The sequence below is a fragment of the Xylocopa sonorina genome, chromosome 1, assembly GCF_050948175.1.
Source record: "Xylocopa sonorina isolate GNS202 chromosome 1, iyXylSono1_principal, whole genome shotgun sequence".
Classification (NCBI taxonomy): domain Eukaryota; kingdom Metazoa; phylum Arthropoda; class Insecta; order Hymenoptera; family Apidae; genus Xylocopa; species Xylocopa sonorina.
Window position 1 is genome coordinate 12,706,052 of NC_135193.1, and position 576,716 is coordinate 13,282,767.

Here is a 576,716-nt window from a genome sequence, read left to right on the forward strand (position 1 = left end):
ACGTGGATATCCACGGAAGACCGCTAACGAAGGAAAATTTCTACAATCCCAACCGTGGTGGACGGCAATGGCGGATGCAGGGGTGAGGTGGATACGCTGCGTGGTCCCTTTGAATGGTACAACGTCGACTGGAGCAGTCCCCCTGGGAGGATAGATGAGTAATGATCTGCCAGCGATACAAATCGTTGCGATTCACCTGCAGCCGATCGGCGATTCGGTTCTGGGCCCAATTAAAAGAACACAGCCATGGGTCAGCGGGTGACGCTCGAATGGCTCCCCATGGGAGTTCGACCGAGCGCATATTCCACGGTGCGCCGGATCGATACGATACGATTTTCGATCCCGGTATTATTAGTCACAGCGAGCACCTACGAAAGAAAGAGAGAGGGGGAGAGGGAGAAGGAACGGCGAAAAAAGAAGGATCGATCGAATCAGTCCGTGCCTGGCATAATTACCACGTACATCGTTACCGTACAACGTAATTAGCGGTAAACGTCCGTTCAAGTGGCAGAGATAGTTAATTTGTACCGGTCTCCTTTAAAGCGCCCAGCTTGATTTTCAGCTCCCTTTTATCTGGTTCGCGTTCTTTCCCTCGTAGCGGGGAACAGGAAGTTACGAGGCGAGCGCGTCGCGTCGCGCCACCGCCGCGGACACCCGCCGCGCTGCCTAGTTTAATTGAGACGTTAATTAGCAGCTTCGACGAAGATACGGTTTTTCGAAACGACAGCGCCGTTGAACGGCGATAGCGTTATCTGGCGAGATTCAATGGACGGTGTCGAGGCACGAGATGGTGGCCGCTGGTAACGGGCTCGATTTAAGGCGGCTGATAACGAGGACATTAAACTTTTGATACGGGAACAGATATTTCCAACTTCCATAACGAGCACCTACTTTGGAAAGTTTTCCAAGGGGAGATATACAATCCGATCCGGCTAGTAAACTCACCGCATAAATTCTTCCATTTCTCTTACAGGGAAACGGAATTACCAACCTCGCAAATTGCGTCCCAAACGCAGAATTCCAGACGATGTTCCGGCAATAATAAAATCGCGTCACCCGTTCGAGCACCTTTATCATCCCATCCAATTCCATTCCCCAGTCTCCGAGCCACCCTCGGGCACTCATCCCTACGCCGTGCCAGGTTTCGTGCACCAGTTCCACGTTTCCCCCCTTTCGAGACAAAAGCGGCCGCGGCGACGCGAGCCAATTAGTTCGACCCACGGGGCTGCCACTGTGTCAAAGTCACCGGTACCCGAAAGGCCACCAAACGAAACGAAACGAAACGAAACGGAACAGAAAAACGTAGGCGCTCGGGAGGCAGCCGCGGTGAAACCACGCGTGTACACACGTGGCCGCGGCGCGTATAGGGAGCCTCGGCGAGTGGGAGATTTACAAGCTAACGGGTCGTCGCGCCGTGCCCACGTCCAATTTCCGTGGCTATCCACGAAAAACAAACCCCGTTCTCGGCCATCCGTGATCCACGAAGAGGAACGCACCGCGTCTCGGGTTTCCAGCGGCGTGGCAACGGGCGTAGGCGTTCATAATAACTCCTCGGGTGGAAGTTGGGCGAGGCACGAGCGGAATCGGCCCGCGTTTATCGTACTCCCGGAGTGAGAGCCGACTTCGTATGGCCTTTTAACCTTATATGGCCGGTGCACCTGCCTGCGGACCGATAGGACATTTCCCATAACGCGTCCTCTCCTCCTCCGTTCTTCTTTTCCCTCTTTTCCCCACCCTCTGTGCACGTGTGCGCGCGTGTAACACCGACTTATAAAAACCACCGAACTGCCATCGAGGTTGGCGAGGATTTATGAGCCGACGCTATTACCGTCTATAGTTTCTGGCCCACCCTTGTCTCTCTTTCTCTCTATCTCTCTCCTGTGTACTTCTCCTCCATCCTCTGTCATTCGAACAAAACATTCTCGATACCATCTTAATACGACGAGCTATGATTTAATAGCGAGCACGTCGAAAGCGATACTCATTCGTCTATTATTCATCCTCGTTGTACGTCGCGGCGAGGATCTCGTCTAACAAGATGAACGCTTGTTAAACAATTCCCGTCTAATTAAATCCCAATTACATTCATCACAAAGGACCACCCCATCCGGGGCGCACAAAAGAAGAAAGGAATCTAATAACCGCTCCTTACTATCTCCGAATCTCCGAATTCTCATTAGCCGAGTCTTTCAGACAAGAAACTGTTATCGTTCCTGCTTATCTGCCTCCACGGCCACCAGAAACGCGGGGTGGGACCACGAGGGTGGGACTAGAGAGAACAGGAACGGGCCGTGTTAGCGGAGAGTAGAAGCAACGAACAAAAAAAAAAAGGGAGGCGAAGGGGGGTGGGGTAAGAAAAAAAGACGAAGAACGAGAAACGAAGAATAGAAAAAAAGGAGCTGGAATTAGGTTGGGTCGCACGCAGGTGCTGGGCATAGTACAGGTCACGGTCAGATTAACCCCGATCACGTTACCCTCGGCGTGGGAGTGCTGGCAGGTCCGCGTAATAATAGGATAGCTAGGACCGCGTACGGGAGAGCATTGCCACGCGGATAGATCCCGCTTCGTTATAAACGGTTTCATCGGAGCCTTGATTTATCTCACTGCTCCCAAAACTCCCCACCACGCTACTTGCCCGTTCGTTACGCGATAGAAACGTCGAAATTTACGGTTTTTTCCTCCGTCGACGCGAGATTGTGGGTTTTATGTGTCCGCCGTCTCGCTCCGATCCCGGAAGACCTGGTGATTCAACGGCGAAACATAAGATCGATGACAGTTCGGGGGTATAGATTTATGGCGCAAGCCTTTATCTACGGATTATGGGGTTGGAGGACCGAGGAGGACTCGGTGGAAATCCGTGGAGAGGTTTCGATCGTTACTTTTTCCACAACCGCGATTGGATTTCCGCTTGAGGGCAGCTCCTTTGACGGTGGACAGTGATTTTTAATCAAAGTTCCTGCCGAGCTTTGAGGAATGATCTTTGTAATCTTCTGTAATTAAGAAATCTTTCATCCTACACCTTGATTGAGAAACTTTCGATGTAAAAGTGTTTGGGATGAACTGTTGCCCGCTGTTTCGTTCCCGTTTGGTGCACCGTGATGTATCGATAATGGATTTGCTTTCAGAGCTCCCATTTAATCTCAATCTATTACCGAACTTGATTTATCGAGCTGGATAGATTCACCAAGGTACGCGGATGGCCACAAAAACTTCGCTTTCACGCTTATCTTTACGTAGTCCATTAACTCTCAAAAATTACCAACACGAGAGCACCTCACTCGACACCTAACACCGTTATCCATTGAATCAAGAAATCCTCTCTACAAAACTAGATTAACAGAAAACTGATATAATCTGGTAAACCTCAGACCCTTCGGCGATCCTCGAAATCGACCGTGAACGAATCCACAGCGGCCGAACACTCTCCCGTCTCCATTAATAATCCCTTTCAACACTTTCCATCGCAGCCACACGAGCCCAACGCCGCAAAGTTCAACCTCCATCAACCGCAATCAACGACCGCTATCGCTGGTACGTAACTCGCGTCGCGTCCTCGAGCGAAGCAGGTCGATAACGAAACGGCTACCCGTTATCTGGCGAGCGCCAGAAGCCGATCCTCCGCACCCTTAGCGTGGCGTCCCGCGGATTTCGCCATTAAATCCCACCGACCGACCAGTGGAATAAGAAAGCCCGCGTGCGACAGGGTGTGCATATCTGCGTTCACGTCGACCGCGTTGTGGCCCGCGGCTTAATTAAATTCGAAGGCGTGGCACGAGGTACCAGGGGGACTCTCTGCTCGATAATGAATCGGAACGCAGCGTGGCCAGCGCCGATATCACAAAAGGAGGATTCCCGTGTCCCCGGCCGTTAGAATAAGACCGAATTAATTGGGACACCGCAGGGGCCGGCCTGTTGGATTTATTTATTATGAACCTAGGACAGAGACGCCGCCTTGGCGACCCCCGCCAGGCTCCTCCGCAGATTAATTTCATTTTATTCGAAAGCAAGGCCGCGTGGCGCGCGGGACCGGTCGCCCCAAAGAGAAGGTCCACCGGCTCGGCTCGTTCAGTTGCCCGTGCACGTTTGACGGTCCTCCGTCCCGTTCCTCTTCTTGTTCCAGCCTCCGCCATCCCTCTGGCCTGTGGCTCTCTGTGAGAACGAGACACGGACCCGCGCCCGTGGGACCGGTGGACACGGATGAGGTCTTTATTCGGCGCGCGATGCGCTCGTTTCGAAAGCCGCTTCTGCGGTTGTCGCGATTCGTGTTTCAGGTGTGGTCGAGGCCTGCTCGAGACGAGTCTCTCGGGTCGAACGTCGTCGGCGTAGTTGTTGGTAACGACAGTTTTCGAGGATTCTAGTCTTCTGTGAGGGGGAGATCGAATAGGATCGAGTTGAAAGTTGAAAAGATCGTGAGCGCTGCACGGGAGTGCACGGCGTTGGGGCCCTCGTTGACTGGTCAGAGGAGAAGAAAAATATTCCAGTCGCGACCCACGCACAATGCGTAGAGAAACCTCCGCGTGGCGCGAGGTACAAGAAGAAAGGGAAGTCTTCGAAATAAATCACGGATCTAGGCAACAGGTGTACGTTTTGCCTCACGATTCAGGTTCTTGCTCCGCGAGACTTGGCGGGAGTTCCATCTGAACCCATCCACGTATCCTGTGCAGTATACTTTTCCTGAATCACCAAATATGCCTGGGCTTCGTACGAAGAAAAATATGTACACCGCGGCGCATCGATTTTTGTCCGTAGCCGTGGGACTGAATCGCAAGATCACAGATTGTATTGTCCGCGTTACCTTCTTCGAGACTTTCTCTCTTTCTCCAATTAATTCGTTTTATTTAAACACTCCGTTCCAATTATTTGTAAACACGAATACCTTGCGGCTGTATGTAACGAGATCGTTCTAAGTCCTCGACTGTCGCATCAATCGCGTGTTGTGATATGCTCGAACGGAGGTAGATTAAAAATTTTTACCAAACAGCCGTAAATTTCGTCGAATGCCGTAGGCACGAGTCGCAACGACAGCGTTCCTTCTTTTGTCGAGGCACGAAACGCGCGACGGTGATATATACTTGCAGAGGAAAATAATTCAATTCCAGGTCCCGGGATTTCATGGTATCCCCCAGGAGCAGGTACGCGGAGAGGAACGAAAACAGATAATATACGAAACGCGGATGGTCCTCAATCTTGCTTCTCTTCAATTCGATAGGATCGGAAACGTACGGACGTTCCCGGCGATGATATAATGGTGACGCTTAATGACAAACGACATCCCCGTTGGTCCATAATGCCTCGCGCGTTACTTGTTTCGTTTGCATTTTTTTCTAACGAAAAAAAGCGACAACACCCATTTAAAGTACGCAAGTCATCGGGCGCGATCTATCATGGTTTTATCAATTTTATTCTCCGTTCCCGACGTAAAACATACATTTTTCATCCTGAATGGACATTTGACTACGTGTTTGATAAATAAATTATAGAATATGCATGAACGCGCCTCCGACAAAAACCAGGCAGAATAAATATTCGATAAACGTGCATAAATGTTGATATTCCCGTTAAATATTCCGATGCGCAAAACGCGGACAGTCGTAGCCTCGTTTAACAGTATGAATTAATAAAACGGTATAAATTAACCGACAAAAGCTAATGTACTTGTCGCTTTCGTTATTACTTCCGAACGGATCTGATTCGCTTCTGCAACGACAGATTAGCGAGGAAGAAGGAACGTATGACAGGCTTGAAGCAAATTACACGGCGAACCTTGAAATAAAATGTACAAACCCTTCGAGAAGCAGATGCGTACGGATCGAGTAAAGTAAATCGTGCATGGAAATCGAATCGGAAAAGAAATTGCCAGTGGTACCGTCGAACGGTTCGAGGCGAGTAATTCACGGTTGCAACAGGAGGATGCGCAACACCGAGAACTATCCCCGGGTACCGTTCACGAGGTAAACGTGGCTCGGTTTCGCAACGAGGAAGGCTCTCGAGAGCGGGAGCAGATAATCAGCTTAAAACTCGAGCAAAATTCATGCGAAGGCGAGGCTGCACGGTCAATCTGCGGATCCGATCGGCTCGTACGCGCGGTCGAAGCCGCACCGCGCGCCCTCCGTGCTCTCTTAATCGACCGTAAATAATTGCATTTATCACACCTATCATTGCGCCTCAGTCGGGACCGCGCGCGGACCCTTCTCCGGAGAGGCTGCTTTCACTGGCCAACGAAAATTGGCACGTTGCCAATCTCGGCTATCGATCCGCGCGTGTGGACCACGAGCTTTGATTTATCGCGTTTGCATCGCGCTTTCTTCGAGGCACTCGCACGCCTCCACCTGTCCGATCGCGGGCACAGCAATAATTACCGCGGTCCCGATGGAAACGAGAGCGGCCGCGTGATCGCGAGGAGGAAACGCGAGAAAGCGCCGCTGGATCGCGATTCAACGAGCGTTACGTAATGGTTAGTCGACCTCCGTCGTATTGGAAAAATGTCGCCAACCGTTGTATTTATTTCGATCGCTTACGGTGCGATCGATGGAATTTGAACGGAGTAGGATCTAGTATGCAAATGATGATTTTCGTGCCTTGGACATAGAGATCAACAGGATGAAGATTTGCATAAAAACGCCGCTTGGGAATGTAGTCCCCGAATGTACTTTGGATCAGGGATATTAAAAATGATCGAGGATGCTTGAATATTTGACATCGTGTCGTTCTTACTAAATATTTACAAGGCATGGAGTGCGTACGTCAATCGAATGATTAATGATCACCCGACTGTTTCATGGTTATTCGATAACTACCGAGTGCATATTATACCGTGCAACAAATTCGATAAATTTTGATGACTTGTACTCGATCAGGAATTCACGTTTCTTTTATTACGGTGTAAGAACGTTCGACATGCGGGCGTATAAAGATCTCGAGAGTATATAAGACGATCGTGCGCAGACGTTTATGCTGAAAACAAACCAGCACGCCGCAAGAATCTGCCACGTCCGCGATATAAAAATATACCAGATGCGGAGAGTGCCTCAAGGATTATTCGAGTAGAAATTCGCTTAAGTAGAAAAAGACATCGCGCGCGGACATTTCGTCGCCCCTTGGAGCGGTCGAGCATCCTCGATACGACGCGGGCGTTCGAGTTTCCAGTCGGCAGCTCCAAATTTCCAAAACGCTCCGAAATAAAAGGTAAAAGCTCTCGAACGCACACAGGCGCGCGGCAATAACGCAATATCACGGAACATAACGAAATGGAAGGAGAATCGCGAGCGTGCGTCACGTTCACTCGTCGTTCGAAGTCGAACGCAGCCACGGACCCATCCGGAGTCCATCGTCCAGCGGCGTCCTAAAAAACCTCGCCTCGGGACCGCCTCGAGGATTCGCAGGAAAAAGACCGCGCGGACGAGACGTTCGTCGTAAATCAGGACGGCGGGGGCGCGCGGCGATATTTCTAATGCCACGACAAATCGGCAACACGCAACGGGGCAGGATTATTCGCCGTGGCGGCGGAGGCGTGCAGCAGCCGGTAGGGGATCCTCCTATATTTTGACGGGGTCGACGAGTTTTTGAGGTGTCCGTGGGCCCGTGTCGCGACGACACGCACACGCGCGGACCGCGTCGCGCACCGTAGGCAGCGGCGCCGTCTCGTCGTAAACAACGTGAAAAGGGAAGAGCCGGGTAGAAATAAGAGCCCGATTCGGCCGTGGTCCCGTGATTGTCCTGCGGAACGCATAAAGTATAAACCACCCACGACATAAGACCGAAAGAGTTATTGTAGAGCGTCACCTCCGCACCTGGATACCTCTCGCGCGTTGAGGAGCACCGGCCGCGACCCGTGAATTTGCCAGGATCTCCTTCCCCCTCTCCTCCGTCATCTTATCTTTCCTTTTCCTCCCGGTTCCATCGTGTTTTGCATACTCAGTTTCCTTCACAGCTGCTGCCAGTTGCTCGCGCGTCCTTGCGTTACGCCTCGTCACTGCGCTGGCCGTTGTCACGGTGCACGGGGAGCTCTTGTCCCGCCGAGATCTCTAATAGAGATCTCGCAGAGAAAGCGGCACGTTGAAAATTTTACCGTTTCGTATGATATACTAACTCGACGCACGCTACGATACGTCTAGATTCGATGCTCGCTGAAACACGCGAAGTGAAATCATCCCCCGTTAAATCAGCTCCTCTGTCACATGAAAATAGCTTTCGCCACCCTTTCGGTTCTTCTTCGTTCCATACCAGCTATCCTTTTCACTTTCCATCGATCTACCGTCCTTTCTCTTTCCAGCCGTCCCTCTTAGCATCTTCCCGCCATAATCCTCGTTCCACACCGGCAACAGTGTGCCGCGCGGTGCACGCGTCCTTTTTCTTCCTTCCAGCCCGCTCTCGACCACCATCCGTAGATTATGGGAAACACCACGGACCGGACGTTTATGGCCGTGGAACTCGCGATGCACGAGGCACTCAATCGCGGATTTGATACAACTTAATCGTGGCCCGGTGAACACCCTCGCATTCCACGATGGAGGAGGCCAGTTCCGCCGACGTATCATAAACAGAATCGTCGTCCTTTCTGCGTGTGGAATTTCGTGAGGACACCGGGCCAACTCGCAGCCCGTCTTCTCGTTCTCCTTTCCTCCTTTCGTCCGTCGTGCCCGTTCCATCGCGATCTCCCTCGTCCCATTCCGCTTATTCGATTCCAGTCGTGAGTATCGGTGTGCACGTGGCCGCGATTCGCATAAAGATCGAGTGCAATCACGCGCTCGAGGATTATTGCCGTTGCTCTCCAGGTGAGAGGCGTTCTCAGCCTGGCTGATGACGGGCGAACACGAAACGCGCCGCTTTTATACGATATTATGGAAATGATGGGATGTTAAGCGGCGAGTTATTGTTGCCACGCGGTGATGTGTCAATTAACCGTGATCCGTTGTTTATTCAGTGGGCGGGAATTGTCTTTCGGGTGGCTGATGGAAGATCATTGTGTGCAAATGAGGAAGATCGCCGAACGGGGATCGTTATTGCGCGATGGAACGTGGACGGCAATTAAAAGCTCGTTTGCGCTTAAAAATTTGTTCGATTTCAATTGGCGCGCGAGATGATTATTTTACGGCTATTTACGCGCTTAAAGGACGGTGCAATTAATGCGTTTTTCTTCTTTTCTCAAGTAATTATGTGCGAAACGAATCTACATGTAGGTCGACAAAACTCGTTCCAACGCCATGCCATTAAAGTAGCCGGTGCTTTTTTCCGCGGGTATTTATCATTTGCGATCATGGCAATATCTCATGTCCGATTAAGCTAAAGTGCATCTCCCGGAGCGTACGTAACGCGTCCAATAATCACGTACACTTCTATACGTGCACGAGTAAAGGTGGATTTCAACTTGTAGCCAAGCGATGCTCTCGTAAAAAACTTAATTCCATCATCACGTTTTCAGTTCCATTATTCAACAGTCGTTCTTCTCATCGGAGTCTTCCACACTCTCCTTTATAGTCCAATTAGCCTTGGCTCATTAAAAAGCTTGAAATTGCTTTCCTCTAGAAACACAAACACCTCTCTAGATCTTTGTCGCCCCTTCCTTCTCATCTTTAACACATCTTACCACCTCGCGCCCTTCTTTATCCGCATCATCCAGTCCTTCCTCCATTCCATTTACCATTCTCCCACCATCGTGCTTTCCATTTTTCATTAACCTTTTCATTCAACGTCTCCGTCATTCCTCTGACATCATCTCACCCTTATCGTTCCCTTGCTGCAGCTATTGCGCTTCGTTACCGTCATTGCTCCGTTCTACTTTTCCCTACCGATTGTCCCTTTCCGCGTCTCCTTTCCAACTTCTCGTCAAAGAGTTCCTCGTCCCAGCAATTACATTTTTCTCAACTACCTCCCCCTCTTCGTGCCGCCGCTTTCTTCGAACGCAGCCCACCAAGCCCATCTCTCCGTCCTTTCCTGTTTTCCATCGTCTACCTCGTCCGAGGATCTCCACGGGAGATAACCCTTATAAACTGGAGCATTAGTAAGGCGCGGAGCAGCTCCGTGAGAGAGTATCTCCGGATCTACACGCCGCTAGAGGGGCGCAAAGGCGCGCTCCACAATGAGCTCCGGTATATAAAGCATATCTGCATCGCCGGCATCCTCTTCGTGGCTCCTCTCGCCACGAACCGGGGACCACCGCAATGTTATATCGTTCCGCCATGTAGATGAGAGCGAACGCCGACCGCTCGAGTAACGTCCGCGGGTATCTGGCCGCGGTCATCTTGCTCTCGTTCTCGTGCGTCCGCTCTTGTACCCGAAATCTAAGTAATTATCAATCGACCGGTTACGTTCGTGGCAACCGGTAGATTTCTCTCACGGGTTCCCACGTCTCGCGATCCCAATTCGATTCGCATCGCGGATCCTGCCGCTCAATGGTTCACGTTTCACAGAAACGAAGATCACCTCTGACTCAGACAAAGTGAAAACACGGATGACTGTGAGCGTTACGTTACGCTAGCACGTCCATCAGCTTCCGAAACCTACTTCTGACCAGCGTCCATTCAACGTGTACTGTTCTTACTCACTACACTTCTTACTCACCTCGCTACGAGGTGTGGCCAGTCTAAGGCACTCTCATCCTTGACTCATTCATACATTTTCGCGTTTAATATTCCAAACGTCTCGCTCATCGGCGCATACCTATTATTCATCGAGGAATACATAAAACACAAGGATCAGACGGATCGAACACAATTTTAATTACTTCCTGATAATAATAAATTACGGAAGATCGTAACGGAAGGCGCACGCGTTTCATACGCCCGCCCATAACGAAACAGTAAATGATTGAAGATCGGCGACGACGATGGAGCGTTCGTGTAAAGCGAGACAGCCAGCGCGCAGCGAGGAAGTAAGGAGAAGTCGGAGTGAAAATAGAGAAGCGGAAGAGCCGTGAGAGTGGCAGGCGTGCTCTTAGAAATTTCATGATATTTGTTTTGCGGTCATGGCTCCGTAGCTTCTCGGTGGATAGCACAGGAAGCTGGTTTGCTTATATATATATACCTGACAGGTTGGAAAAAACTATTCCGAGGGAAGATGCGATCCCCCGTATGGGAAACTCCGTGGGACGCAAGATCGTAACTTCTTTCGCTGGCGAATTCCAGAGAAGCGGCCTAGACGAGTTAATTCACCGCGTTAAGGCTCGAGTTGACGCGAGAGATCATTGATCGTCCACTGGAGAACGTAATCTGCCTCGCGGATGCATTTTTGCTGAATCGCGATGCTCGTTCTCCGAGGCGATTCGAAATTATTACCGGATGCGTGACCGGTTTCTTGGGAACAAAATTCCTTCCAAGCATTTTTCGATTAATATTTTTTAATTGAGTTTAAATTACTTCCCGAGTGATAACTCGCGTCCCTTAATCAAAGCGCCTACCACGCGAAAGCCATAAATACAGTCGGCGAAACACCCACAAAGTTTAACAAACGCGATTTTACGCGGCGAAGGCGCATCCTCCATACGAAAACGCATCGCGTTCAATCATCGGCGTGCGATCGCGGCGTAGCCTACGTTTCACCGACGCATCGTGCCCGTCGTTCTCTGAAATTAAGGTTAAGACGCGGCCCGCGGTTCATCAATAAAACTTAATGCAAAACTTCACGCGGTGAATGTAACGGCTCGGTCGTTAGTAGTCCCGCGAAATTAATAACCGGCGAGCCGGAGCGTGCACACGACGAGGGTGGAGAACAGAAAGTCGCCTGGGTGAAAGTCGTCGCCGTAGCCGTCGCCTATCTCTCTTTCACGGGGTCACGAGGTGCTCCACGGAGAGCACGCGATGGCTGGTTTCGAGGTCCCCCTTTTTATCGAGGTTCACGGCGATAATTCAGCGGGCTCGTCGAGCGGCCGCGCGAGAGAGCAACGCGCAATTTCAATTTGCCGAACGAACAAATTAGTCGCGAAACGCGGCTCGTTACCGAAACGCGACCCCACGGAGCACACGGAATTACTCCTGGCACCATTTCTGGCGCCCGTCCAATCACCATCGCGACGTTCGAGAGAGTCCACCGCCCGTCGACTACTTCAACTTTTATCCACCGGCTGGGTGGACTCGTTTAAATCGATTTGCCGCCCACTTCCGGCGCTCGCACGTAAACTCCTGGCCTGGGGAGGATATATTGCGATTGCGGCTGGCGAATCGTTCCAATGTCTTGTTTGCAGTGGCACAGAGTTATAGACTCGGTTAATTATCGGGGAGTTTGCTCTTCTTGCCGGTGAGCGGTGCCGTTTTCGAAATTGCGCTCGCTGATTCCGAGAGAGAGAGAGAGTATAAAGCTTTCTAACTTTGGGAATTCTAAGAGCAGAAAACTTAAAGCCATCCAATCTTGAAGGAGGGTAATAAAAAATAAGGAGAATTACTTGTCCCACGGCGCGCCGTACGATCTCATTATCTGAGTGGAAACACACGAAAAGAACGCTTATTTCCCAATTTAACCACGGTTTCCAGCCAGAAAGCGAACACAGAGAGATCCAAACGGAGAAGACATTAGCCGCGCAATCTCGTCCACCGATCCACTACGGAGTCCCCTACGGTGGTTCATTTATTCCCGAAACGAAGGTCAGATCACGCGGTCTACGTGGCCTCATAAAGACGAGAAGAGGATCCCCGCGTTCGGTAGTGGGTACACGACGGTCACGAGGCGACCGTGCAACCGGTGCCCTTTTAATTACACCTCGGCCTAATTTATTGCGAAATCCGCACCGGTGGCAATGCGATCAGATAAAACCCACGGCCATAAACCACGGCGTCATATAAAACTCCTTTTATTCCTAACCGGCTAGGGATCGTACGCTCTCGAATCGTACCCTCTCCCTCACTCTCCTCCAGCTCTCTCGCTCTTCGCCACCGTCCCTGTTCCACGTTCAACGTTCCTCCTTTCTCTTCGTCACGTCCTTTCCCATACGCGGATATAGAGGAACAGACTCGTAGCCTTCCCTTTTTCCACCGTCTTCGCCCCTCTCTCTTCGCCGTTTATCTTACCTTTCTGTTCCTTTTCTTACTTCCTCCCAACCTCCACCTCTTTCTTCGTCCGCTTCTTCTTCTTCTTCCTCTTCTTCTTGTTCCTCGTCTTCCTCGTCTTCGTCTTCTACAAAGTCCCCCTTTTCTCGATCACTCTCCCTCGGCCTCGTGGCATACCATCGGCTCTTCCTTCTCTCTCTGCACGAGACGTGCGTCCTGCCTGCGGCCGCCCACGCGCCGACCCGACGCCCTCTCATACCATCTCACGTGCTTCTCCCACCGTCCGCCACCCTGGCTCCCACCCGACGCATGGGAGACGTGTATGCACGCGCACGTATACACAAGTCGTTCCTCAGGTATGTACGTTCAGGTTCTGGCCTCGCTCGGTGGTGAGATGGTCCACGAGACACCACTCCACTCTCTTTTTTCCGCCCGTTCGAGGGTGGAAACATCCTCTTGCCTGTTGGGGAAATATTGGTCGACGGATCGATCTTTGCTCTTCTTCTTTCCTTTTCTCTTCTTTTTTCTTTTCGTTTCCACGAGGCGACGTTGATCCGTTTTGTTTGCCTCTTTAACGAATCGCTCCCGCCGATGACTAGCCGATTATCTATGGAACTGGTTTTTGGGAGCTCTACTGGTTGACAAATTTCGAAGCTATTCTTGGTATCGCTTTCAACGTTGAATTCAACTTTTCAGAAGAAATAATACGCGCTTCGTTTGAAACTGGTTTCACCGTATCGTCGAGATTTTCTCTGAGCCAATTAATGCTCGATTTTAATTGGTTCCGTGCTAGTTCCAGTGGTTTTACTTCGCGCAATTTAATGAAAAATACTCGAGCAGCTGCGCGAATGCAACTATGTACGCATATTCTCGTCTATTGGTCGGATTTCTGTACTTAATTGAACAGCTGCTCCAACTCTAATTAGACGATCGTGATTACATTAATTCAGATGGGCAGTGACGTTTAATAGGCCTCGAACTAAGAGCGCAGCAAACCCTTCTCTGCAGCGCTTGGCGATACGAGGCTGAATTGAACGGATAGGTCTTTCTAAATTGCTCAAATTATTTCTGAACGGCAGGACATGATCGAAGAATTAAGATAGGCAGGAAGATCTGATTTTTTTGGAGTCCTTCGACTCCATCAATCTGCTCATCAGCCGCGAAATCAGCGAATTTTTCTAAAACCGACCAGTCAGCGCAGCGGTCGGCTAAACGCGAAACGTCAGATTAGCCTGAAGCTCTTTCTCGTGTTCAAGGACCAGGTCCACGGGCCGGTCCGCTTTGATTCGTCTCGTATTTTAGTTTTTCTTCGTCTCTTTTCCCTCTCCCCCTCACTCGGTCTTTCATTCGGCTGGTATCCTTAAGAGACGCCGAAGAGCTTAATCGTGTCGAGGATCATGCGAGCAACGCTTTTAAATATGGCGGTCCCGAGCAAAGGAGCATCCAGTCCAAGGATTGACCAGGTGCCCAAGTGGGAGGACTTGATTGGACCAGTAAGCGTGCTGGTATTAATAATTCAGATTTCACCATAGGCAGCTCGCCCTTCTATGAACTCCGGTGTACATGCACGGGCTCTTTCGTACGAGTGTCTTGATTTACAAGTGCGGTTATCGGGTAGGCGGCAGATGTACTTTTAGGAGAATCGCTCGCCTTCTCTTCGTCCTCCCACCCTTCTTTTACCTCTCGTTTCTTCGCCTCTCTTTCTCTTTGATGTTGCGCGTCGCGTCGTCCTTCTCATTCTGCCGACGTCCAACCATTTTCGACGCTCGTAATACTCGTACATCCCGTATTTTAAGGAAGCTTCGTTAGGCCATCCACCGTTTATGGAGATCCTAATGATTCGAAAGTCGTTCGTCCAGAGACGAACGATTTAAATTTAAATCCACTGGCTATACACGAGAGGGGCCAGGGAGAATCGTTGTGGACCGTTCGTGGTCCGTGCCCTATTCCGTCTCATGATTCGCACGCCTCGATGCTTTCAGAAACATTTCTATCTGGTCCTGTTTCTGTACAGTGATAATAATGAATGCAAAGTATATCCCCCTCTACGTTCAGTAATTCTCGTCCCCGTGAAAGATAATGCTACTCCCGCTGAAACGGGTGTTTCTTTCTTAAACAAAGATGTCTCCGAAACGACTCCTGGTACAATCACAAATTACGGCATGCAATTAAAGGGTTGTATACAAAGAGGACAAAATATTCGCTCGAAGGGTTCAACACAATACACCCACAGCCGGGAGGATAATCACTGTGAAAGCTCCGACGTTCCGAATCTTTCACAAAAGTCTTTCATCAACTGTGATTCATAAAGCAGAATCCGTATTCGAGGCCCCTTTTGTTTCGATCCAGTTCCCGTCTGCTCTAAAACGTCCGCGAGAATAATTGATGCGGCTCATCGAAGTAGGTCGTCGCGCGGGCCGAGACCGCGCGAAACTCGCCTGCCACGAGTCGCAACGAGTACACGACAAACGAGCGTACCGTATTTGTCAGAGTAAATTAGCCGCCGATATCGAGATAAGGGGGCTGGAATCATCGCCATGTATGGATGCCGCGAGGAGTGGACATGTCTCGCGTTTGGCAAGAAAACTTTGATTTATGTATATGAAATTTCCATGATTTTTCCATCGAAACGCTCGCACATCTTGGGAAAGCTGCTTCTGCTTCTTTTAACGGAGCACTTCCGTGGGAAATAATAAATTAGGAATTGAATTTCCTTCGTATCGTTCCTCGATCACGAGTTTCCTCTCGTCAGTCGTATCTCCCTTGTCTTCCAGTCCCACGGAACAATTCCTCCGTAACGGGAGACAACCTCTTACTCCCCGTCGTCGTGGAAAGCTATAACGCTCGCGAAATCCTAAAAGTATAAATGGCCAGCCGTGGAGCGTCCTTAAATCATCCGGTAATTAACACTGCGAGCATTTCATCAAGCAAGCACAGCGGTAGTCCCGGCAAGAACCAGGGGCGGCAATTAAATTCATTTGTCAATTATTTGACGAATGCTCGAGCCAGCTGCGCCTGGGCGGTCCTCGAGCTCCCCGACCAGGCCGCTTCAATTCACAATTAGCTCGCATACTTTCAGATCCGATCCCCTAATTGCCACTTCCAGAAGACCGCGGTGTCTACCCACCCCCTCGTGTGTGGCCGTCCGCGCAAAAAGCGCAAATATTTTATCGTACAATTATCCCGGAGCGTCGACACGCAGCTGGATTCGGTGACATTGTACACGGAGATACCATTTTTCTTCCTTCAACAACCACCGCGGTCCATCCGTCTCGTATTTTTTTCTTTTTCCCCGTTTGTTTTTCTTTTATTTTTTGTTCCCTCTTTCTCCCTCGTCCTCTTCTTCGTTCTTGCCCGTACGGCGCCGCCTTTTCTGCCTCATCAACGTGACGATACTTAATTAACGAAGTTTATGCCGCCGCTTTTCACCTCCCCCTACGCGAGCCAAGTGAAAGAGGCAGAAGTAACGAGAGGCGGGGCAAAAAACGCCGGAACGCGTGACAGTGATCGAGAATTAATTAAGGTAACGACTGTCACGGGTAAATGGACGTCGAATCGCTAGTCGAGGCGGACGCGAACGAGATACGCGTATCGCTTTTAGCAGAAATCGGGTGCCGAAAAATGGTAGTAGAGAGATTTGCATAAGATAACTTCGCGCGTCGTCGAGCCAATAGCGTTCCGACACTTCAGCGCGACAATCTGACAGCCAATTAGGTGGATAAAGCGAAGCAGAGATAACCTATCGCTATGCATTGATTCGTGAAGAAAGTCGATTAATCCCGTTATACGCGAGAAGTATACTATGTATATGATTTACAGAGAGTAGTGCCTTGGCGTCCATTCAGGTGGCGCCTGTAGTAAGTGCTCGAAAATGGCGGTCTTTCCAATGGAAACAGAACCGACATGTCCGTTGCCGAGTTCGCTCGAAGAGATCAGTGACCCTCTTTCGATTTCCTTCCCTCGTTCTTGCTACGTCGACGGACACACGACTGTACGTATCGACGGAATACGATACGAGCCATTTGAAAAGTATCCCTTCGTTCCGTACTGAGGAGAGTCGGCTTTCGTGCGCGTGGAAAAGATCGATCATGTTTCCCGCAGGAAGCTTCTATTTCTTAATCGTAAGCGTTCAACGCTTCGATGCATAGTGATAGCAGCTGCGCTCGCGGTTCAGCACCGATGCGTCAGCGGCCGTTAAACACGATTAACTGCAGTCTCGAGTCTTGAACTTGCCCGTCTCGATGGTACCTGTCCGGCCTCGAACTAGGTCTCGCCGAGATTCATGGCGTTTCTTGCCCCAGCTGGCTGCCGCCAGCGGGAACAGCTTTTATAGGGTTTTAAAATCAGCGAGCAGCGTGATTCAACGGGATGGGAGCGTGCCGGAGTTACGATCGAGACCGGATCGATCTCTGCCGAGCGGTTTTCAGGATGCTCGATCGTGTGAACTCGGCTGATTGATCGTAAAGCATGATTCAACGGCGAAGAATTTAAGACTGATCGTCTAACGATCAAGCGTTATCGAATTAACCCGTGGAACAGTGAAAGGGGAACAAATACCGTAGAAGGCTCGCGTCTGTTCGTTCCCTTCGCTTCCGTGCGCTTCGATTTCCCATGGTAAAAACCGATCCTTTCCAAATGACACAGTTATAGCTGCAAACTAGATCCATTAGCAACTCCCGTTTCCACGTAGACCACGGACCACCATATACGATCGGCGGATCTGCCGGTTTTTCAAGCCGCCCGGCAGATTCCAGGCTAAGATGGCCGGGGTAAAGCGTATGCGTGTGCGCGGATGCTTCTTCTTCAGCATCGTGACGCGCTATCACGTTCGTCGGTCTTACGGGGGTCGTGTGCAACCGGTCACTGCGCAACGCTGCGCATCGGTTGCAACGTGGAATGCTGTTCCAATGTTACACCGCGCCACCTGGTCTTACGAGCCGCTATATCGCCGGTACATACTACTGGCCGACGCTCCCTCTCCTTCCGCCACGGGCACACGGGAACGTAATAGCTCCGGGTAAAGCGATCCTGCGGAAACGAGGGTCACGCTCGCGGTTTCGACGTTATTGCTTTCTGAAGTGGCCCTCCCACCTGTACACCGAAGCGCGCCGCGGAGCCTCCGATTAATTCCTTAAAATTGCCACGGGAACATTGGCCATGGCAATTAACGGGGAACGTGGAATCCGTTCCCGCTCGATGAGCCCCTCCTCTGCTTTCGATGAAAATCCTTTCGCAACGTTTCAGCCGTGGAAATTTATCGTTCGATAGGGACTCGTGCGTCACGAGGCGAACTGCAGCCAGATGCTTGTATATCCGCTGAAAGAAGATCCTCCTACGTAAGCTTCGCTCCTCTGGCGGCGACAGCGGGAGCGTCGAAAAACATGCCGCGGAGCGGGTCTCGCCGAGTAAGATTGCCCGCCGCGAAAACCAATAATTGCACACGAGATTGCGGCCGCGAAGTGCCGGCACCGGTGGATACGCGGGGCGAAGCTTTTCGAGCCGGGCGCAGGGAGAAAAAAGGAAGCCAGAAAGGGGGGAAAGAAACGCGGAGGCGCGGCGGAAGGAACCGGGAGAGGATGAACGCCGGGCAGATATAAGTAGGCGGTCGAAAACATTTGCTTTCTTGCCGTGTGCCACGGCGAGGGGCAATTTGCGGTGCGCTGCGAATGTTTCATTACCGCGAGGCGCTCCGTCCGGAGCTACCGAATTTCGAATGAGCTACCGCCGCAACGGACCCTGCGCGCGTCTGTCAGCCCCGCTGAAGACTCGTAATTGAAATCCGCTGCCCTCCGGGATCCGGGCTCCCACCTACCAACCCCTTCCTCCACCCCTCTCTACGGTTCTTCTCTTAGACAGACCGCAAATCGCGCGAGCAAACACTTTTGTCCTGGGACCGGCCGCAATTTCCATCGTTACATTGTGCATGCACGGCCGCTCGCCTAGATTGCGCAGGGGGTGCGCAGGTGGGTGCCGAGTTCGAGGTCCGAGCGAAGGATTAGGGTCTCGCTGGGGGACCTTGGAGAAAGATAGCGTGGAGTGTTCTATGAGAGACTCTGAAAGGGCAGACGTTTGGGGTGTACTGTTTCTAGTAACAATTGACGCGAAGGCTTCGTTGGAAGCTACGTCGTCGTCCGTTTTTCAGATTTCATACGCGAGTACGAAAATGGCTACACGAATGGAAAATGAATGAAAACTATCTTATTATTATTTCCAATGGTTTATTTCGTAATACATAGGGAAGGGATAAATGATTTATCGTGTAAGACACATGTACGCTTTAACAAGAAGAGACGATTTTTTTGTGGTCATCGTGCCAATTTCTCCAGGGATCGAATCAATCGCTGTAGCGGCTCACGGATTCTCTTCATACCCGTTCGCACGCTCATTTGACGATCACGATAATTAATGATCGCTGGTACGTGGAATAGGTTTCCGTAACGGGCGCGCCGACGAAAGTGAACACGCGATATTGCGTTATTAATATCGACGTGACACACGTTTCTCTTCGACCCACGTCGCCGTGGCCGCAAAACCGGCCTTATATATTAACGACGCTGAGACGCAGAAAAATTTCCCATTAAGACAGCCGTAATAAACGTCCGGTCTGTTTGGAGGAGTAATTTAACACGGTCCGCGTCGAACGAGCTGCGTACAATCGCGGCGCGCGAGCTCGCAAAATACAGGTGCCAACGGTGGGACGAGTGACAGCCGTCGCCAGAAAACGACTCTGAGGATCGTCAGCTCGCGTTTAATGCCCTCCCGGGGCGGTTTGTCGCTCGAGACGAAACTTCTGCGGGGGCTGATTGGGATCATTCGTAAAAATCTATCCGCCGAGAGCGGACTGCGAGGCGAGACGGAGCGGACGCGGGATCGAGAGAAACAGATTCGCCTCCGCGAGGCGAAATTTAAGAGCCGCTCTCCTTAAACGCACGGCAACGACGATGATGAGCTTTTTCGGAACGACGCGACTCGTGTTTGGTGGCAAAATTTATTCATTAACCTGGTGCTCGGTGAAAAATTCGCCGTTTCTTTCATTTAAACGCTCTGACGTGACGCGTAATGTGGAACGCGGAGATGCACGCTACGCACCTTGAGTAATACCAGGTATACCAGACTCATTAACGAGTGATTTGAATAACCAGTAACGAACGATAGGTACTTGCACGTTGTAATCGCAAACGTCAGACGCGGATTCAAACACTCGCTTTGCATTTGTTCTTATTTTCACTCGTAATTGCACTTGCAAATCCGGTGAGAAATTTCTGTCCTGCATTCTCCCTTGCGACTACACCGGGAGACTGTCGTAAACTCATCCGTTATTGTTAGCATTAAATTCCTGCAAACCCGAGAGTAACGCGAGACGCAGTAATACCAAAATCTCCACGAAAATCCGGGAGAATCGCGAAAGCAACGCTGCTGGAATTATGATACACCGCGGTATTGAACATGATACACGTTTGCCCGGACAAAACAGCTCCAAACACTCGAATCCTCCAGTGGATAATGTTTGGTCACGGAATCCGTTTATCTAACCGCCACCCGGCGTCGCCAAAAGTTTCTCGTTCAGGATCGAGCATTCGAGAAACAGAGAGACTCTCACGGATCGGGTAGGCCGAATTTATGCGAGGGGCTCGGCGAAGGGAAGACGATTTCGTCGATTTCAACGGAATTCACTGGCTTAGCGGTCGCGACTCCGGGATTAACGACGTTCCACCAGCCTGTCGTTCGCCGTCTAATCTTCCTCTCGACGGCGAGTATCCCGTATCCGCGAAATGATAGATGATTCAGCGACGAAACCGTCCGGAAATTATCGGCGATCATGCTGGATTGCGTGGCTTTCGTTCGACGCTCCTGACGTTTTAATTTCGATCGGTTCGTGAAAGGATCTCCAATTCTGACCGCGACTCGATGACTCGCTTCGAACCGGGGTCACTAATTCGTGCCACGTCCAACAAACAGCTTCTCGAGTCTCATCGATTTCGTTCGAAGAAAAAATTAGCAAACGCGAAATTATTAATTCCAGAGAAATTCGTCGCGGCGAAGGACAGTAACTCAGAATTAAAAAGATTCCGGCTGGACTTCGTTGAGCGGTACGCGGCGTAATCCATGCCCGAGGCGGGTGTTAATCATCGAAATTGCCGCGGCAAGAGGAGAAAAAAAAGCGATAAGGGTGGGAAGGTGGGGGGGCCAGTTTCGTGGATCATTTTCGCCGGGGAGATCTCTGTGTTCAAGGGTTAATCCTCCGAGACATCGTCCCCGAGCGCCTCCCGGCCGCGAAACACGAGAAAGAGAAAGGGCGAGGGGGAGGGAGAACCGTAAGAATTAAAGTTGATGAAAGATCTTCCTGACGGCGATTTATCCCCGTGGGGTGATGCGATACCCCGTTGCCGACGTCCACCGGCACGTGAAATATCGTGGCTTATGGGAGAGTCGAGGCCTCGGGATGCGCGCGGCAACGCTTGAATTTGTAATTCGTAAGTTATTGCGGCGTCGCGTTCTTCTAAGGGGGCCATTACTTAGTGGCATCCCGTTAAATATCGCCGCGATTACCCGACTCCGCGGCGTATGAATAGCACCGGGTTTCCTTCTATTCTTGGAATTATTACGAACGGCGAATCGTTAGTTCGGAGCACCGTGTCCCCGTAATCCTCTTTTCATCTGTCTCTCCGATAGGAAGCGTTTGGTCCCCTCCGTGGCTTCCTGTGTTACAGCTCTTGGCGTCGCTCGTGCCTTCGCGGTCAAGGGTGTCTCGTCCCATCGGAACCGCGTCTTCGTCCACGCGAAAATACCCCTGTTAAGCATAGATTCCCGCGACGAGGCAAGAGAACGTCCGCTTATCGCGTGGAATTGCCGCGAACGGCCCTCACCTTGCTGATTGGCCACGGGTCTTCATTTGCATGCGCGCGGCTTTCGTTTATTGTACGAACTTACCGTGGAGCGGCCATATAAGGCACGCCGCGCCGGTTCGCCTTTCAGACTGTCAGCAAAAAGGCTATTGTCAACGACAGATGGACGTCCAATGGGCAACACGTGTTGCATACAACCGCGCGTAAGACGTATGCCTACGTGTCCGCCGCTCCGGAAAAGAAGACACCGCGGTGAGTCCCTTTTGTCTTAACGAGAGAGACCGCAACATCTGCATTTCTTTTCGCTGTCGCCAAAAGGGAAAATATACGCGGCGACCCGCTCCCCTGGCGACGGAAGAGTTACCGTGACCCCTTTTCCTTTTCCTCCCTCTTCCTGTGCTCCCATGATTTTCTCTCTCTCTCTCTCTCTCTCTCTCTTGGTTCGATCCGAACGCGAGCTTCGAAAGTGGACAAAGAACAATCGACGTATCGATGGAAGTATCGTATAGCGAGTAGTGTATTACAGAAAAATTCAGAAAGATATTCGAGGATAATTATAAGGATATAGAATTTCGCGACTCCTTCGGACGGCCTCGTAATTTATTCCGCCAGGACACGCGACAAATCAAGATACCTGCGGCCCAAAAACGACCACGAGTGCTCCAAAAATTTCGGCTCGAGTTGCCCGTGGCCGCATCGCGTTACCGCTTCCTAATTCTTCGGGAATTTCGCGGGAACCACGCGAACGACTGCCAGCGACGCCGTCCATCACCGCGAACCGCCCAATCATTCGAACCACGTCGGTCCAATTAAAACTAAAGATCTCTCTTAATCGGGCGGGCCGAAGCGTCCGTTCGCGTTCCGTTGTCTCGATCAATTTGTGAAACGCCGCGCGTGCTCGCGTGCTCGTGCGATCGGGTACAATTACGGTGCACGGGCGATAGGATTATCGGGCACACGGAGTGCAACACGCGGAGTGGAATCCAGTTGGAGTCGTTTTTTGGGTGGCGAAGCGTGCTCGAGCGCGGGGACCCACGTGGAAGCTGATATAACCCTGGCGAGGGAACGTGGAATAAAAGCGCGCGGTAATCATCGGGCACTTAGTACCATTTCGAGCGTACACGAGAGAATGGAGGCAGGTGGAGACGTTGTCACGGGTAGAATCCACGGACGAAATTCGAAAGGCACGAGGCGAAGAGAAGGCCTGGCCAGCGCGGCGACTCCGCCCGGGGAAAGATACACTTTATCGCTCGTCTTCTGGGCAAGCATTTGTCCCTGAGTGCCGTTTATCTCCCGTGGACCCCTTGGTAATGCCTGTAACCTAACACTGTCCTGGACGAGACAGATAATAGGACCGAGGCGTTGGCGACGGTTATACCACGAAAACAGGACGATACAACCGTGAGGATGGCTGAGGGTGGCGGCGGAGGAGGCGGAGGATCCTCTCGCGTATCCTTTACGCCCGGAGACGAATACCGAGCTCGTTCCGGGCTCGTGTAATGGATATCAGATGATGCGGACGATCGGCGGTGGTGCGGAGGTGTGTCAGAAATGTTACTCCGGGGAAAAACTGGTACCTGTAAATGGTGATCCTTGTTGCCGAGGAGTGCAGATAAAGCGCTGGAACGCCTGGGAGGTAAGGGAGTCCGCGCGGATTTCCGTTTTCGTTCTAATGAACGACGGTAAGCTGATTCGGTTGCGGATGGCGGGTCAACGATACCGGTCTCGTTATTATTTCGTATCGAAGATCGCCATCATCGACGAACCATACATTTCGAAATTTCAAAACATCCTCGAAATTTGTGCGAGGGCCAAAAAACGTCGCATACTTGCGCAGCGCAAAGGGTTTACGTTTGTCATTTTTTCCGCGAGGTTTCGAGAGAAGGGGATTGGATCACCGAGATTAACCACGGTGTAACAGATCCGAGAATGACGGCGGAGATGAACTTATGCGCCTCACGAACGCGAGGCGGTCAAATTTAAAATGCGCCGTGGCTGGTTCTGGTATCGGGGAGACTGGTCACGTCCGTCTCGAGAATCCTTTTTCGAGATTTCGTTCCGTCCTGGATTTAGAACGGGGTAGAGTGACAGTTTGTTGCCCGTGGCACGGGCGGCGGACGAACCAGAAAATATGTAGTAGCATTAATCACGGTTAAGGGGGACGGGTGTGGCGTGTCGCGGGGACCCCGCTGAAAGGGATGCGTTTTAAATGAAAATAGCGATCGACGAACAATGGACGTTTCTATTTAGTTCTGGAAATGGAAAACGAGCCGTTCGAGATACGTATCGTGGCTCTTTTCAAAGTCAAGCTACGCGTCGAGGAGCATATTGTTCTTCTCTCCGCCTCGCCGCCTCGAACGATCATTTCTTTCCAAACCGATGAATTAAACATTAAACGCGATGAGGTCAAGATTTGCCCATTGAATTTCGACGGTCAACGATTTGAACGTCCGCGTCGGTGTCTGACGTTCACCAATCGCGTTATCGATTACAAGTATACAGCGGAAGTACTGGTTTCGCGAGGAGTCGAGATTTTCGCTCGACGCGCGCCCTTCGTCGATGGAATTTTTCACGTCTACCGCTGTCGCGGGTAGAGTTACCCCTTTATCGGTGTCTCATTAAAGGCCAATGGACAACAACTCGGCATAACGAACCCGCGACAGGTGCTTGGCTTTCATGGCCGGCCAGATAAACTGAAACTCGAGATCCAACCCGTTACTATCGCGCAGGGATGAAGAAGAAGCGAGGGGGGGTGCCGGTTAATACTCGAATGACGTTGCATGAACCGCGGAATGCAGATACTCGGCATCGTCCTAATCTCTTCTTCCAGCTCGTACGCACGCTGGATTCCATCGAAGACACTTTACGATCGATTAAAGCGCGGCGCCGGTGATGGATCACGTGCACGGGGACAGGGAGCTTCATGATTCGAGAGTTATTTATCACGGATCGGCTCGCTCGGCTCGGTTTGTTCGAGCTCGCGGGTATGACTTGTGGAGATTTTAACGCGCGTGTTGTCGATATTCACGGAAGATTCTGTCTGGTATAAGGGAGTGATTGGATGATACGAAGTGTGCGCGCGTTAGAGTAATGCTTGATGACTCGAGGCTTCGACGTAGCCGACGATTTTTATCGAGTCGCGAGCGCTTTGTACGCGCGGATCAGACATTTTTTATATTATCAATAAATAAACTAACAAAGTCTAGAAAAAATTAGAAGATATAATCTGTTCAAATTGTACATCGACTTAATTAAAATTAAGAAACTTCTTTTAAATGCTTTTCCTGGAAACACTCGATCGCTTTCATTCGTCAAACCACTAAATAGCGAACTCTGCGGTTTCTTCGAGAAGCACGTGTCGGAAGTTCTAAAAGAATGCGGAAAAAACAAAATTTCCTTAATTTATACCTAGAATCCAACTAGCTACAGTTCGTGTACCAAGAAGTATTCCATTATTCAGTGCAGAACAGGGAAAAAATGCTAAGAGTAGACAGCGCGGGACGTCAATGACTGATGAAGCTCTCGATCGTTTCAACCTCGCTGCAATCACGCTGGCCAAGATTCTGATAAAGCATTCCCGAGCAAAACTACTGTTATTCTCGCGGATCGTGGCCATTTCGTTTTCTGGCGGGCCTTCTGATCTCGGCCGAAACAGCCTGCCAAACCATTCCGATATCAAATAATTGATCGAGAGGCCACGTTTAATTTATAGCCGTTCCATCGCGCCTTTTCCTCGCCTGGAAGATTGATCGCGGCCGTTCGATCGCGCAATAAGCGGAAAATCTCTTTCTCTCCACGTCTATCAGATATTACGATGCATGCGTAAATTGCATTCACCGCGAGCTGCAGAAAGATCCGTCTATGTAGATTGCTCGCAGAAGCGATCGTTCCAAATATATTATTTCGATACTCTACACAATATAATAATCGTTCATCGCTTGATGGCCTCCTTAAAGTTTCGTTAATCAGCTCATTATCTGGCGAGTGCGAGTCAGGTTCATCGAACAGCTAACTGTTCATCGATCGTTCTTATCGGATGCAAATGCATCTCGATATCGCAGCAACGATCAGCTGGACCTGGTTATTTTACGACTACGAACCAAGGGAGGGAAACAGTTGCGTCTTCCTAGTCAAAGAGGCTGCTGGGCTCGATTTTATGTCGTCGTACTGACTGGTCGTAAAATCATCGTACAACCTATCGGCGGCATTGCTATTGAGAAGCGGTAACAATAAAATATTGAAATGAGCCGCGTTCGATGCACTTGACGGCGGGTTAAGCTCGCGCGGACGATACATGTACACTGGACACAAAAAGTATCGTATCTACATAGACACTACTAGACTTGTTCTTACATGGATGGACCAAGTATTCACACCGAGATGTGTTAACCTGATGGGCGGTACAAGTTTTCTTTCGAACTTCGTGCTCTTGCCGACTTGATGGGAGCTTAATTAAAAATTTCTCGTGGAAGAGTATCAGTGGTTTGCAAATATTTTTTCTTCTCACTGTACATATATGTATTCGCGGCTAAGAAGCAACGAGTCCATTCACGTCAACGATGAATCTGCCCTTTAGATTGTCTTTAATCGATCGTAAACGGGTCTTGAAAGGGAATCCCGACGCGCGCTGCGGATCACGGTAAAAGGCTGATGCTAAAGGGCGGTATACAACCTGCGCCAGCTTGGGCATTAACGTGGTCGTTAATAATTAATACTTGCTCGGTTATGGGCGACGGTCTTTTTTCTCGGTCCAAGCAATTTATCGTTGGTTATAAATCGTTCGAAGATGATCATCTAACTACCCTTCCGCGGTATCGGTGAAATAAATTAGACACCGAGAACGATGCGAATTTTGTCCTCGTTTATGACTTATAATGCGAAGTAATCGAATAATTATAATATTTTGCTAATACGCTGGAAATTTCTTGCACGTATCTTGGGTATCGTACGCAGCCTCGCGATGCGAGTATGATACTACATACTGCGCTTTGTAATTTCTTCTTTAACCGTAGGCACCACGAGATTCTTCACCTGATAGCATTCGTAATGCATCGAGGAATATAGCAAGCGTGCTTGGTTTCAGGCTAAAATTCTTGCATTCCACGTTCATTCCGCGTTTAAACTTCACGTATTCGTGCGGATTTCAGTTCAATTCCACAGACGAACGGTACACGATCGCAACTTACGCGATCGTTAGTATACTTCGGTATGCGTGTAAAATTCCAGCGTTGACCTATTGGTCTTAAAATTTGGTTTGTAGCACTTAAAAAACGGGTCATTCCATTCTTCGTCGTAAAAGTCTCATTGTCCACGGCAACACCTTGTCTCAAAGTGAAACCGTCGAGAAAGGAAGTGGCTCTGTTAGCGATTTTCGACCAGACACTTGACACCCGTAGAAACCGTCTCACCAGGCGTGAGGGTGCATCCTGTCGAAGGTTTCGGAAGCGTAACCTCGCCACCCTGGTGACAGATCGGAAACGGGCCTCCGTGGAGAGTGCGTCAAAAGTCGATAATGGCGCTCCTCAAAGTGGCTGCCGGCATTCAAGTATCCGGAAATCTTTGATTGCCTGCCGGTAACGAAGCTGAAAGATGCTCTCCACACGTGACTCCACTTGAGATATTTCGCGAGCTGCTTCTGCCTATACCTAGACACCACCGCTTCCTTTTCTGTCGGCAGGGTGTCTGCAGATTGTCCACTTCTAGCACTTTATTGTTCCTGAGTAGCTCGGTATTTCCTTTAACACGTTTCGTTCGAGAGGTCGGCGGCACGTGTTTCCGTAAAAAGCGGTTATTAAGTGTTCGATCACTGCAGGAAGATGTTCTTCTAAGATGGAATTAGTAGCTTAAGTGATTTTTGAGTTTGGTTTGAAATTTAGGAATTATGTCTCTTGAAATGTGTTGGATTCAAGAAAGCTTCTAATAAAACTCAATTCATACGTTCATCCCGTGATCACGTATCAGTTCGTTCGATCCCAAATCAATCTTGAAAGTATAATGATAAAGACGAATGGGCAATTCCGATATATTGATTTTCCATCTTAAAATTAATCGTACCCAGAAACCACCCCCTTCGGAAGAGAAACCTCGTCCTCGTGCGAAATACGTAAACGATGGTCAACATATTGGCGCCGTGGAAACGAATGGGATTCCACCCACGTAGAGGTACTTCCTGTTTCCAGCGAGCAAAGGGATATTTATCTATTTCTCGAAAAACCCTTGCCTAAAGCAACACCTAACGTACGAAAAGGGGCGCCTACGGAGACAGTGTATCTTCCTGCACATCTACTTGTCTAAATTCAAAACATACTCTTCCCCGTCCCGTGGCTCCACGGACGGGACGCAGTTTACTACCTGCGCGTCCCGTTCGAAACCGGGACCCCGACACTCTTTCTCCAATTCTTATCTCGTAACATCCTCTTCCGAGGGCTCCTCCGTTACGACGGGATCGTCTTCACGCTCTCCAAGAGTTATCGACTCCGACCAGTCTTACCTGGCGCGCAGCTGGCGCGATCCAACGACCGATTGGTTAGGTGACGAATTGGCTTTTTTAATGCGTTTAACCACCCCGAGTGGAAACAAAATTCGTCACGCGTCTCGTTTACGTCCCTGTCTCCGTCGATCTCCGTTATCTCCGTTATCTGCCACGATTGTTTCGGATTTAGCTGCGCCACGAATTTATCGGAACCTTTAAATGAGAATTCCAATGTCTCACTGTTGCGGAATTTACATTTCTCTCCTCTCTTCATCGTCTACTATCTTCCACTTCATCTTCACGTCTGAATCTTCCTGGCACCTCTCGACGGTCCCGACGCGAGCCATCTTCTTACATCACTAAACGCACCCCCGCAAAAATCTTCCTCGCGCGAGATGAAATTCAACTACCAACGCGTAACCAAGAACAAGCCGCTCTTCGGTTAACCGCGAAATGATCCAGAAAACGGACGCGGACGCCTATTCCCATCGTGAATTATTGCCATTATTACTCCACGTCCGCCATCGCGCGAAGAGCACCCAGCGAAACGATCTTTCCCAGCTCGCGGGCTTTACTGCCACCCTCGTCCACCCACGTGGCCACCGTGCTCCGTTCCCTTTTTCTCACCTTCCGCGTGTTTTCACGCGAACCTTGCGAAACTGGATCGATCCGTCTGGCCGCCATTTATCTCGCCGACCAACCCGGACTCATTTTCTGCGGGACGACGACGCGGAAGAGAAACGATCCTTCTATTAATGCGAATCGCGTCTACCGTTCCACGATATCCCGGCGTCGTATAATGGAACGATCAGAGGAGAGAACGCCGGCGAGCCCAATCCTTTTCTACACCCGCGAACTTTACGAGCGGATTATTCAAACGCCCACGACGGAATGGTGGCATTCCCCACCGTTCGCCCTCCTATTTTCGTGCGTACGCAGATGTCAGGAGCCAATACAGGGCTCTCGAGGGTGCACTATCGTTCAACCGTCGACCTGGCGCGGCTATGAAACACCGAAACGCGTCCTGCATTAGAATTTCGGTTTAAACGAGGCTGGTTGCTGGCAACGTGGCGCCTTGACCCTCGACCCTCGACTGCTGAGCGCGATTTTAATTGAAAATTTTATTGATGGCGCGTATGTGCGCAGAATAAGCGAACAAGGGTAAAAATACGATCGCTCGAATTTCATAACCTAAGAGTGCTAATTAAAACCGCAAACCCTCTCATCAGCTGGAAGGACAGTGACTAGGTGTCTGTCGAGAAAATCATACCGCGCGATACAGCGCCGTTCCCAGCTTAAAACCTTGTTCACAAAGCACAGGTATACGTCAGAACCAGCCCCGTGGTCCGGTCGGTGGACCGTAGGAACACAGTCTGCGGAGGTCCCCTGTAATAGAAAGATCAAGGAGGTCGCGCGCGTGATCCTCGCAGCCGTATCTCTGGCCAGCCCACGCGCTCGTCCGGTCGCGCGCGCGACCGCTGCTCCCTTCTTCAGCTCCCCCCCGTCGCCCGTTTCACGCGCGTCTCTCCTATTTTCGCAGCAAGACGGATGTCAGGAGGCGAGAAGATCCCCGTGAGATCCATGCCCGTGTCAAGACACACTGGAACGACGCGGATAGGCTCTGGCACGGTGACACGGGACCAGGAGGGCGCAGGGGCGAGCGGAGGGCCACGAGAGGGACGGGGTTGGAACGCGCCGGTAGAAACGGGACGAGAGAGAGAGAACGAGCGACGCCCACGCAGGTGGGACCACACACGACGGTCCCGTCATTTGTTGGACACCGCATGGGCATGTCGTGTTCCACGGACACGGGGTACACAGCATTGTACACTTCTTGGCGCTGTCCCGCGGCGTGTCGTACCTCCGCGCCGGCCCCGTGCAACTTTATGGTTCGAAAGGATTGCGTGCGACTCGAATAGACATCGACACACCGCGCGGTGATACGTGAACCACCTAGCACCGCGTGGATCGGCTCCGTCGAGGCGATTCCGATTATTGGGTGCAACCGACGGGGGGGGTTCAGGACGCACCGTCTCGTTTGACGGATGGAAACGATGGATTCGCGTAATGGTCCCTTCTTTTCTCCTTTGAAGTCAGCTTAAGAGGACGTGTTCTTTGGTTCCTTGAGTAAAGGTCTGTTCACACGCCAACTTAGCTCCGTTAAATCGTGGAATTAAATAAAAATCAACGTTGAATCGAATGCCTGTTACTCTTTCGAAAAGGGGATGTAATTCAGTTGGAATTGAAAAAATTATCAGAAACAATTTTTTGGACTAGGGTTAACTACTTTGTCCGCGTGAGTACACGCGAATGTAGTCGAGGGACCCAGGAACACTCGAAGCAAGAAAAGACGGATGTACAAAGAGACAGGGGGAGCCACGAAAGAGGAACTGCGACGGGATGGATATGCACGCGAAGAGAGTCCCCATGCACAAGCTTGACCCCTGGGATACGTTATTGATGGTGCTGCACCGCGAATGGTGACTAGATGGTAATTTTCGTGGGGACAAAAACGTACGACGGTATTCCGTGCGCTTGGTTCCCGCAGGATTGACGTCCTGACGCGCCAGGAATGCTGGATCAGCTCTCGATCGTCCGTGACCGACCATTAGAGTTACGATCGACGTTATTCGATAACAAACGGACAAAGAAATATACACCATGTTTCTTCGTAAAAAGAGGGAAGAATGTATCGGAACGCCAGGATTCGCAAGTGATCCAGGATTTCGATATCGAGGGTGCTGCAAGAAGTCGTAGCAATCAGTCCGCTATCGTTATACCAGCCACGAATTCTTTTAGAATTTAAAGAAATATGCTACACGGCTTGATGGAATAACATTAAAATGCCAATATTCGCGAATGATCGAAGATTTCGATAAAAGGGTCCGAAGAAAACATGATCAAAGCTTGCTACCGTTACCGTTGGAATTAATATTTGCCTTTCACGGACCAGACGCGAATGCTTTGATAAAGAGCGCGATAAAAGTTCTGAAGAACGCAATTAGCTAAAATATCGGCTTTTTTTCCTCGCCGGTTTTTGCCTGCATTTTGGCCGGATTCCGCTATTTTAATGAGCCGATGCGCATGGAAACGGTAGCCCCGGCTGGATGGATGGAAGTCGGTGGAAGACCAGAAGCGATCTTTTGACGGCGGTAGCTGATAAAATCGAGAGTGATGCGGGTCTTTAGCGTCTAATGCGCACGAAATTGCACGGGCCCGGTATTAAATTAAATGCGCGCCGCGCTTGAAATATGGTGGCTTGATTAAAATTCTGCTCGCGGTCCAGAGAGCGAAAAAACTGTAATTAATGGGGAACGCGGGGTACCTGTTGAGGTTACGGGTACTCGCGAAATTTTATTTGATCCGGGATGATGCGCGAACTTTGAATAACTACTTCATCAGATTAAATCATTAATAATCCCTTGTGGCCCGATAGTCGAGGAAAAAATTTACTTTGTACCCACTCTTAGACGAGAAGCGAACATTTTCTAATTCTCATTGTTACTCAACGAGAAGCTCATCAATAAGGACGAACGATCGATAACCAAAATGAACGGAGGTTCACAGAAGTAGAATCAAACGTCAACTCTGTTCGAGCGTCGAGCACGCGGTACGGGACCACCTCAAGGCACCCTTTCACGAGCGTGACGCGCCTCGTTTTCCCAGCCCCCCAGAAGCTTTTGCCGCGCTCGAAACAGGAAGACATTCGATACCATCGCGGCCATTCTGGATATATTTAGTAAATTGGAACATAAATTCACCGCGGCGGGCCTTCAAAATCCGTGAGGAATTTCTGTCGAGGAATGCGGCGGAGGATTCCGTGCATAAAAACCGTTCCGCGTGAACGTAACCAGAAGCGTCCTCCACGGAGGGGTGGGACCCCTCTTCCTCGTCCTCGAGTAGCTCGATCAAAGTCGACGGAAGACCGGGAGCGATCGTTCGCCGATGCACGCTCGAGATATCCATCTACAATGATGTTAAGGACCGTAGGACCGGGGCATTTGTAATCCTTGCGAGCGGGTCCCCGCGACCCGTGGAAAAGAAGGGAGGACGCGGGCCAGCCCAATTTATATATCGCGTCCTCGAGACGGGGACGATTAATCCTGCGGGAGTCGCGGGACCACCCAGGTGAAACTAACACCGTTTCACCCTTCTGTCTGACGCCTCCGTGAACCTCTGGCCCGTGGTTCGAACGGGCCGACTTAACTAGACGCCAAGTCCCAGCTGCCATCGCGGCCAGCCGACTCTTTCGTCTTTTAGGAACGCGAGACAGATCGGCTTTGATCGGCCCACTTAGACGTCGCGTGCTGTGGACGTATGGAAACATTCGAGTTTTAAGCTGGATGGTTGGACCAACTTGGGAATGGCCGATTACGTGGGTGAGCTTCACGGGGACAGATTTAGAACTGCTTTCGCGCTGGGTAAAAAAGGTTCGAGATATTTTCTCGCGCCAGTGTACGTATCTTTGTTCGAGGATAGGTCCATCTGCTCGCGGTCGTTGCGTTGATAAAAGGGAGAAAATGCGGTGCAGCGGATTAAAAATCAGGGAACCAGGTGGAAATTGATACGTCTCCCTTTCGAATTTCACATGGAAGCGTCACATTTCTCCCTGGGACCCTTTCCACCTACGGTCGAGCGTCATTACGATAATATTTCGCGTAGCCCACCACTTTTTTCTCATTACGCGGCCAGGCGGTGGTGAGCGGAGGGGCGAGAGGCGAGGTCCCGTCCGCTAATTTGAATATTGAGTTGCGGGGGTGTCGGTAACGGGCAGCTGCACAACTCGCATAAAACATAAAACGTCTCTAGAAGCATTCGCATCTCCCTTGGACGGGGGAACGTGGGTGCGCGGGCACGAATAATGCCCGTCTGTGTACATGCGCGGCGGGCGTCGGCCAGCGAAAGATCCGAGGAGCGCGAACGACGCCCCGAAGACAAAACGCGTTCGCGTGTCCCGAACAAATTCCTCGAAGCGAGTCTAAACTCGTTTGCTGGTTTGATGGACGAGAAACAACGGCCAGATGCTCTTCAAGGGTCCACTCGGCCGCGAAGTGGAGGACCACTTGGTGTGAAAATTTGTGAGCCTTATTGCGGTTGGCGCGCAACCTTCGAGGAATTTCTTAATAACTTATTATATCGATGTCCACGCTTAAGTGGCGCGCACGCGATCCATAATATTGTTAGCATCGAGGGGATCAGACTGTATCAATCTTGTCTACTCGAATTACATTGCCTGAATAATATCGCGTAACGATATCAATAAGAAACGAACCAATCCGACAAGTTTCCGCCGGTTTGATTCTGGACCAACCGCGAGTTTAAATGCGCGGCCTTATCGAGGACACGATCGCCGCTCGTTTCGTCGAGGTTTAATCGAATCATCGATTAGCGAAATTGGCATTCATTTTTACGAGGTGTAGCTAATCGGCGCCTTCGAGCCTCTTACGCTTAATGGTTCCCATCTGTCGTGTTCGCGCTCCAACAAACACTCGCGTGTGTTTAATACTCAACAAGATTATGTATACGAATCACCAGGTTAGGGTTCAAGTACCAGCGCATTTTCTGTAACACCGAACCCACCCCTTGTACGAGATTCAAAATAGATTGAAAATAAAAAGAAGTTCCACGAAACGAAACGAGCGCTATTCTAACACCGGATGTCGCCTCGCGAAGCCTCTGTTCAGGTGAACGAGATCGCGGACCAACCGCCGGCCCATTCGTCGAATCGGGGACGATTCCGGTAAGGCCGCGCAAATATTATTCCGCGCCGGTTGTCCGCGGCCTACCTAAGCGATGATACGGCTTTTGTCGTGAAAGGATTCCCACAATGGGCCCAATCATTCAGCCGGGAACGTAATGAATGGCCAGCATTTACATACGAAGATGGCGAAGTATCTTATTACAAGGGGAACGAAAAAGGGGGTGGGTTGCCGCTCTCCGTTCGGTTTGAACCCGCACGAACAATGCACGACCAAGGTGGTCGCGAAGGTAATACCACGGACGACGCGTTGCTGAAGACATGATTAACATCCGTTAATAAGATGGATGCGCGTGACGGGCATTGTTGCGGCCGCTGACGTTGGGTGTGATTTAGGTGCCCCGTCCCACCCTCACCCACCTGGGGCCTTTAACGCGGCGTGTCTATGAATCTCTAGAAACAGTGGTCGTGCGCGCTTTTGTTTGCCCACAAAGATTCCTTCCGCGACGCCGTCTCGTTGACGCCGTTAGCGGGCCCCGAGGAACAGGTGGACGCCGCTATTGTTGCTTAGACCGAGATTGAAACGACTGGCTGCGGTGGTAGACCGGTCGTTCGCCAAAGGAGTAATGGCAGCCGATGAACGCTCGAGGTGTTGTTGGCTGTTCTTTATGGAAAAATTAATTGACGAGGTGGCTCGTTCGAGACCGTTGGCCCGGATAGCGTGCGGGATGCTCGATCGTTCCCTTTGCTGGAGTTCTGTAACAGATCAGCAGGTGTATTTGTGTGTAGAAATATTCGTTCCAGTCTTGTTTCGATTCTTCTTTACGGGGACTACCAGAGGATGGGGTGTTTTATATCCATGATACACGTTTCACGCTTCTCTCTCTATTCGCATTATTTCCTCGCGCTAACTGTGCTCGCGCGAAAAACAAGCTGGCGCCATTTTCTCCATCGTCTAACGCTCCGCTTCCGTAGTTCGTTGGCGAGACGGAGGTCTAGCGAGCGTCGAGGGAGAATTTCACGGCGGAGGCTCGCGCCAGGGTTACGGATCAACGAGATGCAATGATAGCAAGCTGCGCGTAGCAGCTGTTGCCGCGTGATAGCGCAAGCAAGGGTTTAATGTACCTCGAAGCCGGGAGACGAGCACGTACACCGCTCTATCCGCCTCGCAGTGTACCCTTCCACGGCACGGGCGGCATATGGCGCGCAATGGTTCTTCCGCCGAGTTAATTATGCGAACACTGGTTCGCGGCAGCGTCCGAAGGGACACTGCCAGCCTCTGAACGTCCTCCTCCGCTTTCGCCCGTCTATTTTCTCGTTCGCGCGCCACGCGGCGTCTGCCTGTGCCATTTTGTTTCACGCTTGGAATCCGATTGCATATCTGCCGGGAAAATTGCACGCCGCGCGGGACGCCTGACAAAGGCCGAAGCCGTCAGTGAAACGTCTTGGAAATTGCCCGTCTGCCGTTGGCAGGCCTGCGAAGGACGATGCAATTTTCGTGGATAATGCGGCCGTGGCGTTCTTTTGCTGCGGGAAATCGTATCATTTCGATGGGATCGATGGAGGCCCAGCCCCGAGGCGAACGATCCGGGCTCGCCGGCTCGGAGTTTGGCAATTTCACGGACCACGTCGGCGAGGAATCGTTAGAATCCGATGGCACGGTTTGCTTGGTCCACTGCGACCTTTCCGCAACTTTTAAATTGTTTCCTCGAACGTTTCTTCCCTTCGAGTTTCGCCTTAAATCAACCGGAATTTCAACGGTTCGAATCGCGAATACGAGAAATTCGTTTCCACGCGTTTCTCCTTCGAGAATAGAAAAAGTCTCACGACGACCGAAGAAGAAAATCAGTGTCACGCGGTGTAGCGCGGAATATTCATGACAAAAAAGCCACGAGAGGGACGGGAAAAGAAGGAACGAATCTTCTCGGCGTGGGCTTTGTGAAAATCGTCTCGAAGCAGCGCGATACGATCGGTCGATGATTCCAAAGGATTAGACTGGACGATGAAGAGATCAGAACGGCGGCATTTTCTAAATCTCGCATTAAAGCCCGGCCAGTAGGTCGTGTGTGCGCCGCGAGAGTTTATCAATTTGTATGAATTACTCGACGTGAATACGCCCGCATAAGAGGGGGCCATTACAAAAACTCGGTTGAATGTCCAACGCCCCCATAGTACCGGTGGATGGAACGCTGCACCTGGCACAGATCGAAGTTCACGCGTGAACCTCGTCCCATTCCCATCGTGCGTCTCGAGGACCTGCGTGTGTATTTATCGGATCGATAAACCACGCTTAAACCCCTTTATTTATTACGCGCCAAACGTGAAATATTCGATTCCCTCTGTTCTATTTTACCTCGAAACATCAATCGGCATTAGATTGAATTATTCCAGTCACGATCTCCGCTGTGGCCGTTCGGTTCTGGTAAAAGGAAAATGACGAAACAAGATTTAACTCGATACCGTCGCGAATGGACGCGAAATTTAGCTATGACATCGCCAGAGTACCGTTCCCGTTGAATCAAGGGGGCATTGTGATATTACCTTTCATATTTCAACCCTCGAACCAGAGATATCTCGCGACCGCGATGTCGTTAAAGCAATTTCACGGAAGTGGTACGGAGTCTCGAGGTACACTCAAAGTCCGCGTAACGTTCCCTTTTCTCTTTGAATCGCTGCGCAAGCAGCGCAGACGGTTAATGCAGACTGTAACGCAAGAGAAACTAACGAATTCCACCGCAGCAAAGAAATATCGGAATACACCCTCCTATACCAAGCGAAGTAAATCACTTAAAAACGTTCCGCAACCTAGAAACCGCCCTGGTGGTCGTTCCCTCTGATTTTCCCGATCCCGCCGGCTCGCCTCAATAATTTCATTTCCACCGGAGAGGCGGAAGACTCTCCGGCTCGATTTAACTCTCTGGCTCTCTCCCCGGGGCAAAAAAACCTCGCAGAAACTTCCGTGGAAACTCGAGGCGAGACGTCCCGCTCTGGAAACGTGGCGCGGCCCCGGCGTCGCAAGAAAGGAAGATGTACGAGGCAAACACGCGACCGGCAGTCTCCCCGGAGCGTCTGTTAACTCGAACGCGCGCGACCCGTTCCTAGGCCAGCGTTACCATCTACGGTGGCAGCGAAATAATTGCGACGTCGCCGCTGACAAAGAGGACGTAAGCGTGGGCTTCGCCCATGCGAGATCCTTCCTGCTTCGACGCGCGGCGAACGAAGCCGGACGGCCGTCGACAAAAAGGGACAACGTGACAGGATCGACTCGATACACCGTCCGGATGTATACGTGTATATATGTTTATCCGCGGGAGGGAAAATTGATTTGTTGCGCTGGAGGCTGCTCGCTTTAAATAGAGATAAAACCGACCCTGTGCTCCTCTCATGAATATGGATGGGGACGGGAACTTTGTTCGAGGAAACTCGAGAGATCGCATGACTTCGCACCCTTTGATTATTATCTGCAATCGGTTCGAGCGGTGGTAAGAACAATGAGGGGGCGAACAGATGGACGATCAGATGGGTGATTAGGTGACGGGGTGTCAGGGTTAGGTGCTGGAAAGTGTAAGGTTCTGAATTTACTGTTAGGCCACTGGTTGTGGTCGCTGTTTATGGCGACGAGGCAGATCCTGTTCGCGTCTGTCAGTTTGTAATAATTGATACCTTGTCTCTGACGCTGTAACGCTCGTAAGAGACGAAGAAGGATGATCGTGACGTACAGTAAGTACGAGTGACTTGGCGATTCTGCGCGGATGAAAATCACAGTGAACAAACTGCTGAAATGTCTCTCCTCCTTACCCAAGCCAATTAAAAAAAAAAAACCTCCACTCCATGACCAACTGCTCCTCGTCGACGCAAAAAACGTAGCACTTCGCGCAGGAGATTCGATCTCGCGATTCCCCGTGACACGTATCAATTAAGTCCCTCTAACACCGTGGACATTTTAATTCGCATTCGGTGATCGTTGGCCCATTAATTACGGTAACAATGTATAAAAGGCGCGTGATAAGTGAAACTGCGGCCCCTCGATCCACGGGTCTGTCAAGGCTCGTTAGGTGCGCGGCCTTGCTCTCGGTTCGCGCAACGATGGCAAGAAGCGAGAAGAAGAAGAAGAAGAAGAAGAGGTGGAAGAAGTCGGTGGAAAGCAAAAAAGAACGAGCCGCTTCGAGGGTGAAACCGTGGAGGGAAATGGCCCGGGCCCGCAGAAAGTTCCCCGTTACGCGGCTCTGGACGAGGTTCTTGCCCTTTTTGCGTTATTAAAAATAATGGTGACATATATTAGTTTTAACGAAGGAACCCCGTGCTTTTTGCCGCCGACTTTATTCGCCCGGTCATTTGTTTCCGGCGGGTGCAGCGAGCACACTCGCCTCCGAACAATGAACGCCCGCCTTTCGCTTCGACTAGTGAACACGATCAAAAATAAAAGAGAGGAGAAAGAGAGGTATTCCCCTGGAATCGGAGCAGGAAAGGAGAAAGAGATAGAGATAGAAATAGAGATAGAGAGACGAGAATGAACGTCCACTCGGTGAAACGTCGAACGCTGTTTAACAGAGACGAGGTATCAAAAACTGCTACCAACGCGCTCGCGAATCCCAGTGAGCTCCGACAGATAATTCTCTCTCACGTCGGTGCGTCTATATCCAAACATCCTGTGCGCTTAATCACGAGCCATTAAATTTTTAGATCATCCGGTTAAAATGGCTGCCACGCCCAACTCGATCGTTCCCGATCTTGGTCCGAGTTCTGCGATCGAGCGGCTGTGATACATTGTCCGATCGTGAATGGCGTTTCACGGCAAACCCGTTGGACTTTAAAACTGCGACGATGACCAGGCATGATAATTATATCGGTGTTTTTCGAGCGTTTCACCGCGACACTCGGAAGCGGCGCTATTACACGCGGCACAGCGGAATATGCGCGGCGTCATCGCGTATTAATCTGCGTACGGTGGCTCGGACCCGTCACGTGGATCATTCCGCGATCCTTTTTTCCCCTGCGTTTATTATAATCACCAGTTAATCCCCCGTGACCGGTTGCTGTTCGACGTCACGCATGATCATCGATGCTCGCGGATATGGGAAGTTAATTTATCGACGAGCTTCGACCAGCGAACGTGTTAAAGCGTGATCGGTTAGACCGCGCTCTGATCGCTTTGAAAATCGCTAAACGCGAACCGGTTTCAACACACCGAGAAAATGATTAATTAACACCGGAATGGAGTGGAAGATTGTTGGTCGAGTTTGATAACGGGATATCGACGGGAAATATTGGACGTTACGCTGAATCCAGGGTATTGATATCGAAGGAACATTCCACGTTACAATACGAATATAACAGTCGCCTCGATGCTTCGCCACCAATAGGGCTCGCCAATTGCTGTCGAACATCCATAAAAGGGCCCGGTACATTCAATTACTTCTCCCCAGGGGTCAATGCCCCGTAACCAAGCGAGACAAAGTGTCGCGCGTCTGGCAAACAATCGAGTTCTAACCAGTCCCTGGCTACCGTGAATCTAACCGTGGAAAGGGTTAAGGAATCGTCTTGCGCTCCTTTTAATCCTGCAATATTTACAATCGTCACTGTCCGACGAAAGGGAACTTTTAGTGGGCGGAACGAAAGAGTTGCCGGGGTGTCGGTGGCAAACGAAACGCTGCGATTTATAACGTCGGTCCAGCGGGAATAATGGGATCCTTAAGGGATTTAGTGACGTCGTCATTGTTCAAAGCGGCGTCCTGGCTACCCAGATTATAACGCCAGCCGTGGCTCGATCCCTACGGTAACACCACCGGTGGAAAGCCGTGGATTCGCGCGCGAACCAGATTTATTGCCGTCGATGGGCACGCGCTACGTCAACAGTACACGCGGGCTACGCTCGACTTTGATAGAAACGCGGCCACCCCTTGATTTATGGTGTTTGCGGTGAGGCTTCGCGGTCGACGGATTAACCCCGTGGGAGTGCCGGCTCGACGTACCGCTAACTTCTTGGTAAAACTTTTCACGTTCGACCGGTGTGACGTCTCTCTATTAGTGGGAAAGGGGTGAACGGTTAGATTTGCTGGTTGCTTCCTGCCGGGATGGAAGCTTTTCAGTGGAATCGTGAATAATGTGAGGTATTAGAAGGGTTGCTATTCGAACTTCTGATTGTCTTCTATTCGTCGCTTTATTCTGAATTTCCAAAGTCTTCGGGGTGCAATTATTGGTAAGGTGACCGATTTTTATTATAACTGTGCTAGCTGTTCTATAAGTGAACCTACGATTTGCTGACAAACTTTTCCTGGTCAATTATCCTGCAATAATCCTGGATCGTTTCAAAATATACTTGAATCGAATAGAGTACTTGCGGAAGGAAGGGGATTTTATCGAATCATCCATCCACGGGTTGCACGATCGATTTAATCCTGCGGTGAGATGTGAAACACGTCGATTCAAGCAAGCCCCCAGTATTGGCTGTTATGGTCACTCAATGATATTTGCGGTCTTCTGCATATAGAAGCATGCGGATACGTATAGGGTGTGTTGTGCGCCATGAATACTCTTCATTAGACCAATATTCGTGAAACACTTATCCATACAGGTTTTTACGAAGATTGATTTTTATTTTACAGCGTTATTTTAGACAGCGTTGCGTCCGTTTTCTATTCTGTTAACTATTCTCTTCATCGATACGGAATCAATCGGAATTGATTTCACTGTTCACCGAGAAACGTCGCGCTTGCCTTTTCGATTCACCCCGTATATGCGTTCAGTTGTAATAACTGCAACGTAAATCATATGGTAATTTATGCAGGCGCCACGAGGCAATTGCACTCTGGTCACTGAAGCCTACGGGATCCGCGGTTCTGCGGCCTGTTTTATTCCTCGACGAAACTATGGTCTCCAGACCGCTATTAACTATTATATCAGACCCGTGATTTATGTTGAATCCAGATGAAAATAAGGTAATCAGGCATTCTTAGGGTTTCTTATTTATCTCATTTGTGTCTGCACCGTGAATATTCTTAAAACGTGTCCATAGAGAAATCACTGTAATTTCACAGTCAATGCCTATAGATGGCCACGTTTATTTCCTTACTAAAAAATATTAATATCGCGTTCCGCCGAATAAAATAATATTGCCAGGTAGAATAACCGAGCTGCTCATCGTCAGCGTCAACAACGCAGCTCCCGAAAATCCATCTTCATTTTCACGGCAATTTCCCCACCAACGATAGTTGACATCGCTTCTTATCTCCGAGGGAAAATTTCAGAAGCGCATCCAAGGGGACATCGTTTTAAAACCAACCTTGGAAATCAGCGTGACGAAAGCTCGGGCTTCCGCAGAAGATGATTTTCCCAAGGACAACGATTTCCTCGGGTACACCTCGAGCAACCTCTATCTGTCCCAATGACGAGCCGAGAGAAGAGAAAGAACGGGGGGAGGGTATGTCTTGTCATATTTTGACCACGGTCTGGTGTATTTATGGCCAGAAATATGGCCAGAAACGTTAGGAGGTCCGCAAACAGACCATGGTCTCGCGTTTTCACCGCAACGAACATTTCCCGCCCTCCTGTCCCGCTACTTTCAGCCCCCTCGAAACTTCCGCTCGCTAACTGCTCTCTCTCTCTCTCTCTCTCTTTCTCTTTCTCGCTGTTCTCCAGTTTTCGTTCCAGTGATATACGACGAGGCCAGGTTGCGCGAAAATGTATGAAGGTCTTCAAACCCTCGTAAACACATTATTTTTTCCCTCCTTTTCCCGCCACCCCAGACCTTTTTTTCTTTCCATCCTCGCCACTCTCCGCCGCAGATTCATCTCAGAGCGAGGTGGCAGTAAAGTTGCATCAACCTTCGCGGCGCAAAATGCACGGTCGCAAGCACGGCCTCCCGATTGTCCCCAATGGCGACGGACAATTCGTAATAATGTGCTCGTAGCTGCTAAGGCGACCGACCGATTTCTTCCGGATTGCTTTACGATCGCTCACTGTAAAGTAATCTTTCGTGGCCGTAAACTGGTAAACTGTCCAGCCCTCGCTGTATTTACGGGAACGATCATTGCCCGGTAAAAGGAGGCTAGTTTTTAGTCAACGACGTTTCTTGGCCGAGAGATCGACCTTTTTTTCGAGGGCCTTCCAGCTTTCGAATAATTTTATTTCCGGTCCTAATCTGGCTACAAGGTCTGCCGGGGATTCTCTCCCAATCCTTTCAGTTTTCGTCGTATTACGTCGAGGGAAACTCGTCTGGGCGAAGTAGAATAAAGACGTTGACGATGGGCGGTTTTTTGCACGGCCAACTTTCACGGTAGCCTGTCCGAAACTTTAATTCAATAAAACAGAGTAAATATCGGTGCATGCGTCCAAGTATGGGTTCCGAGGACGTTTGAATAATTATTGTTGATCGTAAGTTTATATAAATAGTGAATCAGATAGAAATAAATTTGTATATTTTAAAAATTTCTGCGTTCTTCGGTCTTCCTGCCTACTGTCGTTGGTCAAACGTCGTTTATTCCGCCAGGTGAACGCTGCGACCTTTTTTCTGGACACCTTGCAGAGGCCACAATTTCGGGTACTTCTCGCGGACGCAGCGAGCACGTAATATATCTTCTCCGCCGTTGAAGAAACCGAAGCAGCATCAAAGATCGGCAGATGACGAGCGAGCTGATTAGATTCGGTCGTCCCTGAAAGGGATCCACGATGCCCGGGACCGTCACGGATTTCGAATCGGCATTCAACCGATTTCCGCGCACCTTGGAAACGGTGATTTCGCCGCAGCAAACACTGGCCAAGAGTTACAGAGATGCAGCGGGAGAGAGTGCCGGTTTTAAGCTCTTTCAGGACACAGAAGGCTGCTCGTGAATTCACCCTGGTCGTTACCAGATGCGATCCGCTCGTGATCCGGCCGGGTTTCCCGATTTTTCACGGTTCCCACTAGAAACTCCCCGTCTTTGTGTACACACACACGGGTCTCTGCGCCCAGCACATGTGATTGTGGCCTAAAGTATCGTCCAACCGAAGCGAACATTGGATTTTTGTCGAATCCGCGAGCTCGACCGAGTGTCGGTTGCTTTTCAGAATGGAAAATTCCGTGAAAATCCATCGTTCCACCCTCGTTCCACGCTACTGTTACGCGTTTCTAAAGTCAGTCTGTAGTTTATCATTGTCGATGGAAACAAGATCCTTCACAAACTTGACAGAAACCCAGAGAAAGTTGCTGGTGGAAGATTTCTTGTAATCGCAGATGACATAGCGTAAATGGAGATATTAATTCCTGTACGAATATTCTAATTCAGATTTCAGCGCACGGTTGAACCTCAAAGCTGTTCAGAAGCTCGTACTTTAGTATGTCATTAAGGAATAAAGCCACGTTAACTGCTTCCGACTCGGTTTAATACACGCGTACATCTCCGAAACCCTTCCGCCCGCGCATAATCCTAAGTAACTGAACTTAAGATCGCGACCAAAGCCAAGAATTCCCACAAATCCTCTCGTACATTCTGCTCGACAATACCCGTATTAGCAACCTACGTACCCTACATTAAGTAACCAATACAAATTGCTCAATTCCCCATTAGAACAGGCCTCGATCGGTGGCCTACATTCTCTAACCGTAACCGGCATTATACGCCGAAACCCTCGAATCATTTCCTAATACCCTTTCACTGACCACCGCCCAAAGTTGCTCTTAGTGCCGCCATAACCTCCCTCCTCCCCCCGTGGTCATGTGGAATCGTGCGGTATCTGGAAGAAATCGTCGCGTCCATGGACGTTGTTCGACGAAAATTTTAATGAAATCCAAGGCTGCGGCTATTTTTAAGACGCACAACGGTCGCAGCTGCCTCCTTCTTAACGAAGGGACATTGTAAAACGGCGGGCAGAGAGCGCGGTCGTGGGCGGAGAAGCCCGCAAAAGCCGCATCGGTCTCCGTGAAATCGACGATTCGACGCGGCGACGTATTTCTATGCGGCCGTCCGGTCGCGCGACTCTACGGCCACGGGGATATGCCTTAAGTAGCCAGGGAATAATTGACCCGGCGCACCAAAGCTTCCTCGGCTGTTGGCGTCGCCGGAAACGTCGACGAAACTTTCCCAGCCTAACGCGAGGAGATCGTCGCGCGTCGATGATTCGACTTGCCGGACCCGCGGCCATTTTCACCGCACCCAGAGCGCACCCCCTGACTCCGCGTGTTCGCGAGTGGCCACGTTTTCTGCATCCCGGTGTCGCGTGTTCGAGCAGCAGTTTCCATTGTAAATTTCGAAAATTTGATCTTCTCGATATCGTACTAATTTGCCAGAAAATTCGATGTGTCTGCGAGCCTTTTAGTTTACCAGCGACGGTAATAAAAGAAAAATGTTTAATTGAGTAAAAACCGATACGCTTCTACCGGAATGAAATTTTATCGGGAATCGAGTACAAATTTAACTAACGAGCTTCGACGTTAAATTTAATTTAAACGTAGGTTCGCTGAAATTTCATTCGATTCAATTCCGACCCGTGTTTATTGAATCACCGTTTTTCAGTTCTGTAAATAGAAAGCTCCCGTAAATAACAAAACGAACATCCCTGTTGGACGAGAAAAAATTAATTTTTTTTTTAAACCTTCGCTTTAACGCAACTAACTACACATTTAATCAACGCTTTCCTATATCAATTTAATACCTCCAATTCTATATCCACCTTTTCCTTTTGTCAAGAGTCGCTAACATATACGCATATGTCGAAAACAAATTAAAATCCTCACCACAAGAAAGAAAACGAAATCAGCGTGACGTCTAGCCGTCACGATGGAGGAAACGAGTCGCACTCCGGCATACTTATCGAGTCTTACCTTCGATCCCCGTAAAAGAAAGAAAGAAAAACGAATCCATGAAATCGACGCATCAAGCGACGAATTTAACAGCGTTTACGAAAGTTGTTCCACCGCGTAGCGGTTGAATTATTCGCAGCACGCCCACCGATTTCATGCCGCGGCCATGAATATTCCCGCAGCATTTCCTCACCCGCTCGAGGACTCGAGGACTGCCGCGCCTCGAACCCCGCGTCGCACAGCCCCCATAATAAAACACCCCTCACGAGCACGACAGGGCGCGGACAATGCCGCTCATTGTGCCCGGCTAGCCGTGGAAAAGCGGCGGCTTCAATTAACTTTTCGCACACTTCGCACAGCCGAGCCCTATCTGCGACCCGGACCGGCCGACCCCGCCCATCGAACTCTGCCGATTGTTGTTAAAACCTGCTCGAACTCGTGGGAGTGAACGCGCTGCATAATGCGCTGGCCGCGTTCCAGGTACCGGACGCTGGCTGCCAGAAATGTTTATTAACGTTCCTGGAGACGTTTGCGTGCTCGGAGACTCAAGTCGATCGAGGACGCACGCTCGCTCGCTCTCATCTCGTCCTGGGGTAATCCAAGGGATTAATGTTGCCACTAGAATTGATTTTCCGAGCGTACACGGTAAAATGAAATTGACGTTTGGAAATCTGATGGAGATGAGAAAGCGTTCGGGGGTGATTCATCCCAGAATTCATTCGACGCGATGGAATCACCCTGTTCGTAAATAATCGAATTGAATTTCACTAAGCCAAAGGCAGAACGTGACCGAGAAAATAATGGAATCGCCACGGAGCCGGTTGAGATATGACAGCGATATTTCATGATTATCGAATCGATTCAATTACAAGAGGGGCAGGAGTGGTGAAAAGGAGGGGGCTTGTGAAGTGCACGACGCCTACCGGAGGGCCCTAAGATCCGCCGACAAAGATTCGACAAAAGGTAGCTGCTCAGGACCACTCCTTTCACGGAAAACCTCTTTCAAGTTACCGCCTTTTACTGCCTGTCCGCAGTCAAACGCACGTTCCACCGTACACCACGGCCGGGGGAGCTTTTTGCGACTCTTAAAACCTCTTTCGCGGTGCCACGAGAACCGATCCACTCGAGCTATCGATGAGCAACGCCTCTAACTCGCCCCCGGAGCATCGATCTTGGGAAAAATCGATCGTTACTCGAAAGAAGAAGCAGAAGGCGGTGCTATCGCTGGAAAATTGATCGCCCCTACTCCGCTCCAAGTCCAGGATAATTAATCGCAAACGGCACCGAATTAATATCGAACAGTTTGCAAAGTGCGTTGAAGCGAATGACGGAAAAAAATGGAAAAATCGATAGAAATAGAGCCCTACGAAGTTAATTGGAAATCTTCTGGGAATCGTTCTATTTTCATTCAATCGGGACCATTAACCGTCTGAGGACGTCCGAGACCAGTTACTACCGGCAATTCTACCAGGAAAACTTCAGCGTTAATCGTTTTCATATTTTCTTAACCGACTCGTACCAGTTTCCTGTTACCATAATCTTTCGAACGAGGTGATTACAAGCTACCCGCACGTGTTTCATCTAAATTACACGGCTCTGGAAACGGGGAAAAAAGGCCAATTTGAGTGAACGGAAGCGGACGATGTGTCGCGGCCAGGCGTGAACATCGATGACGAAATAATAACGAGAAACACAGGCGCCCTTTAGGAGTAATTGGCGCTCTTCTGTTCCCAATAAATAAGCTACAGCCTCTATTAGATTTCAGTAGGAGAACGAAAGACCGGAGAAGTGGAAGGTATATATATACATACATACGTACGCTGTTGAAAAAGGCGTCTATCGACGTTAACACGCACCAGAACCGTTGCCGTAACGTCGGGCAGAGCTTTCGGTACATCTGTTTCACATAAAAGGAGCAAAGAACGGCAAGGTTTCCGTTTAGGAAGCCTTCTGTCATCGAAAGGGTGAATGCGCGTTAATGATATTTACGAAAACCAGCAGCGGCCCCTGTTTAGTCTACCTTTTTGTCGGCGATGTTTTCAGAGTCACGTTCGGATGCTTAAAAAGCGACACATTCGATGTTTCATTCGGAGACAAGTGTATACAGAATAAGTCGCTGAACGGAGCCACGTTAAATTATTCATAGACTGTTTGTTACGCGAAGAAATGTTTCAATCAACGGTTATATACGGCGTAACAATCGCTAATAATGAAACTGAATAGCTATCTAATTATTCTCCTACAAAGTAAAGAGACACACGGCCATTTAAAGTCGAAACGCGAGAAAACCACCCTTACCGTTCTCGTTTTATCAATCACACGTCTGCTCGTAAAGCAGAGGCAATTACCACGGTACAAGGGACACGCAACAGGCAATTACCAGCAATAAATATAATCGGTGATCAAAGAGACGAGCCGGTGGAACACTCGCGACCAAAAAACAGCTCGTACCGGTGGTCGTGTGCGTGTGTGAGGTTCGCGAGGGTATTTCGAGTTGGGAAACGGATTTACAAGGCGATCGTGTGTGCGTGCGGCACGAGAGCGTTTCGAGCCGAGAAACGGATTACAAGGCGATCGTGTGTGTGCCTCGCGAGAGTGTTTCGAGTCCAGGAACGGATTACGAGATCGACGAAGACGCGAGGACACGCGGGAGTCTTTCATGCTTCATCCCCTCGGGGCGAGAGTCTCATGATCGCGACGACGAGTCGATGATGATGGAACGAGGTTTAAAAAATCGTGGCGCGATTCATCGATTTCTTCTCGTTTCACGATCTTAGTTTCCATTCTTTGTTACTGAACTTTTTGAAAATTTCGTGGAACAAGTTGATCAAACTCGAATCAGACAGTGTCAGCAATTTACCAAAGCTACACTCCAAGGTTTCAACCGTGTTCCGTATTTTATTGGTTAAACTTGGAAGTTTTAATTGGCCCGGTCGATCGAACAACGGCAGCGATTCCGCTCCTCGTAATCCGTCACGGGGCTAATTGACGTAGTTAATGAGGGTGAAGGATACAACGTGGCTCGCGCGTACACTTGCCGCCGCGGATCCATAACATTAGCTTTTAATTAAATGTTTAATTAAGTTGGCCGAACGGACGCATTCCTTGCGCAATCAGTATAATAACCGGCCATTGTCAATGTAATAACGGGTTCGCGTCACCTGTCACGGCAAGAAATTACAGTCCGCCTCGACTAATTACAGTTCTTTCCCTCGGCACCGGTGAAATTCTCCACGAAAATGACGAACGTATTAAGAAACGAGATTGCACTAATTAATCGTCCAGGAGCCTTTATTGCGCCGACTTTCGTCCTGCCTTTCTTTCCCTCGGGAATGCCCTTCTAATCTTCGTAACTGCGCGCGTTCTCCTTAAAACAATGCAACCACTTTTAAAATTGCACCGACGAAAAGATTCTCACGATTTACCGGCATCGTCTTTAAAAATTTCTGCAAAAAATGATCGCCTTGTAAAATAGTCGAGAACGACTGGAATGTACGTAACGCGAAAGAATCACCAACACCCCTCACCGTCGATTTTACGAGTCTACGCGATAAATCCCCATCTTCACCCCCTCCGATAAATGAAATATTCGTTAGTTCAATCTATCGCGTGGAAAATTCGAGCGAGAACGGGCTACGATCCCTCGAGAGCGCGATATCCAATTTCGCGCGTTTCCATCAGCTCGGGGTAGAAACAGTATTCGAGTTTCGAACGAGTGCCAGAGAGTTCCGTGGAAGAGTTCACGGCGCAGTCTCATTATACGTGTCTCGAGCAGTGTCTCCTCTTCCGCGCTATAATTCCACGACTCCGTCGTGACTTTGCGTGGAGGAAAAAAAAAGGTAGGGAAAAAATGAAAGTAGAAAAAGAGAAGGAAGAAGGGGAGCGAGGGCTGAACAGAGCCCAGCGGTGGCGCAGCCCCAATAAATCGAGAAGGAGAGCACGAAGACGACGCGTGCCGTGCCACGCTTCGCTTAGTCTGTGGCAAAAGAGAAAAAAAATTGCTCTAATAATAGTAAAAACTGGAGTGTGCCGTGAAAGACTCGAGCATGTTTTTGGGTTCGCCGCGTTCTTCTGTATCCGGAACAGGAAGTTTACGACGGAGTCGGCGACACCCCCGTTGACCATCGCGAGCGTTGCACGAGCAACAATGAGCGAGGCATAAAAAGAAGTGCTGTCGAGTCCCAGGTGAATAATAGAATGGGATCGGTTCGTATATAATCCAGGTCCAGTGCTGGGGCCAATATAACGTCACGAGTTTGTTTCGCTTAAAAATGGCTCGGATGTATGAAATAGTGCCACGGCTCCACGAACGTTTGCGTTTTATTTGGGTGACCGTAATAACGCGGAAAACTGTACCGAAAAAGACAGTTTGGGCACTTAAAATAATCTGTCGAGGCGCTCTGAAAAGCGGTGACGGTTTAAGGTCGCTCTGGGCCCTGTTTTCGGGAAAAATTCGTCGACCTACAAAAACGTTATGGCTCTGGTTCCTCTCGTAAACTGTTCCGGACTGCAAAAATCGTAAAAATCTGTTCCAGAAACGGCGGCGTTTTTATCATAAAACCCAGTGTGCCCGGGACCCCTCTTGAAACAAGCAAGGACGACTCTCCACGGTCTGAATTACATTTGCCCGTATTTGTATCGAGGGCTCTGCGTCATTATTGGTTTAATGGGAGGCACCCTCGAGCAGGTCGGGCATGCGGGACCCTGTTGACCTCTCGGGATCCGGCCCCCGGGCTCGCAGGTTTCCCGTCGCTCGAACGGTCAGGTATGCACCGCGCAGAAAATCATCGCGTGGGATCGTTCGAATTTATATTGGCCGCGCCAGCGCGGGGCAATAAAGTTTTATACGTATGTAATTCGCGTGGGTTTATTGAACAGATGTAATGTGATTGGATACGGAGAGGGTGGAGGGAGGAATTGTAAAAGGTTCGCCCGGGGAAGATTTTTCCTGCGATGCGAGGGAGGTATTCCAGATCGTTTGCGAAGATTCACTGTAATTGGAACGGAATGGGATATTCGGGAATTCGTTTTAGTAAAAAAATTCCACATCGTAGACGGTTTATGTCGCGTCGTTTAAAATTGGAGTAATTTATAGTGTGCTTTTTACTAGAGTGGGAACGTATATTATTTTTAATAACAGAAATAGTAAAAAGAGGATTAATAAAAAAGGAACGATAAGGAAGAAAAAATATTAATTTAGATAAAGTTCGTTCCCCGTTTCAGGACTTGGAGAAACGTAAATTGTCCGAGAGCAATCAGCATTTCGAGGTGGCCCGGAGGTCTCGAAAATCCTGTTGACACGATCACATTTCCAGGACGACCCTGACGAGAATTGCCCCGGAAAGAGGTAAACCGTCGGACAATGCTCGATATTTACTGGCACTCGGACTGGGGTGGTTGGTTGGGCAACGTGCGGCGCAGCGCCAGTTCCAAGAATCCTACGAAAAATCAACCCTTATCCGGAAGCGTTATTTACAACTGGAGCAAAGCTCATCTGAGAACAATATTGGTCGCCCATAAACTCGTACCGTCTTCCATATTTCACGGAAAGGGTGAAGATTTTTAACCCTAACCTACAATTACGTCGTAAAGACGAATTTCCCTTGCACAATGCCGGAGCGTGCTCCAGTTGCATAAAATAATAAAGCCTCGCAACGGAACGGCCAAGGTTGAAATCCTTTTCCCCAAAGTAAGCCCCGTTTCAGCCTAGAGAACCCCCTTCCCTTCGACGAACCCTACGCTTCTATTCGAAAGTCTGGAACCGATTGAAACTTTTATTCTAGACGACGGCCAGGCAAATACCTGCTCTAGTTAAACGTCAGACCGAATTTCTCGGTTTAACAGGGAACGGGCTACCGTCGTTCCCCTTGAGATGAAGGGAATAGCTTTCAGTTGGCCCAAAGAGTTCTACTTTCTCGAAAACAAGCAACTGTTGGCTCGAAGAGGGTTAACCCAGGGCTCTTATACACCTTCGTACTTGTATCGTACTACAGATGAGAAGGGTTGGTTAAAAATAATAGCAGAAACCAACGTTCAGAGTTTCGTTATCTTGATCTATCAATATCTAATCTCAAAAAGTAAAGGGTTGTGATCACTCGAGATGCGATCGTTCGAGATGCGCAAAGAGAAGTAAGGAATAGAAATAAAAGGAAAGTAGAGTGGACGAAGCAGGAAGAAGGGAAGGCATAAAAATGGTCAAAAGTTGGGACCATTTTTAGCAGGCTTGCGCAAACGGCGCACCATTTTACCGGTGCTTCAGTTGTAAATTTCCTCGGAAATTGGTTTAGTGCCTTTTAACCCGTTTCTCGGTACAGTTACGGAAAACGGGCCTCAAATTTTACAGCGGCCTCTCTCTCTCCCCACTGCGTGCTCTGCGTCCCCTCGCGGCGACGAGGGGCGCGACGCTGGCTGGATGTTACGAGACGAAAAATAATTTATTACGACGAACCGTAACGCGGGCGTGGGATCTGTTTCTCCTTGCTGTTACAGTTTAAATCGGTGCTCTTTGTCGGACGGAGAATGGAGGCCGTATTCCCTAATTTACGATTCGACCGGCCACGGCCTGTTTTCTCTGTTCCGTGCCCGCGACGGTGTTACACTTTAGACGAGGTACTCGTTGTCCAACCGAATAGTCAGTCCATGGTATAATTATTCTTGGCCTGTCGTCGAACAGTTCCGAGAAAGCGTCATCGCCACCAGAAATGGCCCAATTGCGAGCAAGCAGACCGCTCTCGTTCTCTTTTTCGACGCTTAGAGCCTCCCTCGGCTTCGCTTGGACAATTCTCGATGACTGTGTCGACCATTTTGACCACCTTTACGGTTATGTCCCCTTTTTGTGAACGAAAAAACTTGTTGCCAACTAACGATTGGCAGAGAATAAAGCTCGGATGTGTGGCATATGATTCTTGAAGATGATAATGTCGTTCAACCCTTTAATAGTAAAATTGCATAGTTCCATCACTGAATCTTAACGCGTCGAGAAATGAACTTCCTTACTATTTCTCCGCCTTTGGACCACCTGACGTCCCGTTTTTTCGCCACTTTTCGCCCGTTTCGTTCTCCCAGTTACGTCGTCGCACAGTGAAACCTGCAGATGCCGGTGGTAGCGGTGTAATTTGCGCGATGGGCGTTTCCATCGTGTTCTGGCTGACGTATAAAACGCGTAAATAATACGGCGGCAATGGTGCACGGTGCACGCCGCGGTTTTCGTGTTCCCAACACCATTTACGAGCTATAAAGATCGGATGAATCGGCCAGCAAGTGGAAGTCCAAACCTCGTTTCTTTCACCGTGGACCCCGCGAGTTTTTTCCTTGCCATTGATCGATCCTTTGCTCGCTTGTTACCCTGGCGCCCGGGTCGAATTACGTAATTAAGGGAGCCACGGGTGAATCGCACGGTTCGTTAACAGGACAATGTTTCAATGCTTCTAAGGGATGCCTTGTTACAGTTTGAATCAATTTTTTCCCCCCTTCCTTTTCGATCTGTTGCAAATGCTTTTCGCGCGATTATAACGAGTACAGTGGACGATCAATTGCGATCGATTGTATCGATTATAAAATACAATTTACTTGTACACCCAGTTATTCGTCCTAAAGTATTCGAATCGAAACAAAAATTTTCGTCGGACGCGAATATTCCATCGAAGCCAAAAAATATCCTGCAGCAGGCTAGGAACGACCGAGTACCGTTTCCCGTAGCCGTGAACATCGAAAAAATGTGTCAACCGTGGAATCCAGTTAACTTTACGGTTAAAAGGTCAATTTTTTTTTGCGATTTTTTTTATCCTGTCAAAGTCAGAGAACCGTAAGCTCTAGCGGCGCACCCCAATTCCACTGTGAACGGTCGGTATTTCGTCCATGGCAAAAATAATAAAGCCAACGGTACATGGATTGTTAAAAAAAAAAAAAAAAAGGAAAAAGAGGGGGTAAAGAAAATATTCTCGGCAAGGTGAAAGCGGCTGATGAAATGTTTTACAACAGGCCTGCATCGAACTGCGATTTGAAACGACGGATTTCGGGAACCTAACTGTAACCCTTTCTAGCGTTTATGGAATTCCAGTAAAACACTAAAGTCAACTGCAAAACGTCCGAGTCAAGGCGAGCTTAGTCTTTCCACGGTGTTTCCTTTTTTCTTTTCCACGGCGTAGCTTCAACCCGTTCGCTCGGGGAACCCTTTACCGGGAATTAGGGGTAGCACCTCAATAAAGCAATATTTTGACTCGCGCAGGCATGCTGCATCCCGTGTAACCCTTCCGCCAGAAGGATTTTGTAAGGGTTAAAAATTCCTCCCGCCATAAAAGGCGGCTGACTTCACATTTTTACCGCGCTTTACCCCTTTTCCCGCGAGGCAGTGGAAGAGGGAAAAAAAACGCAAATACCGTATTTCCAGCTCGAGGAAACGAGTGTCCGCAGCCGGTAAACACATAAATCTTTATTTTCCGGCCCGGAGAACAGACAATAAGGCCTGCCGGCAGATGAAAAAACAACTACCGTATTTTAACCCAAAAGTCTAAATTTTGGAAACGGTTCCGGCTCCGTGACGAACTGCCCTTCCGTACACCGTGACACCTTTTCGATGGAAGAGAGGGATCTTTGAGTTACCGGAAACGGACGCAATAATCAATTAGCATGGACGAATAGCTTCTCGAATTCGGTATTGTAGGATACGAAGATTTAAGGCTGCCATGCTACAATGTCCGAAAACTCTGTTTGGCCCTTCACGAATTCGACAATATCGACGGTCAGACTGGCTACCATAAATTCCAGGAGCATCATGTTCAATTTCAAGATACCGTGCGTCCATTATTGTAACTCCTCGACACGTTCATTATAAGACGATGGTTATCGGACCTGCAACGTCCCCGTCGATATGAAATTAAATTAAATTAATTATGGTACAGTGAACGGAGCCAGTTCGCCAATAAACGTGACACACGTCGACACTGTAACCCAGCGGACCTCCGAAAATACAACTTTCTCTGGCCACGATCGATCTCGTGCAATCCCACGGAGCGAATTGCAGCGGGCAACCGATTCGGAGAGGGCCAGGAGGAAAATTGGCCAGTGAAACGCGCGGACCGTAAATCTGAAAGGGCCACACGTCTCTAACCACGGATTCTAAGTCGAGCGGATCTGATCCGCGTCGAAAGAGCCGATAATCATACGTTCATCCGGAAGTCGTAGTCGCCGAACGGTTAAAGGGTAACCTGGTCGAATGATTAAGTGGCTTACACAATCTCGCTAAACGGGGCCCCGCAGTCGACTCCCGTAAATCAACCGAACGCTGGAGAAAATATAAGGGAACCAGCGAAGTCTGATCGTATATACCAACACGTGGACGCGGATACGCTCGCGCGTGTCCGTGTACACAGGCCTTCTTCTTTGTGGAAACGTTTCGTAATGACAAATCGATCGCTTTGTAAGAGAAGGCCGGGTGCTTACCATCGGGGTTTACGACCCTGGCCACCGTGTCGTCGATTTTTAATCGTAAATTTCGGCTCGGGCCACACACGCTAGACCACACGCGTCGCCTCGTTGCCCCGCGTGCACTGGCGAGAAATTACATTTTTATACGCGTAATCATCGCTGGTTCCCGACCGCCCCGAACATCCGTACGAAAAAAAGGAGGGGGGGAGACTACGAGGAGGAACGTATTACCTGGACAGCTCCCGTTTATTGGACGTTGATAGCCGGTGCTACCGCGTCCGGACACGTTGTCCGAGCCAGCGTCAGCGACCGATACACCGAGTTTTTACGATAACGAACGAAATTGGCGCACGTGTGCGCTCGTTAGCGCGGATAACAAGCTACACCTTTGCAATCAACTGTTCCTTGGCGGCGGGAACCAAGCTGCCTCCGAAAGGACCGTGCCAAGAGTAATTATAAGCCGGTGAGAATATTCCCTGACGACGACAAGGCACGCCGAATCGAATGTCTAACGAGTGTGCTTGACCCTCGGTTGAACCGGCGGAATATTGCATCGCGAAGGTCGCTGGGACGAGGAGGGCTCCTCGATGGCCGCGTTTTATTGTGAACAAGCGTTTACGATTAATTCGAAACGATTTCGGTAGCCAGGAATTCGTGTGCGCGGTGTTCGCGTTCCTTTTGATCCTCGATGTTAATTGTTTTAGTGGTACGATAGGGAGGAGGAGCGAGAGGAATGCCACGTCAATGCGAGCTACCTGAGACGCTGCTGCGTACGATGATTTTTCCTGGTATTCGCGAGCGTTCGTTACCGCGGAGTTTTACTATTTTGGAGTTGAAAAGTTGGATAAAACAATTGAGAATAGTTTGAAACGCTCGAATAGAGGAGAGCGTAACTATTCGAAACACGACCTCGTAGTGCTCCGTCCTCGTAGTCACCTACAATAAAACGAAAGGGGGTCAAATAGTTAACGACGATGGTGGAGGAGCGACAAGAATTTCCCCAGTCGGAGCACGACGTTGGGACGAACTTTCCATCGATCCTCGGAACCGAATCGCGCCGCCCACGCACGTATCGCGCGCGAAATAATAGGCACCGACGCGACGGCTTCAATTCCCATTTCAATTTCTAACGAGCGGCAGGCGAGAGAGGATCGGAGTGATATCTCCCGAGAGAGGTGTGAACCCGCCGCTTTCACGGTGTGTCGGCACCCTGAAGGCCACGGAAATGAAGAATCCACCAAGATTCTCACGTCTGGTTGACCTTCGACCCGTCGAACCGTCGCGTGGGCCGTCACTCGTTAAAGTTAATACGGGCTCGCGACAGAGTACGTATAGAGGCGTTCGTGCGCCATCATCCCTCTTTCTCCTCGCGACGCTTCGTTCCTCGTCCATCTTCGTTTTCCATCCCAATGAAACGCTGATCCACCATCCTCGTTCCTTTATTCATCATTCCTTTTTCTACCTCGAGAACGACACTATCTTTCCTACCTTCCATCTCCCCTTTCTCCGTCTCGCCACCTCGATTCTTTTTGCTCCTACGCGTCAGCGACCAGAATTATTTCTCGTTCCTCGATTCCGTATGGATCGAACTCGCACGGCACGTTCGAGACCTCTCCCTCGAGCATCGAACGGTGGTCGCGCGAAATTATCGCGACCTCCTGACAAATGCACCTTCCACGGAGAACCACTCTTTCCGTGTACGCTCGTTTCCGAACCGCTGTTGGTTATCGATCACAGCGTCCACGCGATAGCATAGTAGAGATTCGTTAACGTTACTAGTACGAACGTTCGCGAAATCTGATTGCAAATTCAGATTACGCGTAACAGAATCAAAGCTCGTTTGACACGGATCGGAAATTAATAGGCGGAGGAGCAAGGCTGCGAGCATGTCGCGAAAGTGTCGGATATCGTGCCGCGTATCAGCCCGTCCTACACCGAGAGGATTGTTTCTGCGTCGTGACTCGACACGGAGCCCGTTGTCACGGCTGTCATTTTGAGGAAGGAGAATATTAAATTAGTGCCGGCTGCATCGGCGACGATGACTGCGTACATAAGCCTGTACGTCTGTTTTCTAAATAGTTGTGCAACCAGTGTGAACGGTCGTCTCGCGCGCGTTTTACATTCGGTGTCGTTGGCGTAGCTGGGATGGGTTACGTTCACGTCTGTCGTTTCGAACAGCCTCCGATGTCAATGTAATTTGTAACGTGTCGAAGAAACATTTCAGTACGGTTTCCAACGAAGCGTCGAGCATCGACGGCTGAGTTGATGGAAGTTCCGTTGATCATCGAATCGAGTAAATATAATACTCGATCGATCCGAAAAATATCGCAAATTATTTAAGTATCGAAAAAAAGGAAAAAGGAACTCTCGAGCTTTCAAAGCATCGACGAGATATAGAATACCCTGGACTAACTTTGAAACGAGATGCAATCGAGCGTGCTCCGAGTTGATCCAGGCTACCGAACCAAGCATTCCACCCGAGAAGACTTCGATATTCGGATTAAAATGAAACTGCAATCCCCAATAAACTCTTATTCTTTCTGACCCTGCTCAAATAAAACGGAATCGATTTCTCGCGAATATTCAGTCCACGAAACTTTCCTCCAACCCCCATGCTGTCCAAATCAATTTTCCGCCAAATTACACCGCGCTAATTATTCTTCAGTTCCCATAAAAATTAAATAAAACTGGCAAAATAAATATTTACGATCCACCACCGCCTTCGAATATCAGCAAGAGGGTAGGTCCGCTTGAAAAATCGATAGTCACCCAGAACTTGACCTACGCTACCGAACAAAACCTTGAATCTAAATCATCGTAACGAGGCTCGTCGATGTTTAGAGGATCGCGGTCGTGGATTCGAGTAATTACCAACGACACTGCACGACAACCCCCGAACGCGTAGTTAGTATTAATTAACAGGGTCATAAGATTAATACCCGTTCCCTTCGAACCGGCGGTTACACCGATAAATGGGAGTACGATCCAGCAGCTAAAGTGACGGAAAGGGAAAGATAATTAAACGCGGCAGTCGGTAGCTACGAAGCGGCCGCTGCGGCGGAGGAGCGGTGCGTCTAGCGTGGCAATTAAAAGCGAACGACTCGTGTTTATTTTCAGCTCGGTCTAATTAGAAGGGCGCCCGGGAATGAACGGAACGACTCATTGCCGTATACCGGAACAAGGCTGACTCACATGCCGCCGCGTCGCGTCGTTCCGATTTACGAGCGCCTTCGCGCGGTTTCTTTTCTCATCCCCGAGTAGCCTGGCGAACTGACGTCACGCGGTGGCGTCATCCTCGTCATCGCGCCGCCCGGTTCCCACACTCGATGACCTTACTAACCCTGCGCCGTCGAACGGGAAAGCCCTCTGGGTCCAGGATCGCGGCGACCAACGAAGTCGAGGGAGCTGGCTGGCGAGCGCAGCTTTTTATCGCCGCTTGCTCGTCCGATAAAAATGTTTCAACGAAACTGGCTACATTAGTTTCTTCTTTCCTCTCGAGGCGAACATTGTAGATTCGCCTCGAGATTATTAAATGCCGCTAGAATTTTCGAGTTCGATCAATCTGCTTCTCGAATAAATCCACGAGCGAGCCGAAAATTCCGCGGCTAATGCCGCAGCTGAAACGCGGTCGAAAGCCAGAGGACGACAGCCATAAAAATACCCAAGCCGCAACACCGTGTCGTTCCCAGGATTCCACGTTTATCGCTCACCCGTCCGTCATCCCGCGGTCCAGCTAAAAACGCCCAACGTCCGCTGGCATCCGCGCCGGTTCGCAACGGAGGCGCAGATAAACGCAATTAAAAACGAATACCATCGCGGCGCTGAGAGAGGTCCGGCAAAAATCGCTGCGGATCGTACGGTCTAATACGCTCGTACGTATAAAGCGAGGCGGACGGGGCGTTCGCGGCTGAAGAATTTCAGGCATCGCAATTACGGGAACACGCGAGAGCCACCCTTACGAAGACGGCTTTCTCCACCGGCGTTGGCAAGGGAACGCGTCGCGCGGGCAACGCGGCCCGCCGGTTATAAATATCAATTATACACTTGGTAATTCCCTGTATTAACATAATTCGCGGGCGGGAAAAGAGAATTTATGCCGACCACCCAGTAGCGAACGCCCTTCGCGGCCCATTCAGTCGCGCACGGAGGTGGACGTCGTCCACGGAGGCGTGCGATCGGCTATACACTGTGTCCTGCGGCCGTAGATGAACAAATTTTCGCCCGATTCCGCATGAGAGAGCCAAGTAACACGGAAGCCGAGTGTATTCAATTCGCGTTTCAGCGAAATTTTCGTTCTCCGGCGAAATTACTTGAATAATTCAGAAGCTTCCGCGGAATGAAACTCCATTATTGAAAATACGATTCAATATTTAAGGTGTTTCCTTACTAAGGACGTAATTTTAAAGCTATTTTCCTTAAAAACAACGCGTTGAATTATCCATAATTTTTTTGCTCTTCAGTTTCGCTTTATTTCGACGTGCAAAATCATTTTTTCAGTTTTTCAGCGTTAAAAAAAGGTCGAACACCCGGTACGGAAAGAAAATGTAAGGAGAGGAGAAGAACGGAGAGTAATAGAAGAGAAATAAAGTGGATAAATTGCGATCGTTAAAAATGCTTAAATAGGAAGATTACACGATTTAAAAGATGCAAATTGCGGTGTCACCGCGTGTGTACCGTCCGATGTATGACCCGTCACCGGGCACCGGCCGTAATCTGCATAATCGTTTCGTCAGGCCACAGTTGATTGTAGGTGGTGGATGCGCCGAAAGGAACAGGTGGCGAAAAGATCGATTTCTCGCAACGCTGGCTACTGGGCCGATCATTACGATCCTCAGATACCGTATCGTAAGAGGGTTCTGTTGCAAGCGTTGATGCAATCAACGCGCAATTTAATATATTCAAAATGAGAATGAACCTAATTTTCATATCATATTTCCACTTAATTATAGGCACATATATTTCAATCAGCGAAATTGTGGTAACTTATGGAGCAAATGCAGCGCACTGAGAATTGCGAGTGATAAATCGATCGTAATCTCCTCTTCGAGTAGAAATGAAAAAAAGTAAAAGGGTGAAAAGAGAAGAAGCGTGCACTGGTTCGTTCAGCCGGTGCAATTTTTCAGGTTTATATACCGCAGCCAGTGTTTTAATGCTATAGGTTTCCTCGACTTTATCACAGCTGTATCCGGGGCGATTGTACAGGATTAACCGCATTTTTTGTACGGTCGCACCGGTCGAAATCAATTTGCGATAATCATTTAATGACGCGCGCTGCCTCGTTCCGATTAATTTATGGCAATGCACGCGGTCAATCGATTTTCTTTCGCGGTTTTATGTTATTACCGCTCCATACGCTCTACTTGTGTTTATAAAAATGTAAATTCGATCGAATATGCAATCTGGGTTTATACCACAGTCGTTATACACGCGAGATCCGAATAATGCACTCAATGCATCGAACGTATTCAGTATCCTTCGTGTATTTTATATGTATAATTACAGAAGTCTTCAAATATTTAATGTATTGCGCATAATATTTCTAATATACTAATCACTTAACGCACTATAAATGCGTTGAAGTCGTCTAATTGAATCGAACCAGAAAATCGATTATACCATTTACGCCCTTTGCGACTAAACCATTCCATGAAAATCAACACCATTTGCATTTTCCGTAAGAAACGCAAGTGTCTCAGGTGTAAGACCTTGCGTCATTCATCATTCAAGACCCTTCGATCAATCATCCATCCTGGTTCCTCTTTTTTACGCCAAGAACCGACAAAAAAGTACCCGTTTTCCAACGACTTTCGCAACGTATCAACATTCCAGTTTCCTCTTCCAGGCAATTAGCATCTCGAGGGAGCAGTCTAGGCGGCCACTCCTTGCGCCAATATTTACACGGCAGAATAAACAACCCCCGGAAAAGGGGGAATCACTTCGATCGCTTTTTTTTTCTCGACACTGTGCCAGGCCGCGACCCTTACCCCCGAATTACCATATTATTCCTATTAGACAGCTCGCTACCCACAATTAACGCGGACGTATCACGAAATTAACGAACCGAAACCACAAAGGATACCATCATCGTCAAGACAGAGGAGGGTAGAGGGTGAGGAGTACCTCGAAAACCATCGAAAGTGTTTTCTCCCCAGCTCTCCCCTCTTTGTATCCCTCCCCGTTTCGAGATTCTTCTTCCCTCGAGCCTACGTTGGAAACCTGTTCCCCTCGAAACGGGGTGAGAATTAGGGGACGCGCGCTACACAAGAGCGGTACCAAAGAAGTGAAAAAAAAAAGAGGATAGATCGAGTAATCCCCGTGTGTCGTCCCGAGGGGCTCGACGAAACCTCCGTGGACTTCTTACGAAGAAGTTTTTTGCTCTGACCCAGTCGCGGAACGAGAAGGCTTCCGCTAATTAATGCGCCGCGGAGCACGGCGTTCGGTACCGGCGTAAATAATTGGAATTATGTGAAAAAGACTGTCGCAAGGCTGCACGGGGTGCAACGGAGACGCGGACGAAATATTACGCGGAGAAAGGGTCGAGATGGAAAAAGGAACACGCGATACCAGAGGGGAAATAAAAAGACGCGTTGTCGTCACGTGGCCGATGTAATTGACGATCGCGCGCGAAACTCGCCGGCGTAATTGAATTCACCGGCTTCGGGCCTTTTTTCTCGCCGCCCAACGTGATCAGTCTGGAGACCGTTGGATGAGGTTCGAAAGGAACACGGTTAATAAAACAGCTGTATACGTGACGCATACGCAAATAATGCTGCTGGTTGGCTGATTAATTAACGACTATGTAGATCGATGCGTCATTTGTTGAACCGCGTTTCAGTGGTAACCAACAGAAGAAATATATACTTAAAATCTACGTGTCACGAAAACAAATAATTTTTGTCGTAGTTAATACCATTACTGGTCTTAAATAAACCCTTCAACGTTACGAAATTACGCACAATTATACGCAATGCGAAGCTACGAATTAATTTGTTGAAGAATTTGCATGTCGATACGAATTTCTCGTCTTGCGTCATCATAAAATGACCGGAGAGAGTAAAAGGCAAGTGACTCACCGATAGATGCAGGGGATGAGTGGTCGGTTCAAGGAACGTTCTCAGGGATGTTGCTGATGCTGCGGGGGAGTCATCCAAGACGCCATCAAGCATTACGTGGAACCAGTGGAGTCGTGAAAAAAGTCTCACTTCTGATAGATCTGTGAAAGAAACGAAAGATATTCTTTGTCGTTACAATTATTAAGTAGTCAAAGAAATATTCAAAGATTAAATAATATTATTGCGATTGTATTTATCCACTACTATCCACGAGTAGAAAAATAAATGCCCAGAAAGTTACTACCTCGAGAGGACGCTGTATTTTCGCACTTTTCGATCGTTCGAACCACGCGAGCACAGTTTTCACACGCGAGGAGCGATGAAAGAAAAGACGCGTTTCAATTTTCAATCAGCGAAAGGTTTCGTTATCAGAACCGTTCCCCGCCAGTCCGTTCGCGCGGAACTCTTGCAACACGTTCTCTGAAAACTGTTTCCACCCACCCACGAGCAGCGTGGCGTGCATTCGCGGCGGTTCAATTTGGCTCGCCGATACGGTTTCACCGCGCCTCTAATCGCGCTACCACCAGAGTCCCCCTTTTATTTTCTCGCCGGTTGCGTCGACGCCGGCCGTTAGCATAATCGATCAATTTCCATTCGTGGCCCGGGCAACGGCAATCGGACACACCTGTAACGCGCCGTTCGAGCCACGGGTGTAACTCTCACGCGGGTCGCGCCGCGTGCGTTTCCACGCCGAGATAAATTCTCCGGTTCCGGCATACTGTAAAGCGGCGCAATAAAATTTACATAACCGCGCCGTCGATTAGATACGTCCACGACATATGCCGGCACCACCCCGCCTCCGCCGTGGACGCCACCTTCCGCGGGGTGAGACCACGCGTCAGCGTCTCCCAACCGTTCGCGTTCTCCTCTTCTTTCGAGAACTTTGCTCCCAATTTCTTAAAAGACATTTTCACATTCTTCTTGCACCTATTCTTTTTTAACTACGCAGATTTTTAGAGACGAAGGTGAGAGTAATACTAATGTTTCTTTTAGATCTACGACGAAGGCGATAGTGTTCCACGTGAGAGTCTTTCGCTCGTTGGCAATCTTTTATCGAAGCTAAAGAGACGCGAGAAAGTTGGGAGACACTGTATTAGAAGACGACGTGTCGTAGAAGGAGCCCAGCTCCGTTTTTGGTCGACGGTACGCGGACCTGGGCCGTGTGAAACGCGTGTAATATTCCCGGGTGTCCTGCGATATTGCTCTTTGACGACCGCCTCGTAGAACGCGAGGCTCGTGTACTTCGTATTTACGAGAAAGAATCGTTTCCGCGATACGCTCCCGGCAAATCGGTGGATCGTGGAAAGAATGCGCGAGCGGCGAAGTTGCCTTAGAATCGTGGTGGTTGCGGGCAGCGTCCGCGTTACGGGAACGATCACGTTCGAAACGTGTGCAACGCCGTTTCGCGGTTATTCGCATCGGCGTGGATATTACTTCATTGATATTTCATAGGGTACGCGGGTATCGCGATCGTATCGCGAATAAACTAGCGTTTCCAGCTGAAATTGGAAATAATTTCGGGATAATCGTTGCGTGCGGCGTAAAAGCAAGTGGTAACGTTAGTGAAAGCAACGCCGTTGCTGATTTTCTTCCTCTCGGTTCTTAATAGAGGATATGTGCAATAACACCGCGATTTAGGGGTCTCTGCGTACGTAACAGTACTATCGGATACGTATCGAACTCCTCTGGCTGCCTGCAATCCAATCTCGCGTTCGATTTCCTAAGGAATCGCTCCAGTTGGTACCGCAAAATGTCATACAAACATCCCAACCGCTTTCACATCAAACAGGGCCGCCATTCGACGGTTCAATTTACGGCTACGTTTGTTTCACCGATTATACGAGTCGGTACAATCCCGTGGTGCGTCGCTAGTCGTCGCGGTGGTGGTTTTCTGCGGGGTTCTCCCTTTCAGATAAATTTAAATCCCGCGTCGCTAGGTCTCTCCCACGAATTAAAAAGCAGCTTCCCCGGGGCTCGGCTGGAAATCCTCGTCGCGGCTAGACGGTCTTTCAGTCCTGACTGAATAAAATTATTATGATAAGACCTCGATTAATTTCAGCCGGTGGAACTCCGGTAGTCGCGGAGCGGTGCGTAAGCCAAGCCTTCCGTTGAATAGGCTTTCAGAGAGCCGAGGGACACTATAGACGTCCTCCCTTTCCGTCTTGCTCTCGCAACACCCCTAGCGAACCAACTCCACTCTCTCTCTCCCTCTTTCTCTTTCTCCTTCTCTTTCCCTCTGTCGAGTTTACTAAAAAGAAACGCGAGAGATCCTTGAATCGTGAGCCAGGGACTCACCGAGACGGAGGCGCAGAATCGACGGTCATTAATATTGTCGGATTAAACGGCCGCGCGCATTAATCCGGCAAACGAAGACGAAATCCTATTTCACGTCTGTGCGTCGCGCGACCCCGGTGGGGGCCCTTCTTGTTTCGGAATGTCAGTTTCATTAGAGCGGCTCGTGATCGAGAAAACGATCAAAACGAGAGACGCGGCAGCCGGTGAAGAGAGGAAGGGTCGCATGGCGGAGAGATAGAGGGAGGGTGGATGAATGCCAGCCAGGGTTCTATCAAAGGGTTTAATTATTTTTGAACAATCGTTAATCATTCGTTCCTTCTGCTCGGTTCGTTCACGTCGACGAGGACCCGTTCTATTGTTTGCACGGGAGGAAGACGCGAGTTTCGAACATCGTTCGTGTTCTCGTAAGGGATGCTTTGCGCGTAAACGTGACAACGATTTCGATGAGATGCGTTTTTGAAGTACGTAGAAAAGTCTCAGGTACCAATTTTATAAACGCGAGCCACTGGCGAATAATTAAACGCGTCCCAAGGTGGGTCAAGCGGTGCCTTTCGGCGAGGCACTTTCGTTTTTCTACCTGGGGTACCCCGCTGGCGACGACGCTCGTTGCCGCTCCTCATCCGAGTGGTAAAATTAATTCCGTAAACACTTTATTGTTCGCTGTCGTTTTATAGCAGGAGAACGTGCGAATTACTTTTACTGCTGGGTACCCATCGACCGTGTCGGCGAACAACGACGAACGGGGACCGCGTGTCGCGCGACCGACCGCGTTTCTTATTGCACGATCTTTCCACGACGCTCTCTCCCTTTGCGCGCCTCCCGTTACTTTGCTCCGCGATTTCTCGCTTTCATTTTCCCGTGCACGAGAGCATCGATCACTCCGGGTGTATACGTTTCGTTGAAGAGACACTGAAGTCTAGAATAAGCCATTTGCAACCCCTTTACCAAACGCGAACGTCGTTATTCAAAATATACCATACGAACGTCTCGACGTGTAGATAGTCGTAGTATAGTATGAAATTCGCGAAATTCGTTTCAGTTTCTACATTACGTGTTCACGTTCCTCCAATGATAGATTTCGAGGAACGAAGAGCCTGAGAGTCATGTACGGACACTTTTTCGAAATGTTTCTCAATTTTGCCAGTTCAGAGGAAGTCATCCAATTAATCATCGTGATATATTTTTACTAAGCTGCCCGTGGGAGTTCCTAATGACGATGTTGCGTAGCTCGGTTCGCGTTCCCATGAGGAGATCGGTGCGATCGTGATTACGTATGGAAATGTAAGCTAGGAGGTACACCGCGTACGTCATAGAAAGAAGCCCACACTTTCTACACACGCTTCTAAACGTGAACTCGTTCCACACACGACTAGTGTTAGTCTGCGAATACGTACGCAATATTTTTAGCTCATGAAAATGGCTGACGTAAGTCTATCAGTATTTACGAGCATGGTCTAACAAGATATGCTGCGAGATGAATATCGATGGGACAACTTGTACAGGAGAAGTGATATCGAAAAAAACAGTTCCGCTCCAATTGAGAATATCCAAGGATCCGCGTGGTCGACTTGAGAAAAAGTTCGTCCCTTACGGGAGAAGAAATTAGCGGTTCGTCAGGGACAAGGCTCGTACGAAACAACCATCTAGAATTTAATTCGCCGCGTTTCTTCGACTGCGAACTCGATAGCATCGCCGGTGCATGTTCGTCTGAAATGCACGAGCCGCGTCGATTACACCGCGTGGGCGCAAATTACAAGCGAAGATACACGCGCTATCCGCTGAAAGGACGTCGATTCCTGCCGACAGTGTTGCAATCCTCCCTCTCTCACGTTCACTCCTTCTGAAATGTATTTTTACCTCCACCGCGGATAGTTCCACGGACGCGCAGCTGGTCGCGATCGAAACGTTTCGAGCCGTGACATTTCGATTTCTATCCGATGGAAAAGGCTTTCTAACGGGAGGGAAAATAAATGTTCCTGCGAGGAGGCGATCTTTGTTAATTGAACGTCGCCTGGCCTGGCGTCGTTTGTCGAGGGAAGAAAAGGTGAGACGCGATCGAAATGCCATGGATCCGTTGTAGGTATAAGTAATATGCTGGAAATCACAATGGGCAGGGATTTTTGTCGGATCAACGCTGAAATATGATGTACCTGTTACTCGGAACACTTGAATACACTCCTCGTAATATTCCTCGCCGCTAGGTACGCGTTGGATCGTCTGATGCCTCTCCGTTCGCGACTTTTTACGATTAATCGTGGAACATGACGAAACTCGAGAAGAGCGTACAAATGAATCGAGCGAAAACAAAAATCGAGAGGTCTTCTGACGTCAATCGCTGAAAATAATTTTAACGGTGTTCAAATTCTGACGATGACAAGAATAAGCGGACTTTCGTGTTTCGGCGTATCCGCTTTCGCCGTAAAAGGAAGTCGTAAAAAAATGTTGTTAAAGAATTCTTAACGGAAAAATATTTCTGACACTTCTACCTGCAACGTTGAGAAAATCCGAAAAACGTCCAATAAGTATCTGATCCTCCCGTGTCATCGAAATTCCCACTGACGTTACAACCCTGTTCGATTAACATCATCGAGGAAAGAGCTGCGCGAGCTGCATCATTTCTCTTATTATCAGCGCCCGCCGCTCGAGTAATAACGTTGATCGCGCGGGACAGGCATCGCAAGCGGTTATCCGATTGCGAAGGAATCCAGCCGCGTTCCCGTGGGAGATCCATCGGCGTTGCATGTGTGCGCGTGCCAAAAAAAGGGGGCAACCCGATCTGAAGTGAATGAAGTGCAAATCGAGCAGACTCCACCGCGAGAGACGTGGAGAAATCCGCTCGAACGGCCAGAGCGCCATACGTGCAAACTCGCTCGGACGTGAGGGGCAACGTGATACTCCTGCGGCGTGGACCGTGTGGTACCGCGGTTCCTCTTCCACGACGACCAGCGACCATCGAAAATCGAACGTCACACGGCGGGATCCACGAACAATGTTGGAACCCCGCGAGGCGCGCAATTAAAAGGACGAAAGTGGAACAGGGTGTATCAGCGGTCCGTGTAAGTGCAAACGGCGGCAATCATTCTAACTCTACTGGCTGAATGGCTGGCGCGGACGTCTGATTGGAAGTGGCTTTATCTACTGCCGTCGATACTCGGTGTTCGCCAGTAGAGGCTACGATCCAGTGCTCGCATTTGTACGAATGCGAGGCGTTGAATCTATTGGCTTCGTTAAATACCAGGTATTCACTGGCGTCATTCCTCAGCGCCCATGCTCTGCGAACGATAAAAAATCTGTCGCTTTATCAGAAAATGTCGGCGATAACCGTAGATCAGAAGATCGCGATTGCAGGATCATTTTCTTAATCGATAGTTAATTGCCGTGCGATTTATTATTTCTCATATCGTGTAAGCATTGCGATCAAACGGAGAAATGTGTGGTGCATTAAGAGATCGAAGTAAGAAACGAATCGTACGCGAGCCATGCTCGAGGTATCGTTTAGATACGCAAACTGAGACCGTTTATCTTTATGCCTCGCCATAAGGACGCAATTCCATTGAAGTACCGCGATGAAATTTTTACAAAAATGAAGGAGAAAACGGTATCGCGTTCACGCGTTCGTTAAAAGATGCGATGAGCTTAAAGAACTCCTTGTCACCAGCGAGAATGATCGGAAACGAACGTGAAAGTGCGCAACCGAGCGCACACGCGCATGTTCAAATTTTCGAGAGCCCGTTTTTCGCCCGAATGCGACTGTAAAAAATGAAACGACTTTCACAGGATTCACAATCAATGCAGCGGAAGTAATATCTCGGTCGACGGGAGGCTGTTGCAGGTACGTTCCGTGTCACAATGTTGCATTTACACGAACCAAAAAAGGAAAGGGATAATAAAATTGGGATCGAGTGTGTCGGTTTAACTGGCGAGACACGGGCACCGATGGTTTTGCAACTTTCTGATCGATCGATATCGAAATCGGCCCCGAGAAAACGAAACCATTCTTCCTGTATCATTGTTCTGACCCGGTTTTTTCTTGTCCCTTTCTCGAACGCTTTCACGGATATGGAAATTGTACGTGGAAGATGCACGAAACGAGTGCGAACAAAAGAGGAAGAACAATTGCACTTGTAATGTAAGGATTCGAACCCTCGTCTTTTTTCTCGAGAATGAGATTCGGTTGAAAGTAATGCATATTATGAGAAGAAAAGAAATCGAAATTGATCTCGATCATGATATTTCCAACAATCATGTAATTTTACAAACTACAGGTCACACGAATACAATTAATTTTGTAAACGAAATTCATGAAATAAATTGTGTCCTTAATAATCGATTTAAAGGGTTCCTCGAAATACCCAAAAGTTCCTTTCCCATTGAGAAGTAAAACGTCCATGGTCACGCGTAGGCGCGTGGCAATGTCCCGTCGTTTTTAAAGGGTGGACAAGAGAGGGTAACCCCTTGAAAAATACAGCACGCCACAAAAAAAGGGTGTACACGAGCGGGTTAAGCAGAAAGGATCGCTGATCACCAATAAAAGGGTTTACGCTGACGGCAATTGCGCGCTGAACGATCCTTTTTAACCCTAGCCACCGCGGCTTAAACTGCGTCGATTGTCGATGAAAGGGTGAACAGATATCCGCAACCCTTTTACAACACCTTCGTCGCGCACACCAACGCGACGAGTCGTACGAAACGTTCTACAGCTTAAAGAAGTGAAAGTCGGAAAGAAAGAAACGAGGAAGATCAGAGGGGGTGTAAAAAAATAACCTTCGCGATGAGTTTTTAAGCCTGACGATCGTTTTACGATCGCGAGGATGGTAAAAAAAAGCATCACCCTTAAAGAAGTTTTCTCGGACCGTCGAAGAGTTTACAATGTCCCCGTCTTCGCGATTTTTAAGCCTTAGCTGGAGGATTTTCCCTTTGAACACTGTACTGCACCCCTTTTACAATCCTTACGAATCTTGACCCTTCCCAAAGGGCTTACACTTTTTTTTTATGAGTTTATTACCAACACCGTAGACCGTGACGTATCCTCCAACCCCTTGAACCGTGGCAGAGAAACAGGGAAGAACCGTGTCCAGCGAAAAAATATGGTAGTTGGCAGGAATCTTGCGGTTTTCGTAGTATATTGCTATATTGCCGCGTTTACCCCTACCCCGCGGCCATCTTTCGATTTTTTCGCCCACGAGCCAAACGAGTGGCTTTATGGTGGCCAAAGCCTTCCTCACGAAAGTGTTCAAAGTACCCTCGTGATGGCCGAACGTGTTGTGTCGTCGTAAGCCCGTTTACCTGCCCTTTTGATGTCGAGATGGTGTCCAAGCGGTTTTTTTACGACGAATTCACGAGCTCGTACTCAGGCTCCAAGGTTTAATTTTCAGTTTGGACATTAAGGAAATTGGCCACTTTTTACCTACCTGCTAATCTATTCATGAAAGAGTAAATAAGCTAGGAGCGAAATTTCTCTACGTGAACGCTAGCTGCTGCTCATACGAATGTCAGGGAGAAATCGAAGAAATTTGTTCTACGTGGATCGAGGAACCCTCGTTGTCTATCGTTGCTGAGTACTTTCCCCAGTTCCCATTCCTAGCGCAACTCTATACATCCAAATATATAACTCTAAACTCGAATGCATTGTGCAAGAGGGGATACAAAACCGTGCTGCGCAAAATCAACTCCAGATATTCAGCCATGGTCGAGAGACCGTAAAGGGTATGGACAGGCATACCTCCCCCTATCCATCAACTTTACGACCGCTATTTGCAAATTTTCCCCCCTTTTCAAAGGCTTGAGGATCTGCCAAGGCCGGCCGTCTGCGTTTTACGATTTAACCCTAATTAAAGAGGTAAGCGTTCGCTCCTCGACTGACCGTGGCCTCCGTCAGTTCCCCGTGAGCACAGTATTTGTCAAGCATCGACGCCCTATCGTAGACAATACGCCTACGAAGATTTCCGGTTCCGCTGATCTCCCGTTTCTAGAAAGTTGCACGACCAACCCATCCTGCGCTTTAATTTCACGTGTAATCGCACAATAAACGGCGGACCTAAATTTTGGTCGCAATAAAAGCGAAATTAGGAGCATTGAAAATTATATTATTTATTTTTACCACTTGCATTCTTGTGAAAAATTAATTGATTTCTACGTTAGTTGGTTGGCTACAATAAATTGACAATCATTTTTTCAATTAACCGGGAAAGTATATGCGCCACAAATGGAATAATTGCCTCCATTATTACAGCTAATAATTTCACCAAGGAAATGCCACAAGCCTCGTAACCCTTTCCTTTCAACCTGCTGACCGTTAACCGGAGTTGTAACCCTCTCGTAGATATCCGATTTTAAGCAATGATCACCCAGGTTTAGGATACACCTTTCCATTGTCAGGTTCAATGTTACATTCATATTGTCCAAGAAGTCTAATCGCAAGCTTCTATTCTTTCAAAAGTTCCTGCTACAAAGACTTTAATACGATGCGATTGAGGGGCAGCACCCTACTCGTGTTAACCCTTTGCGCTGGATGACTGTTTCGATCGGGCGTCGTCAATTACGTCATTACGTTACAATGTCACTTTCGAATGGAAGATATAAGCAGGACCTATTTCGGAACCAATACTTCGCTTCTATTAATTAGAGATAACGAAATTCAGCATAAATTCAGCCGCTCGAGTCGCCACGCGAAACATCGTAGTGAGTGAGAATCGGTGTTTCAGCGCAAAAGGTTAATGGATTGTATAATTCTACCGATCCATTGTAGCGACGATTTTAACAATTTATCTACCTTTGATGAAACTGAATTATTAATTCAACATCTCTCGTAACTTTGACGCAATAGGAAAATTCATGCGAAGTAATTACAATCTGGTCACCAAAAATTAAATTTCCAATGTTTCATAATTGCTTCGATTCATCGTGATCGAAGCAAGCTTTGTAATAATACTCGCTTTTGCGAAACTAATAAAAGTAACTCGTAACGATTTTCTGGTTCCAGCAGGTAATCCTAGGGGATTCCATAAAAGGGTCGCGCAAACCTTGTCTAAAAATCCTAAAATTCGTCCTGCGAACCAGTAACCCTTCCGTGCGGCCAATTACGGCCTCCTGCGCGGGTCGATTTTTTTCTCGCGCGTAGGACAAATTTTTTTCGATCGTCAGTTTCGTTTTGAAACGGGAGAAAACATTTTTCGAGGCGGACACGCATTTTTTTCACGGCACGCTGGATGCACGTTTATTGAGTCCTTCAATTTTTTATTTACCTTTTTCCCTTTTCGCTTTTTTTTTTGTACACAGCGAAGAGTCCGCGAAAAAAGGGAGCAGAAAAAATGGAGAGCGACTCGCTTTTTCAGCGCACGGCTGCGAAAGTAATTTTTCGAGATTTATTTGCGCCGACAACACAGAGAAATACGACCTCCCTCGTTACTTACCCACCGTAAACACGATCATACCGTGACTTCGCCCAGCCAAAACGTTTGTCCGCTACTGAAAAATGGTGTCCTGTAATTTTTCGTTTCACTTATTACCTCCTGCATTTTTTCCCTCTCTGTTTCCGTCTTTCGACCGCGACAGCGTGAAAAACGACGGTGGAAATGCTGATTGCAGTTCCTTCCTTGCATCACCGCCCTGCCTTTTTGCTCCTCCGGAGGCAACTTTTTCCTTTTCGTTAACAAAGCGCGCGTTACGTCACCAAGAAGATTACAAGTCGTGCTACTCGAAGGTTCATAGACTCAGATTTTGACACGTTGATCATAAAGTAGAACTCTATCATCCGAACGATTTTCTAGTTTCGTAAGATCTACAGGTGTCTACCGTCGATAAAACTTTCCAATCTGTACACTGTTGCTCAACTTTCAAACAAGATAAGACGGCAGGTACAAAGCTGAAGAATTTAGAAACGCCATGAATCGATTAGCAGGGCATTAACTCGGTTATAGATAAAAAAAACGAATAGTAATTCGTATGATAAACCACGAGAAGCCTACCAATAAAACGAGTAAAGTATTACCGTGCGATATAACTTGCGTACGGCATTGGTATCGTATCAAGAAACTCGGTATCGTTGACGACACGTACAACGATCAAAGAGAACGATATCAAAAATATTGTATCTATACACTGTGTAGAACTTCGAGCACGTGCGTGCTTGTTTAATCAGATCGACGCGCAACATTTAACCTAACATTTAAAATACGAGCGTAGAACTGGCTGCGCGATCGTTTGGCGCGACCGAGATCAATCTGATTAAGGTCTATCCAACCGAAAAAGGGGACCTCCGCGTAACGTGTACGTCGATCATCCCCAATTTCCGCCGTATCGACGACAGGCCTGTCCCCACGTCGGTGCACGCTATTCGGAGCGCGTTTCTCTGCACGAGACCACGTCGGTATCGATTGGCGGCACGCTCGTGGTCGCGTGTGGTGTGCGTGTGTAACGCGTACACGCGTCCATACAGACCGCGGCGGCCTGGTTTCGAAAAATCGAGCACCGAAAATTGCGCGTGCCATTCCGATCCTATCGTCGGCGCATTCGAACGCGTCCGATTGGCAGCCCGAGGCGAGTCATAAAACTGGCACGCAGCCGTGCACTTGGCTCGCCGTTGCGCCCCTGCACATGTGCGTGTTGCACTCTATCTGACTGACAGGCCAACAATTTGGCCCTATTATCGGTTAAGCAAATACAAGCCGGCCAGAACGACGAGGCGCGGCGAGGGGTTGCAGACGAGCGGCTAATCCCGTACGCTCTGCCGGTCGTAACTATTCGAGCCGCTTCGGATGTTGATGGACGTTGCATCGATAACTTGCGTTAGATTTAACCACATTTCGTGCCGAAATCGAACGGTCTCGCTTCTTACTGGAACTCCTCGAGTGACTGTTAATACGTCTAACACCGTTGCTACTCCTTAAAAACTTCTTTTCGCCACGTGTACGCATTTCTAGAGCAGGCGTAATTATCGTAAAAAATTCTGCATCAAGTCGAGTGGTTTCGAGTTACCGGAATCCAAATACGAACGGACGTAAAAATTCAAAGTGACGCTTACGAGTCAAGTGAAATGACAGGTTCTCAACGGCGAAGTGCTTTAGGGCTGTTGAAAATCAAATGGCCGATCCGTACGCGCCTTAAGCGGTCTAATTATAAGCGATCATGTACGCGCACGAATCCTGGGACAAATAAAACGGGGCCCAAACAATTTTGCATCCTCGCCGGCCAATTAGAACGGGCCAGGTGGCTTTAACAGTCGCGTTTCCGTAGCTGTTACATTCAATAAAAGGATAGCCGGCCGTGTTCCGATCGGTTGGTATAATGATCGGGCGCAAAACAGTCTGGGGAACCGCGCCCTGTTGCACGGAATTGCAAATCTCGTGCATTTCCGTAGAAACGCTTTCGTTCCTTCGTTTAGAGGTGCGATTAGGCGTCGTGTGCGGCAAAGTGCATCGAAAACTCGATAATGATCGAGGGAGGGTCATTCGACTTGGACGTAGACTGTCCTCGGGGGAGACGCAGCCAATTTGCTTAAAACTGGGCCCCCGTTTCGCGTCTCGCGTGTCTTCAAATTGATCGGTCGCGTTATTAACAGGTCTCGTTTGTCTCGTGTAAAAGGCGTGTAACAATTTGTTTGGGGGGGATGAAGAGGTAATGGGCGAAGAAAAGTGGAATTTCGTCTCGAAGCGTTTGGACATCTGAGTGTTTAAATATAATGTAACTGCGGCTAATGATAAGCGGCAACGACTAATGCGCAACGTTAAAACAGCAGTCGTTACGGATGCTTTTTGCGTTTGGTGTAATTTAAAAAGTTTTTCGTGTTCCGCTGGCGTTTATTTTTAGCTCGCGGCAGGAAAAAACGAAATAGAAAAAATAATTCATACCGCGGAATAACAATTCATAGCCACGCAATGGGGCAATGCAAATGAAAAAGCCACGTAACAACAAAGGGTACCGTTTTATCGGGACGAAGAAAGAAAAACTGCAACTGCTCGCCTATATCAACGTGTGCACTCCCGTTATTTCGAACGTCCGCTCTGTAACTACGATAAATTTCCATGAACCAGCGAACTATCCGGCGATGCACACGGAAACGTTTTATCGAAAACGGTGATCGGGGTCCGTCCGTTTTCGGTTTTTTGCACTCTCGTTCCCAACCGCGACACCAAAACGCGCAGAGTCGTCGTCGTTAATAGTTTCTTTCTATTTACTCTCGTCCCACAGAAACTAGACGCACGGAAAAGTGTGTCAAGAGTACGAGAGGGTAAAAAAATACAAGTAGCACTCTATTTGCCGAATGAATCAGATTAACACGCGACCCCAAAGATGTTGCGCGTCCGAGTACTTCTGCTCGTTTTACCCAGCGTTATTTTTCTTATAACAAGACACGGGAAAGCTGGTGCGGATGGCAGACACCCTAATCTGACATTTCGGCGCAAGGGTAGCGAATATTAAAATGTCGGTTCGCGGCAAAAGCAGATACCGCGGTGTGCACGCTTTTATCCGACCACCAGCCGAGACGTACATAATCCACTGGCGCTATGTAAGGCTAACGAGTCGACTAACGAGTTGGCTGCAAAATTGGCGTGTTTGAGTTGTTTCGAGTATGGTTTCTTGTGCAAGTACGACAAAGAAAGGGAATGAGAGAGGGAGAGAAAGAGGGGATGTTGGAAAACGAGGGAAATTACTTTCGTTCGAAGCCCTATTTCGAACGAAAGAGTTTCCTGGAAGGCGTATATCGATGAATTAAGCTGGCCTCAGTGCGTATCGCGATGCAAGCCGTCTTATCAAGCCACTTGACTGTATTAAATACGTGACGGGTTGGCCTGTGATCGATCCTCTTTCAGATAACCGGATACAAATGTTGGTCACGAGTTGAAACGTGGCTCTCGAATTGTGGCTCGAAGGTTAAAGTATAAGATAAAGATAATTGCCACGGCGAAAAAAAAGACTGTTGAATGATTTAATAATGAGCCGTGTTTGCATAAACGTGAATGCCTTGCAAAACGGTGGAAATAGGTATACTTCTTCGGGGCCACTTTGCTCTCGACCGATCTTCTGATACATTATTCATGCTCCGAAAGTCTATATCTAACCGTTGACTCATACGGATCGTACGATACAGGTTTCCAATTACTAGCAATTCGTCGTACGTTTTTGAGAAATGTACAATAAATACCCGGAATCGTCGGTCTTTGAAAGTCTTACTATTTCAACGAATAGTTAACGTTGTATCAAGCAGAAATGAGTACAGCCCCGACCATCGAGCGCGTTTTCAGCCACCATTACGCAGAAAGGAATTCGCATGGAACTTGATGTTTTAAATCTTCATGCAAATGCGAATGGGAGCGTTGAAAAGTAATAATGAAAACTGGTTGCGTATCGGTTAGAATAGAATTTCGACGTGGTGTATGCAACGTGGCAGAATTTATTGGGAGATTAACACCCACCATATGTAATATTAAAGTATTATGATCCTTATCTGTAGACTGTCTAGACGTTCCTGTGACTCATAGAGACTCGAGAGAATACTGAACGCGTTCATTTGAAGAACGACATGCGAGAAGCACAAAATATCTTGTTTCTATCAATTACACAACAGCTGGTTTTATAGAAAAGAAGTTGTCCGACTATCCCGTTCGCTGGAATACACGCGAGAGCAAAAGATCGATAGCGGTTGTTCATCTATTCTGCGAATATCGGAATATGTTTCATCGGAATTGTAAAAATGATGAAATTTTAAACCCCTCGACGAGAAGAAAAGTATTAGTTTGAATAAAATATTACGCGATCTATATTCCGACGATTCTGCAGAGATCGAGCGCGCCAAGGATTCAGAGAAAAAACCTGCTCTGATCTCCGACAGATGGAAGCACACTATCGGTGCATCTCCTCTCGTTCACCCTCCTTGCTCCACCTATGCACCATTCAATACAATACCCAACTTGTTACCCTTTCGCTCCGATAACAATATTGTATAAACTGCACGATCCACCGATGCGCAAAATTATTTTTTCCGCATAAAGTACAAACTTGATTATACAAGGAACCCGTAACAAAAGCATCGCAATGATCATCTGAATAACGCGTAAACGGAACAAACGCAAAGTTGCACGCAAAGTGGTTCTACTGCGTCAATAACTAATTGCAATGAGTAGCGCAAGTAGAATAGGACGTCATACCGCGGATACCATTTCCGCGAATCCTTATATTCCCACCTTATAAAAGGCAATGTTTCCTTCCCACCGCTTCTCTGCTGTCATCAAAGCGCTCACGCTATAACTACGCGACGATCTTACCATTACGATATTAGACAGAAATTTGTCTGATTTCATGGGAAACAATTAGAATACGTGACGCCTATTTACGTGCGAACACGTGTACTCGATGCATCAGCTGTTCATCCAATCCATCGATGCGTTGGAAGAAGTAAAAAAAAAAATGTGAGAAGTCCCGCTCCGAATGTGAACTATTCGAAAACTACCCCCTTCTACCGTGTACGTGCGAACACGTTTGGAAGGTAGTCACCCTATTCCGAGGTTCCATTATCGAACGCCCTCTGAACGCATTCCACAGACACCCATCGTACTCGAGACGCGATTCGACTACCGCCGCCCACCTAGCGTACTCCAATTACATCCTCGAGGCGCATCCAGGACGCGGTCGGTGGCCGTGGAGTGCGGTCTCTCAGCGGTCCCAATTTTCCGCGAGCACCCGATGCACTCCGCGGTGCATGCATGCGTGGAGATCGCGGGGGCCACAGGTATTCGGTCGGCTCGGTCAGGCCGCACACTTTTTCTCCCCCACGCATACCGCGGGATCGAGTGGCCCCGGAGGGCCGCGACCCACGCGCCGCGACGCCGCCGCCGCGCTCCGGCGCTCAAAGTCGAATGACGATCGCGCCCCCACCACCCACGCAATCGTCGCGCGCGGCACGCTCGTCCTCAGGCCGATCGCGTGGAGGGGTCCGCTCCCAGCCAATCGGAACGTGTTCGTCGTACGCCGCGTCGAATCTCGGTCACGTGATTGGCGGCCGCCGATTCTTCATCTCGCTTCCAGTCCCGGTCGAGCAGCGTCGTTCTCGCGGAGGACCGCTCGACTCTTTCCTCGCGACGTCTCGCCGTCCTCGTCCCACGTCCGCGAGGCTCCATCTCCTCGTCCTCTGCGAACCTTTCTACCCCACCCATCCTTTCCATTATTCGACCTCTCCGTCGCACACGACGGGACACCGGAACGATGCTCCGGGAGATCCTCGTCGCACCTAACGCGCTTCTACGAACTCCCGGGCTTGCTTCCCTCTCCCTGGCGCGCTTTACACGCTCGACGGTTTCCTACCCTTTTGCAGGGCGGCGAGGAATACTTGGCTGGCTTCGCTCGGCGCCGAAACCATCCGCGTGACGCCAGCTCCGCTGGTTATCTTCTTGCCGAGCCTTTTGACACGTCTGTGCTCTCAGCTAGAGATACTCGGCAGATAGCTAGGGGATCGGTGTACTGCCTGGTTACAGTGACGCTACGATCATTCGTTGGGAGAATCATTTTGTACGCAGAAATGGAATATGAATCTTTCTGCGGTAGTCTGAAGGAAGGTGGCAATTCTGGGAACGTGGGATTCTCGTTTTAATTAGGTTTCGACGCGTAATATATTCCATGGAACGCAATCGCGACTTGCCTCCACGCCTCTCGATCGAGCGGTTGCGCGCATTGCTGGGCCGAACGTAGACCGTTTGGCTATCGTAGGGTCGCCTGCGTCTACGATCGGAAAACGAGACAATGATTCGAATGTGTTACGTCACAGAGGTGGCAGTCTCGAATTAAACGCGAGGAATTCCGGATCGTGCCGGCGCGATACCGAAACCCGCAACCGCAATCCCATTCGCTCGGAATGGAGCTGGCGGTTACGATAAGCGGGCAGTTCCATTGGGTCGTGTATCAATTACTGGAGCGCGGTTGCGCGGTATCCGTAGAAATACGTATCCGCGCGTTTCGTGCCGGGCATACGTGCACGTATGCGCGAGATAAATGCCGCGGCGCGCGTTTAATCGGTCGCACAAGTAGAAAGAGTAATTTCGAAAGACTCCGGGGAGGGAGTAGGAGGCACGTGCCGGTGGTGCGCGCGTGCGTCCGTGTCCGCGCACTCGACGCGCGGTGGCACTCGGCTATTTTCGAAGAACGTGATATAAGCCCCGATGACGTTCGTGGCCGGCTCTCTGCCCGCGTGTACGTGTACGTGTACGTGAGCCCCTCGTCTAGAAATTACCATCACCGCGGCGCGATCGCGACGCACCGCCGGTCCGGCCAGCCGGTTCTAATGACCTTTCGACGCGCGATACGCGTCACGAGACTAATCGCCTCGTACCCGGGGAAAATACTGCACGGCATTGTCTCCTTATCCCGCGAACTTCGCTACGGTTTACCGGGCACATCCTTGATCCGGTTTTCACTTTTCTGCGTTCGCCACTTTTGCGCGACTCTTCTCTGTCTTCTCGCGCGAGCATTTTCGGATATCGCCTCGAGACGATTCGTTGGCGTCCTTTCCGTTTCCTTCGGTTCGAGAACCACCCGGCCCCCCTCCCGTCAAGCGTAGACCGACGGGTGGCGAAGCGCATTTTCCCAAAAAGACGAGGAGGAAGGAAAAAAACAGCCGTTGACAGTGCAGAAAAATCCGATCGATCGGAGTCCGGGAGTCGCCTGGTGGGGGTTCGCGCGAGGCAACCCGCCACGGTCGTCGGTTCAGAGGCGCCTAGGAGGGGGGTTCAAGCTCTGGGTGGGGGCCCTTAAAGGCAACCGGGTGCCGTCCGACCGTAGGAATTCGGCTGGTGGAAGGGAAGTCCAGGTTAAACCGTCACGCGCTATCCCCTCCGCCGTCGGCCGGTCGCCGTTTTACCCCCACCGTTAAGGTGGCAGCGCCTCCACCGGGCATTCCATCGAGTGGCACGCTTCGACGAGACGACAGAAGACGTTCGTCGTTCGTTCGGTCAGTCGTGCTCTGACGCCCGTTCCGACTGGTCGGAGTTTAATGAGAATTGTACACCGAGCTAGGGAACGCGAAGACGTGTTCCGTTTCCACTGCGTACTCTCGTCGCTGAGAGAAACCAACCCCCTCGCGAGCGAAAGACATTTTCCCTCGAGCTCGTCCGGCCAGACGCTTGGATTTAGCCGCTGGCCAGACGCGCGCAAGTGATACCACACGGTGGCTACATTGGATTACCAGTGCAGTGTGCCGGACACCGATCTGTGCGAACACGATTCGCCGGATTCTATTTGACTACGTTCTGTGATACGAGAAGACACTCGTACTCGATTACGATGGTGACCGGGGTGGGTGCCACGATGCCGACAGGCGGTGTCACCGTCGGTGCTACGCCGCCGGCGCAACACGTGCCCCAGGAGGCTGGGCAGCCCCCTGCGCAAACCACCACCACGACCACCACTACGAGAAGATCAGGAGAGAATCGACGGGTTAGTGTCCTCATCGAGATCTCGCGTTTTTCCGTTCATTTCGACAATCACTCAGCTTGTCGTGAAAATTCGAATCGTCGAAGTACTTCGAGCGAGGGGTTGTTTTTTTGGGGGGAGAACACCAACGAATGCGAAATTTAATTGGTCTTTGTTCGATGTTCGATGGTTGATCGATTCTTCGAATCGAGAACGACGGTAGAGCACTGTGCCAATATATGTAACACCGTTAGCCAGACCTCGCGATGATCCATAGAAAACGAACGACTAATTGGAATACCTCGACGTATGTGTCTGACCTGGCGATACCTTTTCTGTTACAGAGCAATAAACCGATTATGGAAAAACGGCGAAGAGCCCGCATTAACAACTGTCTAAACGACCTGAAAACCCTCATACTGGATGCCATGAAAAAAGACGTAAGTATCTCAACATCGAACTTTCCCACCCAGTTTCGTGCCTAATCCAACTGTTCGAATTTCGATTCTTCCAATCCGCGAACCGAATCCAGAAACTCTACCGCGGCAGATTTGTAGAGAATTTTAACGAGAAATATACGCGTAGCTACGTCAACTTGATTTCCCCTAAAAGAAAAGAAAAACTCCAACGCGAAACCCTCGCATAATCGCTCGTTCCCCTTTCTGATTACAGCCAGCGCGTCACTCGAAGCTGGAGAAGGCAGACATCCTGGAGATGACGGTGAAACATCTGGAAACCCTCCAGCGTCAACAGGTTGCCCTGGCCGCCGCGACCGATCCGAACGTGTTGAACAAATTCCGCGCTGGTTTCACGGAATGCGCCGGTGAGGTTGGCAGGTTTCCCGGGCTGGACGCCTCCGTGAAGAGACGTTTGATGGCCCACTTGGCCTCCTGCCTCGGACCGGTCGAGTCGAGCAACAACAACGCGCAGACGGCGAATCAACAGCCTGTCCAACCGGCGCCACCGACCACGCAGCTCCAAGTGCACATTCTGCCGCAAGTGGACGCGACCCCGAGGATCCAGGTCCAACAGTCGAACGGGATCTTCTTCACGAACGCGAACGGGACGGGCCTCCAATTGGTACCGACCAGGCTGCCGAACGGAGACATCGCTCTGGTGCTACCAGCTGGTGCGAAGGCGACACCAGTTACGTCCCCAGCGACGTCCCCAGCACCGACTTCGCCGCTGCCCACTCTGATCCCGATCCCACAGAGAACGGCCAGCACGGCGTCCGCCTCCTCGTCGTCCTCCTCCGCCAGCTCGACGTCCACGTCCGCGGCCAGTCCGGTCGCCTTCGAGGCACCCCCGGCGGCGTTCCGCGAACAGTCGTCCGGCTACACCACCGGCAACAGCCACAGGGACGTCGCGACGTCCCCAGCGAACGGTTACACGAGCGACCCGGAGTTCGATCCGCGCGTCTACAGCCCACCCCTTCAGAAACCCCTCGCTCTGGTGATGAGGAAGAGCGTCGTGCCGGAGGTCGAGGAGAAACCATGGAGGCCGTGGTAAATTTCGCTGGTTGTTGGTGTTGATCATTGACAGGACTTGACAAGAGGACAATCGCGGGTGAAAAAGACGGGCGAGTCTCGAGTGATAGTTACGCTTCGATGATTAGAGAAGAGACACGTGGATCGGTTCTGCCGGTCGATTAGAGACGGGATCGCCGCGGAACACGGATCATTGTTCCTTACGTATCGTACGTTTCAGAAGTCGTGGTTTGTTTTTTTTTTTCTCTTTTTTTTTTCGTTCGTTAGGGTGAAAGGTGTCCTGCGAGCTAGGAGATCTTGTCTCTCGAGAACCGTGAGAGAGTTCGATATTTACCCGAGTGCGTGCAGTCGGCCAGTAGCCTATGAGGCAGTGCCTTATACAGTGCCTTGTAAATATTATTCTATTTTAATTGTTGAACCGTATTCGCGCCGATGACCCGGACTAAAAAATTGTTCGTTTGCGTCGTGAACTCTCCTTTACTTTTCCGTTCGTCGCCGCGCGTTTTCGTCGGGGGGGGCAACTTTGTTCATCGACCCGATCCTCTTCACTTTCCTTCCATTTCGTTTCGTCGTTTCACGCGTTCCACTTCGATTCCCCTTTCTCTCCTTTGTACATATTGTTTAGACGGATATCGTATTTTAAGTGCCTTACGCAACAAGAATCACCGAGGTCTTCCATTCTGTTTCTTGTACGTAAAACGCCAAGCGAGTGTTTTGTCGGGTACCCGTGGTTGTAAGTACGAGGAGCGTTTGTAAAACTAACCGCGAAACGCCTAGTTTGTAGATTAAGTAGTTAAGCCTATGAGCGAGCGAGAGAGCGTGAGAGGCTGCGTATGTGCGTGTACGTGTACGATCGTCCTAATTTATATTTATATCGAGTGCAGAGAAATGAAATTTATAATTCCTCTCTACTATGAGAAATAGAAAAGATCAACGCTTATCACTACAAGAGCATCAAATAAATATTGATCTCTTTGTCAAAACTAAACTATGGTTTCATTCTTCACCCCCCTCGTCTCCATACCACGAACACGTTACCCTTAATCGATTCCTTGTCTCTCCTCATGCGCGTACCGCTCAAGTCGATTCATCGACAGATTTCAAAGTCTTTTTAAAACAGCGAGGATCAATTTTCTCGTGTTACTCCTTTATTGCTCCAAGATGACAGTCCATTCGTAGGTATACCAAGTATCACCCACGAGAAAATGAAGAATAGTCCTAGAAAAGCATTCGTGTCGCGCGAGAAGAGGCTCGCAGGTAGCCGAGACCCTTTCGAACCGCCTCGAAGGGGTCCCATGCACCATCTGCGCTGCTGCAGCTCCGAATGCACTCTGAGCGAAAGTGTTTCGGGGCCTCTGCCGAGGTGCTGCCCTCTGAAGGAGGAAGTCGTAGATTCTTCGGTGCTAAACCGGTCTTGAGATGCCCGTCCTGGTCCTGACGCTAGGACAAGCGGCCCAAAATCCATGTCCCCGCCAAGACGCGCCAAAAGTGTGGGCCGTCAAGACTCTGCTGCCTCCTGGTGATTGGTCCTCGAACACTCGAGGGCCCTGCAACCTTCCAAACCCGTGCCCTTTACCGCCTCCACGGATAACGGAGAGCGTCCGCGACCCGATCGTACGATTTTCGATGGGATTTCATCGTGAGTGTGAAAAATAAGAGAAGACAGAGAAGATAGGGATTAGCAGTTATCAGGCGGCGAGGAGAATCTAATCTCAAGTCTGGCTCTCCTGCCAGCGATACCGATTATCGCCTCCGACTTTCTCTCGCAATCAGCTATGAGTAATTTTCCAGCGAGTTGTTTGCGCTTCCGGATCGGAAAATTCTTCGGATCGGCGGGTGTTTACGGTGCCGCTAACAGTACGTGTCCGCGTCACTCAAAGCGTCGAGTTCCAAGAAGTTGTACTTATTATAGTCCGCTTGTCGTGCATTATTCTTATTACACGTCATCCGATTCCAGAGATTTTTCTCGCTGAATCGTGGAAGATCCGCTGCTCCACGATAATTCTAATAAATGCGGCAAGTAGCCGGGGAAAATATTTCCACGTGTTGGGAAAAATGTCTATGACAGTCTTGTGTCATCCCTTATCGTCGGAGTTTCTGATCTTGGTTTAGCGCGATCTATGTGTAGCCCCGCGATTACGTTCTTTATCCCCCTTGTTATCCATTTGGAACGTCGGATATTGGGGTCCAAGAACAATCCACGATCTTGGTGACGCAATTTCGGGAGCGCTAGGAAATCGGTGGAAATTTTGGACCGTCGCCTAGCCGTCTCGTTTTTACGAGAAACCACGGCGCCGGTGTATTACCATAATGCGACTCCGGTTGGCTGGTGGCGTCTCTGGCACCGCAATTTGCGGCGCAAAAGTGGCGGTGGTACACGCGATACACGCTCAACGACAAGTTGCACGGTAGCACCTTATCTTCTCTAATCGTGAACCCTAAGCTCAGGTCAAAGTAAATAACGCCTCGGAACGTACGTGTGCGCATTAGTGGAAACAGTACGCGCGTACACGCGAGAATCATCGGTGTACCTCGCGAATCTCATCGATAAAAACGCGCGATCGCTCGACGGCTCGTCTAGATTCGAACGATGTAATCTAGGTTTCAAGTACGTTGCTCCAGGCTGCGATGTACGATTTCCAGGTAGAAAAATGTCGATTTTACGTGGCCTAGCTCGTTGTATAAGTAGCAGACACGGGAGTTAGAATTCTTGGTTATCTGCGCGACGGCGAGTTGGTTATCTTTTGTTACGTAAAATCTCCGACAAACAGGTCTCACGAGATACCGTGGCCTGACCGGATTCTTCTCTCTAACCTCTCACGTACACGATTTCCACGGCGACAATTCCGCCACTGGGATCGTTCCCTCGGCTCGAAACGCGACCAGTAATTACCATGCGCCCCGAGCAGCCCCTCCGCCGTTCGGGGAAACGTTCTTTTATTTATCAGCCTCGACCCGAGCTGACTTTAATGGTCATTAGGATGATAATCGAGTCGCATAATTTCAACCGGGTAATTTAATTAAATCACGCGAGTTTTCGCGTCACCAGTCGGCCGTCTGACGTATCCCCGTATCGCACGCGAGAGAAAGACCGCCGCCCAGAGGGAAGAGGAATTTCCTTCGCTCCTTTGTCCGTTTCTACTTAGCCTCTTTTGTTCGCGGTGGCCTTCCACCGGGTTGCTGCTAAAATTGCGAACGATCCGTCCCGCTCTGACGAGAGAAAAAGGGAGAGAACGAAAAAAAAGAAAACGGAAAAACGTTCCAGCGGCACAAAAGAGGGAACGTAATCCGCGAATTACGCGCCACTGTGCCAGAACCGGCTGGCGATAATTATTCAAATGCAACGATTAGTACGCAAATTCTAGGATTCTGTTTAGTCTGCGCCGCGTTTTTGCGTCCCCGTGCCTCGGGGCTACGAGATTCGTTCCTCCGATCTGGACGTCCGAGAGTAGACAGTCGGCTACGTTATCGGATAGTATATTTTGCTTGGCGGCATTTCCGAAGACGAGGAACGACGTGGAACAAGGGTACGGCTATAAATGAAGAACGCAGGCACAGCCAGAGAACGATATTTCTTTTGACAACGATGCGCGCTAGCCGAAGACCGCTTCGAGGACCGTGACGCAATCCTGATTGCCTAAGCTCCAAGCCTCCAAGGAGACTTTCGAACCGAGACGCTCCAGATGAAGAGAAAAAACAGGGGGAAACGTTAATTGCCCCGTGTCCATGCGCGTACAGGGGTCGTGAAAATCCGATTGGAGCACGGCGATCTCTAGGAATTCCCGTTTTTGTCGGCCAATCAGCTGATTCGTAGAACCGTGCGAGTGTCTACCAGCGCTCCTAAGCGACTTGGCTCGTTGTACGGTCGCGGTCGCGTGGTTTCAAGGACAAGGCAAGGTTGACACGCGCCGCCACTCGCGGAACAGCAAGTGGGGGGTCTAGCTCGATCTCGTTCACTCCGTGTTTCCCTCGCTCTTTCTTGCTCGCTGCCGTTCAGCATCACTCCTCTATGCCTGGGTGACTCGCAATCCCCCACGCTTCCGCGCCGCGGTTGGTGACTACCGCCGCGCAGCGTTCTAACAGGCCTCGCTCGCCGTCAATCTCTTACTGATAAGTGCTATCCGGTGACACGGTGCCGGGGCAAACCGATGATTATCTGGCCTCGTGGAAAAACGCTGCGAAGGCCTGTGCTTCCTCTCCGATTCTTGCTCCGCTCGCTTCGAACACTGCGGCGATCCTGCGGTATAGGTGCGACAGTGGTTTGTACCGCTGCATTTATATCCGCGCTTGCATCGATCGATCGTTATCGATGTTTTAGTAAACCTTGTACTCTTCATTTGCATAATCCAATAAAAGTTAGTCGACGTACGGACAATATCTTGAGCTTCCGCTGCCACGATCTTGAAATTCTCACGTTAACTTTTTTTGAAAATTCTATGCTGATGCATGAACGATAGAGTATTGAACGAAAATGCACAAGTTCACGTTCGCGAATCCATCGAGAACAAGTGAAACGGAGGAGGAAGAAAAAAGCCGGCTCGCGCCAGCCGAGCGCGATGCGTCTGTCTAGCAGTCTGACCGGCAGCGTCCTATTCTACTTACTCCGGTACGAGGCACGCATGGCGAACGTGGAGAACGGCGGGAATAAATCAGAATCGGGTTCGAGCGCCATAAGCGCGATACCAAACGGCCACGAACCCGTCGAAAGGGACGAAGGGTGTATAGACCACGTCGAAGATTAGCCGTTTGTCTCGCGTCTCACGTACACGATCGTCTTCGAAGTTTTTTCCGAGGCGCCGTTTATCGTGCTGTCGTTCGCGAAACGCGGCCCCTTGGTCGCGGGGCAAAAGAAGCCGGGCATTTTCGTGCGTTCCACGTGCCAGAGGAATGGCCGTTCGGGTTTCTTTTGGCCCCTCGACTTTTGGCCAACGCGCTTACTGCTCGCTTACCCCGAAGATCAAGCCGGCCGACGCGGGCCTTCTGCACGAAAAGGACCGTCGGACGCGGATTTCGTCGGCAAGAAACGGGCGAATTTTATATTGTCGCTTGGCGTAGAAGCGAACGCATATTTTGGAGCGGTAGAATTTTCTAGAATCGTAATTTCGCTTTCGATTTGATTTTTTGTAGGAGAGCATCCGCATCTTGGAATTTAAAGGCTCTTCTCAGCGTTCTTGCATCGATCAATGTATTTTCTAGATTTTAAGGGCGAAATAGTTCTCGAAATTCGCCGATTAATTGCGCGATTGATCAAATAGCTGCCAATGCCTTTCGACACGCGCCGTTTCTACAGCGGGGATCTCTTCTGGCCACAGCTCCGATACTCGATGCATGCCCAATGCACGGGCAGGGCCGCGGCCTATCGATGTTTCCCTTCTCTGAACGGTGGTTTTGTATTTCGAGAATGTTAATATGACGAAGCGTCTGCTAACGGCTGCCAGACGCTGAATAATCAAACGGAATACCTAAACGACTCGAATTTCTTCGCTCTTTGGTAGTGAACGATGTTTATTTCGAGGAGCGATGAGGTTGGCAAATTTTCAATACGCGTCAGCAGTCCGCCGACCACGAATCGGCGAATTCGCGCATTTCACCGCGACTCTTTTCTAAAATCAATATTTCCGTCGACGGATCGATAGAAGCTAATCCAACCCCGGATTTCTTTGTCTCAGAGATGGTCGAGAGTGGTTGTTGAAAGTACCCTGCGGGAATACCTTTTGGTTCGCCAGGTTGCGAAAGATTTCTCGGATTCTAACTGGGAACACATTGTTCCGCTATTCTTAGAACGGATCAAGCTTACTTACAACGTTGTCTACATTTACATAGGTTGGCCCGTGGCACTCCGCGGGCATACATCAAATCGTATCGATCTACGCCAGTCACGATCGACCATTGTTCTGGTAAGCTCGCTCGCATCTGACACTTCGTTCGGGGACCTTGCTCGCCGCGTGTAATCCGGTATTTACATATTTCCATACGAGCCTGCACGAGTCACGGTTCGCGAACCGAACTTCGTCAAATGACGCTCGTCTCGTTTTCCTAGGCAACTTTAATTCCCGCGAAAATTGCTCTAACTCTATGGAATGAAAAAAAAATTCGTACCACTCTAAAACGCGCCTACTGTTGACGTCTGAAACGTCCACGCGGCCGCTAATTATTTACCTGCAAAATCTGCACGCGTATGCAAACGTTCTGAAACCGATACTGCGTCTCACGATTAGAGGAGTAATCTGAAGAATTCTAACGTGTAACCGAACACCGCTATTTGCTCAAGTAATACGCAACTGCATAATTAATTCGACTCCCAGTGACGATACGCTACAGTGTTTCAACGCGAATATCGAACTCGTTCGAAAAACTTCATCGATTACTACGAATTCCTGTTGGAAATTCACGGAGCGCTATCAAGATTTCGTAACGCGTCATGGATCTAATTCACTCTGAAACTATAGAACGCGACACAAAGGCCGAGCAAGGACTAACCTATTCACCTCGTATTTCCGTGCACTCCGATTCAACGTCACTTCCACTTCCTCGACAAAACGTGCGTCCACGGCTACACGTGACGCGTTGCAGCCCCCGGACGAGGGCGTTAATTCCCGCGGTGTCACGGAAGAGGCTCGCGTGGGACTTGATAAGGGCGTTGCTCGTGCCCTCGCGCAGCAATTTGGGTTAATCACGCTCTCTAACCGCGGACGATAGAGCTGGCCGTCGTGGTCGTCGCCGTCGGTCCACCTTGGAAACGGGAGGCAAAGCGGAAAGAGGCAGCGTGGTAACGTGGCTTGCGCGCGCGCGCGCGCGCGTGCACGCCGCGTGGACGTGTGTGGGTCGAGAAACCGGAGTTATTTATGAAGTGTACCACGAGGAGAGGCACGGTCGTGGGGGCCGCCTATCTGATGCTCTTATTTCGTTGTTTGCTCCCGAACGCGTAATACCGAGCTAGAAAACCGCGACACGTGCGACCGCCGCCCGTGCCCGCGCGCTTCTTCCGCTCCCGGCTCCGCGACAAGCCGCGCCACGTGGGTGAGACCGCGTGTGGAAACTGGCCGTGCCTGCGAGCACCCGTCACCGGCGGATCGCCGTTTCCTGGCGAACAATGCGAGAGCCTGTTCCACGTTCGCTCGTCTCCGTTTAAGCGACGCTGGATTCCTGCGTGACACTGACCAGCCTCGTGATGAATTTCGACCGCTGCCTCGAGGGACCGTTTCTCCTCGCACTAATGAGGCAGTTCGGCGCGGGGGTGCGCGCGTTTGCGGTTCCGTTTAGCGTTCGAACGTCAGACGGATTCGACGAGGGCGATTCGGATGGCGTTTCGAACGCCAGGCACCACGGTTTTCGATCATTCTTTTTTATCCCTCGACTTTCGAATCGTCTCGTTTCCAATATTTGTTAGCAATCTGCGTGTTCAGACGAGTGGACGAGCACTGGGTTATTTCGAGGATTGTTGTTGTATTTAGCCGGAAAATTGAACCAGAGTTCTCGGAGATTTGCTGTTTGAAATTTTTGGAGTTACGACTATTTTGAGGAGATTTTACGATTTTGGCACTATTTCAGTCCGCGCATTCGTGTACGACGCGGTGTTTGGATGAATGGATGAATAACGGAATAGTTTAAGGAATCGTACCCTGCCCGTTGCCTCTCAATGACAACCCATCTGAGCGTAACGTCTGCGTTAACGTACGCTCGTGTCGACGGCAATTAAAACCGTTTCGAGGCAAGGCTACCATCGAGGCGATTATTTATCGATCGGCCTTCGAAGACGATTATTCATCCGAAACAATTCACTGCGCACGCTCGACGGTAGCAAGAAATTCGAGAGCGGCGCGATCGATTCGGAAATCGACGGCGCGCCGTGGCCGCGGCAGAAGTCTAACGCGGCCGAATAAGCCGAAACACGCCATTAACGTATGTAAATATCTCGTTCGGACAGGAATCAATTACCCTGGTCGTCCTCTTTCGATCCCTGCGCCGTTTCATGCATAGCAATGAACCTTGGAGATGAGGAGGCAAGTGAAACCGGCGGCCAAACACCAAACGAGAAGGCCACTTAAGACGCGCAATTACGTGTAAAGTGTTCGGCGATTCCGCGGGCCACGGCAAAGGCGCGAACGCGAAACTCTTTACTCGCCACGATCCTTACCCACATTGCGCGTGAAACGTTACAGATGTACGTGCTGTCGTTAGCTTCGACGGAAATCCTAGTACGAACGCGGACGCTTTTAAATTAAGACGTCTCGATTCTACTTAACTCTTCTCGAAATTTGTCCAGAAACGATGCCCCAACTATAAAACGTGGTATTTCCCGTCTCGACCGATTTCCACGTTTCTAAATCAAACCGTGCGGGAATTTATGGCGCGAAATCGGTACACCTGCCTTTATTCAACAAAACGGCCGGAACTGCGAACTGACGTACGAGAGAGCGTGCTCTGCTAGCGTGGCGGCGATAAACGAAATCGCGGCGTAAAATTTATCGGCGCCCAGGAGTCAGTGTTTCAAGGCGGGCCATTTACGGCGCAGAAATGAAAGTTTTATCACTTTTCGTCAGAGCACACGGGCGAGATCTTGATTAACCGTCGAGGGGAGGATTTTACGATGCCGAGCAGGACGATCGAAGTTCAACTCGGTAGTCCGTGGATGATGCTTATTGGACCAGGTGCGAATTATGCTCGGAAATTGCCTTTGCCAGCGCGAGCCCTCGCTCTCTCTCTACCTCTCTCCCTCCCTCTGTTAGTTCCCCTGACCGCGAAATTTGCGACGCTTTTACGATCCATTAAGCAGCCACGGAGTTATTTATTCTTTGCTCTGACGAGCGCCGGCTAATCGCAAACTGGGGCAACGAAAATATGCCGAGAGCCGCGGGGGGAAAATCCAACCACCCTTCTCGACCTCGATCTTACGAGACAGCCTTTGAAATCGCGATGCGCGTCTTCTCTGCGCGACGCAGAGAAAAATGACGGGCGGAGGGTTGAATTATCGCTGGCGATATGGTGGATAATAAGTTCGTCAGGAAAATATTTGTCGTTTAAATATAATCGTTTTTGAAATAATGCCGAACAATTTTACAACCGAAACTAAAAGGATGATGGAGCGAAATTAATGACAATTAACGTTCGACATAAGCCAGAATGTTGATTCCAAAAAACCAGCTTAAACCTCGAGTACGACCCTGACATGTTATTTTTCGAGCGAGGAAAAACATGTTCTCGAGAACGTACCTCTTGAGAACAGTTCCCTTTCTCTTAGCCTTTATTCTTTTTTTTTCCCTCCTCTCATTCTTCCGCCGTGCACCGAAGGCTGCGAAGTGCTCCAGAAAATGCACTTGAACAGAAGCATAATCGCACCGATTGCCCTTGCGCGCAGCGAACGACTCGCGTTCCAACGGCCACAGATAATTTCGCTGCCTTCCATAATGATTCCTTTCGCGCAATAAGTCCACCGTCCGGCAGAAATCGACACCCCTGATTAAATATAGAATTAACATTCTCAGGAGTCGTGTTTCGATTAAGAATGCCGACCGGTGGAATATCCAGTCGAGGAAACAGGCGTTAATCGTTACTTCAGGCATTTCGAATCACTGGTAACACAGAATTCGGTTCCGGGTACCGTTCAGTAGTTTTCCAATGCCTACTTTCGATCGAAATCTTAGCGACTTTTTATTCGACTAGTCATAAATGACACTCCGAAGCGATTAAAATAAACATTCGAGGAATTCACAGCTCATTCATAATTCAAAAGGCTGCAGAAATGGTAACGCGTGTATTCTAGTTCGTTCTCTCCGTCGCTCGGTTACATATCTGTGATTGGACGCAAAACAACATGTATCGAATAAACGCGAGGCTCTCGAGCCGAATAAAAATCCTGTCAATTTCACGGTATCAACGTTGGACAGTTCCGCTAATTCGTTCGCTCCAATTTCGAAACCATCGAGCAACCGCATGTTCGAATTAACCCTCGTCAATATTCATTCCCCCGACTTAGAACGAAGAACAAAAAACTACCGGCACGGTTTCCTAGCCGTAGTTAGACCAGCCGTGGCCACTCTCTCAGCTTCGAAACCCTCAAAAGGATCAATCAAACCAACCGGCCGCCCTAATAAATATCGAACTCCCGGAGGATTCCTACGGAAACGTGGCGCAAAACCGTGAGAGGCGAACCTGGAACGGAACGCGTTCCACCGCGAAACCAAAAAGACGCGAGGCGACCGCTCGGTCGAGACATCAAAAGGAAGCGATACGATAGATGTAGCGCGCGGATCTTACATCCGATTCCGATCGTTGGACCTTCGATCTCGCCGCGTTTTAAGGCTACCACCCCGGCCAGCACGGACGTCAATCTCTCTCCACCGCGTCCGCTTCCCTATCTGCGGACGATCCAGAGGCGCTCGCCCTCCTTCCAAGGTACATTCACGAACGCTAATCCGCAGAGGGCCAAACCGACGATCCATCCTCCGACGTGGAGGACCGTGGCACGAAATACGATCGCGCTCGCTGTGGTTACTACCTCCGAGAACAACAGAAACGAGTTCGCAGCGGCGCAAGATAAACATCGGATCAGAAGATGTCACGGGACGAAGAGGCAGCCCTCGTCTCCTCGCTAACGTCCGTCAATCACGCGGCGGATTCGACGACAAACATGCAACGCAAGAAGCTGTCTCTCTTGCCCCGCGTACCCGGCCCCGTAACCACCCCGACCAGCCGTGGACCGTTCCACGGACGGGCAAACAGACGATTACGAGGGAAACATTCGGAATACATTCCCAACCAGCGGCGCGCCGCCTTGTTCCTCGAATCCCCACCAGCGAGACGCGCGCGTGGCCCGCTCCTCCACTGAGTCAGCTACGGATATTTTCACTCCGAACCCGAGGATGGGAGGACTCTCGACTCGAGAAGACACGACGCTTCGTTTCTGAGCTTCCAGACCTCGCCAGAGGACGTTCTCGAGCGACAAAATTCGTATCCGAGAGAGCCAGATATGGGGGTGAAAAAGGTTTAGAGTGTGTTCAATTTACTTAAGGCTTGAACGAGTCTCGATGCAAATTTTAGAAAAGTCGAATACTCGAATTTTGTGAAATTTTCATAAACGAATATGGAGGAAGACAGGAGGAACAACTTTCGAGGTTTTTCTCGAACCCCGTTTTTGGGGAATGATGCCCGTAGATGGGCCTTTAGATTTATCAACATCACGAAAATTAAAGTTACTTTCCCCGGGTAAATGGCATCGAGCACGATGTTCAACGCCATGTATATAAATACTTTAGCGTAAACATTAAATTAACATACAATTTCGGCAGAGCCTCCCGATATTGAAAAAATTCGGCGGGCCAGGAGCCGGCAAGCCGGGCTATTCCTCTGGGTCGCGAAACGTTTCACGTCCAGGCCGCCGCGATAATTCATTCGCCGGCAAAAAGCTGATGAAAACGTGGCTTCGGCAACGGACATATTTGGCTCGTTCCCCCGGCGGACCGCGGCGTCCCACGGTTTGCCAGAACATCAAAAAACCGAATCTAGATGCGATCCTGAACGGGTCCCCAGTGCCAGACGCGCAACGTCTTCCCCAAAGAAGGTTGTCCCCTTTCCAGCTTACAGAATCTCACCGGCAACCACCGCGAGTTCGACTGTTCAGAAAAAATCAGAACTTCATCGATTCTCGTCATAAACGTACCGTGCGTATGCATTCTCGCATGCACGCGTTCATTCTTCGAAAGGGGACGAGAAAGAAAAATTGAAAAAAAACCAAATGAAAGGCAAACGAAGCGAACGACTCCGTTACGTGACGAGGGTAGAAAAAGATAATTATCCTCCGTGTTGGAGGCGAACCGAGGCGAGCGATCGTTCCCAACGATCGGTGAACTCGAACCACCGCTCCCCGTCGACGTAACATCTGTCAATCGATCGAGCACTGGTACGAGTTCAAGCGAACAGTGTCATCTTATTAATATCTGCCCCCTTTTTTCGCCGCTGCCTCGAACCGACGAGAACCGTCGGGCAAGCGCCGGCAGATTCGACGTCCCGTGCCTTCTCAGCCGATATCCCGTATTGGAGTTTCGACGTTCCTTCGATATGCCAGCCGGTGACAAAAACCGGCAAGAATGCGCCGCGAGCAGCCAGATCGGATAAAGGGGTGGGACGTCACCCTTCCGAAACTGGTCACAGGACAACAGCGGGACCACTGTATTAAATATTGACTCGATCTCGGGGCGAGCAGCTGCCGCTTCTTCGCGATCGATCCGACGACGACCTGTCCGTGATCGCGTTACGCTTCTGTCGGCTCGTTTTCGGAATTGGCCGTTGCCTCCTTTTCGGGACGGTCACGCGCGCTTTTGCGAATCGAGCGGCTTTCGCTCGAGCATTTTGAGTCGCGCGACTTTTCGAGCACCTCGAGTCGATCGAAACGTCCAAGTCGATGTAACGTCCCATGGAATTTAGCATTTCAATTACTCGTGTCTGAAGTTACTTCTCTGGATAGTTTTTACGAGGCATTTTAATCGAGAAAAGACGCAGAATTAAACCAAAGACAGAAATTTGGTTATATGTGTACGTGTTTGTAGTAGGAGCAAAAAGGGAGACAATTTTTTATCTGCACGACACTCGAAAGTGTGGCATTGTGAAGAGGGCCAACGAAGGGGCGAATCTAACACCCTGAGTACCACGCGCCATCCGGCAGATGTACTTTGATTCGTACAAGGGTCGTCTTTGATACGTTTTTATCAAACACGATGAACTATACCAGATCGATTACACTTCTAACGTAGAATTTTCAAAAAATCGTAACAACTACAAAATTCATTTCCAGTATAACTATCAGTGTCATACGCTATCTCGTTTACTCAATTTTGTCCGTACAAAATATCACGGAAACGATCTCAGAGACTGTAAAAAGAAACCCGTACTGTGTACCAAACAACTTTCAAAGCCACCAATACAATTTCCATCCCACTATTTCAAGCCTCGTAAGACAGTCGACTCTACGCTCTATCTCGAAAGGCAGGTCCAGCCGACCCGCGTCTAACAAGTCCCTTGTTCCCGCGGCGATTAATATCCCGTAGCCCACGTGGCGCGACACGCAGATCATCCACGGGCCATATACCGTCGAGCGGCGACGCATAAGGAGCACGAGGAACGCGGTAACGCCTAATTAGACGGTCGTAGGCCGGTCATTCTCAGCGCCTACCCCTGTCCTTTCGATCATACGTCTCGCGGCTCACGCGTGTATCGAGCCTTCTCAAGTGGGCCGAGGAACCCGCGTAGGCTTCGAGGAAACTCCTCGTCCTTTCCTTCTTACGTCGCGCGCGCGCGTAACACACGTCCAGCTCCCGATGGATAACACGCCGTCTTTCTTAACGGGAGTGTGGGTGATGCGCGACGCTTTTCGATCCCGCGACCTCTGCCGTCCGTTCACCAGCCACCGCGTTTGAACAGGTGTCAACGTCAGGGCGGACGATGAGTTACGACATCCTCGCGGAGCGATCGCCAGCTTTTTCCACCGCGTGGTCCGTGTTTGCGCACGCTTCCGAGGCGACCAGCCGAGCCGGTGTTTGCGGAACAAACGCGATCTGAAAATCTGGCGCGCGTTATTCGCCGGTTTGTTTGACGATTGCGACGCTCTCCGCGCGAGCAGAGATGACGTTCAGCACTCTGGGGACAAAATGCTCCTGCTAACGTTCGATATTTCATGGAAATGGTAGCTGGGCGTCCACGTTAGTCGCAATTCTAAAAGCATCGATCGGAAGAATAACAGAAACGAAACCACGAATTACCATCGATTCCAGTGAAAAGTGCCGCAGTCGACTCTGACCCTGGACATTTCACGACTCCGTAGCACGCGACGATTTAACAGCGTCCGTGGATCAACCGCGAGAGGAGCACCATTACCCAGTCACCAAGCCCGATCACGTGCCGTTTCAATTGCCCCTGACGTCGAGCAAGAGGCCTGCGCGGGCTCGCGCGACAGCCTTCGAGATTAAAGAAGATAACTTTCCATTAACCTCTTCAGCGGCGCGGTGCACGTCGCCGTGGCTCGCGTGACGAGCGTCGTTCTCGACCTTGTCAAATTAAAACGATCTCGTTCCCCTACCCTCTGCCCGCATCCGCGATCGTTCCACGATCAAAAGAAACATCGAACGCTAAAAAGAGGAACGGAATAACCACCGAGTGGCTCGTACCAGCCCGGGAGTATTTCGCGACGGAACGCTCCGTCCGCCTTTATTGCCGTTGCATTAGCAATTTTATTGGCGAGCACCACCGTTCGCGGCAAGAAACTGGCCGCGCGATTAATTTCCGAGTATCGCTTTCGCCGGGCACCGATCTCTCGGGTAGGCCGTAGAGCCCACACGACCGTTTTCTGCCGTGTATCGCCAAATACGACCGCTTAAACGCGGCTGAACCCACACCTCAGTCGAGCCCACACGTCGCGTCGTCGTCGTCGTCTTCGTCGTCTTCGTCGTCGCGTTTCTGCGTCCTCGCCTAGCGGCGAGGGCCACCCAGCCGCACGATCTAGTAACCGATGCGCGAGGCGAAGCCCATCGCGACGAACGCTTTGAAAATTCCACGCGATCGGTAATCCGCCATTGCGGCTGAATGCGCAGCCGGTCCGGGAATTTAAATGGCCGCGCGACGCGCCGTGGGGCCGTGAGATCATTCGACGATCCTCCGGCTGAGAAATATCGAGGTCGGACAGATCTGGGTCGTTTATGATAAAGTTGTAGCCGATTCGTTGAGCTTTCGAAGGCTGATGTCGCGTATCCGCGGACGAAACTGTGGGGGCTTTGAGTTACGATTATATTCAAATCGTTCGGTTCCCGAGGTGGTACCCGAGGCGGACATAGCGCGAGGGTATTTTGGGATCGCTCGACGGTCTTGGATCTTCGCTCAACGGGGGAACGAGACACTCGCGGAGCCTTGAGACGGAATTTCAGATGGTTATCGATACGCGAGTGAAATCTTTGCAAATTTACGTTACGTAAAAGCATCGTTACACGGTAACGTACGCGTTAAGCTCGCAACGCCTCGATTCCCTGACTAAATATCGCTCGACAAGCAAAGTCGCGAACGTTTGCACGGAAAGATTCGTGAATTTCACCTCGTGCTCGAGCACCGTTTCGAGCGGGCACGACGCCGCTCGATCGAGCACTCGATTTCGCCCGTTTTCTCCGCGATATTTTCCAGCTACCATTTTTTGCGCGGCGTAAGAAACGATCGAGCCTCATGCAAATAGTGCCTGCTCGCTCGCTGGCACGGAGGTGTTAACGATCGACAATTCGTCCGGCGTGACCATTTTAGTCACGCGCCAGTCGTAATTTGTCCAGCCCGTTATAACTAAGGCTTCCCCGGGCCGGGACCGCGTCGTATTTCATCGCGGGAACCGTTGTAGGAGTTTAGCGAACGCGAGATCGAGATCTTGAGATACCGCGAGTGCACGCGGGCCCCGTGGACCACCGGTTTCTACGCCCAGAATGCAGGAAACAATGCCCAGACACGATACTTCGCTCGACGCTTTATCCACCGAGGAAGAAGTGTAACGCGTGCCGCGTACGAAGTTTAACGCGAATTAGTATCTCAATGAGAAATGTTTCGCGTGAGAAATGGCAAGCGTGAACAGTGGCGGTAACCAGCAAGCAATTTTCAGAACTGCATTTTCATAAATTCAACGAGTGATTGTTGAAAATTTGTAACCAAGAAGATTTGTGTCAACGCGTCGATCGCGTTAAAGGGTTAAGAGTCGCGAACACGGCGCTGATGGCTCGCGAACACCGGTGGCTGGATAAAAATCGCGTATCGTATACATCGTGCGTGATCGTCTGGAGGATGCTCGATTCGAGGGTTGGTCCGTTGATCACGAGTTAAATTTTCGATCATTAAGCTTCGTTCTGTCGAACGACGGTCCTGCTCGACATCGACCGGCTAAATTTATCGATGGCTGGGTGATGGCGCGTCGATGTCGACAAGAGCCGTGTTTCGTGTTCGCGTCGCGGCAAAAAGGAACGAGGCGAAGCGGGAAGGTGCAAAGCGGACGGGGGTCGAGCAAGAACACGAAAAAAATGAAATTATAAATGCAGAAGACGCGTGGAGGATGAAACGGCGCGCGAATAAATTAGAAAGTTTAAAAAGGGACGGGCAGGGAGGCCGAATTTTGCTGCCGCGCGCCAGTCTGACCAAACACGGTCTTCATCTACTTAAGGATAAAACAAATGAGAATACCTCGCATACTTATCGAGCTGCTGGTCTTCGAGATCGATGCTTTCATCCGTGGAAGCGATGAAATTTGTTTCGAGCTTACGACAAAGCGCGTTTAATAACTTCTAATCGAATCGCAATAGCGTGCTCGAAAGTGCACAGTAGAATCGCAGATTACTTAGACTACCTAAAATTCCCATGCAAATATTTCTCCGTACACAAATAATCGCAACGTTTCATTAACCAGATGTTAATAATCATCTATGAAGAAGGCGGTATTAAGAGTTTAAAGCCTTTTCAATTCTCGTCCCTCGAATTCTGACATCAGCCTTTATTCCCGGCCGTTTAATCCGTCCTTATATTAAATTTTCCGAGAACTACCACAGAGAGATATCGCTCGCACGTTTTACGCAAGAGGTACTAGGAGACAGCCGCGTGAAAATGGAATAACGAGAAATACGGAGCCGCGAGATAGAAGCCGTGGCAAGAGAGCCAGGGACTCCCACACGTCACGTCGTTACAGGACGCGTCACGACGTACGGCGTCGGTGGTGGTGGACGCACACGACGTCTTGGTATCTGGGTAACGACCTGGACTTGGCGATCCGGCACGCACACCACGACGATCCCACGCGGATGGCGCACCGACGCAGCGACGTCCCACGTCCGTCCCGGACGACCCACCCCCAACTTTTGATCTTGTTAGCTACGACTCGTCCACGTATATACCTTCCGCGCGAGACCACGATAAGGATTTCAATTTATCGACCCGTGGAACACCGCCTTCTGGGCCCTCGAACCAACAGGACGCGAAGGTTCTCGCCATTAGGCCGTCGGTTCAATGCGAAGGTTAATATAATAATTGGTGTACCGAGGAGGAGCATTTGCCAAGACGCTTCGCGAGCATCGTAGCTTATCGCGTCGAATCGACCCTTTATAAAGTGTTCGATTATTTATACATTCGATACGTTTCGCGAATATTCAATTCGGTACAGCTCGATGTCCGCGAGTCGCAACGATTCACCGCGCGGAGCCAACTTATCAACGTTCCTCCATCGGCGTTAATTCGATTACGCCCAGCACAGTTTCCCGTGTTCGTGGATAATTAACAACCGGGTGAACCGCATCTCGCGGCGACTAATAGAACATCGCGGGAACCGGACCGAATATGCCAGGCGCGTCGTAAATTCGCAAAAAAGCGAAGCGAGCCGGCGCAACTGCTAATTAAACAGTATATCTATATTAAACCGGTCCGCTTGTTCGCTCTGTACCTGTCTAGCTGTCCACGTTCAAAGCTAAATGTACGGTTGCGAAGGCAGAGTGTACGCGGAACGTGGCTCGTCTGAAATAACTCGACCCAGACTGGGCGTCGTCGGGCTGTCCAGCGCGAAATGAGCTACGGTTCTTTCATCCTTCTTCCTTTTCCCCTTTTTCTTCAGCTTTTTTCCCCGCCGCGCGATGTACTCGGTTTTTTCGTCCTGACCCACGGCCCAGCCGTTGCCTATCGTGTCCGACGCGAGACGATTTTTGTGGACAGAGGCTGCCGATCGCGCGGACGGTTCTTCATCTTCCTCTCACGCGTTCCAGCGAACGAAAAATATGAAGAATCGACGACGGACTGCGGTGCTAATAAAAATGATACACGCTTTGTCGCGACGACCTCGCGACGAGATCCCAGCTACCTGGCTCGGTATTTACCGAGAAATTTTGCGTGTTACGACGCGTCACGATAAACAGTGGAACTTTTTTGGCCGAGCAATCGATCGTACCGGTGACACTTGTGTCGTGTCGTCGCGGTACCAGTCGGAAACCAACGTCGACAACCAACAACCGTCTCCACTCGAAACACCGTCGGGCAACTGACGCTCGCAGGATGTCGTAATCGACCGCGATATCTCGTAACCACCGGGCAAATACGTCACTGATTAGAAGCTGACGCGAAGACAGCGTCCTTGGTCAGCTCGCGTACGCCTCCCTGTTCAAGGCGAGCTGGCTGTCCAATTAAGACATCAACCGGCTCGAATGAGACGAGGATCACCGCGAGAGACCGCACGCGAGTGTGTCGCGGCCGAGCGCGGGCCCTGGAGGCGCGTCCGAGGGCCCCGGGAGTGCCCGCGACGAGGGAAGAAAGGAACTCGAGGAGTGGAAAGAACGGGGCCGCGACGGTCAGCTCTAGACGGAAAGAGGAAGGGAGGCCAAACTTGGAGTACACAGCTGCCGCTCAGATTTGCCGGCGGATAATTGCGTGGCTTTTCCACAAATGGTATCCGTGGGGACGAGCGCCGCGCGGCCGCATTGTCAACCAGTCGAGGGGGGAAAAATGCGAGATGCATAATTTCATGCGACACGCGTGAGCGGAATCCCGCATAGACCGCCGCGCCGCGGCTCCGTGCGTCCGTCCGCTTGCGCAACCGCTCGAGCTGTGCGGGCCACGCACCACGATTCGCTTCTTCTTTCTTTTTTTTTTTGTCCATCGTGCACACACGACTGTCGATCGATACGACGCCGACGATAACGGTAAAATTGAGCGGTCGTGAAAGTCCGTTCGCTTTAGAAACGTTAGGCCATCCACCCCTGGGAGATCGTCGTCGAGGAGGACTGCTCGCTTCGTCGAAAGGTGTCCGCGGGAGAGTCATAACCCAATGATCGAAATTGTTTCCGGCGGAAATTTCCAACTACCATCGACGTCAGTTTCGCAGACAAGCGAAGTAACAATGGGATCAGGCCCCACTCGTCACGGGCCGCGTTAATTCGAGGCAATCGGTTCGAGGGCTCGGTTCATCCATCACTGACTAAGCGTGTCCATCAACCAGTGCAGCCTTTAACGAGCATTTTCATTCCCCGAGAGCAAGATGTACGGGAACCGGCGGACCTCTACGAGGAGGTCCCGTGGTTCCACGGGGACAAAGGGAACGATGGATTCGGTGCGCGCATCCCTCGCGCGTCGCGCCGCGTTACGAACTTTGCGCCAGTTTTAATCCCCGATTTGAATCCGATTTTGGCGGCGAACCGGTCGTCGAATGGGGGGACAAAAAGAGTTGTCGGGATGCGCGTGATTGAAAGCGAGTCGGTCTGCGAGCGTACACGGACGGAAGAAAGGATAGGGAGTAGCGGGAGAGAGAGAGAGAGAGAGCCAGGGGACGAACGGGTATGCGTGAACGAGACGCGTTCCTCTCTGGGAATGTTAAAAATATGACCAATTACGTGTTACATATATGGGGTACGGCGACGCCGAAAAATCGGGCGCCGTTTTTGTAGTACAGGTGTACGACGAAGGGGACGCCTTTACTGCCCCTTTTGAGATGGTAGTTCGAACGAAATAAAATGCTCGTCGACATCCCGTATTTCAGCTCTACCGCTGCGATTCCTGTTGGCGAACGTGATCTCGCTGAACCGCGGGGCTGCGGCGCTTTCTACTGTCGCACTGGAGTTCGTTTTTATTTTTTCCTTCGCGATTTCTATGCATCGCAGTGGGCGAAAATATACGTTCCGTGGATGATTTAGAAAATGCGGGAAGAGTAGTGGACGAACTTCTGGCGAGTCGAGCGAGCCACCCCCGAGTACCGACTGGCAGACCGCGCATGTACGACAGAGGCCAGAGGATCGATCGATCGGTCATAAATTTGGAAACGCGAGGGGCGTCGAGGGAACGGTTTTTATCGCGGCGTGGCAGGAAGCCGGGCAAATATTTTCGTTACGTCACACTGGGAACGTTCGGTCTCCGCGGCGGTCGCGAAAATATTGGCCGTAATCTCGCGAGCAGCCGCGCGGCAGACGGGGCCGCGGCTTGGCGAGAGGTTGGCAGCGCGCGAGGGCCAGGCCTCTCCGAGCTGCGAGCACAATGGCTAAACTAATATTGAAATATTGCCGGCCGATTGGGCCCGGCGTGCATTTTTCAACGTCGCTGCCGAAGCGCGGCCGCTAACAAATGCCTCTGATTTACGAGCGAGCCCGGCCCGTTCAATGCCGATTGTTAATACGAAATCATTTATTCTGCGGGAACGATCGTTACGTGTTCTCTTTACGCGAGCGGAGAGACTGCGTCTAGAAGGATAAGGGCTGCTTGCTGCGAGCGGAGCCGAGAGCGGAGCCTAGAACCGCTAGGTAGCGATGGGCGCGAGTAGTCGACGAGATGGCAAGATTTTGGAAATTCTCCTTGCCGAGGTGGAAGATATTTCACGTATCGATAAATTAGAATCTGACACGACGAAGTGTAAACGCGCTATAAGTTACGAACTCTACGTTAGACTTTGGATGTTAACTTTAAAATTCATTTCGAAACTGTCAGGATGCCTGCGAGTTGGCAGCCATGCGCGACAAGGTAAACTCGAAGCGAGTCGATCGATCTTGAGGCCATCGCTGCACGATGCTTGGCACGCTTCACCCTCACCCCCGAGGAAGAAGCTGGCGAGACGCTCGCGTCTCGCGAGGAGGGTACGACGCGTCCAGAGACGAGTTTATTTCCCCGTTGGAATCGTAATTTGACCTGGCCGGGGATAAATTAGAAATGGGTCTCGCTCGCGGCAGCCAGCCGTCCATTGATTGTGAAATATATGGGGGCATTTTTTAAACGGCGACGTGACGCGCCGCGGCAGATAACGAGAGGCGCTCTCTTGTTTTTGCGCCGTCACGTGCGCCACGGCCACGATAAAAGCCGCGACAGCAACCGGAGTTGCGAGTGTTTGTGCGATTCGTTGATAACGGTTATCGTGCGCCCGCGTCGCGGACGAGCCTTGGGTGTCGGTGATTGACTCGCGACCGATTTTCCTTCGATGCTTCGACAAGTTTTACGCCCTAACTTCCCCCCCCCCCCAAAAAAAAAGAGAACGAAGGAATGCAAAATATTCAATTTGGAGCATGCATATTTCATCGCGTTCGCAACATTTGATATCACGTATTGAGAGAAGAGAGACACGGTAAAATTCAATTTGGAGCGCGCGTACTTCGTTCGATTTACAATCTTACCCCGTCGCATATTAAAAGCAGAGAAAAACGTAAAAGATTCAATTTGGAACGGGCCAGCGTAGATTTAAAAAACGCGAATCGTAAAGCCTCGAGTTGGCCGGGGTATCTGTCTGGGAAATCGATGATAAATCACCGGGGCGTCTCGTTGTGTCACCGACCGCGTTCGTTTCATCGTTCAAGGCCTGGCTCGCGGCGCTATTTCCTGCGGAGATGCGCCCACGCGCGCGTGGCGCGAATCTGATTCAAAATTCCGCCGCGTGTATATTGATTCAGCTGAATTAACACTTAACACGTTGGCGCGGCGTGCCGGCGACGGCCACGCACGTCGCTTCGTGGAACGCCACGCGTTTGTGAACCGCGATCTCTCGAGGCCGTGCCTGTTTAGAAGTCGCTGACAGAGCCGTGAGGCAATGGGCGTTGCACGATTTGAAACGAAGGGAATCGAACGAACTCGAAATTCAATGGAACAGTTTTTGCCTGTACGCGTTTCAATATCGTTTAGCGTGATAGTAACGAACGTCCCGTGCGTGTTCCTTTTCATCGGTTCACCAAATGAATTTCTAGATGAACGAATTATGTATTCGATTCTGGGGGCCACCCTTGTCGCGACGCATTACGTTCTGTATTAGCTTAATTAAAATTTCAACGTCTCCATTCCGTGTTCTATCCTTCTTTTCTTTTTCTCAACTCGACGAGTAACTGAAAGAAAGGATAACTCGAGAAACACGTTGAATTGATCGTAATATACTCTTGGAGAACCAGTGAGATGCATCCTCTGTATCGGAGAAACCTGGTTAGATCGATCTAGGCGGACCAGGTGTTCCAATCGCGGAGACGATCGCTCGAGATCGTTTCTTCTCGCGAGGATTCGTTCGATCGCGTTTGATCGACAAGAGGCGATCCGGTCCGTTACCCGTGCCGAGCCGATCCATCGTCTGGTGATAGGCGGCTCCGGAGAAACGGATTCCAGCCAGTAGCCTTTGACCATGCCGACGCACGGACGCGACCTTAATTGGCGCGTTTACCTTAACTTTCCATTTAAACGCTTTACGAGGTTAAAAGGAGGCAACGCGTAAGCCACGCGAGAACCGGAGCTTCCCTCGCGGTGACCTCAAGGCAGTTTCCCACCGTGTGGCTCTTCCCTTTCTCCCGTGCGACGTCAATGAGAGCGACGCGACGCTCGTACGCCATGAGGAGCCCACTGACAGTCTTGCGGTATCGGCCTAATGAAGTGGAGCTCCTCCGCGGCCCTCTCCCACGAACCACTTGCATGAAAGTTCATGGTTCTCCCTTTCTTTTTTCTCCCTTTCCGGTCGGTTCGTATTTAACCACGGTTGCGCGGGCATGAAATGTCGCCACGCGAGTGGACGTCGTGGGCTTTTGGGGAACGTGGGCTAGTCTTCGGAGGATGCCATCGCGTTGCGAGACCGATGGAGGTTCCGTGAGAACTCTAGATAATGCCTGCGGTACTGAATTTCTAATGAGATTTCGGATGGAAGATTGCGGGTAAACGTCTTGTTGCGAGACGGATGTACCGTTGAGGAGACGCATTTTAAAAATAGTCACTCGAAGACTAGTCCGATGCCCACAGAAAACATTCACCCCGACCAGCGAACACAAAAACGAACAGCCTCCAGAGACAATAAAAACCCGTCCATCGTTTCCCAGAAATCTCTCCGACCATTTGAATCCACCGTCACACGAACCCCTTTCAATCCCACTAAAGAGCAACCATTTCCGAAACCCTATCTTCCCACGAGCTGAAAGAGCCTCCACCCACGTCGAACTACATTTCATTATCAGTACCGCTGGAGAAAAAAAATACCGAAAGAAAGAAACGAAATAAAATATTGGACTTGGGAATTCGAGAACTCGTCGTGCTCCACGCGCGCTATTAAGGGGTTGTCACCTTGAAGGCGTTGCTTCTAAATATTAACGAGGAGAATAAAAAAAATTCATTTCCCTCGGCTGAAAAATACACTTTTCTTGAAGAAAAGTGGTGACCCCACGCGTAACGAGCATAAGAGAAGAGAACCGCAGCGGCGTCTGATTTATCCTCGATTTTGCTATCAATCCCCGACAAAGGGCGACGCGACGACGCGACGCGCGTCGGCCACGAGGAGCCACGAGCCGTCGCGTGGGACTAAGCGGCTCAGCCACCTCCGTCTCTCTCGTGTTCTCAGATGGTGAGTGCCAGCCGAGCCCTCTCTCTCTCTCTCTCTCCCGTCCTCTCTCACTGCCTACTCCTCCACCTTCGTCCGGCGTGTCCCACGGCACTCCACGGCTCCCTCCGACCCGCCGCGGCGACGTCTGCACACGCACACGCGCCCATCGCCCACGTGCACGCACCGCGACGCTAATGATCGATGCATTTATTTGTTTAGCCGCTTTCAATTCCGAATTGCGAAAGTCGTCTGGCGTGGCTCTAGAGTGCGCAGTCTGAGAGGCTGTTGGGCGGGTCGGAGCGGGCTCTCGCGTGTTTGCTTCTCGTAGATAATATAAATTACTGCCTCTTATCATTGAATTGCATAGGTGTGATGGACGCGCGATACATCGGGAATTATCGATTTTATTAGCTGATCGAACGAGGTTATTAATGGACAAGTGCGCGTACGCGTTCCGCACGTTTCTCTCGCCCAGCCTGTCGAGATCTCTCAAATTCTCCTCGTTCCTTCTATTTTTCCCGTTCATTTATGCTCCACAAGAGTGACTAATGATGTAATTATAAATATTCCTCTACACTTTGTTATATATTTAGTCGTACAGTTAGGCATTGGAACAACAACTGCCCCGAACCTCGTCCATTTCATCATTAAAGTATACCGAAGCAATAAAGACGATTTATGATTATTGCCGCGATTTTCTCGGAGCGCCCTCGCTGGTCTCACTTTATGTCGCTTGGCCAACGCATTACTCAGTCTGCGTAGATTTTCCTAATTGTTCTGGATATTTCTGACAATGTTCTATATTTTCGATACGATCGAGCCTTCTTCCATCCTTCATCCCCGTATCCTGAGACCTCAGCCGCAAAAACAGCCCCAAGAAAAAGAGAGAGGAAGAGGATCGATCTACTGGAGTTAAAGCACGACGATAACCGCAAAGGCAGCTCGCAATACGTGTCCGCGAGTGTTTTTATCGCGTGGCCAAAGATCTCCACCACCACCGCCATCGTGGCCAGGGCCGACTTATCGCGCGTTAAGCGTCCGCGAGAATTTATAACGTTTCGCGCGTCAGACGTTAAGCTGTGCGTTCTCGTGCCAAGAGATCCGGCGCGGGAGCGCGCGCGGCCTCCGTTATAATTCATTCATTTGGGCTGCCGCCAAACTCGTACGTTTGCGGGCCACGGACCGCATATACGGAGAAAAACGAATTAGCCCCGCTCGCCGCGGTGCCAAACAGACATCGCGTGGCGCGGGCCGCGCTCGCTTACGCGGCTGCGTGGGCGCCCTTTGGCGCCAATAATAACCGGCGATCGTCACTCTGTTTCGGGGTGAAAGCCGCTTCTTGTGAGAGCCACCGGCTGATGCATCGCCCTCGCGAACCTTTTCCCATGACGAATTCGTATAAATAGTCCGCGGCACTGTCGGCTTCCTCGAATCGCGCACCGCTTCCTTTCGACGCCTGCCCTCTCTTCCTGTTCGCGCGATTATGGAAATCGCTGGACGACGTTGCGCTCGTTCCGCGGCGCAGACTCACGCTCACGGTCTAGATTATGCTTTCCAGAATCGGCCGTAACTACGTAGTTCTAAGTTTGGATCGGTTTTATGTAACTGCGAGCGGTCGGACGCGGAAAAATGACGGCCTGAGTAACGGCGCGGGAACGGTGAGCAATTTGAACGCCGGCTTCGATTAAATTAAATTCGGAGCGGCCGCCTGTTAAAATGATTAACCGGTCAATTTCCACTGGCAACGATGAGTACTCGACTGTTATCCATGGAAATAGATCATCCCTGCGCGGTCTTGCGGGTACACTCGAAAGGGGGCGTGTTTTAATCACGATCGACCATTCGAATCGCAAGTATTCAACCGAAAGAAATCGATCTAACAAAGCTTCCAGCGCGGGAATCACGTTCTCGAATTCCACGGGGTGCCATTAACGTTCTTTTAATCGACTCGTTCTATCATCCACCGTGGCCGATGCGAGCCGAGCTCTCCCTCGCTCGATCGCGGCCCCTAATATCGGGATCGCGCCGCGGCAATGTTCGCCCTCCCTCATATGCATTTTAATCGAATTATTTTTCGAAATTTTGCGAAACTGCACCAACGACCGAGTCCCTCCGTTCGGATCGAGACCGTATGCGGGCTAATAAAAATTCGACTCGCGCGCACCAGCCACGGAGACGTATAATCAGGCCTCCGCGCGAATAGAGGACAGGCTAGAGAACGTCTGAAAATTTAAATTGGCCTAGGCCGCTCGTAGCGTACGCTCTTGTGGCGCGAACGCGCGGATTAGCCTACTGTTCGTGTTCTGTCGCGAGCTAACCGGTGATTATCGTCCGAGGATACGAGCCACCGAAAAATTGCTAGACCCCGTTGGTACCGATTGCGTTGATTATGGCGCGGAATCGAAAGATCAGAGATAATGATGTTATTTACGATAGATCAGGGAATTTTTCTTGTCTTGGCACGATGCTCTTAAATATCGACGCGGAGTAGGGTCGAACCTTGCTCGAATTATCGCGAATGTCTTTTCTGCGAAATTCGTATAAGCGAGCAGATTATTTCAGGAGCAGCTTCAACACGGATGCAATGTTCTCTTCCTATTTAAAAAAAAAAAAGGAGAGAAAGCAATCGCAGAGTTAAGTACCGGGCGATTAAAAGCGAAACGCATAGGTACTGTTTATGAAGAACGAAAGGATCAACAGAGTCAGAGGAATTAACGAGATTTACTTTCACGTGCACGCCAGGCTGTGCAAACAACCGGGCCATTTGCACCATTGCTTTTAATTATCCATCAATTATGCCCGCGGTTGCTCGTCTGCGGCTGAGATACCGAAACCCGGTCGAGGGGACCCGAGCAGGCGGCGGCTGGCTAGGTGTTTCTTTTTTCACCGAGCGCAAGAGGCGACGGCAAAAAGTTAATTAAAAACGCGATTACACCCAGCGTCGTTTCATCTGTTTGCTCATTAACAGGCCCGGCGTGTCCAATCCGATGATTAGATAGCCTATGCCACCCGTGCCGCATTTTCGATCGGCGATCTGCCAGGCCAGCGGTCAACCGATTGCTTCGACGAGTAATTACGTTGCCGTTCCGTCGAGGGCGAGCGCGAAGAACGGAGAGAGGATATTACGCGTTCAAACTCCTGGCTCCGTCTTTCGACTAGGCGAGCCGAAAATTAGCGATCAACCAGAAATCCAGCGCGCCGCGGATCGGCGGACCGTTGATTTTTGCAGGGGGATGCGCCATGAATATTTATGTGTCCCACGACGCAGGGCGGCGGGTATTTTACGGCGCGAGAACTCGCGCCAACGATCGTCGACGCATACCACCGGGATCCGTGTCAAAATCGAGCCGATAAATTCGTCTGTCTGCCTGGTCAATTACGACCGGCAGCCGCCGCGATCATTTATCGGCGGCTTTTCGCCACCCCTCTCTGCTCGATCGTTTTTCGGATCGATAGGTTTCAAGGGAATTTTCGAGCGATCCTTTGACTCGTGATATGAAATGCGATGCGAAATAGTCCTGGCAACGGTGTGTGCGTGAAAAGAGCGCGCGAGACTTTAGAGGCTTTCACTGGCCATCGAAAGGGGTGAAAAACGTGTACTCGACATTTCCTTCTTTCAGCTACCGTTTTTCAATCGACGACAGCGTCGCTGCAAGAGTGGCTGATAATTACATGCTCGCGGTATGTTCTTGATGGCGAGTTTTATGACTTCGCGTACGGAGGTTGCGTATAATTACGCAGAAGGTCGATTCTTTGGACTTCGAACGGGAAAAATCCACCCCTCGCGGTCAATTTTCTTCTTCGTTGGAACAATGTTGCTCGGTAACGGAGTCCTGTACGCCATTAAGACGTAATAAGTACTATACAAGCATGAAATACCAAAGACATCTGACAGCTTTACCGAGACACCGAGATCCGCAATAAAGATAAGAGGTAAGACACGGCTCGGAATGGTGCATTGAAAGACAATATCATTCTGTACTCGTGCAATCTTTAGTATCGATCGAGTATCGAGAACGTGGTCGAAAGCCATGAAACAAAAAGAAATAATCGCAGGAGGAGTACCTTGAGCGGATACCAAGGTTTCGGTTTAAGAAACAGCGGAGCGAACGAACGCTTCTGGAAGATATGCAAGGCTCGGGCGAGGGAACCAGCGAGGAAGGAGCGCGCGAGGCGCAAGGGACAGATCGGCGACCGGGCTCCCGCAGCCAGGAACACGCGAACCGTAATCTCCGCGGCATTCGCGAGACCAAATTTGGCGACATTGTGAGGCGGCTCTCGGTTAGGCGGACAGCTGTTTCCCAGGGTCGCGGCAGACAGAAGCATCGAGGAACAACAAGACAATTCCGTATGATTTATACTTATGAGCGGTACTGCCATTTAATAGCTCCCGCGCGGCATCGCGGTCACTGAATCATCGAGAGGAGACCAGCAACAGCCGGCGAGTTCGCCTCTGAAAGCGGAGGTCTTTGAATCATTCGAGCGCACGTGAGCGCTCGTTACCAGGCGTTGGAATGTGCTCGATTAATTAATTAGAATTTGATGACGCTACCTTTAAGGTTTTTTTCACGGGTCTACAGAGATGATTGCTGGTTCGAGGAGTTCACCGTCGACGCGTTGACGTTACGTATACCGTTCCCTCGTGAAATTCTGCAAAAGAGTAAACGAGCAAATAGGACGATAAAAATGTCTCTATCCATCAACGAGAACCGGCGATCAATACTCGCCCCGTAGGAGAGGACACTCGGGGGCAGCAAAAAGGTCCACCCACGCGAAAAGTGTGCTCGCACGCGGCTCTCCCTAATGGCTCTCCCTCGGGAGGGAAGAAAACCAGGGCGCAGCATCCGTTCGATCGATCCTCATTATGCGCGTTGACCTCCGCCACGACCCCATTCCCCGTGGCGGAAATTGGTTTTATAATTTAAACCAGCCACGAAGGTAATCGAGCCCTCCTCTCCGGAATAACCCCGCAAGCGCCGTATTCGGTTTCCGTCGTTGGCATTCACGACACCATCGGCGCGTATATGCGCGGGGCCGCCTTTAGAAATCACTTTCTCTGATTGACAATGAATGCTGCCCCTCGAACTTGTCCCGCTCGATTCGATCGTACCTGTTCGTTTATTATATCGAACGTCTGCCCCTGGTCCCCCACCCTCTTTTACAGATGTCTATCTAATTCTCTCGTGCGTCTATCGAGGCCACTGATCGCGGTACCTCTAACTCCCCGCCTCTTTTTATCCGATCGTCTCTTTTTCATCGGCCAGATACAGATGACGGCCACAGAATGTACCAGTACTCACGTGGGAAGACGGCAGGTGTATCGAGGAGAGAATAACGCCGCGCGATGCACTCACTTCTTGCTCCACGTGCACCGGATAAGGTGGATCGCAGAAAGAGAGGAATCAATTATAAGGGAATCTGCATCGCAGATTACACCGGATGAGTGAGGATTCGGCTACTCGAGGAGGATCTGTCGTACCTAACGCGTCAGGTTGATCTTCCTTTCCGTTCCGTCTAATTTGTTGGATCCGGAAGTTTGCTCTTGCTAATGGAGACCTACCTACAGACATGATTCATGCGTCCCAGATTGACTCTCGAATAATTAAATTGTCTTTTATTACACCTTTGTTGGGAATAGCTAGGTTATTATATAACTGGTACGTCTGTTTTTTTTTTTTTTTTATTACAGTTTGTACTCATTTTCTATTCACACTAAGATGACTGATGGGAATTAGTAACCTCGTCATCTCATAAATCCGCGCATTTTCCGCCAGGTATATTCGTAGAAACAAGAACCGAATAAAAATCCAGCGTGGCGCGCAGTAAAAGTTTCTTGCCCAACGCTTCCAAGAACCAGTCGGAAAAAACTAGAGAACGGAATCCAGTTTTCCCCGTTACTATCACCGCCGGATTCAATGTACCAATGACTGAATGTAAAGTGTCGCGCCTAATTGCCGCGTAATTGCACCGCTGTCAATCCCCCCCGCGAAATTCCCCCCCGCGTTAATGGAGCCTCCCGCAGTTACGCGACTGCAATTACTGTCAATGCGCCGCGAAAGGCGGTCTACTTCAATCTCCGTGAATATCATCAGCCGGCTCCATCGGGTCTTAATAACATATTTTAGGCGATCATTAGCCTCGCGACCACACGCAACCGATGGTACCTGAACGGGTGCTCGACGGTAAGGGGGCACTTCCTGAGACAGATGTCCGATTGGGACGAAATTGATTGACGTCAGGCCTAATAACGTTCCACTTTTCGTGGACCGTCACGAGCCAGCCATAACGTTTTACGACAGTTTCAGCAAATTAGTACGTTCGACGATAGATTCGTATCTGCCTTTGACCAAGTCCGTCTCGTCCTTCGTCTAATAGCTACCTGACTTTCCTGTTCCCTTCGAGGAGAACCTGTCCCCCAGATTGATCGCGTTAGTCTTCGTTCCTTCGAGCACAGCTAATCGTATGTTTTCTGCGGTGACGTGAGAACATTTGCGTGGACATGATGGAAAGCGAGGGGATACGATGGTTGATTCGCGTTGAATTGCTCGCCAGTTGACTCGCTATTATACGCGGTGGGATTTTTTGTCGTTGCAAATCGAATGTTTACTTTCTTCTGTATGCAGTGGAATCGCAGATTACGGTTTTCGAGACACGATGGTAATGCTTTCCATACTTTTTCCCCGTCCAACGGCTCTTTATCCTCTCGTTGAGACGGAGAGGATCTCTTTCTTGATGATGTTCTCGAGTCAACGTCGTCCCGGAACGAGCAAACCATGTGGCCGAGTAAAATACGTCTATTTTCTTAGAGCTGCTGCTAACATGGGGCAAATGTTCCAACTCGACTACACGCTTTCAGCAACGTTTTATGATGGCTCGCATACGTGCAGATATTTTCACAGTTTGTTCAGTGGGACTATCTGGTTCTTTGAGGAATTCAATTAGGGTTATGTTATATACGTGCACGGAGAAAGGGTCGACGAGTAAAAAAATTGAATGCTTCGTTCGAATTTTTCTAACAATTTTTTCAAACGATAAATGAATCGTGTGCTCACGAGAGAGTATCCTTCAATGTTCTATATTTATCCTAAAACATTTGCACGTTCATCACCTGTTTCTTGTAACCCCAAAAAATATACCAGACTACAGGAAGAGTTGGAGAACGAATGGTTAAACCGAAACATTTCCAACAAATTTTCTAAAAAAAGAACGCGCTGTTTACCCATAAAAAAAGTCACCCCTAGGACCCTATAATTATCCTAAAACGTCTCACGTGCATCATACGTTTCTTGTAATCTCAAAGGATACACGAAACTGCAGGAAGAGTTAAAAAATAAATACCAAACGCAAACATGGGCAACAAATTTTCCAGAAAAAGAATGAGCCGTGTTTTCGTGAAAAAAAGTCACCCCCCGAAATCCTATATTTATCCGAAAAGCTTCGAGGCGCATCACAATGCAACCCCAAGCTTCATCCCCTCCTCCATCCGCCAACCATCTATCGACGCACATTTAGAAAGCAGTCAAAAGTGTCGGACAAATATACTCGACGAAACCATTAAAAGACCCCGAAGGACCTTGCGCGGCTCGCCGAGGAAAATCTGTTTCGACCTGGCTGCTCCCTTCTGCAGTGCACATGCTGGATCCGGAATCAGAGTGGTTCCGGTTTTTTCCATTCTTCCATGGGAAAGCGGAGCGGTTCGAGGCGAAACGACGTCGCCCTGAAAGGACGTCACCGCCCCTGTCTGCAACTCTTCCAAGCGACTGGAAAAGGAAGTCTTGCGACGGCTGGCTGGTGCTTCGGGGTAAAGAGGGTTGGAGAGAATCGTGGCAGTGTGGTCCTGTGTTCTGGGCGGACGTCCGCCCTGCACGATCCAGATATCGATCGCCCAGCATTGTTCCCCTCGAGCTTGTTATTAACTGTCATAGATCTCACGAAATACCGACCTGTCAGGCGCGTCTTCCGCTACGCCTGCTCTTACAAATTAATTTATCACGAGTCCCTTAAGTGTTTTCCTTTTTTTCGCGTGCTCTGCCTTCAGTGATCGTGCGATTGGAATTTCAATTTTTTCTTTTTTTTTTTTTAATATCAAATCTACGAATTGACTATCGTCGTTTCCAATGCTACGTAATAATTAATCGCGCAACGGAAGAATGAAACGAAGAGAACAAGGATTGCGTGGTTTAAACCAACAACGATGTTATATAGTGGAAAATCCAAGCGGAAATGGAAGCAGTTCAAAGAGGAGACCGCCCTCGTTGCGGCGACTCTCGCAGCCACCCCCAGGGGCCAGCAGGCCACGAAATGCAGTTTCTCGGATCCGAGAGCCCCGGGGGTAGGATGGTGAAGTGGTGTACGCGAGTGTGGTGGTCCGCCATTCCGGCAAATGTCCGCCCCACGCGACCTCAATTTATTCGACACCTCCCCTCGCCTTCAGCGGTTTGGAAACTGCTCCGAATATTTTGGCGCGAGGGAGCGACGCAGCATGCGCCTCGAATCTCGACTTGGCGTAACAGCAGGCTGGCAAAAGGGTGAGCAAACCCACGTCCAGCCATCGTAAAAGAGTTATTATGCTAATGAACACTGGGCGCCTAATTACTTACCCGGTAGGGGAGACCGCGTACACCTTTATCTGGTTATCTCTGCGCTCTCGAAAGGTGTATCGAACGCTCGTGGAACGATTGATAAGAAACAGTCATCCGGTGGTACGAGTATAATAAATTATTTACACGTCCGATCGCGATGCTCTCATTCGGCTATAATATCTTAATTCTAAACCGCTTGCAACGGTGTCTCGAAGGAGGCTGACTGCTTCCAGAACCTTTTACGATTCCTTTGTGCATACATCTACTTTAATTTTCGACTCTGACTAACCTGCGAGATTGTATATCCTGTCAAACGTTCCTCGTCTTTGTATCACTCATTTCTGAATCAGCTCGAGCTATTAAATCCATCGCATCGACGGAGAATTTCTTCCAAGAACCACGTAGACCAAATAAATCAGGCAGAGGTATACCGGATTTTCCGTGAACGAAGGAATCCATGGAATCCCGTCCAAGGGGCATAAAACTTTCCCTGCGGATGTGGCGCGGTTGGAAACGACGCGTCGCGGCGCGTCCCTGACAGTCGACCTCTATCCGCGCGTCGACGCGACGGCGGCGTCGCTGGCCTGGACGCGAGCCAGTCTTGCGAAAGTCCAGTAACACGTGTTTCAGGTCCGTTGGCACGTGTTGGTGGTCCGTCGAGGCCCGTAAACGCCGCTACTCCACGCTGGCGGACGCCGACAAAGGGCGCCTCCGGGTTCTCCTATTGTGGAGAATTTAAGTCCGTGGAAACTGGACGCATTGTCGTGCCTGGTTCTCGTCGGACACGCACGTCCACGGATTTATCCCCGAAAACGGAGGGTGGGAAAAAAAAGCGGGGGATACGACCGGCTGCGCTTGGATCCGCACCGCCACGGATTCCCAGCGTTTTCTGCTCCGCGATCTTTTTCCCTTTCGGGTCTAGATCGTTGTTCACGGCGAGATTCCTCGTTGTCACGAGCGGTGCCGCTATTTCGCCATCGCCTCCTTTGTTTTCACTGCCGTTTCTCTGCGGTTGCTCGCGGCCCGTGCAGTCTGCAACAGAAAAATTCATTAATGAATACAAAATTTAATAGCGGTGTTTCGCGATCGATTACAGAGATTGCGGCTAATCTCGGGACATATTTTACCTCGCAATAAGAACAAATTTCCAGAGGGTGAAAAAAAGAAATCGAGACACCCCGTCCATTTACGAACGAACAAAAACTCCAGCAAAGTGGATGATCCCATGAAATTCCTACTCACCGATAAAAGCGCCCCGTATATATCCATATCTCAAATACGAGGCACATTTTGGCCCATCTCCGCTCGCACCGTAAAAAATCTATAATAACCTTCCTACCGGCTTTCGAATGGCCGAAAACTAAACGCTAAACACGGTCATCCGTATCGACGCATAATTACCCTCGCTATACACGAAACTAGCTCGCCGCGCGGGGCAGAACCTTGGCGGAGGGCAGAGGGGTGCGGACACTACCAGCTGGCCTCTTTATCTATATACGCGGCACGTCGAAAAAACGGCGAACGGGTCTGGAAAGCGTGGGCCGTCTTGGGAGGTCGCGGACGCGCCACCGGGTGATCCTGGCGTGCCCTCTCCTAAATATGTTATTAGTTCGGTCGTATAACTGCTTCATTTCGTGCGTATGGCCCCGGGGGGATCGTCTCTCTGTTCGCGGGCTGCCAGGAGGCCTGGCGGAACGGCGAACGGGAAAGGGGGAAGCGTTTTCGCGGGATTAGACGGGAACGCGCACGACCGGAGGAGAGAATGGCCGCGCTACGCGAACTCGCCGCGCCCTCCCAGGAGTTCGACCAGGGAGGCCTAGATTGTTTAATCGTTACCCCCTCTAATCAATGCCACGGCACCCTGTAATTTCGCCAAATTGCGGTAGAAGACGTTTCTACGGGACATTCGGGTCGAAATAGGCAGCAGCGGCAGCAGCACGATGGTAGGTCTTAATTTCGATCGTTATAAGAGCCGCTAGATGGTCTAGCTGGCTGGCGTTTCACGGATGTTCGCATTATGTTCCGCGTTGGATACGTCGTCGCGTGGGAATTGAAATAAGGTGGTTGATAGGGCGAATGGAGAGGGTGAGTAGGAGAAATTCGACGGCCATGCGGGCTTATAGTAGGCCGATTAGGCGGCTACTCTCGCTCACAGTCTGGGAAGTAATGCACGGTATTAAATGTAGTGGTCTACGAGGGCTTCTGTGATGATTGCACGCCTACGCTGAACATTACCCGTGAGCAGAGCGGCTTAACGATCGCGTAGATTTGCAATATAAATCCGGCAGGAATTCCGGCGGTGTCCCTCGAGGGTTGAAAATCGTGGAAACGTTCACGGCCAACCTCGTCGGGTACCGTTATCGTTGGGCACGCTTTCCGTTAAGATTAAGGGAACGAGTTGATGCGTATAGCTACGATATCTTTGCAAAGAGCGTAACTAAAACGGTTTGCTCGAACAAATAATCTAAAGTTGATATAACGATATAACAGAGTATTGTGCATCGTTTTTTCTGCATTGCGCTCTGGAATTACCGTATCACGAAATTGTAGGTATACCTTTCGTAACGGAGTCAATGGAGACTAACATCATAATTACCTCGTTCACGATATAATTACTTTATTCCAGATACTACAAAAACAGCGGAGAGATCTTAATCGTCTAATTGTTTCGGACGAAACCTGGACCAGTTTACCCGCACCAAATTATTTTATAATTAAACCCCTCGAGGGTCATATTATCGCGATTACTTTCCTCGTGCAACAAATATCAATAAAACACTCGAAATTCTGCCGTATATTCCCAAACCGTTTAAACAGCTGTAATTTGTAAATCTAAATTTAATCGCTAACTCAAAACACGCTCAGATCGATTTCTTCATCATCGTCAATTAATCGTTTTCAGGGAGACGAGCGAGGTACAAGATGTAACTCGTAAGAATCACAGCGCATCGTGTGCAATTAAGTGAACTGTAATTAGCCATGTCGAACACTGGGCGTGTAACAAACCTGTACTTTGATTAAACGAGACCAGGTGACGCGGTGTACGAACGAACCGTCGAATTACAGCTATTATCGCCCCGGCAGCGTTTTGACTGTGCAAATCATCCGCGTTAACTTAGATCGCCATCTTCGATCGCGTCGAAACGTTTGTTATGATCGATAGAATCGCATGTTTGGTCGCTGTGACCATTTAATTTTCTGCCATTCGACTTCTGCCGATCGCAGATCAGGAACCAAAACAAGTTCAAAATTATAGTTCTGCAAGAATTAAAAACGGAATAAAAAGATAAACGTGCAACCTGTTGCAGAATGGAAGTTCTGGTTCAAACGAGATTTCTTTCAAACGATAATAATTCCGAAGAAATTTCGTCACAGTCCGTACGAGTGAATTCCTCGTCGATGAAGGCGTACGATTAATCGAAGTGATCTCCCTGGGTGGCGAAGCAATTAAAACTTGAATCGGTCTAATTCTCGTTTTATCGCCTAAGATCGAGCCTTAATATGCGCGAGCGGATCGTATGGCGTGCCGATTTCGACCATCGGAATTTCAAGAGGAATACCAGCGATGGAAGCAACGCGATACGAACGCACGACGGAAATTCCCTGACAAACGTACGTCTTGGTATTTCTTCTCAGAGAAAGGTTAAAAAATAATGAGCTCGTTACTTCTCGAGATTTTCAGAGACTGTTCGCGATTCAGAAATATACAAGAATTATGAAGGAAGTGAATAGCGTTTGCTCGAAACTATCAAACGACTGACATCGAAAGCCCATCGCTGTGTTCTTTCCGCGCAGCAGCTTTCAAACGGCGAAACTGCTGGCAGCCCATGCATGGTGGACCACACGCGCGTCGATAGACCTTTTAAGAGGCCGTTTTGCGAAACTGAATTCGAGAGCCGCCGTTTCGTACATAATTGCCCGTGTAGCCCGAGCATCGAGATCGAAACGCGGATCCAGCGTTTACAGCTTCGGAACAGAGGGGGCCGATCAGATCGTTTAACAAAAAGGAATCGTGTCACAGATCGAGATAAGCCGAAATAATCGCCCCTTAATCCGATGGATGGTAAACGCGATCGTTTAAAGGATTTCTCCCATGGACGGTGCCAGGATTTTCGGCACAATTCGCTTTCGTAATCGTCTGGGCCCGTATTATCCCGTTCACGTTACGTCATGCAATTTTATGTAATATCGAGCGCGATGTTCGCTTATCAATTATGCCCCACCGGTGGTCAATTCACCGTCGATTTTCATTTGCAAACGACCCCGTTTATACGGCTATTCAGACTTCAAGGGGACGAACGAGGCGGTATTATGTAAAAAAGGGAACGGATTGCGCGCAAGCGATCGTATTCCAACCTTATAAAGTTGCTTGCGTTTTCAAAATACCACTATTAACGTCTACGTTACGTAATATAATCATTTTTAAGTGCGACGTATTATCGAAATTAACATCGATACTAGTGAACTACCACTGTTATCAATATGTGATATTTTACAAAACACTTACCAAGGGATTCTGGATTGCTGGAGTCTTCTGAGTCATCGCTGCTACTTTCGGATTCACTGTCTATTACACTAATTTTTCTATTTCTCACAACCGATACGTCATCACTGTTTACACTTGCTCTACCATAATATATGTTTTATACCGTAATATATAACGAAATTCAGAATGAACAGATTGTTGTTTCTCGTTCTAAAACTTTTAACGCGAGTTTAATTTTAAATCGTATGTACGTGCGTATGATGTAGTATCCAGTACGAGAAACAGAAAAATTAGTGCAATAGACAGTAAATCCGGAAGTAGCAGAGATGATTTCACAATTCACACATGATTCCAGCAATTCAGATTCAATCAGCCCACAAGATTCCAGCAATTCAGATTCAATCAGCCCACAAGATTCCAGCAATTCAGATTCTACCAGCCCACAAGATTCTAGCAATTCAGAATGCCTTGGTAAGTGTTTTATAGCATATCACACCAACCGTGACTACAGAACTTGAACTCCAATAATTGTTTCTCAAAATGTAAAAATATTACACTTTCGTATGTTAATTTCTCTATAAATTCATTTACGCGCGCAATCGTCACGAGTTGCAGCGCAGTCCGACCGAAAAAGTCATCGAGCGCAAAGAGTTAATACAGGCGTTGAAATCACCAGTAGGCTATATTGTTACGGGGTACGCTCGCGAAAAGGGATTCCCCCTGCTGGCAAGCAGGTGCGCCCGTTGCGACGTATTTTACCGATTATAAGCTCGAGACCACCCCTTAGAGGCCAGAGACCAGGGGAACTGTTTTAATTGGAACCGAGAGAGAGTTTGTTTTTAATTAATGCCGGAGCAACGATGGCTCGACGATTGGTTTCGAGTTGTTGGCGATAATCGATAGGTTACGGGGAATTGGACGATGATTCTTTTTCAGGCTCTGTTTTCAAGGGTACGTGTAATTTCGATCCGCGGGCAATGGTGAATTTATAAGTGAAAAATATGCGGAAAATTATCTTTGTATAATATCTTAAGCAAAGGGGCGGTGGATATTTGAAAGCTTGAAATTTGTGATCCCTTGGAGCCTGTTCTGGTATTTTTTGAAAACAGAAAATTAAATTTGTTGAATCGTAATTTCAATAAATTTCGAATTGACCATTCTCATCCCCGTTGAGAGAACTCTTAACAAGGACTCGTGGAACGGTACCAAAGCGAAGCCAACTTGTCAGAACGTATTATAATTATAATAAACTCGCTTATCGATGATGGAGTGAATTATCAGGACCGCGTAAAACCGAGACGAGTCATCCTTAGGGCTGAAACGTGACAGGGGTGCGCGAACCGCCCAGGTAGACTCGGTTCGTGGCGCGGTGGAACCGTATTATGAACGTTTTATCGAGTCAGACTGCAAAGAGTGGCGAACCACAAGTACCGAAGCGCTAATTGCGAGCGGCTCTTTCCAAGGCATGGCACACGTGGCCACGATGTACGCCTCGTTAAGGCGGTCCTTAAGTCGATCCTGCCCGGGCTGGCATTCCACGTGCCCGCTTCTGGGAGGGTGGCGCGCTGAGATACGCCGCGTTTCGGACTCATGATCGCTGTAATTGGGGCCGAAGCTGGCTTCGAATCGAGCCGGTGGGACGTTCGCGGGGACCGTGCTCCCAGTGGCTGGCCGAATGTATTTCGATGGCTCATTGGACGGTGAAAGTGACAGATTTTCAAGGATTGCTTCGGTTCTGCTCGCGAATTATTCGAAGAACTGGCCTGTTTTATCAGCGAAGAGAAACGATCGCTCGTGGACGAAGGAAGATTTTAGTTTTGGTTACGAGTGTCATTTAAAAGAAGAAAAAGATTCAATCTATAAATAAATGTTTCAATTGTATCACTGTATACGATGACCCCTGTTGTTCGTCGAAAGAAGCAAAGGGGAAAAAGCCAGCCTTATCCCCAGTGGTGGAAGGTTAAAAACGAAGCGTCTAGTAATCCCAAAAGGCGCATTTCTCAGAGGAAACGGGAAAAAAGTGGCCGGAGTATCCAGCGGACGAGCCTCGTGCTTGTGCTCTCGAGTGCGGGTCCAGAAATGGGCAGACAGGAAAGCCGATGGAAAAAGTCGCGACGCGTGCTTGAATCAATAGAGTGCTCAACCGCGTCAGCGTTTATGGCACCGCGTCAGCGTGCGTTTTACGCGAGATTACCAATGGCCCCGGAGGGTTTTCCTCTCCGCCGGCCGGTCAACGGGCACCCACGAGTGTTTCCACTTATAATAACATTCCGAAACACGTAAATACACTCGAGTGGGCAAAGCCCCGCTGCTGTAGGTCCTTGTCGAGACGACGGTCAGTCGGTGGCCGTGTCTAAACCGACGTCTACCAAAGGACGACGGGATGTAGTCACTCTCCGGTGGCTACTTGAATGTCGTCGTCGGCTTCAAGGATCGTCTGAACGGTGGACTTTTTTCTCTTGCCAGCCGGTAGCAGCCTCCCTCCTTGTGGGGGACGCCTTAATAATGTTCGAGATGAACGTCCGCTTCGTGATCTTGTCGCCTTTTTGTCGAATGTTTGGATAGAACTCGATATCGACCGTGGAAAGGGGTTCAGGAGAAAGTTTTGTTTGGTTTTACGAAAGGGATGGAGATTTTGGGGGTGGTAATGGGTAGACGCGCAAATGCCAATTTGTAATAAAGTTATGTTACACAGGTATCTGTTTCTATATTCTTCAGTGGCCAATTTCAAAGTGGGCGAAGTGGGAAAAAGGGGGAACAAAAATTGAATGAACTTTACGTTATTTCGATGCACTTAATTTTCTGGACATCAGAGAATTCACCAGGACCAGAAATTCTTAACGAACTAAATATTTTATGCACTCCAGCATTTTATATCCAGTATAAATATTCCGTAACATGCCCACTTTATTACCCACCACGGGCAATTCCCATTTTATCACCCTTCCACTTGACCGGGTGAAAAAAGAGAAACCCGCGAGCAGTCGTACCACCCCGAACAGCCGTCGACGAGCCGAGGACGTTCTCTCAAAATCTATCCCATTCGAGCCGTCGACGAGCTAGGCGTCGAAATACGATCCACGAAAGCTGGCCAGCGGATTCCAGTTACCGATCGATAAATCAGACGAAGTGTCTCGGTTAGTTATGGGTGATTTACGAGAGAGTTAGTATCGCAAAGGAACGCGAAACACCTAGGCTGACGTCGTACGGTAGTGGGATCGTAAAGAGGGGCCTTTAATATCGGACATCTCAGACGAATGCTAATTAAACGGAAGGGCAATTTTATGGATCTCCATTGCCTCTCGAATTGCTTGCCTTCGGACATAGAAATAAAGTCCCGAAAACCGTTCTAATTGCACGTAACAACCGACCCATCGAAGCCAGCCAGAATTTCTCTCGTCCTCGTAAGCAAATAAACTCGCGACTCTAGAGGGTTGAACAACAGTTCGACCGACATTAGAAATTCTTTCCAGAAGCACGCAAAAAGAGGCTAACAGCCCCGGTCCCCCTCTGCATAATCACGGCAAACCGCTCGAAATTTTTATACCCCTGCTACAAGATACCATCCTCGAGGATAATCACGTGGAGTCAGTTTCTTCGCCGTGGCATTAGAGCGTTATTCAGATGCGCGGCGAGGGAGCGACGAATTTTTACGTGACACCGGGACCCGCCGAAAAAGGAGCACGACCGCGAGCTCTCGCAAACGAGTCACGTCGCCGACGGATGCCACGGCGACTACCGGATCGTTAGTCGCTTCTTTGGCTCGCTGGCGGATCGAACGCCGGGGTCTTAGATCTTACCGCTAGCGGGTGGCGGCGTAACGAGGCATCGCCACGAGCGTTTCCTCGTCCCGGTAATTGCAAAAATGGACGCCCACTACAGACCGTGGATTACGCGAACGAGTGGTCCACACGCGATACGCGAATCTTCCGCCGGGTGCTTTCGAGCAGGCCTCGCGTTTCCACGCGGCCAGACTTCGCCTCTCTTCTCTTCGCGTCGCCGCCACCACCTCGAGCGAGGAAGGGTTTCTGGGATTGTTACTGGTTATTCCATGTCAATTCCGAGGAGGCGATTGGCGTCTGTTATGCGTTATGGGTTCTTGGAAGCTTGTCGTTATTGTGATTTAAACGCGGGAAATTGTAGGTGTTCGCCAGTTATTCCGCAGGGGTTGCGAAACGGATCTGTCCCAGTGGAAAGGGGATTTTTGTCGTCTGAGGGAACATTCTTTTTTTCAGATTTAAAGGCAATTTTTGATTCAGATTTATCAATGTTTTGCGAAGTTATACACGTGGGTGTCTTTTTCTAAGCAAAACACGTTCCACGTAATGTTACCCTCGAGAGGGTGAGTTTCGTTTGGAACGCTGGGTGGACGGGCCGCAAAGAAGTGACCTGAATCGAACCGAATCCCAATTGCCGCCAGCTAACTGTACGTTTCGCCGACCGGAAGGAAGTTGCACGGAGGATCGCGAACAAAGGGCCACCCAAACGCTGACGCGTAACGAACCACCGATTCTTTCTTCTGTATCTTTTTCAACCGTTCCGTAAAGCGAATTCCGTAGAAATCGCAACAGACTCTAGGGCCACGGCTGGCAAATTCGTTCACCAGCCATGCCATCCTCCCATTATTTTCTAATTATCCCGTGTACGACGGAACACGCTTGATCATCGCTCGACCACCGCTGTGTTCGAATAGAAATCGAAAACAATGAACTCTGCACAAGTACGAAACTCGTCAAGGATTTTAGAAGATTCTTGATTGAAGCGTTCCTCATCCGACGCTTCAGAAATTTTTCTAAGTTAAATTAAGTTTGTAAAAACTTTTTTAATATATAGTAATTTAATCATATTCAAATATTTACATTGGAAACTTTCCTGAAAATCTGGTCTGACGTAAACGAATTTTCCAAAGCGTCCTCGAGCTTTTATCTTTCGTTCCATCGAGGATTTTCGTGCCTCCCGAAAGAGAAGCAAAGATGGACCACCAAGATCTGCCTAAAACAAAGCGATTACCCGCCACTGATTTACCAGACCAGACAAATCCGAGTAGACAAGCCGAACGTAAACTTCCGCTCGAGATCACGGAGGAACCAGGCCCAGCTACGTTCACGAATAATTTCCTAATAAGGGCGTAATTACTTAATATCTGTTTTGGGTCGTCAACCAGGACAGAGTGGCATGTCTCAAGGAAACTGCTCGTTAGAGACTTGAAACGTCGTTTTGTCTAGACTTAATTAACCAGTAGAACCTTTCAAAATGTCGAACCTCGTTGTTTGCCGGATTATGTATAATTTGAGAAGACCTTGCTGGTCAAGTTTCAGGAAACAAGTCTGAAGTTATGCGAAAAAAACTGATCAGCTTCAAAATCAAGAGAAGCATAATTAAAGCAGCCAACAGGAAGCGGATCCAACGAAAATGTATTCGAATAAAGTAACCCGACTCATGACAATCCTGACCCAAATCTCACACCCGTGTAAACTTTCGCAAACCATTTTGTCCACGGTCGATCGTGCGCTTCCGCTTGACCAAACGGTTCTTGCGTCTCCACCTGGTGCTCCGCGTCCTCCACGATTAAGGAACCCCTGGTAACTCGTGTAAATCCCTTCGAGGAGGGCTGTGTCCGGTCGTGGCAGCGCAGAGGGCTCGAGATTTCACTCGGACCACGCGAGAGCGTAACGAGGATAAATATTTACCCCCAGAAAGAGAGCAAGGGGGGCTGGGTAAATCCTGAATGGGAAGGGATGAAAACGGCGCGAGATACGGATCTCACTTTACGGGCGAAACTACCTGTCTTCGGTCGCCGATACGCGGGAATCCTTCAGAAAAAGCCGGACGGGTTTCACCTAATACCGTGGATTAGGGTTTAAACGACCGGCCAGGGGCATTCATCCGATGGCACAATAAAACGCGCCAGCTATTCAAGGGATATCCCCCGACGACATCGGCTGCTATAATAATCTGTCGTAATGGGGAACGGAAGTGACGTGGGCGCGGGGTCGCGCGCCAGGAGAAAGGTGGACGAGATCTACGCCGGTGAAAGGGTTGCTTTGTCGATGGTTTGAATGAATTTTCAGTGACGAATTGTCTTGCGCGCGCCTCGTGTCGACGAGGAATTTTGTTCCAGGTGCGGAACTTTGGGGGGTGCTTTCCAAGCTTGGATGATGGAACGCTCGTGCAAACGCGCGTCTAATATATTTAAATAATTTCTCTTCTTACTTTTTCCGCGAACGCCATATCTAAAGAAACAACTCAGCCGTTACGAGGAACCGGCAGTCAGCTCGCAACGGTAACAGCCGTCACTTCACCGCGTCGATTAACATATCTCCGACTGCATAACTTCTGCAGCGGCCAATCTCGAGCTTTCAATCTGTCCGGTTAAGAGCAAGGGAATGGACGAATCCTTTCCACCAAATATTTACTGAATTACGCCAGGTGCAATTGCATTAAAAGCTACAACGTACATTTCGTTTCCTCGGGCAGAGATCGGAGTCGCGAAAGCCAAGGCATTCGATTATCGGACGGTCGATTTTAAATGGCCCGGCAATTTCCATACATTGTGGCGAGCCGCGGTTCTCTTGCTCTCTCTCTCTCTCTCTCTCCCGCCAGATTCTGCGGAACGAATCGAACATCCTGGACACGCGAACCGGTGGGAAGAAAAGTCGGTCAGTTACGAATCAGCCTGCGCAGCTTGCGTCCCCAGGGAACAAGACATTCGAGAATTCGTGGCAGCCCTTTTAAAAATTCCACGAATCCCTGTGTGGCGATTCGTCTAATCACCAAGAGGCGTGGTCAAAAAACGTTTAACTCATTTTTAAGAAACCCCTCGAAGCGTTTCGATATTTAAACAAACTGTACAGTGTACTTTATTATTTCGGTGCAGCCAGTCGTAAAGCAGATCGAATCTAACCAACCTGGCTGAAGATAATGGCGACGAGACATTTCAAATGAAATCCACCCTACATTTCACGGGATTCAACGCGATTCCAGACCGTCGCCAGAGTTCCGTACACGTCCTCTCTCCCCTTCGCGTGGTAGCTATTCAAGACGAGCGCGCGCGTACCTTCTCGGTGCGAAGTCGCTCATTGTTCGCAGGCACGCGAGACCGCGTCTCGCCCGTTCCTCCCCTGCCCTGCCTTTACAACGCAATCCTACTTGTAACCTCAGACACGGCCAGGGGCAATTGTTACGCGTTATGGGTGGCGAGTCCCTGAAATAATACCCGGAGCCTAACAAAACACCTCCGGTTAGACCGCGTCGGAGTCGAGAGACTCGCTGGCAAGACCTACCCCAACGGGCGCCTCGCCCCGCTGGCTCATTCCACCGCGGTGCGTGCGGCTTCGAGTTCAGAGGACAAGAACGATGGAACGACTGAAGGGTGGCGTTTCGGTCTCTAACCTTGCAACCCGACCAGCAAACTGGGAAACTATTTTTTGTACGGTGGAAGGGTTCGCTTTCTTGCGCAGTTGGAAATATTTGTCAACTGGCGAAGTCTGCGCGGATTCGAGAGTACATTATAGTGCGTTTCTTCTGTGTCCATTGCATATTTTGTTCATCGTTTGTCTTTAGAATAACATCTCAGTTGCGAAGAACTACCTATCGATTTCTGAATATCTTGTAATTGTTTCTAATTAATGAATATCCTATGTAATTGTATGCAGTTAACAAGTGTACGTGACAAGGTGAAAGTATAATAAAGTTGAGTGTATTTTTGAGGTTTACTAGAGTATTACAAAGCACACCATGGTAGTGATACCATGGTAGACAGACTTCGTTATTCAAATCGATACTACTTGAGAAGCATCAGGCCTATCGGCAGCGTCCGCCCACGCGCGATCTAGGCCGTAGAGAGGAAGAAAGCTCGATGGGAACCCTTTCACCGGTTCATTAATGCCCGGGGTTATTAATAGAGGACGCGGTCTGAAATAAAAGGATCGTAAATACGGGGTTACGTGGGTGTCCGGTGGCCGCCCATGTCGATTGGCGTGCGGTCCGCCCGAAGTAACAATTTAATTACAGCCACGGCCTTCGATATGTATAGCAGCCACCCAGGCTAAATTGATTTTGCCACGGTATTAAAGCCACGGACGCGGCCCGCGATTTATTGGAGCCCGGCAGCGGCGAACGGTAGTCGAGGAATAGAGCACGCTGGACACGCTTTGTAATTAAGAAGTTTCCGAGGGTGGACCCGCGTTTCGATCTCACCCCGCGGTAGACGGTGTCCTTTGTCCGGCCCCGTCCAGAAGTGGTTTCAGCTGCGGAAGTATTAAATGTACTCGGACACCGTCGCAAAGAGGAACGTTGGAAATTAAACAGATACAGGACGCTTCTCTTAGCAGAATGCGAAATTGGCAGCGGGGTCGTTCTAGGAAAAATGTCGAGCCTCGCGAATAAACGAGGAGCATCGGGAATTCCTGTCGCGGGATGAACTTTTTTCTAACTCGAAACGCGACACCTTCGCGATGCAAAATTTCGCTACCCACTCGGAGAACCCACGTCGCCTACCTTCCAGGAACGAATTCGTCCCACTAAAAATACCAATCGGGCAGCCACTCGTCAAGCCTCGAGCTGAACTCGACTCGAATCCTAATAGATTCAAGCGACCTCAGCCTCCGCCCGATCGAACATGTCCCACCGGAAGCCTCCTCCGCCTCTCCCTGTCGAGATCTCGATCGACGCGTGACAGGGCGCGTCGCGCGGTCGTGGGGCACGTTTCGAAACTCCATTAGCATCGTTGAAACCGCTCGCGCGTTTCGCGCGAATGAAATCGCACGTGTCATAAATATACATGCGAGAATCAGAGTGGAAGGATCCGTGAGATGGCTTGTCGGCGTGTATACCACCGCGTCCCCTCCTCTATCTCGCTTTCTCGCTGCTTTTAGCTTATCTGCCGGGCACGGCCACCCCGGACGGGTAGCTGGTAAGAGGGTTTCGAGTGTCTCGGGCGGCTCTGATAATTGGAAAGGGTGCGTGAGTCCGTCTGACATTTGTTTGGACGGCCATTATGTAAATAGAGCCCTGCCGTGCCTCGAGAGAGGCGCCATAAAGTTTCATGGAACGTGCCCTCCCTCCTTTACCTGCTCGCCAAACTCGCGGCTGCGGCAACGTTTTAGAATGCAATTTCGGAACTAATGTGACGGAAAACCGTGTTAAAAGCGCGTTTTTCTCATGGTTTCCGTGCGATATCTATTTATCGCTTGGTTACGGGGTAGTTTTGGATTCGACAAGGGTGGTTACTCGTTTTGTTGTTGGAAGAAAAATACTAGGACTTGTTATGCAGCATCGATTGTAGTAGATTTGAGAGCAAATGTTCGAAAATTGTTTGGCAAATGGTTCGATACAAAATTTAATTAGCGAAAGCCACTTTGAACAAAGGGGTGAAACTCCTTTCTATCACGAGATACAATAACCGTCGAAACGATACCAGCGAGCAATCCCTGTATATCGGGAAGTCAGGAATTTCGAACGAATTAAAAACTTTCTACGAAGCCCTACATTTTTCCTCCGTAGGAAAGTCTACAACCTTTGCGTTTAACCCGATTTATCGAGCGGAAGTCCAGTCGTGCCCGCAGGGAAATATCTCGAGTTTCGAACCATCGCCAACACGAACCACGACGGACGAGTTTAACATTTCAGAATGAAATTTTATCTTAATTAATCCGCTATTACAGTTTCATCGGTCCAATTTACCACTTTACAGTTATAATTAAAAACTTCTTTCGACTCGAACGACGTTTAACTCGCGTTTGTACCACAGAATAACGTATTTCATCGTGCAAAGTTCCTGAAAAGTTTGTACAAATCGAAAACCCCGCCCCGCGCAATTTGTACGCCGTAAACGCGACGTGCGCGCATCGTACCGAGCCCTGTACATTCTCACGCAACGTTCGAACCAATTAAGCCGAAGGCTGAACGCGAGTCCTACCGCGCGATGCCAGAATAACGACGACAGATGCCTCCGTATTAACGACGATCATCGGTGGGACGATAAAACGTTAGTATCTGGTGTCTGCTTTAACTACTGGTTAATTGCATGCGGGCTTCCCCCAGTCTTCTCCCCAGAAGTTCAGGAATCTCGATTCTCAGTTCTCCGTTCGACCCGTCCATACACTCAGACCGATAAAATCGCCAAGTTATACTAATCGCAGAAATATATTTTAGAAACGCGCGTTCGATTCTGTTCGTGCGCAATGTACACGACGTTACGAATCCTTTCGTGCAACACTCGATCGTACACACTACTGCAAACGAACCGCAACAATTCTTTGGCGAGTCGCCGTTACGGAAGAGGCATCTGCAACAAATTCCTCAGGCGTTCATTTTTCAACTTAATTCCCGTCATACCTCTCCAGCCGGGGGAGAAAGAATTCACCCCCACTTGATAGCCGAACGGGACGCCGCGTGGTGTGTAATTTCCACCGGTGATGTGCGCACAATGTACCGTAAAAGGTTTCCTAAAAAACGTCCGGAGGTGCTTGAAAGGCAACCCCCTTCAATTTATCTGTCGTAAAGCAAGATCGCGGTCGCGCTGGACACGTGCAACGGAGCTCTCCGTACGCCACGCACTCTCCCGTGTGTGTAACGGTTAAAGGCAATTAAGCTTCCTTTCATCTCCCGGATGGCCGCGGCGCGGCTCGCGAGCCGCAATTTCGCCCCGGTTGGACAAATAATTGACGGTGAACAACGACCGGGGCAAAACGACAGATGACTCCCAGGAAACGGTCCAGGACAAATTGGTCGCGGCTCACCCCTGACAGATAGAGCGGAACGAGCGTGAGCGACCGCGCGGCACGCGCTCGTATTAATCGCCGTGTCCCTCGTCGAGCGAATTCTTTCTATAGAAAATAAGGGTGGCTTCGAAGGTGGCGTTGTTTCATCCGAGCCAGTGTCACATTTTGAAAATCGTTTCTCCTCGAACATTTCCCCCTCAGCAATCGGAACCTCGAGCTTCGTACTTAATGAATCGAGTCCCAAGATCTCGCGCGAGGAAACGGCAACTAATCACCCAAGCCTCCCAGCCACGTCGACATCGCTCGAACCGCGCAGAGGAGCGAACGCTTTCTTCTCGAGCCGCGGACTTTCACGCGCGATATCTCAATCGAGCTGGCGTCCCACGACTCGAAGGCGGCGCGAGGTTACACTTCCGGCATCGCTCGGCCGCCGGGCTGCGCGCGCCGGCGCGTATCCGCCGATTTGGCATAGTTTCGCGGCGCGAAGACGAGTTTAAAAAGGACACCGCCGCGTGAATTACGCTTGGCCGCGGGCGCTTATCCGCCGCGCAGCTGGCACAATAAAATTGAAATCGCATTGTGTGCCGCGTTCCTCCGGAGGCGCAGGCAATCAACGGTGCCCGCTCTTTTATCGTCGCGAAGAAACGGTCAGCGAGCTGCGCGCGGGCGCAGGGCCACCGCTACCAATGCCGATTCGTGTCGGCTTTATCTCCCCGGGCTCGCCTTTTAAATTGCGCAACCTCGTTCCATCGTTGTCCGGATAATTAACGACAAGCGGAGGGGTGGGCCGCGCGGTGCCGCGTTCGAGATGAAGTCGTAGAAAGCCTGGCTGTCCTCGAGTCGGCCGCGTGAAAAACGGGGGCTTGATTACGATTATCGACTCGCGACTTTAATTGAGAGTCGCTGATAATGCTCGTTTCAACTCCCCCCAACCCCCCCCCCCCCCTTGTGTCTCGCTCCCACGAAATTCAACGCGGACTTCGCAGTCTCCGTTCGACCTCGAATTTCGATAAAGCCACGCAGAGACAGGGATAGATGAAGTTGCACTCATCGCAAGGTAAATAGTAGACAGTTTTCACTAGAAACAATTCAAGCGTTCTATGCCAACGTTCGTCGATTGGCGTGATAATTTAATAATGGAACCTGTACGCGAGGAGCAATAATATTTTGATGCCGTTACGGTGAACGGTGCGACGAGGATAAAGCGATCCGTTTTCACGCCTCGCAAACGGACCGCCGTCGTACTTTTAATTTATGCGACCACTTGGCGGAACACGTACCGCGGAAAAACGGGACAATCTTGAGCGACATCGCGCTGATAACACCGTGACGACAATAAACTTCGTACCAGCATCTGGATGGATAATTTGCGGGAGACGGGAGTGCGGCGTTATATTTCTCTTTCAGCCACGGTTTCGAAACTCTGCCCTGGTAAAACGAGAACCGCGAAAAACGGGGCGCACTTTATCACCAGCTTTCCATCCTGGTGCCTTGCCGTGAGATAAATACCGATCGCCAACTTAGTAACGCGATCATAATTTATTGCCCTTCTAATTGATTAATTGTGGGTACTTATGGATGATTATCGGTGTCTCTCGCGATACCAGTTATTACTCTGCGTGTACAACGTGCACCATCGATCGTGACACGTGAAACGGAATCGTTCGCGAAAAAATTAATTGAAATTTAGTATCTTCGTACCAATTAATTTAATTCAATCTGGGCGACGCGACTGGCATTGCGTTATTTTCGATTTCGTACCATAATTATAGATTGGCGAAGCGTTAAATGCAATGTCAATGGTACCTCACCATCGCGCGACTCCACCCCCTTGAATATGTAAGCAGATACGTTCAGAATTGTGGTTACCGTGTTTCGATCCAGCTGGATCGGAGCTCGAGGTTCGATATTCCATCGGAGGGCATTCCGGTTTCTTGCTGGCCACCGATCATCGTTCCTTCGGATCGCTGGCCACATTTTAGTTCGTGCGCGAGCGATTATCGATCGTGCACCCTCGCCCGGGCAAAAACTGGTCCCCTCGATTCTGTTATACTGTCAGGATCACCAGTGGCCGAGCTAAATACGACACGTGAGCTATTACTGGTCCTGTTTTTCAGCGATCCCGCGAGAGAACCGATTTCCAGGACGTTCGTTACCCGTTCGACGCTACTGGAGTTTTGCTGGTAGTTGTTCGCGGGTTTATGGATGGAACGATGGTTTGATATTCATTGACCAATCGTGTTCCAGTGGAATAAAAATCCAGGATGGTTCATTAGCCTTCGGGAATGTTTCTACGAATCCTTTCACATTCGAAAGACATCCAATGCGACGCGACTAGAACGAAAGTTCCATAAAATTGTCTAACGCCTTACAAAATAAAAATTTGTTCGGTAGTTATTCCCTGTTACTCCGTTCCGCTGTGTGTATCCAGGAACGATGGAAAGGAATGATTGCTCGTAGATAAAAGCTCCAGTCAAGCCAGTTCAAACAGAGAACCCTTCCGCGGTAAATCAGCTAAAACACAATCCAACTATGACGAACCACTCGGTAAACACGTTCTCCATTAGCACCCCGCGTTCCCAGATAAAGCTCAGCGTCCATTAGCGGCGGCGGATCGGAACTTCCGACAGTTTATCGAGTACTAATTAAATCGTACGAGCGCGCGCAATGCTCGCCCTCTCAACGGTCGCATCTTCGAGCGCGTAAAACTGCCCGGGAGAGGATCGAACGGAGCCCGGCGTTTAGGACAGTGTGAATTTCTCAAAGGATTGTCCGGCCCCCGGCGGTGGCCCTCGGATCCTGCAGGATCCTGGATAACGCCCGGCAAAAGGAATTAAGAACCCGTGAAATGGTGCAACGGGCAATAAATGCCTTTTCGCCAGCTGCCCGGCTCGCCTTTATCCAGGGGCCCTCTCTGCCTCCTCCGCCTCCGCCCGCCCTGTACCTTTCTTATCCGGGATTGCGAGGAACCCGGCGTTTACCTGGGACGTTACATCACCCCGTAACTTTCATCATTTTCGACGCGCGCACGCGAGGAATAAAGCAAACAGGAACCGTAAGCCACGTACGCCCCTGGATAATTGAAGATCGTTATCTCCTTGGTTGCGGCAAGAATCCGCACGAAATTCCACCGTGAGATTTCTGCCCGGCCGAAATTTCGTGCCGCCGCGGCTCTCGACGAGGGTGATGGCAGGGGGGGAATCGTTCGTCGGGGGAAGAACGTGTTTCAGCCACCAAACGTTTTTTGCGGGGAGGGCGAGATTTAATATTTATCGCCGACCGGTGGCTATTTTTTGATCGGTTTTTCGGTAGCGAGAGCGTTGCCTCGCGTTTCTTGCAGCGGTGCCCGATGACAGGATAATGGCGTTACTATTTACAACCCCCGTAGGTAACGGTGCGCGACGGCAAGATCGTAGTAAGACTGAATTTTAACTCGCTGCTCTTGATACAGGGCACACGGTTCATAAATATTCAAGCATTATGCGAGCACCCAACGAAAGTTTAAATATCGCACGAAAGTCGAACGTCAGATTTATCCAATTTTCTCTTTCAGCCTCGACAACTTAAGTGCGCTTGAATTGGCCGTAAAAACCACGTTGCGCAACGCACGATATCATTAAATACCAGGGAGACCCTCCCAATCTCGCGATCGAGCCTTTTGTTCTCTCGAATTCACGTTACAGGTGCTCTCGTACCGCGGCAAAAAGAGCGGACGGTTCTCCAGAGACGCGTAATCGCGCGCGTACACCAGCGTTAACCAGCTTTCGCCGTCGTATAAGCTCGTCAAGTGACGAAATAAAGGTGTGCGCGTGTTGCGAGCGGCGTGGTAATTTCGGGGCGAAAGTTAGCAACAAAAAACTGGCATGAATTAGTTAGCACGGGAGCGCCGTTGAATGGGACACGAGGAGGAGAGGCCGGATCGACTCGCCGTCGCGTTGAGCAGTCTCGCGCGGATCAACTGCGGCTCATCAAAAACGGGCCCGCGATTCGAGCGCAAAAACAAATTTAATTTAATGCGTAATGACACTCAGCCGCCTGCGGTGCCTTCCTTTTTCCCCTTCTTTCTTCCTTTTTTTTTCACACGCGCGCGATTAAACCTGTCCCGGTAAAAAATTATTCCGAACGAGGTGACCGTCCGCGAGAAACGTTGAGACGCTTCCACACTTTTTTCGCGCGATCCCGTCAAATTGGTTAATTTCGTGCGTCGCTGCCCCGCTTTCGCGTTTCTCCCTTTAATTGAATGATCAAGGGGGAAGAAGTAGCCGCCGCGAGCCATTATCGAATTATATCACGCTGCTAATGACAGATTCGGGTACGACCAACGGCGTTCGATTAATAAACCGATACGAGGAACACGCGGTTTTGAAAATACCCCAAATACGTGCAGCCATCGGTTTCAGAAGAACATCACGAGAACGTTTCTACGAACGATTGCAAGATCTCAAGTTGAAGTTGCAACCGAGCAAGTAGCGAATTCAAGAGTTAAATTGCGCGTCCGAGTCGAGAAGCGAGCACGTCGTACCGCAGAACCCGGAGTACTGGGTCCGCGACTTAATAAAGCTGGAACCGCAGCTACCCGAAACCGCAATTTCCTCCGAAATTACGAGTCCACGGGCAACGGTCACGGTACGTTCGCCAAAACAAAATTACATCTCTCCCACGGAAGCGTTTGCGTCCCGTTTGCGTGCGAACCCAACACCCTCCCCCTCGCCGCCCTGGACCCGCAGCCACCCTGATACCGGCTAGATTAAATTACACGGAGCTGCGGGGCGAAAGAATCATCCGCGTCGCCGGTGGATGGCGGCGGACGTAACGGGGGTAAAGCCGTCGGCTAATTAATTGCACGGAGGACGGAGAACGGGATGACATGCGGGAGCCGGTGGAAGCGCGCTGTCTCGGTGGCTCGTTAAATTTTAGGGGCGTTGTAGATCGGAAACCACCCCTCCCGTCCCACGCTTCGTGGTACGCTTACGCTTAAACGAGCACAGCTTGCTGCCGGTAGGTACGAGAGTGCCTGATTGAAATCTATCAGCGAGCGCCTAATTTAATTAGGTACGTTGCCTCGTGGCAGAGGAAGCCGGCTGCGGAGGCCAAGTGCTTCCGTATCGTCGGATGATTGCTCTTTAATGGCCGTTGCGCCGATATTCCCCAGAAATTCGGGAATAATACCATGCGTTTCGACTGGATTTTTCGTCCGCTTTGATCCATGCCCCGACTCCATTTGCGAGCGTTAAATATAATAGGTGTCAGGTGTTCCGAAACGGTTAACTCCTTCCTTGGAATTCGTTAATGGAGGTGTCCCTTAAAATAAATCCGATTTCCCCCGAAACAATAATCGACGCTCGCCTTTTCTTCGTCCAGCTGGTGCAATCGTTCTGTTCCCAGAGAGTAATCGATTAATCCCACCTGCAAATTGCGGCACCTTGTATGGAATTCCCGCGAAAGTCGTTTTCATTCATCAAGCAAATCGAATTCGAGTCCCGTGGAATCTTTCGACCAGTGGACGAACGAACCATTCCGCTCGCGAGACGCGAGAGGCTCTTCGAAGAGATTTCGATTTTCCATGGTCGCTCAGGGTGACGAGGCTCGCGTCAAACTTTACGCGATCGCGTAATTTCGCGTGTATTAATTTAAAAAATTTGCTTTAGAACAAATTAAGCAGCCTTCCGAAGAAAAAAAAAACAAAGGAAGCAACGAGAATTAACTTTCCTTACTCCGCGGGTGGTGGGAATCGGTTACAAACGAACTTTTAATGTCTCCCATTAATTCCGCTCTCTAGAATACCCTACAATTAACCAAACCACCTTCTAATTACGCCAAGCACTCGGGCAAGGATGAAGCTCCAGCCACTTTTCAGAAGGAAATTGGTATATACGTCACGCTTGAAATTGCGTTCGTTTACCATCGTGCCCCTTCGAGTCGATGGTGGAAATACCTGCCCGAGATATTCTCCACCTACAATTGTACGTCGCTGTCGGAAAAGAGAGAAGCGAAAAGACGTTCCCAATCGAACGTTCCAGCCTCACAGGGTCCTCCTCGTAAAGCGCAGCAAACGCGAGCAAAGACTTTGTGCAGCGGGCGAGCGTAATCGCGCGAATTTCGAACCCTTTGTTTCGCCGTTCATCCAGTTCGTTATCTCGATGCACGCGGTCATCCGGCTCGTTTATCCCGCGCTCGTAAAAGGATAGCCAGGGAGAGAGATCGTGGTTCCGGTTGCGCTCGTTCCTTCCATCGCGTGGCCGTGCAACGAGCGAGAAAAAGCCAACGCGCGAGAGAAACGCGGCGCAGAACGAGCTGAGGAGGGGCGACGTGCGGCGGGCGAGCGTGCAGCCGGTACCGTGTCACACCGAAATCCTTTTCCTCGAGATATGATTCATTGTTATATGCCCTCGATGGACCACCCAGTGTATCATGCTCTGAAATGCACGTCGAAGAATCTGAGATCGATACAACGAGCTGCGCCCACGCTCTTTTGCCTTCGCGCGGCGCTGATGCACTGTCAGGGGCGGACTGACCCACTGCGACCGACAGCTAATATTTCTCGACATCGGTTCGCCGCGATCGATCGAGTCCCGGGGACGTGTACCGGCTTCGTGCTTTTAACTGACGTGCTCTATCTTGCCTTTTTACCTTCTCCTTCTTCTTACTCCCTTCCCTTCGTAACCGACGTTCGCACGATGGAGACATTGAACTTAAACCAGGCTTGATCCTCGAAATTCTAACGTTTCAGCAATTTGGTTCAGATATCGTTCGTTTAAAATTACATTTCGATCGTTACGAGTCACTTAGAATTCTTTAGCTCGCGTGTATCTCTTAAGAGACACGTACGCAGGCTTGCAACGAGGGCGCGTTCAAACGATCGTATCGATTCTCCCGTGAAACTTTTTTGGTACTCGTTATTGCATACCTGCACGTTATCGGATACCTTCTTCCATCTAGATGTCGAAGACCGTTGGCTACACTGTATAAGACGGTAACGAAAATCGCAGTAATCATCGATCATCCATTTCCATCACGAGGCACCAGCTACTTAAAATCGGCATCGTTTTTAATCAGTCCGACTCAACTGCAATTACATCGTATGGTAATGAGCGGGTAATTCGAATACGCGGGAAGGGAGCATCGTCCCTATCGATCCGACCCTGTGCACGCCGCGTTGTAGGAGCAGCAGGCCCACCTGGGAGCAATCGATACGAAAGATATCGGGATAATCTCACGGCGCCGGCCGAATTAGAGGTCTAGCGAGTCTTTAATTGAACCCCTGAATAATGATCGTCGATCCCGTGATAGGACAATCCCGTCACGGGGGCGGCCGTCCTTCGTTTCTAGCTCGACTTTTCAGATCGCTATCCGGCCGTCTGCCTACATGAACCGCTCGTAGACAGAAATCGATCTGATAGCCGGTCTAGAAACGGCACCAATGGCATTTATCGCGATGGAACTCCGCGCGCGCGCTGTTTGAATTATTAATTACTGGGGGGCCTCGCGTGGGTCAAGCCACGCTTCCTCCTCCGTGCAAGCGCAGCTTAATCTCCAGGAAAGATACGCGCATTATCGAGTTTCCCAAGCGACCGTGGGATGTGGCGAATAATTCAGTCGATCGTGGCGCACGCGTGTCGACGCGATGGAAACGATTTCGCGGATTTCGAGTACCCCTCGATCGAACGATTAACTCTGTTTCGAAGCAAACGAACACCAGGATCGTTCCACGGCTCGTGGACCACGCGTTCCGACGAGCAATCGCGATCGAGCATTGGAATAATTAACCCAACCCCTTCCTTTTCCGCGACTGACGACGACCTCTCTGCACAGGAACCGCAGAGTTATCTACGCGCGGCAGGGGGACTTCCTGTCGAATCGTAGGAAGGGAGCCGGTCGCTATTCGGCGGATTTTATCGAGGGACAAGCCACCGGCTCGACGCGTAATTAACGAAAGAACGAGAGGGTTGCTGCTCGGCCCTCCCAGGAGGGATCGCGGGCAGGAGCCTTCTGCCGGACGGAATCTCTGCTCGGATCTCTGGGCCACTATCAAATTAGCGCCGCCGTGTCGAGATAAAAACGTGTTGGCAATTATTCGAGATACGGCGCAACGAGAGCAGCTGGGTTATGCTTGTCTTGTCGTTGATTGGACGGGAGGAAGATGTTGGCCGTGATCGGGGGACCCACCTCATTTTGGGCACGGGTTCCTTACAAATTTATAATATGTTACGCTCGACCGTATCATCGTCTCGCGTAGGGTCTGATAAAGCGAGTATCGCGAACGGATCGAACGCGGAGGCGAGTAGAATTCTAAATTTGGTATCCATCGCGAAATCTATGCGACGTCTAATGTAAAATGTGTAGGATGGAAAAACTCGAGATACGGCGTTAACGAATCGATAAGATTCGAAGATCGCTTGGTAGGCAGGTGCTCGAAAGCTGAACTGTGTCGTCACTGAGAAAGAACGCGATGATAATGCCGTATTCGCAAGTCGATCTGCGAAAAAATCGTCCTATCGATTCGTCACGAGTGCAACTTGGACGAGAGAAGGTGGGTACAGACAAAAGCGCAGACGTTCGCCAGAAGAGTAGATAAAATACTCGGATAGACAAACAACGTGATATTGCGAACAGTTCGTAGTTATCTCCTCGGTCTTACCGTATCTCGAGTGGTTTCGCTGTACAAAGAGTAGAAATGTCGCGTGATGCAACATCAAGATGGGAAACTACGCGTTTAGCCGGCTCGATGTTGATAAATGATCGGTTGGGGAGCTGGTAATGCGGTTGTAACGCTTCGGCTAGGCCACCTAAATCATTTATCGGGCAGGACGACGATGATGACCCGCCGTTCCGTATCTCTGGTCCAGCATGCTGGAATTACACGGCCAGATAAATGCCTCCGCGTAAATTCATCATCGTTCTATAACGTAATTGATAGCACCGTGGCTGCACGCTCCGCGTTGATAGCATTAAGATCCCAATTGCGAGATATCGACAGCCTTCCTGCCATTTTATCTGCCGTCGCGATGGCCGCTAGTTGGTTGGATCGCGACGGAACGCGCACGTGTGGAACGAAACCTTCGGATATCGTTCCTACCTTCTTGTTTTCACGACCGTTTATCGTTTTTCTAAATCTCGATACTTGGAGGTTACGTCGATCGTTCCATTCTTGTCGAGTAAAATTCGGCATTTTTTTCAATTTCACCGATCATCGCTATTAACTCTCGAATTCTGTACGATGGACGTATTTTGTGCAAGAAATTTTCATTCCTTTCGTCGAATACCGGACCGTAATTACATGTTTCTTAAACATTTCATAAAATTAGCTTTCAACAGCATTCCCATGAAGCAAAATAATTCGACGTAATCCCACGTTCCATATCCACCTGCAGGCACATAACGAAACCGGCTCGTAGTTTTTTGTCGGCAATAATTTTCGCAAAGGGAACGCGCCTAATTGCCGGTCAACGGTTAGCCCGCGACTTTTCTTCGGCTTATGTGTGTCGTTCGAGGATCGACGTCGCGTGTCTAACAGGATCTCCTCGGAGCTGTCGAAGAATTCCGCGAGATTGGACCGGTCGTACGTTGGCTGGTTGAAAAACGACGATTTTCACGGTGATCGGACGCGAGAGATTCGCAAAAACCGGAAGCTCCGCTAACCTTGATTCTTCTAGAAGGAATTAACCAGCCGTTTAACCTGGACTCGATGACCGTTAAGTCGGATCGAGTCGATCAAAGGTAATCGGGCGTAATTATCGCAATTAACTTCTGGATAGGCCTTTCAACGCGGTCCTGTAAAATGCGATCGCAATTAGGTGCATAGAAAGGCTTTATACGAATATTCGAGGCGAGAACAAACAATATCGCGTTTCTATTAATTTTAAATGTCAAGCAATTTCTTCTGACGATGAGACTCCTTCGATCGCTCACGATAAACCCAAAACTGAGGAGGGCCATCGAAGAAAGCTTGATTCCAACGAATACCTCGAGAGTTCCCGAAAAATCCAGACATCACGCGCGAAAAGAAGTATCATACATTACAGCGGACACTCGAAATTACAGCTATTAAAGTCGATTCCCGCGAGAAATGAAGACACATTGTTGCAAAAACACCACGAAACCGACTTCCAAATCTGGCCGTGTAATTTTTGAAACCGTAGTGAGGTTCGGTCCTTGTAATTTATAAATTTCGCGTTGGCCACCGGATGAAATATGATTTTCCACCGACTGACTCGCCGCCGATTGACGAACAGAAGGCGAAACTTCGCGACCGCGTCTCCGCTACGCGGCCATTACCATCTGGCGCAATTTCGGGGATAATTTATATCCCCGGCCCGTGGCGCGCGCCCCGCTGCGCCCTTAATTCCAGGATTAATCCCTGACCGTGTGCGACCGATTAATCTGCGATCGAATGCGTGCTACCGATGGGAACGATTACGCAAGCCGGAGACGACAAACAGAAACGAAATTACCGAAGATAATGAGACACTTTGTTGCAGCACGCCGCTACATTCGCTGCAAATAAGGGCCACCGAATTACTTTCGTATCAATCGTACAGCGTTCCGATCTTTTTGCAAGAATAAACGTTCAATTTCTTTCTCGTCGAGACTAACGAAACACAATCACTATCGCTCAGGTGAAACAGGATCGACGCTTAAATATAATCGTAACACCCACGCGTCAACACCTGAACACCTGCTAGACAGAACAAAAAAAGGGGTTAACCTACTCGCGCCTCGATCGTTGAGTACCGAAAATCTCTGACGCCAGAGAGAGCGATCCATCACGCGACGGCGTAGAGTCCTCTCGAAATACGTCGGTGAAAATTGAACCGCGCGCGCTGCTCCCTCTTTTGATTCCCCCACGGAGACGAGATTCGGAGAGGGAGAGAGAAAGAGAGGGAAAAAAGAGGAATCTAGTAGGTGGCAGGCATGAAACGCGCCGCGGCGAACAAATCCGCCGGGCGAGTATCGCGGGTACCATTTATCACCGGTGGCATCATCCATCTCTCGCAGCTGGAAATCTCTATTTGCATCCGTGGCTTATCTGGCGTCAGGCGGTGCCAGCGTCACCGTCCTGGTCGTCGACGACGATCACGACGATTGCCGGGTGCCTAGGCGGTGTCGCGGATCTCCGGACGGTCGCATAACGAATCGCTCGGAAATTAACGGTGTCCCCAGCGCGCTGTTCGAGGTAATCCTCCGATACCGTCGGCTTCTCGTTTAAACTTTGATTCGGACGGTTCCCCCCGTGGCTGTTATAGATGACCGCGCATAAGTTTCGACGGAAGTCCGTCTTTTGATGTACAGAGGCCGTCGGGCCCGGTGGATTTCGCAATCCGTATCGGCTGGATGAAAGTACCATTTCACGGACGAAGCAGTCGGGACCTGGTTCACGCGTCCCCTTGCCCTCCCCAGGGGGATAAATTTTAATTGAGAAAAATTCTTCCTACGTACGCGTATTATAAATTGCGAACGTTAATTATTTCCTCTATATTGTAAATGCGCCGGTCCCGACAAAGTTCAGATTTGATTCCCCCTTTTCGGTGGGATACTCCGCGAATATAAAGATACGCGAATTTGTTTAATTTGCATCTCGGGTGTATCGAGAGAAAAGGTAATACTCCGATTTACGGTTCGGAGCACGTCTCAAAGGAGCAAATCCGATAAGCCGGTGATAATTTAAACTCGTTAACAGGATTGTAAGGAGCGTAAATGAAATATAAACGAATGCACGGAATACCGAGAATGTTTAAAGGAAATATCGTCGGCGCACCGACGCTGCGTCCGAGAACAAACGAAACCGAACGTGAAAGCGAAATTCCGGGGCGCCTGCGCATATCGTATATTAATTACCGTGGGGACGTATCAAATTAACACTCGCGCGTCCTCGATTCCCGTCGAAAGCAGCCAGGAATCTTCCAAATTCGGAGATGGTTTAAAAGGTACCTTCTCCGTCTGGGAACGAAATTAACGATCGACGCGGCTATCTCGGACGATTTCTCGGGTCTCGACCCTCGACAACGCTCTCGTAACTGTGAACGATCGAGACTTTCTGTCCGCGCGGTCGCCAAAGTCGGCACGGAGATTCGTGGATCCCCGACAGGGATTATTTTTCAGGAGCGATCGAGCGGACGAAAATCAAAAAGGAACCGGTCCGACACGAGCGAAAGTCGTCAGTTAATGCACGCGATCTCTTGATACCGAGCCAGCCAGATTAACTCGTAATTGCGCTCATTATCGTAGAATTTGATTCGAGCAACATGCCGCGCGATCATTTGGACACGTGTAAGTCAGCGCGGCGCGAGTGCGTCTGCCTTGATTTCGCGGGAACGCTCGAAAATAGAGATTAATCGATGGTACGTGACCAGGTGCGGCTCGATCGCGAGCTCGTAAAACGGGCGTAAAAATCCTCTTACGAGTAACCTCCGGTTGGAAATGAATTGCGTTTTACGGAGGGAAGATTGATGAGACCCGCGAGGACGAGTCATTTTTAAATTCTACCCTGTTTGCCCTGACGTCTTCGCGTGATCGCGAAATTTTCAAGGAGGTATTACGCGATTTTTACGTCCGAATTGCCCGGCTGAGTTATTACATGGTAATTTGCTGAGGAAAGGTGAGTCTGGATATTTGAATTTCACGAGGATTCGAAGCACTACCGCGGAGACTTATCGCTATATAATTTCATCTGTCCTGTCTTCTTTTACTAAACTCTGCACCTCTCTCCTTTTATTTTCCTGTCATTTACCGAAAAAAAGACGTTGCTTTCACGTTCCCCGAATCTCGCGATCGCACGATTAAACGTCGATCACCGAGTTCATCCAATTACCCAAATCTTAATTCACCCTTAATTCGTCCATTCGTTGTCGTTACCTACGAGGAGAACTGCCAACAGCGATATCTCATAAATCAAAAACGTGACCCAAAAGCGACACGGTCTCACGAAATCGGCTGGTATATCCAGTCCAGTCCGTCCGCTCTGTAACGTCGGTCGTGACAATAAAAGATAGCCAGCCGGAGTGACACGGGCCAAAAACGATAATTCACGGAGATACTCCGTGACCCCTTCTTAATATTAATGGCTACTCCTCGACCTGAACAAGATTAACAGTGGCTCACGGTGGAACGCGTACCCTGGCTACGTTCTAGGGCGTGCTAGCACGATGTACGGAATGCAAAGTATACAACGCGACTCGGACGACTGAACGTCCATCGTTGGTCATTTCGGAGCGATCACTGTGTACCAACCTCTCTTATGGCTTCATCGATTAGGCCCTCGCGTGGCCACGTATCCGGCATGTTAACGATCATCGTATTCTCTTTACATCTGCGTCTATGATCCCTCTCTTACTTATCATTTGTAAACGTCTCCCTTAGAGATGTTCGTAATTTGACTTGATCACGTTTAAAACGATGCCGTCTCACTCGAAGGCACTAATCAAGTAGATGTTTCGACGAATGCGAAATGGAAAATTCCGACGAAACGTTCGTCTTTCAATTTCGCTAAATCAACAGCGCTACCGTACAGAACGAAACGACGCGCTCTCTGCCTGCAGCCTCCTTCAACCCCAATCTTCGTCAATCTTCTCTGAGCCACTCCAGCCGGAATTCTCCGCAGTCCTCCTCCCTCTGGAAGAGTAGATCATTTTTCTTCGCAACTCGCGCGATTACCATCTCTAGGCTCACGAAGCTCCAGGCTCCGGCAGGACTCTTCTTGGCCAGAAAAGAGCAGCGCACGGACCGCGTGATGCCTGAAAACACCCGCTGCGCGAGTGCGACGAATCCTCGCCGAGTCGCCTCCCGCGGCGCGACGAGGCCCCAAGTCGAACGATTTCCTCGTCACGCGGAAATAGTCCGCCGCTCGCCAGGAGTTGTCGAAACCCGAGGCACGTGCCTCTATCCGGTTCCCACGTGCCGCCCTTCGTCGTCTCGTATTTTCGTGCCTCGCTCCGCTATGAATAGAGCCCCCGTAGCACTCCTCGCCGCGGCCTCGAGACGCTCCGTGACTTTTACGCAACCGGCTACGTGTGAGGGCACCCTGGTCATTGTCTTCACGCTAGTTTCTACCCCTGTTCCCGGGGCTGCCAGGAGTGACGGTCTTGCGACCATCTTTCGTCGAACGTGGCGAGAAACGGACAATCGTAAGAGGACACGAGGATATAAATTTGCAACTCGAGAAGGGGCGAACTCACGTGTCTCTTCGAGGGAAAGTCGCAGGCCATTTTGGACTTTTTTTTCTTTTCTTTTCCGCGTGAAAGTCCGAGCTCGTCGAATCCGTGAAATCATTGACACAGAGGCAGATGCGCGCGCGTGTACTCCTCGCGAGCGTTCCTCCATCGTTCGCCGCTTCTCGTTAAGGGAGTTTCACGATGGAAACCGGCGAGTAATACAGCCATTAAGCGGCACGTCTAAATCGACGACATCGGGAGGAGGTTTCACGAAACGATCGAGCGGGATCGCGATCAAACGAAACGTCAACCGGTGTCCGCGGCGCGAGGTAAAAGGAGGCACGAGAAAATGCGGTAGCGGAGAAAAAGTGGTAGTGGCCAAAGAGGCGCGGATCGTCACCGTGGCTCGATCGCTGGCCAGCTATGGAGCACAGCCGCCTTCGATGCCGGATGAGCTAACGAATCGCGCAACGAGTGACACTCGCGGTGCCTGCGAAACGAATTAGCGGTGGCCGCAAAAAGACCACGGCTATTCCTAGTCCTTGAGCCCCAGAAGACTCGTCGACCCGCCGGCAGGTGCGAGGCACCACGAAATATTCAAAAGAAATAAAACACCCCGCGTCTCTCTTTTTTTCATCCGTGCAAGTGGCCGTTTCATGGCTGCTCCGAGTGACTAGGATGAGCAACGGGACAGCCAACGAATGTCTTTCTCGCCGCTATCTGTAAACACGGCCGTGAACGAGCACGGAACGAGCCTTCAACTAGCCACGGAGATTGTTTAATGGTCCACCTGCCATCGGGGATAGGATTCGCGGCGTTTTCGATGAGCGAGGTCCCGCTCGGTTGGGAAAAATTTGCATTTGACAAGGATAAATTGCGGTTTTCGACCGCTTTCTTGTTCCGTTCGTGGACGGAGGGAAGGTAGATACGCAGGAGCTGAGAACCGATCGACTTCGCTTTTTGTTACGCTACTCGAATTTTCTACCCGGGCACGTGATTAATGCGCAGCTTTGTTGAAACTACACGAGCGGACCGCTTGATTAATACGCGATCGAGCGGCTCGCGCGATCGAGCTTCCACCGTATTGAACGTGAAAGAATTAAAAATAACGTTCCCAGAACGGAGCACGCTGCGCCCAAAGTGCACCCCTCTCCGCGAACCGACCCCGCCGCGTCCAACCCCAGAATTAACCACGAGCCATCACGAATTTCCTCCGCTGGTCGAATCCGTTGCGTGTCCATCGGACGGCAGACTACCAATAACAAAGACACCGATCCAACCCATCGATTTCGAGCCGTGATTCGCATCCTAGCCGCGCCACGTTCGTCCCGGTCGAGCGAACAACGGGCTGGAATCCTTTTTCTTCCGGCGGCCGTCTCTCGCGAGATACTCCGTTTCACCTGCCGCAAACGGCGGAGGTGGAAGGCGGGAGGAGGCGTCGGCCGACATCCGTGCTCTTCCTAGGTATCTACTAGGCCAAGCTTTTTGCCCGTCTCACGGGGCAGGCCAAAAGAAATCGGGATATCTGCTAATACGTTTCTCGGCCGAGGGATCACCTGCCGGCTCCTTTCGTCCTTGGATAATTGCGCCGGTCAGGATCACGAAGCCGCCTGGTTTCTAGCCTTCCAGGCACGCTCTGTTACGATTTCGAAAAACCCACGGAATCCCGCTGACCGATGCCTACGTACGAAATCTCCACCGATTAACTCGTAATTAGCCGGAGAAATCCGGGGAATGGAATTCTCCCGTCGAGAAATCGGGGATCCACGAATTCTTTCCGGGGGAATATCACGTGTGACGTGACGAGAGGGTTACGTAATTATTGCTGGGGAACGGGTTGACATATGCATCGACGAACTCGTATAACTTGCGTAAGAATGTCGCCATTCCACGTAATCGCGAGATCTTTGGAGCTTAGGAATTGTTTAGCGATCGAATTCGAGTCGATCGATAACTCGAGGAATTTTAAAAGATGTGCAAACCTGGGGAAAAAAATCATACATATGCGATAAAGGATTGGAGTAGCGAATTTTGAAGTTAGGGTGAATTTATGGCAAGAATCGGAATCTTAGTTAAATCTTTGTACGACATAATCAGAAGAAATGAATGTTGTTCATCAATCCAGTTTTTGCGGGCATAAAAAATTGACACAGAATTCGTGAATTAATTTTACGCTTAAGAGGACAATATTGATTTTACGATCGAAACAGGTATGCTAATAGAATTTCGGACTAGTGGACAAAACAGGTTTAGGCAGATGAATTGGAGAATACACCGAAACATACGAAATTTACGACGAATATCGTATGAATTCCGAGAACTTTAATCTGTTTAGCAGAAAGTTTCCTTACCAAATAGCTATGAAAGTTGAAAAAAACCACGCCAAGAAATGACGTCCAGTATATTTGTAAACTTTTTTACGAAATCCGCTCTAGTGGAAAGCCTTCGATGGGAACTCCATCGAAAAGACTCGAGCGATCTTATGAAATAGTTCGTCGCAATTAAATTGGCATCGTTTAAATCAACCGTGCGTAGCCTCCTGGCCGGTCATAATTCGGCGATCGTCTCGTTTAATTATGCGGAATGATACACGTTGATGGCCTTATGTAAAATAGCCAATTAAAATGAAAAGCTTCTTCTCGGTTTCCAGTAAAGTCCTTTATAAACGACGCAGAATTTAATGGCGCGCCATCACGCGCTTCCGCCATGTTCTGACGCGACGAATCCGAAATAAGGACCCTTTATGTACGAATGAAAATTAATGGGACGATAAAGTCTCCGTTAAGTTTGATTGGCCTCGTATCTGAGACGAACGATGAAGGTGCTTTATTGACGTAGAGTAAATTAAATGCTAGACCGCGGCTGCTTTTGTTTCCGGGATAATTAAATATGCAAAAAGTAGAGAGTGCAAAAATTTCAGCGAATCAATTCACAGGTGAAAATAAGCTGAAATATTGCGTTTGATCATCCTTGTTTCACAACCGAAATTTACGAATCTCTGTTTCGCGTACAATAATTAAAAGGTTAATCGCGAGTCGCGAAGAAGAATTTTACCTCGATACTCCGAATATCGGTGTACATTCCGATTTTTCGAACGTTCACGTTGCAATACGCCTTTATAACCATATGCCTTGTTCGTTTTCGGTTTTAATGACGTTACACAATCGGAAGATGCACGCGTAATCCGCTGAAAAGTACGTTGTTAATAAAACGTGTAATTGGTAACGATTACGTAAGTTGAACGATTCGGTCGATCCATTATTATTCATTTGCCTTTTTGTAAACGGCTCGCCTGATGCTCGGCCACCGATCGTAATTGCTTCGTCATAAATTTTTGTCGAACAAGGAACACGATTCGGTTACGCCAGGACCGCACAGAATATCGAGTCTGGGAGCTCGAGAAAAATATCGACCGTTCGTTGGAGAAGTAATCTGTATTATATTAATTAGTGTGATGGGTTCTCGGAGTACGTAAAGTAATTATATGCAATTAACCGAGTCGTGTTACAACCTCGGAGTGGTCCAGTTCGTTACCAAACATTTTTATTGCTTCAACAAGATCACTCTTATCTAAATCCTTGTGGGATTAAACGAGAGAAAGGAGGAACACAGAATTTCCCAGTAATTATTTTACCGAATAATTTCTGACTTAACAGCTATCCTTTTAATTTGACTTTAACAAGAACAGAGGTACGAACAACAACCCCTTAGCTAATATGGCTGGCCATTTTTTGCGCCGCGCCACACACGTACTCCACCCCATCCCCTAACGATTTAACATTTACACGCGTGCCCCAATTTACTGGATCCCATCCGAGATTACTTCAAGCTCATCGAGGACCTCGCCCCATCGTTTAAGCGACGCGCTCCTTTTTACTGTCTCCGAGGGAACACTCCCGTATCCACCTGCGGATGACAATCTATTACGAAGAGGCGTTCCCCGTGGATTCCTCTTCGACCACCGTATGTCGGGGGACTCTCATCGCGACAGCTTTGCCTCGAACGCGGTCCACTTCCCAAGTTTTCCTTCGATTTCCAACCCTCCATTCAAGATATCACGAAATTTCAAACATCCAGATTTGTAAATATCAAAATATTCGCATAAATCGCGAGAGCAAGCATATCGTGCCATAAACGTCAATGGTGTTTTTCGATGCACGACAATATATGGAAAATGATTGTACGACGAATGGTTTCCATTCGGCGAGGACTACAGTGAAATTTATCGCGACAATAAACGTCGCTTCATTTCTGCTTTTTCGATGCAATCTCGAGGAAAGTAGGTTGATTGAGAAATTGTGGCGATTTTAAGCCGAGATAACCGATCGTGGACACGCCGAGAAAGTCTGTTTGAGAATCACTTTCCTCGGTTAATATAATTTAATGATCCAACTGGAACAAATTCGATACCCGTTAAATTCGAGTAAAGATGCTGGGCGGAACACAAAGTAATAATAATAAAGGTGAGCGCACGGAGTTATGGTAAGGTACGCATAATTCAATCGACAAGTTTTACGCGCGAAATTATAGAAACTGTTTGACATAGTAATATCAATTACAATATTCGCTACTGTCACATATCTATGTTAACGACACTCCGATTCGTTCACCGTTCTCAATGGTCAGGCAACCTCGATTCGACGTAACTGGAAACGCTTCGCGTGAAAATACGAGTTTTACGAATTCCGCAGAAATTGGAAGAGCACGCGCGACACCTGCGCGGGCGTTACAAGCGGGCGGACTGAAAAAGTGGCGAGCTTTTCGGTCGCGGACGGCCGTTAGGTCCGGGTTAAAATCCTGGAACAAGAGCTGGTCCCGTTATTTCGCAGCGTGAGGCGCGTGCCCGGCGTCAGCGCGCCTCCAGCCGCGCCTCCTTCCCTCGGTGAAGCGCGTACGCGTAGATGACAATGGATAAAAATTTCACCGTCGCACCCCCGGCGTGTCTGGCCGCGATCGAACCGCAGAAGCGTTGCGGCTAACGCTCGACCACCTGTCGAGAGAAAGCCTGCGCTGCTCGTTTGCGTCTCCTGCCAACGGACGGGGATCGCAAACCGGAAGATTTACTGAAAACCGACCGACTAGTCGTTGAAAAAGGTTCGCTCCCAGGAGGTATCGTTCCCAGCCGAGAGAACGCCGGAGGATGCGCGTGGGGATGTTAACGAGAAGGGAAGACGATGTTTCTCAGCGTAATTGATTGATTGCGATCGTTATTCCGCGAGAAGGAAACTCGATGGGACTCTTCGGATTCTCGTTCTTAGCGTTCGTCGATTCGACGTTCTTTAATTTGCAACGCGAAAAATGTGCACGTTACTCGTATCAGGGTAACGCGATTTGACCGATACGAACGAGGCTGGAATTCGTAGGGAGAGAAAGAGAAAGAGGAGCGAGCCAAATTGAGAGTCGGCGGTTGACTTCCAACCGGTCGATCGCTCCGAGTGTTCCATCGGCAGGGTAATGGTCGGAGTAACAACTCGAGTAATCTGCCTACGCAATTTTACTGGATCAGCTCGAGGCGTCGGCCTCCGCTCGTTTCGCGCGCGAGCACGTTCCGTTTGCACGAGCACGCTCGTGGCCTCCGCCGCCGACGCCGCGGCTTTCTGCGTGCAAAAGTCACCGTGAAGTCGTAACGACCGGGTCGCGGCGGACACGCACGCTTTGGCCCCGGGTTCTCCCACACGTGTGCCAATAGCGGCGAAACGGTGCCGGCAATTTTCAGTGCAATTTGCCCGCGGACCGGAGAAAAATTCTGACAGATAGGTCGGCCGGAGAGGCTGACTCACTCGTGGGTTAAAACGAATCGGCTCTAAGCGTCTTTTGATGCGTTTATCTCGCGATTCATGCTGACGGAATATTTTTTATCGCGTTATCGCTTTATCAGCCACCGAGGTGCAGAGTTCCTTCGAAAAGTTATTCGAACATTCGTCGTATCCTTTATTCGAATCATCCCTTGGACGAAAATATCGTCAAATATTCTACGTCGTCGACTTGAAATTGATAAGGAAATTAGAGGAACGTTCGATTTGAGCAAAGTTTGAAGAGTGATCACAGACGTTTGAACGACGCACGTGCACTCCTTTCAGAAGGCACGCAGGTACCACGAGCCTGGGATTAAGCGTGAATTTCAATTTTTATATACGATCGACGAATACCCCGGGGATTCCGCGCGCACATTAAACCCGCCGTCAATTAAAACATGTCCAATTACTCGGCCAACTACCGACCGAATCCATTCACGTCCGCGCGAAGGTAACAAGCGTTCGCGGGGCGCAGATTGTTCTGTCGGCCATTTTTTTTTACGACCGAGACGATAATTCGCCCCGATGAGGCAGCGCTTGCACGACGTTGAATCTGTCGCTAACGAACCGGTAAGACAACGACGCGAACCGTAACGTCCCCGCGTAAAATCGAATGGAAACGAAGGACCGTAAAGTACCCGAGTGACAGCGGCACTAAAATCAAGGTACCGTGCATTAGCGCAAGGGTAATGGTCACCCCGAGGCTACGAGCGTCGTAGGACGGTAAGCCGTGCACCATCGAGAAGACAAAAGGTGGCGCGATTAAATTGCTACCATTACCCAGGGGGGACGCGCGCCCTTTTCGAGTCCTCCTGCGTATGCGGTCATTCGAACGAAATTTACTTTAATTTTGTATTTCGTGGAAATAACAAAAATAGATAATTGATACCCGTGAAGTTGTTGGCCCATCTTACGAATCGCATAAAGACTTTCTACCCTCGCTCGGTTCCAAGCATCGTTTTTTAATGAGAACAGCGGAGAACGTTATCATTCCTTGTCAGCAGGCTCAGTTGATCTCAAAGTTCATCGGAAAATATCCGTAAACGCAATGTTTCACGGTTCTCTACCCTCGAATCGCGTCGCCAGCTCACCGTTCCCCTTGTCGTCCCGTAAAAATTCGAAGGTGAATAGAATGCGCGCGATAAAAGGGAAAAAGTCGGGCGCGGAGCCGCTGGGCGTTCTTTCAACAATAAACCGCGGCAAATGATTAATCGGCTCATTGTACTCGAGCGAACAATCGGTAGCGATCAAGATCGTGGCGTGTAAACGCGCCTTTAAAGTGCGGGTGGGGATGTCGAAGCGTGGCGAAGCGTGCTGCTCGCTCGACGAGCGGACGGCCGTGCACGCCCGGAGCGAGGCGATTACCTTTCCCGGCGCATCAACCAGTTCGAGCCGCGCTCGCACGCCACGGACCGTGGAACGACCTGCCTTTTTTCTTTCATCTTTTCTTCTGGCCCCCTCCGCCCTCCGCCCTTTCCAGCATCGCTCGAGACCTAGATCCACCGTCATTAGCGTGCCTGGATCGATGATAGCCCTTACAGCGAATCAATCTCGTCTCTCATCTCCAACCGTGGCGCGCTATATCATTGCTGGTTGCGCGAAACTTGGAAACCCTTCGCGCTCCACGGTTTTCTGGGTAATTTCCATGCATCATTGGGAAAAAATTGTGCAAGATCGACGCGCGGACCGATAAAATCCCCGGCGAATTTCCTGCCTGCCAACCCGCGCGTCGAGCCTAAATACGTTTTCATCCCGTCGAAAAGCAATCTCTTTCCACCCATTCGACGATTACAGCGCGGAGGTCAAATGTGTAGCATCAATTTCGGTCGACGTGCATACATGTAGGAAGTCCCTTTTTAAGGGACTTATTAAAGGAAATAGGTTCTGATTATACTCGTACTTGGACGAGGGGTGCAGCTGCATCGATCACGAGGCACGGACGAGGGCCGGGGTTCCGAGGACACAATCCTATTTCGTCGATGCACTTACAAAGTATATAAAGAGCGCTCGTTATCCGGCCCAGGAATTCGTATTACGAGATACACAGCGCGTGAGAAAGATTGCTCTGTAATCTCGCGTCGATAAATTTAGGACATACCGTAATTGGCGTCTTCGACTGGCACATCTATAATATATACAAGCGTTCCAATTACGTTCAACAGAGATGTTGATCGAGTTATCCTGTTAATATATTTTTATGTAAGTCGAGCACGTTTCGTTACATTCATTCGTAGCATTACCGTGTTATTACCTGGCGCATATATTTAAAAAAGGGACTGGGGTAGACGATAATGCAGGAGAACGTAGATGCACGTAAACGCAATCGTTTCCTCGCGCTCGAGTCATCGTCTATCGAAGAACATTGTAGCCAAATTGATCGTATAGCCAGAGGCAGCTCGTGCGAGTAACTTATCGTTAGTTTTGCGCGTCAAGTATACGTAAGCGTGTTATTACCATCGATGAGCTTCCACGACACGGAGGATGTCTTGTTACGTTTAAAATATCCGTAGCGTCGATTTGCAATGCAAAATTATTGTGCGGTGAACCTGTGAGAAATTTTTTTTAAACGCGGTACACGACGTTATTGAAATTTTCAACGATGTCCTTCGGTCACCGGGCATAATTTGTAAAATATTGTCGATAATCGGTTGTCAGCGGGGCCAGTAAACATCCAGGTGGTTAGCAAGCTGACACTGAAATTGCCTCGCCGATTATGTGAAAAATAGCACGAATTACATACAATTTACTCGAGGTTTATCTAAGCGTTTCAGGTAAAGTTAAATAATTTCCACCGCTATCGAAATTAAGAACTGACGTTAAAGTGGTACCCAAGTTGAAGTACGATGTATGCGTGGGGTAAAAGTAATCGTTTTGTTTTGACTAGAAAATATTTGATAAGCGTAAGCATTGTAATTACCAGGAAGAACATCGTTGAATACGAATTCGTTTCTATTTCCACGTACAAAGTTGCACTCGGTCCTCGCCTCGTCGATGCTCTTCGTTGATGATGGTGGTGGTGCACGGTACTTTTGCGTGCCCGATGCGTTACGGTGCTGTATTATCTTCACGAAAAAATTAGTACCTCCGGCGAGGAACACCCTGGCCCGTTGCTTCGATCAATGGCAGTTTCGTACCCTCGTTTCATTGTGTGTTTCACGGAAGGACCATCGTCGAAAGGACGAACCGATACATACTACAAGGCGCAATAATCTTTAATATTTTATCCTCGATCGTTTTAAAGGCAACGCAACACATAATTCTGTACACGAAGGCTCTTTATATTATATAATTAATGAATATGTTTTAGCAGTTATATTTCGTTTTGACTTTTTAACGCTTCTATTGAAAAAAGATCTTTTGGATATTGTTACAGATTACGAGGAATGATCTTCGTCGCTTGAAGACTATAGCTCACGCTCCAGCGAAAAGGAAGGAAAGGAGAAGCTTGGCGCACCCTGCCGCCAGTAAAACCAAACGTATTTTAAATGCCCAATTTGGCAGCCGTAAAAACAACATTTATTTATGGTGGTTCGCCCGTCGTGGAAAAAACCGGTGCACCGGAGAATTATGCCGTCTGAAAAACGGCGTTACCAGTAGTAAGACTTAGTTATTTCCCTTTTCGTTCAACCGTGAATTATTTCGGAGTCGTCTGGGAACTTCGTGAACCTCGCTATTTCATTTGGCTAATTGCATACACGGGATAGAATCGCGAAATTAGATACCCTGCGTAATAATATATCAATTTTGCAATCCCACAAATGCTCCATCGATCCCTCCCCTCCTAAAAAAAATCTCTTACTACCAACGAATCACTGCTAACCAACAAATTTCCATGCATCCCCCAGCCATTAAATACACGTCTGCGCCGTATTTACACCGAGTTATCTCCACTTACGGATAACCCTTAAATATCCTCGACGGAAAGATTCTCCCACGACATCGCGATTAGCGTCTAATCCGCCGCGTGGTTACGTGGTCGTAATTATTAGCCGCAATTAGAGTGAGAAGGACAGAGAGGGGTAGGGCGGAGGGGAAGGCGACAATTAATCGGTCGCCAGCAGCGGTGAACACGCGAAATCCGCCACGAACAGGACGCTTCGTGGGAAAGGACGATCCGGTTGGCCGGATTCCGGGATAATGCGCCGCCATATAGGAACGAATGCTCCAGGACCCCGGGGAATATCGCGTGACCGCTCGTGGGATGTTTGGAATGTTACTCGAGCACTCGGATAACCAATGGTTATGCCCGGCGCAACCTTCGTTCCGTATCGTTAAAGGCTCGCGCGAATGGAAGCTGCCCGTAGCCCGCGAGCGTGCTTATCCGCGCCGCGTAATTTGCCGAATTAATTTTCTGCGGCGTCGGGACGCGGCCTCAAAGGGGCGCCGACACCCTCGCCGCGGATTCCACCGACTCAGCTGTGATTTTAGAGGACCCTTCCACCTTGTTCAGGTACCCCCGCCGGTACCACCGCGCCACCAGTTCCGGCAGACCGCGTGAGAAACTTCTCAAAGTGGATACGCGTGTAGCCAATTTTTACTGCGATCGGATCGATCGAAAGCTGAGTAAATTACCGTGGACATTAGCGACGGTGAACTTGAGAGAAAGAATTTTCACCAGCCGTAGGACTGTCGCTCGTCAACGACCATTCGAGTCGCTCCAACACACTCGCGCTATCCGCGATGGATGCTGCTGTGAGCGCGATGAAGTCGTTATCGCAAATCCGTGCGATCGATCGTTCGCGAGTCGAGCAGATTCTAACTGTGCGGTTAATCGAGCGAACGATCGAAGCACTAATGAATAATCGCGCGGACTCGTCTGAGACGCAACTTCGAGGCGAAATCTATCGAATCACCCGGTACAAAGTCTTGCTCCGATCCCACGAAAACTCATCAGCAGCGCGTAAAATCGAGGCCCTGGCAGGTACTTTACCCTCGAGCCGCGGGGCTACCTTCGAAATCAAGGTCGTCCGATACTTCGGTACCCATAAGCGTCGATGGACTTCCATTATGCGCGTAGACCTCCGTGGATTTAATTATAATCAATTAGCCTGGCACTCCCCTCAGTCAACGATCGCAAACCTTTCTCCCTTCGATCCGTATCTCCCCTCTTCCCTCCCGTTTACTTTGCATTTATCTCTTCTCCAATATCGTAAGATATTACGTCTTCTTCCTCTTGATCGTAGACATCGCGTGCCGCGTACCTGCTCTGTCACTCTCGTCTTTCTCCGATCGAGGCCTCGCCGCGTTCCGCTCGCGCTTTTCGTCTTCGTCTCGTCCGCCTTGGCGGGTTCCCAGTGGCGAAACAAAACGGTACGCCAGTTAAGTGAAGGCATAATACCCGCAGTGAAACGGCGTGACGCTCCGCAGCCCCGATGAGGGACCCTTTTAAGAGACGCGGTGTGTCGATTATATACGGCGGTATAAATTCCGTCGCGGTGTTTATGCGCGATATTAAAGGTAAAATTCTTAATGGCTCTTAGTCAGGGCCGGTCGGAGAGGTAAATCGTCAGATTAAACTTTTGGATCACGTCGCGGACCCGTGGGTATTTTTGTTTTTTATTTTTTTTTTTTGCCTCTGGTAGCGGCGAAGGTATAACAGTTTCGCCTGCGCTAACTTAAATTGGCCGACACCCCCTCCGCGGGCAGCGGCCTTTCGGGAAATCTGGATTACAGACGAGGGGAATTAAAGAACTGACCGAGTTGCACGGGGGAATTTTATTGTGCTGGCCGACGGTTCTTAATGAGGGAACGAACGTTTGGAACCGTTGCGGTGGAAAACGTTGACGGGAGTGTTGAACCGAGCTGTAAATTCTTCTCGGTTCGTTAATGGAAGGCGCGCGAAGTTTCGAAAGTTGTTTAACGCTAAATTGCACCGTTCGAAATGGATACGCGCGATTACTCGGTGCGCGGGATGGGGAACGGACGGAGTGTTCGAGTACGTCGAAATCGGGGGTAATTGAATGTATATTTTCGATTTGAAGTTTCAGCGCGCGAGCTCTTCGAGCGGTTTCACGTGGTAGAATTCTCGAGCTAACTTACGGTTTTAATAAGCCGATTTTTGGATTATCTCGATGTTTATTGCAGTTCTTCTAAATGGAGAGAGCCACTCGAAACGTTTCGCTGTACGAATTTCTTTAAACGCGTAGCGATTAATTCCTTAGAATTTATTTATCCTGCCTTTTTTCGGCTCGCAATATTCCCCACCGAATTACGTTATATCATTATGGCACCTATATCTGAAATGAAAAAGCTCGAGTTGCAGCTCCTCGAAGTCGCTCAGGATACATGAAACGGATCTCCGATACGCAACGTATCATCAAACCGGCATAAAGAACAATAATTCCCTCGAATATGGACGAGCAACGCGCAGGGGCAACAAAAAAAGGGGGCCGCCGGCTCGTAAATCAAAACCCGCTTCGATACTGAAGCCGAGCGCACAGGAATTAAAACAATGTACGATAATTAACATGCATTACCGATTACCAAACATGGGAGCAAGGAGTCTCCGGGCTTTGTAAGGTAATACACACGTTGCGGCGGCCGAGACGGCCAGGTTGTAAATCACGCTGTATTACTATCGGAGGGGGTTAACCGCGGGAAAGTCACGGCTACCATGTTCGTCGATGTATTATGCAAATTTTTGGGAAACTTTATTAGCGACATAAATCCCGGGGCTGGTACAAATCGCGATCGTTTGGATACCTTCGATGAGTCAACCCCTTCCTTTCCAGAAACCGAACTGCCAGTATACTTAACGATAAAGACGTTTCTATCGAATTTTAAGTTGAATTATCGGTATTGTTCGTTTCATCGAACACCGTTACCACGTCTTGCGTTTCGGACACGAAAGAGATTGATTACTCCTGCCGAGAATCGCGTTCCCGCGAAGCGCCATGGACGAGACAGCTAGAATGGAGTCTGCTATAGAAATTAGAGAAATCTCGTCAGCCTCGTCGCGGGGTAACGACGAATCGCAGCGGAACGCCTCGCCGGTCGGGGATCTACCGGATGACCGAGGCGGCATTTGAAAAATGTCGGGGCACAGCCGGGAGTTTTACGATCGCAGCTGCGAGCCCCCGTGTCGGGCGAGCGCGGAGGCATTTAACCAGAATGTTTGCAAAGTATCCAGCGAATCCATTAAATCTATAATTTAAGACCGACCGGGAGATATATTTCAGCCAGCGTCTCAACTCTACCGTAATCTGCCGAAATGTATTTTTACTATCTCGCCGTAAAATAAACGGTTACGCTCCCCTGACGGGAGCGTCGAATCGGCCCCGATACCGAGCCGTTCTGAGACGCGCGGGACCCGCGCTACGGCGTCCCGCGTCGGCCTCAAATTTTAATTAGGTCCCCGTTTAATTAGAATATTTAAGGGGACGATCGGAACGTTCCGGGGGTATCTCTGGGAATTATTGCCCGCGGTGGCGTCGTTTCTCGCATCTCCGCGCATTTTATCGCGGCCATAACGGCGGACGGCCGGGTGTCGTCCCACGAAAATAGAGAAACGAGGGTCAGCCTCTCTCGGTCCGGTGGTACAAGGTGCTTCGCAGTTACAGATATATCCGGTTGAGTGGCTGGTAGGAGCGATTAGAAATGTCTTAACAAGCTTGTGCTCGCAGGTTCACGGGCGGCGGTGGTTGTCGGTTTTATGGTTTCTGGATTTGTTCCGTTTTATCGGCTCGATCGGGGCCTGGTGGATCGAAGATTTCCAGCTTGGTAATGGGTGTTGGCCAAGATACGGGTTGTTACTTTGTTTCGGATGGCTAATTGGGTATAAATTATAACATTTTGTAGCTCCATTTGTAGTTTTAATGGGTATTTAACTATTTTGTACGCGCATTCGTGGTACCGTTCTGATGTTGCTTTAAACATTATCCTACGACGAATTTAACGTAACTTTTAATCAGCTTCGCGTCTGTATTTTCGAATTTCCCTTATCTTCGTTGAAATGAACGATAAGCCGAGCCATCGAAGAAATTAGATTTTCCCCAAGGAACTTCCCTCAAGGCTACCAGTAATATCCAACGGGTTTCAATGTCATTATTAACCGTTCGGTATCGGGAAAGATGCCTGTCATTGCTATTTTAAATCGACGTCTACCGCGCGATCGATCTACCGCGTGATCTATCGTACGCGTCAAGCAACGCTTCTTCGCAGAAAGTGATTCTTCATTGAGTCGAGGAAGACAACGCCGTATTCATTAGCATCGTTTTACGTCCCACTTTCGGTAATGGAAATGGTACGTCACCAGATGGTCCCACTCGTCACGGAACTACCGTGTTACGCGCACCTGCCGTCTTATCCTCATTCACGTGTAAAGGTCACCGCGCGTAAATCACCGTCGAAAGTCGGTTTCTTTTCCGACGAGTGTGGAAATTTCACCGCGGGGGAAATAATTCATTTCCTGCCGGACATCCGACAAGACGAGTCTACGCGCCGATCTCTGACGGATGAATTCGAAAGTTCGTGATCCGCGCGAGTGGCGGAAAATTCGAATTTGTCGCGGATTTAATTCCTTCTAGATTCCCTCGGACCGTTCATCGACCAGTCTCGTACGGCCATGACGGTGAAATTTAACTGCACTTGGTACACCGTACGAAGCGATAAAAAGGAGAAAATATCGTGCATAAAAGTGAAAAAACTCCTTGGTCCGTCACCGTAACAGACTCGCCCGTCAAATTCACCGGTTCGTTTCCGAACCTCTAATTTGCGCCGGTGCGGTATTTTTTTATCGGCGCGCGTATGCGCACACGCGCGCCGCGCGCTGGGCTTATTTGCATTTTTTTCAGCAAGTTTCATTAACCCTTGACCCTGGCCGCGGCGTACGAGCCGGGCATAAGGAAGCGGCGAGCACGTAAAATAAACCCGACTGAATATTCATACCGGCCGGCTGTAAATATTCCGACGACGATAAATTCGGGGCTTCCTCCGGGAATTTCTGGGTCCCCTCGTCCCCCTACCAGCGTGGTCATCGAGCTCGTTTCCCCCCTTTTTTCTTCCCTCCCTCTCGCGCTTAATTTTCGCTTCGCCGCTGAAATTGAAGGTCTCTACGCGCGATGATGGAGTTATGCAAACACGGATAATGAATTGAAGATTTGTTACGTAAGTTAAAGGTAATAGAGGCACGTGGCTCGTTGTTAGCATCACGTACGGTATAATTTACGCGTCTCTGATGATCAGTCGGTACGTCGAGATTCATCGGCTATTTTATAGCCACTGAATTCTTGTACCGATCGACTTCGCTCTCCATTCGCACCGATAAATATCATTTTCACGACGATTAAAGGTAGAGTAAATCTCGTCACTGATCCAAATCACGAAATAAAAGAGTATCCAGCATTCCTCCGGTCTATGTAACCACCACTGTCAAAATATTACCTGGAATCGTCTGAACGACAATCGGAGCCACGTACAAAAGGGCTTTCCCCGTCCTTTCATCGAGCAATTCGATAACCCTTCCGGTTTCTAATTTACCCCAATCATACTTGAAGCACTCTTCGCTTATTACCCGGCCGCAAAGCGAAGGGTAAGAGAAAAGAACGGTCACTCCCATTGAAAACCAACGAGAGGAACAAAACGACGAGGAGGTTGAGGAAAGGAAAAGAAGAAAAAAAAAAAAGAAAGAGAGAGAAAAAATAATATCTCGAGAGTTGACCCCGTCGACCTGAAACCCTAGAAAGCATCTCCCTTGACCGGAACACACGGTCTCTCTCTTTCTCTCGCTTTGCGTTCGGTGTGGAGGTGAAATTAGAGGGTCGACGCGCAACCCTTTCCGTAGCACACCCCCACACGTCGGCGACTGGCACGATACAGGTGCATCAGCCGCGGCTAATGGACGAAACGAGTTCCCGAGATACTGCCGCATCATTATAAAACGTTTATTTCGGCATAAAAGTCAAAGTGCAACGTGTTCCGAGCCGGATGACTCGCGAGTAAAATACTCGTTCTTTGTAGCTGGCCCTTATCTCGCCGTGATCGCCCCTCATTCGACCTATTCGAGGCTTCCCTCCTCTCTCGCTCGCCCTCGTTTCCTTCCACGTTCTCCATCTCGCGCGCGAGCGTACGCGAGAGTGTTCAGGCACGAACGAACGCTCGGACCGTGGGTATGCGAGCAAGTGAAACGAGACGCGAGCCGTTAAGAAGCGCGCTCCGAACCGGATGGATTTTCATCGTAATAAAACCGAGCGTATCTATTCGGGGTACTCTATCTCGAACGAGAGGGAGAGAGAGAGAGTCGGGGATAGCCGCCAGCGACTAATCTAAAAAGGGAAAGGTAATTATCTGAAGCTTAACGTCATCCGGATTACGCGCTGACTGTGTCCCTGGGGATCGTTTTCGTGACGCAGTTCGGGGGGTTGGTCGTTTTATGACACTGCTGCAGGGGGTGGATCGATGGCTGCGAACGGTGACGCGAATGGAATGACGTAGGATAGAGTGGTGGTTATCGATTCGATATTTCGGGCGATATTTTGTTCAAGAACTTTTTTTACGCAACTTTTATATGATTTCAGCTAATGTGTAAACAGTAAATAGAGTCTTCGTCACGTTCGCATAGAGGATCAAGTTTGCATCAACTTTTTCCTGTCTCTACGGTACGCGTCAGTATCTACGGTGATCCCCACATGTTAGGAACACACCCTGCACTTAATGTTTGCACGGTTAGTCGGGCGGGCTCGCTTTTATTACGGGCTGGGGGCAAAAAAATCGCGGAAGTTTCGGAGCGCATGCCACGGTAATCGATGCCACCTGTTCGTACGCTTGTTCGTTTTGAAGAAAACGCAACTGGCCGGCGTTAAAAAGAGCGAAGGGAAGAAGGGTGAGTGGGGGGAGGAAACGGGCAATTCCCGTCCGTTTCGTGCGAGCCCGTATTAAGAGCCGGATCGTAAAATCTTTCCCCGGTCCGGTAAACTGTTCGCCTCTTAATTGCGCGATCGAGTGAAATCGATTCAATGTAGTTCGAAGGGTAACCGCGCGGAAAGAGGAAGAGAACGTATTATTCAATCTAGGGGGTTGGTAAGAGTAATTTTTGGAGAGATATTGAAAGGATATACGAAATAACATACTCGAGGAGCTCGATACTCGACGGTGGCCAATTTTTATAGGCGCTGCTTGATTAATTATCGCGATTACTGTTGGTGGTTACACGTTGTACCGAGCACCATTTAGGGAACTTTTCGTGGAAAATAACGAAAAGCAATTTCGCATGTGATATAAGAATAATTCGATACTTTAAAATGCTTGGTTTCACATATTCTACCCCTAACATTTTTCGTGTGAGAATTTTTAAAAACCGAAAAAACCCTCGCAGTATAATTCAGTGCATCGTCTTATATTAAAAAAGAGGAGAAGAGGAAAGAAATGAAATGGACAAGCAGGTTACTCTATACAGGCGAAGCTCGAAGACGCTTTAATAACACTCGCGGAGGAAGCGAAGGGGGTTCCCAAGGAGGTAGAATAAAACAGAGGAACCCGTTCCGTGGATCTCGCTCCCGGTGGACCACCTGTAGACTCGACACCAGCGGGGCGAACCGCTAGCAAACCGCAAGACGCGATAATTACGCCGGGGGCCTAAAAGTACGGGCGCGTTTCAGCGGGGATGCCGCGAGCGGGCGAACGCGGGACGGCGAGATGAGAGATGGGTGGACGAAGAAGCGGGGTACCAACGTGGGAGAAGGAAAAAGATTGCACGACAAGGGGAGAGGCGAAGGAAAAAAGGGAGAAGTGAATCGAAACAAAACGGCCGGGTCGCATAAAAAGGCGCTTTAAGGCGGAGAAGTTGCGCAAGGACGAGACGTTGGCGCTGCTGGGAAGAGGAAGAGGAGAGCCGAAGAAGCGGCGAAAGAACGGATGGAGAGGAGACGAAGAAACGAGGCAGGAGTTGCGGCCACGGGTGCACCAAGCGTGACAGTGGGTGCACCAGGCACCTGCCCATTCTTGGAGAGCTCTGCCGCGCGGTGATTTATGGAAACAAAGGGCGGTTGGCGCGGGAAACACGGGCCAGCCAGCTTCTTTGCCGCTGAGTTTTCGATACTGGGAGGCAGAGGTGGTCGTGGAAGGGTTTCGAGGAACATTTCGAAGTCGAACGTCATTTTGAACGCTATCGTTATATCTCTAACACCCTTCTCTACTTTCGTACCGGAACACCGTCAGTGTGTTCTGCAATAGAACGATTACGAGAAACGTAAAACTGTGAAGAAATAGAAGGATGGGAATACGAGAAATGCTGAGCTATAAAACATCAACATAGTTACAGTCTCCGCTGAAGATTATAGCTGTACACGCAAAAATAATCCCGATGCACGAAAGAGGCGCGTAAAAATCGGCCGATAAACGGCGCCGCAACAACTGGCTTCGATAATTTATGTTCAATCCCCTGTATCTTCGCTTGAGGATATTAAAATATTAATACGGCCGTATTTATTGGCCTCCGCTACAGTCGAGGCGTATAAAATCGAGTACGTATTCAATGGAGGTCACGGGACCGGGGGCCGGGGTTCGAATTAGTTGAAATTTATCATCGAAGCCCCGAGTCGCGTGTACGCGTTCTTCGTGCTCTCGAAAAATCGATCGAGGAATCCTCTTCTGAAGAAGCGTTTCCGTTGATCGATTATCGGCTACGAGGATCAAACGCGCGCTTCCTCTTGCACTCACTCCACCCTCCCGCCTCGATTTCTAGATATGATTTACGGAGGAATAAATCTCGCCGAACGAGTGCGAGTTAATCCGCGTGGACGCGATCGACGATGCATTCGATCGCTGCCGATCCATCGCGAGAGCCCAGGCCCGACTTCTCTCTCTCTCTCTCTCTCTCTCCCTCTCCCTTCCCTTCTTTTTAATCGGGCAACATCCCCCTCGACCGTAATAACCGTTAATAAGCGCCTTTGCCGCCGTTAAGTATCGGCGCGTGGGCGATCAACGGGGAAACCTGGAACGGCCCACGGCAGGTTGATGCTGGTGTTGTTGCCGTTGCATCGGTTCGGCCGTTTTTCGGCCAGCTGGCAGAGGCCAGCGCGCAGATTTACGACTCCTCCGCGCGGGGAATCGAACAGGTAGACGCGGGAAGTGGCCGGGATTTTATGGGTTGTTTCGATAAATCGCGATCAGTTACGGCGGGGAATGCACAGGAATGAACACGGTGGCGGGAGAAAGTGTTCGCGCGCGCTGCTAAGAAATCCGCGGCTTTTTCGACTTCGATAAGGAAAGGTACGGCCGCGTAACTTTTCGCATCGCCAACATACTTTCGAGAACTCATTTAGACCGGATTTAATCGAAGAGCGAGGGGGAAGAATTAATCGAATCGTCGCGTCCACCCTTTTCAGGAGTGGCTCGCGTTTCCCCTCTCGAGAACCTCCCTCGACGTTCGACGCCGCGGTGGATCGACTGCTCGCGATCCCACGCGTCGCTCCAATTTCCTCTGGCGTTTGTCCCTCTACTTTCACGGCCGAGTGATTCATCCGCGACAAAGCCGGCTATCTATCGTCTCTCCCCCGTGGCAATCGTCGTAGGCCATGTGAAATAATGTCCGTGTCACAAGGCCCCTGAATCTGCGGGTGACGCCCACGCGGAAAGCTCGAAAACATTAGCGGTCGAACTGGACCGGCGTAGCCGTAAAACGACGTTACGCGGCGTTCGTTCGCTTCTCCTCGGTGATCCTCTTCCTCTTCATCCCCCAAGTGGTTCGCCGTGTAGCCTCTGCACGTGGACGACGTCGTGACGCTCCGGGGCTATCGTCACGGCTCCACTTCTCTCCTCTTGCCCGTTCCGCCGCCGATTTCTGGTTGGTCCACGCTCGTTCCTCTTCGAGAGCAGCACGGCCGCGTACTTCCTCGGTACTTACGACCGTCCACGAGTAGTTTTATTCTGTCTGGCTGCGTGGGCGGGAGCGGGACGATGCGGAGAACTTAGGGGCCATCTCCATTTGCCGATTACTCTGCCTCGTTCTCTCGTTCTCGCTCTTTCCCCTTCCATCTCCTCTCTCTCAGCCTTCCGTCTCTTCTTCCTCTTACCAAGATGTCCCTCTCGTTGTTCCTGCTCCTCCAATGCTCGTCCTCGTTTTTCGTTCTGCCGAGTATCTCTCTTTCTCCCTCTCTCTCTCTCTTTTTCTCGATACGGCGCTTTCCTCGTCCGATATTGGCGTCCCGTCCTCGTCGTCGATTCGATACCGCAAACTCTTGCCTCCGGTACGCGCTGTCGAGGGCTCTACGTCGAAACGGCGCTCGTGAAATTGAAGGTTTCGCTTCGTGGGGGCGACGACGAAAGTCGGCCGAGTAAATCCCGTCTTTACTGAAATTGCTCGACGAGAATTTATCCTGCTCGACGGTGGAGGAGAGATCGTGCACGCGCCCGTAACAGAAAAACAACCACCCCTTGGCTCGGCTTGATATCGAGGCTCGCGGCGTTTCGTACGACACGCTCCCGAGATGGATCGATTTTGATTGGCGGCTGTCTAGTCCAGACACGGTGATATCCAATTCTTTTTAGCGATTTTGAGAAATTTATACGCATCTTGAAGTAGAGGAATGAAATTCGTCAGGTAAGAGAACGCGTTACTTGCAAAGTGAATGCATGTAGCAAGCACGTTGTGAACGAAGTAGAACTGTAGCGCGCTACAAAGTTACATTCGATTTCCTCTCGAACACATTCTCATGGAAATTTTATAATCTTCCGTTCTATTTTTGTCGATATTCACTGGGGCGATTTTAAGATGATCGATGTAACTGTAGTTTCGCGATCGGTAAGAAACGCGCGAGAACAAGAGCACATAAATTCGTTTTCATTGCTAGTAAAATAATATAGCGAACGAGAAATAGGATCGCGTTGCCGTGTGAGCTCCGTGGAACGATATAGGAGTGTCGCGTTGGCAAATGTTAAATGAAAATGTCGGTGATACGAGCGCGTACCCCGCGACGCGATAAGAGTCGGAGCTCTACAAAAGATCGCTCGCCTCGGATTTTACGATCGATCGCGAGGAAAACGATGTTTAACGGAAAAGTCGACAACGCGCGTGGGATGACTGTTCTCATTTGCATGCTGGGACATTTTCTCTCCTATGACAGATATGAAATGCACAGCAGTGTAAAGAAACTCGAACGCAACGAAGACAATTTCTCTAACAGCCACTGTGTCAAATAGAGAATACAAAATATTCCGCTAATTAAATCGCGACAGATTCGAGCGACAGCTTAAAATTTCGAATTCGATCGGTCCCCGGACTTAGCAGCTGTGTGTCTCGAGACGAGAAAAGCGAAGTGGAAGTCATGCTAGCCACGCGCTGACGGTAATGTGGCATCATACGTTCTGACAAACGCTCTCGGGGCCGCCGTCAGTCGGCCAGATGAAACAGTGGTTTTATGGTTAATGCAGGCCACGCATGCCTTATATCATAATAATGCAACGCAACGAGTGAGTCTCCGAGGCGGTTGCCGCGGTTCCACCGGCTCTGTTATATCTTAACACAGACGGAGAGCCGGGGTCCCTCGTGGTCCGTGGCGAATTCTTAGATGAGATCATTTTCTTCGCGCGGTGCACGCACAGGACGCAATCAGACTTTCCTCTTTAATGTAGCACCGCCGCTTCTTACCCGAGTTTCACGCTTTTCTGATACCGATCAGCGCGCTCGTTTCGTGACAAGGGTGAAAGTTTATCGCGGCGAGCATTAAGAGCTCTCCCGTGGGAATGGACGGGTAATAGCCTCCCGTTGACCGCGATGGAACAAGTGCCGCGGATAGAATTATTTATCGGATAACGGTTGCTTTGAATTTCATGGAAAAAAACAAAGGACTCGAGAGATCTCGTTCTGTAGGAAAGAGATTCTAACCGATCCGTTCGCACACACGTTGCTACTATAGCGCAGCTACTTCCACGCCTAATGACGCAGACATAAATTACTGAAACTCATTCCTTCCTCTATCTCAATCTCGCCCCTTAATATCCTCTTAACACATTAATACCCTTTCGTTTTAATACCTTCTTAACGCATCGACGTTATTCTCCGAAATGAAATTTACGCAGATTCCCATTTCCACCCTCGAGGACAAAAAAAAAAAAGAAAAAAAGAGGGAACGAACTCGCTTTCCTTCTCGAATTATCTCCAAAGGACAAGAGAAAGAACTGGAAGGTTAAGAACCGTTTTAAGGGCTCGTTTAACGTCCCCACACGATCTTCTCCAGCACGGTCCTCTGGCCACGGCGCGTTATTTTTTTGTCGCTCGGTTCCGGGCAGACAAAGGTAACTCGACAGCCAGAGAGGAAAAGAGAGAGAGAGAGAGAGAGGGAGAGTGGAAAAGAGAGGAAGAAGAGTTTTACTCGCGTGGGCCCGGAGGCGAGGCAGCAGCTCGGTTTTTGGCCATGCAGAGGTAACCGGAGTGTGCCCCCATGGAGTGTTCAAGGGCCACCTGCCCTACCAGAGACCTTCCCCCTTACCTCCCTTTTACGTCCACTTTATTAGCTATTATTATACGCGTGCTTTGGCTCCGGTTCCTCTCGCTCGTTCTCTCGTCTCCTCTCTGTCCAGCTCGATCTGGTCCCGCCCCCGCGCTGTTTAGAAATATTTCACCGAACGTTCCTCGCCTTAGCCCAGCGAGCAACGAGTTCGTTAATCCTACCGACGTAGCCTAAACAACGTGGGCCCACGAAACTTATTCCACCGCCTCGTGATCGTGAAACTCTGTGTTTTGTCGGTAGGGCACGATTAATTTTCTGGCGTTTGTCGTATTTCGCTTCGACTGCGGGGATTTATTGTCAGCTTTCGAGTTAAGACGCGGAGTTATTGACCGGCGTCGCGGCTGATCTGGCCTGTATCGTAACGCAACGTGCACTGAAAATCCTTTGTAACGAATTAAAACGCAGCTGCGTGATTAACCACCGGCTATCTCCAACATTTTATTTACTCCTGGAAATGGAAGACGGAAATGTCAGCCGTGCAAGATTCCAACGCTCATTCCAGTTCCAATGTAGTTCAACAAGTTCAACCACCCAACGCCTCTAATCTTATCGACCAGACCAGTCCCGACAAATTAACAGTCGGTCTGAATTACATAATTAGCTTCGAATCGAGTCCCCCCCAGCGGAAAACTCAAAACCCTGCCCCGGCTGGAATTAATTTCGAGCCTCTGCGCGCGGTGAAAGTCGCGGTGAAAAGTATTTATCAAACAGCGATGCCAGCGAAACCTAAGTTACGATCGTTTATCTCTTCCTCGTTCCGGTAGCAGCGTTTGTAGACCGCGAACCGAATTAATCGATATTCGAGATTATCTTGTACAGAGTTCACCGAGTCATAGAACACGATGGAAGCTCCGACACGAAGCACGACGAGGCAAGCTCGAAGGATTCGACGATGCGGCCTCGTGATGCAATTATCTAGGACATGATTGCCCGTGATCCTCTTCAAATACGCTCCCAACGTTCACCTCGGTCGGACACGATCCGCTACAAGGCGACTTTTACCGTCTTACGAAATTAAACATCGCCCCGTGGAAGCAGGAAGCGGATCAGTTTTTCCATTGGTAAAACAGATCGATAGAAATCTTAATTAATAGGTGCCTCGAGATACGGAGGAAGAAACGATTCCCTTTGTTACAGTGGACTGGTTTCGAGTGAAATAGAGAGGTTAATTGATAGGTATAATAATTTATAGTGAAGGGGTTTTTATAGAAATGTGATCCGGGAACGATTCGAGGCCTGGAGATTTTTCTTACGTCCGAGTACTAATATCTATCTTTCAAGGAAATAGAAAGTCGATTTCTACGATTACACGTGGTTAATGATTGACAGTACGAAAGTGCAGGGAAAAATGTAGACGCTAACTAATGATCGCGTAGAACGGAGAGAATTCAATTTTATTTTAAATACGATTACGCGAAAGCCACAATCTCGCCAGTTCGAGACTACGTTTCGACTTTTCCGAGCATTCCAGCGTGGAAAAGAGACACGTGGAATGATGTCACCGGTGGCAGTGGCGCCAAATGGTAATAAACAGCGATCGACTATCGGCGTGCGCGAAGGCGTGCAATTTGTCGCGGCTATCTACGTCCTCGAGTACGGCCCCTGTACGCGGATAATCAATATTGGCAGCAACCAGTCTCTGATAAGGCTGCTGGTTCACCTACCCAGCGGCCCCGCTTCCTTCACCCGAAGAAAGTGTTACGGAATGGCTCGCGTCCGATAACGCGATGCCTTTTAAAAGAGTCCAAGGTTCCCCGTCGTGCCATAAGCGCAGCCTAAAAAGGTGATCTTCTTTTGATGGACGTAATCGATCAAAAGCCCCAAGGCGACAGAAGGCTGATTTCCTTTAACGTTTCGAAACCTGATTCTATATACACGATTTATGGGTGTACACGTGCGAACGACGTTCGATATTTGACTGGAACGACTCGTGCCGATCGCGCAATCGTACAAATTTCCATTGTTCCTTTCTTTCGACTCGACGTCCTCGATCGTGCTGATCGTCGATTCATTTCCAAATCGTACGGAATGACGAATAACGACGGGATTCAGGAAGCAACCGACGTCTCTGGATTTACGGAAAGAGCTTGACGCGAGGAGCTGGTGAAACGGTAGGAATCTGAAAATATCGAGGCTAGCTAGGCTCGCGTGCCGTTAACAATGCCGCGATAAATCCGGGAACGCTTTAAAAATACCCCCGATGCACCGAGAATATTTTCACGTAGCGCGGCTCCGATTTCGCGCGCCTAAAAACGGGCCCGCGTCCCCGTGAAAAAGGGGTGAAAAAAGAGCAGGGGGAACGAAAACGATTTATCGCGGAGGCGCCATATCGGCGCACACAAAGGAAGAAAGGGAATCGGCGAAATTTTTGCCCCGGGGTTCAACCGCGGTCCCGCGCATACTTTGCATATCCCACTTTTCAAAGCAAACGCGCCACGACCGACTTCTCTGACCGAGAGGCACGTGCGTGCCTCTCCGCCGCCGCGTCGTGCGCGCATACTCCCGGTGCCTCCGACAACTCGTTCAAACGAGAAAAAAAAGGGAACGAGGGGAGTTTAAGAGGAGATGGGGAAAGGAAGATTTGAAAAGAACCTGATAATCGCTAATTTATTGGTCGTTCTAGGTGTCGGCGAGGTTCTGACTGTATCGAGGGGTTGCTCGCCGAATATTGCGTTCCACGGAAGCGAGAGAAGCGATAGAAGTATTTTCATACTTTCAGATATATTTGAGAAAGTTTAAGCTGTCAATTTTTATTAAAAAGTGGCTCCAAATTCAGTCTTCGATAGGAACGATTGAAAGATCAGAACCGTAGGAAGCAAAATTTCTTTGAGCGCTTGAGGAGGTCTCGTATTGTTGAACGGACCATTATTCTATCGATAATTTTTCCCCCTAATACTCCGCTAGCCGTTCGATTTCATCGGAATAATAACAATAATCGAATTCGATCGCGCTGATCGTTGATTATCGGCGTTAAACGCGGCCGAGAACGACCGCAAATTCCACGTTCGATCGCCGCGGGAGAAGGAGGCGTCGATAAAACCGCGACGAAACGATCGCCTTCCCGTTCGACTCGTTGTGCCCTAGAAATTATACGCTGGGCGTGCTCGACGTCTCGCGCTTGACCATTTTAATCGAGAACGGTGTTTGCGCCGGCACGGGTTTCCTGAAAAGCGAAACGCGGCCCAGCATCCAGAGGCGTGGCGCCCCCGACTTGCCTGCGAGATATTTCATTTACGGTCACGCGGCTGTACGGGCCACGCGAAATCGCCTCCCCCGTCGATGTATCGCGGCTAGATCTCTCTCGCCTCTTACACCGCGGCTCGATACGCAACCGCGACTTTATATGGTCGCGAGCGAGCAAACGCGCGGATTCTTTCGTTCTTATGGTCGTCGTTTTCGTTCGAACGAGTACGGTCAAAGAGGGATACGCGAATCGATGATGTACGTAATAGGTATTCGGGGTATACAGGAGCTGGCGTTGTGTCAAATTTTACAATCGTGAGTCGTCGAGTGCAATTTAGAGACGATAAACGTTGCAACCTTAATTTTTGTAAATCGCAAGACCCAAAAATAGCGTTATCTTATGATAAACTAGTGTCTACGTCTTTCTAATATCTCAGTTTTTAATTTCTATATATACTCGATGAACGAGTAATAAAGCAGATCGCACCGCGGCACAGACCACGAAAGACGTTACAACTTGTGAATTGAAAGAAAGTATCACCGCAGCCTCGAACGGTATCAATGCCACAGAGCAATCTGAAATGGAATATCGGGGACCGCACTCGCATCATCCGCTCCAGATTTGGCTCGTGCTGCACATTGGGGCGTCGATGCAGATTGCGGGGCAACGGGAAGGCGAACCACTTAAGCTGGAGAATACCTAATGCGGCGCACCTTCAGTGGTACTGGGCTTAATCTTAACTGACGTTAAATCGACACGGTGTCTTCTTCGGCGGTGCGCCCGCGTCCATTCGGATGTGACTCGCGATACGCGGCCGGTGACGTGAAATCGCGCACCAGATCAGCCAGAGAGGCGCGAAAAATCGACGGGGAAGCGCAAATCGCGATGCGTAAAAGGAAATTCGAGGTAAGTGGAAAGAACACTCGCTCGCGAAAGAAAACAGAAATGGGTAGTCGCGAGAGCGATACGTACCATTCGTGGGACCAATATGGCGGCGGTAAGCGGGGCACGTCGCGAGAGATAGAGCATGGTGCGAGCTCTCTTGCTTGGGAGCTACCGCGCGATTGAAGGTTACGAAACGAAAATTTCGTTAGTCGTTGAATGTAAAACATGGAACTATACGTAAAACCTGAAAATGACTTCAATCGTCCCGTAGATCTTTTCCCACGAAGGTCGATTTTTTCAGGAACCAAGAATGAAAGAGTTATACACTGTGAACTGCGATTTACAGGCAGTTAATCGAACAGATGAGAGTATCTCGAAGAATGTCCATTTAAACAGCATTCGAACAGACGTGATTCTCCAACATCTGCACCTCGAAATCGCGTGTTAATTATCGATTAAACTGAGAGCGCTCCCCTGTTCCTCCGGGTCGGATGATTTAAATACGATGTTCGTTCGGTGAATTCACTAAAATTCAGTATAATTTTTGCAACCGCGGCTGTTATCGAGCGTGCACGCGTCACAATGCCCGGCACGCTCTCGTTTCTGTTCGGCCATTTTTAAAGGAAAGAGAAAACTGCAATCTTGGACCGCGACAGGGTGCCGAGATAGAGGCAATCTGCAAACACGAATTGGCCATTTGGCGGGCGTGGCGTTGCGCATGAGCGTCGCATAATTTGCTTTGGATTCGTGACTGCGCCTTTTTTTCCCTTTCTTTCCCGTCTTCCTCCGCGTCGTCGGCGCGGCTTCGAGCAACACGTGCTGTGGTCGTTTTCTCACGAACGCGACCATTACCTCTGATTGCGACTCGGAGACACATTTCTCTTTTTAAGGCTAGCGCTCGTTTTGCTTAGTTTCGTGAATATTCAAACAAAACTCTGAGTCACCCGAAAGATCTAAAATAAATTTTCACCGATCGGAGGGTTTTTTTTTAAAATAGCTGTAAGAAATCGACGAAACGTCACTTAATTACACCTTTAACAAGGACGTTCCAATTAAAAAAGTGTATAGAACGCTGTAACGTCACCGCGAAAGCATCTTGGGTAGAACAATATCAAAGGATCCCGACTGCGCCTCACGGTCTAAAATTCTAAGGCCGCACACGCGTCCGGGCTGCGGTTTGCATATAAGGGAACGCGAAAAGAGGGCCGAAGGGCCTCTTAAAACTGCCTTAACTTTTGAGACTGGCAATTATACTGGTATTTACTGCCGCGGCCTCTCCCGAAACGCCATTGTGCTCGCGCCAACATTTGCATCCCCTGTAAGCGCGACTGTCGATTGTTTTAATGGCCGCTCCCGCAGGCCTTAGCCTATAAACTTCATTGTTTAGGCACGCCTTTTTAGGCGCACAACCGAGACATTAGAATCGCATAACGAGGGAGGATGTATGCTGGAATGCAACAGCGTCCCGTTTCACGTGACACTGGAACTGTCCTTACAATTATTAATGGTACCATTGAACAACTCGGAAAGGATTTTTAAACAATGCGGATTCAAGTTCTCGGAGGATTGTTTATGCGAGACACGCAAATCCACCGTTAAAATTCCTCGATTCCACCTTCTACGTCTGCGTCAAAACATCGGCATCTTCAAAAATCCTACCATACGGGAAAAAAATTATCGATCACCCCGTCATTTGTCAGATGGAAGCTCCGAGCTGTACCCATAAATTCCATCGCCCGATTCACGGAATAAAATTCATAGCTCCCCCTTGCTCCTGGCCATTTTTCTCGAAAAATGAACGAACGACCCAGCGACGGAGTCCAGCAGCTTCGCATCCGCCCCAAGAATGGAAATTCGAGGGTGTGCCCTGGCCCCTCGAGATATACACCGACAGGCGGCGTCCTCCGTCCATAGGCGCGCGGAGGATGCTCTGACGACCACCCCGCTGCGAAAAGTCCCGGTGACTTCGCGTGACGAATTTCCATTCGTTACGTCGCGGCGATCATCGACGTCCCTCGCGACGTCGGCATTAATTTCCAGCTGCGGCGCGTATCTCATTAATCACCGCGCGCGGTCAAACATTATTACGAATCGCGTAGCGGATGGACAGGATCGGGAGCAGATCGAGGGCGCAATCGTCACGGGATCGCGCGAACGAAGATCGAGTTCCGTTCGATAATTACAGGCCGGGTGGGCCTCCTCCGGCCGGCAGGCCTCGTAAAATATCGTCCAGTTATAATATTCATTTGCATCCGGCCTTAATTAAATTACACCGGGGCCGTGGTTAGATTCATAGCGGGGTTACGTGCGTGCAGGTTCAGATAGAGGCGCCTATCGTTCGCCAGTGATCGGTGCTCGAATTAAATAGAGCAATTAAACGGCGACCACGCCAGCCGGGGCCTGCTAATTATTCGAGGCTCTCGAACCAGGGGCCCCGGAGTATAATCAAAGCGATTTAGGAAGGGAGCAACGCGACGGGACGCCGGACGCCCCCCGTTGCGACGGCCCTGAGTGCTCCCTGCAACCCGAAAATCCGTCCCGAGGTCCCTGTCCGGCGTTCGAGCCGATGAAGAACGCGTGCAACCACCACCCAGCTGCGATTCACCTGCCAGCTTCGAACCGAGAGGTGAACCCTCGATTATTCGTGAAACCGGCGAGAAAAGTGCCGCCGAAACTGACGAATCTAATGAGTACTGTGCCCGCGTCTCTGTCGATTTGATCGATCACCCTGCGCGCACGGGAACATCCTTATCTGCTCCTGGGGAGAGACCACGGAACCGTTTCTTTCGGACCGGTCGTTAAGCGACGCGGTGAACCGTAAAGGCTGATACGGAAGTAACAGACGATCGACGCCAACGCATTTTCGGTACAAGCGGTGCGAAATTAGATGGTACCTTGATTTTTGCAGTTACTTCATCGTGCTGTCTCGTATCCACGAAGATGCATTCTTCAAATCCAATCTCGCTCCATCCTGTAAGAAAAATATCTTATCAGAAACTCTTATCGAATCAATTAAAACCGCAGCCAACCACTCGAGGAAATAAAAATAGCAAAAAGAAATCCGTATCATTTCCCCAGCAAACCTTCCAACTTCTTTCGAGACAACAATAAGAAAACTTCGTTCTTCCACTCCTCGATAGATGAAGCTGAACTTCGAAATCCGTTCGCCGGGACTCGCGCGCGAGACGAAAAAAAAAAGGAAAAAATAAAAGCATATTTCTCCGCGTCGCTCATTAACGTGGAGCACTCTGACGAGGTGTTCTGTCCGAACGCGGTGATGCATTGTCTCGGGGAATTAGTCGGAGGCGCGCCACGCTCACGAAATCCAACGCTGGTCACCCCTGCGGATCATCTCTTTCTCTCCCTCCTTCATTTTCTATACAACGGAGAAACGGCCGGGGCAGTCGATCACTTTAATCGATTTCGCCCAGCGCAAGAACCGAACGGATCGTTAAATCGGGTTGATGAATGGCTAAATTATCGGCGCGGAACCGCCAATGAATATCGTTAATGAGGGTGGCAAGTCCCACGCCGGGGCGGAGGGGGAAGGTCGCATAAATTTATCCCCCACCCTCTCATCATCCCGGCGCGGCGGTTCCCCGACGAAATTTAATTATTCGCCTCCTCTTTCTAGGCCGTTTTTTCTTTCCCTCGATGAGGACGAATGATCGATGCGTCCGGCTTCGATTCGGGAGGGTCGGCCGCTCTTTATTCACGCTGCCGGCTCCTCTCCGCGTTTCGCTCTTCTTTTCGACGACTCTCGTTTTTGCCTGGTATGCCGTTTCATTTTGCCTCGATTAAATCGTCACGCGCGACACGAGCTTAATTGTCGTGGGTAGAGAAAAATTCGGTGAAATGATTAAGCTGGAAACGTACGTGGGGTGTCCGTGAATAAAAATCGGCGAACGTGCCAAAGGTACGTCTATGATCGCGATTCGAATCGCATATGAAACGTCTGCCATTCCGTATTATCCGCGATACAAATCGCGTAATCGAAATCCAGCGAAAATACGACCGTTCGAGAAACCTCGTTCCAATTAGCCGGCATCTCGCGCGCGTCCCCGGTGGTCGAGACGAGAGATCCGGCGCGCTTTCGTTCGAGGCGTTTCCTAATTAAACCTTATTGTTCCGCGATCCGCGCGAAACAAAAGGGCGTCCGTAACTGGAAGTGGGCCGCGTAATCGAGCGTGAAAGTAAGACAATAGGCAGAAAAACCGAGCGGTCCGCTTTCCGCGTCTACCGTAGGCCGGCTCGTTTCGGTTTTATTCCCTCAGCGCGCCGTCGATTCGTCGGGGTGGCGGAACAGAAGTTACAAGATTCGGTTAATCGGCGCTGAAATGCTATTTAACGAGGCCGATCTCTGGGGCTGGCTCGATCGTGCGTAACCTGGACGTGGAAACAATGGATGGTACGGGGGCAGACGGAGAAAGAGAGGGAGTCTAAGACAATGCAGGTGCCCGAAAACGGCCGGTCCATGATGAATGGATGTCCAGGCTGCCCGTTCCCAGGCAGGAACGCTATTGAAGAATCGTGTAAAGAGGGAGGCGTTGCCGCGCGATTAGAGGCGAAAATGATCCTCCATCATTGCACCTGCCCACGTGTGTAGGTCCCTCGCGTCCTGTCTAGGGGTCGATATTGTGTGTGGGATTCGTGAAGATCGTTTTCGAGCCAGTTAATAGCTGTTAAAGATGATAATTAACTCGACTGCGAGAAGAAGACCTTGGCTTCGGATGATTTTTAGAATAAAGGGTTGTAAAAAAGCAGAATGGTGGACGTGATGGATGGATACGAGAAAGTGGTAGTGGTACACGTAAGGGTGCAAACGTAGAGACGTTTCAATGAACATTGAACGAAGGAACTCTTGCAACTGTTCTTGCAAAAAATAATCTCCTCGCTGCGAAAAGATTACGCATCCCGATAAATCGTCAGCTTAAATCTGGCGCAAATCGTCGAATAAAATCGAACGCGCGAGTGAGAGGTATAAAGACACCCAAGAGGATTCCGCGGGAGTGGAACGAATTTACCATCGCCGGGGCCTGCGATCGGATTCGTAATGCTGAAATAGGGCGGCGATAAAATGTCGAAAAAATACGAGTCGATGACATAAAATCGCGGCGATGATCGTAGGACTCGCGTAAGGTGGAGCAGGCATCGGCAACTGAACAAATAATAATGCGTTATCTCGCGTTCGGATCACATCTTTTCTGTTTTTTCTCTTTAAAGGCACACGCGCACGTTTGCAGATATCGTATAACGCTTGCTCGATTCAATGGACGTTTATCGAGGCTTTGCAACCCCCGATGAGAACCGCTGGCGAGAACTGTCCACAGCGTTGCGCCTCTCGTTTTTAATGGAAGCAAGAAACAGTATCAGCGGACATAGCCTAAACAATGTCTGCGATTCTGCACACGCCCCGCAAAACAACCCCCAGGACTGTTTCAGACGGCGTTAAATATTAATGCCCGGTAAAACGTGCGAACCCCGCGCGTGCACGCGTGATTCGCGATACGATGTTGCATATGCTCGCATCAATTACACCGTTCGAGATTCGGCGGCGTGTCCCCCGATGGCGGAACAGTGATAAGAAAGCATCGTAAAGCCGAGAGCTGCCTCTAATGAGAATCGGTTCGAACCGCCGCGTCTCTGTTCGCCCGTTTCCACAAAAACCGGGTGCCCCCTTCCATTAAATGTTGCAAACGATCCCGGTCTAATGGGATACCGAGACGTTAACGGCCCCTTTAATTGGGTTGTTAATTTTCGGAGATGAATTCATAGGGGAAAAATGCAAAAGGCTAATAGCGCCGAGTGGGTGGACTCCTGTGGATTAAATGGGCTATTTTCAGACCCCATCTCTGCAACCTGAACAGAAAGAGAGAGAGAGAGAGAGAGGAGACCCAGGTTTTTACCCAGCCTCCGAACGATCGGATATCCCCGCTGCGTTCGAGCTATCTAGGAAACCCTCGTTCCCCGCTTCCTTCTTTTTCTTCGTTTCCGGCTATTCGACGTCTCGAGGCGGTCGATGATGTTCCTCGCGGTGCAAATGAACGATGTATTTGTTTAAAATTAGACTTGCAGATGGTTAAAATCATTCGCCACGGTCGATGGAAGACGATTATGGTTGTCTTGACGCGTTAAAACGCATTTGAAATGCACTCGACAGGATCGCTCGAAGCGACGTCGAAGCTCGCTTCGCGGTCGCCGAGGAGAAACTCGAACGAGGAAGAACGTCGAAGAATCGCGCCTAAGGCGACAGTTTTGCGGTTACCGATTTCACCCTGACATTCCTCCAGCCACGATGGGAGATCGAGAGTACAGACACCACGGCCGTTCCACAAAATTTAACGCTAAACATTTCGTAATTAATAAACGCGGCCGTTCTCCATCGGTGGGAACCGGAGGTTGCGGTTTCGTACTCTTGCTTGACCCGTCGTCCGCGAACAGTTCCATTAGGGATTCTCTGATGTCGGGCTCGTTCGATCGTAAAACCGCGAGAGTCCCCCCTCCCCATTTTTATCCCTCTTCCTCGTTGTCGACAACAGCCGAAGAAACTTCATGCTTCCTCGAATGTGAAATCGACGATTTCGAACGTTTACGAGTCGTTCGATCGTGAACGCGCGAACCAGTCGAACGCATCTTCGCGTTCGCCACGGATGCTACGTCTTTTCCTCGCAACTTATACAATGTTTCGCGACGCGCGAGCAAAAGTTTCTGAATCCGTTTAGTAGGTTACGTTAATGATATCGTACGCGATAAAAGATACGCGTACAATCGGAGATCTAGAAAGAAATCAGAAATCGCGATCGAGGAAAACCTTCGAAAATCCCAGATATCGTCGATAAACGATATCGCTCGACGAGCCCACAAGATCGATTGCGCAACGAGCGATGTGCAATCGCGACGCGCTCTTCGCTTTGAACCAGCGATAAATCAAGTCCGCGAACAATGTTGCGAATACCTGCGACGGATTCTCGTTAAGTGCCTGTTCATGAGCATCGCTGGTCGAACAATTAGCGGCGGCCATTAAAGAACCTCTTAACCGCAGAGATCGCGTTGTCAGCCTGTCGTCTTCTCTGGTATACGTGAAATGCGTGAAACGCACTGGTAATGACAGCCTGGAACGAATAATCAGTCATCCGGCCGATTCTGGTTCCGGTTCTCGCGTGAAACGGTCACCGCGATGGGCTGCCACGCGGAATCATTTTCACCGTCCGCTAATTATTGTTATTAAAACGAGCCGGACCGTTCGATGCAGCCGCACGCTTCCGAGTTTACCACGTGGCCAGGCATTAACCGGTGATTCTGGTTTCTATGTAGGTTTCTTCTCTTCGCCGTGCACGCGAAACACGACGGCCAATTACGAGCCGGGACCCCGCTGATTTCGGTCTAACTACCCAGCGTCGGAGGCGTTTGCTAGGAACAGGAACGCTTCACGGTAGCCTGATTTCGAGGAACCGCGCTACTTGTTACCGTCCTCCCTCTCGAAATGCAGCCTCTGGGCTTCCTCTGGTTACCCTTTTCCTACAACGATCGCTATCGATCGATCGTGCGAGTTCCGAGTGCTCGAGTCAGCTGCGAAATTATGGAAATGACGATTCGTCGCGACTATGATGCCTTCGAGACGGTTGGATGTGGTACGAGAATCGGTGATGGAATTCGCGATGCAATTTCGAGGATTGTTACGTTATTTTAAGCACAGCCACCATGATTTTACCATTCGCGAAACGGAATATGTTAAAAGCATCACGGACGAGCGAACCATTAAAATTCCAAAGTAAAAAAAGTGTAAGACGGACAGTTGAAAGTTGCAAAATGGGTAACAGGAAGGGAAGCTGCAGTCGAGTGGTGAAGTTCCCCCGATCCATCGTTCAGGGGGTTTAATTAATTTTTTCCCGTTCCACGTAACGGGACCGTAACCACGGCGATCCATCATATTTCAATTGACCCAGGAATTAACATGTCACTTAAGAGGCAGAAGGCGAAGCCGGGCCTCGGTTCTCGCTCGCCGTTAAGCCGTTAAGTCGTTAAATAATCAGTCGCGAACACGCGAGGAACCAGATTGCAGTGGACGTTACGCAAGTCAACGGGCGAGCTGTTAGTTGCATTCCCTCGCAGTTAATGCACCTGCACCAGACGCGATGCGCACTCTATTTACATCCCATTTACATTCGTTACGAACGGACGTTCCATCGTTCGACGGGGTTTTAGGCCACGCGACCGTCGCTCGAGCGCACGTGTTACGCAACATCGACGCTTTCTTATCCCGAATGTGCTTATCTACCGCCTGATAGCTTCTTCGCGACACACCCACGTCGATACGGCCGGCCGCTGATAATGGGGAAGGCCAAACACCGGATACCGCGTACCTCTCGTGATGGGAATGGAAATTCTCTGACGAGGAAACTCCCGTACGTTTACCGAGAAACCTTCCTTTTTGGAGAAACACGTGTTCCTTGAATTCTTCTAATTACTTTACAATTCACCGTTGCAGTTGTTGCTATTGTCAAACAATTCGAAAGAGAAAATACAACTTTACGAATCCACCCTGATGCATCGCTTCTAGCCATCAGTGAACGGTTGTAAAAAAAAAGAAAAATGATCAGAAGCCTTGAAAGAAAGAAGGCGAGCGCGTAATTTTTGGCAAGGAAGCGGATTTCGTAGCGGCAGAGGTGCGAGGCGACGCGCTCGACGCGGCTCGTTACCATTCGGGTTAATTGGCCGGCAATGGTTGGTCCCGAGTGGGTGCAGTCGTGGTTATGCCCATATAACCGCGCCGCTGACGCAGCGGCTTGTTCTGCCCCGGTGTTGTTGCACTCTCGCGACTGCAGTCTCGAACGTGCCGCAATTATTCGCCGCAGTTTCGCGTTCCGCTTAAGTGTCACGGTGACGCGCTCCGGCTATGCCCTCCAAACGCCCGACGCGTTCAGCTCGCTCGTTACCTACCCGTCCGTTTCCTTCCTCCACGTCGCTTCGCGTTCGTTTCTGTCCGACGTACGAACGCGTGGCCGCTTCGAAAATCGGCAGGGCATTACACCTCCTCGCCCTGCTCTCTCTCTCTCTCTCTTCCTCTCGTCCCGCCGCTCGTTTGCATAACCGCGCTGCGAACAAAGGAGTCACTCGAGCGGCCAGTTTCGCAGTCGAAAATTTTCGGAGCCGGGGATCCGCCGCACCGTGACGAGGCCTCAGGGTGGAAGAGGAAACGGACCCAGCGTCGGTTTTTCAGAAACCAACGAGGAACCTCGACGACGCGACGCGCGCTGATCGATGGGGTAGATACTTACTCGCGTACGAGTGCGTGCGTAGCGTCGCTACCGGATGAACTTGGGTGTTGGATCGTGAAATTCACCGGTTCTTACGCTGTTCGGGAATTCGGGCAAGTGTTTTTATTCGATCGCGAGTAACAACGCGATCGGGGAAGTGCGTCCGTCGACGCGGAACAGAAATTGCCTACGGAAATTTCACCTACCCCGTGCATGGAAGCTCGAGATGAACCGACGCGAGAAGAGTCACGCGGAGATCGATCACGGCGGAGTGCAGCACCAGCCACGCTCGCCACGATCGTCGAGTTTGAAGGATCGTGGGTGCGCCATCGGGATCCGTATCGACGAGCTGGCTTCGCCTTCCGGAACTCGACGATTCGCTCGGCTAGCTGCGCTGATCGAAGAGGAACGAAAAAAGAAAAAAACCGAGCGAGAGGCAAAAAGTGCGGGAGGCAATGGCGGAGACGAAGAAAATCGTTCGGAATCACGAAGTCGAGAGGTCGGAACCGGGTCGATTGCCACGTGCCCGATGCGATGTGGAACGAACCATCGCGGTCCGTTATTTTCTGACGGATTGATCTATGTCTTTTTTACTCCTCTTCCTTATCGAACGATTGCACGGAAATGGAGTTCTCATAGCCGAGCGTGGACACGATCGAACGATCGCGTATAAAACAATGCATCTTATTCATCCGCGAAACTAGTTAAGCCGAGCTAACTATAATATATCCGCTCGATCGAATCGTGGCTATTTATAGAGATTGTGCGAAGCTAATTGTTCCTTTGATACGAAACGTTCCTCGCCTGAATGTATACAATATAGTTACAATTCAGTTCCTTTAATTGATACCCGTAATTGGTATCGCAATGGAGAATGAATTCTCGACATAGATACGCGTCGAAATTGACGGGTATAATTCTACATCAGCATTTATATTATGCGTAATTATAGGCGCGCGGCTTCCTCCATATACATGACGAGATAAATACAAGTGGCAGACCTATATCCCATGGAAAAATGTGGAAATAGAATGGAAATGCGGACAAAAGCGGTCTTCACTTTCAGACGCCACTTTCGACGCGGCCGTTCCGACCGCTGCGCTCGCACGATGCGCCTAGGCTGTTTAAAATTCACGCCTCGAAGTTCATCCTACCGTGGTACTTTTCCCAGACCTAGGCTGCCGTGCCTATTTGCCTCTCTCGCCACGGAGCAGCTATACCTTTTGGCGCCTGACGAGGACGGATTGGAAAAGCACGTGATAGGATTCGCGTCGTGGCTCTACGTTCGCGCGATGGAAAACTCGACGATATTTATATAGGATATCTTGCCATTGGTAGAACCTACAATAAATTGAAACATGTCTTTATGCAACTGACACTGCCAATTAACCAGATTTTTGGTTTGCAAGCTGTTTAATCTCAAACATGCTTTAAAGAAGGGAAATGAAACGAAAGGAATTCGTCATCCAGTTGCGATAAAAGAAGAAAAGAGATCTCTATGAAACTTAATTAACCACCCCGTATTGCACCCCTACGAGTTTCAGAGAATAGAAATAAAAAACGAGACGTGAAATATTTCAGCATACATGTACGCATATGCACGCGTTAATGCGTACTATTCGTGTTCGTATGCTCGGTACGCGTCGAGCAGCTCGTATGCAAGATCCACGCTTCCTAGCCCTCTGACCGTGCAGAAGAGCGTGGCATGCCTTTGCGTACGTGCACGCGTGCAGCGCACAGACAACGTTCGGCTCGTCACTCACGTATGCAGATGCGATAGACACGAGAGATGGTCGCGATGACTGCGCCATGGACGGTTCCGGCTAGTGGTGCGCAGTTCCCTTTCGGTCCGTATTCTCTCCAAGCTCCCTCGCTCGCCCTCTTTCCCTCCCAACCCCCCGTTACCCTGATTTCCCTTTTCACTTGCTCCTCTGTGCGCTCACCCTGTCGCGTCACCGCTCGTGCACGGGTATATACAAGGTAGACCAACCAGCCAAGAGTCGATACCTGCTGACAATCAGGATACTGGCTATCTTGCGTGGTTCGCGTCAAAATCGAACAGATTTCCGAGTATCCAGATGGTTTGGAGTCCTCTCGACTCTAGAGAGGGTTGAGAAAAGTCGGAAGTGATCTTGTATCGCAATGGCTTGAGGATATTCCACGATTAAATGATCGTTGTCAAACGAGATTTAAATCCCATGTATTTCGACTGGATGAAATAGCTTAGAAGCGACTCTCCCCGATGGCAAACGTCGAGTTCGCATCGAAGAACACAACACTTTTGCTATCGCAGTGACGATCGCGAAAGGTCCGCGTCTAATCTGCTGTCCGAACCGAACGACGAACCTGTCCCAGCGCGAGCCACCCCAAAGGGAAAAATCGGCTGGACACGGTGTACCGTGTCAGAGATGAAAGGGCCACCCTGTAGATGATGCGGCCGCGTATATACTCGCGTGGAAGTGTCCGCGAGTATCCGTGGCTGCACGTGTGCCGGTATATACACGAGGCTACAAAGCGTGCCACGTTCCGGCGGGTGTGCTTCCTCCGGGTGTCCGCTCCAGTGGGCCAAACCAACCGGCCAGCCCCAACCAGCTCCGACGAGCAGCCGGTCCGACGACCATTGAGATTACGCTCTCTTTCCCCCCCGCCTACCCTTTCTCTCTTTATCCCTCTCGCGCGCGATGACTCTCGCTTTTCTTTTTCCCTTAAATGTCACGCGCTCGAGATGGGTCCGCACGATTGTCGGTCCTCGGCCGATTTATTAATTTTACCTGACCACCGGACAATCGGAGAACGGCCGATTCGATGATTACGCTGATTGCTCACGATGATGATCGATTTTTTATTCGCTCGTTTTATTCCTCTCTGCCTCTCTTTGCTTTGGGGGGGCTGTCTGTCGTGCGGTTGTTCCCTTCGAATTTCGTGTAACGGGTCGGACGAGCTTCGGTTGTTGGTGTCCCGTTGATTTTTTTTATTGACGAATGAGAAATTCTCTTTGAAACTACACGCGCCATGGGTGTATAGTTCGAGGGATTGGGGTGTACGATGTAAGGATACGCGTAGTGAGAAAATGTTTGTAAGTTTAGTGTTTAAGGATCGAGAATATGTTAATTATTAGGTTTTGTTCATTTTCGTCTGGGTTTTTCATTTTGATGCTTGCGAAAGGAAGGGAATAATGCGCGTACAAACGTTGTACAAAATGGAAATACACACGCGTATCTTTCTTATTCAAGGATGTCAGTGTCGATCTTCGATTCGATTTAAATACGTGTCTGATTCTCATTTATAATTTGTTAATCGCAATAAGAGTAAAACTCGATTCGTTTAATCGCAAGTTTCGCGAGGAATGTATCCCAATATCGCGAAAAAAGAGCAATTGATAATGGCATACAGTCGCCCTCCCCGTTCGCTCAATATGGAAACCCGTCAGGCCAATTACTCCAATAATTATCCATTAGTTCTGCTGTGGCTGAATTGATTTCATCTTTAAGGACCTACAGCGCTCGAAGAATATTTCATAACCCACATGAGAACTTTCCATACCAGACTGCTGCTCTTGTAAATTATACTCTGTGGTAAAAAATTTGTATGAATAATCAGCGTTCTCAGAAGTTTTCTTAAGTAATTACAGTGTCTTGAAAGTGGGCATGAATTGATTTGCATATAAATTTGTTGTAATAAGAGGCGCATGCTACTCGGCAAAAATTACTGTTCGTGTACATTATTGCGGACATCTTATTCACCGCGTAGCTTTGTTTCAAAATGGAAATCAGGTTTCGATACGTTGTTAATAAAGCAGTAACAGATAGCGATTAAAGGGAATATCTGCGAGTGCATTTGCAATTCCATTCTGCCCTCGATAACCCAAGCGTTACGAAACGCGTCTCGGGCAAATTTCGTTCGAAACGTAAATGCAACATCGCAACGTCCCAACGACTGTCATAGGATTTTTTAATCGTCGACAGTGACGCGACGAGGTGATCTAAAATTCCGAGAAACTTCGAGAAACTATGATCTCACGTACGATGACGGATGGATAAATAGATGACTCGAGCGATTCGCGTACGTCGAGAAAAATTCACGGCGGCCACGCGCGTCGATCGAACGATGTTGCATCAGCGGTCATCATTCTCCGTGGCGGACGTTCGTATCGTATCTGTCGATCGTTCGCTATCGAGCGATCGACGTGTCCGCTAATGATGGATGAATCTACTGGCGGGCCCGCGGGGTGACGTAAGCGGATTAGCCGAGTTCGATTAGCCTCTAATCAGCCTGGCTGCCAAAAACAGGCAAGACCGGTATTTACCTGCCGGCAGATCGATCACGAGACGATCGAGAGGGCCACGACGGTGACAGAGAACGGAGGCCGTGGACGTACGTGATCGCCGTGTGTACGTCGCTGTCACTGGGCCACGAGTAAACAGCTCCCGTGGTTTATCGTCGAGTGCCGCTCCTATTATCAGCAGGTTTTATCAGCAGGAGACACGAGGCTCTAGGTTATCGTCTAGCCTTCTTCCTCTCTTCGCGATGGAGTTTCCTCGCACGAAGACTCTCGCGTAACTGAGCCCTGATCCGAGAAACGTGAGTCACCACGGGCTACTTAGCTATCTAGCGTTACTTGGAACCATTGAACTTGCAACCTTGATGAGATTACGCGCAGATGCGATTAATTCGCGATGGTATATTTGCTGGGAGAATCGATCGGTGGGCGACGATCGAGATTTTCGGCCATGGAGATACGAAAACGATCGAGAAATCATCGGTTGACGAACAACAAGGTAGCCAGGCTCGAAACGGTGGCATGTAAATGTTGCGTTTCCACCATTCCGTTTAGAATTTCAGCTCCATTTATTTGCAAATCTCAGGTCACATTTGAAATCGATGACTTCTGTATAATCGAGTGGAAAAGGCCAATACAATTTTTGCTTTCATTGTTTTGCAGTCTGATATTCTACACTGATATACATACCTATCAATATGCATAGTTGCTAGTCATATAGTTAATAATTTCAAACAATCACGCGATTCAACGCAAAGTTAATGGAAGTTTCGATTAACGATCGATCGCGGTTCTGCTAGACCGGCGATACTAAGCGTAAATTCGCATCATTACCGTGACCAATTATCCATAAAAGAATACTCGGAGAAAAATCGAAATTGAACGATGTACCAGCGAACAAGTGAATTCTCGGAACACCCACACGTGTAAGGGTTGATCAGCCGCTCCCTTGAGAAAGAGAGAAAACGTCGAGGAGAGCGTTCCCGATAGGAGCTATCCCCGAGACGAGGTGGGTCTCGGATCTTCGCCGCCTCGTTCCCATCGCTATATAGGCGGCAGTCGCGGGTCTGGCCGGGTCACGAGGATGACCCACGGTTGTGACCCCGGCGGAAGGATAGCCGCGATGCCCCCTGCGCGCACGCGATAACACGCGCGCCCCGTAACGCCGTGTTTTTCGTGCCTCTCTCTCGCCTTCTGCCCGAAGAAAATAAGGAGCCGAGCGGTGGGGTCGTAGGTCGAAGATACCGGCGCACGCAAGCCGGCTTTTGTGCCGCTGCCGAACGGACGCGAGCTGGGGCCACGCCGTGGACAGAGAAAAATGGGCGAGCCACGCGAGGGAGAGACCAGAGAGGGCGGAGTGGTCCGCGGGGTGAACCGACGGGACCGGCGATTTACAGGGGGACCGAGAGGGTGGATTCCGGGAACTTTACGGACCGACGCGCTGCTGGCTGAACGGAGTATAACGAGACGTTGGATCGCTGGCGAACCCGGGCACGAGCGACGCTTTCGAGCTGAGAGACGGGGAGGAAACGCGACGGAGAGGCGCGATGCATCGATAACGGCAGAAGTTGGGCGAGACGCTCGAAAGTACGTCGGAGTATGCGAGAGCATGCGACGCGACTGATTGACACGCGCTGACACGGGTCGCGTACGCGACGGTAGGTTAAACTGTAATTCCGTCCAAAGTTTGGAAAAACTTGCACGCTCGACTGAAAACCGCGACGATAAGGAGAGCCGTGCCCGTTACAAAAGCGTCGGACGATAACGAAATTGCACAACGCGGTACATGCAACAACTGGGAGATTACGCTATTATACACAGTCTGGATCTAGGAAAGTTACCCAGCGGAGTACGATTTCCTCCGGTTCCTCGATGGCGAGGAACATACGGAAGAAAGCTCGCGGTGCGCGGCGAACTTTCGAACGAGTTTCACCGTTTGCTCGATTGAAAATTAAATTTAGAACGGGAGCGCGAACGTGTCGAAACTGTTTTTCGTAAAAAGAAGGAGGAAGAGCCGGGAGAAGTTCACGACGAAAATAAAAGGAAATGAGAGGAGGGAGAGGGATAGGGGGAAGGAGAGACGAACGAGGAGGATCGACTTTATCGGGGACGATTCTTACGAGCGACTCGCATGCGCTGATAACACCGCGCGGAGGTCGCGGGAAAGAATACCTTTTAGCCTCTTTTATCAGTCCTACTCGTGCGTCAATGGCGGCGGTGGCTTCTTCCACGGAGATAATGCCGCCGTCCTGCCGATTCGAGAACGCCGGAATAATCGGTTTTGTCAAACACGAGCGTGACCCTGCGGTGTGCTCCTCTACGTACGCGCGATTTCCTCCACGTGCTTCGTAGTCCGCGATACCGATGGACACTCTTCGTTATCCAGAAAAACCGCTGGACTCTTTTCATTTTTATTTCATCCTAATTAAGAACAGCACTCGATGAATACGCGAGATAGGCAATTTTAATTTTCCCGCAGCGGCAAAATTGCAATTTGAAAATGAAGGAGGAGACTAAGTCGAGATATCTTTATATTTTTTAAGTATAGCAATCTATGCATTTCGCATTGGATACTTTGCATATTTTTACATACCGTGCGCATCCTGTCCAATAAATACATAAACGTTCGTAATCTGTTTGTATGATTTTGGTATTTCAAGAACGATACGCTTACAGAGTCCCAGCGATGGAACGTGTTACGAAGAGATTAGTTACTTCAATGTCTCTAGGACAGTTTCACGAGCGCGCAGCATTTTTCAGATAATTTCTACAATTTTTATTTACAGTTAATGGGTTGTTGCGATTTAAATCACCCTATTCCTCATGTTCCGTGTAAAAATCAGGAGGCAATTTAATGGCATTCGAAGTGGCAGGCAAGATCGAGGGAAACGTTAAGGCGGCGCCTAACGTGATAATAAACGCGGGAAAAGTGCGTTCGCGTTTAAAATTAGTTGCAGAAATTTATCGCCGGTGGGCGTCGCGGGAAAAATAAATTAACGACGATAAACGCGCGCCGTGGCCTGAGGTATGCCGCATTAATAGTTCACGTGTAATATTAATATATACGCCGACTTTACGATTACTCGCATCTACGGTGAAGCGCGGACGAGGGTAATTAAGTATTCGTAAAATACGGCGTACTAACGAAGCGCTTTCCAGCTCCTTTCGTTGTCAGCGTTCGCCTCGGCTTGTTGAGCTCGTCGTCCATGAGGGAATACTTAAAATTGCACTGAAACGGTGAAACGAGTACCCTCGGCTTAATTCGAGACTCGATTCGACCGTGATCCTCGGTTTCGTTGAAAAATCGCCGGGGGAACGGTCGGAACGGAAGTCTACGACCCCTGTGGGTCGCGCAATCGATCACTGATTGCGAGCCGAACGGAAAAGAAAGGATGAAAAATAATCAGAGTTTGCTAGCCTGGCAGAAATTATCGAAATAGAGCGCTCTCGAAAGCTAATCTAATCTGAGGAAGGAAAACTCCGGAGCACTATCGGCCCGATAACCCCTAAGATCATGCATGCAATCTAAGCCTTTCGGGGGACTGGTCGGTTCACGATCTGGGATTTGTACCAGATGAAGAAAAAAAGAGCTCTCGTGATTGTGGTTATCGCGCAGTTTTGTAACCCTGGAGTTAATTGATCGTTCGTCATTTTTTGGGGAGGGAAAAAACCGAGGGACGGGTTTGAAAAGATCGTAGCCCGATCTACGACGACGGGAATGTTACTGCGACCGAGCGGCTAGTGTTACAAAATGCGTATAACGTTCGAATCCGCTTCCATCCGCTGATTTTTCCAGACGGCTGTTTTGCATAAACGATCCGTGTTTGTGGTAAACAAGTTGTTGAAGAAATGTGGGCAACGCGTGTCTAACGATTACGCAAAATGAGAGAAACTGCGAAGCTGTTTGAGAATTTTCCAGTGAAACTTGTTGGGACGCGCGAACCAGACCAATTAAACGATACACCTCGCCACTAAATTAGTCAAATTATTACAAGGAGAGCTTAGGTTCGATGGAAGCTAGAAAATTGATCGATTCGAACGGAAAGGCTTGAAAGCGAAATTTGTTCGCGAGACCGATAACAAGGAAAGGAAACGATACTCGTTAACCGACGAACCATAAAAAATCTCGAGGCGATAGCGAAAACCTGGAAATCAGTCGCGGGCGTAGGAAGAATAAACTGGACGACCTCGAGTTCACGAGGCTTTTATTGACGAGCGTGAGTCGATTGGCGCATTAAAGGGGAGCTATCGCGAGGCGCTGATAACGATAGAAGCCCGTGCGCTTCTGCACGCAGCCTGAACACCGTAGAAAGTTATCGCAGCCCCACACGAAGCAGGCGTTCGCGATTTATCTTTCGGCGACACGTAAACACTTATTAACAGCGCGCACTCATTAACCAGCTAGTCGCGTCTGAGCCGCGTGCAAAGGTTATCGCGTGTTTCCGCGGACAAAAGAGCCGCGTTACGCGTAGAACCGAGCGGAATTCCCCCTGCGTTCCCTTCCCGACGGAATTATTGCCATGATCCGGCGGGGTTGACGCTCTCGCGAGCTTCTCCGGATAGAAACAGGGAGGACGGTACGGCTGTCGCGTCTGGTAGATCCGTGAAATCGGTTTTCACCTCCTTCGATCGTCGATCATTCGCGCAGTTTCACTGAAACGATCATTTTTCTCGCCTTTCGCGGCAATTAAACGTTGATTTATTTCAGCGAGGTGTCGAAACTCGCGTGTCGAACATCGGCCGCTAACTATCCTCTCGACGACCGATTCGCAGCCCGAATCTGTTTCGCAACGCGCAGAAACGCGCAAACACAAACCCCCGACCCGTATAAATCATAATTAAATCCGAACGACCGACAATCATTTGTATCGGTTTTTGTCCCAAGAAGCGGGGACGGCAGCTGCTCGGGCATTACCGGCCACTCTCGATGCACTTTCAATCGCGATGCACCGGCGTTGAAACCAGTTTTCACGCGCGCGTCCGTCGATCACGCTCGCTGGTGAACCCGCGGCGATCCCATCGAGCACGGGCTGCGCCTCCTCCGTGGATTCTTACATAATTCATCATAATCTTTCCGCGCGGATCGATTTGCACGATCCATTATGTCATTTGTCAGCGTTCGAAGCCACCCGATCGCGGTGATCCTGCCTCCGTTCGATCGATTTATTTCCTCCCCGTCCATCGAACGTTTTTGCGCGGGCCGAGCCGCAGCCTGCAGCTGCCGGCAACGTAACGCACGGGTTATCCTTGACATTATGCGTGCCTTACCAGAACGAACGAGAGGCTCTCGCTTGCGAAATCACGACGCGTGCACCGTGCCTTTTTGCCTTTTTTCTTTTTCTTTTTCTTTTTTGCTTTTTTCTTCTTCTTTCTTCTGCCTCTTGGAAGCGATTTTAATCCGCCTCGCGGGTTCAACCGAGAGACGAGGAGAGAACGATCGAACGAACGGTAGAATCGGGCTCGAACGTTTCGTTCTGATCCCCTTATTACGCTTGCGTAATACGTTCGCGGGGCCTTTTTGCCAGTAGTCGTTCATTAACGAAACCTGTTGCTCGAGAAACGAAATCGGTGCACGTAAGTACTTTTACATACGTACGCGCCGGGGATTTAATTCGTGGCAGATGCAGCTGTGCGTAATAGCAGAACCTGTTTCCTGTCACGGAAGTGCGGCGAGGATTCCGTAACAGGAAGGGATGAACGCGAGGAAAGTTCGTTTTTTCCTCCTCTTCTCTTTCTTTTTCCCTTCTTTTTCTTTTTCTTCTCCTTTTTTACTCTCCTTTTTTCTTGTAATTGTCGTGGACGACGGTGAAACCCGCGCTAGCAGAGGTTTTTGCGGGTACCGTTGCTGCTTGGTCATCTGCGGTCGCGAATGGCAGATCTGTGTCACTGGGATGATTTGAAATGTACGAAATGTAGGTTGCAGCTGGTGGAACTTTTGTTGGGATGGGCGCGCAGTTCTGTCGTGCTCTTTATTTGGAGCTGTTTGCGACTTTATCGAGTTCACGTTTGCCGGGTGGAGTTTTGCGTGGCAAATCTCGTAGCGGTCTACCTCGAATAGCCAGATTTCTCTTTCATCGTCCAGGACGATCTATCTTCCGACAAGATTTTTGAACAAGGAACGGTTGGTACTTCCGCGCGCATAACGAGTCAGATTCCACCCTTTCCTGGACTAATTTAACAGGCGGCAGATGCACCTGTACGGACAACGTAACCTGACACGGAAGCGCAGCAAGCATTCCGTAACAGGAAGGGATGCTCCCCGTGTTTCTAACCCCTAAAACTTATCGAGCCGAGGTTTCCTGTCGCAGGAAACGTTCCGAAAAGGGGGGCGGCCCCGTCGAACCGTGACTGCCGCTCGGACAGGCTGCACACGGTCACGAACAGGTTAAGTCGTTGTTGGTTTTAACGACGTTCGAGCATTTTCGATGGTTTCGTCCATCTAAATTGCTCGAGGCTTTTTGCACCTCACGCTCGACTTCGCCCGATGTTTACTAGCAACCCCATCGGCTTGTAAACGGTCCGTCAACGGTTTGTGGAAATAATTTGTGCACGGCGTCGTGCGAAAAGCATTTACCGAGAAACGATGTTAGGGATTGTAGAAGAGTACCACGATGCATAGAGGTTACACCATTTCCTACCAACGATTCCCGCTAGTTATCGTCGTCAGCTATTTTCGCGTGCGTCGATAATTCGATTCGTTAATTATTTACCGATGAGATTCATATATCGGTCGCGTATCGTCGACGTTATTCAAAGCTTAACTCCTTGAACCGATGACCCGGCGGTTCGACTCGTTTAACGTCGTTTAACGGCGAAAAATCGTGCCCCTACGCGGTTAATTATCAAATATCCGGTCGAGTTGTGGCTTGCGCGCATCGAATGTAAATCTGAGGGGAAAGTTAAAAAGCGGAAATAGCCGGTGGCCGAGCGGGAGGCTCCTGCGGCCACCTGTCCTCCGATACAGAAATCAAAAGCGGAAGCCATCGCCACGGCACAGGAAGCATCGAACCGTGTCAGTAGCCTCTTGTCAGCCTCGTCGCTTCCTTCTTCGTGGAATCTGCTTCGCGATAGAGGAACCGGCTCGCGCGAGCTTTGGAAAGTGGAAACTGCGAGCGTGTACGAGCTAATCGCGGAAGTCGACGCATATGGCGTCCAAGGGACCGCCGGTTCCGTGGCGAGTAAAAGCCACGTACGTGGAACGGGGGCGTTTGACTCGTACCGGTGTTACCTTGTGATAAATTACACTTTTATTACCTGCCGCGTGACGCACGCCTCTATCCCCGCTAATTATTTTCCCAACCTTATAAATATTCTAACGCTCATTTCGCAAACAAACATAATAACACATTTTAATCTTATCAGGCGCGGGATCTTCGCCGAAACACGCGTGGGACACGATTTTTAAACCCGTGGGTCGACTCTGCGGCTCGATCGAGCGGTGCCGCCGGTTCCATCGCGAGAAAATTGCGCCCAGGGCGGCAATGGCGCGTCGCCCGGGCGAATATTAACGAGGCCATCAATGGAAACTAATTACCGGGCGTGCGCGCGGCCGCTAATGCGCAAATTAAAAGTCGGCGCGACGAGATAACACCGGCGTGACGGTTTTTTCGGGGATGAGCGACGATCCTGCTGAACTCGATCGCGGGACGGATTGATCAATCGGCTAACCGATTATTTCCCTCGCGCCAGGCGAATATAATTACCGCAACACTAAGCCCAAACCGTGCGCGTAAGACATCGATAACTCGTCCCAGGGGCCACGACCACTAAATCTAATGACCGATACAAAATTATCGACGGATCCTGCGAACGTATAAATCGAACGCGCCGACGCGGCTGATTAACCGTAATGATAATAATTGAACGGATTAAGGTGGCCGACGAGTTTCGTCTCGCCGGAGCTAACGAGCTAGTGTGAACAGCCTTTCGCGCGTGGCCCCGGTTCTCGTCCTATTTAATGGCCACGGTTTTCGTTACGAGTTCTCTGTGTATCATCCTGATAAATTGGGATCGAATGCTGGGATAGTCGCCGTTGAACGCCACTCGGTTGCACGATTTACGAGGCGAAGCTCTGATTTTCACCGCGCGATTGCGCTTTTCCACTATCCGCGCGGGTCTACGCCTCCAAGAGAGCTGCGATATTTTCGCTTTCAATTATCGCCAAATAATTTCACGAATACACGACGCAGAACCGTCTGTGCCTGAAGTTAATGCCTGGTTCGCCCGCCGCGGGAACGAGTTTCGCTGAACGCTTTGTCCGTTATTTATTATCGCTACCAAGGAATTACATTCTTTCGTCGGGTCTGAAACAAGCCCGGGTACGGGACGATAGTAGCACCTAACAACTTACGGCGAAAGACAGCGGATACCCGCGGCTGGTTCCCCGCGGTAGACGGGGCCGCTCGTTAATGCGTACTGTTAATGATAATTGTATGGAAGTATGAATTATAGCCGGCGTACGCGAGCCCGTTCGTTGCCGCTCATTTGTATTTCAATACCGGTTTCGATAATGCGTCAAGGATTATTGTCTCATCGGACGCGGCTACGATGGGAAATCCGACTGCATCGCGGTGCTCGTTTCGCATTCCTCGATGGAACGAGGGGGAACGCGGAGTTTTCGAGTATCGTCCGGCTGATTTGCAATTGACGTTGCGTTCGTTTCGTTCGATGAACCAGATACACGGTTATACGTAACCACGGCCGTAGACGGTTCGCTTCCGTTGCGTTTATATCGCGCTATAAAAACGCGCGACCCTTTCCTGTTAACGAGAAAAATAGGTGGGCCGCGGCTGTTTCCAGGGGAGCGGAGAAAAATTCGCGGCGGGAGCCAGACGCTTTAAACCACCCCACGAACGTGCATACGTCGATTCTAAGCGGGTGATTCATGGTGATTGCCCGTGGCGTAGAAAGGACGGGGGCGATGAGGGGCGAAAGGAGCTGGGAAAAAGAAGGAGCTCGAGTACCACGCGACCGTCTAACCCAGCCTGTGCCACCACGGGATCCCATATAAAATATCCCCTCTAACATTCCTCGGAACGGACAGCTTCGAGATATCCCCGAGCCGAGACGGGGGTTTTAATTACCACGAGGCGGTTATCGGCCGGAATCATACTTTCGGCCTTATTTATGAACACCCTAAACGACACGGCCGCGTTCGACAATTTATACGCGTCTAGGCGGCTAATTAATATTTGTCGCCATTCACGATCCGCTATGGTCCGCTGGAAGGTTTCCGATTCCGTTCCTTTCTTTACGAGGAACTGCAAGCGGGAACGGGGGAGTTTTTTATACGAGTTTTAATTCGATTGCGACGCGACGTGTTCGCGGCGACGTTCGCGTGGGTAATAATTAAGTCGTTAAAACGACCGCTGGATCGTCGACGCGGTACTTGCGCGTTGCGTGGCGTCCGCCTTTTATTGAGACGTATAAAGGTGGTCATTTTTTAGTTTCCGGTCCGTTCGCGGTTTAATGATGGAGCCGGTATTTTCAGACAGCGCGTGGAATTGGTTTCTTGTTTGTAAGCTGCAAGTAGGAAACGTTCGTGGTGGATTTTTGATCGTAACGAGGTTGTTCGCGTGAAACGAAAGGTCGATTAACCACTAATTGATTTAATCGAGAATCATAAAAACCGTCTCAAGTTCGATATTCCACGCAACATCAAACCTCTTATCGTATCGAAAATTGAATTACCATCGCAAGTAGAACGAGCGTTAAAATCGTCGTACGTTTCCCCCTTGGAAATCTTCCTGGCGGCAAGAAATACCGCAGGCGCCTCCCAAGTGGCTCTCTGAACATTAGGAATGGAATTTGCATTCGAAGTACCGTAAACAAGGCACGTAGGCACAAGTATCTTTTACGTCGGGGACAGAGAGGCGAAAAAATTCGCATACTCGGATCTAGTGTCGACTCTAATGCGGCCGATTGCCGCTACCGGCTGGATACTCAAGTTTCAACTCACGTTAGAAACGCGTAGGCTTCGACCCGCTGTTCCTACAGTGTTAACTTCCAATTTTATGGCTTTAATCCGTTGGAAAGATTTCATTTCAGCTGCGTTTTACATACCGCGCGAAAAATTGCCGACGTTCCCGTGTCTCGTGGCCGTGCCTCGCCACGATCCTCCGCGTCTGCAACCGCTTAAAATCAGTCGCGCGGGGTTAATTCTCCGAACGGCCGTCTCAGCTTCGCAACAAACTTGAAACATCGCAGAAGATCCATCAGAAATCCCGTGAGCAAGTCCCTCGAGCCCCCGCTCGTCTCGCAAACCAATCTCCCGGGCTCAATAAAAATCGCAAAACATTCAATTAATCATCCGAGGATCATCGTCTCTATTACACCCAGGGGATCCCAACGGGCAACGCGTTAGCCGGGCCCGAAAAACGACCAGCCGCGGCGAAACGGAAAAGGAGCGACGCGGAGGAGAAAAAAGGAGGGAAAATAGAAGAAAGAAAAGACGAGAGAGACAGGAAAGAAGAATTATCGCGTGACGTACGAAAATGATTAATTACAGAGGCGGCGGGGCCGGGAGACACGGAGAGGCGCGACCTTGCTTGCTCGACGCCGCGGCAGCACGCGGCAGCGTGATACTTATCGGCGTGATTTACATCGCAGTTAAAACCCCCGTTGACACGCCGTGCGACTTTCCCGTCCGCGTCCGCCGCGGGATTACCGCGGCCTGTCCCCGCGCAATTAGACGCTCCGTCTCCCGCGGATCACGGCTCAATCAAACGCCGCCCGGAATTTTTCACCGTCGTCGACGAAAATCCACCGCCGCGGAAACCACCAGGAGAGAGCCACCCCCTCCAAACCGTCAACCGAGACGGGGACGAGTTGTCACCTCGACGTAAATTGGACGTCCCGACCTGTCTCGAGCGAGCATTTTTCAGAACGAGACGAGAATGTTTGCGAGCCGGTGATTCTGGGAACGCTCGCGGATATTAGAAGGCTCGTAGGGACTGGCGAACGCGTGCTTCGAATGTGTTCGTGAATTAAGGGTGATTTCTCTAACGTTTAGATGGCAGGGGTGAAGCGTCGATTCTTAGCTTTTTCTTAATTCGAGATATGGAGAGTTGGTCTGAGTGTGGTAAAATCGCACAGTGGCGGGGATGAGTTGTATGAATGTAAATCCTGACTGTTCTGTTCGTCATAGCATTTTATAGCCGCATTGCGTAAATGGTCCGATAAAAACGAGACTAGTTTTTGTTTGTAATCGTTGGTCGTTACGTGCTAAATACTTAATAAAACGTGGCATAAACCTTGACTTCCTTTCAATGGAAACATCAGTTGCTTCATTTACGTTACACATTATTAACTATTTACTTATTCGTAGCTTCCATAGATTCCACGCGTTACATCGCTATTACAAAGTATTTATCTCAGCGTTCTACGTTGAACTGCTCGCAAATGTCGCATTAAAATTATGTGCCTGAAGTACAGACAAAATCCTACGAAGTCTCTCGAAATCAGAAACTGCTACTCGAAGTCACGAAGAGGAGCCAGAGCTCAGCTGGCCCGTCGTTCTATCCCGGATTGAAATTAACGCGCGGATCCCCGGAGCCATGCTTGATGGAGCCGCGATCCGAAAGTCGTTAACGTTTTCTTTGACCTAGCTCTACTAATTGCGCGGCAGGCAAAGAGACGCGGTGCCTCGAGATGGTCTCACGAAACCGTTGCCAACACCGTAAGAGATCCTGCCCGTAGGGTTGCAGCCGACGACGCCTCGGGGCGGGCAATTAAACGTGATTATCCTTCATTAAGGACGAATTCGAAGGACGGAGAGCAAGGAACGCGGTTGCGTAATTGTGGGAATGATTCGTCTCTGCCTTATCCCTTCGTCCCTTCCTCGTGTCCCTCGTCTCGTTCCGTGTTCACGTGATGGTAGCTCACGATCCTCGCGTGCACCCACGCTAAAAATCGACTCGGTAACCCCTCGAGCGACCGTGAACGCGGGAAGGGTGCTCGATGGAGGTCACTGGAAAAATGTGCGGCCCGGAGGGCGCACCTTACTACCTCGGTTCATCGAGATCCGCCTCGATGAAAAATGGAAATTTCAAACCGGCGTTGCCTGCGTACGTAACCGCCGGTAGTCATTGGAAGTGACGTGATCGATAAATGAGTAATAGGAAACGAATTAAAATTCCCTCCTTACGCGAACAAGAACTCGTCGATTCATTGCCGCTCTACGCTCTTGAGATAAATCAGTAGCTCGTAAGTGTAAATGACGTTTGTCTTTAAGGAACGTACTTTGAAAAAATTCATTATAATCAGATTTAATCTCCGATCGATCAAAGAACCGAACGTTAATCCTGCGACTTTCGAGCCAGCGATTCTAACGAAGCAATTTTTATCCTTCGACGAACCCGTCCGGGACGTCAGGTCCGCGCGCAAGGTCTTCATCCAATTTTTCAAACTCCATCCACCACCGGCGAACAAACGCTACCAATGCCCCGCGTCTCTCCCTACCTTTGGCCAGCGCCTTGCACTTTTATCTGCCGTTATCCGGTGTATCATTATCACGACAGGTTGTTTGTCTTGCGAGTCGTAGTGGGAGGGGGAGGGAGGAGGGGAGGGGTGAGGAAGGTGTTCCTACCAAATGTATGCCGCGAGTCAACACTTGGTGCGCGTGGTTGTTTGACTGTTTGACTTTCCCAAGAGCAGAGAGGAGCGGTTCTGGCCCGTATATATCTACCTGCGAGGCTCAGGTTCTAAGTTTCCTCAAATGTTGTCTCAGCCGGGTTAGATACCGCACGTCGCGCGGTTTCAACCCTAGATAACAGCGTTCTTCTTCGAGATTAAGTTTCTTGTCCATCAACGCGATGGAACACGGCTGATGGAGCCATTTAAAAAATTCCTCCGCGTCCCGGAGGACCATCGAGCGACTACCTTTTTCCTTTCCCTTTTTCTTTTTTCTCTCGTTTCCTTTTTATCTGTACGACGGCGTGCGGCTCGAGAGGTAGCTCTCTGCTTCCTATACTCTGTTCTTACGATGTTTCCTTCCAACGGCAATTTGTTGGACCCAGATCGGAGTCGACGATAGGTTTGACGAGGAATCGAATCGTCGCGCGTTAATAATAAATTATATTCACGATCGACGGAATCTCTTCGATCGCGATCGCGCGTTAGAGGCGTTAAAGCGTTCGAAGAATCGCCTACGCGACAGCGAGCGTTTCCAAGTTTCATCCGTGTGACGTATGACGAAATAAAAGAGTCGAGCGATCGCGGGCGAGACCGTAGGCACCGTGGGACACGGAAACTTTATCGACCGCGAGGAAGGTACGCGTTCCGACGCGCGTATCGCGGAACGATGCAGACGTATGGAACGAACGATGACGTCGCCGCCGTTTCACCTTCGTCCTAATCGCGCGATGGTGTTCGACGAGCACGTTCCTACGTTTATCAACGGGCTCGGGACGGGGCGGCTCGTAAAAAATCGCATAACGTTTACGTCCGCCTACCGTCTATCGGGCACGTGTTGGAAAAATGGAACGCGTCTCGGTGAAAAATATTTTACTTTTAAATGCGAGGGGGGCACCGCGACGCGATACCTTTGCACGCTCGTACCGGGAGGAATAAAAGTAAAACGATCGGAATTTTTCCGCTATCTTTTTATGTTCCCCGCCTCGTTCATTGACGTGTCCTGGCTACGAATTTCTCTTTAAACGAGATCACGATACCTTCCTTTTATACGGAAATTCAATTGCGTATATTTCGGGGAAATAAACTCGGCTCATAATTATAAAGGACCCTTCGAATTTAACAATTCCTACGGGAAAATCAAAAATATAGACAACCACCCCTACGCAACTATAAAACGAAACTTAAGTATTCGACGTAAAAAAAAGGAACAGTTCGCATTCCAAGTGTTGCGCGATAAAATTCCTCCAACGGAATGGGCTTCCATAAAGAAAGGAAAATAAACCGGCTCGTTGCCACATTTCCACCGTGTTCTCGAAATACCTGGCGAACAAGGTTGCATTTAATAAGGTGCAGCCGTCTGACCTTATTCTAACAGATACGCCGCTATTTGATCAGGTCCACCGCGTTGGCACTCGGCGTCTATTTGTTCTACGTGCCGTTCGTGTGCCTGTCGCGAGACGACTTAACGAATGGTGGAAAGACCTGACGCCGCCGCGTGTGCATTTAAACACGTTTTCCAGCGGAGGCACTCCGCGCCCGGGGACACGTTCCGTTTCTTTTCTCCCTTCGTTCTCCGCTCGGCTTCGCCACCTTTCCCTCCTCCATCCCTCTCCCCCCTGTTTCGCCACGCGTTTACTTAGGAAGCAGATGCATTAGAAAACTCGTATGACGAGCCACGACGCGGTGCGCCGCGACGAGAGAGGACGGACAATGCAGCCAAGCCGTCCGCTCTACCGGGAAACGGGAAAAATTCGAGGAACGCGAGGGTACTCGTGGTTTAATTGGCCCTCGTGTGGAAAAAGGGTGAAGTGTACTCGGTTTTTATGGGTTCCACAAATTTTCGAGTGCCCGAATGTACCCTCTCGAGCGTTTCGTGCCTTTCCTCTCTTTTTTTTTTTAAGCACGTGGAAGGTTTCGAGGAACGATGGAGCGAGGCGTTGGAAGTAGCGACAGAGAAATTTGTAACGTTACAATTCTGTTGAATATTTTGAAAAACTCCGGATAAAAATATGACGATCGATGCGAGAGAGCTTGGCGAATGGTAGAAGGCGTTGGTTTACGGAAAATCGACGAACTTCCTTTTCCTGAACTTCTAAAAACGGCGTTCAGTGCGTTATAAGCGCGATTCTGGGAAAGTATGCAACTTTCTTATTTGGCTATTCTAACGAGGAGTGTGCAATTACATTCGCGCCACCATTTGAGACGCCACGAACATGGTGTTCGCTCAACAGGTTTTAAAAAGAAAATTGCTACAATGCTAATGTCATTTCGAAAGTCGACTGAACCAACCAGACGGCAATACTTGGAAAAACTCCTCATTCTTTAACGTACGTACTCCCACAGTTTCTCTAGACTCGAGTCGAAACGAAATAACATTGCCTACCGCTTTCTTCTACTATCTCCGATTTTGCGGAATTCAGCAACGGTAATCGAAAATGCACGACTCAGAATTTCCCAATTTATTTTCGCCGTAACAAGGCGCCAGGTATCTAATCTTATCAGGCCAAATAAAGAACGAAGAAGTGGTTGTATCGATACGACGGCTTCTTATTCACGTGATAACCAAGTACGATCGGTATCGATAATTTCAATACCACGAGACGTACCGGTCACCATAAAGATACCCGATCGAAATCCTCGATCCCGTTTCATCGGTTCGCGAGATAAGGCGTAGCCGGGCCACCCGGTTTCCGATAAAAATTTCCACGATCGCGCCTCGATCGATGAAACGAGACTAAATCGTTACGAGACTAGGAATCTACCCGCTGGGGATCCACAGGTTGCGCTGAAATTCGGTTCGTTCGACCCAAAATGCGATCCCCAGCAAGCGCGTCGACCGATGAGCTTCCCTCCTCCCAAATTTAAACTCGGTTGCTTAAGTGCTTTAGTAATTATCGAGAGATATCCGCCGACAGACAGACACCTCCATAAACTGTGTTGCGTTTAATAAAATGTAAAGTCGAGTTAACGCGGCTAACAACCGGTGTAACGGTAGTTTAATTGGGCGCAGCGATCGGCGGGAAAAGACGAAACCGGCGAACGTATACATTGTTGGCGCTGATAAAGATTCGATTAAAGAAGTTGTAATAACTATAGAGTGGGTCGTTTGATCGGGCCATTTAGATCGAATTGGGTCGTTTTACGACGACCGGCGATTTTTGTTAACCACCGCTAGCGGCGGGACACGGTTCCACGAGGCCGACTGAACGCCAGATAAAAACCTCCCCCTGTGCCGTTCTCCTCGCTTATTTTTGCGCACGTCGCCAGACCGAGCGTTCCTCGCCATTACGCCGCCCGCAGATAAGCTAATCGAGGCTGTAAAAAGCGCAGTTCGCGGATGACACCGTCGTTACGTTGACGATACTCGCGCCACCGCGATAACGCGACACGGCCCGGAAACCTTCGATACACCTGTTTATAGGGCTGCGACGATTACGGGGGTCTTCGCGAGATACCAGAGCGAAGGGGTGAAACGGACGAAGGGGGACGGGCAGAGGTGTGCGATTGCGCGATTTCGGCGAGGTTGTCAAGTTTCTACTAGCGCTTGTCTTTTACAGGAAGAAAGGGTTGTTGTAACGTGGAACGTATTTTTTTTTTTTTTTTTTTTTCGACGAGTCGGTTCAGAATATGTCGCAACGTTCTATACGAGAATCTGTAACCCATATTCTATCCCATCTTGGAGAATGCCGCCATGCTTCCCATGCTCCGCGATACACCAAGGCCATTTCAGAAACCTGGTCGCAGACACGTTAATAGCACCGACTGTGCGCGTAATTTCGGTCAGTTCGCGGCAAAAGGGGGATTCGTTCACGCCGCGCGAAGAAGATCGCAGCGATCGTACGAACGGAGGAGATGGGACGCGTCCAGGGTGGGCCATTATACCCTCCTCAATGACAGCAGATTATCCCTGGTCCTCAGGGCGCGGCGATTTCCGTGCATCGGGCCGCTCCAGCCTAATTTCGTTTTAACCGACGGGGCACGTTATCAGGGTCCTCGCGGGCTCGGCTACCGCCACCATCATTTGTCCCGGTGGACAGGTGGCGAAATGAAGGACCACACCGCGCGTTCAATTCCCTCGATACGCATGCAATGGGATTTTCGTGCGTGTACACCCGGATGCACGGTCCAGAATCATCTGATCGCGCGCGGACCAACAGCCAGCTTCCGTGATTATCACGATTGAAGCGCGATTAAGTTTTTGTCGGGCGAACCTGATGGAGCGGTTGCCCCGGACAATTGCTTCGCGAGGCGATTCATCTCCTTCTCCCCCCCCCCCCCTGAAACTGTTCGAGAAACACCGCTGGGATTATTTGGATTTAATTCGGATACGAATTGGCGCAACTTGAACATAAAGGAGACAGTCTACGACGGTATCGCGTGATTTTATCTACCTTCTCTTTAATTCAGAAAAAAATTCCGCTTCAAACGATATTAAGACACTGGAAATTGAAGAGCACTTGAAGTCACTTAAAAATTTTATCAGCACATATAAACGAACCGACAAGTAGCTTGAAATTTTGTTTAATCGAGAGCGACGAACAACCAGTTTTTTTTTTCTTTTTGTACAAACAAGACCAGCTGTTGGAGGGAACAAACTTTGTCACACAGATTCTACGGCGTGTCTAGGGACCACCGAGGAAGTTTGGTTATTTCCTCGAAACGACAGTCGTTCAGGAGCTTTTTGGGGCGGAGGATGCGATCCACGATCGTTAGATGTCGCGCAAAGAAAAGGATGGGGAAGAGAAAAAAAATCAATATTCCGGAGCGTATGGCGAATTGAGATACAAGGCAGTTGACGGCGATTAGAGCCACCGGTGTGGCCCGATTCGTGCGGTGTGTCTAATCTGTAATTGCGCGGAATCGCGAATCACCGGTCAGCGAAACGTCTCGTGAGAGATCCTTGTCCTCGAAATACTAGCCGTATTACCTTCTCGCTGTCGATACGCTCGATTTTAACATACTATTCTCTCCGTGCAATAACGATTTCATGGAAATTTGTATACAGACGTAGAACCGCATCGAAAATGAAAATCTCGCCAACACTTTTACCATTCGCTTTCCTACGCCGACTGTCGATCTAACAAAAGCCGCTGTCCATAATCTTCTCGACATTCCCAGCCGTACGAAGTTCGATATTTCAAACTCAACGCCAGTCATCGGAAGATTAACGCAGCCTGGTAAATTTCTCGCGTACCGTCAAAAATCCTCGAGAGCGGATCGTTGAGTACGCGCGGGGTCGCCTTGGTAGACGCCAGGAAGGACCTTCATCCTGACAAATGATGCAAGCAGCCGCCGCCACGGAATAATTACGCGGCTCTGGAAACACGGGAAGCGGACGAGGGAAGAAAAACAGCGGCGATCATGGCGAGGCCAAAGCTTGAAAAATTAAACCCGAGTGCTCCCGTCTCCTCGTCGTCGCCGTCGTCCGAGCGGCGTCGAATCGTCGAGCTTAAGGGGATCCCTTGACAAATGTACCACGGGAATAATATTGCTCGGTGAAAACGGCGCCCGGCGACGAAACTAACGCCAGAGACACCCGACTCCATCGGGTCGACGGAGAAATTGCGTCCCGGCGAATATGCTAAATTATGCAACGGGCAATCATCGGCCGTCCCTGTGGACGCGGCTCCATTTTTGGGGCACGGGATACCTGGTGAAACGCGAATGAAAAATACCTGCAGCCAGACGGTCATCTATTTCGACTTCGTTCATCGACAGAGAGAATTATGGCCGTTTCGAAGAGAATCTGAATCGATGAGAATTGAAAATTGCCGTTGCTCGCCTGTAGGATCTTCGAAGCGAGCGGCTGGCTCGGAAATTATATTCAACGCGTTCAACCGATGCATTCCTTGACGTTATGAAAGTGCTGGTAAACGAGATGCAAAATTTATCGCGAATACTAGTAACATCAGTTGTGCAGCTATTTCCCAATTTTACATATCTAATCTCGAGCCTTTCCCATTTATGCAGGCATCACGTTGCTCGAGAATAAGCGCTCGTATAGCTTCGCACGCCATGGGCACACGAAAATATCCAGCAACCTCGAACACTTCAAATAAACGAATAACTAATGGAACAGCTATTCAGTTCGATCGTTTCAGACGCGAGACCATTAGCATTAACTGCAAGGTTAGCACGAGGCAGTGAATTCTCGAATGAAATTAGCCAGAAGGTAGACGCTGCGTTGAACGCGTCAAGAGACGTGGAAATTGCGTGTTTTTTAGCCTGACGACGACGAGACGAAAGAGTCGTTGCTGCGGGCATCGAGTGGAAACGAGGGTCTGCCGAGGTATTGTTAATGAGAGCGCGTGGCGTAACTCGAACCGGATGAAGCCACGAGGGGTGGCACCGGTAACTTCGATAATTAATACGATGCGGCAGACAGTAATCGATTCCTCTCTCCATATTCTTCGTTCTTCCTTTCTTCCCCCACCCCCCTACCTCCTTTCTTTCATTCTTTCCTTCTGTTCGCCTTCCTTTTTCTCCCCGAGAGAGCGCACGCATTCCCGTGTCCAGTAACGACGATTTCATAGCCAGGAATTACGAGCAATAAAACGCACCTGTTTATTCATGACAGCGCCGATTTATTTGCGATACGAGCCACGGCCCGTGATTATTGGGAACGGCCAAAAACTGGCCAAATTACCCAACCCGAACCAGTAGCCGAATTGTTCCGTGCGTATGCACACGCGTCGACGTACGCGTGTGTGCGTACAGCTCGAATCACAGCTACGATCGCGGACGCGTATCGATTCCTTCGATCTCCACGTCTGACTATTCCCTCCCGAGGAACCCGTAATAAAGTCTCTGAAATATGTACTTTTGCGTTTCGAAGGCTTGTCAGGGATCGAGTACATTCGTTTGCATCTTCGCGTTGGGAACGGTCGCATAAATTTAGTCCCAATTTAAAATGGAAATGATCAAGTGCCGGCGTTAATTTAATAGAGACGCGAGTTGGAATTAATAGTTTACGGTGATGACACAGGAACGAATCGAATGAGAAGTCGATGACGGTCGTTCGTTCGCAGCGAGTTCCAGGAGATGGTCGACGGCGTTGGAGATTCGGGAAACCTGTCTTCGAATCGTAACAGTATCAGCGGGGCGACGATGAAAAAGGAAAAAAGCGGCGTGAAGTATCCGCGGCACAATGCGTGTCACCTGCCTTTTCCACGTATCCACGGCGAAATAATAACAGCGTTTCGTAACTGATGCCAGGCACGTGAGACGTTTGCTCGTTTAGCAAAACAGAGATATTAGAGAGATGTTAGTTATTATGCCTCCGTTGCGTGACGTTCTGGTAACTTCATTATCACCGTCACGAACGCGCCCGCGATCACACGTGGTCTCGTGTACGCACGCAGCTCGTTACTATTCATACATCGCTCGGATAATTTAGACCCGAGCGATTTATAGGTCCGTTATTGTTACAGCGATCAAGCCGCACGTGCATCTTTCCGTCGAATGAAAAATAACGCGCGACACGGCGCTCGTTTCGAAACGGGTCGGTTAATTGCTCCCCATCCGGTGTACGTATTAACGCGACGCCCTTTTCTTCCTGTTGCCTTTGGGCGGGGCGCTAAATAAAGAGCCTCGAATTAGGGAAAATGACTAATCGCCGTTGGCTAACGCGCGGTCTGCCACTACGATTCGTTTGACTGATGATTCGGGAAAAACGTGACGGAAACTCGTGGCGCTAAGTGGCGGTAAACGCAGTCGTCGGTCAAGGAAATCGTCGTTCTTCACTGCCTCTATTAGAGAAACATCGTCAATTTCACTAACTGCTAATAGAGAGTAGCCAGGATTCAGACGAGCGTTCAGCGCGCACGGTACGTTCTACAGTGTTACTCTTCCCTTTTCAACGATCGTTCAACTCGATTTCCACGGGTGGAACACCTTCGATGTCTATCGCAAATCTCATCAAGCCCCTCGTCCCGATATCGAGCAGCCATCGTCCCAAAATTATCCGACGGAACGATCCCCGGTGTCACCGAAAATCAAACTGCCGCGATACATCGAAATCCACGGCGATACACGCGCAAGCGTCTGCATCCTTGCGCACCTATACGCGTCCGTTGACGGCGTCGCCGGCTGTTTCACGTGCTCGTACGCGGCCGGTGCACAGTGGATGTGTGCGAGTGCAGCATACTGTGACTTTTTCAATGTGTGAATCGGAGTGTGTCGCGGAGGATGCGCGCGAGGGGTCCGCCAAGCGAGGTAATGACTGGAGCTTCCTGCTGTTCAGAAACTGCACGCGGTAGGGGAGACGTCCCCCGTGCAGGATATCCGACATTTAATCTGATTTCTGGATTACGCCGCCGCGTCGTGCGGACAGGGCTGAAAGAAACGCTGCCCCTGTCGTCCCTGCCTCCCCGTGGTCCCTGTCTTCGCGCACCCGTCCCTTTCGACCGCTAAAAATAATGCACCGCCGCCGTTAACCCTTCACGAGAGGCGAGACGGCTTTAATGCGTCGTTTCGTGGGGTACCCAACGATACGTGGACGGAGGGGGATGTTTGTTTGATTGGTTATTGGGAGCTCGCGGTGGGTGTTGGTTTAGTGGCTTCGTTTGAGGTTAAACGGGAAGTGCGAGGGTCGTCGAGGAGCTTGAATTAAAGGAATTCGAGAAAGGGAAACTAAGTTCGAGTAAAAAATAGTTGGGCTTCGTTCAAATTTCGCTGCAAGCGATCTCACCGTTTCTGCGTACAAATTTTATGAAGAGGGAAAATATTTAAATCGATTCCTGTGTAAATCACTGACTCTTCGTGTTCACAGAAGAATACCTGGAATGCATGGTGTCTACTTAATACGATACGCATCTGCAATATTGTTGCATTTTTCAGAATAATAAATATTCATCACTGGGAAAGAGTAATTAATCCGTTGTACATTAGCACGTTATCGACCGCAGTAGGAAAGGGATCGTTCGCCCTTATTATAGATCGTACTACTTGCATGTCTGTTTTAATGTTACCGATTGTATCAATCGGGTACCGGATTGCTTTCGAAAATTGAGTTCACCGCGCAACCATCAGCATCGCGATGCGACAAACTGCACTATCCGGATAACGAAGAACCACAGCCAATCGACGAAAATTGATCAGAAGCTGCGGCGTTATCGGAGCTCGTATCAAGGTATCGAGCACCGTTTAAGCAAAACGGTGTAAGTTTATCGTCCGCGGCAGATTCCTCGATTATTCTGGCTCCCGAGAGAGTCTTCCGGTTTCACGACAAGGCTCGCCTCCTTGTTTCAACCGTGGGAGATCGTGCAATCTTCCCTGGCGCGTTTTCTTCGTGCACGGCCGCGTGGTATCCGTGGTTAATTGGTAGCCAGCAGAAGAAACGCGGAGGTAAACGCTTTTAATCGCCGTTATATCAGCGGAAAATAAGACTATCTTCGAGGCATGCAGAGGTGTACGGGTAGGGAAGGTGCATCGACTTCGGTATCGCGGCTAAGTAAGAGCAAGCAACGCGTCTAACGTTGCAGTAAAACGACACTGGCCGCGTTTAATTCACGCGACCGCCAGTCCACCGAGACTTTTGTTCCCGTCCCCTGAATCACGTTTCTGGCATACGGGAGTTGGGTCTCAGAATTGAAAACCAGCCACCATCAGCTGCTCCCGTTCTAGTTTCCGTGATTTTTTATTGAGAAATTAAGTATCTCTCGAGTCATTTCTAATAAACTGGGAAGAGACGAATCGAAGTGGGTCTCAAGGCTGGTTTGAAGCTAAAAATTTGTTAGAAATCCACCGAGTTACACGGTTATAAGTTCTGTTGGTAATCCTCTGCGCGAGACACGCAGCTGAGAGCAAACAAGCGACCACGGTAATTAAATAACCGTGATGATTTTGTAATCCGATAACAATGCTGAAAGTCCTGTCGAGAGACGTTGAAATTCATTGTGAACACCGCATAAACAGGCACGGGTCGTCGCGTACGTCCACGTGGCCGTTGGTGGGGACTGGCGTGCGTCGACTTCTCCCATGATGGAACGAGCCTCCTTATGCAGTCTCGCCGTTTGCGCGCTAGACGATGCGTATTCGTGGAACTTCGTTAACGGTCTTCTTAAATCAAAATAGAGGCTTCTAATTAACGTACACGGGCCTCGAACCTTTACAGAGTCGCTAAGGGGGGGTGAAATAAATTTATGAGCGGTTCTTTCGCCGTTAACAACGATGGCGTTCGGCTAGGCGCGCAACCCTTGTCGCTAATAGGCGGACAAGTGGAAAAAGATCTTACGACCCAGCCTCGTCGAATGCGCGACGCCGTTTCTATGGTACCAACACGTACCACGGTTCATTATCATGGAGGCTGCGTGGCAATTGATGCTCCTGGGCGAATTGTAAACCGAAGATCGTCGAGCAGAATGCATTTTCTCTTGAATAACAGGCATTGTCGGCTCGGCCGCGTACGCTGCTGTATAAATCGGCCGGTCCGCCTTGTTTTTCCTGTCGTTTCGAGGGTAAACGACGCCTTTCACGCCACTTTGTCCCTCGTTCCCGTCGGAATGCAGAATTTATTGCACTAACGAGCTGTGAAATACAGCCGACCGTTTCGGTGTTTCGCAGTGGGAGGACGAGGTGGTTCGTATTCTCGTTAGGTTGCTCGCTGTGCTCGTCGTATTGAAAGCGAAGTTTGTTACGAGCCCCTTTAAACTGCACGTTACGTGGAATAATTAAGAGCGCCGGGTACCAGAATTCCCTATATTTAAAATATCGTAAACTTCGACCGGAGGACAGTGCGCGTCGCGAGTTGAAGAAATGCCGGCCGACGATAATTCGAACAATGCGGAATACACGTGGAACAGCTCTTTGCTCTTAAGAGATCTTTCGCAACCGGAATGTCGACGATATCATTGGACTCGAACAATTACTATTTCATCAACGAATTCCTTCCATCGCGTCTAATATTCCAAATATCTTCCGGTTACGTTACAACAGCTACTGTTTCACTTCGCGCTCGTTTCGAAACGAGGAAATAGTAAATTTCCGTCGGTCTAATTTTAAAACACGCATCACTCAGCCATTCAACGCGGCGCGAGGACAATTAGCGATTTCAATTAGCGATCTGGTTGTCTGATGCCCTCCGCGAAGTGTCGAATTTGATTCGCGGGGCTCGGCTGATACGTTCGCCTCGGTCAACGTCCCACGTACTCGGATTCAGCGATGCAAATATACGCTCGGTGCCCGTGACACGTTCACATGACCCTTTTCCACGGCGTCACAGTTCTCATGAAACAATATACGAGTATGTGAATGGGAGATGTGTCGTTACGATACTTCCGGCGAACAGTCCGCCGTCGCGAGTTACGTTAAAGCACCTAAGTAATGCGAGCGGGAAGTACCGACCCGCTAAGAACGCATTTCAACAAAATTTTAAATTTACATTTTTACTACAAATTTCATTGTACGATTTGACGTAAAAATTTCCTGTCTCTTCTTGCCAAGGAAGCTCTGTCAGCTCCTTTAATTTCGGAACACTTTCATTGATCATTGGCAGGGTCTCAAAGAAATAGGTTTAACCCTGTAAGTGTTCAGATAAACATCGATTCTTTCAGAAGAATATCAAGGTAACAAATATTCCACGTTACCATTCATAGTACGACATCTATGCCTACACGCTTACTGCCCTTTACATAATACTGACAGCACTGAATAACTGGCCAGTTATCATAACGATAAAAAAAAAATAATTAAATATCTACGTCTCTTGTTTCACAACTATTCCTAGAAATGTTAATTATAATTTACTCCGTTGCTATGGAAACAACATTCACAACGGCAGTCCAAAGTGTACGGATACTTTTTCCGGTGACCGGAAAGTCTATCCATAGAACGGAAAAGAGGAAGGCGTACGTTCGATCTTTCCGTCGCTGGGAGTCCGCGCAGCTTCCGGGAGGCTCCTAAAATAATCGCGTCTAACGCGAAAACGAAACGAGATCAAGCGAAACGGAACGCGCGGCCAAGGATGATTAACGAACGGGAAAAACCAGGAGGCGGCCAGGAAACGCGAGTCGCGGAAGCGGTCGCGTGGGAGTAGTCGGTCCCGCGGATCGTACCGGATATTACGCAGTAATAAGAGCAAGAGTCACGCGAGCGCTCATGTGAAGGAAAATTTACGAGCGCGTTACGATGAAGAATCGCCGTCCGCGTTATCGTCCTGGCCGGTCTCACGCTGGCGTCACCGCGAAAACGGTGGTTCGTGTCGCGCGTCCCTGTAACGCGCTGAAATCGGCCGCGATCAGCGGATTCCGGAAGCTCTATTGGCGACGCGGCCAGGCGAAACAGGAAACCATAACCTAGCACACGAAACTACGGTACACGCCAGCAATACCCGCGCGTTAAACCTGCCTCGTGACTGACACGTCACGCTGACCGATCGGTCTCCGTAACCCAAGGACGCCTTTCAATTGCTACGTTTACGAAGCGGCCAAGAATGCCGACGATAACGAGGCGTTCCATTAGCTGGACGGGCGAAAAGGGGGTACAGAAGCCTGGCCGCGAGACTTCGCGGTGAACGGAAGGTGAATTAGAATACCACCGGATGCGGGTTACTCGAGAACGCGTCCGTTTCGTCGATGCGTAGGCGAAGATTCGTTCATCGATGCTCGATATAGAGTGTGATAATCGAATTGTTTTCATTTTTATAGTTGGAAGGTTGCCCTGTGACACGATTAAGTAGCCAGCGTGTGATGTAACAGTTTCAACATACTTTACACCCCAATTACTCCTATAATTATTTGTTGAATAAGTGAACAAGCGGCTCCTTGTATCATTCGAATTATGCGTTACGTATCGCTCGCAGAAATGCCCGCTCGAGTCTAAGTTTCAATGACTACCGCATTTTAATTGCGGGCAATTTTGTTGGAATTTCTTGACCAACCGATTAACATCGGAAATTTTCATTTAATCACGCTGTGCGCTATGTATCGAGTTACGGAATATTCAAAGCAGTTGATCCATTCTACTCTGTATCGTTCTTCTTTTTGAAGATCTTCCTACTTATGTGGTCTTGCGACACGATACAATTACAATTGATACATCGATTAATTCCGTTCAGACTCTACCTCGTGCAAGCAAACAGCGTAAATAATAACGTATCGGCCTTAATAGCGTAATTATAACCTTTCTCTGCTGTTTAATAATTAATGGAGGGAACGAACGGAAATTTCTGTGCGGCGCACTACTCGGTTTCTATTTTTCCGAGACAATTATACGCGCTCGCGGTTTTTGCGCGGACGTGCGTCTAGACGACGCTCGTCTATGTGCGTCCGTGGCGAAGAAACGAAACGGCAGGTAACGAGGCGCCTGACAACCGCCGAAGAACTGCCGCACGACGATAACGGTGCTCCAGAAACGATAACCAGTTCGAACTGTCTGGCTAGGCGACCAATCGGGATCAATGACTCTCTGTTATCGGTGACTAGCCACCAGATGTCTACTTTGCCTCGCGATTTTCGCAAATATTTTGCCTGGACACCGTTTCCACCGATGCGAACGATTTCACGTCGCCCTTTCACGATCGATACACGCCGGCGTTTCCCCCTGTCGAAACGCGGAACGAATCGCGTAAAAATTCCACGGTTTCTCGGATGCTTTCTGGTTAAACAATATGAAAAGTGTCGATGGTTTTTTTTTTTACGATAGTCCGGAATAATTGCGTATTGCAGCCTTGACGATTTTACTGTTAAATGAGACGGCACGTTTTGCGTAATTTCTTTCTTGACGTTGGTATTTACGTTAAGTGACGACCTATGAGTCTTACGTGACTAACGTGATTCAAGTGGTGGACTGACTTTGAAAGAGCTGCTTTCTATTCAGAACGATATCTGCGTAGTAAATGAATGTTTCATGGGAAAAAACCTCGCATCGATCTCGCGATACTTAAAAGCATAGCACCGAGATCGTGCATTAATAATAAACAAAAAAGATCATTAATACCTTAAAAATCTTCCTCCTGATAAGACCTCGATCAATCAAGAGCAATTAATTCGCTAGGTAGACTTGAACGACGAAAAAACTCCTAACCGTCCTTAATCGTTTACCTATATCACTTAAACGATGATCTAACTAGAGTATTATAGTACAAATGAACCATTCGAACGAACGCATAATTATTGGCCGAACCGTCCGAAGACTCGCAAACGATGCTCGAATCGATTACTTCCTACAGCATAAATGGCTGTTCTAGACGATAGTTTCATAATTCATAGCGAGCATATCGAACGATGCGTCTCGACGGTCAGCAGACGAGCTCTTCTCGCGAGCCAGGCAACAATTATTATCAAGACTGGCGACGTTCCCGGTAGCGTGTGGCAATAAATCAAACAGACGCGCAGCATCCGTGTAAAAGCCGCGGAACCGAGCTGACTTAACTAGAAGATTCCCCGCAAAACAATCTTGACGAGGCGTTCAAAGTCCGTGGAGGGTGTCACGTGCCTCGCGTCGATAACGCCGAAGCGCGGACGGAGCCGCCGCGGCCGCGGTTAATAGTTATCGATTTAATTGCCTCGATCTCCCCTGTGAAGCCTGTCGCAAGAGGTCGTCCCAGGCCGTGGAACTTGAACACGGATCACGAGACGCTGTTACGCCGGTTTCCATCGCGCGCAGAAGATTCCCTTTCGCGGCCGCTGCTGCTTTATCGAGGCTGAACGAGCTGCTGCTGGGTGAAATAGGGAGAGGGTGAGACGCGGAGGTGCGCGCGAGGGCCACCCGCGCGTTATAAATTTCCACGAATAGAATTGCGCGACCGACGATCCACCATGCATCGAACGATCACGTTCGCGGGCACGTGGCCAAGCGTGCCGCGGATTGTATTTTTGAAGACGGCTCGCGCTCGCGAGAGCTGTTTATTGATCGATCGTACAGCTGTTTACTCTGTGCGCTGCGCGATGGTGTGTGCTGCTGATTTATTCGATTTTTAGAATTCGACTTTCCTCGCCGCGATCTCGTACGCGATTTAAAAGAGTTTCACGGTGGAGCACAGATAAGTAGACGTGTTTGAAAAGTAACTTGGGAAGAACGTTAATGTATGGATTACTCGAAAGCAGAAGACACGAGACGGTCGTTGCGTGAATAAATTTTGATATGCTTGGGTCAATTGTGAGCGATGAAGTAACTGGGTCGAGGGAAAGATTGTAAATGAATGAAACGCTCCAATGTCTTCACTCTATATATTTACTCTGACCAGTGGTAGGGCATCTTCTTACCAATCTTTCGTTTCACAATCGCTCCAATAATTTCAAAGTCTCGACGAGCTTAAAACGTATTGGATTAGGTTCAGTTAAGTAATCGCTGTCGGTCGAATATAACGTCGGAGGACGAGAGACGAACGAACGAAATTTGTTGGCTGGTATTGGCAGCGCGGGTGCAACGGAACGAGCAGCTCTCGAGCACGGCTGTGCATATCCAGGCTCGTTAAGCTATTAAATGACAACGTGCCCGCGGGTTATCGTCGCGCTAATAAAGCCAGCATTGCGAACACGGCACCACGATAAGGTGCCTCGCTTTATTTCCCCGTGGCTCTCGATCTTCGTCGTAAACGTGCGTAACACGCGAGCCTTGCCGAGGCGTCGAGATAAGGCACGCAGATATATCGGCGAGCCGACGTAAACCTCGTCAAAGATTGCGCTAATACGCGACAAGACGGAGAATCAGCCGACAGCCGGGCTCTTATGCTGACTCAAAGTCACGGGGACGCGGTTTTTAGCAGGCCAGGCTACGTGAATATTTTTCGAAACGGATGTGCTTATCGAATGGAGAAGGGGCAGCGATACAAGCGATTTGGTCGCGAAGCAAATGATGAATTGGGTATTCCGATGATTCAAACTGGAAGTCGATCGATCTATTGTTGTTGATCGTGAACGAGCGTCGAAATATTAGACGTTAATGTCGCAATGAAACGAAATGCGCGATACAATCGATCGTGCGCTGCTAGAAAGTTGCGCCCTAAAAAAAAGAAATGCAACCAGTCGAATCGTACGTAAAAGAAGAGCCTTCCATCAGCTCCGGATCCGACGCAACGAAGTCGACGCACTAATTGATTTTAAAAGGCGATAATTCGTCTCCGGTTCTTTCGGTGCAGCACGAGCCGGACTTTTCTCGGGATTTCCAGCGCGTCCCTCCCTGTGGCCTGGGCTCTCGTTAATTTACATCGGACACTCGTTGAATCCTCCGTGCCCAGAAAGCGGCCAAAGCAAATTTGCACAGTCTGGTCACGCGCGCACCGCTCCTCAGCACACGCGTTCCGCCCGTACACTCTTACGTTTACCCGTGTCATTATTACCCGCCGGGGTAAACCGAGTGTGCGAGCCGGTTAGTGGCAACGGTAGAAAAGCGAGCTGAACGAGGATTCGCCGACTGGTACACGGCTGTCCGACGTCCGCTCGCGCGGACACGTGCTTCGAGGCTTACAGAGATGTTTTCGAAAGAGATTAGGAACGTTGCCTCGAGTCTGTCCACTCCGCGCGTCATTTTCTTCCGTTGAAAGTATAACGATCTTTCGAAAGTACGTTTTTTTTCTTTTTCCTTCTTGCTACTTTTTAAGTATCAAAAAAAGGATTACGACAGTGAAGTAAGGCGAGTTCTAAGCGAGAGAAGGAAAGGAAGTAGATATCCCTGCTGGGTATCGGTAAAAGTTAACACTCGTAGAACACCTCGCGTCTCGCGCGAAGAAGAGGATCGGTGACCGTTTTTCTCTGCGTGGTAATAAAGATAGCACGAAGTGACAGCACGGCAGAAGGGCGCGTGGTAGTTTGTCGAAGGCACGCCTCTTGGTATGACATCTTCAAGGCGGTGATACGCGAAAACACGACCGGTCGACCGGCTTACAAGGATGTTCGGTTCCTCGCGCGGCAGACTCGTCCCCTTCCCTCCGCTTGTTAAACGACAATTTGTCGGTGTTAAGCCGCGGTGAACACAGATGCTAATTGGATAATTATATGCAACATCTATTAACCGGTGCGCGGCTCCGTGTAACGTTCGACTTTATTTGGTCGGGGAAAGAAAGCGTAATGGTAAAAAAGGAACGTCGCGCCTAAACGAACGGATTGCTTAATAACACCGCAACAGCGCCGTGGAACGCGCACGCTTGTAAAATATAATATGCAATTGATAATATTTAGTTGACCACGGACATTAACCGGATAATTAAGCGTGCGCACCCGCGGTGGGTTAATTTAGATATTATTTAAGCTCCGCTGCGAGCTGCTTTTTAAACGTAGAACACAGCTGGGGGAAATTCCAATCGAGCGAAAAGAATTCGGCGACACTGCGGGACGAGGGAGAGTTAATTACGATAGCGTGTCGAAGAATAATTAAACGCATTTCACATGCCGTTGTAACTTTCGATGTCTTATACGGAAACGGTTTCGACGATGAGCATTAATCCGAGGCTCGAGAATAATTGCACGGTAATTTGAATCTGTCGTAGTGGATTTATAGGCCATCTTGTTTCTTACTAATTGGATCCGTGGAAAAAGTTCCAACATCGTTCGGTTTATGCAGTTACCAGTTACTTATGCTGTGTTAAATGTGCAGAGGCGAATAATTGATTTTTTTTACAGTTAGTAAGTGGAATATTAACAAGTAATTAATGTTTCGAATAAAGGTAGAATATGAAAGTAAAAAGGGTAGAGTTGCGATCATGTTCGCGTACGTATAGATTCCTCTGCGACTACTAACTCGGTTAATGGATCTGGCAAGACAGTGGATATGGACCGTCAACGTCAGACCGTACGGCCAGACTCGAGTTCTACATAGAATAATCTTCCGAACCTTTGCGAAAACTTTGTATTCGGTGATTGCGAATCTTATCGTTAAACAAGAAACGCTCCTTAAATTGAACACTGTGCGCCATGTAACTGGATACACAGCGTCTCCTTGAAATATTCAATTTTTACGGAACACCGTATTAAATCTTAGCGATGCGACAGCGTCGTAAAAGCTGTTCATCGACATCCACCGCGGAGGAACGGGACAGGACGTTCACCGCCTTCGAGTACTTATAACGACGTCCTCCCTTTGGTCTTTTACGATATACCCGCAGCCCAAGTTCGTACGACAACGTTCAGGGTGGAAGAGCGACGGCCAAGGAGGCGTGCACGCGCAGTAAAGAGTAAAGTTTAATTGCCAAATAATAATTAGACGAGACAAAACTCGCCGGCTGACGTAATTTACGACACATCTAGCCAGCCTCCTACCGGCGATAATAATTTCCATAAAAATTACGAGCGTCCCTCGGCGCGACTCGCTAACGACGATATTCTCCCCCCTTTTTCCTTGGCTACTTCATTTGCACGCGGCTTTATGGGAGAGCTTTACCCACGGTGGTAATTTATTCTTCTCCAGAGATAGACACCGTTAATATTCTCAATAAAATACCATTTTTGCCTGTTTTTCCGACTGCGACTCGCCTAGCAATTTAAGGGGAGGAATATTAATGGAAAAATGAATCTCGCAGACACCCGGTGATTGATGTACTGAAATTCATGAAGATGCTATTATTAAATTACATCCTATTTCGAGAAGCTACGTCAGAAAATCACTTATCGTTGCCCTCGAGGATTCGAGAAGAGCGACCCTATCGCGTAGGAATTACGATCGGTGGTATCGCGACGGTTTCAGCTATTTTCCTTTTCATCGCGCGTCCGAATTTTCCCACGAATCAGTGGAAAGTGATCGCGCCTCGTTACCCGCGACAAGCACCACGACGAATGCAACGGGGATTATATTTCTCTTCGGAGAGGAGGCTGTCCTCGCGTTCCGCGTCTTTCGCGGAGCTTTAATGACCACCGCGTGGTGCTATCATCGGAGGTAGTACGTGAGAAACACGGACGAGTATCATCACGCGGTGACTCGCTAAAATTATCCGTGGCTTCTCTTTCGAGGCAACACCGAAGGATGAGAATTAAGCCGGCGCAAAAAACCCAGGGGACCGTGGAGACGAGCAGCGGACGGTCTCTCTTCGGTTTCACAAAGGACTTCTCCTGGGAAGGTAGTCAAGTGGAACCCTCCCATTTCTTCGCAGACAATGTTACCTTCCGAGCATTTTTTTCTCGCCAAGAATTTTTTCCACCGCCCCAGAAGGCGCTTCCGTCTTCGTTTTTTTTTCCCCTCTTTGCTTTTTCTTCCTGTTACTCCGTTGCCGGGGACCACTTCACGCAGCTCAACGAAATATCCGATATTTGCCATTTCACAAGAATAACAGGGAATACTCTATCGGCAAGAAGAAACCGTGTTGCGTATTATCGGCAACGGCTGGTGTTTCAGACTCTTTACACGTAATTAATTAATTAGCAGTTACCATGCGACAGTCTTTATTAATTATGCAGTGAAAGTTGCTCGACGCGCGCTTGTACGAGTATCTCGAAAGTAAATTAAGAATCGTCGATTGGCGAGGTCCTCATTAAGAGCCACCCGTGTAGTACACGGATGCGACGATCGAAGAGAGGAGGAATGAATTTTTTTTCTTTTTTAATCGCAGTTGTAAAACGTTAAAAGGCATCCATCTGCCTGCGGAGTTAACCCTTTGACCAGCATGGAATCGCGTGACGCGTACGGGGAGGAAAAAGCGCGTACAAGGAGGAAGTAGTCAAGGGAGGAGGCAAAGAAAGCCACGGCGGAAAGACAGGACGCGGTCTCCGCGACAGGAGAGCGCTACCGTCTTTCCGGGCCCGTAATGAGGCCCCTCGCGTACTTGCAAGAACGCTACCAGCCGCGTTTCGCGCTTCGCCGGACGCGTTAAACGCGGCAGCTGCCGGTGGCATCGCTCGTGCACACACAGCTTCTTCCTCTCGTCCCACCTCCTCTTCGTCTTCCTCTTCGCCGTCATTGTTCGCCCTGGCCAAGTCTCTCGTTTTCGGTCGATCGCCTCTGGCGGATTTTTGAATCGTCGAGAACTGCCCGAACAAGCCTCGCATCCTGGTATTTGCATCGTACCGACGCATGAACGCATCTCGCATGGTGATTACTCCTCGCACGACGATTGTTCGCGAATGTTGGGCGTCTGGCGTACGCCCGGCTGGCTCGGTAGGACGCATTCGTTCCCGTCGGCCTCTTCAGTGCCGTACTTTCCAGATGATTTTTCATCACGTTTGTTAAGTAGATAGATGCAAACAGACCAGAGGCGCGATCATACGTGACTAATCCCTTGCGCTTAGTCATACCGTTTAATGAGTTGAATTCATCCGTCGTTAAGGAGTAAGACAACAGTGAATAGCCAGCTTTGTTATCGATGGTAACATTGTATAATTTCGTGTAACAATCGCACGTCTACTTCAAATTTTCCGTTCGCTTTGTAATTCCATTACGCGTCTCATTCTTGAAGCTGTTCAACATCGTCTCGGTATGAATCAACGTTTAACGCATCCTTCGGCAAACTTCGACGAAACAAAGGCTGCGAACTGTTTCGCAAACTCTATTTAGACCAGGTTCGAAACGGAACTCGGCGCATAAATTCCAGGAAGAGACGCGAAGTCTGTCCGCTTCGTGTCGCGGAGCGGAACACGTCCGAGAAGCTGGGCCGAAAATTGTTCGCGGGTGTCGCGGCTGGGAGAAAACGCGCGACACGTTCCGGGAAGAAACGCGATGGAATCGTGCCGCGTGCACGCTCGCGCACAAAAGGCGGACGCGGGAAATATGTATAAGCGGCGGAGTTTTTTTATCGAGTATCGCTCTTTGTACACGTTATTGTTCCGCGCGGTACGAGCCTCGTCGTGTTTTCATACGACACGCGTGCACTCTCGTACAAAGTACCGGTAGCGATATGCACATGCGAGCGGAGTATGTTAATGACGTATGAAGAGCCACCGTCGCAGCACCGTTTTGAATAACACGCGGCGTGCACCGTGTTCCCTTGACGGGGCACCCACGAGTGGGTGCTTGTCGCATCGCGAACGAGACGCTTCCACGCTGTCCCTTTGATGGAAATTTTAGACGTCGCGAGGGAGAATCTGAAATTCAGAACTCGATTCTAACGTCTCTGAAGGTGACGAGTGGTACCGAATGTTTGTTAATTTCAGAAACAGGAAGAAATGAAAAATCGAGCAACCCCTTGCAGCGAGCCAGATTTCACTCGATTCCAATCTCGTAAAGCACAACGGAAGCGGGCGAGATAAGAAGGGAGCAAGATCGAGCGGAGCGGCAGCCTTTCTACGTGTAGGAACTCTAAAACGATCTAGCTGGCTCGCGCGAGATAATATTAATCTCCGGCCTCGGGTGTCGTGCCACGTCCTGCAACATGGCACGGCGACGTACACGAACGGGGGAAGAAGAGAATCTCACTGTCCGCGGCGGGAAATAGTGCTGGCTGTTAAGGTCACGGGTTCACGTGCACGCGGCATGAAGTATCGCGTGGTTCCGTGGGATCGCGGCCCTTTCTTTTCCACGTCGTTGCACGCACGCTTGCGTCGTACGCGATCGGTTGCATCCACGTGTCGGCTCGTGATTACGCAACCCTGCTCCTCGATACGATGACTCGTTCGTGGCTGATAGACGGAACGAGTGATTAGAGGAATTGAACGATCGAGCCACGTCGTGCGAAGAACAGGCGTACTACTGCTCGTTCTGAATTTTATTGTATTTTTAAAGTCGATGGTGACATTATTCTTGAGCTAAACTGACGAACGTCACCCGTGCTTTGCACGTAGACGGACATAAATTTGGTCTCTTCCTGAAAACGAGTAATTCATAATTAACACATTAAGCAACCCTCCCATCTGAGAGGTAGCTATTAGCCAAACAACTATATATAAGTCCCGAACAAGCGAGTCCTTTCGTGCACCGGCTAAGTAGAATAAGAGATCACCGATCTGGCGCGTCTGACGTTTATCGAGCGTCCTCGATCCTCGTATCGCGGCAAAACTCGGAGGTCGTTACGCGAAGACATTGACAGCGAAATGGCCGTTCAACGATGGCCCAGCAATCAGACCGAGCCGGCCGCATTACTTTTAAACGCGTACCCACCCAGACGAGGCTCGTAATCAACCGCGATGCGATCGTTCGTCGCGCGGGAGCGAACGCGTGGCGACGCAAACGAGCCACGAAAGGGAGCGAAACGATATTTTTTTATTTCTCATTTCCTCCTCGCGAAGACACCGATTTCCATCCCGTTCGCATCGCGGTTGAACATTATCATCTTCGAGTTTATCCGGCAAGACATCGTTGTGTAATTTCCGTGCACAGATTATATGGGTTGGAGAGGTGGCCCCCCCGATTTCGATCTCTCCGCCGCCGCGAGACATGTTTTAACTTGCTAAACCGTCTCTCTGGCAATCGTAATTTTCGTTGTTCCGGCTGATCCGCGCGTACTCCTCTTTCCAGGGCATCAAACGAACGAGCGTCGCTTAAACGGCGTCGACCGGTCCGTGGCGCAAGACACGGCATGGAATTATCCGGCTTGACGAAATCGCACGGTCCGAGCCGGGACCAGTGAAACGAACTTATAAAAATACGGGAAGGCCCAATGTGACGAAACGCAACAGGGATTTTACGGTGACCCTTACATCACACCTACTAGGATACGGTGATTTTTTAAACGATCGCAAACCTTTCTCGCAGCGAAATTATTTTCAGAGAAGCATCTCTAACGCGAGATCGAACCTACGAGACGCAACCTACTCGCAACGCAAACTCAGGACATACACGTTTTCGCGTTTCACCCTCGCGAAGGGAACCAAGCGAAACGACGCGAATCGAGAGGGTCCACGAATCGGGCGCTCGCGCCACAGGGTGGAACGCGCGTTTCGATCGGCAAAAACCGATGGGTCCGAGTTATTTATTGGCACTTAGTATAAGGACAGAGGGAAGCGGGGTGGGCCACGGAGGAGGTGGACAGAGGCATCGGTGCCTCGGACCCGTAGATATCTTATCTGAGACACACAGTGCGCGCCAGGGAACGCGCCGCGTATACTTACATCCTCGCCGTGGGCCTGATACCACTCGTTGATAACGGACGCCTAGTATCTGATGTACGGGGCAAAAACAAAAGGCGCCGTCCCGGCCCCTCGGCTCGCTCCTTTCCGCCGAACCCGTAGCTAAAGCCGCGAGAGAATGAGAGAGAGAGAGAGAGAGAGAGAGAGAGAGAGAGAGAGAAGGAGAGGACGAGAGAGGACGAGAGTGCGTTCGTCTGTATCGCGATGCGGTAACGAGGATCGATCTCGTTGCGCGGCCGATTTATATCGACGGGGAATGTTTTATGTCGCCTGGGACGCGCTCGCGAGCTAAACCCGGGGTGGGTACACGTGCAGGCGAGGCGCGTCGCCGTTATCGGATTTGAGAGAGCCGCGAGGAACTCTCTCGCATGCGGACCTGCGGACCACCTCGAAGAGTATTGCGATCGATCGCAGGTGCAACGGTGAGCCGCACTCACGGCCCTATGAAGTTATACTACCAGCTCCGAGCGGTTACGTAATGAGGGTGTTGCGCAACGCTCCGATACGAGGAAGAGATTTCGGTACCACCGGCCGGGGTAGGCCACTTCCGTTTCACCAGTGGTGCCTATTGCGTGGCGTTCCGTGCGCGCGGATTGATTCCTCTCTTTACGGAGTTGTAAATTCCTGGATCGCCTCGGGGATGGAACGCGATTCTCGCGCGAACGTTACCCTTCGAATTCATTTTCGACCAGCGATCTCGCGGTGAGATTGTCCGTCACGGAAGTTGGCGGTACGTTGTATCCGAAAAGGTGGTTTGAAAATTAAAAACCGCATAATGTCTCGAGTAATTTGTCCGGTATTATTACGAATACAATTCTCTGTGTATTCACGAGGGTTTCGATCGTTTCATTCAACGAAATTCCAGTGACTCCTCCGAGTGATTCTTTTTATCCTCATTACCGAGACCACAATTAACCATTACTTCCTCGCAGACATCCTCCACGCCCTCGAAAAATGTCTGGGCAACAAATCTCCCGAACGAATCGGCACGCAGACGGTAGTCATCGTCGCGCGAAACGAACGAGCGCGGCTCGGCGCATCAACCTCCGGGGGAAAAGGGTGATAAATTAGCGGAGCTTATCGAAGATCGTTCGCGCGGGCATAAGCTCCGTTTCAAAAGCTCGGAGCACGGGCAGATATACTCCTGTACACGTCCTCGTCGAGGCAAGTGACCAGGATTCGCAGGTTTCGTTCGTGGCATAAAAAAAAAAAAAAAACGTGGACGTATTGATTTTACGTTCCCTTATTTACGAGACCGTAAACTCGCGCGCGAGATTCACCGAGCGCGGAGCAGCTGACAACGCGCGGAGTCGAGAGAGAAGATTTTAATAAATTTCGATGCTAATCGGGCGACAATGTCGATGACTGGCCGAGATTTACGAGAACACGCGGCCGCCGATACGCGCGTCGATTCTGACGAACGCTGATTGGAGGCGTTTCGGTAAGATTGTAAGTCGGCTTCGAAAGAATCGAAGGTTTATTCATCGAGATAAGATCGGTCTGTAGAGTTTGCTAGAGGCCTGGCTAGAAATCCGCGAAAAGCAACCCGATATCTCAACTCACGCGCGAGGTATTTGTAGTCGGCAAGACTATCGGGGACGTAAATTTTTTCCGCGATAATCGACAACAAGGAGTGTCCCCGTTATCGAGCCCTGAACTTATACGACTGTAGATAACAAAAGCTAGTTCTTACGCGACACGTTTCGAGTAATGTGAACACTGTCTACAAATGTAGTCGGACTGAGCCGCGAAATCTGTCGTGACGGATTTCCTGTGCTTTCACCGGCTATTAGAAATCGATAAAATTACTTAAAATAGCCAGGCGATAACAAGAGTAAGAAAAATGGTACTTTGTTCGTGAACTTTGACTAACCGTGCGCGATATGGGTAGGAAAAAGCATAGGAGGTCTGACCAATCCAGACCAAATCTACTTAACATCGTCTCAGAACCTTCGCAGATGAAAAATTGCTATATATTCGTATTTGTAATTGTTTCTCGAATCGATACGATCTCTCGATGAGCGGAGAGACAATTTCTACGCGCGACTTCGCCTCATCGCCAGAGACGGTTTCCTTCGGTGCTTCTTTTTTTTCCACGCAGCCACGTGGGCTGAGAACGATTGTTCCGCTCGAAAAGTCAGAGTACCACTAAAAGTTTCGGGGCGTGGGCAATAATTTACGATGCCGCGCGGGTAACTATCTGTAAGTACCGACGCGAGCAACGCTAATGTCCGTCCTCGCGTGGCTCTCCGGCGCGCTCGCGCGCGCGTTAGACGCGAACGGCGAAGAGGAGCAACGGGGATGAAGAGGAGCAGCCGGACCAGCCAGCCAGTCGGCCTTTACTACGCATAAATCTGCGGTCTCGCCCGACCTCGACTGGCTTTACTGCCGTTCCACGAAAACCCACACCCCAAAATGTCCGTTGCAAGGCCCTCGACCGGCAGCAACCACCGATGTAGGTCTCTGTGTCTTCTGCGAGCTGTGGTCACGAACGCGCTGGCTCGTTCAGCAAGTTTATAATTTATGTAGACTTGGATAAATAGCTTCCGTTACGTGGATATTTATGGAACATTTTTTTGCCCCAAAAATACCCCCGCTCTGGTTCTCCTAATATATTATTAAACGTTCGACCGATTGCATACCGTTCTAATTAAACGCTTGGAGAAAAGATTTTTCGAAACCGCAAGTGTTCCCTCCCTGAAACTCACCTGTCCGCCAACACGCACGACCCTTCTGCCCGTAGCTACGAGCACGTTGCAATTTATCGCATCAAGTTAATTAAATAAAACATCGAAGGCAGAACGCCAGCCGATCGAAGGATAAAGAATGTATTTCATTAAAGGCGGACGCTTCCTGCGCGCACTGTTCAGCTCGAGCGTGTCCTTAAACTAACCCACGCCATTAAGGAGATCCGCATCTTTACACCTCGGCTCCGCGTAGGGGCGCGTGATACGCGAAATAATAAACGTCATCGAGATATTAAATCACGGCTGTTTAAAACGTTGAAATTGCTACAACCTCCGGTACGCGTACGCGGTGTTGTAACGTGCGCGCTGCTAATTTCCGATCGAGATGCTTTCCCGTCCGGTTCACCCGGTGATCCAACGGATTCGGGCTTAATCAATAAGATTGGGCAATTAATATAGTAATTAGGCTGCGTGGCGTTTACACGCGACGCGACTCCACCCATTCGTTCGGCCAGCTCGTTAACCATCCGCGAGGTACGTGTACGAGCTTATGCGGTGTCAACGTCGAATAAAAGCATTTGAACGCGGCGAATAAAAGCGTTATAGGGGCTTCCTGGCGTCAAGGGAACCCTTGTTGCCGATCGATCTGCGTCCGCAAGATAGATTCAGAGGGGAAAAATTGAATTGCTGGGTGGGTTTCGATCGAACGGGTACAGGAGGGTGAACGATGAGCGTTGGGTGCTGTTTGATAAGGTTGAATAATCATTTCTGCGACCCGAACCTCCGAGAGATACATAAACGAGGATACAGGGGATAGAATAATTTCATTTAACTTCACGATAGTATCGGGGACGTTCTCCAATTAATGTCGCATACATCGACACCGACGAGACTCGAGTAAAAATACTCGACTCTCGTACCGCTTGCTTCGACGCTTATCGATAACGAAAGACGAGCGCAAGGCAGCGATGGAAGAAGTGCGCATGAAAGGGCAATTAAATTAACGTAACGAGAATCGCGTATGAAACGCTTCGATCGAGTCGAAGAGAGCGTGACACGCGAAACGGATGGAATCCGGATCGATATCGAGTTCGCCGTTAGTGGATTCGAACAGTCGCGATCAGACGCTGCCCAACATCTGGCTCGCGCTCTGCGAGAGCAGCTCGCGAGTCGGTCGTTCCGGGGACAACGTGAGAAGCCTGGAGTTCCCACAAACATCGAGGAAACTTGGAAATTGCCCGACCTTCGCGTCCTCGACGTCGAAGAATGGCACACGCTCGACTTGCGTACCTCTGCTGCAAGCCGTCGCAGGAATAAGAACGCGGAGATATTGCGATTCTTAATGGAAACTTCCATACGCGTAGGTTTCAACAGCGATTAGCCCGCAGGATTTATTGGACAATAGAATGTGCCCGTAAAATTATTTTTCAAGCCGGAAGAATGGTACTCGAACGTTTCCCAAGCCAATTTCGAGATTAAGTTAGAGATTGTTCGTGAAACAGTGTAACGTTGTAGGTATTGGGAGGAGCAGTTTATTGCTTCGTAGATATCTTCGAGCGCAACGATCTTCTAGTTTTAGAATTCCTACCGGTTCGTTGATGGAAGAAATCTTCAACGTCGAGAACTGTCACTAAATTGCATCGAGAAAAAAAAATCGTCCATTGTGTCAGAATTATTCACCATCAAGGACAATGAAAGCCTCGATCTCGGTCCAGAAAAATTCCACCCTTATCTCGTGTATCACGGGACCAGCTCACCAAACCAGTACCTTTCGAATCACGTCGAACAAACGTTACAATTTCGAGAACGCTGTACCATCCAGCCAGCGACTTAGCGATAAAATCTTCATATAAGGCCCAGCGGCCCGGCGTCTTTTCGTTTCGATTAATCGGCCAAAGTCCCAGCGAAATCCTTACCAGGTAATACGACAAGCTTCCCGGGGTCCAGTAACAAAAGATCCCAGGAGAAGTCGAGGGGTGTCGAAGAGAGAGAGAGAGAGAGAGGAAAGTAGGATGGCAAGGGTAAGAAAGAGTGGCTGCTGCTGGCCACGTGGGATCAGCGGCGATCGTTAAAGAAATATCGACGTCGTTGCGAGAGCAGTCCACGACGAATACGCCGGACTAGTATCTGTAATGCGATCGCTTTGGCACTGTATGGCGATAGCATCATTAACCCTTCGTGCGGCGAACACTGAATAAGATCTTGTTACGCGATATCCAAGCGAGGAGGGACCGTGGTCGCCCTCCTCACTCGCTGCACAATACTCGCTAATTAAACGACCGGTCGGGCCCGCCACCGCAGATACCAGAGCGCGATTGCTTTGTCTTCGTCCACGCGGGGCCACGCCACGCCACCGTGGGCCGAATTAATTAGCCACGGGAAAATAACCGGGGAAGCGCGCGGATTCTCGCCGCGTGGACGCGGCGCCTGTGGAAACGAAAACCCCTCCCTCGCGGAAGCTACGAGGAACTTTCGATCGGTGGCGGCGAAGATTGCAACGTACTTTCTCCGCTTCGATTTCGATGTTTTAGGGGTTCCAGAGATGGCTAGAGACAGATGGGTGTAAATTGCGAAGGACTAAACGGAGTTTCAACCCCCTATGGACTCTACGTGAGTTGCGTTGGTACCGAGCAAATCCAGTGAAAGGTTATTCGAGTGGATTTTTCGAGAAATGTACAAGGAAGTGCATGGCGATTATAGTTCTAGGAAGTATCACCGACTGCAACTGTTTATCTGATACAAGATACAACAAGGAAAAAATACCCGGCACGCACAGACCCTATCGAACGGTTACACGCGAACGGTTCTAATATATAAATGCCCGAGCAAAGGTGAAAGCCTTCGTACGAATCTTGATTTATCATAGTTATTCGTTCACTGTCGGTGCTAATTAAACCGTCCCCTCGAAATCTATAACCCCGAGAGCACGCGTTAATAAAAATTCCGAACCGTTCGTTGGAATGCCACAATTATGCGAACGCGTAAAAATAAAAATTGAACCGATAAAGCGCACATGATCCATACCCTCGATGAAACCAGCAGTTGCATTCCCGTTGCAAAATACACTGCGAAGTGCACCGCAAACATATAAAACGTACGAAACGCGGTATTCATCAAAACGTATTTCGATTTACTTACAATGTTTACAGTTCTCGCATACCTTAAATAACTTTCTACAAAATTACCCGCGTCTACATATTCATCCACCAATTCATCATTCAATGCAGCGAACGCGATCCAGCAAACAAAACCTCTCGGGCCATCCATCTTCGCCTTTAACATCGCCTACCGAAACCACCGTGGCACCCTCCACTCCGCGCGGTCGGGAACAAGCAGCACGCTCGATCGCGATATCCAGGCTGCCAATCCTTAAATTTCACGACGTGCATCAACGTGCTAATCGCGTGGCAGTTCAAGGAGAACCTCCGGCGGAATGAAAACATTTCCAGCCGCTCTGGTGTCATTCTGGCCGAGAAAAGGGGCCTTAACCGCCGATAAATCGTCGTTCGATCGCGGCTCCGGCGAGCTTAATTGACAGTATCGGCGGCTGGCACGCTCGAACAATCGTGAAAATCTGACGAGGCCTGTCGCCAGGGGATACTCGACGCGCGTGTCATCTCTTTTTTCTTCGTTATCCGGGTTCTTTCCCGCGGCGGATCGTGCCGGAGAATCGGCGAAAAATCGAGGAGAAGCTGTGGACGGAGCTGGTGGAACGATGGTGGAACAGGAACGAGATGCGTTCGAGCTTTTTGCTTTTTTTGCGTTTTCAGGTTTTGCGACGGGCGTGGTCGAGGCGTCCGACGACGGCAAAACTGTGCCGGGATTGAAAAATGCGAGATGCTGGATTTCCTCGAATCGAAGGGGATAATCGTGAAACAGCGTGATGCGGTCTAACCTGTTGTCAGGAATGTCCCTTTTCTTGCGGATCTGGTGAATTTCTGCTTACGTATTATCGCTTCCTGCCGCGAACGCGCCCAGGCCGCGTAAATTTCACTCGATTGTGAAACTGAAATTTACGTTGAAAGCGGCCTTTCGAAACAGAACCGTGGGAATGGTATATTAATTGCTGAAATCGACAGAGTAAATGGTCTATCGTAGAAACGTAAAATTCTGTGAAACATTCCCTGAAGATTTCTCTGTATCGACGTTCGCTCTGGTTTACAATAGAGTCTTCTGTGTAAAAGAGTTCGTGAGTTTTTCTTGCCGATGAAATTTAGATGCAATGGTTCTTTGAAATGTTTCTGCAATCTCTCGATAGACCAACGTGTTTTCCAAGAACTAGTTCTTCGTAAAACAGTTCCTCAAATAAAGTTTGCAATCGAAATGAGCATTCATGTCCTAAACGTTTCTGATTCACACACGAACCGCTTGCTTCTCATTGGGCGTGTAATCACGATTCCAAACAAGTATACCATTCGATAATTGAATGCTTGAAGACACAAAAAAAAGCAATTAAAGGATCTCGATTTTGCATAGAGCATTTCTTGGAAGCGCTCACTCTTCGTTCGCTATTTCCAGAAAAGTAATCGAAGCATTATTATTTCAGCAAACGAAGCATCAAATGTCGAATCTACATTTTGAAGTCTGATTGCGAAACAGTATCATCGAGGAAACTTTTGTGTGGCGTGCAGTTCGAGGAAAAGCAAAAAAAAAAGGGGAAAAAATGGTCGTTAAAGGCGTCAAGCAAACACTTGACAGCCGTACGGTGTTCAACGCAGCGTAAAAATCGCGAGGTTGACTTTACCCCGGCCATGGAGAAGCCCGATGAACATGTAAACGCAGCTGCAGGGCTCAAAGATCCGTTCTCGAACGCGAGCAGCAATCATTGCCGATGCAATCGCTGTGTAACGCAACGATCCGCGAACGAAGCACCGATCGTAGCCTGTACTTAGGTCGCGCGACGACCGAGAGCACCCTTGAGGACTCGCTATTGTGATAGTAATTGCGCGCCTTCACCTTCGATGGTACCAGAAACCGGATCACCCTCCCGATCCAGATCGAAGATCATGGTCGCCTAACGGCCCTCGATCCACGCTTTGCTCGTGGCGAAAGGTCACGGGAAAAGATGTTCGAGATTATATTTTCCCTTCTACTTATTCTCCTCATTTTCGTTAACCTCAAAGTTGAAATTGTTGAAAAATTACACTGTTTAAATCCCATCATTTTTCGGGATAAATGTTTATATTCTTGCAAGATATTCACATTTGCAAAAAATATAGAAGACTCTTGCTTCTGTTTGTTAACTTAATTTTATGCGAGTTTAGTTTTATAAATTCTTCGATAAATAGGTTAAACGAATGTTGAGTTCTAAAAAATGACGGACGGTAAAAATTAGCAGAAACACGTGTCTTACATGGTACGTCTCATACTACTACTCGTCTGTCACGCTGTCGCATAGTATCCTCGAGAGATGACACGCTCCTGAAAGAAGCTAAATAAATTACCGCGTTGGATCTGCATTTCCTCGGAATAAAACGGTAAGAAAAACTGAATTAATTGCTGTAGTCGACGAAGAAACGGTTTCATTTGCATCCCGTGTTATTAACCACTCACTTCTTGAATGAATACACTATTCTCGACGGGCAAAAATGCAATCGGCGTTGTATATAATTTTTCGATTAAATTTATTGCCAATTTTCATTGCACCCCCAGGCAGCGAAAAATCGATGACGTAAACGTCGCTGTTTTTCTTTGAAAATGCGATCGAACGTGTTCGCAAACGATTAACGAGCACAGCAACTAAATGTCGAGTAATTCGCCTTGAACCTTACCCCGTGCAGCCTGGCTTGTCTATCGTGAAAACAGAATCTTGAAAGTAGCCACGGATAGAAGGAAAATCACTATAATTACGGCTTGATAACACGCCTTGTGTAACGTGTTGTAATCGACGATGCTTACGATCGTGGAATTTCGTTCGATGCTAAAAATGAATCGCCTCTTTATTTCCGTGAAGGTTAACGACGATGTCAGCCGTGAGAAATGCAAGGAGCTTTGAAGTCGCGATGATTTTAAAAATTGATAATTGAGACTTGAATATTACGTAGACGTCTTGAAAAAGAAAAGTTACTTTTCCTGCTTCCGTCATTTCTAAGACGCCCAATAGTATAATGTATTTTTAAGTAGATAGTTGTTGCTTTCATCGGTGGTACTTTTGGAAAAATGCAATTTTCTAGAAACAGTGAAAGGTGAAATACCGAAGGATATAATTAAAGTATTAATAGAGGAAATACCTACGATATTTCAGACGCACAGAGCCTGCGTTACGTGATCCAACGAAGGCAGAGTATAATTACCAATAAAATTAATACAAGCAATAATTACCCACCTAAAAACGCAATGTTTTTCAACACGAGTAAAGCAAGAACCTTTGATCTTTCTGAGAACCTGTGCGAACTATCGAATTTCCATAAAGCAGCTTCACGCTACTAAGAAGGATAAAAAGCCCACGTGATAGCATACAATTTTCCATTCACGGCTCTTTGCATCGCTAACCGATATTAATTCCATCTGTCCCTCCCCTTCGATGTTCGAGATTTCATTCGAAACAATAACACTGTACAATAAAATATCGTTACTCGATAAATAAAAGAATTAATTCGAGCATTGGTAAGTGACAAGAAGAAGACTGAACGGTGGAAAAACGGAGCAGCTCAGAAAAGAGAGAGAGTCCGAGGGAAAAAAAGCCAATTCGCCGTTTCGATCGAGGCTAAATCGAACAGCTCAATCCGCGGTCGATTCGATCATTTTTTTCCTCAGGCGGCGTCCTTTTTTCCCCGAGATCGGCGCTTTTTCTGCGGGTTTCGCGAAGGCGCAAGATAAATGGCCGCGTGAGCAGAATGCCCGCGGCGCGCAATCAGCTCGACACAATACGTTCCTCGGTAAACCGGAATACGTCACAGCTAATGGTCCACCTTGAACCCGTTATCCTGAGGACTCCATTTGGGCCCGAGGGACCCCGAGAACGGGGAGAAGGAGTGAGAGGAAGAGAGAAGAAGAGGGGAAGAGACGAGGAAAGGAAAGAAAAGAAAAAAAAACGGAAAGGGAACCGTGTCGAGGCGTATCTATGCCGGAGTTTCAAGGGTGCAGCGAGATATGCGGTTGCAGGTTGCCGGCAAAGGTCGTCGGGAGGCTCCGAGGTGAGGAGTTCCCACACTTCGAGGCTGCCTCGAGCGCTAGAAGCGCATGGGTCAGACGCCTGTGCGCGCCTCGAGCGGCGATCCTGATCGAAGTAATGTTACACGAGACGAATCCACCGCGATCCACGATATTTTTAATTGCCATTTAAGTGGCCATTTTTTTTGTAGGATTAAGATGCCACGATAGAGCGAAGATCTGATGCGACGCTGAAACAGGCGCACCTATATCAGCAACGAGTTCACGGTTCGGTGCCCTTAATTATATTCCATGTACCTTGTAGTTACCACATGAACGTTTTGTAGGATTCGTAATGGTCGGAGCTAATGAATTCGCCATTAACGTGTAGACAGGTGCGCGAAGGATTGCTGACGTCGCGGGAGAGTCAACGCGTTCCAAAAAATGACACGATAAACCAAAGAACCGGCACGAGGCGATTCGAAGGGGACAACCAATGACGAGGGGGATAAAAAGGGAAACAAAGGAGCGCGTTCATCGACATTCATATGCTCTAGCGCCATTAACAGGGTCTAGAAAGGCGCACGTGCGTCAGCGCGGAGCACGGCCACGGGGAACGGAGAGTTTCCGACATAAAAACGTACTTTGCCCGTCCGGAAGTCGAGGAAAGGAGAGCCGGGTGCCTCGTGTAACAGCGTCTGAAAGTGGCTCCGGGCACGGCGCGTGCAGGACGTGATTGTGTCGCGGCCACCCTCTCTCGCTCCGATCCGCCGCCACCCGGATACCTTTCTCTCCGTCTGCCACCACCACCCGCCGTTCATCCCCTACCACGTAGATCCGCGCCTTTTCGCCGTTCGGCTTCTTTTTGCTTCCATTTCGCTTCTCCACGCCACGCCGGAGAGAGGACGGCTCCCACCGCCTCCGCTCGACCGCGACTACACAGCCGAGGCTCGTGCTGCTTTTGCTGTTCTTGCTGTACCTAGCTGGCTCCCATTGACGTAGCCACCCGGGATTTCAGACGGTTTCTGGAGTCACCCCGGGCGTTTCGTTTCTCTTTTTCTTCCGCGTAAAACTCTGCGGTTTGATGAACTTTCCTGGATCCGGGACTGGTCGATTAGCCTCTCGAAGAATCGACCATCAAAGTTTACTACCGTAATTCTTCAAGATTTTCCTGCTCTCTTATCCTACGTCTTGTCAACCTTCAGTCTCTGGGAAGTCGCTGTCCATGGGTATCACTCGTCAATAAACTCGTATGTTTCGTTCTAGGAAAGTTTGACTGTTAGAATTTTACACAGGGACGATGTTTGTTCGATTAGTCAATAGACAGGATAGGCTGTAGAGGAAAGTGGGAAATCCCAAGGGCATCGTTTCGTATGGAGAAGGTAACGGCTGCGACGTCAATCCACCGTGTAAAGCCCGGTGACAATCGGGGCGATCGCCGGTGGCATTTCACGACCGATTGCCGCGTAATCGTCACCGCGGCCGGCCTGTCTTTTTATCGAGGGCCGTGAGAGTGGCCCTGTTGACAAATCGTCTCGTTAAGAACGGTAGTTACGCCAGTGTTCCTAGGCAAGGCGCGTGGCTGGAATGCGGCGCGACCGTGCTGTCGCGAGCAACTGAAACGCGCCGTGGCCAATAGGAAAAGGGAGTCGAGAAGCTGCCTTTCCGATTACCAGGCGACAAATCAAACGATATTCCACCGAATGGAAATCTTCTCCCTTTTTCCGTTCCATTCGTTTCATCGATTTTTTTCTCCAGCTCCCCCTCGGAAAGATTCTGTTTCCTCTTGTCGCTACGATTCGCTGGCTTTCTCCGAGTTCTTGGCTTCGCAGCCAGATCGCATCGTACGAAAATCGAAATTTTTTTCATCATTTCGTTCCTTCTGTTTCTCTTTTTCCCGGCGAACGTTGCGAAAGCGAAGGCAACCAGAGTCCACCGCGTATCCAAACCTGCCCTCCGAAAGGGTAGCAAGATCGTCGCCACAGGCTGTGTCCTTTAATCAGCGACACTATATACCTAGCGGACGCGCGGCGCTTAATAAGAGGGACCGACTTAATTACGAGGATATATGGCGAATGGCGAAGGCAGTCCTTTCGAATCGCGTGCACCTTGATTCTCTATATCGAAGCTAAAGCCTCGATTTGCATACCAAACCTCGTCCCCGCCGCCTCCGCCTGCTCTGCTCTCACGAATAAACCACCGCGGCTACTCCGCGTCTCTCCCTTCCTCGGATCGTCTCTCCCCGTCTCGCGTTCGCGGAACGGTCCACGTGGACACGTAGACACGGACGCGCGTGCACACGCCCGTGGCAGAAATATTATTCCCAGCCGCAGAAATCCCGGTACGCGCCCGTTCCTTCCCGTCTTAACGACCCGCCTAATGAACGTTAACGTCTAAGGGCGCGGATTCTGCGATTCCGGCGCCACCGCGATATATACGACCGCTGCCGCGTTCGCGCCACTTCAACGGCCCGCTTTCTCGTTTCGAGTGGGCTTTAAAGCCGCGGCTTTCCCGTTCCCAGCCGGCGGACAGATAATTCCGAGCGAGCGCACGCGGTGTCGGAGGGCGAGCTCCGGCTCGACCCTCGACTCCCCCGAAGAAATTAAGAGATTTCTCCGCTCGGAAATGTACACCGTTGTGCCGCGCGTCCCGCTACGTTCCTCGTAAACGAAGCGTTACAGAAACCGCGAATTGAAATTTCACCGCGCGAGGCATCCACCCGAGACACCGTCGCCGGTTAATACACCACGGTTCGAAAGGGAAATAAAAATGGGGTGCGAAGTATTTCAGGGCGACACCTACCAGACCGGAGCGAGGCAAGGGCATCGATGCGCGGCACGAATCGTGATTTATGTAGTGGTACCAGGCTATATGGCCCAGGCTATATCATTGTTGCCATCACAATGGCACGAAATGCAATACTCGTACTCTATCGGGTGCGCTTTCGCATAATGTGTCATAAATAGGCGGCAACGCAACGCCGCTCGCATACCGTGCTGAAACAATAACCATTGTGGTGGATGGTGGAGGCACCACTACCTATGGGCTCACCACCGAGCCGACTACGCGAAGCGCAAAAGATTTTTATCCGAGGAGAGCCTTGACGCGCAGGTGGTCTTATCAACCCGCTGCGAAACACCTCGCGATGACCATAACCACGTACGGCTAGCTATTCGTCGAATGATATCATCCGACAAACTTTTTCCTCGTCGCGCGTGAAAGTGAAGTAAGGAAAACGGTTCTTAAATAACTGAATTGTCCTCTTTATTAAATAGAAACTATCTCGCCGACGAACGTTCCAAGTATTCCAGAAATAACCGTTGGAGGAAAACCGAGAGAAAGGAAGAAACGAGTCCAGCCTTCTGCCCGTGAACGATTAAGTACTTCTAAACGACTGGTCCGAGGAATGGTAAATAGTGGCGAGTGTAACGAACATACTTTAACTCGCACCTGCATCCTATCGCGGACCAATTAGAAACACCGGATAACAGCAAAAAGGCGAAACGCTTCAACGTGACGCAAGAAATAATCGTGACCGTGGTCGTGATAGAACCAGACGGTCGGTCGTAAAAAGATTTCGCGTACAGACGAGCGGCTGCTGCAAAGCGGAGATTAAGAATTTCGATATTCCTGCTCTTTCGGTGGATTATTGGACCGTCGCAATCACCGTTACAATCTTCTTGCCGCCGCGCGGATCAACGATCGTAAATCGGTCTCTCGATCTCGACGGCGTTCGATCGCAGGAGTAAAACGCAACGGAACTGAAAGTTCCATTTAACGGTGAGACTTGCGGTCGATCACTTAGTTTTGCCCGCGATCCGGCTTTTTGGATGACGATCGCGTTTGCGGTCCGCGAGCTAGTGGCGCGTGAACTTTCCTGTTCAGCCAGCACGGTGCTTACCCGCGTTCCCCTCGACGCGATCATGCCACGAGCATACGAGGAATTTACTAGCGGAAACCGCCATTATTTCGCGACTTTTTCGCCCGCGGTTCCCGCCGCTTTAAAACCGCAACCTTGTACCTGATGTTTTTGCCCGAATCTCTTGTTGCTTCTATCAGCGGACGACGGTAGCGCGTGCATTCAATTTTCGATTTCATTGTCCGGCAAAACGCTGCGGACAGGGACGAGCTACGCCCTCGAGGTTGCAATACGCTCTTCCAATCGCGATTTACACGTCTATACCTATATTAAAATATATACAATTTCCGATTTCTAAAATCATTGAAGTTCCCGCGCTAAGCTCAGAGTACGAAATCTTCGGTTTCGATTGAAAACAGTCGTCTGTATGTCGAGCAACAGTGAAGTGAAGCCACGAGCCAAGCAGCTCGCCCTAATCCCCGTCTACATCCCCGGGTAATCCTTTTCACCGTTCACAGACGCGTAATCCACGCGCGCGACTCAACCACCCCCAGCGTTTCGAACTTGTACGTCCGCGGTGTGGGAGTCGACCGGTGGCCGACTGCTGCGCTCTCGATCCCGTGGGTGTTGGAATCCTTTCACGGATGTTCAAGATGGTTTACGGGCCTACGTGGCCCCCGACCTTGTTCACCGTGGCTAAAGGTCGGAACACGGCCAACATACCGTGGAATATCAGATGCTATCGCGAGATCCGTACGATCCGTATCGTCCTGTCATGAGAAAGCCTCGAAGACGGGACGATTATGAAAGCATACTGCGAGCCATTCGCATCTGTACACCAATTACGTCGTCCTTCGCCCTTTTCGCGCGCCCTTCTTTGCGTCGTCTGTGTAGTTACGTCAGGTTATGTCCAATCGAAACGGAAACGATCGTGTCGGTTCTTACGTTCTCTTCGTTTCTTAACTCTTTAACCTGTTATTTCCTTGTTTTCTAATGCTTGTTTGGCTTTCTATCTGGAAATCCCCAAAATTCTAACGTCACACTGCTATACCCTTTTATTTGTACGCTATTCGCAAAATAGAAACAGCAACTTTCCTTGATCAGCAGCTTTCTAAATACGATGTTCTAACGAACGAAACGTGATGCTGTTCTGTACGATCATAGCTCCGAGAATGGTAGGAATAAATAATCGTGCATTACTCATTCGGCTGAATGAAATTTTATCCGCACGGTCATACGTTGAAATCGTACGCGCGCGCTACAGGCTGGCACTTTTTATCGAAATAATTTAAACATTCGTCGAGACGGTTATTTTAAAAGGAAATTCCGTTTTCCCTACTTTAAATTGGCGCATCCACGATTAAAATGAATTTAATGCGGTGGTAAAACCCGTGAGCTTAGACAGATAAGCCAGCAGGTTTGAAAGTGTCTTAGATAACACCTAATGAGCCGCCGCAGCGATCCCTGAGCTAATGGCTAGGCGCCGATAACCGCATGGTAATTACGTTCTAGGTTGAACAATCGCGTGTCTGGTATTATATGTACGTATATGGAAATTAATTTGCCGTATCGACGGTACATAAATTAGTGAAAAAACTATTTCTCTGTACAGTCGAAGGTGCAGAGAAAGTCGTAACGTGTTCGAGACTTGAAATTGTTCAATCACGCCTCGTTTCAATCGTAGTCCATCGATTAAACCAGCCTCGTCGATTCCCGTTCGCTTCGATCGTCCAGCAAATAACGGAATATCGATGATCAACGAGAAATCAATAATTCACTCGTTCGACGTCTGAGAAATGAGGGAAGTATTCAAAGTGGCTTCCTTCTTCGTCTCGCGGCTAGGCTCGAATGATTAATTAACGGTTAGCTACGAACGCGTGCAACGTGTCAAAATATCGATAAACGAGGACATGACTCAGACAGCGTGTCACCAAGGGCCACGCTGGCGTCATCGCGTACGCGATTGACTCATGTGCGTGGGCAAGGTATGCGAAATGCATACGACGCTCGGTGCAAGAAACGGCGCGGCGTTCCCGCGTTTTCTGGGACGCCAATAAATCCGCGCGCGCGCGCGCGCGCCGATATAAGACGCCGATGACGCCAATGTTTCTGTCCGCGACAGGGGACAAAGAATGAGGAACGAATGGGAATTGTTTTTGAAAGAAAAGCGAAAGCCCCGTTCTGACACCGCAGATAACGTACTGCACTGGAAATACTCGTTGCGTCACCCTCCAATTTACGCAACGCGCACCATTTTCCATCGATTGGCTCGATGCATCGACGCCGCGTTTTTCGAATCGTTCCGGCCAAACCAGCGGATTTCTTTGCGAATCGAAACAAAAATCGCACCGATCGTAGGGAACGGAGCGGCGATCTCGCGATCGAAGGATTACGCTCGCCTCGGAAGCTCTCGTCGCTTACAGCGAAGAGGCGATCGTGATCGAAAAGTGATCGACGATTGGAATTATAGTTACGCATTGTACGCCGCGCTAAGCTTAATCTGCCTATTCAACGTTAGATAATTTGTTTCCTACGAACGAGGACACTTATCACTGCCACGATACGAAATTTATAAACGAGAAATTGAATGGTAATCATGTTATGAATGGTTCATTGTTGAACCCTTTGTATCGAGCGCTGTGTCAATAAACCTACTGTCATAATACTTGGTTACTACATAAATTAGATAAAAATATACCGCCACCGTGTGTGCTTTGACGGAAATCTCTTATTCAATAGCGCACGATTCAAAGAGAAGAATAAAATGTAACATTCCTTTTTACTCGATATCACAGTCGACACGAATCATTGAAAAAATCTCGGTTGTACATACGAAAAAAATGGAGAAACACATCGATCGATGAAACTGTGAACCGACGTGTCGCGACTGACACGTAAGTCAGGTTGCGGAATCTTAGGCGCCAAACTGTTTCTCCACTCCCTGAAGCTTGTCTCGCCAGTGCGCCAAGCATCTCTATCTCTCTCTCTCTCTCTCTCTCTTTTTCTCTCTTCGCACGTAGAAAACATTGAAATTATGCCGGGGACGCGCGAGTGAGTCATAAGAGAAATGGGAATTCAATTTTAAGGTCGCGCGGCTCACCACGGCTCACCGTCGTCGATTTATAAAACGGCGGCCCGTTTCCCGTTCGTGGGTGTGAGCAATTCTCCGGTTCATCTAACAATTCCTTACACTCCCACGCGATTCCTGGCCGACGACGACGACGACGACGTGACTCCGGGCGTCGACGTCTGTTCCCTTTGTGTTTGACCAGCGAGCGTAACCGAGAAACGCGCGCTGACTTTATCTTCGAGCGACACGGCAATTCTCTCCTCTTGACCCGTGTCGATCAATTAATCTCCCTGTCCCGGCCAATCCGAAAAATGAATCGTGAAACGCGCCAGCCGCGCGCCGGTATTATCGCCTTCGCGTCCAATTAATTCACCCGCGCATTCTTCCTGTCTCCTTTAATAGAAGAAGACGGATGGCGGGCTCGATTTTTACCGCGATCCATAGATCGTTTGGATAACTCTGGCGCAACGATACGTTTAGACTAAAAGGTATCCGGTTGCGAAATTTTGAACTTGAGGGTTACACCGCAAAAAGGATCGAGAACGAGTGTCGACGAGCGATCAGTGAAAATTGATATCGAGATCCATGTGAAATCGTTGTCGAATTGAAATTGAAATTCGTGGCTCGAGTGATCAATTTTTCCGGACTCCCATGAATTTCGTGCACACCCTCCACGTGTACCTTCATACATCACGCATACGCCACGTACACGAAACTAAGGCCTAATGATCGCGGGGAAGATAACTACACGCCTACAAAAGTTGTTCATACATGCGATTCCTCAATTACATTTCTTGAAAAGGAAGAAACCGCCTGCAATAATGCTACCTGATTACAAATCTAGTTAGTGCAACTCGTGGCCGCGGTAACTTTCCATCCTAGCAGGCTCAACTTTCCCACGGCTCGAAACTGAAAGCAACATTAGGAACTATTTTGATATCAGCCGCGCAAGATACAAATTGTGTCTACCGGAATACCACCCAACTACCGATTCAATGGATTCGTTGATCCCTCGCTCTCCCTTTCCAACGAATTTACGAGCTCTATCGTTCATAAATTCCGACTAATTAGACAAATTGTCTAATCACGAAGAAGCACGTTGTATCGCGACCATAATAATTTCTGGTACCTCACGAAACGTTCAGGCGGAACGACTATTAGCTGCACCCTCGGACAAATACAAATTCCAAGCGCGAAACGTCAGATCGCGGGTACGAGAGGCGGACGAGCACGCGGAAGAGGCAGCGAGTCTCGAAGCCTGGTCAGAAACGTAAACCATGTACCACGGCAACAGGAAGAAGACCACCAGGAATCGCTGGACCTGGTAATTGCATAACTCTGGAGGTCGCGTCAGTAACGAGCGGCCCGTACCTCGGATCTTACGTATCGTAAGGTTAACCGCAAACGACTGATGTCGCGAATACTAATTTTTCTATGACGCGTCGACGTATCGTTGTATCTTTTCTCATTTTCGTTTTTTTTTTTTTTGTTATATTTCGCATTGCATAACGGAGATAAAAGCACGGCGTTTCCTCCGTTTATTCAGATGGCGTGTATCTTTTCGAGGGAAACATGAATCACGATCAACAACGCCGACGTGAAGTCACAACGCAACGAGAAATATTCTCGCGTGCTCGATTCAAATCGTGGCGAAAGCGACGATTATGGAGCGAATTTATGTGCTCTCGCACGAAGAGCTTCGCGAGGATGCGTATTCCAGGGAAGGAAAAAAAATGAAAATTTCACACCTCAACTGAACAACTTTGTTAATCTTATTTTCGAGGAAGGAGATTTCTTTATTACGAAGGGAAAGATTGAAATATGCCCACGGTACCTTCGATATTACCTGGAACATGCATCATCTTTGAACTTAATCGAAAATTTATTGACGGTAACTGCGTGTATCCTATCGTTCAATAAATCAGAGTGTCATCTCTTTAACAGGATGATACGCAACAAGAAATTCAATTAAATTCTTTATAATCGTATTCACCATAAATTTTCTTCGCACTTAATCACAAGGGCAATCGACGCGAATCAACTTTATACGGTCTGCAGAGTATGCAAACGTGTCGCCCTCGGGACTGGGCATACTTTCGCGTGACAGTGCGCGTCAAAACATTGCATCGCGACATTTCGAACGAGTAAAATCATCAGCTTCGTCCAGGACCGCAGCCGTGTTCCACGAAATCCGCTCGTCGTTCTCGCTTTCGTCGCGGGACACGCGCGCGCGAAGAATCGCGCGCTCGGTTCGCGAAAGTTTCTCTCCGTATAATTAATTCGCGCGACTGGCGCGATCAACGCGATCTATATTCTTCCGCGCAGGATTAATGGTCGGGCTGGCGAACGTCTGTGACCAGATTTCACGCGTGTCTCGGCGATCTCGGCTGGATCCCGAGCGCGGCGATAAATCAGACCGATGTAAATGAAGTTTGCCCATGGGAAACCAGTTCGAGCAAGGTCGGAAACGCGAGCACGATTTGTCATAGCGCTCCGCCGTGGTAACACCGTGCCGGGACCGCGCAATTATCCGGTGTTTACGGCTAATTTGGTTGATCGAAACGGCATAATCGACGCCGTCCGAAAAATATTATTAACGCCTGGCACTCGTCGCCGCCACCTCCCAGCTTGTCCGCGGTTTCCCTGCTCGCGTGTCGCCGCCGCCGCGGCCTCTAATTACTCCATTACGAGAGCAGATTTATGTCGCGCGAAATTTCTACCCCGCTCGGGAACGACTTCCTCCTCGCGAAACCGTGAGAAACCGCGCGCGCGGTTTCCATGCCGTTCCGGGAAAGTTGACGATTTCGCGCGCGTAACCGCGGAAGTTGGTTGGGAAGTCTTCTATGGCGTTCCCGTGTCCCGTGATGTTCGCAGCGTTTAGAAAGTTGATTTGGAAAGAGCGCGGGTGAAACGCATAGGAGCTGTTTTCCCCGAAAATCGTGCGGCTGGCAACGAACATCGTAAAGGAGAGCGACTAACGAAAATTATCATCGTAATCTGACCGATACACCAGCCATTAATCTGAGGAACGGAAAGAGCGAGCTCCTCCGCCAGCATCTGCCTTCCCAAAAAAGGAGCAGCGGAACCACCCCGGGTCCGGCTCACAAAAGGCCCTCGAAAACCAGCCCCGATAAGGAACGGAATCGTAACTGCTCCATTTACCACGGCGGCCTACCTGCCAGCCGAAGATTTACAGTATCGATCGCCGGGGCGGCGCTAGGATAACCGAAACAATGTAGGCCCACGATTCGATTACGATTCCGCGGTTCATCTCTCATTGCCGCCTACGGTGGTTCCGTATCGAGCCGTGCCCGAGCTGTACGTCCGGCTGAAATTGCCAGCTGCGCCCCACAGATTTATAAAGGACCGGTCGGGACCGGGGTCCGAGCGTTCGCGATCCGATCTTGTCGATCCTCTCTCCGGGCGCTCGTTTGCGCGAGTGTGTGTCAATCGAGTTGCCGCGCCAAGCCGCGCCAAGCAGCGCCAAGCAGCGCGACTAGCACCGTTCCTCTCGAGAACGGGCTCTGGCCCGCTTCCCATGAAGCCACTGTCGGCAACCTGCGAAAGAAGCCACTTCTCTCATTGGTATTCCGACGATCTCTCTCTCTCTCTCTCTCTCTCTCTCTTCCTCTCATTCTATTTCCCTCCTGTTCTCACCTCAGTCTCATTTTATTCCCCTCTTTGCCCGCGCGAAGCCTGTCTGGGACGGAGTGCTCTATTTTACGACCGGCTCTATATGATGCGGACAAATTGGTCAGACGGCGCGAAAATATTTCATCGGGTCTCTCCTCGTTTTTTCTCGACGAGCAGCCAGTTCGACGGTTATGACAGCGGAATTTTAGACGGTCGGATGCTCGTTCGAGCGATCGGTCCGTGGGACGGTGCGCGGGAGTGTTCATTGGGGCCCCGTTGAAAGGGTTCGTCGGACACCGGTTCCGTGCGCGATGACTTCTTTCAATTTCGCGCTGGTTCGATTGTCGATAATCCGATAAGTCAGTTGCGAGTTAGATGATAACAGGCTCCCCTCAAAATCGGTCTCCGATTGCGAATTACAAGCGGAATGCGATCCCAGGAAAACGATCCCTCGACGGATCGATTCCTTTGCGTCAAGATCACCGTGCACTTCCTCATACCGCGAGCAGACGAGTGCGTTAAAAACCCCATCGAAGAATGTACGACTCGAGCGACTGGGAAGGTTGCACCTGTTCGTCTATTTCACCTTATAGGGCTGGCAATGGCTGAGACGAACGCGGTACGGTTACGTCTTCGCGGCCGTACGTCAGCACGTACGTAGCAGACGTAGTCGTAATCGTTTGAGATAGGAGGTTGTTAAGGCAGCGGCGTTCGAAGTAATTAGAGCTGTTAATTATCGGAGGACTCGCGTACGACTTTATCCTGGCATCGCGGTATTCTCTCGAGTGTATCGTAACGAGACAAACGACAAAAGAGAGGGCGGCGTAGCGGACGAACGGATCCCGATAGAGGAGGAGGATAAAAAGGGGCGAGAAAGGGTGGAGGGGAGAAAAAAGAGGAAGAAACCGAACAGAAGAAACGAGAAGTCGATAACGCGGAGGAGCTGCTGGTGCCTGGGATGAAGTGGTACCTGGCCTAATTGGCTTCCGTTGCTCTGTTCACGGGCCGCTGGCTTTTCCCATAAATTAACTTTACGCGACGCTTTAATTAAAGCAGCGCGGGTCGCGACCCACGCGTATTTCAACGGGAAAACGAGGGGCCCTTAGACTGGGATCCCATGCCGTCAACGCTGAACGGAGTTTGCTCTCGTATCGGATGATTACGAATCTTTCCTCTGGCGAACAGAGCCGAGCAGACGTGGCATTGGTTTGGAAGCGTACAGGTACGGGAGAAGTTCGCGAAACGAAGCTGATGGTTCGATTAAACTGCTTGGATCGGGTGGTAATTTATACCGTTTCGGAAATGATCTGGAAATGTCCGTATCGATAAGCGTTCGTTGCGGCTGGAAAGCAATTTCCATTGAAACGCCAGGACGAATTAGCGGCGAAGGGATGATGAGTTTATCTCCGATGCCGGCGTAAATTGAGAATTTTTCGAGGTGATCGCGGCCGGTTAGACGAGGCGTGTCAGCTGGTGCCCGCGGAGCAAGACTCGCTCTACGGAAGGCCCTACGTCGTGTATAGAATTCCTTGTCGTATACTAAATTAACTTGGACGAGCTACTTTCGTTCTACCCTGTATCGAGTTCCACGCTACCGGTATACACTTGAGGCCATTCGATCCCTCCCCCGGCGAGTTTCACCAATCTGGCCACCTGTCATCAGCACACGCCTAATCCGCAGACGCGGCACGATCGAGAACGCGAACGCGAGGGAAGCACGCGAAATAGAAATTAATGTGAAAGTTTCCTACGATTACCTGGAAGAGATGGGAACGCTGGTGTAATGGTTTTCTATGAACCAAATTTTACAACTGTTCCTAATCCCGTCGATAGCGTTCCTCGTTAAAGAGGAACCGCATCCCCCTTTAATGAAACCGACCGCTTCATCCCCTTCAACCGGATTTAGATCCTTCTTCTCTTCGCCAGAAATACCGTCGCTCCCTAAACCTGGCGAGCTTCGATATCGTTTGAAAAAACTTTATCGCCCACGCGCTTCGTTCGCAGGTACCTTTTCCAGGAAGCCTTCGTTCCACGCGTACGAAACGAGCCACCCCAGTTGGTCGCGTTCACAAGTGGCTGGCTCCGGTTTATCCTACGAAAATCAACGCGCACCCGCGCACAGCGTGCACACCGGGCACGTAGATAAAAGCCGGAGAAAGGAGCGGGGAGGGCAACGTTAAGGGTCGAAGAAGGACGCGGCGACGCGTTTCCGTTGGAAACGAACGAAGATCGAGCGGTGATGGTGGAAATAGAGGGGAAGAGGGCGAGGTAGCTCAACTACCGTCCGCTACCGACGATAGCGGGCCAACATGGGGCCCAATTAAGGGAGCTGGCTCGGGGCCCTATCTATTCGGTGGAGCGACCACGAGCCTCGCAGGAACGGTCTCGAAAATGTCAACCGGACGGACGTGTCGTTAGATCGTTAAAATACCGCTTGTTGCCGTTGCCACTGTCGAATACTGCCGGCCGTTCTAACGTCGCTCTTGTTTTGGAGCCTTGTCTCCTATCTCCGTCCTCCTCTATCGTCCAAGATAACGAGTCTCTGTCGTTTAGATGTTCGCGATAAGGAAATTAATTTTCCGACACTCCACGGTTTCCAAACCCCGTCGTTGGAACGGGACAAGCCGTATTTTCGTGCGCCAGTGGAGGACGAGCAGTGAAACGCGTCAGAACGTGGGACGAGAGGGTAGCGAGGCGGTGAAGTCGTTGGAAGCGTGCTTCGGAATTCTGAATTATCCCTGGAGAGTTTGTCGGGGAAGAATAATTGGACTCTTGCGCGAGGTCTGACGGTTCTGGAAAAGTGGACGCTCGGAAGAATGAGAAAACAGAAAAAATTACTCGACGGCCCAGAAATTACACTCCAACGGTGCTCTTTAACTTTGCAAGTGTATTCCACATGATAATTCCCTTTGAGTTTGCTTTGACGAGAAAAGAACAATATCGAGAAAGGTCACCGCGTTGCTTAACACGCTGTGGAACACGCAGTCGAACCTAGACCACGCGTCCCCGAATACACAGGATCTTCGAAACCGCGGTTATTTATTATGCAAAGCGCGGGCAGTTCGGTGGGCCGGCTCACGGTCGGTCGTGCTCTCTCAAATTGAAATTCTGGATAGCCCTTTCCGCGGAGCCTTTACGGTACGGGGAACTATTAGAGGGTAATGAGTTTCTCCGGAGCTATCCTATCTCTATGCTACATGGTAGCACGGTAGTGGCTCCGCTTATCTCAGCCGGGATCCAGTTCAGCCACTCCTTTCTCTAGTATCCCCCAGGCGTCTTTTGATCCCGACGAAGGACCCCGGCCACGTAGAGGACCCCGTACATTTTGTCCCGACAATTTAAGGCGGCCATTTCTAAGCGTGTTCGGTCCTCGGGAAAGGGGGCCGGGTATCACGTATTTTCGGCCACGATAAATTCCCGGCCGCTTTTTGTCGGCTCTCGTCGCTTTTGCATTAAGAACGATTATCTCCCGGGCGAATGTCCGTCTCCGCCGTTTCAATATCTCGAATAGCTTTTTCGTGTTAACTCCCGGCGACGCTGGCGTTGACTTACTAATTTCTCGGGCATTCCGATCGCTCGGAGATCTTCGATAACCGCCACTTCCCGGATACGTGGCGTGCCTTATGCGCTGATCTCTTCTCATTCTCTTCCCTCGAACTTCCCAAAAAACTGGACGTAGATTAGGATTAGCCTCTTTCAGAATATACATATTGTCTCGAATGTTTAGAAACTTTTTTTTAATAACACTGTTAATACCGTGCGAGCTGCTCGTGCCCCTCCACGCTTCGTCGACCGTCCTCGACGAACAGGCTGTTCAACGAATCGTTCGCATCGCTCGAAACCTCCCAGCGCGAGACGATTATTAAAACGCCGACAAATCGACGCGTCCGTCCGCCCCTACTCCGTTCAACCCTTTCGATGGCTGGCCTCGAACCACCGTCCGATGAGCGGTGGCGATAGGAGCGCGTGTCGAAACCAATTGGCGAACGGCCATTGCTTTAGGATCGTCGTGTGTTGCTCGGGACGAGTTAAGTCGTATGCCCGTCTGGTACAGGTGGCCGTGTCGGGAACGTGGGGCGCGGCGGTTCGTACGCGCGGGACCAGGGATTAATATTTCGGGCACGCTCGCGCAAATACAATGACTGGCGCAAAAAGGCCCAGGTGGTGCCTTCCTGGCAGCGATTGCCGGCGAGCCAACGGCTACAGAAGGGCGAAGACGGTGACCGAGGGGCGGCGAGAGGGGACGGCAGGCTCGCGGAGAACGCGGCGTGCAAGATTGTACCAGTTTTTCGATCGGCTATTGATACCATTGAAACGGTCCTTTCCCTCCGCCCCTATCGCCCTTCCCCCCCTGTATATGCATGAGCTTGCGAATTTCTTTGATCGCAGCACGCCCTTCGTGCCCGTAAAACGAATCGCCGTTCTACGCGCGCGCGGCTTTATGCGCGTTTTTCGACGATTCCACGTCAAGCTGTCCGCGGCAAGACGGCAACGAGAAGAAAAAGATGCCCGTTCGGGAAGAGGAGAGATACCATCGTTCGGTTCTTGCGCGATGAAATTTAAATGTCTCCGCGTCGGACGATGATATGTTCGACTTTAAACGTCTCGACGCTTCGCCACTCGTCCCTGTCCCTTTTTAAAGCGGCGGGTTTTTCGTCTCGTTTTGCTCGCTTTTTCCGTTCGCATTCGGAGGATGAGGTGTGTGATTGCCGGGGAGGGGCTGGCCGGCGTTTCATCGCGGAACGTGATTGAAGAGACGATTATAAAGCTATTTTGAAGATTGAAGACGAAGCTGTTTCGAGTTACGTCTCGTTACGTGCCGCGGCTCCGGAGCGAAGTTTATGCGAGCCTGGCCTCTGAAAAAGTTATGATCGCAGAAGTAATACAGACATTAGACTCTGAGAAAATGTAGCATCTGCGAAGTTCGAGTAGAGGTAAATTTCCGTTTTATTCGAAGAGCGAGAAGAAGGAACTGGTCGCGTCCCTCTGTATCTTATCCGTTGAAGTAATCAGCTCGTTTGAGCGTGAAATTAAGGTTTATCTATTGGCAACGGACGGAAATAAATCCTGAACGGTCGATGCGGACAGACGCTAATTATTCACGGCTCGTCGCGAACGCGAAAGTGTTGGACCGCGTGTTCCACGTGTTCCACGTGTTCCACCGTCGTCTTTGTGGTTCTTGACGAGCACGAATCTTGTGAATCTCTCTGTTCTCGAAACGAACCGGGCTGCCGGCTGGTTCGACACCTCCGCGGTCTCATTAACGCCGGCAGCGTTAATTATGTTCTCGAGGAACGGCCTAATTGCCGACAATCCGTCGATGGCGCGGGGCGGCGCGAGGCCGCTCCCGAGAGGGAGGCTCCACGACGAAACGCTGTTGACTCTAAACGAGATCGGGCAGACGTGTTTACGTGCTAAGCAGGCTAATAGAAGTGATCCAGAAACTGGTTGCAGACGAGATTTCGGGGAAACGACGGACCGGGATAGTTGGGGGACGTGCATCTCACGGTTGATGAACGAACGAGAAGCCGGTGGAATGAAACAAGCACCAGACGAGGGGACCAGGTTCACGCTGGTAGTAATTTAGAGAATCATTTTTCAACCGGGGCATTAAATCTGTGTTTAAAAAATTATTTAGAAAATGACAGAAAGATGCGGTCGGCAATTTATGCGCTCTCGGCTGTCGGAGGGAAGGGTTGCGGGCTCGACGCGCTCCGAGAATACTCCACTCGCGTCCATTGTGCAACGAGTCGCGAGTTAAAGATGATAAATTGTTATTCGAAGTTTCATCCCGAACAATTTGTAATGCAAGCACATTAACTTCTATTGCTGACGTGGCTCATTTTAAATAAACAGCTCGAACGGCTCGATGAATGAAATCTTTTTGCTCGCGTGGCAAAGCGGATGCCGATCGGTATCAGTGCAAAAAACTCATTTCAGCCGCACAATCGATTTCTATCGACGTTTTGACGTGCGCCACGTGCATCATATTTCGCGGAGCAACCTCGATGAATTAAAGATACCGCGCAGGTGTCGATGGAACCTTTCTTCGGCTTTCGTTCGAGACACGATTCTTGATTTGTCGATCGTAGGCCGTAGTTTCTCGTACCTTTGCTCCGATCGATGGACAGAATTTAATTGTACGCTTCGAAGAACGATCGATCGTAGCTCTACGTATACGCTACAATTTTCAGACGTAACAGATGGAATTTACCAAAAATTTCCATTTGAATTTTGAGTGAAACGTTGCACCGCGGAATGCTTTTAAACCAGGAAGCTGATAGCTAGTGCCACGACGAAATTGTACGAAATTCAGCAGGAACTCGGCTCCCGTTTTACGCTCTCTTTCAACCGTAACGGGGCAGTTCGAATTCATTAGACCGTTCGAAATGAATTCCGTCGTGCACGAAACCCGGTTCGCGCCGATCGTTCGTGAAATTTCCGCGCCCCAATTAAACGGAACGGACAGTTAGCCCTCTTACCTAAATCTGTCAACGATACGAATCGACAAGAACGGAACACGCGGACGAGATCCCGCGTGGCCACGTCGTTGCCTCCTTTTTTCTTTTCTCTCCGCCTCGCAGTCTCGTTTCTCTTTTGGTTCCTTTATTGTTCGATCTTCTAGCGCACGAGTTGTGTCGGTTCGTATCGGACGCGAACGTGACGCGTTCCATCGCACGAATTTCTTGTCGACTGGCCCGCGACCAGCTGTTACACCACTCGAAACCGATCGATTCCGTGGGCCGACCGCCGGCGACAAGTTGTAAACTTTCCATTAGCCGGCTGCGAGCTCTCTGATAACGAAGCGTGCACTCTGCGGCCGACGAAATCCTTTCGCGACGATTTCGATTCCATTTTTCGTCCGCCTCTCGTTATCTCCTCGACGAGAGTGAAACTTCGCCCGTAATTTCGTAATCTCCCAGCAAACATTTTAGAGTCACTTCGGTGCTAACAGTATGCTATTATGCAACGTACGATCCGCTTAAATTTCTGCATCGCCTACTAAAACGAGAAACCAAAACTATTTCTATGCCGACGATACCAGCATCTGCAGCCGAGCGATCGTTTTACACGTTTCTACCTAGCTTAATCCTTTCTAATAACCAAATTGGTTTAAATTGCTGGACTATTCGCTCGCTGAAGAATCGCGAGGAAAGTTCGAACGATCGTTTCTACGATCGTGGGGTTCGGGGATATAATCCTTTCAGACGAACGAAGGGGAAGGTTGACGCGCGTGGACGATAGAGGAGGCACACGCGAGACAGTCGGGTTTCAAAGAACGTGGGACGAAAGGCAATTATCGCGGAATAGAATATTTTCTAGTTCATGGGACAGAGTCGAGAGGGATTCGTTGGGTCGCAGCTGTTAGGTCGATTTAGAAAATTACCCGGGAACGAAAGCGTTCGCCGCACGTAACGTGGCGTGACTATCGCACGCGACCACAGCCGTACAATGGTCGGCGGTAATCGTTTCCCTCGAAAAAAAGGGAGCAACTCGTGGCCCCGAGCTCTCTTTATTATAATGCGAGCCACAATCTTGACAACCCTGGCTGGCTGACGCGAGCCACGCGACCAGCGACCGACAAAAGGAATCGTCTAGCCACCTCTGGCCATCGTTACCAGGACTGTGCTACATACTTTCCGCTTCGAATAGGGACAAGCGAAGCGGCGCGGCGAGGCCCGTTTAAAAAGAAGTTAATTCGGTTGGGCAAAAGAAATTGGGCAAGTTCGAGCAAGAGAAATCGCTACTGGAAGTAAAACGAGGCGAGCATCCCCCAGGGAGGATGCGTTAGCTGTCAGTGACGATTATGGGAGGCAGTTTCTCGGTTTATACCCGCGCTGGTTCGGCGAGACGGTTAAAGAAGCGGCTCGTCCAGACGGGATTACGAGGAGATTCGTGGGGCAGAGCCGGTGTTCTTTACACCTCGTTGTTTCTCGCAAATTCTTATGCTCGGCAGCCCTAAATCACCGAGGCAGACAGTCGTCGGGTTATAAAGCCTGGTCCCGGGCTAGGTAGCGTACGCCTCGCGATGGGGATGCGCGCTCGCGCGTCAGAGCGCTGATGAAAGGATGCAGCGGCCGATAAAAAGTGTAGGAAAGGGGCCAGGAAAAATGCTGATAGTCGAGAAAGTCCGGGAGCCTTACGACTTCCTCTCGGGCGAGGCAGACGCTGCCGCGTTAATGGGCTCGCGTGAACCAGCCGCGAACGCGTTTTTGCCCCACTTTTATTAGTATCTCGTCTCTTCTAGAGAAAAATGGCGGCGGTGGTGTTCGCGTTTTTGCCCGGCCGCCGCTACCACGAGTCACTCGAATGAACGTATCGCGTGGTATGCGCCGGCTTTAACGAACTCTCGCTGGCGAATTTCTCGAAATTTAAATTGCGAACGTAAAAACACGGCGGACGCTCTGCATGAATCGAACGCCCTTTTCGTTTTTGCCCCACCCTGATACAGCTATCGTGCCCTCGGATCGTATCGCTTTGGAAGAAGAAGATGAAACGTTGAATGGATAGAGCGGTCTACGAGCCGATTTGCTTCGGTTTGTCGCGATACGGTGTCATTAGGTGATAACCAGTTTGCGCCGGTGTGCATAATGACGCGGGAAGACGGACACCTAAGGTAATAGAGCTGAGAAAATTAAAGGCCAAACTGATTTCGAGCTCCGAGCCATTTATTATGGGATTCCGACTGTCTGCCCTCTGGTTCGAGTGCAGGTGATGAATACCTCGGAAATGTTTAGTAACGAGGGTATCAAAATTACGTTCATCCATTCGGCTACACCTGCCCACCGGTGTCAGATTCGAGCTTCTTCCCATTCGCGGCATTAAAATCCGCATTTTTATGCGCGTTGCGTATAGGCACCAGTGACGTCGAGACGCGTTCATCGCGCTGGCTCCTCGTTCAGCCGTTTAATCACGGCAGCCAGGCGTGTGATACAGTTATTGGGTGGTAGTTGCAACTTCGCAGCGGTGTAATTAACGAAAGAAACCCTCCGAAAGAACATTCTTTCCCAGGCATCCCGCGGACAAAACCGATCGCTCGGATCGCAACGAGCAATCACACCACGGTCAATCATAATTTCTAATTTACCACGCTGTTACGAAAGATTAGTAGCCGACGTGGCCAGGAACCGTCCGAATTGCCACTTTCTTATTACTCCCAATGAGTTTCCATCAGCCTCTGAGTACCGACGACCCGCGCGTCTTTTGCACGCGACCAGGCGAGCGATCAAAAAGCATCGCCAGCCTAATGAGCGTTTTTTCCTCCCCGATCCAACGTGGCTGCCCTTTAATAGAGCCTGGGCTGCACACGAACGCGAGCCGTGTTTGATCGATTCGGGATCACGGTGATCACGAATCACTCGAAGCGAGCGCCGCGCGCGAACGCCACCGGTCTATATTAAAATTGATCGATTAGGCGTCATTAGCCAGCAATCAGCGCGCGCAGCATTCCACCCCCGGGGGCCCCGTTTCATTCACCGTAAGCATTCGAATCAATGCCCGGTAATGGCCGTGGCCGTCGATGATGATATGTTCATTAGCCATCGATTTGCCGGCGAAAGTGGCGCGATTCGGCGAAAGGACACCGCGCTTAGGGCCGTATTACGCCAGATCGTTCGAACGGAAATGATTTAAGCGGGAACCGTACATTACCCCGGCACCGCGAACCGTCCAGAAACGACGGACACCTTTTAGCCGAGGGAAAAGAGGGAGGAAGACAGTCGAGACTACTAACAAGGGTATCGAAATTGCACCAGCGTCGATCCGCTCGCTAAGTAGCCGAGGCCCAGAGGGCCGATATGCATACGGGGCACATTTCCAAACGGCCACGAAATCGCATTCGTACCCTCGTTCGACGAAAGGCAGTATACCCCGACGCATCCGTCTTCCTCTCGCGCCCTCCGCCGCGCCGCCGCTCGGTACCTTTCCTTCTCTCGCTGCAATCATCCAGCAGGATTCACCGACGAGCTATCATTCGCACATTTGCAAGCCCAACTGGCCGAACGGTGTGAAAATTACAGACGCGAACACGAGGCTCGCCGAACGAGCCTGTCCGCTGGGCACCCCCAGCCTTAGAACTGCGAGATGATTGCGAGCGCTGCGCAACTCGCGTGGCCCCGAGTCCCGACAACGGGACACGTGTGTACGAGGAACTGGTTCGGGGTGCCGCGTACCACCGTCGACGGTAATATTATAATTGCAAAAATAATAAAAGTCCCGTGTCTTTTCTCGGTAGACCTCGTACACGCGTTACTCGAAGGAGGTTCTTCTCCTTCCTTCTTGTTTTTTTCTTTTTTTATTTTTTTTTGAGTGCGCGAAACATGCCGACCGAGGCGGTCAGATTAGCCCCCATTAGCTGGAGCCTACGTACCACTTAGCCTGATTGTTCCCAGCTAAACTCGCCTGTTTAGAAGCAGACTGATCAGCTCGAGCGCGAACTCGCACCGCGTGCATCGTGTTTTGCACCTCCGCGTTTGTTTATGCGCGTTAATTAGCTCCGTAAACCAGAGTTGACGCAGTAAATTAGACTCGTGCGTGCGCGAGGCGTATCGCCTGGTGGTACCCGGCGCGCAACTTTGGAAAATAAGACGCGATTTATCGTTATCGCCAATTTGTCGCGCGATCGTTGAGTTATTATTCCCGTCGCGTTCGAATCGACACGGGAAATTTCTACGTTGAAGCAGCTCGCGAGAGATTGCATCGCGGAAAAGTTATCAGGCTGATGTCTTATTTTACCGCGCTACATCAGCATGATATATTAGCCGAGATACGCGCACACTATCTAGAGATTACGGGTACCGTAATTGGAGCGAGCGAACTGGTAATCGCTTAATGAAGCCTCGAATAGGATGCGATCCATCTGCGAATGATCGGGTTTGCCGGTGAAATCGGAAGTCCGCGCGCGTCCGAACAACACGACGCCAGGCATCGACGGCGCGTTAATCGCGTCATAATTTTGTCAAACGCGTTCGCACGCACCGGTGAAAGCAAGATATACAAAGTTGACCAAGCTCGTAAAACATCATGGACATCGCGGATGCTATTGGCGGAGAGACTGGTTCGGTGCCCGGGTATGCAAATAGTATAAGTTGCTTTGGTAATTTATTACGGAAATTATATGAATTACATTAGCAGCACGCGTAATAAATTATCGTGCTCTGTAATTTTCGTAGACCAGCACCGCGGTTTTATTGCGACGATTGGTTCTGCTAGAAAATATATCAATGCACGTCGGTAGGCAAAAATTGGCGAACGACGGTCGTGTCGTGCACAAACTTTATTGCCAGCTTGACCTTTCCGCGTGCATAAACTGTTGCTGTTAATTTTTGGGACTTTTCTTACGGTGAATGGGTACGTATTCCTTTACTCGAGCACCATGAATCATTACCGCCAGTGGTAGTGGGCATTACGTGCCCACAGTAGAATGCAGACTATCGTTGGTCACGTGCGACGCCAAAATTACGATCGGTCAAGGCAGACGCCGTAGAAAAATCCTTTCGATCGTCGACGAATCCTCGCGAGGAATTCTTAGCAAATTGCACAACATTTTTCCTTAAAAATCATCCTGTCAAGTGGAGCACTATCTACAGGTAGACCGTCTTCGCTCATCTATGACTAATGAAGCACCCATGCCAGGGTCGTCTAGCGACGGCTCCACTCGAGGGTAGAAAGATCGAAAATCGAACGACGAAAGCGTCTCACCGAAGGGCCAGTGACGAAGCGTAGACAATTTGTCAGCGATACCAAGACCAGCGGGTCTCGAGGACCTTCTTGGTTTCTGCTGGGTTACCAAGGATCCGACGATCCTACGAAAATACACCGGGAGAATAATGGAACTCGATCAGTGACTCCTCGCAGTTTCCCCGCGGACTAATGATCCCATTCATCCTCGACGAGGACTTTTTCGAGGCGAAAGGAAAACAGCAGGTCCTATTCAACGATTTTTGCCTTGTCTCTCCTGTTCTTTTCTTTTCTTTTTTTCCTTCTGCCTCTCGCCATTGTCGTCGATCGCCAATCCTGGCAGGTAGAGCATTGTCCTTGGCCACGCTTCGCCCACTCCGCGGCTGGTCCGCCTGCATTTTTCTTTGTACGGCAAACAATAAGGAGGAACGAGGAAGAGAATCGCTCCTCGGGATTTGCATAGTCTTGAAACGTCACGCTGGAGTAAGTCCCTCCTGACGGACGTGATCTTCCGCGAAACGCTGGGACTCTGACGAGTGGGATCCTCACGAGTGGCATCGATCTTCGCCTCTCAGTCGTTCTTAGAGGCTCCTCGAGGGAACAGGTGGCTGAGTGCGTTCCTCCTCGTAACTTTCAGACTACGGTCGATTTTCTACCGCCAGAAAATCGTAGGAAATCTCTCACGGATCTCGTTTAAAAACAAGATAACACCAATGCCACTGACGAACTCTTCTTCGAATACTTTGTTGCGGCACGACGAGAAGCACAATTTCGCCGATGGCGCGTACGGCGGAACGAAAAAAATGAAAAAGGAGAGCCATCCATAAACGCGCGTGGAGAACCGGACAAAAGCAAGAGCAGGCAGAACGGTTTCCTTTTTAAGAGCCGATCGCGAACCAGTCGGAACGGCGCACGTGTGTAACGGTGATCCATTTGGCGCTCGTTAAGAAGGCGTATTGAAGTCATGGTGAAAGAAAGATTAATCTCGTTGTAATTACTCCCCTCCCCCCTTCCTCGCGTCCTACACCCTCCCTCGGTTGGTTTCCGCTCGCGCCTTCGTGATTCTTCATTTCAGATCGTCGATGGTAATATCCCCGCTTCGATGTCGTACCGTTAGGGTCATTTCTTAAACTTTCTAAACCGCGGGCAACAGCGGCTCCAGACGTAAAAAAAGGAACACGTGGAAGCGCATTCACGAGCGTGCGTCCGCTCGCGTTATTAATACACTGTTGGATCAAGACTGTCGTTGGTCGGTATGGTTCGAGGCGTTGAAAGGCAGATTGGTTCGGTATGAAGAATCGTGGACGTCATTCGCTCGGGCTCTTTCAAGATCTCGATACAATCTCTGATACAACTTCGATGAAAGTTCGATAAAAATTAATTTTTACGCGAATCGAAATCGAGCAAAAAGCCGGCTGCAATTATCGCCGAGCAAATGGAATGGATTTCGAACGGGTGTTTTATCGCGGTCAAAATCCGGTACGGCGAGCGGGCTTGAACGCGTACATCCTGGTTGTAAACACGGAATTCTACATAATGACGTCGTAAAGATTTTTGTCAGTAGATTTGCAAACGTCGCTCCAAATGTTAGCGGAATGGAGAATAACATAAATCAGTATTAATGACCGAACATGTTACTCTCGCTGTATTCGTTTATATAATCTCGCTGAAAGGATACCCGGACGCGTGAAAAAGTCACGAACCTAACAAAAAGTTCCTCGGACAACGCTTGTTCGAGCTCGCTGAGGGGCGTCCTCCGCGCCTTTCACCGTGGCTCGAATTCATAAATCCAGCATCTTCGAAATTTCGCGGTGACGAGCAAATCGGCCGCTTTCCCCCCGAGAAACCGCGACGCGAGAACGCTGCCGGGCATGTTCCAGAAAGGGACCACGTATCTAAATCGTGCTGTCAAAAGGCGGCTCATTAACGAAACGTCAGCACGTGATTACACGTTGCCGCGACCTGAAATCGTCGGCTGGCTGGCTCGTCCGCGCGGCCAACTGGCTGGTTTACCTGGTGCGCCGTTCGCCTACATACGACTCTGAGTAATGTTACTGGAGCCACACGGTCCCCCAGCAACCTGTTGCACTCCCGCGGAGGGCTGAATGCGTAATGCATGATAATAAGCTCGCCTATGCACCGACGCGGCTCTGAGCGACGAGTTAGAGACGTTACCCAGCGATGACGTTATCGGTATCTGTTCATTAGCCGGGTTTAATACGGGTACGGTAATGGGGAAGATAGGGGGGTGCGAATGATTAATAATCATTGGCAGTTTACAGCGAACGCGGCGGAGGAACGCACGGAATGATCGTGCGAGAGGAAAGATACTAATTTGAGTCGAGCTGTAGAACCGTCCGCTTAAAATGCAGGACATAATGCTACATAATATCCGCTTCATCCCTGAGAACCGCTAACCGTATCCCAACTCGCCAACGATCCATTGGCCCTTCGTCGATCGAAGCTTGTACTATGTAACCAAGAGTCATCAGCGTTAGACGCTCGATCGTCTTCTCGCGGAGGATTCTCAGCCACCGATTGGAGAACGAGCGTGCCGATGCACCAGCCTAGTAATAAGTCGATAATAGCAGTAATGGCGGCGATAAGGGGGCCTTAAACGTCCCTAAACGGGGTCTAATTGCCACGGCTGTTTCGAGCTGGTCGACGTCGTCGAGAGGCACATCGCGTCTCGCTGAAAATTGAAGCGATAGAGAAAGCTTCGCCTCGCCTCACCCGCTCGAAACGTTCACTGGCTGGTGTTATTAATTTGAACGCCTTCCGCTGAATCGCGACGGGAGAAACCGCGGGGCGAGGCCAGCGTTCGCGTCCCTCGATCAGAGAACGAGGGTTGTTGCACGCACCGCGGCTCGGAAAGCTCTGGAGGAGATAATCTGCGGTCGAAAGTGGCGGGTAGAAGCCGCTCGGTGGAGTACAGGTGGCACTCTCGCATTAAGGACAAAGTGGCCAAGGGGACGTATTTTTAATAAAGATTATCTCCGCCCCGGGGCCGCTCCTCGGACGATGTAAATGCTTTTTGCCTCGGCTGGCCTCGATTTGTCCCGTCTCCGTGAACCTGCCTGGACCTCCTCCACGTAGCTGGTTCCGATCGGTGAAGGTTTTGCGCGCGCACTTTCACGATCGATCTGTCGCTGGTAATTTGATGGCTCCTAGCCGATTCCGCGCGGCCGGTGCGGCTGCTGAATGCGTGTAAAAGGGCAGGTAAGCGCTGCGTTTGTTACGCTGTTGCGCGAGAACGTGACGGGAGGTTGATTGATTTTTAGTTACGGGCTACGAAAGATCGATGGACAAATACCAGGTGCGCCGAACGAGCGACGCGACCATAACTTAAAAAATTACACCAGGTTCGCGCCAAATTCAAAATCCTCCTGTTACATAAATAGTAATAGCAATTACTATACAATCGATATAATTATGCCCGCGAGTGGAGTTGGCGGACGTATTTAAGACGGCCAAATTTACGAGAGAAACCGCCTCGAAATGGAAATTTGAATGTCATTACGGCGTCGTATGCGCGGCGGATACCTGTCGAATTATAATGATTCGGTTGAACGTTACAAGATCGAGACGCGCCGGACAAATTCAACGAGGGGAAAGAACATACTTATACAGAAGATACACGGGCCGGCATCTGGCTGCTGGCTTTTTCGAATCGATCGTTTTCTACCTGCTTGTTGGGCGTATCTTCATTATCAACGATTATCGTATATTATCGCATATTTGCCCCTAAACGGTCCGATCCATCGCAATCGGCTCTCCTTTAAAGGTGTTTCCAAGTATTTCATGTAAATTCGACACGTCGGTCTTGATGATCTCACGCGGGACACACTACACGCGCATTACCAATTTACGCACGTAATTTGTTGCGATAGAGAGTATGAGATATTATTTTTTACCGTTATGCGCTTGGGACACGCCAATTTTCCCCTCCAGCTTTATGTTACACGAAATACGAAATTTGTAGATTTTACGCTGTGTCGCAACGTTTTTTATGGGTTGTCGTCGAATCGTTACGAGAAAACAATTAAGTTCCTCCTCGATGCAGCAGTACGAACAACGAACCCGAGGATACGAATCGGGTGCGAGACGAAATCGCAGATCGCGAAGCAACGAATCGAGGGACGACAGGCGGTTTAAAGCTAGCCCGATAAAAATCTGGCACCGAGTCGACGACATTGTCGGGCGTGACTCCTTGGGGGACCGTTTTCTATAGATTTGACCCTGTTCACCTGCCCGGTGGACTCGCGCAAGAGACAATGAGACTTTGACGAAATAAAGGCGGGAAGGCGCAGCGTCGTGGATCGAGAACACGGACCGAAAGTCCTTTGTTGGCCGAACAATAAGGGTCGAGGAGAAAGTGCAGGGGGTGTAATGCAAGGTGCCGCGACCGGCATTGTTTCATTGCAGCTGGACAATGCAGGTCGTTCGCGTGACACTGGATGCTTACTGCCAGGGTGCCACGATGCTGAAAATCCCAGCCAGGGGTTGAAACTTTTACCCCGTCCGAGGAGTAAGAGGAAAAATCAAGGATATGAAAGTGGGTATCTATGCATTGAACACGAGTTCGTGCAAACCCGAGAATTGATCGATCGAATCAAAAATGGACAATGGCGCGACTAATATATGCAGACGAAGCGTATGCCAGCGAGTAATCAACGCGCAAAGACCACTCGAATGACGCACCGATGCAAATGCATCATTTAAATGAACGGTCTAAAGACAATTAGAGGCAACGAGTAATGCCAACCATCAAAAACGAGCGGACGTGCATCTCCGAATCCGAATCGAATCGAGTCGGTCGATCATCATCCGGGCGCGTCCGAACGAAGAGCAGCGTGAGATTAAGCGTTTCACGGCGCGTCGTGCGCGCGTTAAAACGAAATCTCGAAATAACCACGCGATGTTCGATCGATAACGCGACGGTGTACACGAGGAGACAGTGCGCGCAATAAACATTCGCCACGAGCAGTTGACGAGGGTATACCTGGCCTTCGACGAGCAGACGAGCCACCCGGGATGGGTGGAGTTGCTTACTAAATGGATTTGTTACACGGCTTTGCGGGGCTTAACGCGCCAGTTTCCACCGTGAAAGCGGACTAACTCTGGACGTGTAATTTTCGGAGATCCTCCGCGCAGATAAATCGCGACACGTCCGCTAATCGAAACCTTGTACCGTCCTGCGTGGCTGCTGTAGCTGGATCTGGTCTTGTAAGCTGGCTACTTCTTTTTTTCGGAACAACGTCTCTTAGAGCGACAGTCATTCTTGCGGATCGCGAGGAAGGTAAATCATGGAGGAATTTAAAAATCGCGCCGCGATTATAGCGATCGTCTCACCCTTACTTACACGCGGTAATCGCCTGACGTATCAATTTATTGACAGCGCACGGACGGTCATTTAACCCGGACTCTTTTAAAGGATAGATGGGAATCGATGATTGGGTGGCGAGGTATGCGAATGCTAGCCCTCTGTGATGTTGTAACATTGAATTTTAATCGACCGTGCCGACCAAGTAGGCTGTCGCGAGCAACCGATCATTACACTGACAAATTAAATTTATCGCGTGTTCTTAACTCGGTGGAGCTCGTGTAACCCTTCCGTTATTTCAGAAGGATTAATAGAACGCGTAAAGTTCGCGAGTGCGAAAAGGGACAAGTGAAATTTCTTTTGGATTGAATATTTTATACTCGAATCGTTTTAAGTTTGTTCACGATCTCCGAAACGACCGGACACTGCGCGCGAGCATAATCAACAGGTCCGCTATCGACCATTTCTCTCGTAACGAGCTTCTAATGCAAAGAGAAGAAACGAACGCCTCGTTCTAAATTGGACACTAAACATCGACCATAACTCGTTGCACCCTTTGAATCGCGGCAGGATGCCGATCGTCGACGACGATCCAGCACTTACAGCCCGGCCCAGTAAATAATAGCCACTGATTAGAAGCCACGGAAGGCGATAATAATTCAGAAGGTGGTGTTTACGTTGCTCCCGTTACCTCGTTCCCTCTCGCGCCCACGGCCGTCCGCGTCCTCGTTAAGGGAAGGCCAATCCAGAGCTGGCTCCGATCCCCGGGGAAATTAATATTTCGGCGAGATAAAACGGATTTCCTAGGCGCGATGTCAAAGGGAGTTAGCCGCCGATGAATACGATCTCTGTAATTAACGTCGAGGCACCTAATGACCGTCCGATCCACCTGCGCCTCGCCTCGCCTCGCCTCGGCTACGCCAGCCAGAAGGTGATTCGAGCGCGTATTAAGCCGAATGACTCGCGCCTCTGACACACGATCGCCCCCTACGGTAGCCCCTCCGGTTAATGTCTAATTATTCCGATGATCAAGATCACGTGAAACGGATAGGGAACGGCGATGACTCCGAGATAATCACGGGACTCTGGAGAGTAACCTTACAAAAAGTGGAACGACCGCTTGTGCTTATTATACAAAACTGAAGCTCATTGATCGATGTCTACATACTACCTGTTTGGTAGCTGGGTAATTTTAAAACAAGTATCAGCAGTCTGCGCAGTGTACGACAGACTCATCGTGAAACGAGTCCATCGCTTCAACATCGATCGCCAAAATATTTACTACCCCTAGAACTTCTTCGACGAGACGCCTAACCTGGATCTAAAAAAAAAAAAACCCTCGTTCCAACTCTCCACCCCATATTGAAACGCGAAGAATGAGAAAGGTGAATCAAAGTTGCCACAAAGGAAAAGTTGAATGGTCTCGCGAACCAGTCCGTCTCATTGTCGAAGCAAGACGTCAGACGGCTCGCTCCTCCGCGTCCTCTGCACGGACGAATTTGCTGCAAGTGCGGTTTATTGTAAACTGTCTAGGTCCACCAGCTGCCCGTAATCCGCCACCCCCTCCAGCCCGGGCCCCGAGAGAGCACGTCAGAGATCTGTTCGCGGTGAAAAGAGGGGTCGTTATCGCGGTCCTATCTGCGATCGGCCGCTGCGATATTTCTAACAGGGCCCCTGGCTCCTAGTCCGTGGCCCATAGATCTCGCCGGATAAGGTGGTGCGGTGTTCGCGGGGCCCACCAAGGGGCCACCACGGCCTGTCCATTGTGTTCCGTGTCTTCTGCGCGCTCCAAGGGGCCCCATTCGTCCTTCCAGGCTGCGCCGCGCCTACCTCTTTTTCCGGCTGGCTCGCCGCTGATTGCTCGCGTGCAATTACACGTCCCTCGGATCGGTACCGCTGTTCACGATTAATATCGAATTCCAGTAGTCTTTTTTTTCCAGAAGAGGATTGCCTCGCCCGTGGGGTTAATCCTCGTTCATTGTACACGCTTTCCCTCTGTGATCTCTCTCGTGAACCGCTGATTCGTGGCTAATTTTATTCTCGCGTATACACGACGGATCGTTGTTATTGAAAGACGAATCTGCTCCTCGATGCGATCTAAGAAGAATACGCGATCTTTCCCCTTCTCCGGAACAAGATCGCGGAAAGCTAGATCCTAATACGTATCATCGCAGCTTCTCTCGTATCAGCCTGTTTCAACTGCACGCACAAGCTCGCTCGAACCGTATACAACTTCCCTCGATGATACGCTCGAAACTTTCTTCCCCCGAGATGAAGTCGGAAAGCACGGTTCAGAAACTCGTCTCGTTGTACGTTTCTCGTGTTTCCACTTTACGGTTATCGCGGTACAAAGAGAGTGTCCCGAGGTAGGAAGGATAAGAACGAGCCGCTAACTGAGACCGGTACGATCACGAAAGGATCGACATAAACAGCTCCGATCGGAACGATCGCCGACAGATTCTGCGCCCCTCTCGCGGTGCAAATATAACAGTGTCCAGAAAAGATAACGCGATAGGTGTCTAAAGCACACGGATCAAGAAATATCTCGGCCCTCTATTGCTCGCTATCTTAGATCGCAATCTCTTTGGGAGGCGTAGGCGTCTCAATGATGCGATCGGCCGCGACGCCGATCATCGGATAGCAACGCTGCGACACTGCGACAGTTTCACCAAGCGTCCCCTACACAACACAGAAACCCCGAAATCCCATTTGATTCGCACCCTCGAATCGAACGGTCTCGTTAAACTGATTAGAATGAGGCTGGGAACTCTGTTCGTTGGTTATCCACTCGAGACCTCTGACGATACCTTTGAATTAAAAAAAAAAAAAAAAGAGAAGAAAGTGAAAATAAAAGCTGCTCCAGTGGAAACACACGATCGCATCAACGATCAGGGTTGGACATATTAGATTTCGGCAGGGACGTGGCGAGCGTGGGCCCCATTTCTGGAGCCACTCGAGTGTATCCTCCCTTTCACGGATAATTTGATCTCGTTGACGATAAAGACGTACAAAGCTGGCCAGCCATCGACGATCAGATATCTCGGTGGATAACGAGCGGATTGTACGAAGACTAATTGGTTAAAGTGCCGTATATACCAGGGATGCCGCGTGTTTCGCATTTCGAACGCGGAAGCGTGGCGAACAGGGAAGTTGTTTCGCCTTGGCTCCGTTCGCCGAGAGGTCGGGGCAGCCTCCTCCGGGCTCGCGATTCTAGACGATCCGAAACCTTTTCGTGCGTCGATCGGTGAAAGGTGGATTCAGAAAACACGACGAAACTATAATTCGCTGGTACACGCTCGCGATCAACCATTAGCTGGTATCGATCCAAGGCAACGAGCAAGTTTTTTACCCTCGAAACCGAACGGTGTAACGTGTTCGAATTGTTTAATGATCGGGAGGAAATCGACAGGAGTGCGCACACGTTATTTCGAGAAAAGAACGCTAATTATTCCGCGCGCGAAGAGAAAGCGTACGAAAAAGAATAAAAAAGTGTCAATTTGTACCGGCTGGCAATTATGGTTTTATATGTATATCGACTTTAAGCTCCGTGTCGCACGTTGCACTTATTTCTGCCCGCCGAATCCATAAATTAATGCGTCTCAGAGACGTTTAATTAGAGAAGTTATACATGAAAGTGTCGTAAACTCGAGCAACGCCTGCTGCATCATCCCTTGTCGAATTTCACGAATGCTCGACGAATGAGAAATTGTAAAATGAAACGTCACCGTTTACCATACCGTGTCTTAACAACGTAAGATATAATCCCATAATTTCGATACCGCGGTTTCGAAATTATAACTCCATTTCCATACGTAATCCCATAATAAAGACGGCGTCGAAATGAAGAGTGTCAACGGCACGTTGGGTGTTTCGTTACGAAGTGAAACAAGATAAAAGGTACGAGTTCGATACTTTCCACGCCAACAACTTCATTAAGCCGCGCGAGCATGCACGAGTACCAGAGAATTAATTATCATGCAGATGCGAGAAACGGAACCGCCCAAGGGGCGTAAGGGGCGCGCTGCGCTTCCTTTCGAACGCAATTAAAACCGAAAACAGTGGCACGCACGGCTCGTAAAATGGGAGGCCGGGGCGATCGGCTGAAATTTTTAGGGGCAACTTTTACGGCGTCGAAATAAAACCGCCGATTTCCAGCGAGTTTCCGCCGGCTGGGAAATTTAAATCTTCCTCGGGCCGCGCGTGTAGCTTTACGGCTAGCTATAAAAATTCGAGCGGAAGGAGTGGCAGCGCGTGGAACGAGCTTGAAACGAGCTCGCCACGGTTTAACGAAGTTTACGTAACGCGGACTCGCTCGATTCCGTTTCCTGTGCGAATCGTCGCGGGAAAACTCGCGCAAACGACACGTTCCAGGAACGTTCCGAACTTTCGAGCGCGACCCTGTTCGAACGATCAAATAGGAAGTTTCGATGGAGCGCGAACGCTCGGGTATCAATTTTTATTGAGATGCGCGTGATTTCGTTTTACTCTCGCGCCACCATATTCAAAGGAAAAGAATTCGAACGTTTTCGAGACGTAGAAATTTTTGTGACACGTACAAAAGTAACGACTATATCGCGATAATAAAAATACCGACTCCAGAAGCGTCGGAGATGGGACGAAAAATATCGAAGAAAATTCCTGCTGCCCGAGACGTCGAGAAACTATGTGACAGGGACACGCGGAAAGGTGTCCGGTGTTGTGAGAAATAAGGGCTAAATATTTTCTTCGGAATAGAATCGACGACAAGCGACACAATAACCTGGACAATGAGAAACTTTTAACGCGGTCGTACGACAAGCACGTCGTACAGGCATAATCCGCGGGGTTTCCTCGGCCTATCTTCTCTCGATCTTGATCCAGGATCTCCGGGTTCCAGATCGCTCCAGATAGACCCAACCTCTTCACCAGCTGCTCTCTGCCCGAAGTCGAAGGCTCTGTGCACCTCACGACCAAGGGAAGAGAGAAGATCGCGAAACTACCTTCAGATGCGACGATAACGTTCAACTTTAAAAGTCAAACTCGTTTACCTTAAGCTCGCTCTGAGCTGGCCTCTTAATTATCCGGGGTAAGATTTCGATCGACCACGTCCGATCAATTTCTGCGATAGCCGAGTTACATTAATTTCCTATTTTTGTGTTTATCCTTCCATGACATTAATACATCGTGTCTCCGGTAGCGAGGACCGTGGCGGGAACACCGTGGATCCTGCGATCATCGAGTCGTCCTTCCACCCTTCCTCCTTTTTTCTTCGTTGCCCCTAACAAGGGGGGAAGAACACGGGGACCGAGGCTCTGCTCGCGTGTACAGCGGGCGCATTACGCGAGATTTAAGGTCGCCCTTTAGCCATCGACAGCGTCCAAGGGCCCCCAGGAACAATGGCTGACCATTTTAAGAGAGAGCTCCTCTCCTGGCGCAGCATTTTATTCCAGGAGCGTAACGAGCGTTACACGAGGGCTCCTGGAACCGTCTCGAGTTCCTGAAACGCTGGGGATTCCGATCCACGGAATAAAAGCGATAGAAAGAGGGGGGGGGGGGGTGGGGGAGGCGAAACTCGGAGCCGTCTGCGTCTTGGAATTCGGATCCGACCCACACCGGTGTTTCGCGCGCTGCCGTGAATTATACGCGATACGGGGATGGAACAAAGGGTCGGGGCGATATGCAAACAAACGTTTCAATTATTCAACCGGGCGAAGCCTGGCCGTTTATTCGATTCCTTAAAATTGCACCCGATTACGGCCAGGCAATGTGTCCCCGCGCCGAATCCGGTCGATTTAAAAAAAAAAAAAAAAGAGTAGGACACGGCGCTCCGCTCGAATACTTGCATAATTGCGAGAGAGCCCCGACGAGCGCGCTGTCCGATAGGAATTTTCGGTGCTTTCTAACCCCTTCTGCGCGGAATGTTTGATGTCGGCGCCGATACTCGTCGCTGAAGCTTCTCCTCTCCGCTCGACGCTTCGAATCGCGTATTCACGAGTCGTTGCGCAGTGGAAAGCTGACAATCGTAAACCGAGGGGAAAGTCTAAAAGTCCCCGGAGAAGCGCAAGCTATCGGAATCCTCGAGCTAGCGGTTTCTACGCTCGCGATCAGATAGAGAGTAAGACGTTCAAAAAGCAGCCAGGATTATCCATCGCAATCAGCCTCGCCCATCTCCTCTCGGTAAGTGGACGAACAGATCGGGGATCTGCTCTTTCTCTGACGTAAGCATCGCGAAAAATCGGATACCCCGGTTCGTGCTAGATGAAGATACGGACGAGAACTTTTCAGAAGGACCATCGGTAACAGAAACGACGAATACCTTGCACGTGCAGATAATCGCGTATCGATTGCCATCCGGGTGAAACATCGCGCTCCCGCTGACGGCTTAATCGGTCGAGAAACGATGGAGGCTCGCGAACGAGAACGGTCCGGGAGGGGCAAAAAAAAAAAAAAAAAAAAGGAGAAGGCGAAACCAGGGAGAAAAGTTGCCGGAGCATTAAGGTTACCACGGCGTCGTGGCGTTGGTCGTCTTGCGATTTTTCACGGTTCCGCTCGGCACGGTGTCTCGCCAATATCGATCACTTTCACTGAAGCGCGTGTGACGCGGCGTATTGTCGCGGCTATTAATTTCGCCAGCCGCTTAATAAAATTCACGGGGCCGCGCATCGTGAAACCTGATCGCGTTACGAACTTTCGTCCAATTTTTATTAACGACGAAAAAACCGTGAAACGGTTTATCGCCGAGCAAGAAGTTATCGCGGTTAATGGACTTGTGAAAGAGTTGGCAATCGTTCGGACGAGAGACGGGATGCTGAATATCGATTAATTTTTAGCCAAGTGTTCGGCACGAGAAGCCGATCGCCGCATTATGGATTCAACTGCCTTCTATGCGGCATTAATTCGAAAGAGTTACGTAAAAACGCGATACACCTGTACGAATGGACGAAATTGATAGTCGTAGACCGAGGATCCTTTCGATCGGACAGCTTGCCGACGCCTCGAGGCACGTTGGATCTGGTTCGCTCGATCCACGATCGTTTAGACATCATTAGGAGCAAATCCAGGCGGATCACTGATATCCCGTGGAATACTGATTAAGGTGCGCTCGACTTCGAGCAGGTTTCTCGCGTTTCCGCCGTTTCGGCTGTTCTCGACCACCTTGCGGCCTCGTTTTCAACACCTTCGAAGCGGGATGTATGACATTAGCGATCAGGATTACGCGAGCGGAATAACGGGCTTCGCTGCCGGTCACCTTGATGGCTGGTAATTTATGCTAATGGCCGAGCAGAAAATTTTAGGGCCCCTACGAATTTGGCACCGGCTCGACCGCCTCTTCGATGATGATTGTTAGATCTGGTTTCGATCCGTCGAATATTATAGCAGAACGCTTTGTCGAGGATCGACAGGCGTTCGAAGATTGTGAAATCGCAAATTCGCGAAGGAAAACGCTCGCTTAACTCGTAGAAAATTTCGGAAAACTGTGCTCCTAAAGATGAAAGAGATTTCACCTGAACAACGACAAATCAAACACCAATTGCGTCACGGTAATTACACCCATCGGCAGCAACCTCGTACCGTAGCCGGAAACGATATTACGAACGAGGGTAATTGATTCCGCTAGAAAGTAGGGAAGCCTAGGAGGGAGGATCGAGAGTCGAGTTTACCTGCAGCGAGGTATGGTAAACGGTCGAAAGTTACAGAGGGCCGCCCCCCAGAAAAAAAAAAAAGAAAAAAGAAGGAGAAAGAGGGTCAGTGTATGAAATTCATAATGGACGTCGGCCCTTTTCAAAGCTTCGGTCCCAGCGTGATCTTTCCTCTCCCTTCTTCCTTCTACCCCCGGCAGATCCTCGTAGGTTATACACATCATCGAACGGACACGGAATCTATCACGCGAATAACCGAGGAAACCGTGCCGGACGACAGCGCAGAAGTGGGGAGCGCGGCCGGGCCATTAAGCAAATTCGAAATTACGCTTGCAAATTTCGAAATGCAAATCGCTGGCGGGGGACGCCGAGCGTCTACGCTTTTTGCGACTATAAATTTTCGCTTTAATTGGATCGGATTATTGTAATTCCGGCGGTGGCTTATTTATGAGGCCGTTTCGGGCTTTAAACTTGTTCCAACGGCAGCATCGGCTCTTTATTCCCGTTCGCTTCCTCTCTCCCTCTTGCTCTCCTCGCGGCCGTCTCAAAACTAAAAGGCCGAATCGGTTATTAAATTATGGTTAAAGCTCTCTCGCTCTCGTTTTTGTCGGCAGGTGAGCGAGATGCTTCTTCTTTTCGCCTCTTTATGCGTACCACGGACGGGAGCTTTGTTAAAGGCCAATTTATGGAAGACAACGCGCACAGTGGTCCGCGATGGGGTGGGTGCGTAGGGGTCGGCGGATTAAAACGGCGTTCCGATGCTGTCGTGATTCAGAATCCCAGCCGATGCCCGACTTTCGCTCTTGACATGTCCATCTTCCGGCGAACGGGGCACCCCACGTAGTTTTCAGCGGATTTATTATGTATACCTTCGAGTGGCCTGACTTTAAGTAGTCGGAGCCAACCGCTGGACAGCGCGTTTCACACCTTCGTAAAACGTGAACGTTCCAGCTGTTTATGAATAAACGATTCGAACGAAGGCTGAAAGTAAACGAATACAACGCTAGTCGTATTCGCTGTTCGAGTTGGAAGTTCGATTCGAGTTCCTATTCCCACCTCTTCGTTTCCTCTCAAAAACTTTTACTGCTCGGGGGTAAAAACCTAACAAAACGTAACATTGTCCTCAGCCACTATTCTGCATGACTAAACACCCGAACAAAGTAACGGGAACCCTTTTACAAGCCATCAATCAATGAAGTAAGAGAAAAGGTTGATCGTTGAACGGTCTCGTGTTATCCGAGCGTATTTTCCCCTCCCTCTCGGCGTTGTCCAACTATCTGGGTGTCTTCCCATGGTGACTTGCACTAATAAACCCCGCGCATCCGTTAAGGGCGAGCGTGGAGAACGCGGCGCGCTTTAATGGCGCCATTTCGCCCGTTTAGACACAATAAACGTCAGCAGAGATCGGGTTGCGCCCTTCTTATCGAATTTTCATTCGTTCTTTTTTTTTTCGCGAGTCATCGCGATCCGATGGCACGGCGTGGCATCTGGCACGTAGGCACGGAATCTCGTGGAAGCCCCCCTTTTACGACGGGCTGATATTCAAATGCGCGAAAATTATAATGGCACCGTGATATTCGAGTTCCGTTGAATCGTTCTGACGACGCTTCCGTGGAAAAAGGGTTGCTTCGATGAAATATTAAAATTCATGAACACCAGCCAAAGGTCTAATCGAAACGCACCGTCTGCCGACGCTGCTAATGAACCTTTCGCGGATGAATAAAGTCGAGTTTTTTCTATGGAGGAAACGATCATGCAGATGTTTGAAATCGAGCGTGAATCAGATTTTACGCATCATCGTGACGTAATTTTTTATCGCGCGTAAATTGCGGCTCGATTCGTTTGGTAGGCGTCGCAGGCTAAGTATTTGCGCAACTAGAACGCGACAGGGCACGACAATTAGATCGAATCGTTTTAAACTACATGGATAGACATCGCGAAGTGGGTTAGAAATGGCAGAGAAACAAGTCGTGGGAATGTATGCGTTTCGCAACTCAGCGGCGGCGGCTTCAACTGTCACCACGGAGTGAAACCATTAACGATTGTTAATATTCTAGTAGTGGAAGTCAGTCGTGACCTTTTCGAGAAAAAGTTTTACGACGAGGTTCAAGATTATGCGAGTCAACTGGACTCGTGCCAACTCGGAAACAGAATGCACGAGGACGGGGAGGACGGGGGGGAAATAGTTACATAAGAAAGACCCCGTTGACTGCATTTTGTTACGTCTACTGCATAGTGGAGCCTATTCTGTTGGTGTTTTACACGGGTCGGTGCATCGATTAACCTGCATTACGAAGGATTCGTCGCTAGTCATGCAGCCTGCATCGGTAAGTCACGAGAATGCAACGTGTATAGCGGCGATATGAAGAAAACGAGAACCGTCGAATCCACAGGGTGTCCTGCGAGTACCATGCCCGGGATTGTTACTCGAATCTATCCCGCGAAACGTTCCAGCGAAACTAGTTTTTTCCTCGAAGCGATTGCTGTATTTTACGAGCGATGTTTCGAGCTCTTCGTTCCAAGAAAATATAAAAAGTCTAATTCACGCCTAAACCACCTGTCACGTCTCCAACCATTGAACTTTTTTACGACACGCAATAACTAATGACCGTACGACCTGTAACTTTGAAAAATACAGCCATTAAACGTTTCGAACCGTCTTACACACCGGCTTAAGAGCAATACGTTCCGTCTGCGTAAGCCACGGGATAATCGTTCGCGCTTCCACGTGCCACTCAACCATCGAGCCGCCTTCTTTGGCCTCCGAGGTGCCTTCTGTTCGTTTTAAACAAGTAGAGAAACAACTGGCGAACGCGTACGAGCACAGGCTCCTTTGAAGCGCGTGCCAAAGTACTTCGGCGCATAGACAATTTCAAAGCCAGCCGCGCTGGCAGCTCGTTGCTTAGGCTTGATCGAAGACACGCGTGTTCACCTGTTATGAGTCAGCTGAACCTGAACACCTTGGGTCCAAGTACATCGAAACGTTTCCTATAAAGCTTCTACGTAATCACGCTCATGGTCTGGCCAACAACCTCGTCGATATATCGACGCTCGATCGTGACATCGACCGCTGATCGTTCGAACGATCGTTATTAACTCTAACACGGTACACAATGCGGTCTTTGTACGAGTCGAATTTAATCACTCGCTCTCGAGCCGCACGATGCTCTTTGTTCGGCCAATCAGTCTGCTCGCCCGTTATTTTTATCAAAAACTTTATACGCTGCGTAGCCATTGCTGCACAGTTCTCTCTTCGAATATGCAGAATAATCTGTACCTCGATTATGAAGAATTGTACAGTTTTATATAGTCACGATGACTAGTATATATTCATACGAAAGGAATCCGACGTTTTAATTGCTGATTTTCTTCCTCTAAAAGAAACCAATTCCGTATTCATGGAATTCGATCTTCGATGGTAGTTGCAATGTGAAAAATCTACAATTCAATTGCAAAAACGGAATGCGCGAGATTGTCTTGGGAAAATAGAGCCAATCCTTTCGAGTTATCAACGTAACCATCTGAAAGAACACTATCGCATCCGGTACACCCTAAAACAAAAAGCAACGCGCCGTCTTTGGCATCGATACACCATCCCTTAGAGGCGTTCATACCTATCAGATCCTAGATTCACGAGCCGGCATACGGCACGAGATGTAATATATGGCCCGGCCCAGTTTCTCGACATCGAGACTTCTTTCCTGGTCCCCCCTGCGCGGCCGTGAGGCAAAATGGCCGCGTTTGGACACCGCGAATCCGACAAAGGGGCGGCCGAAAAGGTTGAAAGCTTAATTTATATGCGATTTCGCGGTCGTCCGCATTCTCACAAGGGCCCAAGGAAAAGGCCTCCCTCTCCGTTACAGGGAACTGATTCCGATGCAGCTATTTCGTTCGCTGCTCTAGCCTCCGCGTAACTCTCTCTCTCTCTCTCTCTTTCTCACTCCCACCTTTTCTCTCCTTCTCGAGTCTTCCTTTTTTACAGATCCGTGCCAGTATACGCCTGCGATGCTAATAGACCTCGATTTCTCGATTATTTTGCTAGATCGCGGGACGAGAGACGGTGCAGGGGCGAAGGGATGGCGAACGATAGAGAGATAGAACGGTTGAAAGCCACCCGGGTCGAGGGCGAAATACCGGGAAGGCAGATGTCGGAACTCTATATGTCTCCTAGCCCGGAATTTACATCCGACGGACCTTCCACTTTGCTCTAGGACCTTACGATCGATACGCGGTTTATTTAGCCAGGTTTACGGGCTATCCGGTAAGTGCGCGCCGTTTCCCTCTGTCTCTTTCTTACCCAGGGATAATGAGCTTTCGATATACCGCGGGTAGGAGTAAGTGGAGTGTCGAAGGAAACGACGAACGTTCCGCGGAGTTTATCGAACTGCGGTCCCTGTACGATAGCATCCGCTTCGCGATAAATTCTCGCTCGATTGAGTTGAGTAGGCAGCGTTTATACGGTGGACGCGTGTCGTCGTTACCTGTGGATTCGCCTCTCAGAAGTGGCGGACCTCGGACTGTCTTTCGCGATAAGTTCTGTTCTCTGAAATTGTCATAGTCCGCTGGTACAATTTTACGACCGTCGGAACGGGGGCCACTGTCTTTGATCTCACAGCGACGAGCATATATTTCACGGGCGTGGATTAAGTCGGTTAAATGAATCGTTAAATCGGCTCAATATTGTGACGCGTCATAATGGAGGCGAATTTACATAAGAGTTCGTTAGGTGGCACAAAAGGTGAAACCGTCTAATGGCCGAATATTGTTATTCAAATTCGGATAGAACGACAACCCGGCTCGATAATCAGACGATGATATATCGTATATTAATGACCAGCCGAATATTATATGCAGATGGGATTATAGATTAGACGGAGCGTTAAATGCCTACCTGCCTGGTGAAATTAATAAGAAAGTTAGTATCTTTGCTTGGGAAATAACCGATCGGCTGTATCAGCCTGTTACGCGCGGAAACCGTCGATCGTTCTGGGCTGATAAATAATTTCAAATCATTGAGATTTCGATTAACTTCTCCTCGAGCTTCACTTTCGAGACGATACGTCTTTGTAGATTATCCCTGACGCCGTTTATGTTACTTGAGAACGAGCTTGCGTCGGTTGAAACGAGAAGAGCTGTTTCTTGTTCGAATTTATTATGTATTGTAAAATTCCATGGCCTATGTGAAAATATTGTTATCCGTAAAATAAAAGGTGTGCACTTTTACGTCTCCATGCCGAGGAAACGAAATCCGTCGATGTTAAAATCGACCACGCGAAACATCGCGTTCACCCGTGCGTCGTCGGGAACACGATGTAAAATTCATACACGACCATGATGCAAACACGGTGTGCCACCATAAAATCGCGTTACACAGCGTTGCATATTTACCAGACCAGAACAAAATCTGGCTGTATAAATCTCAACGGCGTTTTTTTTACGAGGGCTGTGCCGCGCACCTAAGCGATTCGGGCTGAAAAACGAAAGGGTGACACCATAAAGATCCCCTGTGTCACGGCACACGTGTCAACTACGCCATGATGCCAGCTTTTTTCGCCCGTCATACGCTGCGGCCTCACCTGCCCCTCGTACTTTTTCCCATGTCGTCGTTCAATTCTTTTAATTAGTCAAACAGTACTTCCTCTTCGTTTTTTACGTCGCCTTCACCCTTCTCCGCTCCTTTTTCTCTTGCACGTTTCGCATAGCTTAAGGTATCGGTCGTATATGCCACCGACAACGCCCACCGAGAGATGTTTCACGCGCGTGCATCCGAGAGCGGGTTTTTTGCTTTACGGCGGTGAACGGTTGATCGATTTCACGTAGCCCGTATAAACTTTTTTCACGACCGGGATCCTGCATTCATTTGCATCACGATTCGGTTTATAGTTTGTACTTTATTTGCACGAGCGCGCGGTGAGAAGAACGCGGTCCGTTTACGGGTCGGCGAAAGGCAATCTGGTCGACAAGCATGCCTGACGGTCGGCATGGTTACAGGAGCTCTGAATCGCTCTCCTTACATTCTCGTGCCATTAACCCTTCGTTCTCTCTTCCCTTGGAATTTTCTTCCATTTAAATATTGCACGGATTAGAGCCAATCGGGTGAATATTTGGAAAGAAATTTCACTCGATGTTTTTACGTATCAGTCGTGTGTAAATTTCAATTCAGGGAATAGTATGGAACGCTTTAATATTGCAATTAGATACGACTGTAATTTATATTAACAGCCATCAGAATAGACACTCAACTTGTACTATTTTAAGAACCGGCAACGACGCAACTTCCTCCTTGAGGTCTCGTGGAAAATTAATCGGGGGGCCATTTTCTGGTCGACCTCCCTAAAGGGATATATACTTATAGAAATTATCGAGCAAGCGTGCGTCCATTCCCAGACCGATTTCATCCTTCCACGGATCTCCGCCACGAGCTTCACGATAATTCTAGCCTGCCGGGACAAAGTGGACCGCAAAAATGGACGCCCATTAATGCCGCTAATGACCGCGTCCCCTCGTCCGTGATTTTCATAATATCACGCAAAGTTTGTATTCTATAAATGCCGCTTCCCAGAATCCAACTTTGGATCCTTGAATCGTCCACGATCACCGGGCTCCGTCGTCCCTCAAAGTTTCACCTCGATCCGTTCGCTCGTATACGACGCGACCTCTTTACCCCAGAAAGGTTGCGAGGCGATCGCAAATCCGCAACTTTACTCCTGCCAAATCCAGAAGTGTCTCGACTCGTTCGAATTTCACCGCCGCGAAGACGGTCGTCCTTCGAGAAGTCGAAATCGAAATGGGTCGTGTGCTCCATTTACCGGCAAATTGAACGGTCCGAGAGTAGGCGTCGCCTCGCGAATCCACGCGTTTAAACGGAAACACACGTGCACACGAGCCGGGGTGGGCGTTGATTTACGTGTCTCTAATTGTTATACTTCGAACGGAACCGTCAATTAAGCGGGTATAGCTCATTCACGTGTCCTTTCTGGCCTATCATTGTCTTGCCTCTCCTTAGAGAGAGGAGATCTTATGATAGGTCCTGGCGGAACGCTACCACTTGTTCGGACGCAACGAGGCCCGCGCATACACCTGGCTGGGACCCAGGACGCGGTGTCTCTCCTAGGAGAGCCTGTCTAATGGGAGGTGCACAAACTACGTAATCGCTCGAGATTACAGGCCCGGGAGACCTCCTCCGTGGATGCAGCGTGTTCCACGACGGTAGTTAAGCTGCCTTTTCCTTCGTCGTTGCACCGTAATTACCGCAAGGTGCAAACTCGGAAAATTTTTCTCCGACGCACGATCGTTCCGTGTAATGCCAGGCTACGCGGTCGCGGCGTTGTTTAATGGGACGTTGGGACGACCAGACAGCCTCTCCGGGGGGATACGCGTTTAGATCTGACGTGGGATTGACTGGTTAAGGCGACGTGACAGCCTGATAAACAATGGGAGGACTGCGGAGGTTGGAGATTGACTTTTGATGGGAGATGTCGGATTGTTGATTCTCCTCGGTTTCCAAGTGAATTGGAAAGTTTTCGGATGAGAGAACGTCGTGAGTGTCGCTTAGGGCGTAGAAAATTCGATGTTGCAACGGAAATGGAAATTAGTATCAACCTCTAAAAAAATTAATAATTCTGATTATTCGTTGCAGTTATCTCGCCTCTCAAAGATTAATTTGCCGAGAAGAAAAGGATTGTTACCTCCACGATTTTCGTTAAGGTGTCGAATGTTTACGTTGTAGGTGTTTACCAAAATATTTTAAGCGATTCGGATCTTTGTACTGTCGAAAACGTTGACCGGCATATTGATCGAGCGGGTGAGCAGAAACGGACGGTCCGTTTACCCGTTTCAATATGTAAGCTGACGCCTGCGTTTCCTCGCATTTTATACTTTTCAGACGCGTAGACGAGACGTCCTTACGTATCTGCTGATTAGCTTAAAAATGAGACTTTTGGCGCCTCGGCAACTGCGTTCCGAGCGGACGTTTGTAATCGACTATAGACGGCCAAGTCTTCCAGAGGGTAACAAGGGGGTTGTTTGGGTTCCCTAATGGGATTCAAGTCTCGTGCTAGCGCAACGGAACATTCATATGCAGTCATTCACGAGCAAAACACAATAGCTCTATGGGCTTTCTATAGATCACGAAGAATATTAATCGACCGATCGAGGAAACCAAGTTTCTTTGTCGATAAACCACGGAACTACCAAAATTGGAATCAACAAAGCTTGAAGAAAAAGTGAGAAATCTATCCGCTAATCGCTCAATTACTATCCCCTGGGACCAGTTTCCTTGGCATATAATTTCATATAATCATTTTCAATATCTAAACACACTCGCCGATCCGTACTAGAAGCAGAAAACCGGGAAGTCGTGCCCCTATCATGGAAATATAAATTTACGGTATACATTAATTCACGATATCCGTCTAAGATTCCTCTAAATGCTAATGCTTAATCAATTTAATAAAACCTGAAATTATACGAGATCCCTTTTCAATTTGGACAAAAGCTCCCCGCAGCAGCCATATCTAATCCTTCCTCAAACTAAGAGGATCAAATTCCAGGACGATTGGCCGCGGAATCACAGGGGTTTCCTTCCTAACCACGCGATTAGAGCAATTTAAAATTAGTCACCGGCCGCGATTACGTGTTTAAACGCGGGTAATTACGGTTCGATTGGCTGGAAAGGAATTTTCAGGGCGTGTGGGATACGCGTGGAAAGAGGTTTTATCGGCGGAGAGAATTTCGGAACAGACAGCTGCCACTTACGGTGGCGTCACGACTTTCGGCCCTTCGGGACCGTTCTAGGGACTTCTTTTTCCACCCTGTAATTTCCGCCTTCCCTGAAACGGGATATTTTCTAAAATTGCACATTCTGGATCACCACCCTGCAGGCGTCGCGCCGCGTGGATCGCTTTCGATCGGTATATGGCTTTTTAAACCGTTAAATTAACGAACCCGCCGCGATCCCTTTCCCTTTCCTCTCTCCCGGCTTTGTGTTTCCACGGAAACGCGGAACATTTGCGACTGCCCTTTTATCTGTCGCCGTGTTACCTATTCACAAGTATTCCGTGCTGTGACGAACGAAGCTTAATTTCGTTCGAGAGCCAACCGGATAAGGAGAAGGAAATTGGAGACTTATAGAGTGACTTGCACGGGATACAATTAAAAGTTTCAATCTGAGCGAGGCCATCGTGCATTAAATACGCTTCCGATGAATCATATTTAACTCGCGGATCCTTTTTACGGAAAGTTCCTTAGGAAGATCTCTTGAAAGACTTCCTCGAGGCTTTGAAAGAAGAAGCCTTTCGCCAAGTAGAAGTCAACGTTCGAAATGGAAGATAAGTATCGTGAAAGTAAAAGATTTAAAAAGCGATTAGTCGGTTGAAGGCACCGTCGTATCGGTGAATCTCTCCGGCAACCGAAAGTCACGCTGAATATCGAAAACGTCGAAAACGGAAATGCAATGATCCTTTTTAAACGATCACGGTGCATGCGTCAACCGTGGAACGATACCAACGCCACGAGGATCAAGAGGGATTTATATTTTTTACGGAAGAAGATGAATCATCTCTCGTAAGCCGATGTCGAACAACGGTTTTGCAAGATAAAGCTGCTTTCGATGCGTTCACCCAAGTCGATTACACAGCCAGGTCGAAGCGTAAAACGATGTACAAAATCCAGACGTGACTAATGTTAACGCATTTCGTGCAGGAAATGGCCCCGCATGAAACGACCAGGCGTTTTCGTCCTCCTCCGCCCATCGTCCTACGTTCGAGGCTCGACGATGCTCCGAAAAAGGGAGCGAAGCACCAAAATACGATCAGCCAGCATACTTTACCAGTCTGCCAACTCCTTTCTTTAAGAGGAACAACGTGTCAACATTCGAAGACTCGAGAATGTGTCTATCCTTTCTCGACGCGATAAAGTTTCCGATTCTTTGGTGGCATACAACTTTATATTAGAACAGGTATAATTGCAGCAAATTATTCACACTTTGCTCCTCTCCTCGAGTGGTCACGGGCCAATGCACTGCTGGTGCCAGGTCGCGTTAACGCAACGCGTCCGAAACAATTCGACCTGCTCAGGGTCTCCTGTTTCCATTGTTCGACCTTACGTTCCTGGACAAGACTCCTGGAAGGCGAGGAGCCACCCGGTAGTGGTGCCTCGTTACAATCCCATCGGAAAATATTGGATTACAAGCTTTGACGTTCACCGACCGATCGGTTCGACGTTGCCTCGCAGGCTTTCCTAGGCAGAAACTGCCTGGACCGCTGCGTGACCAATTCCTCAAACTCGACGCGTCGCATTATAAAACACCGTTAAGTATCGATAAGAGTCCACGGAATAATTGAAGAAGAATTCCAAAAATATCGTTCGCCGTGGCCAACATAATATTCCACATAAAACGAGGCGTCAGACGTAACGTACACCCGGGGCAACGAAGATTTACCGCCTCGACGGAGATGATTTACGCCGCGGAATAAAAAAGCTTTACGGTTTCTGGCGCCTAGCATCGAGTTCCGGGTCCTCGCGAGCACGATAATTTCGATTGAAGTCACGGGGGCGAGGTTTCCTGTTTCCGTGATTCACGGCCCTGACGCGTGACGGGTGCTTCCTGGCGCCCACGACACGACGTTATCCCACGCCAGCCCGTCCAGGATGTCCAGGAGCCAGCCAGATTATCGTGGCGACGCGTGTCCCGGCGTCGACGATCGTTTTCGACCGATTCGTATGCGACCGGGCCCGGCCACGCCGATTCATTAATAAATGGTTTATTGCGCGGCAACTTGTACTTTCCTGCCGGGAACATCGATACGGGGAAGATTCGACGCTTCAGGAAGTCGTGTTTTACAGGGGTCGTAGCTCGGACTACCGCTTGCGACACGGCCGGACTAAGGATGAAGATATCGTAGTTGGTAATTGGAAGTCTATAGTCGTGCGTTCTTAGGATTTCGGTGGGGGCTTGAGCGAAGCTTTCAGGCTGGACGATGATTTAAAAGCAGCGGCGTATCGTGTAGCGCTTAGCGCAGGACGATTTTCAGTTGGGCATTATCAATCTTTTATAATGGTTTCGTTGGGTAACGGTCAGACACAATAGAATCTCGATAATCGGAACGAGGAGTAACGGAAGAAGAGTCGTGTCCAATTAATGATTTTGCCCACTATTTTCTAGGTTCCATCAACCGATTCTCATTAATCTGAAACGTCGCTCCGTCCACCAAGGGCCCGGTTATAAATATTCTTTTTTTACAACTTCCGATCGGTCTTCCTATAAATTTCCGTGCAACGGCCTCCTTGAAACCTATCCCGCCGCCATCTCAGCCGCTCTCGGAGCGGTCCGGGGCTCTATATCGACCAGCCATTTACCCGGTGTAAACGTCTCGGGATGGCGGAGCGGATCGTGAAACGGAGCGAGGGAGGAAAGGTGCGAGAGAGGCGGCCAGGCTCGTCGGGAAGGCGCGTAAAAGGGTCGGGGGCGCAGGGGAGCGCCCGCGGGTGCGGGTGTCATTGTTGATATACAACGCGGTAAGTACGCGATAAGTAGACCCCATAAATTCAGCCAATCAGACGAGCCGCCTCGCGCCGTGCCCTGACCACCACGTTTCCCCACACTCCGTTTCAGCCGCTACACCCTGGCACACACACGTGGCAGCCGCGTTACTTACACCGCAGCCAGAAAGTTTTAGAACGCTCGCTTTTTCGGAACTACGAGCGTCTACCTTTTACTGGTAACAATTTATTTTTATATTCAAGGATACAGACTGATATCATCGATTTTTTATTAAAAGAGTTGAGTACAGAGAACTGCAAGGGATGCTATGATTATGTTCAGCATGAGGATATTTTATAGTTTCAATCGAGTTTCGATACAAAATGAATGTTTTTCTTATTTCTTGCGACGGTCTACCGTTTAGGGGTTGCAACGCTTCCAAACTTTCTGCGGATAGCGTATGCACAGACAACCGCGTACAGGTCGGTTCACATTACGCGTGTGCACTACACCACGCGAGCAGACCACGACTCCCACGCGAGACCAGTTTGCTCTGAGGATTGTTTATCTCGTTCGCGAATCGATGCTGTACACGGGGTCTCCATCTTGGTAGGTTCTGCGCGAGAAGCAACAAGCTGAGTGGTAGCTGCTACTCTGCCAGTCTTTTTAAGCAGTCGCTTGTTCTGTCTCGCGTATTAGCCTGTGCTTAAGTCTACCCTTAACCTTCCTACGACCACGACAAAAATCTATATTTAATTGCACGGAGGAATTAAATAATCCAGTTTCCCCTTCGCAATTACCCTCTACTCCGATGAATCATTAAATGAAACGCGTCGCTTGGACGCAGAAGAAATTCTCTCACACTCACCCTTATCCTCGACGCGGCACTTCGCGCAGCCCTTTATCCCATGATTAAAGCAACGGAGGGCAGAGGCGAAGCTCGAGAGGATTCGATGCCCCGTGCTCGCGGCCGCGATAATTCAACACCGTTAATCCGGCCGGCGTATTAGTAACCCTTAACTCACGTGACCCCGCGCCGTAATATCTCTCCTCATTAATTGCAATTAAGTAAATCCCCGTTGGCCTGGCCAGGTTGATCCATTACACAGCGCGCATCATCGCGCTGCGCCGCGCGGCCCTTTCGATCGTGCCGCGCGGCAGGAGGGTGCATTGCACTCGCCGCGCTCGTCCGCCGCGCATTCATCGCCGGCCGTGCGTTAATTACGCGGCCGAAGAGGAACGTTCGCCGCGAATCGCTTCGGATAAGGCCAGCCGAATCCGTGACGCGGTCACGTTTTCGGGGTACGCGCCCCGTGGGTTCACACCTGTTGAAACAACGGCTTTCATCCACCGCGATAAACTTTCCAAATAAGCTCGCCTCCGGATAGGCGGCCATAATTTTTTGTCGGTGCATTCGTTTCGAGCGGTGGGGCAGTAATCTTTGCGATAAATATGGACGATCGTAGGAAATTTGATTTAGATATTCCGCGATTTGCACGGTAAACTACGGTTAATGGAGCTTATCGAATTTTCTCGGGGGATTCGTTCTGTTCGGGGTTGGATCGTTTTACCGATCAAGTTTCCGGTGACTCGCGCGCGGGGGACGAGAACAATCGCGATTTTTCATTCTTCGTTTACTTATCGTGCGCTCGAAGGCAACAGCTTTGTATAAGTTATTGTTAGAAGGGAGGAGCGTTGATCGAGTGCATTTTAACTGGTTGTAAATGGCCCCTTTTTCAACGTCAGCTCGAGAGAATGCAGATAGACGGGAAATCACGCAGCTCCCAGCGAGCAATTAACAAACTCGAACGAGAAATTTCTGTGTCCTCCAGCGGGTCCAATTAATCAGCCTGTTAAATCGACGTATATTGAAATAATCAATCTCGTTCGCCGTCCGCGTCCACTGAGAACGTTTCAACCCGCGGACAACGAGTCCTCCGCATCGATTACGTTCCCCGAGTGTTCCTTTCTTTCTTTCTTTCTTTCTTTTTATCTTAATGCTCGCCGGCAAACACATTTCCAGCAAATCTAGAAAAGCTAACAGGTTCTGCGTTCCACGGATGGTATTTTCGATAGAGCTTAAGTCTAATCGCGGCGGATAATCCGGATAGAAAGTATCGTGAACGGCGCAACTGTTCTCCTACTTGTTGCAGGAACCGCGTCCAGGAAATAGAATGCACGAACACCTGGCGGTGTGCAAACATTCGGAAAATAGCAAATGCAAATCCGCCGATAGATAATTGCGTGTAGGAACGTTCGAGGCGTGCGCTTGGCTCGTTCGCTGTTGCACTCTCGTTTGCTTTCCCTATTCCTGGCCTCTAATCCTGCGAGGCAGTGTGTGCACACTGCACCGTTGTAAAGTGGTCGGGTACAAAGAAAACCCTTAAACACGTCCGTGTGATCGAAACACGAAAGAAACGGTTTCGCGTTGAACACTTGCTTAAACGGTATTCGATATTCAACGGGCACGTATCTATTATTCCTCGCCAACGTTACCAGTAAAATGTCGTAAGGGTTGAAATTTTCCTTAAACGCGAGATTCGTCGAGCTAATGGTCCGAAATTCCAAGGCAGAGCCAAAGAAATCAGCCCATCGCTTAATGGGTTAATCTCTCAGACATCCACCCCTTGTAATGGATTACGCCGTACGATTATCGGGCTGTCGTTGAGCGTATCGGGTGTCCCGATGGCCTTACCTGTCACCCCCGTGCATAGAAGTTGCGTGCAACACGCAGTAATCTACGGGCCATTAGCCACGATCCCCTATAAGAGGCACACGCGATACACGCTCGGAATATCGAGTGTCCACAGCCAGGGAGGAAGCGGAGAAGGAGCCAAAGGAATCGGGACACACGAGACACTTCCTCGTGCGAGCGGCGAGTCGCATCCTTTCATCACCCTTTTTTCGCGTGCTCCTTTCCTTCGGTTCTTTTTTCTCTCTTTTCCCGACCGAAAAATCCACCGCGAGCGAGAGACGCCCTTTCTCCGGCCGGCAGCCAGAGCGAGGGGAAGGAACGACAAGCGGAGACGAGCTGCATGTGGCAGCTGTGACGGCCCTCGTCACGTGGCGCACGTGCAAGTGCAACGAGAGCTAAAAACGAGGGGAAAAAAAAGGAGAAGAAAAAAGAGAGAAGAGGGAATCTCGGGTCTCGAAATGAGAGAACGGCCAGCCAGCTGGGGGCTAGCTCGAATATTCTTTACGAGGTACAAGATGCACGCCGATTTGCGTAATCGATAACTGTTCTCTTGGGGTGTTGGAATTTATAGCGGAAAAAGTTCGCGATACGACTTCGAAATTCGAAATGTTTCTCAAATATGAGAATCGAAGATCCATGCGGTGCGATCCTTTTAATGGAATCTCTATCGACTCCCGATCGATAGTTCGCGCGGTTCACTCCCACCCGGCAGTTTTTGCCCCTTGCGATCCCCTCCGGCCGAAATATATAAATTAACGCACTTATGAAGCACCCCGGGGCCGTTCGCCGTTATCCTGCGGTACACCTGCGTTCAGGGCGCTGAGCGCTGACAATTACCCGGCGATCGATGTATGGCCCCAAGGGGGGTGAAGCAAGGCACCGAAAACAGCCACGAAAACGAGGAACAGCCGTGCTATTGTCGGCTGGAACGCGAGGGGGAGGCCACGGCGCCGGTATATATGGCAAATTGCAGGTAATTGCCGGCCATTTGTTTGCAAGAGCGCGTAGTCTTCTCTCGTACGGCCTCTCCAACCTTCCTCCAACCCCCTTTTTGCATCCACTCTCTCCCTTACTCCTTTTTCTTCCGATAGCCTGTTTCCTTCCTGCCCTTCGAACGCCTACGAAATTGCAGCCGCGTCGCTGCGCCACGCTCGGCAGAGGTCCGAGCGGTTTTCGTACGGTTTTCTGAGGATGAGCATCCGACGATTTGCTCGCGATTAGCCTTCTGGATTATCCGTGGAGCGTCTTCTTGCGCTCGCTCCGCGCGGGATATACCGACGCTCGTTTCTGCTCGCTGGTAATAGGTCGCTGAAGCTTGTAACTCCTTTTTATGCAAGCAAATTGCCGGACGGCCACGGGAACGGGCCGAGTCGAACGCGGGGCGAAAGCGCCGCGCCGGTTTTTGCACTTCCGTTGGCAAAAAGTATCGTATGCCGATGGTACTTGCGACGAGGCTCGTGGATCGAGAAGAACAGCTGTGGCTCGATGGAAATTTGCGGCGAGAGTGGTACGTGTCCCGAACCGTTATCGATAAAGTACGGATCTTAATGTCTCGTACATTCCGGAGGTACAGACTGTTAGCAGTAATTTGCCCTTTTCTTGTTCCTGATTTCCGTTTTGATTGGAAATGGGAATTAATGGGAATCGTTAACGAAACGTACGGAGAGAGAGACTGTTCGTACCGGTAATCTTTTAAGAAGGCATCTTAAAATGTCGCTTTTATTTCAAGAAATTCAATGACGCAACGTGGAACTCGTTTATCGTGGCCAGACACGTCTTTGCACTCGGCTGGATCGGTGACTTGAGGAATCACTTAAGAGAGATCCTTTCGAGGCGTACGCTTTGCATATTACATTGTAATATCTCTTCCGGCGATGTGCAAGGAGAACGCGAATGGTCACGGCCGAGGAAAAAGTACGGCGTAGATCGAATTTCTGCCGGGAGATCGTCGCCCCGGCAATATTTTAACCCTTATCCGTTGACAAAGCGACAGGAGCGAATCGGCCGTGACTTTATTATCGTCGCGTGGGTGTGCCTGGTCATCCTGAGGACTATTCGCGAGCGCGCGCGCGCGCCCGCTGCGACAAATGCACCGTGTCTTGTACGGCTTCTAGAGGATTCGATTCCAATAGCTGTAACTACGCCCGAATCGGCTGATCTTGATCCAATAATCGTTTCGAGGGAATCAGACACGCGGACGTCACGCCCGTTCTGCCCACTTTCGAGCGGTCTCGTCCGGCCGCATAAATTCGCGCCGAGCAGATTTCTGAATAATTTCGAGCCGCCCGTTGAATCTATCGAATATAAAAAGAAACGTATCTTATCGCACGCGCAATAATTATATCGGTTCCGTCGTCGTTATCCGCTGTCGGATAATATTATTCAACACCCGTATACCAAACAGCTCCCTGGGCGAATCCGAAGTCGCGCGAAGAACAAGAATTCCTGCAACCGCGACATAAAATAATGACTATACTACTCCCGATTCTTTAGCAGATCTCCGCGAAAGGAGTCCGCGAACAATACGACTCCACGGGGTGCGTATATCTGCCGGAGTTGTTGCCAAAAACAAGAAGCAAGGAAGAAGTAACCGAGGGTAGACGGGGCATGACGAGTAAGACCCGCGAAACAAAGTACCAAAATTATCGTCGCGTTTTCCCTTTCGTAAATTCGCGGCAGCGTCGAATTCGTGGCCGCGTGGCACCGGGGACGATTTACAAAGGTGGACGCGTGTCTTTTCGTGCGGACGGGACCGAGCGGGGACTCGGTCGCGGCGTATTGGGCGGACTGGAACGGCGATGCCCACGCAACGGGCATCCATCAAGGGCCGAAAACGGCGAAGGACTTTGTCGAGTAATGGCGAACCGTAGAAAAAGTTTGGAACGACGCGGCTTGAGGGGAGGGGGTTGGGGGGGTTGAAACACGCGTGGACCGCGTGCATAGAAACGAGACGGAAGAGCGGAGCGGAGCGAAAGCACGGGTCGAGCGAGCGAGAGGATGCAACGGGGCCCTGGGACCATTCTTAAGGGCCTCATAAAACCGGCAAAGTGCCACGCCGCCACCCACGTGCCTTCTCGAGAAGCGAGAAAATACGTCCGCGCTGCAGCGAGACGAGGCAGCTGGTGTATCGGCCGTGTTGGTCTATTTGACTTTTTTCATTTCGACGATATACCCGGCCACGGACGTATACCGGGCTCTGTCAGAGCCGAAAGAAAGATTGCACCGCAGGATGTACGACGGTGGGGGCTTTCGACAGGGTAACGAGCGCTTTTCGAAGCGAGAACAGCGAAATTAGCGGATATCGCTGGGCTCCGAGACTCGCGGGTGTTTGGTTGAGTGATTGAATACGGTTGATGCCGGGGAAGACTGAAAGTATAATGCTTATACCTCGAGTCTGCTTCAAGAAGCAGTTAGCGAATCGCGGAAGCCTTCGTACCTCTGGAATTGTTAATTTTGCATTGGACGGAGTGAGGTATTGGAGTTGCGCGCATAAAACACTTTGTATGTCCGTGAGTTCGTATCGTTTTAAATGTTTCTATATCGCTCTTGAATCAGTCGGAAATATCGTGTGCTACGATTGTGGATAGAATCGATGACTATTGAAAACAACTTGGAGGCTTTCCACCTCGCGGAGGAACGACGGCCCTGTTACTTCAACCTCGAGAAACCTATTGTTTGCTACGTTCTATTTGTCACTTGAAACGGACCGTTTGAGCAAAGCGACCGTCTACCTCTTTCATACAAGTGACCCTTGAGAAGTCCGCAAGGCAGCAGTAGCGGGGCGCGTCAAATCTTCAGAAAATAGTGAATGAATTGCCACTACAAAGTCACTCGGCGAAACTCTCCCGGTTTTGCTCGCTTCCTCGTTCAAAGTGTCCCTCGCGGCGGTCCATTGACGACGATTCCCAAGATCTTGAATGAATTTTGCGTTTCCTTCTCGACTCAAGCTGCAATGCTTTTTTGTCCGGTTCAAACGTTGGGTGGACAGTGACGAAACGCTGAATCGATCGTGCACGGCCAGATACTAGACACGTGTCTTAGTAATTTTATAGTTTGAATAATTTTCAGTCACTTGTATCAATGGTGGAACCAAGTAGAGGACATAGAAATAATAGGATTTGCGATGATTTTCTACTATCGAATTATAAATTCTACAACGTGAAAGAAATCGACAAGTGAATTTCTTGGATAATTCTGGAACGTGAAGTGTTAAATATTTAAAAATTTGGAAGCTGACTACTGCTACAAAACTTAGGAATAGTTAAAGATCGCGGTATCTGGCACCGATATCACTTTCTCAATGGTCACCAAAGTATAATATAAGTAGAGGATCGGCAGAAGTGCCTTTAGAAGAGGAAAACTCGACTTCCCAATGGCATTTTCAATGGATGTCAATGAAAACAGCAATAACCTTCGCCCATCTCCCGAAAAGCCGCAAAATGTGAGGGGGGCCAATTCTCGGGGCACTAGGTCCGACAATTACTTAACCGATAAAAGAACGATGGGAGTCGATTCAACCAAAAATCGTCGTACAATGTGTCTGTCGCAGGCGAGAGTTCTGCTGACTGCAACGTGAACGAAACAAAATGGCTAGCTGCAGATGGACCATCTGTCAAAGATGAACTTTCAGCATCAATGAACTCCAAAACCGGGGGCAAGTCTTAACCTGAATGACTTTTCATTGAAAACTCTTCGCCTATTCTGTTGAGAACGACTCTCAACCATTTCGAAATCGTGACATTAATTGAAAATTCAAGTTCCTGAAGAAAATTTGTAACACGCGAAACTTTCGGTAATCCTTTCAACGGTATCAAATATTGAGTAATTTTGGAGGCATCATTATCAAGTCCTTGGAGAGTACTCGTATTTGAAATAATTTCTTTTTTCGGAAAATTAGATAGATTTCACTGCTGTTGTTTGGAAGTGGCAAATGGAGAACCACTGGTTCTAAGAGACGCAAGGGGGAAATCGAGAAGCATAATGTCTTTTGTAGCGGCGAGCAATTTGAAAGTGCGACAATGGGAGGAACCGGAACGCCTTCTCGACTTCGCTGAAATTCGAGTGCACTCAACTTTGAGTTTCGTGACAATACAAAGGCTATATGACCCTGCTAAAATCGTCGTTTACTATATATATATATATATACGTCCCATACAATACATCGAATCTCCAACGAGCCAACGTTTTCACGTACAACGTTACTATGTAGTATGTGAAAACCATAAGATAAACCACTATCAATTTTTATTTCAATCATAAAAAATCTTCGATCGTAAAGTAATGAGCGATACATTTTCCCTTCTAACCGCGCTCCTGCGAACACTTTCCAAGAACAGCCTCGAAGGCGTTCGAGAAAGAAAGAAATCCGATGGCGGAAACAATGGCTCGATTTCTGCGAGCGGCGAGAAAGCAGAGCGAATAAAAAATTCTATTCTCTCGTACGGTCCACTCCCCTAAGCGGAGATGTTTGGCATATTTGTCACATTCGAGTAATTCCACTATGGTGTGCACCTGCCGCGGCACGAACCGGCAAACAGGGCACCGCGGACGATTCATGGTGAACGTAGAGAATAGTAGGTAGCCCTGGGCACGCATGTGTTCTTATTTGTTTGTTTCGGCCCCGTATCTTCGGGGCTAATCGCTCGGAGACCAAAAACTCGCCGAATCTCGCTGGAATTTTTGAGGCAGAAGTGGATCCTGATAAAAATCGTCCCGACGTGTCTGACCGGGCCTCTCTCTCGTCGCTTTTGCCCACGTGGAGGAACGAAACTGATGAAACCGCTCGTCGAGAGACGAATGCTTGCGATGCAATCGTCCGTGAAAAATATTCGAGGAATATATAAGATAAATGGCCTGGTATCGTGGCTTTTTAATCATTCGTATGACTTGCTCAATGAAAACGATTAGAATGTCTGTTTTCAACAACTATCTGTTGTCAAAGTCATTCGAATTTGTAGATTTTTTAGAATTTATTTGATAGGAATGATATCAGAAGAAACTAGCGAAATTGATCAATATATAGTCAGCCATAAAAACTAAATTTTTGTATACTGTAAAAGAAAACGCTAATAATTGAACCAACCTAAAATTCCTACCACTAATACCCTGCTCTAATCCAAAAAAAGCAGCACTCAACAAAACCATCTCAATCCCGCGGTATTCATCACAATTTACCCTTCAACGCGTCCCGACAAAAAGCCTCGCGCTGATTTCTTTCTCACACGAGCGTGCGGCACCAGTTATCCACCCTTCAACGGCAGGAATCCGCGGCCTCCCCATTTAAGGACGTCGATTAGTCTCATTATCCTAATCGTTGGTGACGCGCGGGCGCGGTCACGTAAAATAATTGCTGGCTGGCGAACGCGCGGAATCCTCCCCGGGCGGCGTGTCAACCCCGATTATCCGTCGCGCTCGCGGTTTTATCGCGGCGAACGTGGGGTTCCTCTAGAGCGGCGAGCGCGAGTCACCCGGTATTATGGGGCCTAAATCCTTAGCAACGAGCGGAGCAAATTATTCGGAATTCCCCGACAGGAGATGCCCGGCAAGATATACGCTCGTGGCCGACTCGCACGGCTTCGTCTTCCTCCCTCCTCTCCAGGCTCGATAAATGCATTTGCGGTCGCATTGTGCGATAACATACTGCGCACTCGCCATGCGGCAGCTTTGGCGAAACGAGCCCGTGATTCAACCAACGGAGGGGAAAGTGAAAGCTTTCGACGACGACCTCAAGCGTGGTTTCATTCATTAAAAAGTTGTTCAACTGAAAATTATTAGCAGCAGCTTCGTCGAGTATGGAGGCAAGGAGATGGCAATTTTTAGTAAGAATCTTAGAAACAGCAGACGAATCTTGTGTAAAATTGCACAGTCCTGTCTATAGATTACAAATTCTCTTCGAGTCCTTTTCTAACGCGAAACCAATCAACGTTTCATCCCCTTCCACCTGTTCGTCTAATTTAACACGTCGCGCTCTATCCCATCTCTCGTCTGCCCAATCAGTTCGCCAACCAAAGGATTTCATCCTTTCTAAATCAAAAACGCACCGTTCACCTTCCACGGGGGTTCTCCGTATCTCAGGAGAGGCTGAGAGGGAGCGCGTTTCGATCCTCACGGCCTACCCCTGGTAGGTCCTTAATGACTTGTACAAATGAAGTTTCGGTAAAAAGGAAGGCGAACAGTTGTGGCGCCCACGGTGCAAACGGCAGCCACTTATCACGGCCATGATGGAGCCTCGAGAGAAAGAGGGGAACTCAAGAATGGGAAGAACGGGACTGAAATTCAACATCGTTTCCATCTACGAGACTCCATTTCACGGTATAACGCAACGTGCATCCTCGCCCAAGGTAAAAGCCCCCCAACTGGCTAATGAGATATCGTTTCGTTTATTTTCCCACTTAGACCGAGCAACGGCGGAACCTGTCGGTATTGATACGGAAAGGATTCGAGGAGCCGCGTGATGAAGACCTTAACGCCAAAGAGGAGCTGCTTTCTTCGAAGTCGATCAGCTGTTTCGAAAGGGACACTCGAAGCGATGCATTCTGAAAACCGCCAAGTGTGTGACGGTGCAGTTACGATTGTTACTTGATTGCAGTTTTAATCTCCTTCTCTCGAGGACTGTGCTTGGCCAAAAAACGGAATCAAGAAAAGGAGTACTACGAGCAGATGGATAGATACGAACGAAGATGATAGACTTTCGTCGAAAACCATAAGAATCGATGGAGGCTGACATGTGTCTACAACCGCGGAACATCTTCATAAACTTCGATCTCTTGTTCGACCGGTTTTGTCGAAAAAGTCACGGTCTTCCAGCTCGCGTTAATCCAATACTAGTTTTTACGACGGCCAGCTACCAGCGACGCGGACGATCGCTCATTGTAAATCGATAGGCTGCTCGTCGACGAAACCGCGGCGCCGGTGCAAAAACTGAGTCCTGGCTCCTTTCGTCGAGGAACCAGACCGCCGAACGAAGAAATATTTCCCAGGCTCCTCTAATATAGCTGAATCCGCCGGGACAACATCATTCGTGCAGCTGCACCGTATCTTGGAATCGGAATCGAGGACAAATTTCGCCTCGTACGTGAGCAGCGATGGGATTGAGCGCGATTTCGCGATGGAACGTGTCATACGGTTCGTTTATACGGTTTTTACGTACAAGACGTGTCCGAAGAAAGTGAAACGGCTCTCCCTCTGTCTTTCGTTTGCCGTTTCTGTTAAAAGAGAAACGACGTTCCGTCGTAACGGCCCCTTCGCGTCAAGGTAAACGACGATATAATGTGGCTCGGATTGGAAGGAAGGGGGACGCCGATCCAGAACCGCAAGCGAGCAATTCGTATACAAATGCGATACTTAAGTGGCGACACTTCATAACAAGGCGATTCGAAAACTGGTCCGGAAACGAGCTCCCCTATCTCATTTCGCCCCAAGTGGCGCACAGACTGACAACTAGGGGGGACGCGTAGCGTTTTTTTTTTTATTCTCTCTTTTCCTTCATTGTGCTACCACCAGCGGCAAGTGTAACGGATTCGATGGACGCCCGAGGGGTTGAACTATTATCCGGTGAATTGTACTCCGGTTGTTCGTCTGTCAACGGGGAGTAAATGAACGATCGCGAGATGGAGTTCATCTTTTGATATCGATGCCCTCGCGTACTGAAAACGCGTGCCCCGTTCCAAATCGCTTAATTTACGTGCCGAAGTAACCGAGCAAACTCCTCCGATTCCACGGCACTCCGGGCGAAAATAAAGAAACAGCTTGAATATTAAAATATTAAAATAAAACGACGAGGTTCTGTTACCAGGCGGTCGTATATTTCGCGCAACACGTTCCGCCGTGAAGTCGGAATTGTCACGTGCTCTGTGCAAGAAGATTACCCCACTCGAAGAACGAGTTTCGTCCAGGTAATTTCACGTGTGATAAATGATACGTGTATTCAAATAATTTCAACCCCAATTGAACCAGCTGGCTGCTGTTTATCGCCACTCGATTTTTTCGCCGCTTTTTTCAACAAGTGTAACGTACGCGACTACATCGGCCACATTTCCATCCGACAAAGGTGTTGGTAGAAATTTCGACCGCGACATAAATTCGCGCGATCTCGATATTAATCACGCTCGACCTGCTTCGTCTTCGTATAATTTAATTAACGAACGAGGTGGAAACTTTGGATACTCTTTAAATTCATAGATGGTTTCGCACGTTTCACCGTTCGACTAAGAACAGCCTGTTAAATTGCGCATCGCGAAAACGGAGCACGCACATCGGTTAAACAAATAAACCCATCCCATATATTAATTGCGATAGCAGCGGGGCCCGTTCTGTCGGGGACACCTTTCCTTCCTTTACGGTGGAACGCTGAAAAATGACCTTGCGGCGTCGGCGTCATTAAGCTTCATTTACAATCCACACCTCATTATAATACAGGCGGCGTGCTGGCACTGGCGGGGGTATACCCCTCGAGATTAGTTCGGAAAAAGCAGCTAACGACTGGCGGCGTCGACGACACCGAGAAAAAATTGCTTTTGCAGCCAGCAGCGGCTAAAGAACCGGAGAGATGCGTGCTGCCGCTCCGGCCCGAGCAATCGCTCATGATTTCGTTGGTTTTTGCTCATCAATTCAAGCCACGCCGCTCCTTTTCCAACCCCCCTACCGTGTCTTCCAACGATAGTCGCTAACTACGCTCACGAACATTCGAACCACTCGGTTTTTTCCCAAGCTCCGTCTATTGTCCCGCAGATACGCGATCGATACACGTCTATCGTTAAGCTTAAACTCGATCCTGTGAAATATAGAAATATTGCTCGACCTTTGCTTCGCGTACACCTGATCGCGCGAACTCGTGTCCATTTTCTTATAGAAAATCTCGTGTAATGCAATGAGAATGCACCACTCGATGGAGAAACGGACAGCAGCCCTTCGAACAGCTCAGGTGGCTGGAAACGATTGTCGGACGGAGTATTCACACCCCGAAGGAACCGTGAAGAATATTCATAAGCCCTCCTGGACATGTGTCCTTTCTCACGACACTCTGAAGCCTGATTTCTCATTCAGATACGCCGTTGTCCCTTCGCGCACCGGTTATGGCCCCCCGTCGATTTGGATAAACCCGTTTAATTGAGATCATCCTTACGCGTCAAACAGTCGATCTTCGCTCGGATTGAAAGCCGGAAAAGGGGTGAAACGTGAAAAAATGACTGGTCGCGAGAGTATTCGTTCGAGGGACACATGGTTAACGAATATATGCATAATCTTATTAATAGCAGTTTTTCAAGAAAAATATCCTTCTTTCGTGGATAGAGGGTTAGTTTAAAACAGCGTGTCGCAGCTGATGTTTCAGTGAAGAGATCGCGATCATTCTTCACAACTGAACGTAAAGTGGGCTACTGCGAAGGCTGGTTCGAAATAAACATGTTGGATCGTACGAACGGTATGTCACGTAGGAACGTATCATTCTTAAACGACATAGTGAAAGCCCAAGCGAAATTGAAGATGTCAGCCATGTCTAGACGCTGTCTCGTCAAACTACCCGCGTCGACACTTTATCCAATTGGCAATAATAAGTGCCGTTGCAGCTGTCAACGACGGAAATGCATATTATCCTGCAATAAACCCTCATACGTGTATTTAACGCGTCGAGGGAGCCACAAAATTTCCTGATAGCCGATCAATGTTTTTACCCGTCCCTTTTAAACACGTTCCCTCGACTTAATCCGAGCGTGCCATGTTAACTCGCGGACTCTGAAGACTTCTAGCGTGGGCAGACAACGCGGAACGTCTTCAATAAACTATTAAAATTTTTGCACCGTCGCGTTTTATTATTTTATTACTCGACTCAAGAGTAATTGCCAATATCTTTTATGACAACTGAACGTTGAATGAATTCCTCCCTCGAAGACATAATGCAAAACCGTATCTCCAAAATGACTGTAATTTTTTCGCGGACACCATACACGATCGCCAAAATTACCGTGCTCGTTTAGGGTCAATAAAGTCGGTGGGATTTCAAGATCGCAATTAAACGACGTTCTGGCCAACGTGTCACCCCTTTACTGTCCAGCTCTCCGCAGAGCCATAACAGTTTATGGTGCTCCATACAACTTTATGCCTGCTCGCATACAATCGCTCATGCGCACCTACAGTACCGCCTATTATAAACACGTCACAGTCAGATATGAGCTCCACAGATAGAACGTCTGGTACGTGTTATCAGGAATCGTAAAGTATTTATTGATGGCTACCCCGTGATGGCTGCGAGGCAAGCACAGCGCAGCGTACTCGAAAAAGTGTTGTTCGAAAGACACGATTAAAGCTCAATTGAAAAATTCAACATTTTTTAAATCTACGTGTCTTCCATAAATCTCGACGATCGATTATGAAACCTGTGCAACCCTCCACCAATCTTTCACTCGTTTTTTCCACAAAGGACCACCCATAATTTCTCGAGCGCGCACGTGTATCCCCAATGTATCATTAAATTCAATTCCCTCTGAAACGAATCCTCGTGGCAGCAAAAATCGCTTTACAAATTTCCTCCCATTTTTTATCGGCGAAAAAAAGAGGATCAGCCTGGCCACAGTCGTATCGTCATTATAATGGCAAACCGCGTATATATCCCGGCCAAAAGAAAAAAAGGGGAAATCGCGAAGACACCTCCCGGCTCGAATTACGGGCCTCTAAAGACGTAGACACCTGTCGTGATTTACAGTCGCGAAATTACGGTTACACGATCGGCAACGATACGGGTGGAACGCGCACGCGGGCAGTCATTATCCGCAGTGGTCCCCCACGAAACCGCGAGATATACGATCGGTCGCGAATTCGAGGACACGCGGACGAATTTAAAGCGTGGCCGCGAGTAACAGCAGGATACGACAAACTTGCGATAAAGAATGATAGACTCGGTTAAATAATTTAATAACGCACTAACAGATGCGCGTTCTTATCAAACGAACTTCGAACGAGGAATCGCACGAAAGTCAACTTTCCTCGAGTTCTTACCGCCCGTCGCGTTCGCCCAGCGATTCATCAATTCTGAGCGCGCGGAAAGCCGTGTCATTGCGAGATCTCGCGAGGTGTACTCTTCTTCGCGAAGCAACGTTCCCATGCTTTTTTCGAATGGAGACGTAATGGAAAAATAACGACGCCCTCGTAAGCGCGACACGTAACCGCAGGCTTAATAAATAACCCCTCGTAACAGGCATGCGCGGGTCGATTTCGCGCACGCGAGCCCAGGATTTATTATAACATACCGCGAAACAACGTGTAACTCGCGAACGAAAAGCTTAAAGGCGAATCGAGCAACAGCCACCTAAATGAGAAGCAGGAGTGCGAGGAAGAACGAGAGGGCAACAAAACCGAAACGGATCGGGGAGGGAAAAAAGGGCGGAACAAGGATAAAACAGGAACAAGAAGAGCCGTGGAGTAAGTCCCTCCGAAAAACGAGAAAAACCGACGATTTTATCACCGGCGTTCGGCCTGGCGCGCGGTGTATACGAATACTGACATTTTTTCAATGATATCTTCTTACTCCTCCCAATTTGTAATGCAAGTCTTAATAAATAAAGTCCTCCGCACTCGGGGTCCACCGCTTGTAAGTCGAGAAGATACGCGGACCGAGATTAACAGAAGCAGAAGAGGCAGAGGGGAGAGAGTGGGACGGGGTGGTTCCCGGTGGTTGATGGAAGAGAGGGACGCGGAAAGCACTGAAAGAGGAGAAGATATTCCGTGGTCCGAGGCAACGAGCCAGGGAGACCGCGACGAGACGAAGACGAGGATGCCAACGAGGAAGAGAAGAGGGAGTGAGGAGCATGGCCGCGTAATCTGCGTTTCCATCTCGTGGCGCGCGCGTGTCCGTCGAGATTCTCATCCTCGCCGTCCACGGGGCCCCATGAGACGAGGCCACCTGCCGGCTAAAGGGTCCCGTCACCCTTCCCTCGCCGTTTTCCCTTCTACCACTCGCCCAGCGAGAAGAAGCCAACGGCGGTGGGGACAGTTCCATAGGGCCTCAACCGCCTCAACCCCCTTTCGAGACGAGCGTACCGCTATACACCATTCTCGCGTTATGCTCCTCGAGTCTGGTGATCCTCGCGAATGATTACGCGGTCTGAATTTTTGCTGGCCCGCGGGGAATCTCGCGAAGACGTCCCCATGATTATTCGAAGCCTGATCGGTGGACAGACATCGTGGATTCGATTGTAGGTTGACAAGAATCTATATAATGACAGTCGCCTAGACGCTCCTTTCAAACCTTGAACAGGCACATAGAGATTCAACGCGATAGAAGCAGACTTAGAAGAAAATCCTTAACAATCATCTTCCTCTCATCGCATCGTACCAATTCCCCGCCTCTCGATCCTGCATTTACCTTTTCGTTCCAGGATTCAAGCAATTCGTAATTATCCGCACACCACGGAAAGAATGGCCGGTAAATGAAGCAGTCTGTAGTCACGTTCGGTAGCGCGATCTCGCAGAGGAGCCCATCGAAATGCCAGCGCGTTTCGCGATCGGTTCGCCAGCGAGTAACGATCAATTTACTAATACCGGCATATACGGAAGAGGGAGCAGCTGGCCGTGGGCCGACCGCTTCATTGCAGGGGTAAGGGCATCGATTATGTAGCCGAGGGTAATATTTCGATAATTTGTGCCGGTAATTTCCTGGTACAGGTGATAATCTCTCAAAGCGATAATCGGCGAGAACGTGACACGGCTTACGGCGTCGCGTAATCGTGTTGCTCCTCTCCAGCTCGTCCAGGACGTGGAAGCCGTTCGAGCTGGCTGGACTCTCGGTTTCGATGGCTCGTTGAAAATCAAAAGGAAGGGGTCCAGAGTGTGTTCCTGGCAGGGGAACCCCCGCTAGGGTGACCTCGGGCACCCAACGCAGTAAATCCCCGTAGCGGTTCGAGAAACGCGAGACCCGTAAATTACGTACTTTTCTCATGCAGAAAAGGATCGCGTTCAGGTGCAGAGGTCAGCAGAAATAATGATGGCGTGCCCGCGGGGATGATCTATCCCGTAATATCTTCTGGCGTAGCTCGCGGTCATCACGTGGCGCTCAACCGACTGTCTCTCGTGGGCTCCTTTAAACGAGCTTCCTGTCTTTTCGAGTCTCCGACAGTATACGAACATCCGGAGACTAATCAAGATACGGTTTACTAAATGCATAGAACGAATTCTAGACGAAGATTAAGAATGTAAGTTACTATCTCGCAAATACTTTGATACCATTCGACCTTCAAAAGAATGAAACTTCCTCCGATCGTTACAAAGGGCTCAACTTCCTCACCCCGTAGTTGCTATGGCGTACAGCGTTCGCGATGCATTTACGCCCATTCACCGTGGCGCAGAACGCGTTCGTTCATCGCGGACGAGCGAACGCAGCCGGTTTTCGTGACTTGAATGCGCGCCAGTCTATTTCTCCAGTTTTTCTCCGGCGAAAGAACGAGGCACACGTCCCGCTTTTAACAAAACGACGCTACTTCCCGTCGCGTGGGTCCGGCGTGGTGCAGCGATGCACCGCGAGAACCGAGTGCATTCACACGCGGCTTCCTCTTCGACGCGGCACGAATGAATGAAATCGCGTAAATATTTATAGAACGTCGAGACAGGACGAGGGCCGGTGCAAGCGGATGCCGCGCGAATTGCTCGTTTTGTCCTGTGTTTACAATTCGATTACAACCGTGTCGACGAGGGCTGGTCGGGCGTCGCGGATCTGTCGGAGAACTTTCGAAAATTTTCGACAAATCGATGAATTCGCGCGAGGATACATTCCGTTCGATCTAAAGCTGTACCTTGGAAAAAAGTTCGTTCCGTCATCGCGACGTTAACCTGCTTTTAAGGTATGACAACGATAGAGGAGAAAAAAAGGGGAGAGAAAGAAGTTGTTTCCGAGAGCTTTTTACGTCGAAGGGAAAGGTGTATCATCATTCAGCGCGTGATACCCATCGCTTTCCACGGCTATGAAACTGGACGTTTAATAATAAGGCAAAAGTGAGCTGGCAGTTTGAGGGCAGTTTCTTTCGGCAGGTATCTCTCCGGTTAGCGAAGCCAACCTAACAGTTCGTTCGCGTGAACATTTTTTTCCTTCCCCGTCCGGCCTCGTGCCTCATCTGATGACGTGACATCGCGATTACATGGAAAGAAGGGCACCGTAGGTGATCACGAAGGTTATTTCTCATGAAACGTGCGCTGGTATAGATGAAACCTTTATGTTCCTCGAACCGCGGGAGAAAAACTGCGCGTGACCGGTCGGAGCGTTCCACTGTCAAGATTTCCACGAACGTTCCACCATTGTACAAGTTTCACGGATTTAACGAACGTTTAATCAACTGTGGAAGAAACTATTTGCGTTCCACCGAGCCGGATTTCGTATTCGTTTTACCCCTTTGACACGGCGCGTGAAAAGACAGCGCAAAGAAAGACCGGATGGAACCGGGAATATGTAAATCCGTTTCCAGGATAAAAAAAAAACCCCATCCTAATCCTTCCGCCACTGACTGATTGGCGTATGCAAATTTCTTAATGACGGATCAGCCGGAATACCGCTGCGACGTGTGACGTCATGCTGAGCCGAGTAGGTATCAAAATGATTTTGATAAATTCGAACGTTAGATCCCCCTTTTTCGTGGCACCGAGGAGGCTGCGGCTCATCTATCAATATTATACGAGCCGTGGGAAGAAGACACGGGATAACTCCTTTATTTGTATCTCTAATCGATTCGAATCACCCGACGAGAAGCTAGTCGTCTCAAGAGACGCGTAACAAACCGTGCCCAGCATTTGCAATCTGACTGTTCATCGACTAAAACTAATCTTTCTATTTAAACCGTAATAAAGCGGAATAAAACGATGAACCGCCCAGAAAACGTCGACGCGAAGTCCCAGAAATAACCATTCATCAATAATTAGATCACCACGCGCGTTCGTATAAATCATTCCACTTAATCAACTCCCGATCGACCTGTTCTCCCCTGCTTGAAAACCGACGATCTTTCGCGAACGACCAAATCGATCAAGAGCAAATATGCGAACCGAGTCGCTGTCACTGACAGGGATCGACAAGATCTACGGATCACAGAATCGGGCTGTATCGTTTCGAACGACCAGTGAGAATGTAGAGAGCGTCGCCACGTGGACCAACGATACGTCACCCCGTTTTTATCCTCCGGATGGAGTATAAATATCGCTCCTGTTTTGCATCCGAGAAGAAGAGAAGTTGTGTGTATGTACACGATCGTGAAAGATCGACACCGATACTCTAGGGAGCCTCGTAGGTGACAGTGATTTACATTTGAATGAGCTGCCTCTGCCCAGAGGGGGAGAAAAGCAGGGCCCAGAATGCAACGGGGGAATAAAGGGCCCAGAAAAGGCAGAGGGGAGGCCAACAACTCGAGGATCGTCTCGAAGTCGAATCGCAAACTAATAGACGTCTGATTGCGGGTTACCGCGAGTTTTGACTCGTCAGTACAAATATTTATCTTCATCCCTGCGTGCATTCACGCACAGCGTGGAAGCGGTCTAAGGCGCCGATCGCGCTATCGATGCATATAAATGCATTAATCTTGATCGGCGAGCCTTCGAGCGCGCAACACACGCACCGTATTCATACCGCGTACACCAACTGTGTACGCGGGGGGCTCGGTCAATATTTAAATTATTGCCATTGACCGAAGCGGCGATGTGATTAATGGACCCCGCGGACATGGAAAGCCACCATTTTCTATGAATGGTGGCGCGCATCGATTTCGAGATTCCGCGTAATCGCACGTTCGGTATACACGTCAATGGTATTCGAGAAAAGAGATAACAGAACTTGTTGGCTACACTTGCCCGCGGAAAAATGAAAATGGACGCGACGTTCATCCTACGATCGTCCATCAAACTTTCAATGACTCGCTGGAAGATGAACAGCTCGATCGGATGAAGCGTGACGAGTGGAACGCTAGCTTAATCGAATCGTCCACGAGAAAATAATTCTAGCTGAGACAAAAAAATTTCAGTACAGTTACTTTACAAAGAATCACAAGAATCATTACAAAGTAGATGTAATTTTAATAACGGAGATATAGAAGAACGTTGAAAAGCTTTCTTCCAAGCTGAAAACCTTGAAGAAACTCGAACATGTAATCCACCAAGAGACACGCAGAATTATTCGATACGTAATGGAATATTCCGATTACCTTCGCGAGGCTAGAAATCCGATCGAACGACTCCCATAATCGAGTTTTCAGATCACCGAGTCAGTCGCCTGTTGTCTTCGTTGGAATATTTCTATAAGCCCGCCCACGCGCATATTTTCAAGTATATCAGGGCGCGATCTTAACACCGGCGAGAGACAATCGTTCGACAGGAGGTTCTCGGCGATATTCCAAGAAAACCCACCACCGTACGGGCCTCGTGCTCGCGCGCGTTTCGTGCTCGTATATCTGCGACCGTTCCGCGGACGAAGCTGCACGGTGGACACGGAACTTTATCGCCGGCCGTGCACACAGCCCATGGCGACCGCCCTCGCCGTTTATAGATGTACAGGCGGGCGATTTTTTATTCAGTTTTCTGTTTCCTCTTTTTCTCGACGGGCCAGCCACGAGAGCATAGCGCATTCGAGTGGCCAGAGTATGCATGCGGCGGGCATGTTACGCGGTAGCAGCCGAGGGCCATGTCCGGGTCAGTGTTGCATACCTGTAGGATGCACGTCGATGCACATGTATGCACCAGCGAGCTGTCCTCGCGCAGCAATGCTAGAAGGATCGTAGACGGGTTGCACCGGGAAATATGCCCATTTACAGGTCGCTACCGTGGTTATCGCTAGCCAGAATGGTTTCCCAATCTCTGAATAGTCGGGAAAAGTTCGACCATTTTTTCTTCCACTCCGCTTTCTCTGTGAGAGAGTACGCCGCTCGAAAAGGGGAGAAATCACGATATTCCAGTTATACCGTGGCGTGTACGCCAGTGTATCGGCGTCTCTTGACGATTCAACGAGATCTTAGAAAATCAGCTCTCGAGGGGAAGAAGACACGGTCGGCTCGAGACGGCCGGAGGTAGAGGGTCGGCTCGAGACGAGGCGAGCCGCAGAAAAAGCGTTCATTGTCGATGCGCTCCTGGGACCGTGGACCCTGTCAGCCATAACAAATTGTGACTCCGGTAGCTGGACGCGGTGTTGCGACCGTGGCACGGTCACGTGATTAATTGTAACGTCGTGGCCGCACGGCCGGTCGATTTTTTCCACGAAATTATTTGCATGTCAAGGCGGATTGATGGAAACGCAGGAAAGGCGAGCGCGACCGTCGAGCGTGGATCTGAATGCAACGCGCGACCACGCGTGTATACGCGCGGCCCGGACGTGAGGTAGGGGGATGGCTGGGGCTCGCGAGCAAGAAATTCCCATTCCTGCGGTGGACATTTAACTTTCAAATGTGCCGCCCGATCAAACGCGCCACGGCGGCGCGCGCACCGCGCAGGCTCGATTTTCGAGAGCGCATAATTCCCTCTTGAAATGCGAATTTCCGCGATCTCGCTGCTCGATAACCGTTGCAGCCACCGTTGCTACCAAGAATCGCGAATTAATCGACAGGAAGAGCGGACGCGAACAAATTTTATCCGGAGAGTTATTCACGAGAGAAGAGATGGAAGGTCTGCGATGTTTCCGTTTATCTAGCGGCAGGGAAAGAAGTGAAATCGCTCAGGAAGAGGAAATATCGTTGAAAAATTCTTTAACACGAATCCTCGACTGTGTACGTCCGGACAAACTCGATTTGCAGCGATGAAAGTTAAAAAACGGAGTTAGTCCCAGGTACCAGGCTGGTCCACGCGACTGCGAACGACGAAAGGGGCACGCACGCTTCTGCTCGCTGCTGCCCTTCGATTTCTTGCGCTATTGGCGCACAGCCGAAGTTTCGGGGCCCATAAAGAACGGCCGGAAGACAATGCTACGACACAACTCACAAAGAGACAAAGACCCCAACTGGCGGTCGGCCACGAAGATGATATCACATGCTTTACGATCGTTCCGTGGATACTTTATGCCCCACTCCGCCCTCTGCCCATGCTTTTCGACGTGTGCTTTGCGTTTCCCTTACGATCTCTCTCTCTATCTTTCTCTTTTTCTTTCGCGAAGAAAGAGTCGCCAATGCTGCCTGATATAGGAATATGCAGATGTCGCGTGATGAAATATCCTCACGGTTGGTCCTTCTTTCTTCCCTCGTTGCCCTTGCTCTTACTTCGCCACTTCGTCTTCTTGTTTTACCTTGCCTTTCTTTCGGAAGGCAAAAGAAGTTACGCGACCGTCTTAACGGTCGCCGAGGATCTGACATGTCTATTTATAAGAGATGCTCGCGATCGCTCATCGCTGTGCCCGCATAAAACACGATTTACGAATGCGTGGTCCTCGAGTTATGCAATTACGCGGTTTGACAGTGATACTTTATATGGAAATAAGAGAAGAAGAAGTGCCGAGGAGAAGAAACGTGTCAGATTCATGAATACCTCATATTGATTGGTATATGAGGGTTCTGGAGTATCCGAGCTGCGTACAATAAAATTGGATATCTATAGAAAGATCTCAGAGAGATAAATGCATCTGTCAGGAATGGGAATTGGTTTACCTCCCAGATATACAAACGTATAGAGTAGTAACGATTCGGTATAATGATTGATACGGCGAGGAGTCGAAGCAATTCGGTGGACGGATAGCTGGCGAACTTTCTGCTCGCTGCCAGTCAGAAATAAAACAATTATCGCCCCTTTCAAGGCATCGTCGTGGCGGTCGTGGAACGTCACGGTGGAAAATCAACGATAACGAGTGGAAACGGCACCGCGCACATTAATTTGCACAGGACCGTGCGTACGATGTGAATCATCGGTTCTTTGATGGCCGCCGTTCATGTCCTCCGACAGAAAGATTCGCGGCTCCGCGATCCCTCAATCGGTTCTTCAATAATGAAATTCCACGGTGACGTTATCGTGTAGGAAATGAGTTACGTGATTGTCATACGTCCCGGGTGTACTATGGCGAGATGTCGAACGTCCTTTCGAGGTTGCTGCTGGCTGCTGGCTGCTGTCTATTGTAAGCTGTCCAGACACGGAGCGCTTGGGAATAAGATTCGTGATGGAATTCATCGCGACTGTCATTGTTCGGAACGTTCGATCGGGAAGACAATAACGGAGGGATGGGTTGCAGCCAGCCAGTGGTTCTCTCTCATTTTTTATTCAACGCCGTTTTAGTTTTAATCGTATGCATTTTTATGCATTCATCTCACCGAGCGCTCCTAAAAATTAGTTCTTTACAGCTGAGTCCACGCTGATACGCATCATTCGAAAATAACTCCCAGCCATGCTGTCTACCAGTATCGAGCAGAATGTTTCGTTTAACCCCAATTACCAGCACGACATCTGCTCCAGCCCAGATGTATCTCTAATTTTACTACTCGAAAATGATGAATCGAAGGAGCGTGTGTCACTCAATTTATCCATTTTAGTATATACGTGAAAATCGTCCAGCCAACTGTTTCTATTTAGCCAACGAACCCTAACCTACTGTCTATCGCGCACGTCTGATGACAGAGCGACAGACACCGCCGCGTTACTCTGCAAAGTTAGAGATAACAAACATTTCCTTTCGGCTGAAGTAGCATCCACTTCAAAGGATCCATTTAACGAATAATCGAGACTACGCTTCTCTTCCTCGAGTGCGGCGAAAGAGAGGCCTCTCAAAGGTCTGGCAACAATGGATCCTCATCGTTCTCCCTTGTGACTCGATATGCGTTTGATGGACGTGAAGATGGCCAGGCTTTCTTTCGCCATTCATTCGGGGACCCCCCTCGCATCGAGAGCCCCCCTTTTTTTACCAGCTATCAGTGAGATATCACCTGCTGTTTGGAAAGCCAACCACGAAATATTTTGGTACGCTATAAGATTCTGACGCGCCACACGCGTGAACCCTTAAGGGGCAACAAAGAATCGATCTTGAACTACGGATGCTTGACGTGGCGTTGGGAATCGGTGAATAATTAAAATTCTCTGTAAAAAGGGGTCGGAGATTCTATTATGATACTTTTGACCGAAGTTGGCTGGTTATCTGGGAAATGACGAAGTGCCGTCGCGGGCGTTCGATTGAGCCATACCCAAGGAAGCTCGCCACGGAAACGAACCGTGGCACGCTCATAAGTCAGCCGAAGAGCTCCGGCTGTCGCGCGTCGTCCGCCGTTGAATTTATTAAACTGCTCTTAATGCAGTGCGCCTAGTAACGCGGGATAAACGACCGTGACCGGCTACTCGATACTCGTTCGTAACGCCCACGCGACTTGCTCGGCTCGGACCGAGCCGACTTCGCAGCCTCGTGCGACAAGGCGCGGCGAAGTGAGATATCTAAGATAGCTGGGGCAAGATCGGCCCCCGATCGGGCACCGTCATTATTCTTTAGACCGTAAAAGGCGCGATGCCACCGCGCCAGGAAATACAGAAGCTGTCGCCGCTAAGTAGTCCGCCCACGCGCCGCGAGCCATCATTCAAATCCTTCTTACGCCGCGGTCTAACGATCCGGTGATTGTGCGGCTCCCGATCGATTTCTCGTTACGTCCTATGGCGCGGATAACGAACTCATTCATATATGAGTTAGTGAAACCGGGTCGACGTAGTTTGGGCTTGGGCAACTTTTTTACGCGGCGAAGATTGCGTGGGCTATTTGTCGATACGAGTTCGAGCATGAAGTTTGGTAGGTTCTACACAGCCAGGAATGTTGCGTGGGTGTTTTTCTTCGTAGCGGAAGAATCGAGAGGAATTTTAAGTAAATGTTAGAGTTATCTCGAAATATCTTGCGTCTGAGTAATGAAGCATTGTTAAAATAAAAGCAAACGTAGAATATCGAATTATCGACGATCCATAAGTACGACAAAACCCAGATCCTATCCGAACAACTACACTCGAGTTCAGTTTCGCAATTTATATCTGGCAGCGGAGACAGTGAAAAATCACCAGAGGTTAAAGTTGACGAGTCGGGGTACTCGACAGGGGTCCAAATGTAGAAGCGAGACCAAAAGGGGGAAGAAAAACGAGGGGAGCTAGGAGGTGCTAGTCTTGTCTCTCGACGTAAACCGCCTTTAATAACCAGACTCGGCTGGTCCAGCGACTTTCCGACGCTACAACGTGGAACACCAACGACGACAACTGGCAGGAGCACGATAACAGAGAACGGGAAGCCGGCCTGCCGAGCAGAACGTGTTCGTCAAAGAGTTTCATTCATCCGCGCGCGGCGAACTTCACTCGCGCGGACACGTGTGCCCTGCAGGGCAGCATTGTAAACGGGGATTTATGTGCTTTCGGCGACACTCTAGCCCCTATTTTACGCGTTTCCGCCTCTTCCTCTGTTTTTCTCGTTACGAGAGTTTAAGTGCCGCGTGGGACCACCGTCTTCCGGGAGGCTCTCACGATTTCTGATATCGCAACTTTATACTCACATTAAATCACGGTAACCAGGACAACGATCGGGGTTTTCGACTTCCAAAGATTAATTACGAAGTACAATCCCACGATTCAAATAAAAGCTGAATTTAAATGGACACGCGATCGAAATAATAAAACTAGAATTTCGCTTTCTTTTTTGGAACAAAGAGAAATTAATCATTGGGAATAAATGCACGTGTGTCGTAAAGAACAGAGGATCAGATAAAGTCTCCTGTATTTAATGAACTCTCGAACGGAAGCGTTTTCGCCGCGACTCCATAAGTTTGCTTTCGATTCGAGCTAGCTATTTCGGTCGAGAGCAGAGCCTGGACAAAGGGACACTTTCGATTCAGTGCTTCGCGCATTTTATCGATCGGCCCCACATTCGGGGTCCCCGTGTCTCTTGATTCTCTCGCTTTCAAAACGCATTCGAGGACCAGCCATCGACAGTGGACTCGAATTCTCACAACCTTATCATGCTTTCTATCGCCGGGACGAAAGCGTATAATTTATTTCTACCTTTTTAACTCGAAAAAACTCGAAGAAACTCGAACATTATTTGGACATTGGAGATAATTATTTTTTAACACCTGTCGTTCGTACAACCGTGGTTTTATTATAATTGATACTTTATATACCATCTACTCGAAACGTCGTATCCCTCGACCGACACCCTTTCGACCTCCCTCCAACCCCTTCGATTCTCGCAAACTCTAACTCGAACTTAAAACTCGCCGCTCGAACGGTCAAGCCTCATTACCCTAAACGTGCACCACGCGGAGCACTCGTTTCACACAGCCGGTGCAGGGCGAAGTTACGCGTTCGCATTATGTGGCGCGGAGTGCCCCGAGCCGCCCACGCGTTCTTCCCCTCTTTTTCACGTGCTGTCTCGCGTTACCGCTTAAATCCAAGCCGGCGCGAGCACCGGCACGGGGGAACGTTAATGAGTAAGCGATGCTGCCGGCGCAGCATCTTTTATTCATTTCACGAGGAGAAGCGAAACATCGGCCGCCGCTTTTACGCTACGACGCGCTGCCCGCTGCTCGCCTCCTATCTCTACGTGTACACGGCTGCCCACGTGCGCCGGCCATATTGCATTTCCGGTTCGTGAAATGTTATAAAGTTGGCGGCGCGCTCGCCTGGGATCCCCGCGCGCGGCTATCGCCGTTTCCTGTCTGTGATCTGTTGCTCGCGCGGCGATTCCCCCGACAAAAGCGAAAACGAGCCGCGTTTCGTCGTCGCGCGAACGTTGGTTCACAGGTCCTTACGAATTCGTAGAGGGCGAGCGATTTTACATTGCCATTTAAGATACTGCGATCGCAACATCCTGGGAGGAGCTAAGATATAATAAAATCGCACGACACTGCTTAAACTCCAGAAAAAATGACGTTTCATTAGAACGGTTGGTCTCTTATTATCGCAGACCTTTTTCTGGTAATGACGATACGCGGCGGAAAAAGACGGGAAAGAGTGCAAGCCTACCGTGGGATTCGCAAAGCAATTAAAAAGTAAAAAGACTCCGCGAATCGCGGCTAATTATATGCGTTAATGAGCGGAAATAAAGAGAGTCGCATTGTGTATGTGAAAGCATAGACCTATACTACTACGGTGATTTCTCTATAAGCGATCTTATTTCTCCTCGACGAAGACGCTCGATACCAACTAATAATCGAGAATGACTAGTGCAAAGAGACCTCCGTAAGACAAGTTTTTGCCGTCCCGATTCTTCTTTCCCCTCTGCCAATCGGAATTAAACACCCCGAAAGATTCGATTACTCGAATTATGCACGCATGTTCCCTCTGATGTGTGGAGCAACAGGGTCCATTAGCCGTACTCGAACGGGATCATCAATTCCTCCACCTTCTCATACTTTCGCCTGTTCCGACCGATGCCAATCGTGGTTCAATTCATTGCTCGAATTTACATAAACGCGCGTTGCGAAGCTCGTGAATCGAGAGACGGCGGGCTATCCCGATTTTTAAACGCTCGAGCGTTTCGCAAACCGGGTAAAGTTGTTTTCAGGACACAGTAGGTATCTTTTGTAGACCGAAGAAACTGCATCGAAGGAGTAACGTCTCGTCCTCTTTCTCTCGCGGACGCTATCATAAAGATGGGGTGTACGTGGAAAAAGTGAATAAGGTTTCGTTGAATGGCTCGCACGATGATTCTCGCACAAAAGGTTTAACCTCTTCACCGGTGTGTCCGATTTTCAGACGTTTTACGAGAAATCGGTGCACCGTGTAGGATTCGCCGGGGTGAAGGAAGGAAAAAAAACTGTCCGGTTCAATCGGACGCGGATGGGATAAGTCCTCTCACAAAAGCCTCATTGTATCTCGAATTTTTATAAGGACTCTCGAGACGTTCCATTGTGCGAAAATTGGGGGTTCACATTAGACAAGAATTGCGGAGGCGGAAAGGGATAGCGCAACTGGTCCTCCGACCATAAAAATGGAAAAAAACTTGATCTTCCGTCGACGTCAAATGCGCGACAATAAATATCAAAGAAACTATGTTTAAAAGTACAAATTCTACGTGATAATAAAAATTCAATCTCACAATGATCACTGTTAGAATTCGCTAATTATCCTTTACGATTTACACTAATTTATTTTGTATTTCTTGCGTTTCTGATTTTAGTAACTATTTCTCAATGTATAAATAAAAAGTTTTATTGAAAATTCGTTAACCCTTTCCGCTGGACGACTTTTCTATCAACTGGAGATAACGAAATTCGATACCGTTTCGCAAAAGGTTAATAAAGGTAATTAAGACTTCTCAGAACAATTCGATCGAAGGCAATCAATATTTGGACCGGTCTGCATCAAACAAGGGATCAATATTTCCAAATAATCGGTTAACCGAGACGGCGGATCAGCTTTCCAACCCCATTTCCCGAGGAACGAGCCGAGAAAGGGAGGAATCCTTTCGGGATACGACAATGGCGACTCCACGAACCCCCGTGTGTCACTCCGCGCGGTACAAAGCGGCATTGACGAGGCGGATAATATAGAATTTCCAGAAATCTGGATTCCTCGCGATAAAGGAGAATCGAGATTGGGGTTCCTTAAGGGTTCGCTCGCTTTTCTCGGTGAAATAAAAGGGGCGGTTAGCTAGACTTTATCCTACGCGCCACCTGCGAGGAAGTTTTCGTGAACGAGATCGACGTTACGTGAACTTTCTCACGCGTTCACGGGAAAACACCATCTGCCTTCTGAATCAATCCTTATCGAGAGTATAGTGGGTGAAAGTAACAGTATTTCGATTGCAAAAAATCGTCTAATTTTAGATTTCGTTAGAAAATAAATTATCGACCTCCTTCCGAAGAATTTAAAGAGTTCCGAGGTGAGAAGCCTCGCGAAAAGTCGATGGAACTTTTGAGCACGCATATAAAAGCAACACGCGATTCTTCCTCGAGAGCGGAGCGTACCTGTGATTCCATCGAGACGATGTAATAAAAATTAACCCGATCGTTAAGAACCGCCGTAACTGTCAAAATATACGACCCTCGGTACGGTCCGAGTGAAACCCCTCGAACGACAGAGAATCATGTAAAGCAATTATCACCGGATACAGGATGTGAGGTATCACGCACAGGGTGGAATCTGTCGAAGAAATCTTCTTTGGACTCACTAATGAATGTACCGAGCATAAACGTTCGGGACGCAGCTACGATCTCGTTCGTGGTGAAAAACAACGAGGTATACGGCAAGTAATTGGTCCTCGCGTCGAGGGATCGTTAGGGGAAAAATCGCGTATGTCCCTCGAGAAACCATGATCGACTATTGAGTTTATACGCATTCGCGCAAACCCGTCTAGTGGTATTTACGAGTGTCATAAAGTGCGATTTGTACCTGGAGATATTTCTGCTTTATTAGCGTATCCTGGTAGATTGAGGAACGAGCGTCGTGAAAATGTGCTGGGTTTTAATTGGATCGTAGAGAACTTGATCTCATATGGTGAAACGAAACGGTTCCGATAAAGCGATCCCTATGATTTCTGTCTTATTAGAGAAAAGAGTATCGAAATGAGAAAAAAGTCTACAACACTTTGTGACAAAACGTTGTAACGACCAAGGATTTCGATTCTATGAACGTAACAAATGTTTTCTCAGCCTCTTCGACTGAAATTCTCAACGACCCATCAATAACCCTCGGCGACATAATTCATCGCATATCTTCCGCGAAATAAACCCGAGACGATACAAAGTATTAAAACCTCGACCATCGACCACCAACTTTGTAACACTTTCAGTACGGAATTGATACTTTGAGAGACGGCGGTTCCAAAGGGTCACGTCTAACTTGAGAAACGCCGTGATTTACAGCCCCGTGTAACAAGGCCCGGCAAAGAAAGGCGAATAAGAAAAGGGAACTGTCCTGCACGCGTTTTAAGCTTCCATATATTTCCGTCTCGTAAAACGAGGAACGCTCTAACCTGCCATGAATCTTGATTCAGGTTGGTTACGAATTAAATCGATTTAACCCACACGTTACCGTTGCTCGAGGCTTAAGAATTGACACACAGTCGTAAAAGGCTGCGAAGGGAATCGTAAGGCCGCGCACAAAGCCCGATGGATCCGATGAAGGCCTCACACGCGTCATAAACTACCCTCCGTGCGACGAATTTGTAACATTTTATTAGCCAAGCCTGGCGTCGATGTCCGCGAGGAGAGAGTTCGCCTCTCCGCGTTGCTACTTTGTCGACGAGCGAACGTTTTAATAGCCTAACTTTGTTCTCATGGGGGCCAAGTTAGGCGGATATGCCCTACCGGTTGCATTCATCCGCGGAGATTTATGCTTGGACGGGAGGAAGGATACACCGGGGACCACTTTTATGATCGGTTCTGTTGCAATATTCGCTCTTTATATTGGATCCTCGAAGCAAAGGTGAAGAACAACCCACGGGATAGATTCGAGCTCTTTGAACGAACGAATCCGAACGAATCCGCAGTGCGTTTAAGAGCTGAAATCGATGGAGTATAACAAATGGAGAATAAAAATTTGTTAAGTTCGCAACTTTTGTAAAAGTTTCTTCGTCTAAGAAACCAGTTCTATATCTGACTTAATACAACGTATCGGTAACAACTAATTATATACCAGACGAACAAATTTCCGATACGAGAATGCAAAGGTTAGTATAAAGAGCGGCGATAAAAGCAGCGAACAAACTCGGGAAGATTTCAGCGAACGATCAGATCGGGTAAGACTGTCGCCAGAGGACCACCCCATGCAGCATCCCTAATTGACATTTCAGGAATGCAGACACCCGTTAATGAGGCCTGATCAACGTCAAAACTGGCCGATTCCCCGATCGAACGGCTATCCCCTGCTATATTTACCCCGAACTCCTCTAACAACCGCCATATAACATCATAATAACCTTCTACCGCTCTTTAGAGGGACTTTCAGAGATTCCTCGTTGCGCTAACTAAGCGAACTACAATCAGTTACGCGCCATTGCCGGTAATCTTGCTCGATTCCAGCTTGCCGGTCGTTGGAAGGCAACACGAAGGCATGGACAAGGGGATGAACGAGAGCAAGAGAGACGAAGCTTGGCTAACGGCCGATTTACGTGCGATAAAGTCGTACAGCGAAGGCAAGAGAGGACAACTCAATATATATTAATGCGCGATCCGTTTAGAGGCAATTACGGGCTAATTCGCGCCTTCGTAAATCAGCCTTCGATCCGCAGCTGAAGGGAAGCGAGAAAGAGAGAGAGAGAGAGAGAGAGAGAGAGGGAGAGAGAGAACGGGGAGGGCGGGTTTTAGAGCTACCTTTGGCTCGCTCGTTTTTCGCTTTCGATGTACGTGACCGGCTTGATGAGATATTACGATGATACACCCTTGCCTGTTCTCGACTCCTTATCTGATTAATGACACGTTTCTATCTGCGGCGACGATACGTTTAACGATCGCAACGTCGCCCTATAGAGATCGGCAACGCTGCTCCAAATTAATGGCCGATGATCCACTTAAATTTTATAGCTGGCTCTCCGCTGTTTCAATTATCTAGCGGTCACGTCCTCGCGGTTAATATGAAAATGGATCTCTGGTTCGAGGTATCGAAAGGGGTAAGTACGCGCGAGAATGATAAAATGTTCGACCGAGATTTTCTAAGTTATGATTCCTCTTTTGTTAGGGAACGTTCTCTCCACCTCTCTTGTCCCCGTTACTTGTTCTATTATAAATAAGCCACGCGTTGAAACGATCAATTGTATTTTGCTCAACGATTCATAAGAGAATCCAGTGATAACCATCGTGATGTTACTTTACATAAAAAATTGTACACTAGCTTGTGGAGGAGCCTTAACTCACGGGCACCAGGGGTTTAACACTTAATTTTCTGAAAAAAACCGAGCTCTCGCACGGAGAATGTTCCATCCGAAAACCCTTCCCAGCCATCATCGGCTCGTCGAGTCACGATTTTCGCTGTGCATGATTACACGGACCGTTTACCTCCATATTTATTGAGTTTGCGAGGGGGTCGATCGGCGAGCGTTCAAATTCGCTCACGCGTTTAACACGTAGAAAAAACCCCTAATTAACAGCAGTTTTTTTCCGTGAAAGAGGCAGGGCGAAGGGGCATCGTTAAACAGTGCCTGCCTCCGTACTTTTTGGCCAGCTCGTTTCGTTGCATCCTTGTTAACGTTTGCCAAAGCAGCGTCTCAATAAGCGGCGCGGCCCGATCGTAAACTTCGATTGCAGAAAGGAATTCTCTTTCGTGGGCAATAATTTATGATAAGCCTTGCAGAGCCGCGTATAGCAACAAGGGGGCTCTTGTCACGTCGTAACCGGATATCAGCTCGGTGTAATTATTTCTTTTCAACAAGGAGAAGAGGGCCTACATTCTTCGCCCATAATTCTTCGGACATTTCCCACGTACATTCGAAAGGATACTTACGCGTATATTTTATGCCAAGTAATTGTTTAGAACACGAATGGTAAGACTGGTACAAGTGTTCGTAGAAATATCAGTCGTAAGATATTTCTCGAGAGCAAATGAAGGTATCACAAAAAACAATCTTGAATCACCACGTACCGTAACCTTTTACAACTTTATTGCTTTCGCTGAATCCGTGCAAGAATTTTAGCACCGCGCTCTGTATAAACGGGAGTGTACCAAAGCGAGCGTGGTGGAATAAAAATGAGATAAAGGCGAGTGAAAAAGAGGTAAATAAAGAATAGAGAGGATACAAAAGGGTTAATAAAGAATAAAGAGAATATCCGAGAGCGAGGGCGAGCGCGAGATTTCGCGCTTTAACCCATAATTACTTCGATACTGGGGAATTCATTAGCGCGTTAACCAGGTGTGAGCACCGCTCGACTGATAATCGAGAGAAACCCGACGGCTCGCCTCCAGTCAAGCACCACGTGAAAAAATTAATCCCATCAGATTAGCCGGCCCATTATAATTACACGTGCGTAAAGCGTTAACGCGGTCACGGGTTCTACGAGCGGGCGGGATCCGCGAAACGGTATGGGCGTCCCCCTTTCTTTTTACGAGGTTCGAATTCGTGGCACGAAATTCCTGATACGCTGGATTAATTAGGTACCCCCTTTAATTATTATCGAGCGCTATTAGCTATCGATCGCTATATTTCAATCGAAGCAGGCATTAAAAAGGTAAGTCTCACGCTTACTCCTCACCGAGACGATGGTTTCTCTGCGCGAATGGTCGCGCATCGGATAAAATGGTAATTTATGATAGTCGAAAATTGAACGGGGTCAATAAACGTTTATAGCTGTAATATATAGACGTACTTGGAGCAAAAAGAAATGAAGAATACGTCGAAATCTGTCACTGAGTTATTGTACGGATGTTTATCATTAACGGACGAAATAAGTTACAGTAGAATCGCCGTTTTTATAATACAATCGATATAATCAATCGAATTCGTCGTAATAAATCGTACTTTTTCTTGACGCAGCTCGTATTCGTTCCACGATAAAGGCACGCGAACGCGTTCCCTCAGGATTCAACATTCGAAGCTTAACGATCGGAAAGGGAATGAGTGAGTCTCGTTTCCGAAAGACGCGCGATTCTCGCGCAATAAAACTGACGCGCGTAAGTAAATCGAAGCAGCGTAGCAACTGGTGCGTGCCAATAAGAAACTGGCTGGTATTGCGATATTCGGGCAACAACAAGTCAGAACGAACCGGGTGGAAGCCGGGGGACACGGACTCGTAAATTCGAATCGGCCTCGGCCGATCGCGTCCGCCATCCCCGCAGAGATTTCAGCTCGCGGCGGAATAAAGAGTTTAGCGATCGATTGGCTTTTTATCGTGCGATTCGGACACGGCCTGGGAGAGCGGAGTGGCTGCTCGTGCGAGAGCGGCGACCGACGATTTATGCCCGCAGACTTATTTGGCAGCATTGTTTACGGGCCAGGAAGCAGTTTGTCCCGGACACTCGGCTCCTTTTTTGCGATATAATTGCAGATTCTGCGCGTCCACTCAGCCAGGGCGGTCCTTTTTTGCGGCGGATCTTTTCTGTCCCACCGTACGCCATAAGAAACTCGCCACTACGCGGCTCTGGCTCACCCGCCCACCTCCTCCAGCATCAAACGTCTCCCTCGGTCCACCCTCTACGCCCTCCACCCATCTTCACCGTACTTTATCACGACGCCCTCCTTTTTCTACCATCTTCGCCCCTTCCACGCTCCTTTCGACTTTTACGGTAGCCCGATTCAACGTGTCCCGATTTTTTCACCCGCTCTCTCTCTCTCTCTTTTTCTCTCCTTCGACGCGTCTCTCTCCACCCCTCACCCCTTTCACTGTGATTCGAGGATCGAGCGGCCGGCACAAAGCTCGAGAATGTAAGTACGCGCGTCGCGGTGGATCGTCGACGTTTCGATTCCCTTAATGGTTGCTCGGCTAAGGGCACGATGATAAAATATCGGAGCTGATTACGAAGATTTAAAGAGTTGTATCGCAGTTAAGATTCTTCGATTTGGTAAGATGGCTATATGATTCTACTGACGCAGCCGCGATGTTTTCGTGCGGGACCAAAAGTGGACGACGAAAGAGACTCGGTCAAGAGTTATTGCCATTGCTTGTCACGCGTTCAAGTTTATCTCATATGTATCAACTTTTCTATCGCTTGAATTTTTATTGAATTTTTAAATGATCGTGCTCTTTTAAATGAATGGTGAAAGACAGCGAATCGAAGAATTATCTTACGTATCCAATATGACTATCAACGGCTATTGCTAATTTCATTTCCTTTCCCTCGTCTCCTTGTCTAACATATTCTATCTGTTTTTGTTCTTTTTCACTTCTTATCGGATCGGTTGCATACTTGTTCGGTCCATTGAAGCAAATTTGCACATTGAACGGGTGTCAAACTATTAACGAGGGTATATCGTATGTGGGGCATCCGAATTGACGTTATCTGATGTATACGGAGAACTGCTCAGCTTCAAATCACGACCGTCTAACATTAACGTTAATTAAAGACTGCATTCATCGAAGATGACATATCTTCCGGCTGTAATTGGAGCAAGATATATTTACGTGATGGAACCTATCATCTTCCCGCCATTCACGGGCCCCGATCGACTCGATGATAATTGATGCACACTTAATAACGAACGATCCGCGCAAGGTAATTAAGAGCATGCACGCGAATTTATCAAGATCACCTGGGACATGCTATTAACGTCAAGACGTTCCAGCTTCAAATATGCAAACTCGTCGCGATTGCGTATGAAAGAGTCGCATTGTTTAGCTCTCCTCGACTAAATTGTCTTTTATCGTAACTGATATCGTTCGAAAATTGATCGAGCCAACACAATACCGTTAAACTACTTCGAAATTGTAGGAAACGTAGGTGAAAACATGAAAGCCTACCGAGGAATTCGAGCGACGAGCTGAAACGATGGCGCGTGTACAGGGTTAGCGGGACCGGAGGAGTGTTCTGGTTGTATGGAAACTTCGAGGGAGGACAGATAATCGATGAGGGGAATCGAGTGCCTTGACCATAGCGAGGAATTGACAGACAAGGCGCTATCCTAAAGGGAATTCTCGGGAAGAGATCGTGCTCTCCCGCCTCTGTAGGGAAGCCGGGCAATAAATTCGCGGATACGTCGCCGACAGAAGGATCTGATAGCGGCAAAAGTTGCCCGCGCGAAACCTTTTTTTTTTTTCTCGTCGTACACCGAATATGGAAACGCGCGACCCCTTCGTTAAAACGATCCGAACATCCGTGTGTCTACGCGAGAGAAATTTATTAAACTACCAAAATCACGGGAAAAATGTGGTTTCCTTTGCAGACTTTTCTTTGTATTTTCACCGCACACTCGCAATGCTACCAATTGCACACAGAATAGTTAGAATGGTACTCTATCGCTTTGAGCGACGTTAGATTTACTAAAACTTGTTGGAATGGTAATTGTTATATGTTAATTATTATTATGTTAAACCGGTTAAAAAATGGACATACCATATGCTGACATCTATATTAAATATGTCGAAGATTTAACGCATTAATCGAGTTCTGATTCTCTTTATCATCGAGTAATACATTTACTTTCTTTTAGTATAATGTTCTATCTTGCCAATAGTTGCTATGTTATCGTATGCAGTCGATAAGCAAGATTGCGACATATCTTAGTAACGGACATATTTAAATTATTTTTGCTTTCACGTGAAATAATTGATTATACAAGAATATATCGTGTTTCGGCTAAAACTTAATAAAATGGCAAGATTTTCAACATTTTCGTAATAAGAAATGAAATGTTACGTATTATAGAAAATGCATCTTAGCAGAGACAAATATATAACTTTTACTCACATATTTCTCCGAGATATCACATTTGCTGCACGGCCAGTAGTTCCTCACACACTTTACACGATTAGAGAACACCGATCGACTTATAAATTTGTTTACAAAAAGAGTTTTAAGACAATTCGTTAAGCTGGACCCGTTTCGCGCTCCTCGCTATAGCAAGGGAAATTCGGCACTAACGTTTGAGCAAGCGTAGCCATCAACCAATCAGAACGCCCGCAATATTTTAGATTTTATTTTAAATTATGGAATCACATTCCTTTCATACTTTCACACTTATCTTTAAAGCACGTAAATATAATTTTAATTTCTATCTTACAAGTATTAAGTATAAATGATATTAAATGCACGTTTCACATATTGTTTTGTGAATATTCATGTTTGAATAACTAACGTATGCATGCGCGGGCAAGTAACTACATCATTGGACATAGGTGGCGCTTTCTGAGGTCTAGTCCAAGTCATCTGTAGACGTGACCAATAGTATAGTATAGCGGTGCAGTGTATACAGTTACTGATTTTCCAAAGATTTGTATATCAACGAGGTGATTTGAAGTTAACATTAAAAAAATACTGCCACAATGGAAAACAATATAGAGCTATTCACAGATCAAAGTGACGATTCCCAGTTTTTGGGTATATTAGTTGCAGTTATCGTGATTATTATAACCATAGGTAATTAAACGAAATAGCCATAGGTTATAAGTTCCTTATGTTTTTTCATAGACCTGAAATTAATGATTATTACGCATGTAAAATTAAATAAAATACGACAATAATTGATCATTTGCGCGAGAAATAGATTTCGTTACTTTATTGTTACATTATCTAATATAACATCACAGTCCTCTCTTTTTTCTGCAAGTAAAATAAAAGGTATATTTATACACTTAAAAGCTTTCAATAGACTACATATTCGTAAATTTATATATATGTATGTATATATATAACATGATATTCATAGACATTGAAATATAGGGTAACAAACAATATCTTTTCTTTTAATTTGTATATATGTATTAAATATAATTTGTTTCTTTCATTTTTAATGATGTTTATAAATAATATGCACAGTCTCATAGTTTCATTTGTAACATCCTACAACCATCATATTTATTTATTCAATGAAAATGTATAATCATTGTACCCACAGTACTTAATATACATTATAAAGATAGCCACGAATAGTGAAATAATAAAAATGAGAATAAAATTGTGGTTGTATGCGTAATATAAAAATAGGTACATTTTTGTGTACAGAATTTGCTTAGGCTTTTACCCTAATATTCATAAATTTAGCTTTGTAGAACCATTTTTCTAATTGCGATAGCAGAATCCCTTATAATATTGCTATTTCTTTTATAAAATTTATTCTTTTCCACAGTGTTATTTGCCATATGGCACAGGAAAAAAACTGTAGGAAATAGTATATTATTAACTGGTCTCAGTGATGCTGGTAAAACATTGATATACGCACGGCTGCTTTATTCCAAATTTGTTAAGACACATACGTCTGTAAAAGAAAATACAGGCGACATCACGATCAATAATGTGAGTTTTCATGAGTATACTTAACACTTTTTACCATAATCATTGGACACTCGTAATTTTGTTGGTGGGTGATATATGTATCTGTACTTTACCGATATATAATATGATAGTGAATTTGGTTAGGCTCCAATGAATTATAGGTAAAAGTATAAATTATTTCTTGCAAAGCATAGGCTTTAATATACCAAAATCACAGACATCTGAACTTGTTGATAAATTTAGCGTCTCTTGAAAATTGTTGATATACCTGGACATGAACGTCTTCGTTACAATTTCTTCGATCAATTCAAGTTATCCGCAAAAGGACTTGTCTATGTGATCGATTCTGTGACTTTCCAAAAAGATATCCGAGATGTAGCAGAGTAAGTACACGCGAGTGATAAGTCATTACATCCTGCAACAGAAGTGACAAAATTTTTTTATTTTTAGATATCTGTACAATTTGCTGTCAGATTCTGCTATACAGAAAAAGTCTGTGCTTATATTATGTAACAAACAGGATCAGACTATGGCAAAAGTCCCGGCTGTTATAAAGACGTTATTGGAGGAAGAAATGAATTTATTATGCGAGACAAAAACACGTCAGTTGGACGCTATAGATGCATCAGCGACAAATGTTGGCAAGCATCTTGGCAAGCAAGGAAAAGATTTTAAATTTGCCCATTTGGAGACAAACATTGAATTTGCAGAATGTAGCGCGTATAACAAAGATCCCGAAACATCTGCAAATATTGAAGAACTAAACACTTGGTTAAAAAAGATTGCATAAAAATGTAAAAGTGTTTTTCATTTCTTTGAATAAATTATTTTTTATAACTTTTTACGTTACTTTATTGCTATTGTACTAATAAATCCAATTTATGATGGCTGACTTTCACATTTGCAATTAATAATGTAATTTTTTATTCTCAGTTATCATTTTTGACTTAATGTTATCATGATAAATATTTTTAATTTCGAATTTCAATGTAATTACACGTTTTGACAGGAATATTCAATTGGTTAACGGATGTTTACAAATATATGTGACGATATACAATTTAATTATTACCACTTACAAATGAACAAAAATTTTCTTTAATATAAAATTTTCTTTACAAGTCATCAAATTTTGTAGGCACATTGTTTTTACTTAATATAACTTAAAAATCTAGTATAAACTCATTCTAACCTAACTAAAATGTTATCTGCTACTGGATAAAATGTAACAAATAAAATTAAATTATGTTTTATATATTTACAAGTGTTGATATTTAAACGTTCTCTATTTCCTTACGTCTAAACTTAAGCACATACAACACAACTGGCAGAACTGTTTTTTTTTTGGGTCTCGGCTCTTAATAATCAACAGATAACCGACACAAGACTGCACGAAAACGGGTGCTCGTATATCAGTTGCATAAATTGTATTTAATGTATAAATACACACATATTTTCATTGTATTTTGCATAAAAATGTTGTTATTTTATAATATTCTTAAAATTTATCTATTAATTTAAAAAGCTGTCATTTAAAACAGAATAACTTGCGAATGCATCGATTTTTTAACCATGTATAAAACGAATGATTATAGTTTTGATTTAGAAAATTTTTAGAATTTTAATTTTTTGATATATATCATACAATGTACAATTCATGTAAGTAAAATTTTACAAGTACATTTTTGTAAGTACAATTCGTGGCGCGAACGGTGCAATGTCCAATCAAACTGCGGTACCCATTAGCACTTCCGGAAGCATTTACGGTCATAGAAAGCTATGGTTGTGTTACGTATACCCACGGATCAATGGCAGTACAGTATGAATACTATTCTTTTGACAGTTGATAACTTTGGATATGAGCGTCAATTAAATAATTATTTCAATTATATTTATACTGATATTTTTAAGAATGAAATCCTCTTCTATAAAGTTTACGCTTTTATAAGTAACGTTTTTAAATTATCTCTGAAAATATACATAGACTACATTTTAAAAGCATGGAAGTTGAACAGATTAAGATTGTAAAACTCTGAAGTAAAGTTTCTGCGAAATATTCATGCAATAAACAGTATATTGATGCAAAAAATTTATTCCAAACAGAAGAAAAAGTACAAATCAAATAATTACGCAATAGAAAACCTAATATCTTATTTGCACGCATCAAAATGTCATGATAAGGGGCAATGGCGTAGCAAACATTTTCCAAATTTAAATTTTCGGCTACGTCGGTAAAAGTACTAATAATTAGCATATTTTATTAGAATGCGTACACGTTACACATTACAGTGCAATTAATAAGTAAACTAACTAAAAGTTTTAACTCTAAGAATACTTAATTTATACAAATTAAATAACAATTATACCAAATAATAGATAGACCTCGAACGAAGTTCCACGTTTTACGACACTGTGCGCCACCTTTCGCTTACAATGATCGAAATGATAAAGGGGAAGGGGGGGATATAACCTCGAATTTTATAAAACGAGTATACACTGGTGAAATAACAAGTAGCGTATATCAAAATGTGTCGCGTCTACTTGCATTTTACGTTCTGATCAATTTACTCGCTACTACGTTGTGCATCAGTGACGTGTTCTATTGAAATTAGGAAACCATTTTGTTATCAAACCAACAACTTCGAACATCCAGTAACATGTCATCTATGAAATCAACGTCCCATGATACAAGCTACAATGTTAACATTGGAGGTAACGTTGTCCTTCTAATTATTGTTATACGGAAAAGAATTTCTAATTACGCCTAGTGCGACTTTGAAAAGCGGATGTACACGTACCGTGTGTTAAGGACGTTTCTAATTGATCAAATTAATGTTGTTGACGATTGAAAGGGTCACTGATAAAACTGATCGATTCAAGTTCATACTTCAGCTCTAACTTACTTTTATTTAACACATTCATTCACGCAAAGCAAGTTTCACTATGAGGTATTCGAGCAATTATCGTTAGAACACCTGTTATTGAGCGTCTACCATAATGTAAGTGACATGTTTCCTCGCAAGAAGGCGTTGTAATTCTAATTCCATTTCTAATAACATTTTTGACGATGTAAACTAAGTTAATAAATAACTTTTACAGAACATTTTAAAATAAAAAATTCATTGAGAAAATCTGTATTTTAATACCGAAATATTATGATGAATGACAAATAGCGCTCCAGTAATACTGTGAATTACAAATTTGTTACGATTAGAAAATAAATGATGTATTATTTAAAGAAAAGTAGGAAATAACAGTAAAATATAAATCCTAATACTTTTTGTAGGTATGCGAATGAAATACAAAGACAAAAATGAAACTTTTACGGAAGATCATCTTGTAAGCAAAGAGCCTATTGGTCAATTCAAAGTATGGTTCGAAGAAGCTTGTAATACACCGCAAATTTTTGAAGCGAACGCTATGTTTATCGCTACAGCTACTAAGTAATGCTAAAAACAAATGGCTTGCCACTATTTGTAGAGAAAAAAAAATAATTTAAAGAATAACAATTTTTGCAGAACTGGGATTCCGTCCGTGCGAGCTGTATTACTTAAAGGTTACGGCACAGAGGGTTTCAAATTTTATACTAATTATGAAAGCAGAAAAGGTCGCGAATTAGTGAGTGAATCCGGTTTGTAACTTGCGACAGCACGAATAGACACCATTTAAGTATGTCCATTAAAAATTTTCAGGCTGAAAATCCAAATGTAGCGGCGACCTTTTATTGGGAACCGTTGAGACGAAGTGTAAGAATCGATAAGTGTTAAACTATTCTAAAATAATTTTTGCACCGTTCTAAATTCAAGATATGTATAATTAATAATTTTAATTAGGTACGCATAGAGGGTAAAGTACAGAAAACGTCTGCAGAGGATTCAGATAGTTACTTTCAGAGCCGTCCATATTCGAATCAGATTGGATCGGCAGCAAGCAGGCAAAGTAGCGTAATCGCAAGCAGACAAACGCTTATCGTGAAGGAAAGAGAATTGATAGCGCAATTTCCGGAAGGACAAGTTAAAAGGCCCGATTGGTGGTAAATAATGATACGAGATTCTTAAGTATATATTGTATTATAATATGACGTCATTGAAAGTATATGCATGAAGATAGTCTAACTTGATTTTTAGGGGTGGATACATTATCATTCCGCATTGTGTCGAATTTTGGCAAGGCCAGAGCGATCGTTTACACGATAGGATTCGTTTTAGACGGCCTAAACCGAACGAAAAAATCGACAACGTACTCATCCATCAGGGAAACAACGGATGGGTTTATGAAAGATTATCTCCATAGAAATTGAAGAGAAATTCAATTTATTTGACAAACAAATGTAAATAGTACATTATTTAGACGTTTTCCGATTTACGTCTGTTGCTTCCTTGTAATTTTTAGAATTTCTCTTTGTAACCCTAAAAATATATATATATATCTACAGTATAATATAGAAAAATAAAGAAGTATATTTAAATAGTAATTGAAATGATTAATTACCCTCTTTACTTTTCCAAACTATATCAACGTCAAAAATACCATCTTCCTCTATGAGATTCTGAAACTGTCTCATTCCTCCTCCAACACCAAAGTAATAAGTTTTACCGGCAATAAATCTGAGAACATTACACGATCCGATTTTATATCTTGCACTTACGGAAACTTAATCCAGATTTACAGTTTAATGTCTATACTTGCCCAATGCCATCTTGTTTAAGTCTTTGTTTAAAAACTTCGTACAATTTCTTATGATTATCAGGATTATAAATTGTTTCACTTGTGAAAATCAGATCATACTTTGTTAATTCATTTTCATCGATCGGACTATACAATTTTGTAAATGATTCCCAGTCACCGCAAAAAAATCGACATCTTTTTAGTACGCTTTCCCGATCATCGAAATTTAACGAAACATTTGGGATCGTTACAGTTTCAATTACTTCTACGTTCTGTAAAACGATATACTTGTACGTTTGACTTTGTAATCTATATATGACGAGCATAATAAAACAGATACGAACATAATCTTGGAAATGAACGATAGCATTTTTTCGAAGGGCAATAAGACCAACAATACCGGCGCCACATCCTAAATCCAAAACAGTTTTGTCTCGGAATTCTATGCTATTTTCAAATAGATACTGTCCTAAGTCGTAACTGCATTCCCAGATCTTTAAGCCACCTTCATACAAGAACACAAATAAATTTTTTTGAACCTTTGTCACTAAAATCTAAGTTTCAAAAATGTGGCGCGTTAAGGTAGAGTACCTTCGTATTTAGCGGGTATAAGATCAGAATGTTGCGATTCTGCCTCTACAATATTTGCACAATTTTTCATTTTTAGATCGTGCAAAGCCCTCTCAGATCGAATTAATTTTAAATTACAACCCGCAAATATTACATTTTCTGTATAATCATTTGGTTCGTATTGTTTTTCGATTTCTAATTTTGATACTTCGATTTCTGAGGCAGGTATCCAATTAATTGTCGATTTTTCCGTATCGATACCTCTATCTGAAATAATTACCCTGGCGTCATTCTTTTTATAGAATTGCCGCTTAAAATAGTAATTGAATGTAAATACTAATATATATACATGTACAAGGTGATTCACTACTTAATTGCAGAATTTTAAAATACTGCTGATTAAATAAAGAAACTCCTTACTTTTCATTGAATTGAAAGACTAAGATAAATTATATCTCCCGCTTTAGAGGTAAGAGAGAGAAAGATATATAAAAAGCTATAAGAAAGAGTGAGACAAACGTTACCTACCTACTGAAGAACCCCTTGTGCCATCTCTGTGAAAAGTGCTCAAACTGGTCGCTCAGCATTATCGGCAGCGAAGTGAACTACTGAAGAACTACTGGCACCATCTTTTGGACAAACACTGAAACTAGTCGGTAATTAGTTTCAGTTTCTTCCATAGAGATGGCGCTAGTAGTTCTTCAGTGTTCACTTCACTGTTGATAATGCTGAGCGACCAGTTTGAGCACTTTTCACAGAGATGGCGCCAGAGGTTCCCGAGTGAGGTCCGTCTCATCTGTCTCACTCTTTCTTATAGCTTTTTCTATATCTTTCTCTCTCTTACCTCTAAAGCGGGAGATATAATTTATCTTACTCTTTCAATTAAATGAGAATTAAGAAATTTCTTTATTTAATCAGTAGTATTCTAAAATTGTGTAATTAAGATGAGAGAGAATTTTTCCCCGAGAAAAACAAAAATCCTAATTTTCTCTGTCATTCTTTTAAAGCAGACGTAGGTTTATATGAACTTTTTTGTTGCTTTTCAGGTGTAGTATCAGCTGTAAAAATTTGTCACACGAATAGTGAATTACCCTGTATATGCGTGGTGGTATAACATGAACATAACCTCAAAAATAATATCTACTGTTATGAATTTGAATTGATCATATAAAAGAGAAAAATATAAGAATACCTTCATCTTCCTTATCTTTGGAAAACCGGAATTTGAACATCTTGCGTTTAACAGCGTTCACTTTCGCACTTACAATAAACTAATAAAAAGTAATATAATTGGCGTCGGAAATCAGTTCACACATAGCCGTAAATAAGTTGAATCACGTCTGAATTGGTTTTCGATAATGCTACGTAAATTTGACGAATGTGCGCGTATAATATTACTCAATTTCAATATTAGTTACTCGGTAAAAATGGAAACAATTAATTATATATATTTTAAATTTAGCTATATTAGTTTCGCATTGTTTTACGAGCAAGCGTCGTATTTTTCTGGAAAAACACGACTAAATTATTAGTCGTTACGTTCAAAAAATTATATGTAGCGTTTAATTATTTAAAGTAATTAATATGTATAGTAATTAAAGCGATATATGATATAAAGCGCCGATAAAATAGCAACCAAACTTGACGATGTTAAACACACGGACCTCTGTCGATGAATGAATGAAGTAATATTTAAATTTGTAATATACAAACTTTCTCGAGTTTTAATTAAATATTTTTTTCTTTTGATTATATTGTAAATTTGTATAAAATATTAATTGCTTATTTGTTTAAATGATCAAAACTGATCGAAATTTTGTTCAACTCATCAGGATTTTCCTTTATAAACTCGTTATATTAATTATACCGTAGCTTTATGACCCCCATCCTTATCGTTTAGTACTTCTGAATTGATCAAAATATTCAATTTACACACATAAAATTTTGATAATACGCTATATAAAACATGGTATTTCTCCGTACCACTCTTTGTACGATACGATTACACATAAGACGATGCCTTGAAAGTCCTTATCTCTCAATTACCAAATAATTCACTTTGCGCATTTGTCATATTACCAACGTGTAATTCGATCAATACTTTTCTCAATATCAGCACGAAGATTTATCAAATCGTGTCGCAACGATTGATTTTGATAGATCTGGTTTTCATAATACTTTCAGACATAAAAAGAATTAAGTCGACTAATGGAGCAATTGAGTAAACTCATATTTAGAGACTTATTCGGTATCGTCATTATCAAGTGCGAGGCGCCGACACACAGGTGCGCAATATTTTATCATTGTAATATTGTGTGTGGTATCGTCCTATCGTTCAGATTTTTCAACTTGTCATCGATTACACATCTTTTGCGTACTACTCGAAGGACCGATAGCGATTATCGACTCTTCCAGCGAATTAACGCAAGTGGGGTTCTTGTTTTTATTTTTCTTGATTCAACGATCTCCGACGAGGGGAGAGGGTTAAAAGACCCAGCGCACGTTTCTGAGGGACTTCCCGGTCACGTTTAATTTTTCGTTTAAATGCCGTCGCTGCATCACCATTTCCATTCAGTTGTACCTTTAATGTTACACATCGAGCATCATGAAATTCTCCGCATTTCTAACACCTCTAATGGTCGCAGTGATTCTAACTGAATCGGCCAAAAGTATTCTCGCGATGCCACTCAGCTGGGCTATAGTCGGTAACGACACCGGTAAGGCAAACATTTCATTCCAACTTTTTCCGGGAACAATTATTACATAGTAAAGTCTCAATGGAACGAGAACAATATTATATAATTATCATTCACACGAATAAAGAATTCGCCAGTAAAGAGAACTGTAAACGTGCTCCGATACTGAAATTTCAAAGAGCACTGCATCACTTTCCATTTAGTTGAAATAACAACTCAAACATAACTCAGTGTCTTTTACATATAGAGCGTCTTATCACTTTCCTTATTGTCATATGTAAATCCGCACGAAATAAACTATACGCTTAATCTCGTTTAACCAATTTCCTTTAAATCGAGTCAAATCTTCCACGTTCCCATTGCGTTCCTCTTTCAAGCTTACACGCTAACTGTACAACAATTTGAAAAATTAAATATACATTATTCTAATTGGACACAGAGATTCCACGTATTGTGAACAGAAGAGAATGGCGAGCTAGGCCACCAGTGGATAGGGAGCCTATGAAAGTAACGCCAACACCTTATGTGGTGATCCATCACGGAGGAATAGCTCGATACTGCTTCGACGAGAATGGTTGCTCTGCCATCGTCAGGAGCTACCAAAATTTACACATAGACAATCGTGGATGGTTTGACATTGGTTACAGTTTCGTCGTTGGTGAAGATGGAAACGTTTACGAGGGTCGAGGCTGGGATTACGTCGGCGCACATGCACCTGGTTACAACACCCAGAGCATTGGAATATGTGTCATCGGTGACTTTAGCGGTCAGTAATCTTTTGAAATATTTCAAAAATCTATTCAAAAATGTTCAAATCATTATGAGTAAAAATTTCCAAGGAAGTTTCAAGTTTCTTGGCGAATAGGATAATTAAAAAATATTTCATTAATTCATTCACGTTCCTAATTCAACGTATCGTTCGATTAAAAAAATAATAAAATTAACGATATGACTTTTTCTGCAGATTTTCTTCCAAACGATAAAGCTCTGAATGCAGTGAAAGCTTTGATCGATTATGGAGTGTCACTTGGCAAAATAAGCGAAGATTACCACGTTGTAGGACATCGACAAGTTAGAAACACCCTTTGCCCAGGAACAACATTTTACAAGTACGTCCAAACGCATCCGCGATGGACTGACGCGCCTGTACCAATATTTTCAAATTTGACGACGACTACGGAAAGGAGTTTCACTTCGCCTACATATAACGCTGAACCTTCACATTAAGAGATGAAATTGACAAAATTTCTTTGATTTTTATGGTCAAACGTTTGTATGTCATGCTTGAAAATTTCGCTGTATCGCGTTTTTCAGTAAAGTTGCAATTAACGATAACGCAACAATTGTAAAAAGTATCGTTATTTCTTTAATCGCGATTTATTTATTAAATGAATCTATTTCAAGTGCGTAGACCCGATGAAATATAGATAAACGATTATTATCTTTCCGCGTAGATATGCGAATGTTGATTATAATTATTTCTTACTTGTCGTTATTAAATGTTCGCAGTTCCTTCTTAATTTCGGTATTGCAGAGTGTAAGCCACGATAACACTGATTTATTTCTTGTACAGTATAGCTTATTGCATAAGTGCAAACCTTATGTAAGTTTTTGTTCCTATAGAAAATAAAAGATTAATACGTGAGACGAAATTTTGTGTTTTTCATGATCATAATCACACACAGACTACACTTTTATGTTTCCTAGAAATCTTGAATAACAGAATTCACAGTCAGCGTGCGTGGAACCAATTAAGATACGGTAAATTAAAGGAAACATATTCATCAAAAGCCTGAAGTATCCTCATGCTCCAAATTGTTGAATGGCAGTACAAATAAGATATCTAACAAATTACTGACCGAACGGCATGCATAATATTTGGCAAAGTTCTTGACCGATTTCTTTACGTTTTTTATAAAGTTCTCATATTTTTCATCAGCAGCGTACATATATTCAAATGCATCTAATTTCAGAAACGATACAGAATCGGAAAGCGAATTTTATTTACATACGAGGAATACCCTCTCGTAATCTTGCGGTCAAAGATCAGAAATTATGACGCATGACTTTTTAGTGTTTATTAGCTGCAGCTTCAGTTCGTCTCAGTCTCAATGAAGAAGATGAAGTTAATAGCGGTTCTGTTACTCTGCAGCTGCCAAGTGCTGCTTGCTGCTGTCCACGAGACACCTGGTATTAAATAAATAAATTAGTACTTTCTTGAAAATCACAGTGTCGTAGCAGTGTGCAGTGTCGATGATTAGTGCAATTGTTTCGCGTTGTCCGTAATCTTCGAGTCGATTCATTAGGATCTCCTCTCGAACGAAATAACAGTTATTTTCAATAAATAATATCAAGAATGCTTGTTTATTATCGCAGCGTCATCGCTTGTTTAATTGTCCGTCGATTTGCATGTGATTCCCCGAATAATCGATTCATCAACTAGATTGGCGAGTTCTTAACGGAAGTGTGCCGCTCGAAAGCCTAACAATTACTGTTACGTCAGTACGATGACACTGTTCGTTTAACACGGTGTTTGAAAAAAAAGCAATTCGTCGTGGCCGTGAATTACACACCAGATCCAATCTTTCAGAGAAAAGTTGTTATTTTTTTATTGATTAAATGAAAGCGTACTGACACACTCTTTCTCTGAAATGTTTTTTTCCAGTCGCCAAATTTAAATAACATATTAACCAAATCATTGGAAGAAGATAGATTCGAAGAAACGTTAATGTATCATTTTATTTTAACATCGTGTAGTCCGTCCCAAGATAATATCGAGGTCGGAATGGGGAGCCAAATCGCCAAAGGGGATCATACGAAATCTTAAAGTGAATCCACCGCCATTTGTTATAATTCATCATGCGGCAAGCGATAGTTGCACGACTCAAGCGATTTGTCAAGCCAGAGTGAGAAGTTTCCAGGTAATTAATCGATCACCTTATTAGTATCATCAAAACGCGAAATTCTTCATCTGAGATACTACTTTAATTATCAATATATTATACTTAGAAAGAGCACATGGATAATAACGGCTGGTCAGACATAGGCTACCAATTTTTGGTCGGAGAGGACGGGAACATTTACGAAGGAAGAGGATGGGACAAGCACGGTGCACACTCGACACCTTATAACGCAAAAAGCATTGGAATTTGTATTATCGGCAATTTCGTTGGTAAGACTATTGTTATATAATTTATGACGAACCACTGTTCCTCTAGAATTCGCAAACATTATTTTCATTGCATTGTCAATAATCCGTATACAGGTCATACTCCAAATGCAGCTGCGATAAAAGCGGTTCAAGATTTGATCTCGTACGGCGTAGCCATTGGAAAAATACAAGAAAACTACACTTTACTTGGCCATCGACAAACGACATCGACTATCTGCCCAGGAGATAGTCTCTACGAATTAATCCAAACTTGGCCTCACTGGTCGCGAATTTAATAGTTGAATTCTAGCATGCACAGAGAAAATTGTTTTACAGTGTACTTTATGCACTGTACTACATGTATAATGTATTTAAATATTAAAAAAAATATAAATAATTGTTTCAGTTGTATGATCTCGTGTGTACTACTTTTAAAAATTACAATGCATTGTTCCTTCGAGTAGCTACATGTAAAGAGTGACGATGCCATTCACTGAATTGTCGTAAGTATCTTCCTCCGTTCTTACGCAAATATCCACGTGAGAAAAGTCAGGTGAATTTGTTTTAACGTCCTCGTAATGGCTTCTGTCTCTAGCCTAAAAAATAAAGCGTAATTATAACGAGGGTATTGTATTCAGCTTTAAATCTGCGGTACCTGAAGCGGAATTTGTCGTAAGAATTTTGCGTTCAATTCAGGAATACACAGTTTTGTGCCATATAGTATTCCTGAATCGAGATCCATGGCAACGGTCACGAATTCAGCACGGTCATCAAGAAAATCCTAACAACAATGAAGTAGACGAATATTTTTGAGAGAAACGAAAGTAAAATTTGACAGAAATAAATTCGACACAAACTTGTAGCGATCTTAACTCTTCCATCCTGACGTCCAAGTAGTCACTTCTGTCGTCACTATTAAAATCAGGATAATACGCCGTAAGGCTCACATTATAATAAGCACGACCATTGCAACCAAGTCCAGCGCTGGTCGAACCTTCTTCTGAAGAAATTGTAACTTGTACCAGAAAAATACACAAAGTACAAATAAAACTAGAGATATAGAAAATTGTTATTCGATTACCATTAGCGAAGGTGAACGAAAGGAACAGCAGTATAAACGAAAAAATTAATATCTTTTTCTCCATCTTGTCAATCACAAATGATTGCAGTGGCAAATGATGTTACAATATAAGATAGTCACACAGTACGTCGATATGGCGACTAATTCTGTTACTGGAATTCATGAAAGACGTCGCGTTTGCTGAGGAGTCAGGTGTTGAAATTTGTCCATTCATCAGAAATCGAAAATGAAAATGTCATTCTGTGACTTCGTAATAACTGCTTCGCCGCGTTCGATATTGTTCAGAATTAAAGATAGATAGGCTTACATAACGAGGTTAAAAACTTTGTAGCGATCAATTATAGAGAAGTAGCGTACACGTTAACTTTCCTAGAGTTTAAACCGTTTTTCCGTCTACGCTACTTCGATATGAAGTCCTTGCCTGTTTAATACACGTTTTAACAGTCACCATAAGTCAATAATATTCCGTGGAACAAATAAGTAAAAAATCCAAACAAATTTTCATATCACAGATACCATATAAATGTTAATTAAGAATTTATTTATTTTACGTAATATATTCGTACTAAAAATATTTCTTTTTTATAGCGACATGATATTTTATGATAAAATAAGCTCGTAAATTAATTTCCTTTGAGAGAAGAGTCGCATTGACCATAAAGCTTCATTACTGTCTGTGCATAGGTGATATTGTGCCATAGTCGTGTTGAATAATAAAAACTGTGTTTCACTGGGACACGTGGAAAACTACTCGCTACCAGTCGACCAACAGACACCTTAGCTTTCGTACGTGCTTTGTTGGGACATTTTTTACAATGTAATATAAACGGGAAACCGTCCGTTGGGAGACTACTAGCTGCAAAATTTTTAATGAGAATGGTGCAAATTAAAGGATAAAAAAATGGTTCGTTGACTTAAATCATGCACGACAAAATGTAGTCTACATTTTAACGAAACTTTCAACTTACAATCGTTACGTGTTATTATATGAACGTGGCACGTTAGATGTGTACACAATCTTTAATTTGCAACACGCACACCGCACGGATATCGTCATCAATATTTGTTTAATCGAGTGCATTTAACACCCATCGAGCAATCGTGATTTCTTTAATAATTCAAACATCATGTACTTACAATCAAATGAATCTTCAACTTCAAACAGCTAACGCGAGTATTCCCCGCCCATTCTACTGTTTAATGATCGCTTATCTCGTTAATGATGACAGGATTCAAGATTCACGCAACATAAGTGATCGGTGTGTCACTATTGCGGGGAAAATCGATTAGTGACTAACAAATTTACAAAACTATCGGTTATTAAATATAAAACTCAATAGTTATCGGGCAGCGTCTAACAATGACAGAGATACGTGGCTCAGCCCCTGGATTTTTCTCATTAAGGAGAGACACAATGTTGCAATCGTGTATAAAACATATTTACAAAAAGGAATGCAAAGAATGTACGTAAATATACAGAAACTCGTTAAATATGGAAGGAATAAGTGATTCTTTTAAAATGTCAACAAGATAATTGTAGTAATAATAATGCAAGGAACATTGATGGATAACGTATCCCTTTTGCGAGTGTTCCCCGAGTATTTATTTTTCGCTTAGCAACTTTAACTTAAAGCGTAGTATAGATTACAATTGTTAGACAGTCTAAAGTAATCCGATTCGAAGGGAGTTCACCTAGGCAGCTAGTACATGTTGGCCTCGTGTAATTTTTTCAGTCGCTCTGACGGGGACTCAAGGATATACGATTTCTAGTTGTGTCATTCTGGCTTTATCGCATTTCCTTAAATACATTTACTTATTTCATATTCCATTAAAGAAGGAAAATTATTGAACTGAAAGAAACATATTAGTATATTCTATAGATAGAAAGAAAATACAGTTACAGGAGAAGATATGAATAAACAATGTTTCAGAGAAAGAGAGAAAAAGTGTTAATTAGTAGAATAAATGAAATAATTAGGAAAAGTGGTATAAGGGGAAGGAGTAGAATAAGTAGAATAAGTGGGACAGGTAAGACAAGTAGAACAGACAAGGAATTAAAAGGGACAATTCTCACACGGAGTTCACGGAACTCCGTATAATTCAGACCACATTATTTACAACTTTGACAAGTAATTTGAAAGTTAGATTCCGTTATTTTCTAACCTTCCTCGGGACTTTCTCTTGCTTTCAATAATTTGAGAGTTACCTCACTGCTGGGATTATTCACGTTCGCCCAGTTTATCTAACTATCTAAACCGAACGTCCAGTCTCGATCATCCGATGAATTCTATAGAAACGAGTTCACAGGTGGCGTCGCGACGCTTGGCATCGACTTCATTCGCCCCGCGACGCTTTCTTGCATCGCACGTCCTCTTTTCCGATCGCGATTCATTTTCATTTCCTTTCTTGCCATTCCCCTGTGTTGCATCGTGCAGCGAATTATGACTTCGCTATGACAAGCGTTTGGTGACCGGAAGTGGACCAGGTAATTACTCGAGGACCACGAAATGGCTGGTAGATCAACAGAGATAAGATCGAGAATAGGTGAAAGATGCACAAGCTTCTCACGTTGATGGTTTCACACGCACGTTTGCTTACTGCACACCGATGTACATATACCGCATACATTTCGTATTAGTTACTTTATTTTAAGTCTGTTTTACCTTTGTTTATAATATAAGAACGCTTCTAATTAAAAGTAAACTGTTGTAATCAATGGTGAAGCTAATCACACGACTATGCTTCCTGTCATAACTTTAATAACACCATATCATCTTATCATCGCAAAAATTATACGTTTTACAAATTGTTTTCTATTTACAATGAAAAAAAAAGAAGAAACGAGCTGTCCACGTGTTCTTATATACCTCGGGGGAATCACCGCTTACCTTTGCAAGAGGATAAAGTGAAGTCACGCCGTTTCAACCAGTAGCACGTGCACGTATAGCGATGCTCCACAATTTTTATTTTGCAATTTTATTACATATATATAATATATAAAAGAATGTGTACACGAGCTTTTGGAAGATTTATTAAAGGAATTAATATCAATTGACAAAAAAGAATAATCATTTTCGTTCACTTTTTTACTATGAAACCAATGGCCTTAAAATGATACGAATCATTTTAGTTCTAATTTGAAATTTAGATTTTTTAATGACCATTTAAAATAGAAGTTCAAGGAAGTGTTATTATTGAAAAGAGCTCTGAGAACCTATGAATACTATGAGAGCTATGTTAACAGCAACTGTTTTGCAGATTCAACACTTGGGTATTGCAATAAAAACGTCCAGAAATAAATGTAAAGTGTTTCGTTTTAAGGAAGAGGAAGGTCTCATTTCTCCTTAATAATAAATTTATATTTAGAACTTTTTTATAAGACTTTCGTTGTTAGGAATTTTAAGTAAGATCCATATCATTCAAAGAGCTAGGAGTTTGTGGTTAAACTTGTAGATAAATTAATAATCACAGTTTACAATTTCTCTACGAAAAGAATAATCATTTTACTGCTTTCACTAACAATATTCTAAAAAAAATTTGTTAACGAATGATGCCGCGCTGAATAATTTGCGCATCAATATGAACTTGAACATACACAGCTTTGGTTTGATAAGCTTGATGGAGAATCAATAGCAAGTGTTCCATGAACTATAGATATGTTATCGCGTCATAACAAGGATTACATAATTTATATATATTCCTATGACAAGTTTCTCGGATATTTTAATAACTGTTCCTATATTTAATTCCCAGGCACAGATGAACCCTACAACGTTGAAATCGTGGCTGCAACGGGGTGAAATCGAGAAACTAGAACATGTCGTTTTGGAAGGACGTGGGTCGCGTCTGTTAGGTGAACATTCGCCGGATCTCAGAACTAGAGTCTTCCTAAGGGGACTCCCGAACTATTTGGTACTATTTTATCATACGATTCGCAATGAAACGCAGAGAAATGAAAATCATTTATATTTTGAGCAATTAGAAAATTCTATAAAAATTTCAGACGAAAATATTCAACGTGCACGAAGCAGTCTCGCGCGGTTCTCTGACAGAAACGCAGAAACTTATATCAGAGGAACCTAAAAAGAAATTGGCGATCGCGAAAGATTCGGCTGGTACTCCTTTACTTCACAAAGCGGTGTATTACGACCATCAGGACATCGTTGAGTGGCTGGTGCAAAATTATCCCATCACCGTTCAACAGAAAGATAAAGTAACTTTCGTTATCCAATATCCTTTCAGTTTTAAATATCTTTATCCTTTTGCTTTCGTACTGTATTATATGTTGTTATATTTAGAAAGTAATTACATTGTCCAGGTATCATTTGTAAGACCGTAGAGACATCGCGATCGTGTCGTGACGATGGTGTTCGTCCTTCTTGCGAAAACGTCCTACTGCTGAATAATCGAAAAGTCATTTTTCGTACGTGACCGTCGTATTCCCAGCATCGCGTGACGCGGCTAATATCAAAGTGTAAACCACCTGTTCTTCCCTACAGTCATCAGACTTCGTGTCCAGGCGCACGCAGCGCCTCTTATATGGCAAACGCCAGCTTCTCACCCCTTACCTACCCTTGATCACGATTCGACCCTTATATTCGTGTTATAACCGTCGCCGACTTCGCGTTTTACATCGCTGTTACTCCGGGATATTCATTTCTTAATGGTCGTCACGCCTTTTATTGCTGGAAATCACTGCTTGCTAAACTCACCCTGACGAGGGAGATCGTTCATGGGAATGGTTTAGATAATGTTCGATCTGGAACACGTCTAATTGGACGCGTTTCATTTTACGGGTCAGTGTGCAACCAGACGGACGAAATCAGTCGACGTGTTCCGAAGATTCAGGTTAATCTTTATTTTCCTCCAAATGCCGGTTTCACGAGAAATAAGAAAGAAGATATGGGAAATAGAAAATTGCAGACTTCGTGGACGGCTAAGATTTCAATTCGGATTTTGTGTCTCCACTGTTTAGGAAGGTAGGACAGCATTGCACTACTGCGCTGCTTGCAAGGATTCCGACGCAATTTGGGATGTTCTCATAGAAAACGATTGCGACGCGAGTATCTGCGACAGAAAGGGTAATCCAGCGGCTTACTATCTAGAGCACAGCTCGGAAATCGAGTTACCGGAAGCGGAAAATATGTCGCGTCGGAGAACCAGCTCTGGCAGAGAAAGTAAGTAACTATAATTAAACCTTTACGTTAATTGTCTCGCGAACTTTATCATTTACATCGTGACAAAAGACAAGCATATCATTTAGAAGGCATCAAAGTCTACCTTTAAATAAGCAAATATGTGACTAATATTTGTTACAATTATATTCATAATTATGTACACGGTAACCTATATTTATCTTCCATTTATTTATCCTTATCTGTGGACACAGGGTATGTTTTATCATATCTGATTCTATTTCCTAGGACAGTTTCGATCTTTCAGAGGCTATTTAATTACAACGCTGTAGGTTACTCAAAATTCTTCACATTTTTAATATTTCAGTCGGATGATCGACATTCGAGAGCGTATGAATCAATTAAAAATGCCTTAATAAATAAATTAGTGACAGCCTTGCAAGAAAGCTGTGTACTTCGCTCAGTCTCCATCCTCGATGGCTGTAGATTCCTTGACTTATACCCTATGGAATCTTCTCGGTAATGACCCGGAAAAATCGATAGAACTTCATACATTCGTAAAGCAAGGAAAACTGTTACGATCGATCGAACTGGGAATAATTCAAGAGCCTTCAAAAATGACAATTCGTGGAAGTCTTGAACGCGTTACAACGATTAGAAGGACACTTGGCAAGAAATAAATTTTGTCTCTTAACGTAAAGTCAAATCTCACGATTGAATGTCGAATTTTGTGAATTACTCAAAAGTAGTCGAGCATCCATATCTATCAGAAATTGAATTAGGATGTTCATATATAGGATGTTCACATTTCCTTGACTTGAAAAAGACTTCAGCTGAACAACATCGTACCACTCTGAATATTAATAGACGTCCGTCAATGAATTAACAAGGCTGGCGTCGGGATCACGCTAAAAATGACAGACCTCGGTGTTGTATTAACCTATTATAAGTAGACGGTGTTTTACGTGGTTACTCGTGCGAGCAACGCTTTACGTGCAATGCATAGGTACAGTGTGCACCAGCATTTCCGTCTACATTGATTGATCTATTTACCAAGAAAGCGCTGGATACGTACAGTGTAAACGTATCAGCGAGTGACGGGGTCCGTGCACTCTGCCTGCTTTTCAAAAATTTATTAATCGATCGGTGGAACACGCAATCCACGTCTAAATAAAACATTACACCACGCTCGTGTATGCTTATTATAGTTTTATTTAAATCGATTTAACGTGCTTTATGTTTCTGATACGTTTGTTACATTTAGGAGTTAGGCTAAGCTTCTGTTAAAAGTTCAGACCGTTTAATTCGCAGTAACAGTACGCAACAGATTTATTAATTTTGTCATTTAATTGTTATTATCATCATTTTCTAATTTTTTGTATCAGTTTTCCTTATACGCCACTGTCAATAAAACTTTTGGTTGCACGCGTGCACGAGATATCTCGTGTAACTTCTTCGGCGTTATTCCCCTGCGTTGCGTAAAAGTCGGTGACTCACTGATAATGGTGAATGTTTATCGTACGACATTTATTTACCTGCATCATTACGAGTGACTTTTCTAAACAACATCAAGATCTATTTCGTCACGTTGATTGAGTAGTTACAGCAAGTGGTACACGCGTAATACCGCTATCAATGTAACTTTTGGTTACACGAGTAAACTAGATATCTCGTGTGACTTCCCCGGAGTTATTGTACTATTAGAGATACATAAAAATCACTGACTCATCATTGGTGATTAATGTTTCTCGGATGATATTTACTTACTTAAACCACTACGAATGATATTTCGAAACTGCGTAAAAATTGTCAATTTATAATATTCTTATCACTGTAATATGTACAAATGAACTTACGAGCGATTAGTGGGAACCTAAGTAAAGAGTATGGTACGCAATTGCAGCAAAACAGCAAACGTACTAAATTAGAAAATCAATATTTACTGTGAAAAGGGAATCTTCCGAGTGCTTAAAATATTTATCTCATTGTTCCAACACGCGATGTATAGTTGCGAATCTCGTAACTCGTGAAATCTTAACGAGTCGGTTATGCCCGAGAAAAGGATACGATATTGTAGTTTTTGTTTCGTACAAATTCATATAATTACAACAAATTTTATTCGCTATTATAGTTTTTTAGATATCTTGTAAATTTAACATTTTAATCGAATAAAGGGTTGTAAGCCTTTGGTATACATAGGTGACACTCACGCACTCTTCTTTAATGAGAATTCTCATCAAACACGCTAAACTAGGTTATCGATCGAACCAAAAACAGGGCGAAGGAGAACAAACAAAAGAGGAAAGAGGCTGAAATATGAACTATAATTAACCAAATATGTTGTTCTAGACTTGGATTTCAAACCTTCCAATATAAGAATATGGATACACAATCGAGACATTGGGAAACTGCAACAAGTTCTATGGGAGGGCCATGGGAACAGGCTGCGTATGGAGACCAGCAACAACCCTCGAGTAAAAAGGTTTCTAGAAGCTGTACCCTTTATAATGGTTGGTATTAGACATATACACGATTAAATGAAGAAAACTATTCAGATTATTTTCAAAGTATTTTTGGGTCGCATAAAACGCTCTATTATAGGGTACTGTAAAAGACGTACACGCAGCCACGGTAAATAATGACTTAGAAGGACTTAGAAACAAGGTGGACACTACATCGCCCATCGTTCTTTGCGGCAAAGATAGTAATGGTTTAAATGTCTTGCATAAGGTACAACCTTAACTTTTTCTCTTCTTTGCATATTGAAATATTTGATATAATTACTTGATTATAGGCTGCTGGGCTAGGCCATACAGAAATCGCAAGGGAGATCCTTGCCAGGTATCCTGTCGTTGTAGAGGCGCAAGATAACGATGGAAAGACACCATTGCATTACGCAGCTGCAGCAAAGGACAATGGAGTTTTGTATAATTTATTAGCGGAATATGGAGCGGATGAAAGTAAATTGGACAATGTGAGTGTTTCATCCACGCATTCAACTTTTTTTAGAGTTGAAATAACAACTATGAATAATATTGTTATATTTGTATGAAGATTCTTTTAAGGATATTTCGTACTATTCGCATCAAATTATATTGACATGTGAAACTTTCTAATCAGAGACAAAAAGCACCAGCTTTCTACAAAAATCGACCCTCGGACATAGACCAGTCGCTGTTGATGGTGATACCGGAAGCACCCCGAGTTGCTGGGACGTCGTATCCCAAATATTGGGACTGGAGGATTCTAGAAGGAGAGGAAGCTGTATTAAGAGGGATGAAGAAAGTCAGCAGTGCTGATATTGACAGCGCATTCGGCAGTGCCGAATCGGCAACAAAAAACGTCAGTAGATCCATGGAACAGGTATGACAATAGATACTTAAACCTACATTTTGGCAATTTTGCAAAGCAATCCTGTTCCTCAGTCTCCTAGAATTACACATCAAAAATAGAATAAAATAATTTACTTAAAGTGCACCCCCATATCTAAAAAAAGATCATTTGCAACGAAACAGTTAAAAAGCACCGAAGAAGATCATCAAAAAGAAGCAGAAGAAAACCCGGCAGAGGGAGAAAACGCTGAAAATACCGAAACTGTAGAAGATACAAAAAACACAGAAAATACAGAAGAGGCAGAGAACGCAGAGAACGTGGAAAGCGCAGAGAACCCAGAAAACCCTATAGAACCAGAGAACGTAGAAAATAACGACGAAGAAGCGGAAGAAGAAACGAAGCCCGAGGACACAGAGGAGAGATCTTCCGACGATGACGTGGTAACAGGCACACCGAAGCAGGAGACCGAAGAAAGTGCAAATCCTGAAGACGAAGCGGAAGAGACGAAAGCAGAGGAACCAGAAAATGAAAACGACGCCGAGGAAACTAAAGAAGACCCCAAGAACACTGAGGAAGCTACGAAAACTGAAGAGGTTGCCGAGCAAGAGGAAGAAGGCAAAGCGGAGCAAGAAGAGAGGAACGAACCGAGCACAGGTGACTCGGGTGTCGATGATCCAGGAAACGACGAAGATCAGGTACAGTCATCCTAACTCTTAGACGAAACGATTTTTTCTGGGACTCCCTAGCACAAAATAACAGATACGTACTTATAACAAGACATACAAGATTGCGCGAAAAGTAAGGTATAATATAAGTAGTATTACTATATGTGATCTTATATAGTTAACATCCAGTGGGAGAGTTATAAGGGGCATAAAAAATGGCTAGATCCTAGGTTTTGATTAGTCGTTCGTGTATAGCCAACGAACCTCGTAGGTATAGCGAGCAATTTATGTTTGTGGTTGTAAGACAGGATATAATTAGGACATCATTTGTAGCGGAAGTAAGGAACGATCGATATGGAGATATTATACTTACAGTATGTTCTTTGTCACGCACAAATATATAACAATAAATAAATAACTGAGTAAAGAACTCCTGTTATATAACTTCTGCACGCTAACAGACCCAGACAAACGCACCAGCATGTACATTCGTTTCTCATCAATTTCATTTCAGACCGTGGAAATTCGAACGTTTCATTTCACGTACCTAAAACTTTTCTCGATCATTTTATGATACGTTATTTTTTTTATTATTGAATTCGGCCAAGTCAGAATCAGTGGTATTCTTGACGTTTAATTGATTCAAAAACTAACTCTAAAAAAAATTTCAGTCGTCCAATTTACCATTCATCTATCGAAACGAAGCGACGCTAAAGACACTTGCGAATCGACAAACAAACAATTCGTTCGGGCGTCGATCGTGTTTCCCGCGGGCATCAACGCGCGCACACACGCACAGAGAAACTGGGAGAGACACAGAATAGGGGAACGATCGATTTGCGGGTGTCTAGATTGCTACGTATGATTAATATTTTCCCGTATCGATCGGTACGTGTCGTCCGTGCGCATGGTTTTGCACCTGGACGTTACATGATTAGCAGGTGATCGTCGGAGAGCACGAGGAACCTCCGGAGACAGAGCTAAACGAGGGCAGCATGACAGCGGATCCGGAAATCGAGAAGCTGCTGGAGAACGGGAACATGGAGCAATTGGCCACGTTGGTGTTGAATGGGGAGGGAAGAAGATTAGTCGGCCGTCATTCGGGGAATCATGAATTGCAGGCATTCATCGATCGTGTCCCCTCTTACATGGTATTTCGCGTAACAAACTTATTTTCTACACCTCGCTTTTATGGGCGTGGATCCCTCCTTGTTTTTTGCTAATTTCTTAATTGACGATACAGAGATTCTGCTTAGTTGTACGATCGACCGGACTTGATTTATTAAACGAGATTAAGAGTTTCGGTTAGAATTTCATTAAAACTGTTATCTGCGATACTCTCGCTAATTATTTCAGGGTAAAATACATGCCGTGCATATGGCAGCCCGGGAAGGGAACCTGAGGGACCTACAAAGTGCCTTGGATCGTCGTAAATTTGCAGTTGCAAGGGACGGATCATCGCCACACGGTTCAACACCCCTTCACGTTGCAGTCGTATTTGGTAACACCACTATTATCAGGTAAACTGATGCAAATCTTGCCGTTCTTTAACTTATCGTTAAAATGTAATGTTTCTTTCATTTTAGCTCGTTACTTAATACCATTTCTTTCGTTACTGTTATTAACAACGCATCAATCTCCATGAAATATGAATTCTGGTATCGACTTCCAGAGTAGACTTCATGCGAACTAAATTGCCCGTCACAATAAGACTGATAATCGTGTGCAAAGTTCCGCATTGCAATTGCTATTAGAAAGTTCGCGAAATTTCCGTGGAATAGGAGATTAAAAACGATGAAAAAATTATAAGCCAGCTCGCGTCGGGTTCCAATGAAGTTTCATCGATTCCTGTCTTTGGCCCAGTTAATTTTTCATATTCTCTTTAGGTATCTGGCAGGCAGGTTTCCAGAAACCGCGCATGCAATCGATCTTGATGGACGGACACCATTGCACTACGCGGCCACCCTCGCAGACAACGGGCATTACTACAACCTTCTGCTTCATTTGGGCGCTAACCCTTTGGTTCAAGATAATGCAAGTATTCCATAACATTATTAAATCTATTAATATAAAATTAAATAAATTGATAAACAATATGAGATCGTTATTCGTCTAGTTCGGACAAAAAGCGGACTATTACAAGCAAAACCAGTCAGAATTCTCACACAAATCGCTCCTCCGTGATTTCGGGGCTAACGAGAATCTCGCCGACGAGATGTTAACCGACAAAGGTATTTCATTTCGAGCGAGGCACTTGCGAGTACCATCTCAAACTGTATAATGATCGTTCGGAGCACCGTCGAACATTTCACCTAAGGTTTTCACTTTCGGAACGTAGAAGACTCGATCTACACTACGTTTTCAATCATACGGTCGCTTATTTAGTAACCATCACGTTGCTTTTCCACACATGTCGGTTTTACCACGTCTTTAACGATAATCATTTCAAATCGCATCATTCTTCTCATACTACAATTAAGGAGCTGCAAATCGATTCAGAAAAAGAGATCTAAGAGAACAGAAAAAATTGATTGGCGCGATAGGAACTGGATATCTTATGAAAAAATTTAAATTCAAACGATGTAGCAAATCTAGAGAAGATTCTAAAGTTTCTCAGAATGAAAAAAATAGTCAAATTGCGATTATCGTTCCCATTGCTGCTAATGATCCTGATTGACAAATTTCCTCATTAATGTATCTGCGGCTGTTCCTCTTCATCCCCTCGGACGTCTCGGTGATGTACACGCTCGAGGAAAACACAGTACCAGGAGGCGACAAGTATTCCGCGCGCCGAGACATAACCGAACCAGAGATCCTAGCCACCTTGGAGAGGTGCTTCCGTCTTCTGATCGGCGTAAAGCACGGTATGACACCAAAATCAGCTGGGAACTCCGGTACCCTGATCGGGCGTTGCCTGAAACGGCCCATATTCGATCGTATCAAGCACCGTGTGACACGCATGGACCACAATCTATTCGATGTGATCTGGCCCGCTTTAAAGAAATACGGTAACCCAAATTACACCAGCAAGGGGAGCAGCGCTTACTCGGTGGTCAGCAACACCGACGAGGACGACTCTCTGTCGGTGATAGCCCCGGATTACGAGAGTTACACAGTCTTCTCCGAGTTCTTCGATCCATTAATCAGAGATATTCATTGCGTGACCGCCAGCGGCGATCTGCCTGATCATCCGTTGCCTAATTTCTTTTACAACGAGGACGAAGAGGGTGACGAGAATTCTGACACCGTTGATGAGGTCACTGTGTCGGCGATCGAGGCGTATGACCTAGATCCACCGGCGAAATTTATTCAAGCGGCTGTGATAGAATGTTGTAGAAACCTTGAGAACTACACGTTTCCTTTGACTCTGACGGTGAACCAGCTGGAACAGGTGGAACGTGAAATTACCACCGAATTGATGAGTCAAGATATTGCTGGAATGATGGCGGAAGGTAGCAGCGAGGACGAGCCCGGTACATACTTCACCCTTAACGAGATTCTCGACCAGCCAAGCCCGATCAGAGCCCAATTGGCTGCGTCTGGTTTATTATTGCCAATCACGGATTTCGAGGTGCACGATGACAAACGTCTCCATGGAAGGCATTGGCCTTACGGACGAGGAGTTTACGTCGCGTCTGCCGGAGACCTCGCTGCCTGGGTGAACGTTCAAGATCATTTGAGGATCCTTTGCCGGACCACCGACAATAGACCTGCTCTGATCGGTCGTGCCTACGTCAGACTGGCAAAAGTGATGGTGATACTTGACGAAAGGCTGAAGTTCAAGAGGGACAAGAAGCTAGGTTTCCTCAGCGCGCGACCGTACGCCATTGGCAATACCCTTAGGTTCAGCGTGATTGTCAAGCTACCCGAATTGTCGAAGCAATACGATCACTTGAAGCATCTGTGCGTCGTACGTGGATTAAGTATGCGCGAAACGGCGAGACGCGACACGGTCAGAATCGGGAACCAGCAGTCGTTGAGTATTACCGAACTGCAGACGCTTCAGGACTTCTCTAGGGCCGTTCTGAATATTCTGTCGTTGGAGAAAGAGTTGACGATAAGTAATTCGTTGAAAATCTCCAGCTTGCTGGCGGGAATATTCCGAAAACGGACCAGTGCTAAACGTTTTCAGAGTTAATCGAGAGGAGGGGACCAAAGCGATTAGCTTGTCCACCATATTATCGTATCAGACATTTGCTTCTAATTTTCTTTCTGTTAACGATAAAACGATACGCTTACACGATTGGAAACTTTCTGTGATAATTCATGAGCCAATACGTTCGAATGTCAATTAATCCTTATAGACTGAAATTATAGGAGAGTCTTCTTAATCTATGTTCGAGAGAAAGAGAGAGGAACGTTGGAAAGATGTGTGCGAACGTTATTCCATTTCTCGTTCATCGAGAACTTACGATAATTAAACGAATAAAAAAGATTAGCTACTTGGAGGGACGCTGGATTGTTAATTAGGTTAGTAAAATGAACGTTATTGGTACAACGCTTTGACATGTTGTCGCACGACACCATGCTTACGCATCTACGTAAAATGTGTACGTGTACCTGTAACGGACGATTGGCCACAGAGATTTTACCGAAATTATCCAAGAGAACTGATAAACAAGAAATAAGAGTCAAGAGCTTCTTTATGTGTCATGCACGAATTCGATGTTCACACGAAACAGAAATGGCGTAGCACATGTCTTTCCAACTTGGTGTATTCTATTACAATGATCTGTATAACTTTATCAATGGCTACTGTACGTGAATTATTATACAGAAACAGACTTTTCCACCTCTCACCCTTATCGGTGTGATTTTTATTCTACTATTGTCGCTTAATGTACAGATGTGCTTCTGCATAGTAAATTTGTTTGTGACTTGTGTATGCAACACGATTTTCAGAGTGGAACGATCTGTAAAACACTTTATGTTTGCTTCCATTTCTTTCTTTTTATGAAGTATTACAAACGCATCATGCTTTAATTGGGGTACATAAACGCAATTAATGTAAATTAGAAAGAATTTCAATAGTTGTTGTAATTAGTAAAATAATTGTAACTGAACCAAGTGCGATGCGCTTTTGCACTTTATATTTTCAGATAAAAGAATACAAATAACTTGTTTTTCAGATGATATTCAAGTTGACATACCGATATTTCGAGAAGAAGAGGGTCGCTATTTAGCATCGTGTAAGTTGATATAAACTGGAATTCTGTACACTCAATTAAAATAGAAAGTAATGGAAAATTTGAAATCGTCGTAGCTCTCGGGGATCCATTGATCAAAGGTTTGACAGAGGTAGCCAACAATCGTCCGAACGACCCTGTTACTTATTTGGCCACTTACTTGTACAACTTTGCAAATAAAACGAAAAACAGCGCTCAGCAACAAGTAAATACAATACAAATACAATTTTTGTACTAGAAATAATCAGAGAATATTTTAGGAACCGAATGTGTTAATCATTCCTGATCGGCCCGAAGAAAATATAGAAAATATCGAGAACGAAAATGGAGACGAAGACGCTGGTTACCCACAAAGTCCAAGTTCGGATGTACCCGAATCAGCTTTCAGCAATCCTAAAAGAGTACGTCGATCAACAACTATCGCGTAGTTAAGGACACAATGAACTTTTATTAGTTACGAAATTCTTTAAGAAATGAAACATTTCCTTTCTTTAGGATGAACATGGACAAAGCGTGATCCACTTCGCCGCCATTCGATCTTACGGAAAAGATGGCTTGTTCCATTTACTTCAAGAAAGCCAAGTCAATGTTGGTTTCAGAGACGAGTTATACAGAACAGCTAGAGACGTGGCCGAATTGGCGAACATTAGAGAAAATATCGAGGAAATCGATCGCTTCGTAGCTTATTTGGCAGCAAGGGGTGCGTTTCGCATAGAAAAATATTCACTATGAATAAACGAAGGGTGTTTCCTTCTAACAAACTTATTACAATTGTGTAGGTGAAACTGAAAAGTTGGTAGAATTATTATTGGAAGGGTACGACCACATTTTGGATGTAGAAGACGAAGGTACGAACATCGTGGACATTGCTGCTGATCGAGGACGGGAAGCAACCGTGCAATTCCTACAGTCTATTCCAAATTATGTGGTACGCGATGAAACAAACAATTTTTATTAATATTTATGGAGAAATCCTTGGAGAAAAATTGTAGACTAAGGATGTATATTTTCTACAGACACAACGCGAAGATGTGCACCAGCAAATTAGAGCGGGTAACGTAGCAAAAGTGAAAGAACTGTTACATAAAAATAATGGAAGAGGAAAATTGTTGGCGATGGGAAAAAATTCAATGAGTAGATGCGCTCTTCACGTTGCCGTGCTTCGTGAAAACGAAGAACTAGTCGAGTACATTGCGAAAACATATCCGGGAACTCTACGTATCGGTGATAACGTAAGAATTAATTTAATAAATCAATTATTTTCAATGGTAAATTTATAACACTCCATTTCAGTTGGAAAGAACTGCTTTACATTACGCAATGGGTTTACCATCGGTTGAGGAATTAAGTAACATTCTTATCAAAGCAGGAGCGAAACGAATAACCAAGGATTTGGTAAGAAACTTCACCGTTCGAACGATTAACTAAAAGTTCAATGGTAACATTTCCGCCTTGGAATTTCAGAAATCACGACAACCCTCTTACTATTTCATGAATAAGTCGGACATCGAGAGACTTCAAGAGGAGGAGGAAAGTTTGGTCAAGTAGATCTAATGGACGATGCTAACCAGCGCACCGTGCGATCGTTCACTTTGAGGAATATTTGCTTATACAAAATGCGGCATACATTGAGAAAAATTAAAAGCATGCATTCGATAGAACCGAGAGAGATAATCGTGTGCCATTTTACGTGCGTTCTGTCGCGTAACAGAACGTTTGACACTTTTTTCTTCTCATTGTATGTCTGGCGTAACGAACGATAATAGGCAGCACTCTCCTGAACCCGTGTAAAAGTATGATTACATAATGAATCTATATCATGTAATATACAATACAGTATTAATGATACAAGTAATAAAAGTTCTAATCTTTTTCCGTATGTTTCTTTTAATTACCTTCACGCGATATCCTTTTTGTTTCTTTTTATCATCTATGGACTTTCAAGTATTAAGGCAAGCAGAAAGAGTTTTCTTCTTTTTAATATATCTAAATATTGCTCGAAAAATGCTACGATTATTCTCCAGATAATATGTTAACATTCATTGCTTATAGGAGACGAACGTGGTAAATATGATTGTAGGGTATATCTTGTCATTTCTAAGCAGCTGCAGTATACAAGTCTGTGATCCAAAATATAATGTTTAATGATCTTCTTTGTTCCATCGCTACTCTCTGTCCTTGCTTCAAAGGCATGAAAAAACCCGAAATTCCAATTACTCGGTAATCGTATCATTGATAAGATCTAGCACTTCTCTTATTGATAATCTTCGGCTGACTTTGCGTTTTTCTGTCCACGTTCGATGCATCTTCCTCAACGTCCTCAGGGTCGTCGATGATTCGCTGCCATGGCGTAGGGTTCACGTATGCTGGTTTGGCTTTCTGATGAGCTGATAGTAAATGCAAATTTACGACTGAAGCATGTTTTTGTTATTCAATGATGTTTTTCATCTGAGAAGATATAAAAGAACTAACGTAAGAGTCCTTGCGTAGCAGGCTTCGGTTTGTTCTTCGCCATCTTCCGCCAATTTTCATACGCTTTCGTGCTCTCTTCTAATCTCTTTTTTCTTTCCTCTTCCAACTGTTTCTGTTTCATTTCCTCTTTCTTCTGACGCGCTATAGAAACATCAGAGGTAGTCAAAGCTTTAACGAATCGAAGGATGATCGACGCTCTCGTTACCTTTCTCTTCTTCTTTCTTTTTGCGAGCCCACTGGCGAAGATACAATGTCTTCACTATAGATGTCTTGTCCTCGATCTCTTTCAATTGTTTTTGTAATTCTAGTTCTTTCTCCACTACAGCCTTCTTCCTCTCCTCCTCCTTTCTCTTCCTTTCAGACCACTTCAAAAAATTCTCTCGTTCTCGTGACTCCCTTTCCTCTTTTTCACGCGCCAGCCTCTCGACCTCCATTTGCTTTTGCCGTTCCATCAGATCCTTTTCTTCCCTTCTTCGTCGCGCCATTTCTTGCTTTCTTCGGATCCACTCGCTGTAAGTGATTTTCTTGACAACATCCGAGTCGTTTGACCTGTTTTCCGATATTCTAGTACTGGATATCGATGAGGTAGATACTTGTACCACTCGATGTCCATTGAACGTGAATCTGCGCGACGAAGTACGATACATCGTTGCGTAATGATCTCTTTAGAAACATCGCAGCTACAGTTTCATCAGAAGTTATCAATGTGCTATTCGATCACTGAAGAAACTACATAGCTGTAATGCTTTGTAATAAATTGTGTGGTACCAGTAAAAAGAATAAAAAATAAATATGGAAAATAATTGAAATATTATGATGTTCGTTTACATTGGTACAATTAGTAATACTATGCAGAATACCTCTGCACTTCTGAATCGATTTGCCCGGAAGAACAAAGCTCGTCGTTGTTCTCTATTCTATCAGCGATTCTACATCGTCTCTCAATTCGATTCGAGGCTGTACAAGATGTCACAGACTTGGAACGAAGAACACCGGATTGAACAGATGCAGATGTGGTCGGCGAATTTAATGAATAACAGCGATACGTGTCTTGGGTCGAGCATTGATCGCCAGCGTGGTTCACGCACGAGGCAGCCAGATCATTGTTGATGGACAACGAGGACATCGTGTCGTTCATTTCCGCGGTATCGCCGCGATTCGCGATGACCCGTCCATCGTCCTTCGAACTGATCTTTACACGAATCTCGACCTCCTGCTCTACTTCGTCATCGTTCAATTTTTCCGCGTAAATTGCAGGATTGATGTATCTGTGAATGTCAGATCTAGAACTTGTAGGAATTCCGTGACAGTGAATCAGTCCGTTAGTTCGAGAGCCCTCTTTTTGAGCATCATCGGACGGAAAATTTGTCGAACCGGTCAGACGTATACCGCTTTTGGTCTTATACATCTCATTAATATCATCACTTCCCTTCCAATCGTACCAGCTGTCAACGTCACTGTCAAACATCGTCGAGTGTCCTCTAAATCCTATCAGGTAATGGTTACAACAGACAAAACTATTTCGAAAATATGTAAGAACTGGTCACATATCGTTGACATCCGGTGGTACTTTTTTCGATTAGCCGTTAAGAGTCCCGATGGAACTCGCGTACGTATATTGGTCCATGTTCCACGTGATGTTGCACTTTTCGTTTATATAAACAATGGACGAATCCCTGTTTGGTGACGTCCGACTGGAAGACTGTAGTTCAACGTGAAATCTACCGAGGAATTTATTCGGTGCGTACTTGTGTGATCTCGCGTGCGGATTTTGAACTTGACGGAGGTACCACCTTCGATTCAGGAGTGATACCCTCCATTAAGGTACTCACGATGAAACTAATTGAGATTCGATGTTGTCTAAATTAATGCTGCGGACTATTCTCGCAATCGATCAACGAGAAAAACAGACCACACTCGACGCCTCTCGATATGTATGCTCGGAACGGTCGATTCTTATTACGCTTATACATGTAAGTTCGTTCGCATTATAACCGAGAGATCATAAAAGAAGCATAAAAGTCAAAAGTTGTTCGTATTTGTTCTCATTTTACAATATTCATTTACTTTCAAAAATAATTCAGAAATTATTGCGAAAGGAAAATAGTGCAAGCTGAATTATTTTTTGAAGGTAATGATACACAAATAGTCTTATTCGTTAGAGTCTTTATTTATTTCTCGTAACTTATTACGTATCCTCATATTAAAGTTGTGCTTGATCGACGTATCACTTAATACTTTATTTTAGAACGAATCGAAATCTTAGAAGATGTTAATGTTCAGTTGATATGACATTTCGTAAGTTCGACTCAGTCGCGTTATTCTGTTTCGTGATCATCAGATACTCTTCCATGATCTCATCTGATTGCATCTTACTAAAGTACGTTTCTCGTTCTTGATGTACATAATATGTATCGTCGAAATTAAAGTGCAATCCCAATACGATATTCAGTGCAGAAGTGTCGTATGCGTGGCAACCGGAATACCGGTACTGTGGTTTCTTATTAAATCGGCAACCGGCTGATTGAGCTCCTATAATAATATATACAAATGAAAATAGATGGTTACTTCTGGGGCACATTGTATATTGGAAAAATTATTTCTATACTCCATACCAATAGGACAAATACAATCTCTTGTAAGAGCGCATTCAATCCATGGCAACATTACTTTCTCTCTAATTTCTTTAATATTCCTAATTACTAAGTGCGATGCCCTTATCAAAGGAAGGAAAAAGAAACTCTCTGCGGAAACATGAAAATATTCATACATCTTTGGGTGCGTTAAAGAACTAATTGCATGCCTCGTAGGCCAAGTTAAAATGCCAGATTTTGGTAAAAGATATTTTGAAATATCTGAAGAATTTAAGCGTATATTAGAATCCATGTACAATATATTTCCTAATGTGTTTAAAGCTGTCTGTAATAAATGTAAAGGAAATGATTAAACAAATTCATTCATCATTTCTAATGATTATATCCTATATGCTTTATAAATATTTAATTACCTGAATAATTAAAGGTCTATAAACATGCAGTCTATCGTCTTCGACATGGGCTGGAAATAGACTTATATCGAAATGAATCACATTACACTTTGTGGAGTTACAAGCTGTTCTAACGTTTTGCAAAGAATCTTCATTCAATCCGACGCTATAAATGACAATACTATTATTTCGCAAAAAGTGGCTAATATTCCTCACAAAGCCATAAACGTGTTGCTCATTTCCAGGCCTAATAAGAGAGACTACGGTCACATTCTGATATTTAAGACTGTATGGTGTTGTGCTCATTTGCCCGTCCAGACCAAGCATCGCAAGATACTTGGAATCCGTCACCAGCCGTTTTTCCTCAACATCTTTCAAATTCTCCTACAAAAAGGACAATTAAAATTTCCCAGCGATCATTCACACATCCCAACAAAGGAAAATCAAGCGGAGACAAATGATACGGTGATATTTACTTGGAAGCTTCGTAATTGCTTGTGTGTCTCTGTAACCAGAGTTTGAATGGAAGGTCGTTGGTTGCTGAAAGCAACGAAAATGATGCTGCTCCCTGCTATGCAGATAAGCATCAAAAGCAGGCCTTTGGTACGCATCTCTCATCATTTAATCGGATATATTTTCAATTTTTAGATGACAATTAGACTGATACGTTACGTTAGAAACATTACGCGTAGGTTACACATTGTTCATGACATAATTAATCATTATAAAACGTGTAACATTTTAATTAGAAATTATTGCTAGTAGATAAATATCAGGGGATGCGACTGACGAACCCATTTCATAAGTACAACATTTGAAATAATCATAACAGATTAGTTTAATCTAATTTTTTACTGATAACAAAACACTGTCAGTGCTCTAGCAGACACCGCATTTTTAGGAACTTTCTGATCGATTGGTAACCCTGCACGATGACACTCTAACTGCATAAACATAGACTATGAGCAGAATTGTACTTCATTACTGGTCGTGATTCAACTTCAGCTCCACTCCGAAAGATGACGCTGCAAAGTATCTAAATTTAGTTGATTGTAATAGCGATTATTAACTCGTACGAGCTCTTGCGCGCACGGTTGCGAGTATTAAATGGACCGTACTGTATATTTAATCTATTTGTAATCAAAACATAACGGATTCATTTCTTATAATTTTATGCCCGATTATACGAAGTAATTGTTGATTAATTAAAGTTCCATTATTTTTTATGTGTGAAAAATGTTGATAGTTCGATTATTTAATTTGTAAAAATGCACATATTTCAACCAAATGGTATTGATCGAATAAGGAGAGCTGGTGGCTAGTAACATTCTTCTATGAAACAAATATGTATTACCAAGAGTCGAGAGAATAAAAAGTACTCTGAAAATATGGTTGAGTTCGATACTAATTCTTATCCTCTGTACACTTGTGGTAACATTTCTGACCATTCGAGATGTTTTGGGTTTAAACGAAGCTCAACAATGTGAATAAATTTTATACGATATCGGCACAGCACGTAATTAGGGTAAAGGTCTTGGGATTTTTGCACAGCATAACAATTCTTGAATATTTGTTATAATTTCTAAGCACTTTTTAACGATGATATGTTGACAGTATATGTAACTGTTATATCTTAAAAACAATACTTCTTCTGGATATTTAACATGCTAATTAAACAGAGATCGTAAGTTACTTGTTTCAATGTGTGTAACATTTTTGTTATTGTGGAACATTATAAAATTTACTTGCACTCTGTATCATGTATTACAGTTAAATTATTTATTGAAGAAGTGATGGGTTAAAAATGAAGCTGTACAAGTTAATAGTCCACCAGAAAACCTTTAGCGAGGAAGATTTAATAATCAGTCCAAAAGATCATCCTGGGATAAAGACTGGAGATGTCGTCGAAATTTATCATCCAGAAGTTGAATTCAGCCGTCTACTTCTTCAAGTCACTTGTTTTAAGGAAGATGTACAAGGGCGTGAAATAATTAGCGTGGAGAATAATGTAGCCACAATGTTCCAGTTGAGAACATTTGGAGATGTGTATATGAATGTTGTTAATCCAGATGATGTAGCTTTGGATTCTGTTGAGCTTACATTTAAAGATCAATATTTAGGTCGTAGTGAAATGTGGCGCCTGAAAAATAGTTTGGTAAAGTATCTTATTTATCGTTGAATATATATTTATATATTTTATCTTTAGATAGTAATTTTTCTGCTAATTTTCATTAGGTGAACACCTGTGTATACATGAATAAAAAGATTGAATTCTGTGGAGGCAATGTAAGATGTCAAGTAAATGAAATGTGGTCACAGGGTGACAGAGTAGCATGTGGTGTTATAACTAATGATACTAAGGTTCATACCTAACTACAACAAAATGAACTGTAAAATCAAGCAAGTGTGAAATCATTTCTTCGAAATATCTTTCCAGGTTGTCTTTCGTTCGTCGACAAGTATGGTATACCTTTTTATTCAAATGAGCTCAGAAATGTGGGACTTTGACATTCACGGTGATCTATACTTCGAAAAGGCTGTTAATGGATTTTTAGCTGATTTATTTCAAAAATGGAAAAAGAATGGTAGTAATCACGAAGTAACAATAGTTTTGTTTTCAAGAACATTCTATAGCGCTACCAACTTAGAAGAATTTCCAAATCATATGCGTGAATGCTTACAACATGACTATAGAGGGAGATTTTACGAAGATTTCTATAGAGTAGTAATTCAAAATGAGAGATTCGAAGACTGGAGTAATGTGCTGGTACAGTTACGAAAACTGTTTACGGACTACCAAAAAATTGTATTAGAATATCATCAGAAACCAAATGATACTGTTCCAAAAGCGGTGAATTCAACAGCCGCGCAAGGCAATTTCTTAGAGGTTCTAAACATGTCTTTAAATGGTAATAACTGCAGAAATAGAATCAAATTTACTGTAAAATATTTCCTTTAAATTAATTTCTTTATACAGTGTTTGAAAAACATTATCTGGATCGCAGTTTTGATAGAACTGGTCAATTGTCAGTAGTAATTACACCTGGTGTAGGTGTTTTTGAGGTTGACAGAGAATTAACAAATGTTACAAAACAAAGAATCATTGACAATGGGGTTGGTAGTGATTTAGTGTGCGTTGGAGAACAACCATTACACGCAGTACCCTTATTAAAGGTATTACTATTGAAAATTATGAATGATACTTGGTAATAGAAACACGTGTATATATTTATAATATAATTTTAGTTTCACAACAAAGACACATCCATTAATGCACCTGACGACTATAGCATGCCACATTGGATTAATCTCAGTTTTTATTCAACAAACAAAAAAATTCCATACTCAACATTTATACCTCGTATAAAGCTTCCTCAGAGAGTATCGAAGCAACCAGTCGAAAATGGGAAGTTACAATGTAAAAGTAAACTTTTACAAGAAGATCCACGGGAATGTCTACACAATACATTGTTTGATTATGACGCATATGATGCGCAGGTGTTTCAATTACCTTCAGTTCATACATCAAGGTAAGTTCTATACTAATTTTAAAAGCAAAAGTTTTAATCTTAACTCTTGTATACAAGTAGTTTGCAACGAGTTACAACAAGGACGAAAAAAACAAGCGTTGCAAGCATGGAAACACATAACAATGCACATATACTGAAACTTCTAAAAAGAAAATTGTCCGACCCTGATATACACCACCCACCTCCTGAATCTCACTCACCTCCAGCTGCAACAAGAAGTGCAGCAATCTTAATACCTCCTAGAACAGATGATGTTGCTAACAGTGAGTCTAATGGAGAAGTTAATGGTATACGTTTAAACTGTATTCTATGAATTGTATAGTTTAGTGTAAGAACCAGTGTTAATATAAAATATTGAGAACTAATATCTAATAACCGTATATTGCACATATAGAATCAAGGATATCGGTAAAAAGTGATTTAACTGATTCAGAAATATCACCACCATTTAGACCAGTTGTTGGTAGTGCTGGTAGCCCAACAAATGTAATATCTCAGCCTACGAGTATTAGACCTAGTAGAGCACTGATTAATCCTTTTGATCCATCACATGTTACAATTAAACTTACCAGTAATAGACGAAGATGGACACATATTTTTCCTAAAGGTAATTATTAATAACAATTAAAGATAGTATAATTATTTGATTATTCATACTTTCACATTTCTAAATTGATCCCAATTGATTCTTTATAAAATAATTTACAGGACCAACTGGTGTACTTATACAGCAGCATCATTATCAAGCTGTACCAACGCAAATGTGTTCAGAATCACAATCTGATGCTACTTCTACTTTGAGTGGATCTCCTATGGAACATAATGATCATATCACTAATTCAAATCAATTTCAAGATCGTTAGTATTTGATATAAAATACATAACTTATGTATAAGTTCTTAATATAGGATTGCAACTATATTTTCTATAGATACGAGAAATAAACCGCAGAGATTAAATCTCTCAGTATCGAGCGGTGATAAAGGGGGAAATCCAATGTCTTCTACAGGCAATAAGTCTCTGACATTGTTATGGGGTGCTACTGGTGAACAGGAATGGACACCAGCACTTACAACAGGTTTGCATATATCTTATTACAATAATTTATGATACATATATATATATATATATATAACTACTGGCAAATAATATTTTATAACATTTTCAAATAACAATATTAGCCATATTATACTTCACGAATTATTATAAAATGAGAGTTTACAGTTTGAAGAAAGAATTTTGAAATAATTTTTTATTATGCAAACAATCGCTTTTCATGTTAAAAGAAGTTCCACATAATGACAGAAATATAATGCTTCTTGGCAATTTTAAAAGAGCAACAAAGATATAAGTAAAGTGTAGGTGTGATATCATAAATTATGCTATTAATGTATAAATTTGTATGGAAAAATTTGTCATTTACAATTATTATTACCAAGAAGGATTAATATGTATAAACACATCTTAAAATATAATTTCTTAAAGAATGAAAATAGTTGATACACATATATTTCAAGAGAAAATATTGTTTTCCAAGTAGAAATTAATGAAAGTTTGATACACAATCACACAATCATCATGCATAAAAAGTATTTTCATTCTTGGACATATTCATATTTATTTTTGAGATTCATCGATCGTTTATATGAATAATATTATTACATTTATTTCCATGCTATGGTACGTCTTATTGGGATGCAACGCTGGACGCATTGACGCGTGTGTGATGTACAACTATGATGTCACATTAAACAGCAATCATAGGTTAGCGCCATACGTTATTGGGGGTTGATTCGGTTATGGTACATTTATTATTAGGGTATTTAAATTTGTAGCAACTTTTGTTCTTTATTAGCTCTAGTTTTTATGATCCTTTTATGCATGTATGTTTTCTGTTGCAAACAAGTAAATCTAATTCCAAAATAATTTCTGTACAAGTAATTCATTGGATATTTATTATTGTTACAATTATTTGTACACCTACATAGAATTTTTTTCGTTATCTTTTATTTTTTCTTATCTCATAAAATGTTTGCACTTTTCAAAATTCTTCTCAGTGATTCTCTATATATGTACTATGATCTACTATTTATGATTCACAAGTTCTTCAAACATTTTCTCATTCTGCTACATAATCGTTACACTCTATCATCTCGCTTTAATCATTACATTTTTTTATATCATTAACGATTAGTAGAATGTAATATCTAGCAAAATGTACTATTAATGTATAGTAACTTGGTTTTATATGGATTCACCAGATCATTTTCTTCCTTCTCTCATAATTTTAGGTATGCATATACTTTATCAATTATTATTTTCATATATTCGGTTTGTAATGCTTTTTAACAAATTACTTTAAATATTAATAAAAATATATTACAAATAATACATATTGCATTGCATGCTGTACAGTATTTAGTTATAGTCATCTTGGATTTCACATTATTGGTAACATATATTGTGACACTAATATAATCTCTATCTTTGGGTAGGGTTCATACAGTATTTAATACGTATTTGCCTTGTACAATAATTTTACGAATATTTCTTCCATATACTATATCTATGTATTTTTGTATTAATTGCTACAAATACTTAGATTTAGTACTTATGTAGTCGCGAGATTAACATTATATATTAAATAGATCATCTATTTATTTCTGATAATCTGAAATGCGAATAGCATTTCTTATATGTACTTCACATCTTATTTTTTAGGCGTTGATTGGAAATCATTGACAATCCCAGCATGCCTGCCTATTACTACAGATTATTTTCCCGACAAAAGAAGCTTGCAAAATGATTATGTTGTGTCAGATTATAATCTTTTACCCGACGATGTCAACACTGATTTTGCTCAACAACGAGCGATATACAAAAAGCCTTTAACAACCGCTGAAGTATTTAAAGAGCTTGTGTCTCAACGATTAGCACAGGTATTATACTAATCATAATTTTGTTTCGAACGTTATTTTTTCACGTATATAATTCTTGTATATAATTTTATATTGATGAACCGACAATGGACATGCTTTTCTTTACACCTTTAAATTAAAACTTCAATACATCTTAATATACTTTCATTTAATCAAGGGTTTCCAATTAATTATCTTGCCGCAACATAATAGAAATCAAATCAATACGCCTGGTGGTAACGCTGTACCTGCAATAAGTTCTGTAATGCGTGGACGGCAAACAGAATCAGAGCCCAAAGAAGAGTATTTGTTAAGTATTGGTAGGATATTTCATAAAATATCTCTGTTTGATAATTCTATAACAGTGACAAGATACCGACCAAGGTGAGAATTTTAATTGTATAAATTAATTTTTGATTAATACGAGATAACGAAGAAATATTTAAACGCAATTTTACAGGCATCCTTACCCTCCATTCAATATTCATTATCTCTATCGATTTCATGCACCACATCATGATACATACGAAGTATCGTGGGTGTCTTTTACTACAGAGAAACTTGAAAATTATAACTGGAATTATCTAGATCATTATATTTGTACTAGGGGTCATACTGATTTTGCTTTAGTAGAGGTAAAGTTTGCATTATATTATATCCCTTTTAAGTGGAAAATTTGAGTATTCTATAAATCATAAATCATGTTTATTTTTGAAAATTATTAAAAATTTGTAGGCACTGAAATATTGGAGATTTCGCGTTTTTCTGCTTCCTTTAAACAATTCGGCGACTCGAAAACTTGTAGAAGGTTCAACGAGGTGTGATATATATACACCGCTTACCACTACCGAGCAGGTTTCTCTATTGGATGGATTTCTACGATTTATCGAGCAATGGCCGAATAAAATTCGGCGTCCTAATGCCAACAAAAATTGGGTAATTTTTTTATGTATAAATTTTGTAACATTCAAGCTAATTTTTCAGTCTATAGCTATTGATTAAGTATAGAGTTTTGAAATAGGTTCATTCAAAATATTAGAAAAAAGGACTTTGAGTAACATGCGTTAAAAAGTGCTTCTACATTATCTATTTTTTGTTTCTAAAATTTGATATTGAACAATTTCAATTTAATGATTTATTTTGTACTGTATATTATACGCTATATTTTTGCACACTAGAACTGAATGTCGCATGCTTGACGTATAACGCCTAAATAATTATATTTTTTCGGCTTTCGTTAGTTCTTGATATCTATTTTTAATATATTTTTGGCATTATAAAAATCATAATTTCCTTTTTATTTATTTTGCAATTTTTTTCGCAAGATTTTTTATGCAGTGCCAGACAGAATTTTTTAATGGTGTACTAGATGAATAAGATATATATGATAATATAGGGGTTAATTTATGTATAAATGAAACAGAGCACGATTTTGTCTCACGCTTTTTTGGCACTATCAACATATCACTTATGGTAACCTGTAACATACTTAAATACGACATTATTTTATTATATATACAAACTAATTATTTTCATGTAACATCTCTCTGAACTAGTACAGTAATTAATAGATTGCTAATACCGAAAAATTACACAGTTACAAGAAAGATATACGCGTAATCGTATGTAGAATTAGATCAGTGGAGTGTTAGGAAAGGGGTATTTAGCATGATATGTTTCAGAATCCTTCAACTCTAGGCGGTGTATCCCAGAGAGATTCTGCCTCTCACTTGACCAGACGCAGGCACAGCACGAGCCTGATTGTCCTCACTAACCAGGTATATCCCCGCATCCTGTAGCCTCGATACGCTGATCCAGGTGTTAATGAATCATTCTCATATCTGTCCATCTATCTCAGTATAGTTAGTCTTCTTTAGCGATGAAGAACACCCATGAAATCTTGATGTCTTTTTTTTTTTGTCTTTAAATCTTTCTTCAACTGTTCAATAATATTATTGATCTTAACAGAAAGTTAGTTTCGGATATTCAGACAGCTTACACAACGTATTACACAAACGAATGCAACTATGCTTGATTTCTGCCTTGAATGCGCACACGATTTTTTTTTAGCAAGCTTTCGTGTAATGCAAAACGCCGACGTTCTTATTTTTCACCTCTATTACTTTATCATCGACGTAATAATGCTCCTAAGATTACGACGTTAACAATGATGTCATTACAGTTAAACAAACCAGAGATATACTTCTTCATGATCATGAGCTTGATCATACATTTACAGTTACCCATACCTCTTCATCATGCTTTTCAGACCAGTCTAGTCGGCAGCTCTCCCTTCAGGGAGCGACTCGGAAGCAATCGTCTACCAGAGAAACCGAGACCAAGGTTTGAACTAGCTTAGATTGATGATTTCGGCGTTGTTGCTTTGGCAAAATGTAATGATATAGCTTGCAGCCTATATTCGTATTGCGATGGAGGGTCAAAGTTTGATGTTTGATGGTTTTTCATTTCTGCCTGTTTGCTTATTTTATTATATATTTTTTACTGTTTTTTAATCATTTATATAAGGTTTCTTTGCTTTCCATAGACAAATTGAAGATTAAATTACTTTTATATTTGTTTTGCAACAATTATAAATATTTTATACTTATTTCTTAGCATTATCAAGTGCAAAAAGTCAAATCTGAATTAATAGTAGGTTGAAATTATGCAGTCATGCAGTTTTAAGTTGTACGAGCGCATATTTTTGAATGGATATCTATCTTGAAGATAATATTGCACAAAATTTTTCATAAATTGCACATTTGCATGTTTTATGAAAAGACTGATAGTAATAGAAATTGTTTATGTGTAGTCTTGTTCAATAGTTACTATGTAGTTTTAAGAAGGAAGTCAGTATAGAAATTTCAAAGTCATTGAACTGATATTTTGTAATTTGCTTAAGACTATTACATGCTTCTCTGGTGATGAACATAAAGGTATCTCTAATATGTCCTATTTCTGGAAAAGGGTGTGATCAAAATACAGAACATTATTTGTTGCATTAAATATTTGAGGACAATCTTTCTACATACTGCTCATCCTATACTTTTCAGCTGCTTTCATCCTTCTTTTCATCACTTAGTAAGAACAAGGTGCAGAGCATTTGTATGATTTACTTTGTATGTAAAAGTAGAATGGTAAAATTTCCAAGATGCAATTACAATTATATAGATGCTCTGTATGGTAGAATTAAATATTGGTAGTGAGTGAGGGAGTGACGGGGTTCTCTGTACAGGAGAGGCATGTAGTGAATACCGCTGCGACTGCCCGCCCGTGCCTCGACACTCCTCGCCACGTGCCAAACAGGTTGGTTTTACTCTTTTAAATTCTTCAATTTGATTATCAATTTAAATATTTGCCATCGTTGGCAAAATATGTATGTACATTTTACATATTTTAATATTATTTCAGTATTAATCCCTTGATACCAGACTTCATACCTCATAGGAGCTATACGTTTAAGTATAGCAGTATGCATTTATCTAATTCATTTCATAATTCATTAAAAAAAATCTTTTGTTATTTTGTATAATAATTATAAAGTTAGTACCAAGAGATTCCACAAGAGTCTGATGTGGTCTGTTCAGAAATATTTTGAAGCCATAACAATGAAGCTTTTATATTTAGGTATCAAAATATTAATATTGTCCTCTTTCATGTACATACATATTGGTTGAAGGCATTATAGTTTATATTTTCATTTGAAAAAAGGCAATGCAAATGCATATCAATTATGTTGCTTTCACATTGCAATCTTAGACATTGCTTAATTTTCACACTTGCTCTATGTTTCTTTGCAATACATCATAACAGCACAAGTGTTGTGTGATTATTGGTTCTTCTTGTCTTTGTTAGATCAGGCTCTAAAGTGATGGACAGGGGACGAATCTCACCCGCTAGCGAAGCTGTGTTACCTCTTTCACTTGAGCAACAGCAAGATCATTTTGACACCAATGATGATAGGTATGATGATCATTGAATTACAATCAAATTATTTGCACAGGTACCCTATTAATATTTAGATCTTATCAACAGTACAAATATGGAATTGACAAAGTTAAAGAGCACTGCGTCAAATAATGAAATTTTAGAGGCAATGAAGCATCCACAAAATGGTGTAGGATTTCTTACACAACATCCATCTCTACCAAGTCAAACATTTGTAAGTGCAGATGCGGTACAATGGTTAAACAATCACATAGAAGGAGGAGTAACAGTGAAGAATGCTACTAATATCATGAATGTAAGCATGATGTTTCTTGTATGGATTGAAACACATCATCGACTTTATTTTAATAAAATACTTCCATTCAGGGTATGATACAAGACAAATTAATATGTCACGCATCTGGCGATTTTTCGAAACCATTCATTCTCGGATTTTATTTGTATCATGTAGTACAAGATAAGGAAAATCAAAGAGGTAAAAACTTAATTTTTTTATTCATTATCTACCAATGTTTGCTTGCATAATTTTTCTACTTTTAAGCCGGGGACTATTTCTCACCATTGGGAGATTTGCAAAGTTTTGAAAATGAATGGGTAGAGGTTGAAATAAAAGCGCCTAAAGGCTGGTGCGAACCTACTTTGCCAGGATCATTTTCATCGATATCATCACCCATGACTATACCTAGCAGTGATACTGTGGATGAATCAAATGTACCATCCTTTCTTAAAGACAATCTAATAGTAGTGGATACCGCAGATTATCATCTCTATCGTGAGTGGCAAGATTATTTTTGGTGGACCTTAATATATTATTTGAATATTTTGTTTGTTTCATTTACTACATGGTGAAACGTCCATAAAAAATTACATAATACCGATTTGCATTATTAATTTTCTATTTTTTAGTTGCACCATATAAACATACTCATTTAGATATAGATATAAATAATAGAAGTGACAGAATCGAATGGGGTCATCTGAGATATCAATCTATATACAAAGTAGATCATTCGTACGAACTTGTAGTGCAATGGGTAGCATCATCTGGTAGTATAGTTGCTGATCTTGTAAGTATAATACTTACAAGAAAAATAAAACTTGATATTTAAAAAGTTGTTTTTATATTTTAATTTAACTTTACTTTGTAAGATATTCGTCTGGCAACGTAAGGCCCAAATGTGCGGAATTCAAATGGTTCCTATTCCTAGCGATCTATTAGCATTACCCTTTACTTCGAAAAGTGATCCTCTGAGAGGACCTATTTTTATACCATTAAATGTAGAATGTCTTATGATCAACAAACAACATATTTTCGAAGGTTTGTCGTTGTACTTAAATCTAATTATATTATTACAAGTTTGAAGATTAAAAAGATTCATCAACAGATATTAATTATAGAATTTCGAGAAGAAACCCACGCACAAAGACTTTTTCTATTTCAAGAAGGAATCGTACAAAGATTTGGCTTTGTACCATGTCTAATAGAAAGTACAGAAAGTGACCATCAATATGTTCACATGACTGGTAATGCATTTATACTGATTCCACCAACGACAAACACCAGATCGCGACCTCGTGCTGCAACTAACATTGTTAGACGAAATACAGGACAGAAAGGATATCCAATTCATTCTGATCAACCTAGTCCTCACGAAGCTTATATTACGAGACACGTTAGTGGAAAAAATAAAGACGATTACAACAAGGATAAGAGAGTAAGTGTTTGTGATTTATCTATGAATGAAATAGTTCGAAAAATGATTCTCTTTTTCTATCTAGATTGGGTTTCTTTGGTCATGGAATCACATGCTTAGTAAAAAATGGAAGTCATCATCTACGTTAGCAGGTGACGAATTGTTTCAGAAAAAGCTTATTCAAGATTTTAGGCATTTTTGTTCAAACGGAGACAATAGATTAAGGCAGTTCTGGGAATTTTGTTGGGAGATAAAAGAAAAATCGTGCACGAAAGCAACGTAAAGTAACGAATAAAATTGAATATATCCTAATTCTTCTGTAAGTTTGCACTTTAATTGTAATGTTTAAGAAATTTAGTTCGCCATAATTAAAATGAATACCTCGTTGAACGGTTTAGAAATAATTTTTCATATAATATGTACTTGTGATACCATTATTGTTACGATAACGAAAGTATGTACAAAATTAAAGATATTTTCTAACGCTTAAAAATGACGATATAAATGGACGTGAATGCAACATTTGTAATATATATTCCGTGTTTACTTAGTTTGCATAAGATATGTTGTTATTTTTACGAAACTAGTAAGCATAAATTTATAATTTTTGTTACTGAGTAATATATGTATTTATACACTTATCAAACAAAGAAAACGAAATAAGTATATTAAAGTAAAATAATTTGTTTTTTTTTAACCAAACATTTTTAAAACAGTTTAATTATTAACAAAATATCATGTTTATTTAATTTCACACATCTAACATTTCACTTTGTTTCATATAGTTAGATTTTAGTCTCAAATTAAAAAAATATTGAGGTTACAGCATATTTTTTCATATACAAACGTACAAAATCGTCATAATAAGTACTTAACATAATATATTACTAACATTTTAATTTTTGCGAATCTCTAATATTGTACTTTTAATATCTAATATTACTCTGTATCGTACCTTATACAAAAATATGTTTTAAAGTCAAAATACTACGAAATTCTAAACGAAATATAGAAACGTCAAGTTGCACATTGAAAAAAATATGAATCATTTACAAATGTTCAAACAGTCAATAATTATTTAGAAATTGTTTGTGTCTCTGTATAACTATGGTATAAATACATACCTATTCTTCTTAGAAAATTCCTCTGGAAGGAGGAGTCATGAAATATTTTTTATTTTTTCTCATAAAAGTCCGACTGTAACAAAATAATATCTATCAGTATAAGTATTATACGAGATTAGGTTTAAAGTAGAGTTGATAATCAGATTCAGACCTAGAAGTGAGTGGAGTATTAAAGAAACCGCGGGAAATACTGCGCTTAAGTAAAGATTCCTGAGATGGTGTGTGTTGTAATTCTCCAGGTTTATGGGTTCCGATACCATTTAGGTTTTCAGGATTAACAAAATTTGCCCAATAATCTGAAGGTATTTTTAACAGACTTTCAACTATCTGTAAAAGATAGAAAATTTTTATTTCTTAAGCACCCTAATTTTCTAATTTTATATTGCAATACTTACAGCAACTTGGTTACTTGTTTCCGAAAGCAGAGAAGTAGGTGATGGTTTCTGGCAACTATAACCCACTAATGTTGGACCAAAAACCTTAGCTAAATTACTTATTGGCATTTTACACTCAGGACTACTCGATACTCTTTGTAAATGTAAGATTAGGAAAGCCAGTGTATCTCTGTTAGGTTGAGGTAACTCTGAAATAGCTTGATACAAAGCCGCATCAGCATCTTGTTTATCAGTAATAGTAGTAGCACGAACAAAGTCTGCCCATAGTCCAACAGTAATTAACGGTTCTCGTAATGACCTATAGATAGTAAAAAATAACTAAATTGTTCTAATATTCAAATCATCATAATTATCAGTTTAAACTTTGTATTAAACAAATTATTTTAATTATTGCACCTGAGGAAATCTTTAAGTGTGGAACATATCGTAGGTATATCAACATCAGAGAGATTGGGAGCACCTTTGCCCTTAAGGAACTTTTCTTTCAAACATTTTACCTCTACTGAACCACCATTTACCCTGTAGAGTCCTTGTTCATTCATTCCCCTTAATTCTACTTCGTTAATACAATGAACAACTAATGATGGTACCATTGGTGGTATCATGGGTGTATAATCTGCTATTGTTCCCTAGGAAAATATCATTCATGATAAAATTCTATTACAAACAAAAATTTCATAAATTCAAGCCACTTACTGAAGTGCCACGTAATGTAGGTGTATTTCCAGTGGGTACACATGGTAATGGCACCAAGTCCTTGCATTCTGTATGAGCTGTAGCTCTACAGTCTTTACATTTTAAGGCTACTTTTCCAAAACGAATCCTATAATGTCATTTATACATATACTTTACTATGAATTCAATTACATAAATACACTTATGTCTATTTTACCTCTTATCGCATGGTGTACAGACTTCTGGTTTAATTACTGTTTTAGCTATAAAACTATGTCCTCTAGCAGATTTTGTATTCAAAGTATAACCACCTATATTGGGACTAGGTTTAAATACACCTTCAGAATCTGATCCTGATGTAAGTACTTCCATTTTTGGTGCAGAAGGCTATGTGTGGAAGACAATTTTGACAGTTAAGTTATAATGCAAACGTAACAAACATGTTGTTCGAGTAAAATCACTTACAGCGGTATCCGTTTGTACTTCATTTGTATCGGCAGGAGTTAATTTTGATTTACTACGATCACCGCTTTTACGTCTCTTGCGTGAACTATGTAAAGGACCCTGTGGGTCTGCATTTTCATCACCAGGTATAGCCTCAATTACTGAAGATGCAGTAATATTGCCGTCTTTAGGCATCACTACAGTAGTTGTGGCTATTATTCTATCTGATGAATTTAATTCTGCTTTTTGTATTGTGCTACGACGTTTCTTTGCGGAATATTCACCGCTAGGTCGGTGCTCCTTCCACTCGCGTTTCTTTTGGCTTTGCGAAATCATTGCACTAACATCTAAATCATCTTCTGATTTCGAAAAGCAACTTAGATCACTTAAAATAGAGCCAGTGGAGTCCAGCTCCGCTATAGTATTTAATCTGAAATTAATAGTTAATGTTACTTTCTCAAATTAATTAGTGAAATTAATAGTAGATATTCGTGGCTACTCTTAGAAATAGAAACTAACTTATCATTTTGATGTACATCTTTGATGTGCACATTACTGTTACGGCCATTTAATGTCGTATTATTTAAAAATTGTAATTTTTCACGAGTTTCATCATTTAGATTCCTTCCACCATCATTAAATAGGAGATCTCTAGCCATAGCAATTTGTCTTTCCTATAAATATAAAAATAATTACAGAATGTAGTTAGGCTTGTTCAATTATAGAACTTGGAAGAAAATACAATACTTACCAATGAATTTCTCTGTTCTTCAGCAGTTCGTCTCCTTTTCTTTTCTTCATCCAAAAGTCTCCTAGCATGACTTAATTTTCTATCTAAATCGGCTGCCTCCTGATGAGCTTTTTCTAAGGCTGAATGAAGACGTTGACACTCCTGTATAGACGCCAACCATTTTTGTCTCATTTCCTCTTGGTTTATTGCAAACTTTAAAAATTCTATATGAAAATAAAATATATACATATTCGTCAACTCCATACCAAAGTTAGTAATTATTTTTGTCAGACGTGTATGTGTGAAAAGTATGTTAAACACTAACCTTCTTCACATCCTCCATTTACGAGTACATTTGAGCATCGAACCACCTCATCGTGGCTTGCTAGTAACGATAACGACGTAGTCATCTTCAAATCCGTATAATATTTATTCAGACGAAATTATATTCTTGTCATGAGTATAAGAGAGCACGCAACCGGTTCACGATCTTTTACTGATTGTCCTGGTTACACCGTGCAACTTACGTATAACGTTTCAAAATCAATACTTTCAGACTTTAATTATAGATCTACTAATACGACACGTGTGCTACATTTCCTATCGCGAATTTCTACTAATATTCTCTGAAAATTCCGTCTCCGACGAAGACACGCAGCACCGCGCAGCGAAGCCGTTGACATTGTACGTTGAACACACGATAACCGCTTTTGATACAGTTTAAATTCGACGAATCAGAGGGTTAAGTCTTCCGCAAGTTTCCGATTTCTCCGCTCGGGGTCATCAGTGTTTGTTATGGCGCCAAACTGACTACGTTGTTATGATGTGCCCTTGTCTTATTTGCCGAAAAGATTGTATTTTTGGGAGAGATTCTAAGCAAGAAACCCTTGGTAAGCACAGTGACCGAATTTTTTAATGTAAAAATATGTTACGAGTTTAGTGTACGTATTTTCGAAAGAAATATGTCCACAAATATTTTCATTACCTCACGATGTCTGTAATGGTAGGAATGGATTCTTGCATTTTAAATTTCGTTTCCCATCTATCTCTTGAAATAGATTATGATGTCTTTTAGAAACATCTTTTAATTCTTCTCCATTGTTCTGTGAGAATACCAACTGTCCCTTACAGTTATAAGTAGAAAAAGTTTAAGGCATAAAAGAACAAAGAGGATTTACAAAAGTAATTGAAACTGCTGTGGTTTCGAACGTTAATCTTCGACATCGTGATGATATCGTATATATCATCGATTTTCTTTTCTACAGATTTAATTAAACGTCCATCGAACGAATTCAAGTAGCCGAATTAAAATCGTTTTTTTTTACAGAGGTCCAATAATCTCCAGCCTTTTTGGGATATCGACAGCCAGCTGCAGAGAGAGAAGAGAGATAATAGCTTGTGAAGAGAAATCTGTCTACCACGCAAACGATTTACTTCATCGATAAGGAAGCAGCAACTTCCTGTGCTACTATTCTATGTATGTCCGCACCGCCTAATTTTAATCTCATTACATGATCTTGTGTTGATTTTTTCTTTTTATTAAAGACTCATTTATAATTAAAATTAGTCCATTTGTAAATAGCAAAAATGACTGAGTAGATATGTTGAAGAAATGTATTGAAAATAATCTGAATTTAACTTGAAACATTTTAGGCAATGATTTAGGTTTGAAATATTTCAGGACAAGCGATCGACATCCGGTACAGTTCCCCCAAGAGTCAGCTAAAATAATGTCCAAGTATCGTGAACAACGACAGAAGTTTCAACGCGGAATTTCTTGGTTATTCCCGAGACGAATCCCGATTTCAACGGATATCGAGACCCAGAGGAATCAAGAGCCAGAACTGGCGAGAGACGTGGCGAGAAGGAACGAGGGGGTGAGTACCTAAGTATTATCGCCGGTTAGATTCCTGCGAGTATTGTGCCTCTACTCTCTACGTCGCTATATCCTTTAACGCACGAGCGATTTTAAAATTGCGCTTACCTCTTGCACCCTTCTGCTTCTGCGTGCTCGAGCTCCCGGATAGGAGCAACGCGAATCGTTCAATTTTAAACCATCGTCTGCACGGTTCTCTTTTTTTACCGGTATCACGTGCAGAAGTCTCGCGGAAGCCCTTCTTTGCACGGCATGCTAGCAATTTCTATCCGACAAATCTTTAAATCCTGTAAAGCCTATATTATCGTGTCTTCTTTTTTTTTTTTTTTTGCTGGAAACACTGACAACTCTAGAAATAAACGTTTTGCTGCATTCTTCCTCATCATGGGGGTGTTATTTACCATTGCATGCTAATATTAAAGAATTGCATACATATCTAAATTGCACGTGTACAAGTACAAAAGTAAAAGACATTCAGCAGATTTAGGTAATTCGATTTATCAAATGTTTTGCTCCGTTTCTTATATCAGTACGATCAAAGAATATACCGTGGCTTTACAAAAATCGCGAACCTTGAAAAATTGAATAGGAAACTTTTAGAACAGCAACGAAGCGGAGTCTCGCGGTAATATTTCCGTGAAAAATCGAGCCGATGATCCGTGGACGTATTTTGTACTTGGCAAACGGGAGAAAAAGAGGGAGGCTCGAGGTGGGTGCAGAGTCACCCACGGGATCGAAAAAGCTCGCAGGAATCGCGTAGTCAGGAGTTTCTTTATCCATGCATGAATATTGAATGGCATGCTTCGTCGAGTTTTGAAAAATTCATAGTCACTGGCAAGACAGTGAATTCTGTAAACTGCATTATTTTGTGCGTATGGATAATCGCATTTTAACTTCCGTATAATTTACCTGCTGATGAGAATCCTCATAGCAAGTGGTACCATTTACTCATACCATAAGACGATTATCAATGTATTGTGAATATGGAAGTGCAAAGCGTACTTTTAGTATTATATTATAGCTCATTTAAATAATTTTCGGACGATTTAATTCCATTTTAAGCTTACATAATCTGTTTCATAAAACCTAGGTTAAAATTCATTAAATCTGGCATAATTTAAATTAACAATTCTTCGCAATTGCTAATCCCTTTATGAAATCTGAAATGATTAATTTCCCTTTTAAATTAATTAATTATTCTATAAACACGAACGCGATAAAATTGAAAGAGATCTAAGACGATTCGATTTAATCATTTTTTAAGCTTACCCTGTGAAGTAAAATGGAAAAGTTTTATAAAATATAGTAATCTTGTCGCACGACATTAAACTTATAAATGATCCGAGGCTATTATCAGACTCTCTGTGTGTAATCTCGTCATAATGACCAACGCTGCGGAAATGAGTCCTCATCTATTGTTATCGTCAGTCTCTTTTTCCCGTCTATCTTTGTGACGTCTCCGCTAAGAAGCTCCTCTCGTATATCCGGTCGCGTTTCTGGTCTGTCCGGTGTCATTCGAAACGGGAAAAAGAGGAACAGAACAAAATGCTGAAAAACTGGTTATGGCAATCACAAAATCGGTTCTACGATCAGTTACGTATACGAATCATTGAACATTTTTACGTTAACAATAGATGCGGCGAGGAAAAAAAAGTTGGATCTCTCTAATCTGTGGCCTCGTGCCCGTTGAAAACGGTGCGCTGATGAAAATGCTCATGCAACTAGAGTAGCGATAAAAATATTTTACGACGGTGCGTTTCGTTTTAGTGCTCTACATTCGAATATGCAGACCGGCTTTTTATCGTGGACTTTTAATTTTCGCGATTTTTTTAGCACTTTCCACGGTCTCGTCCATTCATTTCCCGAAAGTGTCCCAAATTTCTAAATTCGCGTAAGCTTTTAGCAAGAACGATATAGTGCATCGCTCTGAAAAAAAATGCTGTTTGAACTATGGTTAGATATAATCTAAGTTTCTATTCTACGGGTATGTATCTCTCACGGTGTTCTAGTTAATTTCAACAAGTACTACCAAGAATGGGATCACAAAGATATAGTGCTTTTCATTGCGCAACGTACAATTGCGAAAAGAGTGGTACAGCTTTTGAATGGTTCGGATATCTAAGTTTCTATTGCGTGTTGTTATCTAAAGTGTCCGGCCAGCGGATAACGCATGTGCAGAGAGGAATCAGCATTGAGCGTACGATTGTTTGCGTTCATGTGAATGCATTCGAATAGACGATCATGCGCGAAATTGCATAACGTCTTTCGTCCAACGCAGCACGTCGTTTGAAGCGATCCATTATCGTTCTTCTTTCCCCTTACTCGGTTGGCAGATTCGCGAACGATGGCTTTCGATTTCGTGGCAGTAACGTCAAATAAATTGTGGGAGCAATTACTCTGCTACAAGCGTTTAAAATGTAAAGAGCACGTAGGGTAGAGCGAATGTTAGATAGAGATTTGTACTTATCGCTGCCCTCTAAAAATGAAGACGTCAAGTTGAACACGGAAAGACGATGAATAGGGGACGGACGTAGCAACGGTCTGTCATCCATCATAATTTTCGGCGAACCATGGAGTAGCTAGAAATCCGGTTGAACCGTGACGGGCAAGCTTCGAGCGTCCAAAAGCTTCATTTCATCGGCGATGCCATTCAAATCGATGCACTTTGGATATGATAAAGCTAGCTACTAATTCAGCATTGCTGGACATAGATGTATAGGGCAGAAGGTTTGAGAAGAGAAAGAGAGAAAGGGAGGGAGAGAGAGAGGAAAAGGGAGAGAAAGAGAAGAGAGTAAGTGGACAGAAGAGAGAGAGAGAGAATGGGGAAATAAGCCCCGTTAAGCCTATGAATGCTTGTCGAGCGCCGATAACAGAATTACTGCTGAGGGCTGTTTACACCGGGGCTAGTGCAGCCGCGTCGAGCGAAGCTAATTGTTTTAACCGCCCGTACTTAACTACGCGGCTCAATAAGTCCCGGATTTATATAGCCATCTACAGGGGCCACGGCACAATGATGGCTTTAACGAAGTGGCTGACGATAACGCCCGACGATTCTGTGAATAAAAATTACCAAACGTCCGATACATATCACGTAAAAAGAACGTAATAACAGAAGATAATCGATTCTGAATATCGTCGGATGTACTCGCTTCAGAAACTGGAATGCAACGCTGATTCTGAGCAATCAAAACGTTCGTAAAACGTTTAAAAAATAACGAGAGAGGAGGAACGTCTCCTGTTAAACGACGGATTTACAACGATTCTGTTTGTAACTTGAAATGTTGAAATACCGTTTAACTCGCCGAGGTAGCGGAAATACGTACCACCATTCAGTATCCGCTAAAAACACTTTAAAGGCAAAGATACTTTGAAGAGGACCAAGGAACGATCGATATCACTTCACCTCAAAGAGAGTTGTACCACTGTAACGAGGACGAGACTGAATAAACGCGAGCAACGATAGAATCCTCCCCCCTTTTTTCAGACGAGAAAATGAGCGGTTAATAAGGTCAAAAGTGATTTACCTTGGTAATTCCTGTCACGGTGAGACCGGCTACAGACGTTTTAATCACGCACCCGTAAACTCGAGCCGGTTCTTTTTGCTTGTTGTATCGTTTCTACGCGTCTTTAGAGAATTATGCATAAAAAGGCGCAACGAGCGGGGACAGATCGCGGTTGAGAAGGGTGGCGAAGGGGTTAGAGCAAAGATTTAAATTCAACGTTGAACAGACGGCACTCCCAGGAGAAAATGAAAACGTCGGTCGCGGTACTTAGTCTTCGCGGAAACGTTTGTGATTCTCCGAGGATCGACCATTGAAATTCAAAGGGAGGCCCCAGGGCAAGGTTGTACAAGTTTTCGCATCATTCGCGGCCTAGCATTACGCGGAGAACCTACACCTAGCTCCCTTCCATCTACTCCTTTCCAGTCGTCCAACTTTCCGCTCTAGCTATCCACAGGCGCGCACGGATTCGTGATTTAATCCCGTGACAGGGAAAAGTTCGACGATTGTGAACGCGAAATCGACAGCAGCACCGGCTGCTCGAAGGGCTTTCTGGCTGGCTCGAAAATTTGTTGGGGAATTTTGTAGTAGATTTAGGTAAATATAGAGCCGGTAACAAGAGCTCGCTGTGTAAAATTCATTCCTTGGAATCGAAGTAGGGAGTAGATTTCGTTTGTCGTTAAGGTAGAAGTATCTTTATGCTGCTGATGTTACGAGTACGAAGATCACAGATAACGTATTTTCATTAGTTATTAAATGCATTTTAGTTTTTCTATGTGAATATTAAGTATTAATTCGATGTGAAAACTCTTCAACGATCATAGGCGTGTTATGCGACAGGCAGAGTATTAAAAGAAGGGTGAAACGGCAAACCGTCCTCGATCTATAGGTATCAACTATACCACAGAAAATGTCATCGTCGTGGGTGTTTTCGTTGGCAACTATGTACCGTGTGTGTACGTAACAAACTCTGATTGGAGCAAATCCACGTAAACTCGTCTCCTGCCAGGGGCGTTGCGGGAAATTCAGAGGAAACTTTATCGTTCGGTTGGCAAGTGCCAACATTGCACGCTACCTTGAAAGCCCTCGTTGTATTGCAAACCCGATTTCCAGAGTCTACAGGCTCGAAGAAAAGAGTAACCAACCTTAGGTTGGGAGTGGGATACATTGGCTACTTACCTCATAAAGTATTACCCTCCAATTTTTCAAGAGCCTACAATCCTTTCATGCCCAATTGCTTAGTTACGTTCTTCGTATTGTCTTAACCCGAATACGAAATTCTAACATTAAACTGAATACGAAACATTCCGAATAAAATGATTTTTTTGATATTCACTTTATTTTTGGCTATTTTTCAAGTAATAATATTGAAGATTTCCGCTTTTAGTTAGTCATTTAGTTGAAACGGTTAGTTGGAAGTGAAGAATTTCGGGAGAATTTTTCCAGTTACGATAGGAGAAATTCCAGATGGGAAGCGAGGGACAGTTCTTTGCGGACGTTCGTTCTTGTGCGACAGCCGCCAGTGGTAACACCATACCATTAGGTTCTACAGAAGTAGTACGAACTTTTAATTAGGTGCACGTTCTAACGCCGTGACTTCAACGTAAGGGTATATCGAGGCGCGCTCTGACCTCGTTCAAAGATCGATTCGTCGCTGTACGGACGAGCTTTCGTTTCTTCGTTCGGCTGAATAAACTTCGAATTACAGCTGGTTCGAATAATATACAATTTCTTTCGGTCATTCAGCCCGAGTTTCAATATAAATTAGATTTTCGTAATAACCTCTTCTGGTTGGACATTAATTACACTCGACGGTCGTGTAGTTAAGCGTAATAAGCTTATAATAACGAGGTTAATGTATGGTGTAATTAGTCAAGAGTCGTTTGAAAATTATGAAACAGAATTTTCCGATGATATATAGTGGTTTTGCTTGAGCTAAAAATTGCTAAAAATTTAGTTTAAAGCATGTTCTCCATTACCTGCGCGCTACAAATCAAGCTTAACTGGAATGCAGTAACTCTTACTATTTCTAAATTGCAGTTTGCAACATCTTGAAGTATTTAGCGGAAATAGATATCTATAACAAGTTCGTGATTTAAATTTGAAACAACTTAAGAGATGAATCAATAAATTTCGAAGGGGCTTTAATTTTCGGAAATTTCACGTCCCCTGGCCGACGTTACAAGCTGGCAACGTTTAATCACTACGAAATTAGGATAACCTCGTGCTGCAGGGTTGTGATTAAGCCGAACCTCCAGACCTGGCCACCTATGATGTGGTCTTTCAAAGTAGATGTACAAGCCACGGTGGAGGAAGATGCACCGTCATCGTAGGAGAACAGAGAAAGACGAAGAGCATTTGCTAGACGACGTCCGTAATCAAAGACCCACCATTGCGATATCGAAGGCCCTCAAAGTTCGAGCCACTCTGCCAGTATCGTCATCACCTGCTACTAGCCTCAAAATCACGAAGCTGATAGTGTTGCGCAGCTTGTCGAATTCTACCTAGTGCGAAGCAGCTGCACGATATGCATTTTAACAAAATGGACCATTTTTTGGTAGAAAAATTGTAGAGGCTGTTTTCACGGCACATCCTGCATATGTATAAATTAGGTTCGACAGCACATCTATTTGCGAGATTACTATAAACGAATACTTCAATTTTAGATTAGCAATCAACCTCTATTTCAACAAATATAGATAAACTTCTATAAGTTTCAATGAAACCTTATTGATCAAAGTCCCAAAATACTGTTTTGAATAAGAATACATATTTTTACGTGGCAAAGGAATAGTACGGGGTAACAGAAAAGTAGCTGAACAATAGTGGTAATATTTTATATTTACAAAATAGCCGACTGTAATTTATAGCTTATGACATCGATCGTGGAGTTTTTACTTGTCTGAAGTTGAATGTAGGCCAGAATCGGAGTAGTGGCTCGAGGCGTAGCAAGTAGGTATAGATGCAATCGTTCCTTTGCGTTTTTCACTCATCGTCAGTTGTATACCGTTTAGTTGCCACCTGCCACGACCGCTACTCTCTGTAATTACATTTCCACGACGATCGGTGCTCGTTATTGTTGAATCGCGCATTAACGACGTCATTAATTCAAGTGTACGTCGCGAACAAGATTGTTCTCCTCCTACATATGTCGAGAAGATTACGAAACGACAAACTGGTACGTTTTAATAATCGATATGAACTATATAGGACACGTAGAATGCATATAATACATTCGTCCTTAGCAACTTTTCCTGCATTCTTTTGGTTGACTTAGAGCATGTTACACGTTCGAGAACTGGCAGTTAGATATGCTTTCTGACTATTTTAGATCAGTTTCTGTATTGGTTAACCCTAAATTTATAGTCGATTCATTATTTACTCTTACGAATCTTCATTTATTCAGTATTATTGTATATTCCATTATTACGAAGGTTGAATTATTGGCTAGGGATAATTTATTCATTATCAATATTCAATCAATACTTATTCATACATTATTCTACCTTTACGTCTGCCTTATCATGTATAATCGATTCAATAATCCATTGTTGATTAAACATTCAAAATTTAGAATCGTATTGTGTTTTAGAAAATGTATGAAAATTAGATTCTAAAAATCAGGTTAAACATAAGCATCAGTTGATCTTCTTCGATAATTCTGTCGGAATAGGAAAAAGAGGTTCAAGGGGATGTAAGTTTTCCACAAAACTCTTCGAGAACATTTTTATTGAACATTAAAACAATACATGTTGTTAGATGTTTCATAAACTGCATTTCAGTATCAGAGATTGCACGGTCCGAACAATTATTATAGAATAACTTTCTTCGCGAGTTTGCTCGCGTAATTACAGGATTTAATTAGCTGCACGGGTTGGTCCCAACGGATTTTAATATCTCACTCGGTGTTTCTTCCGTTCTAATAATCCTTTTTACCACTTTTTTTCTTCTTTTTTCTCTTTCTCTCTCTCATTCGTGTAAGAAAATAAAAAACCAAAGGCAGAAATCGAAGGCAACCGGTCTGTCGATGGAGGGCGAAATTGGACGTAAAATTCACGTGCACACCCCTCTTGTGCATGTCTGCGTAAAGTGTATAAAATTTCTAGAATTAACAGTTTTACTTTTAGTGTGCATTACCTTCATTTTTTCTTCCTCTTCTTTTTCGATCCGTTGCGGACTGCTAACGAACATCGAATTTTTAACGAATAATTAACCCTTAATTACTCGCCTGTACGTATTCTCATGATAATGAAAAGGGGGCGAGAGGGTGGGAGATTTAAAATAGAAGTCAGCTCAGGATGCCATGCAAAAATAACAATAGTACTTTTTCTGCAAAACTTCAGTTTTTGGGCTCTGTTGACTTTTCTTTTGCACTTTTCATACATAAGTCCATTATACTAAAGTAGAAATTTTTACCAAGTCACTATGACCCGAGGTGAGTAATTGAGGGTTAAGAAAAGCCATCTCTAATTATATAGCCAAGTACATATTTAATGCGTCTTCATCGGGGATGATTTGAATGTGTACACACGATACATGGGCGAGTATGGTTTGACCTCTCCATCGCTATCACCTTCATCTCCAGTGGGATCATCTTTGTCCGGTTTCGAGGATCGATATATTTGACTTTTCTCGTAGAGCGGCACTGTTGGGAGAATAAAAGAAGTTCATTTCTGCTAGTTCCAGTAGAATTAGTAGTTAAATAAACGAGTTTGTCGCTGAATATATTTCGCAATGAGTTTGCTTTAGTGAAAAGTCACTCAAACAAAAATCAGGTTTACAAAAGTGCATGTAAATTTAATGCGAGTAATCGTTAGCTGCGTTATTGACGCTTTGGCTGACATTTGAGCAAAACTCTTGGTTGTAAGAGACGAGCTGGATGGATAGTGTGTCAGAGCTTTCTAACTGTCCGAGAATATTTACACACTCGAACTAGAGAATAATGTAAACCGTCGACTGGTAGTTCCCGCAAATACCGGTAATTAACATGTAGCAGCTGTTATATTGTGTAACAGAGTGGTACGTACAAGACAAACATGGTTTCGCAGTTTCCTCCCTGGTGGAGTTTTTCAACGACAACGCGTCGTCGGCATATTCTTCCGTGGCCGTGGTACACGGGGGATGAAATGAAAAAGATTCCGTCACATCAACTGTTTTTTGCGGTGTCTCGTAATTTTGAAGTGGTACCGTGCCGACAACTATATTTGTTCGTAGTTTCAAGTTCTTCTGAAACATTCTGTAGTACCACTCGTTCACGTCTATGCAGGCCTCGACCTTTTGGCGAAGAAAAAAAGAAACAAAGATACTTCGTTTTGCACAATTGACAACGACAGGTTGAGATCATGATTAAAAATTTACAAAAATAATTATCCTCCGTAAGAGGTAATGAAAGGGCAAGATACAAAATAACTAAACAAGCTACGAAAAGAAAACAGAACAGTAATTTGTAACTTCTCTGGTGACATAAAATACGGGGCGAAATTCGGATGGAAATTAGAGTCCCGTGCGATTGTAATTGCAGCAGAATCTGATTTTATCGTCGAACGGAGCGGTACTAAATTTGAGACAGTCTCACTTTAAGCGTGTACAGAACGTCGATGATGTTGCAGTGGATCATCCCTGTGGGTGGTACTGCAGGAACGTCAAATGGGACGTCGTATGTATCAGATTCTTTATTAACGGGCTGTTCTACTTCTACTACGATTTCTTTGTGCTTACGCGTCTTTTCCGTCGAGTGATAAGACACCACCTATGAAAATATGCACCATTTAGAACAAACCAATGGAAAGATAGAAAATCCAATAAAAGAAATATATCATGAGCATGACCCAGAAAACTTTTATACTGCAATACGCTGCGTCAAAAGGTGCTGTTCTTAAACAAAATCCAAACTTAAATTACCAATATTCAGTGCAACAGTACTATCTGTGAAAACACTAATTTGCAAATCAACGCTACAAACACTAAAAAGAAAAGAATATTTGCCACACATGCTGTAAGGAAATAAAAGGAAAACCACACAGAAATTGCTAGATTATAAACAGAAACAGGGTTACTTTTTTAAAAACGACTCTGATTTTCTTAATCACAATCGTGGTGGGGTTGTTCATGACTATCTTAATTGGTATGGTTTGGCCAGGTACGTAACCGTGAACCGGAAGGGACATGGTAACGCTGAGGGTTTCCGTTTGGCCCATGTACACTTTCGATTGTTGTACATTAATAGGTAACTGAAATTAATCGTTGACATTGTTTAAACACCCGTTGATCTTGATCTGACCTCCGTTGCATACAGGAAGCATAAAAGCAAGCGTTAATTCGAGGACGCATTGGCCCCTCGTCTTCGGGTATGAGAAATCGCATCGCAAAAGCAATATCGTTCGTTGTTAGATTTCTACTCACGGGGGCGAGAGGATCTCGATTAAGGTCAAGAATGGGAGCCACCGTGAATGGAATAATATTGGTGGAAAACCGATAAATGGTCGTTACGTCCAACAATGCCCTAATCGAGTACCGTACCCGTCCATATCGGCCTTCGAAGCTGCACGGCAAGTTCTCTGGAAGTGTTAAGCTGAACGGGTAGACGCCGTCGGTTATCATAGACTTTTCTTTACCATCTACTCGTGACGAGAATCCGTTAATCCAACATCCGGCGTTCATGTAACAATCACTACCGGCTCGTGTATACTTACCGCCCACCAGATACGTTTCCACGTGAAGATAATTCTCAAACGCCGAAAACTTACGTCGGATGCCGGCCGATCGATCGGTGAAGTACACCTGGGCTTCCCCTTTGCATTTAAGTCTAATTCCTGCGTGCGGAAAGGGTAAACTTACAGCAACAATCACCGTAGCAGAATAGTTATTAGTAATCCACGAACACACCACACCGAGTCAGTCTTATGACATTCTGGCCTATCGGTCGAGGGGTGAACATTTTCGAATCGAAAGATACATCTCGTGTGTGATGAGATCGGGTGGATGGTTGGTGTTTCAGGGTTGAAAGTACTCTATACTACCAGTTATGTCGATTTGCTAATTTCTAAATTACCACTGATGTTCTGCTTCTCACTATTAGCTATTGGCTATCATATACAAAATAAGACACGTAACTATAACTATTTCGATCGGATAGCTCGGGGGCCGTGTTTAAAGGAACTCACGTTGTAGAAGGAATCTATTGCAATTACGAAACTATCGATACGGTTACAGTTACCTGAGTCTATAACGATCGTAGTTAAATGTTATTTAAACACCTGGTAGGCGCAATGAAACGAGTGGTAGTATTAACGGGAGTCAAAAAGATTGGTAAGGGCACGTGCAAAAAAACATGATCATATATCAGTTGGAACAGCGCATTAGGCGCGATTTAACGACCCCTCTAGCATGTAGAAAGTACGAGAGTCTCTTCCCTCGATCTATCCATTCTACAAGCGTTCCTGCAATACCAGAATCACGTGGTACATCGTTTGCTCGCGTGTATACAACGGTAGTAAAATCTTTTGGGTCACCCGTTATGCAACACGATCGATGGCACGTTTGGCACGCGTTCGACTCGAACAGGGAAGAAATTTTTGATTGGGAAGCGACAACAGAGGTAAACATCGCGAGAATAAATATCAAGTTACTCGTGCCTCGTTACAACGAGCCAATCGAATAACTTCTCGTTCTTTGATTGTATATCGAACGGTCTTTTCGATATATCGGAGGCAGCAGAGGAAATAACGTGGCCGACGCTACATCATATCGCGACCTAGGGGAACTTAGAGTTATGTGTTATATAGTTGCCCTATTTTGTGGCAAATTTATCTGGCAACCGGTTCCGTGGTTTTCGAGATTAATTACGATTCCCCTCTGGCAAAGGCTACTATCAGTGGCGAGCTGTTTTCTGTTTGCCCGCAATTATCTCGTAAATTAAACAGCACACTCCGATACCCCGATCGTTTATAACTCCGTATACCTTGATTCGTTGGACATTTTGAAAGTTAAAGTTATCAAGTTTTCGATTAAGATTTTGCTTTTCAATTGCTGTTGAGGTAGCTTACCCAAAGCATTCGCTGGTTCGTTCAGGTTTAAGTGAACGCTCCCTGAGATCTGATGTCCACTGTAATAGACCTTCTGAGGATGATCGAGCACGATATCGATGCGTTGAAAGCCAATGCTAACCGTAGCAAAATAAATAGAAATACCAATTTGTAAAACGACTAACTCTACTAGAAAACCGTAGAAAAACTTGTCTTTACACTTTCCATAAACATACTGGATCGTTCAGGAACACATCATTGAAAGTGACTGTTATTGTACGTTATCCAACAAATTTTGAGAGTACGAAAATTTTGTAGGAGACGACACCAAAATTTCTCGTTGTTTCATTTTGAATAAATTTCCAAGTGAAATTTCAAGTATGTCGACATCGACCCAGTTTGTCTATGAGGGGGTTGATTTCACAATTAATGATTCTTCATGGTCTACCTTTCGGCAAGTGTTGCAGCGATCGACTGATCGGTCTCAGTTTCCTTCTCCTCCATTGTGTATGCAATGCACGTGTATAAACAACCCTCAACTCGTCAAAGTTTGCATTCAAATTTTTAAAGACACTTTTTACCGCTATCACGATTCCAATCACAAATTTTGTTCTCACGTTACGTAAACGAGCACACCTTTTTCCGAACAATCTTTTTTCACTTCGAACTGCAAATTCACTGTATACGATGACACTTTCGAAGCAACAATGTTCATCCCCTTTCTACGAATGAACCTCCGAATGCCAAGTTATATAACACCCCACCATAGTACGGAGAAGGCGATGACGATTCTTTCTTGCCGTGGACGAGATGTTCCCAACGAGATATCTGTACTGTACACTGCCGTGACTCGATCTGGAAATAAGTCGAGTGCAGGTGCACGTAGCTAGCTCGGCTTATGGGTTAAGGACGCAGTGGGATGTTTGTTGACAAGATTCCAAAATTGCAGCGAGTCCTCGGGCATGCGACGCATGCGTCAATTGGCTCGCCAATATCGCGGCGACGACATTCCGTCGTATACTGGAGAACAACCTTTGCTCTTTCACCACCTCTGGCCCGGATAATCGAAGGACTCTCAGCGGGTTTGAAACTCTTCTTCGCAGGTAGATGCACGCCGCAGTGGCGTAACTCCGAATTAAGGACGGTCTGTGTAATAAGGGCACCCGTATCGACCAATTTTAGGATCACCTGGCGAGAGGGTGACTCGTACCGTTTAAATTTTGCCGCATCGCTACCACTTTTGTTTCTGTTCTACGTATATAGGTATCGTCTGAGAACGATGGAGAGAAAGAGTTAATCGTTTTGCGCTCGACCGCCTCACGACCTTTAGATGGATCTACGAAACGTGTATTTAATGGTCTGTACAAAGTTAAACTGCGTCCCTGTCACTTTTCTGTCCTTTGTTCCTCGCAAAATGTCAATTAATTATTAACAGCCGTATTAAGTGATATGCAGTTGCATGTCTGAATATGTTATTTAAAATTCATGTCAAGACGAACTTGAGGTTCTTCATTAGGAATTCTGAGGTAAATTGGTTTTATGGTATGTCCTTGACGACGCTCCTACTCTTTCGATGCCTTTGAGGTCAGATATTTTCATATCCTTCTGTTCTCTTTTTCTAATTTTTTTTAACTTTTCATTTTTCCAAATTTTTACTTTTTAACAAAATGAAAATATATTCGTGAGAGAATGACGGGTTTTCGGAATAGTTCTCCATACTAATAATACGGTGGTTCTATATTGCACACCTGGATGTCCAATGCGGTGAATTTGAACTGCAACGTGTTCAAAATTCAGGACTCAAGCCAAAGAATCTTTATTAGCGTTCTCACATCAGTACCTCTATTCGCAATCTTTTAAGAACATCTTGTAGAGGAGAATTAGAACTTGAATGAAGCATTCAACGAACTTTTGGAATTAGAGTAGCAGTGTACTTAAGTTGGTACTTTATAGTTTGGTTGACATACATTTGAGACAATTAAGTTTAATGAATAAATTTCCATAAGAACATTATATCCTATAGTCCAAAGTTTTTATCTTTCTCACGCAATCTATATATTCTCTAAAAGTTGACGTCAGTATCGTTCCGCTGTGAACAGATATGTCACTAATGTTTAAATACCGCGTGTTAAATGGACTTTTAAACGATCCTTACCGGATACTATGGCGTTCACTTTCGACGAGAAAGTAACGAGAGTGACGTTTACATAATTGACTTTAGCCTACTTTGAACAGGAAATTAAACTGCGAATTTGAAATGTTACGATGTTTAATTGCACAAGCTTCCCTCTCTTCACTCATAAGCGTAATGTAATTATCGGTTTACACTTGCGGCAGTGAATAAACCAGTGTTCTTGCGGTCCATACATAAAGTCACTTTTTTTTTGCGCGGAAACCACCTGACACCCGTTGCACAAAATGAATTGCTATTATGCGAAGCCAAGTTTCCACATGCATGAATCGCTGATACTAAACTTCAGTTTCATCGTAAGTTTATTAAAATGCAAATGCGTTTCCCACAAACAGCTTAAGGAATAAGAATACAAAATATAGAAAAATGAATGATTCAAGGAAAGATACTTCGGCGTTCCTCTCTCTTGTATCTTTCAAATCTGGCATCTGAAATCTACTTAATAGTTTACTTACATTATCGTACACCTTTCTCCAATAGCCCTTGCACGTGTGAACACGGTTTAAACCAGAGATTGTAAGCGAACTCGCGGAGGCATAGGGAAAAAGGAAAAGCACCAAAGAACCAGCTTCGAAGTAAATTCACCTCGTTACGCACGAATAGTCCGTAACTTCATCGCGTTCCTCCTTGCACATGGTATCTGGACATGTATCTGTGTATCACGGTAACCAGATATCAGTCGAGAATTAATTACACACAGTCTCTTTCGACCCGTGTATCCCTTGGCAATACGTATGGACGACTTTAATTAGTGATCTCGTTCACGACGGTTCTTTTCGGAGACGGTAAATCACGTGGCTCCTCGTCTTACACGTAATAAGAAAATTTCACAATAATGCGCGGCTATCGATCCTCGGCTATCGCCTGAACGGATCGTAAGGGGTTAAGGCGTATCTGTACACAGCAATAATTCTTCCACGTTCCGCGTCCGCTCTGGCCGCGTCGCGTTAAAGAAACTCCGGCAAACGAATGCACTCCCGCGATACGAACCTCGGATTCTATATCGAATTTCAAGCAATGCACGTATCTGTGCAGGCCCGGTGATTTAATGCTAGCGCAGACATCAAATATTCGCTGCACGGGGCAAATCGCTTACGCGTTATCACTGCGAAGAATATTTTTAGGTGCCACAGACAGCGTGTTGGGGTGGATAAATTTTAATTGTGGCAAAGAGAATATAAAGTGAGACTCCTTTCTGGGCACTTCAAAGTAGCAAAAAGGCTAACTTGAACTCCTTTGTTTATATCTACGTAGAGCTGTTTGCACGTTTTACTCAAGTAGCTATGCGTTCCGGTTGATATCTTTTATTCATCCTAACATTCGGTGAAAAGGACCGCAGCTTTTTCTTCTGATGATAAAAATCTCTTTGATGTTTAGCGTTCGTTATATATTCGCTTTGTATTCGACGAATCCTCTCCAATGTCCCTTATCAACCACTACAGAGGAAGCTGATGGTAATCCCAGCTAATAATGTGTAGCCTCGTCGCAATAGATATTTCAGTATAAAGGTAAAGCCCCTATCACGTATTATTAATGCCAACATGATAGTCAAAGTACCGGGTTCGCGAATTCCTCGTGAGGATCGTCTTAATCGGATTGTAATGGAATTATTTATCCATTTGTAACAAATGAAAAAATTCTTCTTATTAGCGAACTGCATGTGCCATTTGATTTCTACTAAAGTAATTCACATTTCAAAATGATATAACTATATCCCCGTGATTATAAAAGTATTTATTGAATCGTAAGTGCCGCGCGTCCCGAGTTTCTCATCTTCTAGTAATTCAATTATGGTTTGAACACTTTTCCAGCCACTCACGTTCACCGGCGAATCATTTTTCGCCGGTGTCAGACGCGTAATCTTATCTGGAGGCCCCGATGGCCAGTTCGATTTTCTTACGCGCGCACTTGTATCGTTCGATTATTGCTTTTTTCTTTTATCGGGACAGAACGTCTTACGGACATCGTGGGTGGGTGTAACCGGGGGTGGTGGGTGATTTATTGCTTCACCCAGGACGAGGTCCTTCGGGATATGGGAACGGCAAAACAAGAAACACGAGCGAGGGTAATAATAGTTTCTTGCAGTTCCACCGCGCTGGACACGGGGAAAGGGTAATCCCGATGTCACCATAAATTCTAATGATAATAATTACCGCGCCTCTTTACCCACCTCTTTCTCTGACTATCCCACTGAACATGCTTCCGACACGGACCCATCGCATATTTTTTTCCCGCGCGCAACAATGTGCCTTGATATAGAATCTAGTCATTTTGCTGTTATCGCGTAACCAAGGCGAAATTGTGCCGAGTCCGACGTAAATGATCGGAGGAGAAACAAAGTTTCCATCAATTAAGCTGGAAGTAACTAAATATGGTCGCAATTTCATATTTCAATCAACATTCGTATACACAAAGGTTGTAAAAAATGACTAGCAACGGGACAACAGTTTTGTGTAAACAATGAAATTCGAACAGCGTATTGATTTTAACAGAAGTTCCAAACAGAACGGCGTCAAAGAGAACAAAAGTGGAGCAGCGCGTTTTACGCGGTCCAGTGAAAGCCAATTTAAATCGATAAAAACTAATTTGCGAGAAAAGTTTTGCCTCCCGCTGATCGATTAATTCTTCCGGGAAACGGAGCGAAATGAAGAAAGGAAGAGACGCGAAAGACAAGACGAAGATTTGTGAAGTCGTGCCGACTATTTTCTACTGAGCCGAACCCGTTTTCCTAAACGGAATCGCTGCAGATCAATGCATTCCGTTGGAAACGTAAATTACGTTTCGAAGAGACGAACGTTCTAATTCGGTCAGGCCTCTCTGATCTGCAGCGAGGCTCGCGGTACCGCTGGTAAATGGAGTTAGTTTCCGGAATACCTGGATGCTTCACGCACTAACGAGTTCCTGATGTTCCACGTGCCGCAATCTCGGACCGCAGCTTCGTTAGACGGAGATAAAGCGGTGCAGCAGCCGGCAGCAACGATCTTCTGGAAATTGCGCCTAAGTGCCACTTCAGAGTTCGTCAGAAATCGTTCCGCCTTGTTAATTCACGGGCAGACATATTGTCAGATCGGTCGAACTCTATAGACGGATCAGAGGTTGAAATTCGAAAAACTAATTACTCCTTCTACCACATTTCGGTGTGATTTGTAGTTGGTTGATAGAAATTTAATTTGCATGCATAACGTGCATACGATATGCAGTCAGTGGAAAGAAAGGTTAAGCAGAAGCAATCGGAGAAGGGAAGATCATTATAGCGTATGGCAGAACAATGTTGTGTAATAATGTATTACAACAGTACTGTTTACTGCGCAATTACTACCTACCGAGTGAATATACATACAGTGAACGTTTGTTTATTAATATCATTTCGAAGATTGGAAAGTTCGTGGAATGACGAGCGATTTGAAATGGGTTACGACGATCGATTAATTCTGAATTGTCCAGAACCGTTCTTGTTATTTCTATAACGAGTATAACTCACTTACCGAGAGGGATAGTGACGGGAAGACATTCCACAGGTTCTTTCGTAAAGGGTATTCAATGAACTCATTGAATAGCGCTACGTATCATTGTTCGGTGAAGAACGCCCTGTAGGTTTCTGAATGTGCTGTTACCTCAGTACATGGAGATTACGGGCTATTGTCTTGGTCTAATAGCTCCATGTTGGCATAATTAATAATACATCACCCATGCCAGGACGTGTTAGGTGGCTGTCAACAATATTCCACGGTACATCGAGTGCCTCGGTATCCGGCAAACTGCATTACCTGATTAAACTAAAGATCGGGGTATACAAGTCTCGTAACAATTATGTTTGCGATGAATACGTGTTCGTTCAGCCGTGTTGCATTTGAGCACTCACAATGCATGAATTTTGCATAATAACGCGTTACTTGCACCATTACGCTCCTAATGACTTTACTTTTAATCAAAGTTACCGCTTTCAAATCTAATTTGCTTAAAATCTTTATCGATACTTATTAATTTCGGAGTGAATCGGTACTAATCGATATGTTATACAATTTCATTGGGATCGTACAGCGAAGAAACGTAATTAAGGAGGCGGAAAGGAGTGAGTGACGAGAAATGTGCAAGCTATTTGCACAGGGGTTTGGAAGCTTCGCGAACAGTACTCGAGTGCTGTTAAATAAATTTCATGCCGAATGGGGGTGCAGAACACAAAGTTGTTCGGTAGTAGTTTCACGGACGATAGTTCCGTGAGTAAAAGCATGTCGTATTTTGGGGGTATCCACGTGTCTCTGTGTCCACAACGAAACCATCAGAAACTCGGTCAAGAAGCATCGAGGAAAACACTCGGTTACGCTCGCGTTGTGAAACGAGCTTGAGTAGGAGAGAAGTGGGTACTTTAGACTCGTTTAGGTTCCTCGACGTTGCTCCTTTGCTCGTAATATCCCCCTCGGATATCCATGTGAAGTCGCAACGGCCACGCTTTCCTGCAAGTACCGTCTCCATTACCAGTACCATTTTTCGACCGTGATCGTACGCTTCATTAAATTTATTAGCGTACCTATCCCCGATGTTGAAACTATTTTTTCGAATCCCCTCGGTTGCGAGTCGTCCGAGATTCTTTTTATTGAACGTCAACAGTTTTCACTTGTACGTTGATCCCCCGATGATGAAGCATTCGCGAGGTAAATGTACCGTGAATTAATAAAGACGGATGGCGGATTTTTCTATCCGCAATGTAGGAATCTCTGTGTTTGAAGAGTGCCAGGAATAATGGATCGTATTCTTTGATCTCACGTTCTGGCTGAATCGATGGTTACTATGACTGATCGTTTGGTTTATGGAAGTACATGTTTCCCTTACAACGCGACAGTCTTACGATATTCCTCCCATTCAATATATAACGCACAAGACTTTTTTAAAATTATTTTGTCCAAAGAATATTTATTACCAACTTCGTAAAAAATGTTAAACTTAAATTAAATTAATGTTTCTGTAGTTATGAATGAGAATAACGCAAAACACTGAATCGTCAGTAGCGAGGTTGAAATTATTTTTGGAACATGGTACAGGTTGGATGTCATGCACGTTACAATTGGTTCGTGTAATTATCTCGTTCCATTGGTGTGCCAGCGGGAGTCAGGGTGTACGTGGGGTCAGGGTGTTAACGAACCGGACAATGAGTAGTCACGGTTCGTTAGATACTCAACAACCAAATAATTAGCAAGCGCATTCGGATTCCCATGTGTCTGGATTTCGGATATTGCACCGTGTCTTTTGTCAAATTCCATTTTACGTAACGATTCTCCCCTTCCTTTGTCTTGTCGAGCTTTCAATATTGTTCTTAAATTTTACAATTTCCTACAATAAAAGGAATCAGTCCAAGAACAGTATTGATTAGTTATTATGTGCGTAAATAATACTATCGACAGTGTCAGTTAATACCCATGCAACAATGGAACTGTGAAACGAAAAACAAAGGACGATAATGGATTTTTGCATAATGTACCGGTAAAATTCTATCCTGCTGTAAAGCTATTTTATATTTCTATCCAAATTTTTGTTTCCACTCAATATCGATATCTTGGCAAAAAATACGACATTTTTCAGAATTGCACACGGACGAATCTATATAGATACTATTATCGTATTGACGCTAATGAAAATCTCTTGTATTCTCGTCGAAGCTAAAGTTGGTTAATCGGATTTCCATTGGAAGTTTAATGAAAATCTGACTGGGACATTTCGCGAAACAACGTTTGTTCTGCCCTGGCTGACAGCATCCGACAGAATTGAAAAGCATTGTTTATGAAACTATTTCTAGCCCCATGGACATGTATTTCTAAAGTTTTGGAAATTTTTGGAGCACATACGTCATGTTCCGTTGCTGTGACAATGGATTACTTATTTGGCCTCGTTTATTTCACGATATAACGTGTAATCAATGGGATAACATTCATTTTTGTTTTTAAATCTTTAGATTACGCTATTTATCACACAAATGATGTGAAATTTATAAATGTCCACCATGTGGCTTTCTTGTTGAACTTGATCCTAGTTCGAAAAATAGCCTTCTTCTTTAAAAAATTTCCTAACGCGGAAACGGATGGTTAAATAAAAAACTCTGTGCCACTTTGCGAACGAAATTATTAAACGGTACCGCAAAAATGAAATCCGCCATGCAAATGAATCTGCATTACGACCTCGACGATGGAACGTTTTTCCAAGGGCGGTGTTCAAAGGGGAGCTTCGAAACTTCGTTTGCTCGTGAGCTATATAAAGAGTTTAAAATGGGGGGGTATTAAACAAAATGCTGACGCGTCGAGAAAACTGACGTACTTCTGGAGGCGGAACGGTTCGAGGGTGTGGGAGAACCAGGTGTGGGTTTATGCAAGACAAGCATTTCGCCGCATAATTTCAGTCTTAAAGTGCACTTTATTAAAATAACAACCATGGAACAAACTCGAGTCACCCGGGATAGGGTCGATCCGAAAGCTATGTCCAGGGACTTAACAACTCTTTGTCTTATTGCAACGAAACGCGACCGCGCGTTTTCCTCGTCGTGAAATATAACAATATACGAGAATTTATATTATATTTTTTAAGATATAATTTACTATATAATTTACGATTTATTAAATAAGTACGTACTATATCACATTAGTTTGAGCATTCGTTTCACCTAATTTTTCTTTGGTACAATTGACGAAAATTAACATTGGTACAATTAAGTAGCTCGTGCATCAAGCGATTCTGCAACTGTTTAACATTTTCTTTTGACATTCTTCAGTTTGGAATGTAAAATCTCTCCTATTCTACTCTCCAGATTTTCAAAATATCTTGTACTTCTCAAAATCAATGAACTCCAAAAAATCCCGATGCAGTTGAGACGCCATCGGCATCCTGATTCCCTTATCTAGCCTCACATTCAATTGCTGCGTCAAACTGAACGTAAATTCAGGCCCATTTTCCTTGTTGGTCCTTTTGCATTCAAAATTTTTTGTCCGTGTTTGCCGCACGTTTGACACAGTTTCTTTGGTTCGTAACTCCGCGGAATGGACCTGATTACGATCGTTAGTATTTTTCTCTCGTAGAGTCATCTCGAATTCGCGGACGCTCGATCTGAACCTCTGCAAAATAAGTTTCTTGGTCGGCAATTCGAGCGAGAACGAGGAGACGGACGATCCGGAAACTTTCGTCCGGACACTCTCCCGGTCGCTCGAAATGGTCTTTTTGATGTTTTGCTCCGATGAGATCGCGATCTTTACAGTTCGATTGGTCTTCTCTTTCTTTCGACCGCTGCTTCTCTTATTTACCAACTTCGCGGAAGAGAATCGCTTCAAGTAAGACCTCAACCGGTGATCGGTGAAGAAATTGATCAAAGGCTCGTTCTCTAGGTCGTACTCGCTGCAAATCATCGAGTATTCCATGTTTACTTTCGTTGTAATCTCCATCGTGCGATTCTGTCGCGGTCTCAGTTGCATTCTGCACGAATTACTCCGTTCGTTTCCTTGAGTATTGAGTAAGACTTGATGATCGATCGATGTCAAGTCGCTAATGATTTTGTATTTGTTCCTCGATATGGTCGCGAAACATCTCGTTTGTGGATGTGACTGCTCGCAATGAACGTAATAATCACCCTTGGTGAGGAATGTCCCTCCTGTAAGAGCAAGAAACGACTATGAGAAATTTTGTTTTCCAGAGCCTACATAGTGCGTTGCTCGGAACAAGATTTAATTTCAATTTAGTTTTTGATCGATATGAATGAAATAATATATGTATTACTTCGTATGCAGCAATTCGGAGTCACTGTGTGAGGTCTGAGATAATTGGTCCAGCACGATGCGCGAAGCAAAAGAACAGACAGAAATTGATAGCAGATCATTTGGATTACTATTGAGGAGTGAGAGAAAGTAACACTCTTATCTTAAAGAAAACAAAAGCGCATGAATCAACTCATTTTTAGGCTGAGGATTCGTCAGTTTGTTAGGAGCATGTTTAGGTCATGAATCTAATTAGAAATTAGAGATGGATAGTGAATATTTATTTATTAAACAAATATTATATAAATAACAGTAATTATAAAGAGAGAACAAATGGAATAGGAAATTAAATTTGCATTGCACATCCTTTCATATCTATTAAACGTAATCAGACGTATTAAATTATATTTGGGGAAATATTAATCTTATGGATTATGAATATTTTAGCATATATAATTACCACAGCAAACATGTATCTTCTTATTCACATGAATCCTTTGCTCGTGACGCATCAAATTATAATGTCGATTGCTTTGATATTTGCAATTGCTGCACGTGAATATACTTTGCTTCTTTTCCGGGCGTTCTTTTTCAGCAACAAAGTCATCTCTGATCTGGTAACTGCAATTTTCACGAAAAGTTCGATGATTTAAAAAAGAAACGCAACGGACGAAAAAAGTGTAAAATCAAAGAATCCATCGAATTCTACAAAACACCATAAATTATGCAAAATTATCCTTAATAAATTGGTAACAATTTCATAGTAACTCCATTATTTTATGTCACACGACACTGAAACGACATCGAAACGTACGATATCCTTATCCATCAAAACAAACAAACCGACAGAACGTTTTTTATGACCACAAATTTGCGATAAATGATTGAATCACACGAACTTTACTCAAATCGAAATAGATCGTAATATCAACCGGATTCCGCACACAATAACTGTTATTTTATTAGATATCAACGAAAAACGATACAGTAACAATGCCTACAAGTTTTGAATCGTTTTGCAAATCCTCATTGTCTGGGATATAAGTTCAAAACAACGTCGCGTTTACTGCTCGTTCCTCTTATTGTCGCTCAAAATCTGAACGATCTTCTCCGCACGCATAGCGATCGCGAACTGAGTCGGGCCTAATAAAGTTCAAAGGGAAGGATCGTGTTTGACAGTATCGATGCCGAACGCACGTGCGGTCAAAGGCGGCATCCACTGTTCCTGCTTACGTCCATCGAGCTTTGCTTTCGTTTGGGTCTGCATGAATTATCGCGATTCTCTTGTTTCCAACGTATTCAAGAAACGCAAGATAATCTGCACTGTTATTTATACATTTGCAATAATTTTTCAACAATTTTTATAATCTTCTAAATATCATAAAATTGAGATTTAATAATAATAAAAAAACTGTTGGCTCCGAAACGAAGAATAGATTCAAAGGTAGAAATGGTAGGGATGGTTGTAAATATAGCGGAAAAGTTAAGCGAACGACAATTTTCTAATTCATTGACTTTAATGAGAACTCAAGATACGCAAACTAATTTGATTACACGAGGGACGTAACAATAAGTTTCAATTTGCATTTTCGATAACACTGAATTTTCGATGTATCGGTAATGTACATTCCCGAAACACTTTCAATATCGTTCGGTTTCGAGACGCCATGCATTTTAAGCGGCACCTATCGGCTAAGAAGCTCCACAGAACGAATTTCGATAGGGCAAAGCGGCTACCGAATAGTAATCAGCGTTAATTGCAAACGTGCGTAATGGTACCCAGCCTGTATAACGTGCTCACGAACACCAGCGTGTTCCTTTTACGAGTCGTAAATAAATTCAATTTACTTTTATTCCGCTATCAAAGAAGGATAGTTCTCATCAACGATCTACAATACGTCTAACATCATTGATCGAATGTTTTATATATCATTTTTACATTCACATTTCTAAGCAAAAATTTGGTACCAATTGTTTATATTTATGTTCATATTTATGTATCGATGGTATACTTATTGCACTCGAACTGTTTCTTAAAATATCCCAGTTAAGGAAAAAGGAATAGAGGGATTATCGTGGTATAATGAAAGTTCTTAAGAATCGAACCAACCGGTTTTCACACTTATACGTTAAATCAGCGCGGTCAACGCTACAAGTTTTCGCGATTAGAGTGTAACGAGGCAACGTTCCATAAACTAACCACAGTTCGAACAGGGTAGACTTCCGATGTTAGGTCTAGGCAGTACCTGGACAACTATATCACGGGCTGTAGCCAAGAATCTCGTAAAAAGCGTACTGTACGATCTTGAGGGAAATAGTTCTGGCTAAGACAACTCTGCAACCGGCCACTGAACCCACGACCTCGGGAGTCAAATACGCTACAAAGACACGATACAAGTCGCGAAGATGTATCCTCGTAAAAACTGGACCCTGAACCAGGCTTCCAATCTAGTCTTTCACGGTAGCGTAGAATCGGGCAGGTGAAGCTGTGAGACTTCAAGTATGACGGTGGACTCGTATCTGATCGATCGATGGTGAACGGCACTTTTGTAAAATTATTTCTACTCTTGCCGAGTTTGTGGATAAGTATGTTGTCATACCCTAGGTGGTTGAATACGGAATATTGTAAGAAGTGAATGTTTGGGAATAGAAAAAAGAAAAATTGCGGAGGTATCTTCGTGGTGATCTCGCAATAGCCAAGTCGATCTAATGCAATTATTCCGCAGACCTTTCTGTGTGGCATTTATCAAGTGGCCAACGAGAAACGTCTGATTTCCCAGGTGAGTTTTGCGGTATCGGGAGGCGAGTACAGATCTACGGATACCTGTAAAGTATCCATACACATGTGTCTCGCTTGGATAGGCAGTCGATACCATTGTTGCGCAGTTATTTACTCGCGGCAGCTTCTGCCTGGTTCGTGTTCTCTTCCAACCACAATTCAGTCAGATTTCTACTGGTCCGTTACACTCTGGAATGTGGAAGTTCATACATAATTTCGTTCTGACTATCTCGATTGATTTAATTTTCTGATTCAATTGCGAAAATTGCACAGCTAGATCGATGTATCTTTCCTTCTTCTATACTTTTTACATCGATGAGTGTACCCCGTTAGGTGCTTCCAAGGAAATCTTCCACGATTTTAAATTTAATAATGCAATATGGTAAAATGAAAGACGTATTATATTAATCAGAAAAAGGGAATTATAGTTTTCTATCGGGAAGAGTATAGATTATAAAAAATTGGAAGGAATATCCGGTTTATAATGAAATAACAACAAAATGATGAAATTATACGTAGTACCAGAAAATAATGGTACCTTCACGGTCATATTTTAGGATTAAGACTATCTTATATCTCATAGGAATATATATATCTACGCTTTTAGACTTGAAGAGTTGTTTCGGACCCTTAGAGACCGCATCGCAAAAACTTTTACTTCTTTATCATGTAGAATTCTTACATAAGTTATTAATTACACTGTACGGTCGTTGGAGATTCGACGCTGAGAATAATACAACTCACGAATCGAATGAAAATTCCATTGCGAACACTTTGGGGAGTTGTAAATATTTTATATCAGTCGGGGGAAAACAGGAGGGTTCACGACTACGCAATTCCAGCTTTCTACTGTAATAAACATCCAATGAATATTAAACTATATACTTCGTACTACAATTGACTTAAGAAAATCGAAAAATGAGCGAAATAATTTAAATGTTTTAGAAACATATGAAGAAATACACGTGTGATAATATCTATCATTGTATCTTCGCAACGTCATGGGGTACATAGGTTACTTGCACCCCCAGAAGATGGTCGATCCATCGAGGGATACGAAGTTCTAGCGGATATCTATTCGCATACGCAAATCGTTTCAGCTCATTTTCGTTGAGTCGCCATCGCGGGAGACAGACGGAAGCGGTTTGCGCGCCGCTGGAAGGGCACGAAAGAATTATTATGCGAAAAGTTCGTGCCCCTCGTTTCTTCCCTGATGGACGATTAAAACTTCCAGCGTCGAATTTACAAATTCCTCCGGGGGCTTCGCGCTGGCGGAGGCATTAGTTCGCCTCGCCTTGCGAACTTAACCGAGCCCTACCATTACCGACCTCGAATTAGAATTTAAATCTGCGGAACGGCTCGCTCGTAATGGCTCGATTTCTTTCGTCACGGTTACGCGGCTGGCTAACCGCCCCGGGACACTCGACAGCCCATCTTCTTCGTCTTATTCTTCATCTTTCCTCGTTTTTCCACCATCATGTGCTTATAAGCACACGCAGCTGTTGGAAAATCGCGAGCTTAATCCGTTGGATCCTGCGCGTCATTTCTCTCGCACATTCTTTCTTACGTTATTATTTTTTTTATTTATATATCCTTCCATTATGTAGAATCGTTTTTTCTTATCGCGAGCAAGCGAAGAAAATTTTGACACCCCTATTAGAGGGTTGGTAAGCTTTTAGAGGATATTCGGTAGATGAACGCCCATATAGGAACGTGTACATAGGTATTTAAGCCGCTTACAGTTCGATCGGTTTTCGCGGCGGTAATTGGTTTATCGGGAAGATTAATAACAGCGGCGCGGGAGAGCTCTGGACGAAGAAACAAGGTTAGGTGTTACATAATCCAGCTCATTTCGTATGCACGCTGAGGGGAGCAAACTGTCAGCGGAATTTTGATGGTTAAACCTGATTCGACGGGGGGGAACAGAAGTATTCGAGTCTTTCCGTTTTTTTTTCGAGATCGTCTGGCATTAGAGTGACGTAATCTTGTTGGATTTAAAATTGTAAATTGAAGTGTCTGCTTTATGACAGGGATGATGAATCCTTTCTTGGGACTGTGCCTATAATTTTGATAGCTAAGCTCTTACCGGAGAAGATTGCGATCCCCCTTCCATTCAAATGAGCCAATTTGTCGCACACAGTTTACAAATATCTTGTCTTGTCATATTTCCTCATTTGTATTATATCTCACTGTATACTACATAAAAAAACGAAGGCTTCAGAGAAGTAATCCGAATATTCCGATCAGAGCGGAATCCTCTTAAAAATACAACAGTAGAGAGGCTAGTTATCGAAAAGTTTCCAACTCTAACCAGATGTTTTATACCACAATTTCCTCTTCTTTTCAGATAACCAGTACACCTTCTGGTCCTCTACAGTGAGATACATTATCTTCAAAAATAACCGGACATACCGAACAAGTCCGTGCAGTGCGTACGAATTCGTTCGTCGCGCGGTAATCGGCGGACGCTTGCGCGTTAGACCGCTCGGTTGGTATCGCGAGGGATCGTGGCTCGTCGTGGGGTCGCGGTTGCAGGGGTGGGGATACGCTGGTCGAAGGGGAGTGATAGCGTAGTCGCGGTCCGATGGACGAACCGCGCGGAGGGGCGCGAGAGGGTGTGGAGTCCGCGTGTCGTTGACAGCAGCAGCGGCGGCTAGGAGGCCTTCCCACAGGCGTCGCTCGACAGTCGAAGCCGGTCTCTCGCCGTGCGAGTATCGAGAGTGTCGTAAGGTTAACCGCTGTGTTCACGCGAACTTTCGTCACCTGTCAAGTCGACCGGTGGCCCGAGCCCGTGCCCCACGAGTTTACCGGTGTGTACCGCGAGCCCGCGAAACCCCGTCGAGTTTCCGATTTCGAGAGATTCCCCGTTGTGCGCCCGCTCGTATCGTGTCCGTTCGCCAACCACGTTTCCGCTCGCGTGTGCCCAGTGTGCAGAAGTGTGTGGATGCCACGGCGGAAGCGGTGCCGCCGAGATTGCCGCGAGGACGTTCCTCCTGGCCGATCAACTCTTGGGTAAGTCGTTTCCACTTGTTATATATACGCATGTACGAACGGGCGTCGTGACATCTTACGCCATCAGCGTGTGGAAACAGTGTTTGTTTTCGAATTTCCACGTTGGGAGTGTCGTGTAGTCTTTGTACACACGTAGGTTCGTAAGTAACCGTAGATTGCGAAAATATTGTACGTGCTAAGGTGACAGAAGATAGAAAGGACGATTTGTTTACGTTTTGGTATTGCTCTGTCGGTTCCAACAACGCGTAACTGGACGCTCGTGGAGAACGCGAGAAACGCGCAATAGGGATCCTCTATTCAAGGTTCTGCTCCAATCGACTGAATTGTTTTTCTCTTGTAACTCGTTTTATATTCGAAGTGCTTAAATGAAGAACAGGTTATATCACAAACGTGAAGTTTCGAGTAAATTGACTTTTCCATTGATCTGGCTACATTTAACAACATTCACGCATCTGGTTGTAAATTTATTTTCGAGAAAAACACCTTGCACATACTTCCTTCATCGCAGTAATTAAATTTACAGAAAGCATTACTTAACCCTTTACTCCTTTAAGCCTTTCATTTCGCTTCTCTCGAAGAATACAGTTCATCGTCCTGCGTAAGTAGAAACTGCCACTTTGATCAGCCCCCAACAAACCACCTGCCACTTCTATAGGCCTTTTCTCTACCGGATAACCCAGTTACCACTTGCCAATGACAAGGTACACTACTGGCGACCTAGATATTTAAACAGGAGCATCTAATGCTCGACGTGTTCTTGTTCGCACCGTGCATTTGGATTCCTTCGAATCTGAGTTTGCTCACGCGACCAGCAGAGTGGCTCCGAAAAGAAAGAATCGATTCACGATACCACCCTCCCTTTGATCCCTGACCCGGGAGGAATGCGTGTGCCTGGTCGTTTGTGATCATTCGCTAGATAACACCTCTGGAAATTCCAACGGGTCGCGAACGTGAACGAAAACGTTGCATCGCCGGTATCTGGTAACAAACGGCGCTACATCGTTCGAGCAGCCGGTGATTACACGGTCTCCCGTTTCCGGTAACGAGCATTCGGATCCGTGGCCAGGCCTCTGGCCCCTCTATTGATATTCGCGAGATTCGTTTAGCATTTTAACTGCCCCATTCACGGATCGATTCTACTCGACTACGGTGAGCGAAATTTCGCCCAGCAGACCAGACCTCGATTCGCTTGGCCCCCAGATTTCTGACTTGCTAATACGATGCTTCGATAAAGGCGACTAAAACGACCGGTTTTCCGCGGGTAATCGTGATTTTCTGCCCGCTTTATGACGCGTCCGCCAGCCGTCCGTCCTGAGTCTTCCCGTCTGTTGATATAACGTTACTTCGTCGCGTTGGCCCGTGTTATTTGCACTGCGATTTGAATTCATTTCGCGTAAAGTCGCAGACGTGATCAGAAAGCGTATTAGACGCGCGTGTTCCCTTCGCGTCGGAGAATTGACGACCCCGTCTGTTTGCACCGTTGTTTCCTTTTTTCTTCACTGATTTTCTGCTCGCTGGTTTGGTAATTTTTCATTATGATACATATCGAACGTGGCACAGACTCGCGAGAAAAGCTCGTGTCGTTAGGAATTCTGATTTACAACCCCTACGATATCTTACTGTTCTATCATTCCGTTTTGGAGCAGTTTGGAAATGACAAATTTTTAATGATTTTCTTTGGAACTATTTTATATTACTAGAGACTCTAATTTAAACTTTAATAGGAAAATTCTCATTTTAGTTCTATAGTTTTGAAGCATATAGTAACCGTAATGCAAGATACTATTAGGCGACCACTTTGCGTTCCATTTTTAATCCTATCCCACTTTGATCATTTTTCAATTTCCTTAACTATGTCACGTGTAGTCTTTCTCCAGTTAGCATCATGCCTTTTGCATATCACGAATAATACTCGCTTAATTCCACTCCGAATTATGCGCACACGCTTCTCCATATTATACCATTATCGTATTATATTCAACCGCGCGTAGAGTTGTCCCTGCATTAAAAGCACACCAAGGGAAAGGAAAAAGAAATGTTCGAATAATGGAATGTTCTGATAACAGAATTTTCGTATCTCGGAGTACGTGTATTATACGTATATGTATATGTATATATGCACAATATAAATTACAGTCCACGGATAACAGAAGTTTCACAAATGGAGATCCGGTCCCATAAAACTCAAGATTCGTTTGATTCAGTGATCCCCACGTTAAACGTAGACCTTTTATTTCCTATATTTGTCTTCTATACTTGTCATTTAGGCGATTCTGAGAGATCGACGTTGTCTAAATGGAAAATTTGATGATCGTCTTCAAGGATCGTGGTACCATTTAACGTGTTAGCTAGTTTAGATAAAGCATAGCGAGGAGTTGTGTCTCGTAGTATTAGCGGGATTTCATAGGAAAATTATGAACGAACCAGCCCGTGCTACGAGTTGTACCGATTGCATTCGCGATTACCCGCACGTGAAATTTGTACGTATACGTCGGTGCGTACGGGTACGTGGTATTACCTATTATCAATATTATGGTTTCCTCAATTTTATGCCACAGGCAATTGCAGAACGTTGCCTGTTATCCGGTCATAGTTCTTGTCGCAGCATGCAACGACGTAGTAATTATACAGCAATCAATTTCGTGTTTTATTTCTTTCTTTCATTCTGTGCGTGCAATGCAGCATGAGTCACGCTTTCTTGTCGAACAGCGTTGCGTTCCGTGTTTTTATTTAATCCGTTCGCATCCATAAAGGATTGGCGAGATGTTTCGTTTGCATATATAACGATACTTTTTTTGTAGATATGCATAAAAACGTTTAATGTTATGTACGTTATAATACGCTCAAAACGAAGAATGGATAGCATTTCATTTAGAACGTTACATATGTAATAGTCGCGAGATATCTCCTGCAAAACGCCACTTCTGTGACATTGAGTCGCGAGATATCGCGTCGAATTAAAAATTTTACGCTACGTATATCTCGTCCATAAATTGAGATAATTTGAACATGGAATAAACATTAGATAATCATTGAAATAGGCCAGAAAAACTTTGACAAAAATAGGTGTATAAAAATAGGCGAGTACAATCTAATCTAAATAGTATTGTAGAAAGTGACAGAGTCGGTAATTTGTTCATTTTTAAACCATGTACCTACTCCGAGGACGTGTGCAACTTTGTTTACTCATTTATCGCGTACTATTAATTGTTATCGTGGCGCGTTGAGTACCATGGCTGTGATTACTTTCTTGTGGAAAAAAATACGCAGTCTGTAATGACGCGACAAGATTGATTCGTCTGAGCAGTCCATTATTTATTAAAGCCGTTGTAACGACGCTTGCGTCACAGATTGCTTCTAGTCCATTTAGGTGGTAGCATATTAATTCGCGGCTCTTGATTGATGTTCTCTTGTATACGCAGAGATAAGGAATTAATAAACGTAAGTTCAGTAATTGTTATACGCGATGCATAGTTGTGTAGCAGGTGTTTGCACAAAATTTATGCGGATTTTCATTTTCAGTTTCAAGTTAATCAGATAGCAATTACTTTTATCGAATTCTTGCATTTTTCTACGCGGTTAAACAATTTCTTTTCTCTGTTGACACACCTGTTAACACATATGTTCCCCTTATCGTACATATAATTGTTCCTTTTTTGTAACCAACAAAGGCAATTGTTTGTTCTCTGTTGTTTGTTTCTTACGAAGTTCGAAATCTAAAATATACGTATGTACATATGTGTGTATTGTGTTTGCAATAGTAGCGCGACATTTTTCAACCTTGCGAATTTAGCAACAAGTGTTTCGCGAATGTGCAATTTGCGGCCTTTGATCAATAACTCACGCTCAACCGTGTGTTCAGCTCTGCTAAATGACGCAAAACGGACCATTATTTTCATTCTGGTATAGAGAACAATTTACGGAAAAAAATGTGTTCCAATTAATGCGTGTTACGTTTATAAATTAACGTTTAAAGCGGAGCAATTTGTACGCGTAGCAAGTAAAACCGTCTTTAAATAGTTGTGCCATTTATGCAGGGACATGTGCCATCTTTTTCTCTAGGGTTACGTATAACTTTTTAAATTTACAAAAGACTGGACTTTAAAGAACCACAAATGTATTTCAAGCGTGCACGTGCATTGCAATCTTGTTTCTAGTATGAATCTTGTTTCCAGTACTCTCCTCTCGTTTGTCCATGACCTACGAATGTCGAGGCTCGTATGAAGTGTCTATACGTACATATCTCGTAATACCAGAGAAACGAGAAAGAACAGATAGCCGTTGACCGTAGTCGTCTGGAATGCAGCCGGCGTTCTTGTCGCATTAATGACGAGCAAGCGTTACGTGTATTATTGCGGGGCTTGTTATCCGACAAGAATTCTCTAATCCGGCAGAGTGTAGTTAGACGATCGTAAATTTGTCTTCTGGTTTATCGTTCGTTTCGGTATACGAGTCCATGCAATATCGAAAATCGAGCATCTCGTCAGCATACAAATTTTTTCCCTTTTGAAACATTTCGAGGTGACCAATGCAACAAGCGTAGCGCGAAATCGTGCATTCGTTTCGCGACGTTTTGCACGGTAGAGAGAACAATTTTAAATTCAAATCGCAAAAAGAACAGCGCCAGCAAGTGCATTTCTTCGATGTGACTTTTTCTTGCTTATGAATTATAAAGCGTGTTTTTTTGCACTTTATAGTTGGATTAACCCTAGCGCGTTCTTCGAAATCGCGTTGCATGCGATATATTAATATTCTCTAAGCTGATTATTGTTTTCCGACTCTACGGTAAAAGTGTAGCAGCGGTTTCCTTTCCCACCACAGGAGAAACACCCTCCGCTCACGTTAAAAGTACTCTTTAATCTCACAGTCGGCTATGAGTATACGAACACGTAAAGTTAATTCCATAGAAGTTGATCGTGAATGAGGCATCCAGGAAAAGTTCAATTAATGTTTCGCGGCACGAATTCGGCAGCCCGGTCTGTTTGGTGGTGCAAAAAAGGAACCCGGATGAGGGTCGATGGGGTGGATATAATCAAGAAGGCGGATGGCCAGTCTCGAGCCCGGCGACGGGGTTCCATTCAACTTCAGAAATGAAGCGCAATGCATCTTTAATTAAATCTCTCTCTTTGGATCGCCCACGTTCGGTGCCTGAAATTTATTCCCGTGCATTTCAATCTCCCTCCCTCCCTCCCTCTCTTTCTCTTTCTCCATTCGGAAACGGACCGATCTCCCCTTTTGTACGTCTGTGGCGTACGTCGTTTCCGTCTTTGGATTTTTTCCAGCTCGTGCCGCAAATTCTAAACGACGTGCCCGCTGCCCACGGACTACGGCCGAGATTTCGAAACGGATCCCCTCGTTCGAGGCGTAACAACCTCGTTTCCCCCTATTTTCGACCGCGATATAGCTTAACCACGTACGTGTCCACCTGCTCGTAGCAGTTTGTTCTGATAGCGAGGCCAAGAGAGGATTCTTGACGCCACCGCCCGCAATCTTGCCTATGGACCTCGTTTTGTTCCGGTTTACCTTGACGACCGGTTCAATCGGCGTCCGTGTGGTTACTGGCCATCGCCATTGTGTTATTTATCGGAGAAATCTAGATCAGACGATCGTTACGTACAATTCAATCGCTCATTCGCTTCTTCGTTCTTAAGATTTATTCTTACGAGTTCAAAGGTGTTCGGTGAATATTCTTAATGACAGTTTCCGTGCGTAAAATATTAGTCGACGTTCTTGTCGAGAAATGTTAGTACCTGCGTTCAAGTATGATGAGATCCTCCTTAACCGGCTTGCAACTTCATGGTTTCTCGATTATCCGAGCGTCTATTATTCGAGGTTGCCATTATCTGACGTATCAAAAACAGATGACGCAGGTTAATGGTGTACGATAAAGCTTCCCTATGCTGTAGATGAAAATACGACACGAATTTTATGGACAAACATAATTCTGGTAGTTTGTACAAACTGCTGTTAATACGACAGGAATTTCCCGAGCAAATATAATTCTAAAATGGCTTGCGCAAATTGCTTTATTGAAATTCAAAAAATAAATTGAAATCATTACTGCGTAAAATTTATGCACTTCATACTCCCATATAAATGTCGAACATATCTATCTATCATTCCGGTGTTCTAAATTGCAGAATTTAAAAAAAAATCCTATGTACAACAATCAAGCTAAACCTATGACAACGAGGCAAATTGAACGCGTTGTTTCACACAACAATCAGTTGAAGTGGCCGCACACTCAGCCAACTATTATACGATTTTTGTGTAACAATATTTACACAGCTATCGCGGGCGAAATGATTTCCGTGCGCCCAATAAAATATGGAGACCGTCCGGCGAGAAAGAGCATCGGTGATACGTACAAAGTGCGTTGGGACGCGGAACATTTAAATTTTAAATGGCCAGTTGGCGTACCGTTGTACGCGCGCACGCATGCAGACGCGTGTTGTACTTGCTGCGGCCGCTTCGGGTCGTATAGCTGTAATTCGCTATTTCCCCACGCCTCCTGATCGAACGGTCCTTTTTATCGCGATCGAATCCTGGAATTGCTAGATATTTGCTCGGCCACTGGATATCTCGCGCAGTTTCCCCGTGGACGTATAGGGCGAGCCAATAACGGTTACCGCTTTAATTCTTAATTAACTGCGTTGGACGAAATCGTCGCGTGCATGGAATACGCATTGATAAATATTCTATTCTATTTAAAAAACTGTTGGAGAATAAATTTCCTTTGATAGATGTTGGTTTTAAAATAAAAGTCTCTTTTCGCGTGCTACCTCGCTTATTAGAAACAATAGAGACACTTAAGTTCTAATCTTGAATGACTCACTTGTTCTATTGTTATACTTTTTAAATAGTACGGCCATTTGTAGATAACGATATTTCTGTTGAAGTTGCTGCTCGTTTTAGTTAATATATAACGTTGAGCAAATTGTAAATCTGATTCAACAGCATGAATAGCTAAGAATGAAATAGGTACTTTCAAATCTTTCATAATTTTGGAACTGGTTTAAGCAGCAATTTTGATTTGTCCATCCTGTATATCGATCGTGGAATTATTAGAATTCTAGACCGAATGATTGGTTATACGAAGCTCCATTTACTCGGTCGCGTCGTACTTTTTTCCTCTTCCCGATATTCGGTCCGTATCGAAAGGAATATACGAGGAGTCGTTCCTGTTCAAGGTAACCATATCGTACGCGTATGAACTGATTCGGAAAACGATTTTTAAATCTGATTTATCCGCAGGCTATTCGCGAGGGCCAGCCGCTTCGATCCGTGGCGTATTTGCGTATTTTTAATATCGTTAACATCTCTGTGCGCAACAACGAATGTTCTTGATGTAAAAATAAAGAGTTATAATTTATAAACGATACAAGGCACATTATAGGATCGTTCGATTAGATCGTATAATAATAGAATATCTTCGATGCGAGTATATTCGCTTTTTCCATAAAATATAGCGAAGAAATTTGACTTACAATATATTTCTTTCCGGAAAGACAATGTTTTATAATGGACGACGTTTAATTTTACGTAGGTGTCAGTTTAAAGTCGGTGCTGGTTTTATGGTACAGCGGTAATGTCAGATTATTGTTTTTACGACAGGAGTTTCGCGTATAACAAGATAACGAGCAGGGTACTTTAATTAAAAAATTAATAAAGAAAAACGCAGCATAATTCGTTGTAATTAAATAAACAAAACCACGTTTTCTATACCCCGTAATTTTCCATGGCGAAGCGAATAATTTTCCTTCCCTCTCTCGCCAAGGGCGATCGCCGACGTGCAGCCGAAAGAAAAACGAAAAAGAAAAAAGCGAGCAGAGACTTTTTCCCGCAGAGCAACCAGACGCAAACAACGAAATAATTAAAGGTAACATCGAATTAACCTTCCTTTTATTCCACCCACGACAATCCGGTTAGAAAGGTATAGCTCGGTTCAGCTTCGTGTCCCAGGCATTGTATTCAAATTGGTTTAATAGGGCGCATCGATCAAACGACAGATCCTAATTACGGATATATCACGATCGCTATCAGGACGTTTCATGTGCTCTCTCTCTCTCGCGCGCGCGCGCACGGGCGCGTGTAGGGGCGCCCCGGTGAACACCATGCATGGGTGATGCGTTGGAAAAATTTCAATCTCGATTATCTCGATTCATTGGGGGCCGGCGTGGCCACCACAGGCCACGTGTATCGTACGCAGAGCGGCCGGCAACGCCGAGCTCCTATCGACCCTCCCCATTAATTAACCTAAATGCTCGCAGCTCGCGGCCGGAATAACCGGTGTCTCTCTTTGTCCGTGGTTTCTGGTCGCGTCGGCCGCAATCGATCTATCCGCTGGATAAACGTCGCTTTCCACGGAGAAACGTCGCGACGATCGATTCGTTTTACGGGCGTAAATGCGGCTTAACGGGAGGTTGCTTACGGTTCCGAGCGAGAACCCCATCCGGTTGCATAGCGACTTGCAGGCAAACATGTGGTTAGACCGGTTGACTCAGACGGGTCGGCTCGCTTCTCTCCAGTCACCATTTTCTCTCTTCTTCTCCGCTACCTTTTCCATCGTCTCCGTTCAATCGGCCCGCTTCTACCTTGCGCGTTCCGTCTGCCTCTGAATCTATCGAGCATGGATGTATCTCGCCGGCATCTCGGCGTTATGCCTCTGCGTACACCGGATGTCCACTGCGAGCGTGCACAAGGTGCACAGTATCGGATATAGGGTGTCCACGAACGCGGCTAAAAGATTCGACGGGGCTGATTCTGCAGACGAGGATAAAGTGAAAGTCAAGTCAGTTCTTGATTTTCGTTTTATTCCGCCTAATGGAATCGATCCATTTTGGCCACATAATCAATACGGAATATCTTGCGTATTGATAATATAGCCCGTGTGCCCAGAGGATAAAGTCGTTAAGGATGATGCTGGCTTCAATCGGGATTTCCAATGCCGATCTCGAAGAAACGAACGGGACAAGGTGCTGCCGGGGACAAACGTCGCGGCAATCCGCACGTCCGCAAGGATTTTAGGGATTATGGAAATGCGTGCATGTAGAATGTGATCCGGATGAAATCGAAAAGTCGAAGCCACCCGGCAGACCACCCCGAGCTCTTCGTCGCGAGTCACTTGGGAATATTTTTCCGCTGGCCAGCCTCTGCCGATTAGCTTTAATAATTGAGGCGGGGATCGAAGGAAATGGTCCCAGAGAGGGTTTCTCAGACGTTTAGCGATCTATCTAGCGTAGTTTCGTGGGTTTCCTCTCCTTTAGGAGTAATTTCTCTTACTTTGCGTTTTTCGAAAGTAATTCCTTGTGGTTCTGATATACTTTGTTATATTATTAGCTATTATTTATTTAGTACACTCGCGAGAAAAAGCATCGGGGGCTTTTGAAGAGGGCAATGAAGGGAAATATGGTATTTGCATTAAAAATTTCTGTACGTTATTGCGTACTTCCGTGTTATTGCATCCGACACAGTAATAATCGTGCGTGTGCCCAGCTTAGATATACCGAGATATATGTAGGACGTAAAAAAAAAAATGAAATGGCAACGGGGGGAAAACTGGATCCATAGAAAAGGGAAAGGAATAATTATCGGTGAGAAGTTTGCTGTAAACGTCACGTGAAGCCACGGATAATTTCACGTCGCGTTGAAATTCATTCCGTTCTAGCGCGTAAAACGGGTGCGTGGAAAGGAGTAAATACTGTCTGCGGTCACATATAAACGCAATCTCCAGCACGAAAGAAATAAAGCCACCAGGAGAAAAGTAAAACCAGTCACGTAATCTGGTTGCGGCTTGCTTTTGTGGGATATATTCCGTATTAACATATTCCGTGTTGGCGATGAAGATTTTTCGTGAAATTCGTACGATAATGGGCCTCCCCTTATCGTGATTTTACGTACACTGTCAGGGAAATTGTCAGCTTTATCAACTTTAATGGTTTTTAAGATAAGTAAAGTAGCAGCAAATTCAAGGATTATATAAATATATATATAGGAAGACTGGATCATATTAATAAATATGTATATTTCGAAAAAATGAGACACTACACGCATATCTTATCCTTATCAACATATACCTCGAAGTCTGTAAAATCGAGTTGCTACTACGATCCACTATGATCTCGAATTCGTAATAAAATCAGCAAGTCAACTCAAGTAGCATAAACATATGCTTTTCGAGCATTGTTCGCTGTGCAATATGTATTTCGGTCACGAAATTGTTCCCAAAAAAGCGCCCGGAAAATACACCTATGATCGTCGAGGGCTAACGTTCTTGTCAGACTCGGTTCAAGCAACGACAAAATGATCGGTAGGACGTCGATTACTGCATCGTTACGGTTTGACGTCGAATTTCGCTTCGGTTAATTCAAACGTTCGCTTAGATAGCGGGGAATAAATTGAGTGCATCGTTTCCCGCTGTAACGTGTCTCTGTGCAGCGGCTGCGTTGTAACGGGCATGTTTGCAAGTACGTATGTCATGATTACACGCGCTACGGCTTCGTTTGTAATTGTAACTGGTCGTTTTAGGCTCCAGTCGCATGGTAGCTATCCGATTAGTACAGAATAGTACCGACTATTACCATCCAGCCGCTAAAATACTATTTACGATCACATAACGAATGCTACGAGTTGTGAATTAAAATTTCAGACGAATATCGCTACGATCGAGCTGAAAATGTCGTCGAATTAATGACGGTTCGTGTTGATTGGTGGTGGTTATCCGTTTCCGCAATACCATATAAATTATTATCATTTCTACGCTGGAAATACTGTTAGTGGCTGTAAAAATATAGATAGCTACGATTCAGTGTGATTACAGCCTAAGCGAGTGCAACTCAAAGAGCAACGCGATGCATTCGTTGCACGGCTGCCCTGTTGGAATTTCGTGCGACGCGATTCACGAATAAAAACCGGATTTATTATCGAGATCTTCGGTGTCGATAGCATGTCTATTATAATATTCGTGTCGCATGCAACCGTCCCTCGTTAAACAATATTGCTCGCGTCGACGAAACTCGCGCGATACGTATGTTCATCTCGGGAAATACGTTTCTCTCAGTTTTATTTTTTTTTACATTTTTAATAACACGTTTTGCGCGAGCAAAAAGAAATGGATATCGCGTTCACGGATAGTTTCTGGGACGAGTGCCGTGCGCTTAATGCTTCGACGTTTAAGCTGCATTATAGAACATGACAGGAGAAAAACGATAAGATTTTTCTCTAGTTTTTTATCCTTTGGAATTCACAACAATTATTTTATCGTTTGCGATTTATATTTGTATGTGTGATTTTCATTTAAAAAGGATTTTCTTTTATAAATCTTAATTAACTTTGAGTCACGGAAATTGTTGTAGAAAATTGGAAAAAATCGCGCAACCAAGGGTTACAGGCAGTGTTGTGATTTTAGTAACTCCGAAAGTTTTAAACTGAGTTCGGGTTTTTTAATGAAACTTTGAAACTAAACTAAAAAACTTCTGTTCCAAAGTGCTGACTTCATTAATTTAAGTGCACAAACTGAATTCTTGTTCGTTTATTAAAGTGATTTTGCAACTTTGATCGTTTCAACGATTCTAATTGTTTCTATATTATAGAATAAATAAAATATTGTACTTGTCTTGAGAATGAAAATTGCAATTTTTCTCGAGTTGTAACGAGTACCACTACAACGCAGCATGTTGCTCAAGTTTTTACGTGGCATGATTCAAACCTATCTTGCGAGTTGGCGTTACGCTTCCCTAAGTGGGTTATCGACCGTATCGACTATAAAGATACTGTTTTCAACGTACTTTAACCTGGCCGCATGTGAATCTTTGTCTAAGCGTGCTGTATCGTCGTAAAGGCACCACTTGTTATCGAACAGGTATAACAGGACCGGAAAATTCCGTAAAACGTTTAAATCAATACAAAAACATTGTAACACGAATTAGGGCAAATATAATTTCCTGAAAGTCAATCACGATTTGCATCGTTTATAATAGCTGAAGGTAGTTACGAGTAAGCTGTTATAATTTAATGTCGGATAAAGAAAAAAATCGCACCACTTTACTGTAACCAGTGCTGTTTACATTTGTGGGGATACACAAATTCCAAACAGTCGTAATTCCGGCTATTAACTAACCGGTCGAGTAACTCGTTAAAAAGGTTTTATCTAGATTATGGGGCTAGTTAGCAACTTTCGTGTACATGGACGTGCTTATTTCGCAAGGTACAGTCGAAATTCGCGCGACTTTAATCGTACATGCTTTTGATAGTCACAAATTTGGAGCACAATTAATCTATGGGAAACCAGGCTTGACCATATTTGCTCACGGAGAGTAGTTTACGGACGTGAATTCGTACCTGTGACTTGTACGTGTCTTATCTGGTTACTTCGTTTGCAAAAATTTTAACATACATGTTTGTACGCATTATTCAAGGATAACGAATGTGTGTCGTACATGTCTTATCTATTATTTCATTTGCAAGAGTTCAAGCTCAAAATTGTTTGCGAATCATTCGTTCATTTGCATTTCGTTTCGTGATAAAACGTATTACTTCTTGCGATAATAATATCTAAAGTTGTATCACTGTTAATAATTTCGTCGCTATTTCATCACCGTCCAGCGAAATTTCTGTTGACACGGAGAAGGTAATTAATTGTGAGATGTAATCGTGACATTTGCAAAGATGGTAAATTGCATGCAACGGGAGCCACATTCTTCGGCCGCAAGTATGCCGTGCGTTGGGTTCCGTATAATTCGTAACCATGTACTTGTACGATCTCCATAACAGCACCCGTCCAAGTAGAAGTGTCCATATAAGTTTCGCTTGAACTGTACGTAGCGCGGGTACCCTGGTTTGCGTGAATCTACCGATTTTGCGATGGAAATGCGAGAGAGATCCAAACAAGGCAGAGAAACCTTTGACGAGGGACCTATTAGAGCTATCTTGGGGATTTCGCGTGACTGCTCTTCCAGCCTTTGGTGCTGCCTTCTGGATGTGTATCTAATTAACTCGGAGACAGATTTTCCGTACATTATATCAATTGCAAATTTATCCATCAATAAGGAAACATCTATCTATCCGACGAATATATTTCTTAAAGATTTCCACGTTGTCTCGATAACTATCTTTTCTATCGTACATCGACCTACGAGATCATTATTTCGTTTTTTCATTAAATCCCAGGATGAATCAGACAGAAGAGCAATTAAGCATCTTTTCGCGATCCCCTTCGCCGAGAAAACGAACGAATTCGTCGAAAGGTCGATGACCCGTGTCACGTAGGAGGAGTCATGATACCTCTTCACCCACCGTTCTCTCGTTCTCTAATGATCATTGTCCGCTTCCCGTTACCAATATCCTTATTATCGGTCAACTGCTTCCCTATCCGCGATGCGCGTGTTCTGCGCGCGATCGTACCGAATCCCATTATAATTACTGATGTGTTTGCCCGCAGCCGACTTTAATTGCTGGCTCGCCGGGCTCGAACAGCGTCGATCATCTCGACGATTGCGATCACGTGTGCTCGTTGAACGTTCCGCCTTTAACGTCGCGGTTATTAATGCAGGGGTTGTTTTAACAGAGTAGAAGGGGCTTGTTGGTCGAGCGAGTCAGTAATTCGATGAAACATTGATTTTCTTCAGATCCAACCGCCTGAAAAGTATATCGGAACTACTGCAGGCGTATTCGAGCAAAAGGGAAGATCGGGGGTGGAAAGATTGGGGGGTGGATTTAGTGAAAATTAGCTCGTTGACTACACGTTGCGATATACTACTTTGTACGGTGAACTTGGTAGTCGGTTTTAATAGCTGATCCCCGATTTTCCGCAGCCGTATCCTTAATTGACGTGTAATTAATTCGAAGTTGGAGGCGTGTACGTTAAGGGTAACCGACGTTTATTCTCTTCTTAACGGCGGAACTTTTTCGATTCTCGTCGCAATTTAATGGAGCCAGACCAAGTTCTTCCTTAATTCGGACTAGTAATATTTTCCCCTTATCCCCTTATCTTTCCCATCCCTCATTTCTCTTCTTCCTTTTAATACGTCCGTGCAGCTCGTTCTACTCATTCGTTCGTTTCTGGAACAGTTGGCGACTGGCACTGGAAATAATTGGAGGATGTACTTTGAATACTCAAGTGTGTACTTTTTCTCGCGAACACCGCGGAACACCGCAGCGGTGTGACTAATTTGTATTTCGCATACCTCGAGCAATTTTTGATTGAGAAATAATTATAGCAAGAACATCTTGGGAAGAACTCGAACGGAAATCGGTGTTTCCGTTGAAATTGCTAAATCTATAAATGCAGTCTGCTCGCAAATAAGAGGGACGTAATCGAAAATCACGATTTAATTCCTTCTAGACGCGACTGTTGTTGCTACCATTCGTTGTTAGCGTCCGGAATCCAATTTTCTCGGTCGGTGTTCTTTAAGTCTTCTTTTTACTTTCCCAGTCCTCCTCCTCCTCCTCCTTGTAGGGTGCCTCTTTCGTCGAATTCAATTCCGGACCGTTAAACTTTTGTCATTGCGAAGGAGCGCCAGCGTTAACCGTTCCGAAACCGATCAGTTTCGCGATTCATTCCAATACGTTGACTCGTTGTTATTTCTATAATTTCTCTTTTCGAAAAACGGTTACAATCGTATATTAGTATTAAAATGTGTCAGAATAATTTACTCGTAGCTTGTATTGACTCACAAATTCGTAAAAAAATAAGTTAATCTACACTGACGTAGTAGATTTGTTTTAGTTTGACGCAGGCGAGCATAATACGCGCGTTCGAAATTGTTCAAACATGCGCCCTGATAACCTAGTCCCCGTCACAATATTTCACGCTCGACGAAAGCAAATAGATCGTTTCCTATCACGACGTGATGCCTCTATTCTCGCGCGAGACACATTACTTTTTTCACGTCGTTTTTTGCAATTAAATTTTTTCTCGCGCACGTTGGGACGCGAACAAATTTCGATCAGCGGTACACTGACGATGATGGACAATATCGAGCGAGGATAAGATACGAATTGAACCGTGTTCCGCGACAAAAACTATCCTTTGTCCTTGTACCATCTCGGTAGTTGCAACGTCTATTAAGAAGATTGCCGATATCTCGAATTGGATGTTCGTCTACGAAGAAATTGAATCTCTATCTAGTCGAGACGATTACCATGTATGGGGCTAATAAGACTCTGCTTTCGTGCCGAAACGGTGCAATCTGGTGCCATACGATAATGGTAATTAATCAGGTTAATAGATGCTCTTAGTTCCAGCGTACGTCGCCAGCTGGTACAGGTGGCTGCTATTAAGGCGATCAGTGAAATACGAAATCCGGTATAGGAAGCTGCAAAATTAATTACCACGGACAACGTCCCTATCGTAAGAACATCGATTCTGATCCAATTTTCCACCGTTTGTTGATATTCCCGCGCTCGTACTTCCATCGAGCACGATCGAACCAATCAAAGATCGAATTAAAGTTGTTCACCATCGATGACCGTAGCAGAAACATCGCAAAGTATCTAACATCTAATTATTTACTTTCTCCGTGAAATCGCAGCCTCGTATCACGAGATAAGATCGAGCGTAACGTTTTGTACCTTCTGGAGCAGCTGATGTACTAGCGTAATTGGTAAACGGAAGAAGCCACGGATGGTATTATTCCCGCATTCGATCTTCCTGCTCGGATAACAGAATATTTGTGACTCCGCGAATGATAATGGAGGGTAGGGATAATTAGCGGTAGAAAGTTCTCGTGGCGCGGTGTTCCGCGAGAGCATATGTGCAACGAGCGATGATTTATATCAGGGAAAGTTGCTGCGAGCATTTCCAGAAACACAATCCTCGACGGTACCACGGCTGGAATCCGATTCGAACATCGGTTTCCGCGGCGGGGCGACGCTCCGTTTCTATGTATAACGAGCAACGACTCTGATATAAAAGCGCTGACATTTATTGTCGTTGCGCTCGAGCGAGTATGCGTGCGAATGTTTCGAACAGGATTTCAAAGAACACTGTGAAGATCGATTAACCTGGTTCACGGATCTCGGTTAGACGTCAGAATCTCGACCGTTCCGAAGCCTTTCGCTGGAAGTTGCTGTAACTTTGTTGCTTCTTCGTCCCGATCGTCGCGTAACGAGCTCGAATGATCGGGAAAGGAAGCTCGTCTCAGCTTCAGTTTTTCCCAGTCGAATCATTTATTTATTTTCCCGAAGCGAGGTCGCAGTCGACGAAGTCTAAAACGCAAGCAGGGGAACATTTTTCGAAATTCGATCAATGGTCGGTAGGACTTTACTCAGGGTTGATGGCTTCAAAAGGGTTGAAATGATACAGTTATTACTGTTACTATCTCCGTTTTCGTTCAAAAAGATACTCGTCCCGATCGTGACTTCCTTTTCTAAATGGAATCACGACCCGCAGCGGTGTCCACGGAGACGAACAATTTTTAATTATGAAACCGGCACGAAACGGAATAGCTGTCTGCACAGTTCCGTTGCGGAACGCTCGAAGACTGGCTGGTCCATTCGTGAAATTACAGACGTGTACCTTAAGGTACGGTTTCTACGTGCTAAAGCTGCGGACCCAATTAAAACCGCTTCTCTGCCGGGTCGCAGCTGTTACAACGGGAAAACTTTCTGAGTTCGGCTGGAGAGAGGAAGCGAGGGACATAGGATGGAATGTGAATTCACTCCGCGCCTCTGCTTTCTCTCTCTCTCTCGCTTCTGCCTCCTCTTCTCCTCCTCTTCTTTAACTGGCGGAAGTTGAAATTTTGCATCGTCGCGCGGTGTTGTACATCCTTCGCTCGCGTGCTCCATTGTGCACTCGCGGATAATGCAGCGTTATTATCAGCAGTTCCGTTTACTTTCCTCCGAAGATAATGACCGCGATATGCGATTGCTGGAACATCGCTGCTGAATGCTCGAGGACGTGGCCAGTCATTGAGATGCGATGTCGAAAGAGGATGATAATGACTGTGGAGGTTGCGCGATGCCATTCTGTCGTTGTTGAAATTTCATTTTCAGTTGATAATCACTTTACCGTCACAATTTGACTTGCAGGTTGTTTTGAAGTTTTCGCAATACGACAAGAATATTATTAATGTGACAGTTGTAAAGCACGATCGGTCTTTCGATATCAGCAGAGTCAACGTCGAACAATCACGTAACTACCGTCAGGCTGCACTTTATCGAAGCGTGGAGATGAACGTGTCCGCCGATCGTCGCGCGTTCCCTTTGTACCCGTCATATTGTACGGGCCACTGTTACGTGACGAACGTCATATTGCAGGTTAATATTCCCTCGCTCTCGCCCTTCCATCGTGTACGCTATACTTCCTCTCTAATGCGACGATGATCGATGATCATTTTGTTCTGACAAGTTCGATCGCGTTCCGACTCGTAGGTGTAATCACGAGCGAAGTTAATCGAACCATGTTGAGGAGGCTCATTTCACGTAGTTCAAACGATCCTTATTGCTTTCCGCTATGGCGAATCACCCAAAATTAATTATTCCAATTCTCATCGATACAATTCGCGGATAGACAGACACAACGTCCAGATATACATTTAATGTATTTTTTCATCTATTCGAATTTTCCATTCGCATCTTTTCCATTGCCATTCAGTTTACCCCAGCGGCGAGATTTTTATTTTTTACTCTACTTTGGATTTCCATTACGATCGAAGTTCGCAACAATGCCTCTTTTGAGGCAACAAGGCGGCGTTCGACATTTTTTATTTACTTAAAAGCCGAAGCAACAACGTTCATTAGTTAATTGTAGGAAAATGAGGCGGTGGTGGTAGCGCACTCAGCGCGTTCACTTCCATGCGCGGCCGCGTAGTTAGCAGTTTGCTAATGACTTGGCGATTCACGCGAACATTCTTCAAACATTGCCGGTGAAAATTAACGTTTTGAATTATTAGTTCATCAACCGGGATGGAGAAACACCCTCCCAGTCTGCTCGCTTATTAATAGTGGAAAATACTTGCCGAGACGTTGGCCAACCTTTGCATTATTCATGAAATTTGTTCGGTCGTTATCGAGGTTACGACGTTTGTTATATTTCACTTTGATCTTTCCGTTTTACTTCCATCGTACGCTTTAGTTTTCCTTGTTACATCCCCTTTTCTCTTTTCTTTTTTCAAATATGTACGAGAGACATTGAAGTTTTATTCGAAGCACTCTAAATTCCCAATCTACCCACTTTCTAACGTCCCGGTTCCTCTGTAGCCGTATAAAGGTGTCAACCAATACTATGACACGGCATTAGAGCGAACTACTGACATTTAGTAATGCAGCAGCGAATTAAAGGTTAACTCGAAAAGGTGCATCGAGCAGAATTAATAATATGTTGTCGTATTGTCTGCACCCTTTATTGTATTTTATAATTTAGTAGTCACATATGCATATATATTCGTATTCAAAATTGTTCAAACTTTATACAATTCGTTTCAATATTTAATATTGTACTTCAACAGCATACCATTACATTATGATACACAATAGTCCCCTAAATCTCAAATTTTTGTCGTTATGTAGAGTTAATCGATACATAGAATCTTTCGTAAGTGCTTCTCACAATCATAACTTTTCCTGTTGCATTTCATTCTCTTCCGTGCGTCGACGTAGTTTAAAGATAACATGGGTTATTAGGAAAGTTGGTCGCAATTACACGCACGTTGCTCTCCGCGCGAAACTTTCACTCTTTGAAAATTTACAAAATTACGTGGACGATTACGCTACGAAGCCTCTATTATATCTATCCGGATTAACGAAGAGATTTAATCGTCGAGGCAGGAGAAACTTTAATGACGCGAGTGTATTTTTAATTATTGGATCGAACAGAGTCTTTTCATTGCATCCGTTTCGTAAATGGTCGATAAAAAATAATAGGCAACAGTCGAACGGTACGTCTAATGCAAAAATTTAACGAATATGGATGTTGCAACATCCAGCTAACTGCTTCAGTGTCTACATAGTTACATATTAGCGAGTTCAAGCTTCTTAATTACCTCGTATCTTGCCTCTATAGCGAATTCAGACCATGTATCGATACCATAGATGCGTACCGCCTTACCATACTTAACGAATATGTTAAAAAGTAAAAGTAACTCGATTTATAGTCCAACAGGTCAGGAGGTTACCTCGTAGAGACCAGAGCGTGCAAATTACACTTTCTCGACTTATTGTACAATTTTTTCTATCGCGCGTAATAAATCGCGCACGATTTATGCCCGTGTTAATTACACTCCCCTAATCACTTCCTCGTGCAGTTTAAAAACAGCGTTTCAACCACCGTAGGCTGAACCCCAGAACCAAGGGAGTCTTCGTATGAATTACTTTTTCTGGGGGGGCCGTGCACGGCGAGTTGGTTCATTCATATGCATCGGCGCGGAGATAAATAGCGTGTAAGTTCACGCGACACCGAGCGAACCCGGCTGCCGTTGGTCGATGGCCTACGAAGGCCGCCTACTTACCTTTTGATTCTTTACCAGGCAAACCGATTACATGCCCCGCAAAACCGTGCATTCTCTCGTGCAATTTGCTCCGCGTACGTGCAGATTCTCGGCTGGCACAGACCACTCGAAGCGGTCCCAGCGAGAGGATGGAGGTAAGGGCGGGAGGTCGCGTCGATTAAAGGCCACGGGACACGGGGACGCCACCGACGCGACGCCTATAACGAAGTCACGCACGCTCTCAGAATGCGGATTTTATTCCTTTTACGCGATCCTTAAACGATCCTGGTGTCACGGTGGCGTGTATTGGATAGCTCGTTTCCAATACACGCTGTTGCTGTAGCTGTTTCCTAGATGGAAATCGTGGAGATCGAAGTATCGTTGGCGAAAACGATTCGGGGGTTGTAGTTGTATGTATAACAGCTCGATGCAATCGTTACTGTGTTTAGATATATTGTACAGTGTTAATGTGGAATTTATTTTACACATTGATATGGTTCTTAAACTTGTCAGTCAAGTTTTTTAACAGAAAATTTCTGTTTTACCCAAAAAATATTATCGACTTCCGAAAAGGAGAAGAAAATTTGGCTTTCAAAGATTGAGATCGATGCGGGGGATTAGCACGAAGCTATTAAATTCTTTAAACGCTTCCCTTCACAAGTTGCACGGGTAGACGTAATCGTTAAACTGCTTCGCGAAGGTTCTCAAAATTCCGAACAAGTATACGCTCGACTGGAACTGGTCGAGAATCCGGGATGAACACGGTGCAAGGTAGGAAATCTAGGTAGAACGGCGATTAGAAACTCCCCGGGTCGGGTAGATACGATCTGGTCGATTCCCGAGGCACGGCCACCATGCTCGGGATCTTGAATCCTCTTGCGACAACTTTTCCAGAATTAGCCAAAGTCTTCCTTTCCTTACGCGAACCGAGACGCTTCATGCTTGGTGAAAAGTTCATTTTCTACCACTAGTAGCTTCCGAATTGATTTACAGCTCCCTTATTTTATTCGATGTTACTTTGGATCGTCGTCGAGCATGGACGAAAAATGAACGCCTCGAAAGATTTTAAATTCCGCTCGAGCGAATTGGCTCTCTCGATATTTCAAATTGGCAACATTTCGTATCGAATACAGAAATGGGTAGTTTCATTTAATATCGAAATGTATTTGAAGTTTTTTATTTTTTTGGACTGGTTTGGACTTTGTGATGAAACGCATGTCTATGATCAGATCGCCAACCTTCGTTTCTAAGTAACGAATCCATGCAACTCCGTTTTCCTTGTTTCTTATTATTCAATTCGCGACTGCTACTTTTCCATCGAAACGCTGAAAGTTGTGCTGTTAGGCGAACGTGGTATAACCAATCCAACGAGGTCGTCGCGCAACCGGTTCAAACTTAATTTCAAGGTTATTAGGCCGATGGAGTGTGTAAGTGCGGCCCTGTCGAGGGTCAGCTTCTGCTGTTCTTATTCTCGAGAATGAACCGCGCTTTGTGCGTTCGAAGGGAGATTTAAGGTCTTCCTTGGAATTCCATCGATATAGTCTCCCATGCGGGTGTGTTGGTGGGATCTCTGGTCGATCCTGCAGACCTGTCTACGGGCTCTCACCAACGGCGATCTCTGAGAACGACGCGCTGTTCCCAAGATACCCAACGTCCGAGGGCAATAAGATTCGCGTAAAAGAAACCGGACGAAACGTTACTCGGTTTAATGGTAGTCATTATAAGCTTTGATATTATTCTCGAGCTGTACAGCATTTCTCTCGATTCGTTAATTGCACAGCGAAAGGTTACTCTCCGTAGAGCGTCGTCTTACGATTCTGCACGGCTCCGTAGCCTTTAATCTGCCGTCACATTGTGGCACACAAGGTATTTATTAAATTTCCACGTCTTTTAAGACTAGTTTGCGTTTTATATGCGTCGCGAACGATTGACCTAACGTGAAACTTGCCTGGTAGCAAGGTGAAAATACAACGGTACCGTTGCCTCGTATTTAAAAAGATGCCTGGCGTCGTTTGAAACGCGAGGCTCATCTGTTTGCGTGGCCGTAAAAGGATTAAAAGAGAATTTATGAAACGTTTTCTCGGACATTTAAGAATGTTATTTGAAAGTCATGGTGCTCCTAAAACGGAAGTAATTGCGCGACATTAACCTACGTGCTGCGCATTGCGCGAAGAGAAAAAAGGTGAAAATCGTCGTTGTTTCGAATCGCTCTAGCATAAGGTTGTGTGTTACGCGCGGGAAGAAAAAGACCAGGAACGATGAGTATGCTCGAGTCGCGAGGCGATAAACTTTTACGCTGTCGGCGATCATTAAGTTCAAAGCACGACCCCTAAATCCTGAGCTATCGTAAAAGCTACGCGGATAATTACATGTTTGGGGTGAAATTGCCAAGTAAATGGAACTGACCTAAGGATAAACGGGTAGGCAAGAACTTCCTTGGTATAACAATTTTTCTGTTGGTACCAGTGATATATCTTTTTGTTTCTACGGACAATCGAAACTGCTCGGACGTTTAAACTTTAATTGCACGCGGCATAAATTGTAGCGTAAGCAAGAAAATGCGCGGCGATTACCATACCCCACTTGAACATCGAACGTGCGCAGTCAAACTTTACTTGATCATAAATGCTTTTCTCGTTAAATCAGAATCCTTTATCTATCGGTATCGTAGCATTTTTTTTAACGAAGGTCTTATCGATCGGATACACTTGTACTTTTTTCATCGGGAAATGCAACCGAGGCACCAATTACAAGCGATGTTTTACTCGAGGGCAATTAAAAATTGGTGCTCGTGCGTGTATTGTGTCGGAACAAGCCGATTCGATTGTTAATAAATGTTGGAGAGAATTAACCAAGTATGCACGGAGGAAATCGAGAACACGAATCAAGGAGTATTTAACTAGTAAGATAAGGTTCACTTTCGGTGAAGCGTAATTCACTTAGAAATTTATAGTTTCGAATCAGCAATTCGTCAGGCGTTTTCATTGAGAAATGAAATTTGCACATTGGCGAGCTTTAGGCGAAGAATTCAACAAGTTTTGGCACGTTTGACCGGATAAGCCCCTGCGTGGGGACTGGCGTGATCCAGAAAAATTAGTCGGCGATCGTTGCGGACCGAGAAGAAATGGGGCGGGAGTTTATGGTATCGACGATGAGAGCAGGGATAATAAATCGAGGGGGATTTCGATGGTTTAACGATCACGCGACTTCCGTCGGCCGTAGCCCCCGGACGGCGAAGAATTTATGTCGCCGGTGGCGCGGGTCGCGTCGCTGAATTTCGGATCCGACTTTACGACTCCGCCGAAATGGGTACGATCGCTGGAAGAATCGCTGGCGTGGAAACGCCATCGAGTCGGGCCATCAAAGATTTAGTCAGGTCTCATCCTCTCTCACCGCCTCTCTTTTTTTCTTTTAGCGATACCTTGTCAAAGGGTTGTGACTCGATAGAGTTGATATCCATTACTTTGTAGCAATTTATGCGATGATGCCTTCTCGAAAGGATTTATAGCCAGCGATCCTTTGACGCAGGATCTCTATTTAACGGCGGAGAGAAGGAGCGGAAGGTTGGAAATTCGGTACCGATTTTTGCGAATAATGAAATTACCAGTGTCGACGAGCCGTCGCTTTAATTTCGAATGCGTCGCGATGGAGAACTTGATTGCATCGGTGGATCATTGACTCGGACGTTTGATGGACGGATTTTTTGCTCTTTCACTGGCTAGATCAAAGGGGTGCGTGCTTTATGAAAAAATATTCCACGCGATCGGGGATTCGCGTGTGCTTTTTAATTTTTCTCACGATTTTTAACTATTCATAAATTTGTCTTCATAAAAAAGGGGATACATTTTGCAGTTACTTCTCTACGGTTGGATATGACTAGATTTAATGAGCCGAAAGCGATTGCTCGGAAAGTTAAATGGGATTCTTAGCCGGAGCAACTACAAATGCATTAAACGCGAATCGATCGTTTCTATTACCAATGTCACCATTGAACGTGACGATGTGATTCAAATATCCGGGCATCTTTTCAGATCCTTCCTTGAAAACGCATTGGCCAACTGCCAACGCGAAGAAAGGAATCCATGGTTGAATCGTTTAAGCGATCGAGCTACTCGCGATTAATGAGTTTGCGAACAATCGCCATCGGAATCGTTTCATTCGCCTCTACTTTTACATCACGAACAGATCCACGTGAAATATTTGTAGCGGGTATAGAAATTCTTAAGATGAATAATTGATAGGTTCTAAAAAAAGAAACGTTACGTTGCGTGGGAGAAACACTCGATAAAATACTTTTAGAAAGTATTCATTTGATATGCGATCATCAACTGTATAATTTCAGATTCTTTTCGTGAACTTTCTTGTAATAGTAATTATCGTGTAATCTGTAATTCCTGTTGTTTTTTTAAGCATTATGTGAACAATGAAAATTTCATTCATTAAGGCTTTGCATTTTTGCGCGCTTTATTAGTATCAGAGTAAAACCCCCGTCGTTTTTAATTACAGAGGAAAATTAACTTTTCATTCTTTTCAGTTTTTATTACGAGCGTTCCGCTAGATCCATCCGTGCCGTAGAGAAGAAAATTTTTGCTGCTCAGAGCAACACGTAACTTTGAATAAAAAGCTGTGGCAATAAAAACTAGTCGACATTGTAAAGAGCTACGGCAGAGATAGCCCGGTAATAAGTATAATCGAGCGTTCAGTAGGTTGCATTACCATTAAGAGGATTTCCGGCATCTGAAACGCGATTACAAACCTGTACTCGGTGCCATTCAGCTGTTAATTTACTCGAGAGCCGCGCAAAATTGTATACAATTTAATTCAACAAAAAATCAATTTTCAATGAGACGGCAGACTTTCAAATTTCGTTGTTTTCTCACGACATCCATACAGAGTGTCTCGTATACGCGCACGTCTAGATACTCTGGCTGCGGCGCACGTTATGATCCGCACTCAAAGCCGAGCGTTCTGTTTCTTTTCAAGGGGAAAACGAAAGAAAGGAACTGAAAAATCGAGGGACAGGGGAGGAAAATAGGAACGGAGATCCGCGCGCAGGAGCCAGGGTAGAAAGAGGCGTGCGGCTTGGAGGCAAAGCGCGGAGAATGCGAGATTGAGACACCGGAAACGGAAACCATTAATGGCGTTCATGGCAAGTACCGTGAAGTGGATGAAGCTAGATAGACGGGGAAACCGGGAGGGAAGAAAGGGTGATATATAGGTGCATATATATGTGTATATACAGCGCGGAGGGAAAATGAGCGAGTCTGAGAGACTTAAAGCGAGAGAAAAGAGGGAGGGAGTGGGGTGAAGGAGGGTGGACCGTAGAAGAAAATCGTGTAGCAGTCAGGAGGGGGTTGGGAGAGTTACACAATGCCATTGTGAATTCGTAACCACGCTTTCTGCCCTCACCAACTCGTCTTCTGTGCGTCTTCTTCTCTGACCAGCTTCTGACGAACTACCAGCGAGCCCCTCGACGCGTGTCGTCTTCGCACACATTTACCGTTTTTAATCCATCCAGTAAAGGGATACTCCCTCTGTGTCTGCGACGTATAGATTAGACACGGTTTCAAGGTAGACGGCCAGTTCAGAACGCGGCTGAAGCGGCATAAAGTTGAAGGAAAGGATGGACGAATCGATGTTTTCGTGCAGCTCTCGCAAACGTTCATTTAAAATGGCTGCATTCAAAAAGACAGGGAGAACAATGGCTGCGCGCGACGAGTGTGTAACGTGTTCACTTGTTGCACGTCAATAATGTTTAATGATAAGTAACCTAAGTCATCGTTTCTGGCGCATTAAATGCAACGCAGCTGTAAATAGAACAGCTCGTAAAGTGCCATTCGCGCCATTAGTTCGCATATACTTACAAATTGCCCTAGTAAACCGGCGGCGGCGCATGTACTAAATCACGCGAGCCTGATAAAGAAAGCTCGCGGTTCGCCGATACGTTCTTGCAGCTTTGAAAAATTCTCCTCGTACCACCCGAGCGTTTTAAATAGCAAGAGAATCTCATTACGCGTGTTTTTCCTTTTTTTTTTCGTTAAATAAGCGGATGGTTACACGCTACAGAGCGCGACATTTGGAGCAGAAATAATTTCCCGGAAAAGAGAACAAGGCCTAGGTCGGCGCGAGTTAATAGTATCAAGCAAGTGAACTATCCGGTGTTATGCAAATTTCAAGTTCGCATATCCGATGCAGCATTCCCGTCTACACTACATTGGGCGATTTAATCGGTCTGTGTTAATGTTTCCAAGCAAATCCTACGTCGAACAAGCAATGCGTCGGTCAGATGCGTTTCAGCATCCGCGAAATCGCTTAATCCCTCTTCCTCCATTTCCATGCTTTATCTGTTTCGATCTCTTTAGAGCATTAAGGATTGCGCGCAATTCCAGCCAGCGTCGTTTCAAAGCACACGGGCGGTTCTAATAGCGTCCGTACGGAATCAGGTTATTAAATTTCCCTTTGTTGTTCGTTTTCACGGATCTCGTATTATAATGAAACTGGGAATATCGAAAACATCGAGGTCGCAAGACTTTCGCTCGGTGGATTTTAATTTGGTCAATTGTTCGGGAAACTTTTACGTCTCCAATTAAATCGAATCGAATTGCTTCGCGTTCATTACGATCGGGATACGTGGAGGATTTGAAACTATTATAGAATCACGACCGTGGCATGAAAAGAAGGATAAGTTTGACCCTTTCCCGCGGTAGCTCGCCTCTTTAAATTGGCAGCGACAGCGTTGAGATCGCGAGTCGTGTTTCAATTAACTCCGTGAGTTCCCTGCGCTGGAAAAACGCTCGCGGACGTGTTCAGTTTAATTATTGGCACCCTGTTGAGAGCTAATCCTCTACACAATGTAAATCCAATTACGAGATAATCATCGTGAAAAATTGACCACTTTATTTCTGTAATTTACTCAGCTTCACGATTCAGATTACATTTCTATCCTATCTTCCTTGCTTTACAATTTATTTTTCTATCTCGATCGGTTATCAATAAAAGATTATTTCGTCTCGTAGAACGCGTGTCTACGATCGTAATATAATTGTTCTACAGTTGTAAATTCTCTAATTGTCTTAAACAAATTTGTCGAGCGACAAGCAGACCAATCACGATCGCACAAAACAGCGAATTACGCTTCCCCTCGCGAAGTAACACGTTGTACATCATCGGCATCGAACAATCGGCAACCGTAGCCATGCATGTCCGTGCATTAATTCCGCCACGTCCAGTCTTCTCGTCACCTTCGTTGCATATTCATCGGCATTAATCCAGCTTGTATTCATAAACGCATAAAACACGCCGTGTATTTATCCGGCGGTGCTTGATTTCAATTTTTGCCCATCGATCCTCACCGTACATCCGACGCGTATCCTTCGACGAGCGTATTTTACAGCACGTAAACAACTCATCGGGACCGAACAAGGGTGGGTTGCGCGGAAATCATCCCGCATCGTGATACGTTTTCCGTACAATTTACATTGCGGACTACTCGTCATAAATAGACCGCCGGGGTAAATGAAACAAAACATAAAATGTATCCAGTCGGATCCGTTATCGGTGTCAACGATGGCTGGTCCGCTATCGAGCGAGCGGAGGAGGTACCCACCGGTTTGTTTCGATGATCTACGGACCGAGAGGATAACATTGCGAAAATATCGAAAATATTCTTCGCCACCTGCGACCATTACTACCTCTCTCGTATAAATTAATGTCTATTTTGAGGATACGATTGATCACGATGTAATATGGAAAGAAAATATAGGGGTATTTTCGTTTCACGTGCAGGTAGATTTATCGAATCGGCCACCGTGCAGGGGCGGCACGAAACCGGGGGTTGGACGTTTCCATTGCGCCATCCCCGATGCACTTACACACTCGACTGCACCCCGGTTACCGGAATCTGGCCTTTATGCGTCTCCGTGCGCGAACGTATGCGCGCGTTTGCCCGCGGAATCGCACGGTGCGAATGACAGAAGAGGGATGCGCTCGTACGTTCGATGCATCTCGGTCGGTGGATCCGTGGCGTCGTAACCGAGACCAAGGCGGCAGAGAATCGGGAGCTATGCGGCAGCTATTCAATGCTTCACCGTGCTCCTTCGCGATCGTGTGCAACTTTCCACCCCTACCACGGCCGAGCGTGGCTCATCCTGCCCTCTCCTCCGCTTTTCTTCCTTTCAACCCCATCCATCCCTCTCCCCTTTTCATTCCTTTTCTTCCGGTACATCGCTGCAATTTATGGACTGCTTCAGGAAGGCGGCGAGATAGAGAGGACAGGGTGGGCCGACCCGATAAATCGCTGGTCGTAAAACGCGGAGATCGCGCCGCGAGGGCAGGGAGAGCGAGAGGGAGAAAGGTTTCAATCCTTTGCTTGACGAGGGTTACAGGCACCCGGGAACTGTACACTATTTTCGATGCTCCGGTATCTCTGAAATCCGTCTATGGAAAGGTCTCCTTTCGTGTCTCCGTCGACGGTCGAGGATCTTTTTCGCCTGCCAAGAGGGGCAGGGACGAAGTTTTTGAACGTTTCCGCGATTTTTCTCGCTGGAAATTTTCATAAGGCGGCGAAGGAGTTTGCGAAGGTGGAAGTTTGAACCGAGAAGTTGCCGAGTTCGATTGGTTTAGGGCTTGAATGTTAGGGTAGGAAAGTTCGGTTCGCTTTAAGGGGGTGGGGATGCTCGACGAGCTCAAGTTCGATTAGCCATAGGAAAATTTTTAGATTCGACGTTTCTTCCTGTTCTATTTTAATCTATTTGCCAACAGTAGAATATGTTTTTTTTTTTTATTCTGTCATCGTTACTCGCTTTACTTTGAATCACTCTGTACATCGCGGATGCCATTAGAAGAAATAAATTCGACTCTTAACGATCTTCTAAGAAGCACGGATCGTTGCGTGGCATCAATTTTATTGGCGTTGTTTCGTCATTCGAATCCGCTCGAAGAAATAATAATTCAGTAAGCACGTATCTTGTATCGTATATATTACCGTGATTACCGGTCGAAGAAGCGAATTGGAATCCAAGGCACATAGACCATGCGCAAATGTATTGGTATCGAAAGCAATCCTGTTTCCTTCTTGATCATTCCGAGATTTATTCGTTCCGCGGAGGGAACCTGTCTGTTGCTGCTAGCCGAGGGAGATAAGGAAGGAACGGTCGATAACAGGATGACATTGATGCACGATTTTTTGAAATATGACGGGAGAAGGATCGCGTTTGCCTTCGGTGTCTAATAAAATTTCGTACATCGCGAAAGCCGTATTTCTTTTTATATTCTCACGTTGTTGCAGCTGTTTCGTGGATCGAGCCTTATGAAAGTTTGCATTAATTTTTTGTCGTTTATAAAAAAAGTCGCTGTAAATATACAAGAGAGAGGAATAATACGAAATCCACAACGAATACATAGTTGGAATGTTAGGGAAATAGTCAGAGACTCCGATACTTCTTCATCCGAGCTATTACGGGTTAGGGTAACACGTCCATAGGGTACATGTAAAACTATCGCGAATTGCTCTCGAGAGTCGAATTTACGGGCATACACGTGTACGTCTATATTTCTTAATACAGCGCACATTGGTATATTACACTCTCGAGATCAACTTGCGAGAGTTTCACCCCTCGACCAGACCTATATTCTTACCGTAAGACATACATCGCCAACGGTGTGTTACTTGGCCATTGATGAAGCTGGCTGCAACGCTTGCGAAACGTTAGGATAATTCCACGAAAGGTACACGAACGTTCTTTCGCCCAGTGAACGTTCGACCTGGCTCGTGCTAAAAATGGTGCCCCCACAAGGTTTACCCCCAAGGCAATCGGGAAACGTGCAATATGCGACGTGAATCTTCCTTTCACACGTTGGTGGTGGAAGGTTACGTTTGACTCAGCGGATATTTCGAGTCATTTGCTTACCCGATAGCGGCGGCCGACATAATTTATCTGCCATCGCCTGGACATCTTCCTTTTATTGCGCTTAATTGCGATCCCGTATAAAGATACGCGTTGCTCGCTTGACGCGATTAACCGGCAGACGCTTAACACTTTCGCGTGTCGCAATGCTCGCCAGGAATCTCTAATCGGACGAAACTATGTCGGCAAATTTGCACTTGGCGCGAGGATGGGTAGACGGGTACTTTTTTGGGACATCTCTCCTCGCGAAAGAGTGTCACGGCGGTCTTCTTCAAGGAGTCTGTATTTTGATTGAACGCGAACGAGTCCTTTTCGAAAGGGAAAGGAGTCTTGTAGCGATCGGTGATCACCTTTAGCGGTTTTTTTCTTGCGCATCGCGGTGAATGAGATTATCCTAAATGCCTGTCTAATCGCAGATCCTTATAAATCTCTGTTGCAAAGCTATGGTCGAATTAACGAGGCAGTCGATCAATCGTTGATGCGATTGAAGATACGTAACTTCTAGAATAGGAAAGTTTTACCTTGTTCACCCTTAATTGATGATGAGCTGACTAATGGTTGGCTCAATCACGCTGTCAATTAACCTCGGTCTTTAGAATTGCGTAAAAGTCCAAATACATTTCTAATCGTAACCAAAGGTCCCAATCGCGCGACATTTTCTTCGAACAGTTTTCTTCGGATTTCTTAAGAATTTCTGGGAATTCAGATGCTGAAATAACCTTCCGGATGGTCTTCTCGAATCTGCTCGGATTAGTCGAATCGAATCGAAAAATTCTCTCAGGGAAATTGATCCTTCGCCCTTCGAAATATATTTGCCGTTAACCCGTCAGCGGGAATATTGCCGGAACGGTGAGAAATTTGACACGGTGCAGGTCATATGCAAGAATAGAGAAGTTTATACGTTGCAACGTGTGCACGAATCTAAGTTTGCAGCAAGCCCTACGCTTCTATTCGTATTAGATGCTTGCTTGACGGAAATCTATGTCGAAGTGTACGCTATACGTTTCCATTCTACCCTTCGCTTTGCTCTCCTTCTAATAATGTCCTATCAGATCCTATCAGATTCCCACCTATTTTCCGTCGATGCCCATCCTGTAACCTCTCAACTTTTCTTACCACTTCGCGACTGTACGATATCGCTTCTTGTCGATTCTTCGAATTCTTTAACAACGTTACAATGTCGCAATGTCACTCTCGTTTGGCAACGAAACTTTTTACGAACACTTATCTCTCCGCTTATTTGTCTTAATTCCCCAGCGTTAGCTGTGTTTCGTGTTTCCGAAATGGACGAGTGCCTCCTTCAATTTAGCTTCGTTTCGTCTACGCTCAGTTCGTCAAATGGGAACAGTTACTGACAGTAGTTGCGCGTTTCCCTATCTTTTGATGTTTTCCACCTTTGTTTGCCGGGAAATTGAGGTACTCTGAAAATATCCAGCCAGACGTGCAGTCGAGGAAATTTCACGGATTGGGTTGTTTCGCAGATTGCGTGTCTTCGGTGTATGCAGTCATGCGTGTATTTGAATATTTTTCGCTCGCAGACGATACACGGTTCACTTCTACCTCTATTGCCGAAGATGGTTCCATCTCGCGTCTCTGCTTGTTAATTTTACAGAGGTCTGTTTCAATTAGATATTTTCTTCACGCTGGGTAATTACTAAACAAGCGATCAATTCGAATTTTCACGGATCAATTCATTTCAATCCGAAGGAAACTTCGAAACTTTCCCCTTTCCTATGCACCCGAGACATGGTTCACCAGTAACCACACTGACCACGGACGTTCTCACTGATCATTTGCAATATATTCGTATCTACTTAAAAAAAAAAAAAAAACACGTAACCCACCACCCACAAGGTATCGTATTATACGAGTCCATTCGTATTTTCTCTTTGAACGGTTTATAATTAACCATCCAATCGGGAAATTAATGTCGGGTCAACGACAGCGTGCACCTGTATCGTATTTACCTAACATTCGATATGTGTTAAGTAATTACACTGTCCACAGACCATGCCCACAGATCGTGTGAAAGCACGGTCATCTCCAGTTTCATAAAAACTCATCTACGCGGCGCTACGTAAAGCTGAGTTTCCGTTTGGTAGCATTTTCTCATTTCTCGCTCGGAAAATTAATCATTTAATCAGCAAATTAGCAGTCGCTCGAAGGCAACGGTACATCCCGTTTATTTAACATACGATATAATTTAAACATGCAGCAGCTGTCTTTACGTTACGCCGAAACAGACGTGCTCTTCAGCCAGCTTTCAGCGATAAATAATTTATCGACAACACTGGTGAAATGCTGCAACGCATTAATTATAATTGATCTCCAGCCGAAGGAAAACAGATGTACGCGCTGCGTGAATTTTTACGCGCAGAATTCATTTCCGAAGATAAAACTCCACCGTTATGTGTGATACCTCCCAAAGTGTTTAAAAAACGTCGACTTTTATCTCGATCGAAAGTTTGATCAGCCTTGCGTATTCGATTCATTTAATTCGCTTCAGACGCGAGATTCATCTGGTGTCTCCTTTTCATCACGCGGTGCTAAAAAGTTACCGATACTTTCGATACGATTGGCTGGATTGAAAGCGATCCGTATTCATCGAGGCTACTCTCGTTCGCCGCGAAACGAATCGATCGGATCTAGACGGTACACCAAACCGATAACCTCGTCGAAAATCGTTTCAACGCGCTGATTTCGCTCCTCCGCATTCGTCGATACGCGCTGACAGTTTATCGAGCAATTTTTATCGTTTATCTGCTGCTCGCCGGTTAAACAGTCAGCATTTACGAATTTATTTACTCGCAGCCACTGGTGACGCTGCAAGTTGCTCGGAATGCGCATATCGGCGTTGTCGTTGCGTTAATTGATCGTGTCGTTTATAACAACAACGAGGAAAAAAAGCACGCTGGTCGATGCTTTGTAAATGGAAGTGATTCGTTTCAGTTAATCTCTTCGAATGCTTTTATTTGCGTTGGACGTTTAATTGAATTTTCAAGGTTCTCTCTCTCTCTCTCTCTCTCTCTCACTCTGTCAATTCCTTTGAACTTTATTACGGATGTTGGTTGATGTTTCGAGTTTCGACGGTGGAGAGAAATAGTTTCAGTGTTTCTTTTATTAGAGAGTTATCGATGGTTTATTAATCTTGTGTAACACCACGAGGCTCGTATACGTCTATATTCTTCAAGTCGTATTGTATAGATGCACCATTGTATTGCAAACGTGTAGAGTAATCATATCGATTACTACATTGTCTTTTTTTTTTTATTCTACTACTCTCAGATTCAATCGTTTCCTTTGCGGAGGATACGTTTAATAATAATTATGTGGAATGACACGTAGATTTGGTCAACGCCTCGTAACTCGATGTATTTGGGACGAGTTTGACATGGTTGATTCGATGTGTTGGCGTCGGAGTATTTGGCCGTTCGATTGGGATGTGTTCATTAATTAGAATCTGTCGTTGGTAATGATCGTTTGCGGTGTACCTTGTGATCGTATCGCTACACCTATATCAAATTTAGGGTGGCGATATCTAATGCAGTTTGCAACTGAGAATCGGGATTGATTCTGTCCAACAAATCACACGCTAAGTTGCTCCCGCGCAAATTAATTAACCAACGACATTAACAAGTAACGTTTCTATTAAATTGATATTTCGAAGCACCCGCACGTCAGACAATGCGCGATGCATCAACCCCGCGTGTTTCCAGAGGGGTGAACGTTATCGCGAGACCGCAGAGATATTTCGAGCAGTTCGTTGGCAATCTATCTTGGACGAATTTATCAGAAAATAAAGCCGGCAGGGCGATTCGGGGATCGATGTTTCGAGTTGATTCGACGAAATTATTCAACGCGGTCAACGCTCGGACGCTCGGACGCGGAGGTTGACCAGCAAACACGGGCGCGGAACACGCCATTGCACTGTCGTAGCTGCTACACTCGCGGACGCTCGAGGACCCGTGTAACTCCGGAATTTCGATTAGTTCGCGAAGTGTCCCCGGTGCATCGAATAATCCCTTGGACCTTTACTCGGGATTTAAGTCACACCCGGAAATGGAGAACGCGCGAAGCACCCTTTCTCTTTTACCGGATCGGCGAACAATTCCATTCGGTTCCCGTTGAGTATCGATCTCGTTCATTTCTGATATTCCATTAAACAATCCGAGCAACGAGCACGATATTATTCCAGCTTGGGAAGAATATTTTTCAAGGGAAATGGTAGGTCGGGACGTTCGCTGAAGTACCCGAGGAATATTCTAACTGGCCTGCTGGATGATTTAAATAGGAAACGCGGAGCTGCCGGCCGATTTCCCGAAGGAAAGATTCTTCGTTTACCGTCCCTGGTACAGATTTCATTTTCTGCCCGTCTGAAGCGATGAAAAACACGGGGAAATTAATTTTATGCGATAAAAATGATCGAATCACCGCGTTTCTATACGGGCCGCTCGATATTTTTATCCGCGTCGAGGATATCGCAATTATTACTGGGAGTCGCTTGAAATTCCGCCCACACGCGGGACAATATTTTAGCCAGTGAACTATAGTCGAACGGAATTCTTGATCGTTCGCCGGTACGCACGGTATAATGAATATTGATGGAACAATTTGCTGATTAACCAGCGTTTAATTCAGATCCAAGTGCGCAGGTACCGGGCTCACCGTTCTATTGTCCGGTTATTCAGGCTAACAGATTCTCTAGAGCTTGCGACAGGTGTCAGCGGCCCCAGAGTGTGTGACCCCCTGTTAGGCTCCAGATAGAGTCAGGTTAGGCCTGAGTTAAGACTAGGTCAAATCTGGGGTAGATCCAACACGCGACAGAGGATAGTACCGCGTCTCTCCCTATACCTTGGCTTTGCGGCTCATTGCCTGTTGTTCGAACGCGTCGCGCTATTCGGAGGTAAGAAATGGAAGGACTCGTAGCCGATAATCTATTATTCGTTGGAGGAATTATGAAAATATCATTTGCGCTAATTCTGACTGACGTTGATCGCAAAGTTAGCGCCGTTTAAAGAAGGACGATCAAGAATTAACTCGGTTAAAAGACCTCGTGCAATCAGAAGCGAACTGACACGTTGTCTCTTCCAATACTCGAATATTACTTTTTAATTTGCTGTCAGGTTTTCGAAACGGAAAAAAAAGCGTTTTCTGTTGGAGAAATAGATTTCATCTATTTTGAGCTGCTCGTCCGTCGATAATCGAGGACGAAGTCAACGAACTCTGCGGCCGACACTGTGTTCGGCAGGAATGCTCTTCCGAGCGTCCTGTTCCATGGCGTGCGAGTCTTGCATGGAGCTTAGTCAGTTCTTGATGTATGAGAGTCCGCGGATACGGGGTTGGGATCCAGCATTGTTCGAACGGTTAGTCGAACTGACAGAGACTCGAGGAGCCGCGACAGGTGTCAGTGGCCTATGCACGCGCGACTGCAGATACAAGGGCCACGCGACGGTTGTTTTGACGCGGCTATCTGTCAAACAATCGTGGTTCGCCATAGTTCTGTCACATGGTCCACAGAGAGGGGCTCGCTCGCCCTGCTCGCACTGCTCGCGCGATGGATGATTAACCACGCTTAACCACGTCCTATGGCGCGGTTTACAATTAATCATTGTCGCGATCGCTACCATTTGTTTCCAATTCTGACGAACCTCGCCACCCTAATATGCCCGGATAGGTCTAATGGTCGTCGAGCACCCCGCTTTGTTTCGCGTTCTTCGTTGCGGGTGATCGTTGAATGGTTCGCGCGGTATCGATCCTGCCGCGACGCTTGGCTACGCGTAGCTGTTCGCTTTGGAGTTGCCGCTTTCGGTGGGAAAAAGAGGACGGGGCGAATAGTTTAGTTAATTAGATTGGTAATCGAACTGCGAACGGTGTAGTTTATTTTCGATCGATCGCGCAGGTTTACTTGCGCGCGTTCGCAGGCGCTAGGGGAAGAAGGCTAAATTGTTCTATTATTTTTCGCTGTGTATCTCGTTTTGTCGTTTCTCGTTTTTAATTAAATTCCCCTGCAATAACTCGTATCATGTACGAGCATATTCTGTATTTTAATAACCGTTTCGCAACTTCAAATGCTAACGAGGATCCAATTTAACTCTAACTAACGTCAGATATTTTGCCGCGAGTATCAACTTTCAAAACTGAAAGTTGACGCATGTACGTTAACAAGGTGTCGAGACTTCTTTATTCTTCCCATCTGTTTTTAGGCGATTTCCGAAAAGTTTATCGCCCCTGATAAATCGATTTCCCAGACCGTTCAATTTTGATTTTACGACGGATTTTCCACATATCAACACCTCGTCGAAACCCACCCCTATCGGGCGGTAAAAGTTTTACGAGAAGCAACATCAAGGCTCCCGTGCGTTAGCCTCGTTGCATCTTACTTTCAGCGTTAGATCAAACTTTCCTCGCCTCTGGAAAAACCCATTTTCAGCGACTCTTTTAACGATGAAGTAAAAGCATGACCAAAATATGTCGCCGTGGCTTACCGGAAAGAAGCGGAGGGAGCAGAAAATAATCTCTTACGCGAGCCTCGCTCGCAACCTTTTATTTATATATTATCCGTTTCATTGTTACGCAAATTCCCTATTGGTATAATCGCATTGGCGCGTACACTCGTGAAATATATTACGGTCGAGCGTGGAGAAAAATTTCAATCGAGGCGCACACGATTTGTCGTGGGCAGAGAATCCGGGCGCATGCGTGACGAATAAAATATCGCACAATGGGCTTTCACTGAAAGGACCCACATTGTGTATCACCCGGGCAATCCATCATATTTGTTGCAAATACACTGCGTTCCATTTTCTCCGAGCCGGTATTGTGCCCATTTCCTAGCGTCTGCTGTTCAGCTGCGGCGCCGCGTGAATCGGGTGTAAATCGACGTCTGGAAAAGCTTTCGCGAAAGAGTCATCTCGCCATTGTCACCTCAATTTCGGACACGTTTAGCCGAAACTAGTTCACCGTAATGCCGTTTCAAAATCGAGAACCAAACGCGTCGTTTCTTCGTCTCATTCATCGGTAATTGAATTTTAAATATCCCAACGATTATCCAAGAGCGCGCCGCACTTTCGAAGCCACGCGAGGACCTTGCACACACTGTTAACCCATCGAGTTTCCAGTTGAACGAGGTCTCCAGCGTCCTTTAACCTCCACGGCACGAAAGAACTGGCTGAAACCGTTCTTATCGAGACAACGTATCTAATTATCGCGTCAGGGAGCGAGTTAGCGTCGAGCGTGGTCGGCGGCGTCGGTGCACGGTGGTTCCCGCGGGGATCAATACCGAGCTGTACTCGTTATTAAATCGCGGACATTACGAGCTGACGTTACACAGTCGTGACAAGTCGGTGCATCGCTCGGATTTCCGTGCACTTGTGCGCGCGGGAGAAATACGACCGCTTGAAATTGCACTCGATACGGATTATAGACGGCAGGTACACAGGTCCTCGAGGCAGTAGTCCGCTCGAGTAGTCACCACGGCCGTTTTCTTTCCCCTGAACAAGCTTTTCGCTTCCTGTTCGCTGACCTTTGAACCGAGACGATGTATGCCAGTCGCTGAATTGTAAACGGGGACTGAACTTTACAGGCGTGGAATTTGACGATTCGCGGGGAACACGCTCTCGTGTATTTCGAGCAGAATTTCTTCAGGTATGAATCGTATTGGGATACGGATTAGGTTCGGATCGGTTCTTCCGAACGATATTTACGAGACCAGTGAGAAAGTGTTATAGAATCGCGAGACGATATTTTATATTTTTTTTCAATTTCTCTTCTCTGCCATGTAAAAATTGTGTTCTATTTCTGTGCTGGTCGAGAAAGGACTGCACTTTCCTGCACACGTCGTCCGAGTCCAGAAATTAACCAGCATCACATACCGAACTCTGCTCCCTGGCCTCCTTTCCTACCTCCTGGCAATTTATCGATTCTGCCAAGTGTTCTCCCGCGCCGCTCGTATTTCTTGGAATAGCAGATAGCATTTTGTACACGCTTTCCCCCCACGGTATATCGGTCGTATTCTTTACTATCGAGCCGCCGTAAAAGAACTATGTTCCATTTTGCCCTCGATTGGATTACATTCCAGCGTGGAACAAGGTTGGTTGCGTTCTACGCGGCAGCGTCGCCCAAAGACGACCGAACCGCGTGAACGAAGAAGGTTAGAAAGGAAACGCGGAAACCCCGGATCGATTCCACCGATTGCGAACGGAAGTCACTCGTGGGAGCGGCATCCGCGAAGCTCAAGGCCGTGCCTCGAGGCTGCGCGAGAAGCTCGAAAGCGAAAGCAAACGAGGGTTTCCGATCTTCCGTCCTACCTTGAAACGGTACCCTCAACAGCCTTGAGATTGCTCGTTTCGTTGGTGAAAATCCGATACACGGATTCCGGAGGTCCTCTCGCCCTTCCGCTTGGCATCAAACCAGCAACGACGTTGACAAGCGGGCCGAGGGTGGCGTGTCGATGTAAACTATCCTCCGGGAAAAAGTGTTATTGCTCTCGGTGGCCGACATACAGGGGTCTCTTTCGTGTCCAACTTCAATTTCCAGCGTGTCGCGGGCGACTTTGGTTGTCTGGAGTTGATAGCCGCTTGTCTTCCTTTTATTGCGCTCGGGAACATGGCGAATTCGAGTGAGATGTTTGGTCTTACGTTACTTTCGCGTTAAATTAATTTGTATTGATTTCAAGCAAGTTGAAATGTAATCACATTCTTCTGAAACCGATGCTCCGTCTGATTTTTCTTTCATGAACGTTCGAACTTTGCGCTGTCGCCTGAATATTGGGGCAGGGTGTTATCGCGGTAGTAAAATATCCGGACGCAATAGCGGCGGATCAGCTTTCGCAAAAAATAAAAAAGAAAAAAAAACAGCAAACTTTACCCGGGCGACGTTACACGCGAGGGCGAAACTTCATTTTTCCAGGAGTTTAGCGTCGGATAGACATCGCTCGCACGGTTCGGGCAGACACGTACGCGCGCGGCGTAAAAGTGAAAAGTTTCGGGCGCGCGAAAAAGTCTGCGGTAATGTTTATTTTATTGGCAGCTTCCAGGGCCACTTTAAAGCGTCCCAACAGTTATGAGGCGGAATCACGAAGTTCGGAAGTTGAAATTGAAATAAAGTGGTTCCCGGATCGTTTCGTAACGGGGAACGTAAGTTTCCCCCTGATAATGGCCGCTTATATAGTTAGGGAGCGGTTGGTTTACTATCTCCGTTGGAAATTTTTCGCTCGATACCGCGGTGTATCGCGAGCTACGGTTATTATGCGCGATACGATCTACATAGGCGCGTCTGCGAAAGGATTCGTAAAATTGCATTGACCAAATCGGATTAAGGCTTTCCGCTATATAACGCGATTAAGCCGCGAGTGTACAGCGCGTGCGGCTGAAACCGACCTATTCGAACTCGTCACTGGTAAAAAATGTCCAAAGAAGCGTTTCGACGAGATGGTAGAGCGGTGAGATGGCTGGGAGAGGGTTAAATCGTAGGAACGACACGCGAACGCTCGGGAGGATCCCGAATTAACTACGTCGGATTAAGGGACGGCCGCAATCGTGCGTGTTAACGACATCTTACTATGTATCGGGGCGGCTCGATCGGTTCTGGTGAAAAATGGTGCCATTTACGGACACGATCCCAGCCGGCTCGCCGGGGATAAGTCCCGAACCGATACGTAAACCCGTTGAAACTCCGGCAGGAGGGTCATTCGTTCGGTTGCCGGACCACAAATTGAGCGGTTTGTTTCGCGCGGGCGAGCCCGTGGCAGGGAAAAACCGGAAGAGCCGTAAGCCTCCGGAACGAGTTCCTGATGCCCGCGATTTGTCAAGATGGAGAAGAAATTTCCTTAGACGGGCACGCGTAAGTCTTCCCCGAGAATTTCCTGATCACAGTTGCAACTTTTGAGCCGGGGCCGCCGCCGTGAGATTCCATCGGGGGAAGTTTCTTGTATCGCGTCGCGGAAGTTGGCCTGGAAAAGTTGCCCGTGGCTCTTGACTCGATCTTTGTTGCTCGCAAATTTCTTTCCTCGACGATCGCGAGCCGGTTTTGTCGCCGATCGACGTTCAGTGAAAAATTGAATATTATTTTTGTCTCTCGCCTTTGGAATCGTCGAAGCTTTAGCATCGAACACCTGTTCCAGCGGTCTGTTCTAATTCATCCGAACAAAACCCCGTTCCCAAGAAAGTAAACTTGAGCGCAACATAGTCTGGCGTCGATTCAACGTGACACGTCTGCCACACTCTAATCTCTATCTGGGAATCAGTCGCTTTTCACGGTCGGTTAGAGTTGAATCCCGAAAGGCATCGATCGGAGCGCAGGCGGTTCGGAACAGGCGTCCGCCGTGTTAATTCCTTGGTCGGTGTCTGAAAAGTCGTGGACCAATTGCAGCTCGATCGGGAGCCGAGCCATCGCTGTGGAACGAGTGGTAGATGTGAGGATTAAGTCGAGAGGGCAGCTCGTAAATCAGAAGCTCAGCCAGCTATGTCTGCGGCGCCGGAGATAATAACCATTTTGCGCTTCCATAGGCTCCGTTCCGCCTCCACCGTTATAACCGATCTTACGACAAGGGAGAGAGGACCCATTCAATTAACTTCGTAAAACGTAAATCGAGACGCCTCTTCCACCGTACCTGGCCAACCTCCTTTATCCGCGATCGTTTTCCTATCGTTGCTCTTTCCCTCTCGAGTTTTCACTCTCTTAGGGGGTGGTTTTGACCTCCGCGAGATCTCTGGTAATTGAAGAACTTCTTCTGAATTTTTTCCCGACGAATTACGGACACGGTATCGACGTGAAACCTTTAAACAGAAATTTGATTAGCCGTATACTCCACTCGAATTTTTTCGTTTCGATTCGTCGGCTAACACGATAGCGTAAAGGTTTATTATTCGATTTGCATATTTAAAACGTGGTACAGTTGTTGGGTGGGTTACAGGGTCGATAGGGTCTGCTTTTTTTTAGCTTACTTTTAGAAGCGTGGGGTGGTTTAATTTAATGTTGTGTAGCCTTCTGCTGTTATTTCGTTTACATGGGGTGGCTCCAGGCACAAGGGTCGCACCGGGTAATTCAAAGGTGGCGAGGGATAAGTAGGGGAGATATGAGGTTTTTAGATGTTTCGTTTTTCCTCGAGGTTATTCTAGCGGCCACGTGGTGTCGGATAAATGGTACGTTGTAAGTTGGGTTTAACCAGAGTGGGAATAAAGAAACGATTCCGGGGAGTGTGGTAAATTTGGAGTAATCCAGGGCTACTGGAGAGCGGACAGAAGTTATTTAAAGATGCGTGACTAAAAATACTTGGGAAAACCTGGCGAAATCACCTTTCGCTTAATACAGAGAAACAATAAGGAAACGGTAGAGAGTGAAATAAGTGACATGTAAAAATGACGCATTCCAAATTCTTAATTATCGGTAATGAAAAGTGAAATCCTGGCCCAGGACGACTTAATTACCAGCTGGTTCCAAATATGGAAAGCGCACTAGGCGCCCAAATTCCATCCATATAATAAACCCTATTCGTGTCTCGGTTCCCAACGAGGTGTCGGGCGGTGGGGTGGTTCCACGATGATTCCGCTCCTAATAGGAGCTAGCCAGAGATTTATCGGTTCGCGATCCAGCAGCTATTCGGCTCCGCATCGCGTCTTCCACGTGGTATTCGCGGCCAGAACCGAAAAGGAGTCGCATAGTCGGGCCAAGGGATCACGGTTTGAATAGCAAACGAGGTCCAGGGTTCCGCGAACTCCTGTTAAGGTCACGTGTTTCGCGCAAGTTTGTCGAACTCTCGCGTTCCACCGTGCCGGATGATGAATTTCACGCGATGATTATGCCACTGCCACTATTTTTACTCCGCTTCCATTCGCTTCGACGTACGAATTCCCCCAATACTATCGTGACTAACGGTGATTACGAATACGTAATTAGACGAGTGTAATAGCTTCTTAATGTTTCAATTGCGATTATGCGATTATTCAAAGGAATGTTTCAGTCAGAGTGGTTCTTCACCCTCTCGCGGTACTCACTTTTTCGTACACTATTTTCGCCCGTCCAGCTTTTTAGTGTCGCGTGGGATACTCATATTTTCACGCAACCAGGCTTGAAAGCTGGAGTAGAGGTTGCACGCGCAAAATTTTCCCCTCTACGAACCTGTAAAAACATCGAGGATTCCAGTGGCAGCAACGAGAGGGTTAAGAACCGCTGGTTCGATCCCATTACGAATGCAAGTTCCTCTTTCTTTTACAGTCGGAACGACAGACCCGGTCCCTTCATAAGGGTTCTTGATACACGGTTCGCGATGGGAATTTATATCGAGCGTAAAATTCAAGTTACGTGGCTTGTTCGCGACGAATATACTTTCCGGAAACGCGCAAGAAATCGTGTATACATAATGTCGTCACGTACGCCGGGGATGGCGTGCAAGGCCGGGGGTGGCTCGTGAGCGCACCGCTTGTGAAACATGTAAGCGCGTTCTCGCGTGCATCTGCCGTGGAAATCGGTGCGTCGGTCGCCCGACAAAAATATGCTGAGCGCTTGAAAATCGATTACCGGGTTACGGGGGTTAATTACGAAGTTCGGCAAGTCTGGCGATAAGCCTGGAAACCTGAGAATCGGAGGATGTTGCTGGTGTTTTATCGGCCAGATTGATTAGTCGAATTCTAGTAAGAGGGTGTTAAAAGATATATGAATTAATTTCGTAAAACGAATAGTTTGTAATATCTAAAAAATTTCTTTATCGTTCGAAAAGTATCTATCGAGAGTAAAGAATTTTTCATTTCAGTCATAAAACATCGTTGCGAGTCTCACGTTTCACCAGCCCCCATTGTTCAGCCACGCAACCGCTAAGCGGCTTCCATCCCTCGCATCCTCTGTCTTCCTTCCGTCCAAAAAGCGTCAGTTTCACCCGTCAAATATTTTCCACCGTGTACAATAGACATTCCACGCGCATGACGGCCCCGGATAGCTTAATCTCGGGTGCGGAGCGTGCGAGAACCCGTTCCGCAAGGATGCGCCGTTCAGTGGCGGTGGCTCTGGTTCCGGTTGGCCAATAGGGCTCCTCCAGGATCCAGGACGGCATATCAAGCAGCCCCAGACACGGTCCAAGATTAATGCGAGCCCGCCCCGATGGTCGTTACGGACCTAAGACGATTACATCGCGCTTAAGTTCGGTAGACGTCGTCCGCGCCGTCTTAATCGGTGGGTCACGTCGGACGTAGCGCCGTTCTAATTAGTTAATCCACCTTTGGCCTGCGCGAACGCCGCACAGGCCACGCGTATCCCGTGGTGCAGATGTTAACGCGAAACATGTACCAATTAGGGAGATTGGCAAACGTCTCTGACCCCTCTACGCTTGACGAACTCGAGCTCGCGTCCGCGGCCAGATACCCGCCCGCCCGGTTATGCCCGTGCGAGTCGCCGTTAATTAGGGGACGCGATCGGTGCACCTTATTACGGGACGCATTACCGCGTAAGAGACACTGCGATCTGTAATACTATTAGCATTAATTGGAATGGAGTAATTAACCTTTGCCGGTGCCGGGTTGCGTTCGAATAAGCAGATAACGCGGGTAATATGCGGTTTCCGCGTGCGCGCAATTCGTGGCAACGCTCGTCGAGCCGCGACCCTGGTTCGCTTAACGATTTTCATTTTTCGACCTGTCTGTCAGCGACGTGGTTTAAGAGCGCGATGGACAAAAAATCGCCACGAGTCGGCTAATTGTTATCTGTTCGTTTATTCGCACGGTGAAATGAAATATCACGAGGGAGTCAAGTAGACGGTATTAGAATTCTGTCGCGCGAGTTCAACCGATAAAACATGACGAATGGGAATAGATATGGTCGTTGGGAAATTTCACTTGCAAAGCGAACCCGCAACAATGCCCTCGCAGCCGTTGCAGTTGCAACACGCTTGAGAATTTCGTCGAGGATCCACACGCCGACGGCTCGACGTAATTCCACTGTTTCGATTAATTCGGATACATTTAGAGATTCGAAGAGTTTTCACGACCAAAGTAATTTTTCAAATTAACAACGAGTAATGTGAATTTTTGGTGAATTCTGTGTGTTCGTAATATAGTTCGAAGGTAGCAGTTGTTAGAATTCGAGTTCTGTCATGCTGACCCTTGTCATCCTTTTTGTCTCGCAACGTCAGAGTAGAAACCGGAGTTTCGTACCCAGGATGCGAGAGGAATGCGTGCCGCGACTATCAAGCGTATTGCATATTACTTCGTTAAGCGAAAGGATGGCAGGGATACGTGCGAATTGAACTTGCTCGCGATACACGTGCCTCTGACTAATCGAAAACGCCAGATCTCGCGAGCGGATCCCGTCAGACGCGATGTCGTGAAAACGATGCAACTTCCTGCTGCTGCGTTGACGAAGATGCTTCCTACTTGCTGGGTTGTGAATGTTTTGGGTACAATTTTTCAGCAACTATTTCATTTATTGCGCGTTACAAACTTCTTCGGTTCATTTTCTATTTCCAGAAGAGATCGCCAAGAATTTATGTCTCCGACTATTATCACTAACTTTGTTCAGCGAACTTGTTCCGCTCTTCCTCGAAGCATTTGAAAAATTCACGAATTTCCTGCCATTTCCAAATTACCACCAGACATTAAATTATCCATCAACGAATAATTCCGCGTGGCGTTTTCAATTTTCTTAATTCGTCTCGCGTGGTTGTCTCAATGCATAAAATTTGTCGAAGAAAAGCAATTTGTTTTTCAGTTGTCCATGCTTAGCTGCTACCGGAAGTATTATATTTCCGAGACATTTTCTCGCTTCTCGAGGAAGTTCATTCGTCTTATTCTATAGCCTTTTTTTCGCTCTTTTCCTCTTACCCGGTTCTTTTCTGCCATTTTTCCGGCATCTGGTAGAACTCAGAACAGGTGTAGAAGCAACACTCGTTTACGCTTTATTACCAAGTAGCTGGCCGCGACTTGGAGACGCGAACGCCTCAACTTGTCGAACTAATTTACTCTTTCTCACATCTCACTTCTGCTCCGGTTGTGTTGCTTAATACCATTGTTCATTTCGACGGGTGTTCGTGTTGAATGCCACTCGTACTTTCGTCATTATGCGCGATATAATCTCCTCTTTGATGTTTTCTGCGATACCCGTCGATGATGAACGTCGCTCGACAGACGTTTGAAAAACTCGAGAAGCTCGTATTTCATCTTTGTTATTACGCTACGTTGCGTTGAAAAGATGATAAAATTCGCCAGTAGAAATGTTTACCGAGAGAACGCGTTCCCTCGCTTGTAGACGCGTCTCGAAAGCACATTGGGACAACTGGTGCAACTATTTAATTCGTCTGTTGGACCTGCTTCAGAACGTATTTTTAGGCAGCCCCGATACAGGTCATTTTAAATTGATCGTGACAAAAATTTGTTGTCTAGATTCTGAGGCTAAAATTACGGAGCGTGAATTATTTAAATAGGTACATTGTAAACATCTACGATCCAATTACAGTACATCAGCCATCGCCTCTCGTTTGTCACGGAACACTATAAAGCACTGATACAGTACCACAGAAACATCGGGTAGCTTTTATAAAATCGTATTTCAGCTTGTTGCACGAGTACGTCCCTCTTCCGTTCTATTTCTCTGCTCACGACCGCGTCTTATCCTTGCTCTGTTACCTTTTTACGACCCTAAGCTGTATGCTGCGTGCACACCGTAGCCCATATACTTTGGCCAAGCCACGCAAACGCCAGCCAGGAATTTTTTCTTCCGCCGGGTCCTTGTTCGACTGCTTGTTTCCCTGGACCACCGCCTACTTCTAATTAATTTCGCGCCCCGCCGCTTCTTTCGTCACCGATAAATCAACCAACGAACTTTCAATTTTCCGTTCAGCCGAGCCAGCCGGCGTCAAACTTCCCGTAAACGGTGTACAGTTGCGCTAATTAAAGCGATTGCTTTCGATTTTGCGTCAAGGATACGAATTTCACTTGACTCGAGTTGTATAATACTTTGAGACTGTGTCTCTTCAGAAACAAGATAGCTTTTCATATGTTGCAGAATTTTTTACAAAATTCGTTGACTCTTCTATTCAGTACTTCATACAGGGGAATAAAGCAAGAGGATTAGGAAGAACTCGAGGGTGCGAGTTCCGTAATGCGAGGCTATACCTACATAGTTGGCGGATTTTCACCGAACCGCAACAAAGGTCGTTCGAGTAACGCGTTCAAGAGGTAATGAATCGATAACGCCGGAACGAATAGCGGCGTGCGAGATGCTCTCGTTAGGTAGATAGAATCGTTATACGGCCAATCAAATTGATTAGATTCCAATTGTACCGTCGATCGAGTTATCTCCATTAGGTTGTTCATTCTTTTTCTAGATACAGATACTCGATGGAAGGACATCGATCAACGACGATCGTTACGAGTACAATTTGGTCATTGAATAATCGAGGTAACTTTGTTACGAGCTTTGTTTAATAAAAAATGAATTTACTAGACGAATGATTTCCACTGACAACAATGAAACCAACAGTCCGGATAAATTTTGCCGAATTCGAGTCGTTCTATCGTTTCGATGGATCCCTAAAGAGGACAGGTGAAAGACTTTCATCGAATTTAATTACTGTGAATGAAATTCCCCGCACGGTGACTTGCAAACGAGTACAGTCATTGTCATCGATGGGTTGGCAATGTCCTCGTATTTAATAGCACGGACGTACGGCGCTTGAGTGCTAGCGAGCGGAAGGACAATCAAATTGGCAGAGCGTAGAGAGCGAAGCAAAGGGTTAAATGAAATTAATCTTGCATCAGGGTAGTTTCGCGCAACCATGCATCGGTTACATCGACAAAGGCGGTATCAAATTCCGGTTCGAAAGATACTCGTCGAATTTATTACTCAATTCAGATTTTTCCGATTCTTTCTCATACAAATCGTCGGATTTTTGGAATACAAAAGAAACGATAGAGGTTGTCGAGGAGCTTGCGCGTTTATTGAATTCGGTAGAGATGTATCGCAGTAAGATCGCTAGCGAAATAACAATTTCCACCTGTTCTATTCGCTGTTTCGCATTGAAATGCTTTCAGCGGCGCATTAGTCTGAACATTGTAATCTAAAATTTGATCGTCGCCATAATGTGCAACTGATGCATTAGCGCGACACGGAATGCTGGAGCATCTCCATTGAATCACGGGAGTGCGGTTGAAATCCGGTAAAGCGACATCGAACAAAATTGAATTACTTCCGGCCAAAGGAGATGGATACCGGATGGTCGAATGTAAAATGAAAAGAAGAATATTATAGTAATTAAGGCAAAAAATTTAGAAACGTTTCTACGGGAATGTACACAATATAATTATACGTTTCCATTTTGGAGGCACGTTTCATTGTTAGCGATGAAACACTCCACGCAATTCCGTATCACAGATCCTTTCTGCATTATCTTAATAGGCAAAATTACGGTTCGTTATTCCACGTCAAAGCGGTCCAATTTTATTTCATTCGGTGAACATTTTCTACACGTGCTTAACATTTTTCTGGGATCCCTTGAAAACCATAGTTTACATCAAAGCGAGCCACGTACCGGTACGTCTACTTTCGTTGATGGCGAATGGATCAAAAGTAAAGAGCAGGAAGTTGATTCGATCGAAACGACCGCGATACAACATGATCGTAGTGATTCCAATTTATATAATCATCATTTCAAATCGAAGCGTCATGTGCCACGTTTATTCCACAATATCACTATCGACCACGTCGCAATGCGATCGATATACTCGCAGAAACATCATTACAGAAGGCACACCAACAGATCTATCCGACGAAATTACGAAAGAGCATGTATTTTGCTGCGGCGAAGCGGTTCATGCGATTACGTCGATTGTTCGTCCCGTTACGGTTAACAGCCATATCGAGCATGTATATTCGTACATCGAAGTTAACCCTTCACTCGACCGCTTTTGGCCGAAATAGGTGGACAACGGTTCCAGCCATCGCTCCTATGATGCCTGGCCCGATGGTATATTATTTGCGTAACAATACAACGCGTAGCTCGCGCGACACCGTGAAAGTCTAGGGCCAGAAATGTTTAATGGCGCGTTCCGGCAACAACGATATGTCATTTTAGTCCGTCGCAAATATTGGCACAGCCCGCGGATCCGGCACCCCCACGCGTCTCTCCCGCGGCCAGCTTAAAATAGAGTTGGAAACGACGTCTTCTGAAGTTTGTTTAGACACCTCGATTGCTTTAGCTTCTTCAGCGACGAGGCTTTCTGGGTCTCGGGAATTTTTCCGACGCGGAATTTCACCCCCGAACTTCGCTCGTGCCACCCTATTCGCCCCCTCAAGGGAAAGTTCGAAACGCTCGTGAATCATGAATAAGCTCGACGGCATTTTGCGATGAGATCGATTCGTCGACTGCATTCTTTTCCAGGGACACTCGCCGCGGAATGAAAACAATCGTGTTGCTTTTCAGTTTCTATAGTTAGGGTACAGCGTTTGCTCTTCTTTTGGTTGGTAGCGTACAAATCTTCTCGCGGATTGCGAAAACTTGACGCGGAGTTCTTTCTCTTTTTAATTCAAGTTTCAATATTACGTTATAGAAGAAGATGCAATTTTCTCCTCGACGCGAAGAATCCAATTGAAGTTTCCTCTTTGAGGGACCAAGAGCAAATGTAACGCGACCTCGCGCGAATAGAGTAATTCGTACGAACTCGCTCTCCCAGCCGGTATCAAAAGGTTGTTTTAATTCCAAGGATGTTGCGGCGCGCAAAACGGTGCGTTTAATAGACAACGGTGCGGTTTTAAAAGCGTGGAGTTTGTTTAGAGCAAGTATTAAAACGTTCGGAAGGTCTCGGGACATAAAATAAATGAGTTCCATCGGCCTCTTTTCTTTTCCCGCTCTAATTTTCCCCGATGCTCTCGGCTCGTTCTCCAGCGAGAATGCAAAGCTCGAGAAAACGGTGAAATTTCCGTCCCAGGGCCATTTTTATTCTTTCCGTTACCTTGCGATTCGCGACAGCCGCGGGTATGCACGGAGACGCGATGATTTTCAGGGCGGCAAATGGTAGGTGAAATATCCGGACTTTTCCAGGGGACTCTCGCATCCTTTACGGTTGTTCCCGTGCCGTGTTGCATTCGCTTAAAATTGTTTCACGACGACTACGCGTTCGCCACTCATCCTCTCCCTTCTTTTTCAATTATTTCCAGATGTTTTCATTCCACTTTATTGCCGTGGCATTCTTTCCTCAAGTTCGCCACCTTGACAGGAATTTGTTAGTCGCGTCGCGAATTCGAGTTTATTTGTCGATCATCGTAGAAACGGTGAAATAGAAATTTGCATTTCAGGTCGTGGCTAGTGAAAAGTAAAGAATATTTCGCGAACAAAGCGATTGCTATCGTCTGTTGTAATTGCGGTAGATAATACAGTCCTTGGCTGGCAATACCAATAAATCTTGAAAAAGCGATCACAAGTGAGCGATCGCTGCCCATGGAAAAGGAGACTCCGCTGGTCATTAATGTCTGAGTAGGGACTTCCTTTTCCGGTAGTCGTTATCGTCATTCGAAGGTCGGGCATTTCAGCATTTCTTTTGCCAGTGCATCGTTACGCTGGCTGCAGCGGATGACGTCAACGTTTCAGATGCATATTTTAACCTCGAATGGATTTACCGACGATATTAAGGCCGGAATGGAATCCTGGGAGATTCAGCGGCGATAAAATTTTAAACAATTTCTCAACGAGCAACTTTCACGTTGGTCACATAAGTCTCCGTCGGAAACACTCTGTAGACATAAAATCCGTACGGCTGCGCCTCTAAAAAGCACGTCCAGGTTACATAAAATTTATTTGCAATAGCGAAATCTAAAAATCCGCTCGTCCCAGAGAAATCGTGCTGTTTGCGTGATTCGCACCTGAGCAAAAGTGGCCGAGCCGACGTTACGTGGTTTCCCGTTTCGAAAATCTTGCCGATAACCACGTTCCCATAGAATGTACTTCTCTCGATTCGCATTGTCTTCGTCCACGGTGGTTACTCGCGCGTGACAACATTGTCTTTGCGCGGTGCAGCCCCCGTTTTCCTGTTTCTCTCTGTTTCCCTTCCTCCTCTTCTTCTTTTTTTTCCCCTTTTTCTCTCGTCGAAGCCTGAGGCACGCGAGACTCGCGCGACGGCCACACGAAAACGTGGCTGCTCGTCCACGAAAACGTCCAGACAGAACGCGAGAGAAGAAGAATGTATCGCGTATACAACGCGGCCGCGAGACTAACAAGGTAAGCTACTCATCTCGCTGAAAGACTCGACGCTCCTTTCAGCTTAATTGTTTCCTGGACCAGCCGGCACCCTGCCGCGCTAATACCATTAGCTCCTTATAGTCCTGGTAATTAGAAGGCGACCCCGTTCGGACGATAAAGATACACTTTGTACTTGAAAGGACGAACGATCGATGCTCGTGTCTTAGTCAGAGAAAATTAGCAGCTTCTCTTTTTGTTAACCTTTCGAACCATGGTTTATTTTCGTCGGAGGGATAGAAAATTGGGTTGGACGAATGTCTCTTGGGGTATATTGCAATCTTAATGGGGTAATTCGGATTATATTCTCCTTTATTCTTGGCTCTCTTTATTTTAATGCTAGCTTTATTTTAACGCAGTGTGGCGATCTGAGAACTGGGATAAAATTTGTATAAAAATGTAAATTGTCAGTTTGCATTTATTCTAATGACACTTGGTTACAACAGTAAAGAGTGAATGGTTAGGGTAAATGAAATGATCGGAAACGATTCGTTAATTAAAATTGGCAAAATTGTCACGCTATCGTCGCGGATATATATTCATAATCGATGCTATCAGCGCGTGTTACAAATGTAAATTAAAAAAGTGCGTGTCTACCTGGTGCTAAATTTAAGCTGGCACGTCATGAAAGGTGTAAGAAACTAGGCTAAAAAAGTACCAGACCACGGTAAACTTGACGATAACGCAATCGGTTTGAATGCTACTTACTTCGTGCTAGAACATAACGTTTAGTGTGTGTTTCTATCTTTGTTAGAAGCGATCGGAGTACATTTCACGCCGATCGAAACTGTTGGACCGAGAAACGAATAATCGTAGGTGGGTTCGTAGTTACGTTGTGACATTTGCGCGAGAATATTCAGCGAGACGGTAAGTTTGCGTTCTGAAACAATGATTAATAAGTTGCTTTCAGTGTGAGCGAAAGCTGGCCGTCGTAGAATTAATCTTCGTCCCTCTGTTCTGCAAGGAGTAACAATAACTCAGATGACCTCGTTCTTCCAACACATAGCGTAGATGTAATCTTTCTTTTCCTTGATGAACTTTAAAAACCGTGTCACAACTGATATTGCAGCTCGTGCTAAGCCACCGCGATACATGATCCTCCTGTTACCATGTTGTTATCTATTAAAAGGACTGTAAACTCGCAGTCGCTTTCACGCGTTTCGTTAGCTTTCATTGCAGTCGACGCAGTAACGTTTCAAAAGTAATTTCCTTTTAATCTTCCCTCGTCGACTATTGCAATGAAAATAATACGGATCGTCGTCTCGTTACGACGTCTCGACATTTTATTTCTTCTCGAGTCAAGGGACTAGATCGTATAGTAGACTGTGAACGATCTCGTCGTCCACTATAACAGGGTCACGTTTCGTTGAAGACGATCCAGGCGTTTACCTCGGGAATAAAGCTCGTACACTGGAACGTGTCCAGTTCTGAGTCACTCTTCGAGGGTGGCCTGATTACGCTTCGTTCCATTAACCCGTTAACTGGGCTGTTTCTTAACCCTTTGAACGCTGCTTTGCTTAGCTCGATAAAAATCCACGTTAGACTCTCAGAAATTGAAATATATCGGGTGAAAAGTGAACGGACTCGTTAGGCGAGTGAATTTCTCGATTGTATTCAGAGTATCGAGGATTCGAGGGATTATTAGCTAATTAGCGTTTCTAAATATTCCCGTTGGGAGTGGAAATCACCTCGGTGGCAGGCGGCGCTTAATCCGTGGGACGTTGGTTGATCGCCGCGCGGAATATTAGCGGGGATTCTTGGAGCAGAAACAAACGTCCGGCATACGAATTAATTATCTCGAATCCTCCTTAATTAGCCTGCCTCCCGGCGGGAACTTCAAACTTCTCGAACTACGGCTTATGCTTGAAGTTCGCGGTTGCCATTGCTGTTGGAGCAATTGGCGCAACCGTGCTGCTTTCGTGCTTCACTCTGCGGATAATACGGCTCGAGTCGAACACTGCGGAACTGGTGGATTCGTAATAACAGGAATGATCATTGTTCTTTCATGTTCAAAATTCGAGCCATCGTTGTCCCATTGTTTTAGGAATTATCGATACTAAAGGCGGTTGTTCTTTCGTTCGAGACGATCGAGACAATCTTTATTCGGTCAATCGTTCGATGATCAATCGAATTATTATTAAGTTACTACTAAAGAGCGAAATAAATGTTCACGAGACACTAGGATTTGTGGCATCCCCTTTGAGGGTTAATGGCGCGCGCGACCCTCGCAGAACATCCATCGACATCGATCGTTATTAATTTATGCGAGGACAAGGCGAGTTTCTAATCTGTCCCCGGGCCACGGTGTGGTGGCGCGTTTACAGCCTGGATTTAATCTGCATTGGATTTAATTAAAATCAAGCAGCTCCACGGTTGCGCGGCCTCGTTGACAATTGCATGCAGATTGGATTAAGCTTTGGAATTAGAACGAGAGTTGGATTCACGCTCGACGCGAATCTGCTGCCCGTTTGTCCACATTAATATTCGAATTTCTGGAGATAGAGCGATCCACCAGAGGAATAGAGGGAGAGAGAGGGAGAGAGAGAGAGAGAGTTAGGGCATGAGGAGGATACATAACGCTCGATACACCGATAACGAGGGAATTATTCGCGGTGAGATCGAATCTTGTTAACGTTACAACGAGCTCTGTCAGCCATGAAATCGGTGGTTTGATCTTTGACTGCTCTTCTTCCTCCTTTGGAAGAGAATTATATCATTAACCTTACATAACCTTATATAACTAATAATAGATACAGAAAAAGGAAGTAATCACGATCTTTTATCCATTTTGAACAACGTTGTAAGTAGACAGTACAATAAAAAAATCCTCTTTCCTCGCATCGATTTTCGCGTACGCGAGTTCCAACCCCTGCTAAAATTTGAACCCCTCTTTTGCCGCGTCAGCGCCAGACAGACGACAAATAGCGGCGCACGTAAGAATTCATTAGAGAATTTGTTGTTCCTCTTCCCTTTCGCGACTTTGTTCTGCCCGACCGGTTGCTGATATCTGCTGAATAGCAGATGGTCCGGTATTACCACTTTGTTGGCGAACATCGATTCTTCTTGGCGGTTACAACGGAGACAGACCGGTCTCCTTCTTCTTACCCTCCCCTCCGCGTGAGAACTTTTCGCATCCCCCGCATATTTCTCGCGCTTCTTTGCTGAGCACACGGAAAACCATCGCCGTTTTCCCCTCTCGGATAATCCATCCTGATTTTCTATATCGCCCTAAACTTTCGCGCTTCATTACTGCCATCCAGAGGAGGTGGTTCTTTTGCACGCATCTGAAATTTTATTCGGATGATTGGTATCGATTTTTTTTTGTTTTATAATTAAAATGATCGGTACTGGTTTCGATATGTTTATGTAAATCGGCTAGAAATATTGCATCGGTATCGGCAAAGCAATTTCTGTACAAAATTAACCGGAAGGAACTTTACCGTGCCTCCACTTGCGAGTCATCAAGCAAATTCAATAAAACCGTGACCCATTTAAGGTGCACGCGTCTTTACGAGGACATCCGAGCAGGAAAGTCGTGAAAGAGGCGAGATAAATCATCGTTAACTTCTTTTAAAGCCTCTGTTCAACCGAAAGAGAATCATACCCCGTGTCCGATGGGATTACAGAGGATCATAAGCGCTTGCCAAACAACTGGTCAATAAATTCAGGTAGGCGCTGTTTATGACCGACTGTAATGAAGGCGAAGTTGTAAAAAGTCTTCCGCTCTGGCCAATAAAATCCAATAAACGAACTTCCTTTACACCTTGCACTTAACTTTCACTGATTAACGCTATCTGTGCATAAAAGATACTGATGGTACCATAATATTTCGCCTACTTTGCCAGTTGACCTGAAACTGTTTTGTATTCGATATTAATATTAATGCGTTCTTCGTACGACAAGTCTTTATTCTTGGGTGACATTTGACAGACTATAGTAATCGTTTAACAATGTTCGCAGGAATATTCGTTGGAATATTATGAATATTAAGCGCGCAATGAATTGCATAAGCACCGTGGTTTAGTACTTTGCGGTTGATGACTGTTCAGGCAGGTTCAAGCGCATCGAGTTAGCTTAATTAAGGTGTAAAAATAAACGAAGAGTGAATAATGATTGCAGAATCATGCGGTGCTGTGGTATTCATGCTTTTCGCACTTACGCGGCCACGTAATTTGTATGGAAATTAAGATGCGCTAATACAGCTATCGTACACAAAAATGCAATTAAGAGTATCCACTAAGTATATGCACGCGTAAGTAGAATATTCATTCGCGTCGATTGACTACCATCTTCCTCTGCGTTATAATTCGACAGAATCGTTCGATCGAAAATGTAACCCAATTAAAGTTAACATTCTCGATAAATCAATGAAACGTAGCGAAAAGTAGGTGTTAAATTCCGGGGTGGCCTTGCGCGTGGGACATTAATCAAATAAAATTCACCTCGATTTCCCATTACGTCGCCGAACTTGGCCGTTCGCATAAATCGAGTTTAGGTAGACTGCGGCGCGTTATTAGAAGCTACCCTTGGGACGACCGATTTAACGAACCCTTTCTAAGCGTGACAGCGTAGAAATGGCACACGATGAAAGTGGAAATCGAGCAGCCGTTGGAAATCTGACGGACAGCTTTAATTACGAGATCGATGGTGTTGCACGCGGGTCAGGCTCTGTGTACGGACGCGGCCGGCAAGTTTGTACACGAAACTGCCGCGGCGTCGAACGAATTAGCATAACGATCCTTCCGGCGTCATGCATTTTTCATATGTTCGTCCAGTGGTAACGAGTGCACGAATCCCTTTCTCTCTCTCTCTCTCTCTCTCTCTCTCTCTCTCTTTCTATCTATCTCTCTTCCTTTTTCTGTGTTCTGTTCCTGTTCCAGGCTCCCTGTTCGTTGTTCGCGAAACGTAGGCCCGCGCGTGCGATACACACGGTAAAATAATTTAGGAAAATAGAAGCACAGGTTGCATTTCTCGGCTAGCGCGTATCGAATCACTTGTCCCCGCGAGCATTTGCATGCCTTTGTCTCGGCGATATTTAGCGCCGCGCTGCTTTTAAATATCGATCCAAGGAACTTTTACTGCCTACGGAAGAATCAGAGGCGCGAGGGTGGATGGTTTCGAGCGATATTTCTGACACCTCTGCGCTTTTGCAAGTAATGCGGGTGCTTTACGGTAGATCTACGTGCGATATTTCCGAGTTCGCGGTTTTACTTTTTCGTATCAGTGCTTCGAAGCTGCTTCGAATTCTTTTTGTAGCCGTTTCAACGAGAATTGAAATATGCACGAAATAAATGTACGAGGCGTTACCGCAGGCTGGTACGTATTACGTTTTACGGTATAGGAAATGGTGGTACACGGTCATCCGTGTATCGATGTATGAAGTTTCGTGACTCTCTGACGATCGTGTAAGTAGATCAAGCTTTGCGCAAGATCGCGGTCAGACAAGCTGCGAGAGTACGCACTTAGAACACGAACTTTTCAGTCTACCCTCGTGCACACATACGTGGTAACTTGTGTTAACATATTGATTGTACTAGGATTAATCAGAAATTCTCATCGAATATTCTATTTGAAATTCTCGTTGTTACGCGCTATAACTGATGCTACGTCAACAGAAAAAATGTATTTACCAGCTACTGTTATGGAACAACATGCTTTTCACCATTATTTCACTCGACATTCTTCTTCGCAACAACCATTCATCCATCACGACCAAAAAACAACCCTCGCGACTTAAAACACAGGCAAACGGCGCTGTAGAAACCTCGTTTGAAAAAAGGAAAGAAAAAAGAAGGAGAAAGAAAATAGTCAACGCGTTTGCAATATTTCTTTGTTAACCCGCGTTGTCTGCAGGCAAGACAAACTCACGGTAATTACGTGGTTCAACGGCATTGCGAATGCGTTGTAACGCGACACTCGCCCCTCGTACGGCATTAATTATATAGGGAGCTGTGTCACGTTTAACGTACGATTATTGCATTCCACGCTGAAACGCCGGCAAGAATTAAGACGTAGACTCCGAAACGATCGATAGTTTCTGTAATTTCGAGCCAGTCCTCGAGAGCCGGCCTTTGAAGATTTCTGGACTTCATTTCCGGTTCCTCCCGCTCCATCTCGAGCCGAGTTACTTTAGCGCGCCCGTCCGGGATTAACGACCCTTTAATTATTCGGCTCTAATTGCCGGAGCACTCGTTATTACCGATACGCATACATTATACGGGTTACACGTATTATGCTCGGTTGGCTGAGCCTCCAATTTGCCTCTTCGCGCAACTCTTTCATCCGACGTTCAACCACCGATCGGATGCCAGGGTAAATCATCGAGCAACCAGCGTCGTTTCCCTTTTTTTCTCGGTCTGCAGGCGATACAGGCTATCAGAAGCTGACAGTTGCTACGCTTTCAAGTGTCATAGTTGGGGGGGAAAAGAAGGGAAAAACGTCGCCCCTGGCACTCGAGCGGTTCAAGTATTCAAAGTGATTCAATTCCCGTCTGCGTCGTCTAATTTTAAATCGATTTCCCGACGGCGTCGCGCATAAATTTGCGTTCCACCGTGTCTGCGCTTGCCACACAAACAATGTGGCATTGTGTCGGCGCGCGAGGGCACGCGATCACCGCGCTAGTTCCCTTGCAAGGGTGCGTCGCGACTCGCGGAGGACCCATCTCGTCGAGATTGTTCGCACTTTATTTCCCGTTCCATTATCCGTGGATCGAGGAAATCTCATGCATCATAAAAGAACGACCGCCTCCAAGAATTCCGCGAAGTCCATCCGGTTGAAAGAGTTGGGTTTGCGAATGAAGTCTTCTCGTAGTCGTCTCGTAGTCGTCGTAGGTTGGCTGCCTTCCATCGATTCATCGAATCTCGCGTGGACGACAGGACGAAATCGAATTCCACTCGCTGATATCCAGACGGAATTGTTATCAATTATTACCCGCGCTGTTTCGTTTTTACTCCGAATCGCGAGGCTTCGTCGAACGAGAAAGTGGAATGTGGTCGCATCTATCGTTTAAGTACATAGGAAAGTAAGATAGGAAACGACAGTGACAAATTGCTTTTGTTGGACGATCAGTTTTTCCAGTTTCGTATTAGCCCACGAAGTAGTCGAAGTAAACTAAAGTTTATTGTACAATTATCATTTTGAGTACTTCGCAGAGAAGTTCGTTCCAGTTACTGTTGCGATGTACACTGTTGTTTCGAAGTTTGGGAACGGAAGTTTCAAGATCCCTTTGAAGCTTGTTCATATCAAAAGTGAACACTGTTGGTCGGATTCTATGATTCCCGGAATTACTATCGATTCGCGGACAGCTTACACATCGTGACGCGGATAATACGATATAATAGCGACATATCTGTCGAATGCTATTTTATCGAGGCAATAATGTAGATAAAAATTGATTTCACCGATATCCGGATGCATTTAACGTTCCATAGATTTTATATAACGAAAAGCCATTCGGATTTTTCATTAGATATTTCCTGTCACTGATCCTTTGATCCGTTATATTTTCCAAACGTATTTTTTTTTATTTTACACATATACCATACAGCTGCATCGACCGCGAGTTAACGTAACTATCTTCGCAGGTAGCAGAGATATCTATTTAAGGCACATGGAACTCAAAAGTCGATTAACTCAATTGACCCAAGCTCGGTGTTGTCAAAACGAGACCGGCATTTCCATCTCCAACGGGCGATTTTCCGGGAAATTTTTCACACCTCGCACGTCTTCCATTAAGTTTCTCTGCGAGCACAGTTTGGCTACGTGCGCCTTTGTGCGCGACTACACACACCCTCTATTGCATTTCACCGGGAAATTCTCCTTAGAACGCGGCACCACCCCCCATCTTCCCTGTACGTCGCGTGCTCGTCCCATTTTCCCTTACACTTTGAGCAAAATTTCTCCCTTCCTCTCGCACGCACGGTCATCGCGTCTCGCTCGCGAAACCTTGCTGCGTTTCTACCACCCGCTCCTTACACGCTTTACGGTCCACACGGTTACGTACGTGTATATAAGCTGACCGTGGCTTGTATGCACGCGAAACACTCCCTTCACGAGCGATTATTAAACCGGCTGTTACATGCGCGCGTGACGCCACTGTCCACGCGAGAAGATAAGGGATGATGGAAGGGACGAGGGAGAAATGGTAAATCGGAACGAGCATTAAGATTGAAAAATAGTCTCTTACCGTGGAGTCTGTTAGCGGGGACTAAATTGCTTGACTGATTTCGATGAAAAACGTGGCTCGATCGAACGCGAACGCGTCGCTTATGAGCGACATGGAAGTCGTCGCGAGAATGGCCAGGCGTCTGGATTGATCGCAGCCCGTAGGCATTTCTCATGCGTCGCACGGTTAAACGGGATTTCGTGGAAAAGCGCGGGGACGCTTCGTTGACTAGATATTAATTGTAACGTAACGTTAATTGCAGCTGCAATGGGACCATTTGCTCGTGGCCATTACCGAGGTTCGTCGCCGTGCCCGCGGCTCGGCTCGTTTCAATTAAAAATGATATTCGTTGCAAAGAGCAGGTGGAATCGAGCGTGTTCGAGCGGCGAAGGAACCTCGATTTCGCGTTCCCGCGCGAGTATGCACGTTCAGTCGCGTTTCGTAAAGTCGTCGGGACCTGGTTCCTGTACCATTTCCTATTACCTTGGCATTTCTGATAAGCGCCCGGAGATCGTCCAACGGTTCTACTTTATTTATTTGAACGTGTTTAGATAAGCTGTTAATAATGCAACTGGGTCAATGCACACGTGCATTTCTAGCGAACGTTTGCGTACGTTCGTGACCATTTGCGAGCGTTTACTAGAAATGTGCATTTAGCAGGTTACGCGTTCGATCTACCAACGTTGGTCAGGACACGATCGTTTGCATAATTTCAGGAACCTTCGCTAGAAACCGACGATGGTCACCAAAGAGTCGATCTGATTCTCGTTTGAAGGACTCGGTTTCGTGGCATACTCGATCAGAAGAGGAGTAAGTGTAATAGATCGAGTCTGTTTGGGTAAGAAAATCAATGTTTTCAAAAATCTTCCTGGTGAACAGTTTGTTTAATTAATCGACTACAGCCGTTAGCTATGATTTTCGTGCCAGAGCGAGCCTTGCGCTATGTGAGACTGTAGATCAGATAGCAGGAGTCCGGCAGGGATTAATGGAATACTCATTAAACTTTCGTTCTGATAAATAGAATTCTATTGCGCTCGAATTACCATGCGATTAGAGATAAATTGCATCGATTCTGTTAAGCGGGTGATTCGAATCGTTTAATTTATTTGGATATTAATTTGCAATGTTTTGATTGATCTTTCTAGCGAGTTAAAATAATACGAGAATCATTAGTAATTATTTTATGCTATTTCAGAAGACCGGAAGAAGTAGATAAACTCTATTGTTTCTTTGAACCGTAACTATATTTGATCGTTCCTCGAAGAGGATCTCCTGTTTCTAAATTGCTATCGATATTGACATTTTCCTTCCCTTTTAAAGTTTCTTCTTATCGTATCACGATGTAACTCGTATCTTGGAGGGAAAATTGTATTTCATCAATTTTAAACGAAGCAACCATTCCTGCAATTTACAGTAACGCCAATGTCCGATATAATTTGATTTAATAATTGTAAAATCTAAATAGCCACATTTACGGGACGTGGTAAAATCGGGATGAAAATTATTGCCCCGTAGAAATTGGAGAATTACGTTGGGCTAACCGTCATAAAACGTCGTTTTTTTTTCATTTATTTATTTATTTATTTTTTGCTCCGTTCCGCACATACGCGCCATGATCAGGCAATATTTCAGGATATTGTTTTTTATTTACTCACCGGCGAAACATTCGGAACGTTTAAATTCGCTCGTATCGCAAACACATTGGACGGTGGAAATCGACGCGTAAAAGTTTTCTATTGTCGTGGAAACATTTTTACGCAGGCACGCGAACGAACGATCAATTATTCGCTTTCGGTAAAATGCGACGGTGAAACGAAGCAAGATTTATCGGGAAGAATCACAAACTGGTGCGGCTCATTCGCGGTCCTGAAATGACTTGCACTCCGGAACGTATTTCACTCGGCTGGCCATTGTTGGCTCGATTTTCAACCCAAATATTTATCCTCCCGGCTAAGGAGAATGTTACTTTTTTTGCTGTACGATATTTTTTTTTTTTTACAAATTCGACGCTATAAAACAAGATCTGCTTGTTATGACGCTGCAATTGCAATGGATGGAAATGCAGCTCGTAAATCGTAGTTAAAAATAAAACCGGGGCTTTTAGTAACTTCCAATTGTACAAAATTTATTTTATTACCACCGCGTTTCGATATGGATTCGACGAATGCTCGAAATATGTAAATGAACCGAGGCTCTGTTTTATTTTCGCGATTCCACGTTTCGTAGATGATAGAAGGAAAATATTGCTGTAGAATTTTGGAACGATCTGCGCGCTCGATTTGATTAATTATACGTTAACCAATAATGATATTTCCGCTGCAAAACGAGACCCACGATTCCAATCTGAATCTTTCGGTTATCTATACATCGTCGACAGCTGTCGATAAATCGTTGATTCTCGTTATTTCGATCTGAGTCCCCGGTCTTCTATCCGTTCCGGTGGCAATGTTTGCTCTCGTGCCTGCGTCTGCAAAGCTATTTTTTGATATAAAATTCCAATTAACGGCGAGATGCGAACGGGGCGATTGAGTGCGCGTGAAAAAAGGTAGGCAGAAAAATTTCAATTCCACGCTTGGAATGTAATTAATTGAATTTTTCAAACCGAATTTCATTCGATAGATAAAGAATTCGCAGTGTCGCGGGATACAAGACTGTAAACTTTCGAATCGTGATGCAGACGAACTGTCGAATCTCGTTATTCCAGCAGCAAAGTTACGTTTAACTCGAAAGTATCGAGTAAGAAACCATTCTTCCTCATTCTCTCTTAATACTTCGGTACGGACGCACACCGATACGCGTACGTACCGACTGTAACACACGAGAACGGAGAGGAACCCTCCCGAAAGGGTTCCTACTTCCGACACTATTTCCTGGGGGGGTCGATATAATACATTTCTTTGCCAGCTCCGAAGGGAGGGTGGCTGAAAGCGCGGCAGACGGATGAAACTTCTTGCCGAGAGGGAAAGGCGCAGAATCCCCTTGGGACGGAGGAGGGCAGGGAACGATCGTCTCTGGAGACGCTCGAAGGTCAGGGGTGGTTTTTCGTCGAAACCGCAACCGAGTTAGAAGTTCGATTTCTCTTTCAATTCTCTCTTCCTATCGCGACCGTGCCTGCAATCGTGACCGCGGCTTTGAATTTTTAATACAGCCAACTCGACCCGCAGGGAAACGAGTTCCGCGGAGGGCGAAAAGGGCCAATAATTTCGATAGAACCTGCGCAGGAAACCGAGATCCGTCTTGGCTAATCGGTTATTCTGCTTTCTTTTTGTTCCAGAGTTCGTTCGAGTGGCTGGGGAGCCTTGTCGGGGAAGTCTCGTCGCGGAAACTTCTGCTCCGGCTGTAAAACGGTGAGTGTTTAAAGTACGTTGGAAAAGTTTATCATTGTAGCTGTTACACTTTGAAATTCTTTCCCTGATTATTCTTTTATTCGATCTCGTATCGAAGGGAGAATTTTCTATCGGTTTCCGAGTTACATGGAATTATTAAGTCGAAGATTTCCAAATTTTTCATCAACCTTAAAATCGTCTCGATGTAAGTGACTCGTAAATGGATCGTTTCATCAAAGATCTTGGCGATGCTTTTCAGTTCGTTAAGCGATGTTGCGCGGACGGAGTCAAGGGACCAACGTCAACCATTATATTTCTGTAGTCGTCTTCTTGCCCCGATAACACAACCCCGCTGTTCGTCGACCGTCTCAACGCTCTATCCTAGAGGAATGAATATTCCGTGCCACGAATTTGTTCCACGATACCTTCGTATCTCCTTGGGTTCATTATTAAGCCCTTCCGCTCCCTCCTTCGTGGCCCTTGCCAACCATTCGTCGTCCTCCCTTTGTCCAAGGAGCCGAGATCTCGTGGCTCGATTTATGAGAGCGAACGATGCAGTCTAAGCTCAGCGATTACTCGTCTCCGGAGGATATAAGTAGCTGCCTTCAAATAATACTTGTTCCGTCGAAAAAGTGCCTTTGAGTATCTCTGAGGCAGGTTGTGACTGACCGGACGGCTCGTAAGCTCGGCGTCAGGCAGTCTTTATGAAAGAACTTGAAGGAAAATTATGGTACTCGGGGTTTTTCACGGTGATCCTTACTACTTTGTCGTTTCATTCGATTTTTGAAATTACACCTGTAAAGATACAGTCCAGAGTAATTTCGATCGCTCAAGTTGATACATAGTTCCGATTGCATCAAAATGTCCGTCTCAATTCGGACTGTTAAAACGATTGCGCGGCCAAGTTTGTGATCCACTGAATTTTCGCCAGCGGAAGAGAATCAAACGGTGGTTGCGCGCCTCAAAAGGGGTGCAATTCGAAATTGTCCAGTCTTGTGGATCCTCCTTTGTCAATTGCTGACGATCAACGCGTTCGCGACGTTGATGTAATTCTGATACAAGTTAATATTAATCAGAGGTTGTTAAATTTAGTTCTTTTCCACGGAACGACGAGAAACAGCATTACCAGGGAAAGAGGTACGAATAATAACTCGAAACCCGGTTATTATAAACGCTGTTACTACATCACACGAATCGAAATTATAATACCACGTTAACATAGTAATTCCTCTCTCAATCTCCATAATAATTGCTCGTAAATCCGGAATTCATAGTTCCTCGTCCATCAAACGGCGGCCGCTCGAAATCGCGGCGCGCTCGCTTTTTTCCTCGCGCCGGGTTGATCGAGAACCCTGTAAATAGTATTCGCTCGCGTAATCCCTTTATAGAAAAATAACGCGCGGCGGGCAGGTGAAAAAGCGGGGCGCAGAATACCTCGTCCGGCCGGCATGAATATTAATGACCCCTCGAAAACCTGTTCTCTTCACGCAAGACAGACTTCGTCTATCATAAAGCGGTTTACGATTTTCTTTATACTCGGTGTAATTCGCTGTCGAAATTAGAACGAATCTTTTTTTTTTCGCGTCTGATTAAAACGCGATAATATCGCGAGTCGAAAATCAACGCGACGGGTTTGTCAATAATAGAACGCTGCTGTGAAACTGGTTTTGAAAAAGCTCGCGTGTGGTCGGTTCGCGGGGAAGCGGAATGAATTATTCCTTCCACCCTTCGACGGAAAATAACGAGGTAGAATCGCAAGTTTGTCCACCGTGGAACGTTCCGACTCTTTCGTTCACTTTCGATGTTTCATCGATGAAACGATCCACTTCTCGATTTACTTCGTTCCCGATATTTCTCCGGGCGAACTGCTACCGCGCGTGGCCGGGGAATATACGGCGTTAAAAACGAGGGGGCAAGGAGAGCTCGTCGTAAGTTGGCGCGAAAAAGCGTCGGGAAAATCGGCCCGCCATTTAATAACGTTTTTACCATCGGTTACGAACCGGCGTGGCCCGGTTCCGCCACGGAAAAAGTTTCGTTTTGCGGGCATAAATCTGCATGATGGCACGCGGATTTTTGTAGTGGACCGAGGCGAGAGAAAAACGGGGAACGGCTGGGAAGAATGATAGAGGCTCGCGTCGTCGGGTTCATTAGACTTCTCCACGTATCGTCTGCCCGTGGGACGTGCACGCTTAAAAGCTCTCTGAAACACGATCCGGACATGATCGATCGCGAGCCATTATTTGTCGTTATAGAAGACAAGCCGGCCGTTCACGCTAAGAAATTGACGATTTGCATTCGCCGTCCGTGCCCGATTAAATATCGTTAGCTTTCCCTGATCACGTGTCCACCTCGATTACGCTCGTGTCGAACATGTTAGTTTTATGTTGCTACGCCATTCAGAGAATTGGAGAGAACCAATTTTACGTTGTACGAGTTAATTGAAATGTATTGGTAAATCCTTTCTCCGTGTCTGCGCGAGTCTCGAGGTGCGATCTTTGTCTACGTCGATCGACGATTAATCTCGGAAGTGATACGTCAGATATCCAGACAATCACGATCGACGGTTCTCGCAATTTCTTCCGGCCGGACATCCTGCTCTTTTCCCCCCGAACCTAGCGTTGAAATATTATCAGCACTAAGAAAGAAGATGGGAGCGGCCCCGGATAGCCATAAATGTGATGCGACATGACTGATGAGTTCCGTGGCCTTTATCACCCCCGTGTTCTTACCTTTCTTTCAGGCTGCAGTCGTTAGATCGCGCGTGACGTTTCACTCGTTTGACTCGCGTTCGAATAGATTCTTCTGACGCGAGTAATTCGCCTGTACCGAATGCACTTTTGCTCTTCCTGTAGCTGTCGAGTAGTTGACTTACTTCTAATGCGAGGTTATTGATTTCATAAAAGTTCGCGATATATATCGCAGTGATTTTTTAGTCGCAAAAAAATTTCCGCAAAATAAAAAAAAAAAGAATGGTTGCAACGCGCCACTGACTTTTATAGAGAATGGTAATTTCATTTCATACCCCTCTCGATTTTTATTCCACTCTCGCGTTGTCGTAGAAATGCACGTTAATGAATTTCTACCGTTCTTCTATAACAGGGTCACTCCTTTTTATTCATTATTTTACAAAAGGTTTCACATTTTTTAAATCTTTTGTCACGCGCCTCGAAATCGTTTATTTAGCTTTTATTGGTAACCGCGTTGACTCGTTGTTAATTCGTCGGAAAGGATAAGGGCGTTAAAAGTAATTTCATCACCCCGTTCGCTCATTACTCGCGACGCGATGCACACATTACAAGCAATGTACACGTCTGCGCAATTATCGCCAATTTAAAATTGAAACAACGCCGGGGAAGGTCGATTTTATTGGAATATCCATTCACCGACTGGGAAGAGGTATCAATTAGCTTTTTGACGAGCGGCTAGTCCGCTCAGAGGATTCGCCAATCGGCTGGTTAATTACCAGCAATCAATAATTAATTCAGGCAAATTATTAGCCGCGGATACTTTCGCGTAATTACGTGTCATTAATTAGATTGCGTCACGTGTCATTACGGAGCGAGCCGTAGCCACCCCCTGCGTCACGCGTCATCAGTGCCACATTGTGCCTTTATTATACAATAAAGGGAGTCGGTGTTTCCTCTTGTCGGATCGATAGAGGCGTCGAATCGAAAGTAAGGTTCCCGGTAAGTGGGTCTGTCGTATTGTACGGTCGATCGGCAATTTATGGTTGAGCTTAATTAAGCCACGGACACTAATGGGCTCCGGGTGGAGCGGTTAATTCGAAATGCCGTGTACGCATCGGGCACGAAGAAAGCCTAAGTAATGTCTGCGGACGTAGTTAGCTTCCTGGATATTCAAATTTTCCGTTTATTGTAGTTTAAAGGATCGGACGGTTGAAATGAATCGTTTAAACTTTCACAGATTTAAAGATTCATAAAATAGTAGTTTAAAATTTCAAGACATTGACGGATTGATAGTACCAAATAATTTATGGTTCGAGAAAAGGCTTCAGGGTTCAATATAAATTCAAATCTCGAAATTGAAATTCAAAGGTATTCAAATTTCAGATTGTCAAACGAGAGAAGCATTTACCACTTTCTGGATCCATAGATGCGGATATGTAAAATCGAACGATACGTGGAATTTCTACTCGTCGCGCGTATCTTCCTCCCCCTACGAGAAACATAGACAGAATTCCTGGTTCATACATAAACGGTAGCGAAACAGTTTCAGACGCACACCCCCAGCTGCCAACTGGAATTTCTCCTCGACGAATAGAATTTTTCACGTTCGTTGAACGCGCGTCGGTCCGAGGGGTAGAAAAAACCCCATAGACTCGACGCGCAGCGGCCCGTGAACCGTAGACAAGCGGCCGGTGTGCCCAGGAACGTTTTCACAATGAACTTGCCCGCGGTTTGTCGGGGTCGTTCGTATTATTCGCGGCGTGGAACTCGCGAATGCGAAAGGAACGCGTGCGAGTGTACGCGGATTGAAAGTTCATGCTTGCTTGTCGGATTGGAAGCATTAATCTTCTCGCGTTGCTTCGCTCGCCGACCACCCACCCTTATTCACGTGTCGGCGATCCCGGAAAAAATTGCATCTAAATAATACGCCCCGCCGTCCCCGCGATATTCATACGCACCCCGCCCACCTCGTTTCCTTTCCTTCTATCACTTTCATGGTAACGCGGCGCGTGCGGTTGACATACGGATTAAAAAAACCGAGCCGGATTGTTGCTATTTCCGGACGAGACGAAATAAAACAAGGAGAAACAGAGTGCGCCGGAACAAATATCCCCGAACAATGCCTTCGATATTTTGTCGATCCCATTGACTAACTTTTTCGTTTCAATCGTGACAATCTCTGCCGGCGATTTTTACGTTTTACCTTGGTCTCGTTTTTGGCTGGCACGAAATTTCTACCGCAAAATTCGAGTCCCCCGATTTTCGAACTTTGCCGATTGAAAATCTTCTTGGAGCAATCGACGCGGAGATGTATAGGTTCTCGTTGTAGTTCCGAAGATTCGCGCGCTCATCGACGTTAGAGGATTCGTGGGGAAATTAAGTTTGTAGGTCGATCGATCGTCCGGAAGAGGTACGACATTCCGCCGGACGCTCTTGGCCCATTTCGCGCGCATTTGTTCAACGAGGTCCCAGCCCGGCTCTCCCCGAATTGCGTTCTAAATAATGCATCATTCGTCGGAACATTTGGCCAGCATGAAATATGGCGGGCGTAAAAGTGATGTAAGAGCCGGGGCTCGTTCGATCGCCGCTTCCAGGACAGCGTGAGGTAAAGAAGCTCTACCTCTCTCTCTCTCTCTCTTTCTTTAAGAACGCCGGAAGAAAAATGAAATTCGTACGTTTCTCTTGCCATCTGGTAAATCTACTTGCACTCGAAGCGAGTGTCGCAAACTGTTAACTATGATCGTTGCGTTTGTCGCGGGAGATGAAAATTTCTAGTGGCATCCCGTTTTCCCTTTTTTTTCTCCTCTTTTTCGAAGCTCACTTAGTCGTTTAAATAAAACATCGTTCGACCGTCGGATTCATTAAAAAAGTTCTATCATTTTCGTAACGCAACGTTTCAAAATGTTTCGTTAAATCGTGCTTTATTTATCTAGACTTTACAACGTAAAAGTGGGCGGAATTTTTCAGCGAGTCAGTGACAGTTGGTGAAAAATGTAGCAATAAACATGTCAGCGAGGAAAAATGCATTTACAACGTTGCGCTTTTTGGAAACTCCGAAAAGAGGACAGTAGAATGTATCGTTAGCGAACAATTCCCGAGTGGTTTTCAATTTCTGTAGTAAAAACGTAGGCAGTTCGTTGAAGTTAAGAATGGAAACCGAGCTCTCGATGACGATTCGCGGTTCTACGGGACTGTCGCTGGCTGACGACAGCGTTTTACGTGCCGCGTTGAAAGAAAATCTATGTTTATCGCTTGGCGGAGATTGCGAAACTCGTATTTGAAACACGTACGCTATTCTCCATTCATCCTGAAATACGACAGAGGAGATATTTACCTCCGCACAAATTCATTCGAATAATAGCCAATTCTCTTCCGATGTAGACTAAAATAGTTGATAGCTTTTTACTTTTTTATTACAGTTTAAACGACGTCGAACAAAAGCATAATCAATCTCGTTTTTCGAATGAATAAAAATCACAACCAATCGATTGATCCTGCTTCGAGAGAGTGAATATTTCCATTACGTTTTCAACCACTTTTCGCCAGCTAAGAGAAAAACCAATCAATCAATCGGATTGCTATTCACCGATCGATCGAACTATCTTGTTGCACCGAAGAATTCGTTTCCTTTGAAAATAACACGAGCCACACACTTTGCAAGCTCGAATACATCGAAACGAACAGGAAAATAATAAGAAGAAACTCGCAGACGCAACAAAATTCAATTCGCTAATGAGCCCCGTCGACGCAAATGAATCAGAGGCAAAGAACAAAGCGATCGAATTAAAGTCTGATCCTCGGTTCCTCCTAACACCTTGATAAGTCTTGGTGCATCTTGATCCTCGGCGCAGCCCTGTCCTTTGTTCCTTAAACGAACGCTTATTCTCAGCCATCTGTCTTCTATTGTTCTTCCAACCCCCTCAATTATGACAGTGATTTAAGAGGCTCTGTTACTTGGCCGTAAAGTTGGAGCAGGTAAAACCATCTGTCCTGATGCGTTGCAGGGGTGGTAGGACAGGGGATGAAGCGGGGAATCATAAATCTTGGAAGATGACGGTTTGGCTTCCCTCTACTTTGCTCGTTGACATCCACCCGCAGTTCTCTCTCTCTCTCTCCCCCTTTCTCTCTCGCTTTTCCCTCGATATCTTCAATATTTTCATAGTACACACGTATCGACACGCGATATTCATGGGCGGAGCGCGAATATCGACGCGTCGATGTCGATGGACCGACGTTCCGTGACGAATCCGATTTCGCGTCCGCGCTGGCCCCGGTCACGATCATTTATTTAAACAATTTTCACGGGCCGCGATTCGATGTCCATTTTCACTGACGTCGAACGTGAACCGCGTTACAGGAGGAAAAAAAAAAAAGAGTTTGATTTCGAGATACCAGACATATTTTCGTCGTTTGCTTTTTTTGTCCCCAGCGGAAAAATTTCGATCATCCCTCTGTCGAATTGTCGAAACCTTTGACAGAGTAGCTAACGTATTCGAGGCATCGAATAACCAAAAAATTGTATTCCTACCCTTCAAAGCCTCCCATTTTACCCACTTCAGTTATGTTTCCCTCCAACACCCGCCGCAGCGATTTCTTTTTAATCGCCCCGCAGAATTCGCGTTCTTGTAACTCTCGTAATCCCCGCGTTAACCGTTCCCGTATCGTTGGAGGAATCTTGAGAATTCCCGTCGAGACGTCCCTTCCGCGAGATCTCGCCTCGCAAAGAGAACTGGACGATTTCGTGGGACGATGGAAGAAAGGTGAAGACAGGAGAAAAAGGGGGACGCGACTGGGTAATCGCGCAATGTTCAACGGGGCGCGTAAAAAGAAGCAAGAATCTCACAAACGACGATTAAATAAACGGCGCGTTGTAACCGGCTGCGAAACGGAAGGACGAGGCGAATTCGTAAGGGTTGCTTCTCTTTAGCGGGCGAGCCTTGCGAGGGGTGTGGAAGGCTGTTCTTTAATGATTTATTTATTAGCCGAGCGGAAGACGCGAGGAAATTGAAGGGCCGGATGTGGGAGGTGATATTAATTATGAAATCCGCTCGCTCGAAACGAGATATCGGGTTATCGAGCTTATCGTTTGCCACGGCCAGGGTTTCCAAGTATTCTTGTGGTTTTGGGATTGCAGACAGAGAAGAAGTATCTTATTTCGTGGAAAAAAAATTCACTAGAACCGTATTCCGTTACTTTTCTTCCTCGTTTGATCAAAGTGATTCAATGGGATGGAAGGAGTAATGAAGTTTTTCGTTTTACCAGGTCAGACAATCTTCCACGAACTTGTTAGAATCGTGTACGCTAGGGTGATGGAAGAAAGTTCGTATCATTAAGAGAAATGAAACGAATTTTAAAGGTAGCAGCGTACATACGGAGATTCTTTCCCACTATTTGGTAAATAGTAAGAATTTCGACGACAATTCAGAAACGAAGAACGTTCAAACACATCTGTTAACATTGTTTAAGTAATTTCGTAGAATTCCGGGACAGAGATAATAGTAGAATAGGAGATCGATAAATTGGGTGACGTCAGTGTGTGCGTCATTCTAATGAAAGATCGTCTTTTCTACGGTTAATCAATTATTTATGCGATTGTAATAACAGCTGCAAAGTGCAACATTGTTTCTTTGAAATCCTGTTGCTCGTTTCGTTCGAGTAGAACCAGTAATAGCCAATCCTCCAGTTTGTATGTACATACGCGATGTTGTGAAATAAAGTTCGTAGCGTTGAATGGCCAGTCGTCTAGCAGTGCCATTAGTCATTGATGCATTGCCTAGTTAATAGCTTCTGCGCGGCAATTGTTTCTGAAAACGTCATTAGTCGGATTATATTTTTACCTAACCTAAGTGGTTCTGCGATTTAAATTCAATCCATCTAACCGAACGGTTTTAGTCAATATTAACTCGCATTCCACTTTGAGGTCTATATTCACGCGAAGCCAGGGTTCTTTGCTTAAGGTATCGTAATCGAGGTCATGCTCAATAAAACGATGTTAAGGCAAAGATTGCGGCCTGGAAGCCTCTTTTATTGCCCCGGTGATGTTCTTACGTACTCCTACGTTTCAAGCCTTCCCCTCATACATATTCACTAATATCGCAAAGTTTTCCCATTAGAGATTGGAGCACGTATCCTTTTCCAACCGCGTCTGGAACGTAGGAAACTTTTTCGCGATTGCACGTGAACGCCCATCGAATTTGGCAGACGGAGAGGAGATCCGAGCTGGACGTCCAGTCGATACGCGTCCTTAACCGTTCGATCTGGCAACTTCCATCGGAGCGAGTCCAAGAAACTTTTCTTCCCTCGAGTTGCACCGGGACCGTACGATAGGAAGCTGCGGTGCTCCTCCGTCGAAGATCGCGTTTAATCAGAATTAAGAACGTACTTGCGGGGGCATCGATGGCTGGTAACGGCCGATGATCTTCGTCTCATTTGTCCGACTCGGGAGAGTTTAATCCGGGGAAGAACTTCTCGATCGACTCGCCTCTCCACCGGAGCTTCGATCTTAAATGCTCGACTGCAACTCGCTTGGTTTTCCTCTGACTAACGTCCAGCGACGTTTCGTCTGTTCCTTTCATAAAATGCTCGATGTCCGTAAATGTATCGGTTAGAATTTATGTTTGCTTTTAATCACGACGCGACATAAAAACCCAGCCACTTACACGCGCAAATAATAATTACGAAACCATTAAACTTAATTCCATTCAAGCTACCAGACCACTTTCAATTAATCAAACAAAAAGAAGGAGGAAAAAAAGAATGGAGTTCCATTGCCGGAGACAGGTCGTTTGTTAAGCCTTGAACAGTTGTATTTCTATTTATTCGCTCGTGTATACATCGCGAGGCGGATCCTCTCTTATTATTACTCATTCCAAAGAAACACTTCTTCTTCTTCTTCTTCCTCGCGTTCTTCTCCTTCTTCATCAAAGTTTGTCGTAGGAGAGAAGTTGGTTTCTTCGAGGCTGGTTCTTCTTAAGATAAATTACCTGCAGGCTCTTCCTTCAACAGGTGGGACCAGCGACGGTTTACGGTTTAATTCCGCCAGGAAAGCGTGGATAGAACACGGATAGTGGAATTCGTTTTTTTTTTTTTGTTATTGGCAAGGATCGCCAGGTTCGCGAGCGTCGGTGTCGAAAAACGTGGAAGGCCGACGACTTTCGTTCGCGAGGAGCCCGTCCGAGAGTGTTGCATTTCTCCCGCGAGAACAGGTTTGCATATTTAGCTCGCGCGGTTCGCCCATACCTCTCCTACTATTTTCATAACGAGTTTCGCTCGTTTGTCTTTCGCGTTGGCGCCCGTTGGGAGACAGCGGCAAGACGCGATGCAATTGTTGCTTTTATTTTCGTTCGATTCGGTTCTTGTTTATCCACTGTCAGCCGTTCTGTGGGCCGCTTCGGGTTTACTCGTGTTCATCAGACGTGGCCACGTTTCGGAGTAACGTTTCAGGAGAAATTTCGGTAAACAGGAAAGTGGGTTAGGTGGAAGGATAATAAATCAAAAAACGGGACAGCGTCGGTTATAATCACGCTTCTTAAATACAAGAGAAGACACGAATAACGCAATTTCCTTTTCTAACGTCTAATACGAAGGTAAAAGATTACATTACGTGTTTCAATGCGCATGGATACACCGCCTTTGCATAAATAATTCATATAAAGCGATACATATTTTAAACGACTATCTGTTCTACTTGAAATATCGCGATAAAACCGATTGACACCGCTAGATACGCATAGTTCCCCAAAAATCTCTCGAACGGACGATTCTTTTTTCGAAGGAGGACCACCGTACGCTTTCTAAACGGCGCACACCTGTTCAAACGAAAAACAAGAAGAAATCGCTGCACACCTCGTAATTGTATCGTGACATTCCTCGATGTCATTCCTCGAAGCGGATACCAAGCAGCTGTTCACGTGTACCGTTTATCACGATAAACATATCCGCCGCGTAAAGGCCAACGGGAGCGTCCTCTTCTGCTTACTTATTTCTCCTTCTCCTACTCCTACTTCGGAGCAACGGCGGCACACAGGTGTAGCGGCCGCCGGTTCGCTCCGAACGCTTTCAGTTAGCGCCTGGTCGTCGCCAGGTATGCCGGTTCCCCTCGTGGATTACTCTGAACTGGCCTCCGCGACCCTCTTCGATCGCACGTATCCAGCTTCCGGTGAACCGCGTGTTTTGTGAGTGATTCTGACGCCCGCGCGCTACCACTCGCCGATGGCACGTTCGCCACGAAGCTACGTGGGTGTTCCAATCGTCGCTACCTGTCCCATCTTTGGCTGACTCTGAGTAAGTAACTTATCGGACTATCGAGGCCATTCTCAGGGCATTTGAAACGCAAGATCGCGATTAGTCGTTGGATTTTATATTGTTAAGAGGGTACGTGTTATCAGGATTTTGATTACTTCGAAGTGCTGCCACTTGTTGGCCCCTCGTCGAATTTATTCTTACAGTGAAACGTAACACTCCGCAATCGAGGAGTCATTCATTTTGTTTTCAATTGATTAGAGCCTCGTGTGGTTTCTTGTGCTCGCGAAACGATGATTTATGAAGGTTAAGTATCTTCGCGATGGAAACCTGTTACTCTTTTCCTCGGTTTTGATCGCGATTCTAGTTCTTTCTATCGTTTCGCACGTAGATACTCGGCAGTTTAACCATCGCTCGTTGGATAACGAACTATTTTGACACGTATGCTAATCTGTCTCGATTAGAGAGACGTTTGAAACGAACAGTGGCATTCCTATTGCCTCGATCGGACTTGGATCGTTTACATTCGCTGTTATGCTTTCGCCGAGCGGATTAATCGGCTCGAAAACATAAAGCTAATAATAACGGAGCTTCCTCGCGCCAATCTCTGTCCACCGTTCCATCCGAGACACCGGCAATTCATCTTTCGCGCGAAACTTCTCTCGACTCTAACGAACTACCCGTCTCAATCACGCATCGCGGATAAATTTTTCCGCTCGTTCATCTTACTCCCGTTCCTATCTGTCATCTTAACACGATTAGGGGGTTATACGGAACAGGATCGCGTGTTTCATCGAAGAAAGCGATCAACAGCTCTTCATCGACGCTAATTCCCCTCGCGGCAATTAAAACGATGCATTTATGCAGCTCACCAGTGCCGTCTGTTGCTCTACTCTAATTCCCTCGATACATCGTCTCTGTCACTCGCTTCTCGCTTTAATTCGTTCACTCGTTTCTCTCAAATCGATCGACAAGACGTAACATTTATACGCAACGATCTACACGTACGTACATCTCATTTTCCAGCGCGAAATTGCAGATTAACATATCTTCACGCGATGATCACCGCGTTATCTTATATTTACCTAATTGAATTCACTTCATCTGGCCAATTAGATCGTCGAAATTTTTGCGTACCGAGTCAGTCGCAGGCGTACGTGCATCTACTATCGTCCACGTATCAAGGCTAGCCAGATACGGCGGCGTTTACTCGATAGAAGGAATTTTAGCTTTACTGATAAGTGTTGCAAGGCTACGCGTTTCGTGCTTAAATGCTAGAAAAGCAAGGAGCCAGTGGCTCGCGAGAGGTAGAACATTTTTCGAAGTTTACCACGCCAGTTAGGATTATCGCGACCTGCCACCACTTCTCTTGCGCTTTAAACAGGTTCGAATGGGAGAGTTCGGTTGAAAATTCATGGCAATCGGGACAGCGATATATACAGGACTCAGGGAGCTTCCTAACGCGCATGGCTCGTGGAAATATCTTAGCGCGAATGATAAACACCGGCGCGATACAAAAGCTTGTTCATTTCGAGAATAAACTCGGTTATGACGCGATCCTTGGTAAAGGATGTGGCTTGGTGCCTGATGTCGCATAGTGGGGTTATCAAGGATACTTTGGAGAGAAATAAACCGTTGACAGTAGTGAAATATGAATGTACGTCATGCTGATTCAATCGAAACCTCCATGTAATTATATTTCAATAATTAACGCGGTAGTTCTGTCGCGTGCTGTAAAAATTTCCAACTTGCGCAATACGTTTGAACTTTTCCAATACGACCGTGGTGTTACAGTAATTTCCACGAAAATAGACCGATCACCGCATAATTATCGTATCGATATTCCCTCGAAACCGCAATGAGTCTGACGTTTGGATACCGCAACGAATCGCTCCGAACGAGTGTTTTCCGTAGCTCGGAAGCATAAGAAATTCTCGTCGAACCATTGATTCGCGTCGTGCACACATATTAGAGAATCAGCTGACAACCGAGCAAGCGGCGGCAGAATTTTAATTCGACAGGGTACCTTCACCGTCGCCGTCGACTTCCTCCGTGCGTGCGCGGTCTGCTCGCGGTGCAAAATTACAAGGCGAGCTGTTCGCCAGCGAGCGGAACAGCGTTACGCGAGCGTTTCGACCCGAACACACACGGGACCTCTTCGCTCCTCTTGAAACAGGAACTGTTCCCGCTCGTCCTGCCGCGTTTCTCCGTTTTCAATCGCCGCCTCCACGGGACTGCGAACGGGTCTACCCGGTTCGATCATTCGACAGACGAGACGAGAGGAGACGCGTTTAATCCGCGAGGCCTATACTCGCGTTCGTTTACTCGCTCACTTTCTTCGAGTCGACGCGAGACGCTCGTTGCGACAGCTTTATTTACATACGTTTCTCTTTGACAGAGAGTGTGTGGGAGAGAGAGGTACGTTCGAGATGGAATTAATTATGTACCGCATTCATGTGACCAAGCTTTTTTTTTTCAATCGTTCGAAGATTGCTGGATAACGTTTCGAGTATATCGAATCTCGTGATTCTTTCGTGATGATTTATGATGCATCGTGGGCATACAAGGCTTTAGACACCTCTGATTGTCGATTTCGTGAAAGTTGATCGATTAGCTTTTTCTGGATTTTGTAATATTTCGATATCGAATCAGCGAGTTTCATTAAATTTCAGATTTCGAATAGCTACGAATGCGAGGGATTAGAAATACATGTAAATGCATTTACGATAACATTGAACTAGTTAACTCCTCCACACGTGTGATTATTTCTCACAGAAGGTAGAACAGTTTCCTCGCTGTATTCAAACGAGTACGCGTGTGCGTTACAATTTCGGAGCGGTTAGCTTTCTCAGATATAAATTAATTCAAATCGAGCCTGGTTTATCTCTGAACTATGGAAACGTTATTAGCGATCGTTAACGTTGTTTCTTTTGTACGGTGGAATGTACTCCCACGTCATAAAACGATAGAACAGAGGCACGCTTCCTTATCGGTTTCGTACGTCTTACTTTCATTTCCATAGGGAATACTGGTAAATATCGAGGTGAATAGACGCGAGAACAGGAATAGGAAAGTTTTAGAACATCACTCTTATAGATCTCGAAAGTTTTAGAAAATAATCATCTTGTTCTCTCCACGTTCTGATTTGGTGCAGTTCCTGTGTACTCGACATCAATTTCGATCGTATATCGCTATCTGTCACCTATCTAATCTATAACACTTTCCCCGTAGGTATATAAAAGAATGTCGTCTCCTGGTATCACGTATTGCCTGATCACCGTCACGCCATTCATGCATTCCTTCACGCGTGTCGATGTTTAGAGTCGCTTTAAATGTGTCACGTTATCCAGAATCGATAAAAATACCCTGTCGAACATTTCCGTAAAAAGCAAACAGATAAAAATAGTCGAGCGTGTCGCTCGAAGAATTTCTAAACCTCCGCTCCATTCATCCTCGCGTCCAATTAAATTCGACCTGCGCAATTAATCCCTCTCCTACCACTCGTCGCCTGTTGGAACCAAGAAATCGAATAATCCAACCCTTCTTGCCTCGTCTCACCCACCCCCGTGATTGAAATGCAAAGATCGCGTACGTTCCATCTCCGAAAAAGCCACCCGCTCTCGCTCGCGACGAGTGCATTCCGAAATCCGAATAGCTCGACGCCGCGCGTTGTTTTCTCGCGTCGCGTTCTACGCGCTTCCGGAATGCAGCAATCGTTGAAAAAGCCCGGGCGGAGTGTTCGTCGCGTCGCGACGAAACTCGCGTTTCGGCCGAGAAAAGTGGCCTCCCTCTCTTCGGGTTGCGCGCTGATTGCGTTGCACTCGCGGAATACGTGTCGCCGCAGCGATAAATAAGCCGCTTATGCCGTAATCTAATCCCAGCCGGAGTCAAGAGAGCTCCCAGGCGTATACGCGGCACGAATATGCGTGTTCGCGACGAGAAGATTGCAGGTGATAACGCCACCGTAGACGAGGACGTCGTTGAAAGGCGCGAGCGATGCCTCGCGAAGCTGGATCCTAATGACGCTGGATCCTAATGATCCTGTCAAGCTGGATTGGGCTCCGCGAGACGGTGTTTTCAGGAAAAATAGATTATCGCCAGGAGACACGGTGCTCCAAGTTTATGTTACGGTTTCGAGGAGGGAATTTCGGATGTTTTACGATGTAGATTACGCGTGGCTACGCGGTGTTGAAAGTGACGTTGAGAATGGGCTGGCAGGTATCGAGATTTGAATCTCCTCGACGAACGAAATATAATAGTTCGTGTATCGATACACGTAGACGGGCTGATAATAAGAAACACGTCGCGATAGTTCTACTTTTGTTCGGCTTTTTGCTCGACGATTGCTTCAGGTGGCCGCAATACTTGCTTTTTGTCGCGTTGCGGTGAGACTGTTACCTCGCTATAGAATCAGAGCCACAGGAATGATTAAAATTGATATCGTCGTAACCATTATACAAATAACAGCTGCACTTTTTTCGCCTACGCAATCTAAATCGAATTAATTTCTTTTAGTAATACCATTTAATTGTAACATGCATAATATACACAGCAATGAAAAGAGTTGCGGTCTCTATCGTAAGCTTCCATAAATAAAAATTGATATTTTTCCTCGAAGAGTGGTGGAACGGAAGGGTGGCGAGGAAAATACCCCGACAAATTTATTTCCCGAATTATCTGCCGAGGTAAATTAAGCAAACCTAGTCGTTGACCGAGACTCTTCGATTTCTCCGGCTAAAATCGACGTGCATTCTTGCTCGTTTTATAGACAGATTGCTTTCCACGACTGGCTGCTCTCTACATTGCCGTCCGCTGATTGGAATCCGTCCAATTAAAGTGATACTCGGGGATATACGATTCCGATACGCGTACGAAATATTATTTGAAATATTCCCCATAGCGCGTCGCCCATTCGAACATCTTATACCTCTTCATTCTCGTTCGAAACTGATATTATGACAGTGTATCGTCCGTCGAATAATACCTCGATAAAAATCGTTTGCGAGATTGGATGTTCTTTTACAAATTTCCTTTTACGCGCATACATCGTTGGCGTTGCTCGTTGACGAACAAACGCTCGCGTCGGGCGGTACTTTTTAAAAGACGATAAAGACGAGAGGATGTTATTTTTGACTGGGATATTTATGAGAATGTCGCAGTCGGAGCTTTTATGGCTAAACAGTACTTAAAATTTCTGAGTCGCAGCGTCCAGCTTTTCAATCCGCCGCCCCCGAAACGGTGAAACGGGACTCGTAAAAGTTCGCCGGTGAAACAGTTAAACGCCCCAGTGACCTACCCTTGTCGCAAAAGAATTTTAAATGACGCTATTCGTACGCGTTCGAGTTAGTCGGCGCTGCGGTTGCATCGGTCGTTTAGCGATTAAATAGCCGTTCGCTACGTTTTCCGAGCTTGTTCCTGCCGCGTCTACGCTTTTAGGGGCCGAACGTGTACCCAAGACTGGGGGGACGAACGGCACCGTTTATGGTAGATAAGGGGGTGAACGTTTTATTTCGAGTTTATTACGCGGCGTCGAATTAGGTCGACGTTTTACGAGAAGAACCTTATATCTCGACGCCGCTTTACGACATTGGACGCTGCGTTGAAAATCGTCCAGTCTCGGACACGAAATCGAAATCTCTCGACGATGTTTATTGCAAGCTCGATTCGCGTCTCTTGCGAATCGTTTCCTCGAAGAAATAAACATTTAACAGTAAAAGTAAATACGTTTGATCACCGCCATTTCAATCAAACTTGTGTACATTAAGTAAGTATACTCTTTAAAATGCCGTTGGAATTTTTGATCTAGCTGCCCGGGAAGTTACTTTTTTTTAAGTTTGAAGTTTCAAAAACAGCCCAATGGGGGGGTATTGGGTGATTTTCGGAAAAATTTTGGAATTTTTTTTCTCTAATTTCTATCCTAAAAGATGCGCCTTGGAACGCTCTTTAAAATGCCGTTGGAATTTTTGATCTAGCTGCCCGGGAAGTTACTTTTTTTTAAGTTTGAAGTTTCAAAAACACCCCAATGGGGGGGTATTGGGTGATTTTCGGAAAATTTTTGGAATTTTTTTTCTCTAATTTCTATCCTAAAAGATGCGCCTTGGAACGCTCTTTAAAATGCCGTTGGAATTTTTGGTCTAGCTGCCCGGGAAGTTACTTTTTTTTAAGTTTGAAGTTTCAAAAACACCCCAATGGGGGGGTATTGGGTGATTTTCGGAAAATTTTTGGAATTTTTTTTCTCTAATTTCTATCCTAAAAGATGCGCCTTGGAACGCTCTTTAAAATGCCGTTGGAATTTTTGATCTAGCTGCCCGGGAAGTTACTTTTTTTTAAGTTTGAAGTTTCAAAAACACCCCAATGGGGGGGTATTGGGTGATTTTCGGAAAATTTTTGGAATTTTTTTTCTCTAATTTCTATCCTAAAAGATGCGCCTTGGAACGCTCTTTAAAATGCCGTTGGAATTTTTGATCTAGCTGCCCGGGAAGTTACTTTTTTTTAAGTTTGAAGTTTCAAAAACAGCCCAATGGGGGGGTATTGGGTGATTTTCGGAAAATTTTTGGAATTTTTTTTCTCTAATTTCTATCCTAAAAGATGCGCCTTGGAACGCTCTTTAAAATGCCGTTGGAATTTTTGATCTAGCTGCCCGGGAAGTTACTTTTTTTTAAGTTTGAAGTTTCAAAAACAGCCCAATGGGGGGGTATTGGGTGATTTTCGGAAAATTTTTGGAATTTTTTTTCTCTAATTTCTATCCTAAAAGATGCGCCTTGGAACGCTCTTTAAAATGCCGTTGGAATTTTTGATCTAGCTGCCCGGGAAGTTACTTTTTTTTAAGTTTGAAGTTTCAAAAACAGCCCAATGGGGGGGTATTGGGTGATTTTCGGAAAATTTTTGGAATTTTTTTTTCTCTAATTTCTATCCTAAAAGATGCGCCTTGGAACGCTCTTTAAAATGCCGTTGGAATTTTTGATCTAGCTGCCCGGGAAGTTACTTTTTTTTAAGTTTGAAGTTTCAAAAACAGCCCAATGGGGGGGTATTGGGTGATTTTCGGAAAAATTTTGGAATTTTTTTTTCTCTAATTTCTATCCTAAAAGATGCGCCTTGGAACGCTCTTTAAAATGCCGTTGGAATTTTTGATCTAGCTGCCCGGGAAGTTACTTTTTTTTAAGTTTGAAGTTTCAAAAACAGCCCAATGGGGGGGTATTGGGTGATTTTCGGAAAAATTTTGGAATTTTTTTTTCTCTAATTTCTATCCTAAAAGATGCGCCTTGGAACGCTCTTTAAAATGCCGTTGGAATTTTTGATCTAGCTGCACGGGAAGTTACTTTTTTTTAAGCTTGAAGTTTCAAAAACACCCCAATGGGGGGGTATTGGGTAATTTTTGTAAATTGTGTTCAACGATATCAAATGAATTGATATTACGTGAACTATTCCGCTGGTGGCACATTTAAATATGCGAAAATATTTCCTATCGTTAAAAGTAATGCAAGTGTAGCGATGAAAATGAAATGTTAAAGATCATTCACGGTCGCACCGGTTCAGTCGAACCAATATACGGACAGGCGTTCGAGTATTGTTCGGTTCGACTTCACCAACGGATACGTCTTGACCAAGCGGTAGATAATTGATGTTGACGCAATGCGGTTTGTCTTATCACTCGGTTTTCCGCTTATCGTATCGGCTCGCCGGCAAAATCACGGTCTAGGTGCCTCGCGAATACCAAACCAGCCATTTACGTATATGGAAAACTCGGTGCTCCGAAAATATTGATAATTTATATCGCGCACTTTGCGCGTGGAATAATTTCACGGCTGGGAGTAATTAGAATTTCACGCGTACAAAGAGCGGATATCATCTTTGGAAGGTAATTTTTTCGTTCTGATTCGTTATCGTTAGATCGAGCCGATAATGTTACGTGGTCGTTGCAGGAATTAAATTGTCACGCCGTGCACATTAATGATACATGAAATCATAATGAGCGAATCGCGACAACGTTCTCCTGAAGCCACTGATCCAGTGGATCTGCGTTACGCTTGATATCAGCCAAATTTATGCTAATACCGGTTATAACTACCGGGTTAATATTCATACAATAGTTCCGTTACATCGAATGCTATTTGCATTTCGCTGACTGCGCAGCGAACGCGTTTAAATATTTAGTAGACAGGGCTATTTTCGTCGCAGGATTTATTTTAAAGCGAAATACAGTAATCAGGACGAAACAAAATAGAATTGGGAATTTATCGCTAGCGTGGTACTTAACATCGTAACCTTTTAATCGGATTTAGCGAAAGGTAAAGAAAAGTTTGAATTAAATTTCTGGTATTATATCTCATATTCCCGTGTCCGTACGAGACTAACTGCATAGTTTGAACCGTAAACAGCTTATTTTACGCAGTAGAGCTCTCGAAATTTCCCCGCAGTCTCAATAAAACCAAGTGGTTCGTAACAAGCACCCTTCTCAGCACAATACACACTGCCCGCTATAAGTTGCGGGTGAAATTTGAGAGTTGAAGCGTGTCTCGCATACATTTCCGGAAAAAGGTGATCCGTAAAGCACGAGTTTCACCGAGTTTCGCTCGAAAAGTAAAATGTTTCGCGCAATTGGAGTTTCATGATCCTCGTCCGAACTTCAGGCTGAACTACAGTGACAAAAAATTATTCATCGAATTCCGGTGTTTCGCACGACTGCTTTCTGTTTTTATTTTTTTTTTCACTTGCCACTCTAAACGTCGCGAGCCTACTAAAAATTTAAATTAATACGATCGCGGACACGCGACGAGATTTTTTTTTTTTTATTTTTCATCCTACTCGAACGCTGGAGGGTTCAACATTTATTCCACTGCTGTTTCCATGCAGTAGTATCGTTCAAAAAAACAAACCCCCTATACAAATACGATCCAGAATAGACAGCCACTTTCGAGCCGTTTCAGCTCAAACGATACACGTTCTCACTCCTCTCAGTCTATCTCCCATACTATCAGCAGAGAGTCGTTCAACCGTAATAATAAAAATTCAAGAACGTTCACTCGATTCGATCGAGAGCCACGAACCCTCCCCCCGAAACGGATCTTAACAAAGCGTCCAGAGCAACGCTCGCAATCAACTCAGGGGAGGGGACTAAAATTCCCAAGCTCGGTTCATCCCGGTTCATCGTTTCTCTCATTGCGGGAGCAGCTCGTCGGTCGATCCGCTCGGACGTTCCTGTTTGAACCACACCGGCTGGCCTGGCCGCCGCGGTAGTTTCCTGTTTCCGTCCGCCGTAGGACGATCAACCGTGCCCGCAGTTTTTCGCATCGCGCATAGAGGAGAGTCCTTTGAAACGGTCCACGTCGAACGGCTTGCTCACCCCGCGGAGTACTCTTTCTCCTCCGGGCCCGTTCCACTTTCTGGCGTCCATCCAAAAAGCCTAGCCCTTTTGCTAACTTACCCCTCTGCCGCCGTCCCTCTGTTTTTCCCGTCGGTGGCTCGTCCGTGACATCGAGTGGGCGGATTTATATCCACAGAATGCGCCTACTCCCCTCTGTTCCCTCGATCGGTCCGCGTTCCAGCTGTTTGTTACGACGCTCCCCAGGCAGAGGTACCGCTCTCGTTTCCGACTTCTCTTTCCCTTGGGCAGGCTCGCGTTTTACCGAGCCGATTCTTTCCTTCCTTCCACGAGTGGCGGATTTATGCGCTGCCACGAAGAACGCCCGGGAAATGTCTACGTCCGGGAGAAATACCCTCGATAATTCCCCGCTGATTTGTTGTAGTCGCCGCGACGTGCGTTTATCGGGAGTTTAATTGTCCGACGTGCTTTCGAAAGTTATTCGAGAGTTTCTCGATAGTGTTGCTCTAGCATTGGACACTTGTTAATTCGAAGAGAAATGCGCATAACATTTCGCGTAAAATAGTAAGCTGAGAGAGGACTGCTTTACGTTTTACCCTCGAGTCGATCTCGCGTATAAATGTCTTGATTAATTTGTCATCCGATTCGTCGAGTAGCGTAGTATGTCAGCAGGAACGTAGAAGGAGTTATTTAAATTGAGCAACGAGTCTTCCCCGATTGCCGCTGGGGTCCCGCTAATTGCGCGAAACACTTTCGCGGCACGGGAAGATCGCGATCCCTTCGCGAGATTTCGCTGCTAATAAACACCGCGATCAGTCATCGCAATCTTGATAATTGGCAGCGATACGATGTGTCACTTCTCACGTTTCGCCTTCTTGATGTGTTCTTTAAAACATTCGAGTCTTGCTGACATTTACGCGTACCAGTATTTTCGTTTGCGAAACAGTGACGAAATTAATAAATTCACGATCGATCGTTTCAGATCCCCGACGACTGTCTGACAGCGGAATTATTTTGGTACGCGTTACGAAGCTTTCTCTGTAAGAGCGTAACGAACTTTCGGTCATTCCGTGTGCGTTGAGAAAAGAATTTTTTTTATCTTATTGTATTCAAATACTCGAGCGAATCTACCCACGTGTGAGAGTTGCCGCTAATTGCTGAGAAAAGAGACATAGATTCTCGTGAAAGCGTCTACCAAAAGTGTTAACATCGTTAATCACTTAGATCTAGGTGCACTCGATAATTCACCAGCTGTTTCAGTCGAGAGCGAGGAAATAAAAAAGCGAAACGTTTTATTTCGCGAGTTTCGCGAACGTAAACACCGTCAAAACGCGGACACGGAATTCGAATGATAATGCGCGATATGCTAAAGCTCTCATTGATTCCACTTTCATCAGTTATTGCCAACAATTATTAGCATAGTGCGAAAAAGGTGGGTCAGAGTCGTGGATATTCGTTGACGTAACAAACACAGATTAATAATAATCGCATAATTAATGCAAACAGGTATGGTATTAACAAATACGAATTAACATGCGCAATTCCAGCTCTGATACGTAATACTTAAACGATCCGCGTTTGATTCGTATATTACGATATTTATTTCGCGCTCGTGTTCAGATTTATCCGAATGTCGATTAATTCCGTGAAAAAATATACGTTGCCTCTCCTCTCGCCCCTGAATGATTTTCACTCGCGAGAAAAACTACGTGCCTGCCGTTCGCACGAGACTGGAATTCCGCGAGCTCGACAAAGTTTCGTCGATAGTTCGCGGAAGACTGATGAGTTCGGTTCGCCACGTTTCGAATTGAACTCAGGCGAACTCGATGTCAGCCAGATTTCTTGATTCACTGTCTGCCGCTAAGTTGCTCTTAACCCTTTCGTCGCCGTGTCATCCGTCGTCGCGTTGCGAGAACGGTAGTACGTGGAACTTCCTTCTACGCGTGTAATTGGAAAGCCAAACGAACTTCGTCTTTGCGCGAGTTGCGCGAGAAACGGGCAGAAAGAAACGACGATTCCACCGTTTGATAATCGCTTCGAGCGAGAATCCCCGCTGGACGAAAGCTAAGAAAATGTTGGCGGAGGTGCAAATGAAGTTTCCATTCATGCGAGGTTAATAACGTCGACCGAGATAACCTCGTAAGAAAAATGCTGCACCGGTAGAGAATCGGGCACGAGCGAGGTAAATTTCTAATTTAGAAAGTCTCGCTCGAAGATCCTCAATCGAAATCGATTTGTCGTGTATTACGGGAAGGAGGACGGGGAGCTCTCGAGCAAATGGAAACTGATGAATCGCGGCCCCCGGCAAGGATCGTAGCCGGTCGCATTTATCGAAACACAGGCGGCGAGGATTAGTTGGTAGCTTCTTCGGCTGTTTTTAACGAAAGCAATTTCCTCGGAAGTAGCGACAGGCGACGATGAAGTCGGCTGGGCGAGGCTCTTGTAAAACCTGTCGCTTTCATAACATGCTAATGCCGGCGTCGGAAAAATTCGATACCGCCGTGAAAGTGCACCGAGACACTTCACGTGACGGACCGCCAGTGTGGTTGCTGCTCTTGGAAATCTAATAAGATTTTATTACGGGTTTACGGAGTCACTTATAGCCGCGTACTTGGTCAGCGAACGACTGCTGGATTTAAACTTATTTTCGCGATAACTCTGGCTCTCCTTTTCATCGCTATTTCTCTCCCAGCTGACAATCCCCCTTCAAGTTACACCCTGGGGAGCGCTGATTTCGTTTGAAATTATAATAACGCGTTCGCGTTTCTAATTTCACCTCCCTTCCCGTCTGTTTCATTGAATTTTGCTTGAAACGGTTTGCCCTCGACGGTATCTCTCGATGCCACGAACGATACTCTTTATCTGCTAAAGGTTACGCTGGCGGAAGAATCGCTATCGTAATAAATAGCTGAAGTAGTATCTATTGTTCTAGCTGGCGAACGCCAGCTTGGAATCTACTTAGCTGATCTAAACGATTATGTCTTCCCGGTCTATGGATGTGATCTTCTTTGATAACTTTGTACCAACTGAGTTCTGGGTTCGATAAGCGTGCGCGATAATGGCACGCGAGCTCAACAATTTGTTCTCGGATCGTGTATCGTCTTGGATTTTTTTTTCTTCGTAGACAATGATGTCATAAATTATATATCATGTATTACGGCGATAAATTTCAAGCAAAGAGCTTCAGATAACAAAATATTTCTAAAAAAAACACTCGATATCAGGAACTTTCTTAGTAGCTTACTCGAGCATAAGTGTTTTTATCTTCCATCGTGCGACTTAAACGAGTATTTTAGTTTCTGAACTGTTTTTTGAGAAGGAAGTTCTTCTCTCTTCCGATTCGTTTAACCTTTGCTGGTCTTTTATCGATTCGTTTTCGCCCCGCGGAAAATAAAAGTGAAAACGTGGAACAAAATGAAACGACGGAGGGGTGGAAGTGGAACAAATCGGGGCGATCGTTGGTTCGATCGTTTATTCATGAAATTCAGCGGGTGAACCGGCGTCACTGTAAGAAAGCGAAGTTTGTAATTAAATCGAGAGTCGTTGCGTGGTATCGTTTTCATCTCTCCAATTAATTTTCCGTTCCACTTGACGAGCACTCGTCCAGCGGGCTCTTTTAATTACCTAGCCGGTGCGTGAATTACCAGTTTTTGTGTGTTAAGGTCGCTGGAAGAGCAAACACGAGGGTTGCCGGTGTAGTCCACATTTTTCTAACTAATTACGCTGGGATCCTCCCAGAATTTCTCCGATTCGATCTTGGACTGGTAAATATAGAAAATGTCGTGGGGTCTAAAAGGATAGGAGAGAAAGTCATTAATTAAAAATGTTTCTATTTCCTCTGGTTTCAGTTTTTAATTAAGTACATTTGGATTCCTCGTTTTTTTTTCACGTAAAGACCGTCGATAATGTCGTTGCTTATCGAGCTCGGAGATAAGAGGCTTACAAAGTGACACGAACGTGTGAAAGGGTAAACAAGACAATTTTTATCAGAGGGCACAGAAATTTGTCAAACAGCAGGTATTCTTGGCACAAGCGTGAAAGATTGCGCAATCGAGAGGCGTCTGGTGGTTCCACGCATGCCAGTGGACTTTCTTCATGGACGTTTCTCCATAAAATATCGTAAGACGCGATAGGTCGAGTCCTGAACTATGTGTGCCACGTGGTGAAGAGGATAGCAGAGGTCTGCGCGAAAGACCTCCGTCGCCAATGGGAAAGTGTGCCATCGAAAGGTCAACGTTTACTTGTTCCCGTGGAGTAGAAAACGTTTTCTTCTTCTCCTCTGCCTTCTCTCGTCCTGATCGAGAGATCTTTGTACACTCATTCCTCCTCCTTTTCCCGTATCGACTACCCCTTCTGTTTCCCAACCTGCTTTTTTAGACATTTGCTTCGCCTCCGCTGGCAAACAGCGGATAGAGGCAGAGGTAAATAGACATACAGACATATAGACGGCTAGAGAGGGAGAGAGAAGAGAGAGAACAGTCTTTCCCTCAGTCCCTTGACGTGGACTGTTTTTCTCGTCCTGAACTCGTTTCGTTCGACGAGTCCTTATTTGTTTGCAAACGTTCTCTAGGCCGAATTGATCACGGTAAGAAGCCTGTGTTCTTGCAGGACGTTCGTTGTTCGTGGAATTAGCTTCGAGGTAATGGAGAAAACTGGAGATCGCGCAGCCTGGAAGTGGCGAGTTGCTGTACGAACTTTTTATTTCGCGTTTCCGCGCGGCGTATCGTTTATTTTTTATCCAAGTTCTCGCGAGTCCCGAGTATCGTTTGCTCGACGTTCGCCGGAAACTGAAATTTGACAAAAGTTCCGGCGAGCTACGCCTTCGAGACTCGCGCGAGATTGTTTCTTTTATTTCGAAAATGTTGGCCACGAAAAGGAAGGGAAGCGAGGAGGAGAGAGAAAAAGTGGGTCGAAGATCTCTGTGAAGGGGAACTAGGTGCATAAAGGGAATACGAGAGGTAGGCTGGAAAGGCTAGGGAGAAGTAGAATGGCGGCAGAGGTTCCTCACAATTACCACCGTGATCCACGACGCTGGTACTGATCTGCTCTCGAAAACTGGTCACGTACCCTTTACCTGGTCACTCGATCGGCCGGCTCTTCTCTTCGCCTCCTTTTTCTTCTCCCCTTGTTCGTTCCTTTTCGTGGATCAGCAGCGGGATTAGAGGAAGAGTCCATTAAAGGGAGCCTCCGCAGCTGCAGCTGCAAAGCCACTCGAGCGTGAATCGTGGCTGGCGATCGGCCAGAATCCGCGAGTATGCTCGCGATATTCCTACATCGATTTGTCCCGCGTGCCCCGGACCGTCTGCCGGGCATTAATAAAGGTTTGTCGATAGCAAATCGCGTCTCGACCGCGTCGCGAGCCCGTTTATGGCCTGGCTGAGGCTGTTTCGATCAGCTGATAGCCAACTTCACCGCGTTTCGATCGAGGTCTCCTTAAAAATTCTTTGGAAATCGTATCCTCTCGAAATCACGCCCGTGAAATTCATCGATGCTTTAAAACATGTAGCCAGAGCAGGCTGACTAGTACGGTAGCGTACTGCGGATTCAGCTGATCGTAAGAAGATTTAGATAAACGCGTCGGATGGCCGCTCGATCTCGCTCCACTAGTCGACGTAACTGGCTGGATCTACTTACGATTAGCTGTATTAATCGCTGCTGCCTTTATTGGCTCGATCTGGTCACAGTTTTGGAGTTCGAATATCGAACGAGTTTATTTGGTACGTTCAAGCCGAAAGAAGGAAAGTTTAATGTTCTTTCTACATATCGTGCGTGTTTATACAAGGTTTCTTTTTATCGGGGACTTATCTTAATCTTCCAGAGATTGATTTCATTTCTCAGTTTCTTTATCTACTTCGTTGAATCATTTATCTTCGAATGATGCAATGTTACGCAATCTCGTTTCCCCCTGAAAATCGGAATAAATCGTATTAACTAAACGAGAGAAAGACACTAAAATACCCCCCGGAGCTCTATCCGTTTAATTCGCAGCCCTGGAAACAAACGCGTTGTCCAAGCTTCGTGCCGGTTACAAAGGGCGGCGGGGCAAAAAACTCCAGTTTAACTCCCTTTGTAATTATAAATACGTTTCGGTATAAATCCGGTCGCATTTAAATATCAGTCGGAAATGAGTACACCGCAACGCGCTACCGCGGGCCATTCGTATAATCGGAAACGTCCGTCTATTTTTTGCCCGATTAAACCTTCGATTCTCAATTGAAACCGATCGTAGATTAATAAACGGGATAAACGCGCGAGGCCGCGGTCAAAGTAACGGCGCGAGCATTTCCGAGCCGCGGTGGTGTCGTACCTCACGTAATTAGCCGGAAACGATGTGTACACCGGCGTACGATGCGCGCAGATTGCGTAAATTCTGGACTTGTTCGAATTACGCGGCGAAATTACTTGGACGCAGTCGATTAGTACCGCACAGGTCGGACCCAGCGAGAAGTCGTTGTCGATAATTTGTGGGAACTCGTGATAAACCGATTCGAACGAGATCGAGCAAATATTCGACGCGTTGGCCGCGATAAGAATTGCATTAACTAATGCATCGCTTAGAATATTTTCGATAATTATCTTTGGCAACGAAATGGTTACCATTGGAATCGATGACGACCTGTTGCTTAATGAGGGAATTAGGGGAGTGGAAGAAAAAAGCGGAGAATATCGTTCGCGATGGGGAAAGTTCGAAAATCGTGTCGCCGCGTTGGTATTGCGGTGCGAACGTTGCCTAACTTGGCGCCAAGGAAACGAAAAATGGCACCGAGTTGCGTGAATCCACAGACGATTAGTCTAATTTCGCGGGTTGCTTGTTCCCGTTCGAGTAAACTCGAGTAGCTGTATTAAATTGAGCAAACTCTCGGGAGTATTACGGTTGTCGCAGTTTGTTAGTCAGTGATTCACTTTGCCGCAGAACTTTATCCCGACGCGTGTACGTAACGTCGTATGAAAAATGCCGCGGCAAAAAGAGAGGTCTCATTAGCGGCAAATGAATCGAAGTTTCGAAAGTGTGACGAGGACAAAGAAATTTGATTATAAATTTAGGGTAATCAAGTTCTCGCTTGGCCGGTCGACTAAAGAGTCGATCCGACTGGCGAGTCAGCCGGAACACGAGCAATGAACCACGACGTGCAACTGCGAATAATATATCGCGCAATAAGTAAACACACCAGTACTTCTTCGCTAATTGAACGCGTCGAGTGAAGTTTCGTGCGTTCCATTCAGAGCCACGTATGTGAATACTGTTTGATTAGGTCTGTTCGAACGTTCGGTCAAACAATTCTCGACAATAATCCGAATTCAGGGACAAACGAAAGATGACGTCTGTTAATATGCGAACGTGTGCACACATCGCTCCGGTTATCCCCCGGGGGGATGCGTTTCGTTTTTACTACCTCAGCTGGGGTGAACGGAGGGTTTAAACACGGATAAACCTGTTTTGCACACAAAACTACCCCGTTCGGTATTAAGCACCGTTTATTGTCGCTGGGCAGCAGGCGTAAAGAAACGTTCACAGAGATCCGTTGTCTCCGGGAGCTAATTAATTTTAACCGACAAACAACTCACCCGTAACAAATTCGCGATGGGGAAAGCACGTAATGCGGGATCCTCCCGTATCCATCTGGCACCGTTTCTGCCGCTGTCGCACCGCTGCATCTTCGTCGCGGACGAAGCGTTTACGAGGACACACAGCTTACCTTCGGCTCGCCTTTTGTTCCTTGCGCCGCGGCTTTTCGCGAAACTTTGCCCTTTATTTTCATTCTCATCCGTCCTGAGCCAGCTGCCCCGCTCCAGCTATCGAGCCGCGTAATTAATACGCCGTTACAACGAACAGTTTAATTAAAGCGAGCAAGACGAAACAAATTACGAAACGGCTAACGCGTTCAATAATTATCGATTTCATTGTGGTGTGGGGTATTAGAGTTACGATCGGTCTTGGAGGGGCGGGGTGCAAGTTTTTAACGCGGTATCGCGGAACGAAAGCAGCATTCTTCGTAGGAGTAACCTTTCAACGCCGTGCTCCAAAGTTGAGAAACGTTTCTAAAACGGTGGAAACGCGACTCGATAAGAGATGTAAGGTACGTAGAGGGGTTTAAGGAAGAAATACACTTTAGAAGCCATTAGAAATCCTTCCCTGCTCTTTCTGGCAAACTGCGTTGCCAGGCGAAAGAAACTTTTTAAGGAATAGACCTTGTACGTGTGTAATTTTATATCGAAACGAGCATTTATATTTGCGTAACAATAAAATGCGGCTGAAAGGAATCCTTTTAAAGAACCACATACGTATTTCCCGGAGATCCTATTGCTTTCTCAGCTTTCTACATTTCGCTGCAACTTTTATTTATCCAGCGTTAAAACTGCCGTTGTAATGCACAGCAGGTGAACTTTCCAGGAACCGAGTATTATTTTTTTCACCACTCGTTGCAAGTAAATACCGCACGCACGCTGCGTTCATAGCTTCCTGTATTTCACCGGATCCTTTAATTTATCCGGCCGTCAGAAAAATCGCCCGAACGCCCTCGATAGTATCGCTTCGCTCGAGTTTGCTCGATTTCTCGCGTCCCTTATGGCGCGACATATCTCAACGACGAGAAGGGAGGAGGAGAAGAGGAGGAGGAGGAGGACGACGACGAAGGAGAGAGTCTCTAATACAAGCGGAATCTCCGATCCTACGAGGTTGTTTCGCGGAAATAAGATGATCTCCGCGTTTTACGTTCTTTGGTTCGTGTCTGGCTTCTTTCGACGAAATTTATCGCTCCACCCTCCGCACTCAGTCGCGTCCCACCCCTCTCGTCGTCTTTCGTGCCGTGTTAGGAAGTTCTCGGCGTAGATAAAAGCAAAGTTTCGCGGGTCTCTGGGCGGCTAGAGTTTCTGCGCCACGTCCTCCCTTACGCACTCGCATAAATCGTGGGGATTATCGCGGTTTTATACGATCCCGCCGTCGGGGTTAAACTGGAGCGCGCGAACGCGATCTCTGTCCGCGAAACGCCTCGTTCTTGCGGTCGACGATTCGAATATTATCGATGGAACTTTGGTACGCAACGGGTCCGTCTCTGTGTATCGTTCCAAAAATCTCGATGTCTGGAACAGTGGCAGCGAGGGGAAGCTCTCCCGTCCGTTACCGTGACAAAGGTTGAACTTTAATTACGACCCATTAGAATTGAAAATTATACGGCAGCTTAGCGGTTGGAAACTGCACGGCGAGAGGCCGCGTACCCCGGAGAGACACGCGCCACAAAGACACCCCGCTGAACCGCGTAAGTCGCGACAAACGAGACGCCATCGCGACTTTACATCTCTACAAAGCCGCAGGGCCACGTAACTCGCGTTTTCGCTGCCTTATCCTCGCCAGTCGTTTGCTATCATAATACACCCATGATTCATAGCGGAATAAAAGACTGTACTTTACCTTTTCCATTCCATTCTTCGCGGGAAGTTCCTCTTACCGCAAGTTTCCGCGACGGTTTCCGGTAGCTCCCAGCCAATTCCTCTCGAATAAATTCAGTCGTAACATTAGCATTTTAACGGCGATATCTCTCGACGCGGTCGACATTCGGTTCGATATTCGACCGCGAATTCCGTCCGTTAGCGAGGATTCGCGGGGATTCGACGCCGCTCGCAATGCATCGACTTATTGCGTCAACGTCGCGGCCGCTTCCGGTACTCTGGCTCGACCCAATGATCCGTGTGATTACGTTGTTGCGCAACAAGTTCGCTGCCACTCGATCCCCTCGGTTCCTTTTTGCTCCATTCTTCATTGATTTGAATACGCTGTCCTCCAGTGCCGGAGAAAATGGCCCCGTTGTTCTCGGACATTCGCCTTTCGGTTACCTAAACGTTGATGTCGTCGGAGGCGTTGCTCTCGATTGGCGAAACGAAACGTTTCCTTCGACGATCGCCGGTTTTATTACCATTTTTATCGACCCGCGTCAATGTTCCATTAAGGTTTCATTAACATCCGCGGAGCGAGAAAGTTCCTCGACGTACTCGTTCTCCGCAATTATCCTCCGCAATCATCATCAATCGCATCTTATGCCGCGCGTAAAATCCAGCTCGCGACCGGGAACTAATCGTATTAAGTTGTCAGGAACGCGAGCGCGGGTTCTCCTCTCATTTTCAAAAGAATATACATCCAGCATTGAACGACGGAGGAAGTTTCGTGCATTAAGGTGGGGCGCATTAGCCATAGAAACGTAGATCATAGAATGAGATGCACCCTCGAACGAACGTTCCTGATTTTCATTTCGCGTGTTCGCGAACCGTGCGGTTCTCGCTCGACGTAGGTCCTTCACCCCTTTTAACCATCCCTTAAATGTGACGTGGCTAATTACCCGGCCGATTGTGACCCCAGCTGGAACGAAAGCCCGGAATTGAAAGAAGCCTCCACGTGAAAAAAACGTGGATCGTTCAATTTTCCCCCCTTTCCCAGTTTCTCGTCCCTCCTTCTACTTTTTCTCCTGCATTCAATATTCTCCGCGCGGTTGATCGTGTAAATGGTTGTTGAATCGTGTCTCCCGCTGATGATTTTCATTCGCCGCCAGATATTATTTCTCTCATCAACGGTGCCACCATTGAAATTCGAATTCAATTAACGTGCGCTTCTATTAGTTGCTTCTTATGTGCGACCCTCCGACAGAAATTTCTCTAAAACGACTGTAATTAAACTCCCTTACTGAAATTTTGATTAAAACCATCCATTAGAGCGTCTTCCGTTTACAACTATGAAGTGTCACTTAATCGTTAAAAAGTTTCTCGTTCAGAAGTATCGTACCAACGTAATCCTCGTTAAGAGAAGATAATTAGGTCGTTTCTACGTAAAACTTGTTACGTATCTCGCTGTTGGCCCTCTCTTGCGTTTAATCGTTTACGCGTGTACCGTGGTATCGAAATTGGGGGAAGCTCGACGGGTTCGAATTAACAATATCGAGGAGAACGGTTCGACGGCAAAAGGCAGTGGGCCTCCTTTAAAGTAATTCAGCCCGCGAGACGGCGCGGAACGCGCGGTATTCTCTTAAACCAAACGGAGGATTACAATGGGAAATTGTTCGCGGAACTTCTCGAATATTATTGCTCGGGCGGATACTGTATTGACTTAGAATCCTTTGAATTTTGCCAGTATTATTTCGCCCCTGTTATACCTAGGGCGAAGTGAAATAAAGGAGTTAGAGGACGACGGAGGAAACGCCTGTCCCGATTCTTCTCGTCACTTCCTGTTGCTTTGATGCCACGCGCTATCCTGGAATTTCATTGAGGCTCGATATATGGCGGAGACGCTAGAAATATTATATTACCACTCTTTGGTGCGGTGAGAAGTCCCTTGCTCTTTTGTTACCTTTGATAATTAACCACCTTTATTGGTGCTTTTGGCTCGATCGGATTGGCTCTGATTTTTGTGGTAAATTTTATCCAGTTAGTTTGTATAATTTTGTTGACGTTAAAGAAACGATCACGTTTAATATTTCTAGGAGACATTGACAAACGATCGCGGAGATAGTTGTCTCGATCGACCTTCCAGCGCAACCGCGACAAACACCTTTAAAAAAAAAACCAGCTTCGAAGGGTGAAACGTAGTTAGCAAGTTTGGTGGTCAGGTTTGTGGAGGTGGTCGAGTCTTAATTAACTCGCTTGAACGGCGTACGAGCCTTTGCCTTTCATTCCCCCTACCTACTTGGACGCATAAATCCTTCTTACAGGGTGGTCGCCACGCCTGCGATGGCGGGCGGCTGTTCGCGAAGCAAATGAGCCGAAATTAGGGAATAAAGGATTGCGTTTTAACGATGCGATCCGATCGATAATTAGATGAATTCTTTAATATTAGAAATCACTGTTGATCGTTCAATTTGATCACCGGTTCGAGCATTTATTCGATCTTCCTTTTGGAGTTTCATTAAATCCATCGCTCCGTTTGAGGGTACCGGAAGCAGCGATGCGCGAGGAATTAAAAGCGGATAATGCGGTACCAAACACGAGAGAGAATTTATTCGTTAAACATTTACGCTAATAAAATGTAGCCCAAAGTCCGTATAATCGTAACACAAAAGATCGTAACAGCATCGAATAATAAATTAGATGTGCAGCTGCGTAAATTAACCGGTCAATGAAACATAAATATCTATTATAATACGCAGTACACGCGACAATGCTATTCACATTTAACGAAATGAAATATTTCATTCGCGAGACACTCGCGTTCCACAAGGTCTACTTACTTGTACCGGCCTCGTTTTTCTCTGTTACGCTCTGCCCGCGAAACCACCCCCTGTATCAAAACCATGTTTCACGATCGCTTTCCCTTCGTCCCAAGTGAACAGAGATTCGCACAGCTTCCAACAGAACCGTTAAATCCATTAACCAAAGGCTGCAGAGAGCCTCGAAGAACCAGTGGAACGGGAGAGAACGGAGAGAAAAAAGGGAAACAGAACGGGGACGGGGACGGGGAGAAAGCTCGAGGGATCGAACGTGCATCGCGTGCCAAGCTTGGAGAAGAAACTTCGTTATGAGAAAGCTCATCGTCGTACGACAATCCCAGTTGTACCGGGTGCTGGCTATAGTTTTCCATTCGGACCCCGCTCATCCGTTCTTCTTACGGCGGGCGTGTCTCTTTTCTTGTCATTTCGCTCGTCCCCGTTCTTTCTCCCTTCTCGCGTTCGATTCTCATTTCCCAGGAATCTGCATTTATCACGGGCATCACGTTCCCCCGATTCGATCCCCGTACTTTCTTCCCCCGAGTCACGATCGAGGGATGCTCGGTCGCTCGGCTGTTAAACAAAGATAAAAATGTATGCGAGCAAAATGGCCGCGTGTGGTACACTGCGCGGGCATTCGTAATTGAAACGGTAGCTTCAAATGGCATATCCGTCGAACCAATTTCATTTTTACCGCCCATTACCTTAATGCGTCGTATAAATAAAATGTAACGCGGTGCTCGCGCGAACCGGTGATAGTTTTTTTTTGCGGGTCGTTGAAACGATCGCGGGAAAGCGGAGGACGAGGATATAGCCGGATTTATTGAAATTTCGAGAGTTTTGTTTTAAACTACCGTCGCGGACCAGCGCACGAAATAGGAGAGACTACGGTATATTTCGTCGGAAAGAACCAGCTGCTCGAGACATGCCGGAAGTTATGACTTTAATCTTTAGTAAGACTCGCTCTGTATTTGTTGTTCCGTTGTTTATCGCAATGCGGCTCGTATTCTCGTATTTCCAATAATTACGTGAAAACCAGGACGTTGTTAACCAATAGCTTGTACATACACAGGTATTAATTGATGAAATATATTTTAGACATCCGGTGGTTCTGTACAATTTTCCAAGAATTATGGTATATTTACGTATAATATTTTTTTCATACTCAATCAGTCAGTGGAATTTGGAAAATTCTCAGTTTTTAGTAAAATATGACGATTTTCCAATATCGACTGCATAGAATCGATTATATAAAAACATGTTTACCTTATCTATTTTCTTGACCTACTTTTGAAAATATTATCTTATTCGCCTTCCACAGTTATCAATGTGGAGCATAATTTTTAGAATAATAGTAATTTTTAGAATAATAGTTGTACAAAAGTGTTTTTAAGCTGAGAATCGTATCGCAAGAGATCGGGGGGAAAACCATCTCTACAACTTTCCTCCTCCTCTTTCAAGCTCACCACCGCTCTCGAAACGATCGCGAAACTAGAGACATACCATCATCTCTCTGCCCCTTCGTTCTCCCGTGCAGATATTCGAGACACGCGTCCATTTCGAGCCACTATTCCGTAATTACAAAGTCGTAAAACAAGTGTGCGCCCGGTCCGCGAGAAGAAAGGGGGAAAAGTGGCGAGGAGAGGATCCACAAACGGTAGTGAGAATTTTCCGGCGTAGAGGCGCAACAATGGCCGGTGCTCGTGGAACGAGGTCCCTGTTACCCGGCCCTTCTCCCCCTCCCTTTCATTCTTTCGCCCTTTTCCACCTTCTTCTTCTCCTTCCGCCTTCTTCTTCTCCGTTTTCCTATTTTTTTCCCCCTCAAACGCGACGAGTTCCATGATCTCGCGCCCCAGTAATTCGAACGATGTAATCTGGCTTCTTCCACGGCAGCTCGCCGCACGAAATTAACCTTCCGCCGACTGCTCCCAGGATATATACTCGGGGTGGTAGACGGAGAGGGAGGGAGAGAGAGAGAGAGAGAGAGAGAGAGAGAGAGAGAGAGAGAGAGAGAGAGAGAGAGGGAGAGAGGGAGAGAGAGAGAGAGAGGGAGGGAGGGAGAGAGAGAGAGAGAGAGAGAGAGAGAGAGAGAGAGAGAGAGAGAGAGAGAGAGAGAGCAAAAGCCTTGAGAATTCGCGGAGGATTCGAATTACTAGCGGGCCGTGCAAGTGGCACGCCGCGAGCGTCGCGAGGCCCTTCGACGCAGACAGTGTAATTACGGCGCTTTGCTGGACCGTCGACGAGAAGAAACGCTTTGACTGCGATTTTGATTATTTGCGATCGTGCTGGATAGATGACACGACTCTTGCAATGGTAACGAAAGGTTCTTTGGGTGTGAACCATTTCATAGTCTTTTTATACGTGGTACACATTAGCTGAATCGTACCATTTCTTTAATTCTAGTAGCTTTCTTCCTGGTAGTCAAATTTTTACAGCTAGAAATTTCTCTGGATTAGAAAGTTGGAAGGTAGAATGATATCGCGCATCATCTCTCGATGCCATCAGCATTTTGTTTCCAAGACGAGCGAAGTCTACAGGTTGCACAAGGTCGTAGGATAAATTTCTTCTTGCGATGTTCCCGAGAAGATGTTCTCGACTAGATGTTTAAAGTCTATTAACAACGCAGCGGGCTTGGACGGTAGGGTACGCGAAATAAAGGAACGGTTCTCGAGGCGAAGAGTCACTTTTGTTGCGCCCGTGAAAGCTGAAGAAATTTTCAGAAGCATTTCGCCGCGCTCTTCTGAACATTTTCTGACCGCGCGCTCTCCCTTCATGGCCGTCGTTTCGAGTTACTTTACAACGTTGTAATTGTGGGTCCGTCGTCTGGAACGCGTGCCTCGAATGCTCTCGCGAGATAGAGGTTTCGCTACGCTTGTTCCGCGTTAGACGAAAATGGTTCGCGAAACGTTTGAAAAAAAAAAAAAGAAGAAAAAAAAGCATTCGCCTCGCTCGTAAAGGAGTTGCAGGCATTTTGAGGGCTCGGATTTAAAGCGGGAACAATAATGGAAGCACAGAGAATGCTTACGGTTCTGATGTTTATCTCCGGTTTTAGGACAAGCTTTTTCACGATATTTTAATAGCGGACTTAAAGTCTAGCGGATCTTAATAATTCTCTTTCTACACGAGCCTCCATTCTGTGCTGTTCCACTTCTCACCTCAATTCTAACGAAATATCGCTTCGAAAAAAAGAAAAAAATTACCAAAAGATTCGTCCGTAACATATTCGAGGGATCCATGTCCCATTCGTCTTGGGAATTCTCCTGGAATCCCAAACACAGGGGGTGCGAGAGATCAAACGTGTGTCGCGTGACGATCGGACGATCTAAGCAAGTCCCGTTTCCAGCACGACAAACGGGCATCTCCCTCCTTCTCTCTCTCTCCTCTCTCTCTCTCTCTCTCTCTCTCTCTCTCTCTCTCTCTCTCTCTCTCACGTTCTCCAGCGTCGTTGGGTGGGAAGGTTGGCACGGTGAAAAACGACGCTACCTGTCCGAGGACCAGCCAGTCGCCCTAATCGATCGAGTCGACTCGATGGTAACCGGTAACACGCGGACAAAAGCAGAGTTTCCGGGTGTCGTGGGGCGATCAACCGTCCCTTCCCCCCATTCTTGGACGCTGAAAGGAAACGGCGCCCGGAAGGGGACGTCGTGGAAGCGGTGGGAAAATAGAGCGGAAAGCGCGGTGAAAAGGGACGCGGGCATTTTTCAAGGCGACACAATGCCGAATTTACATTGTCAGGGCCGTGATAGCGGCGACGGAGCGGGAGAAATCGGTTCTATTCGCTGCTTCTCACCCCTCTCTCCTCCTCCCTCTCTGAGCGTTTATTTAATGTCCATCTGAAATCTTTTTTGTCGGTCGACGATTATGGGGAGGTCTTGGGTCGGTAATTGGAGTTTGTTTTGATTACAGCTAGGTTCCGCTGGATTTAGCTCCGATGGGAGGTTCCGGTTTCCGGTTGGTTGGTTCGAAGGGATTCGATTTTTAACCTTCTGACGCTTTAGATACTCAGGCTGCAAGCTTCTCACGTTTGCGAGCCGTGCAGTTAATACGTGAGTCTGCTAGGTTGCCTTACTGACGAGTCCACCAGCTGGCCCAAGGCGAGACGTTCTTCCCTCTCTTATTCTACAGAAAATCGAAAAGATTCGTAATATCGGTCAATTTTTACAAACTCTTCGCTATCGGCGTATCGATCGGTCATACTATCGATCCATCTCACTCGAAGATTTTTACTTAGCATTCGATGATAAAGCGGACGGGAACTATGATTAAATATCCAACGTAGTTCTACTGGACACGATGACTGATGACGCAAGAGGAGTTATCCTTATCTTATTGATCCGGTTTTTGCTGGAACTACACTGTTCCAGGTTTTGTACGAGCTGAAGACAGATTGCGCAGGAGAATGTGTTAACGCACCATCACGATGTGCTTTAATACCGTATGTTTTATGCGAGAGACATACCCGTTTTATTTACGCCTGCGTGCTGTCACGATTTTATTAGCGGTTCTCTTACTCTGGGTTGGACGAAGGTTAAATATTTTCTCTTGGGATCTTTGCATCGGAATAGCTACCTGGTAATAAAAAGGAAAATATCTTTCAAGTAGCTGCTTTGAAATGTTTCTTAGAGACCATTGCAGTTTACGGTGGCAGGAAAAATAGTAAGCGTTGATTTTCGAAGCACGAACACGAGATTGGAACGGTTCTCTGAATCAGTATCTCACGCTAAAGGTGTCGATCGGTGGTGTTTAATTCGACGGCAAGTTAGTGGCGTCCAATTTAGTAGCGACTGTAACTACTAAGTGGCAGTAACTGCTCGACACCAGCAACTGCTAAGTAGCTGTAATTTCACTGTTGACGAGAGTTCTCGTGATACGATGACGCACTACGTAGGGCAGATTGTTGCTCGAGATTCTCCCCCTTAACGCTGCCACGTTCTCCTACCGATCGACAACAAAGCCGAGAACTTGGCGAGTCTGAATTTTCCGCGAGGATTCGACTGGCAAGTGGGCTTCTGTTCTCGACGCGACTCAACGCGGAAACTGAAACCTCGCCGCTACTACGTGGACGAAATATTTAATACATTATCCTTTATACGGTATTCTTTCACTTGCTTGATGAAATATCATTTGTACGCGTTGGCGCATTTTTAACATTTTTCGCGAAACGTACCAAGACCTTTTTGCAACCGTACGCTTTAGTAAAAATTGTGAGAAACTCTTTTATAAAAGTTCCCAAGTTCCTCTGCAAAAAGCATGGAAAAAATACTGTATTGCAACGTTGAATTTTCTGAAATTTCTTTGCTTTACCATGATACAGCGTATTTTTCTAGCAATTATATAACGTTCAATATTCGCTTCTATAAAAATTGCTACATTTTCACGTAATTAATTGCTACCTACGCTCAGTTACATTATCGTAATATATATTTTTCATCTTGAAAGTTAAATCACGACTGAGCAATCGTGTTCGTCAACTTGGAAAGGCACGCAATTCGTGTGACACACGTTGCTTGTCAGACAGTGTCAACTTTAGCCGATAGTTAGTGCACGTGCAATGTTTTGTGCGCGAAAGAGATTCTCAGAGAGGATCTCTAGCGGGGAATAGTTTGGTCGACTTCTATTTTTGGAAGCAGCTTTGCCACTCGCCGAGTTTTCGTCGTCCTGTTGCGGATGACCGCAAACGGTCTTGCAGGAGCTTACGAGCAAACACGAATCTCTTAAGTCGTGGTACTTTCACTGCAGCTGTCGAAGTTCCCTTTGCGCGGGACACCCCTTCGACGCGGAAATTTCCAAGCGACTCTTTGGATTAGAACTGGCGTTGTTTCCACTTGATCCAGTTGTTGCAAATAATTTCTGTTCTTCACGATAGAACGCGAAGAAAGCTTGAGATACTTGAATTCGTGAATGACTTAATAAAATTCAACAACGTGCAACGTCAGTTTGATATTAACGAATAAGAGCGCAGCGTAATGGTGTATCTGGCGAGTATCTGTTACACTAGAAGTCAGTTTTCTTCTCGTTTTGTTTGCGATCCCACCCGGTTCACGAGCTGAAAGCCTCAGCTTGTCGTTACCGAACGCTCCGTGTTGTCATTGTGTTAATATTTGAGGTAGCAAACCTGATTCTGCTTACTCTTCTTGATGGATGGCTCCTTTCTCTCTTCCTCCCTCGTTCGATCGAATTAATCACGTTCGCGGCGAATCGCGGGTTTACCAAAGATCCTCCCCGTCTTGCTTGCTTCTGTCTCTCGTTCTCGATGGCACAAAGTCTCGGGTAATATTTTAAGCGCGCCTTCCGCTTGAAACGGAATAGATTATTGGAATTTTCGTGTGGAAAAGTTACGGGGAACGTAATTAATAATTGATAAGAGTGAAAAGCGAAGAGTGAGCGTAGTTAAGGAACCACCGTTCATTCGTTCATAATACGTAGAATTATATAGTGCACACCTTTCAGCTGGATTAATTAATTATTCCATCCTTTCATACGTAAACTCTTAAACCTTCTATTCGACCTGCAAACACATGCGCTGCCTCTAAAGATAATTACTGGCCATCCATCATCCAAGAACGCTTACGAATGGCATAATTTCATTGAGAAAGGAGCCTAGTCAAGGAACGTTCCGCTCCGCTTCATCTTTACACGATCGGCGTTACAATAAGGAGCGGGGTCCTAATTTTTTCCCAAATATTTCTCGAGAAACACCTTCGAGCGTCATCGCGAGTCAACGACGAGGAAAGTTCAACCTGGTTAGAAAAAAGCATCACTAAGGATGAAAAGTAACGCAAGGGCATCGCGAATAGGATCGCAGCGGGAAACGAACGCGAGAAGATCAGAAAGCAAATTCGAGAGACTCACGAGAAAAGCACGAGACCCAAGCGAGACACCCAAGAAGGAAGTTCTCAACGATAAAAGCCCAGAAGGACACTCCAATTATTTTTCAGAAACCACCGCTAACTACGCGAAGGGCAGGGACGATACGTTCCACGAGGGGAACACGAAACGAGCACGCGTTCTTCCTGTCGCGTAAAAACGGTTTCCCGCGTTTTTCACGGCGCGGCACGTAGACCCACCAAGAGCTGGATCCGAGTTCGGGTAGTTAAGCTGGCCAACGAGGGGATTTTGTCGTGCATGTTCCACGGTCAGCCGCGTTAAACGCTGTTTCCACTGTCGCTGACGCGCGGTCGCAATGTCCTGGCAGTCCTGCGTCTCTTCTCCTTTTTCCGTCCGCGTCTTTCGTCGTTGTCGCTCGAAGCCGCGCGTGTTCAAACCTTCCCGGGTCCCGGGTTCTTGTCGTGGCGCGCAAAAACGGTAATCCCCGGGTGCACCCGTTGGCGCAAGTCCTGCGAAACTGCGCGGGTCTCCGTGCCAACGAGTTATATCGCGATTAATTTCGTGGGAATAAGCGAGGCGCGGAAATCCAGAGCGCGCGAATTAAGCGAACGAGGGTGGACGATTGATTAATGAAATGCGTATCGAGAAATGTTCGAGGAGTCCAGAATCGTAGCGACGTTTTCAAGGCTGATACGTTTGGGCATTGAATGGTTCAGTTTATATTGGGTGAAACGGTTACTTTGGATACCTTATATCTGCCGATTAGTATAAGTACTTCGAGACGAAGGTAATTTATACTTCTGAATGAAGCTTCGTTTCAGATCAAGTTTTATTTAAGTTCGGCTACTTGCATTATTCTATCGCCTATTGTTAATGCATTTTGCAAGTCTGAGTGTTATCGGCTTTAAGGAGTTCGCGTGTCATTTTGATCATTTTTAATCAAAGTAATTCGAAGTGCAGTACCAGAGACGTATTTAGGATGGTCCTCTATTTCAGCCAATCACACTCTCGCGAATGACAAATGCAGCTGTAGGACTCATATTTGCTCAGTGTCCCAACGCCCTCGTTTCCGCTATTTCTTTACATTTTCCATGGTATTATTCAGACGGGAGATCTCAGAACTCGTTTCATTTACAAGGAAACATTTGAATGCTTCTTCGCCGGCAATCCCCTCATTTTTTACGCAGGCGAAGAAGAGCCCGTTTAATTAAACTCGTCATTAACGTTTCCTTTCAAGTAAACTGTGAATAATAAGCAGGATACATTCTTCGAGGTGAGAAGAATGAAGAAAAACTGTGGACAATAAGAAGTAAGGGAAAAATGCTTTTGCTCGCTGCAGAAATCCGTAAAGTTTCAAGAAATCGACGCGTCACGTTTCAATCGTGTCCCTTGTTAGTTCGCTCGATACATTTTATCGCTTCTGCTATAGTCTAGAGTTACTTCCGCGACAAGAGGTCGGCGAATATTCCGAGTTAGCGAAGTTAAGAGCGGAAACGAAAATTTAAGACGGCATTACAGCGTGTCAGAGCTATTAAGCCGTCACTAATGGAATTGTTGCTTTATCTGTGCAGTCAGCAGTGATGCCGCCATTTCTGCCCTTCTTACCCGAGATCGCGAGAACGAACGCGGTCGTAATTATTATCTCCTCCTCGTTTTTTCCCCCGACCCAACCCCTCTCCAGGAACCTTTTTCACCTTTCCCTTTATCCTCTTTGTTGGATATTATACGAACAGCTCGATGAGAAAAAATTCGATTTCTTCTCTTTTTCTTCATTACTTGCTCCCTTTTCCCTCGCCTACCACCCTTTTTACTATTCGTCCGTCGTTCACTTTTCTCGGCCACCGCGCCGCGCTCTCTTGCGATGGAAACTATCGCGCGAAATGTCGCGTTTCGGGTGCGCCAAATTTGTTATAATTGCCGAGCCGCGTTCTCGCTTTGAAGCGCGAAATAAAAAGTCGCGTCGCGCTTGTTTGGCTGTCCGAGTCGAGGGTAAGTTAATGGAAGGAACGAGAAGGGTGAGTTCTTCTATGTTAGAATATTCAAGGATAATCTAAATATCTCGTTGCATGAAAATTTCCATGAATTTTTTAGGCATTCGATATTCCTGGAACTCTCTTAATTGGAGTTTCAAATTGCTATATTAAAAATTCAACTGAATCCCAGTAAAATGTTGGTTGGGGGATACGATTTCGCTTCGTTGTAATAATCTCGTTGGAGTGTGCCTCAGCGAAACGACCTGAACAGAAATGAAAAGCAACATTTTCGTTTTTCTCCGCAAGGAAACTGTGAAACCGTGTGTCTGATCATCGATCGATCGATACTACTTGTCGAGGCCCTTAACGCTTCGAAGAGCCAAGAACGTCCCTTATTCCGTTCGACACGTCGAATAAAAATGTTGATCGTAGAGTGTACGCTTTACGTTGGATTATAACATAGAAAACATTGCAGAAATGTAAATTGAATTAACGTCCTGCTTACCAGAGCCGTTCCTTTACTTTCAGAACAACCGAGGCGTGAGTGTCTACGCTGGTAGCAGTTTTCCGGCTCGATTCCCAAAACTTTCACGGTTATTCGCCTGAACCCGATGGCTCCGTGAGAGATTGTCTTCTGGTATAGAAAACGAGAGCTGATGAATAGCAGGCGGAAGTCGATCATCTAGGCGGATCGGAAGCTGTGAATCGAGGACGTTCTCACGGCACGAAAGTAAGTTTCACTGTTTTAGAATACTTCATTTCTCCATCGTGAACGGTGCTCTGCGTATCATATCGCGAATCCACCAGCAGATTCTCGACCGTGGAAAATCCACGCGCTAGTCGCTATCGATCACTCGAATAACGGGAATAATTAATACGAAAGGGATATTGTTCGTTTTCGATGATAGATCCGATTTTTGCGCTCGATTACAATTTAGTGACGCACGAACGGTTCGATTACACGCGCGAATAGAAAGCTAGCCAGCGTTTCCAAGCGTCGATCGGGAAGTGGTTTAATTAGCCTGTTAAATCGCTCGATAGCAGGACCACTTAGCGCTTCGACGACCTTAGTTGCTGATAAATTCTCGAACGTCGACGATACCCGTGTCTTAAAGTAATAGGTCACTGCTTGCGTAAGTGCATCGAGAGATGCACTTTAGGGTAAGCAGAAATGGGCCTCTCGTAACTGCATTGCCTTCGATTTAACAAGCACCGTGTGTCATTCCGTTTGACTAATGCGATATCGTTGAAAAGCTATCGATCCAGGGCAGAAGAGAATTTACTCGCTATTAAACGGAACGGAGGCTCGTAAGAGTTTATTTAGGGGCTTTCAGTGAGTTTGATTTGTCAGTAAAATCGAACGCGTTGCATCAACGTTCATACCTCGACGTTTCGTGATCTGTCTTCAAACGAAAGCAGAAATTCTGCAGAACCATTAGACATTTCAGTTTTATTTCCATATACGTAGATTCTTTTCATTCGCATCCTTACGCAGGAATTTAATTAATAAACGAAATTTGTAAAATTTCGAACAATGAGGCGCTGGATGAATCAACCGTAGAGGTCACGCTGTGATTTTGATGGGATATTTATTTGGAAAATCAATCTGCACGATGGCGTTTCGCGAGTTCATGCGAATTCGCGCGAGTGTGGGCGCTTTGATGATGCTAATCTGAATTCTGTCATTCATGTGCGTGTCCTGAAACAATAATGGCTCGCTCGGCCCGAGCCATTCAGCCACATGTACGAGAACATTTCGAACCAGCATTGGCGATCCTGCGTTGATTGCACTTTATCGCGATGATATAACGTTGCGCGATAAATCTCTCGGAAATATAAATCTCTTTCTTAGGAGATAATATAAATCACACTTTTAATCAAATTTACTTAGAAACGAAATCAATCATTCACCTTACAATTTTGTAAGTTTCCAGAAAATGCAGTACACGTATGGATTTAGAAAAGGACACAAAGTTTCGCGAACTCCCTGCCTGCAATCTTGCATTAATGTAACACAACCGGTTAACGTGCCAACGGCTCGATGGATATATGCAACGCGAAATAAGGCGTGATTTTATGAATATTATAGATTGCGATTTACGTTTGCATGGAGCCTACGCTTTGCACTCCATGGGTCTATCGAAATTTTGCTCGACAGAAAAAGAAAATGTAACATTCGATATTTAGCGTACTCACATCCGAATCACTTTTAAGTTTGTCTGATTAAAACCTCTCTCTCTCTCTCTCTCTCTCTCTCTCTCTCTCTCTCTCTCTCTCTCTCTCTCTCTCACTTTCTTTTTCACGACGAAGAATTGACTGTTCAAACGATCGCTAGAAACACGATTCACGCGGATTTCGTTTTACACTGTTAATCAGTGGCAAACAAGTATGTGGTTCGAGGAATCTCGCGATCTCGACGGTCCTTTGATCTTCTTCCGGAGCAGAGACACTTTTTTTCCACTGTGCTGACAGTCCCAATACTGACTGACGTTTCTAATTAACGTGAAACGCCAGGGAATGCGACTTTCGACGCCAGCAGACGTTCCGTTTCCGTTTACGCGAGGCGGCAAATTAGTTTTTAAGTGTCCCTGGCGTCATTAAAGGACGACGTCGCCTAATGATTGTCCAGCTCTGCTCTCTCGTTTCTCCGTGATCCTTAAGATCAATCCTTAACCCGAAATTTCTTTGAGAACGAGTTTACAAACGCAATTGTTGATCTAAGCATTTCGAATATTGCAAGAATTTTCTGATCTGAAATTTTCGATGCAATTAAAGGGTTTGTCTCCCCCGGTTTGGCGCGAAAAATTGCTCTCACGGTGCTCTGACGGACAGGAACTAAGAGGCGCAGATCTTGGCAATCATAAGCAGCCTGATCCTCTTAAATGTGAAGAATGGTATCATCCTTCCTCTCGAGGCGTCGTCTTCAAACACGCTGAGTCGTCGAGGATGAAAAAGCGCCCTTAGCATAGATTAACCGGCCTCGGTAAGGTCACGATGGCGATTATCATGTCTGCCCCTCGCAAGATATCTAGATGCTACTTTTGCAAAAAATCTGATGTTACCTTCTTGCCTCAGTTCTTCCCACGACGATGTTTCACTTTAACGTGAGGATAATTGCGACGTCGAATGAATTTTTAAGCCGACCAACTCTCTCTACTCTCCCCCTTTTCCATGATTCGATCGTCTCTTTCTTATTCTCGCTCATTAATCGAAAGAAATCGGATTGAAAATAGTGGAAAACGCGTCCAATAAAGTTAAAACGTAATGATTTCGTAATAACTTCGTGTACTTCGAATGAGATTGGAATGATTTCAACTAAGTGCAGTTTCAGTAGCCGGGAGTATTACATTTCGCGTGGAAATTCAATGCGAGGCAATTCAAAACATTTCTCTGTTACGGTAACGTTGATGCAGTCGCTCGCTAATTAAACCTTTCAAGTAACATCTTCCTAATTGCCCCATTCACCGGATTCCTAATATTCTGTTTCATAAACGAACCTGATTTGTCGCGAAGCTTGCGCCACTTGGTCGTATCAGAATCGAGACGCCGAGGAAGAACACGCTCAAAGGGAGAAGCTGCTCGCGTTGCTCACGTTCGATCGAATGTTTCTCGCCCCGTTTCCTGGTCGAGTTATTTATTCGAAAGTGAGAGCTGCTTCGTTCCTATGGTAATTTCAATGACGCGTTCTCAGCGATAGAAACGACCGATTACAGGTTCGAGGCCGAGACTCGCTCGCTCCTGGACGCGCGAGGACGCCTCGCGTGGGCGTCGAGCCTGTGCGCAAGGATGCGACGCGCGTCGGAATGCGCGCGTGTGCCGCGAAAGTCCGCATTCCCTTTCGGTTGCCGGATCGTCGCCGATGCAACGCGCAAGGTCGGCTTGACGTCTCGATGGATCGAGACGATCGAACGATTAACGCGGCCGTGAGCGTGGATGGATGTATTAATTTGCTTTTCTCAGAAACGAAGAAGTCACGGTTCTGCGGAATGCTTTGAGGGAAGGTTCTATGCTAAGAGCGACTAGAGATTGGAAAATGGCGAAGACGTGACATAAGTCTTCGGAAGGACTTTCTCGAAGTCCTTGAAAATGATCGAAATTACACACGCGACGATAATCAATAGATACGTACCGTGTTTCTTTCACGTTTCAGTTGATCGTCAGGCGAAATTTCGTTCGAAAATTAATGAAATTATAGCTCGTGATTCCACCGCGATACCACAGGAAACCCACACGGGTTCCCTTTTGGACGTGCGGGAACTTTTTCCGTCGGGGCATTATCGGTCGGTCTGTGGTCGCGATAGAATGCTAATTATCGGGCGAACGTATAACAATTATCGGATTTCGGTGGTTTCGCGTCCCTCCAATTATTCATTACTTTCCGATGCGCTCTAAATGTGTGTATCCCGCGTCTAGCAGAGTCGACGGTTCACTTTCCGCGAGGGCGCATTAAACGATACTTTGTTCGTCGTTTTTATTTCCAGCCCGTTGTCTGCGAGTATCGATCTCTAAACAATGGGCTCGCCCGCACATATATATTATAAAGCCGTGCTCCTTGCCGGCTATTGTTCGGTTTGTTGGCGGGAAATTTTTGGCCCGCAAATTTCAGCTCCGCGGAAAAAACTCGACGGCGAGCTTGTCAGATTGAACAAAGGTCGGTAAAATGTTTCGTACAGCTTTACGGCTCGCGATTTTCGAGACTCGGTTTTTTAATGAAGTTTTGTTTCCCCACGAGAAACTTTAAGTCGCATTTTTCCCCACGGTCGCCGCGGTGCACGCTTTTAATAAGAAAATTCTGCCCATACCGTTCGAGGGCACTAAAGAATTTCTCATATACTTCTCTCCGTTCAAAGTGAATTCCATTTTTTTCGGGAAAATCGAGCCTTTCTCTTATCCAACTTTCGTCTAACCAAATTTAATATCGCCCATTTTCTCTTACGATTCTGAAACGTGTAACATTTGAATTATTGAAGGAAAAAAAAGGACATTCCTCGTTCTTACGCGTCGTTAGAAATCACGCGGCGAGATCGATCTGGCACGAAGAAACTCGATTGACTGCACAGCAAGAGTCTCTTTGCATTATGATAATTATTCGCATTGTATCCTACGGTTTCCCTGATTCGCATTGCGTTCACGTATTATTTATCATCGAAGATCGCCTTAATGAGAACCGACCATCGCGGACGGGACTTTCACGTTGTTGCTAATCCCGCAAAAATCAACGTCGTTTCGCGCGGTCGACGACGTTCAGACAGCTGACGCGGCGGACAGTGGAACACGTTTCGTATCCGGGAATAAACTGTAAAATAATCTCAGCGAAGTTTCTAATGTCACGGACATTCGGTAACGGACGGTTTCCTTTCCCCAGAAAAAGACTGCTGTCGATCGTGGAAATGTTACGCGGAAAAAGGCTCCTAGAAAATGTCGTCTCGAATTGATTAGCAACGGACAGTTAAGGTGAAGTTGCGGAGAGAAACGCTTGAAATAGGTCGGACGCGAAATTGCTTGTTCTTAAACTGCAGCTAAAAATTGGATTCAGTATTACTGAGAGTCGGTGAGCTGAGAGAGCGAGAGAGAGAGAGAGAGAGAGTTTTAAAACGCGTGTATTTTCGTATGTACCGAGACGAACGTTGTTCTTTCAGAAAATAATCCCTGCTGACAGAAAGTGACAACAAGTTTATTCGAAAACTTTAGTACCACTCTGTTCTTATTCTAAATATACCAAGAGTCCAGTGACTTATGAGCGGAAGTGCAGGTAGTCTCGGTCGCATAAAGCACAGTGGGACAGAACGCTTGGTAAAACCAGCTCGACCAATCCATTAATCTGAAAAGAAACGGAGAAAAATAAAAGTGTGTCACAGTCGCGCGATACACAGTGTACTTCCTCCTCTGCGGGCGTGTTATCGATGCTGGGCGTTTAATACCGAAATGAGTAGACGCGACGGAGAAACTCGATGAAAAACTTGTCGCGCATCAACGTAATGAGATCTCCGATGTTTTATGACGAAACTTCTCGGGCGGAACGATTAAGCGTAACTCGCGCCAACGGCAATTATCATCTTCGTGACTGGTATCCGGGGGTACTTTGATTGCGGGGAAACACGAGCGCCGCGCAAAAACCACGGTGTTCGTCCGATCGTTTTAATCAACGCGACCATTAATAGTACGTTGTCATCGCATGAATCGTCGCGGACCGTTAAACTGCTCCAGTATCGATCTTAAATCGCTCGCCCGTAAAAAGCGTACGTTCCTTGGTGCACGTGAACGTAATTGCGCGAATCGATTTTGCTTCGCGGTTACGCGTGACCTTTCCGCGAAATTAAAGCATTAAATCTCGCTGGACCCCTGTAATCGTTTTTATGAGACTTGCCCGAGCTTTAATCATATCCAGCGATACACAGACGCCCTCCTGTGCATGTATATTTGTGTAGCTTCTCAGGTAAGATTCGATGGAAAAATCGTGGCGAACGTTTCGAGATCGCGTTACGAAATTAATTCGTCGTTAATTACTTTCCCTCCTGGACAATCGAAGTTGCACGGTCGATAGTGTCAGATCGCTCGATGCGTTTCCGCGCGATTCCCAGCAGGCTTTGAATAATGGCAAGTGTACCAGTGACGGTGAAAACTGAGAATTAATAACAGTAATTCGTCGAAACCGCTCTCGATGACACGTCACCTGCGATTTTCCACGACTCCTTTACTGTCGTTTGTTTCGCCACTGTACCGTTTCATTTTCTGTGCCCCTATCGCTCTGCTTTTCAGTCTCACTTTTACGTTTCGAACAATTCATCCACAAATCTCAGTTTCTATAATCTCACGAAAATCGATCTATGGTTACCAATTTTTCAGTCATCCTTCGCTTTTCTTTCTTCTTTTCAATTCTTCGCATTGCTGTTTGGACAGCTCGCGATTCTAAAAAATTACCGTCGTCGAATTCCACTTTTCGGCGACATTGTCGATACGCGTTTTGCTTTAATGAACGAATCAGAAGTGATGCCAGCTGAACGAGAGGGATATTTTTATCGTTGCGAACGTTTCGTCGATGAAAGCGCGTTGGCGATAGGATTTTCCCTGCCACTCTATTTTTCCACCCCTTTCTGTCCCTCCGCCTTTATGTGCCGCGTAACAGAGGGGCAGCACGGTTGAAAACGAAGAATTAATATCTAGTAATTTGTCCGGGCTGGCTGGAAATTTTCCACGCTGGACAAACGGCTAGTCGCGATGATACGTCACGCGCGGTCCGCGAATTTCTCTCTTTCACGGGCTGCACGTTTCTCCGCGAGACGTACGAGTCCCCATCGATTTCGAATACCCACGGACATTTGCATAATTCATTACTAACGACGAGTTTGTTGCCCGAATCGATTTTTCTCGAGGCGTGGCCGGTTTTTAAAAATCCTTTTCGGTCGTTCGACCTCCCCTGCTTCTTCATCCGTCGATTCTTCTACCTCGTATATTTATTAACGTAACAGAATCCGTTTCGAGATAACATAATTGCCAGTTAATATTTAAAAAACGTTTAAAACATGGAAAACCATGAGAGAGATTCGAATTTGAGTCGTCCACGTTTGCACAGAGTGGCTTTCCCCTGAACCGTGTAGATAAATCGCTTCCGTCGCGAGAGGGAAAAAACTTTTTGGTAGATACCAAAAGACGAGGAAGCAAATTCACCCAGCGTTCCCCCCTGTATAACCTCGCAAAAGAAAACAGCTCGAAAAATTCTGCTCGCAGCGGCTCGTGTGACCCTTAACCGAGCTATTATCGAAGTGACGCCGGGAGATGACAGGCTCTTGTGCGCCGTCGAGTGGAAAATTATTAATAAACATATTCAGAAAAAGAATTGGAAATCCGCTAACCGACGTCCCAGAAGTCATCAGAATTTTCCATCCACCGCAATCCCCAAGAAGCTTCCTAGAAATTCAGATAAAAGTGCTTTCATCTCCCGCGTAATACATATATTCTCGGAAGGGAAGAGCGATCGCGGTGGACGGGCGGCCATTTCGATTCGCTGGGAAGAAGAAGCGATCCTTGAGGAGCCTGGCGCGCGAGGAGAGGGCCCGTTGGTTCCGTGAAACAGGAATGTGGCCGGCAGGAAGGTCAGAGGTGAAGGTAGCGATGGGAACGATCCTGGTACTTCGCGTAACACTCGAGTAACTCGAGTAGCTCGAGTGCTTGGTTTGCCAAGTTCAACGCGAGTAGGCACTCGACGACGATCGAATCTACGAATCTGAATTGGAAACGGAAAACTTTTCGTTCGCCTTTTCAATTAAATACAACGATGCGTTCGACTTTCGTATCAATATCATAAAACATTTTTAATCGTCTTAGAAATTGGAGATGCTTGAATTCGGAAAGAGTGTTCGTAAAATGCAGCAAAATCGAAGTCGAGGTCGGAATCAGAAGTTGAAAATATAAATCGAAATATCGCCGACGAGAGTTTTTCGAGGGAGCTCCGTGGAAGCAAAATAGTGATCGAAATCACAGCCGTGACGCAGGGGAGAGACGGGAAGTGGACTCATTTGCGTCGGAACGAATTTAAATCTCCTATCGGCCACAGGATTTGATTGAAAATGGCTCTCGGTTAACTACCTGGTCCGTTCGTGCGCCAGACGTGAATTTCGAAACTTCCACTCATTTTTCACGTTGTCCTCCGCTCTGCTCTTTCTGCTCTTCTATTTTTCGACCGAGTAAATTTTTGAACGAAAGTTTGCTGTTCACGATCCATTACTCGTAGTAATCTCTTGTGTACCGCCGGATTTGTATTCCATATTTTTTCAAGTAACATTGCTTGTATCATTTATTAAACCAACGTCCAACGAATTCTCTATAGACAAATGGCCGGCGCGCGTTTAATCATCCGAATGTATCTTGTTAATTCTACAACTTGTGACCATTAAACGTTTCGATTTGTATAAACGAAAAATCAATTAATGCAGTACGATAAAAATCGTTAAAAGGTATTTCCATCGCGCGGCCGCAAATGTGTACTTCTTACCGTGTATAATTACATCCATCGGAGAATTAATGTTCACGAATGAACCGTTTCGAAAATATTGCAACGACCGACGATCGTGCATATAAATATTTCGTTTTATTCTTTTCGACGCGTGTAATATTTCATGGGAACGGAAGCTGCAGGTAGAAAAAGGGCGAAATAAAACCGGTGGAACGTACGGTTCCGATCGCTGCCGCGCGAATTGGTCCGCTGAAATTTGGATTGCCATTATGGCGCGAATTAACTCTCCCGTATCGCGGCTCGCGATTCGCCAATTTTCAGACACATTCTCACGCTGCGTAATTTCCCGGAGATTTCATTGCGTATTCATGCGCCGTGAACATTTCGCTTTCACGATTTTGTCGGATGCTCGGTCATAATTGACGAACCGCGAGACAAAGGGACTACGAACCGCGAACGCACTGTCAGCGGTCGATGAAATAGGTTATAACGATGTCTGAAACTGGACTATCAGCACGACCATTTGCGTTCTCTACGTTATGCATTTTTCGAACTCCGTGGGCCTATTTGTCACTAGACTTGGAAGTAAATGAACTCGCGACGCGTTTCCTCACGCGATCAACAATTTTCAGTCAGGTATGAAGTGTTTCTTTTACAGCCTTCTCGGACACGATCGATTCCAATTTGACCAATGAAACTGGTACAATCGTGTACGTATGATCGGATATCCAAATATTACGAAGCGTCACAGGGTTGAAACCGAATTTATAATGTTCACAAAGCTGGATTATGACTTTTCCGGTTGTAACGAGCCGAATGGTAAATCCCAGCGAATTTTGTTAAATTATAGATTAACGAGGCTATAACGTGATCTAATGACCACCGCGTTGCAATTAATACAAAGAAAATAATGGTCTCGTTACTCCCGTTTAAAACGGGGCGCGATGTCGTTAGCATAGGGAAATAGTGGCAATAATCGGCTGTTCTAATAATCCGGTTGTTGTAAAGTACGACGTTGTTCCGTTATGAGTAATATTAAGCAACATTTGATATCGCGTTGAGTAACCGTGAATGAAAAATAACGACTTTCTACTGCGCTCTGCTCGCGCAACGTGCCAGCAAATAAAATTGCTTTTTTACCAAAGACGCGAGGACTCTGAATATTTATGTTTCTTTCCTCGGTTACAATTTAGATTCGCCAATACAATGTAACTTCGTTCGGTTCGAAGCCACGATTCATCGCATTTCCGATGGACAGTGTCCTCAACTTGAATTTTCACGGTTTTATCCTGAGTTTCGCGAATGAATCGAGCCCTGAGGTCGCGGTTCTCGCGCAAGGTCACGATCTAGATCTTGACTGGCGCGGAACCAGTTTGCGAGGCCAGCAAGCTGCTCGTTGCGACACGTCCAGGCTGCTGACCCTTTGTGCTCGCGCTCGTTTTGCCACGTAATTTTACGGATTACTCGGGAGCTGCTTCTAATCCGCACGGACAGTTTTTGCACGCTGATCACGCGCGTCGATCAAGGACACTAATTGCAGAATCGCGGAACAGGTTCAGCGGTCAACGACGAGAGGCGAACGAAATTTCGCTGGCAATTAAAATGACGATCGAAACTGCTCGCTGTAGAACTGCTATCTGCTGCTTTAAAATCGTCTCGTTCGATAGAAACGCGAGTCACTGCCCACGGGCTACGAGGATTCTCATTTTACGATTCTTAATCGACTCGTCTGTCGGCTAATATAACCGACGCGTGTTACACCGGTCGTGTTCCATCTGTCCCCGTTATCCGCGCGCGGTCTCGCTCGCATATTCCCCCGCAACGACGAACGAGAGACAGAACGGAAACGTTTCACCGTCACGACTAATAATCCTTATCGAAACAATTCGTGTCGAGGCAACGTTCGTATTTGGCAATTTTCCTAACAATGCTCGACCCTTCCCTCCTGCTCCCTGGAGAGGCGCGCTGCTCGATACGCGTTTCGAACGAACCTGGCTGGCCTTTAGCGTGATTTTTCTACCATCGACGATATTCAGATCTCGCGTTCTGTCGAACCCGCGATTCCCGACAGATCGAAGGCCAATATTTTCCGGGACGCGTTAATGAAAGCGACTGATTAGGAATGCACGCGTTGGATATTACTCCATCGAATATCTATTCGTTGGAATTATTTCCGAATCGGTCGCGTCTCACTTAAAACGTCCGTTTTGCCACGGTTTTAGCCGTGTAGCCTAGTAATTGTCTGATAGCATGCAACCGGAAGGCTGTCAATTCAACGGAGACTGTCATTCAGTCAATGCAGCCCGTCGTGCATTACTCAATCTAAACGGTATCCGAGGGACCGAGCTTAAAACACGTGGCTCGTGTTCAGCGTAATTGAGCTAGATTCGAGCGGTCGGTTACCATAGGGCGTTGCTTTCCGCTCCGTAATCCCCGCTTGGCTATCATAAATTCATTTCGAACCGCGTAAAAACGCGCTCGCGCGCGTTCCTCTCCTCGTCTTATTGGGCAAGTTCAGCAGATTCCACGTTCTGACGTTAATTACGCGTAGCGTAATATCGTGTACCGTATCAGCATAATTACGCGCAACTACCTGCGATTAATGTACTTGCACGGAATCATCTGGGCAAAAAGGTGAATCGCTGAAACAAGAATCCACGGCTACCACGAACGGTATACTCGCAAAGAAAGCATAAGACGGATCAGTTTGATCCTAAGCTCTCGAAAAATCCCAGAGACGTTTTCAGGCTCGCCTCGATCAGCGGCACGTACGTCTCGATCATAGACCGAGAACTATCCAAACTATCCCTGGTGACCCGTGGGATCTTCGGGCAGGATCGACAGGAGGAACGCGATTAGAAGGCACTTAGAGGCCGCGCGCAGTCTCGTCCCTGGCGGGATCCCATTATCACGGTGTCTGGGACGGGTCCGTGAGGTTAGCACGAGCTTGCAACCAGCCTCGCCGCTCCCAAGGCGAGGGGGAGCGTCGCCGTACGTAGAAGTCGTTAAAAAGTCCTGCTCTCAATCTCACGGCCCGTATCTGGCCGTCCTTGCGTCCGCGAGCGCTGGGAACGAGGCGAGCCAGGAAAAAGGAAACAGGGAAGGAAAACGGAGAAAGATAAATGAAGAACGGGACGAGAATAACGAGGCTCGAGACGAGGAAGAGCAATTTTAGGAGGGAAAGAGAGGCGGAGGACCGCGCTTGTTCCAGCGTTGGCGAGCGTGAAACGCGGTGGGGCGGCGGAAAGGTCGGAGGGAAAAGAGTCGGCGGAAGGGGTTAAAGGATGGATTAAGTGGGAGAGGATGGTGCCGACCGATGCTGTGGGTGCCGGGCATCGAACTCTCGGCACAACCGCGCGAGGATGTATTACGTGGAATGGCCGATCACGAGGGCACGCGAAGGTGTCTTCGGAGACGTCGTGAGGGCACGCGGAGCAGACTCTCGCGGGGCTTAACGGTGCTCGAATTTCCGATGTGAACGATCTCTCCCTCTCTTTCCTCCTTGCTCGCTCACTTTCTCCAGTTTGCCCTCTTGCCCCACGACGTTATGAGTAATCTCGATCGTCTCTGCACGACCCTGCATTTTATTTTACGGTCCTCCATTTTCTTACCTCCAGCTCTTTCGTAGAGAGTAACCTATTGGATCGCTCTATCATCAGGGGCTGTTCGTTTGGTTTATTGCCTTTTTCGCGTTACACGCCCGGCAAGTTTACCGTTGCTCGTTCATTTTTAAGTCACCTTTGCGCGCGCGATTAAGTGGAATTATAAAAATTTCGACTTTTCCACGATACAACGAATGTATCAAAATTTCAATTTTCATCGAGATTTGCTTCAACGTCTGTCGCTCGATTTGCATTCCTCTTACGTCGCGGGAGGGATCCCGCTAATTATAATATATCTTCCTTAACGCTTCCATTTGATGATAAACGAGTCTCATTTCCACCCCCGTTCGCTAAATCTCGTAAAGTGCGCCAAGCTTTTCCGTCGTCTTGATATTTTTAAACAAATTACGGCATTCAAGTGGCAGCGTTACACAGGCTCGCTTCCGTTTGTCGGCCTCTAATTAGACTCGCAGACATTCCCGCGACAAGAATTTGTTAATTGAAGCTGCGCGACGTTTCTTTGGTGGGCGCGCGCGCGCGCGCGCGCGCGTCCCCGTTGCCGCGGGTCGAATTAGATCGGGTAGCTCGGGGTGACGAAGGGCGCAAAGGTGCGCCCGCTTATTAGGAGGCACCATCTGGCGCCACTTATTGTACCGTGATTCGTCCCAGGTTATTGCGACTGAATGTGGAATTTAAATGCGAGCCAGACCGTCGCCGTTTTACGTTCGCCGTCGCTGTTTTCCTTTTTGCCACCGGACGGCGGATGGGGGTACGCCCCGTTGAATTTTCATTAAGCAATTATTCGCGGCGCGACAGCGGAATACGGGCGCCGGCGCGACAGATGTAACGTAATAAGTTTCGCGATTCCAGGCCGTGGCTTGAAATTTTTGATTGCCAGATGCCTTTGAACGCCGCGTAAAAACGTGCCCTCCAGCCTTTGCCAAACGTGCCACCGGCCTTTCAGCTGCCGCGGGAGTAGCTTCTAACTCAACGATTCGCGTTTGGTTGCTCTTTAATCGTTTACAATATCGCTAACTCGTTCTGGTATACCGAGGAAACTCGAGGTGCCTTTAAAGCGAGCGGCGGTTAAGCGAACATCAACTGGTTACATCGGCGTTTGCTTTCATTGCCGGTACACTTGGAATAGAGAACCGTTTCATTTTTCACTTTTTCATACGGTTTTACTAGATTCCCTCTTCCGATCGTTTACTATCGATTAATGGACATTTTTTTATCCAGCAATTTTAATAAACGCCGCATTAACGGTCATTAATTCCGATATGCATCGCCGGTGCAATAATTGCTGTACCGTATTTCACTTGACTCGTTACTCGAATCCTCATTCCCCACACGTCTCAAACTCGTAGTTACCGTTTCCAATAATTCATAAATAATTCATGCCTCGCTCCACCGTATCTTTACCTACCGACAATAAATTACAGTGGACGAAGGAAAACTATCGCCACCATTCCGCGGCAATTTCGATGTACAGTTACGGTTTAACGTCGAGGCATCGAAATGGTACGCTAATAGCACGGGGTGGTCAATGCAGCGGCCAGGAATCGAGGAGAGCGGGGCGCAATTTCGTTGGACGCCGTGGCGTTTCGCGTCGAAACTGGAACTCGCCTCGGACGTGGCGGACGAGGGGGATAATCATCTCGATACGATGCCTCGCCGTCGGCCCTCGACTAATAAACTTACCGAATCTGTCGATGGCAACTTTACACTTGCGCTGCGAGGCTTACAGAACTTGCCGCGACGCCCACGGAAACGCGATCCGACGTCGATGCAACAATTCCGTTAGCGGAACGAGAATGCAGCCTGAACGTATCTACGCCGTAGCTACGAAAACACGGACGGGGTTCGTCGAGTTCTCGTCGAGTTCAGCAGAATTTCTGACGACTACCGGAGATTCGAACGAGGTGGATCTAGGATCTCTTGGCTCGTATTTGAGTTCGGGGGTCTCGTTTTGAAATTCTGATTCAGTTCGGAACTCTTTAAACTTGAGAGATATACGCAAGCATCCAGCTTCTGTTTAATTTCGTGAAACAGTGGAAAGAAACGAGCTAATATGACTCCATTAACGAGTAACTCCCTCGCAAATGGTCCACGATTCTCTGGAAGCATCGATCACCAGTCTGGTCCCTCGAGCTCATCCGTCCACCACTCGAGACTATCCCTCGTTCCCCGTTAGCGGAATCGGCATCGACAGTGCCGCGGTAATCAATCAAACGTCAGTGCTCCTGAGAGAGAGAAAGAGACGGAGAGAGAGAGTGGGCTCGGAAAAAAGAGGCGACGTGTTCCTTTTTCCTTTTGTTTTTTTTTTTATTCGCGTATGGACCTCGAGGACGGATCGGTCAATTAACGAACGAAAGAAGGGAAGATCGATAGATCGGCTGGCGAACAGAACGACGGGATTTAGCCGTCGTTAACGAGGCGGTCGACGAGGCTACGACCGCGTTGTTGGGGCTCGAATATGTCGAGGTATCGATTCGCAGGAGGCGAGGGTATGGGATAGGTCACGTACGCACGGATCATCACGGGTCCCGTGAATTCTCGTGGCGTGCCTTCGACATGTGTGGAGCGCGAAGATGCCAGCGGCGTCACGCAAACATGCCGTCTGCCGACTGAAATTAGACGGTCAGACCGCAGCTCGTCTAGGCTCGAGATACCTGCCTCGCGGGTATTTAACGAGTTTCACGTGGTAATAGTTTAATAAAGTTTGTCACGGTTAACCGTCCCTGCCCGTCCCCGCCGTTTTCGTCGCGTCAGATTAGGTTGGTTCTTACCTATCCTAAGTCTCGTATGACACTCGCTCGGTGTAGCACTCTGATTGCCATTAACGACCGCGCAAAAGAACCGTAGGTGGTCGTATCTACGTAAATCTTGACCTTTTGTCGCGGTGAGACGGATGATTCACGGCCACGAATCATATCTTACACCGTGGCTGGCTCCACCTCGAGTTACAACAGCCTCCTTTGTCGTGTGCCCGCGGAGGTTGACAGCGTGGGACAGTATGGTAATTCGCTGGCGTGGAATCTATCGATATCCTAGTATGGACTGGAACGTGAAGATCCCAGAGGCTGCGCTTCGTTCTGAGGAGAGATCTGGCTGAGGCAGCGTGTTTGCGCAACGATGGTATTAGTAGATAGTTCGCGGTGAGATTTAGTGGGTTAGTGGTACAATGTTAACACGTTGGGAACATATTGGATGACGCATTCTATTTTCCATTCGGCGATTCGAGAGGGTGAGAGTGGAAAGTGGCGGTCTATATTATTAAGGAATTCATTTTTCGATTCAATCGATTTTTCCATCTTGTAATATTTCCCTTGGCTGATTATTCATCGCTCGTCGACAATCTCTTTTTGTGCGAAGGATCGAGGTAGGAAAATTCCTTCTAATTAACGGGGAATGTGAATTTACGTGGTGCACGTTGAAATAACGAAAGCAAGAAAACATTGGAGAGTTTCGTACTGAATTCTGTAGCATAGAATATCTGTATACTACATGGTAGCTATAAAGAACGAGGGAGTTGAGTGAATATGCTCGAGTTCATGAAAAAGATTCTGCCAAGAAAACAAGTGTACTCATTTATGAGACTGCCTTAGAGATAAGAAAATACAGAAACTCTCCGGAGAGACAATATTTACTGAGGACAATAGAAGAAAGAAGAAAATAGAACAATGAAAATTCTAATACAGATTATAAAAGGGAACAGATTACGGACTTAATTAACGTTTGATGCGTCCAATCTACCACTTTCCTACTTCTTCTAATTACAAGAGCACGAATCACTCCGAACTCTGCCGCAAAATTAATAGGATGTTTGCAATTAATTTTTAACGAAAACAGACTGAACGTTCCGTTGTGTTCACGCGCATTTTCCCTGCAGAACGTCACAATTCAAACATCCCAACTCGTTTACCCGCGCGTGGAAAAATTGACTGACGTTTGTGGCACGAGCACGACTGCTAAGCAGCCGGCAAAACATCGCGATTCTCACTCGCGATCAAGTTTCCACGACGGCTTGATAATCTCCGCGGCTCGTGCGATTCGTGCCGTTAAACTCGCGCCTCGAACCGGAAGTTTCGATCCGCTCCTCTGTACACGTCCCGCTGCCGTTTCCGCGGGAATAACTGCGAGCTCTTTTGTCGAGTTGCTCGCCGGCGACGATTGAAACCAATATCCACGTGAAATATTATAGAATAATATTCTACGAGCAGTCAGAAACACCAGACGCTGAGATCGGCGATAAAATGGAAATGTCTCCGAGCGAAAGCCGCGAGTGCTTTCTATTTTTTTAAAGTCTCACCGCGCCCCTTCCCCGGTATTCCGCGATTCACCGAGGATTTCGTTGAGCCGTCATATTGCGGATCCGCGTACACTGTCATTGGCATTTAAAGCGCGGACTGTTGCGTCGATAAACATTTCGAATATGCAAACCCTCGCAATTTTTTCAAACGACGACGGTGATTTATTACAGACGAACTCACATTATGCATGACACAATAGGTAGGCACAAAAGGTAGTAATTAACCGCTGTGCAACGATTTATAATATGCAGAAAGCACGCGAACCTTCAATATTGTATGGAACGAAATTGATTAATATGTAAACTACTTTACTGGCGCAAACGCGTTGCACGGCTGACCAATGAGATATGACGGCATCACTTATTTAAGTGGATAAACCTACGCGTTTGTGTGTCGCGCGATACAATCAATGTACACGTCCGTACATCAATTTTCAAAACAATTTTATCACGCGCAATCTGATCGTGCATTAAATAAATAAAAATTAGATTTCGATGGTGAATCACGTCTAGCCACGCGCGTAAGCAAAACTTGTCCTCGATTAAATAACGATCGACGCTGTGCTGTTATTTTACATCAAACATTAGCTCTCCATATTTAGGATCGTTATTCCTGCCCGTGGCCAGCGAGTTTCTTATTCAAATTTCGCCGAAAAGTTCTCGTTCATTCGAGTTTTTGAATAAAAATGCCTGTACGTCGGCGGAGCAATGAATTCCGAACTGCTTTCCGGCAGAAAGTAAATCGTTAGCCAGAAATCTGCGGAACGCTGGCGGTTAGAACCATTTCTTGCCTTAATGACCACTTTCGTTTCATAAAAATCATTATTGCCCCACTGTTCGAGCATTAAAAGAAATTAAAGGCTTTAGGTAAGGGGCATTTACATCGTAGGGCGAAGAAGGAGAATATCGCGAGCCACCCTCGCGCTGTGAATTAAGGGTACGCGAAATTTAATGCGAACGCGTCTCGTAAATGAAGGGGGGGACAGAGGGATTTCGTTGAAACTTATGTGAGTGGACGAAAACGTTGGCATTAGCGATGTATTGTTTCGTTGAATGCGGGTCTAGAGACGTTAATGGGAGAAGTAATTTCGGTCCGCGTATTTTTACGAACACGTACACTTTTCTGGGACGTTATATCGGATATTGGGGTTGTTTCAGAATACGCAAATATTAAACAAGCTCTATTTTTTTCACCGCTAGTCTCAGTACTTAACCAATTGGCAATTGAAGTTCCAATTTTATGACCAAGATAACGAACTAGCCACTAAAAACGGTCACCAGTAATCGGTATCTAAAAGAGATCGAGGCATAAAAAAGGAAAATTATTTCCACATTCCCGACCAACAATTATCGGTCGTCGCTGCGGTTTATCTGATCGAAAAAGCGTCTAAAGTTCGTAATTAATACGGGAAAAGGGAATTACCACGGGATTTTGATTGGTTCTCCGGCACTAAACAATCCTCCCCTTCTTAGCGCCGAGTCCAGCTCTGGGTATCTCGGCTCCTTTTTTTGTCATCGCGAAGTGGATCCACCGGGTTAAATTGCGTCCCGATCGACCCAGTTTTTATTTCAATTTATCTTGAATTTATGTGGGAATTATCGAGGCGAAGTCACGGGCGTGCCGGGGAAACGGGACCAACGAGAGGGGAGAAAGAAGGCAGGCGAAGAAGTCGGCTCGCACGATTTACTCGCGCCGTTCCTCGACGCCCTCGTTAACCGGGATTCAATTTGCATTTCATCCGATAAATCCAACCCACTCTCGGGGCCGGTCACACACGCCGGTCTGTGTTGCCCTGTTGAAATTTTTTCCATCCTCGCGTCACTGGGGGTGGGAAACGCGAGCGCTGCTGCGCGCCCTGAAAATTGTTCGGAAATAATATAGCCACTCTTAAAGTTTTAATTCAATTCAATCTCTGAAATTGCAAGCCGTTGGATCTAAATTACATACAAGGGTGGCTCGAGAAATTTGTAGCCCAAGCGTGAATGATTATTGCTGATGGCAATTTTTATACTGTAACGCGGGGTTGTTCGAGTACCATTGTACAGGAGTTTCGTGACTCTACGTGGACCGTGCAAAAATAAATTAAGCTGCACAGAACGATCACGAGAAGGTATGAAACACGTATCTAGGTCACGAACTTTTCAATCTACCCTACTTAAACATTTTTATATTATCTACAGCGTTCTAGACGTGAATGTTTAAGCCTGACAGTCGCTGTTTTCTACTTAATAGTGCATCTTTTTGTTATTGTAGAAATACCACCGTCATTCCTCGTCATATCTCTGCCATCCCATCAACAGCCCACGTAAAACCTCTAAATGTCTAGAAGAAGAAGAATGCTAGAAGAAGGCACACCGCTGGCTTACGACTTAGAATATCCGCATCTTATTATCCAAGCGTTCCAAAAGTTCCTCTCCTCAGATTCGTATCGGGAGCGAGTCTCGAGTCTGACGTCTGCGTGCGAAAGATGATTGCTTCTGCCAGCTGAGCCGGGGGGTATGGCGTCGGAGCGCGCCAAAAAGGCTGGCAGGCTCCTTCCGCTCGAGCGAAGCATCCAAACGCGATCCAGAAACGCGGGGTATGCGTGGGCCCTGCTCAGTGCGCGATTTTCAAGGGATTTCGCTTTGATTTTATCGCCACCCCGCCGGGAGCGGCAGGGGGCGTCGCGGCGCGTTATCGATGCCGATAAAACGAATCTCGAACCGCACGGGTTATACGTCGAAGTCTATCGCCCCCTTTTCCTGCCTCCGATCTTTGCTCGGCTTCAAATTGCTACCGGCTCGCCTCCCTTTCTACGCGCGATCAGTTAAGGATCGGATCTCGCTAATGATTTCCGAGCGTTCATCGTCTTCTGGTGCATCGGTCTATCGGCAGATATCGGATACTCGTCTAGTTAGACGGAATTTTCCAATGTGCCACGCAGTCGGTGCTGGTATTGCGACTCCAGGAAGGACGAAATCAATTCTCGTCTGAAATCTATCCCGACGCGGTACTAACTTTGCCTGGTTACGTGGATTATTAAGTCTTATTGGGCGGAGTTGGATCGGTGCGCGAACTTTGCGCAATAATTCCTACGGTTATACGAATTGCCACTGGTATGTTTCCGTAAGTTGTCCTGATGATCGGAAACTACGTGTAGAACAATTTGCACCCGAGTTGTATATCTATATCGATTAGTATCCGGTTTTCCATTCGCCGTATTTCATGCTTCGGTGTTCCGATGGAACTTGACTTTGTGGCTGAAATTTTGTCGTTATCCTGCACGTTTCAAAATGGTGCATTAATAATCGTATCGTTACAAATTGCATTTTAATACATTTTATCAGTTCGATCGTTTCGGATTGACGTTTAAAAAATTTCAGCGTTCTGCATACGTTTAAAAACTCCCTGCACGTTATCGTTATCTATAAGTGCACGTATGTATCGATCATCCTTCGTCCCTGTCAAGTCGCGTCCACGGTTGGTCGTCACAGTGACGTCCCAAAGAAGATAAAAAATAGGTTGTATATTTTCTCACGAAATTTCGGTATTACACGTTCTCACGAAAATACCGCACGCCATTATTATCCGCGAAATCTCCAAACGATGTGCAATCGATCATCCTCCGTTCCTTCCACGTTCACTGTACAAGCAAACAAATCCGTTCCCGTGTCGATTGTCGCTGGCATTCCGAATCTAAATCACGTTTCCATCGCGACTGGCGATAAAAAGCTCGTCGATGCGTCGGTAGAACGCGTTTGTCAGCACGATCGTGCATTTACATTCCGTGCACAATAAATGTTGCCGTTGGGACGCAACGATGTTACGTTTCATCGCCGATCTCGTTGCACGGATGACGAGCCATATCTTGGCCGTGCTTTCCCGATCGCTGTTTTCGATGGCGTGTGAAACGAGCCTTGACCAGGCGAGAAAATCGACGGGGGAATTCGATTCTTTTTCTCCTCTCGACGAATTGCCGCACTGATCTGCAAGCGGGGAGGGGGTGAAATTGAGCGGTGCTGTTCTCCTTTTGGAGCACGGATGGTGCGCGATTCGTTGCGTTACGGACGCGATATCATGTGATATTCATGAATGGAAAGAAAATGGTTGAAGGCTTACGCCTATTCAAATAAATTCATTGCCCCGTAAGACGTTTAATATTGATGAGCCACGGCCCGTTGTACCGGCGAATGTTTCTGAAGGGTTGATCAGGAGCTCGAGGGTGCGCAGCTCGGATGAGGCATTCGAAAAATTTTGAAGCTGTTTCTACCTTTTCGGATTACTCGCTTACACATTTGTTGGGGATTCGAAAATGAACGATAAGTCGATTTCCATTAAAAATGGGTTTTGATCGGGTACTTAACATCCCTCTTTATTTCCCAACAAATGATTATTCATTTTAATCGATCAATCATTCAAGCTATGTAAATGAAATTCCGAGTGGTGAATAAATTAATTGCGAATTCATTGAATGAAATATTACGTAGCAAGAAAGAACGGCTTTTTAATAACCGATGCGTGTAATTCTCCAATTAAATTCTTATTAAAATAAAGCTGCGGTCGCGCAGCGATATTATATCGCTGCCCATTTGTATACTTATAAATTATGGATTATCGTACGGCCGATGTAAATTTGATATCGGAATAAGTATCGAGGTTCGAAAATTGTTACGAAAATTGCTTGGAACGTGTACAAAATAATCACGTTAACCGTTCGAAGCAACTAATCAACTCTTATTTCGTTGCACCTACTTCTGAACCACTGCATCCCTTTCACCTAGCGGACAAAGGGACAGCGATAGTTCGATCGCGAATTAAACAACTCCGAGGAAAGAATCGCTTTGACAACGGCAAACAGCGAGTACCCGTTTCCTGTTCCAATTGCAACGATCTCGCGGCGCAGAGGCAGGATGACAGGATGGTTTGCCGGGGTAGAAAAATGGCGGACAGCGAAATGGGCAATTTTTCTCCGCGGGTCGAGGCAGCGCGTCGAACATTTGCAAACACGTCGATTCGACGTTATACTTCGCCGCTCGTTTTTCCTCTTTTGCCAACCATCCCCGCACCCCACGCGAAGTTATGAATTTTTGCGCGAGCTCCGACGAAAATCATTCCGCGCGCCCCGTCCCTACGCCATCCTCCGTTCCCGTCCCTTTTCACCCCGCTCGGTGGCTGCACTCGGGCGAAATGAAACGAGGAACGTTCCGCTGCGTGCGCGAGAAACAGCGGTTCGCTCGTTTTCCGCCTCGCGAGGAAAAGGAAACGCGAGAAGCTTCCCGGGGACGTGACTCGATCGGCGCGTTCGAGATTTCGAATTTTTATGCGTCGTTTCCTTTATTGGATCAGTTTGCTCGTTTACCGTGGCGAAGTTGGATATTGGGATCGGAGGCCCGGTAACGGGAGTTTGTTCTTGATTATTGATTTGTTACGAAGCTGCCAGGGAAACGGGTTCCGCCTAATTGAATTTCGACGACTCTATTCTCCATGCAAAATTGTGTTCTGGATATTTTTGCATATTCTTTTTTCTCGAAATAAAAGTTTCTGTATTGAAGTTATTTATTTATTTTTGTATTTAAGAATCGGATACGATTAAAAAAATGTCCAGTACACAATTCACCATTTTATAATCAAGATCATGCAAAAACGTTCGCGTTCTAGTAATTCCACCGGTCACTTGAAAGCTCCCCCATTTGATCCCGGAGAGCCGCGCGATAAGGGCGTCCAGATCAAAGCTTTTAAACTCGATTCGTTCGTTTTTTTACGACGTACACCAACGAGCGGTTTCTATTTCTCGTGTCCGCTGAATCACGCGTTTCTCAGCTTTTACGGGCCTCGTAAACCCGTGGAATGGCCTGTCAATTTACTGCTCGAGTATTTTGACGGCCGCGTAAATGTTCGATAAGCTACACGCACGATTTATTAATTCGGCTTCAGGGTGTTATCAGTTGGCCGGGATTTCGTTATGTTCGAATAAAATATGCCATTCCGGGCATGAAGATGACCGTTTCCGAATGATATCATTCGATCAAGTCCACCGTCACCGAATAAAAAGGTCGACGAGCTCGAAAAGTGGCGCGTAAAGTGTCAGAAATAATTGAATTCGACTTGCAATCCGATCGGTTAATCCAATTGCGAATACTCCATTTTTGCATCGCGATTCTGTGTTTCTCGGTACGAGAAAGACCGAGTAAGCCGTTTGCCTCCAGACAGCCAATGATTAGGAACTCTCTGCGGAAACACCGGTGTATTTTCGGCACGAGAGGCGTTGCCGGGAACAAAACGAATTAAGTTTCGCGACGGCGAGAAAGAACAGCCCCGAGAAAGGGGAGAAAATCGCCGATGCAAATTTCCCCCTTGGGCCGAGGCGGGCAGCTCCTCTGCTTTATTCAGTGGGGTCATCCGTCTTTCCCTCCCTTGGCGGCTCTTCTCTTTTTCTAATTTCGACGGACGTCGCCGTGGAGAATTTCCAGGATTTTCCACGGGGCCCTCGACGTTGACAGACGATCCTGTTCCTCGATACAAGACAAATGCCCTCGTCAACCTATTAATGTGGATTGGACGCCGTTTATCTCCACCGTCATGTCGGTGTTAATCGTTTCTCGCTATCCGCGGTTTTCGAGGATGTTTGCAGTAAAAATTCCCCTGAAAATCCTATGAAAGATATCTTATCAAGAGCTCGAAGCTCCGATTAAGTACCACACGAGTCGTTCCAAGCTTCTATTTAATTATCCATCGTGAGATGCCAGCTTCGTTTGAAACGAAGAGCAGAGTACGTTTGACGGTGATTAACGGCGTTCTGAAGCATCGCGAATAGCCGGAATGGCTCGGTGTATCGACTCCGCGTGTGTCTGATATGATACCGGACCTCATTAATCACCGTGCCCCCCCCCCCCCCCCCCTTCGTAACGCCAGTTTAAAATAGAAACTTTCGTTAACATCGCAACCCCGAAATCTTTCTATCCCGTTCGCTGGTACACTTTAAACACAATCCCCGGATCTACGAATACCCAACGGTGGCATCTACGCGCCCCTTATCTTTTGTTCCGGTCGAGTCGCTTCGAATCCCGATGGCCTCGTGTTCCGGCTGTCTTCTTAGGTACGTCACTGCGTTCGAGCATTAATCAACCAGCGCTCCCGTTGCTCTATCTTTTCGCCACGATGTACGTCATCATTCATTCGCGGTTCAACTCCATTATAATTTTTCAACTTTACCGTCGATTTATGACCGCCGCGTATCGGACGAAACTGAAATTGCTCGATAAGCGGGTGGAGCCGCCCTTCTTCTCCCCGTGTCTAGCGGATCTCCTCTCGTACGAGTAAACGGACGGGTGAACAGTCGAATGTCGGCGAGAGAGGCAACGTTGAGACGCGGCGACAACCGTGTAACAAGACAGCGTAACAATGCCCGCTTAACGGAGGGACAATGAAGTTTACGCGGCGCCGAGTGCCTTTATCTTATGGGGATGCGAGGGGATTAAGTTCGAGGCGGGAATGGGGAGCGCGCTTCCTGGGCTGCTTATGGCGAACGCTCGGAAGCGTATTCGTATCTGGCTGCAATTCTCTGGCCCGCCCTCCGTTACCCCTTCGTGGATATTGCGGCAATGAGAGGCGATGCTCAACCGACTCTCCGCGTCCCTGCGTTTCAATTTGGATTTCCTGTTACACTCGAACTACTGATCTTTATTAACGTCGTTCGCGCTACTTTCCGCGCGAGCTCTCCGTGGAGGCTGGATAACGCGCGACTACTGTTCGCAGACAACTGCTCGGCTGTTGGGCATAGATACGAAGACAACCAGGGAACGCGGAACGCGATTGCGTTCAAGTAGACAGTTAGACGGAATTGAGAAGTCAAAAATGGAGTTATCGTTAGACTGGTTTAAAGTTATAATTAGAAAGTTACTTGGTTCAACTTGGCGGTGATAGTCCGAGTTGATCGTTAACGAAAGGATTGACTGGAAATGTTCCGGTCAAACTGGTAGATTATATTTAGATTTGGCTGAAACGTATTTGTACCTTGCAGATTGATTAGAAATCCAAAAGTAACGAATCTAATTCCCAACAGAATCTCAGTCTATCTTTAAACCCGGCTTCGAACAGTCCGAAATATACAGAAAATCAAACTAATGGTCTGTTAATTCAATTGGCGAGATGCAGAACCGAACGCAAGCATCAAGCTTCCGTATCAGATCTCCCCATCTATACTCTGATCATAAGCCGCACTCGCGTTTGAACTCAAATCACCGTTTGTTACTAAACTTGGAAACTCGAAATTCGAGCCGGAAACCCTTTCGAGCCTTGCTCGCGATAATTGCGACTCGGGGCGCGAGAGTCACGGCTCCTTGGAATGCGAAGGGGTGGTTGAATGCGCGCGCGCGCGCGGCTCTGTATCGGGTCTCCGAGGACGACACGGCCGTGTAAAAAGTTGTTCGACGTTAATGGCTTGGTAAAGATTGCGGGGCGCACGGATCTCGCGACGAGAGGCAAAGGACAGAGTGCCGTTATCCTCCGCGATGCGATGCACCGATACCACGGCTGTTCGGCTACTATATCGCCGGGAGGGGGGGCAAAGTTTTCGCTGAATTATGCATGATCCCACTTCCTTGTCCGCCGTGATAACCGGCGACTAGCCGCGCGCATCTTTCGCCACGCCTTATTTAATAATAACGACACTTTCGTTTCGGCTGGCCTCTTATCTGTTTTCCGTCGTCTCAACGATACCCGCCAGTGGCTCGTCGTTAAACGCTCCGCGTCGTAAAGGGGCGAGGTTTATTTCGTACACGAGAAAGGTAAGAAGGAGAATCGAGGAAATAATTGATCGAGAAAGCATCTTTTTCTTTGGCTTTTTTATATTTAGGTAAGCTTCGCGAATTGGTAAGGATTGGAAATGTTGTTTAACGCCACAGGTAGCTTACGAGTTTGAGAAAAGAGTTAGGGCGAAGTTAGTTGTTTAACGAGGAAATTGGGGGACCAAACGCACGGTAAATTGATTGCGAAGTGATTCGATCGAGGTCCGTTTGAAGTAGCCATCTTGTAGGGTAAAAATCTAAAAGTGATTGCATGACAGAGGGGAGAAGGAAACCTTTAACGGGGGCTAAATTTCGCATCTTTCCAACCGGCGAAGGCGAGCTACGCAAGCGTTACAATACCGCTTAAAAAGCTTCCTCTGACCGTAATACACTTTGCACCGTAGGAATTAAAGCCGGGGGCGCGCAGGAAGATCGTATAACGAGCGAATGCTTTGAGTGCCTCCGCTTGATCGTTTATTTTAAAAATAAATGAAATCGGGGACAAATCGATGCTCTTGTTTCAAGTTCCTTCCTATTATAATTAGCATACGCTCTTCACAAAGTGAGGCATTATCTATTTTAAAAAGTAGTAAGTAGGTCTAAAGAGGCACTTTATCTGTCGAAGGTTTTTGCATTTCTTTATGGGGGCATTCCTTCCGTTTCTCTGTCCGATGCTAATTTAATTTTAATTTCGAAATTAATCCGACGTAGAATAATTCATGTACCGCTTGATTCATTATTCATATACCAGCATTTCGAAATTAATCTATTGTACGTACGTGTATACTTTTGAACCCTTACTCGACGCATTCATTATTCATACCTCGAACTCTCATTTTTCTCGCCTGCGAGCCTATCGAAGCTGTTCGTCCTTTCTTTTTTTTATAATTGCCTCCATTGAAATAGTTTTGCGAGCAGTCGACCGAGAGGAATCTGTATGCGGAACGGCAGTCCGCCAAAAAATGCAGTTTCCACGTCCCGATCGAATTTACAAGCGGGATTAACCTAATGGGTTAATCGTGTAAACGTAGATTCGAGGCGCGAGGAAGGAAGATCGACGATAGACCGGAACGTGTCGTGTTTCAGCGGATCTGCCCGTATATCGTTCGCCGTGGGGTATAAAAGATCGTTTTCAGCGTTGGCAAGGCGCAATGGCGCGGCGATAAAGTTGCCACGGGGTTCTCCGTGAAATCATATGGAAAATCGGCCACTCGTGCGCCATTTGACAAACGTAACACGTAGAAATACAAAATCCCGCCTTGAGAGAATTACGCTCGGTTCGTTCGTTCCATTTAAACGGCTAATTTGCTTTAAAAGAACCTACCCCCCCGTTAAGCGGTCAACTACCGTTAGAACGGTTCACCCCCTTTTTCCGCGAGCGAAACATTTTTATCGATCGATGCGAACGCACGCGAAGAACGTTTCGAAACGAGACACGATCTTCGCGGAAGGATCGTCGATCGTTCGTTCTCGAAATTCGAGTGCGATTCGTGGAATCCACGGAGATGGCTCGTCCGCGAACGCTGCTTAATTCGACGATTTTTAATTAGTTTTTAATTTTTAATTTATCTCCTTAACAGCGAAGGGGATTGCGGTCTAAGTAGCTACTTGTACGGAAATCACATTGGGTGTGTATCAAACGGATCGGTCTTTTGCGTGCAAACATCGAAACGCCTCGTGTAACGTTAATGGTACAGTTGAAACGCACGGCACGGTAAAGAGTCGGCAATTTTTCATTCAAGTTTGATTAAGAGATCCGCTCGTTCGCCCTTTCAGCGTTGCTTCAGCTCGCGTAAGTGCATTTACACGGTTTCACGTGTAAAAATTCCGGCTGTCCTTCGTCCGATGGTAATCGAGATTTTTTTTTATGCATAATTGGTCTCGGATAAAAATTCGTCGACTCCTGAGAAAGTTGGTTACACGGTTGTTTCTTAATCGACAATTAAAGTAATCGCCTTGGCCGCTGCGCGCCGGTTAATTCTAAATGTCAATGAATGAATGAGCTTCTCCTGCGTGATTTGTATGCAGGATCCGACGACTGAAGTTATGCGGATGAGTAAACGTAAGAATTTTTGCAATGACTAGGAAAGTGATTAGTCTTGCGTAATAAGATGAGTGGGTAATCGTCGGTTCGAATGTGGATTTCGTAAGCGATTGAATGTAATCAACCGACGGAGTGATTCATTTAGGACGGCTGATGCAATTTATTGTCGTCACAGCGGATGCATCGAACGCTCTGATCCTTCAGGTGACAGCTAAACCAATTATCGCGATTTTATTATCTGTACCGTGCACATTTCGCGAGTTTCGTTGCTCGCTCGAATATTCCAAGTATTTGTTACGCAAAGAGAAGAATATATCCCAGTCTCTGCGGCTGAAGCCAATCTCCAAACCACCTTTCAACACATTTCATCGCGGATATCCATTAAAAATCCGGCGAACAACCATGGGGAATCAGGAGGCCGCTGCTCGCAATCGCAGAAATAATTCCATTTCACTCGTACAGACACTCCATTCTATCGGTAAGTCGCGCGAAAGATTTCTCCATTGAGCAAAGCATCGGTGAACTCGCAAATAGTATTAGCGAAATCATCTGGAAGGAGAACGAAAGAGGATTTATCACGGTCGATCACCCCCTTCGGAGTTTCCTTGCGAGAAGCAAGTTTGCAGGCGGGAGCGCGGTTGGTAATAATTAAAAATTGAATAACAGAGTGATTTTAAACATTTTTTGTATCGTTCTGTTCTCTCTCAATTTCACTTTCTCAAATTTGTTATAGCATAGCAAGACATTTTAGAAAATTCGAACTTTCGAGGTATTCCTTTCCAATCACCCCTCGTGTATTACCACGTGAAGTTAAAAGATTTTTCCTTGTATATTCTCGTGTTCTTTCGCAATCTCCCTTCTCTCCATTCGTCTTACACTTTTTGGCCCTGCTGCTTCTTTTGCTCCCGCATTTTTCGGTCCACGATCACCTTGGACCGACCTTACGGGCGCACGAACGCTGGGTGAAAGAATCAGGGCTTTGCACCGTTAGCGCGGAACCGGTTTGGCAGGGTCCAGCATCGGCTACGGTCCAGCATCCACCGGCTCCCGCTGTTAATCGGTTTGATTTGCAGCGATGAATGCGAGGCTGCGACAAATTGCTAGGATTACGGTCGAACGCCGCCACGGTCCGCAAATCCGCTTCGAAACGCGCGCGCCAAAAGAGAATCGCCGTGTATCGGGTCCGAGAGGAAGGACGAGAGGCGTCCGGGCTTAAAAAACTATGCCGGATGACCGAAAATCGACAAACAACCGGCCGTTGTCGATGAACACGATCATGATTCACTATTTTTTCCTACCATGGTACTTTTCGTACCTTTCCTCTCGTATTGCTGGTTTTTGGTTCACGCGTTTGGCTCAAGCAAACGTGGAATTATTAGACGTCTGGAATATTAGACGTTTACAATAACAATTCCGCTATGTTCAACAGTCTTGTTCTTCAACATTCGCTTAACACGGTGCATGAGTCACAGACGGTCCCAAGGAAAAATATGACAGGCCTTTGCGAACGTAAACCATAGGAGAAGACGAACAGTTTTTAATTTTACGCGGCTTATCTGGCGCAGGCACAAAGCCGCATTGTTCCCCTTTGAAACTTCGCGTGCGTCTTGTACGCGCGCAAAGAAACGTCAGAAAAATGTAGCAGGTCGCGTACGTACATGTAATCCAGTCGTAACGGATGCCTTGTAACGATTCCAACAACCAGATGGCACATGCCCCCTGTGCACCCTCGCGCGAACTTTGCGTCACAGAGAACCGTAGATTTCGACAGGTCGCATTAAGCTCCCGAACGGCTGCGGAAAGTTCGAAGCAGCGGAAAATTTGCATGAAACGGCAATCCTCGTAAGGCTGAAATTGACACCGCCGTTAGTGAGCAAGACACGCCGCAATTAGCATTTCTTTTCGTCGCGACTCGAGGAACAAAAAGCAAACGCGCGGTCCCACGTTCACGACCTACCTTCACTTTCCAACTTATTGCTTCCCCTCCTCCCCCTCGCCATTTTCTGTCCGCTAATTTACATATTTCTCGCGTTACACTGACACGGTACATCGTCGATGCATCCAAGCGACCTTAGACCATTAAAAGAACGCAACGGCGAAACGAAGAATGGGCGGCGTTTCCGCTCCGTTGCAGCGTCGAGCGAACAAGACGCACCAAGTCGAATTCCAAGGAACACGAGCCTCGCTATCCAATGCATCGCAATGATCGTTCCTTTCCGGTTCTGCAGTTGTAATGCAACTTTTATAAGCTGAGCTCCTCGAGGAAATTCTTGAGTCATTTGGTCCACGATGCGAAACTCTAAGCGTTTAATGGTAACAGTTGGTACGGTGGAATCGAGTCGAGATTCGACGCGGAAGTTCATTAATTCTACATAGGACAGAACACGATACAACGAGGAAATTGTTAGAAAACAAAGCTAGCTGCGCGACAAGTGCTTTTTTTCCGAAAAAAAAAAACGAAACCTACGGGAGCTCTTTAAAATTCATCCCTCGCGCCACGAGCTCTCCTTCCTTCTTCAACCGAGAGCTTCCAGCAGCGTGGAATTATAAACGCACGGCTCCGCATACATTTCATACGTGGCCGCGCGAAACTGCAGTTACTCAGCTTACTTAAGGAATGGAACACGGCCACAATTTTTCATTACACGCGCGGGGAGGCGAAAGGCAACGTCGTTGACGGAATTGCTTCCGCGCGGATATAATTCCACTAAAGCGGAGGCAGCGAAACTTTTGGACCTTGTGTTTGCTACGTGAATACAAAAGTTTACTTTTACAAAATTCACGATGCACCCGTACTACGAAATGCTCGTCCTATATTGAACCTTTCACGCAGGCGAATTTACGACTTTAGATTGGAATAAAATTACCAAAAATTCTAAATATCAAATCATCGTGCGCCTACGGAATTCCATGCTGCACAAACGACGCGTGCCATGGATTAAGCTGGCTCCAACAATGGGCACGTCCCTTCTTCAGTTTCAGGCCATTCTCGTTGTTGCACCATCCATCCAAACTGGGTAGAGTTTCGGGTTTTCACAGGCTTCGTTGTCCGACGCCGTTTAATATCCGTACCAGCCGTATTCAAAGGCCTCTTTCCCGAGCTGAACAGCCCTCATTGTTCGGCCCCGTTCAGGCCAAAGTCGCTTTTCCGCCACGCGAGAGTTATTTATACGCTTAAAAATTAATCTGCCGCGTTAAGCTCCGAACTTGGGTGTACAGGCGTGCACTTTTTCTGATGCGGGGCACGGGACGTTATGTTATTTTAGGTTGGATTGGATTATCGTCGAGGTTTCCGGAAGGAATTGGGGCGAAAGGGTTGCTATACGGAGACCGTTCCTTGCCTCGCAACTTTGATCCGTATTTTTCTGTTGGATATTATTCTTCCAGTAAAATAATCCGTATTTTCAGTCGTGTTTGTTTTCAGCAGAGTTCCATTTTTCTAGCAGCAATTTTCAAGAAAATACACAATCGATAGCGCGCAGATAAAATGCATTCGAAATAAATTCTTTCTACCTTCGATTAAGTGACAGAAGCTTTCCGATGCAAGAGTTATTTATGCGTTTGCATTTTAATCTGCAGTACCAAGATCAAACTTATGTACGTGGATTAGCTTTTACGCGACGCAATAATACGTGTACCTGAACGTATGTACGAGTCGAAATCTTACGATGATTTATGCCTTTATCGCGTTTTCTCCAATGTATAAATAGGTAAGCAACATTAGTTGAACTCGTACGTACGTAGCCAGTTCTCCTTTTTTACGTTGATTTATGTTGTTACTAATATAAATTACTCTGCTCGGAGAACTGGAATTATCAAAAAGTTTTGTAGTCCGTGCTATTACGGGCCAATAAATTTCGAGCCACTTGATATGTAGATACATTATTACGGACGATGAAATAACCAATTAGAAAAATACAAGAGATATTGAAATTAAACTTCTTTACACGTGTCTGCTATATTTGACGTTAATAACGGGACAGAAATATCGTCAGTCTTTTCTACGTAAAAATTACGATACAGTCTCTTCTCCCTTCTTAAAGTGGCCGTTATAAAATTACGAGAAAAGGGACGTGGGTATAATATGCGTGCGTAGGATAAGCGATCGCCGTTCAAGATTAAGCGTGCATGCTTGCAAACGCAAAATTACAGGATATTGCTGCGTATTCCGCAGTCAGGTTATGCCGAGAGGTATTTTACGTTATGATACTTTATGGCCGCTTAAATCTTAAAAATGAAACAACGCGCGACGTTTTATGCTAGTATCGTGCTACAAGTGTGGATAAGAATGCTTTATTTTCCAATCTAAACAGTACGTTCCGACAATTTCCATCTGTCACCCGCTGTACCTACGCATTTCCATTCCGTGATTTATGCGCACCGATATATCTTAAAAATGTATTCCTGCATTTAACACCGTGATTATAATATTTGCACCCGAACGATTTATCAGCCTTACCCGTTGCCCCGACGGTTCTATATTAACGAAACGAATTTGTTATTTATGTTGCAGGTTCCAAGTGTTTAGCGCTCGTTAATAAGACAATAATTTTTACGTAAACGACAGTTTATCAACCCGGACGAGCACTGCGATAATCAGTATTGGTAAGCGACGGAAATATTGCTGTAAATTTAGTTTAAAATTCCACGAGGATGTACGAATACTCTACGTGGAATCGACCAATAAAACCCAACACAATAGCCTCCCCATTTCCCTGTCCGTAAAGCCTGCACGAGCAGCAGCGAGCTCCGCTAGAATATTCTCATTTGTCGCTGTCTGGCCATCAGAAATTTCCCATCGAACCCGCATTTACACCTCGAATCCGAGAGGCAGGAATCCTTTAATAGGCAGGGCTTGGGCACTGCGGTACGTAGAAGAAAAACTCGATTCCACCGATGAAGCCCCTGGCTTCAGCCGCGGCTCCCTCTCTCTTTCCCTCTCTCTCTCTCTCTCACTCACTCACTCCTCTCCCCTCTTTGTTCCCGATTGAATGGTAGGCTCGATATCTCAATTGAAACGTTCCAGGGGAAACGGCTCCATCGGCTCGACCAACAGAAAATTTTTAATGAAAGTCGCCAGAGGTAGAACGGGGAACAGAAAACGCGTCAGTTGGATAGAAACAGGGCGGAAGAGGGGAAACGGATGGGGTGGAGGGTGGGTGGAAGGAAGGAGAGTAACCGTGGATTCGTCAGAGAAAAGAAAAGCGGGGTGGAGAGGGGCGGTTTGATGGTGGCAGAGGGAAAGCGAGCCAGGGTAATCTCTGACATCTTGTTACAGCCCGGCATAAGAAAGACGAAGCCTAGGGGTTGGAGGGCTGGCTGGTACCGCTGCCGCTGCGGCTGCTGCTGAGACCTCTTCGTGGCCGCGTTCAATTAAAGCGTCACCTCGCGACGGAAACTTTTATATGAATGGTTTTCATTACGTCGCGGACTTATTAAAGCCGTCTTCGCGCGAGCATTAATATCCCTCGTCCAGACGAGTTTTGTTATCAGGCCATCCCCTATTCAACCGCCCACGCCGCCAGCGTAGGCTGGCACACGATTCTGTGCGGTTCACGTGACCGAGTAGCGGTACCGGATGTCGCACCTCGGTTACGTACGAGTTTCATGTATTTTCAGGGCTCGATCGGTCGTCTCGTATTCATAAAATTCGCGAGAGTGGATCGATTAAACAGCATTTAATATTCGGTAAATCTATTCGTAAATCTATTGGCAAATATGTCAATCGTGCGATCGGTGAAATGAATTATTTTTAGTTAAACACGAGATCTTAAATTGTTATTTGCGTCCACGGCCTGTCAAGGAATGAACATCGAAGTTTTCTCCGAGAATACATGATATTTGCCTGAATCTCTTAACTTGACGTGTACACGACGCGCAGCGCGCAGTGTAATATGACACGAACTTTACCACTATTACTTCAGATATTTCAAATATGATTATTAAATATGATCTTCCAACAGGTACATTTAAAATTCCAGCAAGTGGCAGAATTTAGCCGTGATTTACGGCGGAAAGTGTCAGTTTCAATTTACTTATCTCGCCAGTCAGCGGCCACGATGTTTAATCTCATCGTGGTCAGAAGACGAGCGCGAGAGAGGAAAGAAAAATGAGAGCCTTTTTTGCGAATACGTTCGCCGTTTGCACCTCGTGGTCCCTTTACATTTCGCCTTCTTGTTGCCCTTCCTTTCTGCCACGTTGCTCGAATCTCTCGCAACTTTTTCGGTGGCTCTACCGTGGCGTACAATAAAAGTTGCTTACCCAGCCGATTTTACCGGAAGATAAAAATGCCTTTCCAAATTTGTATGAATCACAGGTGGATATAAATTTCAAAAATAAGTTTAACCGACGATCACAAATTTATGGATTCCTTTCAGCAGAATGACAGTTCAAAAATTTTTTTATTACCAAGCAATCGTTTCCACGTCACTTCAACCCATCAGACACGATCGAACCGATTGAATAAACGCGAGGTTTTATCCACCGAATCAGCGTGTATAAACGTTGAAAGAGGGACGAAGTATCCAGCCGTGGTACCAGTATCGTTTCGAGCGATTATCATATTTTATGACAGGAATAGAACGCGTTGTAATAGTTTCCGGTGCTTCGTGGTCCGAGCTCGACAAGTTCTCGCGATCGTTCCACCATGAGCCGCATCGCGAATTTACATAAAGTTGCGCGATGCATCGGTGATCGTTTGCACTTTCACGCTCGCCGGTGAATTCGCGCGTGCACTCTGCTATTCCCCAATCAGTCCTGCGCTTCGACGCCGCTCCCGCGTGATACGTACACGATACGCCCACCGTGTGGTGTACGGTGGTATTTGCGAACGACACGTGTTTATCCCCTGTGGGACAATTGGTAACGAGTGTGCGTCGTCTCGATCTGTGATACGTTCGAAAATAACGAAGCACACTCGTTCGAACAATTTTTTTTTCAAATTATCCTGTAAACCTCGCGATCGTAATGCGCGCAGTCGAGCAGAAAAGTCTTTTTCAACGTAGCAGTATGCAAAAATCAGATCAGATTTTTGATAGCCTCCCTCAAAGATTCACTTTTTCCAGGGACGTGACACAATGTTTGCTGTTCTCGCGTATCGCGTGCGCCACGGTTGATGCATGACGCGCGGTAATTATACTCGCGCCTCATAAAGGGAGCTCGATTGTATTTCAGCCGTGAAAAAAGTTGGCACGCGTACAGGTGGTGGAGCCGTCACGCGGTTGCGTTTACGCGAATATGTCGCAAACAAAGGAAGTGCCGCGAGAAAAGAGAGGAACGGAAAACGGGCCGAGGCGCGACTCCGCCACGGACGAGATTAAACGTATAAACCACGTATGCGCCGGGTTTCTTTCGTTGCCCGGCTAAGGGTTAATTAAATTCACGCCACGTAGTTTATTAAAACGTCAAATAATAAATCCTGACGTTTTTGAGGGAAGAGCCACCGACTTTCTGTCACTTTTGATGGGAACGAAAAAAAAAAGGAGAAAATTCGTAGTTTTCTGTAACGAGTAGGAATTTCTCGTCGAGGTTCGCGGACTGAGGATGTTGGTTATGGCGCGGACGTGACTTTTCGACTATTTTTTTGAGCTCGAAATTCCTGCGCATCCTTCGCTGTGTTTGTTTAGCGTGATTTGTTAGATGGAATCGCTGCGAAAGTGTGATGAGGATTTTCTGGAATCCCCAGGACCCCTCTCTTCTGTGTACTTTTTGATTAGGCAAATGTATAGAGCCTTTTAAGTTCTATTCGAGGGAACGAAGCTTCGTTGGATTAACAGCGGCAATGCCTCGCTCGACTCTGTTGAACTCTTCCGCTTTAAAAGAATTCCCCTGTCTATTGTTTTAAACAGAAGTAGCGAATAACTGTCAAAATGAAAAGGACTCGATTAAATTTTTTACATTTCTACATTAATTATTGCACTGTCTCTCCGCGCTCCGCGGCCACGTCATTAAGTTTTCTTAAGTTCGTTAAAGTGTAGTTTGTTGGTGATTAAATTGCATAAAGCTAAAAGTCCCTTCGCGAAGTCTCCCAGGCTGTGCAAACTTGAAGCATTAATAACTTCATTTACGAAGAATTCCCGGCTGATGAAATTGTCGTTGTCTTAAGGGCAGTTAAATATTTGCTAATAATAAAGCAGCCTTTCGCTTTACTACGTTAAAAGCCCCGTTTGATCGCGCTTTGATTTTGAGCAGCAAAAGTATCAGCCTCTCCTAACACTTTTCTTACCTGCGCAGGAAGAGATCCAACGCTGCTGACAATCAAACGTAAAATAAGCTATGGTTGCAATCGTATATCTAGCAAATATTCCACCTGGATTTTCTCGTAATCCACGTGAACGATTCTGTTCAGAAACGTTCGAATACCTGTTGAAAATCGTAGCTTTTCAAGTCTTCGAGGATTTCGCGAGCACCATAAGATTTCTGTATCACAGAGAAGAAAGTTCTGGACAAGAAGTCGATATCGCGTCTTTGATCACTCAAAAATTTTCATTGAATTTCTCAGCAGCTCGTTTGTATACATCAAATAACGCGACTGAGAAAGTGATTTTTCAGAGTCTAAATCGAACAAAATCATCGATGGTCACAACGCTAGTTCGGCCTACTTCTCAGTGACTGTAGTAGATTGCAAAGTATCTTATCTAAATAGTGCATCGTTTCTTCACGGATGGTACACGGCTCCCGGAAGGGCTGTGTTCCTTCTCACATAAAACATCATTACCGTGGCCAGGAAAATTCTCTGGCCCATTCAGAATCAGTTACCATTGGCAGTCGCATTATTCTTTCACCGGCGGTCACATATCTCGAATGGATTCGCGGCTAAGCAGGATGGAACGCAGTCAATTGAAATTCTCACGGTCGTAGATACGTTCTAAAGTGATTCGTTCGAGGCCTGTTCAATGTACAAGCTCGAACTAGAAAAGATTGGAGAGATCGAAACATCTATACATACAAGTATACAAAGGATTTTCAGTAGACAAGGTTCGCAACTGGTCAGACAATTCCAAAGGATACGAATCCTCGCATTCTCGCAATCTCTGCAATTGCAAAGAAGAAACTACTTGTCATTACAATTTCTTATTTCACATCTCTTATCGAGCACGAAACTCGAAAGGTAATCGCCGAGAAAACGTCCCGTTCGAACGAAAACCGAGCGGCACGTTTTCCCAAACGTCTCCATCTTCCAATTCCCAACGAACCAAAAACTTCTCCATCACATCTGGGCTCTGGCGATCAACGAATTTTATCGAAACGATGTTTTTCCCGAAACATATCGGTCGAATTCGAAGTTTCCCAGCGAGGATCGTCGGGGACGCGCGTGGCTCCCATGCCGGGTGACCGAGCGGAAATGGAAAAGTTGTAGAAACTGCAGCCCCCTCCGCCCACCACCCCCACTCACCCGGCTGCTACTGGTATCTCGTGTTTATTCGAAAAGTTTGGAAACTTTATGCAAATGCAACGCGCAGCGACGAAGAGGACCAGCCACCAGGACTGGTGGCGCGCTTCGTTACCGTGAATCGAGTCGAGTATACCCCGACCCCTTCGAACCCCTCGCTTCCTCCTACGCTCTCGCTCCCTCTTTCGAGAGGTACACTTGCAATCTCCATTGTTTCGCGAAGGAAACAGAGGCCAGGAACGTGCTGGAACTTCTTCGGCACACTTTCCGTCGGATTAATTAATTGCCTCTTCCGTTTTGCTCGCTCCACGGTGGCTCTCGAGAGTTTCCTCGCGCTTCGGGGTGGAGAACAGGGGTTGAACCGTGGATCGCGGCGAAAAATCGAATCGGTCTAGACTCGAGTTCGTTTCATCTATTTTTTTTCTTTCTTTTTTTTTCTTCTTCTTGACTTTAAACTTCCTCTCTCCTTTATTTTCGGGGGTTCGCGAAACCAGACCCGCGTTTTACATGAGCGTAATAGCGTCTTGCGAGGGTTGGGACGTGATTAATGCGATTCGAACGTCGGCAGGGAAAGTTTAATTGACCCGACCGGTCGAAAGTATCGCGGAACTTCGATTACGATTATTAATGATCGGTCTAATCAAGCGGAAAATTGGATCGCATCGCGTGCCGGTGGAATTATGCGGGTATGAATCGTGTACGGTGGTGGGGAGGATTTATTTTCGATTGTGCGTCAAAATTGGGATTACTGTGGCATTTAGAGGCAATTTCTCTGAGTAAATACGATCACGGGACAATTTTCGTTTGCATATATTTAAGTATTAAAAAAAGTTATTGGTATATCTAATAATACTTTCAGCTGACGTTTCAAGCCGCAATTACTATTATTTAATATAATATTTCATTTATCACTATTTTCCATTTCCATTTCTTTAAAACGAACAGACGAAAATACGAAATATTTCGTGGACCATCCACGCGATGCGCAATTCCGCACTCGTGAATATAACGTGGAATAATAAAAACAATGTAGAAGTGTAGATAATGGACACTCTAATGTTTAAAGCATGGAATGAGACGATATTTTTCACGGCTAAATTTTCGATAAAATTTCGAATGGGGATTTTCAACAACGAATATTCTGTTCGACTCTCAGCAAAATTTTGGACCACCTAAAATATTATGAAACTTGGTCGGGATGTTTGATTAGCGAACAAGCATTTTTCGCAAGAATTAATTTCCAAAGATCCTTTTTGTCTCACTTCGTAAATAGCTTTGAAAGAGCCTGTCTGGCATATGGAACGGCAGACTACTGCAGAAAAGTGCAGTCTACAGAATAGTACAATGTAACCAGCGAGGTGTAACTCCTAGTGAGACGAATATTGCTCGTTCAGGCCGTTTCCTTTCCACCGTTTTTCCTTCCTCCGCCTCCGGTTTGCGTTATTAACAGTTGCGATAAAAGGATCCTTTGCATCGGAACCGACATAACTTTTTATTCGTTATAGTCGGACAATGGATAAAAAAAGTTTCCATGGAATCTGTGATAAAGGTCGAACAGATTTTGTCGAAGTTTTAATTAACATTCCTGCCACTTCCCATATTTCCGTCAATAACGAACGAATTTCTATAATGAGCAATTTGCGTGTTAATTAATAACACTCGTTAATCCGTAAATTGGGTCATTTTCAATTAGAAACGCCTTTAAAGTTAATAAAGCCTCGATTAAAGTTAATAAAAAGCAAACTGCATTTGCTGCATTTTGCGTAATACAAAACCTCGATTAAATAATAAAATTGAGAGCAAGTCATCTTTGCTAATGAATTTTCTCCAATTTCCAGGACGATCTTAAAGATATGTATTCGAAGTGTTTCGTCTATTTTCGTCGACCTGTATTCGATATCAGAACCTTAGATATTTCACGGTATCGTTGAGCTGGGAACGTTGCTCCGTAAATATTCCGTTTCCACGGGGGAATGTATACGCGCGGAACACGGAATCGGATATTCTTAGAGTTTTTCCCGGCTGACATAAGCCGAATAAACGCGATGAGACTTTTGTTTGCACGGCATCGCCCGTGTATCGATATCACGAACGGCATTCCACTTTCGCGTTGCGTGCTCTTGCCCGCCGACGCTAGCCTCTGAATGCTCGACGCCGCCCTTCCGTTCCTAGTCGCCACTGCAACCAGAGCCGAACTATCATGAAATTCATATCGTCCACGTATGCCTGATATTTCCAACCCCGAAACACAATTTCAGATTTCGCCCTCGCCGACCGTGGCCAACCCCTGTTCGCCATTTACAAAAATCCCGCTGATTACCCATTCCAAACCGCTCGCGGCTCAAACGCGCAGCTGAGCCAGAGGCCCCCGGTTCCGTAATTTGCCACATGGTCCCCCGGACGTGCGACGCATTAAAGTCCCGTTGCAACCCTCGTCTACGCGAAGGTGAAACGTCCACGACCGCGCTGACGCGCGCAGGACCTGTCAGACCTCGCGCGAAATTATCCTGTACCCTCCACAACCCGTGCGCGACACCCTTCGTCCGAGTAAACGATTATTTCCTTCTCCTCTTCTCGTTCTTCTTGGTCTTCGCGCGTCCGCGCAACAATGCCTTCGCGAGTCGCCTTTGTGCATCCTACCGGAAGGGTGCATCAGGCGGCGAGGACGTTCAGTCTCCACTCGTTACACGCCTCGCTTTTCTCTTCTGTTCTGCGAACGCAAATTCTTACTCGTATTGCTTTCACACACGCAATGGGAATATTAGAATTTTCATTTTATAACCGCGTGTAATCGATCATGTAAAATCATCAAAGAGTCGTTTCTAACTGTTTTAACAATGAATCGCGATGTGATATCGTCCTCTAAGTTGAGAGAACTCTTCGAGCGCTTAGACAAAGCTGTATCTCGTATCGTACCGGCAGGAATAGCGAGTACTCGAGCGGAACGCGTATTATCAAACAGCCACTCGTCTAGAGTTTACTCCTCGCGGAGCAGTCGACTCGTGCGAACGAATTAAAGCAGGCGATACGACGGACTTATATCGTTGAAGCGGGGCTTGTCGACGTGTCGTCATCGCGGCCGTATAATGCCTTGGAGAACGCGCGACCGCGCGTCGAAAAGCGGCTCGACATAGTTTCGACGAGTTCGAATCCGGCTGGCATCGCGGAGGAAGCCGCGGGTTTACGCGGCGACGGGCGGAACTCGCGCGCAGTTTCCGGCCCGCAAAGTGACCGAAGTCGAGTGCAGGGCAAAGCCGGCTGAGTGCAAGAACGTCGCGGAATATTTGGCGACTTTGAGTGCAGTTTAGAACTCGAGCAACTGGCTCGGCGGTACTCGTGAACCGGTGGGACCCCAACCGTGAACGTTCCGCGTGTACTTTTCCTGAATTCGAGTGGATGCTCCGCGCGATTCAGCTTACTTCCGCCCCTGTTCCTTTAAATCAATTTACCTTTCTTCGCGACACGACACTCGGAGCTGGATATTAGTGGAATTTTTTTAAACGATGTCCCCTGTGAGAGAATTTTTCGACTTCCAATTCCGAGGGAAGAAATTTATCTGCACGTTCAAACGTTTACGCGTGGAGAACGTTCCAGTAATTTTATTGACAACGAGATGATTGATAATAATTTCTTCGTTCCTTGTTGGATTATTTCTAATTGTACTTTTTAGTTGGGAGCACGAGTTGATTTGATTTTCACGGGTAGATAAGTTCCTGTCAGTTTTTTAAACCAATCTCGTGAACAACAGGAGAAGGACTGGTTAAATATTATATTCGAAAGTTGTTCGTCCTTTTTTCGGATTATATGTCGATGTTTTAACGGGAATGGGCTGTTTCACATTTCCATCGACTCGTTTATACGCGTAGTCCGGTGGCACAGAAAGCTGGCGGTTTTTATGACAACTGGGCTTTCTGCATTAATATTCATGCCGGTGATTTTGAAAAATGAAACGCCACCGCGGGCAATGGTCGGATTTAGTATATTAAAAAAATTGGTCGGCTGGAAATTCCTGGCTAGTAATTTAAAGAATAAAGCCACTTCCATTTCGCGGGACGTACCTATGGGCAGCCAACAAATACGAGTTGACAGGGTCACGTGAAAGATTAAAGTGTACTGGAGACGTCAAACATTTTATCCTCGGAGGAATGGTTACAAACTTTATGAATGTAAGGTGGAAGGAATGGTCGCGACGTCGGCGTTCTGATAATATTTTCTTGCAATAATTATGTAAGCGCTTCCCCAGCAAAGTTCGTTATTCGAAGGGATGTAAAGTAGATAAGAGGGTTATAAACTTTCGTCTGCTCCCTTTGCTGCCTTCGCCTGTTATCGGATTTTTTCCCCCTGTTTACCGTAAAATGCCAGGCAGAAATATCCAACATGTAAAATCATAATTCTTAAAAATGCGAAACGATAAATCGTTCGACAAATTATATTTTATAGTAAGTTGTTAAAGCATTGAAACGTTACTAACGAGCCACGTTTACGTGGCAGGTATTTTTTCACACGCTGGAATCATCGACACCGTTACACGACGTACACCGTGTACACCATAAATTCGATTTCGAGTTCGAATCACGTTTGGGACCGCGGTGTCTCGCGAGCAATCAGAACGGTCGACGTCCGTTCAGCGACGACTAGTTCCATCACGATTCTTATTCGATCCCACCGCGTTTTCTGGCTGGTCGCGGCCTGACTGACGCGCAGCCATCGCATTCTTCCCACGGAATACAATTTTGTCTCTGTTGCCACTGGGACGCGTCACGTTCGTGAAATTACCACCTCGAGCTGGCTGATTGAAAAGAAACACCGCAGAAAGCCTGTGAAATCAGTCGAGCTCCTCGATCCCTTCGAATGCGAATCGTCAATTGAAAATGAGAGGCTGTGGTTCGCGAGGCTTTAAGATGGCTTCGCGAAAGTTCACGCGAGATTAAGGAAGCGAGCTCGCGTCGATTCAGCTTCGTCACTGGGATCGTTCAAACCGTTGATACTCTTCGATGGCTGAGCTGTTTGCATGATACGCCAAGGTGACAGTGGTATTTTACGTGACATTATAGAATATACGTAATATTATACATGATTATTCTTGATTTTCTTCATCTTGGCTTCTGCATAAAATCACTCGATCAATTTTCTCTGAAGAGTCGACGACTCAACGTCTTCCACGTAGAATGTACTCGTGTTCACTTGACGTCACTATCATTAGCCAATATCGCGAGCGGCATTAATTGCACCAATAAGGCCAATAAATGCACATAGTTCACGTCCTTTGGGAGCCAGAATTGCGCCCCTGAAGGTTCCTTCCCGTCGCGGGTGCTCTGTCTCTCTCTCTCTCCTTCGCTCGCCTCTTTACCTGGTCGGCGCGTTCACGGTACGCCGGCGTTAATTCGACGAAAATTCATTAGCGTCGACTCTTGGAGGAGGCTTGCGTCGACGGCCCGTGAAATCGAGCACGAATCGTCCCGCGCGCGAAAATTCGATTATCCGCGTCGTGTCGACGCCATCGCGGTCGCGCAAAATCATTCTCCCTCTCTCCCTCTCTCAAAATACGCATCGTAGCTCGTCGAAAGTTCCTCTGTGTCGTTCTTTACCCTATTTGAGCTCGCGTGTGTTCGAAGCTAATTTCGCTCGTTGCACCGCAGTGTTTGCTTACCTTGATTATCGTTCGATGGTGCTTCTCTCTGGTCGTCACGCTGAAGCGAGATTTCACAGCGCCCGGCTGCTATTTTATTGAAGTTTCGAAGGTACGCGCTACCTGTCGAGGACGAAAACGTAGAATCGGTCGGGAAATTTGAATATTGATACGGTCCCGATCTGCAGGTAGAAATTTCGCGAATCGAAGCGAAACGAGGGGTACGTGTCGACAAGCGGACAGAAGTTCTCGAGTCACGTAAGGACTTCTTGCGAGGAAGAGGATGGCCCCGTGACCCGTGACCCAACTCCCGGTCACGTGAGTCCTCGCGCGCACTCATTTCAGCTCGAATCTCGACGTTGTCCCGCGTACCAGTTTCTTGATCCCTCGCTTCGAATCCGTAGCTCGCGATAGGCAAACGTTTGCCGTGGAATCAACCACGCTCCACTGTCTGACTTGATGAAACGTTACTTTAATTCCTCGGTATTAGGTCGAGAGGAATATAGTATTTGGCGACGAACGGAGGGATCGATGAGTGAGCTCTCGGTTCAGCTGTCAACGCTCAAGGGATGATACTTTGGGAACGAAATTGCCTTTTCTCGATTATGAAATTGATATTTAGAGAGAGTGCAAAAGCCTGCAGCGAAACCAAGCACGCACGCGAAATCGCGTAACGTAGCCAGGAGTGTAGCTCAAATTAGAGGCTACACAAAACGGGGAGTGAATGGAAAAGGGTAATCAAGATGGTTATAGTGGAAGGAAAGTACGTATTTGGCGATGGTCCAGCCGCTGCACGCTTGGAGTGTCCATTATTCCATTAGCGGTTACCATGTTAACTCTTTATTGCCCGTCGGTATATGAGCTACCGTTCTTCATCCTCGCTAAGAGGTCGTTTAATGTCCACATTTCCACGGGATTACCGTAAAACCGTTTCTGTACCGGTAACCTGGCTACGTACAGGGTGAGCGTGAAATCATCCTGTCCACTTTAAGAGTGTTGTATTTCGTACGATAGCGCGTCACACTTTTATCGAATTCGTAGGCTTAATGTCAGTTGTATTCGTGGCTCGATTCTCATTTTGAGTATAGAGTATAGATACGACTGGTTTTATCATAGGAACGGACTTGCAGTCCACTTTGTACATGGCGTCAGATCCTTTCCGCCAACGCAGATGCACTTTCGCGTGCAGTAAACGAGAAATTGTAGCCACAGTGAAAGGAACGAAGCGAGCATTGCTGCCTCTGTTTATTTCAGCCAAAACGGATGTAATTGTTTCGCTACTGTGTGGCACGATCAGAAGGCTTTCTATTCTAAACCAGATAAAAAGTCAATAGTAACAATGGAATTCGTCAATTTTTCACGCGTAAAACAACAAAAACGAGTACCGCTCGATCGTCAATTTTTCATTCGGAAAACCATACCACCAAACAGCCTACCTTTAACACGAAAGAGGAAAAAACGGTAAAAAAACCCGGATGGTCGATTTTTATTGCACGAAAACGCGATTGGATATTGACGAGATGAACGGGAACTGGGTTGCTGCCCTTTGTACACGCAAAAGGGTAGCAATTCTCCACTGCAATTTGCTCCCCTATTACCAATTACAGACGTTGCGCATGCACATGAGCGCTTCTCCACGGGTGGTTCGGCTCGAAAAAGTAGCACGATTTCGAAAAGCGAAGCAAAATCGTACAGGTATCGCGAGGGTTGATTAAATGGCTGCTGGCTCCCACTGGAAATGGGTACGAAGTATTCGTAACCTAACCGTGCCAGGTAGTCGCGTTGCAGAAGAAAAAAAAAATGCACCGTACTAAATCAAAAATCCATTACCGGATGGAAGATAGGAGAGACACGTTCCGGTTTTCCGAGGCACGTTTAAAGCTCACGAATTTTCGGGTTCTTTAATCGAACAACACTTTGTATCATCCCTGCATTTTTACCCGGGCTGGGTTTCAAGTGAAATTTTTTAATTACACGAAAATAGTTGGTTTTAAATTTCGAAACGAATTATAGGATTTAATTAAAATTTAGGGAGGATGGAATCGTTCTAAATTAAATTAAGCGACAGCCAGCCACCGGTTCATACGCATTCTCTACTTTTATAGCAACTGAATTTTTAAATAGTCAAATGTGAGTTTTAGAACATTCGCTATTTTTAACACGAACTATTTTAAATATTAAATATCGAGACGTACATGAGATGTAGATTATAAACTCTGAACTAAATTTACTCTAAAGGCAATTGGTTGCCATATCCATATTTAAATATACGGGTTTGTCGTATAAAGCATTAAATAGGAGTTCGAAAATACTCGTCTCATTACAAGTCTAACTACAAATCGACCTATAAATTAAGCTACACCCCGATAACGTGATTAATTAAATAGCATGAAATATTTCCTGAATGTATCGCGTCGATTGGCGGTTCGTTTAAAATTAGAAAGTAACGAAGGTTCCGTTCCACGATACGAATTAAATTCGTTTCATACGAATTAAACAGGACCAGAGAAAAACTTATTCCCGCGGAGTACGGAAGCGCAAAACATATTGCCATTTACATATCGTTCGAATAAAGTTGCTCAGCCGTGTATAAATTTCAATACGCAAAAACGAGCGAATCCCCCACCCCCGTCGGTATTATCTTTCTTTTGCGATTTATTCGAAGTATTCACCGTTGCATACCACCGGCTTTCCCTGAATCTGTGTAAATTTGCACTTTTACAATACACGGGAATAATTTTTATTTCTGTTTGGGGAATATTTTGTGGACCATCGGATACGATATCTGGTTTTTTCGAAAAGCATTACGCGGGAGGTGTGGAATATGATTTCTATAAAATTGACATCGGTTCGCAATATGTAGCCTGGCGATATTTACGTAAATGCGTTTGAATACATTTTCCATATCATTTCTAGGCTAAATTAAATTTGTCCGATTTTGCGAAATTACACGATATTACAGAAACAACCTCTTTGGTACAATATTATTACATATTTATACGGAATATTATCGCATAATTAAAATATTTGACATGCCTCGCGTTGATAACCCACGAAGATTAATAACGTAAGATTGCTCTTCTCTGAAGCTTGTAGTCGTTCGACGGTGCAATTTCGCGCATCGATGGGCTTAGAAAATTCTTTGCATCATAATGCGAATATCAGAGTGAAAAAATGACAATTTGCATAAATTATAAATTCCTACTGCATCCTTCGGAGATTCTTATTATACTCTGAACGAAACATACTTTTCATTTCGACACGGTGGTTATCCATTTGCTTTTGTTCCTCTGGAACCGTGTTTCCGTACAATAGCCATTATGTTCTGTTTCCTAGGTCTTAATTAAAAAGCTCTCATTGTTACTCGTTACGTGTTACTCATTAGGTGAAATAAATTGAACAAAGTTATAAAAGCGCACTGGTTCCCTTAGCCTCGATTCGTTGCTTTTCCCCTCCGTCCTTACAAAAGATCAGAAAACGTAAGTTTTCACACCCGACAACTTTGATAGGAATAAACAGCGTACAATGCATCATCATTAATCAACTTTCCATTTTTCGAAGCGAAACTTTACGTGCCCTTTTTCCACGCTCCCCCAGCGAAGTTACGAGTCATAAAGCTTGCATAAAGCAACCATGGTAGAAAAAGAGTCGGTTGCAAAGAAAAAAAAGAAAATAGTCAGGATGTGTCAAGGGTTAAAATTTAAAGTTAGGAATTTATTTCCAAGAATAACTGGAAACCTACGTTTCTGCAGAAAATTATATAGGAAGTAATATTTAAACGATCACCAGTAGCGAACGTTCGTTTTATATTCTCTAACAGCAGACTATGCTCAGAGACTCGCTGACTCCTGACGAAAACATTCACGCTCATTAATTCCATTATTTAAGAGAAGGAAGGCGGCAAGAGCGGATCTCTCCCTTTTTCGTCCCTGGAAACGGCGGGACGAGACAAAGGGAGGGCACTTTTAGCACGCGTCCAAAAAGAACAATATTGACCCTCGTTTCGCGAACTTTGCTCGAATTAGGGAGCAGAAACGGGAACAGAAGAAACAGAGGGCACAAAGAGGAAGCTTAAGGCTCGAGCTACGAATAAAGAAATGAAGCAGCCGCTATTTCCTTCTTCCTTCCCTGTCTGCCATCCCCTTCCTTTCGCCAGATCGTGGAAAAGGAAAGCGCCGATTTACTTTCATCCCCTCGTCCGCTCCGCAGTAGCACGCGCGTTTTACGCGCTCCACTCTCGAACGCTCCGACTGTTTTTCCAATCTGTCTTATGGCGGCGTCTCTGGGTCTCATGTAGATTCGAAATCCATCGTCCCGCTTTTCTCTGCGCCGTTTGTCCTACTTGCCTCCTTTTTCTTTCGCGTTCGCCGCTGTCGAAGCCAGGTCGGTTTATTTTCTTACCGGATCGGACCGTTTGTTCCCTTCTGCGGGTTCTCCGTTGTTGCTCGACCGTTTTGTCGTTCTCCCAGCGACAGTATCTTTAAGGAAACTCGAAATTGGACTAAGAACGTTTCATTTCAAAAGTCGCGCTCGATGTTGCAGGATTTTCTTCCGAGACAATTTTTTCAAGCAATTTGCAGATGAAATTTCGAGTTGAGAGGCTCGAATTGTACACGTGCGTATCGAACTATGGACACCTTGCGCTGGCAAGTGTCTGTCCATTACTGTTTGGCTTTAAACAGGGGTTGTAAATCGCTCCGTGAAAATAGCAGGCGAATAAACTGGGACACGCGACCGAGATGTTATCCGGGGCGTGGCGGTGTAACGCAAGTTCGCGAAACACGAAAGAAACTTGCTATAAGAAGAATGAAAGAAAGACAGATGCATAGATAGATAGATAAAGAGGGCGAAGCAGAGAGGAATAAAAAAATGAAAAGACTAGGGAATGTAACGAACTTTCGAAAAAGTAATCTCACACTCGCGTCGTTGTGGAAACTTATCGGTGAGAATCCTTTTCTTCGGGGTAACGCGGATATGGGAGTCGATTGGCTACAGTTCCATAAAGTTGCGGTTAACGAGGGTACGGACTGCGCGCGGATCCATGAGAAAAGTGGAACACGAACGGCGGAAGTTGTCGCGGAATTGGCGTGTTTCATGGGAAATCAAAATTAATTATCGTACAGATTCGACAGGGGCAATCTGGCAGCGTGTTAGAAAAGTTTCGACCGACGCTGAGTTGTCGGTCGTAAAAATTGCTGAAAATCGCGTTTGTATTCGTTAATGGAAGCGGAAAGTATGAGTTGCTGCGCGAGAGGCTTTCGATTTCAATTATAAAATGAATTTCCCGAGTCTATTAAAATGAATCATGATTATTCACTCGGAGGGAGACAAAATATTAAATACCTTATCCGTTGGGAATAGTTAATACTAATTCCGCCTCTGCAGGAGATTGAATAAATTAATAGATATTCAGATATTCGATTGAAAATTAATTTACGAACAATTCTATAATGGCGATCAATAGCATAAATTTCGCTTTACAGTTGATTACATTCGAGTAAAAATGGAATAGCCAACTTTGCTTCCATTAGATAGAATTAATTTCAACGCTACCTCTGTGTTTTAGTGGACTACATAAATTGTCATAATTGTTCCATTCGGAATTAAGTTATAACAAAATGCAATGGCAGCGTTCAGTTTGTGTCACATTTAGTTAATTCCGTGTGCACGCAGATAACGCGTAATATTATATCCACAAAAGGCAACTAATCCGTTGTGCTTGTAAATCGGTCGCTATACAATCATTGGAACGTGAAACAATAAATCAAAACGGTAAATCCTTTCAAAAATTAAAAATTCGACGTATCGAAACTAGAGCCTCGAACAATTTTCTTTGGAATATCCAAAATTCTTCGGATAAACCCAGTAACAACCCCTTCGAATCGAAACTGACCGAGCGTCGACGACGTGAACGTCACAGCCAGCGTTATTTGCGGTCGCGTTCGTCGCGTCATCACGGTCAGTCCATAAAACTCAATTTGTAAAGAACTGTCCAAGTATTGGACGTGCATGTATATCCGCGGACACAATGTCCGTCGATCGTAGTGCAAGCGATTGCACTTCGCCGCGGGATTATTACATTTCCAACAATCGAACGGGACGATTTCTCGTCGCGGCGGACGCCAGCTCGCCCCCTACGTCCACGACGCTACGACACCTCCATTTCCCGCTAAAGTGGAAGGGCATCGGCGTGTCTGGAGTAGCCGCACGTGTCCGCCCAACGAAGAAAAGTGTCTGTCGGAGGGCACGAGCGAACGAACGAACCCGAGGACTGCCAGGACCGTACGTGGCGAAGTGGTTCGTTCGGTTTTTAGTGCCCGTTACTATCGACGACACTTTCCGCGGCCGACGAGAGCAGAGTTTATCGCATGGCCGACTCTGGGAAATCCATGATCGATGAGAGCGGAGAAAAATTGTTTTCTTTTTGACTGGCTGGAAATACGCCGCGGATAATGGCCGTTCGGGGTTTCTGAGTTTCCTCGTGCTCGTCGAACGTTTCGAGCCGCGCCAGCGGTCGGAATACGTAAGATGTGTAATTTTGCGCGCCACGACACGTGATGGAAAGGAAATATTGAGCGAGAGGGACTTGGCTGAGAATTTTTCCTGCTCGACCGGGGTTTCCTTCGCCCAGAGGACTCTTTTCATGTTATTACAGAGTTCATCAGGACGGCGAAGGAACGTTTGCTGCTTCCTCGAACGTATTTCAATGTATTTAATGGAATGCGCGAAAGACGTATCATTGCAAATGATTATGACTACTAAGACAGGGTTAACGGGGTAGTGAATTACGAGATGAATAATGGCATACACGACAGAAAATGCAAACAAATATTTAAGACCCCGTAAAACTAATGAATGCCATAACTTAATGTTACAAGGTGTTTTAAATCGCCTGACATAAATCTGGTAATTCAGGCGTCTTATACGGTTCAACGTCGTTTGATATGTCAGAACTAATGCGCCTTACATCACGCACAAGTTCCATTACACCGTGCCCGCTAGAATTATTAGCCATTACCATTCCCCGTTTAACCCTAAAGACTAACTCTAAAACTCCAGCGACCTAATAAAACACACCCTTTCAGCACGCGCCACTTTTTTTCACTCGCGAACCGAAAGCTCGCCCCGTACGCCCTCGTTGAAATACCAACAGTCACACCATTAGATCCTGGAAAGCGTTCAGCGTCTCAGCTCCTGTTTTCACAGTCATACGGGTGCAACGACGAAAAGGAGCCCATTGCATTTTCGCAGATCCACAGAATCGCGGTAGACGTGCATACGCATAAGTATCTATATAGCCCTGGCTAAAGCTTCTCGCGTGGAGAATCTTTTTACCCTTCTCACGGTAGAAATCCTCGAGCGTAGTTGAGCGCTGCGTATCAGCTCTGAAAATGGACTCAAGATCGGTCGGATCGTTTCGAGTCTTGTACGAAATTGAACGTGTAAGAGTTTCGGATACATCGATGTATTTCGTGATTGGATCATCGCGAGGTCGACTGGCGTTTCTTTTATTATATGAGAGGTAGCGATCGCGGCAAGGAAAGCAGTTGCAGTTGGTACGTAGCGAACGCGGTGAAGTACACTGCTTTTCCTTTAGTATTTTTTTTCTTTTAGTTATCAAGTCTATTTAAAACACATGATTCTACCCGATAAAACAAGAAAATAAGATGAAGAACGATATTACGTGTGAAGCGTTGTTTCTAATGAAATTGATTCATAAAGAGCGTACGCCAGTAGTACGAGACTACCACTGGCGCGACGCGTCGCTGCGCTACTACTTTAGATTCGCTGTTTCATCATATTTTGATCGCAAGAATCGACTCTCAAGATTTCTACTCTACTACAGTACATCTCTGAAGATTCTTCACAGTTTCCTTTTCTCCCATAAAATTCGAGCAGCAGTCCTGGAAACGTTGGTACGCGGATAGAGCCACACGCTCCGTTGAGCTCGTCGCGAGCAATGCGCTGTTATCCCGTAACCCCCGGTGTGTTTCGTCGTCTCGCGTGTGCAGGCGTCCGGAATGCGACGCTCGATTCCCCGATACGATATAGCCGGACGACGGCGACGACCTCAGACAATTTCCGAGATTGCGTGCACCGCGAAAGTTTTCCCGGCGAGCCGCGAACACGACCGCTTATCGCGAACAATTCCGATCCGTGTCGCGATACAGCGAACCTGTCTCTTGCCGCGGGAGCTGCTGCGTAACCGCCGCGTTTGAAAACACCACGTCGAGAGGAAGCGATTACTCTCCGCCGAAATTGCTCTCCCGCTGGGCGTTCCGTTGATGCACACCGTGCGCCGCGCCGCTGCGAGACGGCGGGTTCCTGATATTGCGACGATCTCGCCGCTTTCGGGAGTAATTAGATGCTGCGCTTAAGAGATCGGGGAGATCGGAGTGTCTTTAAATTTCGCGGGGGCGGTAACGAGGCTCCCGTTGCTTTCACCCGGGGCGTACACTTTCGCGTTGCGAGCAATAAAAATTTACCCCAACATCAAACATAATGGAATAATTTCGCAGATAAGCTGTTTAATTAAAGGTAATTTATTGCTTCTTATCGCGCGACGCGAGATCGTATAGGAATGTCGTATTCCGTTTTTCTTTTTTCAGCCCTCGTGGACATCTGATGTAGGTCAGACGCGAGCGCGCCCGAGTATTCTAATATTTCGCGTGCGAGCGCTAAATCGTGTATCGATTCGAGCGATCCGCAAAACACGCTTTCCTATCGTCCCGTTCTAATTGAACGTCGCATAATGCATCGCGTCGCGCGAAATGCAATCGCACGAAACGAGCGCCGCGAAAAAGTTAATTAAAAGAACAAGAGAATCGATCGAGCGATTTTTATATCGAAAGGATTACACGGAGAAGTTAAAGATCCGCGAGCAGCGCCGAAACGAAATGTAAATTATCGTTATTCATTCGCGATCAGTTCGTGTGCGGGCTAATTAAATTCTGCGCGGAAATATCATGAATTTCAATAGAACGCGCATCGTTGAGCGCGCCGGGAAATATACGAGGTTAATTATTAATGGACTCCGTTAATTTCACGATCGAACTACGTTTTCGCAATATTTCCGTAGCTGAAGAGATTGTTTTTTAATCCTCGCGATACGCTTTTCCCGTATGATTTTTCCACACCAATCGAAGCATCGTTAAGTATACATCACAATTAATTAATAGTCACAGACACGAACGATCTGACCAACGAACAACAGTAGTCGTTCGCATTTAAGATAACGAAAGAAGAGCCGCGAGACATTTCAGCAACAATTCCCCCATTTCTGAACGCGGTGAATTTTGCGTAATCGTACGCGGGAGGCGTAGCTGGCGCGTTTTAAACTTTCACAATCTCGTTAACGCGCCGCGATATCCGTCCGTGCATCGAGATTCGCGCGGATCCGCCTCGCGGAACTCCGCGTCACGGCGCCGCGCAGGCAATACGAAATTCAGATCCGCGCGATCTCCGTCGGGTTGTTTAATTGAAATACGTCAACAAAATTGCCCGTATCCCCGGCGTCCTATGAAGCGGAATTTAATCTCATCGGCGGCGCGACAAGGCGCGTATCATCCGCGTAACGAGCCGTCGAATGAAACAATTTCGTTTCGCCGCGGTGAAATCGCCCGGGGGTTGGTTTAGTTTGTACGCCAGGCATCGTCGTTCGACTTCGTCCCGTCCGACTCGCGGGAACCTCGTCTTCTTCCATCGCACGCGGAGGATTCAACTCGCGGAGGAATCGCTCGAGTCGTTCGATGAGCCATTCAGGGAACGTCGAAGACCGGATGGATGTCGTTCGCACTTCGAATCGGCTCGCTACGTGTTCACTCGCGTTAGATCGGTACTCGAAACTTTTCTTCTAATTGGTTCTAATTAATTGATCCTCGGAAAGTCGACGAAGTTCGGTTTGTTTCGTTCGCAAAACGATTCGCCTCGCTCCACGTGTTTTAACGAATCACTATTTCACCTGGAAATTATCGTCACGAGTGGTGGTTATCGGAATGTAGACTTAGATTTATTGATTATAAATAGGAAACGATGGACTGTAGCGGTGATTGCGTTCCGGGAAATTTGATGACAATTTCGTTGCTGCGTTTCGGAGTAATCGGAGAATAAATGATTGAACTGGGGCGTGATTAAATATTGAGCAATCCAATTAGGGAGCGTTTGGATAGTTGTCTATTGGTTTGGAGAGTCAATTCCTTTGCTGAATAAAGAATACACGAGTTGAATAACGATAGACGGGGGAATAGGTGGTGTAGGTAATTGGGTTATTGAATTTAAGCGCGATTCAACGGTGATTGATCGATTTAAGGCATAATTGAATAAGTAACTGTTAACTTGAGGAGTGAATCGCTAACGTACAGTCGAAATAAGAACAGTTTGATGGACACGGAAATCGATTACGAGAAATCGGAAGCTTAATTAAAGAGGTGCACCGATTGAAAGCTTGAATTAAAAAATTGTTAATTAATGAACATTCGGTGAAGTGATTGAGCAGCAGAGGGCTTTAATCGTATTGCAATTAAATGGCGAATATAATTGCGTTACGAATTCAGATTCGTCGAGATAAACGAGATACACGTCTACACTCGACGATAGCACGGTTTTATTCTCAAAGCAGATATTGTAATAAATACAATGCGGCGCTTGTTGTTTCTTCTTTGATAGGTAAAACAGTTGGAGAAGTCTTGGCTTGCGGTTGATTAATTTAGTTGGTTGCACGGCAGAATTGGTATACTTTCAAACGCTTGTTTCCCGGGTATAATCAAAAGTTTTACTGCAAACGAAATTTCCTCGGATGATTTACTTTGGTTAATGAAATCCCGGTCTGGTGATGTATTACTCAATTACACCGCGTGAGTTAATTTATGGGTGTATCTTCCGAGCGCGTTGCTCTATAGCACCGCAAATGTGTCTTTAGTAAATATTTCTCGGCGTCTCGGTTTTGTCCTCGTAAATCCTCGCGGTTACTCGACGCCGCGACGAAACGAACATTTCCGTTATCGGGGACCATCGATTTTTGTTTTTATAATCGTATCCAAGGGTTACCGCGACCGATACTTCTTCATCCCCGCGTCACTCTAATCTCTCAGCTGTCCGCGAAACTTGGGAAAAATTATCGCCGATTTTTGCGTTAATTAAGGCGCAAAGTTCAAACGAACCAACTTTCTTCATCACCTAGATTTTAACTAGATTAATAAAAGTTCCGACGTGAGACGACTGATTAATCGAGTCTGTAGTTCTTATCGCGTTCCACTGCGTAACCCTGTTTCTAGTACGCCTTATCAAACCCCGTGAACGGGAAACTCGTTCTTCCAGCAACGCATTATTGCTAAATTAGTTGGGGATGAAAGTGTATGATGGATGGAAATTCGTGCCGCAATTGCAGTTCACTTTGCTGATTAAAATGTCTTTGGAATAAGATTTCTGAAGTCGGATAATTGCTTAAGCGAGTAAAACTTCTTTCTCGCTTGATTCTTATCCATTGCTAAGTGTATTTTCTACGTGACGCATGATACGTACGATTGTGCGATCGAGTATTTTAAAGTTAAAGTTTCATAACGAGGTTAGGGTGGAAGAAAAATAGCTACAAGAGACCACGGTAATTATTTGGAGAATCGGGTCACACGTTAAACAGTTTCGAAAAGTATAAAGCGAAGCAGGACGAAGTATTCACTGCCACGAACTATTTTTCACTTTTTAATAAAATATCTTTTTTTTTTGTCAGACGTGTTTCCTATTTTATTGTATTACGCCTGTCGTCTGATCTTCCTGCAACGTCTGACCCAACGCGTCCTTGTTCTACTGCTCCCTGGAAAATATTAAAATTGTCACGCTCTCTTTATTTATTCCACTAGCGAGTAACTGTCCCTTGATATTTTCCTTTAAAAAAACAAAAAATTACATTTACGCCAATACAAACTAGCCTATTACTACAACTTACTAAAATTTTATTTTCCAGACGAAACAATGCGGTGATACCTGACGAAACCGAACCAGAAAACGTACATATCAACTCATATCATACATCTACAATCAACAGAACCGTCGCCATACGCAATCGATCAACGAACGATTTGATATCGAATCATATCAAAAGGAAATGAAGGTCCAACGATGATCCAGCTAGCAGGTCTGCATATCAGGTGTCGATCCCACTCGATCGACGAGACTCTTGAAAAAAATCAATCCTAACCAGAGCCAGCTTAAAACTCTACGCCAGACGCGGTAGCCGATCGAATCGAGCCCTTGAAGAGAAGCCACTCGCACGGTCCTGAAATTATTGAAAATTCGAAAGGGGACTGGACAGGAGGACGAGGGAGGATGTTGCTGAGGTAACGCGACCTCTCGAGCCGGCTGAAGAACGATATCGAATCGAACCGTGCTCGAATAACGACGAGGTAGCAGGGTGACGAAGTGGTGTGGATACCGAGGAGACAGCTCCCGGGTGACGGTCGACCATGGGTTTCCCCAGAAGGAGATCCCTGTGGCTGAAGGTGGCCATTCTGGCCACCGCGGTCTGGGCCACCGTCTGCTTCCTTTTGTACACGGAGGACCGCGCGAACGCCGCCGCGCAAGGGCTGGCGCCGTCCGGCGTCGCGGCGCCGCAAATGGCCAATGGTTTCGTGCCAGCGGCCGCGCCGCTCAGGAAAGAGACGCCGCTGAACGCGCAGGCCAAGTCGAAGGTGGCTCAAGCGGGTCCGGAGCAAGGTAATTAATCGTTTGTTTATTCGGGGATAGGATGGTGGATGGGGATTTCAGGCGAGGATCGAGGGAAATTGGGTGTACGCTGGATTAACGGGGGTGCTGCTGGGACGCCAACCGCGAGAGAGCTGAAGATTTCGAATTAAAATGGATTTTCAAGAGGTCGACGGCTCGCGTTGGTTTTTATTCTTCTTGAGTGTATTATTATAGGGGTGCGGTTCCACGAGAAAGTTGTAGAAGGGGTTGAGTACAGTCTAGGGGTGAATAGCTCGATCGTAACTTCGCGTTTGGAGTTTATCTTGCAATTAACGGACGAAAGGAATTTTATGTGAACGTGAAATCGTGAAATTGCGGGGAACATATGATATTTGGGAGAGAGCAACAGGAGCGAAAGGGGGCAGCAATATGCACCCGAAAGGGTGCAACGGAAATTTCCAGAGGGTCGAAGCTGCGTTAAAGTTGACACGTAAGGGGAGTTTCACCGCGTCGAAGTTCCCAACGGCCTGTTCGCCGTTCTAAAGCAATTTGTCGCGCTCTTTATAACAGCATCGCGTACACCCGGCCGCTGCTCGTACGGTTTGGACGAAATTATCTTCCGGGCGAGGGCGAGGCGCCCGTGAAAACTGGGCGAACTCGCGCGCACGCCACTTTACCCTCCGCCTCGCGCCAATAAGGTCGACAGAAATAAAAGTCGGGCTTATGCGAGAAAGCTCTTAGACGAGGGGAGAGAAACGGTCCGGATACGTTCTGAAAATTCAATTCGCAGCCGTCTTCCGTTTTCTTTCGGTCGCTGCAGTGCCCGCGACTTCCCTTTGGCCTCGTTTGTGTTTCGTTCGTTTCCGGCGCTCTTGATCCTCTCGTGAACGCGGAATTGGGTTTCGCGATGGTTTTCGTTAGGAAATCAACGATTTAACGAAACGGGAACAAGTGCAGTAAGCGCTTCGCTCGAATTATAGCTGTTTCAAGTATTTCACCTGTTTCTACGAGTTGCGCACTTCGCTCTTATTTCGAAATCTATTGGAGATTTGTCTGGAGTATATACTTTCGCGTTTCGTGAGATATCGGACAATAAATGTTTACGAATTCAATTATAATTATTATCGTATAGTAATATGTCTGAAAAAACGTAATTTACAATCGGATGGGAATGCTAATTTCTGCCCGTTCCTTCTCTCGCGCATACCTGGCGTTTCACCGCATACAAAATTCGCGGCGAGAATACCGCGCGAACGGGATGGGTCAATTTGTCTTGTTAATGAGTTACAGACTGGCTCCTGAATTATTAGTACCCGCAGAGTTATTAGTCTCATTTGGAACGCGAATCTGGAATAGCTGGTCTCACGAGCGCGTAGACGAGCCACCGCGAATCGAGCCAATATAAGTTTCGAAACGGTTAAACTTCCAGGCGAGCGTCCCGTTTCGCATCCGAAAAATCGTTCGTCGACCAATTTTTTGCGATGCCCCCTTTGTTTTTCAGGCGGCGGTGTACTTGTTGCTCCCCGTGAACAGGACTCCAGCGCACCTGGGGAAATGGGGAGGCCCGTGATTCTGCCGACGAATTTGACTGCCGAAATTAAAAAACTCGTGGACGACGGATGGCTAAACAACGCGTTCAACCAGTACGTCAGCGACCTGATATCTGTTCACAGAACACTGCCTGATCCGCGTGACCCATGGTGAGTTATTTTTATTCATTCTCTCTCGACGTTTAATTTTTTCGTCAAAAATTTCATCGTTCTTTCATCAAACCTGTACAACATTGAATACTGTTCGATTCAAATACGAGGGCCGTGTATTTGTCTATTATTATCGCAATATTATCGCAAACATAAAATTGATAGGATGATTTAATCGATGCTTTTTCGTATAGAGAATGGCATATGGTACGAAATAGATTATATTACGTGTTTCACGGATCTATACTATACACCTACCACTTCGGTTGGTCAACCATAACCGTATCCTGTAATGGTCCATAAAGTTCGTGACGATGTTGTTTCGGTAAATATAGATTAGTCCGACGGTAGTATTTTATTGCTGCTGCATGCATTGTGTGCTAATAGCACGGTAAAAGGGAATTTTCGGAAATGTGTGTATAATTACAATACTAATTGGTAATTTCATATAAATACACATCGCGAGTTATACGCCCTACGTAATTCCAGTAGCTGTGCAGCATACGATGCTTTGATATTAACGAGAATTAAATTAAAAAGCTTTTTAACTTTAACACGCGATTAGTAGCAAGAGCAATTAATGGTTAAAACGGGAAGCATTGAAAGGAAATAACGTTACGTGCAAAATGAATAATAAGTAGAGCAATTGTAAAGCGGGATTAATTTCCATGAAACAGTGCAGATCTAATAGAATATTGTTCTTATCCATCCTCTGTCACCAAATGGTAATAGAATTTAGAATTTTCATCGTCATTTCGATGTCACGTTTTAATTCCTTATTAATATCTTAATAAAATGAACCTGCTCGTTGAAACGGAATTCTCTGAAGTCGTAGTGGAAGTGATTAAGAGTAGTGGTTTTCTAAGGAACGATGGACCTTAAAACGAGAACGATATTATTACGCTCCGAATTACTGAAACGAAACCAATCTGACAATAAAATGAACTTTGGCCGAGCCGTTATACCCGAATTCGTTTCCTAAATATTTTAACGGACCATAAAATTAGCGCGCGCTCCAAAGGGAGCTGCCGAGCGCAGAGATCTCGAAAAACACGAGCTAATTTCGGACTAGGAAACGACGCGACCGCGTCGTGCCTGCACGCTCGAAATTGAGGCTGCTCCTTTGTTATTATTTAATTAAATTAGCCGGCAGTACATTTAGTTCGAGCTATATCAAACATCGTATTTCATTGTCGGACAGAATTTTCTCTATTCTCTGGCGGAACGTGCACGGTCCGAATGAAATACGAAAAGGATCCTGCGAGGTTCCAGGTTGGATAACGTAATAAAGGGAAAATACGTGTTCTCCGTGTCTTATTCGCGTTTCGACGTTGTAGTCGAACCAGAGAGCGGGGGAGAGAGAGGGATAAAGGGGATGATTTCATTTGTATGTTTCGAGCAATCGTAATGGGATGTTATTGCAGCATCTTGTTAAGAAATTGTAGGAATTATTTCCCGTCGACGTGGAAAAAGCAATTTCATGAATGCGTTGCATTATCAGGATGTTTTCAGTAACTTCCCGTTAATTTTCAGACAAGCGAGGGAATATTATATTTCATCGCAATTATTGTTTCATTCGATAAGCTGTACGACAACGTTCCTTGGCACCTCTTCATCGCTCTTGCGATAACTTTAAAATTCTGATCCGTTTAGCTGTACCTCGATGACCAATCTGCCGCGTGTGAACTCGATAATCGTGTGGGAATAGAGATAAATGATTGGGCGGTTTCGAAATTTAATTAGCCGGGATTTAGGGCAAAATTTGCCCGCCGAATATTTGACAGCGATTGATTTATGAAGATAGTAACTTAATTTGTGTTAAACAGGTCGCAGTATGACGGCTGACGGCACTTTAATAGTTCGCTAATTAATATTGAGGACTAACAGTGTCCATCGAGTAAAATGTCGAGCGTGCAACCGTGTACAGAGTCGTAGCATTTTGTACTTAGTGGTATTTCACTTGGTCCTCCATCGAGAAACAGAAAATTTTTCCAAGTCACGTGAGACCCGAAGGTAGCGGTCGGCGTGGGTGTTCAGGGGCCCAAGATGTATTTTATCTATCTGATATAGTGGTTGGTTCGACGAAACATCAAAAACCACCGGTCGATTCCACCGTATATTCGAGGTGGATCCCAGCGAGCGTCACAGGGCGTCGTTCTTCATAATTCCGCGATAAATCTCAGACGGAGGATTTATTTCGCGAAGCAGAAGGGTGCTAGAGCCCGGGGTGGCGTTGTATCTAGGCGACGATCGGTGTCGGGTGGCCCCCGTTCCCGAAATATGCTTCGTGGCGATCGTAAATTCTCGGTAAAAGTTGCCGCCGGCTCGTGGCGGTGCGCGCAGGCGGCGGCGAATTAACCCCCATGAATATTAATTACAATTTACATGATATTAACCGACATTATCAGGATAGCCGGGCGAAGTTCGTGGACGGCCATTGGCGCGGGACACCGCGACTGAAACTAAACTAAACGGTTTTAAAGGGCCGTCTAGGAGAGGGCGCGGCGGCGCGCAGGTGTCCGCGAACAGGTGGCCCTGATTTACAACCCCTTACCGGCGACCAACCGGGTCAATCCGCGGTCACGTTAGCGTTCTACCTCGATTGTCGAGTCAATGGAATTTTTACGAGCTCCAACGTACGCTGAAGTGGCCGTGTGTAGTTTTTGAAGCGTGATGTCGAAGATCCGGGACGTGAAAGGGGCGCGAAAGTTGTACTTTCGCGAGACCGTTGTTTGCTCGTTAACGTAGACGAGGGACGTGTAAAATATACGATGGGATTTAATTTTATTCAACTTTATCCCGCTCGATGAATGGAAACCGCCTCGATTGATCTCGAGTTTAATTAACAAACGATCGTTTATGTCCTCGACGAAGGAAATTTCACTGGAAATGAACCTCGCTTTAATGGCTACATCCCATTTAAATGTATTCAACCTCAACAGTCGATTAATGAGTAAATTCACCTGGGAAGATCTCATTTTACCGGTAGCCGTGATTCGTGAATATTCAATCGGCCAGCCCCGGCCGACATATTCATTAAGTCGCAGGAAGAGAAAGTTTATCTGTAACAGATCGTTTAATTGATTTCACGGCTTGGCGACGGCTCAAAGACGACTCCCCGGGCCGCCTCGCCATCGGGACACGGGTTTATCGTCGTTCCTCAAGGAACTCCTTCAATTATGTAGAGCAAACTCGAGTGGATCTCCTGGTAAATAAAATGCGCGCGCGTTAGGGGAAAGGAGCGGCGGCGACAAAGCCCGCAGAATCGATACGAGTAACTTTCCGTCGTGGAACACTCGATGCTCGAGGAACGTAACTCGAAACAAACTTTGCGCCTGGTAAAGTGAGCATTTGAAAACCGCTTGAAAGGCGTGTGTTGTTTTACCGAGGAAAATAGTTTCGTTCGTATTAAATAACGCAAGAGCGAATAATTATATTGGCGATCGATACCAATAAATGGCAAGCGTTCCATACATGGGATTTAAATTGAGCAAACATTAAATTCCGTTAAACAGAGAATCGCGTTCGCCGAAATTGTTTCCCGAAAGGCGAGCACGGGAAGTGTACACGCAGACGAACAGCAGACAAAAACAACTGAACCGCGGAACAACGCAGCCGAGTTAATTACGTCACACCTATATAGGTCCGTTTCACGGTCGCGTCTGTTTTCGAATTCAGTATACGCCTCGACGCCGCACGGTACGCAGGGGGTGTTCGTCTAGAAAGTTGCGCATTTCCGTGACCGCGGTTCCGTCTGGCCGTCCCCTAATTCCGCGCGGTGCCGTTTTTCCCTTTTTTTTCGTTTCAATTGCATTGTGCGGCGTGAACAGCGGTGCCCGCTGCACGGTGGAAATGTGTGCGCCAGCAAGAAGAAGAGCGTGGAATTTCCAGCTGGAAAGCACAGGACCACAAAGCGTAAGTGTATTTCTCCTCGTTTGTTTCCCTTTTACCTTTTCTAGCGAATTAATATCGCTCGGTTGGCAAGCTCCACGGAGATACGATTCTTTTGCTCTAAGTCAAAGTCGTAACCGTGCTCCCTGCTATCATCGGACAATAATAGCGAGCAATCTTCCGAAGTTACGCAACGATTATTACGTACCCTTTAGAATCGTTTATTACTCGAGGCACGTTGCGAAATAGCGCAAAGCTCGCGGATCTAACTTTCTCTTTTGAATGACATCCCATGCTCATCCCATTAACGACATCTCTCTCAGTCTCCCTTTCTCGCGGGTGTTGCAACGAGAGAAGAAAATTGGCAATGGCGCGCGCCGCCGGGTCAGTCAGAAAAGGGAAGAAAAGAAAGATCGCTGGCTCGGTTAACGAGAAGTTATGAACACGACTCGTCCAGCGGTAATTTCGCCACTGCTAAGAACCGTTTTTATTGTTCGTACCATAATTCCCGGGTCTGTTATCTACCTCGTGTACCTCTGTTGCGAGTTATCCTTGCGAAACGGTTGTTAGCGTTGTTTAATGCTAGCAGATGATCCTTCTTGTTCTTCCCGGTCGGAGTTATGCGACATTAAGCCAATAATTCAGCCGGGATTCGCGTTTTACGCGCGATTTTCTGCTACCCCGTTCGGGGACCTGCTTTCATTACGGTTGTAAAAGCGAAAGGTTCGGCGGAAGTGATTTCAAGAGGGAAATACGGCTGGAAAATGGAGCTTCCTTTCATTTTAATCCTTGGAGTGTACGAAGTACTAATCAGTGAAAATTGCGTGCTTCGCGTACTACGTCGAATTGATGTCTCCGGTGACGATTTCGAATTAACATTTTAACGATCGCAGAGACATGTTTTTAAGGTAAACAGTTCCGTGGTAACGCGAGAACGACGCTCAAAATTCAGCTTAGTCGAAATAAGTAGTGTCGATTAGAAAATAATTCACCTGGTCAAGTGATCCACCGTCCAAACGGAGGAATAAAATTTCGCTGTTTCTCTCTTCAGGTTCGTTCTGCGTAAACTTTGTGTTTAATGGGAAAACTTTGTTGGCACATTCGAGAATAGTTTCGCTCTCGTTAGTTCCGTAAATTTGGACAGGTTTCGCGTAAATTAGTATTAGCGGGTTTTTCTGCTGGGATCCGTTGTTTGTAGTTAGCTGTTTGTAATTGAGGGAACAGATTTCGTTGAAACGCGATTGGGTTCCAAGCGGGATAAACTTTCCTCCAAATATTTTCTTCTTACACCCTGAATCCGTAAAAAATTTAACGACCAACAATGACCGAGTCGAAAACCTGAATTCATTTTCCAACTGAAGAAACAATGCCATCTTGAGTATCAATAAGCCATTTCTCTTATCAATAACAAATCATAGTTCTATTCACGATAAAGGAAAACAAGAGATAACAACAATGTACTGAATCGTGTGATAAAATGCTCGCGAATAATAAAATATTTCGAGGTTACTCTGCAACTCTGCATGGTTGTGCTTTCCATTCGAGGGCAACGAACGATCGTACGCAAAACTAAATGAATGGCGTGAGGCGCGGGTTATGGGTAATTGAAAAATATCGGCGCCTCGGTTTTTCGCGAAGCGGAAATCGACCGGTCGCATACTTTTCCATTACACTTCCCTCGCGTTCTCGCCGGAAGCCTCCTGGCCTACGTCTCGCCGGGACTAAATTACGGGCGGCGGCCGGTTGCTCGTTTCCCAGAACAAAAGGAGGATCCACGGAACGGTTGGGCCTGGGTAAGGGTAGAAATAAATAATTGAGTGGGTTATTTAAGAGGCGAGCTTCCTCCCCCTCTCACATAGGATGAGGGACTAAACCTGCCGTGCGGTTGTCGAGAACGTTTCTTTGATCGAATGACGTTTATGCTCCACGATTAATAATTAAATCTTGCCGACGCTCGCGTAACGCTTTAACTCGATTCTCCTTGCGCGATCCTCGATCGACCCGGCTAATTTGTTTCCGCGTTCTCCCCCGTCCCGAGTAATAAACGGTATCAATAGAGGCAAGGATTGGCCGTCGTCAATCGCGCGTTTGATTAAAATACCTGGCTCGAACTCGATACTTTGAGGCGTCGTTCCCGTTCGATCACGGCACGCGAAGTTAATCCACCTTGAAAAGGCATGCCTTTGCCCGCGGCTGCTCGAGCGGAACGGGCAAATGTGTATCGCGGGGGGGTAATGAGTTACTCGGAAAATAGGAAAGTAATTTTGACCCGTAGCCGTTGGAGTGCGGTTACCGGGCGCTCCGCTGGAAACCGGTCGGGAGAAGTAAGTTGGAGGCCAAATCGGTCTCGGATGCAAAACGATAAATTGAAACACCTTTCGTCCGACCGGCTGACTGACTGACTCGACGCGTTGCAGCGTCAAGGCACCCTTCACGATCGAGTTTCTTTGCTCGAAGTGAATCAAAGGAACCGTTTCGTGTCGTAACGTTTCCTTCTCTTCTTTCAAATCTTTGTCGTCTATGACAAATTTAACCTAAATATCTATTATTTATTCGTTTCAATGGCTTTCATAGTTTTGTATTAAAATGATTTTTACGTTCCATTCGCTGATCATTATGACTCGTACAAAGCGATCCAACGGATGGAACTGAATTTTGCACGATGCGCCACCGTACCAAACGCAGCTATAGAAGATAAACCGTTGGTCGAGCGAAATTATCTTTGGAGCGTGGGGAGCCGGCTGATACGAGCCCGGGCGAAGATGAAACGCGTCCCTTTGGACGATCGTCGAACGAAAGTCCAAACAAGGTGGTTCTAAATAAAGCAGCCCCGAAACGCACAAGCGATTCGCCACGCGGGATTATTTGCGAGAAGCAATTTCGGCTCTCGGTTTTCAATCAAGACACAGAACGCGAGGCGAACTCAAACACAGTGATATCGAACGGAATGGTAGACGCGTCGTCGAGCGTCGAGCAGCGACAGTAGAATTTTCGCCGCGCGACGCGGCGATCGTAATTAAATTCTTAAGCGAAGGATGTTTCTCAACCGGTGTTCAACCGTCTCGGACGTGGTCGTTTCAGACATAACGACATCGTTCAATAAAGAAGGTTAATTCGCGTCCTCTCGGTTCGTTCGCTCGTCGAATCGATAGGGGTGCGTTTCGCGGGGCTTTCGAGGGGTGTTTGACATAAGTTTCGAAAGAGCTTAAAGCGAGCAATCTTCGAGAGACGGATCCCAAGTAAATTTCGAGGATACTTGCTCGGTTTCCGAAGAAAGGAGATTTCGAAAGGATCAAGAAAACTTTTGCCAGAAGTTTGACTTAAACCTGTCAGACGATGGTTCAATTATGGGTACAGCTAGCTGACAGCGAGAGTTGCGAGTCGCGTGTGTCTCGAATTTACTGTATTTTAATCCGTCGAACGCGGCCAACAGGCAGAAACTCGTCGACGATTTGGCGATAGGACAGAACGAGACAGAGACAGGGAAACTTTCGCTTCGAGCGGCAGGGGCTTTCGAACAATTGGTCGCCGAAAGAAATAAGTTGGCATTGCGGCCAAATCGTGCCCCTTCGAGCCACCTATGCACAGCGATCGTCGTGCGCGTACCCATTGTGCGCGTCCTGGATGTACGTTCGCTGGGTCCTATTGTGGCGCAGTCAGCTTCCTCCGGGACTCTGGTCCCTTCCGTCTAGATCCGTTAGCAGCGCTCGTGGAAATGGCCGTCGCGTTCCGGACCTGCCAAGACAAGCGCGAAAATGCACGCTCGAAGCCAGGAAGCGTTGAATATCCGGACATTGTGGATCAGACAAAACGTTTCGAAACCTCCTAATTTCGAGTTCGTAAACTTCGCTACCGTCGCATGGGTATAACGTACACATAGTTGCGAAGTCGTGTCACCGTGTATAATCTATTTATCGAGCATCTCGACTGAATGTTCGACGAGTAGAGTAGAATCTAGAAGCGTTACGAATCCGCAAAGATTTATTCAGCGATCTTCAGCGCGAAGCACCGCAAGTATTAATTACCGGTAGTTTTGTACGCTGCACGATTTACAAGACGCGAAACTGTGTGCTCGTTGCCGCCTAGTGATTCGGTTCACGTTAGGTGGTTTCCACTCGGAAGCGAAGTGGAAACAGCCAACAAGCTCTACGGCTTGCCTCGCTATTTGCGTAGCTTTTATCGACTCGCCAGCCAGAACTCGCTGGAAAACCAAAGTAAAGTCTGTTATGAGCATCGATGATCACTTCGCTCCCACCGCTTTGTTCCAGTTCTGGAAACGTTGAGCGATCCACGCGGACGAAAGTTCTAATCGATCGCGAGATGGAACGATGCTCAACGATCCGGGTGACAGAAATATCCGCGACGTGCAAATAATTGATATTATTCAGCGTTTTCATTCGTCGTTTCACCGTCACAAAGATATTCAATTGGACGTGGTGCTCGTAGCAAAAAGGAGCCACAGTTCGCTATTCAATTTTTAAAACTCCGTGACGGTACCGTTGTCTGGCTAGTGTGGAGCTTATCCGGTGCATGGAAATGCTTCCGCTTTTTTTTTTTCCTCCCTTCCGTACGTTGCAGCGAATCATTTTAAGCTGGTGTAAAAGCTGCTTTCGCGTTCCCCCACGTTACACGTTCGCTGTTCGGGTTTACCGTGCACAGAATTCAGCTGACTTACAATCGATTCCGTACAAACGCATAAGTATAAACCACAAACTGGCTTTGCGCGATCCCGTTTGAAACACTGTTCCCGTTTGATTTCGTCCGGCTAATGGAAATCCGTTGAAGCGCGTTTCGGATTAAACGTTTTAAAATCCGTTTCCCGGTTAGATCGTGGCATCAGATTGTGGTCAAATTTCGCGAACTCCTCGCGATAAGCTTCTAGAACGCTCGAACTCGCCCTCACGGTGCGGGAAAACTATACACAAACGCGATGGAAGAGATCAATTTTACGTGAAACCAACCGTCGAAGCATTAATTCATACCGAGATGGAATAAAAGTAGAAACGTGCAGCAGTTGCTTCGAGATACTTGGGTAAACTCGCAGCTACGGGTCTCATTTGCTGACCTCTCTCGCAGTCCATTTCCACTTGGCGTGGTTTCCGGCGCAGTCGATCCGGTCAGAGTCACTTTTTACATCTGCTCGAATAACCGAGCCGCGCTAACTTCTACAGGGAACCGTTCCCTCGTTACCCTTGCATAACTTCCCCTTTTTCGCGCGCGAATTGTTGGCTTGTTACATCTGATTTATTTCCAGCCGAGGTGGTTGTTACACCGCGGAACCAGAACGCGAGCTTTTAAAACCATCCCCCGGACAATTTGCGCGCTGGATTACCGCGATGGAATATTAATAACACGCTGGAAACTTTCAATATTCGTCCTCGAAATACTTGTGAAAGTTCCGTAAACTAACGTATTGATTTTTGTTAAGGAACTAATTATCACGGACGACGAGGGGGTGGTGTTATTTTATTGAGGAACTTTTAATAGCGCTCGCAGTTTATATTTTAACGCATCGGACCGGTATTTGTTTACATTCGTGTTCACGCAGTTTTAATTAAGTTTCGGACAACTTCACCGGCATCCAATTAAAACGGCAAATTAATCACGACTAACTAACACGCTATCGTAGCCTCGTTTAAATGCATCTTTGTGGTTTGTTATTATCTGGTGTAATTATCTTGTAAGTATGTTAGGAAATTATCAGAGTGACGATGCGTGCAGGAATTACAAAAAAATTTGCATCCGCTACGTTCACTTAACTAACTTATATATGATTAAAAATAAAGTGTTGCTTGCTAATTATTTTCAATTAAATTCAATGTCCAGATGTATTCCTAAATGCATAGCTTGTTCGAGGGAAAGGCTGTAGAATAAATGTAAAGAATGAAATAGTATTCGATGCAACGTCAAATTCATTCACGCCTTAATACCACCGATTCGAGTCACGAGGCTAAGGGATCCTTCGCAGGAAACTTTTGGATACATAATGCATCCGGTCCACCCTAAATCTTCTCCGATAGAGCAGCAGTACTGGCTCTTAACGAACCAGTTCACCGTAATCCCCGTCGCTAGCCTGGATTACGCTAAGTGAAAGTGTCTTATCACCTTAACGATGATCGACGTCCAGGACCTTAAGATCCGGATCGCTAAGTAAGGTTCTGTGTATGACGCCGGGCGTCCTCCGCGGCGCGTCACGAGTGACAACTTGTTAACTACCGAGATTGTTGAGTCACTTTCGAGGAAAGTTGCGTTATAAAAGACTCGTGAAAGGAAAGCTGATGGCAGCCGCTGCGAAATCTCTTTTATAGTTTCGAGCGATGAAGAGAAGGGATCTCGTGGAATTCATTACGAGAATCCAAGTTTTGTTTTTGATAGACTTCGAGCACGAAGGAGTGTCGATTCTTGCGCTAGATTACAAAAGAGAGAAACGGTTTTCAAATTTAGAAATAAATGAAAAATTACTCTGTGTTGTAAAATATTCATGTCCATTTCGTAGGAACCTTGTTATATATTTCTGGATAAATATTCTAGATGAGCGAACGCCGAGTTTCTTGCAAGCTAACAAGTCTAAAACGGTCTGAAGCTAACAAGGTCTGACTTGCTCTGTTCTTCTACTACTGAACTTTCGTACCCGCGTGTCATTCGTTTTATTTAACTATATTTAAGATTTAACTATGTTATCTCCGTAATGGAGAGAAGAAACGTTAGTTTAGAGTAAATTCGAGGGGATCTTAGAAATGTTCGAAAAGTGATTACTTTCGTCTCAGATTGAGTTCTTGACTTTTTAGTGGGAATTGCATACTGTTTTCGGAGCACAGGTCACCAGCTGCGCAGCAACCTCCGAAAAATACGCAATCAACAAGGATCAGAGGCATGGCGCAAGAGATTTCTCATAAGGGAACCCGTCTTATTATCTAAACAGCGGCTTTTCGGCGAGCTGCTCCCGCGAAATGAAACCACCGCCGTCTAATTAAGATTATCTATGGCCGTCCCGCGAATTTACACTACGAACCGTCCAATTAAGACGGCACGATAGACAATGGGATTGCGTAGTCACGAAATTACGCTGCCAAGGACGGCCCCATGCAAATGCCCTTATGTATCTCGAACAGGGTACGTACCCGTAGGCAGGCACGAGACGCGAGGCGTGTGTTCTGCTCGTGGAAATTGGAAAAAGGTCTGGGATGGGGGCGTCTTGGTTGAAGAATAGGGTAAGAGGGTCGACGTAGCCTCGGTCGTTGTCCGTTCGACGAAGCAGAGGAAGTAGGGTGGCGTGGAATTCGTGATAATGCGAGCACGCGAAAGTAGTGTACGTTGTACAGGATTATTCGGTCGAAAGTCGAGTCTACACGATACCATCGCTCGGTCGAATGTTTATTCAGCGTTTAATTAACGTATCGTTAATTGATTTAGCTATACAATCGATTGAAAATTAGTAAAATTAATATTCTTAATATATTATTTTATCAAAGATGAACCCTGCGTAAATTAATATTCAGCGTATCGCGGTCTCTTAATAACTTTTTTGCAACGATAAGCATCGACAGTTTCTTGGTGACTCGAGCGCAAAGTCGCAACAGAGAGCGCATTTTCCGGTGGAAGGAAAAATTTACCGCGGGTCGTTTGCCCCCGGAAAAGGAAGAACGGCGCTGAAGACAGCATAATAATGGCTCGAAACGAAGAAACACGGACGGTACCGCGGGCAGGGAAAAGCGTGGCCGGTTGAAATGGGAATAAAAGCGGTGTCTTGCCCGCTCGATTAAATATTTGTTCTCACATTAGTTCAATTAACGATCCAACAGAGCCAGTCCATCGTGGCCGCGCCGTCTCTTTCACGTGCTCCATTCGCTTGAAGAATTACGGGCGGTCTGCGAGCAGAGAATGAAAGAGGGAGGTAAAATAGCTGGAATATCACGGGTGGGGGGTTGATTAACGTCTCTCGCGAAAGAATGCACGAAACGAAGACGTCCGGTGATGAAATGGTAAAAACGAAGCTGGTTGAGATATCTGACGGGAATGGGTGAGGACTTATTGCGAGGGAAACAAGGCTAAGGGGACAGGAAGAATGGGACAGAGACGACGTTCCAGATTGTCAGACACGCGAAATTTCGCATGAAAATGACCCTCGTTGTTTTCCATGAAAACGAACATCCCCCTCTAGTCAGCCTCCATGAAATGGACACGACCACTTCCGTTTCGCTCCCGCCGCGAAATTCTTAGTTATGCAAACTCGTTACACTTTTTTCCTCGCTTCTCTCTACGTAAGAATGGTAGAAAAGTTGACGAGAAAGGGGATGGAATCGCGTTTCTAAAGAAGGACGCGGTCGACTGGGAGGGAGAGAATGAGAGGGGAGGAGACTGATCATTATCGGAGTGGAAGACGACGTGAGACGCGGAAACGAGAAAGGAACGAATGGAACGCGGGTAAGAAGGATCTTTCTGGGAAGAAACGCGCGCGGGGCTAGAGAAAGGAAGTCGCGTGGTACTTTTTCAACGGCGCCAACGCGTCCCTGTAGGTTTATTCATACGAATCGTTTGCTTGACTCGGTACGAGTCTTCTGTGGCTCATTACTCGATTTTAATGTATTTCTCGCGTTCTTGCGTTAGAAGAAAATTTAACGAACATCGTGGAAGAAGAAAATTCATTACAGAATGGTAGGAAAATTATAGAGTATGATGTTGAAGTAGTCGATGTTCCTTTCTTGGAATTCTTTCATCTCGAAGGATTAACTTCGATATGTATCCTCCGACGATATAGTAATTTGATTTTGTTCTCGCTGCGCTTCCTTTCGTCGATATTTTTCACTGTATTTAGAACTGCTTACGTTGCAGAAGGTTGAAGAAGTTTGCACGATGAAAAAAAAGATGAAATTCCCGTTCAGTGAGAATTCTCGAGCCACTTCGATCGTACTTGGGAACGTAATGATAATTTAGAGAAATTTTTATGTCATTCAGATTTTTAATTAACCGAGTCCAATTTCATTTTAAATCATAAATAGATTTCGTTCATTTATTACCTGTTCGTCATAAATAATTACTGCTAGGTAAAATGATATAACTCATCTGATCGTGGAATTCGCGCTAATTAATTTCAGAAGCTGTGAAAAGGTATGGGAACAGAGTATGTAATGCTTTCGATTCTCAGCTTTATTGAATCGATGAAATGAATTAATATTCAATTAACGAAATTATTTCATTTATTTAACATCAAGCCCCTTCGATCGTCCATAGAAACACATTTAAAGGATCGGGTCAAACAAATAATTTCTATTGTACATTTTTTACACCATAGTCGCGATAAAAATCTTCAATCTCGGTACGTTCGTAATTAATCCCAACTGACACCTCACAATGAACCACAAATCTAAACAACAATTGCCTCGTTACCAAGCGATACTCATAAATTATTCCAGCTTAAACTCGCCGTGAGAAAAAAGAAATCTTCCGCGTCCTGCTCGAACAAAGAGGGCCGAAACGGGAGTGGAATTTTACGGAGGCCCCGATTTTTCCCGGCTAGTGTAAACACGGTGCCGTGGTTTAACGTTCCAGTTGCCCGCAATCATTCCTGTCGGCCATTATTTTCGATCATATCAATCAGCTAATGGCGGGAGACTCGCAATTTTCGTTCCTGTGTGCAAAGCCATCAGCGAGCTAGCAATTTTCCGTCGGTACGCCGGTAATCGATTAGCGTAAATCAAGCACTCGCAGCCAGTGACTCTCGAATCGTGTGAGAAGCCAATCGAAAGAGCTTCCGTTGGTGCGTCTGCAGCGGGATGGAAACTATACCACACGCGGTCGTGTTTCCAAGTGAAACATTGTCCCTGCACCCTTGACGCGGGTCTGAATGCACCCTGGAGTCTTAAGAAACAAGTCTATATACATACGTGTCGTTTCGGATCCCCCTGTTCTTTTCTAGAGAAGAACAATAGGAGCTCGTTTTTCCTACAATCTGATATTAAAAATATACTCTAATGAATTTCAAATAATGTATGCAATGAAATAAGTCACTCTAAGCTACCGCTGAATGTTGAAAATTCTTCGAGAAGTTTTAATTCTCAGGTAAATTGAAATAGAATACTTAATTTACTTTCGTAGGAACAAATAAAGTTTCTCGAGTTTCAGTCGTCCTTTTTAAACTAATTGAATGGAACTGAAGAATTGCAGAATTAAATTTCGATACGATAGATACGACGTCAGGATTAATGCAGCTAATTAACTGAGTATTTATTCTTGCGAAATAGAAATAATTAAAAGTGGCAAAATAATGTTATTTAATTTCCGTACGCGGAGACAATTATTTGGAAATGCATCAGTCATCTGGCAAGTAGTTTACTTTTGACAACGCACGTCATTCCTCCTTTGCATAGATTCCCCCTTATTTACGTGAATTTCAGCTTTTTCCGTCAGCTTCTTTTCCGCGAAGCTTTCTTCGACGCGTCGGAAAAACCGAGAGACGCGCGTCCTCGTTTCATTTCCTAATGGTCCACCAGCCCGATCCCTTGTGGATTCGATCAAAACTAAACAAGAAACTGTTCGCTACTCGTTCAAGTTTTTCCCCAATTTTTAATAAATACTTGGCGAACGTGTACCCTCGTACTATATATTCCAGTAAGCAGTTTGCTCAAAAGCGAACCAACCAGGTATAACAAATAAAACATTGAAAAGTTGGCCCAGAATTCTTCGTTTTCGCTCTACGAGATATTCGTCCAGTTCCACCGTTAGGAGAGCAACTTTGAAAAGTCATCGTCGAGTTCTCTGCCTCTGATCCGCTCAGACGCGTCCAGCCCTCGCTAGTTTTATTTTTAAAGAAAGAGATAGAGGGGGAGGCATTATCTCTCTCATTATTTCCGTAGTTTGTTTTTCTCTCAGAATTTCTCCACTTTCGTCTACCCATCGCTTTCTCATTGACTGTCATTCGTAACAGGCAATTAAAAGACGCCGTTTCCTCGATCGAACGGCTTCCTGTTCTCGGGCAATTACTTAATTGCGCGATCCATTGTGCCGGGCGCGTTTTAAAAATCGCGTTAATTAGTATTTTATCCGGACGGTTTCTTACCGGACTGATTAATTGGAACCGAGCTCGCTTTCGTTCGGTTTCCTCGATGGAAGTGATGGTTTGATTTATTGCCCTACTGCAAACAATATAGCCATGGCAGACAATTGATACATAAGTGCAGATTGCTGTCGATTTTTAATTCGTTCGCGTGCAGAGTCGGTGCTTCATAGTTTTTCAAATTATTTTTATTAATATTAGCTCGTCTTTTGAGGTTTCGTAAAATTTTAATCGACTATTCCTCCGCATCCCTTAAAAATACCTTAAAAACTATGTCGAAACTTACGATGCCGAAGTTTAATTAAATCTTCAGAAGGGAAACCCTCGACTGGATTAAAACTTAAAGAAGTTGCAATTGAATTTCTGCATTATAACTTAGTCGGGAACTATAAACCACTCGCCAAGAATTATTACGCGATATCTCGATCAACAAATTCTGTTAAAGAACGTCTGTACAAAATATTTTTCTAATTAATATTCTGATTTCATTTACCTGGAAAATCGTATTCGATTCGATTTAACTTCTTTGTGGGATTCGATCGGTAAAGTTACGCGAGTACGTAACCGAAGTCGCGTGGTGCGATAAACAGTTAGAGGAACACGATATCGAAGTCGTTAAGGCACTCGATTCCTTGGAAAACCGCGGCATTCGATTTCCGGTAAGGAAATCCCCGATCAACGAAACTTTTTCGCATAACCGACCCCGTTCTCGCGTTCCCACCCCCAGTCGTTCCCGAAATCTCCCGCCCGTCCCAGCTTTTACGAGACATTCGCCGTTCTTCCGAGCGTAACCATGGGTACTATCGTTTTACTTGCACGTGACGTGAACGCCTCGTAAAACTCAATCGGGAAGAACGTCTTTCCACCCCTGTTCACTCGTTACATCCCATCTCTTGCGGGCCAGAAATTCAACAGGGGCAATTTAGCGCGACGTACGCGAACCCCAGCGCGGCTTCGCCCTCCCGCGTCGCCCGTTTCCGGTTGTATCCACGCGATATCCGCGATCGCTAAGAAATATGTTTTATATAGAGGACATTGAAGAACGGTTGCATCACGGATGTCAGGTGTCGTCGTTCGACTTAAACGACATTTCCATGGATAAGGTTCGTTGACATTGCTCGTATCAGTTTCGTTGCGCGCAGAAACGTGCCAATTAGAATGACGCTGTTAGCTATCTCTGATAATTAAATTGGAACACTTCTGCCACGAATAATTTACGTGTCGTTTACCTAAACGATGGAATGAAAATCGTGCGGAAGTTAAGGGATCACTTGGCCGAATGAAGTTTATGTCGCGGACGTGGTTCCTGCGCTTGAGAGTTTAGGGGTTGTTTGTTGCCCTGCCCGTGCGGTTTTCGTGGCTGCAACGAGATACGTGCACGGGATCGTTCGTTGAAAATGGACTTTCGTCGACGGAAGCAGATCGTTTCTTATAGATTTTACAATTTCAAACAGAAACGAAATGGTAACGCCAATACGACCATAAAAAGCGACACACATCTACCAGCAGTTATTAAGCTAATTAGGTTGTAAGTTGTGCGTCTGTATATACGTATCAACGATGAAGCCATTATATTAATGACTGTCGCATAAATACCGAGTAAGAGGTACCCGATGCACGCGCATATTACAAACTGAAACGTCGTGCACAAGCGCCGGTCAATATTTCTAACGTACAATAGTAATAACGCAACGATCCACCGTGCCAAGACTATACCAGAATAGTAAGAGCTCTAATTTCAACGGCAACACCTTCATCCCCTGCTATCCTTTCCCCCTGAATCGAGTTTAATTTTCCAATTTCCGGCCGCTTCGTCCAAAATGGCACTCCCAGGGAAAGACGGGGCCGTGTTCCCGCCGCGGCTGAAATTCGTCGGGGCTGTTGTCCGCAGTCTTAATTAGCTAATTAACCGTTTCACGTGGACTGGTTCCCCATTCTATCCTCGCCCCGGACCCCGATATCCTCCGGTTCCCCTGATTGCGGATCGGAAAACGATTGTTGGAAACGTCGAATTAATTCCGAACTCGTGACCTTCCCCCGCGCTGTAACTTGGCGCGGAAGTTTTCTCGCGTCCCGACGCCTGGGCGATGTTTGCGCCCGAAGGCACGGGAGCGGCGTGACTGGCTGCCTGCTCCACCCTACCGAACGACGCCGTGTCGACGGAATTATTCGAAAGTTTATTTCACCCCTCTCGCTCGTGGCGCGGCTCGACGTCGACGCGGTTCAAGTCTCACGGTGACGGGAATCGTTGGCAAATTTGCATTTCGCGTGTTGCGTGCCCGCGATCTCTATCTTGACAAACGTACGTACGTACGTACGTACGTAGTCGTCATCCGACAGCCGTGCGCGTTCGTATCGGCTGGAATATTCTGAGAACCGCGCGCGGTGTCGCTGGACTTGGCGCAAGGGGTTGTTCGAAGGGATCGGATCGTTTTTGTTTTTTTTTTTTTTTTTTGTGGAGCGTTTGTGTAGTTTTGTTTAAGGAAATGGAGCTGTGCGTCATTCTGGATTGGTGTCGTTGAAATTGTCAAAATAATAACGCTTATCGCAAGCGCGCATCACCGTGGTAATATAAATGGAGCGTCGGTTGATTAAGTGGGAAGCTGGTAGCCTTGAGTTTACGTCAGAGCCGAGTCGAATGGTTTTAAAGTCAGCGTTGCTCGTGCGAGGAGGCTTTAAAAGCTATTTGGTTATTCAGGATGCCTCGTTGAAAAGGGGCACTCGGAAAGGTAGCCGCATTTGGCAACGGCCACGTAAGATTTTGGCGGAACGCTTTGAACGCGAAAAAAAGCCTTAGAGTATAGTTTTAACGGTGGAACATTTTACTTGCACTTTTATGGCTCAAAGGTGAATTTAGCGTAAGACGGGGGCAGGGAAATTCGTAATAAAATTCATACCTTTTAATACCAATGCTTTCCTTGATCACGACAGCCGGTACAAATTCACGCAAAATGAAAGTAATATTGTCCAATAACGTTTCTTCCTTTATTCCGTGATGTTTCTTTAACAAGAATTCTTGAAATGAACAAAAACATCCAATTGTTGCGTCCTATTTGAGGAGCTAAGAAAAGTGTCTTTTGTATTTGAAATTCTCTTAATGGAAGAACACGGTGCGTATACATGTATACATAGTCGATGCAAATTACAAGAACGAAACTTCTTTCGTACGCGACGGCATTTCTATTATTCTCTGTTAAAGCAGCGAACCTGATCAAGTATCGTTCCATTTTTCATTCGCCGCGTTGTCGTTAGTGAATATTAGAGCAGACGCCTTCACGGTTTCAGGTTCCTTTGTAGAAACTCCGTGTAGTCGAAATTATATGCCGTACAAAGGATTTTTATAATTCTAAAGAGGTATTATTTTATGTGGAAAAAGATCGCCTTTATTTCCTAAGCTTTGAGAAGCTAGCAATTCGCGCATAAGATAATGCAGTTTGTATCCCAACGCACGTCTCATTTGCAATTGCAGAAGCGATATATCCTCGACGTTAATATTCATTATCACAAAGAACGAATTAAATTCAATTACAAAAGTAAACGTGAAATTTACAAGTAAAAGCTTGCACCTCCGTTTGAACATATATGTCGTAACCGCAGCTGTACTCATTAAAAGCACGATATATTCAAATGTGGTGAAAGAAATATCACCCGCCAAGTTCGTCCCTCTAACCGGATCTCCGAGCAAGAAGCAGACGGCTTCCAGCCTGGAACTTGTCGAATTCCCGATAAAGGGACGAACGATCGCGCGCGTCGCGACGGATTTTATAGAGCGACGCGGGAGGAGCGTGCTGGCGCCGGGTCTTTGAGCACGTCTCGCTCTAATTACACGATGCAGCTACATCCATATGTATAACCGCGGCGCGCAGACACGCAGACATCGACGAAAGAGAAAGAGCCCGGCGAGACCCTGAAGGGGTTGGATGGGGTGTTCACGGCGTAGCAGCCGCGAATAGTTAGAGGAGAGGGAAGGGTGCTCGCGACTCCATCCTTCCCCCGCGTCTGTCTTTGCGCGAGGCTCGCGCGTACGAGCGTGCATGTGTGGAACAGCCTCCTCGAGTGGATACAGCGGGCACAATCGACTGCAGAAGTCCGCTCTCGTAAAAGTAACGCGACGGTAAAGTATCTGGCGAAGTTGCTAGGGATAGCTGAAGGTGGATGGGGGATGATGGTCGATCGTTGGAAAAAAAAACGAAAAAATGACGGGAAACGGTGAATTCGGATCTCTGGAGAATTATTCGTAAGCCATACGTGTATTATATTTGCTATATTAAATATACAAATATGGGTATCAATTATTTTGCAAGTTTGCCACAGAAAGTTGGGGAATATTGAAATTACTTATTAACATTTGCTCTTTTTGTTGAAAAATTTCATTAGTTTCGTTGATCGTCGCATATGTTTTCATTTGCCTGTTAATAAATAATCGGTTAAATAGTGGAGAAAAGAATGAAAAATTCAAATACAGGATAATGCAAATTCATATTCCAACGTACATTTCATTTGCAGTTTCAGGGCTCATAGGGAAGAATTTACGTAGCAGTTCCGCTGCATAGATTAACATAGCGCATTTCGTATCGCATTTGCGATGCGTTTTAAAAAATCGACCGGTGCCAGCAATCCCCTGGAAAAGCCCTCGTTAACTCGATCGCGCGATAGAAATTTCCTTTCAGCAAGTACAATTCCGATCGTTTGTAATTTCACGGGGGAAATTTTTACAGTCCCGTTGAATCACTTAACGAACCGCGCGGGAAATTAAGTAACTTAAAAGGGACGCGGGCTCAACGTTGAATTTCAACTTTAATTACTCGAGATTGCATGTTCCACGCCGCGTTAGAGAATTCCTGCGGCATTTGGGCTTGGCTGGCCTGCAGTCTTTTATTTCGTACACCGTGGACCAGCCGCGGCGTGCACTTTTTCCCGCGTAATTGTAATGAATTTCGAGTTCGTTTGCACGTAAAATTGGTAACGATCCTGGTGGACCGACGAGCTTTCGCGTAACAAGTTTCACGGAAACTACGTTCCCCCGGACCATTCATTATCAAGTTCGACGATATTTTTTAACGATTTACGAAAACTTATCCCCTCCTGAAATTTGTCCCAATTTTTTCCACGAAATAATTTACATAGCCAAAACACTAGGCGTGAAAATTGCACAAAAGCTTCGACGAAACAAAACTACGGGTACCACGTATTGAAAATCCTAGCGTTCACCATTCGTGTCACTTCCATCCCCCTGTAGCCACCCTTAACCTCTCATGCTCGTATCACGTTTGTGTTACGTCGCGATGCACACGCTGGTATCCAGAAGACTGGTGGCGGACGCGAGTGCAGATCCACTTGTCTCGAAGTACTCAGGTGCGCGCTCATTAGACACCGGGTCAATGAGGCGGTGGATCTTCTTCCTCTGCCGAACGGAAGAGTCTCGTGGAGAGAAAGTAGCGGGGAGGAAGGTGCGGGCAAGACATTCGAGAGGGATCAGCCACTCAGGTTCTCGGATCTCGCCCTCTCGTCTGAAGGAATTCCATGCGGAGAAAAGTGCTGTGTCATTGCGCTGGTTGCGGTCCACCGAAGTTATCTATACGTCGTATTCCTCTATTTAGACAGAGCTAGTGAAAAGATAGAATTTGAAACTCACACTTTTTGTTATCTTTCGACGCTATTAAGTTGATACGTTACGATGAAACGTAGCTCGTAGCTGTATTAATATCAGAATCGCATCGTTATCCGTCTTCTCGCGACCGCAGTCTTCGACCCCAAAGTTTCCTCGCGCGCCGTATGGCCAGCGTTTCCGGAAGGCCATTGAAAGAGTAGTTTCTTACCCGGATTCAATTTGCAAATTGCAAAACTTGCCAGGTTCCACGTCTGCTCGAATCGGAAACAGGCTCGCATATCGAATACATGTCTGGAGCGCACCAGTTGATGGGAGGGAGTACCGAAATGAAACTCTCATTTTATGCGGTAGTTAATAGTTAGGATGCGGAGAGAAGTTTAGAATTATGCTTATTAGAAACTGAGAAGAATAGATTTCAATTTTACGTAATTCTGTATCAGTGGTAGAGTGGTTGATTAGTGGTGAAAGGTTTGGAAACGGTGGAATAGTATTGAATTAACGCCTGTTGGTGAACTCTGCGTTGCAACGTTGAGAAGGTGCTGCGATGGGAGCTTGGTTAACTGATACCAAGTGCCATTGACCGTATTCTGATAATCCACCGCGTCGATTCAGAGGACCTCTCTGTTTTTATACTGCCTACGCTCGGTTTGGTGTTCGCGACCACCTGTGCGCGCCTCTGCACCCTTTCATCGAATCGTTTTGCTGCTGATCTTCTGGAAAAATCGTCCAGTTCGTACGTAAATATACATGTAAAACGTGGTCGAAGTGTTGATTACAAATTCTTTTTTTATCCAAGGTGCAGGTTGAAATTTCTTCAAAACGAATGTTCACGATAAAATAATAAATAGGTAATAATAAAAGTATTTGTGCACGGAATGAAACATATAGGGTACATTTTTTTTGAGTTGTTAAAACGAGATATGACGGAGCTACTTAAAAATAAATGTACGTAGTTTGTTGCGTGAGGCATTGCGATTCAATTATTCCAAAGTAATTTTCGCTGTACGCACATTCTACGTGTTACAGTAGTGAACAGAGGATATAATTTTCTTAATAATGTTTCATAATAAGGGCGTCGTAAATAATAAGCCACCCGCGGCACGAGCAACTGTAATTTTTTTATTACCATCATTCAATCAAGGGATATTTTTAAAAAAAGTCTCACGTAAAAACGCGAACTAATTCTCGTTCCGGAATAACCAGCGTGAAAACTACATTTTATTGTAATCAAATGACCATTGAAATATTTGCCTGACACATTTCGCGTCACGTCCCACGAATAAAAAGCAATAAACCACGTTTCACGAAAACGTATATTTTTTTACAACAAAGCCATTACCGTGTCTAAAAAATTTTTTTCCAAGTTACCTACGATCAAAGGTCCCTTTAGACTTTCAATGTAAGAGAAAATCCAAGCGTGTAAAAATCACGTAAAAATCTCAAATAGAACGATTTGTAATCTCTCTGTGTGCCTTTACACACTCAGCATTTTATTTAGTTTACTGCGTTTATGCCACAGTAGCCCTTGTGTTGAGCACGAAAAATCCCCCAAAGCCAGCGGAAATTCGAGACAAAAGTTTTTTCTATTCCATTCGTTTTATTGATCAACGCGTTTTTCAATTCCCAAACTCCCATACTCAGACTGGCATTCGTGTTAAACGTGTCTGCTTTGGGGGCTCGAGAAGCGCCCACGCTCGCTTTGATTGCCGTTCAGAATCGTATCGTAGCATCGTTGCTGGATTCTCAAAGAAAATTGCGCGTACCGATGGTCAGCGAAATGGGCACGAGGACTGGGCATCGATCCGCGACCGCAGGAGACGATGGCAGAAAAGTCGATACCCCGCGGAACGATGAATTTTTTATTTGAAATCGAACGAGAACAACAGGGCCAGGATGCGGTTCTATTTTCGAATGCGTCAATCGGCCGGGGAATAATTCAGCCGAGGTGAAATCTGAAATTGAACAAACCGCAGGGAGGGGAGAAGGGAAAAGGGTGTACAGGGAGTTGGCAGCTGGAAACGGGGAAAGGAAACGATACATAAATACCGATCAGAGCCGCTGGGTGGTCCGTGCGAGTGACAGTCGCTCTCAGCTTAATCCTCCACTGTCCGCCAAGTTTTTCTTCCGACTTTTCATAGCTTCTTCCCGTCCCGACTCTGCTTTCGTTTCGAATTTCTCGCAGAGATTGACGATAGTGGTAAAAATTCACTCTGTTTCAGAATTCAAGAAAAGTTTCACTCCTCGAAACGTATATCGATTATTTTAATTTATACCAGCGAACTCGTCGGGAGAAGAAACATAGATTTTTTCAATTTCCATAGTCGATAACTGAGAAATCATAAAAATTCGCTTGGTCCCCGCGTTCCATCACTGTGTACAGTTTCAAAGTGTCGAAGTCACGAGAGCGAAGAGCGTGCTTCTCTGCTCGTATCCGTAACGGACACCCTCTTCGGTGAAATGAAGTTCATTATCATAACTCGATATCCTAATAGTTTCCCAACTGAACCGTAAAATGCGCTTTTGAAGTTGCCTTAACTCCGGGCAAAGTTCTCCACGGTATTAGCCGGTGATACCGGAAAGGCTAAAAATGAGGGAAGTGAAAAGAGGCCGGGAGGAACGGGTGTTCTATGAATTTATAGCGTTTCAGTTTTACTTTTCTGCGCGATACAGAATTCAATTGGAATTTCCAGCCGCTCCAGGCCAATTATTTAACGCGTTGGAACGTCCGTTAGCCTCGTAATTTTATGATTTATGCGCGATTGTCACGACGTCTTCGTTAACCTTTCGGTAGCAGCGCGTCTTTCGAATCAGTTTTGCAATTTCTGTACAATTTTTACAGAGGTAACAGAGATCGATATTCCGTTTGTTCTATCTGCACACGCATTTTAACCGATACCGCGATGCTTTCGTTCATTTTTTCCTTTCTTTTTTTCAAAAAATCGTTACTATCACCCCGCGCCATAAACGCGCCCCTCGACTGATGCTTGCGGTCATCGGACAGTCCACTTTTTCCCAGGAAATCGATAGCTTCAATTTCCCTACGCACTCACCACGACGATCCGCTACATTTTCTCTTTGGGGGCCGGTATTTTTGCACCCTGGCTGAACACACAGGGAATATATCGCCGTCATCTTTCATTCTGCTCGTTTTTTCTACCCCTTTCTGGTTGCCGCGGAAAAGTCACTGAAAAATATTCCCGTGGAAATCGCGATGTCGCATTTGGAATTTTGCGGGGTTTATCGGATTGCCATCCGCTTAGAATTTTAATAGAAGATCGGTATTTCTCGAGATTTACTCTTATCTCGTTAAAGATTTAAATACCACTATCACGGACCCATCGTCAGCCTATTCAATTACAAATGATCCCAAATGGACTGAACCCCTGAACTCGATCTAAGTTCGAGCGAACTCTTCGCTCTCGCGTTAATTACACCAATTTCTTTTCAAGTAATCGGGGTATCCACGAGCTTACAAATAGAGCCGGGCGCCGTCTACGTCTTCATAGTAGCCCGTTCCCGCTTGTCTTCTTTATCTTGAGAAATCGCATCTAACAAAGGAGAATCGATTCACCCCGGATCGAATTCCTTACGAGAAGTCATCTCGAAGCCATTATCGAAGTTCGAGAACAATTCGAACTGCCGGAACTCGCAGTATAGCATGTAAAGTGAGATTAAAATTAAGTCGAGAACAGACGGCGAGGCTCCCGAGCGAGTTGCAAAGCGTCGATACAGTCTCAGCTCCTGCAAGACGGGATAATTCGGCTAATTGAATTATGCAAACAGCAATCAGCTGAAAGCTAATCTGCTCGCGCGATATACCGAGTAATTGATAAATGAGCCATGCATCCCGTTTCTTTCGCAATTTCTCTCATCTCCATTTCCATTTATTTCGCCTCGTCTTCACTTCTGCGAACTATACCTCAACGTTCCACGTAGCTATCAACGTTTCTCCTTCTCAATGTTGTTTAAATTAATATTTCTTCTATTCAATGTGGAGAAACAGCGTCGTCGCGTTCGAGTTCTTCAGTTTGTTAATTAACAACCGCTGGAAGTTATATTAGAGAGTATCGGATCGGTCGATTTGAGGGATTTTATTGTTTCAGAGCTTAATGTTCCATTTAAACTTGAAACTCGCACGAAGAGCAGCGAGAATAATTTCAAGTCCTGGGGAGGGGCGACGCGAACTCTCAAGCTCGCATTCTTCGCAGCGGAGAAGAATAAAGCAGCTCGAAAGTTAGGCGTTCGCCTTATCAGAGTTTCCCTCGGCGAGCGTGCGATCAAAAGATCGTGATCGATCGATATGATAATGGGGGGTAGTAAGCGGGAGAACGGCTGTTCAAAGGTGAAAGCGCGCATCCTCTTCCAATAAGTGTGAAACGCAAATGGAGAGACGAAACGATATTTTTCGTTCCTTTTGACTCGCGATACTCGCATCGCCGATGCGAAACGGCCGATGAAAAAAAGAATACCTCGACTATTTTCACCCGCTCCCTTTTTCCTCCCTTCAAGTCCCCTCTTTTTTTTCTGCCGTCCTTTTTGCCTCTGTCTCGTGACGGACAAAATTCTGCGGTATTTTTTCGTACGTGCTCGAAGTCGCACTCTAGCTGCACTCTTCGCAAAGTGGTTCTGCTCTAGCTAGCGCCCGAATTGTTTTCATACTTTTATTGGTTTTTCTTTTGTCGATGCTGGACTCTCGACGGAATTCTATTATACCCTCCGTACGTTTCATAGAAAACTGGAGGTACACGCTCAAAGTGTACGCTAAAAGTGCGACCTTCTACATGAAATTGAAATTTTTTCCGTAAATCGTTGTTTTCGAATTCTTTAATTTTTCACACGTAAGCATCTTACGTCGTTACTAAGAAACAGGTGTGTCGAAAAATTCGAACAGTTTCTCAGCAGGGTTTCGTCGAACCTGATTTCGCTGATGCCTTCGTTTATTTTCTGATACGTGTACGAGGAAGTTTGGTGGAATTTTTGAGCAAACACGAGGTACGGTCGATTCTATCCAAGATTAGGGAATTTGGTTCGACGTTTTATAAGAGGGCAACCGTCTTTCATTACCCGCATTTACCGATCGAACCGCTCGTGCATGCAGTCCACGCGACCGATTTCGCTGAGTTCGGTGGACGTCGTTGGCGAATTTGCTGGAATAGGAAGTGACGCGACCTAAAATACCCTCCCCCTATTTCTTCTTATCCCGACCACATGCTTGATTTCTGATCGATTCGACGAGATTTTTACGTGTCACGTTCTCGTATCAAATCCTCGAAAAATGTATTCAACCAAACATTTAATCACGCTTTATAAATCTCCATTTCGCCAACGCCTTCCGCGTGAAGCAAAGTGTTAAGACAGAGACTTCGCGCACAACGTCTAACTTCATCCTTTCTATCTCGCGTCTAATTCGAAACTTCGTTGAACTCGTTAGAACCTGTTGTAGCAAACATTAGTTTCAGCCACAGAATCGAAGCAACTTCGCTAATGCATCGTGAATAAAGTATCGTTGAAAGTTATTAAAGTGTGGCGTACGAGCTCTGACGCGTGAAACAGCCTTTGCACGGAGAAAAACGCGGGGACTCGAGTGGAATTCAAGGTGCGAGGTCGAAGAGTAATCGTGCCCATTCGGGCGTAGGGAGGCAAGAACTAATAAAAAGTCCCCGCCACCTTTTCGCCCATTCTATCTCTATCGAGCTGGAAGAAGCGCCGCGACGCCACTGGACACGTCCAGTAGCCTCGAGGAACCGATATCTCGCATCGACATTCTCGATAACAAAGCACCACGGTGTATTTCGTGCTCTCATAACGCCGATTTTGGTTCGATTTCGAGGTAGCCTGAATATCTCATCTTTTTCCCAATTTTAAGCCACCGTTCTCTGCGACGATCCAATGTTATGGCTATTAAAATTCAATGGTTCGCGTGTGCCCTTAAACGTCAACTAAAAAAAGATTACGAGAATGTAACAAGTATTCGTTTCGTTCGCCTTGAGCAGTCAAGATCGCGAGGCCTTGTAACTGCGTTAAACTCATCGAAATTGGCTCGAACTATTATAACTGTCGATCCTTTCGAGCCGACAAACTGTCAACCAATTTACCACCCACAAACGAGGTTATGAGCGGTCGCCAGTTGACTGGAAACTTTTAATTCGCGACACTTCGACTAACAAACGCCGCGTGACGGTCTGATGGAATTTAAACACGAGCACGTTCACCGGCTGGCTTTAAATTCGTGCCCCTCTGTAAGTTGCCCGTCGGGTATGGTGTTTGTAGGTGAATGCGTTAAGTAGAAGCTACCGTCACTAGTCAGACAGCCGTAACTAATTTTACGCCCGTGGTCTACGCTGACCGGAACGTGTATTAACTCACGTTTCATCTATTTGCCAGCCGCGAAACAGCTAATTTTCTGCGGAAATTTAATAAAACGTGGAAACCTCGGATTACCATGGTTCGAGTGAAATTGCTTTATCGGTATTATTATAGTTGCATAATTTCAGCTTTTTAGACGTTACGTTCGGAAGAAAAGGAAAACTAATAACAAGATTGAAGTGCACAAGCTATTACTATATTTTCCTCGTCAATTTATAACGTTAAAGTTATTAATAACGATAGAGGCTTCTGCAATCTAATATAAAATACACAACGATATATATTTATGTAATTCGATTCACTGTCAGAATATGCATCTTTCAAAGAGAGACGAGGCATTAGAGTGTGCTGTGCAGAGGAAAACTCGTAAATAATTTCATACTCGCGCTCGGCACCTCTCAGGATGTCTTATATTATGCACTAGTTGTGCTACGCAGCTGACACACAATCGATTTGCAATTAAGAATGACTGCTGGTGCAGAATTCATACTTTCGTTTGAAATGAATTCTCTAGGACGCCGACAGGCAACGCACGCAGATTAATATTCTTTCCATATTTTAGTCTGACTCGTATACACTCTTATGCAAAGCAATTGTACATTCACGATCGACTTTGAATATTTGAAACAAAAAGCTAATCAAACAACGTTATTACTTATAAGAAGTGTTACAGTTTGAAGTTGATTTTACGCTTGCAAATCCATATATATATATATATATTTTTTTTAAAAACAGCAACAGCACCAATAATTTGAACTCCGATGTAACTACAGGCGAAACCGTACCAATTATACAACCAATGCGTACAGCAGACAAGCTAATTTTCCACCGAACAATCATTTCATTATCCGGCTAGAGAGCATTTCGGTTACCAGCAAGTTTCCATAGATAACCGGATAACAACCGCATATACGATCAAGCTCGATGAAATGCCACGAGCTAACCTCGAACTTTTCACCCGAGTCTACCGTTGAACACCGTCGAAATTTCGCGAGCAACGCCCAGTGGAAACGTAGCGGGAGGTGTGCCCTTTAAAACGCACTTTGTCTCAGCCCGATACCTCCATCCGTTCCAGAGATATCTGGCGTAGTAGCGCGGTGCGTAAAACGCGCGAATTCTGAATGGGCGGGCGAAATTCCTGGAAACGTCGTGACCCACATTTTTTTCGCGGAACTACTACTACTATTAGTAGTAGTAGTGTAGAAAAAAACGCTGACTCAGCGTCTAGACTGACCACGTGACGCGTACGGTAGGTCAATGAAGGCGAGGGAGCGAGAGGTCCGACTCCGCGCGGCAAGGACAACGATAGAGGAATATTAAAAATTACGCCTCTCTTCCAACCGCGATATCTCCGGAACCGGATGTCGTAGCTTGATGAAACTGGGCGCGCATTAAGGGGCACGATTCTCCGCTTCCAGTAAGCCCATCGCAGGCGAGACACCGCGATTGCCTTCAGAAATGTTCTACGTCGAATCTGCTAACGATGCAATAGCGTTTATTTCATGGTTTCTCATATAAGTTTCAATTTTCTTACCGTTTAATTGCCCTCGATCTGTCCATGCATACGCGCAACGATGCATATGTATGCATCAGAACGAATGCCACACGTGGCCTGCACTTATATAGTTTGCACAGCGTGATATCCAGTGATTAGTCGTCGGCGAGCCGAGTAAATAATTTCACGTTCCGCGCGTTCGTCGTCCTCCGTACCGATGACGTGTTTCCGCCCGTCGTCGTTCAATTAACGTATGGATTATGCCGTCGCGGCCGCGGGCGACGCGTGTTCGCGGCCACAAACATATCGCATTAATCATAAACAGCGACCGGGTCGTGATTCGCCGCGATGAATTACCGCGGCGCGTGGCTCCGTGCGACGTGCGAGTCCACCGCGCTCGAATTTCATCGACGCACTTGGTCCTACGAGCGAGTCACCGCGACCGAGGCTAATGCTCGCCGTCATAGAAGTGCATAAATGACATTACGATCACCGCGGGAAATGGTTCGCTACCAGCTACGTATCGAATTACGCCAATTTGAATCGGCCAAGGGATTATCGATCGACGGGCGATAGTCGTTCAAAGATTTTCCATGAATATTGTTGTCAAGTAAATAACAATTGTCGTGAAAGTTTACTTCATTATATTATATAATGGCGGTTCCAAAATTGGTAATATATCAATGTTATTCGTGTGTCGCTGCGTAATTAAATTTCGTTAAATGCTCGTGGCGTAACTTAGTAATACACTCGAAACTGTTACCCGAGAGGTACAGGGATGAATAAGTAATAGCTTCCAGAGAAACATAATTAAATTGACATCACACGTCGACACGTCTAATTTCGAGCTTTCAGTTTATTTTTCATTCGTTATAATAATTAAAGTGGAGCATGCCGCATTCTCCGGCAATCCAATCTGCTATTTGTATCGAGGTCGTTCTATTATACGCCACATTCTCACTAAATACTGCCCCCTTTCCGCTACCCCCATAAAATGGCATTAATTGCTTCTTAAGGCGCCGCTTGTGGCCGTTCCTCGCAAGCGGACCTCGTTTCCCTTGAAATTCACTGGGTATGCATTAAACGCCAGCGACCAAGCAATTTCGAATGCATTAACCAAACGATTTCTCTGCTATCGCTATTAACGCTCTCGAATTATTTTTCATCAGAATAAATCTGCCAATAAACGAAGATTTACAAATTTTTTCGTAACCGCGACTATTTGAAAGTAGTACCGTTCGCTCGCGTCAGTTTGAAGTTGGGGGTTCGCTCGAAGCGAATTATTCATTTAAAATTCGATCCTGATTCACGTGGGAAGAAAAAGTGGGGGATAAAATAGGCGAATCCGGTGGAACCCGGAGAAACGGCTGCGTCTGACGTTTAGCGAACGTGAGTCTGCGATCGCGGGAAAATATAGAAATTTGTGGAAACCG

General features: G+C 46.3%; 15 protein-coding genes and 1 long non-coding RNA gene across 29 annotated transcripts in view; 9 read left to right on the forward strand and 7 right to left on the reverse strand.

Annotated features, from left to right (window-relative positions):
- Positions 1–78,388: 78,388 nt before the first annotated feature.
- Positions 78,389–80,576, forward strand: Hry (bHLH transcriptional repressor hairy). Its single transcript, XM_076896129.1, has 3 exons — positions 78,389–79,026; positions 79,347–79,442; positions 79,675–80,576. Exons 1-3 carry the CDS (start codon positions 78,874–78,876, stop codon positions 80,509–80,511), a joined length of 1,086 nt encoding a protein of 361 aa, XP_076752244.1. The 5' UTR covers positions 78,389–78,873; the 3' UTR covers positions 80,512–80,576.
- Positions 80,577–110,856: 30,280 nt separating this feature from the next.
- On the forward strand, positions 110,857–320,173 carry LOC143424577 (peptidoglycan-recognition protein SC2). The gene is made up of 4 exons (XM_076896763.1): positions 110,857–110,861; positions 318,844–318,967; positions 319,386–319,712; positions 319,911–320,173. Exons 2-4 carry the CDS (start codon positions 318,856–318,858, stop codon positions 320,171–320,173), a joined length of 702 nt encoding a protein of 233 aa, XP_076752878.1. The 5' UTR covers positions 110,857–110,861; positions 318,844–318,855.
- Positions 264,313–283,792, forward strand: LOC143432903 (uncharacterized). The gene is made up of 3 exons (XR_013103079.1): positions 264,313–264,419; positions 283,433–283,580; positions 283,665–283,792. It is a non-coding gene; the product is annotated as an uncharacterized LOC143432903 (long non-coding RNA).
- On the forward strand, positions 309,953–311,850 carry Srprbeta (signal recognition particle receptor beta). The gene is made up of 4 exons (XM_076909829.1): positions 309,953–310,157; positions 310,867–311,033; positions 311,256–311,395; positions 311,463–311,850. The coding sequence occupies exons 1-4, from the start codon at positions 310,064–310,066 to the stop codon at positions 311,800–311,802; spliced, it is 741 nt and encodes a 246-aa protein (XP_076765944.1). The 5' UTR covers positions 309,953–310,063; the 3' UTR covers positions 311,803–311,850.
- Positions 310,244–317,596, reverse strand: LOC143432887 (histidine protein methyltransferase 1 homolog). 5 transcript variants are annotated; one of them, XM_076909853.1, is made up of 6 exons: positions 317,443–317,596; positions 316,272–316,517; positions 316,025–316,185; positions 315,702–315,952; positions 315,504–315,619; positions 315,375–315,421 (listed from the first exon to the last, which is right to left on the reverse strand). In XM_076909853.1, the coding sequence occupies exons 1-6, from the start codon at positions 317,480–317,482 to the stop codon at positions 315,375–315,377; spliced, it is 861 nt and encodes a 286-aa protein (XP_076765968.1). In that variant the 5' UTR covers positions 317,483–317,596. The 5 variants fall into 5 exon arrangements, 1 of the variants encoding a protein (XP_076765968.1); XR_013103078.1 differs by lacking the exons at positions 315,375–315,421; positions 315,504–315,619; positions 315,702–315,952; ... (1 more) ...; positions 316,272–316,517; positions 317,443–317,596 and adding exons at positions 310,244–310,995; positions 311,219–311,427; positions 312,694–312,715; XR_013103076.1 differs by lacking the exons at positions 315,375–315,421; positions 315,504–315,619; positions 315,702–315,952; ... (1 more) ...; positions 316,272–316,517; positions 317,443–317,596 and adding exons at positions 310,244–310,995; positions 311,219–311,427; positions 312,085–312,253.
- On the forward strand, positions 313,469–315,371 carry LOC143432877 (pyridoxine/pyridoxamine 5'-phosphate oxidase). Its single transcript, XM_076909841.1, has 6 exons — positions 313,469–313,724; positions 314,299–314,455; positions 314,531–314,630; positions 314,705–314,758; positions 314,846–315,045; positions 315,140–315,371. Exons 1-6 carry the CDS (start codon positions 313,670–313,672, stop codon positions 315,303–315,305), a joined length of 732 nt encoding a protein of 243 aa, XP_076765956.1. The 5' UTR covers positions 313,469–313,669; the 3' UTR covers positions 315,306–315,371.
- An 833-nt stretch (positions 320,174–321,006) lies between the features above and the next one.
- Pgrp-s2 (peptidoglycan recognition protein S2) lies at positions 321,007–322,472 on the forward strand. Its single transcript, XM_076903131.1, has 4 exons — positions 321,007–321,136; positions 321,704–321,867; positions 321,956–322,118; positions 322,212–322,472. The coding sequence occupies exons 1-4, from the start codon at positions 321,058–321,060 to the stop codon at positions 322,391–322,393; spliced, it is 588 nt and encodes a 195-aa protein (XP_076759246.1). The 5' UTR covers positions 321,007–321,057; the 3' UTR covers positions 322,394–322,472.
- Positions 322,473–322,526: 54 nt separating this feature from the next.
- Positions 322,527–337,221, reverse strand: LOC143428346 (uncharacterized). The gene is made up of 4 exons (XM_076903144.1): positions 336,872–337,221; positions 322,955–323,097; positions 322,753–322,878; positions 322,527–322,693 (listed from the first exon to the last, which is right to left on the reverse strand). The coding sequence occupies exons 2-4, from the start codon at positions 322,976–322,978 to the stop codon at positions 322,562–322,564; spliced, it is 282 nt and encodes a 93-aa protein (XP_076759259.1). The 5' UTR covers positions 322,979–323,097; positions 336,872–337,221; the 3' UTR covers positions 322,527–322,561.
- LOC143428077 (uncharacterized) lies at positions 323,926–339,095 on the forward strand. 5 transcript variants are annotated; one of them, XM_076902714.1, is made up of 22 exons: positions 323,926–323,964; positions 326,932–327,090; positions 327,182–327,391; positions 328,154–328,355; positions 330,663–330,823; positions 330,915–331,043; positions 331,108–331,287; positions 331,434–331,676; positions 331,829–332,341; positions 333,250–333,462; positions 333,668–333,831; positions 334,198–334,345; positions 334,428–334,542; positions 335,074–336,372; positions 337,441–337,500; positions 337,575–337,702; positions 337,758–337,898; positions 337,993–338,197; positions 338,277–338,425; positions 338,514–338,729; positions 338,791–338,892; positions 338,962–339,095. In XM_076902714.1, exons 2-22 carry the CDS (start codon positions 326,938–326,940, stop codon positions 339,043–339,045), a joined length of 4,815 nt encoding a protein of 1,604 aa, XP_076758829.1. In that variant the 5' UTR covers positions 323,926–323,964; positions 326,932–326,937; the 3' UTR covers positions 339,046–339,095. The 5 variants fall into 5 exon arrangements, with proteins under 5 accessions (XP_076758829.1, XP_076758809.1, XP_076758850.1 ...); XM_076902694.1 differs by lacking the exon at positions 323,926–323,964 and adding an exon at positions 323,968–324,082; XM_076902703.1 differs by lacking the exon at positions 323,926–323,964 and adding an exon at positions 325,537–325,663.
- A 178-nt stretch (positions 339,096–339,273) lies between these two features.
- On the reverse strand, positions 339,274–342,005 carry LOC143428286 (uncharacterized). Its single transcript, XM_076903047.1, has 4 exons — positions 340,830–342,005; positions 340,175–340,593; positions 339,970–340,110; positions 339,274–339,884 (listed from the first exon to the last, which is right to left on the reverse strand). The coding sequence occupies exons 1-4, from the start codon at positions 341,435–341,437 to the stop codon at positions 339,727–339,729; spliced, it is 1,326 nt and encodes a 441-aa protein (XP_076759162.1). The 5' UTR covers positions 341,438–342,005; the 3' UTR covers positions 339,274–339,726.
- A 144-nt stretch (positions 342,006–342,149) lies between these two features.
- LOC143428304 (uncharacterized) lies at positions 342,150–343,911 on the reverse strand. The gene is made up of 4 exons (XM_076903081.1): positions 343,432–343,911; positions 342,977–343,339; positions 342,585–342,888; positions 342,150–342,501 (listed from the first exon to the last, which is right to left on the reverse strand). Exons 1-4 carry the CDS (start codon positions 343,564–343,566, stop codon positions 342,242–342,244), a joined length of 1,062 nt encoding a protein of 353 aa, XP_076759196.1. The 5' UTR covers positions 343,567–343,911; the 3' UTR covers positions 342,150–342,241.
- Positions 343,912–344,496: 585 nt separating this feature from the next.
- On the forward strand, positions 344,497–355,342 carry Iml1 (GATOR complex protein Iml1). Its single transcript, XM_076894056.1, has 25 exons — positions 344,497–344,639; positions 344,726–345,110; positions 345,191–345,316; positions 345,393–345,864; positions 345,933–346,129; positions 346,202–346,485; positions 346,543–346,772; positions 346,880–347,092; positions 347,194–347,343; positions 347,417–347,563; positions 348,241–348,249; positions 349,207–349,424; positions 349,582–349,787; positions 349,864–350,038; positions 350,139–350,339; positions 351,086–351,181; positions 351,673–351,746; positions 353,259–353,366; positions 353,439–353,646; positions 353,718–353,826; positions 353,893–354,123; positions 354,258–354,418; positions 354,501–354,669; positions 354,750–355,066; positions 355,131–355,342. The coding sequence occupies exons 2-25, from the start codon at positions 344,760–344,762 to the stop codon at positions 355,326–355,328; spliced, it is 4,650 nt and encodes a 1,549-aa protein (XP_076750171.1). The 5' UTR covers positions 344,497–344,639; positions 344,726–344,759; the 3' UTR covers positions 355,329–355,342.
- Positions 355,343–355,900: 558 nt separating this feature from the next.
- On the reverse strand, positions 355,901–359,128 carry Tum (Rac GTPase activating protein tumbleweed). The gene is made up of 10 exons (XM_076909904.1): positions 358,739–359,128; positions 358,435–358,637; positions 358,203–358,357; positions 357,705–358,113; positions 357,457–357,626; positions 357,261–357,387; positions 356,961–357,193; positions 356,565–356,862; positions 356,321–356,496; positions 355,901–356,242 (listed from the first exon to the last, which is right to left on the reverse strand). Exons 1-10 carry the CDS (start codon positions 358,821–358,823, stop codon positions 356,179–356,181), a joined length of 1,920 nt encoding a protein of 639 aa, XP_076766019.1. The 5' UTR covers positions 358,824–359,128; the 3' UTR covers positions 355,901–356,178.
- Positions 359,129–368,072: 8,944 nt separating this feature from the next.
- Positions 368,073–372,449, reverse strand: LOC143427843 (arrestin domain-containing protein 17). Of its 3 annotated transcripts, XM_076902329.1 has the most exons (8): positions 372,262–372,449; positions 371,835–371,950; positions 370,482–370,601; positions 370,192–370,406; positions 369,846–370,019; positions 369,365–369,538; positions 368,817–369,063; positions 368,073–368,434 (listed from the first exon to the last, which is right to left on the reverse strand). In XM_076902329.1, the coding sequence occupies exons 1-8, from the start codon at positions 372,315–372,317 to the stop codon at positions 368,280–368,282; spliced, it is 1,257 nt and encodes a 418-aa protein (XP_076758444.1). In that variant the 5' UTR covers positions 372,318–372,449; the 3' UTR covers positions 368,073–368,279. The 3 variants fall into 3 exon arrangements, with proteins under 3 accessions (XP_076758444.1, XP_076758435.1, XP_076758452.1); XM_076902320.1 differs by having other exon boundaries at positions 370,192–370,601; XM_076902337.1 differs by lacking the exon at positions 369,846–370,019 and having other exon boundaries at positions 370,192–370,601.
- An 8,352-nt stretch (positions 372,450–380,801) lies between these two features.
- On the reverse strand, positions 380,802–382,854 carry LOC143424651 (uncharacterized). Its single transcript, XM_076896895.1, has 3 exons — positions 382,802–382,854; positions 382,195–382,355; positions 380,802–381,631 (listed from the first exon to the last, which is right to left on the reverse strand). The coding sequence occupies exons 1-3, from the start codon at positions 382,852–382,854 to the stop codon at positions 380,802–380,804; spliced, it is 1,044 nt and encodes a 347-aa protein (XP_076753010.1).
- Positions 382,855–387,103: 4,249 nt separating this feature from the next.
- Positions 387,104–576,716, forward strand: part of Pgant9 (polypeptide N-acetylgalactosaminyltransferase 9) — a 211,458-nt gene continuing 21,845 nt past the window's right edge. Inside the window, exons 1-5 of one of the 4 annotated variants that reach the window (XM_076902872.1) lie at positions 387,104–387,525; positions 448,505–448,577; positions 490,321–490,522; positions 544,449–545,197; positions 546,669–546,867. In XM_076902872.1, the coding sequence (XP_076758987.1) occupies positions 544,948–545,197; positions 546,669–546,867 (449 nt within the window). In that variant the 5' untranslated portion in view covers positions 387,104–387,525; positions 448,505–448,577; positions 490,321–490,522; positions 544,449–544,947. Of the gene's footprint in view, positions 387,526–448,504; positions 448,591–490,320; positions 490,523–544,448; positions 545,198–546,668; positions 546,868–576,716 lie in introns of all 4 variants that reach the window. The other 3 variants (XM_076902857.1, XM_076902849.1, XM_076902865.1) reach the window with 3 other exon arrangements.

Excerpts from the sequence above, each read along its gene's own strand:
- Hry (XM_076896129.1), top strand. The coding sequence starts at position 78,874 with ATGGTGACCGGGGTGGGTGCCACGATGCCGACAGGCGGTGTCACCGTC. Across the intron at positions 79,027-79,346 it reads GATCAGGAGAGAATCGACGG|AGCAATAAACCGATTATGGA; the intron begins GTTAGTGTCCTC and ends TTTCTGTTACAG. Across the intron at positions 79,443-79,674 it reads TGGATGCCATGAAAAAAGAC|CCAGCGCGTCACTCGAAGCT; the intron begins GTAAGTATCTCA and ends TTCTGATTACAG.
- Srprbeta (XM_076909829.1), top strand. The coding sequence starts at position 310,064 with ATGGAAAACAATATAGAGCTATTCACAGATCAAAGTGACGATTCCCAG. Across the intron at positions 311,034-311,255 it reads GCGACATCACGATCAATAAT|CGTCTCTTGAAAATTGTTGA; the intron begins GTGAGTTTTCAT and ends TGATAAATTTAG. Across the intron at positions 311,396-311,462 it reads GATATCCGAGATGTAGCAGA|ATATCTGTACAATTTGCTGT; the intron begins GTAAGTACACGC and ends TTTTATTTTTAG.
- LOC143432877 (XM_076909841.1), top strand. The coding sequence starts at position 313,670 with ATGTCATCTATGAAATCAACGTCCCATGATACAAGCTACAATGTTAAC. Across the intron at positions 313,725-314,298 it reads CTACAATGTTAACATTGGAG|GTATGCGAATGAAATACAAA; the intron begins GTAACGTTGTCC and ends TACTTTTTGTAG. Across the intron at positions 314,456-314,530 it reads TTTATCGCTACAGCTACTAA|AACTGGGATTCCGTCCGTGC; the intron begins GTAATGCTAAAA and ends CAATTTTTGCAG.
- LOC143432887 (XM_076909853.1), bottom strand. The coding sequence starts at position 317,482 with ATGTTCAAATTCCGGTTTTCCAAAGATAAGGAAGATGAAG. Across the intron at positions 316,186-316,271 it reads TATACCCGCTAAATACGAAG|GTGGCTTAAAGATCTGGGAA; the intron begins GTACTCTACCTT and ends TCTTGTATGAAG. Across the intron at positions 315,422-315,503 it reads AGTTTGGAAAAGTAAAGAGG|GGTTACAAAGAGAAATTCTA; the intron begins GTAATTAATCAT and ends ATATATTTTTAG.
- LOC143424577 (XM_076896763.1), top strand. The coding sequence starts at position 318,856 with ATGAAATTCTCCGCATTTCTAACACCTCTAATGGTCGCAGTGATTCTA. Across the intron at positions 318,968-319,385 it reads TATAGTCGGTAACGACACCG|AGATTCCACGTATTGTGAAC; the intron begins GTAAGGCAAACA and ends AATTGGACACAG. Across the intron at positions 319,713-319,910 it reads TGTCATCGGTGACTTTAGCG|ATTTTCTTCCAAACGATAAA; the intron begins GTCAGTAATCTT and ends CTTTTTCTGCAG.
- Pgrp-s2 (XM_076903131.1), top strand. The coding sequence starts at position 321,058 with ATGAAGAAGATGAAGTTAATAGCGGTTCTGTTACTCTGCAGCTGCCAA. Across the intron at positions 321,868-321,955 it reads CCAGAGTGAGAAGTTTCCAG|AAAGAGCACATGGATAATAA; the intron begins GTAATTAATCGA and ends TATTATACTTAG. Across the intron at positions 322,119-322,211 it reads TATTATCGGCAATTTCGTTG|GTCATACTCCAAATGCAGCT; the intron begins GTAAGACTATTG and ends ATCCGTATACAG.
- LOC143428346 (XM_076903144.1), bottom strand. The coding sequence starts at position 322,978 with ATGGAAGAGTTAAGATCGCTACAA. Across the intron at positions 322,879-322,954 it reads AAGAGTTAAGATCGCTACAA|GATTTTCTTGATGACCGTGC; the intron begins GTTTGTGTCGAA and ends CATTGTTGTTAG. Across the intron at positions 322,694-322,752 it reads TACGACAAATTCCGCTTCAG|GCTAGAGACAGAAGCCATTA; the intron begins GTACCGCAGATT and ends TTTATTTTTTAG.
- LOC143428077 (XM_076902694.1), top strand. Across the intron at positions 331,288-331,433 it reads ATGAAAGTAAATTGGACAAT|AGACAAAAAGCACCAGCTTT; the intron begins GTGAGTGTTTCA and ends CTTTCTAATCAG. Across the intron at positions 331,677-331,828 it reads TCAGTAGATCCATGGAACAG|TTAAAAAGCACCGAAGAAGA; the intron begins GTATGACAATAG and ends GCAACGAAACAG.
- LOC143428286 (XM_076903047.1), bottom strand. The coding sequence starts at position 341,437 with ATGTTTGACAGTGACGTTGACAGCTGGTACGATTGGAAGGGAAGTGAT. Across the intron at positions 340,594-340,829 it reads ATCGATTCAGAAGTGCAGAG|ATTCACGTTCAATGGACATC; the intron begins GTATTCTGCATA and ends TTCGTCGCGCAG. Across the intron at positions 339,885-339,969 it reads TGCTACGCAAGGACTCTTAC|CTCATCAGAAAGCCAAACCA; the intron begins GTTAGTTCTTTT and ends ATTTACTATCAG.
- LOC143428304 (XM_076903081.1), bottom strand. The coding sequence starts at position 343,566 with ATGCGTACCAAAGGCCTGCTTTTGATGCTTATCTGCATAGCAGGGAGC. Across the intron at positions 343,340-343,431 it reads AGCAATTACGAAGCTTCCAA|GAGAATTTGAAAGATGTTGA; the intron begins GTAAATATCACC and ends TCCTTTTTGTAG. Across the intron at positions 342,889-342,976 it reads ATAGACCTTTAATTATTCAG|ACAGCTTTAAACACATTAGG; the intron begins GTAATTAAATAT and ends CATTTATTACAG.
- Iml1 (XM_076894056.1), top strand. The coding sequence starts at position 344,760 with ATGAAGCTGTACAAGTTAATAGTCCACCAGAAAACCTTTAGCGAGGAA. Across the intron at positions 345,111-345,190 it reads GGCGCCTGAAAAATAGTTTG|GTGAACACCTGTGTATACAT; the intron begins GTAAAGTATCTT and ends AATTTTCATTAG. Across the intron at positions 350,340-351,085 it reads CTAATGCCAACAAAAATTGG|AATCCTTCAACTCTAGGCGG; the intron begins GTAATTTTTTTA and ends GATATGTTTCAG.
- Tum (XM_076909904.1), bottom strand. The coding sequence starts at position 358,823 with ATGACTACGTCGTTATCGTTACTAGCAAGCCACGATGAGGTGGTTCGA. Across the intron at positions 357,388-357,456 it reads TGTACACCATGCGATAAGAG|GATTCGTTTTGGAAAAGTAG; the intron begins GTAAAATAGACA and ends ATGACATTATAG. Across the intron at positions 356,863-356,960 it reads ACACTTAAAGATTTCCTCAG|GTCATTACGAGAACCGTTAA; the intron begins GTGCAATAATTA and ends TACTATCTATAG.
- LOC143427843 (XM_076902320.1), bottom strand. The coding sequence starts at position 372,317 with ATGGAGGAGAAGGAAACTGAGACCGATCAGTCGATCGCTGCAACACTT. Across the intron at positions 371,951-372,261 it reads GCTGCAACACTTGCCGAAAG|CATTGGCTTTCAACGCATCG; the intron begins GTAGACCATGAA and ends TGCTACGGTTAG. Across the intron at positions 369,064-369,364 it reads ACGTTCTGTACACGCTTAAA|GTCGAGGCCTGCATAGACGT; the intron begins GTGAGACTGTCT and ends CTTCGCCAAAAG.
- LOC143424651 (XM_076896895.1), bottom strand. The coding sequence starts at position 382,854 with ATGCGTGCGGAGAAGATCGTTCAGATTTTGAGCGACAATAAGAGGAAC. Across the intron at positions 382,356-382,801 it reads GACAATAAGAGGAACGAGCA|TTACCAGATCAGAGATGACT; the intron begins GTAAACGCGACG and ends TGAAAATTGCAG. Across the intron at positions 381,632-382,194 it reads GAAGATACATGTTTGCTGTG|GAGGGACATTCCTCACCAAG; the intron begins GTAATTATATAT and ends TTGCTCTTACAG.